Genomic DNA, 513,007 nt, shown 5'->3' with positions numbered 1-513,007 from the left:
CCCTGGTGATCGGTCACCACAAAGACTCCCTGCGTTTCTGCTACACGTTGGAGAGGTCTGGTTAGCTGGCGGTGCCTGAGCCTCTGAGTGGCGATCTCAGAGCTCTGCAGACAGTATGAGCTGGGCAGGGCCTTGGACAGCATCCTCTGCTACAGAATTCATACCTTTTGTCTGTTCCTCAAAGTATGTAGTCACACACAGTGTCCTCAGAAAGGCAGACACTTCAGTAGCAGAGGAGGCCACCCGGCTCAGGCAGGACGCGTCAGCAGTGGGCAGTGGCAGTGACAGCTATTGGAGTGAAGTGGATGAAAGTGCAAACATGTAGATTCTAAATGAGGTCGGGTTGTCGAGCTGTAAACCCCTTACAGTGGACACAGCCTCCAGCCCAGGGCTTCAGCTTCCCTGCTGACAAGCACTCTGGAATTTGCAGGCAGGGTATTGAAGGCATATTTCAGAAAAGTGATTGCTGGGTTCAAGTTTTATGTTGCTGAGGAGGCAAAAGCCATACTGTTGTGGACCTCAGAGTACTCTGTTGCCTGGGCCCGGGAGGAAGGGTCAGCGCAAAGCTGAGAGCCCCCCCCCCTCCCTGGACACAGGCTCTGCCCAGGGAGCTATGCTCCCTAGTTCAGAGCACAGCACACTGGCTTCTGGAGGAAGAGGACGAAAGACAGAAGCAGAAGACTGGGAAGTCACAACGTCACAGAGATGGAGTGCACCAGGCTTGGGTCACTGTCTAATGTTCTGCTGGAATGTGTGGCCAGCCGGGGCCCCCTGAAGAGATACAGGCCTGGATGGTCAGGATTTGAACCCAAATCTGTATGCCTTCTTGTCAGTGCTCTTTCCTGCACCCCGTTCTTGCCACCTGGGCACAGCCAGGACACCGGGAGGATTGTAGGAGCTCAGAGGTGAGTGGGGGAGAGCTTCTTGCAGGTGATTGTAGAGCCTTGAAGAAGGGAGGTCTTTTCTGTATGTGTTCTTTCTTTCATTAAGTACCATGTGCTGGGGACCCAGGGGTGGGCAAAGCCAGCAGGAGCCCTGCCCCAACTCCGATAGGCAGCAAGGACAGAGTGGGTGCCAGCTGGAAGGGGAGAGGGGAGCATCTGCCCACGGCTGTGTGTCTGGGGGAGCAGGATGGAGGAATGAGGCCAGGGTCTGGAATGAATCGTCTTCCCTACAAATCAGAGGCCCATCTGCTGGGCCAAACGTTTATCCTACAGACAAAGGCCTGGACCCCTGGAAGGCTGCTCTGGGCCCCCAGGATGCCATGGAGCCCCAACACAGGGCAGGGCCTGGCAGGCTCCAGGGAGAATGAGCCACCAGTGTCTCGTTCAGCACCACCCTGGTTTGGCCACCACCACTCCTTGCCTCCCGGAAGCCAGAAACCAGGTTTGAAGGAATCTTGAGTAAATTTCTTAATCTCTGTGAACTCTACTCACCTCGTGTAGCATGGGGCCTCACCTGCCATCCCCTCCTGCAGAGGCAGAGGGGAGGATGGGTCGATTAGGTAACATTTGTGCAAGTGCTTCAACCTGAGTTACTACAAAGCTAGCGCACACCTGTATTCAGACAGAAGCAGAGGAAGGAAGAAAAGACAAAACTGGTCCCAGCCTGAGAGGAGTAGCCTGTCTAGGAAAGGCTGCTGCCTTGAAGGGATGGTGTTGAGGTTTGGGGGCCTGCCGGCCCCACCTCCAGCGTCTGCACCCGTGATTTTGCCCCCTCTCTGGACCTCCGACCAACTTCAGTCCAGGGCATCCTGCCTTGCAGAGTGGTCCAGGGGCCCTGCCTGAGCGCCTGGAAGGGGGTCCCCTCCTCAGAATGCCTGTGTGCCCAGTGGGGCAGCCTCACCCGGGGTCTGTCTGAATGAGACATCGAGGAACTGCCCACTGGAGGGCAAGGTCACCGGCCCCCAGGGGAAGGCAGTGTGGGGCACATTGGAGAACTGACATGATGCCTTCCAGCGCAAGGAATCTGCCTTCTCCTTGAAGATGGCCGACAGTGCTTCTTGTGAAGCAGCATAATTTTATCTTCACCACAACCCTTTGAGGCAGGTTCTAGAATTATCCCCATTTTACCCAAGAGAAGGCATGCCAGAAAGCTTCCCTCTAGTGAGAGAACTAGGATTTGTGCTCAGTCAGGCCCCTTTTCCCAGCTTCCTGGGGCTCATGGCCTTCCTGCCTCACCGCCTGCTGTCACCCCAGAATCATCAGGGGCTTCCTGGTGCCCGGAGAAGACGACTCCGTTGCAGAGCCCAAGCCCCGCCACCTGACCAGCCTCCACCCTGCCGGGCTGGCCCCCTGCTGCCCGTCACACTTCAAGATTTCCCCGCCCACGTTGTTCCTGCCCCTTCTCTCCCTGTTCTTCAGGGCCCCATTCAGCCAAGAAGCTTTTGGGGTGACACTGAGTGGAAGTGTTCCGTCATCCATCTGAAAGCTGCAGCCTGCTTCTGAGCCTGGGCTCTTGCCCTGGTGAGGGCCCTGCCTCCGCCCTTCCCGTGGGCGCCTGGGGGCCCTGGGCCGCCGCTCCCCTCCGAGCCTCACCCAGACCAGCAGGAGGGGCAAGGGCAGAGCCGCTCCCGAGCGCGGGCCCTGGGCCGGGCCTCCCCACATCTCGTCCTCACTCCAGCCCTCCGACCCCCTTCTACACCGGAGGAAATGGAAACTCGGGGTAGGTAAGAAAGTTGCCCAAGGCTGCACGGCCAGTAAGTAGTAGGGCTGAGGTCTGAGCCTAGCCTGGCCCACTCAGAAGCCAGTTCTCTTCATCACCCCGTCACAGATCTGCTCGCTGCTTCTGTGCCATTGGATCGGCCTGGGTCCTGCAGGAATATTCACTCCAACCGCGACAGGCGCAGCAGCCAAGAAAGGCTTCCTGAAACAAGCAGAGTGGGGATGGGGAAGGGGGCGAATCCAGAGGGCCCTGCCAGGCTGAGCAGTCAGACCCTGGCTCCTTCTGTAAGGGGCTGGCCAGGAACAGGGTGTCGGCTGAGGAGAGGGAGGAACTGGCCGCCTTTGGGAGTTTCCTGCTCAAGAGGCCCCAGAGCAGACTTGCCTCCCCCAAACCCCCACAGGTAGAGAGAGGCAAAGGTTGCCAAACTAGTGAACCCCAGCTCCATGCACCTAGCAGGCCGCCCATGGGGGCCTGCTAGAACTGCTTCTGGACCTGAAAAGGTAACTGAGTGACCACCAGCCACCACAGAGGTAACTGGCAACTTTGGCAACTTTCTCTTTCTTTTTTTCTTTTTGTTGGCAGGGGGTTGGGGGTGGTTAATAATCTCTCTTCCATTCACCCACCCTCTCCCTTCCTACGCTGTCATGGTAATCTAGACTGTAAAGTGCTCAGTCTTGCCCCATCTTCGTGTAAATATACACAAGACACGCACATGCGCCTGTACAATGTGCACAGCACTCTGCAAATTGCTTTGCTCACTTAACTCACTCAAGGGCCAACCCGATAGACACCATGGGCACAGTGCTTCTCAAAAGGCAGCGGCTCTCACTAAGAGTCATAGTGTTATATAACATCTATATGTGTAAATGTATTGTTCTTCTTATTTCTACTCCTCTGGGCATCCAGTCATATACCTGTAGGGATGGCTAAACAATGAAATATGAGAAATTACGAAGCTCTCCCAAAAACTATAGGAAGAAATGCATAGACAGAGAGATGAGCCCTCAGGCTGGGTAGAAAGACCATGTTATCTTCTCAAATATTTCAGGGAAATTTGAACTTTAAATCTCAGTGGGTGGTGGTGGTGGTTTTGGCCTTTACAGAATGGTTCTCAGAGCTACTTGGAAGAATATATACGTGAAAGAAACACAGATGTTGTTGAAATTGTTAGGCTATTTAAGCATATGAAAAAGCTATGATCAATAAAACAATGTGACACAGATACAAGAGAAAAACAGGTCAGAGTAACAGAATAGGTAAAAACCTAAAAACAAAACGTGTTATCTATAAACACGTAATGTGGGAGAAGTAAGACATTACTACAAGGGAGGGAAAGAAAGTCTCACCCAATAAGATGTGCTGGAACGATCAGTTAACTGTTTAGAAAATAATTAATCTACACACTGTAAACCAAAATAAATCCAAACAGGTCAGACAAAGAACTACATGCCACAAAGGAAAGAAAAAAGAAAAGAAATCCGAAGAACTCGAAAGGGAGCTAAGTCAATACCTGTTTCATCTCTTGTTGATAAAGGACTTTCTAAGTTAAAGAGCAGTAGAAGCCGTCTGAAAGGGAAGGGCCAGTAGGTTTGACTACATAAAGGCGATAAACCTGCGTCCACTAAAAACAGTAGAAACAAAGTTGGAAAGTAAATAACCAGCCGGGAAAGCCATTTCAACAAATATAACAGACAGGGGGTTAAAATCCTTAGTTATAAAGAGCTTAACTAAATCATTAAAATCATAAAATGCCAGTAGAGAGATGAGAGCAGGCAAGTCGTAGAAAAACCCAAATGTTTAACCTTTCTATAAATATGAGAAATGAAAAACTGAGCAGACATACCTACAAACCATCTTAATAGCTTTTTCTGCTTATGAAAGTGATGTGCGTTTACAGTAGAAAATCTGGAAAATTAAATTGACCCACTAGGTCACCATCCAGAAGTGACCATCACTGACGTTTGCTGTATACCCTGCAAGTGTTTCCTCTGCCTCTTTCCTTTTTCGTTAGGATCATGTTGTTGGCCTCCCATTTCCTGCCCACCAAATTAACAAAGCTCTTTTTAAAGCTTATACTCAATGCTGGTGACAGTGTCTGAGGTTCAGACAATGTAGGTGCAGTTGACTGGGATGGAAGGAGGCTTAATTCGTCCTGTCCTTTTTCTGAGGCCAAAGCTGAGCCGGCGTGTTGGGCAGGTGTGACTTCAGTACACAGGGTGGATGCAGGGATTTCAGATCTCCAAGGTCAGAGCACCAGGGTCTCCTTTTCAAAAGGACAGATTCTGGGGCCCCACCAAGTCCAGTGACAGAAGCCGCCCTCTCCCCAAGGCCCCACACTTACTCTGAGTTTGGCAGGGGCCCCACTGCCTGAGTCTGGCTGCCTGGGTTTGGATCCAGGGTTCACCTCTGGCCAACCAGGTGTCTCCGGCACACTCGGAGCCTTGCTTTCAATGGAGAGTCCCACTTCACAGGGTCATTGTGAGGGTTAAAGGACACAGTCCAACCAACGTGTTTAGCCCACTGCCTGGCAATCGTGTGTACTCAAGTATCATTAGTTCAAAAGGACAAACTCCGAGTGAGTATTTGCTTTCTGTTTTTATAACGAAGGCCCCATCAAGGGACTTTTGCTGAACAAAGTCACCATGAATTCAAAGCTCTGCCTCAGGAGAGCCAAAACTGCTTGCAGCTTTCAAATGGAGTTTCTCCAGCTTTCCCAAGGTGTGCTGGCTAAATTTCAGAGTGCCCTGCTCACAGTCCTTTCTCTGAACACTTCCTACCTGCCCAAGGTGACACAGCACATCAGAGGCAGAAAGGGACCCAGGCCCCTGAGTCCAAGCCTACCCCTTAGTTCCCTCCTCAAGCTTGATCCTCTAAGGGGATGGGGATGCCAGGCACAGAGATGAGCTGATGGGAGGGAAAGAGGTTGAAGCAGGAAGTGGGGGTAGGGATGAAGGCGGCTGTGGGCGGCCCCTCTGGCTCTGGGCCTGCTGGCTTATTGGAGAGTAACTGTCCAGAAGCATCCCCCTCCCTTGACAAGGGGTCCCGCCCAGACCCTCCCCTGCCTTTCCGCAGAGCCACCTTAGGGTTATCCGTTCAGCCCCCTCACGGCACTGCCTTGGCATAATAAATTCTCCAGTTGAATGTACTTTATTTTTGGGACAGTCATTAAACTACTTTTGTGGAAACATTTTAATTGAATTAGATTGTTTTCTGATTCTAATAAATGTTAATTAGTTGAGTGGGCCGGGTGTCCTTGGATCTAGCTGGCTTCTCTTGGTTTAATTAGGAGGAGAGTGTGGACTTACTTCTTTTTGCGTAAGTCTGTGGTTTAAATTTATCTTTTGTTCTAATAAAGTGATCAGGCAGTGCAGGGAGAAGATTATTTCTTATATATGAAATTTAATAGCCTGCTTCACTCACAGAGCCAAGTGGCAGCCCCTGCGTGGCATCACCGGGGCATGACCCAGTTCTCTCGTTTTGGCTTAATGAGGTTTCTCCATTTCTTTGGGGAAAAGAAAGAAATGTTAAGTTCTGCAAAGGCCCCTTTGTTTCCCAAGAACATTAGTCATCTGATTCCAGGGTGATGAAGTTGCTGGTTCCCGTAGGCACGGCCAATCAGACTGGCAAGCGGTCTGCGAGGCAACCGAGACCCCCACAAGCTTTTTATCCGGCTCTGGAGTCGGCAGGTAGGCCTGGACAGTTCCAGGAACTCAGAACAACAAGAGACCCTGGCCGCTTCCTCATCACAGAGATGCTAAGTTTCCAGCCTAGAGAGGGGAGGGGAACCCAAGGCCACAGGCCTGGGGGCAGGAACATCTGCAGCCTGGGCAGTCTTTCACTAATGACGAATTCAATCTGAGTCAACTAAAACTGACACAAGCCAGACCCCGGGTTAGGGGCGAGGTGGAGATAGGTCCAAAGGAGTTTGCACAATAGTAGCAATGGTGTAACCTGGGTGGCAACAGAGGGGTCCGCACGACATAGAAGGCAGTGTGAAAGACCAGGCATGTTGCCTCGGCCTTGTAGGAAGGAAGAGCAGTCTGGAAGCCATCAGGAGGAGGTGTATCTGCACTAGGGTTTGAAGGATAAATAGGAGTTCACCAGGTGGACTAAAGCGTGGAGTACAGCATTCCAGACAGAGGCAACAGCGTGTGCAAAGCCAAGGGCATTCTGGCATGTTCTGGCAAACACGTGAGAGCCACAGGAGGCTCTCAGAGGCTCAGATCTGCACTGTGGGAAAATCCCTTTGGCCGCTGTAATGGGGGAGGGTGGGGGGGTACTGGGGCAGAGAGAGCCAGGTGACAAGGGCAGGGAGCCCCTCGGCTCAGCTCCTTGCCATAGAGATGGAAGAGCAGGGCCAGATCCTAGAAATATTTAGGAAGGAGAGTCAATGTTTCCTGGCTTGGGCAGCTGCCCAGGAGATCAGGTGTCCTGAGGAAACCCCAGGACGGAGCCAGTGAGGAAGAAAGGAGGGGTGACGCCCTCCCTTTTGGACCAGCTCCGTGGCAACTGGCTGGCTTGTTCTTCCTCTGAATGGTTCTGTGAGGTGATAAGACTTGCAGTAGCTCGCATCCAGCAGCTTTCTTCAGCCAGACACCATTACCTGCGCTTTGCCCACAGAACACATTTCATCTTCAGTGTAACCCTGCGAGGTGGATCCTGTTCTCGCCCCACTTCGCCAGTGAGAAAGCCTGGGCGTGGAGAGGGTCAGTGACCGCTCCAAGGTCACTAAGCTTCAGAAGTGGGAGCTCGAGCGGCAGCTGCCAGGCTGAGCCAGGGCCCCTCTGACCCACCCCGCATAGGTGGGCCCCACATCCAAACGGGGCGTTTTTGACTCTTTACCCCAAACTATCCATCGTAATAGGTGCCAAGAGTCTAAGTTTTCCTTTGAGGAATCAAAAGACCATCCCAGTGGCACGTTCCCCAGGAACTCCAGGGCTGACCTGGGCATTTTTTCCCTCCCCGATCTGTGCCCAGGCCTCTCCTGTCTGGTGGGAGGAGGTGAGCCAGGCTGGGCTTCCCTCTTGAAGGCCCAACAGTATAGCAAGAAAGGCCTGACTTCAAACACGCTTCTCCCTCTGTGGCCCTGGAAAGGTCCCTCTCCTCTCCAAGCCTCAGCCACTAACCCTGTGTGCGTCAGCCCCCACCCCGAGGGGCACGGCACACAGTAGCTGACGCCTGCTGTGATTACGGGTGCCCCAGCCTTGCTGTTGGCTCTCTGCAGGTGGAGGGGGTCTGAGAACACAGAGCCACCTTCAGAAATGTGTCCTCCTGGGGGCAGCCACTAACCCGAGAAATTGGACCCCAGGCCGTCCACCCAGGAATCAGGCTCGCTGCTAGTGGACCCTCCCTCTTTAGTAGGTCCCCACCCCTCAGCAAAGCCTTGGGTAGTTTCTTTGCCGGGAGCTCCAGCAGCACACCTCTTCCCCACTCACGCCCGCCTCTCTCTGCCTGTCAGGATTTCATTCACCCTTCAAGGCCTTTTTCTTCCTACCTCCTCCCCAACCCACTGGGGCCACTCCCCTCCTGCCCCCTGCCCCCGCTGCCCCCTGTCCCCGCTGCCCCCTCTGCCACCGGGCACTTGTCTGATGCTGGCGAGCTCCCAGGGCAGGCCCACCCTCTGAACCACCCCAGGGGCCTGCCGGAGCCGATCCCATGGGAGCACCAGCTCGGGGGTGTGGGTGGGTGGAGGCAGGATAGAATTTGCCGGGGAGAATTCTCCTCTCGGCCCTCCCCGTCACACGTGCACACACACGTGCTCACTGGCTCACCTTCCCATTCTGTGGCCCCGCCAGCCTTCTCCCTGGCTCTGCCCACCTGGCTCCAGACCCTGTCCTCACTCCACCCTGCTCCTTCCTGGGCCGTGCTGGATGCTTACCCACGCTTTTCGCTGGGACATACCCTGACTCTACACACCACCATGGCCCTGTCCCTGGGAAGACAGGAGGAACATGGCTTGGGAGCTGGCCGTCTACAGGCTCCAGGAGACTCGCCCAAAATCCAGAGAGAAAGCAAATTTAGATCCTTCCCAGTGAGGCCAGGAAAGGGGGCCCTGAAAGCACGATTAGGGAGCTTTTCCTTCTCTCTCCCCACTTCCTCGCGAGCAGAGCAGCAGAGTCAACTGGTTCCCAACTGATGGGTTTCCTGACAGCACCCTCCTCCTACAGGACAGACCGGCTGTTGGTGCCAGATTAATGGCCACAATTAAAAGCAAAATGCCCTTGCTGTGGCCTGCTGTCCTCCCACACCTGTGAGTCTGGAGGCTGAGCTCTAAGCCCCGGGAATGGAAGATTTGTAATGAAATCAGACAGGCCTCTTAACTGCTGATGGTATCGGGGCCCAAGGGAGATGCAGACTTATTTCCTAATCTCCTGTGGAGCATCTGTCAGCCCCACCACACAGCAGTGTCACTCCTGTGCACAGCAAGGACCTTCCATGGGGCTGGCTGTCCACCTCCGCGGCTTCTCCTCCTACCCCATCCCCTCATTTGGGCTCAGGCTGAACGGATAGTCACACACATGCACACGCACACACCCTGGTTCATTCATAAATTGCCTGCTCTGCCACTTTGCATTGACTGAAGAAAGGGAAAAATAAGAAGCTCCCTTTTATTTTTAAGGGGGGAGATAATTAAGTTTATTAGAATTTTTTGTTTATTTATTTATTTTTGGGTAAACAAAGTTTATCCTAGGTAGAGCAACTCATTGAGAGATAAAACCATTTTAACATTTGCATATATGTACTGTTCATTGTTTCTAAGAACAGTTTAGAGTTTTAGCTTCTTAAACTTACATAGTTATCAAAGGAGTAAAGCCAGCCACAAAATAAGAATCAAAAGAATGAGGTAATCCAATCGTAAAGGACAGTCAAATGTGCTTACACATATTCAAGAAATCAATCATCTAAGTTATAAATAATAAGTGGTTTGTGTCCCTTTTTTTAGATTCCACACATAAGCAGTATCATATGGCATTTTTCTTTCTCTTTCTGGCTTACTTCACTTAGAATGATGATCTCCAGGTCCATCTATGTTGCTGCAAATGGTGTTATTTTATTCCTTTTTATGCCTGAGTAATATTCCACAGGGTGTGTATGTGGATGGATAGATAGATAGGTAGGTAGATAGATAGACAGACAGACAGACCACATCTTCTTTATCCAGTCATCTGTTGATGGACATTTGGGTTGTTTCCATGTCTTGGCTATTGTAAATAGTGCTGCTGTGAACCTTGGGGTGCATGTGTCTTTTTGAATTATTTTCTTCTCCAGGTCTATGCCCAGGAATGGGATTGCTGGAACATATGGTAACTCTGTTTTTAGGCTTTTTAAGGAAACTCCATACTGTCTTCCATAGTGGCTGCACCAATTTACATTCCGATCAACAGTGTAGAAGGGAGCGTTTATCTTTTGTAGACTTTTTAATGATGGCCATTCTGGCTGGTGTGAGGTGATATCCCACTGTAGTTTTGATTTGCATTTCTCTAACAATTAGTGATATGAGCATCTTTTCACGTGCTTGTTGGCCATCTGTCTTCTTTGGAGAGATGTCTATTTAGGTCTTCTGCCCATTTTTTGATTGGGTTGCTTGTTTTTTCATAGTAAGTTGTATGAGCTGTTTGTATATTTTGGAAATTGGTCTTTCGTTGGTCACATTATTTGCAAATATTTTCTCCCATTCTGTAGGTTGTATTTTTGTTTTGTTGATGGTATCATCAAAGGTTCTGAGAAGTCTTGCAGTCACTTTTATTGTGTAACTTATGTTCAGTGCAGTTACCAGCATTAAGAGCAGTTCAGTGAACTTTGACAGATGGTCACACCCAGGTAACCTACTGCTGTACTGAGACTTAGAACATTTTCATCGCCCCAGAAAGTACCCCCACACCCCTTGTCCATCGTCCCTGCCCCCTCCAGAGGCCACTGCTTTATGACTTCTATAACAATAGATTAGTTTTGCCTGTTCTAAAACTTCATGTAAATGAATTCTCAGACAACGTGCTCTTTTGTGTCCGGCTTCTTTCATGCAACGTAAGGTCTGCACAATCCACCCATGTTGTCACATGTGTCCATAGTTCGTTACTTTTAATATTTGAGGAGCATTCCATTGTAAGATACATATTTATTACAATTTTTAATCTATTTTCCTGATGATAAATACTTAGAGTTTTCCAGGTTTTGCTTGAACAAAGCTGCTATGAATACTTCTGTGAACTAGACTTCTTGTGAACATGTTTTGCCTTTTTCCTGGGTGGTTATGCCTAGAAACTGAGTTTTTAGGTGTATACAAACTGCCAAAGTACTTGCCAGAGCACCAGCTCACACTTCCCCCAGAGATGTGTATGGATTTCTGCTGCTCCATATCCTCACCATGATTTGGTGTTATTTCTTCAATAACTTTTAAAAAGTATTTTGTTTTACTCATCATTTCCCACACGTACTGAACCCCTGAACTTTTTTTTTCTTGTAATCTCTTTTAATATCCCAAGGAACTAGTGTGCTGTAGAATTCACTTTAGAGAGTGAGGAGCTAGACCTTCATTTATAAATAGGAGAAATCAAGGCATTAGCTGCAGCAATAAGTCACCAGAATAAGAGGAGAAAGAAAAGCTCGAAAGAGGACCGTTGCAGAGGGAGGAGTGAGTTCAGTAAATAAGAGAGAACTCTGGAAAAATTCTGAGCCACATTTTTTGAGAGATTTGAAGGATGTCACATGGATAAAACTAGAGCAGGCTACCTTGAAGGAGAAAGAGAATTCAGAAACTACTACCACGGCTGCCAAAATAAAGGTCACTTTAAAAGTACCCGAAAGGGGAAGTGCTGAACATGCAAAAAGGGAGTTGGAAAAAGGACAGAGAGCTCAAGAAAGTTAGAGGAAATCACTCCTGAGGCAAGGAAAGACTGGAATTCACGTTTTGCAGAATCACACTGTAACTCAGGGGAAGCCTGATAAAGAACAACCAAGACCAACAGCACTCAGTACTGGCACATAAGCAGAGTGATTAAAGGAGCCAAATTAAGACCTCAAACAAGGAGAGAAATAATATGAGAATTTAGTTTAAGATAAAGGTGATATTTTAAATCAGAAGGGAAAAGTTCCATTCAACAGAGGTTTGGGTATTACTCACCATGTAAAACAAAAAAGGCTTTCCATATTACTTCTTATTCTAAAACAAATTCCAGATGGATTTTAACTGTAAAAATGATATTATAAAAATAATAGAAGAAAACATGTGTATTAGCTAAGATACAGTAATGGGTAAGTTCCAAAAATATCAGTGGGTGACCACGATAGTTTTTTTTGTGCTCATGTGAGGCCTCAGAGGGGTGGGAATGAGGTGGGGAGTTTTGCTGCCCACAGTTTTCCTGAGACCCAGGACGAAAGAGGCCCTGTCATCTTCCCCAACTGACCTCCAAGGTTGTCCTGAGCATCGACACCCATCTGTCAGAGAGTAAGAGAGAGGACTGTGCCCGAGAAAGCACACACACGTCCAGAGTGAGGAAGACAGGCGGGAATAAGCTCTGAAACAGAGGGAATTACAAAATGACAAGAGGTTCCTCTGCATCACTCTGTGCAGACAACTTTGAAAAATCTAGCTGGAATATTGATCTTCTTGGAATACATTATTTATCAAAACTGACTGCAGAAGAGAGAGATAAATCTGAATAAAAGAAATAAAGTTGTTAAAGAGCAAATCCCTAATAAAAGATTTCAGAGGGTAATTCTGTAAAGATATTCTGAGCACTTGTTAGAGGCCAGCCCTGCTTTAGGTGCTGGGGATGGAGCAGTGACCAAAAGAGAGAAAGTTTCTCTTTGTGGAGCTTACAAGTAGAAAATTATTTATATACTTTATATCTAATATATGAATATAATAGAGTTATTTTATCTTTTTTGAAATATCCTGAAAATTCAATTTGAGAAGCTAGAAAGGTACAATTAAATATCCTCAGGAAAGTAAAATAGAGGGATAAAGAAAATGTGAAAAAAATAATGACTTGGAAAAATACCAGAATTGATAAAATTAAGATCTGCTCAGACTCTGCCAAGTTGACTAAGAAGAAAGAGAGAAATCACAAATATGTACCATTAGAAATGGCAAAGGGACTGGTACAGCTGCAGATGCAGAGGAGATTGACAGATTATACACAAATGATACGTGTAACACAGTGTCAAAATTTTTGAAAACAGGTAAAATAGCTATTACAGAGAAAATGGATAAATTACTAGAAATATGAAAGTTACCAAAACTGACTCAATAAGGGGCAGAAAACTTGAGTGGTCCAATAACTACACAAGAAATTGAAAAGACTGTCTAGGATCTACCCACCAAAACACGTAAATACCTAAATGATTTACAAGTAAAATTTGACAAACTCTCGAGGCGCTGATATTCTTATCTAAACTCTGTAGGACATAGAGATGGAGACTCTTTTGCAAAGCGGGCACCCCAAAATCTGATACACAAAATAAGCTCTGAAATCATAATTACAAGAAGAGATGCAGGAAGAGCAAAAAGGCTAGGGCACAAACTGCCCTGAAGGAGAGGCTGTCTGCCCCAGAGAGACACTGTGTGTGTTCCCTCGAGCACATGAGTGGCCGTCACCAAAACACAACTGTAGGGACATCCCAGGTACTGAGGTTCTGCCCTTCCCTTGCTCCCCATTGCAGTCCACACCTATGATTTCATGGGGTGTTCCCGACAGCCACGTGACAGGACAGGAAAAGAACTGAGCAGGGTTTACACAGAGCTGGTCCACTGGAAGTGACAGCTGTGGTGCTACCGCCCCACTCAGAGGTGGCCCCAAAAGATGGAGAGGAAGAGAAATCCTCTCAAGGACAGAATTTAGAACATTACATCTTGTTGGCCACTTGCCCTGAAGGCAAGATAGCTTGAGATCCAGATCTACTTTGGTTCGTGAGCAGTAGCTAACGGGCTGACTGAAGTGTATATGTTTATATTCTTTAATGAATTTCTCATGTATTTCCCCTTAATTCACTATTGTATATATTGTTTGCAGACTATTGAGACCGGATTGGAACAGAATTAGAGAAGGAATGGGCCCTGCCTAGAAATCCTGGGCTTGGAGTTGTTTAGAATAACTGATAAAAGAGTGAAAATATTTTTCATTTGCTAGGCTGATTTTTTTTTTTTTTTTGACCCTTAAGCATGGAAAGAAGTCTGAACTGTTGTAGGACTTTGTGGGTTATTTTGGCTTCCCAGAGTTTGATTCTCCCAGTAGCCTCCCAATGTTAGTATAAGTCGAGTTGGTTTCTGCTGTTTGCATACAAAACCTCTAACTGACACAGAAACCCAGCTACTCGCGAGCAACAGACCGCACTGCCATTTGCAGATGACATGCTTGTCTTCCCAGAAATTCCTAGAGAATCAAAGGGGGGAAAATAGACCAAAAAATAAAAAGAACACATTAGAGACTTTCCTGTAGTGACCAGATACAAAATTGCTTTCCTATTTATCAGCTTTATTCTGTAAGGAAATATAACTTTTTAACTCCCATTTTCAATATAAAATAAAACCGGACCCAGAAGGGTCTTGAATGCCAGACCGTCTTGTCTTGAAGGAGACTTGAGAGCAGTGAGGCCCGTGCCAGGAAGCCGAGCACAGGCGTGTGCGGGGCGGGGCTGCGGCTGGCTCCGGGGAGGGCGGCGCCAGGGGCAGAGGCCGCTGGCGTGCGTGCGAGGTCGCACCCACGCGAGGTCACGGCGGCTGCAGGGAGCAGGAGGCGCCGGGCTCCGGACGCGTCTCTTGGGGGTGAGTTCGTGCAGCAGGCAGCAGCAGACCCAAGTTTTCTGGGCCCCTAAGCTTATACAATTGAAGGCCTTCCAAAAGGAAAATAATAAAAAATCACAAATGCATAATCAGGTACAAACATGAATAGTTACTTAGAATGAGAAAAGAAGTCAAAACAACCGTGAAATAAGAAATGCTGGCATACTACAGATATCACAAAATCCCCCCAAAAGCATAATATTTTAAAGCGCCAAACACACCTTGTAATAAATACCTCGTTTTCCTTGATTTGGGGCTACACTACCTTTTGGTGGCCTCTTCATATGACGACACTATAAAGTATACTCTATGGCCTTTCCTATAAGGAGAATAGAAAGATAATTCAGTGTTTCCCCTGGTGTGTAAGCCAATTTGTTACTTCATTATTAATAGTTTAGGAAAGTTTCTGGCAGTTTCACGGCTTGTTGGTAAAGTGGAAATTTGCAGGACTGTTGTCAAATTGGGGGAAACTTCTGTCCCCCAATTTCTTTTATAAACGAGCTGTAAGATTTCAGGGTAAGGACTGATCTGAAAAACTCTGAACTGATGGCTCATTAACCAGAGCAATTCAGATGCATTCTTAAATTGCTGCTACATTGCTTTGAGCTACATAATTATGTAATAAAATTACTCTTACGCTGCATACACTGTACTTTGATGAGAATGTGTAGGAGTTTTGTCACAGCAACCCTTGTTTCTCCGGGCCGCCTTGCTGTGTTGGTAGCAATTTCATGTGCCATTTCATCTGGAACTGCCAGACCTCATCAAGACAAGTTGCGTCAGTAACACTAAGATGTGATTCCAAATACTGGGATGCATAAAACATGCAATTAATTTTCACACAGAGAAGTGCCCACTGTTTGTAGGACTGCTCCAGTCCTCAAGCCCTATGGAATTCTGATAAATTTTATTTCTCATGAATCCCATGAAAGAGAAACAAAAGGTGTGGAGCATTTATAATTGTATATGTGGCATTATTGAGTATATTCTTTGACTGGAGAGAATTTCCATTCTGACCGGGCATCCATGAGAAATGAATTCATGTTCCGATGTCTAGCTCTTGTGCAGACCTTATTTCTCCTCCACCGCCTGCCTGTGTTGGATGTCAACATGTTCACATTTCAGTATGGTCTCTGGTCTGTACCTTCATGTCACGATAATGGGTGAGTCCGTGTGGTGGGTATTGGTGGACGGAAGGATTATTGCCAGAATGGCTAGCAATACACAGAGGTGACTATATACAAAAGTGATTATGAACTACATAAAAATATTCACTAAGTCAAATAAATGTATCTTCCACTCAACCTCCCCTTAGCCAGATCCCAAAGATGCCCATGGCCATCCAGCACCATCCAACATCAGTGGAAATATGACAGAGACATTAGCATGTGAAAAGGCAGTGGTCTCAATTGAAACATTTTACAGAAACATTATGACTGTGAAAATACACTGCTGGACCCCCTTCCAGGGCTTTGGAGGAGGCATGTAAATGAGCTTAATTAACATCACAGTGTGTCCTCCTTCAGCTTGGGCTTTTAGAGCAGGAGCCGGGGAACCAAGGAACAGTCCTATTAATCATTCCTCTGACCAAAAAGCACACCCAGTCCACACAGCACCCCTCAGGTTTACCCTCTCATCTGTCCTCTCTACAGCCTATCAGGTAGGCACTATCATTCCCAGGCCACAGATGAAAAATGGAGGCCCAGAGAGAAAGGACCCTTGGCCAGGTCACACAGGTGGCAAGTGATGTATAATCACACAGCTCTTGTGTCCCAGTCCAGGGCTCAGCTGCTGCACCAGGGCTGTACCGTCTCATTTGCCCCCCCCCCCCCAAGTCATCTTTTAGAAAGATCACTCTGGGAGATGTCTTGTTCTAAATGGTGTCTGGAGGGCAGCACCCCCATTACAGCCTTCTGCACTTCTCACCAGAAAAACACAAAAATGCAAAACAGTTTTGAAAATCAAAACTGACAGACAATCAGTTGCTAGAATCTGAAAGGCAAAACAATTGCTTGCCGGTGCTTCAACTAGAAAACAAAGCAATCCACTCACGTAAATAAAGATAGAAATACACTTAATTCTCCTGCCATCCAAGGACCCAAACTATCTAACAACTAGCAAATTGCTGTCCCTGTGCTGTAAACGGGCTGCTTTTTGAGGTAGCAGCACAGTGTTCTTAAGTCCCTGTCCTTGCATCTACCTTTCTGCAACTAAATGAGGTTTCAATCCCCAAATAACAAAAGGAGAGAAAGTAGGGGAGCCTGGGGCTGGCACTTAGCACCTCAAGGTGAAGAATCTCAAGGTAAAGCACTGAGGTGGGAGCAGGGATGGAAGAGGAGACCTGGTGATGATCAGTGGTAGAGGGCGCAGCTTTTTACAAACTCCATCGATCAGGAATGGCAGGGACCAGACAGCGAGAACAGAAGATGACCCATCTCTCTATGGAACAAGAAGCTAGTAAAAGAACAGAAAACTAAGCCCAAGTGAAGAAGGATGAAGGAAATAATATGATAAGACCAAAAATGTACGAAATAGGAAAACAGACAATAGAGAAAAACATCAACTAATTTATTAATTAAATTTAGCAATGTTGCTGGAAACACAGTCTATATACAAAAATCAACAGTACTTCTGCTAACCATCTACAGTTTATGAAATTCAAAAATGAGACCATTTACAATGACATCCAAAAAGCAACAAATATCTAGGAACAAATCTAATGAAAGGCGTACAGGACTACACACAACATTACTGAGAGAAATGAACAAAGACCTAAATAAAAGGAGGGAGGGAAATACCATATTCATGGATTGGAAGACTCAAGAATATTCATAGGAGCACTACTCTAAATAGCCTAAAAGCTGGAGACAACCCAAATATTCTGCAACAATAGAATGCATCAGTTCATCACGATATGATCATACAATTCAATGTATTCAGTGATGAGGATGAATAAACTACTGCTACATGGAGTAACACGGATGCGTCCTAGAAACATAACAGGGAGTGAAGGAGGCTAAACACAAAAGACGACATACTGTATGGTTTCCTTTATAAAAATTTCAAAAACTGGCAAAACTAATCTGTGGTGTTAGACGCTGGAATTGTAGGGGGTAATGACCAAGAGGGGCTCTGAGAGATTTGTGATTCTGGCCGTCCTCTGTTTCTTGACCTGGGTGGTGATTTCACAATGTGTTCACTTTGTTACAATCAAGCTCTACGTACTTATGGTTTGTGCATTTTTCTGAATGTATGTTTTCATTCAGAAAATTTTTAATGAAAAGAATAATTTGGGAAATGGAAACATGATATAAAGGACTTAGAGGCTTCTCAAAGGCCGTGATCCCGTTGAATTCTGTGTCGTACATGGACCCTGCCCCCCGCAGTAGAGCTGAGCACTTTATTCACTTCCTCAATCCTCTCTGATTAAATAGGGCTCTATGAAGTAGGTATTATCTTATCAGCCACCCACCCTCATTTTGAAGAGAGTTGGAAAAATCTGAAACAAAATACTAGCGAATATCAGTCCTCATTTTACAGATGAGGCAACAGGCCAGGAGAGTGAACACAATTTCTCCAAGGTCACAAAACTGCCGAGGTGGAAGAACCTGAGTCAACCTGTGCAGTTTGGTCCCAGGACTGATATTATTTGTCCCTTCACTGAATCAGCTTGTCAGCTGTCTCTCTTCTGTTCCACTCCTTTCCCAGGGCCTGGAAAAGTGTTTCTCAAGCTCCCCAATTCATTCCACAATTCATGTCATATCTTTGTCATGTTTGATAACACTGAAAATAATAATGATTTCTATTGTGTTTCAGCACTTGCCCATAATGGACAAACTTTTTAAGAGCTTGGGACACTGTGCCAGGAAAATAGCCGAACAAAAAGGCTTCTGTATTTTTGTCAGTAGAAGGAGAGCTGTGAAGGGCAGCATAACATGCACATTCACTGCCAAGAACTTGCATAATGATGTTCTGCACCTTTAAAGCCCAGAATCCATTAAGGCTTTTTAATTGGTATTGAGTAATGTACCACGTGGATGACAGGTACTATCCATAGCCATCCCCTGGCTCCTCTTCATAGCATCTTTTATCTAGGAATTGTTACAGTTTCTCCATTAACTATGCATAAACATTGGGAATAATCAGTGTATTCTCAGCTATGGAAAATGTAAAAATGCAGAGAAAATGTTTCAGGAAATACACCATGTTATTAACAGTAGTTATCTCTGGGTTTTAGCTTTTGGGTTTTTTAAAAAATATATTCTCAGATTTTGTACAATGAATATATATTACCTTTTAAATTATACAGCAATTTTAAAGTCATCTTAGAGTATATAAATTTTTATATAATTATATAATTGCAATTATGTCAAAATACGTATGTAGTAAGAGAGTGGAAGAAATTATTAATAGTTTTTTTCTTCCTTCTGCTTTTTGGAATTTTCCAGTTTTCCTGTAATGATCATTGTAGCAGTCAAGATTCTTGATTATAAATAACAGGAATTGACTCCAACTACCTTGAGTAGAAAAGGATTTATTGTAAAAACATTAGGCAGTTCCTAGCATCTTTAGGAATGCCAGAAGCCAAGGAAGTCTTAGCAGGGGACAAGTCAAAGTCAAACCAAAGTTAGCAGTTTGGTTAGGTGGCTGCCACTGGCACTCACAGCCACCCCAGCCCCTGGACCCCCGACACCCCCACTGCTATCGTAAACACTCTCTCTAACTGTCCCTGTGTCTATGTGTCACTCTCTCAAGGCCCAGATTTCTGGGCAGGATCATCTGATTTGGTGTCAATCACGTGCCCATGTTCTATCTGTCTGAGTGCATGGAGACAGGTGTCTGGCGCTTAGCTGGGTTTCCCACAAGATTCATGCAGTGGATATCCTTTCACATAGGTAGGATGTTCAAATGTGGAACAATTGAAAAAGACAACGTCTACTACAAGCAGATATCATTACTGTATCTATCTATCTATATCTATATATGTTGTTTCTTCCCGATGTCCCAAATCAGGCTGCAGAGCTGGTCTAATAAAGACACTAATCACTATAGGCAGGCATTGCTCTTGCAGTGGAAAAAAATAAATAAATCTTTTCTTTTTTTGGTAAAACATAGCCACTTTGTGTCATACAGTGTGGGTCAAAGTGCATTTTACTTCACATGATACGGATTAAGAAACAGGGTCTGTTGGGGAAAGTTAAGCCAAGGGTAAGAAAAGGCACACATGCCCCATCCTTCCTTCGTCCCCCAGACAGGTGTGCTGTGATCAGGTGCAGCAGGACATACAGTGGTTCTGTGTTTCGGGGATGAACCTCACCCCCTCATTTGCTCTTTTTCTAGGTGCAACTTTTCCAGAGGATAAAACCAGACTGCTTGAGCACTGGGCAGTAGGTATTTAGGATACCAGGAGTAGGCCAAGATGGCTCATTTTCCAGAAGGAAGGATTCTCCCATTGGGTGGAAGCGGTCAGTGAGGGAGAGTGTGAGTCATGACGTCCAAGTCTTGGCCTGGGTAAGCTGACAGGTGTGCTGTTCACCGATCTGAGGAACATAGGCAGAGGAGGGGCAGGTTTAGGAAAACGATGACTTCAGTTTGGGACTTGCTGAGTCAGGAGTACATATGAGTCACCACCAGACAAGGTCCCCATTGTACATTCTCACAGCAGCTGGCACTCCTTGTTTATATTGTTGAGCCCAACTTCAATGAATCAATAATTGCATGATTAGTATTGAGTCTCTCTTCAGGACTGCAAGCTCTCTGAGGCCTTGGCCCAGGTCGAACCACTTCACTGCTGTATCTGCAGCACCTGGCACAGGGTCAGCCACAGAGCTGGAAACCTGTAAATATGTGCTGAGTGAATGAAGGCGTCTACCTGGAGCCATGCAGCAGGCAGCTGGAGACAGGGATAGGAAAGCAAGACCCGGGACGAAGCTCTAGATTCAGAAGAGTTCCACACTTGGATGGGAGCTGAATCCAAAGGACTGGGTGAGGCGGCCCAGGTGGGATGAGAAGACCCAAGAGCTTAAGCCTGAGTCCTGGGAAACACCACAAGGCCAAGGAAGAAGAGTGGCCGGAGAGGTAGGCAGAGAACTAAGAGAGGGTCGTGTTCTGGAAGCTACTGGAGGAGAGAGGTTTAAGCACACAGAAGTCAGTGGACTCGATGCTGATGAGAGGCCTTGTGAGATGAAAATCACCAACACTTCCAAAGCACTTGGGGGCCAGGCGTGGTTCAGACAGCTCTAAGTGTATTAATTCATTTGGTTCTCACAACAGCCATGTGAAGCTGGTGCTGTCATCACGGTCCCCTCCCTAACGTGAGGATGGTGAGGTGCAGAGAGGTCACCCAGCTAGGAAATGGGAGGGCTGCAGCATGAACTCAGGCTCCGTGGTCTCCAAGTCTGTGCTCTTCAACATTATAGATGGTGCCTCAGAGAAGCGGTAACAGTTGGTCATTGGTAACACTGGCAGGAGTGATTTCAGCGGCGCTATGGGGTGAAGCCACAGGCAGTGAGTAAGAAAAGCGAGTTGAAAGCAAGAGAGTCAAAACCAGAAATCCAGCCCTTAACTACAAAGAGTGGTCCAGCTGCATCACCTGGGAGCCTATTAGATGTGCAGAACCTTGGGCCCAGCCCGATCTTCTGCATCAGGCCCTGCATTTTAACAAGCTCCTCAGGTGATTCGCATGCACAGTGAAGTCAGACAAGAGCTGCACTAGATGATCTTTCAGGAACTTCGGCTGAGAGAAGAAAGAAAAATGCAGTGTTAGTGAGAGCTTTTTCTTTTCAGGAGGGAGAGACTGGAGCGTGTTTGTAAACGTAGAGCAGTGGTTTGCGACCCCTGCAGCACATTAGAAGCATGTGGGGTGCTGAGGCCCCTGCCCAGAAGAATCAGGCTTGTGGTCCAGGAGATTCCAATATTCAGCGGGGCACGATGGGGAGACCCACCCCAGGGGAAGGCACAGTGCAGAAGGACAGGATGGAGATGCAGGTGTCCTCAGGTAAATGGGAAGAGATAGGGATGAAGAAATGCGAAGGAGATGATTTGGGGAAGGAGGAAAACCAGTAAAAGCAGTAAAAACAGTAAAGCAGAGATAAATGTGTAGAAGGTGGGAACCAGCAAGGAGACAGACACTTAAAGGGAATCGTACCTGAGAGCCATGATTAATCGATTGATTTCTTAAATTTTAACTGGGATATACATGATGTGGCAAAAATGAATAGTGTGACTTTAAAAACTTAAGTTGGATGGTGTTACGGCCTGCTCAGAGCTCTGCAGTATCTTCACCATCAGCATGGGAAGATGGCCTTGCTGACTTCTGGTTCTCCACTGACCTCCAGCATCTCAGGCCTTTTAGTGCTCTTTTTCCTACTGATCATATACCTGCTTCAGGGCCATTGTAATTGCTAGTCGCACCTTTGGGTTATTCTTCTTCTAAATATTCACATGACCTGCTCCCTCACGTCAGCTGGGTCTCCTCCTGTGTCCTCTCCTCTCAGAGGACTTCCCACCTCACTTTTAATCCCCTTCCTCTGAATTATTTTCTATCACTACCCAATATCATGTCATAAACCTACCTGCCTATTTGCTTAAGGTCTACCTCCTCCACCAGAATATAAGCTCCACGGGGGAAGGATTTGTCTTGCTCACAGTGGAATGCCCACCACCTGGAACAGGGAGGCACAGAGGTGATGCTTGCAAAAAGCTTAATGAGTGAATAAATGGCAGCTGCTGCTTGGTGCAAATCAAGAGGAGGCTGAGATGGAAAGGTATTGCTGAGAGTGCCTGGGGAAGGTGACTAGCCAGGGAGATTGCAAAAGAAAGATGATTAAGGACAAGCAAATGGGCATCTTCAAGGGCCAATCAAGGAGAGAGTGCGGGGTTGTAATGGCGGGAAAGACAGTAAACAGGCAGTTTTGGGTGCAGCTGAGAATGTGGTTTCTTCTCTAGACTGCCTACTCTCTTTGTGGCTCTGGGCGAGTTTGTTAATCTTTCTAAGCCTCAATTACCCTATCAGTAAAATGAGGCTGATGACCTTAGTACCTTCCACCTAACGTTGTCATCGGGTTTAAATGAGCCAATGGCCATGAAGAGCCTGGCGTGGGATAAGCTCTCAGTAATTGTTCATCACTATGGTCAATCCAAGACTGGGGGAACAGTGTGAAATGTTGCTATGTAAAAAGGTGTTTCTGTGATCCATCTAAGTCTTGTTCCAAAATGCCCTACCCAGAAATAAACCTTATGCGTTACCTTGCCCCCCACCACACACCCACATAAAAATGTCTCCGCCTTGCCAGCTCCATCACCAGCCTGTTCTCCTTTCCAGCGACTCTTCTGAGAGCTAGCGTGGGACTTGTCACAATAAGTTATACGTAAATATTTGTTGATATTCACTGCATTTCTCCCAGACAATGCTCAGGTGTTACTAGGTCAGGAAAATCTCCACGTGGAGTAGGAGATATTAGTGTCTCCGACCTCATTAGGGGAGAAACGGCTAGGTAGGAAGACGGCGCTCTTCGGGCTTTGAATCATCCATAAGGCTGGCGTAGTAAACGCAGAGGAGATTGGGTTTGGAGCTCTGGAAGTTCCCGAAAGAGCCCTCTACATCCAAGGGCGGCCAGAGGCCAAGAAAAGGCGTTGAGCTTTCGGCTCCTTTAAGAGGCGTGGCCTCTCTGCGGGCGCCGCGGGAGTGTTGGCTGAAGCTGCCCATCCGGGGGCGGGACTCCGTTGCCTGGGAGCGGAGCTGGGGGCCCCAGCGGGGGTTGCGGCGGCTGCGCGGAGGAGCGAGGTGCTTGCTGGGCCGGAGTGCGCGACGGCGCGGGGGGCTGCGGTGAACGCCGTGCAGGCCGCGCAGTTCCCAGCGGAGAGGCGCCGTCGCCATTGCCGCCTCGCTCGGTGAGCGCGTCCCGCTCGCCGAGCAGGGCCCCAGCCGACCCCCGGCACCATGGGCCAGTGCGGCATCACCTCCTCCAAGACGGTGCTGGTGTTCCTCAACCTCATCTTCTGGGTGAGTGGGGCCTGCGGGCGGGATGGGGTGAGGGCCCGGCGGCGCGGCCCAAAGGAGGCCTCGGCCGGGGCTCCGAGGGGCCCAGCGGGGACCCGGGCTCGGCCGGGGCTGGCACTGGGGGCTCGGAGGGGAAACGAATCCTTGCAGCCCAGGCGCGGAGGTCCCGGCCCTGCAGGCGCTTCGCTGGGTCCCTCCCCGGCCGAGACGGAGGCCCGGGGCGCAGAGGGCGGTGAGGGGGAAGCCTCGGGGGCTTCCGGCGGCCTCCGCGCTCGGCCGGACGCCCCCGCCGGCTGGCTCCGTGCCGGAGGCCCGGCGCTGAGAGGCTGGGCCGACACCCCCCCCGCCCCCGACTTCTCCTGGAGCAGCCTGCTGGACAGAGAGCGCTCAATGCAGATTCTTTTAGGACATCGGGCTCGAAATAGGATATTCCCGCAAGGGTCGGGCTCCGCTTCTTTGTCAGGGCCCAGACCGCCGCGGCTCCTCTGGCAGCCCCGAGGCGTGTGAGCAAACCGTGCAGACGTGCGTGGACGCTCCCAACTCGGCCGAGGGATCTTGACTTAGAGCTCTTTGTGTGTGGAGAGCTGGCTGGCTGGTTACCAGCCCAGAAAACGGAGAGGTTTCAACTTGAGAAGCCAAATAATCCTGTGACCAAGAAAATCAATCTACTTGTTTGTTCATGGCGATGGGCAACCTAGGATTATTAACCTTGGTTCAGTATGATTCAGATGTCACAAGATCTTGAAAGTGATGAGTTCACTTTCAATAAAAGGTGGCTTATGAATATTTTGGACACGCCCCCAAAGAAAGGGGTGTTTATAGCCAGTTCATCTTAGTTCAGGTCCTTATCTCACCATGGACTTTTGTAATAACCTGTGTTATTCTTGTTCAGTCTCTCCACCTGCTAGTTCATTTGGACCTTGCACCCGGATAAATGTTATTAAACATTTCCTCCCTCACATCACTTTTATTTAAGAAACAAACGACACCCCCCCCCCAAAAAAAGGAAAAAAAATAAACAAAACTTCAGCAGTAGAATAAGTTCAACCACCTTCTCCTGGTATTGCAGCTGAAGTCCTCAATCACCTTTCCTTCCTCACGATTTGACCATGTTCTTAAACATTTGCTTCTGTGTCCCGGGTTCCCAGGACACTTATTGAACATTCCCACTTTCCATACTTTGGTGTGTCCCCCATTCAACTCTTTCCCACCCACATACCTAAATCAGAAAGGATCTTTTCCTACTTAAATCCTGTCCCCCCTCCACCCACAAAGGATGAAACTTCATAATCCTGACTGCTGTAGCATAAAAGGATAATTACATACAAGGTGCTTACTACACACATGCATTGCTGTTGAGTCTTCCAGGGTATTGGAGTGATGAAAAGAATCCTGATTGATGGTACCTGGTCAGAATCGCCCAGGTGACTTGGTTTTCATGATTGCTTCTTATCTAGTTAGGGCTGCGTTTCTTAATACTTTAGTTTGACTTAGAAGCCTTTTTAAAAGGTAAAAGAGTTTTCAGGGATACCCAGATGGGAAACACTATTAGATAAGAAGATACTTAGGCATAAACTTTGCTTTGTACCCTTTACAGTTTCTTGTGATTTTTATGGGCATAACAATTTGATTTTGAAGAATAATCTGTGCACTCTTCAGGTGAACTCTAGGCTACTCAAGCTTAGAGACTGGAATTGTTAATGAAACAAAATAATGGAAATACAAGAGCCGTTTTCTTAATTAAATTTTCATTTAAAATAGCAGTTAACTCAAGTGATTACTCATGAATCTTTGGAAAATATGGTGTATGTACTATTGGCACTTAGTGAAGAAGGTTATATTGAACTTGAGTTGTGCTTTTCATAGTGGGTTCTTAAGCCAAGACTAAAGTTAAACTGTGTGGTAAAGACACCCTTTGTCTAGGTTAGTAGGATAGTAAAACATCTGTGAGCTGTGATGAGGAAGTTAAGCAGACATGCAGGGAAAAAATTGTGGCATAGAGCAGGATTAGTGCAACATACCTAATGAGGAAGCAATGTTAGGTGTGTCTCCCACCAAAGAATTAGTTTAGGGACAAACTATTGGAATATGTTGATGTTGGTAATGATAACTAACATCTAAGGGCTTTTTATACCCAGACACTGTGCTGAGCACTTCATGTGGAATATCCTTATAACAGTCCCACCTGGCAGGGAGTGGTGTGCTTACTTTACAGATGAGGACATTGACGTTTACCTAAAGTGGCATGCCCAAGGTGGGGCAGAGCCCGCCTGCAAAGCGGGGTTGCCCTGTACCCTGGAGCCTGCGGTGTTGGAGCAGAGTGTGATTTCAGATTTGGAAAGGTGAGGGAACTCTAGGGTGTGCTAGAGTCACTTTCTGTGAAACACTGATTTGAGCCTTGTTTAGAACCCACACCAGCATTTACACTACAATATTTAACTTGTCAGTTTAAAGAATTAAGTCATTAAGAGGAAGGAAGTACATAAAACAGGTGCGAACCTGTTCTCCCTGGGAATTTGTAATGCACGCTTCAATTCTGATAAGATTATTCTTATACAGTGGCCCCTTCCTGCTTTCAGTGCCTTAATACGTAAGTGGAAGAATCAGCATTCCCTACCTAGAGCATCTCTAAAGTATCTAGCTTCCCTTGGGCAACTTTAGCAAAGGTCTTTTAACTGTTGCACTGGCTCTTCATTGTTGAATGGTAATGGCTGATTGTTGATAAGTGTTAAAAGTTTAATTGCTTTGGCAACATTTCACACCTCTTAATATCTTGATATCCTGGTTCAGTTGGCAGTTTGTTCAGTGAGTGGTGATGTGGAAGAGGATATGTACTTGAATTACTTACGATGGGCATTAAATGATCTGACAGCCAAAGTTGTTAATGTTGACTTGGTTTAGATTATTTTGGACAATGTAGTCTAAGAAAGTTACTATGGAAAGGCACAGACTGAAGGGGAAACAGTGGTTTCTGAAATCCTGAGGATTGTCTTAATGGAAATGGAGAGTCCCTCACCAAATTCCAAAATATTAGGATTTGTAGCACAGAAGGTGATTTTGGACAAGTGAAAGGATGTACCACTTGGATCTCTTTGGTTTTTTTTATGGAGTGGCATAGCTTTAAATTTGTGTGTATTAGTGCTAGACCCGTGATAATTTATGGAAGACAGGAGTGTTTGATTTATGTGACTAAATTTTCAAGACTCCTGGAACAGCCATTAGCCTCTTTTATAGACTACACTTTTGTACCAAGGTCAGATAGGGTTCTTAATTAAATGGGTCATTTGATCTGACCCAGGAGGCCTCATCTAAAACAAGTTTAAATCGGTACTGTTTAATTTCAGATTTTTATTCTGGTAAATTAATTGAGTTCTTAATCAAGTCGCATGTTACACAAATTACCTTTACTTTTTCTACCCTATTTGAAAAACCAATTGGCTAGCATTTATTTTGCTCATATACGTCTTGGGCATTATAGGGGCTACAAGAGAGAGCTTTGTCCCTGCTTGTAGCATTTATAATCTGGCACATCTGTGTAGGGTGTTTTTCATCAGTATGAGAAACCATAGTAACACTATAACAGCTGTGGAGTAGGAAGTACCACAAGATCAAACACCTTTTAAATGCCTTTGGAACAACTTGGGAATGTGGCGCCTTCAGTAATCATCATTCACTTACGTGAAATACCCTTTACATACAAATTGTATTTGAAAGTCATATATAACCTTTAAATTTTATCCTGTCTTAAAAAGAAAATTTCACGTCACACTTCCCTCTGTGAATACATACAATTAAGGGTCATTGCTTTGTTAAACAAATACAACACAAATGTTTTATTATTGGTAAAATGGTGGAAAAGTAAAGATCTCTGTTCTTACAGAACTTCCTGATGGAGCGAGACAGACAAAAATATTCAAGAAAAATGTCAGATATGCTGTTTTACGCAGAGTTAAAACAAAGTGATGTGACAGAGTGACTGGGTGGGTGCTTTAGGTTAGCAAAGAAGTGTCTTCCAAGGAGGTGAAATGTAATCTGGAATAAATGAAGGAGTGGATTTTGGGAGTGATTTGGAGGAGATGGCGTCGGTTAAGACAAGGAGCAGCCTACAGGCCCTAAGGCAAGAATATACTTGGTATGTTCAGATTACCAAGAGGATGATTAACTGTATATTCATGCTTTTGTTTAAAAAATAAAAATTGTATAACAAAATATTTCAAGGAAAATCTCTTGCCACAAATCTCCATATACATATATTGTGTTTTGCAGCATACCTTACACATTTGAGTTGGGAATATGACACTTTTGAACCAGAACCTTCATCTAATATCCTGGAATTTGTTTCTCTACCTCTTGTATTTCTGTCATCATGAATGACTGCTCTGACAGAGAACGTCATTGAACACTCCTTTAGCTAACATTTTCTTTTTCATAGTTTTTCAATTCACTAGAAGAAAAGCTAACTCTGTCAGTAAGCAAGTTATGCTGTGTAATAGGAGACCTATTCCTTAACTTGTCTTTGACAGTTAGGAAAATGAATGTTTCCAGTACTGCATTCTCAGTCATCTGTCCACTGACCAAGTGCCTTGTGCCTCTGAGTAATCACTAACCAAAAGAACTCACAGCTTTGGGAACTTGAAATCGGCCCAGTGACCACATGCAGCAAAGCTCTCTTTAGTTAGCAATTTAAGGAATAGGTTATTTACTAGCTTTTTAGGATATTTATCATGCTTTGAAATTTTTTTTGAACTTTATTCCATAAGATCCAATTTAGGTTAGGATTTTTGCAGAAAATTTATTCCGCAAAATTTATACTTGTATCAAACAAATATACCTTAAAAACCATTCACTCAGTAAATGCTTATTGAATATCTGTGCTTTACCTATTTCTGAGAAATATAAAAAGGCGTAATCCATGCTTTCTAACAACTCATGGGAAGAGAGGTCAGACAGGCAAAATCATTTATTATTCCATTAAGTTTAATTTCTAGGTGCACTCCCCCCTCCCCCGTATACTCATGGACAGTCTCAAGTTTTCCTTTAAAAATGTCATCTCTTCTCTCAGTAGCCCTCAATCATTTGGTAGAGGCAATAGATGAGAAAAATTATTTGCACTGATGTATTTGTTTCTGATTTACTAAGGGGAATCTGTAGTAAATGCTAACATACTGTATTTTACATTGTCGCTGCTACTGATTGAACACATAACTTAAGCATGGACAAACTCTGAGCTTAAGCACCTCAGGTGTCTATAGTAAGAACTGACTGTTTTTACAGTTAGAGTAGGGCAGAGGGACAGAGGGTCTCAGAGAAAAATGCATGTTTAAATTCCATGCTTCTCAGATAACTCCTGGAGCCCTGCAATCTGAAAATAGCTAATCTCCTTGCTATTACAATAATTTGGCTGTGGCAGTTGGTTGATCTCCAATTTCACTGCAGCCTGAACAATTGGGTATTTCAATTGGTAGATATAAATTAGATTAAACAGAATAACTTTTAAGCTGGATAAACAATCATTATTAAAAGCCAAATACAGAAAAAGTGAAAATAGGACAGAATTGAAGACCGTGACCTTTGGAATATCATCAGAGTAATATTGGTTTAAGGGATTAAAATATTTTTTCCTTTAAGAATAATGGCAATAGTGACAGTGAAGTTGTCAAAATTTTACGCCCCCTATTAGGTTTTTTTTTAAACTTATCTCCTTGTTAGGTGTTATTTATGAAAAAAAATGAAAAGATATGCACTGAAAGGATCAGAATTTGTTTGTCAGAAAACATCAAGATGAATCAAAGCCAGGCAGACCCAAGAAAAGTGATAAACAGGGAAGACTGACAGGTGCCTAAAATATTTGAGACTGAAGAAATACCTATTTTATTTATGTTAGCAGTTAAGGACAGATCTGAGAATTCATTTGTGAAAGGACAGCAAAGCCTCAATTTCAGATATAGTTTTAAATATTTACTTTTCTGATTATGCAAATATTTTAAAGAAGACACTAAAACGTATTTTTGAAAACAAACATAATCATAATTCTACCCTGAGAGACAACCATTATTAACATTTTGATGTTTTTAAAAAATGTCTGCATGTAAGTGTGTTTTTCTCCTAGCATACTACAAACATATTAAATTATGCTTAAACATATTTAAAGGCTATAATGCAAGTATATCTCTGGATGCCAGGGTTTTTTCTTTTGTTTTTGCTATTATAATTTTGTTATAATATAACATTTTGATGAATATACCTTATACAAATCTTTGTTTCCACCTGACTTACTTCCTTAAGGATGAATGCCTAGAAATGCGGTGAGTAGGCACAAAAGCATAAATGCTGAGGCTGATAGTGTGTTGCCAGATTGCTTTCCAAAAAGATTTTCTGTGTTAATCTCTACTCCTGAGGGGTCTTATGTCTGTGCCCTCACATCTTTGAATACTGCTTGCCGTTATCATTGACCAGTTTGTTAGACAGAAAGTGATACCTTAATAGCGTCAGAAATTCTTGGTTAGAGTAGCTTTAACTTCTGAAAGAGAATTTAAAATCTTTGGAATAGTCTTTTTTTCTTCCTTGATAAGAGAGACCATGAAATATGGAGACACTGGACTTGGTAAAGGAGTGATTGTGTTTAATGATATGAAGGATTTCATCAGAATAGGTCAGAATTGAAACAAAGTATGTGTGGACTAGAGAATATTATGGTAAGTAATGCTGAAAAATTTAAGGTGATTTTAAGACACTTGTGGTAGAGTTTGGGGAATCTTTCAGAAACGTACTGTGTAGAATTATCAGTGGATTACTCGTAGGAGAGAAGTGAGTTACGTAAAACTAATATGCCTGCACAGGAAACTGAGTTAAATGTTAAAAGATACGTGTAAGATGACTTTCTGCTGCTGTTTGTCTTTTGTCTCCTTTTTGAAATCTGCGTTCTTACAAAGTCTAGAGTATGAGTGGTTTTTGCCAGGCCTTTTCTTGACTGTTTTTTCTCCCAGCATTCCATTCTTTTCTGCTTTACCAGTTGATTGTTGGAGGCAGAAATCTCTCCACAGTAGCAGTTCTCACAGACAAGAAGAATTTGTCACTCTGCTTTTAGCTGAATGACTTCAGATGGTCCCCTCATCTTTACACCGTCCTGATTCTTGCCAGTTCTGCACGTGGATCCATGGCTGCTATGTACCACTGCAAGAAAGTCAGATGTGCCTTCACCCACATGTCCTGTGGGATGCTTCCACCGTCATTTCCATTTAGGTACACTTTTCACAGCAGAGCTGTTTTAAGTCCTAGCTTGTAACAGGTCACATTTAATACTGCCACATTCCAGTGGCAGCTTTCACCGTGGTTGATGTGCCCCCTTGCATTTCATATTCCTTAGAAAAGAATTTAGTAGTTTTATCATTTCATCATCTTTCAGAGGATTTGAAAAGTACAAAACCAAAACAACTGATTTCTAAAACCAAAACACTTGTTTCTAAACTATAGAAGAATCAACCTTATGTAAGAATGAAATCTCTCATTTTGAAGGGGCTTCACATTGGTGTGTAAGCAGTGGAAAGGTAAAAAGGATGAGGTGAGGCATCATACTTCTGTAACTCGTACTTCTGTTTTCTTATAGGTAGCTTGGTTTTTAGTGGGACAGCTTGGTGTTGTGCAAAAACTCTCCTAAAAGTTTTGAAATTCTGTGACTTAATTTAGAGCATGAGCTTATTAAAAAATAAAGAAGAATGGCTTTTTAAAAAATTCTTTTTTCTGTAGTTTCGGCTCTTCCCTTAAATTCCCCTTCACTTCTTTGTAAAAAGGATACATATTTTTAGTATACTGTCCTGGCACAGATCCTCCTCATAGGCGCCGATTTTCTCAGCGTTGACTAAAGCATTCCAGCTGCTTCCAAGTTCTACATTTCAGCCCCTCTGGTGTTGCGCCTCCTCCCCCTGCTGCAGCTGCTTTGTTGGCAAAGCCTGGATCCTTTGATCGTCCCAATCCCAGCATGACCCTTCAGGAGAAGGGTTTAACCCTGGTCACCTTGTAGCCTTTCTAATAGCCACAACTCCTATATTAAAAATATGCAAACTACAAAGTTACTAGTTAGGAATTACTTATTACCTTACTTCCATTTACCATACAAGCCCTACCTCTATTTTTCATCCTAATGGTTGAATTTCATGAAAGTGATTGCTTATTGCTGTTTTTAGGTCTTTAGCTGTTGTTTGGACAACTTCTCTGTTTTCGAAGTAACTGATCTCATTTCGTAAGTTGTTTATTATACAACTTATATCAAGCACTATACATACATGTCATTAAAATAAGAAAATTTTGAAGTTATCTTCAACTTAGGAAACAGCCTCTATTTACAAGTAATTTGACTTATCAGCAGTCAGTGCAGTTTCTGCTCTGGTTGTATACAACCAGTAAGTTGCTTCCCTCTGTATGTTGTCAAAATAGAAGTGTTATGTTATGTTCTCAACTCTGCTGTGGGAATTGGATGTGGACTGGTTTGCAGCCTGGGAAAAGAAACTGCTTTCGAGTCCATTAGAAAAGGATAGGCAGCTTTGCAGACGGCTCCCCTCTAGCCTTCCACCACGTTCCTCTCTGTCTGGAGGACGGCAGCGCTGGGGCCATTGCACTTGGCCCCGTTCCCAGGCAGCACCAAGTGTGAGTCTCACAGGAATCTCTTTAGGTTGAAAACTCATCGTTTGTATTTAAAATGCGAATAGTTCTTCAATGTCCTGTGCTGCAGATTAATTGCTGAGTACATATATCTTCCAGTTTTATCTTGTTTTCATTCAAATTTATGTCATTTAAAATCTCATTTACTAAAAATGGAATTCATTTTAATTCAAGTCTTTTAAGAAATGAAGATGGCCTATTAAGAAAAGCCAAGAATCCAAAGGAGAGACAACTAGTGAAGACAAACTGGACCGAATTTGATTGCTTCATATTTAGGATTTCTTCTAATTGAATTTCAGGACTTAAAGTATTTACTATAACAAAGTGTGTGTGTACATATGTGTTTGTTTATATATCACAAATACGTAGTCAAGAAAAAGTAGTGCTTCGTAAGAGTGTTAAGTATTCCATATACTTCTGTAATTAATGCACCCAAACTGTTAAGTTGTGTCTCCTTTCCCTGTCTTAGACCTTCCTTCATCCCATAATAATATGCCACCAAAGTTAAGTCAGTGAATTCTGAGGGCCTTTGAACAGGCACAGTTGTGATCAGTGAAGCATTGATAAACTAATGTATTCCAGATGTGATGGCCATCAGGAATTCAGTAAGCTGGATAAGTTGCCAAATCTTGTTTGAATAGTGAACTAAAAGCTATAAATATTGAACTGAAGAGAAACAAAGCAAGATACAGACCAAAGCTTATAGAGATGGGAGGGCAGTTTCAAGGGAAGAGATGAGATGAAGTGTACTCAGTGGGTTTTGAGTGGTACCTGGCCTGCTGTGTGCCAAGCACTGTTCGACGTGCTGGATGAAAGACAGATGGGCAAAGTTTGTGCCTAAAAGGCATTTTGAGACATACATACTTAGAATCACAACAGTTGTAATGAATGCTTTGTAAGAGTTATGTAGGGGGTGATTTGTGATGAAGGGCACCTAATCCAGCCTAAAATGGTCAAGAATAGCTTCCAAAAGGAAGAGATCATGCTGTACTGTATCTTAATGGGTGACAGGGCGTTCTCAGGCAGATGAAGAGAGGACATTCCAAAGCAGCAGGGGTGAAGAGGTGAGAGAGCACGTGATACATTGGGAAATAAGAGTCTTTTGTTGTTCAGGGTGCGTGAGAGAGAATGGAGTCTGAGGCTGCAAAGGAGGGAGGAACAGATTGGTTTATCAGGGGCCTTATTTGCCTCTTCCTGATTTTAAACAAGCTAATGGCTTGATCTGGTTTTATTTTTAACAAAAATAACTGGTCATATAAAGAACACATTATTAAGGGACAGAGAAGGCCAGCAAGTAAGGTTTAGGGTGAACAGCGGTAGGGCCCAAATTAAGACAGGAACTCTGCAGTGGGGTTGAAGAGAAGTAACTGTCTTCAGGTCATGGTTTGGAAGTAAACCTGGAGGAGGTGGGTGGTGGGATGTAGAGGTGGGTCAGAGAAAGCACAGAGCAACTCGCAGGCATTTGACGAGAAAATGTCACTGTGGTGCCATTGCTGTGAAGTACGGACTGTGAGGGAAGATTAGAAGGAGTGGGCAGGAAGGCAGAGTTTGAGGCCGATTGAGGGTGAGGTGTCTGTGGAACTTCCAGATCGGGATGTGTAGTTCTGAGATAACGGCTTAGGTAGAGAGCTACAGTGGCTGGTGAAGCCGTGGCTGGTATCACCCGGGGAGAGCCTACAAAATGAGAAGGGGCAAAGATAGAACCCTGAAGATCACTAGCATTTCAGTCTGTAAGGAAGAGTCCACGAAGAGGATGAGAGGAACCCTGAGAGAAATCGGAAGAAAGCCCTCAGTGGGGACTCCTGCCAGCCAGATGAGGAGAGTTTGAAAAGAATATGGCTTTTTTTTTCAGTTGCCCCTATGATTCTAGTTGTCTTCTCTTCTTAAAAAGTTCATGTTATTAAAAGAAAATCAAGTTACTTTATCAACTTTACATAAATGGGATCATTTTCTTCCAGATCTGAATAATTGTACTGGCCTAGTGTCTGAATGATCCTGCTGGCCTCCTGTTGATGCCCAGCTTGCAGGGTCCCGCAGGCTTGAGAAGTAAACTGAGTTTCCAGGTTGAGAGGAGTTAATGATACTTCCAGTAACATCGTGGAGGCTCTGTTCTAGTTTGAAGATTAGTGATTTATGTGTTAAGTTTTAAAGGATGGTGAAATAATTCTTTTCATGTGAAAATCTCAAAGTGCTCTACAAATGACAGTTCATTAGACCAAATGGTTTAACACATACACATGTGTTTGCTCATTCACATGAAAGTAAGTGGCACTGGGCTGTCGCGCTGTGCTGGTACACGGTGATAGCAAAGTCGACAGCGGGAAGAGCAGAATGTATGTAAAACTCTGCAGCTGGAGCGTGGTGTCTGGGGCAGCAGCTGTTCCGTGACTTTCTGCGTCCACTTTCCCTTTAAGTGCTTTGAAGCCTTTTTTCTCAGAGTGTAGTCCATGAACCAGCAGCTTCAGCATCACCTGGGAACTTGTTGGAAAAGCAGACTCTCAGGCCCCAACCCTAGACCTACTGAACCAGAGTCTGCAGTTCAGTAAGGTCTTCAGGTAATTCCTCTTCACATAGTTTTTGAAACATGATTCTAAAGAATAAAGAGACCTAAAGAGTTCACAGAGTTCTTTAGTAACTTGGCCCTCTAGCTTTACCATTTCACAGTCTCAGCTAGGACAGCAGAAGTTTTTAGAAATGTGTATCATGGTGACTGGTTACTCTTTCCCCAAAGCGGTAGGGATTATAAATGCAGATTCTGCAGTCAGATTGCCTGTGTTCAGATCCCGGCTCTGCCGCTTGTCCTGATTTCCTCGTTTGTTGGGGGCAGCTGTGATGCGCAAAGGCGCCCCCCGCCACTGATCTGTACTGGACATGTAATTGAGCTACACGTAGGCCTTGGGGAGAGGGGGGGTGTTTTCATTCTTGTCATCAGTTTTACTTACTGGATTCATGGTTTCTTGGTCCTCGATGAACCAGCAATTATTGAAAGGTAGATGGAGTTTGGAAAATTTTTCAACTTTAGGAATGTTCTTACTAATGAGTAATAGGAGGGTTGTTGGCTTCACCTGAAAAAGTCTACAAGTAGATTCGAGTGATGGAAAATCTCATTGAATTATAACATGCTAAGAAATAGTGGGGATGTTTACCAGCAGGGGTGGAGAATTTTACGAGCGCCCTGACCTCGTTTTCTACAGGGAGCAGCTGGCATTTTATGCTACGTGGGAGCCTATGTCTTCATCACTTACGATGACTACGACCACTTCTTTGAAGACGTGTACACTCTCATCCCCGCCGTGGTCATCATAGCTGTAGGAGCCCTGCTTTTCATTATCGGGCTGATTGGCTGCTGTGCCACGATCCGGGAGAGCCGCTGTGGACTTGCCACAGTAAGTGAGCGCTTTGCTGAGCGTGTGCGTCATTTTCTTTGTGGGAATATTCATTTGTGTGAGTTGCTTGAATTGAACATGAAACACCATGTTCTCTTGGACTCCTATAATTAGAACAGAATTAACATGTGTCTTAAACTTCCAGCAGTTATTTCAAATAATTGCTTTTTATCAAGAGAGTATTCAGAGCTATTTTTTCATTTGTATTTAATTTTTGACAGTGTTTCCTTACATTTTCTTTACAGTTTGTCATCATCCTGCTCTTGGTTTTTGTCACAGAAGTTGTTGTAGTGGTCTTGGGGTATGTTTACAGAGCAAAGGTATGTCGTCTACTGTAATTTATTTGTTTTAAAAGGGGGTTTAAGTGTTTCAAGTGAAATAGAGCAAATTCATCTTTAGAGTAAACATTTTTTTTTGCTTTGCTTCAGTTTAGCCACTGCTTTAAAACTCTAAAGTTAATGAGAAATTACTTGTTAAGACTTCTAGTCTCATTTAATACAGCAGGTTTGATTGTACTTCTGTTCTAGTTTGTAGGTATTTAGTTTTCTTTAAATGACTTCAGAATGATCTAGAAATGAAAAGTTGATCAGCTGAGAAGTTTTTCCAAATTTCCTCAGCCCATAGTTTCCCTATATAGATTCCCTGATTTCTGTTTTAGAAGAACTAAGGACTTCATTTTCCATTGCCTCTTTTTTAAAAAAAAAAAAAAAAAAAAAGCCTTGGTCCTGGACGTGGAACCCAGAGATGGAGAGTTGTTATCTTACCTTCCCGCCCTGTCCTGGGGGACAAGGGAACCTGAGGGACTCGAACCCCGAGGCAGCTGTGTTGGCCGCCCCCTCTTGCCCCTCTTTCCTCTTTTCTGGGCATTTCTTCTTCTTTTCTTTCTCCTTTCCTTTCTATTTTGCCTATTGTTGTTTTCTGTCTACAGTACCCTTAAGGCTGAACAGGCTGCTTTAAATTAATTAATTTGAGTATAAATATAGAGCCGTTATAAAGACATAGTAGAGTTCTTCTCACCGTAACTTACGGTTTTGAGTCAAAGGCATATTATGCAAATTTAATACTCAGCCATTGCTATGTAAGGTACCAGGCAGCTATGCCAAAAAGATAATGCAGTGTGTTATGCCCCTACCCATGACCTGGTTATCAGTTTTATAATTTTACAGCATCACTGATACAAGTACCACATAGGTCTGATTATCTCAGAAGGGTAAGGAGAATCTGGTGCAAGCAAATGTTATTAAGTGACGCTTTAGTTGTTACTCTAATAATTGGCAGCGGTGCGTTATGAAAAGTTTATTTCCTGTCTCCTCACTCACCTACATTGAACTGCAGCTTTTTATAAAGCGCCACGTCCAAGGACTGATTTTTTTTTTTTCACCTGTTGATTACTTTTGCCAATTCTAAATAAATATCAAGTAAAATGGAAATAATGTTGCTATTTGTCCCAAAAATATCTTGTAGAGGGCTTTTTAAGTTGTTTAATTTTTACCTCCTTTAGGAAAGGAAAGTGAATAGATCTTCTGAGAACCCACTGAAAACCTCCTTAAAAAAGAAGGTGGTCCATTTGCAATTTAGGACATCTATCTCAAGGCCCAACTGCTTTCTCCCTCTTTAATAAATTGGTAGTCTGCCATCTTGCACACAGCTTCTCTTTGCTTTTAATCCATGTGATATAGGATGTCTGAAGTTTTACCTGAATCTATTCAGGGCAGGAAGGGAGAAAACTTTTTTCTTACAAGAAATTCGCAGATATATCTGGCCACTTTGCATATGTGCCATTAGGCATTTTAGCTGGCGCCTTGACTAATGTTACTATTACCAATATTTTTGAGGGACTGAATTCTTTATTTTGACTCAGGTGGAAAATGAGGTTGATCGCAGCATTCAGAAAGTATATAAGACCTACAATGGAACCAACCCCGATGCTGCTAGCCGGGCTATTGACTATGTACAGAGGCAGGTGAGTTCTCTTGAGGCTGGTTTGTTTTTGAGGACCAATCGCTGTTGAGTCAACATTAAACTTAACTCTGTTACTATGTAAACTAGCCATACACCTTTACAGCCATGGTTAGCTTCATGATTGTGTCCAATATTTTTACCTTCACCCTTGAAAAGTTTTTTTCCACCATCACCTCCTAGTCAAAGCCAGTTAAGAGGCACCTGACTTTTCCCCAAAAAATAATTAGCTAGAGCTAATGGAAGAGAAGTATGTATGTCACAGGAAAGTTGGAAATCCACATGGACTTCAGAGGAGGTGAGACGTTTTCATATACCTTTAGAAAGCAAGACCAGAAAAGGTACCAGACAAGACTGTGAAAGGAAGGAAGGAAGGAAGAAAGGAAGAAAGAATTGTTATGGACAGTATGAACATACATGAAGGCACGGAGAATCTATAGTAGATCTTCGTACCCATAAACCCACTTCAAAAATTCAGCTTTTTGTCAATCTTGTTTCATATATTACTCCCGCATATCTTTAAAGTAAATCCCAGACATTTCAGACAAAATATTTTAAATACTTTGTCATTAGAAATAACATTTAGCTCAGAATCAGATGTTTACCAGGTAAGATGTGAAGGTTTTTCTTAGCTGTAAACGGCCCCTTGTTCACAGTGTGCTTTTCATATGGAGGTTCTGGAGCCCCTGGTTACATGTGGCTATTTAAATTAAAACTAAAAATTCAGTTCCTTGGTCACACCAGCCACATTTTAATTGCTCAGTAGCCTCAGGTGGTTAGTAGCTACCATACTGGGCATACAGCCGGAGGACACGTCTGTAATTGCAGGAAGTTCTGTTGGACATCCCTGGTCTGGAGGAGCTTAAAGCTCTGCAGCGCAGGGAGCTCCAGAGTTCAACACGGACTATGTGTTTTGTGGGGAGTAATCTCTGTTTTCTTTGTTAGCTGCACTGTTGTGGAATTCACAACTATTCAGACTGGGAAAATACAGACTGGTTCAAACAAACCAAAAACCAGAGCGTCCCTCTCAGCTGCTGCAAAGAGACCGCCAGCAGTTGCAATGGCAGCCTGGCCCACCCTTCTGACCTCTACGCTGAGGTAGGCTCAGTGTCTTGGCCAGCACTTGAATCTGGCCTGGTAACCTGTCTTTCTCTGTGAATTATCTCTACCTGGAGCTCTATTTTTACTTGTCTTTGATGCCATTTAATTTTACTATAAATTACTTTCAAATGTGTTTTCTTCTTTTTCCCTCTATTAGTTTCTGTCATTTCCATTTCTGCCAATAAGTAGAAGTACGTGACCTTGCAGCTTTCACTTCTAAAACAGACTAACGAGGATGACTTTGGGTGTTTCAGGGCTGTGAGGCTCTAGTTGTGAAGAAGCTGCAAGAAATCATGATGCACGTTATCTGGGCAGCGCTGGCCTTTGCGGCTATTCAGGTGAGCACAGCTAGGCAGGGAGCTCCATTCACCCTCCGATGTCAGCCCTGAATGGTTCTAATCACTAAGTGCAGTTAATCTTCGTGTATGTAGATAACTTGGAAGTGATTAAGGTACCAGACACCAGTTTCCAACATCTTCCATTTCCTGTCTCTAGACAGACCCAGAACGGTCCCAGAAACCAGAGATGGGGGTGGGGGGAGCGGACCATGTATGAGGGGACTCCTTGTCTTACTTTCTTGACTTAGTGAGTGAGTGACCTGTTCAAAATGCAGACTGTTGTCATGATGTATTCTTGGAAGGTATTTTAGTAGAACTTAACAGAATCTTTTAAAAAATCGAACTTCTTTAGTTTGGAAATGGAAAGCTTTACTTTAATCATTTTAAATTTCTCCTTCCATTTCTTGTTTTTCTGTCTTCAAGGGTTTTTATATGCTCATATACATAAATCAAGAACTAACACTGCGCTAGTCTCTTACACGAATAGGAACAGTTTTATTGTTCTACAAAAAAGACCTTTAGGTAAAGACTGAGGTGGTAACCTCTTTTATATTTGTGGACTTAGTTTTTTCAGACAGACTGTCATCAAGAAGTCTGTGACACCACTTGACATTATCTGGAAATGTACCATGTCTTTGCTGGCAGCTGTGGGGACTTCTCCCAGCTCCTACGAGTGAAAACAGTCTTTTCTCCTCTTAATAATAGCTTGTACAAAGTAGTTGGTAATTGTTTAATTACCTCTCACTTTATCAAAAAAAAAAAAAAAACAAAAACCTCACACATCCTTTAGCCTCCATTCCCACCTAAAAATACAAATAAGAAAGATGGCTCTTTTTCTGCCCACTGTAACTGCCTATATTCTTAGTTTCTCAGATGTATACACTGTTCCCTAAGAATTCTGTTAGAGGAATATTACAACTATTTGAGAATGACTGAAAATCATTTGCATCAGATCTAGTTCTCAGTGTTCTTCCGTGTTCTTTTAACATGTTCTTGAAACATGTTTCAGGTCTAGAGAAACTATTTTAAGAAAGTGTTGCTATTTTTAATTGTTAGATAAACCAATGTAGTTGCTAGTTTACATGTAAATTGTTTGGATTGTCTGCTCTCTGTGTATTTGAACAGAAACTAGTGTATTTAATGGGAAGTGCCATTTAAAATGGCAAAAGGGAGATTGTTTACTTTGCTGGTATTCAAACAGCGCTGAAATGATTAATTAAAAAGCCTAGTTCTTTGTTTGCTATGGTCTCTGCCCTTCTAAGCGTTTACTTTGTGGTTCAGCATAGCAGTAATCTGTTGATCAGCAGGGATGTATTTCGTATTTTCATTGTGCAGACACATTCATTTAGCTAAAACTAATGAAACATGAGGGCGGTCTCTTTCCCAGGTGAAATCCTGATCTGTGCATTTTTAATGATTGTATGTGTGGTAATAAAGCTGCATGTGTTAGCACATAGCAGAAAATCTTTAGACTTGTATGGTGCTTGTGATCATGAAATATGCGACGTGTATATAGAAGACTGATGAAAATCAACACTTCAGATACGTCCCTCATGTAATTAAGCTTATTATTAATGAGCCAGATACTTCCTCAGTAAAAATTTTTGCGGGGGGGGGCTAATAAATATTCTTCTAACTAGTCTTTTAAATATGCCTTCTCATATGCATTTTATACTTAAATCATCCTGACAAGTAATGGCTGATAAAGCTTTGATGTTTTCAGTTCAACAGAACTAAGTCAGAGCTTTTACAGACTCAAAACCTAGTGGTTTTGAAAATTAAAAAGTGTTTGTTTTAAGGGGAAAAACATCCATTTGAAATGAATTTTTAAATAAGTTTTCTTCTTTCTTTCTTTCTCTCTTTTTTTTTTTTTAAGGAGTACCTGTAAATGTTTAAACTTTTGATATTCAAAATCTGACGTAGGTTGGTTGCCCTGGGTGTGGAAAACCTGAGCAAAGGCAGAAACAACTCAAAGATGAATGAGCTCTTGTGCTTGTATACCTATCCTGAGAGAAGGAGCTAAAAGCATACTTGGAGATTGTCCAGTCCCTGTTCCCTTTGCTTTAAAGACCATGAAAATGAGGGAGAGCAAGGATAATGTGACTTAGGACCATCTCTAGAGCTTGAACCCCCGTCTCCATGTATACTCTGCCTCCAATTACAAATTTAAGAATTAAGATTCTGAAAAGGTGAAATTCTTAAATTCTGTTATGAAACCTGACAGTTAATTGACACTTGAGCTGGATAGAATATACCGTTTAATAGCATTGAAATATTATTAGCACTTCCCTTCAGGTTCTAAAGTGGGAAAGCTCTTAAGAGCTATCATAGGAAATTGAGTTTCAAGTAATGGTAAAGACTGAAAGATTTCCGCTGTTGTGAGTATCAAAGCTGTTTAAGCATTGTCTCATTTGGTTTTGAGTGTGATTTGTGATACTGTTAAGCCACATTTTATTGATGTTCTGAGGCATAAAGATTAATTTAATAAATTTTCTCATAAGCTTAATTTATCAATAAAAATCTCTAGTTGTCGGTCACCTGTGGGCCCTGTGGGCCAGCCTGGCCCCTGCCTCTCTTTGTGTGTGTGTTGTCCGTCACTACCCTTGTGTTACAGTGGTGGAGTTGAATAGTTGTGACAGAGACCAGTTTTGTCTCTTGGTTCGCAAAACCTAAACTATTTTCTTTATTGCCCTTTATGAAATACTTACCCAACCTTGCTCTTTCTAGTCTTGTTAAGTGGCCTGAGTTTGGGTAGGACCAAAATGATCAAGAAAGGAAAATCTGAAAAATACTAGTTAATTATTGTAACAATTTTTGAATATAAGAGAATGAGATTTAAAAATTTTTGCTACAACCATTTTCCTATTTATTGATCAGCAGGATATTTCATTTCTTTGAGGACAGCCAGCCTTTAAAATGAGCAGATTATCAACTATGAATTTTATATTTCAAAGGTCTGGTCATAATAATAAAATCTAGGTTTTGATTTGGCAAGCTCTTAAGTATCAGCTGTGGGTAAGGCTCTCTAGAAAGGCAATACGGGAAAAATGGGAACTGTCAGTCTTTGGAGTCTTTCAACATTGGCATGTCCTTAATAGGAAGTGATCAAGAGCAAAATTTCATAGAGAACTGTTTCCCAAGGCATGTTCCTTTTTTCCTGGTCTGTGTTCCAGGTGTGAAGGAGACTGAAGCTGCTATTTCCTTCCTGCTGCTTCTGAGTACGAGTTATTCATTAAAATGAGTTAAAGGACATGAGTGACTAGTGCTTCAGGTTGGGCCCAGATAGTTAAAATCAAGTGGCTTGATTCTGACAGTCTTTTTAAAAAATATGCCAAGTAATTCTTTCTTAAAAACATAAAAACCGAAGCTTGGGAATCTAATTTTTGAGTGGCTAAATTTGGGAGGTGGGGATTAATCTTAATTGTTGACTTCTTGAAAATTTCTCAGTTGAAAAAAACCCATTTGATGACTTTTTTTTTCAAATGATACAAATTTTGTAAAAGATAAGCATCCCTCTCAAGTCTTGACCGCAGTTCTCCAGTGTCTCCCTGTGGAGGCAACCGCTGTTCCCAGTTTCCTGTATATCCTTCCGGAAGTAGTTTGTGGTTAGACAAGCAAATAAGTATTTTTTATGCAGATAGAAGCTTATAGGATGCAATTTTCTACCTTTTTTTTTAAAGAAAGAAAATTAAGATAATTGTATGCGGCCTCCAGTTTTGAGAAATAATGCAGACAGAGCCCTTGTGTGCTTAGCCCAGTTTCCCCAGTGGTAACGTTTTGTCAGACTGTTGTGTATCACAGTCACGATACTGGCATTGATATAATTCACTGATTTTATTTAGATTTCTCATTTCTGTGTGTGTATTCAATTCTGTACAGTTTGTCCTGTTTGGTTCTTGTATCTGCCACCACAATCAAGATACTGAACAGTTCCCATGCCAGATCCTGCCTGGTGGGATTGCGGCTCTGTTACAACTGCACCCACCTCCCTCCCAGGCCTCCTCCCCAACCCCCTGGCAGCCACAAGTTTGTCCTCCATTTAAATGTTATATAGGTGGAATCATATGGTATATAACCTTTTGTACCTTCTTTAAAAACAAATTAATATGTTACTGTGGCTGCATATTGTATTCCAATTTTTGAACATACTTCATAATTTAATTTACATTCATGGGCACTTATGGAAGTCTTGCTGTTACAGAAATGCAATTAGTGAATATCCTCTGTATATGTGCAAAGTCTACAGCAAAAATCTCTAGCCATGAAATTGAGGCATCAGAGAATACGGATTACTTTTTTGATAGGTATTTCTAAATTTTTCTTAGGAAAGGGTGTGCAGTTCCAATTACCTTGTATAACAATACCTACTTCCTCATAACACCACCTACATAGTGTATCATAGCACATTTTAATCCTTGGTAGTTTATTTTAAATCACCACTTGCCTCCGTATTCAGTAATCATTTTTTTTTGGCAGTTGCTGGGTGTTACATTTGGACTAAGTGCAGGTTAGTTCTCATGACTTGAATATTGCAGGAGAAGGTTTCATTGCAAGGAGTCAAACTGGACTTAAAATACTTGTGTGATATTTTAAAATCTGTTGTTGGAAATGTCAGTAATCATTGAGATTTTAGTATAGCGGGGCTTTGGAAATGGGCCTGTAATACTTAGTGATGAGATTTGCGCTATAAGAAGTTATTGCATAGCACTTAATATTCTTAGACTCATTCCCACGCATGAGTAGCGTTTTATCAAGCTTATTGAATTGTTTTTAATCAATAGAAGTTGATTTAATTGAAATTAAAGTCAGGAAAGAAAGGATCCTTATTTCAGACCCCATTTTGAGAATGCTGACTCCTTCAGTAGAAGTTAACCAACAGGAAAGAATGTGAGGAGTTGGGGATGCGAACAGAGATCTTTTCCCCAAGCAAATCAGTAATTTGTGAGCTTAGCATTTTTATTGCTCAGTTTAACATTGCCTGGGAACATAATTGTGTTTGATTTTTATAGCTGTTCTAAGAATGTTTTGATGTACAGTGAATGGAAATATATTTCTTTAGGAATTAGATACTAAACATGTCAAGAATTGGCTTAAGATATTTAGTAAACTTTCAGTAATACTTGCTTTTAAAATGTGTTTAAGGTGCTTTGCATTACTAGCATTCAGCAAATATTGATATGCTGAAATGCGTGGATTCAGGCAGCAGGGGTATATCCTGAATGGGTAGAATCTAGGCTAAATCAGGGCAGAAATTGGAGTATGTGACTTTATCATGGAGGATTCACATTAAGGACATCTTTTTTCTCTGTATGCTTGTGTCATTAGTGATCTTCCACTTCAAACTTTGAAGGTCTGTTTATGGATTGGGAACGTTTTATTGAAATGAGATTGACCCCATATGTACAGAGGGCCCTGCCTTTTAAAGTCAAATAACTGAGACCTTTCACTGTCAAAAGCTAGAGCAGCAAATTAATTTATTCTTAGTTAGCTCTTTGGTAACTGTTTATATTTTGTAAGAAGCCAGGTCAAAAATTCTAGAATCGTTTCTCTTTAATCCGACTTAATCCTCTTGCTTATCCAGAATAACATGGCATGACTTTATTACGATCCCAGTTTGCTACCACAGAAGGATTAGGGTTTATTAAATAAAATGATGAAGGAAGGGTGACCTTTAAAAAGTAGTATGTATGTAATACCACAGAGCCAAACCTGCATTTCAAAAAGAGTAAATAATTGTGAAACAGAAACCCTCAAACTACACTTTTTGGCATCAGGATTGGTTTTCCCCCATAGGGCTTCTGGGCTGTTCTGGGCTTTTCTCTTTCTGGATTATTATAAAGCCTATGTTCCCCAAATCCAGATGCCTGAAAAGACCACCATTAAACTTCTTCAACATACATAGTCTTGATCATTCTACTTCCTAGACCTTTGCTGTCCAGTATGGTAGCCACTGCTCAGATATGTCTAAGTTTAAATTAATTTTAGTAAAATTAAAAATGCAACGTCTTAGTTGGACTAGCTACATTTCAAGTGCTCAGGAGTCACATGTAGCTAGTGGATACCATATTTGACAACTCAGACAGGGAATGTTTCCATCATTGCAGAAAGTTCTTTTGTGCAGCACTGCCCTAGATTGAGAGTGGGGATGGCTGGAGGAAGAGCCTTGCTCCTCTGCTGGCTTCACAAATTATTCTTAGATGTGAGGCAGGGAAGCTAAAACTTGGTACTTCGTTCCTAAAAAGATAATGTCTTTGTTAGAATTTGCTTTCATTACTGTTAGTGCTGTTTTGGTAATTTGAGAGTTTTGAACTTTGGAACAGTTCATTACCAGCAGAGAAATACACACTTGCTCTGAGGGTTTTCAGCCTTTTTTTTCCCCATTGCTGTTTTCTTTCCACAGCTGCTGGGCATGCTGTGTGCATGCATCGTATTGTGCAGAAGGAGTAGAGATCCTGCTTACGAGCTCCTCATCACCGGTGGAACCTACGCATAGGAGAGAACTCAAGCTTGAGCTTTTTAGTCTTGTTCTGGTTTGGAAAGTGAATTGAGCAGGTCCACTGCTGTTGACCTTCTGAGTTCATTTAGTTAAAGCACACATACACAGGTGTTGGACAGAGCAGCTTGGCTCTTCACGTGCCCACCTTCTTACCTACCCACCTATGACTCTTTTCCTCTCTCCTGGCTGACTCTCCATGCCCGTAAGTGTTGAAGTACGGGGGTAAATGTTCTAACCTCTGAACCGTCTGTGAGTTGCGCAGTGCGGTGGAACTAAAGGCGGACGTGGGTCTGCTTGTTTCCTCCAAGCAGTAATGGGACTGCTGCTGCAGTATCGCCGGCTCCTTCCGGTCTTCACCATGGAGAACTCTTGGCCAAAGGTTTCTGGGGGGAGGGGGAGGCAGCCAGCTGTCTGGTTAAAGTTAATACCAGATGGTGCCCCTCATCAGTGTCCTTTTAAGAAATATATACTGTAGTCCAGTAAGATAGCAACTGTACAAAATGGCTAAAATAGACTTTAGAATCATACAGTGTGTATCTTGGTTCATCTTCAAAATCAGACTGACCTTTGAAACTAGTGGTTTTTAATCAAAGCTGGCTTTTTAGAAAGAGTATAATGTATGCACTACTGTTTTAAAACAATTAGCGTGAGCGTATGCGTGTGTTTTTGTACGATTGAGCCCATTCATTGTTAAGTCTAAACTTGTTAGAAATAATGTACCCATGTAGACTAGCAAAATAGTATGTAGATGTGATCTCAGTTGTAAATAGAAAAATCTAATTCAATAAACTCTTATCACCCTCCCCAACATGTAGTTTTTAATTATTTGGAGATACTTTAATTCCAGAGCAGCATTATGATGTTTTAAATTAATTCCAGAGCAGCATTATGATGTTTTAAATTAATTCCAGAGCAGCATTATGATGTTTTAAATGTTGGTGCTGTCTGCAGTTCATTATGACTTGCATGTGTTTTAATTGTATCTGTTGCCAAATTCTAAAGGCCTTGGTATTTTAAAAGCTACAGTTGCTTTTCAGTCCAGTATATCCTATAGATACAGAGCACCTACTATGTGTGGCACTGGGGAGACAGTGACAGTGCTGTCCTTGTCTTCGGGGAATGCAGAGTCTTAGTATCAGAGACATACACAGAAGCAGATAATTTCCTTACAGTTCAGTGATTGTAGTAATAAAAGAATGAGAGCCCAAAGGAGGTGCCTGGAGAGGTCAGAGGCTGGGTGGACTTTGAGGAGAGGTACACAGGAATGTGAAATGGGATGGAGCGTGCGGAGGCCTAACTCATTGTGCCTGGGGCTTAAAATACAAGGCTGGTAAAAGAAGTTGAAGTGGCAGAGCCCAGGTCTTCTAGGGTCTTGCGTGGCATCCTGTGGAGGTAAAATCTTTTACTTGAAGGCAGAGGCAGCCACGTATGAACATGGTATTGACGCAATCAGAACTGTCATAGGCATCCCTAGGGCTGCAGAATAGGGACAGTTCAGAGGGGCTGTAACGAGGCTTCAGTGACGTAGATGTAGTATTTAGGAAAGAGCTCAAGAGCATGGAATAGGGCCCTGGTGGTAGAGGTGGTGAGTAAGTGGACTCGGGGAGTCTGGAGCGGGGGAGACTGGCAGAATTCCATCATTGATTGGCTGTGGGACAGAGAGAAGGGAGAGGAAGGAAGGAAGGAAGGAGTCCAGGATGAGTCTCAGTTGTCTGACTCAGTCACCTGGGGAGACAGAATTAGTTGCAGAGACAGGGAGCAGGTAAGGACCACATCTGGGGGCATGAGTTCATGTTCAGTTTTGGATCCATCAGTTCTGATATGCCTGAATATTTCAAGGCTGTCCTGCATGAAAACAGAGGTGATGTGAGACAGGACTAAAAACCAACTCCTGTTTACGAAGTGGATGTTAACCAAAACACTCGTGATTTTAGAGAACTGCAGATGGCTATGTTCTGTTGACCCATCCGCCCTCTTGTTCCTACCTGTTGTACGCTGGGCTGGAATGTTTGCTTGTCTTCGTGGCCTTTCACTACCACTTTCCCACCTTTCCCAGCCCTGCCTCTCCCTCTCCCTGTTTCTGGTTTTCCGTCTGTACCATTCTGTGGCATCGCTGTCACGGGTTGGAGCTGAGGTGGGCAATAGCTGGGCAATAGCTGGGCTGTGATGTTGGTTGCCCTCAGCTCTTTCTGCATGACCTAACTGAGCTGCTTAAGATGGAAAACACTTTGGAAAAATGCACCAGTTGGTAGCTCAGTCCTTGAACTTCTCCGAGAAGCCAGCTCCACATCCCCTTCACTCATTCGCCTGTTTGCTGGGTGAGAGAGCAGCTGCTTCTCCTTGCTCTATCAGCCGGACTCAGACCGACCGTGCTAGCAGTGAGGCCAAAAAGACAAGGGGATGTGGTGGCTCTGGAGCCAGGTAAATCATTCTAGTTCCTGCCAGCTTCAAACTGGGCTTCAATTCCTGGCAGAGTCGTGGAAATGCCGTTTTCCTTTGGGGACCTCTGGATGGGGAAGTCTGTTCATGTTGACCAGGGCTGTACAGATTTAACTTAGTGTCTCCAGTGTCTCTCCCATGCCTCGTGGAGCTGAGACTAGGAATTTGCATGACCCTGGTACCCTGCTCCCCAGGGCCTGTTCTTTAGAGAGGAAAAGAGCCACTTTTTATGTCTGAATTTAATGAATGAGCTGTCCCACTGGGCCAGCGTTTCCCACCCTTGTCTGCACGTTGGAATCATTTGGGAAACTTGAAGAATACAGGTGCCTGGGTCCCAGAGTTCCTGAAGTGGACTGAGGTGTCTGGAGTCCAGTGAAGGCTGAGAACCACTGCTGTACCCTATTGCCTTTTTTATTTTTAAGTTACTTTAATTTGGAAATAATTTCAGGCTTACGGAATAGTTGCAAGAATAAGAATTGTACATATGAGGCTAAAATATCCTTTATTTGGGTCTACCTATTAACTTGCCCTATTTGATTTGTCATTTGTATTCTTGCATGTGCTGTCTCTCTGCATGTATCATGGTCCTTTGGCTCTAATGCTTCAGTGGGTATTTCCTAACCAACCTCAGTACGATGATCAAATTCAGTACATTTAACATGGATACAGTAGTTTGAAATACCCTTTGTATTCCAGTTGACCTCGTAATGTCCTCTGTAGGCCCTTCCCCCAGCCCCCAGCCCTGGATCTAGTCTGGGATCAGGTGTTACAGGTAGTTGTCATGTCTCTCTAGTCTCCTTTACTCTGGAGCATTTCCAGTTTTGTCACTTATGACATTGACATTTTGGAAGAATACAATTTCTCCTTTTTAAACGATGGTGCTCACTTTGGGTTTATCCAGTGCTTCCTCTTGAGTAGTTTAGACTGTTTTGCATTCCAGGTGGCTCCAGCACTGCCTGTGTCATTTCTCTCTGGGAACACGATGTCTTCTGCCCCTCAGTAGTGCTCTTAATTTTGGTCACCTGGTGGGTCATTCATGGTCCAGTGAGGGAAAAAGTAAATAGGAAAATTTTAATATAAATAATTAACTGTGTAAGAGGTAGTTAACTATTAAGAGGCTATAAAAGAGAGTTCTGAAGCAGCTTAGCAGGAAACAGCTACCACCCTGAGGGTCAAGGGAAGAGAAGACAAGGAAAGGGAGGAACTTAGAACCTCAGAGGAGGACCCTGTAAGCTTGAGAGTCAGACTTCCAACAGGAAGGCACTGCCTGCCTTGTGCTGCAGAATCAGTCCCCTGGAGATGACCGCTGAGTCACAAAAGCAGAGAACCACTGCTTTGAAAGATGCTGCTGGGAACCAGGCCAGACTGAAACAAAAGTGGTCTCCAGCCTTGCTATCCTCATCAGAGGCCCCTGTTGGCCACCTGGCAAAAGGGAAATGCAGTTTGCAGGGTCCCAGCTTCAGTGTAGCAAGGAAGGTGAGTTTGGAGCTTAGAGGCAACAAATTAATACCTAGCACAGCTGGTCAGGATGCCTCCCACTTTTTCCGTGGTATCGTTAACTGTTTTCCCTCCCAACTCAAGCAGTCTCTGGAGACATACGGTAGGACCGTGTGAATACCCTGCTCCTCACCAGACTTCTCCCTAGATTCCAACAAACAGTGCTGCTGTTGGTCTGAGTCCGTCTTTGCTGTCATGATTGTTGTTTTAGATTCCATTTTACTGTGATGGTTGTGAAACATTGTTTTTCCAGTTCAGCACACCTTCCTCATTGACCAGTCTGTTCTCCCTCCCTTCTCCCCTAGCTGTTTGTTTTTATATCTATGTATGTTCATTATGACCTGATGGATTCTTCTTTTATTCGATAGTCTGTAATTCACTGTTGTCCTTTCGTTTGTGTTTTGTTTTTGGTTCTCAGATAGTTCCAGATTGGGCCAGTGGATATCCCTGCAAGTTGTTTCCTATGTCCTGACTCTTTTTTCTTTTTTAACACTTATGTAATTTCTGACATTACAAGATGTTCCCGACATACCTTGTACCCCACCTTGCCCCAGCGCTGGGATCAGCATTTCTCCGAGGAACCCTGGTCCCTGGTGCAAGCGGTGTTCATTGCTGCTGGGGTGTCTCTGCTTCTCATTCTGTCAGAGCCGTCTTACTGCCTTTGAAAAGTTGCTTCTAATTTTTTTTTTAACAGAAGTAATAGAGCTTTAAAAAATGTAAACCACGCAGACATCTGTAAGGAAAAAGCGCCCGCAGGTAAGCAAGTTTAGTAGTGGTATGTGTTCCTGTAGACTGTGTTTCCTACATAGACAGAACAGACTTGGAGTGGTTTTTGGTTTTGCTTTTTGCTGTTCTGTGAATTCTTCTCTATGAGGTCCTTTTTTTTTGCCCCCCACAACAAAGTGTGTACTCTGTCAGACTGAGAATTTGTCATTGCTTCTTGTTAGCTGCATGAAAACGTATAGCCATACTGTGATTAACGGACACACAGTGGACAGACACTCAGGTTGATTCCTGCCTCACTGCAGTGAACTCCTTTGTACACATACTGTCAGGCATTTAGAATTTCTTTTAATTTTTAAAACTTTTTATTGAGGCAAAAACACAGCCTGAAATTAACATTTTAAAGTGAATAATTCAGTGGCATTTAGTACACTCACAGTGTTGTGCAACTCCCCCGCCCTCCCGTCTAGTTCCAGAGCATTTTTATCACCCCATAGTGTACATTTTTGCACAGACTCAAGGATAGATTCTTAGTGCTGGTTTACTTTGGACCAAAAGTCACATTAAAATTTTTTCATAGATGTACCCAGTTGCCCTCCAGAAAAGTTACACCAACTTACATTCCCACTAGCAGTAAAAGAATCGCATTTCCCGACAGCCGTGTCTGTACTTTGGGTGCTGGAAAACTGTCTGTCTCTACAAGTCTGCTCTTTTCTCCGAGGCTGTCCAGTTGGTTGGCGTCTCTGTCGTATTCTGTTACGACTTTTTGTGTCTGTGATACTGGTTGTTATTTCTCTTCTCTCATTTGCTGTTCTGTTTACTTGAGTCCTCGTTTTTTCTTGACGAGCCTGGCTAAAGTTTTTTCAATTTTACCATTTTAAGAAATTGGCTTTGGTTTCATTGATCTTTTCTTTTTTGTCTCTGTTCATTTCCTCTCTGATCTTTATTATTTCTTTCCTTCTACTGACTTTGGACTTTGGTCTTCTTTTTCTAGTTCTTTAGATGGTTACATTGTTTGAAACTTTTCTTGTTTCTCGAGGAAGGCCTGTATTGCTGTGAACTTCCCTCTTAGAACTGCTTTTGCTGTGTCCCTTAGCTTTTGGAAAGTTGTGTTTCCATTTTCATTTGTCTCGAGGTATTTTCTGGTTTCTTTAGTTTCTTTACTGACCCACTGCTTTTTTTAGTAGCGTTTATTTAGTCTCCATGTGTTTGTGCTTTTCCCATTTTTCTTCCTGTAATTGATTTCTAGTTTCATATCGTTACAGTTGGGAAAAATGCTTGATATAAAATCTATATTCTTTAATTTGTTAAGCTTGTTTTGTGGCCTAGAATGTATGTGATCTACCCTGGAGAATAAAAGAATGTGTATTCTGATGGGTTTTTTGTTGTTGTTTTGTTTGTTTTTTGATGTAGTGTGCTGTAGATATCTGTTAAATCCAGCTGGTCTAATGTGTCATTTAAGACTACTGTTTCCTTACTGATTTTCTGTGGATGATTTGTCCATTGATGTAAGTGGGGTGTTAAAGTCTCCTACTATGGTTTTACCATTGGTTTCTCCCTTTATGTCTGTTAATATTTGCTTTATATATTTAGGTACTCCTGTAATAGATGCATGTATATGTTAGTGAGTGTGATATCCTCTTCTTGTATTGATTCCTTTATCATTATATAATGTCCTTTGTCTTTTGTTATAGACTTTGTTTTAAAGTCTGTTTTGTCTGATATGAGTATTGCAACCCCTGCTTTCTTGTCATTTGCATTGGCTTAAAGTATCTTTTTCCATCCTCTCACTTTGTCTGTTTGTGTCTTTAGCTCTGAAGTGAGTCTCCTGTAAGCAGCGTATAGCTGGGTCTTACTTTTTCATCCAGTTAGCCACCCTGTGTTTATTGTTTGGGCATTTGTCCATTGACGTTTAAAGTGATTATTGATAGGTATGTATTTACTGCCATTTTGTTTCTTGTTTTCTGGTTGTTTTTGTAGTTCTCTGTTCTTTTAGTCTCTTTGCTTGTGAATTGATGATTTTCTTCAGTGGTATGTTTGTGTCCCTTTTTCTCTAGTTTTTGTGTCATAGGTTTTTGATTTGTGGTTATCATGGGGTTCATATATGTTGACCCATTACTACAGCTGCTTGTTTTAAACAGATAGTCATTTAAGTTCAAACACATTCTAAAAGATGTTTATTTTTTTACTCCCCTTCCCCAGATTTTGTGTTTTGATGGCCTATTTTTGCATCTTTGTGTTCATCTGTTACTGCTTGTTGAAGTTACAGTTGTTTTTACAGGTTTTTGACTTTTAATCTTCCTGCCAGCTCAGTTAAGTGGCTGGTCCTCAGTCTTTACTGTACGTTTGTCTTTACTGGTGGGCTCTCCTTCCACGTAGGTACTTCTTGTTGTAGCCTTTTACTTTCCACTTAGGAAAGACCATTTAACATTTCTTTTTAGACTTGGTTTAGTGTTGATGAACTCTTAGTTTTTGCTCATCTGACAAGTTACTTCTCTCTCTCTCAGTTCTAAATGATAGCCTTGCTGGGTAGACTCTCCTAGTTTGCAGGTTTTTCCCTTTCTGCACTTTGACTGTTTAATGCCATTCCCTTCTGCCTTGCAAGCTTTCTGCAGAAAAATCAGCTGATAGCTGTATGGGAGTTCCCTTGTATATAAATCTTTGGTTTTCTCTTGCTGCCTTTAGAATTCTCTCTTTAACTTCTGCCATTTTAATTATATGTTCTGATGTGGATCCGTTTGGGTTCATCTTGTTTGGGACCTTTTGTGCTTCCTGTACCTGGATGTTTGGTTCCTTCTTTGGGTTTGGGAAATTTTCAGCCATAATTTTATCAAACACATTTTTGACCCTTTTCGCTCTGTCTCCTCCTTCTGGGACCCCTACACTGCAAATGTTGGTACACTTGATGTTTTCTGAGATGTCTTAAAGTGTTCTCCTTAATTTGTTTTGTTTTTCTTTTTGCTGTTCTGAATGGGTGATTTCCACTATTCTGTTTTCCAGATCACTTAAGCATTCTTCTGTATCACCTAGTCTACTGTTAATTCCTTCTAGTGTGTTATTCATTTATGTTATCGTATTCTTCAGTTCTGGCTGGTTCTCTTATATATTCTAGTTCGTTGTTAAAATTCTCACTGTGTTCGTCTATTCTTTCCCCTAATTCAGCTAGCATTCTTACTACTAGTGCTTTGAATTCTTTATCTGGTAAATTGTTTATTTTTGTTCCATCAGTTGTTTTTTAGGAGTTTCCTCTTGCTCTTTTAATTGAAACAAGTTCCTGTCTTCTGATTTTGCTTAATTTTCTGTCTCTGTGAAATTAGGTGAGACAGTTCCCTGTTGTGGTCGTGAAGAGGTGTCCTTGTGTGGCAGCAACCCTGTACAGTCTGCATGTGCCCAGTGGCTTTGGTGGGGGACCTGGATCTGACGTGAACACGAGACATCTTTCTCCAGGGCGTGCTGGCAGCTATCACCTTGACAGAAGGTGGGTAGGGCTAGAGGTAGAGGGGCCAGGGCCAGGGGCAGCTGTGAGCAGGGCTTCTCTTCTGCTCAGTGGCCATCACACCACCCTACCGGGGGCAGGGTTGGGTCCCAAGTTGCTAGAGCAGAAGCCCTGAGGGACAGGTGCAAGTTCACTCAGTTCCCTGTCAGCGTGTGCTCTCCTCACCCTGGATGGGAGCCGCGCTGCGAGGGGCTGGCGTGGGCGCCGGCACGGGCCTCGGCGCGGCCTGTGCTGCCCCGCCGCAGTCTGAGATCTGGCTTCTGGTGCGCTGCCTGTTGTCAGTGCCAGTCATGGCTGCGCACGGCTCTGGGTCTGGGCTGCCTTTGTGCCTCGCAGCCGGGCTTTCCCCTCGGCCGAGGCAGCGCTCGCCCCAGCGTGGAGCTGCTTGTGAAGCAAGTGGGGCCAGGGCTGTCGCTCAGCCCAGGCTGGGGTGCATGCTGGGGCAGTTGTGGGAAACCGGTTGGAGGCCCAGTCTCAGTCCACCCTTTCCACCCTGTTTCGGGATTAAACAAGTGTGTGCTCACTCCTCACGAGTGGGGTCCAGGCTTCCCACAGCCCTTCTGTTACTGCCACGACTGTCAACCAGCCAAGGGGACATGTCTTCCGGAGGTCAGACCCCAGGACTGGGGCACCCAGAATGTGCTCAAACCACTGAGTCCCCTCTCGGGAGCACAGACCCCGATCCAGTTGCTTCTTTTCCCTTCCTGCCTGACTCTGGGTGGACCCTTCTGACACCCCTGGTTGTGCAGGAGTCTGTCTGCAGGTTTGTTTTCAGTGGGAATTGTTCCACATGTGGATGTATTTCTGATGTGTTCACTGGGGGAGGTGAGTTCCCCGCCCTCCGGCTCCACCATCTTGGTCTGTTTTTGACACTTTGGGAATTATCAGTCTTTATGTTTGCTTCTAGTCATGCTTCCCACTACATGAAAATATGTATATCTTTGGCTCTTAGCGAGGACCAGGATGTTTTTAAAGGTGTTTCAGTAATTTGTATCTCTTGATTTCCAGTTTCTATCATCTGCCTAGTTTGATAGGTTGTTTTTGCTTTGTCTTTCTTACAGATGCTAACAGAGTTAAGTTTACTGAGGAGAATTTGCTCTGAAACTTAACGCCCATGGCTGTTGTGACAGGATAATCTTGCTGTTGTGTTTCCTAATTGGTTATTGGTTATTGTTGGCTCGTAGGAGCCCCGACTCTCTGGGTGCTTGATCTTACATCCAGCATCCTTGTGGCTCTGGGCAGTAATTTACGTATCCCGTGTGGCCCGTTACTACAGTGTCCCTGAGGGTGCATGCAGCACCTGGCAGAAACATCCTGAGTTTACCTGCTGAACACCTTTGTGGGCAGTGCTGAGTACACGGCTCGTTGTGAGGGAAGTTGACTCGTACAGAGTTCCTGCTCTTGGCATTTATCCACTGAAGGTAAAATAGGTGTGGAAATTACAATAGGATAGAAAAGAGACTCGTCTGTCTTTGCATCCCCAGTACCGCTCCTGGCGGGCATAGTGAGCACTCAGTGTTTGAAATACGCACTGTGGTGCCATAAGAAAATGGTTTTAAAACTTTTTTTTTTCAGCTGAAGAACCCATTAATTAAGAGAGATTCTCAATCCTGGCTGCATAGTAGGATCACCAGGAGAATGTTTGAAATATTTATGTTCAAGATCATCTGGCAGAGTTGGATTCAGTTCATCTAAGGTGGGACCAAAGTGTCAGCATTAAAAAAACAAAAAGCTTGGGTGATGCCATTGAGCAGCCAGGGGTGAGAAGCACTGTTGACCCAATAGGTAAAGTCTACAAGTTGAGCTGGAAGTGGGGTGGGGGCTCCCCTTCTCCTTGCTTTGGCCCCGGATGGGGCTTTGCTGAGCACAGTTTGAGAGCCACAAGCCTGTGTGGTCCCGGGGACCCTGTGAGGGTGCGGGGGACCCTGTGCCCACTGTCTGCTAGTGGTCTTGTTCCAGGCTCGTGCTGCCGCTTCGCACGCCGGGATGAGACATAGGCCGACGTCCTGGTTCAGCCAGACAGGCCTCTCGGGTACCCTGTGCTGGGGTTGCCAGGCCTGGGAGTGCTGGGGGGAGGGCAGCTGGAATTACGTGTCAGGCCCGAGTGGTGCGTGCGTCCAGTTCAGCCAAATAGCGCACTGCTTCTCCTAGACCCCTCGTCACCGTGGGGAAGGAATTAGTGACGTAAGCACAGCTCTCCAGAGGGCGCGCTGAGTGAGGACACTGGGCCACCCCCAAGATTCAGAGGTGGTGGCCTTTTTATTAAAAATGATCATCTCTTGCTTTTAGTTAGCACTTCTGTTTAATTTTGAACTTTCAAGGATAGTGACTGACACAGGTGCTGACTGCACCCATCCTACTGATGATGAAACTGAGGTCCAGAGAAACTGTATCTTGCCGAAGACCACACAAGGAAGTTGAGCGTGGGTTCAGACACTGATGCTCTGACTTCAGAGACCAGACTTTGCCTCTGCTCCATTCTGTCTTTGAGCAGCCCTCTGTCAGGAAGAGGGCTGTGGTGATTTACACACCCAGTTACACACTTGCCAACTCCCTCTTTGGCAGCATCTCCTCTGCCGGGAAGGTCGGCTGTCTGTGCAGCTGAGGGTGTGACCTGGTGCACACAGAGTGGAGAAAGCTGCAGACGCAGTGAATCAGATTTGTTCGTGGGTTCCTTTTTTCCTGGTATAAATTGTGACCCAAGAGTTGCTTTCAGTTCTATTCTCTGGCTTCCTGTACGACTGGAGCGCAAGCTCTGTTACCTAACACCCGTTACCCGTCACCCTCAGGGCAGTAGACACTGCGGCACCTGTCAGAGATGGTGATAAATATCTAGGCCAAAGGGTTTTGAAAAAACCTGTGCAGTCAAATGGAACGCTCAGTCCAGATGACCAGGTATTTTCAGGAAATAAAGCACTCACACCCGACTTTCTCCTCTTTCCCTTCTTCTTGTCTACCTGTATGTCCTGCCTCTTCTGGGCCTTTGCTCAGGCTTGTCCCCACTGCTACCCCTCCCCACCCCCCCTGGGGAGGGAAACAGCTCCTCCTCTCCTTGCTTCCACTCTTCTCACCCGTAAACTACCAAGTCCTAGCGATCTGCTTCCCTCGTTCGTCCAGAATTGCTCTCTAGCCCGGCTGCCGCCTCCCGGGCCAGCCCCCAGCATCTCTGTTGGACAGGCTGTGCCTGGTCTCCCAGTCTCATTGTCACAGACACGCTCAGCTTCCTTGTGTGGTCTCCCTGGCGGTTCCCGGGGCGCGGCACCTCTCCATCCCCAGCAGACCTGGGACAGACCCGGGCTGGGGCCTCGGGGGCAGCTCTGCTCTCCTGGACCTCTCCCCTCCCTCGCCTCCTCTGAATTGAGCACTTGGACACGGAGGGCGAGGAGGGAAAAACACTCCTTTATTCCCTGTGGCAAAGACTGCTCGAGAGCAGCCAGCACCCTTCCTGGGAAGGCAGGCTCTGTCTTGGGGCCCCAGCGAGGCCAGGGCAGTGGTAGGGTCACCGCTGACCCCACAGGCAGGTTGGGGTGGAGACGACTGCCCCTTCCTCAGAGCTTCTCCAGGTAGGAGCCAGGGACGAAGCCACGCTGCCCATTCCGTTGTACTGTCCACCAACCATCTTCCCCTTCTAGGATGACCTCCAGGATGTCCCCCGCAGAGAGGTCCAGCTCATCAGAATTCTGGGCGAGAATGAATGCACATCAGGCTGAAGGGGCCTGCTGGGACAGTTCTGGTCAGCCTTTCCCACACCCCAGGCACGAAATGCCAGCTTGTCTCCCAGGCGGGCTGTCAGCTGAGGCAGGACGTAGGGTGCTCTGTGGGACTCGGCCTCTTCGTCTCTGGTTTGTCACTGTGGGCCTCCCACAACCTGGGGCTCCTTCCCTTCTCCCTGCTCCTGACACACAGCAGCCTAGCCATTTGTGGCAGGTGGCCTGCCATGCTCCCACCCTGCTAGCCCTGTCATGAGCACAATGTCATCATCCCGGCCTGTCTCCCCATCCAGGGCCTGGGCCTTGGGAGTCAGTGCAGCCTGCCCTGGGCAAGAGAATGAAGGCACATCAGGCTGAAGGGGCCTGCTGGGACAGCTCTGTCCTTGAAGGGATGCTTGGCCTCTGTCCTGGGGAACCTAGGAGTCCAGCTCTGTACACCTCACCTCAAAGCAAGGAGCAGACTAGGCTTCCTGGGGACCTTGGCATGGTACCCTGTGGCTCCTTGACTCATCCTCCCCTTATGGGCCTCCGAAAGTCAAACCCTGGACACTCATGGTCGTGGGAACAAGGCCCTCACCTGTGGGTGCAGAACCTGACCCTCAGACCACTTCCTCGGGGAGCCCCAGCTGTCGGTCTGCCTGCACACCACGTATGCGTGTGACCAGACTCAGGCAGGCCTGGGCCTCCCCTACATGCTGGGTGCTGTCCTAAGGGCACCCACTCCAGCACACAATGCTCGTGCCTACGTGTGAGCACACCCTGGGCATACCAGTGCCCTCCCGGGGAGGACAGGAGGGCGGGTCCTCACCTGGGCCGTGTAGTCATAGAGTGCCCTGTACTCCTGGGCTGGCAGGGTGGAGGGTCCTGGCGTCTCCTGCACAGCGATGGCGGCGTAGACACCGTCGTTCCGTTCAGGGGTGGGGGTCAGGTTCTCTGTGGAGGCTGAGAGCAGGGTCAGGCCTGGCGCCCGCCCCTTGGAAAAAACAGTGGCCCCTGGAGGCCCCCCCTGATGTGGAGCTTCCCCAGACCTGGCTCAGCCTCTCCCCAAACCCCAACCCCCCTGCTGCTGGAGGACCCATCTGTGCCAAGTAGGCATCCTCTCCTTCCCTGCAGGGTGACAGTTTGGGGGCCCTCACAGCACCCCCAGTTACCTGCAGAAGCTGCTGACGATGTGGTCTTGGCACTTCCATGCAGCAGCCCAGAGAACCTGGGGACAGGGAGGAAAGCAGGTGGGTCCTGGGGAGGTGGATGAAGCAGGGAGCCCTGGGGCTCCAGGCACAGGTGTGATTGACGGGGTGCCCCTCAGCATGAGAGCTCCCCCAAGGGGGGCCCCAGCGGCGGCGCTCTCCCAGTCCCTCACACTAGCCGTCATCTTGTACCGGGTCCCTGCAGGGCCTAATTGGTGGCTCTGAGACCTCTGTTCTCCAGGGCCCAGGCCGCTGCCCCAGCCTCCCCGAGGCGTGAAGGAGCTGCTGCCCGGAGCTTGGCCTACTCACGACCCGCTAGGGCCTTCACCCATCTTGGCCCGGACAGTCCTCTTCCCTGCAGCTTCCCTGTGACCTGGCCACGCAAAGTGGGTTCCAGGAGGCAGTGCTGGGCTAGTTCACCCCTTCCCCTGTGCCTCGCTCAGGCCTGGAGCCAGATTTACACACATTTGTTGAGTAAAAGAAGAAAGCAAAAAGCAAGAGGCAGACACTGGGGTAAGTAGTAGGGAGACAGGTGAGGGTGCCCACAGCGGGTGGTGCTAAGGGCTAAACGAGTAGAGGCTGATGCTACTTCCCTGCCTTAGTCTTCCTGGGGGGTGCGGGGGGAGCCGGGCCAAGGCTGAAGGCTCAGCTTCACCAGGGACACGGGGCCGCCTTGCTGGGGTCTGGGTCCTCCAAGACTTTGGTAAGAGTGCAGGTGGGAATGCCCTCCTCTCCTGGGGGCCTCTGGTTCTCAGGGTTCGCAGGGGTGTGCGCTGTGATGCCCACGAGCCTCTGTCTCCCCGGAGACTTCCTGCAGGGGGGCTCCAGAGGCCTTGGAAATGAGCTGTCCTCGGAGGGCTGGGAGCCCCACCCCTCGCCCATCTCTCAAAGACAGGGCCTTCTCCACAGTAGGTTGGAGGGAGAGGCGGTGGGGGTGGGCCACCGGCACCACGTGAAGCCCACAGATGTTCCTAGATACCCACACAGGGGATATGTGGGCTGTCATCATCGTCACTTAAGGCCTGAAACAGGAGCATCCTTAGATCTGGGTCTGCCCCCTACATTCACAGGCTCTGCACCTAGAGAAGGTACATGGCTTGTGCAGATGACACCCACTGCAGCCAGTCCAGGTGAGGAGCCCTGGGAAAGCCTGGAGCGTTCTCCAGGAGTACGGGCTGCCCTGATCTCACCAGCGGGAGAGGTCACCACTGCAGCCTGTCAGTCCAGGGCTCCAGCCAGGCTAGAGGCAGGGCCTAAGGGACAAGCCACCCTGAAAGTCTGCGTGCAGTTGCTAGTGAATAAGCGGGGTGTGACTGCTTAATGCCTCTGTCCCTTTAGGCTGAGGGTGGCATGAGGCTAGAGTGAGCCTGTCTTGTCCCTAAAGAGTGCCCAGCACCATGTACACAGTAGATGCTCGGTAAATACACAGGGAAGAGCCAGTTAAGGAGGAGAGGCGGGCCTTGCTTCCTGGCAGGCCCCTTTCCCCCTAGCCCCAGCCTCTGCGCCCCAGTCTGCGCTCACCTCTTTATCATGCCACAGGATGGCTGTAGGCCGGGGCTGCTGGACATCGGGGCGACCTCCCGATCATAGTAGTTCTGGTAGGGCACCGGAGCTGCGGGCAGCAAGCCCGTGAGGCCCAGGGTGGGGGGCCAGACAGGACACCCCCATCCTGTCCCCACCCAAAGACCCAGTCTGGGGCCCCACCGTCCCCTGGCCCACCCTGGTGCTTCCACGAGAGACCCCACCACAGGTACCACCAAGACCGAATATTCTAAACTTAGGACTTAGTGGTACTGAACAGGCTGGGGAGGGGGCTCTGGGAGGCTCCCTGCCTCTACCCCTGCCCTCCACCCCTTCAGTGTTACCAGGGTTCTTGAGCTCAGCTCATCCTCTGTCTCAGAGGAGGTAGCAGGCTAGAGCCCCGGCACTGTCCCTGACCCCTCCCCCCCAGCGGGGAGGTGTGACACTGTCCCTGACTGCCCCCCTCCGAAGGGAGATGTGAGCCTCTCCCTCTTGGTCCCGGCAGCTGATGCGCAGAGAACCGCGGCCGGGCCGTCAGGGCGAGTTGGGCCTGGACGCAGAGGCTGTGCTGCCTGCAGGCCGGCCTCACCTGGGGGCTCGGTGCCTGTGCCCTTGGCCTGGATGAAGCCGTCAATGTCACCATCCACGCTGCAGCCTTCCAGTGTCACCCGCACCTCTTCGTAGAGCTGGGGGCAGGCAAGAGCAGACGCTGAGGGGCCAGGCCTCACCTCCGTGGGTCTGAACCCGGGCCAGAGGCCTTGAGGGGTAACTACCCAAGGCCGGCCCGGGGGTCAGGGCCTGGCTGGCAGCTTCTGTTTCCTGAAGAGCTGTGCACAAGTTCCTTTGCAAGGAGTCACTTCACTCCCATCCTCTGAGGGCGACACTACTTCCTCTTTTGACGGATGAGGAAATTTGGAAGTAGAGTGATTTGTCCAAGATCACAAAGCAAGAATTCAGTGCGCTGGGCTTGGGATTCACTACGGGAGGGTTCAAAGCCCACACCCCTTCCTCTGCCACAAGGAGGCCACTGGGGGGGTGTCAGTCATTTGAGGGGGAAACTCCAAAACAGCCTGTGGGCAGAGGGGCTGCCTCGAGAGAGCACAGGGCTCTGGGGCTGCACCAACAGAGGGCAGGGCCCCAGCGGGGGGTGGCAGCCCCTCTCTGCTGAGGAGGACCCACCCAGGAACTGTCTGGGGACAGAGGAGGGACTAGACCTTGGTTCCTGTAAGCGCCAGGCCTGGAGCAGACAACCCAGGGTCCTCCAGCCTCTCCCCAAACTCTGCGGGCCTGTGTCCACCCACCTTCCTGACCCTGGCAGACGGTGCAGGTGCTCTGTGGCTCTGCTATCAGAGCCAAGGCCTTGGAGCACAGGGAGCAGGTGCCGGCAGCGAGGCGGGGCAGGGGCTGAGAGCCCTGGGGCCAGGGCGTGGACCACAGAGGAAGCTGTCTGCTGCCAGACTCAGGTAGGCCTGGGGGGCTGCCCTCTCCCCATGCTCCACCCGGCCCTGCCCCTCCCCACCCTCAGCCCCCACCTCATCGTCCTTGACGCACTGCATGGAGAGCTGGTTGCAGTGCACCCACAGGGCGTTGCGGAGGATGGTCAGCCGGTCAAACTCCTGCAGCTGGAAGGCCTGGGGGAGTAAGAGAAGTGGAGGGCTCTGCTGCAGGGCTGGGCCAGACCGGGCCCCACTCAGCCAGACCCCCTCTGCTGAAAGCCAAGTCTAAAGGACAGATTCTTCCTGGGGGTTCCCACCCCAACCTTTGTACCGGCTTCTGGGGAGTGTCATGGGAGGAGCACTGGTCCCTGAATCCTGAGGCCTGTCTCCCAGGCCCTGTCGGTCAGCAGGGCCCAGGGACGCTATGGGTTTTGTCTGAGCCTCAGTTTGGGCTTCAGCCAGTGGAGGTGAAGGATGCCTGCCTGCAAAAAGGGGCCTAGAGCACAGAGCCAGGCAATGAACTCCCCAGAGGCAGGGACCCAGCACAGGGCCAGTGGCATGAGTGGAAGAGAAAATGAAGGAAGCAATGATGCCTCATCCCCCCATGAAGCAGCTGGAGCAGGGGTGGGCGTCTGTCCCATTGTAGCTGAGGGAAGGAGTGGGGTCACTCACCTCACACGTGGCCCGGTGTTCCTGCTCCCACTCGCCCCGCACCTTCTCCAGCTGCTCGATGTTCTGCCTGTACACCCGCTCTGGAAGCACAGGTGGTCCTCAGGGAGGCCGGTGGCCTGAATACCCTCCCACGGCCCCTCCTTTGCTCCAGCAGTGCCCCTGCCCCGAGTGCCCTCCTGTGCAAGTCCTTGGAACCCCTCCTCCTCCCTAGGGGGCCCCACCCTGGCTGTTGGGGCTGCATCTGAATGCTCGTCAGGGCCCCGCACACTGGTACTGCTCTTCTCAGGGTGACTCCCAGCTCCCCACTGTGCTCCAGCGGGCTGGGGCTGGGGCTGGGGCTGGAGCCAAGCCTGGAGCCGAGCCTCAGATGCCCAAGGTCAGAGTCCGGGTCTTTCGCCATCCCTGGCTCCCACCCTCACTTTCTAGATGGGAAACTGAGGCTCAGAGAGGCTGGCACTGAAGGAGGGGTGGAGGGGAGTGTAGGGAGCTGATGGGCTGGGAAGCCCACAGGCTGGGCCATGACCTCTATCTCCAGATTCTCTGGGGCTCACCTGTCCCCAGCCAAGGGAGCTGCTGCGTCCTGGGAAAGGCCGTGCTAGCAGAAGGGAGAGCCTTCCCAGTGCAAGGGAGTAATCGAAAGCTCTCTGTCCTAGGAGCCATGCTAGCAGAGAGAGGGGTGTTGGGACTTCTGGCATCGGATGAAGGATAGAGGAGACAGGCCCAGAGAAGGGAAGGCTGTGTGCATACACATGTGTCAGTGTATAGATGGGAGGGAGGGAGAGGTGGGAGGCGAGTAGGTCTGTCTCCCTTGATTGTGGTTGTGATAGTCCTGGGCTCTGGAGTCAGATGGCTTGGGTTCGAATGCAGTTACCACCACTTGTTGGCTGTGTGCCCTTGGGCAAGTCACTTAACCTCTCTGTGCCTTAGCTGCCTCATCTGTTAAAGAGGATATAATAGTGGCCACCTCACAGGACTGTCACGTGGATTAGTTAAAATATGCAAAGCACCAAGAGCAGTGTTGGCAAATGTGAGAAGACGAATGTTTTTATCTTACTTGCACAAAAGTATGGAAGTGAGAGTGAGGAGCATGTAACTGTCCCCAGGGTGAGGGAAGTGTGCTGCAGGGAGAGGACTGTCCAGGCCACCACTTCCCCCAGCTGAAGGGGTGGGCTGGCTGCCTACCTGCCTCCGTGGCCGAGTCCTTGCACTGCTTGGCTTTGTTCTGGCTCTGAGGAGACAGAGAGCAGCCCTGAGGCCCCGCCCCCAGGGCCTCCCAGCCCAGCCCAGCTCTTGGGCTCCCAGCCTCCCTGAGTGACTCCGAAGGGACTCCCTTGGCCACCTGGGGGACCACTCAGGAGCCAGCTGTGGACAAGTTCTCTCATTAACTCCAGCCACGCCCCACAGAGGACCACAGGCTGGTTCCAATAAAAAAGGAATAAAACAAACCTGCAACTCATGCAGATACACGTGAAAACAGGATGCCGAGACCAAGAGGGAGACACTGACCAGGGCTGGTGCCCCATGACAACTCCTGAACCCACTGGCTGGGGCTTGCTGCAACCAGCTCACTCCAGGCCCCTGCCCTCTCTGGGCCTCAGCCTTCCGGTCTGTGCAACGGGCAACTGTGTTCTTGGGCCATGGCAGCTCTGACACCCGCCCCCGCAACTGGCCAAAAGGCCAGAGCAGTCAAGAGTTTGGGCTCTGGACAACCTGGGTTTGGGTCTTTTCTCTGTTGCTTCCTGGCCCTGAGAACTTGGACAAGTCCCTCACCGTCTCTGGGCCTGTTTCCTCTCTGTGACTTGGGCCTAGTGAGCCCTTCTCCAAAGGGTTGTGTGAGGGTTAGCGTCTGTTCTCATTGTCTGTGAGCTCTGGGCCTGGGCTGCAGTGGGGCTGCAGTGGGCCTGCTCTGAGGAATGGGTCCTTGGGGGCAGCCTGGGGATGGATGGCAAAGGGAGTCAAGCTGACCCTGTCTGTCCAGGCCCTGAGATTCTAGGAAACCCATTTCACAGATGGGGAGATGGAGGTTCAGAGAGGTGAACAGCCAGAATGTCCCAGGTGCAGGCCTTGCCTTGGGGTGTCTGTGGCACCCCTGCCCTGCCTCCCTGCCCTGCCCCGCCCCAGCCCTGTGACACCACATGGCCTCAGTGGCCCCACACACCTTCTCCACCTGCTTCTGTTGGCCATTGGCACTGATGCGCTCGAAGGCCTGCTCGGCATCATCTGCATCCCGGCACTTCTGCTCGTATGTCTTCTTGGACTGGGGGTGTGGAAGGGCATGACTTGGGGCGCCCCAGAGTGAGGCTCCTGAGCCCAGCCTCCCTTCTCCCTGCTGGGGGCTGTGGATGGAGTGGGGGCCTCCTCACCGGGGACAGGGATCAGGGTCCAGAATGGAGATGGACAAGGGAGTCTTGTTGCCAGGCCCCTTCCCAGTGGGGACAGCATAGCCCTACCCATGAGCCCAGCCTCATCAAACCACCAGCAGGGCCCTGCAAAAGCCATGCGTTGTCACGATGCCAGCCTCTGCACGTGTGGTCCCCTGGTGGAGCCCTTTTTCTCCTCACCGAGTGTCCTAGGGGACACAGCTCAGGGGTCCCTCCTCCCTCTGCCCCCAGAGTCCCGAGCTGACGGCATGGATGGCCCTGTGGACCGCTGTCTGGGACTGACCACCTGCTCATCAGTCAGGATGAGCCCCCCGAGGGCAAGGCCTGCGTCAGTCTGTATGGGGCCCTGGGACCCAGTGCAGCCCCCCAGACCCAGCAGGCTGCTGTTCCTGTTGCTGGGTGGAGGCCTACGGCCAGCCCTGTCCCCTGTGCCCAGCCCAAGGCTCCTGGGATCCACACCTTGAGCCCAGCCGCCCCTCCAGGCCTAAGACTCTCACACTCACCTCCATGGCCTTCTTGTAGAGCGACAGCTTGCTTTTCTGGACACGGTCCATGGCGGCCTCATACTGCGGGGGACACAAGGCTCTGAGCGTGGGGCTGTGGCCTCAGGATGTTCTAGGCCAAGAGGACAGGGTGTCCCTGGGATGAGGCCCGGCCTCCCCTCCTGGCTCTGACGGTGGCGATGACAAGGCTCCCTCCCTGTCCCACCGTCTTTCACAGCTACCGCTCAGAACACGAAGCGAGGGGAGCCCAGGGCGCGGCCCGGCCTCGCTGCAGACCCCAGCCCGTGCCTGCTCTCTGGCGGGCACACCCAGCCTGCATGCACACACGGGCCTCCGCTCACAAGCCTCCGTACCCACGCACAGCGATCACACCCGTGCACACACGCTGGTGCATACACGCACGCAGAGCTCCACACGACACACTCAAGCACTAACAGGCCCCACTGCTCACACTTGCACACACAAGCCTTCACAGAGCACCCACAGACACCACTCACAAGAACACACACACACACACTTTCCCATGGCTCCCCACCCCACAGCCATGGGCCCGTGCACACACCCCCCAAACTGAGTCACGGCTACACATACAGGCACCCGGGGCCACTGCACCCTCCCCTCCCCTCCCCAGCTCCTTGTTCAGATCGGGTGAACTTGGCCTGGACAGAGGTTGGGTATAAGGTACGAGGAGAAGTGGAAATAAAATGCCCCTCGAGTTGCGGCTGGAGCAGGCTGGTGCCTGGGGCCTCAGTGGGCCCATGCCAGCAGGGAGACCTCAGGAAGTCACCTGGCCACACCCAAAACATTGAGGCATGCACACATGTACCCACATTCTCCTGTGTGCACACACATGTACACACACACACACACGTGTGCACACACCCAGGCAAGCTTCCCCCCACAATACACAGCTCTCCTCCACTTGTGGGCACCCTGGCCACTCTGCAGAAGGTGTCACTCTGTCCAAAACAGCTTCTGCAGACATCACAGCCCTGCTGGCCACAGGAAAGCTCAAAATAGCCCCCTCCGGGCCTCAGTGTTGCAGCAGACGCTCTGCAGGCCAGTCCCAGCCCAGAGAGGCCACTGGCTCCAGCACCTCAAGGCTGGGCTAACTTCTGGGGCTGGCTCGGGGGTAACAGCTGTCTGCTCAGGAACCCTAATTTAGAATCTTAAAAGCCAGAGACCCCGGCTGGCCGGACGGGCAGACAGGGACTACGGCCACACGACGCTTCTGTGGTCAGAGCCATTAGGCCGGCCAGCAACCTGCCTATGAAGGGGGGCCTGGTTCTGGGCTGTCCCCAAAGCTTGGGAGGTGGATGTAAGCGTCGCAGCCTGCAAGAGGGGAACTGAGGCGCAGAGAAGGGAAGCCACTCGGCCAGGACACCCAGTCCCAGCCTGGCTCCAGCCATGAACTGTCGCCGTCCTCTTCACTGCTCAGTTGTGTGGAATTTTCCATTTTCAATTCTTTGAACAGTTTATAATGATCCTTCCTCTGGGAGCAAGAAGTATTTCTATGCACTGGCCTCTCCCACCCTGTCCAAGGCACCACCCTCATCACTCAGGATCTGACAGGCTGAGCATGTATCCCCACCTATCTTCCCAGGGGCCACATGCGCAGCCAATCAGAGAGCCTCAGGCTTGGGAGGGGGCCCTGGGACACAGAGGTCCCCCAACCCACCTCCCCTACAACTCCTGCATCTTCCCTAACAAGCAGCCTCCAGCCTCTGCTTCCACACCTCCCGTGACGAGGACCTCACTTCCTGTCCATACAGGCCCCCCCTCCATCTAGGGACGACCATCCGACGGATGGATGGAAAGTTCCTTTGGATGCGGAGGTGGGCCTAACACCCCGGACTCCTGCCGGCTGTCTCCCTCAGCCTCAGGCAGCCCTGCAGGGTCCCTTCTCCCACAGCTCTGCTCCTTGGGTTTCTGCTCGGCCAGTCTGGTGACTCCCTAGCTTCAGTGGCCTCCTCTGAGCTGTCACAGGCCCTCTACAGCCTGCTGTGGCTTTGTCGTCCAGACATCCCAGCTTTTTGTAACAGAATGGTCAAAAAGACCATCTTTCCCTCTTCCTGATATGAGCCTGCTCAGGGAGAAGACCCCAGGGGGACTCTCAGGCCTGAGAGCTGGGCCCTGGTTCCTGGGGCCTGGCCTCTGTCCACACCCTCCTCTCCTCCAAATTACCATCACCCCCCAGCCTGGTTTTCACAGCTACCGCTCAGAACAGAAAGCAAGGGGAGCCCGGGGGCAGACTGGCCTCACCGTAGACCCCAGCCAGCGCCTGCGCTCTAGTGGGGACACCCAGCCTGCACTCAGACACGCACACATGGTAACAAGGACCACCTCCCGCTCCCCCCACCCCAGGCCCCACCCCAGCACCCGCCTCACCTTCTTCCTCTGCTCCTTCTGCCTCTCACGGAACTCCTCCAGGCTCCGCAGCTCCTCCCGCAGGGCCAGGGCCAGCTGGATGTGGGAGCTGCCCACGTTCTCCATTTCTGTGGGCAGAGTAAGGTCATCAGTCCCCGGTGTCAGACCTGATGGGCCCCAGCTACTCACACGCTCGCCCCTGCCTGGACCAGCCCAGCCCAAACCCCAGCTCGTCTCTGTCAGCCCCAAGTCCTCCACCAGCCTCGCAGCCCTGTGCACAGCCTGAGCTCCCCACTCCCAGCCAGAATTCATCCATCTCCGTCTGTGGGGGATCTGGTGTTCCCGGAAGGTCCTGTCACCCTGCAGCCTGTAATGCAGGAAAGGTGGGACTTACGCTGCTTCAGGGAGTCAAAGGAGGCCCTCAGGGAGCTGCAAAAGAGAAAGGCCAGGGTCAGCAGGGTCAGCAGGAGAGCCATAGGTCACTCACTCAGATCTAGACCCAAAGGACCCTCTAGCCAGACCACGATCACCCACTCAGAGCCCCAGCTGGGATTTCTGGACGGCAAAGCTTTTTGGAAATTATACAGTGATCGAACGTCCCACTGTGGCGGGCCCTCCCTCCCCGCCTCCTAGAGCCCCTTCCCCCACAGGCTTCTTCCTTCTTTAGGATGAGCTGAAGCAGGAGAGGGCGGGTTCGAACCTGGCAAATAGCCCAAGGACATTTTGGAGGGAGCTGGATGGGGGCTGTAATTGGACGGAGGGTGGTGAGCAGGGCAGAGGAGCAGGAGGGGAGATGTGGGGGCCTCTGGACAGGACGCATAAGGTATACAGGGGAGGACAGTGTGAGGCTGAGGGGCTCCCTTGTCCCTGGCTGAGTGGCTGGGTGGACAGGTGGCACCTCTGAGAGGGCGCCCAGGAGGGAAGGTGGAGAGCTGACTTTAGGGTGCACTGAACTTGGGGTGCCTGAGAGAACCCGGCAGGAGGAGTCAGGAGGCAACAGGGTAGCCAGTCTGAAGCAGAGATGCAGGCACTGTCCCCTCCAGGGAGGGCCCAGGGAGAGCAGGAAGGGGCTGGCACTGGGCAGGGGTAGGGGGTGATGCCCGAGGCTAGAGTTGCCAGATGGAGCAAGTAAAATACAGGACACCCAGTTAAGTTCGAATTTCAGAGAAGCAACAAACATTTTTTGAGTACAAGCGTGACCCATGTAATATTTGGAACATACATGTTTAAAATATTTGTTGTTTATCTGGAATTCAAATTAAACAGGACATTCTGTATTTTATCTGGCGCTCCTGCTGAGGGGGCTCTTCCCAGGCCACAAACGGAGTTGAGGCCTGAGCAAAGATGTCGGAGCCCCCCGGGACCCCGTCCCGCCTGCTGCGGACAGGTGAGGGGCACCACGAGACACGGCGGTCCCTGGGTCAGAACAGCACTGATGGGGAAAGGGCCTCTCCCAGCCCATCAGCTCTCGGAGGCAGGGGCCTCCCAGAGGGGTAAGCTCTCTGCTCCCGCAGAGGTGGGAGGTGACTTGGATCTCAGCCCAGGAAACCAGCAGGACCTGGGCAGGGTCTTCCTGCTCTGGACTCCCACCTGCTTTAGAAGCAGACCCTGGAGCCAGACAGCCTGGGTTCAGTCCAAGCTCTGGCACTCACTCTCTATGTGACCTTGGGCAAGTTACCCAGCCTCTCTGTGTCTTGGTTCCCCCTTTTGCAAAATGAGGTTAATAATAGTGCAAATGGAGTGGTTGGGAGGAGTAAATGAATTTATACGTATAAGGCACTTTCATCAGGATCTGGTACAAAGCAGGTGCTTTATAAAGTTGCTGCCTCCCCTGGGCCCACGTCTGCATGCCCCCACCAGTCTAGGGGGTGCCCCCAGCTCCTGAATCTGACCTGAGCTGTACCTCCAAAGTGTCCCACCTAAGAGCTTACTGGGTACCTCCTCTTATCAGAATTCACCTTCAGGTAGGGGGTCCCCTTGAAGGTGTTTGTAGCCCCTTAACCAAGGAGGTAAAATACACCATGGCTCCTCAGGCATCCTGGGTGGTTGGGGGGGCACAGTCAATCGAGGCAGATATGGAAACTGAGGCCAGAGCATGGCCAGGCTTGCTGGGGTCAGACAGAGGCAGCGGAGAGGCAGCCTGTCACTGGCAGCATCCTTAAGCCGCCCTGGAGTGGGGCGAGGTTGGGACGTTCAGCCTGCTCTCGGCTCTCATACAGTCTCTCTGCAGAGCGGCACGCCCGCCCCCTGGTGGCCATATGGCTGCATGACACCCAGCGAGACAGCCCGGCCCACCCACCTGCATCTCCCGCGGTCCTGGGACAGCTGGGGAACCTGAGGCCATGGCCATGGAGAAGGAGCAGGCCAGCAGCATCAGCATCACCTGGGCCTTTGTTAGAAACGCAAATTCTCAGGCTCCACCCCAGCCTCCTGAAGCAGAAGCTCGGGGGTGGGGCCTGGCACACTGTTTTAACTTGCCTCCAGGTGCTGCTGATGGAGGTTCCAGCGTGAGCTTAAATTACTTAATCCTCACAGCTCTTCCAGGCAGGGAGGGCACCATCATTATCCCCATTTTACAGATGAGAAAAACAAGGGTCAGAGAGGTTAAGAAACTGACCATGGTCACACAACTGGTGAGAGGTGGAACCCGGTGGGACTCTGCTTTTCACCAGAGGAAGGAGAGGGGTGATGGCCATGGTGACCTGACATGCCCTGGTCGGGGAGGGGAGAGGTCAGGACTTTCCGACAGGTGACGCCTTGCCAGTGGTTACGCCTCCAATCCCTCTCCTTCCCTACACACTCTCCTGCCTTGGTCTCCCCCTTCATGGTTAGGGCTTCTCCAGGCCCAGCGTGGCCCCTTTTCCCCACCATCCCTCACCCACAACATGCCCACATCCCACCCAGACCCCGCAGAGCCCGCGGCCTGCACACTCACTGCCTGCCCCTCACCTCCTTTGGTCTCTCACATCTCACAGACACCTCAGACTCAGAGTGTCTGAGATGGACTCAGTGCCCCCAGAAACCTGCTCCTTCTGCAGGTCTCCCTTCTCAGCAAACGCACCACCAGGGCTCCTGGTTATGCACACCAGAAACCTGGGAGCTGCCCTCGGCTCCACCCGCCTCCCCCTGCATTACCTTCCCTTCCACCTCCCAAATCTCCTACCTGTCCACCTCTCACTGCCACCACCCTGGCCCCTGGCCCACCATCGCCATCCCTCCAGCTTCACTTACCACCTGTTAGCCCTGTTCTCTGCCCCAGTCACTTGGCCACCCACCAGTTCCTGCTGTATGCCATGTTCCTTTTTACCTGAAGGCCTTTGAACATGCTAATTCCCTATGTGCAGCATCTGGCCTGGCTTCCTCTTCTGTCCCTTCTGAGCACTTGTCCTGTTGTCATCTTGGGTTGATACATTGAGTGTCTGTTACCCCACTGAACTGTGAGCCCATTGAACAGGGGCAATGCCTGGTTCTCCTCTGCATTGTCTGCAGGATCACAGCCCAGAACAACAAACTCAACACTCCTAAATACCGAGGCCTTTCTCCACCCTCCTGGGCCCAGGAACTCAGGCCCTTCCTCCCAGGCCCAAGGTGGCTGTAAGGAATCACAGCCTCCTGGGGCAGCTGGTCCTTCCTCCCTGCTATCCCGACCCCTACACACATTGGATGCTGGGAGCCCCTGCCTGAGTTTACAGCACTGCCAGGCGGACATGCAGTCTCTGCTCCCACCCTGGGATGGTCCTGATGGTGACAGAGTCTATGCTCACCTCAGGCTCCTGTTTGCGCCCATGAGCTTGCTGTTCCTTGGGGGCTGCACGGATGAGGGTGCTCGGTCTGCTCGGGACAGGGGAGCAGGACTGCAGGCTCTGACTGCTCCAGGTCCCCCACCCACTCACCTCTGGGCAGCAGACCTTTCTTCTCCTTCAGGCCATCACAGTTCCACTCACAAAGCAGGGCCCAGGACATCACCTCTCTCTCTCAGCCAGACTTTCAAGGAGACAGCCCCAGGTCTATTGTGGGGAGACCTCAACTTTTCCTGGGACCAGAGGGAGCCCATTGTGGGTTGACAAACTCTTCCCAGGTGAATGGCCTTAAACTCTGATCCTGTGGGGCATTTGGGGACCATCTGAAATCTTTCTCTGCCCCACAAAATTCAGAAAAGATGATTTCTCTTAGCTTTTCTATCATTCCTGGGTTCCTCCCCATTGACACTCAGGGAAACTGTCACCAAGGTTTCCCGGAGCTCTCCTCTACTGTGTCTCCATCACATGTCAAGGATGGGGACCCCATGCAGGCCTCTGCCCTCTGTTGTCAGTCACCAGCATCCTCATGTGTAACTCATCCTGTTGCCCTTTTCGACTTGGCTCTCAGCCTGGAACTCTGTCTCAGTCTGAATTTCCAGTGTGAACATCTTCTGTACTGCATCCCCAGCCTGTGACATGCGTCACCTCCCCATCTCTGCGGTGGCATCCCCACCTCCCACCAGCCCACCTGCTGGCCAAAAGGCTCCTGCTCACAGGAGATGGCTCCTGTCACCTCCCTGTGCTGCAGGCTGGGCCTGGAGTACGCTGGCTTCCAGGAAGCCCTGATGGGAACAGGCCCTTCTCTCTCCCCACAGCATCCTCAGGGATATCTTTACTCTCTGAGCTCAGAGGAGGAGAGATCACGAAACCAAAATCTCTTCAGACAGGAAAACACAGGGTTTTCGGCTGAGACAAGCAGGAGTGAAACAGGTGGGAAGGTGTGATGATTCAAAACCTTGCCCTCCTGGGGGATGTTCGCAGGAAGCTGGCCTAGCCCCGCTGCCTCAATTCCCCCTCATTTCCTGCACACCCCACCAGGCAGCTTCCGGAGCCCACGGCCCTCAGCGCTCTACCTGGGGCAGGATGAATGAGATGGGGAGGTGACAGCTGTCTGAGGGAGGTGGGACTTCTGCCAGGCCTTACAGGGGAGAAACAGGGGTGACAGCCAGAGCAAAGGCCCAGAGGTGGGAAGGAAGAGTCAAGGTGAGTTTTCTGTGAGGCTGATGTGTGGTTTAAGTGGTATCAGTAAGCCCCTGCACCCACATAATGCCTTTAAAATGCATTGAAGGGGCTTGTGGGGATCCCTGGAGCTGGCGACCAGGTCTTACCTGTGTGTTCTCCGCTGCCAGCGCCCAGAGAATGGTTGCTGAGTTAACATGTGGAGGAGGAGACCGCTAAAAAATCACTTGAAGGTGGAAGTAACCTCTCACCGTATGTGGCTGAGTCTCAGGCCTTCTGGCCAGTCTGAGGTCAGGGAGGGACAGAAACGCTGCATCTCCAGGCAGCAGGGGTGGGGAGGCCTGCTCTGCCCTCTCAGCTCTTGCCAGGCTGTTTCCAGGGTCACTTAACCCCTTAGCTTTTGTCCTCCTCGTTCGCCCCATCCAGCCTGTGCACCCCCCAGCCCTCCGCCCACCCTCCCAGAGGCTGCGAATGAGCAGCCCATGGGACCTGGGGGGGCTCCCTGCAACCAGCGGATGGGTCCCGGAGGATGAACTGCCAACCCCCACGCGGAACAGCCAGGCTAGCTTTGCCAGGTGCCCACCCCGAGCACATCCCAAGGCTCCATGCTGACAAGCAGGCAACCCATCTTGTCACGGCTGCCACTCACTGTACCCACAAGGAGCCCTCCAGGCTGGTGTGGGAGGGGGCAACCTGGTCTAGGCCGAGACCCTGACGGGCAGGCAAGTCTGGAGTGTCTGGGAGAGCTTCCTGGAGGAGGCAGGCCATGAGAGGGCCCTGAAGGGAGGTTCTAACACAAAGGCCTGGGGACAAGAGTGAAGTTGCCCTCAGTGTGTGAGACCCTGGCTTCTGGACATCGGGGCCTCTATCTTACCTTATTTCAAAAATGTAGACTCCCCTCACCTCGGCCTAGGGCGTGGCACAGGGTAGGCTCGGATGGATGATGGATACTTGGCCCACGGCTGACAGTCTCATCAAGCTCAGTACAAGTCACGTGGGTCAACAGAGGTACTTATTAAGCACCTACTGTGTACCGCCCACTGAGTTAGGGGTACGGCCCTAGGGGAGGCAGCCGGGGAGCTGGGACTGTTTGACTCCTACCTGTCCTTCACTGGTTCTGAGTGTGCCCTGAGCTTTCCCAGCTCCAGCCTTTGCCCAGGCCAGGCCCCTGGCAGGAAGGCACCTCCCCTTCCTCTCCGCCTCTCCCAGGAGGTACCCTCCCCAGCCTACCCAGCTCTGCCCCGCTGCTCTGTCCGCCTCTGCTCAATGGGAAACTTGGGGCAGTGCTGGTGCGCACGCGCCACTCTGGCCTATCCTGGAGGCTGCGTGGCTGGGTGGCGGGGCCCCCAGGGGTTTTGTTCCTGCCTGTCCTGCTGCTGCTTAGGCTGAGCCTGGGGGCCTGGCACTCCCAGCCTAGGCTCCATCTCTTTCCAGGTAGGATGGAGGCTGCCCCTCCAGGGATTCCAGCTCTCTGGGCCAGGGAGGGGCCGGGGCCTCAAAAGAAATGGTCTAGGCTGGCCAGTCAGGCTCCTCAGCCCCAAACTCAGCAGGGTGACCCCAATTTACCTGACTTACGGAGGGGCCTGCATGATCGTAAAGACCCCGGCTATTTATGGACCATCACTGTGGCTCAGCGCACCCTGCTTGACATTCTGACTGTCCAAAGCAACTCTTGGGTTTGACTGTGCCCTTTCATAGCCTAGGACCTAGGACCCAGAGAGGGGGAGAGCCCACCCCCAGTCACACAGCACACAGGGCAGGGCACACTCTGCCTCTCCGGGCCTCCTATAACCACGCAGGGAGTCAGGGCCACCCAGAGACTCGCCCTGGCCACTTCATAGTTCTAAAAATGGGCAAGATACTGTGTGCTCACCGCCCTTCCCACTGCCCACCTGGCTCCACTCCCATTTTATCCTCATCCTCAGTGGCCTCTCCTTCCCTGCTGGAAGTCCCCATGACTCACAGCCCCCTGAGTGTGCCTCACACAGCCCGCCTCCAGCCTGGCCTCCGCCACGGCCCTGCCTGGAGCGCCCTCTCCATCTCCCTCCGGAAGGTCTCCTCTCTTCCCACGAAAGTTCTCCCTTTTCAGCAGGCCTGGGAGGCCGGGAGGCGGGCAGGGACCCCTCCCAGATCATACTCCCATGATATCACGCCCTACGCAGGAAGACGAAGATGGTCCCCCCAGACCTGCATCTATTCCTTACCATGTCCTGAGCTCACCCCTGGACCCAGCCTCTGCCCTGCCCTATTTAACTGCACAGCAGCCCACTGGTGTGGACAGATGAAAACCAAGTCAGAGAAGTTCAGTGACTTGCCCACAGTCACACAGCTCACAAAGGCCAGGCAGGGACTAGAGCACATGCATTCTTACTCCTAGAGCTGCAGTCACACTTTCTGGTCCAATGCAGGACCCCTGGGCACTGAGCATTCACCTCCCCTGGCTCTCACACCACTTTTCAATCTTGCTCTAGCCCTCCCCAAGTTTTCTCCAGGTCCAGGATGGAAGCAGGAACCAGCCAGGGCCCCCTGTGTCTTTAGAAGACCTAGAGAGTGCTGTATATTCGGAGACTCAGATGAGGGGACCCAGTTCCCAGCTTTGGAACTGACAAGCTTTGGGGCGCCTTTCCTTGGGCAGAGCCAGACACTCACCGGGGGAGAAGGAGCAAGGGCCATGGGCTGCTGTGGCAGCCGCAGGCTGGGGTCAGGTCTTGGGCCTCCCGGGTAGGAGAAGGGCTTATCAAAGTCCTTCCAGGACTTGGAGTCCAGCGCTCTGCCCCTCAGCCTGGCTCAGTCCTCACCCAGTGTGGGGAGGGTCTGCACCTTCCAAGCAGCCCCTCCACTCCACTGTTAGAAAGTTCTCCTTAACTTTCCTCAGATCATCACTCCTTCCCCATTTGCACCCTCTCCTCACAGCCTGTGCACAGAGGCCCAGGCCCCAGGGCCAGAGAAGCCCAGCTGTTTCACGGTGGCAACTGCCCTCACCACCTCCCGTCCTGAGCCGAGCTCTGGACTTGCATTAGCCTCCGAGGAAGGGTGCGCTATTATCCTGTTCACTGATGAGGAAACGGAGGCACAGAGAGTGTCAGTGACCACCCCCCAACCAAGGTCACACAGTTAACAGGTGAGGACCTGACGGCCCTGCCTCTGGCCACACCTCCCTCCTTGAAGCCCAGCTGAGCCCACACTGCAGGGGGCTTGAGGGGCTGGTGAGAGGCTGTCACCTGCCTCTCAGGACTTGGATGGAGGCCTCCCAGGTGGAGGCGGGCTGTGCTACAGGTGCCGAGGACAGATGGCCTTCGTCCCCTGCCCGGGGCCTTGGCACTCAGATTGCTGCCTTTTCTCCCACACACAGAACCTGACCTCACCCAGAATGCCTGAAACCCATGAGAGTTGCCCTCCAGGCACCTGCCCTGGGAGCCACCAGACCCTCGCTGGCCCTTCCGGTCCAACCCACACCTGGCAAAGCAGGAGGGAGCCTCTTACTTGATCTCCGTCTGGCCACCTGCCTTCCGGGCTATCTGCACCAGCTCCTTCCCGTACCGCTCCTCCGCCTGCGCCCTGCAACGACATCGGTGACATCCGTGGGCTGCATCTCCTCCAGCTCTGCCTCCCACAAGCTCACTCACTCCACCTCTGGGGACCTCCTTGAGAAAGTTAAGCCGCCAGTCCTTCCTCTAAATCAATGACGGCCAAATACAGGCACATCTGGGGGGACTTCAGATTATTTGTCCACTTGGGGGAGGCCCAGGTTGGGAAGGACACAAGAGTCACACACCTGACCTGTTAGAGCAGGGTACCCCGCCACAGCTCGGCTGGGATCGGGGCTCAGCCACTTCCGAGGAGCTGGGTGGAGGCCACCTCCCTCCCGCCCGGCCCTCCTGCGCTCACCTCTGCCTCAGCAGCTCCTCCACATCCTTGCACATCTTCCTGCCGTCCAGCAGCCGCTGCAGCAGCACCTCGTAGCCCGTGTGGGCGGTGAAGTCCCTGCACTGGAACACAGGGCAGAGGGGCATGTGAGGGCCGCAGGACAGAGAGCTATGTGGGTTGAGAAGCACTGCGTGCAGCCTGGCCAGAACCCCTCTCACCACCTCCTGGAAAAGTCCCTCTCCAGCCTCCGAGACCTGGCCTCCCCGTCTGCCTCCATCTCCCTCATTCAAGAACAAGCTCTTGGGACTCAGGACCTGGCTTCACACGAGCACACAGTAGGCCCCCCATCGGTGGAGGCACCAGGTGTGGCGGTGGGCCCCGCAGGGCGTCAGAGCTCACAGTCCAGGACACAGCAACCCTCACCTAAGACGCCCTGGGAAGGGCCCCCACCGAGGCCCCGTGAGGACAGCCTTGTGGGGTGCCTGGCGCTGCCCACTCCTTCACCTCAATAACCATATTATCTCCGGTGTCCACGTGAGCAAACTGAGGCACTGACGGGTGAAAGTGTGCCCAGGCTGATTCAGCTTGAAAGTGGCAGGCCTGGTGTTAAACCCAGGCCATCTGGCTGGGGTCCGCGCCTCTCACCTCTTCACTCTACAGCCTCTGCAGTGATGGCAGCAATCATTTCCTGACCACCAGCCGTGTGCCAGCCGCCACCCCGGGCTCGCCATGGGGGCTCAAATGATCACCTGCTCCCCCTTGATGAGGTGGGCATCGCGGGTGACTTCAGTCAGGACCGGGGCACACCTTAACACACACCTGGGACACACCTAGCACCCCTAGGACACCCAGCACACCCTAGGTCCAGCTCTTAGCCAGGACAGTGGGGAGAGGGCACCGTGGAGAAATCTCCAGGACACAGCTGCCTCTCTGCCGCCCAGCATGTGCTCAGCCTGCCCTGTGTCCAGGACACACACTTCTCCTCTCTCAACCCTAGAGTGGATTCTGAGCTGGTGGTGCAGGAAGTTGGGGGAGGGAGGTAGGTCTCAAGGACCATGAGGGGACAGAGGGTCTCCTAGGATGTCCCTAGTCTAGAGAGTGGGTCCTGGGGCCATGCAGCCCCCCCCAGCTCTCCCCAGGCACTGCACATGAGGCTGACCGCCAAGGGTGGGTGATGGAGCCTGAGAGGTGGTGAAACGTGGTGCTGAGAACTGGGGCTCCTGTGTCCCAGCCTGGCTCCCACATCCATTCTTGAGGAAGGACCCCACCGCACCCGGGTGCTTGGCCAGGCAACTACAAATTGGGTTAAGCTCCAAGATTCAGCGCCTAGTCTGTCTTCTTTTCCATCCCCACAAAGCGCCAAAAGCCTCAGAGAGTAGGGAAAGGAGCTCTCGCTTCCCTGACACATCATAGCCCTACCTCAGAGCGTAGAGAATCAGTGGGGCATTCCCAAGGCCACACACACTCAGAGGAGGCAGGTCTAATCTGCCTTAGTCAAGAGCTGGTGATGCTCCTTTCCCTGCCCCATGCCTCCCCTCAAATGCTGTGTTGTGGGTGGGCGGGGAGAGGTAGAGGAGGAGTCTAAATCAAGGAGAGCTTCCTGCAGGAAGAGGCATTTGAACCTGGTTCTGGGAAGAGAAGATGTTGTTCTTCAAGGTCTAAGGAGAATCAGATGTGGTAGAGAAGGGCAGGGATACCACAAATTGCCTCAAATGGTCCCATGCCAGGCTCAGCACACCCTCAGCAAAATAAGAAGAGTGGACTCTTCAGGCCTGTTGGATACTTATGACCCCAAGCTCATCCTCTCCCCCATAAGCACTTCTAGAAGTTCCTGAGACTCAGGCTCAGCCACCCACAGGGTAACAAGCAACGGGCTTGGGCCTGGGCTGGCTACTCAGGGCCCCAGCGAGAGGAAGCCACCCCCCAACCCTTGCAGGCCTGTCCACCCAGGGTCCAGGCGGGTGTGCCTGGGCCAAGCTTCCATTTCTGTGGCTTTTGTGGGCCACTTGCCTATTAACCAGTCAGCAGACCATGGCTTCCTGCCCATCAGCTCTGCCCTCCCTCCGGGCCCCCAGGACAGAAGCCGGCAGCAGCCAGGGAGGAAAATGAATCTGGAGCCTCAGCCTCCAGCTCTCTCCCACTGAGTGGGTCACTCTGAGCTGGGCACCAGCATTCAGGGACGAATTCCCTAGACCACCAGAACGGGGAAGCGTCCTGTCCTGTGCTCCTCCATCCCTGGGGAAATGGAGGCCCAGGGAAGGGAAGAACCTGCCTGAGGTCCCACAGGTAGAGGCAGGACAAGGATGAGGACTTGCAGGGCACCTGCGCTTACTCCACAGCGCCTCCTCTGGTGCGGGCGACAGCTGCAGGGAAATGCTGACCGGAGCCCACCCCTGCCTCAGACCCTCTGCTCTTCCCTCCCAGGCCCACACCCAGCCCCGACCCTCTAGGGGAACCCCTGTCCTTACTGAGCCCCCCAGAGTGGAAAGAGAAGCAAAACCAAACCTACATTGGCCATTCTGGAGGAGGTGGCAGGCAGAGGGGCCCCAGGAGTGCAAGTCCCCAGAGCACATAGCAGGGTCGAGAATCTGGTCTCTGCTGTCTAGTCCCTGCTCAGAGCCACTGTGGTGCCAGCGGGGGCTTTGGCCAAGAGAGCTGCCGTCACAAGTGACTAGCCTGTTCCAAGGAAGTGCCTGACTCCCTGAGGGTTGCTCCCTCCCAGCCTGCACGCCCCCCTCCCCCACCCCAGCCTCCTCCTCCAGGCACCGGTTCTGACTCATGGCCCAGGGCTGGGCAGAGTCGAGTTCAGGAAGCTGCTGAGGAAATGAACCAACCAATCATTCAGTTAATCAATCAGTCCTGCACGCTCACTGTCCAACGCCCATCACCGGAGTCCCCTGCTCCAGGGGGCCCACCCTGGCCTTCCCTCCCTGCACCTCCCCAGCTCCACCCTCTAGTATCAAGGGCCTCCTATCAGTCCCCTCATTTACAGGCTCAGGTTGACATCTCCACAATGCAGAAGCGCCCAGAAGGCAGGGCCTCCCACCTCCTTCTGTCCATCAGCAGCCTGTCATCTGAGACCTGCCCGTGGCCTTGCCCTCTGTGAAATCACCATTTATTGAGTCTACCTGCCACACACCATGCCAAGACCATCATAGCCATTTTCTTATTGAAAACACCACACACACAGGGAGGTCAGCACGGTGACCAGGCCAAAGAAGGGAAGCGACTGCTCAAGGTCACTCAGCTGGTAAAGGTCAGAATCTGGGCCTGTCTGCAAACCCACATACCCACATCAGTCATTCAATAGCCAGCCCAGCAACTCTTCCTTTTTAAAAAGTCAAAAAATGATTTTAAAAAGTTTTGGAAATGATTACTCAAATTCTCTCTGCCTCAAATCAAAGCTGTGTTTCAGTCCGTCATCCAGTTACCATGGATTCACAGAGGCCGGCTCTGTGCCCAGGCTGGGTCAGAGGAGCGCTGCCCTGGAGAAGGGTGGGGCTGGCTCTGCAGACGTGGGGCTGGGAGCCAGCAAGCAGCCCGAAGCCCCGCCCCCGCCATGTGGCACCTAGGGCAACCCACCCTGGGGTAGGGTGCCAGGTGGCAGGCAGGTGCAGACCCCTCCTTTGGGAGACACCTCTCAAGCCAGATGTAGGACCCCAGGCCTTGCCATCCACGCTGTATGGCCACTCTGGGCCTCCCTTTCCCCTCGGAGGGGCCAGATCAGAGCTGCAGGAGGAGGTGCTCAGGAGAGCTCTGACAGGACAAAGAGACAAAGAGCACCCCTGCCTCAGCCTCCAGGCTGTGCAGGGGAAACCTGGGCGCCCGGTCCTGCCCAGGGGCAGCCCACCTGCTCCCTTCTCTGGGTGCTCTGGGCGTGAGCCACAGACCAGGCCCTGCTGTGGCCCCACTGGGTGCGCAGAGAAGCAGCCTTTGTGCCCACTGCCACTTCTCCCTTTTCGTACCCATACCACTCTTGGTGGCTCCATGGGCTAGACCACAGAGACCAGGAACCTGAGCAAGCCACTTCTCTTCTTGGGACCTGGTTTCTTCATCGAGGAGGTGAGGGCAGAGGCCAGCCACTCCTGGCCCTACAGCCCATCCCACTAGGGCACAGCCCCATCAGGGAAGACTGGCTGCTAAGCCAGGGGCTGGGGGCCCAGGCCTGTCTGAGAGACTGGACAGAGTTCAGCAGGCCAGATACAGATTCACACGCCACCTGTGGACCTGGTCATTCTCAGCCTCTCCTTCCCTCATTGTTTCCACCACCTAGGGTTGATCTGAGAATTCAAGGAAGTAATGTACACAGAAGGAGTGAACACAAGGTCACAGCTTGCCCTGAGCGGGAACGGGGCTCAGGATCATTACCCACACTTTAGAGGTGAGAAAAACGGAACCCAGAGAGGTGATCTAACCTGCCAGGGGCCTGTAGGGCACAGCTGGGATTTGAGCTCAGCTCTCCCAGGCCAGATCCCACCGAGGTAGCCACAAGAGGAAGAGTTGACCTGTGGGCCTCTGCCACCTGCTGCACCATCACCAGAGGACGAAGACGTTTCACCTGTTTACAGCTACTGACCGCACCAGAGGATGGAGACCTCAGAAGCAGCAGGGGAGGGGAGAGCACGGCAGGTGCAGAGACCCCCCATCATAGGCTTCCCATCACAGGCGAAGCGGGGAGACCGGGAAGCTTTCAACTGAACAAGAGAGTGAGATTCTGATATTAGGTTGAACTCAAGAAACTGAGACCTGAAAAGGAACAGAAACACTCCAACATGCCCAGCGGTTAGGACAAGAGAACTACCAGTGGCTTTGGAAGGTGGAAGAAAAAAAATTAAGTTTCCAGTTTGCAGCCTACCAAGTCGAGAAGCCATTCTGTAAAATGTTAAGCATTCTTGTCAAGAACCTTCCTAAAGACTGACATGTTCTTAGGTGGATAGGCTCTTTTTCTTTTTCTTTTTTTTTTTTTAACTTTTTAAATCATCTTTTATTGGTGGGAGAGGAGACAACAGGGAGACTGGACTCGCTCCCTCCATCTCAGGAAGCCCCAGAAGCCAAGGATGCAGATCTTGAACAACGGTTACAGGCCGCACAGCGCACAGGCTGCTTGGCCCTCTCCTTTCTCACTGCAGCTTAACAGCAGGGACCTCTGCGGCCAGCGTGCCTGGTGTGGCTTGTTTCCTAGCCACTGCTCTACTGTTGCTTGTCTGCTGTGGCCTGAGAAACCAAACTACTGGGATACACACAAGGTAGTGGGCACTGAGCTCTGGAGAAGGCAGCCCCCTTGAAGGCAGAACGTGGGTCTGTTTGCCTGCAGGTGCCCAGTGCCCAGTGTCTGCACAGCCACGCTCAGCAAATAGGAGGCCCTCCCTGAGCTGGACGTGGCTTCATGACAGCTGGCTCCTAAGCTGCCCCATGGAGAAGACCATTTGCTTGTAATTCAATGACTCATTACCCAGCCCCTTTAAATAAGCCAGACTTTAACACCATTGTACAGATAAGGAAACTGAGGCTCAGAGAGGATAAGTCAATGAGTAGCAGGTGGGCTCTTTCCACAGATCATAGCTATTACCCCACAGTGGGGCTCATCTCCACCATCACTGGTGGATAAACTGAGGAAAAGCAAAGGACCAAACATCCACATACAGCTTGGATGGATGGACGAATGGATGCACGCATGGATGGATGACAAGAGACTTCGATGAACAAGCTGGTTGCTTACCCAGAGCACCCCAGGAGGAGGGGTGGGTAAAGAGAGGGTCCCAAGCCACAGCTCTGAGGAACCGTTGAGGAATGCAGTCACTAGCAGACCTTTGTGGGTTATCAGGAGCAGAGGGAGCGTCTGTGGCTCGTGTCCCCAGAGGCTCAGCCAGGACTCATGGGGGTAGAGACAGAGAGGCCAACTCCAGATGTGTACAAGGAATGGCTTTCCAAGAGCCCAAGTGGCCCCAGATATGGAACACAGGTGAGCTGCTTTGATGTGGGGAGAGCACCCCACTGCCAGGGTCTGTAAGCAGGTTAGGGATTCCACAGAGAGGACCCGGGCCTCAGACAATGTGCTGAACCAGGTGTTCTGGGTCTAGGTGTCCCCGAAGCAAGGATTCATAAGCAGATAAATGTGGGGTGATTTACAGCTTTTCTAAGATGGCCCAGGATAGGTGTCAGGGAGAGAGCCAAGAAGGCAGACTTTTACTTTGAAAGAACAAGAAGCACATTGCATGTGGTTAGATTAGCTACTCTGGGTTCTGCTGGGCTGACAGGAGACTGGGACCAGAAATGCATGTCCAGGGGGCTCTAGTTCTCCACTGAGCCCCAGTCTGCGCCCCCCCCCCCGGGCCTCACAGGGCCCCTCGCCTGGTCAGTCCCGCTGGCTGGGCCCCTGAGGTGTCTGGGCCCTTGACCTGGGGCCCAGCTGGGGACCTGAAGGTGGCTGATGGTCACTCTGCAGCCCTCCCCTTCAGCTGGGGGCTCTGTCAGAGCCCTGAAAATGTGCAGGGGCTCCCGAGAATCCAACATAGCTGGGCGTGGGGGGCGGGGAACAACGCAAGCCCCAGAAGGGGACCGTTGTGCATGCGGGGGGCCTCTTATCTGAGCGATAGTGACCATAGGAGGATACGAGGGGTTACGTAAGTTGTCCAGGCTCCAAAAGCAGTTGTGTGGGCGTGCCTGGCTTCCGACTTTGCCGTTTTAAATAGGCCTCCTCCATCGCAGGAAGGAAAGGCTTCCTTTACCGCACTCCCTCCCCATTTCTGTGAAGTACTGATCACTTCCCCTCCACTCTCTCAAGTCTTAAAGGCCCAGCTCGGTCCCTTACTTCTTCCTCCTGCTTTGTGAAACCAAAACGCGCAGAAGTTAGCACAAGGGGCAGGGCAGGGAGTGAACACAAGTCTAGGCAGAGGCCTGGAGGTCAGGGTGAGCCCCTCGGGTTTAGGAGAGTGAAGTCTGATGCTCAGAGCTGTGAGTGGCTAGCCGCCCGGTGGAAAGGCAGCAGCAAGGGGTCTGAAGAGGTAGCCTGAGGCCAGATGGGGAGAGCCCTGAGTCAGGCAGAGCAAGTTGGGGGAACTTCCCAGCAGGGATGCGGAACCAGAGCCAGGTTCCAAGTTCAGGGGAAGAGAGCAGGATGGGTGGGATGTTGACAGCTCGAGGCCAGAGTTCTAGATGCCTCTAATTCTCAGAGAAGCCTGCAATGTCAGGACTGCACACTCACTGACCCATGTCACAGGTGAGCCACTGAGGCTCAGCAAGGTGAGGGGCCTGCCCAGGTCACACAGCTCCTCTGTAGCTCTGCCACCAAGCTGATCCGGCAGAGGGGGTTGCTCGGATCCAGCAGTGGGCGGGGCAGGAGGCAGATGCCAGTGGCCCAGGGTGAGGACAAGTGGGGAAGGTTGGTTGATGGAGGGAAGGAGGGAGCTGAGCCGCCTCAGAACCCTGAGCCCGAAGAGATGCTGAGCCCGCCGACAGGGACAGGCACTGACCATCCCCTGCACGTGATCAGCCACACAGGGCTCCTCACTGCATGGGCTCTAGCTTGTGAGTGACCAGCAAGGGACTGGGGACTGGGACCAGTGGTCCGGGAGGTGTCCCTGCACATCCCCTTCTCCAAGTATCACCCCTTCCACACCTGCCAGGGGATGCCCCATGGGAACACCTCCCAGGAGGAAGTCCAGGTCGCGGCGAGGGTGGGGGAAGAGCTCAGGCACTGGGTTCTAGTCCCACCCAGTCCCATGCACACAGACAGTGTTACCTCACCCCCTGTGCACAGATTCCCTCCTCTGTAAAATGAGTGTGAACATACCGCCCACCTCCCAGGGCCTCTGGGGACTAAAAGGAACAACATATGTAGGAGCCCGACAAAGGGCACCCTGACGCTTAATGAGCTCCTGGAAGGTGGGGGCCTGGGTGATTAGTGCATAGTAATAAAAGTAAACCAGGAAAGGAAATAAAAAAGGAGAGCAAAAAGGGTTCTGTAAAACTGTAAAACTCTTAAAACATAGGAGAAAAGTTTCAAGACATTGGATTTGGCGCTGACTTCTTGAATATGACACCAAAAGTACAGACAACAAAAGAAAAAAATAGCTAAGTTAGACTTTATCAAAATGAAAAACTTCTTGTGCATTGAAAGACAATATCGAGCGAGTGGAAAGACTATCCACAGATTGGCAGAAAATATTTGCAAATCACATATATGATAAAGGATTAATATCCAGAATATACAAAGAACTCTTACAACTGATCAGCAAAAGGACAAACAACCCAATTCAAAAGTAGGCAAAGAAATAGACATTTCTCTAAATTAGAAATACAAATGGCCAATAAGCATATACGAAGATGCTCAACATCTTTCGTCATTAGGGAAATACAAATCAAAACCCCAGTACGATATCAGTTCATGCCTATTAGGATGGCTGTGGTTGTGGGGGGAAAAAAACAGAAAATAACAAGTGTTGGCAAAGATGTGGAGTTATCAGCATCCTTGTGCATTTTTGATGGGAAGAGTTTAGCAGTTATTCAACATGCTAAACATAGTATTACCATATGATCCACTCCTAGGTATGTACCCAAAAGAACTGAAAGCAGAGATTCAAACCATGTTCATAGCAGCATCGTTCACAATACTCAAAAGGAAGAAACAACCCAAGAACCCAATAAAAGATGAATGGATAAACAAAATGAGGTATATACACAAGATGAAATATTATTCAGCCATAAAAAGAAACGAAGTTCTGATATATGGTAAAACACAGATGAGACTTACAGACCTTATTTGACCCTATTTGTGGAAAAAGGACAAATATTGTCCGATTCTCCTTAGATGTGGTCCGCAGCAGAGGCAGATTCACAGAGACAGCAGGTGGAGTAGGAGATGAGAGGAGGAGACAGGGAGTTATTCAAGGGGTACAGAATTTCTGTTTCGGATGATGAAAAAGTTCTGGAAAGATGGTTGTACAACATTATGAAAGTACTGATGCCACTTAATTGCACACTTAAAAATGGCAAATTTTATGTTACACGTATTTACCACAAAAAAGTATAAGATTAAAAGACTTAAATAAACAACAAACCTCTACCCTCTACTCATTCACAAGTGAGTCAAATGAGGTCACATAACTGATACAAGCCAGACAGATGCCCTGACCAGCAACGGCAATGCATCCTGCACCACCCGACATCCACGCCAATGGTTCTCAGCCCAGGCTGCGCTTTGGAAACACTGGAGAACTTTGAAAACACCGCTCCCCGACCTCGAGATCTGCATGTAATTGACAGGGGCCACGGCCCGGGAACTGGGATTTTTGAGAACTACAGTCCTATAAGATCCAGCTCACATTTCTGATCTTATCTCCAACTGCTGTCCGTCCTCGTCACTCTGCCCTGGCCACACAGGCCTCCTTGCCCCTCGAGCATGTCCAGCGCTCTCCCGACTCAGCCCGTCGCCCCGTCTCTTCCTCCCCAGTATGGCTCAGCTTCTGCTCACTTTTTCTGCAGTTGGGAAGCCCTGATCCCATCCGGCTGCCCCATCCCCACCCTGGTGTGTTCTGGAGCTCTGGTGGACACTTCCTATTGCCCAATAGTGGGTGGCCTGTCAACACCAGTGGAAGGGGCTGTCACTCGCCTGCCTGCTCTGTCACCCGCTGTTGAGGGTGCCAGGTCTCAGCAAAATACCACACGTTCCCATCAACGCCAAAGGCTCTCTGACCCAGGCGTAGCCCGGCAGCCACAGAGTCCATCTGGGTGGCACCCCCAGGCCCACATCCCCTCTATGACCCGGGTGCTATTTCCTCATTGCACTCGAAGCCATAGGAATGACTCTCTAATGGTGGAATTTCATATGCAATGGTGAACAGAGTTGGGGAGGCATTCTGGGACTAGAAGGACCCACATAGGGGGCTCACCATGTAGGTGCCTATCCAATTAGAAGCTTGGATCCCTCGAGATCGGTCCCTGGTCTGCTAACTCCCGATGCAGAGCAGCAGAATGTGGCCCCTTAGCAGAGCCTTGAACCTCTGCACCTTCAAAGACTGTCTCTTAGGTGAGAATTGCTCTGACATCCTACAGATGAGGAAACTGAGGTTCAGAGAAGGGAAAGGATTCTCCAAGCCCCTCCCAGCAAGTGAGGGTGGAGGATAGGGGAAGCTTCAAAGAGGCCTGACCCCTTCTGAGCCTAGAGGACAGGAAGTGACTAAGCCTGTGACTGAGGGACCTTCTGGAGGTAACCCCGCAGGGAGCCCTGACAGGGCAGCCCCAAGGGCACAGGGTACCACTCTCTCTTGCTGGAAATGAGACAGTTTCAGTTTCTACAACAAGTTCCCTCCATCATGTGGTTTGTAGCTTCAGCCAGGCTCTGGGCAAGGCAGGTGGGCAGGTATCCCACCCACAGCTTGTGGCCTCCAGGCCCTTTTGCATGAATGGAAACATCCCATCACTGGAGAGGGTGAAAAAAGGAAGAAAGCATCTCTGCCTCCACTCAAGGCTGGCCAAGACCTTTCACAACCCAGCTGGGGCCTTCCCTTCCTACCAGTCACCCCACACAGTCCTCTGGGCCAGGAAACCATGTTCCAAGCCCTCTGTGCCTACTTCCCCTTCCCCTTGTCTGAGCCAGACCTTCCACCTGGAGTGCCCTTTCCCCTCCTGCCACTTCCCAAATCCCCACCTGCCCTTCCAAGTCCAAGCAGGGCCTTCCCTCTCCAGGAGCTGGCGCCCCAGCTGTGTGTAGTGCGGGCAGCAGCCAGGAAAAGTCCCTGAGCTCCTGGGAACTGGAGTACAAAGAGGGTCACTGAGAAGCAGATCTTGTCTCCCACCAAGAATAAAATCAAAGGTGTGGGTTCTGTTCTTGACCCAGGGCACTACAGCCAGGAAATCCTACAGGCGAGCATCTGCAGGCATCGCAAAAGCAGAGCAGACACAACCACGAAGCTCTGCAGCCCCCTGTCACCGTCAGACAACTGGCCGCATCCTGCGGACTGGGCGCAGAGGGACCAAGTTCTCAGGTCCCAGGGGGCACACGTACCACAAAGTGCACAGAGTCTGTGGAAGAATTAATGCTCTCGAACCACAAATGTTGCCTAAAAACACCATCTCAGCCTTGAAAACAGGAATTGCTTCATTTTGTTTTTAAATATTTTCCTTTTAATGGCATCCATAATCTGTGATCACGCAGAAAATTATGGAGAGAAATATCACCTGACTTTCCAAACCATGGAAACCAACACTAACATATAGGGAGCCACCCTTTCACCCTACAGGAATTAGAATTGAACTAACAACTTGCCAGTCTCCCTGGATTCCGGGGCAGGATGTGCTGGGGCCTGACAGACCTAGGTGGGTTTCCCTGCTCTGCCCTGGACATGTGGTCATGAACTAGGCCCCTGACCTGCGCATGCCTCCGTGCTGGGAATAGGAGGACACTGGCAAGTCCTTCCCTGCAGGGTGGGTTTGGGGACACGCGTGGAGTGACTGTCATAATGCCTGGTGCAAAACAGGCGCTGAACAAACAGGCATTGCCACTGCTCCTCTGGGGATGACGTAAGTAGCTCGGACTCAGAAAAAAATCTTCACAGAATAGGAAATAAATTTCCCCTTTATCATTTTTGATTGTGTAATTTAATTTTTCAATAGGTAACACATTTACATGGTTCGAAAATCAAACGCCAGAAAAAAGAGCACAGTGAACACACTGCCTGCCACCCAGCTCTGCCACCGATCAATCTTTTCTCTCGCTCCCCTCCAAGGTCATCACTTTAATTAGTTCTCTGTGCCTCACCCCAGAGATGCTCTTCGTTAACACAAGCCTACACCAATATAAACGCTTATCTCCCTAAATTTTCACAACAGGTCATATTCCAGACACACTGTTTGGCTCTGTGCTTTTTATACAAAACACTACATCTTAAAGAGCTTTGCAACCAGTATAGAGAGTCCATCCTCATTCCTTCCGACAGCCAGGGACTCCCTTTCCCGCCTCCCACCTCTACAATCCCCTGTTGTTCTGGAGGACACCCTCCTCGGCCTTCAAGGCTACAGGGGCCTTCCATGCTGCAAGTGCGCCCACAAAGTCCAAGTGGGGTTGGGGTCCAGCCCTCCCAGCCCCTTCCAGGCCACCCTGCTCCCTCCTTCCTGCATGAAAATGCTCCCCCCAGCCAGAGGACTATGAGGGGTCTCAAAGCAGCTGCTAGTGCCAAGTGCCAGAGAACTGGCCCCACTCCCACCCAGGAATGCCTTCTCTTTGGGGAAGTTACCCAAAAAAGTAGTCCTCAAACGCAAAACCTGGATACACAAAGACCTTTCCATTGCATCACTGTCCAGAATACTAAATAATTGGCAGGAACCTGAATGTCCAACAACAGGGGGTTGGATAAATAAATCACAGCATGTCTACCAAAGCCTCGAGCTGGAGGACCATGCAGTCATTAACAACAGTGTTTTGAAGACAAGAAACTCACACCCACATCCACGCATATTCAAAACAGAGTCCTGCTGAAAAGAGGGAGGTCCCTCTCAGTCTCATGCTCTGCAGCCTCCTCAATGGGGAACCTCAAAGTGTCAGATCTGGGAAGGGGAAGAGGTAGCTGATCTAACGCATGGGGGAGGGGCGGGCCCAGCCTCAGCCCCTTCTGTCTCTGGTGAGTCATTCTCCTGACCCAGGCAAGTGGTACCTCCTTCTGTCCTCTGTCTATTGGGGAGCTCAGCTCCTCCCAGCTTGGCACAGAGGTTTCAGGATGAAGCTGGAGCCCAGCGTCAAAGGGGAGAGATGAGACCTCAGGTCACAGGGAGAGCTCAGGCCTGTTCTTTCCATCTCCCTTGACGGCCCCCCGGCCCAAAGGGAGTGCGGTGTGAGAGGTAGTATTTATGGCTCTTACTCTTCCTTTTAACAAGCCTAAAAGGGACAGGTTGTAAACCTCAATAAAACCTGGTCCAGAACTCAATTTTCCCTCTTATAAAGTAATATCCAGTGACTTCCTTGCAAAGACGGACGGATAACAGGTCTGGGAGGCAGTGAGAGGGGAAGGTGCAGCTCTGAGCATCTCTCTGGGTGTACCCCACGCCCGGCCCCGTCATCAGGGAACCTCAGTCTCCAGCACTGGATGTGACTTCCTCAAGGGCAAGACAGTCTCATTCATCTGATTGGATGTGGGAGTGAGGCTCAGAGGCTCAGTTCAGACCACCTGGTAGAGAACCCTGCTCCACAAATTTTTGTAGAATGCAACTAAAGTGAAATGAAGGAGAAGACGGATTCAGGAAGGCAGTGCGACCATGGAGGCATTCACTGTTTGGTCACTTACCCTATAAACATTGCCTGAACACAGACCCCACATGCCAGCCCAGAGCTGAGGATGCAGACAGGTGTTTCTTGCAACCCACTTTGGCTCCTGCTGGGAGCAGAGCCACTGGCAAGGAAAGCTGTGTGTACTGGAGAAGGGCGGAACCCTGCATCCTCTGGGCCTCTGTGCCCCTCTGGCTTGGTGCTGAGTCAAGTTATATGAGCTCGAAGGCCCTTTCAGCTCAGGCACCTGGTGTTCTCAGCCTCAGTCTTGTCTCACTGACAGGCCCTGCGCTGAGGCTCAGCCACAAACTTCCTGCAAAGCCGTGATGCTCTTTTATCACTCTGTGTGTAGAACAGAAATCAAATTATCCTTCTCTCCCCCTGTGGCTGGCCTGCCCCCGCCTCACTCCCACAGCAGCCTGCATATGACTGTTCTGACGAAGATAAAGGCAGGCTATAAATACAGACCGTGTGGCCACACTGACAAAATTGCAAATATAGGCTTACTGAGGGACAGGACTGGCCAGCTCCCGCGCTGACTGTTCCCACCACTCTGAACCGCTCTGCTTTTTAGCTTTTTTTTTTTTTTTTTTTTTTTGTCTCCCCTCTTGCTATCAGGCAAGCTACCTCTAACAGTTCAGGTCCACCAATACCTGTCAGTTACCACCTGTACATCAGATTCCATGTAGATCCCTACTATTGGCTGCATCTAGAGGTTAAAAAACCACATGGCCAAGCTTGTTAAAATTGTGGGTAAAATCAGAGTTCATAGGTCATAACTAAAAGTTACGGGGCATCTCATATGAGTAAAGGATGCAAGCGTTAATGCAAGCTCTTAGCTCCTCAGAAACCACTTTTGTTTCCCTCCTTACAATGAGCTGGCACTGGAAACAGGGCTGGCTGTCACCTGTGTTCTGGACGGTTGAGGTTGCCAGGTAACTGCAGTGCTGTGGTAGAGATACGAGCCTTCTAGTTCAGGGGCTTCCTCCCACTGAAGACTAGCCATTTTCAAACAGTGTGCTGCCAAGCTGCAGGGTTCAATGGCATTGTGTGGGCTGCGGGAGGGGGAGGCTGGGCCCTGTCCCTAACGCTCCCACGTGGGGCATTTAGATCATTATGTCTTTTCCATTTTACAGATTTGTCAGAAAATTGGGCTTCAAAAGACCTCTGTCGACCTCATCTGATCATCTTACTTCTCTGGGAGGTGGGGAGGACAGAATTTTTCCCTCCTTCACTAACGTGGCCCGAAGACCCAGAGATTGTCAGTGTTGATAGAGGGGTGCTGAAGGACCGGGTGGGAGCTCAGACCCTGGGGCCAATGCGGTTTCATGCCAGCCTTGTGACCTTGGGCAAGTGACTTAGCCTCTCTGTGCCTCAGCCTCCTCCTGCGAACAATAGGATAACAGCAGCATATCTACTTCCTCGGTTTGAATGAGTGAGAGACACACAGCCCTGAACACAGCACACCTTTAGTGCTCAGTGACTATTCGTTGTCCTCATGGGCTGGGCCAGGCTGAGTGTCCGGGAGACGTGTTAGAATTCAGAGCCCTGGAGGCAGTGATGCTGACCCTGACTTTCTGGGACCTCTGCCCAGGCTCAGTGTGAGAGGGTCCCACTGGCCACTTCTCCCCACCTCTGCTCCAGCCTTCCTTAGGGAAGCGGCACCCTCCTCCCAGGCCCAGGGAGCGAGCAGCGGAGGAGAGGAGGCCCCTGCCGTCCTCGAAGCCCGCGGCAGCTCAGAGGTGGGGCAAGCACTGGGCGTGGGCGGGGTGCCGCGCAGGAAGCTGCCACAGGTGGGCTGCGATCTTGCTGCTGCTACCACACCCTGCTCCTTCGTGTACCATCCCCTGCTGCCAGGATTCTGCCTTAGGGCTGCTCCTTGGCCAGCTCTGTCCTAGGGAAGGTGGACGCAGGGGCCCTGGGCTGGGACAGCTGTCCTGGAGCTGAGATAAGGCGTCCTGGCCTGCCTTGGGTTAGGATTTTCAGGCTCCATCCTTGACCCAATTTTGTACTCCAGGTGATGTGCTGACTCACTGTCTCACCCCACTGCAAGCACCTGCCCCTCGAGTGGGGCTCCAGCTGCCAACCTGGTGCTTGGAATGGGCCAAGCCTGGTCTGCCTCCCTTGGCTTCTCTGGGCTGGCCCCACCCCCTCTTTGTAGCGATGGGGAAATGGAGGCCCAGAGAGGCACAAGGTGTCCTCTGCAGGCCACCTGCCCACTGTGCGGTCAGAGCAAGCGGGAAACGAGCCACTCATGCTGGCCAGGAGCCCCAAGCAGAGCGTGGCGTGGAAAGGAAGGAAGACCTGGCTCATTAGCTTTCGTCCTCTTGGCTGGAAGCCCCAGGAAAGGGCCCAGCTGTCAGCTGAGGCTGTGCTGACCGAGAAAAGAGCCAGGGGGGCTCAGGGCAGGCTTCACGACAGCCACATCCCCCAGCTTCAACCAGAGAGGTCTCAGCTTTTCCCCGTGAGCCACTGGGGACAGCAAGAGTTTCAGGAGTAGAGAAGAGGGTTGAGACAGCTGGGAAAACGCTGGCGGGAACAGGGGTCTCAACCGGGCTCGCAGGCTGCGTGGCCTGGGCCCAGTAGTTTCACTCCCATGCGCCGGCTGGGCGCCGGGGTTTCACAGAGGCAAAGACTTCATTTACACGTGTGCTGAATTTAAGAAAGCGAGCAAGGAATTGCCTAGCCCTGTTGCCTCCTCGAAGGACTCCTAAGTTCTACAAGGAAGAGGGGTTGGGTGAAGGGAGGAGGGGTCCCATTTGGCGCGCCCGCACGGGGCTGGGGGGCTTGGATAGGTCAGTTCACCTTGTTTAGTCCTCCCATTCAGTTGCTATGTTTATTAATATTTACCACCACTATAGAGATGGAGGAAAATGAAGCTCAGAGAGGTAAAATGACTTGTCCAGCCTTTAGACAGCAAAGCCAAGATCCAAATTCAAGTTTGTCTGGTCCCCAGATCTGTGACCCCCTCCCTCCTTTGCCTCACATGAACTCCTCAAGCTCCACCATCTATCAGATGCTCCTAAAAAGATTCCGCTGTGGGGAGAAGGTCTCTCGGGGGGAAAAATCAGCCCTGAGAGCACAGAAGACCTCTCTCTCACTGTGTTGAAGTTTGCAGAGAAATCAGTACCCCAGACTGAGGGCCCCCTTGCTCTTTCAACTCAGAAGCAGCCCAGGTCACCTCCATGACAATGAAGACCAAAAATCAACCACTGTTTTTAGGAGAGAACCCCCCCTCTTGGAGCCGCACCCCCACCAAATGCCCCAGGGAAATGTCAGCTTCCCCAGCCTCCCCGGGGCTCACCCCACTTGTTCAAATCCACAGCTGTCTTCACTCACCCAAAAGGCATCTTTGAACTGAAGCTGGGGCATCATCCTCAGGCGACTGCCACGGCAAAGCTTGCTCTCCTGCCACAGACAGGGCTGAACGAGGGCCAGGAGCCAGGCGCACCGTCCCAGTCCCGGCAGGGCTGGCCCAGGGCCCCCCTCCCCAGCCGGCGCCGTCTGCGGCGTCTCAGAAGGCAGCCGTAAGCCAGAGACAAGCTGCCGGAGGGAGGAAAAAGGCTCAACCTGTTTTGCTTGGGGCTAGAATCAGCAGCAAAATGAGGAAGGAGTGGTGCCCAATGATGGGAGGGCGGGTCCCAGTGTCCGGCCCGGCCCCTTGCCAGCCCCACGGAGATGGACGACACAGACCAGGCTGCAGCGGAGAGAGCAGGGGTGCCAGCCCCGGGGCCGAGGCAGCGGCCAGCGGGAGAGGCAGGCTGGGGCACACGCCACCGGGCAGGCAGCCCGAGGCCTTCCACAGGAAGGTTTGTGCAACCTCCCCGGGGCAGGCTGCAGGGCTGTCGCCTCACAGGAAGTGGAGCCTCTGGGCCCCCCTGTGCAGCCCCGCCTGCCACCTGCCACCCTGCTTCTCGCCTCCACTTGCCCCCTTCCTGGCCATCCTCAGAGGCCACAAACTTAGGGAGCCTGTGACCTGCTGAAACTGGGCAAGGAGTGGGGCAGGAAGCCAGGTGTGGTCGCCCACCACCCCTGCCCCACCCCAGTCAGGCCAGACTCTCCACTCCTCACCAGTGACCATTCAGGGGCAGGAGAGGCTCACCCAAGCCTGGGACATCATCAGACTCCGGGTGTGCATCACCCCAATCCACGCCCTGCCCTCAAGGAGTTCACGGTTTGGGAGTAGACATAGTTGGGCCTGGAGGTCATGGGAGCACAGGGGTGGGGTGAGCAGGTAACTAGCTGAAGGAGAAGAGTCTCAGGGCCACGGCCACCCCATCAAGTCTCCAGATGAGACACTCAGGGGCAGGAAGGCCCCCTCCGAAGACGGAGTCTTCAGGCTGGAAGAAGGTGGTTGGCCCAAGAGAGACAGGATTACAAACACATAAACACAGGAGTTTGAAAACCCAGGCTGAGGCCCCAGGTTCTGTTTTGTCTGGGCCCTCCATGTCACAGGGACCTTAATTGATCCTCCAACTCTCCGAGCCTCAGTTTCCCCATCTGTCACCCTTAGTCTCTGGAAAAGACACAGTGTTGAGAACATTACTGGAATTTCTGGTTTTGGTGGGGGAGGTGCCAGGATGCTGTCTGCCGTCACCTTGGGAAGGGCCCTGGGCTGGAGCCCCAGACAGCCTTGAGGAGCCAGGGCCCGTCCACTCAGCAGAAGATGCCGGCAGGGGGGCCTGAGCCCATCTGGCAAGAAGGGATGAATCAGGCTCGTCCACAAATCACCACCCTCGGCAATGCCTCCCTTACCATTGACTGCGGTGATTAGACAGATGAGAGCTGCCGCAGAAAAGAGCTGAGCTCCCAGGTGCCAGTTATGCGAGCCCAGGGTGAGAGATGGGGCACACCCAGCTCCTGAAATCACTGCCCCGGAGGGAACACATCAGGAGAGCTGCAGAGTACTGGGGCTGCCCCAGGAGCCCTCTACCTCCAGAATCCTTGGAGTCCAGCTCATAAACATCTTCAGCACTAAAGGCACCCCCGTTGGATGTTCTGTTGCTTGCGGCTGAAGGCAGATCATGGTGTAATTATCAGCTTGAACCCTTAAGCCAAGGCTGCACCTCATCCCAATGGCATCACCACCTCTGACAGCAGCAACTCAGCCTCCCTGGGCTCGACTTTACCCTCTACCAAATGGAGTGATGCTTCTAGATCTGGAGGCAGACTAGAAACCTTCTGTTAATTGAAGACCCTTACCCTATCATTGGCAGGAAACTTCACAGCCAGGCTCTCTCCTCTGCCTCCCCCCAACCCCCTCACAACCGGCCTCTTCCCTCTCCCCAGAGCCACCCTCTCCTACCTCCACACCTTTGCCCCTCTGCTCCCAGCCTCCCTCCAGGCATGCCTTCTTTGATCTTCCTTCCCTGAGCAAATCCTCCCATCCCCCAAGGCTCCCACACCCCAGGCCTTCCTGTCCCAGCGGCTCTGATCCAGCCAGGGCAGAAGATGGCCATGCTGGCTGCAAGCTGAAGCAATTGGGGAAGGAAGTAATAGGACATGTAAAGAGACTCAAGTTCTCTGCTGCAGAGAGGTCCTCCTCCGCCTTCCCCAGCACCCCCTGCCGTGCAGCTCCCAAGGCTTGGCCACCAGAATAGCCAGCTTGGCTTTGGAGCTGAGCACTGGGGGCATCATTAAGTGCTGTACATGGACTGCCTCAGTCCTCACCCCGGCCTGCAGGGTGCACATTATCATCACCCTCACTTTACAGAGGAGCAAACTAAGGATTAAAGAGTTTAAGTGACTCACCCAAGGCCTCACAGCCACTAAGTGGAAGCTCGGGCTTCAGGCCCAGGTCTGTCTAGTGCCTAAAGCCCATGGCTTAACCTCCACAGGTGTCTGTTATCAACAGCCCTCTCTTCACACTGGGTTTCATCCCTCCTTTCTCAGGCCCGCCTCCAGATCCCCTCACCCTGATCTGTAGCTGGAAAAGCTGAGTCCAGGAGGCTGTCGGGGCTGGTGGTGCTATCGGGTGAGAGTCCAGCCCCGGCACATGATCTTCCAAGTTCACTTTATTTGCACCCACTGAGGATGCCTTGGCTACCGGGAACATAAAACCAGAAGGTCTGACATGGACGAGGCACCTCATTGCCCACACAAAGGGTCCGGAGGCAGCGTGGACTCCAGGTGAAGTACGTTAGGGCCCCAGCTCAGTTTCTCTGTGATTTTCCTCATTTACTCTCTCCCTCCCCCAGCTGCAACAGCTCTGGTCTCCAAGTCCAGACACAGCCTCATCCAGAGGAAGAAAAGGGACCCCTCCCCTTGTGTCACATTTCCAGCAGAGTCTTCCTCACTCAAGTCTCCCAGGGGACTGCCCTTTGAGTCTCACTGGCCAGAAGTGAGTCACATGCTCCCACATCACCATCACTGACCTCGGGAGGGAGATCTCTTGATTGGGGTGTTAGGGATGTTGGGAGCCAACCAATGTGACCACCCAGTCTTCTCTCAGTGGGGTCCACAAACACTGCTGGGGACCAACTCCTGGGACTGGTGCTCAGAGAGGACACAGACCTGGTCTCTGCTCTGAAGGGCCCATGGACAGGTTCCAGAAAGGTCTCTCCAGATGGGAAGTGACTTAGAGAGGGTAAGACCAGAAGAGGGTGTTGCAATAAGTCTGAGAGAAGGACGAGGCCTAGATGGGCAAGCAGAGGGGAGGGGATGAATCAGCGGGACATCAGGGAGGGGAGGAGCTGGACGGAGACATCTGAGCACCCCTCAGAAAAGGGAATTGCTCTCAGGCCTCCCTCCATCACCAACCCCTAGGGAGGGAAATCCAGTCCTGAAAATCACAATCACATTTGCTTCAAAACACAGTTTGCCCTGAGGTCGGGGCAGCTGTGTTTCAGGCTGTTGCTCCCTTTTTAAGGAAGAGCTCCGTGTGCGGGCAGAGCCCTGTCCTGTTTTGCATGGCGTTTGAACACACCTACATGAAGAACTCAAGAAGTAGTAGGTCCAAGAATTGAGAACAAAATGTAAAATTAGTTTTTATGACACTGATGGTCACAGCCAGCCCCCTGGCAGGGTTCAGCTCCAGAGACCACATCATCCATCCTTTTGGACCAAGTAACAATGACAATACTACTAGCCGGCATTCAGGAGGATTACCGCCTGCAGGCCGGCGTGTCTTTTACATGCTTGATCTCATTGAGTGCTCTCTCCCTGGACCAGCTATATAATTTGCAGCATCAAAGCAAAATGAAAATGTGGGACCTCTGATTAAAAAAGCAAGGGGAAAATTGCTGTTAACGGGTCTAAAATATAAAGCCTTTTCCTTCCCAAGTTCTCTCAATCTGTCTTGGTGCTTTGTTTGCTATTTAAGGTAACATGCCCCCGGGCATGGGAATACTTGTGGGGCAAGCACCCTCCATCTCTTGACTCCTGTCAGTAGGAAACCTACCAGCTGCTGGGTTTCCCTTCCTGCTAGCCACCAGCCTGCATTCCCTGCTGGGGGCAGGGAAATCGAGCCAGGCATCTCCCTTTCCCATGGTGGATGGCAATTCCCAAGAGTATTGCAAACTCTTGCCAGGATGCCCTAGGTACCTAGGTCAGAAGTGAGAGAGAGACTCACCCTGCTGAGTGTGTAATGGTTCTGTCAGCCCAAGGCTGAGACAGCTACCGCCACGAGAAGCCACCAGGCAACCCTGAGCCTCCTCACACCTGCACCAGGTCCCTGCTGGGGGCAGAAGGTGGCAGGGGTTGCTAGGCAGGAGTGGGGAGGGGAAAGCGGAGAATCCATCAGGGGAGGTGGCAGGAGGCAGGACTGCATCTGAGTTGAGGCTTCAAGTCCTTAATGCATGCGCCTTTGCCCCACCAGATGTCACTTACAAAACAAAAGTTCAAAGATAGTATTATCAAGAATTTCAAGATGCACATCCCTGTAGCCAGCCCTGCTCGCTACAGTCTGTTCTCCATGCAGTGGGGTGACATTTTTAGACCCAAATCTACTCGTGTACCTTCCTCTTGTTATGACTTCCCATTGCTTTCAGAACATTGGTCTTTGTCCTGCCATAGCCTATAGGTCCTGAATGACCTGGCCCCACACTACCCTTCAGCCTCATCTCACATGGGAAGAATCTCGAGAAATAGCTTGGGGCCTCCTAGAAAGGGGAAGGGGCTGTAGAGAAGGAGCATCTCACAGCTCCTTGGTGACATTAGCAATCCAGGAGTCCCTTACCATGAATTTCATTTGGAAATAGTATCACCACTGGTCCAAGGGATATACGTTTTGTCCCTTGCTAACAAGCCGTCTTAATATTATCTGCTGGCAGGCCAGTGACACATGTATCCCCTTCCTTCCTGGAGGAGCAGAACGCACTGCCATGATGCTGGACCGGCTGTGCGGTGCCCACCCACCCCATGGCTGAAATGGAATGCTCCTGTACCCAACCAGCATGGTCCACTGCTGGGGAGATGGCCTGCAGAGTCCTTCCAGGTGGCCAGAGGCACACGTCCACTGGGGTCCCACTCTCAACCCCAGCTACCCTGCCTTGGAATGGAACTAACCCCACTGCAGTGCACCCACCAGCATTTACTGTCTGGGGACATGGAAACAAACAAGGTACAGTTCCCGTTTGTCCGGTGGGGGAGGTGGCCCAGGGGGAAAATGTGCTGAGTGGCAGGACGGCGGTGGTGCAAGGAGAGGGAGGATCTGCAGCAGAGCCAGAGCGGCCTGGGAAGTCCTCCTGCCGGAGGGGGCTGGGGCCTGATTAACCAGAAGGCACTCACAGGCGAGGCCAGGCAAGAGGCTGGGGGTCTCACTGCACAGGGCCCTGTGCTGAGCACTTCACATGCCTGAGGTCTCAACCCAGCAGATAAGGAAACCGAAGCTCAGAGAAGTCAGTTAACTTGTCAGAGTCCTGTCCTAAGTGGGGAAGGGCAGGGGCTGGGGCAGGAGCATGAGGAGGAAGGAGGGGAGAGAAGGGAAATCCCCAGCTGAGAAGGGGGTGAGGAGACCAGGGGCCATGTAGGGTGGGGGGTGGGGGCTCCTAGATGGCTATCTGACACCAGCAGGCATCCTGGCCCCGGGACCTCTGAGGCGGCCCAGAGTGTGGCCCTTGGCCCTCAGGATGTGACAGAGGTTCTGTTTTCCAGTTTGCCACAGGAAAGCTGTTGTAGAAAATTAGGCTTCTTCTCCTTCACACAGCTCTTCCGAGTTGACAGGGAGCTTTCAGATTTACTAATTTGCAGCCACCAGGCTGTGACTCTGAGTTTCCAATCATTGTCAGTCTTCAGAAGCTGGGTGTTATTGGCCAGGATCCTTAAACATCAAAGAGGTGCAAAGTGGCCAGTGGGCAGCCAGCAGGTAACTGGGACCCCCACCCAGCCCGGCAGACGTGGGGGAAGGGCCCCTCCAGTGAGGACCAAGAACCACCACCACCAGCTCACTGGTCAGAGGGCGGAGGCCCGCAGTGGGGGCAGTCAGCAGAGACCACCTGGAGGCTCTCAAATGGTAGGGAGGGTGCCTCTCAGAAGCCCTGGGGGACTTTGTTAAAAAAAAGTAAGCCCGGGTTCCAACATAAACCTACTGATTGGGTGAGGACCACGGAATCTGCATTGTCTTTAGATTTCATAAGTGAGACAGATAAACATCCTTGGACCGGAACTCCTGCTCCTGCCTCACTGCTTCATTTTGCAGATGGGGAAACTGAGGCCCAGAGGGACAGAATGACTGGCCTGGTCCTAACAGGGAAGGCAGGGTGTAAGCACCTCCCACCCAACCCCGACTCCACCCCTATCCTTTCCAGACTGTTTTGTTTTATGTTTTCTATTATTGCAGTGTCTCAAAAAAGAGCACCAAAACAGTTTTTTTGCATCCTCTCCCTGGTTGGGTTGGTCTTAATTTAGTCAGAAAATGGCTTGTTCACAGTAAGGCAAAGCTTGATTCTGACCCAGCTGGTGTTTAATTATCACCCGAGAACCTGAGATTCAGAGGCAGGAGACCTTGACTTCAGTCTTGCTGAGCCAGAAAATCACTAAGTTGAGATATGGGGAGGGGACCCAGATGGAGGCAGAGGAAGCAGTGTGTGCCTTCCGGACACGTCCAGCTGTGGGTGGTGGGTGGGGCACTAGACTTGGAGTCGAAGGGTGGGGTTTGAATCCTGGCTCCAGCCTCACCTCACCGCAACTCAGTTTCCTCATCTGGAACCCAGGGACGATGAGCCTACATATTCAACAGAGTTGCTCTAAAATTTAAATAAGATGTTCCTAATGTACCTAGCCCAGTGTTTGAAAACTGGAAAGGCATCCAGCTCCGATTCTGTGCACAGCAGGCTTTCAACCCACAGCGATGGTCACGGTGTGCCGTACGTAGACTTGGCCTTGCTGCCGCTGACGGCCCTGTCTTCTCAGGATCGGCTGGAAAAGCCTCACTCCCGGGACTTCAAAGAGCAGGACAAAGCCGAGGAGTGACTGGCAGCTGGAGCAGTGCGGAGGGCATGACAGCAGACTCGTCAGACCATGAGACCCCACGGTCCGGGGGGCCAGGTGTCCATCTCCCCAGTTCTCTGTCCTCAGCAGCACTCTCTTCAGGTCGTCTGCAAAAGGCACGTTTTCTTATGTATTATTTTGTTTTTCTTAATGTGTACATTCTTATTTTGATATCTTTAAAAGTAGAGAAGAGTACAAAGAACTCTAGTCCTCTTTCTCCAGAATCACATTATTTAAATTTTACCACCATTACGCTATTATTTCTCTGTATGGACTTAGGTGCACATGTTACTTACATACACATCATGATGTAGCATGTACCACCTGAGTAAGTTGGAGACATGGGAACCCTTCACCCCTGAATTCTTCAGTGTGTATTTCCTAAAAGCAAGGACATTCCCTTACATAACCACAGTGCAATTTTCAAAATTAAAAAATGTAACACTGATACAACGCTCTTGTCTGCACTTCTCGTTCAAATTTAATTCCATCAATTGTAATGTCCCTGAAGTCTATTTTTCCCTCCTGGTCTCCTTCAATCTTTGACAGTTCCTCTGTCTTCCCTTGACCTTCATGACACTGATACTTTGGAAAATTGCAGGCTGGTCATTTTGTAGAACGTCTCTCCGTTTGGGTTTGCGTCTGGTCCTTCCCCCATGATTAGATTCAGATCATGCATTTGCGGCAGGAACGCCACACCACCGTTCTGTGTCCTCAGCGCATCGTATCAGGAGGCATGTGATTCAGCTTGTCCCACTGTCGGTGATGTTAACTTCGGTCACTCCATTTAGGTGGGTTCCACCAGTTTTCTTCGCCACAGAGTTACTGTTTTGCCCTTTGTGATTAATACACATCTCATAGTAAAATTTTGAGGCTATGTAAATACGCGTATCCTGTTCCTTGCTGCACTTCCACCCACTAGTTTTGGCATCCACTGATGATTTTCTAACTTCAGCATTCCACGTGTGTTTATAAATTGACATCTTACTGAGAAGAGTGTTCCCTTTCCCTCATTTATTTATTCATTTACTTATATTAATGAGGACTCAGGAATTTCTATTTCAATGGGTTATAATCCGTTGTTGTTGTTGTTGTTGTTATTATATTTATTTTGGTGCTCACACTGTTCTAGCTTGGCCAGGATGAGTCCCTTTAGAGTGGCTTCTGCTTCCTTTGATATGGCACTGTTCGTTTTTGAGCACTTTACTTTCTGGCACAAGATTTTTCAGGCTCATCTTGTACATTACCTGCCTCCAGCTCTGGAATCTAATTTTCTCCAAGCATCCCTGGTTCCTTTTAGTGTGAATCCAAAGCTTTTGCCCTTAACTCTTTGCTCTTTACCTCTTGTCTCCCAGAAATGGTTAGAGTAGATTTTAAGGAGAGAGTCATAATTTTGTACGAACAGGTGAGCCAAGAAGTTTTAGATTATGCTGATCTGAGCCCCTAGGAGTAGCTGTGGTTTGGTGGAGCCTAGAGAAATATGAGTTCTTTTATTCATCATCATCATCATCATCAACACTATTAAGAGCAAGAAACATTTTTATTCATTCAGTGGTGCTCTGTGCCAGGCTGGGAAGAGGCAGGGCCAGCTCATGCAGGCATCACGCGCCAGGCTGTGGGTTTGGACTTTAAGCTAAGAGCACTAAGGGGTCACCAAAGACCTTGGAGCCAGAGGGTCCCATCTCCCTTCTTCCCTTGAAGGTCATATATCTTTCTAGGGCTGCATTCTCACAGCCTGACATCAAGGCCTTGTGGCCAAATCAGACAGAAAGGGGGAAAGGAGAGAAATGATGTACTTCTCCTTAAACACAATGGAAGGATGATCTGTCACCCTTTTCCAGCAGAAAGCACACTGAGAGGCCCAGAAGCTAGCGTAGAGGGAGGGGAGGGAGTGGTGAGATTTGACAACCCGGACATTTCAAAACTTCCAGGCCAGAAAAATCAGGAACCAGTGTGCTCAGAGGATGTGACTCTCTTGACAGGGACTCCCGTAATACACAAACAATAATCTATTATTTGATTTTCTTTTCCCAATCCACACTTCTCAAAGCATCTGGATAAGGCACAGGTTTGTATTCTTTAAAATGTTTCTCCCACAGGGCTGCCATCTACAGCTGAGCAGATGGTTCACTGCCCAAGATGTGAAAGACATAAAGATGAATTGTCCAAATTCCCCTTTGAGGGAGGACCTGCTGCCCAGCTGCAGGGAGAGTGAGCAGCACACAGTCTCCTGCTGGCAGTACCCTCAGAGCCCGCCCCAGCTGCAGGGGACCCTCCTTACCTGAGGTCACATCCTTCCTGGGGCAGCTCAAATCTGGTGACCGATGGAGAAGGAAAATAAAGGCCCGCCGATTTAGGTCTGATGCTGGACAACTCTGGTGAGCACTACTTGCTCCGATGCTGAGACTCAATTGAGCCTGAAACACAGGTTGACTTCCCTCTGCCCAACCCCTTTACTTTCTCTAGTAAGCATTGCATGCTCCAAAACTCTGTTTCAAAGTCTGCTGTTGCAGAACCCACCCTGCAACACAAGAGTATCCAGCCCAGCGGATGAGTGAAGGCTGAAAACCAGAGCTCGTTTCTCTAGCCAGGAGGAATGAACGTGGAACTTCAACCACCAAACGAGCCACCACTTTCTAATTCTCCTTGCACCTGCTTGGGGCTGCCCTGTCTACTCTCCTCTGGCCGTGGTCACTCTCTCTAAGCAAGCCCCTTCTCTCTGCCCTCTGCCCTCTTCCTTTTCAATAATCCCCCAGAAAAGCCTTCCCATTGATCCAAGAGACCCAGGGCAGTTCTGTCTCCTGTCTGCAGCAGAGAAATTGTTTGGTAGGTATTTAAACTTGCTCAGAGGACCAGTTGGGGGACATTCATCTCTTCAGGGCATTGCCAGGCCAGAGGATGTTGGAGATGGAAGGACAGCAGAGGCTTCTGCAAATGGGTAAGTCAGAGGCCGGCAAGGGTCAGGTTCTTGTCCAGGGTCACACAGTGAGCTAGTCACAGAACCAGGTGCTGGGCAGTCTGTCAGAGCCCCCTGGTCCCACCCCTGCCCTTCGGCCAGCATCTGGAGACGCGGTTGCTAGCTGAATTCACTTTACATCCTGGTATTGAACCAGCTCTTCCTTTTGGCTTCCATCCCCTCTGTCCTGAACTTTCCTGTGGGCCCCCAAGCCCGCTCATCCTCTTTGCCCTCCTTCCCAGCTCTGCTCCTTGGTCAGCCTAGAAATCACCTCCTCCCTCTCTTTTGCCCCTACAGCCCTTTGTTCACTTTCTCTGGCCTCTGGCCTTGGCCTTGGCCTTTTGCTCTGCAGTCTGCAGGGCTCCCGGGGCCCAGGCTTGGCCAGTGTAGGGGCATCTGTGCCTGGTTGGCTGGAGCTGGGCCCTTGCCCTGCAGGCTCAGCTTCCAGAGGGCATGAGGTCGCACCCACCTCGCCGAGGAAGCTGTCACACCACAGCAGGAACCAGTCACCGCGCTCCCACTGTGTGTTGGACACTGAGCTTCCTGTTGGCCATCTCTCATCTTCACAAAACTGCTCAGGGACCGTATTATCACCTCTGTCATGGGAGAAACAGGGCTGCATGATCAGTAAGTGAAGGAGCTGGGACTGGAACCCCAAGTCTATACAATTCAAACCTCCCACCCCCAGTCTACATTTCTACTGTAACCCCCACCCCAATGCAGACTTAAGTTCGCACAGTGCCTCACCTGCTACAGGGCACGCCCAGAAAGTCACTTGGCAGTAAGTATCAAAGGAGTCTTGAGGGATTTAAAAATTTGATATACTTTGTCCAGGAATTCCATGACTAGAAATCTACCCCAAGGAAATAACAAGAAACATGGGAAACAATTCATGTACGAAGACGTTGGTAACAGAATTATTCATCACAGGGAAAAAACCCGAAACAACCTACATGTCCAAGCCTAATTAAATTACAGCAGTGCTCTACGGAGAATACCCCGCAGGCATCGAAAATATTTACAAAGAGTTTAATAATGACACGGAGGCAACGTTCATGACATCATGCCAAATGAAAAGAGCAGGTTATAAAATCATGCAGCTCAATCTCAACCCTGCAAATGTGCTCTGCAGTTACAACGAGAGAACGGAGGTGTGAGCCTGCCGCAGCCCCCGTCCTCGGGCCGGGCGCGTTTCGGGGGCGGCGCCCCTGGGCTTCGTCCTCCCCGACCGAGCGCCAGCCGTAACACAACCCGTTTCCCAGCGGACGCTCAGTCCGCACCCGCAGGTGGATGAGCAAGTGAAGGAAAGGAAAGGTCGGGAAGCTTGGCCCAGGCCCCAGGCCGCTCACCTCCCTGGAATCAGTCTCCTGACTGGTAGGGTCTTACACTTGCCACCTCCTGTCCGGGCCCAAAGCCGACCTGATTCTTTCCTACAGCCTTTGGCAGCCGTGTCACCTGAGAAACAGGGCGGCTCTTCCCCTGAGCAGCTCAGGGTGTCCAGGAGGGAGCACCCCCCCCCGGGGGCGGGGGGATGGAGCTGGACGCCTGAGCTGCCGCTGGGAACAGACACCTCATGCACGTCTTGCCTGAGAATCCTCACAGCTCTAACACTAGAGCAGTAAGGCCCCCCGCTAACATTTACAAACACTAAGATTCAGGGTTGTAATTTGCTCCAGCTCTTCCCGGAGGAAGTGGCAGAGCTGGGATTCAACTGTCTCTGTCTCCAAAACCCACACCAGGACTACAAAAGTGACCCCGGCAAGTCCTTCCTCCAGTGTGAACCTTGGCTTCCCCTCTGGACAGTGAGGCTGCTGACTCAGATGGCGCAGCTGTCCCTTCCCCGTGGTGACAGTAAAATGCCCCGACTCAACCCCCTCCCCCATGCCCTCAGTCCCTGGAGGCAGCCTGGAGCCTTGGGGACCACAGGATGGCAAGCTGGCCGAGTGAGGCTATGTCCACTGAGCCTTCACAGGTAGCCTCAAGCTGAAGCAGCACTACCCCCCCCCCACCACTGGCAGAGAGCCCTGGCGCATCGGAGCACCGCACCCTCGCCTCAGAAAGACGCGTGTGCACAGGGCTGCTGGCCACTTCCCCTGCCGTAACCACCCCCGGCTGGCATCTGAGGGTCCTGGGAGGCGCTTGCTGTTAGTTTTGCTCAGCTCAGCTCTTAAGGCCAAGGGGATCCAAGAAACACAGTCATCTCCACAGCCCCCGACCCCGGCTCCCCATACACGCCTTGGCAGTGAGGGAGACCATCGTAGTAACAGCCCACGCCTGCAGCCCAGTAAGGCTGCAAGATCGTGAACAATCAGGCCGTGATGGCAGCCCTGGTGGGTAGGGATGAGCAGTGAGGCTGGAGGCAGCGAAGCAGGGGAGGATTCTGGAAAGACATGAGGAGGCTGGGCCAGGTCAGGGGTAGATGGATGTGGGAAAGGGGTGTGGGAGCCTGGCTCCTGACACTGCCTCCCTCTGCTCCCAACAGCTGGGGCTCCCTGCTGCCAGCCTCCAGGGTCAGTCCTGACCCAGGAAAGGAGGATAAGAAGGCTTCCAGCAGCAGGTCTCATCCACTCTGGCTGGTGGTCAGTTTCCCATCTGGATGACACAGTAACACAGTGAAGTGCCTGGCTCGGTGCCTGGCACGTAATGGGCACTTAGCCCGTGGTGGCAACCCCAGACCCAGAGCTACACCTTCCAGACCCTATAAATGCCACTTTTTGTGGATGTGGGATTGCTCTGCCCGCAGCCTGCCAGAGCTGGAGTTACAGCCCTGAATCCCAGGTCAGGCTGCTTGTAGCCCCAGCGCTAGGAGCCATCTGTCTGCCAGGCCATACCACCCTCTGGACTGGAGAAGTAGAAAGGAGGAGGGCAACCTGAAGCCAGATAAACTGGGGTATGAATTCAGCTCTGTCTCTGACCAAATCTGTGTTCTTGGCAAGTTACTCAACCTCTCTTAGCTTCATTTTTCTCATTTATAGAAATGGGCCAACAATACTTATCATAAACATAAACATAAACATACAACATCATAAAAATAGGACTTTTCTGCTTTCAGAGTTTTGGCTGATGCCTAAAGGTGAAGATGAAAAAAGATGTTAGGAGACTACTTGTGTTTGCAGGACCTGCCTAGAGGGGGCTCCAAACAGACCCCGCATGGCTGCCCCTGGCCTGCCTCCAGCTTTGTATAGAGTTGTGGGCAGAGAGGAGACTGTGAGGATGACGCTGAGGAGAGTTTTGGGGAATGTTAATGTTTCACTTCCTCTTCCCTCCTGCAGATGCAGAGAATCAAAAATGGCAATAGGGCTTGATCAATGGATCTCCCTCTTTCTCATTTTCTTTCTCTCCCTCTCCATTTCTCAGCTCTGCTTTCCTTGGGGTTGGCTCTGTTCTCAGGGAGCCTCTTTCTATATGGCCGCCCATGTCTGTTGAAGGCTTACATTCTTGTTTAGCATCCTCGGAGAAAAAGGGATAGCTTCTTGTCCCATGGTCCGGCCAAAGTTTCCAGCCTGACTCTCCTTCACCTAATTTGGCACATGTGCCCATCTCTGAATCAATCACTATGGCCAGGGTGGGATGGGGTGCCCTGATTGGCCAGACCTGGGTTACATGTCTGCTCCAGGAGCCCAGGTGGATCAAGAGTAGAGGAGGGGACGGAGAGGGCTGTACAAGAAGAGGGAAAGGAATGCTAGGCAGAGGAAAACCTCCCATAATGGCTGCTTCGGCCTCAGGAGAATTACCTTCTCTGTGCCTCCTTTCCCAATCACCACATCTAAAGCAGCTCCCTCCTCCCCACTATTCTCCATCTCAGCACCTCCCAGTTTCCCTCATTGTTCTTACTGCTATTTAGAATTATATATTTGCTTACTTACTGTTTGCTCATCTCCTCTGCTGTCCAGTGTCAGCTCCGTGGCAGCAGGAACGCACTGCCCTTGTTCACAGTGGTACCCTGCAACTAACACAGTGCCTGATACGTGAGAGATGCTTAGAGAGTAGTTGTGGGATGAAGGAGTATTACCCTCATTGAGAGTGCCCTTTCTCCAGGCAGGGACCAGTCTTATTTCCTAAGGGTCTGCCACCCACCTCCACCCTAGGCTGCCCCAGGGGACTTACACCCCTGGGCTCCTCTTCACCTCCCCACTCTCCCCTACACCCATCTCACTGGCCTTGCCCCAGGCTGTCCTTAACTGAGAGTCATGCCCAAGGGACGAGGGTCCAGAGGGTGGAGAAAAGTCTTCTCCTACATGGTCCTCTCACTATTTACTGTGCAGTAGTGTCACATTTACACAGAAGTTGTGGTTGTGTCCTCCTGGAGAAGGCCATCCTGAGAGCCTACCAGGATGCTGTCCTGCTTGGGAGGAGAAGAGGCAGGAAATGGAACTGCAGGACCAGGCAGTGTGGAGGAGAAGCTCAGCCTCTCTTGTTCGCTTTTGGAAGGGTCCAGGTGAATGGGAGGGTCTCCTGGAGCAGGGAGGAAAAGGTGGTGTTATTAAAGCAAAGTGGGAGGGAGCCCAGCTGTACCTCAAAGGAGTTGTCAGGTTTCTGCTTGAGCCAATTCCCCTTCATCCTCCCCAAGCCTTTATCTGAGAGATCTTTACCATTCCTGCAAGACCCCACCAAAGTCACCTGGGAGCCCTGGGTCCTGGCTCAGAATCTCAGATGTTGGTGGAAAAGTGTTCCCCGAAGGCTGGAGGGATGGAGCAGTGGAAATCAGCGAGAGCCCTCAGAGGCCCCATTTTAGGGCTTGAAGAGCTTCATGCCAGAGTCAGTCTGGGTGTTTCTGAATTTTTTCCAGTGCAAGAAGCCTGAGCTTCTTGGACTGTGGCTTCAGTCCAACAGTTAGTGAAGTTGCTTCCCACAGGCTTGCAGGGGGTGGGGCCAGGTGCAGGGTCCTGCTCAGGTCTTCCTCCTGCCCTGAGTCTGGCCCCAGTCACTTCCCAGCCTTGGGGTGAGAGGTGGCTGTCCCCCTAACCTGAGCTGTGCAGGAGGGACCAGCTCAGCATTCAGGACTTGCAAGCAAACTCTTTGGAGATGCTGGGACTCTCAGGTGCACCCCAGAATGTCTTATCCCGGAGCAGAGGAGGGGAGAATGGCTGCTCCTGAATTCCAACTTTCCTACCTCAAATCCTGTAGTTTTAGGAGTTAAGCCTAGAACTACAAGGAGGATGGGAGGTGTTGTGGCTCTTCAGACTTCCAGAACGTCTCTTCCAGGCACAGAGAAGGAGGTTTGGCATTTGCTGTGCTGGTAGGTTTCCAGACTACAGCCTCCATCTCAGTCCTATGACCCAGAAATTCTGTTCCTGTGCCTGTGATGGAGGAGGGAGGGGCAGCCTGAAAGTCCACCCGCGGGGGAGTGGATGAGTAAAACGTGGCCAGTACACTGCAGGCATACTCAGCAACGTGGATGCATCTTAAAATCAAAGTTCTCACTGAAAAAAAAGTAGGAAACCAGATGAGATTTTATAACACAATACTATTTCCGTGCATAATAACACAGACATAGATGCAGGCTTATTTTAGCATTGCACCATTGCCTCTGGTGTTAATATAATCAACATGACTGTCTAATACCAATGTGTAAAAGATCTCAGACTGCTCATTTTTAGGATACTAGGGGAACATATTTTCTTTTTTAAACTGAAGTATAGTTGATGTACAATATTATATGTTACTGGTGTACAATATAGTGATTCACAATTTTTAAAGATTATATACTCCATTTACAGTTGTTATAAAATATTGGCTATATTCTAGGGGAACATATTTTCAGCCAAAATATGGACACTAACCTCATAGACCAGCGTGACTGCATAAGATTTCTATGTTAAATTTTTTTATTTTGCAATTTTTGCATACTTCGCATAGTTGTAAAGTATTTCAGTGGTTACTCGCAACAATTCAGTACTATTTTAAATGTACCAAAATTCTATAAATTGACTTAGGAATAACATACCTAAGTGGAAATGTAAATTTATGTGTTATTCACAATATATTTCCGCTCTCCAAATTATATTTCATCTTTACATTGCCTGGGCCCTGAGTTTAGAATAATATACTTATTCTACAATTGGATAAAGTCATGATAATGAATTAATGCTTATAATTTTCCCCTTACATTTAAGAAAAATACATAATTTTCCAAGTTAAAAAATATACACAACACAAAACACATGCAAGAACACATGCAAATAAAAAGATGTGCATTAAGCACATTAGAGTGCTTATCCATAGCGGAGAGGGGAATGGGAGGAAACTATGGGATAAAAGGTAATTCAGTAATTCAAAATAAAGAAAGAGGCCTTATACAAAGATGGTAATGGACCACGAGGCTAAGTAACTCAACCTCCCTGCCCACACCCAAGGGTAAAACTAATGAAAAGCCCTGCAAATCTCCTGTCTCCAGACCCAAGGCCAAGTCCATCTTCTCCAGCTCTGGGGCCCAAGGTCTTCCAAGAGCTTGAGTCAAAAGCACAGTGGCCTGTGGTTTATCATCCACCCATCCAGAAAATTCCTAGAAGCTTGTGGTCAAGGCTCAAGAAATTTCACCCTAAAAAGTCAGGGAGGCTGAGAGATGCGCCCCCTAGAGGCCAGAAAGATGGTCAGAGGTCGCTAGAGTCAATTTCTGGTCGAAGTGAATCAAAACATCAAGGAAAAAAAAAGATAAGAACTTTATTTACAAACCAGAAATAGACTCACAGACATAGAAAACAAACTGTGATTACCAGGGGGGAACGGCTGGGGGTGGGGAGGGATAGATTAGAAGTTTGGGATTAACAGATACACACTACTATGTATAAAATAGATAAACAAAGACCTACTGTGTAGCACAGGAGACTATATTCAACTTCTTGTAATGAGCTGTAATGGGACAGAAACTAAAAAAAATATATATATATATATATATTTACATGTATATGTATAACTGAATTGCTTTGCTGTACACCTGAAAATAACAATGTAAATTAACTACATTTCAATAAAAAAAACAAGAATCAAGAAAAAGTCTATCAATAAAAACAAACCAACCAACTTTCAAGAGGATAGAGGCTGGGCAGCCTGTCCTGACTGACCTCGGAGGCCATGACTGCCCAAGAGCTCCCGCTCCCAGCAGCGTCCAGGCAGCTGCGGCTGTGAGGACGGGAACCTGCAGGGCAAGCCCCTGGTAGAGCACTCGTCAACCCGAGGCCTGCAGTGCTTTTGGTCCTGTACATCCAGCTCCTGAAAGAAACAAAATCAGCCCAGATTCCAAGGAGAGAACAGCCTCAGTGCTGCCTTGCTTACAGAGCCCTGAAAATGACTGACCTTCACTGTCTGCGATACATACAGTGTCACATCCCCCGGTGGTACAGGAGCCCCCAGCTAAATCACAACCAAGGCAAACTTGGGCGGCAGGATGTACCATTTCTAAAGCCCTAGGCTCCTTCTTCAGCCCTTCCAAACAGGGGCAAGTGGTCTCCATTTGTACTCTTATCTCGGGCCCTGATACTGCTGGGGGCGGGCCTGCCCTGCCTTCTCGTGTGAGGTGGATGCCAGTCATCTATTCTCTTGTTCTACAAGGCAGGATGATAAAGAAGCAAATGCAAACGGGACCTGAGAAGAGAGTGGAGGGAAATCAGTGCCCCTACACATCCCCTCCAGTCCATCTTCCACACGGCTGTGCAGGGATCATTCCTTTCTTCTTAATTGCTTTATAGTTATATTTTTGAACATCTGATTGTGGAAAATCTCAAGCACATCCAAAAGTAGAATAGGAGAACGAACGCTCACGTCCCCATCAACCCACCCTCAGTGGTTATCAACTCACAGCCAAGCTCACTTCATCTCTATCCCCACCCACATCCTCCCTCCTCTGTTATTTTGAAGCACATCTCAGATATTATATATTTCACATACAAATATTTCTGAATATACTTCTAAAAGATAAAGACTATTGGGGAAAAAAATAACCACAATAACACCTAAAAACAATTGATAGTTTAAATTCTATCAAATATCCAGCCAGTGTTCAAATTTCCAATTGTCTTTAGAATGTCACAAAATTTTTATTTTATTTTTTTACTTTGTTTGAATCTTGATCTAAGTAAGTTCTGCTCCGTGACTGGTGATATGCCTTTTTCTTTTAAATATCTGTTTCCTTCTCATATCTTTCTCATATCATATCCCTTACAACTTACTTGTTTAAGAAACTAGATCATTTATCCTACAGAGGTTCCCACAATATAGATTTTACTGATTGCAACTCCAGGGTGTCTTTTAATATTTTCTTCTGTCCTCTGTACTTTCTGTAAATTGTTATTTGAATCTAGATTTAGGTTGGATTTTTTTGGCAAGAACACTTCACAGAAGCCATGTGATAGCTTGTTATTTGTGATATTAGCAGATGTTGCTGATCCAGTGTCACTATCCATTAATTAATTAGCAGTTGCCAAATGGTGATATTCCAATTTTATCATTCCTTCTTCATTTATGAACTGAATTACTTCTATAAAGAGAAACTTTCCCTCATCAACTATTTGGTTACCCAGTAGTACAGTTTGTATAGGAAAGACAAATGCTCGATTATATGTCTTTATCAATTTTCAAAATAATGGATTTTCTCATGAGCACACTCCAAAGGTGACCAATTAGATTTGTTTTAGTAACATCGTAAACTCGTGGAGTCGAAAACATCTGATGTGTTTCAATTCATTGCAGTTTTACTTTATTGATGTTAAATTCCTTAATTGATGTTAAATTCCTTAATTGATGTTAAATCTTTGGCCAGAGGGAGCCTCTTCAAGCCGACTCCTGAGTCCGTTTGACACCACCCTACCAGTTGTTGAGGACTTCCTTCCCGTCTGGTGTGACAGATGTTCCAGGCTCCTCTCGGTCATTTCCTGTCCCAGGCCTGAAATCAACCACCTTTTCATGAAGCCCTGGTCTTTTATCGGGAAATGTAATTTGAAGACAACAATCTGGGCACCGGGGGTGCTCACTGCTACTGAACTGATTATTACTCCCAGGTCTTTTCAGAGATCAGAGCTACGGCGTTAGTCTTGAAGATGAAACACGTAAGTTCATACTGATACTTCCAATTCAAATTCAGGATTTTTGCATAACCTCTTATTTCTTCCACCTGCATCTCCTTTCTTCCATGCTAAGATTCTCATTTCTCAAAGATGCCAAAAAATATAGAATTAGAATTTCACATAATTTCTCATCGGCTTCCTCCCACATTGCACATACAGCAGTCTCAGAATACCAACACCGGTTCTCCCACTGGCCAAATGATCGCTGGAAACAATGTAAGATTGTTTGCTTGTTTACAGGTCTTTTTGTCCTTAGGTTATATTTCTCTATAGATGTACCATCACATCACTGGGTTTGGAAAAAGTTCCCGTGTATTTACCCCACTAGCCACACGCACACTTACGCTTATTTGTTTCACTTTATTTTTTTACTTTTAGGAATTCCTTTTTCACTTGTTTTTTATGTAAAATATTTTCTTGGTTCCAAAGTCAAATACACAAAACACAGTTTATAAGTCCAGCTTCTATCCCTGTCTCCTCCCTCCCCCATAGGTAGCCACTTTTCATTGGTTTATCCACAGCTTGTCTGTTTTATATAAACATATAAATATATCTATATATTTGTATCCCTGCCTTTCTTAGATAAGTATTATACACACATTCCTTTTTTACTCAATAATTTACTCAATAAGGAGAAACTCCTTATTCGTCTTTGCAACTGCCTAGTCCTTTATTCAACCAGCCTATTGACAGACATGTAGGCAGTTTCCCATCACAAATAGTCCTGCAATTAATTGCTTTTTGTATTTTGGTCTGAGGTTATTTGAATGCAAATCCTAGGCATTGTATCATTTCACAGAGGAGTCTTTCTAATGTACAGATGTGGTCAGGACTCTCCCCTGCTTAAAACCCATCGATGGCTCCTCCTCACCGTAGAATAAAGTCCAAACTTCCTAGCTCAGCAGACAGTGCCCTACCAGATCTTATGTCGTCCGGCTCACCAAGCCACCTGCTGCCCTCCTCTCTCCCCAGCACATCTCCTGCTCTTCTCCATGCGGGGGGACAGGTCCATACTTCTGTAACCGAGCAAAAAGGCTTGTGTGTCCGCGGTGCAGAAAGCCAAACTCTTTGACAGCAGGTGTTTGCGGCAAAGTAAGGGTTTATTGCAGGGCGCCAAGCAAGGGAGTGAGAGACAAGCCCCAGATCCACTCCAACTAGGTCTTTGTGAGTTAGAGGTTTTTTTTTAAAAGGGGAAGAACAAAGAAGCTGGGGCTAATCATGGTCTTGTGACATTTCTCAGTCTTACCTTCAGGAGTCAGGATGTCTCTGGTTTATGATCCTCTGGCCAGGTGGCCCACGGCTTGGGGTCTGTTAGCTCATCTTGCCCTGGAGAAACAACCTGAGCTGGCAGGTTAACAATGTTATCAACAACAGCAATCTGGCTGATTAGTGTTCAGTTAGCACAGGACTGAGGTCAGAGGGAATGAAGTTTTGGACAGAAAGGTTAATCATGAACTCGGCAGGGGAGCTCAGTTTTAGGGGGACTCGGTGCTGCCTACACATTCTCTGCTCTCTGCCTAGAAGGCTTTCCATCCTTCTCTCATTCACCTGGCTGACTATGTAGCAGCCTGTTTAAACCAACTGCCTTCAATGCATGGATGTCTGGACCATGATTTTCCCATTTATCCCGTCAACTCATGGCTCCTCCAGAGCTGGGGCTGACTTAATATCCCCAACACCCAACAGGAGCCCAGCAGCTCTGTTTTAGTAAATGTTTGTTGAGTAAATGAACAATTGTCTTTCCTTTCAAATAAACAAAATCAGGTCACAGCTGTGACTCTCGCCAACCAGAGAAGAAACTGTAGTAAGAGGGGTGAAATCTCCTTGGCGTTTTCTTTTCGTTGCTCTTCTGAGGGAAAAACATTTTCTGCCCTTTAGGTGTTTATAAGCGAGACTAGAGCTATCATCACTGTGAAAAAAAAAAAAAAGGCATTACAATCCAGAAACTCAAGTAGTCCAAGAATTTTAAGACAAAAATTCTGGTTCTGTTGGGAGAAAAACAGACTAAGAGCCAGCAATGCTGGGCAGAGAAGGGAGGGCCCTGGCTGCCAGCCCTCCCCACAGCAGGGCCATCTTGCGTTTGGCCCTTCAGAGTGGAGGGAGCCCCCCTCTTCACCTCTGAGACCCCCACCCGGGCAGGCCCACACAGCATCCTGGGCTCCCTTCAAGGCAGGTCTCTCACAGAATGGAAAACCAGTTCCACTTAAGTCTACCTGTTGGCTCAGGCTTTAGATCTGCCTGCCGTTTTCCCGTTCTGCACGAAGGTGACTAAAGACAGGCGTGTCCTGCTAAGGGGAATTCAAATCACAGTCTGCGCTGGCCTGCCACTGGGATCCCGGCTCAGCACGGAAAGTGCCCCCAGAGCGCCATCCCCGGGGAGGGCCATGTATAGTCCAGCTTTCCCTACTCCCTGTGACCACTGCTACTTTGGTGATAACACATCCAAGGAAGCCCATGGGCAGCTCAAGAGAAGCCTGGAGAGAAGAGAGAGAAAAGTTCTGGTTTGAAAAGAGGTTAAAGAACCACAGGATAAGAGGAGCTCACATTGAAAGGGGCCTTGGTGCTCACCTAGGATATTCCAAGGAGCATGTGTCCCGGGATCACCGAAGAGGCCCCTCTTTGATTTGTTTTATAAATTTAAGTATCATGGCGTACTATCTCGCTTGAAGAAAGAGTTCTGATTTTTTTTTTTTTTTTTTGAGTCTGCAAAACCTTGACCCTAGTGCAGCTCATGCCTGCTATAAGAATTCCCTTTACTATGGCGATTCTGTCACATGGCCATCCAGGCTTACCTGTTCCTGGAGCCAGTGGGCTCCCTTTTGCTCCTAAGGTGCCATCCCATTGTCAGGTGGCTCTAACGATCAAAAGGAGCTCCCAGACACCGCTCCGTGATTCTCTGCATTGGTCTTGCACCTGGTCTTCATCCCCAGCTGAAGGCAGAGCTCACATCCTCCCCCTCTTCCTACCTCACCTCTTCTCCCTATTAAATGTCTTCAGGTCCTTGGTCTGCTCTTCTGGTATTTAACAGATCATTACCTGCCCTAAAGGGGCTCTCTTGTCAGAAGTGAAATGCTTTACAGGTGTCACTTCAATTTGCTGAGCTATTGACTCAAATAGCTGTTGTTTTTCTCTTTCGTGGTTTTTTCCTCCCTAGTTGTGAAGTCTTTCCCTTTTTTTAAAAAAAGTATTTTATTTATTTTGTTCTTTCAGGGGGGAGAGGTAATTAGGGTCATTTATGTACTTAGTTTAGTGGCGCTACTGGGGACTGAACCCAGGAGCTTGTGTATGCTAAGCATGAGCTCTATCCTCCCCTGTTCTGGTCTCTCCCTTTTAAAGGTGGAAGGGTCAAAGCAGACCCAAGCAGGTCTGAGATTTCCTCCCGCAGCGTTTCGCAGCACTCATCCCCCTCGTTGCCTCCCGCCATCCAGGTCATTGCCGTCGGGGTAACAGCATCCTTACAATGAGGTGACTTCAGATGCACAGAATCACAAAGCAAAGACTTGCTAAACTACGAGCAAAGCAATTTGATGGCCCACACCAGCAGAATATCAGGTCAAATCGAAGATTCTCGGACTTGACCCCTAGAGGGTTTGTTAAAAACACAGACTCCGAGGTTTCTGGTTCAGAAGATCTGGGTGGAGCCTGAGAATTTACATTTCTCACCTGTTCCCAGGTGGTGCTGATGCTATGGGTCTCAGAACTACCCTTTGGAAACTACTGGATTAAATGACCATGGAGAAACACCCCCAAAGACAGCAAAGTTTCACAGAGGAAGCAGTAGGAAAGCACGTGGCTGCACCTGCACACCCTGCAGGTGTGAGTTCAGTTCTGTTCCTTCTGCAGGTGCCTCCTCTCGTCTGCAGCATCACGCTGCTCCCACCACCACCCAAGCGGAGGCTGGAAGCAGGGCATCTGACACGTTAGCCTTGCTCTGATGACCATTTCATCTCAGAGACCAAAGGAAACCGCTCCTCTACACCCATGTTTTGGCCGTGAAGAAAAAATTGGCAAGAAAATCGCTGTTTAGTCTTGGAGGTGGCAAAAATCAAGAGAATGACCCTCAACAAGCTCTTAAACCAACACCTCTGTGTGTGCCTAAGGACCCTGCAGACCTGGCCTAGGGACATGAACAAGGCAAATTTCAAACTTCTGAGAAATATGGTTCCCAGGAGATGTGGCTCCAAAGAGATGAGAGACACTCTGAAATAACAGTAATGGTGACCTGACTTTGCAGTCCTAGAGGATGCAGGGAAAAACTGAGCAGGAACACAAAGCAGGAGGCTGGGCTGTCATCAGGGCAAAGAGGTGTTAGAGTCTGGGGGGTTTTTTTGGTTGGGTTTTAAAATGTTTACCACCACCTGAGCATCAAAGACTGACAATAGACTGTGAAATTCCCTAGTCCCAGGGAGAGTGGGCAATTAAGTTTAAAGGTCAGGAGCTGTCAATTGGTGGCCAATAGATGTAAAAAAGGAGCCTTCATCTCTCGCATCTTAACTTCAGCTGTGGAATTCATCGCACCTGGCAGCTTTATCAAAGGTCTGCCCTTCTGTTGGTTCGTCCGCTTTATTGAGATCTTGAAATGCCAAAGTTTTCAAACCACAGCAGCAGCTATCAGAACTTAGATGAGCTCTCATCAGAATGTGTGTATTTCCTGTTTTAACTTCTGAGAGAAGCCACTACAGCACTCACTGAGGTTTGACAAGAACCGTTTTATGGGGGTGGGTTCCAGAGCTTTCCTTCACACAAGTATGTTGGCCATACTTGCTTCATCTATTATTACCTAGCAAGGAAAGAATTTCCTTTTATTTCCCCCCTAGTCTAAACATTCCCCATGAGAAAAACAGTCTACTTCTCTATTGACTAATAGGCCAAAAAGCCTGTTGATAAAAATTAAAGTCCATTTAGAAATTAAGGACAGGTCAGAATCACATCATTCATGTTCATCGCATCTTTGCTACCTGACAGAGCCTAAAAAGCAGACTCCTGCCTGAGCTTGTTTGGAGGAACTGATCTTGGCCTCCCAAATGTCTCCGCCACCTGTTCCAACCACAGTTGTCTTACCCAAGGGCTCATTACTCCCTCCTAGATGAGCCGACCCCTTCCTAACTGGGCTCCCCACGCCATCTCCTTCCCTTCTCATCTTGCTAATGATCATTCTCTACACACGCCCCCAAACACATCCTCTCCTGTGGCCCACGGATCAGGCCCACACACCTCTGGGGAGCTGGGGTGAGGGTGCAGGGCAGCACCGGGCTACCTTCAAGGGGGTTCCCCACACCATCACCTGCCTGTCCAGCTCCCCCTCACCCAGCCTTATAGTCCAGTGCCTGCTTGTTAGTCATGTAGCCAGGTGCGCATTCGTTCATTCAGGACACACAGCGCCTAATTATGATCCTGGGTAACAGTTCTCATAATGACAGTACGAACAGCTCATGTTTACTGAAGACGCGGTATGCCAGGCACTTGAAGTGCTCAGTTCCCCCAGGTGAGAACTCCGATCCACACAATGACTCTACCAGATAAATGCACCAACTCATCAACCTCATTTAACAGTAATGAGACAGAGACTCAGAGGTGCTAAGCAGCTTGTCCAAGGTCAGATTTCACAGCTCATGGTTCATTCCTTCATTCATGCATTCCACTGGCCTTTGGAGCGCCTATTACATTCTGGGCATTGCTCTAGGTGCTTGGAAAACATGAGAGATGAAAACAAAGAACTCTGCCCTCATGGAGCTTATGTTCTGGTGGAGGGAAATGGACAAGAGAACAAGAGGTTATAAGTACATTATATAGTATGTTTGAAGGTGCTAAGTTCTATGGGAACAAAAGAAGGGTAGAGCTTAGGGGATGCGGAGTCATACGTGGGCGGCAGGTGCAGTATTAAATGGGGTGGCTGCATTAAGCAGGTGACATTTTACCAAGACCTGAAGGAAGTAAAGGAGTTACCTTATGGCTACCTGGGGGAAGAGCATCCTCAGGAGAGGGAAGATGGAAGAGCTAGTGCAAAAGTTCTGAGACAGGAACATGCCAAGGACCTGGTGTGTTTGTGGAATTATAACGGTGCGCAGTGTGGAGGGAGAGGTGTCAATAAGGGAAAATAGGGGATGAGGTCAGAGAGGAGAGGGATGGGAAGCCAGATCCTGTGGAACCCTATTAGAGCTAGTCAGTTTTTATTCTGAAAAAACAGCAAAGTGGTGGTGGGGGCTCATTCTCTTCTGTGGTGCCCAGTAGGGAAGAGATTATGGAGAAGGGGTGGAAGGTAGGGGGAGGGGAGTCAAAGATGGAAGCAAGAAGAGGCAGTTACACTAATCCAGACAGCAGTAGTGGAGGGGTGAGAAGCGGCTGGATGGGACTCTAAATTTTGGCTTGGGAGAGTGTGGCAGGCTTCATGGAGCCCTCCCCCTACCTTCCTCCAACTCCACTCTGCCCCCTCTGCGGGTCTCTTTCAAATGATCACAGATCCACTGGAAATCACACACCCCAAACTGGAAACAGTTCATTTAAATTCCTCTAAATACCAGCATTACAAGTTTAAAATGTGGATGTTGTTTTTTAAAATTTCCTACAGACATTTTTTGAAAGTAACATTGTGAAATCCATCATCTCCACTTTTAAATTCCTCTCATAAAAAGGCAGTGTTCCTTCCTGTCTGTTTAAATCATATTCCACTCTGAAATCAGTTATGTAACTGAGGAATGAAAACAATGTCACGCCTTACTCTTCATCCATCTCCGGGGAGGCTGCTACAGGAAACTTACTGAGGTGGCGTGGGGAATCCGTAAAGTCATGACCGTAAAGCAATTTCATCTCCTTTTTCTTAATTAAATGGGAAATATAAAATTCTTTTCAATACACGTATCAAATACAAAAAGCACACTCCAATTCCAACTGGTTGCTAGGTAAAGCAGGCAGTGTCAGGGCTGGAAGGAAATGTAAGGATCCACCGGTGTGAGCTCTTCTGTAGCACTCGGATGGGGAACAGGACCCGGGCGGGAAGAGAGCTGCTCGGACTGCACGGATGTTAAGTGGCTGGAGCCCAGGTCCAGCCTCTGACACCAGCCTAGTGCTTTCCCAGACACAGGCAGGCAGCTTCTGGTCAGAACAGACACAGAAAACAAAATTATGGGCTTTCCAAACTACGCTCTTAAAGCAACAGACAGAGCAACTAGACCCGTGTTTCTAAACGGGGCGATTTTGCCCCCTGGGGGACTTTTTGGCAATGTCTGGAGACGTTTTTTTTTAATCTGTTACAACTGGAGGGAGGGTGCTACTGGCATCTCACAAACAGAAGCCAAAGATGATGCTAAAAACCTACCATAAGCAGGACAGCCCTTCCCTGTCCCCAGCAAAGAATTATCCAGTCCCAACAGTCCACAGTGCCAAGGTGGAGAAACCCTGAACTAGACCAAGCTTGTCAGCCCTAAGCTGCCAATGAGAACCAGCTGGGTATCCACAGACCACTTGAATCAGAATCTCCAGGGATGGGGCGCCAGCGACAGTGTTTTTGAAGAGCTCTCCAGGTGATGGTAATGTACCCAAAGTTTGAAAATCACTGGTTCAATCCCTGGAAAATGCATCAACCAGCTGAAGAAGACATTTGGCCCTTCCTCCATGTCTACCAGAAACTGAAGGAAAAATAGAGCAGCTCACCACTTCATGCAGGGTACATTAAAATAGTGTAAAAAAAAAAAAAAAAGTCCCTGCCTCAGGAAGTTCCCAGCGTGGATGAGGAGTGACCAGCAAACACTGTCATTTGTCGTGGGTTATTTAAGTGAAGAGCAAATAGGTTATTTGAAGAGCAAAGTGAGGAAGGGTTTTTAGCAAAGCGAAGGCAACAAAGAGCCATGAGAAATCAGAGGGCTCCGGGGGCTGTCGCCAAAGGTGAGTTTATTGGTGGAGACTTTCATTCATTTTGCACCTTTGTATACAGTTACTTCAATGATCGGAAAAAACCTTTATTGTTTTGGTCTCGTAGAATTGAGTTAGTCTCTTCAGATACGTTTTCTTCCTGCCAAAATATACATGATTTCTTAATATTAAATATAACGTATATGTGTTATTACCTCCAGAGAGACTATTTTATTGCTTTTTAAAAAAATTATACAAGCAAAATAGTGTCACTGATACATTAAGAAAATAACGGCCCCCTGACAGTGGGCTAACAAAGCTGACCTTTCCCTTTGGGAACTGGTTTCCTTAAGGATATCTTGTTCACATTCCTTAACCTGCCTGTCATTTTTGTGGTTACAACGCCCTCACTTCACAGGATGGGAAGCAGTACTTAAGACATAGCCTTTTTCATTTTTAAACTAGTGTTTATTCCAAGCCTGTTTCCCCTCGTCCTGGAGGCACTGGTGGCTACAGGCAGTGGCTTTCAATGCTGAAGAGACCCAACGCCTCCCTGTACTAACAGTTACGTTGTAACAGCTGCTCTGCTATCTTGAAGTAAAATTCATACGCAGTATAACTTACCTACCCATAAAATTAAAAAAAATCAATATATACTGATTGCCTCCCCTCTCCCATGTATTCTCCACATTCTAGGCCCAGAAAGGCTGACCTCTCCAGACCGCATCACCCAGGCTCCCTGCTGCATTAGACCAAAGGGAGGCACTGACAGGAAAGGCCAGAGCAGGAGAGAGGGGAGGGCATTTATTCCCTGCCCCACTGAGGTTCCAACATCAGTGCTAACATCTCTCTGTAGACACACAGTCACAGCTCATGTGTATGCGGGCTGGGGGTTATATTAGCCGGCTAAGGCTGCCATAACCACAGACTGAGTGGCTTCAACAATAGACATTGATTTTCTCACAGTTCTGGAGGCTGGAAGTCCAAGGTCAAGGTGCCTGCAGGGTTGGTTTCTGATAAGGCCTCTCTCCTTGGCTTGCAGACAGTTGCCTTCCCTCTTGTGTCCTCACACAGCCTTTCCTCAGTGCACACGCATCCCTGGTGTCTCCTCCTCTTCTTATATGGACATCAGTCCTGTCGGATTAAAGCCCCATCCTTAGACCTCATTTAATCATAGTGACTTCTTTAAAGGTCTTATCTCCAAATACAGCCACATCCTGAGTTCCTAGGGGGTTAGGACTTCAACGTGTGAATTTGGTGGGGGAGGGACTGGGCTACACTAACATCATACCTTTCCCAGGCCCCTTCAGGCCAGGGGGTACCTGCCCCAGGGTGCATCACCAACCCCTGTGGGTTCCCTTAAACCTTAGCGTGTGACCTGCTTCCTGAGGGGGCTCTGACTAATACACAATGTAATGAATGCCCTGTCATAGGAAAGACAAACAAAAAGGAAGTAATTTATATGAAAAGTATTATCCCAGGGGGGTGGGAATGGAGGGATAAATTGGGATTTCAGGATTTGCAGACACTAACTACTACATATAAAATAGGTAAACAACAAGGTCCTACTGTATAGCACAAGGAACGATATGCAATATTTTGTAATAGCCTTAAATGAAGAATATGAAAAGGAATATATATATATAACTGAATCGCTATGCTGTGCACCAGAAATTAACACAACATTGTAAACTGACTATATTTCAACTAAAAAAGATCAGGGACTCCTTGGCAGTCACTGTTCACCCCCAGCCCTAGGCAACCAGTAATCTACTTTCTGTCTGTGAAGATTTTGGAATCCCACAATATGTGATTCTTTTGCGACTGGCTTCTTTCACTTAGCATGTTTCCAGGGTCATCCGTGTTGTGGTTTGTGTCAGCGCTTCATTCCCTTCCACGGCCAGACAATATTCCACTACATGTGTGTACCACCTTGCCCTTATCCATTCCTCAGCTGATGAACATCTGGATCGATCCCATGGTTTTGGCTGTTATGAATAACGCTGCTATGAACGTTCTTGTACAGGTTTTTGTGTGGATATACATTTTCATTTCCTCTGGGTATACATCTAGGAGTGGAATTGCTGGGTCATATGGTAACTCTGTAGTTAGTCTTTTGAAGAACTGCCAGATTGTTTTCCAAAGCAGCTTCATAATTTTCCATTCCCACCAGCAGTGTATAAGGATTCAAATTTCCCCACCTCTGCACCAATGCTTGTTATTATCTGCCTTTTCGATTATACACGTACCTGGTGGGTGTGATGTGGCATTTCACTGTGGTTTTGGTTTGCATTTCCCTAATGATTAGTGATGTTGAGCATCTTTTCATGTGCTTATTGGCCATTTGTGTATATATTTTTGGATAAGTGTTTATTCAGATAATTTGTCTGTATTTTAATTGGATAGTTTATTGTTCTGGTTATTTTATATTTTACAAATGGAACTGTAAGAGTCCTTTGTATATCCAAGATATAAGTCATTTATCAGGTACAACTTGGAGATATTTTCTCTTATTCTGTGTGTTCTTTCACTTTCTGAATGGTGTCTTTAAAACACAAAAGTTAAATTCTGATGAAATTCAGTTTATCTATTTTTCCTTTTGCTACATGTGTTTGGTGTCATATCTAAGAAGGCTTTGCCCAAACCAAGGTCACAAAGATTTACTCATACAACTTCTTCTAAGAGTTTTATAGTTTCAGCTCTTATATCCAGGCCCAGGATCCATTTTGAGTTAATTTTTGAATATGGTTTGAGGAAAGGTTCCAACACCGTTCTTTTGCATCCATTTGCTATCCAGTTGTCCCAGCACCATTTGTTGAAGAGACTATTCTTTGCCCACTGAATTGTCTTGGCACTCTTGTCTATCAACATGGTTTTATTTCTGGACTCTCAATTCTACAAGCCTGTTCTTACATCAGCGCCACACTGCTTGATTACTGTACCCATATGGGTTCTTAAATGGACCTTCCAAGGGCCTCCCCCATTCATACTCCCCCTGATAGGGGACATCCAGCTCCCATTCCACTTCTCTCATTCTCTCCATTGCAACACCACAGGCGTTTACCCCACAGCCTCTTGCTGCTGGCCCACAAAGCAGGCAGTCCTAACAGGTGACAAGAGGCCATTTGCAGGGATTCTCAACTCCAGTTGAGAAAGCTCAAGTCCATCCACGTACGTGAAAAGATGGACGGGGAGGCTCCTGCAACACTAAGATACGGATTTGGGCATCTCATCTTAGAGAAGTTCTGCAGGATGTAGGCATAGTGGAAACAATCTGGACAAAGTGTTTAAAGAGAGAAAGCCATGGATAAAACCCCAGATGGAGGAAGAAAAGCCCACTGAAGAGTCTGAGAAGCAGTCATCAAACAGGAAGGAGAAAAATCAGAAGAGCATGCCATTATGAAAACCAAAAGAAAAAAAGACATTTTCCAGGAAGCTGCAGTCAGGAGACGTGCGCTCAAGAAAGATTATGTTGACTCCACAGCTGAGTTTCTGTTTGGACTATGTTGCCACAGGGACGCCAGCCCAGGTGAGCAAGCAGGTGAGGGGACCCATGAGACCACACCTAGAACTACCAGAATAATGTCAAAGATTCTTAAACATAAATATATTTAAACATCCTAAGAAATTAAAATTAAAAAAAAAAAAGAGACCACAAGGCAAGACCAGGCTCAGAGGCATTAAAAAAAAATACAGTCACTGAAACAAACTGACATTATATCCGCTTTCTCTCATCCTGTACCATTAGTACATTCATTCAGTGAATACCTACCATGTGCTAATTCTTTCCTGGGCACTGGAGACACATGATCAAGCTACAGCTGCAGCTCTCTTTAAGGGGGGATAACACATTGATGCCTAGATAAACTGTTATACTTTTTCTTTTTGTCACACAGAAAATTTTATAAGTGTTTATCATGTCTCTAAATTGAGCAGGAGGGTGGCATTAATACCCAAGTCACCGTCATCTGTCCTTCTCTAAGCTCGCAGTATTTGCTGCTTTTCTTGGCTGGGTTGTTTGGGAGGTAGTTTTGCTGAGGTGTCGGGTATAAAAGGTGGAAGGGCTGCAGGAGCATGGACAGGAGGCCACGACGTAGGACATGTCGCTGTATGGCGGGGAGGGAAGTACCTGTCAACAGCTCAGTCAGAGTGCCGCCTCAGCTCAGCCCCGCCCCCTTCCTTACCACCACGCAGGCAGTCCACAATCCACGTGAGTAAGTGCACTACAGAGTCCTCTTGCCACATCAATCACTGGGTGAGGTCATTTGTTGTTAGATGGAACAACAAAGCATCCATTCACACAGGCCAGCAGCTGGCACCAGAACCACCTTTTTGTCATCCTTGTCATGGGACGGTCTCTCTACCTGTGTTACCAGCCACTGCTAATGGTACAACAACCGAGCAAGAGTGATGCCTTCTCTTCACTGGGACCTGGTCTCAGAAGAGAAGAAAAATACCTTTGTAGAAAAGAGAACGAAACTAGGATGTTTTGGTTTTTTTTTTTAGGGTACATAAAACCAAGATTAAAGGCTATGTGATTTTTGTAAATCTCTGTAACCATTTTTTAAGTTCTATAAATTCAAATCATTTACTTTCTACAGCTCATGCATTGTCTTAGGTTGATTTGAAGGAAAGATACAGCGAATTCTAGGCATTTTACAGGACTTGTTTTCCTTTGTCCTTGAATTGAGGCTTTTTTTTCCAAATAAGCCCTTGAGTAGTTGAGCTACTCACTGATATCAGTTGTAAAAAATTTCATAGCAGCCAGGAAATCTGGCCAAATATTTATTTGACAAAAACTCAATGTTGAAATGAAGCAAATTAGTTGTTACACTGGCTTCAAAGATTTGACTCTAATGAGCTTTCCCAAACCAGCCATTTTCCAAAGTGGAAAAGACCTCATAGAAGTTTAAGCAGAAAATTTCTCACTTAAAAGAAAATGTGGTAACACAAAAACCTTAGAGAAACAATGGCATAAATTTACTCTTACATTAAAAACTGCAAAGGAATCTGAAAAGGCTGCACGCTGTATAATTCCAACTATATGATGTTCTGGAAAAGGCAAAACTAGGGACACAGTAAGTTTAGTGGTTTCCAGGGGTTGGATGGAGGAGGAATAAAGGCAGAGCACAGGAGGATTTTTAGGGCAAACTACACTGTGTACTCTAATGGCAGACACATGTCATTATACATTTGTCCAAACCCAGAGAACGTACAATGCCCAGAGTGAACCCTAATGTAAACTGTGGTCTTTGGCTGATAATAGTATGTCAATGTAGGTTCACTAATTGTAACAAATATACCACTCCAGTGTAGGGTTTTGACTGGAGGTAGGGGGTAGCTAGAGAAATTGTGAGGAGCAAAGTATATGGGAAACCAGTGTACGTTTTGCTACTTTTGCTGTGAATCCAAAATTACTCAAGAAAAGTCTATTAACGAAAAAAAAAAACTGCAATGGAAAGAACCAAGTAAGGCAAACACCACATCATGGCTTTTACTCTGAATGTCCTGGCTTCCTTTAAGTTCATATCACAAACTGGAGAGTCATTTTCTGCCCTGTATATTTGCCCAGCAGAACCACATATGAACTGATTTGTGCAAATACTGTCAACTTTTCCATTCTGAAGTAGCACCTGAGGTCAAACAATGGATGTGATTAAGTCCTTCAGCCAGAACCAGCTAATTCAGAAAGCCTCATTCTATTTTTATTCTCATGCTATAAGGATAAATTCAAATTACCCTAATTCTATTAAAATCAAAATAAAAGCTTTATTTTTAAAAAGGCTTACTTAAATTTATAATCAAATAAAAGCCTTAAAAATAATCCCTTCTATTTTGACTCAGCAGAAGATATAGAAACTGTGTTCAGGCAAATGATTATTTTTCTCTGTTGCTTATAAAAGCCAATTATTTAATACTAAATCTTTACTCAGGAAGGACAGGCTGGGCTCAGCTGCGGTTTAAAAAGCAAACAAGGTCTCAATGGCTTAACATAATAAAAGCTTATTTTTTGATCATGCAAAGTCCACTGAGGGTCCATCCGACCGCCACTTGGTCACTCAGAAATCAAGACTACTTTGATCCTGTGGCTTCACCATTCCAAGTGAGGCCCCCTCTACAACACCACGGCAAAAGTTTGCCACTGGCCTGGTCTGGGAGTGACACATACTACTTCCATTCATGTTTAACTGGTCAGAAACTGCTTACCCACGTGGGGGCTAGAAAGTGTAATTTTCTTTATGCCAGGAACTAACGGAGTACAGATATTAGTGACCACTAATAATGTCACCAAAATTCTTATATCTGCGTGAAATTACGGCCAAATGTAGAATGCTAACTCTTAACTCATTAAAATTAATATAAAAGCCCTATCTGATGACCTAACAATTCTGGTATACATTTTGGAGAATCTAGTAAGAAAAACAAATGATTAGCATGCTAATCAGACTGGTTATTCCAAAGAGCCCAACTTCAGTAAGGCTGACGAGTGACAGATGAGTGATGCCTATTAAAGATAATGGTATCTCTTTAATTCTTCAAAGGCCAGACAGGTGTTGTAAGTTAAAATGAAAGCCATGTACTTTGGATACCAGGGCAGGTGAGCTGTCATTAAAGTGGGAGAGGTTACAGTCTGCATTCACAACGCAGCGTCAGCAGAGGAGGGAGCAGCGGAGAGGTACACAGATGCGGTTCATTCTACCGGAAAAGAGCTTCAGGTTTTCCCTCACACCCCTGCGGGACTTGTGGAGCCCCTTGAATGCTGTGTGTGAAAGACAACTTTAGATTGGAAAAAGATTAATAAAATGCATAGCTGACCTCTTCACCCATAAATAAAAGTAATTTAAGAAAAACCATCTGTGAGTCAGAGCTAGGAAAAAATGAATTTCTCACCTTCTCACTTTTCTTATTCCCTACAAAGGTAATAAGTTGACTGATGCCAGAAAGAAAAATATCATATGATATCACTCATATGTGGATCTAAAAAAAAAAAAATAGGAAAAATAAGGACACTATGAACTCATCCACAAAACAGACACAGACTCACAGACATAGTAAACAATCTTATGGTTACCAGGCAAAGGAGGTGGGAAGGGATAAATTTAGGAGTTTGAGATTTACAAATGTTAGCCAGTATATATAAAAATAGATTTAAAAAAAAGTTTCTTCTGTATAGCACAGGGAACTAAGTTCAATATCTTGTAACAACTTTTAATGGAAAAGAATACGAAAATGAATATATGTATGTACATGCATGACTGGGACGTGGTGCTGTACACCAGAAATCAACACACTGTAACTGACTGTACTTCAATTAAAAAAAATTAAAACTGACCATTTAGGTGTGGACAAATGCTTATCAAGTATGATTTTCATTTCAGTATAACTGATGTTGAGCGCTACTGGTGATAACTAACCGACTCTACTGGTGATTTCAACCTAACTCTGATAATTATTTTTAGCCACAAATAGCAAGACCACATTTGCTACAACAGCAACTGACATGTGTCAAATGTACATTCAATTGTAATATTCTTTTATCAAAAAAAAGCAAAGAATATGCTGCAAGAACATCATTTAACAGCGTTTTGATAACATTCACTCCCCAAATATAGGAATGGATGAGGCAAGATAAAGTGTAATACAACAAAACCTCTGCTAAACTCAAAGTTTACCTGAAAGATTAAAGAAAAACAAACATATAGAAAGATAGGACATTTTGTTTTTAATCAGTCAAAAAAGAAAAGAATTCTGGACAATGTCAAATTCCACACACCATAATGCTATAGTTACACATTAAATATAATTACTATCTATACATATGCAAAAATATAAAGTTCTATTTCATACAATAAAACCCTTTATAGAAACCATTTTAAAATTAAGCAGAACTTCTCAACATTAACATGTGAGGTATAAGTCCTTCTAAGGTTCCTTTAAAGGTTTTAAAACAAAATACTAAATCTAAGAACAATGTCCTTCTGTCAGTTCCCAAATTAAATCTACTTAAAACAAAACAAAAATTGATAGCTCAGTCACATACTACTTAAATAATATTGTTCAGGCATCTCTAAAATCCTCCATTTTTTCAAGTATGGAAACAGAACGCAAATATTCCACAATACAGGACTAAACAGATTGAATACTTTGTCATACGGCACAATATTGTTTCATTTCTTCAATATATTTTGAAATAAATATCAGGTTTTTGTTTTATTTTTCTTTAGAAGGCCAAAACCATAATGTACATTAAGATAATTCTGACTGTGGTAAGACTTAAGAGTGTAAAATATAACATCAATACTTTATCACAAAAGTAAAGCTGGTAACAAACTATAAAAGGAGCTAATACTCTACTCAGATATACCCAGGGATTAAAGCTCATCGTGATAGAAATATTCATCATGAAGCTGTCTGCCATAATCCGTGGCTTCACTGGTAAGAAACAAGTCCTGGTTCTCCAGAATCTCTGCTTCAGAGAGCTTTCTGTCACTATTCAAATCCATTTCATCAATTAGATGAAGAGCCTTTAAAACAGAACAAAAAGGTGCCAAGTGTAATTAAGTATTTCAGGAAGGTCATCACATTTTAGTGTGGTTTGATTTGTCAAAACCATTGAGGTATGCCCAGTACTCATTACTGTCTAAGTATCTAAAAATATTAAACATTTGACTGGGTCTGTCTACAGTGTTTCTGTAGTGTTACCTACAGAAAAGCGTTACCTCTTTTCTTAATTTCTGCTGAGTTCTGCCTCCTTCCAACTCAAATCCAATGCAGGATTATCTCAAAAGTTGAGCAAAATCAATATAATCCATTTTGAGCCCCTATATGTAAACACAAACTTTATTCTGTTCACTGTACTATCAAATTAATACACGATGCAATCTTAACTTCCTTGTCTTCTTGACAATCTAAAACAATCTAAAACAGATCAAGAAATAGCAATCTATTGATCCTAAATAAATAACTCCATTATTTCTTTCTTTGGCTTAAAATTCTGAGTTTCCTTTATTATCAACAGCACCAACTTGGGGGTGAAACAGTTATTCTGCAACACTCACCTCTTCTTGTGCAATGCCCTGATTATTGGGTACCACCCAAGACAACAGCTCTTGGGGATCAAGCCTGCCATCGGCATCTTTGTCATAATCATTCAGGAATCTATCTTTCTCAACAAGTATCCACTCTGGATCTTCATTTGCTGCTTAATATATTAAAAAACAAACAAACAACAACAAACAACAGCCCAAATATGCATACACAAGAATATCACATTAATCCACTAAGAAGGCTGGTACGGCTCTAGAATAAAGGAAATTAATTTACAGCTTATCACATAAAGGAAGCCCAAAGAATTAGAACTACTTAACTGAAAAGTCCTGAAATAAGTACCAACTCTATAGTAATTTTCAAAAGTGATACATAAGTCTAAAGGACTCAGAGTTTTAAAATTATTGCATATTATCACAAACTAGTAACTTCGTTAACTGCAGCTACTTGTTCTGATACAGTTTTCCCAAGTTTGAGCTGGGTAATGTTTTTATGTACATCATGTGACTAAAAGTTGCTGTGTGTTCTTATAAGGTAATGCCACCTATAATTTTAAAGTGACATTTACATGAAGTGACGCTTTTAAGCAACAATTTTGAAAAGACAGCTGCTTATAGGAAAGCTGCACATACACACTCCTCCAATTTCACTCAGTAAGCCACCTTCCAGTCTATACCAGTATTTACAGTATTTTATATTTTCTTCTTTTAAGATCTACACACAAAGGTGCAGAAGTCTGTTTAAAAATAACCTTTACTTCCTCACCCATTTGAATAGATAATTACATTATATTTGTTTGAAAAGGAGGAAAAATGCTTGGATTTAGATGTGGAACTAAAAGCGAGCAAAACAGCATTCTCAGGTAAGATATCAGGCCCTTTGCATCATTTGTATTTTATTTCACTTGGCAGAACAAGTAGGAATCAGGCCCAGTTCCTCCTGCTCCATTTTCCTCTGTCAAACAGAGCTCTCAATGGGCAAGACTGTCTTTCAATTTCTTTTTTTCTCCCCCTCCTTCCACACATCCCTAGGCTACTTACTCGGATCCCGTCTGTAGTCACCAAGAAATTCTTCCAAACTCACAAATCCATCACCATTTTTGTCGTGTTCTTCTAAAGCCTCTTGAATGACAAACTCCTATTGCATGTTCACACGCAAAAATCAGTCACAAAAGGTTCAATCCCACCACCTGAATCGACCCTACTACAGAACTTCTTTAGGAACAATCATCTTGGTTGTGCATACTGGCAAGATGATCTTTCAAGACATTGGAATTTAAAAGCAAGAATAAACCCCCAAATGTTAAGCAGCTTTAAATTCAACACCCTTAAGCTTCTGCTACTGAAAACTCCTCTTCACCCTCCTGAACAACCTCAGCACTAATTCACTCCTGTTTTCTGCATATTACCTTCCTTCTGAAGAATGACGTACCTTACTACCTCTGTCTTTAATTCTCTTTCCCACCAATCTCAACAACCCCAAAAGGACCCTTATATTAGATGTCTTTGCTTAGAACTGTTGTTCTACCCCCAGGCCTGAAATGGGTCAGTCCCCTGTAAAATCGCAACCTCCTTGCTTCCTCTTCTATCAGATCTAACCCCATCCACCCCAAACTGCCCCCAAATCTGTTCCTCGCTCTTATTAAGGCTTCTTATCAACCAATCCTCTCTGACCCAAAGATCACACCTTTTCTAGTTATGCTTGACCCAAGATGACTGGTTTAATGGCCAGCTGCTTCAGTACTTCCCTTATTAATTCCTATATCCCTTTGTACCCTTTTCTTATGCCAATCCCCACCCTGTACATCAGACCTGAATCACCTTCTCCTTTATTTCAGAATCATAAAGTCTAAAAAAGAAAGATTAAAAAAATAGAAACCTAGTCCTTGTAAATGAATTTTTTTGCCATTTCAATGGGCTCACTACAACTAGGAAGTCTCTCTCTGCCTCGGTTTCCCTAACACAGACTGTACAGCTGTTTTTTGAAAACTCCACTTTCTTTGCGCCTTACCCCAACTCTCTCCAACATTCTCTTGGCAAAGACCCTCCTATTCTTCTAAACGTGGTACGGGTGTTCTGAAATGCTGCCTTGTTTTCCAGCATTGCATCCTCCAACCTTTACCTTTATTTTTATGCCTCTTCCTCTCATCCTTCTCCTTGATCTCAGGAGTTAAAGCTCCTTATCCCTCTTCTCCAGGGTGAAGCCGTCAGCTGTCTTCCTAGATCTCTTACTCTACCATTTCCTGAGTGCTTTATTTCACTCTTAACCCCAGCCTTTCCCAAGGCTGCAGTCTCTTCTCTAACGGCTCCTTCTTCTATGCCTTTAAATACATTCAAGTCCCCACGACTTTGCTGCACTCTCTAACTACATCCTGGTTTCTTCTCCTCCATGGGTTACTTCTACTGCTCTCATTTCTTCATACCTGCTGCTGCCCAAATATCTTTCAATCTGGATTCCAGCATCACAACTAGAATGAAATACATTCTCAAAAGTCTCCAAATCTAATCAAATCCAGGGGCTTTATCTACACCTGTATGAAATAATACTTAATCTCCTGAAATTACAATCTGGTATTTCATGTGTATGAGCATGTGTGTATATAGGATTCTTCTGGAACAGAGCACATTGTTTGCATCACATTTTCAAAGAACTCTGTGCTCCAATAAAAGAATCACTGATCAAAATGATTATGCCTCCATTCAAGTAATCCTCTTGGAAAACAACAGACTTATTTCAATAATGTTGCCTTGGTTAAAATAATTTTTGTAACTACATGAATGAAAATGTCTTCGTAGAATCACATAGTTGATCTTGTACCCCTGCCTTTTCCTATATCAAATACAACCTTAAAGGAAAAAGAAATACACGAAAACAACTAAGGTAAACAGGAATTCGTGAAGCTGCTCTGAATGAGATGCCACTTTATGATCACACATCTCATACGCTGCCATCAACTCCAAATCAGCATGAAGAGCATCGCTCCCTGTCCTGACATACCCCATTCTGCAATGGCACCACCTCTGCATCACTGCTACCCAAGCCCCAAACTTCACAGTCGTCTCTGACTCTTGCCCCTTCCCTTCTTGTGCTTAGTCAGTCAACATTCCTGTTTATACTTTCTTCAAAATATTGCTCAAGGCTATCTAATTCCAATGCCAGCCTTGCATTTCAGGGCCGTAACCACAATGCCTAAATTACCTCATTGCTTTCACTGGTCATCTCCCTGCTTGTTTTTCAGTTCTTCCTTATTCCTCAGTTAATCAAGACCCAACATCCTCTGCCCACCATGCTAGGGCCCAATTAACTTGTCTTAACTTAGTTTTGGCACTTAGAACAAATTGTGCCCAGCAGTGTTCTTGAACTAGGTCATGTATTTCATGCCAAGTGAGAAATCAGAACCCTCACAATCAGAAGCAAGAGAAGTGGTACTAATGTTGGTGTCTTGCCACTGAGCTATAGAGAAAAACCAACCTGCAGCCTTGCCGTCAAGGCAGCAGCATCTGACAGACCCATTAAACAAAAAACTCCTTCTTTCCTCCCTGAAATATCCAGGGAACCAGGCCACACAGCTGGAGGCTGATGCCAGGCAACAGACCTCACCATAAATGTTCAGTCTATTTCTTAAAAGCTATTTTTTATATTAATCTTTATCCTCCAACATGATAGTTTCTGCTTTCAAGAAGCTTAACAAGTCATAGCAGGGACTTAATGTTGAGTTAAACCTAGAGTACAACAAAATTTTGAAGAGCTGATACTTCTGTTAAGTACTAAACAGATGAGAGGACTCATTATGCGTAAAGTTGCAAAAACATTATTAGTTGTTAGCAGCTGGACCCTCCGTCCCACCCCCTACACCTCATGAAAAGTGATCCAAGTGGGATACGTTTTCCCAGAACAAAAGTTTTTACAACTGATTTTGTAAACTAAATAGGAAGTTCTGTTACTAATATTGAAAAACCAGTGAAATGTCTGAAAGCTACAAAAGGACAAGGAAGGCACTGAAGATAATGTGGTTTATGAAAGAGAAGCTAACATGTTGCAGAGATTAAAAAAAAAACCTCGTTCCTTACCTTCTACTTCCCATAAGCACCCCCGCCTCACCAGAACAACTCCTGCTTCCCCTCCTGATCTTAAGCCAGGAAAAGTTTGGGTCTTCCTTTCTCCCCAAATTCTGTTTGCTATACAATTCATTTTCATTACTTTGTAAAAGCAAGTTTTAAAGTTCTGGTCACTCAATAATGATCTGGAAATTTCTCTTCCTTACCGTCATATAATCGACTTCTTCAGGGTGCTCAAAAGCAATGAACTCTTCGAGATTCAAACCAGGATCTGAATCCTGGTTAGCTTTTTCAAATCGCTTCTTGTCCTTTAAATGAAGCTTTGAAAATTAAATATTGAACATGTTTAAAGGTCTCATCCATACCATAACATCATTAAAACATTTTTTAAAATTCAAATTACGTGAAATCTAAAGTACATTTACATCCATGATCATATTTTATCTTCACATCATGCCTCTGAAGGTAAGCTGGGCAAATAACAACATTTATTAGAAGCCAGATAGAGACATAGACTCTAGAGTCAGCGAGACGCAGATCTGAATTCCAGCAGTGCCACTTACTGGCTTGTTATTTAGGGCAAATTTTTTAACCTCTCTGTAGCCCAACTATACAATTGGGATAATCTAACACCAAAAGCAACAGAAGCAAAAGTAAACAAGTTAGGCTACATCAAAACTAAAAGGCTTCTGCTCAACAAAGGAAACCATCAACAGAATGAGAGCCACTGAATGGGAGAAAATATTTGCAAATCATGTATCTGATAAGAAATTAATATCCCCAAAATATAAAGAACTCAAACAACTCAGTAGCAAAAAAAAAAATAAAAAACAAATAGTCTGACTAAAAAAATGGGCAGATCTGAATAGACATTTTCCAAAGAAGACATATAGATGGCCAACAGTTATATGAAAAGATGCTGAACATCATAAACCATCAGGGGAATGCATATTAAAATTACAATGAGCTATCATCTGACACCTGGCTGTTTGAAAAAAGAGACAAGAAATAATGAGTGTTGGTAAGGACATGGAGGAAAAGAAACCTCTGTACACTTTTGGTTGGAATGTAAATTGATACAGCCACTATGGAAGACAGTACGGAAATTCCTCCAAAATTAAAAATGGAGCTATCATCTCATCAAGCAATCCCACTTCTGGGTATTTATCCAAAGAAAATGAAAACACTAACTCAACTAACCCAAAAGATATATGAACTATGTATGTTCACTGCAGCACTATTTACAATAGCCAACACATGGAAACGACCTATATCCACTGATGGATAAACGGGTAAAGAAATTATGGTATATATAAAGTGGAATATTATTCAGCCATAAAAAGAGTAAAATCTTGCCATTGAGACAACATGAAGGAAACTCAAAAGCATTGTGCTAAGTGAAATAAGTCAGAGAAATACAAATATTGTATGATCTCTTATATGTGGAATTTAAAAACAAACGAACAAACCAGCCCCCAAATAAAGCTCAAGGAAACAGAGAACAGACTGGTGGTTGCCAGAGGTTTGGGGGGTGGGGTGGGGAGGTGAAAGAAATGGGTTAACTTTTTTTTTTAGTTCAAATAAATTGAATAATTTATAATAAAATAAATAAGAAAAAATCTCTATTAAGCAATTGGGATGAGAATTCCTATCAAGCAGTGAGTAAACCTTAAGCATTAGGAATTTAATAAATGGCATACTACTATTATTGATAGAAAAATTGAGATTAAAATGATTTATTGAAAGAGATGTCAGAAATATAGCTAAAATATGTACTAGCTTCTTTAACAACCTCAATACTTTTTTGAATGCTCCAAAAGCAATACATTTAGAGTGTGTATTAATTCTCGGTATATCTATTTCTAATTGTTTCTGGTCTTCAAAGTTACTTTTCAAAAATATATTAACAGGTTTCAAGAAGTAGTCTTCTTATAGAATACTTTTGGTAAATGTACATATTTGGAAGTCTACTCTTTGTAGGATCTTTATAGTGCTAATTTTATATGTCCAGATAAAATGCATCAAAGGCCGGAGTTAAACACTACCCTTTCTACTTCCTCAAGCCCATCTTCCTAATTTCCCCCCCAAGCACATTATAGCAGGAAATCAAGAAGTAGCAGCTAGTAGGGACAAAGCAGCTTTTAATGAATTTCTCAAAGGTAATTCTGTAATCAAGAGCCTTGGAAGCCAACAGTGGCATATTGCTAGTCCTACATAAATCCTATTTTGAAAATTTCTGGGAATAACTTTCCTTTCCATAAACTGATGTGTATTAAATTGCACATTAAAAAAAACATAATTTCAAATATTTTAGAAGCTTTTAATTGATGCGTTTCACTGTTGAAAAGAAATGCTCTTTTTAGATTTTTAGAATAATAGAGGTTAGACAGCAATCATTTGCCAAAACACTAGTTCTTTTACGACGATGACTGGTTTACACTGGAGAGGCTCCCTTCCTTCCCCAAAGAATCTGTCTTTCAAACATCCAGATTCCACTAGCCAGTTATGGTCACTGAAATCATGACAGGGAAAAAAAACCCCAAAACAAAAAACAACTTGTTTCCAAATAGCTGATTTTAACTTAATGTTTCATAATTTTAAATACACCAAATAATTAAATAGATGAAATAATTTACATGTTGTATTCAGGTTTAACGGGGGGGGGGGTGGTGATGAGGAGTAGAAAAACAAGAACTTGAGATACTTCGTCAAGTCAATCAAGCTCTTTCTGAATAAATCACTATTCAAAATACTAAGTACTTAGATCTCCTTATGAAAGAACCCTTCAATTTGGAGCAAAAAGGTCCATGTTTCAGCAGAGGGAGCTGAATTTGGCCAAATTTGCCTATGGAAAGAAAGGATCTCTTTCAACAGCTGAGATTTCTTAAAAAAAAAAAAATTCTGGTTTACATTTCTAAGATTTTTTTTAAATAAAATGAAATAAAGTGATTTTCAAAAGTGGTTTTATTCATGGTCATTTGAAGAACACAATTTAAGAGCGACTCATATTAAAGAAGCCAAGACACAGAAAGACTATTTTTCCAAAGTGGCAAATTTCTAAAAGATAACAACAAAAAAGACTGATCGTTTCATAAAACCTCAACATTTTTTTTCCTTCTGTATAAAAACCTTGTGTGCTAGTGGAGGGTAGACAGTGCTACACACAGTAAGTAAAAAGACAGAAACTACCAGAATCATTTATTTTTGTATTGTAATAGAAGCTTGTGAAGAACAAAACTGCCATCTTTTGGTAGACTAAAGATTTTACATGAGAAAATATATAACCCGTGATACCAGAACAAAAGTCTAGGTCTTAAAAATTCTGATTAGCTACACGCAAGATTATATCTTACATAAATAAACATTGCTTGCACATGCACATTCAGCAGCTGGCTTTAGAAGTTAGAGCAATTGAGCTTTTGCCAGGTAGGTCCTCAAACTTTAATTATACTACTTAAAAGTGCTGACTGTACTTGTTCATCAGATCATAAAGAAACACTTTTTCAGAAATTTCACAGCCTGAGAGGGTCATTATTCCAGGTTATCACTATTCTCTCTATGAAAACGTTAAACATAAGATAAAATTCAGCCATCAAATTGATTTTTGGTTTTTCATGGGCTTCCATAGAGGAACATTTTATTTTATTTAGATACCCAGTTACTTTGTATGATTCTTTTATTTATGGTAAAATGTTTAATCTGTAACTTTGATTAAGACTGATTGATTCTTCATCCTTGATTTTTTATTTTGAAGAATAATGCAACTGCTTCTGGGTTCATCTTTACACTCCACACCCACCTTTAGTGGGTTTTATATATATATAATTCTAATCAAGTATTATTAATAGAACTTCATGCAGAGACATATTCCTGTGTTGTCAAAGAATAACCAATTGGACTTCCATTGAGAAGTGTTCATTTTAGGGAGCCATCAATTCCTTTAGGCTATCAAGGTCCATATAATTCATTTTTTAAAAGTAGAGTCGTATAATCAACATGTACTGAGTACTTGGATGGGGAACATAGCATTAGAACCAGACATATTTTCAAAGAAAAACTGTTTATAAACAGTTTGTATTAAATGAGTCATGTATGTCTTCAAAGTGAAGATTTTCTTCTCAACACCATCATGCATTATTACACCACAACCCCACCCCTACCCCGGAAGAATATAGATTTCAAAAACCACACACACGTTTATTATTTTTTGATGGGATCATAATTATATCTTTTGAGTGCCAAAAGGGAAAAAAAAATTCTAGTAAGATTTTAAAGGACTGTATTTAGCTTCTGTGTTGTTCACTGGCAGGGAAGTCAGAACATCATACCATGGTTTGGTTTTAGAAAAGTCTCAGAATTCATATGATGCTCTTAAGGTGAGTTAATTCCTACAGCATAGGAGAATAACTAGTAGACAGACAAATCCTAAATCTCATTATCATCATTTGTTTTCTTTTTAGCACTAAACAGTGAAAAGACTGATTTATACTCTTTTCAGTCTGCTTTAAGACCCAATAAGGAGAAAAAAAGGAAAACAAGATGTTTTTTCCCTATAAATTAAATACTAACTAATCTAAAGCTGATATAGTTATCAAATGCCTAAACAACTTTTAAAAACTGACTGTATGTAAATTTTAAACATATGTGAAGTTTGCAACAAAGTGTTTGGTTTCATTTTTTCCACATATATAAAACTCTATTAAAAAAAAGTCTTAAAGAGTTCCTACTGGGGTGAGGGGTGGGAAGAGATAGACTGGGATTTCAAAATTGTAGAATAGATAAACAAGATTATACTGTATAGCACAGGGAAATATATACAAGATCTTATGGTAGCTCACAGAGAAAGGAATGTGACAATGAATGTATATATGTTCATGTATAATTGAAAGATTGTGCTCTACACTGGAATGACACAACATTGTAAAATTATTATAAATCAATAAAAAAAGTTAAAAAAAAAAGAGTTCCTACTAATTACTAAATACAAAGTCTTTAAAAGTTCCTGTTAATTCCTAAATATCATTTTCCTCAACTCTGCTTAAGAAATATACTTCAAAAAATTAAACCATGAGCTACAACAGAACTCATAGTGATACTGAATCCTCAAAAATAAATTATTTTAAACAGTGCAGCCACTAAGGTAGACAGTATTGCCATTCTTCAAAAAATTAAAAACAGAATTACTATATGATCTAGCAATTCCACTTCCAAAGAATTAAAGGCAAGGTATCTAAGAGATATGTGTACACCCATGTTCATAACAGCATTACTCACAAAGCCAAAAAGCTGCAGCAACCCACTGTCCACTGATTGATGAGTGGATAAACAAAATGTGATACAAAATACAATGGAATTTTATTGTCTTTAAAAGGAAATTCTGACACATACTACAACATGGATGAACACTGAGAATGGTTAAGTGAAATAAGCTAGTCACAAGAAAACAAACACTATATGGCTCCACTTATATGAGGTACCCAGAGTAGCTGAATTCAGAGACAGAGAAAGTAGAGCAGTGGTTGCCAGCGGCTGGGTCAAGGGGAAATGAGGTGTTGTTTAATGGGTTTAGTTTCAGTTTTGCAAAAGGAAAGGAATTCTGGAGACTGGTTGCCTAACAATGTGAATGTACTAGACAATATTGAACTGTACACTTAAAAATGGTCAAAATGGTAAATTTTGTTAGGTGTATTTTACCACAACTTAAAAAAAACTCTGAAGTGTTATTTTATATAAAATTATGTGCTTAAAAATGGGATTGGGCCTCTATAGTCTTAATAAATGATATAAAATCAATTGTTCAGTAATATAAAAAATAAAATATTGATACATATTCAAAATGCACTAAAAAAGCAACTCTGGAAAGGAGGACAAATGATGCAGCCGAGAAACACAGATGCAAGGATAACTGAGGTGGTCCACAGCAAGAGTCCTAAATCTGGCCAGAAAGGAAACCATCAAGATGATCACTGGAGTGGAACCGGTGATTGCCCAGAGAACAAGGCAATCCAGTCTATGACCTCAGACCCTCTTGTGCTCATTCATAAAGGCAGGTAAAGCAAACTGATGTGATCAAAAGGAACAGCTGGTGCACCGGTACTCACCTGCCTAAAAGACTCCTCCTCTGCATCATCCAGGGCAGTGTTCTCATCAAAGTCGATCACACGGTCGTACATCTGAATGTTGTATTCATCCCATGACACACTACCATCACTGTTTTTATCATATTCGACAAATTGCTGTTTCGCTTCTTGCATAGCATAATGTTTAAAAGACATTTGAATCCATGAACTGAGTTCACCTATGAGAATTTCCCAGAACACAGTGAATGTGACAGTAACTGTGATACCTAAGAGGAGTGAGGATTTCTAAGCCTTCTCTAAAAGAGAAAAAAAAAAAAAAAGTTTAGTGTTTACAAATAGTGAGTGAGAACTGGCCTAGCTGTATTCAAAGACATAGGAAATGATGGGGAGAGCTTTCTGGAGTCTAAGAATGTTAGAATATGTGATTATACAGAATGTAGTATGTTTTGTTTACTGAGGTATTCCAAATGCCTAGAAAACACCTGCCTCAAGAAGTATTTATTAAATAAACTACCAATTGGCCAAAATAGCACTTGATTTTTTAAAAATGTTACCCCAAAAACTGCAGATAACTTTTGCTATTACAGACCTCTCAGGAAGCAAGAATATTTTAATAACAACCCATTTACTTTAACATGTATTGGAAAAAATAATGTTCTTCATTTATGAAAGTAATATAAAGTTTTCCTTTAAAATACATTTTGCATGGAGTTGAATCAAGACTGTATTAAGGAAATAACAGGTACATAAGTATTGCCTAAATTGTGAAAAGTATTCAAGTGACTGAAGTTTGAGAAACATTGTTACAGTACATTCTTTTCAACTATGTCATAAAACATGTGTAGGAAATTTTGACAAAGTTATGGGTAGCAATTATGATTTATGCCCTTCTTGTAACACCTATCTGTCTTAACTTGGTGAAGACAGGGTAAAAATTTCTAAATCTCAAATGTCCACTTTCAGGTCAACTTCTAAAAGTCTATTCATAGAGATATTTACTGTACTGCATTATAGAAAAAAGGGGGTAGGGGAGGAAAAACATGAGTATTTGCAAGGATAGCAAGAATATACCATTTGGTTTAAAGATAATACACCATTTGGTTTAAAGAGTGTTACTCTTCTATTGGTTTGGGGAAGGTAAGGTGAATAGAAAAGTAAAGACATATTGTCTTGAAACGACAGAAGTAAGGACAGAGTAATTATGGCAACCAGGTATTGAACACTTACTATGTATCAAATCCTTTACGTACGTTGTCCCTACTCTTCAAAACAAGGCAATTAGAATCATTGTTTTACAGTTCAGGAAGGAAATTGAGGTTTGAAATTGAGGACTCACAGCTAGTAAGTAGCAGAGTCCAGATTCAAACCTATGTTTGTCTTCAAAGCCCAAACTCCTTCCACAGAACTTTGCTATCTCTTAAGAACCTGAGTTGAGTCCTGGCCCTTAAAGTGCAAACAAGCAAAATTCCCTGAGAATCCTCAAGCAGAATGATCATCATGGCATAAGGGAATACCAGAAACAGGCGTTCACACTTCAGCTCCAGAAACCAGACCAGGAAACAGGGGTTCACACCTCAGCTCTGCCATAAAGGGTAAGTTTACCCTCTCAAGGTTTTGTTTTCTCATCTGTAAAATGAAGATTTGGACTAAGTTCCTCCTAAATTTTTTAAAATGTACACTATTAAATATTTGAACATATGTAGGCCCTTATAGACAGGTACCATCAAGTCTTCCAAATCAACTTGTTTTGTGTGCTTTCTAGTGTAACCAAAGATGGGCCTATTCTTATTGAGTAATTAGTCTAAAGGTTCTGTTGTTTAAGTAGAAGGAACAAAACCTCAATATTCCTGAGGACATCAATGTGAATACTTTACTGACAATACATTAAAATTTACCAATCAGCTTGTAATTCTCTCTCCAGCAACTTCATTCTTTAGATGCCAAGCAGCATTTAAATAAGAGTTACAGCAAAACAGCTCCTGAATTTTTGTTGAGGATCAACTTGGAAAGTTGATGAATTCATCACATGAATTAATAAGAGATGACGAGAGGTAGCTGCAGCAATTTATTTAGAATAGTTTTAATAATCTGTGCATTTCATTTCTGACTCTAGAACCTACTTCAGAGCACTCAGATTTTTTATTTTAAGTGAAGGATATTAAAGACTGAATTAAGAGCAGAAGATATGGATTCTAGTCCTGTCTTTGCCACTATCTGAGCAAGGCACTTATGCCTCTGGGCTTCAGTTTCTTCATTGCTATAAAGAGAGGTGGACATAATGATTCTAAGGCCCCTATCAGCTATAATCATTTGTAATAAACGTAATTCACATGCAACAGGTCTTTTTCTACTTGCTTATAAAAAGAAACAAGTTCTTAAGATTCTAATGAAGCATATATCAAAAGAGTAATAAACCACTTAATGCCTTAAGATTTTTAGCATGTTTCTCTAAAATGAATCATACTGTTGACACCGATATAAAGGCATTGTGAGGAACAGGGCGGTTGCTCCAGGTATGACTTGCATATACCGTATAGGTCAATGATCTCTATATATTACGGAGAAAGCACTGTTACTTGGTATCCCATGTCTGAAGATTTCCAGGTATAAAACCTACTCGTCATGTCCTTTTTTCCCTCTCCAGAGTACCTCTAATTGGCTGGAATACGAGCAATCTACACTCTAACAGACACCCTGCTTAAATGTTTGTATTTCTGTCTCCTACAAAGAGATGTCTCTATTGTTAGTTGTGTAGGACGTCCTTACTTTCGGTGAGAAAGCCATCTGAGTCCAAGTCAATTTTCTTTATGATTGACTTCAGTCTTTTGTGTTGCTCTTCGGGGGTGAGTTTAACATATTCATCGACTTCTTCCTTTGGGGGATAAGCGATACACAGGGGGGTCAAGCATTACTATCAGGAGGGCAAAATGGTGGAGAAAAATAGAGCTACCAGAAGCCTCTCTTGCCGAGGAGTTTTGGGGTGACCCACACCTGCTCTCCAAGGCCCCTGCCCCCTATACACCCTCAGTGATTCTACCCCTTTCAGGGCGGGTAGAAGGGATCCAGTTTCCGGGCCGCGCTATTTTCTCAGGCTTAGAGCCCCCGGGGTCCCCCAGAGAGTGAGCGGCGCCCCGCCCGGCCCCCATTGTCAGGCTGCCCCGGCCAGGCCTCGCCCGGCCGCCCCCTTTGTCCCGGGACAAAGCCCGCGGCAGCCGCTGTGCAGGCCTGGCCGCCTCACCTGGCCGCCCAGCAGCGCCTCCCGGTCGAAGTCAGCGCGGTGCTCGCCCGGCGGATAGTGCAGCTCCTCGGCCTCCCCGGCGCCGGCTACCGCGGCGCACAGCAGCAGCAGCCCCAGCGTGGCGGGCCTCGGGCTCAGCCGCATCGCGCCGGCCGGCCGCGGACACACAGACGGAGAGGAAGGAGGCGGGCAGGGGCCCGGGCCGGCAACACGCTCCGGGGGCGGCTGCACAGAGGCGGCGCGGCGCACGAGGGGAGGGGGGAACGGAACGCGGAGGGGGCGGCGGCCGCCGTTCCTGCGCGATAATAGGATGAGGCCCGAGCAACAACTGCGGCGGTGCAGAAAGCCAGGCCGAGGCCTATATAGCCCCGTACGAGGGGCGGGGCTCCAGGCCGCGCCGCTGATTGGACCGCGCGGCGCTGGGGGCGGGCCGCGGCGATGTGGTGGTCTGCTGCTCGCCCGGAGGCTCCGGGAGGCTGGTGGTGGCGGCCGGGAGGGGAGACCCCTGCGGACGCCTTTCCTAGCGCCACGACACCCTCCCAAAAACACGCCCCCACCTTACTGCCGCCCTGTCTCTTTCCGTCAGCCTCGTTCCTGCCAGAAGCTCCCTGTCCACTCCATGTGTCCGTCCCGGCTTCCATCCATGAGAAAGGCTGGAGATTTGGGTGAAGGTACTCCAGTACCCAGGAAAACTTTGCCTTGAGGAACCAACCAACAGTATCCATTTCCCAGTCTTCAATGGATCGCTACTTATTTATTTCACCAGAGCAGGACGAACGAACCCAGGTACCAAAGCCAGATATTTGTATCTGATGCTCAGTTTCGTGACTTACAAATTTTATGACCTTCGCCAAGTTACTTAAGCTTCGAAAACCTGTTTGCTCACTTATAAAATGGACATAGTAATAAGACTACCTTAAAGAATCGTGAGGATTAAATTTAATATACATCTAGAACAGTAGCTGCCACATATGGTAAAGTGTTCAGTAAATGTAAACTTACATGAAGGTAGAAAAGCAAAAGACAATTGCCCAGAAGGAATAGCTTAGTAAGTACCTAGGAAAACTTCTGCAGTTCCTATTCCGTCTGTCTACAGGTCTGTGTGATTTCTGCACCTCATCCCGAGCACACTAAACTTAAAGAAATTTGTAGGCTGCTACTTGAGCCCTGTTCTGTCGTTGATTGCTCCACGTAGTTTCAGGCCTCTTCACACAGAGGAAGAGGCTTTCTGGGTCGTCTTTCACTTCTCACAGCTAATATTTGGCTTGGGTGCAAGAATTCTGTTCCAAACTGAAAAAACTGAGTGGGCTCAAATCCGACAAAATTCCTGAGTCAGGTTGGAATTTTATTTTAATTTTTAAAATCAGAGACCATTGAAAACTTTACAAAGAGTATGTTCAATAGGAACTTTCCAGTGTTACAAAGATCAACACAGACTGAAGTTTTAAGTTTCAGAGTGTAAGTATAGGTAGCAATTCAGGGTTGATTTCTCTAAAACAAACAATTAAAAAACAAAAAAGAAAAGAAAAGAAAAAACTTTTATTAATTTTGATCACTTTCATCACATTTTAATTTTAACTTCAGTTCTGGGTTTTGAGGCAGTCTGTGAAAAAATAAAGACTCATGTCCCCAACTCAGTTTGCACATATTATTCTCCAATAAGTACAAAGTAAAATTTGACCCATTCCTAAAATGATTCCAATTAATAGAGGTGGGATACAGGATATTATGGAAGTTCTTCTGAACTCAAAGTCTCCACAGATGGAGGTTTGGGGCCAAAGGAAATCTAATGATATCTAAAGAGGTGATGGGGTGAATAAATGTCTGAGTATCAGAAGATCAGGGTTCTGTTTTCCCTCAGCCCCTAAACAGGCTCCTTTCCATCCTTGGGCCTTTTTTTTTTTTTTTTTTTTTCATCTAGGAAAAGGATTAGGTTAACTCAGAGGATCTTAATTTGAGATCTTTGGCTGCTTATGTGGGTCCTAAGTGGTGTGATAATCTCAAAATCTTGTGCAAAATTTTGTGCATAATACACATCTGGGGTGGAGAGCAGTAGTTTTGCTTTCATCAGGGTCTTAAAAAGATCCATCTGACAGTCCCTGTAGAAGTCTTTCAGTAACTCTTCATCTCTTAAATTCTACAATTTTTATGATCTTGGCAGTTAGGATTGTTAGGAAGCAGATTATAGTAAAGACTATCCTGATCTCTCTCATCATAGTTAAGTTTTGCCTGTTCTAGAACTTTATATGGATGGCAACATACAGAATTTAAAACTACTAATCATATGCTCTTCTGCCCTGCTGGAGTCAGTTTGGTGCCACAGAAAGAACACAGACAATTTTGGAATCAGATACACAGGGTTTGAATCATCGACTTCCATAGCTCACTCCTAAGTAACCTTGAACAAATGACTTAGTCTTTTTTAACTCTATAAAAATTATAATAATAAAAACCTGTCTGATAAGTCTTATGTGAGTAAGTATATTAAATACTTGTTGTAAGGTATCGGACCCACAAAAGGGGCTCAACACTTTCAAATTTTTCTTTCTTACCCTCTGGAAAATTCCTATCCTACTCAACCTTCCAGACCCATCACAAGTATTTCCTACAGGAGGTCTTTTCTAACTTCCTGCCAGCCAAAATTGTTGGTCTCTTAAGTCTCTTAGTTCCATCATTGTTTTTTGAATGTTCCTCTGCTACAGCATTTAGCACTGTCTACTGTGACCAGTTGTTGATGTTACTAAAAGAACTTGAGAGCCTTGAGGTCAGGAACTGTGTAGTTTCACCTGTATTTCACCAGTGTCCTTACTAATAAGAGGAAGTCAATACATTTTTGTGCAATGAATGAATTCTGCTATATTGGCATTCTTTTACAAGGATGTACTATAGATAGTAGAGTTAGCTTTGAAACTATTAAAAGAGGGAATATATATTTTTGAGTTTGTTAAAATGTGTGCTGTAATGAACAGTGGCTTAAAAAACAAAGCAATAATTACTTAACATATATGGTATAGATAGTGTTATAGGCTCATGTCCACGAGAATTAATGAGATTTGGCACAATAAACAACTTATGTGGAAAGACCAACAAACTGAATGAATCTGTAGCTTTTCCAAAGTTGGAAAACAGAAGGCAAAGGAACAGAGTACAGGGCAGTAAATGAAGGAGCAATTAGACTGTATGATCACACAATTAGAGGGATTTTGTTTGTTGTTTAATCTTTCATTATTAGTCTTTTTAGGAGAGAAGATGTGAAGATTCCAGGGTTATAGTGGGGTCTTAGAAAATGACAGAAATATGTAGGTAGGTGGGTGTGTTATAATACCTAGAAAATATTTTCATTTCTAAAGAGTATTCAAAAGTATGTAAGTAGTCATACAATTATAATAACCAATTAGAAGTCATTCCAACAAATTCACTTTACCTGTTCTTTACCAAATGAGATTTCCCTAAATTATACATGGATCTGTCCCAATGATCAAATGATTAGATGTAATGAGAGCTCCATCCTCAAAAAGAAGCTATCCTCTCCATCCGGCAATTCACATTTATGGCCCTAAGCCAGTCACACGCATCTGTGGCCCTAAAGGCAGCCGAAGTGGACAGATATTAGTCAAGAGTGCCTTCCCTGACTTGCTCCCTATACTCATAGGGTGACTACATCCTGACTGACCTGGCATAATTATTAATCATGTCCTCTTTCACACTCAAACGTACCCCAGACTAGGGTGATAAACTATATAATGTCACCTCACACTCAGACTGTCCAGCCCTGTCCCAGCTCCCCTCACCAAGTCCCAGGCTTTGTTAAGCCTCAGTACCCTTTCCCACACTTTTTTTCCCTGGGTTCTCAACAATAGGTCCTTGAAGTCTTAGTCAAACACATTGGCAGTAAAAATAAAGAATACAAAGAAGGAAGGGATGCAGCTTAGCTAAAGAAGGCAGTGAAAGAAGGAGTAGACTGTTTTCTAAGAGTTTCTTACAAATTATAATGAAACTGATTTTCTTTTAGCATTGCTAAACTAGCTCTGAAGACAGCGTTCCGAGAGGAAATCCAAAATTGATATAAGAAGAGTGACTTCATGAACAGACACCACTTCCTGAACTTAGAAGTTTGGGAGTGTTTGTAGGAACAAAACTCAGGATTGCTTTATAGTCACACCACGCATTGAAGCCTTATGTGTTGTTAGATCCGACTGACAAAGAAAACATTTCTATGATTGCAACTCCATCACAAGATGGTGTTCAGGGACTTGTGAGTGATTTGTGCTTCGGGTTTTTTGGATTTATGATCAACCTCAGGTCTGTGGGCTTTTGAGGTTGATGTCCGTTAAAAAAAAAAAAAGAGATTTGTACTACAATGTACTGCAGAAACAAAGGAGTTACATAAGTAATGCAATGCTTACTTGTTTATTTTAGGAAAATCAGTATACACAAATAAGCAAAAAGAAAAAATGATCATAAATTCCATTCTTATAAATGACTGCTGTGAACATTGGTGTTGAACTTTCCACAGTTTTTTGTTATATGTACTTTTAAAGGCAGATATGCCTTATGCAAAAATAGGATACAAAGGACGCTACTACTATCAATGAAATAGCTCAAGAAAATAGAGGAGCATAGCCCAGAATGACCTACAAGGTCTGAGTACCCCTTAAAAGTCCTCAGCAAATACCCACATTCCATCCTGAGAGTTCCTATCAGTTCACTTTTGCCTGATTTGCTTTTCCTTGTCTTCCACCTCCCTGGTTGCACGCCTCCACCTCCCACCATAAATGCTGTTTTGCCAGGTCCATCTCACCTCTGGGAACATGTAATCTGTTCTGGAATTGAGAATAACAAGCTAGATCTTTGAGTCTCCCCCAAAGTATGACTCCTGGCCTCTACTCTCACATTTTACTTGTAATACCCAAAGTGAGACATATCTCACCTGCTTTGGCTAAACAAACTCCCGGCTGGCACTCACTTAGTAAGAGAGTGAAATTAAAACACAAGTCTACTGGGCGGAAAGGCAGACATGATTGTATCTGTTATTTATTCTATTAGAAAGGCCAGGTCTCGGACTCTTGCTGCTGCCCATGTCTCCTTCTAAAGTGTTCCCACCCATGTACACTGGGGAAAAAAAAAATCTGTATTCTGAAGTTGTTGATTGCAATTTTCTATGTATGTTAATTGATCAATATCATATGGTATTTTTCTGGCTTACTTCACTTAGAATGATGTTCTCCAAGTCCATCCATGTTGCTGCAAATGGCATTATTTTATTCTTTTTTATGGATGAGTAGTATTCCATTGTATGTATATACATCACATCTTCTTTATCTCTTCATCTGTTGATGGACATATAGGTGGATTCCATGTTGTGGCTAATTAATGCTGCTGTGAAACTTGGGGTGCATGTGTCTTTTCGAATTATAGTTTTCCCTGGATATTTGCCCAAAAGTGGGATGGCTGCATCATATAGTAAGTCTATTTTTAGTTTTTTAAGGAACCTCCATACCGTCCTCCACAGTAGCTGCACCAATTTACATTCCCATCAACAGTGTAGGAGGGTTTCTTTTTCTCCACACCCTCTCCATTTATTATTTGTAGACTTTTTAATGATAGCCATTCTGACTGGTGTGAGGTGGTTCCTCATTGTAGTTTTGATTTGCATTTCTCTAATAATGAACAATGTCTAGCATCTTTTCATGTGCCTGTTAGCCATCTAGACTTCCTACATCTTTGAAGCCAGCAGCATAGCATGTTGCTTCAGTTCTCACGTAACTATATCAAATCACCCTCTCCTCTACTTGTGATTTACAGTTAGGCCTACTTGCATAATCCAGAACCAAGACCTCTAAACCAGGAGGGTCTAAGTTTGGGGAGAAGGAACACTAAATTTTGTGGGTCCTTAGGTGCAATAGTTTTGGAAACCTGGGTGTTTTGGCTGTAAGAGAAACAGCACCCTCTGTTGGTCACTGGCACAAAGCATGAACTCCATCCTGTAGGACAGCACTGGATCTCACTTGTCCCACAAGTAGTTCTGTAATTATGACTTTGGTAGGGCATTCCATCAGTCTAGCAGGTTAGATGTTCTCAGATGATGGAGTATGTGATATATTAGTGAAATACAAGAGCACGAGTTCATTTCTCTTGCTTTCAAATGAGATCCTTGGTTTAGGAGCTTTAGGAGCAATGAAGTTTGCTGCAGCAGTGCAGGAAGGGATACCTGAAGCTCTAGAGGTGAGTGCCAGTTTGCTAGGTGGTAGAGAGGAGCAGAAGCATTCAGGAGGGACTAGTGTGTCACACGACGAAAGGACAGGGCAGCTGAAGGGAAGGGGACAGTTATATAATAATACCTTCCTCATATATTTATTGTGAGGCTAGATGAGAAAATAAACACTATAGCTGGTATAATCTGAGCTCTAACTGCATGCTAAGCTATTCCAAGTGCTTTCTAAAAATTGATTCATTTAATACTCACAAAAATCCATTGGAGGGGTATATCTTACTGCTCCATTTTACAGATGAGGAAAATGAAGTTTAGAGAGGCTTAGGTATTTTCTCAAGGTCATACAATTAATATGATTTGATCCCAAAGTCAGAGTCTTAACTGCTATGGGATACACTATTCTGTATTTCTATTGCATGTGGCTTCTTTACCTGGATTAAATTTAATCCATGCAAAGTGCTTCAGGGTAATGCCTACCACATGGTAAATGCTCAATAAAAGCTAAATACCTCTAGCTATCATTGTAGCACAATGATTCAAAGAGGAGTTTTGGAGTTAAACAGACCTGAGTTCAAATCCTGGCTTGGCCCCTCTCTAGCTGTTTGCTCCAAGAACAAAGGCTCTAGGGCCTTTGTTGATTTGTAAAATGGGATAAATTACCTAATTCTCAGGGTTGCTGTCAGACAAAACGAGACTATACATGTATATGTGTATATATATGTGTGTGTATATAGTCTTGCACATAGAAAATACTCAGGCAAATATAGCTAGTACTATGATTCCAGTAGTAAGGAACATCTTGGACAAAGGTCCAGGATGGGGAGAGAAAGAGGCAGAAGTGAATTCCAGGGTCTCAATATATTTTATTTTGTCTGGAGCATAGGGTAGCTGAGGAATAGCCTGGAAATGAGGCTGGTGAGGTCAGTAGGCCAGATCTTCAGGGCCTTGTAGACCATGTCGAAGAGCCTGGAGGAATAGTCGAGCCAGTGTCACAGCACCTAGGACACAACCTATGTGCTAGGTTATGCTGCAGTAACAAGTATCCCCACACATCTGAGTGGCTTACAAAAACAAATGCTACAAGTCCTTTGGGGATCAGCTGTGGTTCTGTTCCATGTCATCTTCACTCTGGAACACAGGCTAGTGGTACAACTTTTCTCTGAAACAAATTGCTAGTCTTGTGGCATACAGAAAGGAGACATGGAGAACCCACCAGCTGGCACTTAAAGCTTCTGCGTGGAGTTGATCCTTCTCAAATTTTAATGGCCAAAGTAAGTCACATGGTCAAGCCTGCCATCAGTGAGGCTGAAGAAGGGGCATTTCATGAGGGAGGTCCAGAAAAAAATAATAGGAACAGATTTTGTGGCAAAAGATAATGAATGCTAACCCAATTAAAAAATGGGCTAAAGATTTAAATAGACATTTTGCCACAGACATGCACAAATGGCCAAAAAACACATGAAAAGATGTTGAACATCATTAGTCATTAGAGAAATACAAATGACCACCAGAGTGAGATACCACTTCATACCCACTAGGATGGCTGTAATAAAAAAGACAGACAATACAAGTATTGGAGAGGATGTCAAGAAATAGTAACTTTCATGCACTGCTGGTGGGAATGTAAAAATGGTGCAGCTGGTTTTGTAAATAGTCTGGCAGTTTCCCAAAAAGTTAAACATAGAGTTACCATAGACCTGGCAATTCCACTCCTAGGTATATACCCAAGAGAAATAAAAACATATACCCACACAAAAACCTGTACACCAATGTTCATAGCAGCATTATTCTTAATAGCCCCGAAGTGGAGATAACCTAAACGTCTATCAACTGATGAATGTATTAATAAAATGTGGTATATCCATACAATGGAATATTATTAAGCCATAGAAGGATTGAAGTATTGATATATGCTACAATGTGGTTGTACCTGGAAAACATTATGCTAAGTGAAAGAAGCCAGCCACAAAGTACCACATATTTCATGATTCCTTTTGCATAAAATGTCAACAATAGGCAAATCTATATATAGAGAAAGTAGATTAGTGATTGCTTATGGTTGAGGGAAATGGGCAAGTGACTGTTAATGAGTAGGGGATTCCTTTTTAGGGTGATGAAAATGTACTAAAAACCATTGAATTGAACACTTTGGATGAACTGTGTGGTAAGTAACACAGCTCAATAAAATTGTTTAATATGTGTATAAAAAAAGATAATGAGTGGTTTTTATTGTTGTATTCTTGATTTTGAGAGGTTAAGTAGAGATGGCCAGGTAGCTAACCAAGTGGATCTGGAACTTGCAGCAGAAATCAGGGCTGTTTATCTATTTTAACAAAGGGAACCATATTCAGTTTCTTATAATAAGCTATAATGGAGAAGAATCTGAAAATAAATGTAATATATGTATGTATATGTATAACTGAATCAGCTTTGTTATACACTTCAAACTAACAGTGTAAATCAACTACACTTTAATAAAAAATAAACTTATATTTTAAAAAAGAAATCAGGGCTGGAGATGTATATTGGGAAATCTAGAGGACAAAGATCTGAACTGAATTTATGTAAAAACAAGTAATCATCAGAGACACTGTGTCCAGCAGGAAAAGAGATAAGTGCAAGCACTTATCCCTGAGGGATACCAACATTTAAGGGATGGGAGAAATAAGGGGAGACTACAAAAGAAATAAGGGAGCAGTTAGAGATGGAGTAGTGAGATGGAGAGAGTAAACGTGGAAGTCGAGTAAAGAATCTTTCCAGAAGGAAGGGGTGTCAACTGATGCAGAGAAATTAAGTTAGGTCATAATGGTAATGTCTGTATGATCTGCAGTAGGGAGATCCCTCGTGACTTTGGAAAGAATGGTTTCCATTAGGCAGAAACCTGAGGGCAGTAACATGAGTTTTTAGACGTGAGTAGTAGTGGAGGAATTGGAGACATCCTTGTGTAGATGACTGGAGAAATGTATCTGTGAAGGGCAGTTCTATAAAGGGGAGAAAGAAAGTAGAGGCTGAAGTGGGGTTTGGTGGATTGAGTGGGAGATTTCAAGATGGCAGAGACTGTTTAAACGCTTGTGGGAATGAACGGAAGAGGAGTAAGGGGACAATTGATGGGAGCAATCAGGCCCTGATCAGCTTTTATGAAATTGCAATTCGTGTTTCCTCCTTATCCTCCTCATTTTGTTTTCAGTAGTGCTTATCCCCTCCTTAATACCACGGAACTTGTTAACTATGTTCACTGTTTATTGTGTCTCTACCCAGCTCCAGGAAGGCATGGGTTTTTAATCTATTTTATTAACTCCAAGCATCTAGAATAACATCTGACATATAGTACGTGCTCGGTAAACATTTGTTCAATAGATGAAAGAAAGAGGAAGTTTTCTAAGAAGGTAAGAGGGGAGAGGAGTCAGAACAGCCAACCATATGGTTCCTGCCTTCACAGCGCTTATAATCTAATTGTGAGGTAGACTCCATTGGATTCCGCGACTCCCTGCTTATTGTAACAATGGGCAGGGAAGGGTAAAGAGTTTCCCAGCTGGAAGAAAAGTGAGGGAGAAATATTCATTTGATAATTATGGTCTGCGTCGTTCAGAGCTGTGACTTAAATTACTTAATTCGTGTGTTTATTTTATCTTTGAAGTTGAGAAAACACACTGGTTAGGTCTTTGTCCTTGGAGCCTTTCAAGCCTGGCACACAAGAGGGGCCGAATAAAGCCTGCGGCATCGGGTAGGCTGTGTTCGGCTTAGGGGTGCACGCTTTTCTGAGGCGCTTTCCCAGTTGCAGATTTTTGAGGCGTACTTCTAGCTCCCTTATCTACGGGACTGACTGCGGTGATAAGGCAGCCGGAGGGAAGGGACTGAATCCGAGAGCGAGAAAAGCGGCGGTGCGAGCGCAGCCTCGTAAAGGGAACGGCTCCCGAGACGAGACCGCGCCGGGACCACCGCGGAGACCTACGGCCGGCCTCCCGCCTTGGCAGCCGAGCGGCGAGAACCTGGCTGCGCCTGCGCGCGGATGACCGGCGCTGGAGCCCAGAGCGCGGCGGCCGCTGCTGGTCGTCACGTGGGGCGCCGGGCAGCCGTCCCACCCCTCCGCGCCGCCCCGCCCCGCCCCGCCCCGCCCCGCCCCGCCCCTTGCCCGGCGGGACGCTCGGAGCCGCCCCGAACTGCGTAGGGCGGCCAGGGGTGAGTGTCCGCGAGGGGCGCGCGTCGCGCAGTCCCGGGCGGGCCTGGGCTGGGGCGCGGGCAGGGGGAATGCTTTGCGGGGGCCACGGGGACAAAATGGCGGCGGGGTACGCCCTTTCACCCCCTCCCCTCACCTGGGAGAGCGGGCGGAGACGGTCAGGGAACGCTGCTGGGGGAGGGGAGCCGAGGCCGCGCGGGAGGGCCGGGGGTCCTCTGAGGAGGTCTGGGGGCGGGGGTGGGCAGGCTCTGGGCCTGCACCGCGGGCTCAGCTGGGGGTGTGAGCGGCATGGGACCCCGCGCACCCCGCGAGTCGAGAGGTGGGCGAGGGTCTGCCTTACCCCCTCGGGGGGCGGCCCTGGCGGCGCGGGTGGAGGCTTCTGGAAAGTCCAAACTGCTAGGGGCTGGCAGAGGAGCCGCCGTCCCAGCTTTTCGTTTGACAGGTGATCGTCGTCATCAGTCTCGGTGTGGTTTACCACGTCTTCCCCGCACGTTGACTCGGGTATTAGCTCTGCCTAGGAAGCTGGGTGGGAAAGGTCTCTCCATCCTAACAAATGCGTAAACTGAGGCCTGGAGGGGCATAGAGTACTGAGGCCTCACACCTGGGAGCGGTAGAACCCAGCCTTCTGCCTCTGTTAGTGCTCCATTCGCGCCTTCTTACCCACTCTCGCCGGTGAGGGACGGGATTGTTTGAAAGCGGGCAGAAAACTGGGCCTCCAAGCAGCACCTGCTGCTGTCAAGTGGCTCCTCCAGAGATGGGGCGCCCGCCTGAGAGCAGCTTCCTGTTGCTGGTGAACTGTATTCCTCGTTCTATTTGTGCCAAGTTATTTTCCACGAAAATAGCTGTTCAGTATAGTCATCTTACTGAATAAATAGTAATATTTATTATATATAATATATTTAATATTATAGTTTGTTACAGCTTACGTATTTATTTCGCCATCATTAATAGCTTCATCCTCATAAACAATCCAGGGTGGAAGGCTGGGCTAAGCGTTATAACCCATTTTACTAGAGGGGAAACTGAGGTCATTACTTGTCCCAGATCACCTGCTGGTGAATGTTTGCTCTGGGATTAAGTTTTCAGGCCTAAGGTTGGTAGTCTGACCAGTGTCGCACTGTGTTTTACCTGGGTGCTCTGGTCCTTGTAACTTTTTGTTAACTATGACTTTTCCTGTGAATGCCTTGGTGCAGACTTATGCTGCATACTGAAATGGTCTGAATAATATACACTGAGGAATTAATATTTTAATTAATCAAATAATCAACTTTTAATATGATTTGGAAAGTTGTTTTTGTGGAATGAAGTGTGATATGATGGCTTTGAAGGCAGACTGATCTGAGTTTGAATCTCAGCTCTCCTACTTGTCCTTTGACAGATTAGTTTTTCTGAGCCTTCTTTTCCTGTTTGTAAAATATGAATATTATTATCCACTCATAAATTTGTTGGTAGTAAGTAAACTTTTAGAAGTGCTCCTGGCTTGTAGTAAGCACTCAACAAATGCTTGTTCCTTACCATCTTTTCCCTCACTTCCTTGAGCTGCAATTTTTTATTCTCTCAAATTCTCTAAACCCTGATGTTTTTGGTCAATTTACCTGCTGTATTATGCATTGAAACATAATCAGTGTTGCTATACAAATGCATTTGTGAGTAATTTTGGTGATTGGGCTCCAAAGGATCTAGTGTTTTAAACACAGACCATAAAAATGTTTGTCTTTACCGTTTATAGATATTTAAGAATCAGTAACAGGTTGATTTGATGTTAATTTAATTTATACCTTCATTTAACCACTTTACAGGAATGTTTTAAAGATAAGATGAAAGGACATTAGATTGCCTTTTTTTCTTTCACCTTCATACCCAACCACAACCCAATCTAGTTTAAAGAAGCAAAAATTCTTTGGGAATCACATGGGAACTTTCTTTAAACACTTAGAAAGAAGTGGTATTTAGTAGAAAGTCAAATAGAATTCTCTCTAACGATGCAATCTGATGTCCATTGTGAAATTGGCATTTCTGAAATTGTAGAAGTGAAAACAGCAAATAACTTATATAACAAATGAAAATAAGTAATAAAAATCTGTTTCCACTTTTATGTTGGGATGGCAACCTTTTTCACAAATGTGTTTGGCTTTGGCAGTAGGTCTTATGGAACATAAGTGAGAAGATCTACAGTCCATTGGTGGAGACAACCTTAAAAAATTATTAGAAGGAGATGATTTATGGACAGGTTTTTCCCTTTGACACGAAACACTAAAGATTTTGTGAAGCTTTGCTAAAATAATTAGTTTTTAATGATAACTTCTTAAACTAGTAAGTTTATTATATATTTTGAAAACATACGTGGAGAGAATGGTAAAATTAATTGCTGTGTACCAGTCTATTTCAGCAATTACTTGTGCACAGATAGTCTTGTTCCATAAAATCTACCTCCCCCCATTGCTTTGAAGCAGATCTCAGACATCATATTTCATTTGTGAAGATTTCACTGTGTCTGGCCCATTTTTAATATATTGTTGGAAGAGAGGTAGTTTTATATTTTCAAAGAGGCATGTCAGGTTCATAGGAGAAAATAAATGCCTTTTAGTTGACATATTCACAGTAGTATATATAGGAGTGATCAGAAATGAAAACCTCATTAAACAGCTTGGAGTTATAAATGTCTGTATTGCTCTTCAAAATACTTATTTTGCTGTAACACACTTATTTTCCATTTAGCAAACTTATGACAAATTACTGATAGTTTTTGAGCATGCTGACAACAGCATTATTTGTTTGAGTACCAGACTCAGAAAGGTAAATACTCAGATTCTCTTTCATATTTTTCAGAAAATGCAATAACATGGATGATAGATTTTATGAATTTTAGGAAGGAGTTGTGATTGAAACCCCAATTTTTCTAGCATTTATTGGCAAACAGACAATGTATAGATGCACTGTCCTGACTTTCAGTTAGATGGTCTGTGTTTATTTTAGAGGAGTACTACTAGCAGGCTTCTCACTGTTTTGGGCCTGCCATTTGATTCTTACCTTTTCGGAACCTGTGAACCCAAACTCAGATAGAGAAGAGAGAGGCCTTCCCTGGCACTTGAGCCAGTCTTCACATTTCCATCTCTAGAAGTCTCAGGTGTCTCCACGGACATTCTGGGACTGCAGGGCAGGGTAGGACAGGTGAGACTTCAGTTCATCACAGGCAGCAGCTTGTTCAGAAACCTTGGACCCAGTTAGTCCTAGTGTTCATTCCCTGTTTACTGACTTGTTTTGGTTTTTTTTTGTGCTCCATTTTCTGCATGACCATTGTTTTACTGTGGCCTAGAGTTGTCAAATTTATTTGAGTATCATTGCCAACATTTTGCCATATCCATTTTTTAATATTAGCTGAATTTTCCTTTATGGTACTTCCTTCCTGAATTTTCCTTTATAAATTTTCTTTTAAAATTTAGGTTTAAATGTAGTTCTCTTTAAAGAATAATGTTATGTAGATAATAGTATGGGTGGTAGTTACGGCAAATATCATCAGAGTAGTAACTGAAATTTCGGAAATTCTAAGCTTTTTTTTTTTTTGATAACTTTACTGAGATATTTCATGTACTATAAAATTCAACCATTAAAGTTATACTTCAGTGGTTTTTAGTGTGTTCGTGGAATTGTGCAACCATCACCACAGTCAATTTTAGAACATTTCACTATCCCAGTATGGAACCCTGTAAGTATTAGCATTCATTCCCTATTCTTGGCTTCCTTCCCCTCTTTCTTATCTTGCTCCCTACCCCTGCCCCAGGTAAATACTGATCTACTTTCTTTCTCTATGAATTTGCCTATTTTGGCATTTCACATTAATAGAATCATGCAGTATGTGATCTTTTGTGTCTAACTTCTTCCATTTAACATAATGTTTGTAAGATTCATCATGTCAGCATGTACCAGCACTTTATTCCTTTTTTTAAAAAATATAAGTTTCAGGTGTACAGTGTATAATTCAGCATGTGTATACACTACAGAGTGATCACTACCACAACTCCAGTTACCACCCATCATCATATAGTTGCCCCCTCTTTCATCCATTTCGGTGCTTCACCTGCCCCCTGCCTCCAGTCCCCCACCCTTCTGGTAACCATGATGTATTCTCTGTATCTATGAGTTTGTCATTGTTTTATTTATATATTTTATTTTTTTATTCCACATGTGAGTGAAATCATACAGTACTTTTCTTTCTCCTTCTGACTTAGTATACCTAGCATAGTATCTTCTTGGTCCATCCATGTTGTTGAAACTGGCAGGATTTCATTCTTTTTTGTTACTGAGTAGTAGTCCATTGTATATGTATGTGTATATCTTTATGCATTCATCCATCCATGGAGACTTAGATTGTTTCCTTATCTTGGCTGTTGTAAATAACACTGCAGTGAATATAGATGTGCATATATCTTTTTGAATTAGTGTAGGGTGAAATGGGTAAAGGCGATTAACTGTGGGTTGACGGGTGAAATCTAAATTTTTGGTGGTGAGCACTCTGTAGGGTATACAAAGGTAGAAATATATTGTACACATGAGATTATGTGATGGCATAAACCAAGGTTACCGCAATAAAAATAAATAAATTAAAAAAAAAAAAAAGGCTTCTGCCAGTGTCTCAGTCCCTGGGGAGTGTTCTAGTTGGATCCTGCCTCTGTGGCAGATGCTTCAAGATTAAGTGGGTCCTCATCATGTCTGACCCATGCACTTTTTAATCAGGTGTTTTTGCACTGATTTTTGGGTTGTCTGCCTTTGAGATCTTTAAGAGTGGGTTGTTCATTCCCTGCCATTCTGTAGGTTTCCTGGTTATATTTTCTATTGGTATTTAAAGCAACTTGCTTTGGGGGGCTCATCTTTCTTACGCATAGTTTAGGAGTTGGAGTGCTTGAGGTGAAGCTCAGATCCCTCACTTTTCAGGGAAAAGATCCATGCTTTGTGATCCCTCCTGATTGAGAATTAACACACGTGGTGTGTGGGTTTTCCTTGGTGACACTGTATCTCTGCCTCTCTTGTCCATCTTGATGCTGTCCTTTTACCTGTGGAGGCTCTGTTTACCCAGTTTTCATATCCCTTTCCAAGGAATTATTCCGTATGTAGTTTTAGCTTAATTGTGCCCATGGGAGGAGGTGAGTTCAGGATCTTCTTTTGGCACCATTTGAACCCTCCCCCTCCTTTTTTTAAATAGACTTTTAAAAAAAGCATTTTTAGGGTTGCAGCGAAATTAGGAGGAACATACAGAGACTTCCCATTTACTCTCTGCCTCCACTCATGCATAGCCCCCTCATCGTCAACATCCCCTCCTGGAGTGGTACAGTTGTTAGAACTGATGAACGTACTTTGACAAACTGTTGTCATGTCCATAGTTTACATCAGTGTTACTCTTGGTGGTGTGCATTTTATGGGTTAGAACAAGTGTATAATGACATGTGCCCACCGTTACAGTGTCATAGAGTACTTTCACTGACCTAAAAGTTCTCTATGCTCTGCCTGTTCATTCCTCCTTCCCACCTAATCCCTGGCAACCATTGATGTTTTTCCTATCTTGGTAGTTTTATCTTGTGATTGCTGCTTGCTTTTCTTTGTTCAGTAGCTCTTAAAGGGTTGGGCCATTCTTTCTAGCAATTTCTCTTTATATTTTATCTAGTTTCCCAGCTTTGGATTTCTTTGAAGTTTTGACCAACATTAAATAGGTTTCTTGAAAAGTAGGGTCTGTTCCGTGTAGAGCCTTATGTAATTTGTAATTAAGGTATTCTGATAAAATCTCAGTTTTTGGAAGTTCTTCAGGAGAGCTTACACTGTGTTTGTGTACTGTGTTGAGATTTATTAGTGGGTCATAGCTGTTTTTCAGATAGGCGTATGTGTGTGAACTTAGTCATGATATAAGGTGTGTGTTTGTAGATTGTAGTAAGAAAGAGTTTCAAGTCTCTGGATTGGGATATCATAGACTATTTATGTAGTTGATACTCTTTCATTTAGTTTTTTTTAGAGAGCATTGAGGTGTTGTTCAGCATAGAATATTTAAAACATGCTACATTATATCCAAGCAAAATATAAAGAGGTGATTTTTGTTGTTTAATGTAATGAGAAACTTGTGTGGATGAGATACCGTTTTATGAATAAATATAATTTTCTAACAATGTTTTGACTAATAGTATATACTATGTATCTTTTATTATAGGAGTCACATCCCATGGTTTTATGAGATAAATGAACTTCTTGACATAGAAGGGAATTAAAAAATGATGGTAAGTGATCAAGCTACTCTAAGCACTAACCTTAGTTTTTTTAGCCTCCTACCTCCTTTCCTTTCTTCTGTTTTTCATTTATAATCTTTTTTGGTGTAATATTTGTTATCTACCAGATACTCTGTGGAACACACGTGTTAGAAAACACAGCAATAAAGTAACTAACTGTGAATAAACTATTCAACCTGAGAGCCATAGCTAGACTCACTCCTAACATTTGTACGAACCAAGGCAAGAATACAAATGGAAGTCAACTTCTTTTATGTCTTAATGTTAAAAAGTTATAAATCAATTTATGCCAATAGCTTGACTTTCCTACCCAGGGCCCAGCCAGCTCTTAAAGGAGCCATGCTCTCCCTGGGGTTGGCAGGGTGGAAGTTGGGCCAGGGTAGTCTCTGAATCTTAGGTAGGGACTGATGGTGAAACTCCCTAGAGAGTCTGGGCAGACAGGTTCCCCTTCCCCATAGTCCACTTTCCTAACTCAAGATTTATAGGCAGTTCTAAGTATCTTCTTAAACTGTCCCACTCAAACCCAGGAGGAGGAGGGGATGCAGTTTATGGGGGAACCCAGTCTGCCTAGACACCTCCTTTGGGAGATTTGGAGTGGCCATTCTTAAATAAAATTACATGTTTTTGCCCTGGAGGAGTTTCTTATTCAGAATCATAGTAGTACGTTTCCCATGATCCTGACAAAGAAGAATTGACAGCTGATAGCTTGATAGGAAAGAAGAGAAAATAATTACAAATTAAGCTTTGTGTTCTGCAAAAACATTAGGAAGCAGAGAATTAAAAAAATCTAAAAACACTTTGGTCTGGGCCCATTTGTTTTAAGACAGTCATCCACTGCACATTTATAGCTCCTAAGGGCTATATATTAAAATATACAAAAATTGGTGTTCATGGTGATAACCTGAAAGTATCAAGAAAAGAGGAAGTTGCTTCAGTAGCTTGTTTTAGAAGTCAGGGAAGTGTGATTTAGAGATTTTCTTCTAACATGGTAAAACCAAAAAGAATTTGTGCTTAACAGGGCAAACGTTAGTTAGGATTTATGTTGAATACCTTATTTCCCAATGATATTGTTAATTTGTTCATGATATATTTATTACATCAATCATTTGTTAATGATTTCTTTATCATGCCAGTTATTCATGATTTATGATGTATTTATTTATGGGCTGGGCACGTGCTAGCAGTGGTAATAGAGGGATGAGCAAAACCCAGCCCTCCAGAAACTTACAGTCTAATGGGGAAGACAGATCATAAACACATAATTATATAATTTAAAATGTAATTGTGAGATGTCCTGCAAAGGTCTACGAGTTGGTTCGAGTAATATAAAAGGGGTCCTGGCCAAGTCTGGGAGTTGAAGATACCTCATTCTGAGAAAGTTACTATACTTAATTTGAAGCATTAGGCCTGGACTGAGCTAAGAGGAACCCTGTCTGAGGATGCTTTCAGTAACAAGTAGAGACAAGATTTGATCCAGTGGCTCAACAGTGTCAGCAGGGATTTGATTGCTTTTTTTCCTTTGGTTCTGCCTTCTGTTTTGTTGTCATAATCTTAGGGCTTGCTCTCTTTATGGTCCCCGGTTGGTTAGCAGTAGTGTTCAGAGCTATGAGCTATGTATTCCCTCATATATGGCCAGTAGGAAAGTGAGTCTTTTCTCCAACATCACAGGAAAAGATCTGAAGTCCACTGTGTATTGATCACCTTAGGTTACGTGCTCACACCAGAAACTTGTTACGGCTCGGGGAGTGGAATGTGCTGATTGACTTAGGCAAGGTCATGTGTTGCCTGGAGTTAGGGATGAAGTCTGCTCCTCTAGAACCACATGGGACCCCAACAAAAGGTGAACTATTAGGAAAAGAAGATGGAGGGGATGAATGCATGGGGGGAAGCCAATAAGTGTACATTGTAGAGCAGCAGAGCATTCTAGATAAAAGAAAAAAATTCTATAATGCCCTGAATTAGGAGGGAGTTTGGTGCTTATAGGGAACTGAGTAGAAGTCAGTGGGGTTGGAGCATGGCCAGAAAGAAGAATAGTGGAAGATGAGGCTGGAGAGGTGAACAGACCCAGTGTGTGCGTTGGTAGATGATGCTGGGTTTCTACAGTGGTTGTACCAGTTTAGCCTCCTACTGGCGGTGGATAAAAAGACTTGCCCTCTTCTTATGTGATGCTGCTCCTCACCAACATACAGTATAGTTATTTATTTAAAAAAATTTTTTTAGTATTTCTAAGGACTGCTTTTGAGTACCTTTCCATATGGTAATGGGCTGTTTATACGTCTTGTGAGGTGTCTGCTCAAGTTTCATTTTCCTGTTAGGTTGTCTTCCCTACTGACTTAAGGAGTTCTTTCTGTATCCTGGCTACAAGACCTTTGTTACTTTTATGTATGTATATTCTTTGTGGCTTGGTTTTTCATTCTTTTAATGATGACTTTTTAATAGAATCTGTTCTTAATTTTAATGAAGTTCAGCTTATCAGTTTTTTCCTTTATAATTTGTGCTTTCATTTTGCTATAATTTCAAATTCAAGAAAGGTTACAAGAGTACAAGGAATTCTCATATATTCTTTCACTAGGTTTACCAACTGCTAATTTTGCCTCTTTTCCTCTCATTGTCTCTTTCTCTGTGTGTATGTGTGTATATATAAAATACTTGTAATAATATTTACAAAATAATTGTACCAGTTTCTCAGGTAAGTTTCATGGTTTGTAAAAATAGATGTAAGTGCTACCATTACTAGAGTTTTAATGTACTCCTGGTGTTCACTGACTGGTAATATATTGTCTTCGTACTACTAAAAATATGAAGGGCTTTAGTAGGGGAAGTTTAAGAAAGGTTCTTCCCTAAATTATTTGGAAAACTGAAAAAACCATTTGAAAAAAGAAGGGAATTTCATTTTATGGGCAAGCAGTGTTACGGATGGATTTTGAAGAACTTGTGTAAAGTAGAAACTATTATGGAGGTACAAACATAAGAATTTAATAAATGATGCTTGAAACCATTTGAGGATTATGAGCAAAATTGTTGAAAGTAGAAATTATTTACATTTTTTTTAACCTAGACGAAAGATAAGTTAAAAATTTCTTTTGCCAGTCTAGGAACAAGTCTTAGAAATACATCCACCCTTTGGTAAATGTTCTGAACACTTCCTGTTTTAGATTATATGCTCTAAGAGTTAAACATAAGAACTTTTAACTCAAAACTGACATTTATGCTTTTTATTGAAACATTTAGTATTTGAACAAGCCTTTGTAAAATCTCCACATGGCACTAGGTGGCACACTGTGACTTCAGATGAAAATACATATATTTTGTTTAAATCTTCTGGAAGAAAAGAACCTAGGTGAAAATATTGTTTGAAATAGACGTCTATAATGTTACGAAGTATTTGAGACTCATTTATTGCATTTCAAACCCTCATGCTTGAAATAAAATGTTCAAAATTTTATTAAGTTACTACTGACACTTTTAGAAGAATAGGATTATTAAAAATCATTAGAATATATGAGTTTTTACTGAAATGAGTCTGTTCAGCATATATTGCAGGAAGCACCTGTACTTTAAATTGAAAAATGGTTTTCAGTCATGTGTTGTGGTAAGATGCTTGTTACAATGTTTTTCCATATGAAGAATTGGAATTGAGAATGAAAACAGTCTTGAGCTGGTAGCTTTTTCTTTGAATGTGTGCTAAGTATAAAAGAACTAATTGCAAAATTTAAGGTAGAACTGAATTGTTTATAGAAGAAGAGAATAATAGATTTCAAATTTTCTGATCTAGCAATACTACAGCATTGGTATTTTGTGGTCATTTTAGTTCTGAGAAACTTACTGCTTTATGGAGACTCTTGAGTTATAAAGTATAGAATATTTTACAATCTGCTATATATCTATGTATATCTACCTGTATGATTTTCTGTGGTTGCATGAGAAAATTATCTGAAAAAGAGGTCAAAAAGCAGGCCACCTGTTTAAATGTATTCATCTGGCCTGAAAAGGATAGTGGTACTTCTTGGTTAAAACAGTGCTTGGGTAACCGAAATGATAGATGCCGGCGTAAGTTACATAGTGCTCATAGTCATTGGGAGATGTGTTTAAGCAAAAGGAGGAGATTATATGATGTTACATTGGTTGGTAAGTATGGCAATAGAAAAGGGACGATTCACATACTTTACACAGTAAGGAGCTGGAACAGTGGTTGTGGACTAATGAGTTTTAATGAAAGCTTACGAGTCAGGTAGGTCGATGCCATGTGGATATCCAGTGTAAGGTCAGAGAAATGAAGGAATGTAGATGTGGGTATTTGTTTCAAAGGTATAAAAAGTTAAATTCTGGAGAGGAAAATTTGGGTTAACTTCATAGCGTAAAGTATTAGAGTGGAAAAGAGCAAGCTTATAGTTTTCCTTGTAGTTTGGGCTGGTTGGTTCATTCATTCGTGTGCACTGAAATTCAGTTCTTATTACTCAGGGATTTAGCTCCTTCAGTAATTCCGTCTTTCCCTACACATGCAATTTCTCTTTCTACAGATCATTTTCATCAGTATAAAGATATACTATCATTCATCTTAAAAACTTCTCTGTTCATTTTGATTTTCTTCCTTCTCTGTTCTCCTTTATGACAAAACTCAAAGTTTTTTTTATACTCATTGTCTCCATTTTCTCACTCAACATTCTCTTGAACTCTCTTGAGTCAGGATTTTGACCCTACTATTCTACTGAATAGGCAGTAATAAGGTATTGATTTGTATATTATAAATTATCTTACCGCTTCTTGGACAATGCAGAGCGGTCAGTCTTACTGTTCTGTTGCTTCTTTAAAGGTGAGCTTTTCTTCCCTTTCCTGTTTGCTTTAAGATTTTTCCCTATGTTTCAGGTTATCTTCAGTTTTTCTGTGATAAGTTTGGGCATGGTTTTCTTTGTATTTATATTTATCTTGCTTAGAGTTTGTAGAGCTTCTGGAATAATTGAGCTTATATCTGTTGTCAGCTTTATACCATCAAAGGCATTAGTGGAACAGTTGGTGAAATTTAAGTAGTTACTGTAATTTAGCTAATAATTTAGATCAGTGATAATTTCCTGATTTTGATAGTTGTAGTGTATTCTAGAAGGGAATATCTTTGGATATATGAAATACACATTGGAGTACTTAAGGGAAAAAGGTGTCATGACTGCAGTTTATTCTCAAATCTTTTAGGAAAAAAAGATATAACGGTATTTTGAAGATTCTTTGTGCTAATTTGTAACTTTTCCGTAATCTGAATTTATTTCAAACTATATAGTAATATGTATCTCCCAGCTGGCTTCTCATCACACAGCCACACAACCATACATGTTGTCTGTGGCTGTTGTCACACAAAGTGGCATGACTGAGTAGTTGTCACAGAGACTGTATGACCTGTGAAGCCTAAAGTAAAAATTATTATCTGGCCTTTCTTTCAGATACTTCCCAAATAAGTAATTAAAATTAACCAGTAGGTGAGGTGAACCCAAAATGGTATATAAAGAGTAACGTATTATAATTATATATTGTGTAACCACACTGAAAGGGTGGGATGAGAAGAACCAACAAGTAATTTTGGAAAGCAGAATCCAGTACTTTGGATTCTGTAAGACTAAAGACAAGAACTTTTTAGAAATGTAATCTTGTTAATAAATGTGTTTCTCACAGAGATATGAGTTAGCAGTTCTGAAACTTCTTTATGTGTATATTAGAATTGAACAGATAGGTAAATATATTTTAGATGGTAAGAGCTGGGTTTTCTTACTGATGAAGAAGTTACAAATAAGGAAAAGGGAGGGCTTAAATGAACCCTGTGATATAGGATTGAAATCAGGTATCAGTATAAACTCATGATTTTTAATATTGCTATACAGATAGATAAGAAATGCAGGTGTGTATATGGTGGATTAGTGTCTATACATACAGTTCCCTTTATCTGTCATAATTCTGTGGGTTGACTGGGTGGTTCTTCTACTGTGCTGGATGATGGCAGTCATCTGGGGGCTTGACTGGGCTTTAACATCCCAAATGGCTCAGTGGATGATGTCTGTCAGCTGGGAGTTCAGCTGGAGCTGTCCACCAGAGTGCTGGCTTTATATGGTCTCTCTGCTGGTGGTTTGGGCTTCTCATGGCACGATGGCTGGGTTTCAAGAGTGAGTATCCCAAGAGGGAGCATTGCAAGAGACCCAGGTGGAGACTGCAAGGCTGCTTATGACCTAGTTTCAGAAGTTATGCAGTGTCACTTTCGCCTCATTTTTTAGGTCAAAAAGCAGGTCACAGAGCCAGATTCAAGGGGAGGAAATTACACAAGAGCATAAACAAAAGTGGTTTATTGAAGGGGAACATCTTTGGAGACTAGTTACCATAATGATTAATTCATATACTGTTTCTTGCTCTTATGTGTTTGGTTCATTCATTTGGATTGTTGATTCTTTGAAGACAAGTGTATATACTATCTCATATATTTTGTATTCTTCTCAATGTCTTACACTGTGTTTTGCACATAGTAATTGCCCAGTAAATATATTGTTGCCTGAGGATTCCAGGGATGCTAAGAGTTTAGGCTGACAAGAACTAGAAGAGAAGATGAAGGCACCTATTAATTGTACTGAGATTTTGGGCTGGGCCCAGTAGTGAACTTTTTTCAGGAAGAGGTAGATTGCCCACATGGAGTTAAGAGTTAGACAAGGAGGCTGCATCCTTGTGCTCACAGAGATGCTTTAGAGCCCTTTTCTTTTTATGGATACTTGGCTTATAAAAACAGACTGTTTTCAAATAGGCTTCATTAGTGGGAAGGTTCTTTCCTTTACGTTTGGGCCTGGCTTCCATTGGACCAGGGTCTTGGTGGGGCTGAACCTGTAGGCTAGTGTTGCTTTCAGCTATGTAGTACTAGAGAAAGCAAGAAATTTTATACACACACACACACACACACACACACACACACACACACACACACACACACACACATACACACACACACACATATATACATACACACATTGTGTGCAGTAGTGCAGAGTTTTAAATTTTGCAACTTAAATATATTCGTTTATAGGGATTATTATTTGGATCCCAATAACTTGGAGATAAAATTAAGCGGTGGAAATCTATAACCAAGTGAAAATTTACTTTGACATTATCTCTAGGGGAAAAAATAGAAGTCTTGAAAACATTGTACGCTGCGGCGAGCTTTCAGAGGGAACATGCACCATGTTCGTAAGAACTGCCCTCTTTGACCCGTTGATCTGTGAGCAGTAGTGGTGCTGAAATGGGAACACAGCAGTGTTCGTGCTCCTTAGGACACTTTTTCAAACCTTAGATTGCATTTATTCTTGATAATTTTTTTATTCTTAAAGTTGTGAAATTCATTTTTTTTCAGAACTAAAAGAGCTGTGACTTAACTCTTTTTTCTATGTAACCACCTTTCCAATCCAAAATTAGTTATAAGTGTTCCCTTTCTGAGAAAGTAAGAGAAATAATGAATTTGCCTGCCAAATATATTTTATATGTTGACTAATTCCATAAACTAGTAAATTTTCTCTTTTCTGTGCTTAGGCTTCATTCCAGCGCTCCAATAGTCACGACAAAGTAAGGAGAATAGTTGCAGAGGAGGGTCGTACAGCAAGAAACCTGATAGCTTGGAGTGTTCCGCTGGAAAGCAAAGATGATGATGGTGTGTATTAAGAAAAGTTTCATTTTTGTTGTAGATTAGAAGAATGTATTTAGTCTTGAACAGTTAGACAGAAAATTGTTTATAATTAGAACTCTTGGGCAAATTAGTATGTATTAAGTAAGAAATAGTTTTTAATTGCTTTTTTACACAAATGAAAATGTTATTGTTGGTTTCACTACTTCACATAGGAATGAAATTGGGGTGTTATTATGACTCACAGATTAGTTTTTTCAAACTTATAAAAGATTTAGATTTTTTCTTTTATTAAATTCTTACAAAAATAAACAGTGTTTAACAAATTCAGTGTATTTACCATGATTAGGTACAATTTAATGTAATGATTTGGATGAGAAAAGGTAAGTATATTTCTTTAGTTCTCATGATTATTATTTGAACTAGGAAACGTATCTTTTCTCTTCAGTCTCTTCATTTTAATGGCGGGGAGCGCTGTGAGCACTGCCTAGATCCTGGGGATCTAGAAGGCTGAATAGGGATGCAGAAAGCAGGAGGTGGGAGTGTGCCGAAGAAGTCCATCCCACTTTGAAATTTTCTGAGGGCTTGTAGAGTATTCCTCACATTGGATTTTTGATAATTGATAATTCTGAATTTAATAAGTTACTGCTCTGGTGGTTACAGAATGGTGACGTGCTAATTTCGTTGTTCATTCTGTGTTTATTAACATTCTAATATAAGGAAGAGCTTTCCCTATTCCTCTTTGAATTTATGTCTGAATATATGTATTTTTTAAAGCTTTTATGGACTCATGGCTTCTTATTTGATGAGTTATAATCCCTTACTCCTGTTTTGATGCTTAAATTTTTCTAGAGTTATCTAATTGTTGCCCTGTTAAGCTGGCTCCTGTTTCCTCTTGACATGGTCTTATTCTCTGAGAATATCCTTACACAGTGGGATGTTTCAAGCTATACAAGAATTCGCCCGAGTTTTATTGTTATTTTATGTTTACATTTTTTTTTTAGTTTTTTCGATTTTAATTTTATTTAAAATTTTATTTTTTATTTATTTTATTTTATATTTTTACATTTTAACTCTGATCCATTTGTAGTTTATTCTTACATATAGTGTGAAGTATATATCTAATTTTATCTTTTTCCATATGGGTAACAAGTTGCCCCTGAATCACTTACTACAAAGTCTATCTTTGCCTCAGTTATTTGAGATGCCACCTTTATTGTAGATTGAATTTTCGTATGAACTTATATTCTCTTCCACATATTTGTTTATCTAATTCATGTATGAGTGCCATATTGTTTTAACTGTAGAGGCATTATAGTATTTTAAAGTATCTGCTTGGACCAGTCCTCCCTCGGCAGCTTTTCTTTGTCAGTCTTCCTGGGTGTTTTTAGAGGGCAGTTATTTTGAATCACAAAAACTGTTAAATAGAGGGGAAATTAAATTTGTCAAAAATTTGTTCTCAGAAAGCCGGTCAATAAAAGCAGTCTCTGGGACCTTGGAAATTTGTTTTTTATTACATCTTTAGTTCATGTTGACCATGTATAGGTAATACTGTTCTGTGATCTCTGGAAGGAGATTATGTGTTAGTATGCCTGGATGATTTGCATAGTTCAGTTTTATATTACCTATTTGTTGATCTATATATTTATCTTTTTTTGCCTTGAAGGAAAATCTAAATGTCAAACTGGTGGAAAATCAAAGAGGGCAATTCAAGGCACTCATAAGACTACGAAACAGGTACAGGAGATACAGCTTTTTACTTCTTAGCTTTTAATTTCAATTATAAAATCTGATTTTTCAGGATTTGAATATTGTATATTTTATCTTCATGTAAAAATTTAATGTAACATTCTTTATTTAACAAACGTGTATATAGTATTATGTGCCTAGCTTGTGTTAAATGCAGATACTAATTTATTTGCTTTTTATAAGAACCCTTTGATGTAGGCATTATTTTTACCCTCATTTACAAACGAGGAGACTGAGATAGAGGTTATGTAACTTACTAGTAAGTAACACAGCCAAAGTTTGAACTCATGCCATCAGTTTCTACAGGTGATGCTTTTAACTCCTCTGCTACACATCCCATATTTGTGAGTTCTTCTATGATTTACTTTCTTGGTAAAATGATGCCTTTTGGCTGTGGGATAATAAAGATATTTCAACAATAAAATTTTTCAAATAGCTCTACTAAAATTTTAGAGAGCATAAGCCTACCTTATTTTTAAAAAATATATTAGCATAATTATAGTTAGCTTTGTAATCTATAGTTTTCTCTGAAATTTTCATATATATCACTTTAGTTTGATGTTATTAAGTATGTCAGTATCTATTATGTAAACCAAAAACTACGCACTGGGAAAACATGGACTTCTAATCAAGATGACATTGTGAGTTCATAAAATATCCCCTTCTCACACACAGAGGCATCAACGATACAATATTTTTAAAAAATTAAAGAGACAAAGGATTTTCAAAACTAAAATAAAAATCCCCGTGGGTCAGAATACATATATTCATAGTTAAGCGGAGTTGAGGACGCAAGCTTACGAGATAAGTCCTATGGAAAAAGAGAGGCGGAAATGCCCTGATTGTAGTGGAGAAACAGATCCACGCTTATGATATAAAACTTTAGGCTCATGGAGCGTTCTGCACTAAAAGACAAAAGTATGCTACAATCTGCCTGGGTTGTGGCCTGTGATAATTGACATCTGAAGCAATAAAAGAGAATAGTCCTCTGGCTCATGACTGGGTTTGCTGTATTCTTGAAAGGTGAGAGGTTTAAGGCCCCCAGTGAAAGACCTCTGGAAGTGGGACTGTGGTGGGTAGGTGATGGTTACCATAAAACTAGCAGTGAGGGTGAGCAGAGAGAAAATCTAAAATAAAAGAGACTCAGACTCAAAATAAACTTGCGAAATAAAATATCAAAGCACAGGAGAAAATAATGTCATAAGATACAAACTGCACATTCCACAGATGAGAGAATTTACTCCTGAGGTAACAGATAAGGGGCATTTTTCTAAAGTGGACTTTTAAGTAAGTGAGTTTAAATTCCTCAAAGCAAAGAGTAACTACAAAGCAAAAAGGGAAATTCTGAAATAAAACAGGTGGGTATTAATATTGAACATTTATGGGTAAAGTGAACATCTTAGAAATGAAAGTGTTGTCAGTGAAATTTAAAAACCTGCAGTTAGTAAGAATAAATGATAAAATGGACAAAGAGATTAGTTAAAGAGAGAATTTGTGAATTGGAAGACACTACTTAGGAGGATTTAGAATGTAGCTCAGAGAACTAAAGAGATGGGAAATAAATTAAAATTGAGAAATTCTAACATGTCTTTTAGGACTTATGAAATAGAGAATAAATGGTGGGCCTGTAATATTTGAAGGGATAATGTTGAGCATTTTCCTTTGAGAGAATTTTCAGGAGATTCAGAGCATAACTGTGAAGCTGATCAGGATAAATAAAAATAGACTCATACCTAGATACACTCTAGAGAATCTGCAGAGTGTTAAGGGTAAGAGTAAAACTCTTAAAACATCAGAAAGTAAACAAAACCACAGAGGAATAACATTAATAGCCTTGTTCTGAACAAGAGAACAGTGGAGCAGTATCTTCAAAGTTATAAGGCAAAATAACTTTTAACCCAGAATTCCGTGCCCAAATGATTATTCAAGTGCGAGAGTGAAATGAAGCCATTTTCAGGTAACAAAGGCTAATGGTTTGCCACCTACAGACCCTTAACGAAGGGGCTATTAAAGACATACTTCAACAAGAAGAAAAGGTAACCAGGAGGAAGGAGCTTGATAAAAAGGTATTTGTAAAATATGTTAGTAAATCTCATTAACTGTTGATAAATTTTTAAAAATAATACTCACACAATTAAATTTAGAAAAGTGAAGCTAGAATCTTAGACAGTATTAACATAGAAGATGGATTGTGGGGAGTTTGGTGGGGAGTGGATGTGATAAAATCCTTGTCTTATTTAGGAAGAAGTGTTTGTTAAAGGCTGGCTACTAAAAGAATAAAACAAATGGCCATGATTTCCAAATAGAGGAAAAGAGAAGGTGAATAAACCAAAGCTTTTCAACTAAATAGAAGGCAAGAAAATGAAAAAAAGAAGAAAAATCATAGTAAGTGAAAAACATGAAAGATAGTGGTAGATACTAAGTATAAATATTTCAGCAAACATAATACATGTAAACTGATTAAATTCAGCTCTTAAAAGTTAGATGATTGAATTAAACCTCTCATTTTAATTGAGCTATATGCTGATTGTAAGAGACATTTAAAACAAAGAGAAAGAAAAAACTTCAGGCAGGTACTTGATATTCTAGATGTATTCTGAAGCTAGAATAACAATATTCATATCAAATTAGATAGAATTCAACATGAAAAGCATTGAAAGCAGAAAGATGGAAATTATATAATGGTAAAAGAATAATCATCCAAGAAGTATAAAAGTACAAAACTTTTAGGTACCCAACAGCACAGACTTGAAATATTAAAAGCCCAAGCTAACAGAATTACAAGGGGAAAATAAAAAGTGCATTATGATCATGGTGGTAATCAATATCCTTTACTCAGAAACTGATCAAGCAGGAGAAAATAATAAGGCTGTAGAATTAAGATACAGTTACACTTGATCTCATTTAAATGTATGTGTGTATGTATATGTGCATGTATTTATTGGCACTCAATAGTATGTACAAAGCATATGCAAAAATTGATCGCATCCTGGGTTATAAAGAAGTCTCAGTAAACAGAAGTCAGGCAAGAGGGTAGAAGTCAGACACAGCATGTTCTCTGACTGTAATACAATTAAATTACAAATAAAATACAAGGATATTTTCACATAATTTTTATACTAAAAAAACTCTGTTAAGCAAAGTTAAAGATGAGACTGACTGGGAGAAGATACCATACATTAAGAATTTATAAAGAGCTAGAATTAATCAGAAAAAAGACAACTCAGTAGAAAATGGGGGAAACATGAATAGCCTGTAAACCTGTGAAAAGATGCTCCATCTCAGTAGTGTTAAGGGAGATGCCTCTGGATTACTTGTGGAATCCTGCAACTTTACCCTCTAGGACAAGGTTCACCATCAACAAAATTTTCTGTGTTCCTGTTTTCTCTGAACACTCCCTTTACCTTCTTGTTCTGGCTAAGTCCCAGCTCACGTGTGGAGATACAGCTTCCTCCACAGTCTTTTTAAGTAGTAGTAGCTTTTTCCCCACAGCACTCCTACCTCTGATCCTGAAGGTGGATTCCTGCTTGCTCCTCCTGGCATTTCAGGCAGTTCTCCCTCCCATTTCCTAAAACTCCCCAGATTTGAAGGACATGCCATCAGTTTGTACCACCTACTCCACCTTCTTGTTGTAGTCATCTACAGACTTCCAGGTCACTTCTCCTTACTCCCTGAAGATACAATTTTCAGGCTCACTGTGTGTTCTCTACCATTACTGCTGTCCTCTCGATTTCTTGCATTTCTCTCCTCCAGCAGTTTTGTCTTCTACTCATTCCTCTGGTTAGACTCTTGTTTTTACTAATAGCTTCTCTCCCTCCAGGATCTCAGTCTCAGGCATTCCTCTTCTACCTGTAACCTCTCTTTCCGCTTTACTCTCTCTGATCACATGACTCTAATAATTCTTCAACCCCATGCAATCTATAGTTTACTGATCCTGCCCTCCTTTCACTACCCCTCATCCTCCATATGTCCACACTTTCCTGAAATCTACCTGTGGTTTGGCTGCCATAATTACTTCCTTGCAGTCTAGCTACCTACCCTGCCTCTTAGCTTAGAAACAGACCCACATAATTAATCAACTAATGTTTGACAAAGGAGCAAAGGCGATACAATGGAGCAGAGATAGTCTTTTCAACACATGGTGCTGGAACAGTTGGACAAGAAATTCAACCTTTCTAAGCCTTAGTTTTGTCATCTACAAAACAGGAATAATAATATTTGTCCTTACAGTTTGTTGTGATGATTAAATTAATAGATATTATATTTTCAAAAGCTCTTCATAAAATATAAATAAACTTCCAAACATAAAGTGTTACTATTTTTGTTAAACTTAAATGCCAAATTTGCATAGTTCATTGCCTTTTTGATGAAATTACCCAGCTGTAATTTCTGCCTTTCTGGAGAGTCTTTCTTAGTTAAAAAGCTCGCATAGAGCAGTCACGAAGAATAGAAACATGTTAAGCTGAAAGCAGTTTTCTACATTTTAAGAAAGGATGTTTAAAGTATTTGAGTCATATACATAATAGCATAAATACATACATGGGTGAAGATGAGTGAAAGTATTTTTGAGAATTTTGTAAGATTAGTGTCTGAATTCACAGGAAGCTACTAGTGCTTTGCTGTTCAATGTAGAAAAAGGTAGTGAAGGACGTATAGTTGAGGAAACTTCAAGTTAATTTTAACTTCAGATGGTGTATAGGAAGGGAAGTTCGGTGGTCTGGGATATCTGGTGAAGGGCTGTTGGTGCAGGGCCTTGAGGTGCCATGTAGTGGGAAGCCAGTGGTTTACTTGCAGAGCTCTGACTGGAAGGTAGTGTCCTGTGGCTCTGTGATCTTGGACAGATCAGCCTCTAAGTCTCAGTTTTCTAAGCTGTAAAGTAGAGCTAATAATACATACCTTAAAATTTGTGTAAGGGGATATTTGCCATCATAATTAAATCATTTACTATTAGGGCTGGAAAGTACTTAGAGAGCAGTTGAGGCAAAGGTTTTGTGGGTTGTTGACGATTACTTTAAATTTTATTGCTTGAGTGTTAAGAATTTGGGCCTGGACTAGGGCTGTCAGATAAAATATTTGCGAAGTCTGGCAACCTTAGTCTGTATGGGGGACTGTGGAAGAAGGATGAGCAGCTCCATCTCAGCCTCCTAAGTGTGTGTCTTTGTGTGTATGTTTTGTTTGCTTGCCTTTTGGTAGTGAAGATTCTATATAAACTAAATATTGACCATAAAAAATTTTCTGAAGTATAGGAATCACTGTTACATTGAAGGCCAATGCCTAAAATAGAACAGGGAGATTATTAGCTTCTATTTTGGATTTTCTTCACTTTGGAGCTCTTTTATGAAAAAGAAAAAAACCAAACAGGTTAACAGGAATGATATACATACATACAAAACAACCCAGAGAAACTTTGGATTGTTTGTTGCTCTAACCTGTAGCACAAGGTTAGTATTTATTTATTTATCAGTTTAAGTAGCCACAGAGAGATAAGCAACTCCTTTGTACTCCTGGTGAGAAGCTTCAGGTTTGCGTTTGGAAATTAGGTCTCCGTGTAAACTACATGGTCATGTTTGTGAGGGAATGATTCTGTGGTACAGTCTGTAAGACTACAGAATATAATCTTACATTTTCAAAGTCTTCCTGTGCAGCGGAGGGTCATCTGAGCACAGCAGTAATGTTATTTGGTGAGTCTGCTCTGTAGCTGGTGCTTGGTTCTATTCATCGGTATTCTCTTCTAGTAAATTGTTCTGTATTTACACAATAATTTTGACTTTTAGTGGAAAAAATGGTTTAAGTTAAAATTAAGTAACTGAATATAACCATGTCATTTCTAAATGAAAAGAATATATTCAAGCAATTTCAAAATGTTTAAATTGGTATTAATTATTTGTTAATGTATGTAAATGTGCCATACAGGTATTCTAGTAAATCAGGAGCCACTTTAGGGCTCCTTTTTGACTAAGGGTCTGTTCACCATTAAAATCATCCTAATCTTCAATAAAATATGTAACTGACCTTACAAACCTGCCACTTTTATTTACGATGAGCAGCTTTGTTTTGATGAATTCAGTGTGATATAAGCTGAAAAGAAGAATGTCATGTTTTTAAGTATTTATGTTGAAAATGGTCTTTATACAAAAATCTAGTCCCTGGAGGCTTATAAGAAATATTTTTTCATGTTTTGTTTTATTTCACCAGAACACTACAGTAGACTGTAAAATAACATCAGCTACAACTGGAGACAAACACTTTGATAAAAGCCCCACTAAGACAAGGCACCCTCGGAAAGTTGATCTAAGAGCGCGATACTGGGCATTTCTTTTTGACAATCTTCGCCGGGCAGTAGACGAAATCTATGTGACTTGTGAATCAGATCAGAGTGTGGTGGAATGTAAGGTAAGGTTTGCTTTAAGGCTTTGTAATCCATTTGAAGCCAGTTTCTCCCATTTTTGACTCGATAATTTACCTCAATATGCAATACTTTAGTGTTAACTGTAGTTTCCATGCTATACACTATATTGTCAGAACTTATGCATCTTATAACTGAAAGTTTGTACCCTCTGACCCCTATCCCCTGCAACCACTGTTTTACTCTTTTGCCTCTGTGAGTGCTTCAGGCTTTGCTTTGCTTTGATTTTTCAAGAGTACCCTTGTTGTTTGCATTACTTAATTATGTACTTCTACATTCTGTGCAAGATTTGGTAGACAGTTGTCTTGATATCTAGTCCTAGGCAAGAAATTACAGCAATGAGTATACATACACAAACAATTTATTAAAAAAAAAAAACTTATCTCCATTCCCCATTGGTATTGTAGGTGACACTAGTGAGATTTTCACATTCTTTGGTTTCGTGGAGTTACTTATCACTCTCCTAATTCACTCTGATCAGGGAAAAGTGAGATTGATGGCTAACCATAAACAATCCTGTGCTTATGCTTTGGTTGTCACAATTAATATTGTTACTATAAGCATGTAAAACTTTTTATGTTTTAAGAGAAATATTTTTAAGCAACATCATATTGTTGGGGTTTAATGAATCAACATATTGTGATATAAAACTCTATTGGAGTTAATTTTGGGTTATAGTTTCTTATGTAAAACAAGCATATGGGCCTTTGACCATATATGTGACGATTTATTTCTAGATTCTATTCCATTCATGTCTATGTCTGTAATTATGTCAGTACCACATTGTTTGATTATTGTAGCTGTGTAATAGGTTTTGAAATCAGGAGGTGTTAGTCTGCCAGCTTTGTTGGTCTTTTTCAAGATTGTTTTGAGTATTTAGGGTCCTTTGAGATTCCATATGAATTTTAGGGTGGGTTTTTCTATTTCTGCAAATTTGGGATTTTGATAAGGATTGCATTGAAACTGTACATTGCTTTGGGAGTAGTATTGATATTTTAATAATGCTAAGTCTTCCATTATATGAAGATGGGATGTTTTCATTTATGTCTTTAATTTCTTTTAGTGATGTTTTTAATATACAAGTATTTCACCTTCTTGGTTAATTCCTAAGTATTTTAATTCTTTTCGGTGATGTTGCAAATGGCGTTGTTTCTGCATTTCTTTTTGTGTTCTTCATTGTCAATATATTAAAAATGCAACTGACTTTTGCATGTTGACTTTGTATTCTGCTACTTTGCTTTTTCATGTATTATTTTTAATATTTTTTGGTGGATTCTTTAGTGTTTTCTACTTAAAAGATTATGATATCTGCAACCAGAGATAATTTTACTTCTTCCTTCCAATTTGGATATCTTTGATTCTTTTTCTTGCCTAATTACTTTGACTCAAACTTCTAGTACTTTGTTGAAAAAAAGTTATGAAACATCCTAGCCTTGTTGCTGTTCTTAGAGGAAAAGCATTCAGTCTTTCACCGTTGAGTATGATGTTTGCTGTGCATTTTTCATATGGGGATTTTATTATGTTTCAGTAGTTTGCTTTTACTCCTAGTTTGTTGAGTGTTTTTTTTTTTAATCATGAAAAGTGCTGATTTTTGTCATATTTTTTCTACTTCAATTGAGATGATCATGTGGTTTTTTACCTTCATTTTGTTGACACAGTATATTACACTGATTGATTTTTACATTTTGAGCTATCTTTGCATTCCAGGAAAAAATTTCACTTGGTCATGATGTTTATTCCTTTTAGTATGCTGCTTAATTGTTTGCTAGTATTTTTTGAGGATTTTTGCATCAGTGTTTGTAAGTGATAACTGATCTGTAGTTTTCTTGTAGTGTCTCTGTCTGGCTTTGGTATCAGGATTATGCTCAGTTTTCATAATTGGAAATACTGTAAGAGAAAAGCATCTATTCAAGCAAACTTGCAAATGAGTTGAAGGAAAAATTAGTTAGCCCCTGCAGTAAAATATTTTTATCAGTACCCAGGCAACTGCAAATTTTATGTATCCAAAAGATTCTGGTAAGGATTAAATTTTAAGAGAATGGTTTCTATTAGCAGATTTTCATTTATAAATTTTCATTTGTTTAATATATTATGTATTCTTTTTCCAGATTGCTTATATTAAAAATTAAGGGGAGATATTTGAAAGAAGTGAATGATAAAAGGATTGAAGATAACTGTGAATGATATTATTAGATAGTCTTGAAAGTGGTTTACTTGCCATTTTGCTTTCAGATGATTTCCCTTTTGAGCTGTTTATTTCATTAGTAGCTTTTTAAAAAATAGATTAGCTATTCTTAAAAAAATAATGTCTTTTAAAACTTGTTTCGCTTTCTGTAAAGCTCTTTCTTTCATAAGATTCCCTTTATCACTGACTTCTCATGTGATGCTTGTTTCTACGCCTTCATCACCTCAGAGGTGCACTGCTGTGCTCATTCCTGCAGCTGAATTGGAGGGCTGTATTGATGTCCTGGGCCCAAGGGCCTGTGCACTAGTATTGTGTGTCAGGAGCACAAAGGGATGGCGCCAACCATCCTGCTCTGTGCGCCAGTAACTAGAATTAGTTACAAACCAATCGAATCCGTTGCAGCCAATTGGTAAACTAATTGGTAATTTTAGCTGTACATCTATATGTAGTTATCTGAATACCTATAACATTACTTTCAGAGCCACTTTTGTTCTGTTTCATTCTGCTTGACAAAATAGCCTTCATAGCTGTAAGGAGAAAGATGTGCATCAGCGACTATGAGGCTGCTCCAGCTGCTTGTCTTGTTTGTATTCTCTTGTTAGTAAAACATGACTCAGATTACAACTGCATGGTACCACTCTGATCATTTCTGATAACGTGGAGCTAAACGTTCCTTAAAGTAGGTTGTTTAAGCCACCAAATGTACTTTGTGCCAGCTTGTATCAGAAGTCTAGCTGCATATATTCTTGCCTTTTAGAGGGTTTCTTCTTTTTTTTAGCAAAAATAGAGATCAGTAGAAAACTTCTGAGATAAATTATTCTGAATCAAATATTTCTGTGCCCTGAAGTAGGTGATTTAAGTTGAATGAATTTAATTAAACAATTTGAATTATATTAGTAGAATTGAGAAAAGGAAGCCAACTAAATTTAAAATTTGTTCCTTTTCCTAATTATAGAAGACTTTTATTACCAGTGATTTGTCACTAAAGATTACCTTTGAAAGAAAATCAACAATACTTCTCTGTTCAGAAGAGTCTTAAAATAGGATATAACTTTCGTGACTAAAGTGAAGTTGATACTATATTTCATTTATGAATAATTTGGCATGTATTTATTACTAGTCTTGGGTCTGGTTTCCACAGTGTACTTGTATTTTTTAAAACATAAGTAAAAAGTGTTTTCAAGGTCTTTGACTGCCACTGATACTAAAATGTCAGTCTAAGATTTTGTTGTAGAAAAGTAATGTATTTATAAAACAAATTAGCATTTTTATAGCTGGTCGGCATTTTCTGATAGTTATCTTCTGGGAGTATTGAAAAGTTGCCTTTTATAATAAAGTCAAGTGAGACAGGTGTATCTTTTTTTTTTATTAAACTATAGTTGATTTACAATGTTGTGTTAGTTTCTGGTGTACAGAATAGTGTTTCAGTTGTAAATATATATTCATAATCTTTTTTGTTGTAGGTTATTACACAGTATTGAATATAGTTCCTTGTGCTATACCATAGGACCTTGCTGTTTATCTAGTTTATATATAGTAGTTTGTATCTGCTAATCCCAAACTCCTAATTTATCCCTCCCCTCCCATTCCTCTTTGGTAATGATAAGTTTGTTTTCTGTATCTGTGAGTCTGTTTCTGTTTTGTAAATAAGTTTGTCTCATTTTTTAGATTCCACATATAAGTGATATCATGTGATATTTGTCTTTCTCTGTCTGACTTACTTGACATCAAGTAAGATAACCTCTAGATCCATCCCTGTTGTTACAAATGGCATTATTTCATTCTTTTTTGTGGCTGAGTACTATTCCATTTTGTGTGTGTGTGTGTGTGTGTGTGTGTGTGTGTGTGTTCTCTCTGGATATGTGCCCTGGAATGAGATTGCTAGATCATACAGTAACTCTATTTTTAATGTTTTAGGAAATCTCCGTACTGTTTTCCTTAGTGGCTAGACCAAATTACATTCCCACCAACAATATAGGAGGGTTGTCTTTTTCTCCACACCCTCTCCAGGATTTATCATTTGTGGACTTCTTAATGATGGCCATTCTGACTGGTGTGAAGTGATACTTCATTGTGACTTTGAGTAGCATTTCTCTATTAGCAGTATTGAGCATCTTTTCATGTACCTGTTGGCCGTATGTATGAGACTGGTATGTCTGTATGGTCTTTTCAGTAAGATGAGAAATGGTATAATACTGGTAAAGTGAATAAACTTTAAAGTTCTTTGTCTTACCCATTTAAATGAAATCTTTGGCCAATTAACCAATATCTACACATAGTTAAGCTTGAGATCAATTCCTCTTTCAGAGCAATGGAGTAGATCTCAGTGGCCTGTGGTTTTACACTCAAGTGATCATCATTTTGAACAGTGCAGATTTATTTATTTTTTGAATTCTGTTGTCTCCTGTAAGTTTATTTCATCTGTAAATTGGATGAACATACCTTGTATTTCTTTATCAGAATCAGTGGTGAAAATGTTTGGTTGAGGGGCTTCACTGAGATGGAATAGAAAATTCAGGCCTACTGTCTCTCTGAGGACAAATAGAAGAGCTAGGTGATAAATAACAGATCTACAGAAAGCTTAGGAGAGTGAAGAATTCTTCAGCAGGGAAGAATTATAGGGGCATGATCCAGGAAAAGATAGAAATCCTAAGAGGGAAGCCACAGCAAAACATTTCTGAATAATCCATTGTCAACGAAGAAATTAATAGAAATTAGAAAATATTTTGAACTGAATGATAACAAAACAATATATGTGAGCTTGAGCCTAAGTCATGCTTAAAGGAAACTTTATATTGATAAAATGCATATATTTGAAATGAAATAAAGGCTGAAAGCGAGTGATCTAAGTATCTAGCTCAGGAAAGTAGAGGAAAAAAGTGAACTAAACCCAAAGAAATCAGAAGGAAGAAAATGATAAAGAAAAGAGCAGAAATTAATAAAATAGAACTGTCATACGTCAGAGAAGATCATCAAAGTCAGAAGCTGTTGTTATGGCTAAAGAAGAAAAGAAAGCTATGAATATAACCAATATCAGTGATGAAAAAGGTAACATTACTACCAACACTGCTATCAGGGATGAAAGAGGTAACATTACTACAGGTCCTACAAGACTTTAATAATACAAGTTTTTAAATTTATACATTAAAAAATACATTAAAATATGTATTAGAAGTGGCTGGCAGGTTTGGATTGGTTGCATTAGAGATATTAAGAAAATAAGTTATATTTTGAAGATAAAAGGAGGAAGGGTTCTCTTTTTCAGAGAAAGGATTTACAGATATGGAAAGGGGGAAGTTTAGAATGAACTGTAGGTGACTGATTGGAATTTGGAAGCATTGATATGAACTCATGGGTTTCTTAAATACCTACACATACCTGGATATAGAAATAGGTGCAGGTGTGTGTGTATGCATAGATTTCTACTGTCTACTTGAGCACCTAGAATTGACACACCAATAGCAGTGAGCACATTAAATACCTAATCTTGGTCAAGATACCATTTTCCAATAAAGGAACCAAAGCTGCTTACAGAAATGGCTGATCCCAGGACAGGGGCAGGTGGTTGATGGGTCTTTGCTTTGAAATAATTTATCTGTACGTTTATGTTTTGTGCACTTTCTGGCTTAACAATAAAAAAGTTTAAAAGAATGGTCAGTTGAGAAGTCTTGAGAAGGAGTATCTACCATCTCTTGGTCTTTAGACTGTCAGCTTCACTAATTTCTTACCAAACAGTGAGAGTGAAAAATAAAACAAAACCTAGAAAACTAGGTCAGTAGGTTTTGCTGCTTCCTCAACAAGAAGTATAGTGTAAAAATTATTAATTCCTAAGTCTTTTACTCTAAAATTTTTTCTTTAGACTCTTTAGTTTCAGAATGGAATTTAATGTTTGTTGTTTGTTTTTAATTAGGAGGTGCTAATGATGCTCGATAACTATGTAAGAGATTTCAAAGCATTGATTGACTGGATTCAACTTCAGGAAAAGCTAGAGAAGACAGATGCTCAAAGCAGGTAATGAATTCTGGTCTTTATATTTACAGCAGCCAACAGATTTGAAAGCAATTATTGAAATTGACAATGAACTTGACCTCAGTTTACCTTGAAACATAAAATTCTAAAAGTTGGGAGCTGTATTTCTCATTCAGTTAAGTAACAAATATTTATCCTGTACCTACTAGTACAAGGCACTTTTATCCAGTATAGAAATTTAATTGCAGAATATGATACCTTTACTACTTTCATGAATTTGAAGTCTAAGGTGGGCTAAAATAGAACTTATTACTATGAGAATATATTATAGGTGTTCAGAGAAGGACAGGGTCATATCTCTTTTGGGGGATAGATCAGGAAAGATTTCATGGAGGATGCATAAGTGTTTAAAGGATGCGATGGATTTTAACAAGTGACTGGCCTTTCAGATGAAGGAATAAAGACAGCTGTAGAAGGGAAGAGCATGTGTGATGTGAACATAATGTAGGGAGAGGTGTAATATTTCTTCTTAATGTAATAGGCAGTGAGGAAAATTGATGCAGTTAGGGAAATAATGAGAGATCAGAGCTATTTTAGAAACCTTCATTTGAAATGAACACACAACATCTGAGTGTTGTGTGCCAGGATCTGGGACTGTTGTGAAGAAAACAGACACCGTCCCCGCCCTCATGAAGTGTAGAGTGCAATTGCAGGAAACACTGAAGTTAAATACTTATCAGTGTACAAAGTGTCATCAAAAAGAAATGTAGTATATACTTTGGGAGTATAAGAAAAGGCATCATCAACCAGTAAAGTCTAGGAGGGCTTCCCCAGGGAGGTTATATTTAAGTGAGTCAGAAATGCCAAGAAGCGAAGGAGAGAGGAGAGAAGAAAAAGAGTAATCCTAGGTGGAGGGGATGGTATATGTGATACCCCGGAGGTGGAAGAGAGCGCAGTCTAGTCAAGGAATTTAGAGTTTAGCAGGGCTGGGGTGAAGAGGACAGGGGAAGGGTAGCATGAGATGAGCCTGGAGAGGTAGACGGAGACCCAATTATGCAGGGCTCTGTAGGCATGATAAAAACTTTAGACTTTATTTTGAGCCATCAAGGTTTCTAAGCAAGGAAACAACATCAAATTTGTGTTTTAAAAAAATCTTTTGGGTACAGTGTGGGATGGTTGAGCAGTATAGTTCATAGATGATGGCTACTCAGACTAGAGTAAAGGCAGTAGAGAGAGTTGAGATGGTCTGGAAATAGGTAATCCAACTGGACTTAGTATTATTTTAGTTATGTACAAAAACGAAAGAAAAATTTATTATTTATTTTAGACTTATAAGTGAAACCTGAGCCTTGTGAACTGGGTCAGTCTGTGTGGCTACAGTGATGCCTTTTTACCCAGAGAAAACAGGCCTCAGCTGCCTCTTTCCCTTGGATTTAACCTTGTTTCAATCTCAGTGAGTGGAACCATCCTTTAGAGAACACATCTTTTACCCCATCCTAGTGTATCAGCCCTGTGGGGAGACCAAGAGAGTTAAGAAATCCCAAGAGACAAATGCAGGAAATCTTGATTCCCAGGAAGTCAAATTCAAGGAATCCATGATGTGTTAAACATCTTAACCGTTGGTAGGTCAAACCAAGTTGTCTTTGTACCAAGCAGTTTCATCCTTACTGCTTGGTAATAGATGATTAGATCAGGTTGTGTGTGTGGTGGGGTACATTCCTTCATTGGATTGAACCAGGGTAAGAGATCATCATGTTGATTTGGGATTGGTGAGCATTTTGCCCTTGTGAAGATAAGCAAAGGAAAGCAGGTTCAAAGAAAATGGAATAGAGGTACAGAGAGAGGCAGAAATGAGAGAAATCTTCTGGTCTTTGAGAGTTTGAGAGTTGCCTTAAAACTTGTCTCTTCCAAGCCTAATTCCCCTGAGCCCTGATTCTAGTTTTTTTCCCCACCTTGGATGTCCTTGACCTTGTACAGTTTATATCCTTAAAATAAATCTTTATTTCCTTCTTCTTTTAATTTAACTTTATTGAGTTTCTGTTTCTTGTGTTCAAAAAGGGCCTGTAATATAACCATCAGTGCATTTAAAAAGCTAACTAGGTTTTTTTTCTTGCTTGCAAACTCCACGCTCATAGAGGCTATGTTGAAGATTATATTGAGAAAGATTCGGAGGCCAAGTCCAAGCCATCCCTGTCTTGGCATCATGGTTCAAAAATATACCTGAGGCAACTCTTTTACCTTAACTACTTATCAGCATTTCTCTTCTTTGTCTCCTAAGGTAGCTCCCAAATACAGAAAGCAACCTTAAATTTCCTGTAGATGGCATTATCCATCTTTCATTACTCAAATCATGCATCAAAATTCATTTCACCTAGACTTGAGATTTAAATGTAAAAACTGATGTTGCACATATTTACAGAAGAAAATTAGATGAATATTTATATATTTTTATTGTGTGAAAGGACTTCGTAAGACAAAGGCAGAAACCACAAAAGAAGATATCAATAGATTTGATTTAATAGGAAGAAAATATACCTTCTTTCATAAAAATTGAAAATTGCTATTTACATAAGTGAAATAGTTATTTCATTTATCAAAGATTTGTAGCTATAGTAGTAATAGTAGAAAAGGATTTCAAATCAGTTAGAAAATGGTGCAAATCCCAGTGGACAAAATGGGCAATAGATCCTAATGTACAAATCCCAAAAGAAGAAATTCAAATGGCTGGTAAAAAGATTCAGCCTCACTTATAATGATCATAAATGTATATAATTTAAAAAATAAAAACAGATATTACTTTGCCAATAAATTTTTTTTCAATTAAACACTTTTATTGAAATGCTTGTAGGAGAAAGAACTTGTCAAAGGCTGAAACGCTAGTGCAGGAGCCAGCAAACTTTTTCTCTAAACTGCCAGATAGTAAGTATTTTAGACTTTGCGGGCAATACTGTCTCCTTCACAATCCATTGAAATTTTTAAAACAAGATACCAACTGTTGACAAGGTAAAGGGAAATGGGAATTTTTTATCTGATGGGAATATAAGTTTTACAACCTTTCTGAAAAGTGATTTGGCAATTAATTGTCAAAAGCTTTATACTTTATTTGGATAGTCATCTATCTGAATCTTCTTGTTTTCTAATAATAAATCTCATGAGAGGAAAGGAGAGGAAAAATCACAATCACTAGATTGAGGCAAGGAGATTGTGGGGAGTTGTGGAGGTCTGATTGAGACATAAGGATAGAGAAGATGTTGCTTGAGAAAAACATTTTAGTGAAGTGTGCATCCTGTCAGCTGATTGGTTGTGGGGCCGCTGACGGAGGAGGAGTAGTTAGCTTTTCTTTATGACCTTTATGATCACACTCTCATGGGTGATTAGGAGGTAGACAAAGAATAATTCATATTTTCCTGTATATTCTTCATTTTACCCATCACCGCTGTCTTTTTGTCTTGATCCCTGTTCTACACACACAGCTCTCCAAGGGCACCAGACAAAGTAGACCAAATTAGTATCATTGCCTTTTTAATGTGTTTTTAGCTGGGTATGTGGAGGCTTTTAAGTTTATCTCATGTCTTTGTAACTCCATAACCCTTTTTAGATAATTAGGTTTATGTTGCTATGCTGCAGTGGGTGGAAGATCCTGGACCATGCATCATCTGGGATTACTAAGTGGTAACATGGTAACTTTCTGGTAAATAGTGCTCTAAGGGAAACTTGTGACCTGCTTAGATTCTCACCCACTAACAACCAAGAGAAAAGATTAGATTCCTTCCCCTGCTCCCCCGCCTCCTCCCCAACCCCCGGCCTTTTGTCTGTTAATCTGCTGTATGTCTTGAATTGGCAGACCAACTTCATTGGCATGGGAAGTAAAGAAGATGTCTCCAGGACGTCATGTGATTCCAAGTCCATCAACAGATAGAATAAGTGTAACATCAAATGCTCGAAGAAGCTTAAATTTTGGGTGAGACGAAGTAGAAAAAAGCCTACTAAGACTTACATTACAGTAAATAATTTTTTTGTGAATAATATAGTATTATAAAACTGGTATTTCACTATGAATATATCCACATATATGTTATTGTTTATGTTTGAAATTGTTTGAATAAAAGGTTTAAAAAAACCCAGGAAAGGAAAATTTAACTTTTAGGAAATGTTGTATATTTAAACATAATTAGGATCCAAAAATGAAACTTGTGAACATATTTCATGCTAAATGACTTGTAACGTGAGCTGGCAATTTCTTTTACAACAGAGGATCTAAATATATATCATACACTTTGTTGTCATATAAATTACATCTTTATACATTATAATTTATCAACACAGTTTTATAATCATTGTTTTATACAGTTGTCTTTTATATCACACAGGAAAAGAAAAGAGTTATAAGAAAAAATACATTTGTATTGTCTTTCATATTTACCTATGTAGTTACTTTTAGTGATCCTCTTCACATAGATTCAAGTTACTGTCTAGTGTCCTATCATTTCAGTTGGAAGAACTCTCTTTAGTATATCTTTATCTTATTGGACAGGTCTGCTAGTGACAGTTTTTCTTTTGTTTATCTGAGAATATCTTAATTTATCCTTTAGTTTTTGAAGTATAGTTTTGCAGTGCATGGAATTCTTGGTTGAGAGTCTTTTTCTTCTAGCACTTTGAACATGTCCTCTCACCACCTTCTGGCTTCCATGGCTCCTGGTGAGATATAAGCTGTTATTCCTATTGGGGACCCTTTCATGAGATGCCTCACTTTTCTCTTGCTGCTCTCAGGATTCAATCTTTGTCTTTGATTGTCAGTAGTTTGACTATGATGTATCTAGGAATGGATCTCTGAGTTTATTCTACTTCAAGTTTGTTGAGACTTTTGGATTTGTAGATGAATGTTTTCCTCAAATTTGGGAAATATTTGTCCATTATTTCTGCAGATACTCTTTCTGTCCCTTTCTCTCTCTTTGGGAATCCCACTTGATCTGTGTTGGTACTCGTGATGGTGTTCCACAGATCTTCAAGACTCTGTTCAGTGTTCTATACTTCTTTTTCCTGTTTCTCAGGTTAGGTAGTTTGAATTTACCTCTCTTCAAATTTACTGATTCTTTATTTTGCTAGCTCAGTTCTACTGTTGAGCCCTTCTGGTGAATTTTTCATTTTCATTATTTTACTTTTCAAGTCCAGAACATCTACGTAGTACTTTTTTATATTTAATTTCTCTTCACTGATATTCTGTATTTGATGAAACTTTGTTTTCATACTTTAGTTTTTAATACGGTTTCCTTTTGTTTTTGATATTCTTTGAGCACAGTTATAGTAGCTTATTTAAAGTCTTGGTCTAGTAAGTCCAATGTTCACGCTGCCTTGGGAACTCATTTCAGTTACTGTTCTTTTGTGTATCTGTGAGTAGGCCATACTTTCCTGTTTATTTGCATGTCTTACAGTTTTTTGTTAAAAACTGGATATTTTAAATAATGTGACAACTCTGGAGATCAGATTGCTACCCCTTTCCAGGATTTGTGGTTGTGGCTGTTTGGTGGTGGTGGTTTTGTTACTATTTGTTTGTTTGACTTCTTGAACTAGTTTTATGAAATCTGTTCTTTGCATGTGTATCCACTCAGGCTCTGCTCAGTTATCTTAGTTGTCAACTAATCATTTGATAGAGGTTTGCTTAAATGCCTTGAACCAATAAATCTCCGGCTCTTGTCTAGTTTTATATGTGATAAGTATGTCTTCAGTGCCCTGGAGTTTACAGTTGTCTTTGCTGCCAGTTCCTGCTTCCTCAGAGCCTAGGGTCAGTCAGAGGTGAGAGATTAGGGCCTTCTCAGATCTTTCCTGGGCTTGCACACAACCCTGCACCTGTGCGTGGCCTTCTTGATTCCCAGGGGTATATTGGAGCTTTTCAAAGCTCCCTAAGGACGTCTCGTTCTCCAGCTTTTCCTTTTAAGTTAGCCCGTTTGCCCAAAATGTTATTGACACCTCTGGCAGCTGTGATGTTGTTCCTCACAGTCATCACTGTTGTTATCCTTTAATTTCCCTGGCAGAATTTGTTTTTAAGACAAAAATTTGGATTCTATCTAGTTCTTTAGAGTGAATCTTCACACTTGATGAATAATGTGAGGATTGGTAAGTAGTTTGCTTGGTCAATTCTCTTTCTTCTATTAAAAGCTCACCTTTCTTCAGGACTTCTCACCACTCCCTGCCCCAACTGTGTCACAGTCATTTTCATGTCTTGTTACTGCTGAACCTTGCACATACATCATTATTTTTAGATTTGCAATGTGTTAAAATTTTTTTTTTTGTACTTACACCATGACTTTCTTTAAGGTAAGATGTTTGTTGTATCTTCTATATCTCAAGCACTTAGCATTGTACCTGGCCCTTAGTAAGAGCTCATTAAGTGTTACTCAGTAGAACCAATTCTTTGCTTTCAAATGAGATTATTAGATAGCATTGCCTTAGGTGAAGAGTGATGGACTTTGGAACCTTGTAATAATTGGATTTTTGTGAAGTGGGGGAAAGATAGATAAGCAAGCAAAACCAAATGTTGGTATATTCCAGTATCATTGTAAGGGAAATTCCCTTATAATGCATTCCATTGGTCTGTGGTTCAGAGTATTGTATAGTACGTGGTTTATTTTAACACTGAAAATCTTCAATGCATGCATACTAAAAGTTCTCATACTGATCTCCATCTAATCATATCACTGGATTAATTGACACTCTTTATTATCATTGTAAAACATGTTTAAGATACTGAAAAATGGTGGCTTATAGGCTGTCTTTAGAATATATACTCACTTCTGTTCTTCCTGGTTGAATTAAATGCTTATTTAAACTATGCAGTTAGTTACCAAACTTGTTTATTTAAGTTGTTTTCAATATTTTAACTCATAATTTAAATATTAAGTAAACCAGTGAAATATGAGTATAAAAAGGGTCATTGTTTCTGTGAAAACTAAGATAAGTGTTTGGAAAGCTTTAATCAAGTTAACTGTTAAAAGTTTTGCTGTCAACTGAGGAGTGGATAGGACAACTGTGAAAGATTGGGGAAAATATTATTAACATTGAGGACTGTGCACTTAGATTACTTAATAGGTGTCACTAAATTCTCACTCCATTTTGAAGAAACCAAAATTGGCCATTGTCAATGAGGCATCATACTTGTGGCTCATGTAAGAATTACAGACACAAAAAAAGCCTGTTTTAATAGGGCCTATATTGATAGAATGGCAAATTAATGCACATTTATATTACTAAAAGATGCAAGTTTTAAATGAAAATAAAAAGTTTAAGGTACATATGCATATTTTTAAGAGTCCCCATTTAAGTGAAATTTTCTTTTAAACCAAATTGATGAGAGCTTTTATATTATACTTGTTCCTATATAATACACGATATCAAATTTATGAAGCATTAGACCAAGATAAATTTATAAATATATTTGCCTTAAATTGCTATGGTAGTATGTTATTTTGTATATGTGGATACACATACACACACATAACTCATTTAAAATTTAAATATTTAACTTTTATTTGATTTATTAAATGCAATAATTTTCTCCATAGGGGCTCACCTGGCACGGTGGCTGCTCCACGTCTGGCTCCCACAGGTGTCAGTTGGGCTGACAAGGTAAAGGCTCATCATACAGGCTCTACTGCTTCTTCAGATGTAGCACCTGCCCATTCTTGCCCACCAATGGCAGTGCAGACACCTTCCCGCAAAAATGGCAAGTGACTTTGAATCAACCTTTTTATGTAGTAGACAGGTGGATTTACATGAAGATATTTATTTTATTTGAAATTGGTGCTAATAGCATTATATATTTATCTTTTTGTATTATTTATATGATATCAATTTACCTTTGTTAAAATTATAAAATAATCCTCAAAACTCTATGAAAGCTTATAAAGATTATTTCTAGTCTCACATTTGCTCTGTGTAAACTTTAAGGAGAATATCTTTTGTCAGTTCATGTATAAGATCTTTTCTTAGTCTTTTGACTTAAAGTAGAAAAAAATAAAGAAGTTCATCCTTTAGGTAGTATACACTTTTAAATATCATGTCAGTACTTCATTTCACTAATATTTGAATGTTATTTTGGTACTAAAATAATATTCTGTGTTCATCTTTGCTCACATATCTATTTTCTATACCATCAGAATAATTAAGGGGAACAAATAAATAGGAGAGCTTTTATTCTGAGGACCCACCTGGAATTTATTCCATAAGAATTTCCTTCATAAATCCAGAGTGGATTTTTTTTATATATTTCTAGAGGCCAGGATTTTAGGGTGATAGTAAGTAATAATGAATTTGTGTTATGAGTTAAGGAACAACTTAAAAATACTGCTTTCTTTTCTCGTCAATGAAAGATCCCTTTGGAGCTTTTTGGTTCAGAAAGAAATGTTTTGTAGTAACCTATAATGAAAAAGAATATGAAAAGTATTATATGTGTATATGCATATATTATACTAAAACATTATGATGTACACCAGAAATTGACACATGGGAAACTGACTATACTTCAATAAAAAATTATAAATTAGAAGAGAAAAAATAGGAAAGAAATGTTTTATTGGATATAACAAAGACATTGCCCCCTTTGCATTGTGGATATTGTTGTGCTGTTTTTCCATTTTGGTCTCAGTAACTTGTATTGTCTTATTTCAAATAATTCCTTACTTTTATGGGATATATTGCCCTTACTTTCTCTGCACAGACTGTGTGGTAGAAAACTGAGTATAGGCATGAGTCCTCTCTCTTCGATAAAAGTAGGAAAATGCACAATCTTCAAGTTTAGTTTCTGTATCTTGAAAGAGTCTGAGAGAAATGTGATAAAAAAAATCAAAACTGCTAAAAAACTGAATAGAATCATGGTATTAGCACATATCATGGTTTTGTTTAAAGCAGTACTCTCAGATTATTTCTGAGTGTGACCCATTTGGCTGAGGTAAAATGATAGATCTGATTATGACTAGGCTTAAAAATATCTTTTTAATATATCAGGTAATTTTATTTTTGACCACTTTGGTTTTCACTTTTTGGATTTTGATGCACTGTTATGTGCAGTGACTTACGGTGTATAGCTTAAGTAATTTATGCTTATAGTAGCTATAGTCCTCAAGTTTCTAATGATATGCTTTAAAATTGATTTTTGTTAAAGATGACAGATTGAGCACATGCATTTACTTTCCTTTTTCTCCAAACTCAGCTCAAATGATAATGAAAGAATTTAGAAATAAGACTTAAGGAAAAAGAGACAGGAGAAGAGATGATGTGAACAAGTTTTTGGAAGTTGGAAGGTAGAAAGGCCAGTGGTGACATTTGAATGAGCTAGCTGAGTCCTCAACTCAGAGTGGGCAGAACTGTCAAGCAATCCAGTTTGCTCTGCATAACTTCCAAAAGGTTAAGAAATCAGTGGGTGCAGGTATCTCTGAAAGTGAGGGTAAAGGTAGGGATTATACATATAGGAATATATACGGATTTTGAATCCTCCCCAATTCTCTATAACTCTGAATAGTAGGATGAGAATACCTGTATCTCTCACCCTAGCAGAATATTGGACATTTATTCTCTAGAGAAGGTACATAAGATGCTATTTGACTAGAGGGATACCAAACACATTGCAAGGTGGGAGTGTATTGTGTTGAAAACAGAGATTAAGTGAAAGACTATTGATAAAGATAATGTTGAGCTGCCTCATCCTATCTTCCACTTCAAGCCCTTTTCTCCCCCTGAACTGCCAGATTTCCAGATCAAGAGAACCCATATCTAAGGAGCACATCCAGATCTGATGTAGACCATGAGATATTGGTCTTTGAGACTGATTCTGTAGTTGGATGAATGCCTAGTAGCCTTGGAAGGCTTTGGCAATCTGAAGCTAGATTGTGGACTGTAGTAGATTTTGTATGAACATGGGTGCCCACAATTTCTCTCATCCCCATGCACGCATGCCTCTCCCACTAGCAAATGGTGAAATCTGCTTTCTCTCCTCTTGAGTCTTTGGTTGTTCCTGTGACTTGATATGGTCAGTAGAATGTATCTAGAGTGATATTTGGCAAATTCCCACCCTAGCCAATAAGAGGTTTCATTTTCTCCTTGTTGGAAGCCAGCTGACGTGTAAAGAAGCCCAAGATAGGCTACTGAATATTCACAGATCACATGAAGAGAAAGAGGCCAGGAGAAGGAGAACCTAGCTGTTTCAGCCAGTAACTAGTATCAAGGCTCCAGGCATGTAGTGAAGCTATCATGAACTCTCTGACCTCAGTTGAACCAGCCTAGCTGACACCATGTGGAGATGAGATAAGCCTCCCCCTATTCCCTCTTCCCCCCCCAAATGAGCACTCTTCAGATTCCTGACTCAAAGAATTGTGTGGAAATAAATAACATGGCTAATAATATAAGATACTAAGCTTTAGGCTTGTTATATAAAAATAGATAATGGGAATGTCTGATATTTGAACAACATGTGTTATACAAAAATAAAGGAAAGAAAGAAGTCATGAAACAGATAATTAAAGGAAATTTTGTTTAACAGGAAGACAATAAGTTTTTAACCAAAAGGGCCCATTAAATGCCCACCATGGTAGATGAAGATAGAGTGACATCAAAACATGTTGGGAAATTCATGAAAACTACAGATGATGCGAGGCTCTAAAAATTAAAGGATTAGTTTATATACAAATGACCAAGAATCAGAATGACTTTTCCAGAACTATCACTAGAAGCCACAAGAAAATTGAGCAATGTTTTCAAATTGTGGAGGAAGATAATTTCTAAGCTAAAATTCTATGTCCAGCCAAATTATCCACTAGAAGTGAGAGTAAAGATATTTTCAAGCATGCAAGTTCTCAGAAATTTTTTGACACCATGGACACTATCCCTACTAGAGGGAACCAGCACAGAGAAGAGGCAGAGGTAGTAATTCTGTGGTGGTGATCCCAGGATGATAGCTGTGTACACGTCTAGAGAGCAGCCATTCCAGATTTTTTTTTTTTTTTTTTATGGTCACAGTGCTCTGGAAGAAAGGAATCTGGGAAGATAAATGAAATTCTTAAAATGTCTGATGTGTTTCTATGTATTAAGAGATTTAAAATTTAAGAGAGTTGGGATTGAATTAATTCTTAGTAGAAAATACTGAGGCTAAATCATGGAGAGAAAAGAGAATACAGAGAAGATCATAAGAGGCATAGCTATGAATGGAATCTGTGAAGGGATGCAATGAATGGTGCAAAAACAACATTTGAAGAGATAATCATTGAGGATTTCCCCAGACTGTCAGAAGACATCAATTTTCACATTCAAGTAAGTCCAAGCAGGAAAAATACAAAATAAATCTCATCTAGATACAATATAATACAAATACTAAAAGTCAAAGAAAAAAATCTTTACCAAGTTTGTAATCTTTACAGAAGTCTTAAAAAAAAAAAAAGACTTTTCAAAGGAGCATGAGTAAACTGATAGCTGATGGAATCCAGATGGTGGAATGAGGTCTTTAAGGTGCTGAAAGAAAATAACTGACAAGATAGTATTCTATATCCAGCAAAAATACTCTTAAAAAATGAAGGTAAAATAAAGGCAATTCTAGACAAATAAAATGGAGAGAATTTGTAAATAGCAGACCTCCACTAAAAGAAGCATCACTGAGAAGTTTTCAGATAGCAGGAGAATGATCCTAGATAGAAACCTGGAAATGCATGGAAGAATGAGGAACACCAGGGGAGTAAACATGTGGATAACACGAAATGTGTATTGACTGTGTGAAACATTATGTCTTGTTGAGCTCAAGATATGTGTGTGATGAAAATTTATGACAGTAAATCAAAAGAGAAGAGAAGAATAAATAGAGCTTATATTTTCTAGGTTCTGGCATTGTTTGGGAAGTTAAAGAAGTACTCATTTGTATTAGACATTGTAAGTCAAGGATGTATGTTATAAACTCAAGAAAACCACAAAGAAGAGTAAAAGAATGTTCAACTGATAATCTTTTTGATTGATACAAAAGAAGACACAAAAAGAGAAAAAAAGATACACAAAACAGATAAGACAAATCAAAAACAAATTATAATATGATAGCAGTAAATGCAAATATATCAATCCCTACATTAAATGTAAATGGTCTAAATATTAAATTTAAAAAAAAGATTATAAAACTACATTAAAAATAAAGCCCAACTACATTCTGCTTATAAGAGATACACCTTCTATATGAAGATATAGAAAAGTCAAAAGAGAATGACAGGGCAAGATATTGTATGCATATCATATTCAAATTAATGCTAGTATTGCTCTAATACCAGACAAAATAGACAAACTAGACAAAAAGCATTTTAAAGAGATACTTTTTTTAGTTATTAAAATGTCATTTCAACAGAGAGATAATTCTAAATTTATATGTACATGGCATATTTTTAAAACATATATAAAGCAAAACTTGACAGAACTGCAAGGAAAATTTGAAAAATTTGTATTTATACTGGGAGATTTTAACAATTGTCTCAACTGATAATACATGTAGATAAAGATCAATAAAGATATAAAATATCTAAATAATGTTTTTAATGAACTTGACATAATTGATACATCTACAAATAGTACTTTTTCTTTTCCTTTTTTTTTTTTTTGATTTTTCAATCTGGAAACTTTACAGGTATGTTTTCTAGTCCACTGATTCTCTGTTCTTTATGTCTGATCCATATTTTCTTGAATATTTTAATAGTAACTATTTAAAAATTCTGTGTCTGAAAAGTAAAATGTCTGAACTGCTTTAAAAAACATTTTTGGGGGCTTTTCAGTTATTTGACTCTTTTTTATTAGCATGCCTCATAATATTTAATTGAATGTTAACATTGTACATTAAAAGTTATAGAGGCTCCTTCTAAATTTTTTTTTTCCTGGCAATAAGACAGAGAACGAGCAGATCACCTTAATCCTGTCAAGGTTTGGTTTGAGGTTTTATTAAAGTCGATGTGTCTTAGTTTCTACTTACTCCTTTTGGGGTCTCAACTGAAAATGTGGGGTGTTTGCCAAGGCCACTACATTCTTGAATTCCAGCTTTTGTTTCCTCAGCACTGTACAGTTGCTACAATATCTGCTTAGCTCATTAACATCCCAGCTGCTGTTTTCTGCTTGGTGTCTTGGAGTCTTGCCCTCTATGTGCAAAGCGTAGCAGTTGTCAGATTTTTTTAAGGGAAGATTGAATGCAGATTTTTTTGGCTTACTTTCCTGCGATTCCCCTCCTTTCCCCTGAAGTCCCAGTTGCTTTAGACTCATTGAACTCTAGCATCTGTCTCAGCTAGACAGGACTGCTGATTTCTGCTAGGACTCACTTCCCCTGCACTGTGAATTCCACAGGTCTTCAGGGAAAATTCTAGGGTGAATGTGGAACTCATGTTGTTGTCTCTTTTCTCAGAAATTGTAGTGCCTCAGATATTGCCTATATTGGTTGCTTTCCAATGCCTTTAAAGAATTCATTTATATATTTTGTCTAGTTCTTCTGGTTGTGTTTGGCAAGAATAAGATTAATTTTGATACAGGTTATTTTGTCATGGCTATAACTGTAAGTCCAAATACGTATTCAAGCACACAAGGAATGTTTACCAAAATTGACACATGTTGAGCCATTAAACAAGTTTCAGCAACTTTCAGATGACTGAACTCATTCTGTCTGCATGAACACAGTGGAATGAAATTAGAAATTAATTACAAAAAGATAGCCATACAATTCTCAAATTTTTGGAATTTTGGAATATATTTCTGAATAATCCATGAGTCAGGGAAGAAATCACAATGAAAATTAGAAAATATGATGTGAATGAAAATGAACATTTAAGATTTTGTAGGATTAAGGTAAAGCTATGCTTTGAGGAAAATTTCTAGCCTCAATTACACCTATTAGAAAGGAAGGGAAACCCAAATCCAGCTGTAAGAAGGAGGACCTAAGGATGAAGGTGAGGCTGCTCCATCTTGGCCAGAACTAGAAGTCTTCATATTAATTTTGACAGTCTGCATTTAGCCTACAGGATTTTTTAAATTGTGGCTATATACATTATTCTATACATATATACCTCAGGCTGTGACATTTTGAAAGATTCTGATTTATTTTAGGCTTTTGACTCTGTGGTTTTGGACATAGGCCCTCATTTTCTTTTCTGTTTAGTGGAACATTGGACTAGATCCTCTAGGGTTTCTTCAGTTAACATTCTATAGTCTTATGATCATTAAAGTTGTTTTTTTTTTTCCAAATCAAGTTGTGTTATTAATACTGAGATGAAGGGGAGAACTTGGATTTTGGAGCAAGTCTATGTATGGATTCTAGAATTGGGGGGAGGCAGTTTTTATGTATCCATTGGGCCATGGACATCAAACCAGTTTTTCTGGACTTGCATCTTGGCTTAACCTTTGCTAGATGTGTGACCTTGGGTAAATCATTTAACCTCTCTTTGTCTCAGTTTCCTCATTCATAAAATGAGAATGATAGTACTGATCTTAACAGTGTTATTGTGAAGATTAAAAGAGTTGTATGTAAAGCACCTACAGCAGTGTTAGCACATACTGTACACTATGTAAATATCATTACTTTATGACTGTGCGGCCTCAGGTCAGTGTTAGTGTGAATCTCAGTTTTCTCACTTGTAAGAGCAGAATAATTGTACCTGCCTTACAGTGTGGTTTAGGGATTAGAGAATGCACACACATGCATGCATGCACAATACACCTTGCATAGTAGTTAGTGTCATGTCTGTGTCTTAGTTGCATTTAATGGGAATTAGATTGGAAAATATTTTTATTTTACAGGTTTTTGAAAATTTTTATCATCTAAAGAAATTTTGATTTCTTTTCTTCCCTCAATTGCATAGAACGGAAAGATGCTGAAGGATGGGAAACTGTTCAGAGAGGAAGGCCTGTCCGTTCACGATCAACAGCAGTGATGCCAAAAGTTTCATTAGCCACAGAAGCATTAAGATCAAAGGATGACAGTGATAAAGAGAATATACGTCTTTTACCCGATGGAAACATACAGAAAAGTGACTTTGTTGGAGATGGACCTTCTAGTACTATGGAATCTCGGCCCAAAGACTCAGTACACTCTTGTGATCATCCTCTTGCTGAAAGAACCCAGGTAGTACATTCTGAAAATCCTTTTACTGCTTTTTTATAAGGAATATATGTATACTGGAATGTCTTAATTTTTCTACTTCATTTTAAACTTACTATAGTGAAAAATTTCAGATCTCTAGAAAAGTTGCAAGAATGGAATAATGAGCTCTCTGATGCCCTTTACCTGGATTCACAGATTAACATTTTGCCACGTGTTTTTCTTTCCTCTCTATTTACACGTCACACACACGGTATGTTAAACATTTGGGAGTAACACGCAAACATCATACCCATTCACCTTTAAATGCTATAGCATGTATCTCCAAAGAACAAAGAAAGTCTTCTGTATAATCACATTATAATTATAAAATCTGGAGAATTTAACATTTATATAGTTTGTTAACTAATCTATAGTTAATATTCAAAATTTTCCAGTTGTCCCAATAATTTCTCCATAGATTTTTTTTCCCATGATCCAAGATCCAGTCTAGAATCACACTTTGTGTTTGACTTTGTCTCTTTAATGTCTTTCAACAGAGGCAGTTTCACCAGAGCCTGTCTTTGTCTTTTATGACATCAATATTTTTGAAGAATACATTTCAGGGTTTTTTGTACAATGTCCTTTATTCATTCTTCAGTTTAGCTTATGCATTTTGAAAGAAATAAAGTGATTGTCCTTAGCCTCACATCTAAAGGTGTATCATATCATTTTGCCGCTTGTTGTTAGCTTTGATTATTTGGTTAAAGTGGTGTCCTCCTGCTTCATTTGAAGTGTTATTTAAAATGGTGATGAAAGTAAGAATCATTTTTCAGTTGCTCTACTTTTACTTCCTGCAGTTTGAGTATAGAGTAATTTCCTGATATTGAAAATGATTCTTTGATGTTAATATTCCCAGTACTTCTTCTCTTAGTCCACTTGAAGTTTATTTTACTTATTTGGTTAAGGAATGCATTTTAAAAAGATATTTCTTTATAGAAAGACTTATGTTCAATTAGTATAATTTTATATAAAATGGCTAATGAAATAGAAGGTATATTCTTTGATATAGTCCAGGGACTAAGTGAAAAAGTTGTAAAATAGTTAAAATATTTCTCAGTCTAGAATAGTATTTGCTGTTAAAAATTTTCTCCTCTTATACTTACAGGATATTTATTTTTATTGGAAACTGTACTAAGCTTCCGTGTTTTTTTTTCCTTAATGATATTAATGACTCTTAATCTTACATTGCTACTGATGTTTTTACCTATAGGATATTTAGATATAAACATAATACATGCACATACGTATAAAGATATAATTCTTTAATGTCTATATGTTTTATGCCCACGTGATATTGAAAGTTCCTTGTGGACAATATCTTTTATGTTACTTTAAATTTCCCATAATATGGAGCAGAGTCCTAGGCACATAAGAAGTAATCAGTACATAGTTGTTAGATGAAACTTTAAGAAAAATTTAAATGTAGGTAAATTTGATATAGAAATCACTTTTTATATTACTTAACCAACCTCTAGCATTTTTGCTAACATGTATTTTAACTATAAAATTTGACATAAAAATTATGCTGGCTTTGTGTAATGAATAAACATGTCATTTTGAGATTTTAGAAATAATCCATACATAGAACTTTTGAGTAATTATTGTGAAATTGTTCCAGTGTAAAATTACACTGCTGATGGTAACCAAGCTAATGGTAATAACTGTTTTCTCCACTGTCATTCTGAAAGTGGAATTAGCATATTTATATATTTTTCAACATTATAGTTTAACTTTGATTTTGTTATTTAAATTGATAATGATTTTTTAGTAAACAGGGTTGACTATATTGTAAAGATCAGTAATGCTAATGTAAATATTGCCAAGAAGATTATAAACCATGGTGACTGATGTATGGATAATGTTGATAGCAATATAAACATTGTGATGCAATTTAAATAATGCTTATGCTAAAATCAACACTTTGGGATACTTTAAAGTTCTAACCAATAGTAGAATAAGGCTTGGTCAAGTTTAATATTTATATAAATAATTAATCAAACTGGAGGTTTTATGAACACTGCAGTGTTTATCTAATGTTTATTTAAGTAGTGATGTGAATGAGTTTTAAAGTCACAATTTTAGATTTTAGTTCTTCTACTTGGAGTTCATTACTCTGAGTATAATAGGGAAAACAGCATCGTTCTTTCTGTACTTTGTTAGAAGGTGAAAATAAGGACTTGTTCTTAGTCACCAAACTGGAAAGTTTTTAGAAAATGGATATGTATTTGGGCTAAGCAAATATTGTATTTGTTTTAGATGGTTTTCACATTTCTGTTATGTGTTAAATATTCCTAAAGGGGAACAGGATGGCTGTTGAAGTCTAGAGTATGAATTGCATAATGAGACTGCATGCTGAGATATACTGTACTTTTTAATGGTGTATTTCTCTTTTAGATCTGAGAATTGGTATTATGGGCCATGTGGGTCTTCATGAAAGATACTTTGAGTTTTTGTTACTATTATCTAGAGAGAGCAAGTTTAATGTTTTTGAGTAAAATGCAATTGAAGTATGTATTTTGGTGAAAAGTGCTTTCATTTAATATTAGACAGTCTTCACTAAAACCATGTAAATACCTTTAGTTATTAGAATATTGGACAAAGTATTAAACTTTTGATTAGATTCCTTTTGTGAGGCATAGAGTACTCATCAAGAATCAGCCTACTAAAATAAAACATAATTACAAAATATATTGCTTAATTTCTTAAAGCACTTCAGACAGTGTCCTGTACATAGTAGATATGCAAGTAAAATTTGTAGCTGCTTAATGGTTTATTTTTTTACACTTGAAACATGCGAAAAAGATGAGGGAATTGTATGTCAGCCAGTCAACTGCTGCTTCACAGTTGATAGATTAAGCAGAATCAGCTTTTCTAGAGTGGAATAGTTCGTGAGTATTTTTTGTTATCTCTCATTCATTTCATAATGTATTTTGTTAGTTCACAGTGAGTACAGTGGATGATGTCAAGAACTCTGGCAGTACTTTCTCACAAGACAATTCTGTGCAAACTTCTGAAATACCTGCTGTTCACATTGATACAGAGTGTGTTTTAGTTACTCAGCAAACCGATACACCTCCTTTGCAAGCAACTGAAGACAAATTTTCAGCAGAGAAAGCAAGAATAGAAAGTGAAATGGACCCTTCAGATATTTCAAATGTGAGTGCTGCTAACTTGGTAAGAACAACTTATTAGAATTCTGAATAAATATATTAAAGAAGCATAAACCTCAGTAATACAAAGTTGTATTGTCTCTTTTTTACTTTACAAAGCAATTTTTATAAAACATTTTATATATGTTATTTCATTTTAACATTTTATTCTTGTAGCAACCTTTTAATATAGTTAAGATTCTTCTTGTTTTGTAGAGGAAGGAAATGAGTCTGGGATTAAATAACTTGCTCAGAATCATTTAGTTTGTCTATGATTTGATCAAATGTTCTTCAGTCGAGCATTAAGACACGGTAACAATAATGTCTTCTATGCAACGTCTGCCACTCTGATAGATAGGAAATGGTGCCTAATGGACTTAGTTTTTAAAAATTCTCTTTACAGTGTAATTTAGACTGTTACTATCATTTCCTTGGAATTAGTCTTTAAGATGAAATTTATTTACCATCTCTATTGCAGAATCTTTAAAAATGCATTGACTTGAGATTATTTATAGGTTTATGGTTTTGCATGACTACTTATTTCTGCCCATGTATTTGTATTTCCCATTTTTGTATTAAGACACTTGGCCTGAAGATAATCCAGAATAGGTCATGCTGGCTTTGTTTAAAAAGTAGCTTTCAAAAGGAATAGGCATGTATAAAAAGTTGTTGAGAAAAGTAATTGAAATTTTAGTTTTTAAATGGCCATCATATACTATAGTTTCTTTTTATTTTATTTTTTAACTTATTTCTATTTTTATTTTTTTGTAGGGGGAGGTAATTACGTCTATTTATTTACTTATTTTTAGAGGAGGTACTGGGGATTGAACCCAGGACCTTATGCATGCTAAGCATGTGCTCTACCACTTGAGCTATATCCTCCCTGCTATAATTTCTTTTTAAACTTAATGCTTTGTCATGCTGAAAGATGGTATCAGCAGATGGTATTAGGCCAATCGTACATCTTACAGAAAGAATACTATTAGATATAGATGAACTTGATAGAGATTGTTTAAGGGGAAAATAAGGGTTATTGTAATACGAAAACAAATATTTGTATTCCTTTAAAAAAGAATAAAGGGCAGTTTGTGCTTTAACTTAGGTCTTTTAGTGTGAATATTTTTAAAGGTTAAACATAATTATGGTCATGTAAGTAGTGGGTTTAATGTATGGTAGAAATTGGTCATATTTATCTTTTTGTTTTCATGGCTAGATATCATTAAAGTATTTATTTTACAGATGGATTCTGTGAGAATCAAATTTCAGAGGAGGAAAAAGATCCTATACTTAAGCATAAAATAATTATATTAAAGTCTGTTTCTCATTTTAATTTTGATCACATATGTAAAATAGGCTTGTGGTAGAATATTCAAAACCCTTGGTTATTTTGAGAGTGAAATTTACATACTTGAGAAAATAAGTTCTGCTTTAAATATGAATATTAGTGTATTCTTAGAGGTCTTAGAGGAATTTTAACTGAACCAAGATCTTTTAAACTTTTTTTTTGTTTTCCTGACAGAGATGCTTCTATCAGTTGCTCTAGATTATCACCTCATTGTTGAGGTTCTAAGTGGATGGTTATAGAAAATTGCTGCACTGATAGGACACTGTTTTCTTTTTTTTTTTCTCAATATAGTATTGTCACATAGCTAGTTAAAAAAAAAATCTGTAGTTCTCTTATTTAACAGAAACCTAAGCCAAAAATGACTGTGAGAACCTTTATGTTTATGGTCCACTTTTGGCAACATTGTGAAAATGTGCTGATAGAAATCCTAGCTACCATGGATCTGTTTTTTAGATTCACTAAAATCCCAAATTTTAATGAAAATTTAGAAATTTAAAAAAATAATGATGCATGCAGATATTTATTTGAATTTCACAGTATGAAAATATGAAAGTGTATATGGATAATTGAATCATTATTTCATCATAAGCCCTGTTACTATGTTAAAATCTTTTCAGGTCTTTAGAGGACGAAATAGAAATGTTCTCTGGGGAAGATAAAATTGAGAAGGAAATAGGCTCATGTGAAAACTTACTTTCTGCAAAGTCAAATATATTCAGCTTTAGTATTTTGATTTTAATTGTTAGTTGTGACATTTGTGTGGCACCTTAACAACAGTTAGTTTCTATAATATTATAGAGTTTACATAGAAAAAGCTTATGATGCAAAGAAATGGTCTGTCATCTAAACTGTCTGAACCCCATCCTATTCCTTAGGGATAATCTTGAGTGTTTTGAGGGGACAGAGTTTGGAGATGGGGGATAAAGTGGGGGAGGGGAAGCTTTCAAAAAGATACCTCTGCCTGGGCTCCACCCCAGATCAATTTACTAAAAAGCTGAAGCTCAAGCATTTGCATTTTTAATGCCTTTATTGAGTTGTTATTGATTTTCAATAAACTACACAGTTCTAAGATATACAAAAATTGATGAATTTTGACATGTGTTTATATCTATGAAATCATCACTACTATCAAGATAATGAGTATCAATTGCCTCCAAAAGTTTTCGCATTCCCCTTTGTCATCCCTCCTTTCTGCTCTTCCCTGTGTCTCTTTCTCAGGTTATTGCTGTTCTGCTGTCACTGGGTATTAATTGGCATTTTCAGAACTTTCTGTAAATGGAATAATGTAATCTTTGTTTGGCTTCTTTCACTCAGCATAATTACTTTGAGATTCATCCATGTTGTTGTGTGTATTAATGGTTCCTCCTTTTTATTGTCTTTAGGAGTATTCTATTGTATGCATGTAACACGATGTGGTCCATTCAGATGTCTGAATTGTTTCCAGTTTCTCTGTTATGAATAAAGGCACAGTGAACATTTGCCTTTGTTTTGAACATATGTTTTCACTTCTCTTGGGAACATACCTCGGTTCGTTTTGTCGATACTGTTCAGGTCTCCTATGCCAGTTTTCCGTACTTGTTCTCAGTTGAGGGAGGGGTATTGAAATCTCTGCATGTACCTGTGGAACTATTTTTTTTTAAGTAACTTTACTGAGATACAGTTTACAAAACATATAATGTATGAATTTAAGTTGTATAATTCAGTGTTTTTAGTATATTCACAGAGTTGTGCAGCCATTACCATAATTAATTTCTGAGCACTTGCAGTAATACAAAAAGAAATCCTGTCCCCATTAACAGTCACTCCCTTTCACCCCACTCTCCCATCCCTGCACAGCCCCACATCTGCCTGCTGTGTCTATAGATTTACCTGTTCTGGACTATTCATAGAAGTGAAATATAATCTGTGGTCTTTGTGACTGGCTTCTTTCACTTAGTGTAGTGTTTTCAAGATTCATTTGTGTTTTAGTTTGTATTAGTATTTCATTCCTTTTTTCACCCAAGTACTATTCCATTGTTTGGAAAATGCGGAATACACATTTTATCCATTCATCAGTTGATGGACATTAAGGTTTTCCCTACTGTTTGGCTATCATGAATAATGCTGTTTTAAATATTTGTATGCAAGTTTTTGTGTGGACATACGATTTCATTTCTCCTGGGTATACATCTGGGAGTGGAATTGTTGGTAACTTTCCTTTTTTTTTTTAAACTGAAGTACAGTCAGTTACAGTGTGTCAGTTTCTGGTGTACAACACAATGTCCCAGTCCACATATACACACATATACCCATTTTCACATTAGGTTAACTTTCCTTTTTGAGAAATTATCAGACTGTTTTCCAAAGTGGCTGCACCATTTCACATTCCTAGTGAGTTTATTTTCTTTTGCAATTCTATTAGTTTTGCCTGCTGTATTTTAAAGCTCTGTTAATAAGTTCATAAATATTTAGGATTTTGTCTTGATGAATTAACTCTTACCATTTTGAAATGACCTTCTTTATCCCTCGTGATATTTTGGTTTGAAATCTACTGTGTCTGATATTAATACTTAAGCTTGCTTTTGATTAGTGTTAGTATGGTAGCTCTTTTACTTGTAATCTGTTTATATTCTCATTTAAATTAGGTTTCTTATGGGCAGCAGGTGGTTTGAGGTCTTGCTTTTTATCCAATTTGACAATCTCTATTAATTGAGTTGTTTAGACTATTTTCATGTAAAGTTATTATTGATATGTTTCCTTTAAATGTACCATCTGTTTGTTTTCTCTTAGATTCATCTGTTTTTCATCACTTTTTCCTCCTTTTCTTCCATCTTTTTGATTAATTATACTTTATAATTTATTTTATCTCCTTTGTTGACTTTGTAGCCATAAATCTTTGTTTTGTTATTTCAGTGTTTGCTTTAGAGTTTATAGTGTATATATTTAGCTTATCATAGGGATTTATTAATTAATGACTCTGATGCATTTTATTTATATTGCATACTTCTAACACATAATTTTAAGTTAGGGATATACGTTCAGCAAGTATCATCACCATTACAGCATAAATTTTTTTAATGTTCCCTTTAAAGATTAGTGTTTTTCTTTTGTTTTTTGTTTTTTTTTGAGATAATTATGACTTTTGAATTTTGGTGCTCAAATGAAATTTCACACTTTGTCATTAATAACAATACCTATTATTTATATAACTTCACAGTTTCTCATACACAGCAGTCTGGTAAAGAAGGTAAGTCACAGATTATTGTACCATTTTATGGACTACAAAATAGGCTCTTTTAAGAAATTTCGAAGTCACACAGTTGAATCCCAAGTTTTATAATTATCGAGATCAATGCTATTTTATGTGTACTGTTGAGTATGTGATTAGGACATAAAGAAAGAAATGATTACTTAACTTCCCAGTCAACTGATAATTCTTCTTTTTGTTTGTTTTTAACTTCATAGTCTATGGCAGAAGTTCTTGCTAAAAAAGAAGAGCTAGCAGATCGTCTTGAAAAGGCCAATGAAGAAGCCATTGCTAGTGCTATTGCTGAAGAGGAACAGTTAACCAGAGAAATTGAGGCTGAAGAAAACAATGATATTAACATTGAAACTGACAACGACAGTGATTTTTCTGTGAGCTTTTAGAATTTTTTATTTTCTATTTGAGACTTACACAATAAACAGTAGCAAGTCTTTTTTAACCACTTTACCATTACTACGTCTTTTTGTATATAATGCAGTTGATAAGCTGGAAGTTGTTTTCTCATTTTACAAATCAAGAAATTGAATCTCAAAGTAAGTAAATACTCAGTATTTCTCAGATTGTCATTGTAGAGATTGAAGCAGAATCTAAGGTATCTTTTTCTATTCTACTGACAAAAAGCAAATGACACATTGCCTTGCTGTCACTAAGTGCTCAGGATATGTGTTGATGAGAGGGATTTCTTAAATAATAAAAGTAATCAAATGTTTCAAATGTTTTTCTGTTTAATTTTAATGCCCAACAAATACTCTTGAACTTTTCTGATGTGTCTTCCGAGTATGTCAGAGCTTATGTAGTAGTAGTATAAGGCCAGTGCTTTTCTTTTAAATTTATTTGCTTTGCCTCTGCTGTTAATAGCAGATAGGTTAGTCTTCCTCTTAAAATGCATAGGCTGTGGTATTTTTAACTTGGTGATTATTGTGACTGTAGGAGGTATGTAGCTTTTTTCTGGTTTTGGACTGTTTGCTAAATGAAATGCAGGAGCAGTAGGTAAGGAAATTTCATATATAGTTCACTTTATAAGGTTATAATAGTGTTCAAATATTTGTTTTTCAATTTTCCTTTATTACATTTTAGGCCAGCATGGGCAGTGGGAGTGTATCTTTCTGTGGTATGTCTATGGACTGGAATGATGTCCTTGCAGACTATGAAGGTATTATGTGTGTGTGTTTCTGTGTGTTGTGTGTACAGGTAGAGGGGTATCAAATAGGTTATCTTAGTACATGGGGTTTCTGTGTAAAATAAATAGGGGGGGTGCCTTTTAAAAGTCTGTTCTCAGATGTTGGCTTTATAGAATTATGTGGTTAAACAGTAACAGTGGTTTTCTTTTTTCTGAGCAGCTCGTGAATCTTGGCGCCAAAATACATCCTGGGGGGATATTGTAGAGGAGGAACCTGCTAGACCTCCAGGGCATGGAATTCACATGCATGAGAAACTTTCCTCACCATCTCGTAAAAGGTCTGGCGTTTGAAAATTAATTTGAAATATTTCACAGGAGGGAAACCAGTCACTCGTGACTATTAAATAGAGTTGTACATAATATTTTAAGGCACATTATTCAGGACAGTTCCAGTTCCATTGAAAAGTGATGGTGTTTCCTGAAATGTTAGGTTAAAATTAGTTTTGTATATTTTTTGTATTTATTTTAAGAACTTTGAAGACTAAAAAAAATATTTTTGGCTTTGTCATGTAAACATTCATGTCTCTTGTCTTGTATTTGTCTGTATTAATAGAACAATTGCAGAATCTAAGAAGAAACATGAAGAAAAACAAATGAAAGCACAGCAGCTAAGGGAAAAGTTACGGGAAGAGAAAACACTGAAGCTTCAGAAATTGTTAGAGAGGGTGAGTTTTTAATTTTCAGGAAATTATGATAGGCTTAAATTGATGGGCTTTTTCAACCTGACTTTTTCTTCTGGTTTGAGAGAAGCTAAAAGAATTATAAAAATACATTTTGTTGGAAACAAAAGCATTTCTATTAAATTACAAAAGGTTACTAGTTAAAAGAAAGAAAATGTATCATTCCTAAAAAAGTTAGCAAGTGATGTTTTATGGAATTGGCATGAGTTGAAGCTTCACTTTGTCTTTTGCCGTTTTCATTGAGGGTTTCATTGGAGAGTCCTGTGCAAAGTGTACAATGAATTGGTAGGACAGTTTTGAGCTTGAGATTATCAAGTTTGAGTAAGTGGGACACTAATTAGATTTTTAGAAGAGATTCTTGGAGTATTTAGAGCAGTGTAACTTCTGGTTAGCATGGTGTAGTGGAAAGAACATGGGCTCTGGAGATGACCAATCAGGTGAAATTCTGGTGTTACCACGTAATGAGACGTGATGCCCTGGGCAAGGTACCTAACAGTATTGCATTTTAATTTGTTTAGCTATAAAATGACAATCATAATTATTAGCCTGTCGTGATGATAAATGTGGCAAGCATGTAAAGCAGTAGTATAGTGCTAGCGTGGCTTTTGCTCAGTATATGGTCATTCTTGTTAGGGACACATGGCAGACATAGGTAAGTATTGTGTTAGTTATGTGTGCTATGTATCAAAGGACCCCAAAACTTAGCAGCTTAAAACAACACACATTTCTTAGCTCACAATTACTATAGGCATGGAAACCAAGAGTGGCTTGCTTGGTGAGTTTTGCTCGAAGTCTTTCCTGAGGTTGCAGTCAAGCTGTTGGCTGGGGCAGCAGTCATTTGGAGCTAAGAAATCCATATGCAAACTCACTCATGTGATTATTGGCAGGCCTTGGGTCCTCTTTAGCAGTTGGTTATGGACCTCTGTTTCTTGCCATATGGGTCTTTCCACAGCCCAGTGTCCTCACGTCATGGCTGCTGGCTTTCCCACAGAAAGTATTCTAAGAGAGAGAGAGAGAATGAACAAGTGAGCTGGCAAAGTGGAAGCTACAATGTCTTTTATAACCTAATCTCAGAAGTGATAGACCAACACTTTTGCTGATTATATTGGTCACAATCCTGACACAACATGGGAAATACACCAGGGTCTGAATACCAGGTGACTGGGGTCATTTGGAGCCATCTGGGAGTCTTTGTACAACAAACAACACAGCATGACAAGATACGTGACAGTGTAGTATAGGTGAATTCCTTTGTTACCTTCCCATGCTAGAAAGGAGGACTCATGTGCATAAGTTAAAAATATTTGCATTCCTTAATGTGTGTTTTAAAATTGGAAGAGATAATTGGACCAAATAATTTGAATGTTTATAAAAATGAGGTAGCCTAATGTTCTCTTTAGTAAAGTAGAAAAGTAGACTGGGAAAGGAAGAAAATCTGTAATTTTTCTTTTTATCTGAATCTCCAGAATTTATCATTGTTTTTATTTTAATCATTTAGATTGAATGGATCAAATATGAAAACCAGTCTCCAAGTCATGGAGTTCTACAAGAGTTAATATATTATTTCATTTTCAGCTTTGAAAAAATGTTCTAACACAATTAGAATTTCCCTTCTTAGTGTATTTTTAATACAAATAAAACTATATAGTTTATTTTCTCACTATATAATACAATTTCCAGGTATTCATGGAAACAAAATAATGAATTCTTGAAATTGTACAAGGCATTAGAGGTTCTCTGGTTTAATTTCTTCATCAGTGTAGGTATCCCTTTAATTAATGAAAAATTCCACCTTCCATTTAAAATGAGTTATTGTTTCAACCCTGTTCTGCATATGTGGTCTCATCTGATCACCACAGTAACTCTGTGAGGGACACAAAGTTGAACAAATACTGAATCCCTTTTTGTAGATGTGAAAACTGAATCTAGGAGGGGCTAAGGGCTGTTTTCAGTGTCACATGACCAGTAATTCACATGGCTAGGGTTTTAAGGACCTGTTTTAGCTTCTAATCCAGTGCTGTTTCTGCATCATACTTTTTTAGATGGTTAAACACGCTATTTATTATGTAGCTAAAATTAAACTGAAATATTAGGTTTTTTTCCAAGTCATGTTGAGCCAACATTGATTTTCTATAGTTTTACTGGGGCTGGTTCTAATTTCCCGGAGCACAGGACAGGTCTTTACTTCTGTTTGATATTGTTTTAAGGAGTTAAATGCAACTATCATAATTATCTTTATTCTTCTTATAGGCAAAACTCTTTGTTACTTCAGAGAATGTTTCTTATGCAAATAATTGTGATTTTTCAGATTTGTCACTATTTTCCAACCTCTAGGATAAAATTATTTGTCTTGAATTTGGATTATAGAGACATTAAATTTTATAAGGGTAAGGAATGTACACTGTCTTCATTTTAAGTTGCTCATAGTGCAGTATGATAATAACAGAAGATATTTCTGTTGAACAATTTGTAATGTACTCTTCTAAGAGTTTTACATATATTGACTCAATCTTGAAAACCCATGGGTTAGGTGCTACTGTTATCCTCTATAGATAAGGAAACAGGCAGGGGCCAAAAAAGTTGTCTAGTTTACATATCTGGCAAGTGACCAGGGTAGATGATGAACTCAGTCAGTCTGGCTTCATAGTATGTGTTGCTAATCATTAGTCATGATCCTTTAGGTCTTTCCAGGTTCTAGACTTTCTAATTCCTAAGCTGCTTATCTGTTTGTACTTGTGTTAAGTCACTGTGTATTCTGAAATTAATGACATGCTAATTCATTGCGTATAGGAGAAAGATGTCCGGAAGTGGAAAGAAGAGTTACTAGATCAACGACGTAGAATGATGGAAGAGAAATTACTTCATGCTGAATTTAAACGAGAGGTGCAGTTACAAGCAATTGTTAAAAAAGCACAAGAGGAAGAAGCTAAGGTATATCTTGGATGCTTTGAACATTGAATTAGTTACCCCAGTACCTTTTCAGTTGGTACATAAGCTGATGTTTATTCTGTGCCAAATAACAGAGCATTTTTACAGGCTCATTTAAAACTTAAATGCAGTATCTTATTCTTAAAATTATCCTGTGAGATGTATATTTTTTACAGCTTTATTGAAATATAATTCACAGACAATAAATAGCACGTATGTAAAGCATCAGTTTGATGAGTTTTGACATAAATATTCCTGAAGCCATTGGTACAATGAAAATAATAAACAATTCCATCACCCTCAAAAGTTTCTTCACGCATCTTTGTAATTCATTACTTCCTCTAACTCTGTTACCATGCAACTGTGGATCTGCTTTTTATCACTATACATGTTGGCATTTTTTAGAATTTTACATGAATGGAATCACAGAGTATGTACTCTTTTCTCTGGCGTCTTTCACTCAGCACGGTTACTTTGAATTTTATCCATGCTGTTGTGTATATCGTTTCCTTTCCATTGCTGACAAGGTCACCATTGTGTAGGAATAACCACATTTGTTAATCCAGTCACTTGTTGATGGACACTGGTTTTCATTCCAGTTTTTGGCTGTTATAGGTATAGCTGCTGTGTGAATTCATGTACAAGTCTTTGTGCAGATGTGTGCTTTCATTTTCTCAGGTAAATACCCAAGAGTGGATTAGCAGAGTCTTACAAGAGGTTTAACTTTTAAAGAAACAGTTTTTTACCAGCAGTGGATGAGAGTTCTAGTTAGCCACATTCTCACCAACACTTAACATGTTTGCACATGTAGTTCTAACCATTCCATATTAGACTGTATTATATTTCTGTGGTGTTGGTTGTAATTTGAATTCAGGCTCTTGTTAACTTTTTTTCATTAAAAAGTTTGCTTAGGAAATTGTATGCTGTTATTTTTCCTTCTAGTTAATTTCCAGGAAATAATCCTATTCATCTGTCTTTCTGTTTATTTCCAGTTTTTTTGAGATATTGTTGACATATCAAAACTGTATATATTAAGGTGTATAATGATGCTTTGATAAACATATACATTGTGGGTGATCACTGCAATCCAGCTAATTAAAATACGTGTCTCCTTTACTGCGTTTGTCTGTGTCTGTGGTGAGAAGATTTAAGATCTATATTCTTAGCAAATTTCAAGTATGCAATATGGTGTGGTTAACTGTTACCTCCTAAACATACTCATCTTGCATAACTGAAACTTCGTACGTTTGACCAATATCACAGATTGGATTTTTTTTTTTACCCTACTGTTGCACATTTTTCCCTCTGAGTTTTATTTTATTTTATTTATTTTGTCTTGAGAATTAGGTTCCATTCCCTTTTCTTTAATTTTGATTATGCTTAACATGTGAACCTTGACATAGTATGATTAATTTTCCTGGAGCACGTATGTTTGCCTTATACTTTCAGTACAGTTTGAAAAACAATTATTAATTTACTTGTAAAATTGGCTACATGGCATGGAGATTGGGAAGTCTTTGTTAGAACTGTATTCAGACTTTCTTGTTTGAGATTTCTAGCATATCTAGTGATAGATTTTATTTCATCCAGGTTGGATTCCTAGAGTCTATGCTTATGTCAGAGAGAGTCAGCTCCAGTGTTTACTTCCCTGTTTCATTCTACCTTTTTCACTGTAGCATGCCCTCCTTCTGGCTTTCAAGAAAGAAATCTGACCCCAACTGATATGTTCTAGCTTTTTATAATTAGGTATCCTTTACTCGTAAAAGCTGTACTCTCTAGCAAAACGTGGCTGTTAGAATCAATGAACGTGAGCTTTAGGATGCAGGTATAGTTCAGTCCCTTGTACCCAATTGTCACTCATTCAGTGTATGTTGAAGAAAAATGATTTGTTGTTTACTTAGGTTTGTCGTCCCAAACTCATTAAAATATTGTAGATGCCTATTTAAATCTTAATATAATTTGTATAATTGCAAATTACAATGATATTAAGTAGAACATAATAAAGTGATTTCTATAAAATTTTTAATTTGTCTCGACTTAAAAATATTTCAATGGCAGACCTTTATTTAGTCTAAGTCAGTTCTTATGAAGGCCTGTGTATTTGTTATATACACTGGATTATTATCCATTTTGGAGATAAATATTGAAAAAAATGACTGTAAGTCATTCAGGGTTTGTTCTGTGCCTTATCACTGATTTATATTATTATATAAAGATTGTTAAGTTTCTTATTTTTGTGATGTACCTTAGAATTAAACTGATTTGAAACACACTTTGTTTTTTTATTGAAGGTAAATGAAATTGCCTTTATAAATACCCTTGAAGCCCAGAACAAACGCCATGATGTTTTATCAAAGTTGAAGGAATATGAGCAGAGGCTTAATGAGTTACAGGAAGAGCGTCAACGAAGACAGGAAGAGAAGCAAGCACGTGATGAAGCTGTTCAGGTAGAACTTTATTCAGAAAGCATTTATTGAGCACCTGCCATATCCTAGGCTCTGAGCTAGGTGTTCAGGATACAAAAAGGAGTAAAAGCTAGTCTCTGTTCCCAAGGGTGCGTGGTTTAGTATAGCACAGTTTTGAAACATCAAGTCTGATTGCCAGGACTGTGTGTTAATTCACATAAGGTTATCAGGGTTTTCGTCAGTTTGAATCTCTAGTATCAAACAGATGAAGGTCTAAATTGCTCTTGACAGGTTATTATCTAGTCTTTTCTAATTGAGTTGAGCAAGAATAAGTTCCTTTCTTCCATTAAAAATGGATTGTGTTTGAACTAGTGTATATAACCTTAAAGAACTGGGCAAACTTTATGCTTATGGCAGGGAGCAGTGTCATCAGGTAGTTTACCCTCTGTAGCTTACCCTGAGTTAGCTACTGTTTTCAGGATGGGAAAAAAGGTTAACACATGAATGTTTTTAAACTATTTTAGGTCTTCCTCGGAAGAAACTATTTTAGATATGCCCTGCCCCTAAGATAAGACTCTCTTGGACCTGACATTTTTATTGGAGAGAACAAATTTTGTAGTATTCAAATATAAATGCAGACATTATTTATTATGACTAATATTTATTTGTTTACTCATTCTATGATTATTTATTGAGTTACTACTGTAATCCATATTCTGTGCTTTGCTCAAGGACATGAAAAAGATACATATCCTTGTTCTCAGTGGAGAGACATGTATGTAAACAAGTCTTAACGTATTAGGATAAGTGTAACAGTAAAGTTATTTTTGGAAGCACAGAGAACACCTTACTCAAATTAAGAGTGGCAAAGACATGAGAAAGTCAGGAAAAGCTTCCTCGAGGAGATGATGACTCAACTAAGTTTTGAAAAATGAGACATGCAGATGGTGAGAAGTAGGCATTGTCTGCAGAGGCAGATATGAGCGAGCACTGCGTTAGAGTTTGGGACCTGACCATGGAGAGCCTTGTTGTTTTATTAACAATTAGGGATGTTATTCATATTTCATGCTTCTTCATGTCACTGGTAATTTTAGGAGATTAAAATATCAATACATTTTTTAAGTTTGTTGGTTACTGTCTGCTGTTTGTTTGCACTAGCTGACTGCCCCATATTCACCCGTCTTTATTTTATTTTAACTTTTTTTTTGAGTTATAGTCGTTTTACAATGTTGTGCCAAATTCCAGTGTAGAGCACAATTTTTCAGTTATACATGTACATGTATTCATTGTCACATTTTTTTTCGCTGTGAGTTACCACAAGATCTTGTGTATATTTCCCTGTGCTGTACAGTATAATCTTGTTTATCTATTCTGCATATGCCTGTCAGTACCTGCAAATTTTGAACTCCCAGTCTCTGTTTGATTTGAGTTCAGAGTGTTATTTTAATGAGTGCCAAGCTAACTTAGGTTTGAAAATGTAGAATGCTACTATTAGAGACACTTCAGCTTTTCCTCTTGAAGGAGCAGCAGAAAATTTCACTTACATCATTTAAAAGTTACTTACCCATTAACTAATACTTTTAAATGAGTAAATGAAGTAGAATATTTGAATTTTTTACTTGAACAATCCCTTCAGCTTTATTGTTTCTGTTTCTGCAGTGGGACCATTTTATACAAATAATTATGTTTTGAATATTTTGTGTTACTTTTGAGCAACCATTAGATACTAATAATTCAGAGATAACTAAGGCATGATCTTTGCCTTTATGGCAAATAATGCGACACGATGTGAAAGTGTAATAGAAGCCTGAATAAGCTACAGAGGTATCACAGAGCGGGGAATAGTTAGTTCTTTCGGAGAGGAGAAAATCAGAGAAAGTTCTCTGGGAGAGATGACTTCTTAGCTGGGTTTTGGGGGGAAATACATGAGTAATATTGTATATTTTTGAAAAGACATCTTTGGTTATTTTTTTCTGCATTTATTTTGCAGATTTAAAGATTTTTGAAATGTAATAATTATCTTCTGTTTTAAAATGATGACTTATTTCATAATTTGGAACTTTTATTAAGGCTTATAGGGAAGCAATTCTTTTCTGAAAGTGGAAAGGAATTTTCTGTACTAACACTAAAAAAATTATTTTGACCACTTAAATTATTTTTCTTTTTAAAAATGTAGAAATTTCCTATGGATTTAAATTTTCAATGAAAAATTTAAAACCTGCATACATAAGTTTAATTGTGACATATGGATATTAGAAAAATTTGTTAGTAATATATAATACATATAAAATTTTAAAAAATTTACATGTGTATTTATTACTAGATGTGCAAGGCACTAATGCCAAGCATTCTGTGAATACACTAATAGTAATGTTCCAACTTTAAATAAAGAATTCAGAGTCTTACTACTTTAAAAAGGTTACCATCCCCTGAGGGTGTAGCTAGGGCTTGTTGTAGGTACGAAGTTACCATTATGAGCTTACTAAGTATTAGAAATATTGAGTCTCTTCTCAGTGTTCTCTAAACAGAAACTACTTTAGAATTTTTTTTCTGTTCCCATTTACTGAGTACTTTAGTAATTAGTACATTAGTAATTGAGGTATCACAACAAATTTGGTCTCTTTAAGGTGAAGTGATTTGCCCAAGATTATGTGAGTAACAGTTGCTAGAACCCAGATCAGTATTTTTCATTTATGATAAAGAGGAGGGGCCAGGGAGAGGTTGTGTTAACTACCTGGGCAATGGGGATGAATTAAAAGAAATGTATCAATACAGCTAGTAATGTGGTAAAGATTAGCTAAGTACTCCTAATAGGCAAAAACATACATAGGAAGTATATCATGATGTTTTGATGAAGTATTTTTTATCTTAATGATGATGGTGATGGTACATAATTATTGAGAATTTACTATATGCCAAACTCCTTGATGAGCGCTTTTCATGTATTATCTCTTGTATCAATCTTGACAATACCCTAAGAAATAGATAATATTGTTGTTTGTCTTCTGGAAAAACCAAGGCTCATGTAGAATATAACTAGACCAGGGTCACCTCGCCGGTAAATAATGGGGTCAGGATACACTGTGAAGGAAAAGCTGGGCTGGTCTAACAAGATAACTCACAAGTCTAAGAATGTGAAGGAAAAGCTGGGCTGGTCTAACAAGATAACTCACAAGTCTAAGAACCTGAAAGAAAAGCTGGGCTGGGCTAACAAGGTAACACACAAATCTAAGTATCGGAATACTGATCTGAGTTCTGCTGGACTGACTTGTAAATCTAAGTTAATTAGTGTTGGTTTGCTGTTCATGTTTTTTTTGCTAGCCAGCTGGATTTTCAAAGGGATATATCTGGCTTTGGAATGTTGGTTTGCTGCCTCCCTGCCTCCACTTTTGTGATAATGATGCTGCTAAAGCTGTTCCATGCCTATTGGCCGAATACCCCAAGCTTTTACTTTACCCTATAAAACCTCATGTGCACGTCTTGGAGGTGCTCAGAGCTTCAGAGCAGAAGCCCCTCTGAGCCCGCTGGCGTAATACATCTAAGTACTCCAACCCTCCAAGTGGTGCTTGTTTCTTGGCTGGCCTGTCGTTTCCGTAACAACACGATCGGGGATCTAATGCAGTGTCCGCTCTCTTGCACATTATGCTGTATTATAGTGCCTCTGTCTCCTTGCCACATGCTTTACTTCACTTAATTCCTGTATGAAAGCTTACTTCAGAAGTAAAATCTGTTAATTACACATTCTTCATCATGTTCTTTTATTTCTACACCCATTTCTAAACACAAGGCTTCAGAAGTGATTAACCACAAAATATATATCAGGTTCTCACAGAATACAAATTACATAATGTCTGCTTAAAGTAGCATATCTTCTTACAATTATTTGTAACACTGATAAATGACATGTGAAAACCAGATGTTGTTAATACTTGATTTTTGTTTGAACTGAGAAGCATACCTAATGACAGACCAGGGATCTACTTGGCTTGAGTACATAAGTTTATGTCAAAGCTGTGTCACCTTTAGTCATATTCATCTTACACATAATTCTAACAGCTTTTAAAATGTTTTTGACATTAGGAACGTAAGAGAGCTCTAGAAGCAGAACGGCAGGCCCGTGTAGAAGAACTGTTAATGAAGAGGAAAGAACAAGAAGCCCGAATTGAACAACAGAGGCAAGAAAAGGAAAAAGCCCGTGAAGATGCAGCCCGGGAAAGAGCCAGGTACTTCGCTTGCTACCTTGAGTTTGATCCTGACGAACATTTTGCAGTGAGTGCATGTTCAAATCAAATCTTTGCTACAAAGTAGACTTTTTTTTTTTTAAATAGTCACATACACAGAAATGTTGTACTGAATTTTTATTTCCAGGAATTAAGACATTGTACTCAAAATGGAAACCTTTTGAACATTTCTCTTGGGTGGGAAACTTGATATTTCAAGATATTTTTGGTTGCAAGAAATAGAATTTGATTCTGGCTAGCTTAAACAAATGAATTTTTAGGAAAATGTTGGGATCAAAAGTGACAGGAGGTTAGAAGACCAGGCTTGGGCGTAGTCAGGCAATCAAAGGCTAGGTCCCAAAAGCCCCAGCAGTGGTATTTTGATGGAAACAGTCTGGTCAGCATGTTGCACTTTGATTATGTTAAGTGACGCTCACCCATCCCTACATTTAAAATCACTTGTTTAAGATTCAGAGACTCAGGAAAAAGCATTTAATTGGTCAACCTTAAGTCCCTTTTGGTTGATGTACTCCTTGCTGGCATGTGATGTTTTCTGACCTCTTAACTGTGGCAAATTTGGTGGATGTGAAAAGATAGCTCTTTGTAGTTTTACTTTGCTTTTCTACTTGTCCAAGATTAATAATAAGGCTAAGCAACTTCCACGTACTCACCAGCTACTCAGGCGTTTTTCATGTAAAGTGCCTATTCAAGTTTCTGTTGCTGTTGTTCATTTCTCTATTGGGGTCTTTTTTATGTTTAAGAATTATTTTTTACTAAATACTAATCCTTTATCAGATAAATATATTGCAGATGTTTTTGTAGGTTATGGCTTCACTCTCTTTGTGACCTGTTTTCACTAACATAACTCTTGCAGTGTAGTAAAATTGAATAAACTCTGTGATTTGTGCTTTTTGAGCTTATGTATGAAATCTTTTTATATCTTGTCTCATAAGATATTCTTCAAAATGTTATAGTTTTTCTTTAGTAGTAAAGTCTTTATCTACCTTGAGTTGATTTTATTGTATGATTGGAGGTAGGAATCCAGTTTCATTTTTTCCCCATGTGCTTACCCTATTGTTCTAATACACTTTATTGAAAAATGTTTTTTCCCCTACCAATTTACAAAGCTTTCTAATATAAATCAAGTTTCCATGTATGTGTGGATCTGTTTATAGGCTCTATCTTCTGGCCCAATGGTCTCTTTTTCTATCTTGTGCCTTATTTACCAAAGTTTTACAGTAATTCTTGGTGTCTGTTACTATGCCTCACTTTATTTTTCATTAGGACTTTCTTGGCCCTTTTGCATTTCTCTGTTAGTTTTAGGATCAGCTTGTTCAATTTTATATAAAAAAAAAAACGTCAAAATTTTGCTTGGCATTGCATTGATTCTATACTGTAGGGAGATTGGTATTTTTGAAATTGAGTCTTCCATTTTGTGAACATATGACTAAATGTTGTTTCTACTTATTTAGTTCTTTAAAAATGTCTTTATGTAAGGTTTGTAACTTTTTTCTGTAAACAGCTTTTGTATATTTCTTTTTATTGTGGTAAAATACACATAACATAAAAGTTACGATTTTAACCTGAAGTCCGTTAACTTTGTCGTACCACCATTAACACTATCCAAATCCAGAACTCTTTTTATCTTGTAAAACTGAAACCCTATATCCATTAATAACTCCACATTCCCTTCTCTCCCCCTCTGGCAACCACCATTCTGTCTATGAATTTGATTACTCTTGATACCTCATTTAAGTGGAATCATGCACTATTTGCCTTTTGGGACTGGCTTGTTTCACTTAACATAGTGTCTTTAAGGGTCATCCATGTTGTAGCATATGTTGCAATCTCCTTCCTTTTCAGGACTGAATAGTATTTCATCATATGTATGTAGTATATTTTGTTTATTCATCTGTTGATGGACATGTGGATTGCTTCCACCTTTTGGCTATTGTAAATAATGCTGCTTTTGGAAACACACATGTACAAATACCTACTTAAGTCCCTGCTTCTAATTCTTTTGGGTATATAGATAGCCAGAAGTAGAGTTGCTAGATCACATGGTAAATTTATTTTTAATCTTTTGAGAGATGCCATACTTTTTTCCATAGACACTGCTCAATTTTAGATTCCCACTAGCAGCACACAAGTTCCAGTTTTCCACATTCTCAACAGTGCTTGTTTTTTTAATTTAATATGTAATAGCCATCGTAATGGGTATGAAGTACCATCTTACTATGGTTTTGATTTGTATTTCTTTAATGATTAGTGATATTGAGCATCTTTTCTTGTGCTGTTGGCCATTTGTGTATCTTCTTTGGAGAAATGTCTGCACAAATCCTTTGCTCATTTTTTAATCGGATTTTTTTTCTTATTTTTAGGTGTAGGAGTTTCTTTATGTATTTTAAATATGACTCTTACAGATACTTGATTTGCAAATATTTACTCCCAGTCTGTGGATTGCCTTTTGACTCTCTGGATAGTAAACAGAAGTTTGTAGTTTTGATGTAGTCCAACAGTCTATTTTTTTCTTTTGTTGCCTGTTCTTTTTGTGTCATAGCCAAGAAATTATTGCCAAATCCAATGTTATAAAAGCTTCTCCTTATGTTTTCTTCTAAGAGTTTTAGTTTTAGGTTTTAGGTTTAGGTCTTGGATCCATTTTGAGTTAATTTTTGTGTATTTTATACGGTAAAGGTCTGCTTCATTCTTTTGTGTGTAAATATCCCATTGTCCTAGTTCCATTTGTTGAAAAGACTGTTTTTTCCCCATTCGGTGGTCTCGGCACCCTTGTCAAGAGTTATTTGACCATATGTATGAGGGTTTATCTCTTGGCTCTCTATTCTATTCTGTTGTTCTACATGTATGTCTTTATACTAGCACCACAGTGTTTTGATTACTATAAGTTTGTAGTAAATTTTGAAATCAGGAGTCTTCCAGCTTTATTCATTTTCAGGATTATTTTGGCTATTCGGGGTCTCTTAATATTCTATGTGAATTTCAGGGTAGATTTTTTTTTTTTCCATTTCAGCAACAAAAAAAAAATCATTGGGACTTTAATGGAGATTGTATTGAATCTGTGGCTTTAGGTGGTATTGACATCTTAACAATACCAAGTCTTCCTATTCATGAACACTGGATATTTTTTCTTTTTTTGTGTGTCTTGTTCAGCTTTTTTCAGCAAAGATTTGTAGTTTTCAGTTTACAAGACTTTTGCCTCCTTAGTTAATTTTGTTTCTAATTATTTTATTTTGACACATTTTATGAAACTTATTTTTAGTTATTATTTTATATTTGTTATGCTATTGTAAATAGAATCTCTTTAAAAGTTTCTTTTAATCTGTTTGTTGCTAGTCTTTAGAAATACCATTGATTTTGTTTCAAGCAACCTTGATAAACTCTACTAAAAATTCCAATATTTAATCTGTAGATTCTTTAGGATTTTCTGCATAAGTAACCATATCATCTACCAATAACAATAGTTTGTGTTTTTTTCTCTAGTCTATATTCCTTTTATTTCTTTAGGATACCTTATTAGGAATACTTTCAGCAATTGACCATGTAGTATATTTAGGTTTTATACATGTTTTTTGTTAGGTTAAAGAAGCTGCCTTTTATTCTTAGGCTGTAAATTTTTTAAAGTCATAAATTAGAGTTGAGTTTTATCAAAGGCTTTTTCTACTTATATAGAATAGATCATATAAAATTTCTCCTTTAATCTGATCTGTTAATGTGATAATTAATTGATTTTCTAATATTTGGTCAAGCTTGAATTCTTGGGATGAACCTAGCTTGATTTTGATGTATTACTGAAATATATGAATCATCACTGGATTTGGTTAATTAATTCTTAAGAGTTTTAACCTGGGGAGTGAGATAACCATATATTTTTAAAATTGATAAACATTTTTACAAACTATAGCATAAACAGAATAATGCACAAATGAATACGCCTGCAGGCTGGTGAATTATCACCATACTCATGTAATCACTAACCTGGTCAAGATATAGAACATTACCCACAACCTCAAAAGCCTCATGTACCTTCCAAGTCACTACCCCTCTTTCCACCTCCACAGTCATCATTATCAACACATTTAGCTCTGTAGCCTAGTTATAGGGTTTGTGCCTAGAAATTGAATTGCTGGTCCCTAGAATATGCAAATGTTCAGTTTTTGAAGACCTGCCAAACTGTTTAGCAAGTTAATTGTACCCGCTTACATTTTCAGTAGCATTTTGAGTATTCTAGATGTCTGTATCCCTGTCTAAAATTGGAATTGACAGTCTTTAAAGTTTTTTTCATGATTTTGTTGTAGTATATTTGACATACAAAAGATTGCAGTTATTCAGGTGTGCAAGTTCATGAGTTTTCATATATGTAGTCTCTGTGACACCATCAGCACCATCAAGCTAATGAACATATCTGTCACCCCCTAATCTTGTGCTGCTTGATAATTCATCTCTGTGTTCCTTTATCCTCATCCCCTGGCAGTAACTGATTTACTTTCTCTTTTGTCTTTTACTTTTTTTAACTCAGTATAATTATTTTGAGATTCTTTCTTCAGATATTTACTTGTCAGTTCCCTTTAGGCTCTTCTGAGTTGTGACAGTTTTTCAGACTTCCCATGGTTTTGATGACCTTGACAGTTCTGAGTAGTGGTCAGGTATTTTGTAGACTTCTCTTCACTTAGAATTTGTCTGATATTTTTCCTCATGGTTAGATTGAGTGACTTATCACTGATTTTTGTTAACCTTGATCACCTGGCTTAGGTAGTTTTTTTTTTTTCAGATTTCTCCACTGTACAGTTTAAAATTTTCCCTATGCTGTCCTTAGAAGCAAGACACTGAGCATAGCCAACACTGAAGCGATGGGGAGTTATTTGCCACCTCCTTGAGAGAAGAATTCTACATAAATTATTTGCAATTCTCTGTACAGGATATTTGTTCTCTCTCATTTATGTTTATTAAATTCCTTTTTTTATGTCAATGTGGACTCATTTATATTTGTTTTATACTTTGGGTTATAAACCAGCATTACGTTATTTATTTTGTTGCTCAGATTGTTTCAACTTTGGGCATTGGGTCCTTTTTCATTTGACCCCCATTTCCCTTTGACAAACTTTATCATTTTGTGTTTTTGAGTATTTCCTTACTTTCTGACACTGCAGGGTGCTTCAGATTCATCTTATATTTTCCCTGCTCCATACCTAGAATCAATCATTTGTTTAAAGATTCCTAGTTCCTTTTGTTGGAAAGTTTTTTAAAAACTTTCTCTTTTTCTGTCGAGATTCCCTGTTTGTTGAATCATTGTCTTGGTATTTTCCCTTATTTTGGCATACTTTCTTTTAGTTCTTTTAATATATTTATAATAGCTGTTTTGTAGTCCTTGTCTACTAAATCCAACATAGGACCTCATTCAGAGACAGTTTTCATTTGACTCCTTTTTTCCTAAGCATATCGTACTTCTTTGTATTTCTCATAATTTGTTTGTGATTATTTCCTCTCCCATTCTCTGTCTTTATGCATTTTTGCCTTTTCTATTACTTTCATGTTGTTTTATAGTATTTTGGAAGGGAAAAGAGATAAATGTGTTTTCAACATGTTCTATTTAAATGACAGTCCCAGAGCCAGTATTTAAACCCATTCCTGGGTCTGGAAACCTATTTTTATTTTTTTTAACTAATAATGTCTGTTGCTTCCCAAATGTTTAATGACCAGTAGTATATCTGAGACTTAATTGGCACTCAGAAGAAATAATTTTAAAAATGTTTTAGAATATGTAAGCCTATGTGTCCTAATTGTATTTTTTTAACCTCATAAAATTTGATACTCCAAGCAGTTGAGTTTATAATTTTTCCTGCCTTCTTACAGAGATAGGGAAGAACGACTGGCAGCACTCACAGCTGCTCAGCAAGAGGCTATGGAAGAGCTGCAGAAGAAAATTCAGCTCAAGGTAGGGATTTTGTATATTTTAATTTGAAATTTTAGAGGTATTTTAATTTAGGTGTAAATTAAATTTTATCTATTTAATTGTATAAAAATTGAATTAATTTGTATTTGTAATCTTTAGATAATAAGACATATGGTTTTGCTATGATCATTTCTAACTCAACTATCTGAAAACTAAACTTATTGTAATAAGATAAAGCAATTGAGAAGAAAAATGTGAAGGAATTTTAGCATTTCTTGATTTTACTAAGCAATTTTTTAGTAACTTGAAGATATTACTATTAGGCTTCTGATGTTCATGGACTTTTAATTCTTTAGAATAAATGAAAAGATGATTATTCCAGTGCTTATGAATTACATAATTGTTGCTTGTGAGATTAGGATAAACTGATATTTTCTCGAAACTCTTTACCTTTAGTGCTTTAGTTTCTAGCAGTGTAAATATTTTGCACGGTTTCACAGTTATTTACACGTGGGCTTTTCATAGAGACTAAGTTCCATAGGATAGAGGGACCGTATTTTACTACTTGTATAGTCCTGGAACTTTATCATTTATTTAAATTTAATGCACCAAATATTTATTGAGCTTTGTGGTAGGCATGGGGATACAGAGATGAGTAAGACATGGTTCTAAGTTTCAAGAAATTCATAATCTAGTGTGAGATTCAGATGTTAAGGAGATAATTTCCATATGGAGAGAGGTATACGTGGAGTGCTATGGAGGTACAGAGGAGGGTACTAAGTTTAACAGGAAGAGTTTCAGGAATCAGGGAAGTAACTTTCTAGAATAATATCTGAGCTGAATCTTGAAAGAAAAATGAATTGAATAGGTAGATGGGTGGAATGGCATCTAGCTATATGAAATGGTATAAGCACAAAGTCAAGAAGTCTAAAATAGTGGCTTATTTTGGTTGGTTTATTTTTTTGTTTTCTGGGAAGTCACTGGAGTTGATGTGGGTAGAGGTCTGTGTCATGAGGAGTCTTGTCTGCTATGAGAATAAACTTGGTCTTTATCTATTGGTCACAATATCCCATAGTCCAGGAAGTACTTTTCAAAAATATGTTGTGGTCAAATAAATGTGTAAAATGTTGCTTAGTGTAAGCTCGGTTTATTGAGTCATAGTGTACAGTGACAGGCAAGAGTCTCTGTAAATGTCTCTGTTAAAAATTTGTTTAATGTTAACTATTTTCTAAATTTATTTGACCACAGAACCTCTTCCACAAAATACTTAATAATATCCCATAGTGTAATTCCGTGGAGCACACTTTAGGAAATATTACTCTGTATGCAGGAGATATTAGAGGGCTTTATGTCAGTTCTTGTCCTCAGTGTCCAAGTTAACATTGAATTAAAATATTCTATTATGTTAGAAAGTTTAATGGAAATATTACTTTTTCAAGTTGTCAGTATAACTTGAATACGTTTCTGTATTCTCACACTTTGACTTCATTTACAGCATGATGAAAGCATTCGAAGGCACATGGAACAGATTGAACAAAGAAAAGAAAAAGCTGCTGAGTTAAGCAGTGGACGACATGCAAATACTGATTATGCCCCCAAATTGACCCCTTATGAAAGAAAGAAGCAGTGTTCTCTCTGCAGTGTCCTGGTAGGTTGTCAGTATCAATATTCTGATGATACATTATAATTTATTATTAAAATTTATTAAGCTATGGAAATATATTCTCACAGTCTCTTAAAAGTCATGCTAAGGTATCTGCTGAGTACTGTGGATTTCTTTCACGATTTTTTTGCCAAGTAGGTAGTACAAAAATAGAATTAACATTTAGGAGTAGCAGTGCAGAGGGCCAGAGCATGCAGTTGCTGCTAAAATGGATGTATACCTGCTCTATTATAGCCCAACTCAATATATTGGGGTATTAGGAGCAGAAAAGAAAAGGAACATTTTCAGTGCTGAAACTTAAACCTTGATTCTTAGAAGAAATGGTACCCTGTTAAGGTTGACTATGATGGCATGCCAGTTTTTTTGACCATGGATCTTCTAGAGGATTCTCAGAATTGCATTCTAAAGAAAATATTTTTAAGCCTACTATGTTAAGGCTAGAGTGCAATTTGCGTATAGTATACTGGATAGAATGTGTAATATTTAAAATTAGATATAATTGTATACTCATTACATTGTTTGGCTTTATGCTTTTAGATCTCGTCAGAGGTGTATCTTTTTAGCCACATTAAAGGAAGAAAACACCAGCAAGCTGTGAGAGAGAATAGCAGCATCCAAGGGCGTGAGCTGTCAGATGAAGAAGTGGTAAGCTTTACTTCTGGTCATCTACATGTGTTTACTGAGTATCTACTGTATTCTCTTTTGTTATGAAGAAATCCGTGTTCATATGTATTTCCGTGATTATTTAAAACTATATTTAATTAGTAACTACTACAATATAGTGTACAAATGTCATTATTTTAGAATATATATTTAATAAGAAACAGAAATAAGTATTCAATACTGTTATTTATATAATTTCAGTGCAAAGAAAGTTTGTAATATTTTTATATTTTAGTAATTCAAGAATTACTTAGTGATCCTGTACGTTTCCTGGGAAACAGTTAAAATAAAAATCATTTAAATTAGTAATTTTGTATCAGTACAGTACATTGAAGTTTTTGGAAATGTGTTATTTATCTACCTATAATTACTGTTTACATGAAATTTAGATTTGTATAAATATTTTTATAAATATTTTTCTTTCAGCTGTCATTGAGATATGGTTGACATTACTAATCTATGAATTTGTTGGTTCTGTTTGTAATGTCAAATTTCTAAAGGTACACAAAGATGAGAAATTCACGTTTGTCAAGCATCTCTTAAGATGTCCAGGAAAGGTTACTGTGGTTCTTTGAGGGCAGTACTTGTGTGTAGGTGCACATGTACTTTTAACTTTTTTTTTGAAGTATAGCATACATTAATAGAATACACAAATGTGTATAGCTTGATGAATTTTTACATATGTTCCACTCATATCAGGATATAGATCATTTCTTGTACCCCAGACGGCTCCCTTATGCTCTGTTTTAGTCATGCCCCCAAAAGATAACTAGTCTGACTACTAGGCACTGTCAGTTAGTCATGCCTGCGCTTGAACTTCATACGAATGACATCATACGGTATGTACTTTCCGTGTCTGGCTTCTTTCACTAATCCTTAAGTCTGTGAGATTGATCCCTAATGTTTATGTGAAGCTATAGTTCGTTCTTTTTCTTAACTTTTTGTCAGTGCTCTCCAGGCAGAGACCATCGGGGCACAACTACACTTGAATAAGATGAGATTTATTAATTTATTAAAAGAAGGGAAAATGCACACTATGGGGAGTTATGGGGTTTTCTCAATAAGGTGTTAGAAAGGACTTACGAGATTTGGGCCTTTGCTAGGTGATTTTGGCAGGGGATGTTCAGGGACACAGGACTTTGCTCTGGATTGGATGCTATCAGGTAATTCTGTGGTTGGTTCTTAATAACTTACCTAGGTAGGAGGAACAAAGCTGCCATTATCTCCTAAGTTTCTGGATCTGACCAGTGCTTCAGGGGAAATTGCACATAGTTCATTTGGCTTACTTCTTTGTGATTTTGTCCGTTTTAGAATTTTTGCCCCTCAAGTTACAGGTGCTTTGACAACTCTAAACTAAATTCTATCTCTTCAGCTCAGTAAGACTGCCACTTTCAGCTTGCACTATTCTCCCATGCCCAAAATCAGCATAATTCCTTAGGGAAAAATCCACAGTGAATGTGGAGCTCACCTCATGTGCTTCCCTCCTTTTAGGGATCATGGTCTCTCTAGTTCTGGTTGTGTTGGCTGTTCTTTAATGCCTTCAAGCAGATGTTCTGTATATTTTGTACAAATTTTGGAGTTGGAAGATTAGTCCGGTGTAAGCCATTTCACTGTGGCTGGAGTTGGAAGTCTTCAGTTATTTAATTGCTGTATATCCATTGTTTGACATAATGCTTGACACCTAGTAAGGTAGTTAATAAAACCTCATTGAGTAAAGTTGAACTGAAAGGTTATACAGAATAGCTTTAGGTACCATTGATAAAAGTGAAAGAAAAAGTGAAACTAATCATCTTTTTACCTGAAGTAATTTTTTGTCTTTTGCTCAAATTGTATGAGTATTTTAAGAGACAGTAGCATGGAATTTTTATTTTTTTACTTGAATCATTCCTGTGATTATCCCCATTCTCAACTTGCTGTTTAGAACTATAGCCATGTGTATGTATGCTCTACTTTGAAAAGAATCCTAAATTGCTTTGTAATTAGAATTTAATTATCCCCATTATAAAGGAAATTCTTCTACTTTTAAAAATTATTTTAACAAAGATCTCTTAAGAAACAAATATATTATTTAATTTATGAAAAATTATTTAAAATTTTGTGGAGCACTGCTATTCTGTAAACTGAAATCTAAATTTTATGTTTTTATCTGAATGAGAAAAGCAGAGGAGAGAATATTTACTTCATGCACTTTGGAAGAAAAATGTGTAATATTTAATTTTTGTAGCTATCAAAGCATAGTTTGATGTTTAGCTGTCGTGGTTTGAGGTTTGATTGATGTATTCATTTTGTGTACTGTTTCAGTTTAAAAGTATTAAATTTTCTTTAAGTTCTCACTTAATTCATGTAGTTATTCATGGTTATAGCACCTTCTTGAAAATAAGTGTGCAGTATAGCGTATGAGTTGTGTGATGTAGAAAGGCTATTTTATATTTACTCACACAGACGTTTCATTTTTAATCAGTGAAGGTATCTATAGTAAACATACTTGTTCTACTTAAAGTTATTACTTGTCATCTGTGATGTCTTTATATTATATACACCTTATCTGTGACCCTTCTTCTTTGACGTATAAGATTTTATTTATACCACCCCTGACCTAATAAAATTGGACCTTTGACCTTATGCACTCGACATATCAGATAACTTACTCTTGATCTCTTGACACATTTTGTTTTAAGCCTGTTAAACATAATAGGTAGCTGCCTGGCAAGAAAGGTTTAATGTTTAGTGTTTTTATTGTAATTTGACCAGGAAATTTTTCTTGTGTTTTTTGAGGCTTCACAAAAAGAACTGCTGTATGTTTGATTTTATTTTCTCTTTCATCATCTTAGAATCCAAATGATAAAAGTATGTGATTTTTAAAGGTCAAAAGGAACTGGTGTTAGTTTAAACACATGCCAAAATTTAATTTTTTTTTTAGCACATTAGAGAAATAGTGACGTATTAGTTTTAATTAAAACTGATTTCTTTTGTGGTCCTGTTTTCACACTATCCAGTGATACCCCCTTTTCACACTTCTTATATTCCATGAACATTGTGCTTTCACTGGTAATACTCACAGTCTCTTTTCTGTATTGGTTTTCTTTTACTAAACATTTAGTTTTGGAGATGATCATTAATCAGTGATTCAGGACCAGAACCTAAAGAAGTACAATTTTCTCATGTGTTTTGCAGTGTCTGTGTTACTGGGTCAATAAATTACAACTACATCAATTTTTTCCCATAAGTCTTTGCCTTTAAACAGTTGCTTTATTGTAAAAAGCAATTTTAAATAGGTAACAAATACCTGCATTTTAGGAACTTAAACTATTTCATTTTTGATAAAACTTTATTCTGTGACTCCTAGATAGATCTCAAAATACTATTAACCCATATAAACATGAAAAAGCCATTTCAACCATATTTCCGTGCATGAGTCCTTGGAGCATATATGTAGTAACATGTGCTGTTTTTCATTTGCATCATCGTGGTTGCCTACTGTTTTTTTAATTTTAGTTTTTATTGAAGTGTAGTTGATTTACAATGTTAGTTTCAGGTGTACAGCAAAGTGATTCAGCTACACACACACACACACACACACACACACACAGATTATTTCCCATTATAGCTTATTATAAGAAATTGAATATAGTTCCCTGTGCTATATAGTATGACCTTGTTGTTTATCTATTTTATATATAGTAATGTATATCTGTTAATCCCCAAACCCTAATTTATCCTTCCCTACCCTTTCCCCTTTGGTAACCATAGTTTGTGTTCTGTGTCAGTGAGTCTTTTTTTTTTGGTAAGTAAAATCTATATAATTGTTTATAAGATTCCACATATAGGTGATGTCATATGATATTTGTCTATCTCTGACTTACTTCACTTAATATGATAATCTCTAGGTCCATCCGTGTTGCTGCAAATGGCATTATTTCATTCTTTTTTATGGCTGGATATTATTCCATTGTGTATATGTACCACATCTTCTTTATCCATTCATTTGTCAATGGATGTTCATCCAGAAGTGGATTTTTGGATCATACTGTAATTCTGTTTTTAATTTTTTGAGGTATATGACAGTAGCTGCACCATTTTACTTTCCCACCAACTGTTTAGGGGTACAGATTTCTCCACATCATGCCAACATTGTTATTTTATGGGTTTTTGTTTTGTTTTTTTTTTGATAGTAGCCATCCTAATGAGTTGGTCAGATTTTAAAGTAGAAATTATTTGAGTGTATTTTGATTTTCTATGATTTACTGCATCTATTTTGGTAAATTTTCATTTACTTGGAAATTGTGTTTTCTCAAGTTTTCAAAAATCTTGACAAAACATTTTTCATAGTATTCTTTGTGATTTTTTAAAAGAAATCTTCAGCTGTGTCTTCTTTTTCATTTTAACATTTTAAATTTGTGCCTGTAGTTTTTCTCTTGATTATTCTTGCCATAAGTTTGTCTATTCTATTAGTATTTCCAAAGATTTGGTTTTTGATTTTGATCGTATCTGCTGCTTCTTTGTTTTTTGTTCATTAATGTCATTTCTTGGTTTTATTATTTCCTTTTCACTTTTTTCTCTGAGATTATATAGCCATTCTTTTTCTAACTCCTTAAGGTGAATGCTTGGTTTGTTAATTTTTAGCCGTTTTCCTAATGTGTTCATAAAGATATTAATTTCTAAGACTTGCTTTGATATAAAGTATTGTCATTATTACTCACTTCTAAATACTTTTTAATTGCCTTCAGAATTTTTTCTTTTATCTATCAGTTGTTTAGAAGGTTGACTTGAAATTTTCAAACATAGAAATTTTGTCTGATTTCTACCTTAACTGCAATAAGATCAGAGACTATAATCTTTGAAATCTGGCATAGCGTAAAACATGGTAAGATTTAGTAAATGTCCTGTGCTTGAAGAGAAAGTATGTTTCCTAGTTACCTGTTCCATCAAGTATATAATCAAGATATTACAATATTCTATATCTATATAGACTTTTGTCTACTTCTTTCAAGTACTGATTGAGGAGATTAAAATCTTTCACTGTGATGATAAATTTATTCCTGTTTCATCAGTTTTTGCTTCATATATTTTGAGGCTAGATTATTAAGAACATACAAGTTTAGAGTTGTCTTTCTAATGGATTCAGCCTTTTACTATGTGAAATGGCTCTGAGCATGAGTAATGCTATAGGTGAGTAGTTTTCCCTTTTTCTGCAGGTGCTTTCTGATTTTAACATCGAGTTTATGATGGAATTACAAAATAAATTGGGATTTTTTTTTTAACTCTAAAGAATTTTTTTACTTCATCTTATTTTGACAGTAATATAGATTAGATATACTAGATTTCATTTATTTAGTATTTGCTTGGTGTATCTTTTTCTGCTTTGAAATATTTTGGTGAAATTCATTATATAACAGAATGTCTAAGATGTGTGTATACTGTTTGTGGAATAATAAAACAACTATCTTTGTGCCTACCACTCAGGTTAGTGAGAATCTACTAGTAGGAAATTTTGTTTGTCTGTATGCGCTTTTGCTTATGAAATATATTTTCACTGGGTAGAGATTTGCAGCTTTACAGTTATTTTCCCCAAGAATTGAGTAGATATTATTTGCTGTCTTCTTGCTTTTACTCCTAATTGGGTTGCCTTGGCTATTCCTCTGCTTTTTAATTTCTGTATAACCTTTGCAATTAACTTGTTAAGCCAAGAAAATACTGTTTGAGTTTTGATTGAGATTGCATTGAAGTAAGAGTAGACATCTTCTACATTTTCCTTCCGTCCTGCCACGTTTGTCTACTCATGTATTGCATTTGGGAGTGATGTCGTTTAGTAAAGTGTATAGTTTTCTTCATTTAAATCTTGAACATTTCTTCCTGGGCTTATTTTGGTTCTAAATAATTAATGGATTTTACTAGTACTTTGAATTTCAATTTTTGTTTTCTTTTAAACAAAGGAAGTATTTCCAGGATTATAGATTAGAGTGGTGGGAATGCCTTTTTAAAATTCTAAGAGTATGAGTGTATGTGTGTGTTTAAAAGTGTGAATTGATTTATGGATTTGACTTTCAGATATTTTGCATATAGGCCAGGCTAATCTTCTGTGTATTGCTTTAATTATGTGATGCCAAAATGAGCACTATTCTTTTTTTTTAATTTCAGCTTTTATACATTATGGTCATAGATTATGGCTTATATAGGTAATACCTTGAGGATTTAAGTGATTTTCTTTATAGCACTTTCTTTGGCACTTTTATACACTCATGAAACCATCACCATGATCAAGATAAGAACATAATCGTCACCTCAAAAATTTGCCTCATCTGCCATATCCTTGCTGACTTTCTGCTTGCTTTTCTGTCAATTTTTGAGAGAGGGATATTGAATTTTTTAATTTTATTGTTAATTTTTCTGTTTCTTTTGGCAGTTCAGTTTTTGTCTTCATGTAGTTCAAACCTTTGTTATTAGATTCATAAATGCTAATTAGTGTACATCCTCTTGATTGACTCATTTTTATTATTAAATGACCTTTATTCCTAATAATATTGTTTGCTACCTTGTCTAATACTAACATTGCCACTCGAGCTTTCTTTTATCCAGTGTTAGAGTAGTATATCCTTTTCTATCCTTTTACTTTTAACCTATGGATTTGAATTTTTGCATGTATCCTTTTCTTAAACATTTGAAAATTCGTAAATTTAAAGGGAATGTTTATTCTGATGCCATTGACTGTGATGTGAACCTGCTGGCTCACAAACCCTTGTCGCCCAGGGCTGTAAGGTGCTGTCTCTGAGCTTTGTTGTCTCTTTGATTTTGTATTGAAAGGGTGATGTTATTCGTGGTCTATGGTAATATTGTTACTGGGATATTATTGAAATGATTTCTAATGATGAAGCCTGATATTAATCTAACTTGCTATATTTGAAATTTGAGAATTCTGCAAAGATGCCTTTCATTACAAGGCTTGGTTCAATACAACTGAACCATTCCCTGTTGCAGGACTGAGCTTAGACCTTTCTCTGTCTTCACAGCATGATAAATTAATAAGCTTGTTGAACTCTGGACTTCTGTTTGAGTCATCTGTTAAACCTCAGATTAGATCAGAAAGGAACATCAGAATCTGCAAAAGAAGTCTTTACCTCGTTTATCATCTCCACCTACCAGAAATCTGATGGAGTATTTGTAATTGTCACTGAGTGGTGGGGGGACAGATGGTGGACTATCATTCTATCAGAAGATGGCCTTTTCTCTTACATGGTGTCTGTTTCACAGTATTTCATTAGCTTCATTTTTCACATCTGTCCCTTCAAACAATGTAATACATAGATTGTAATAGATAAAAACGCAAGTGTGTCCTACACTTGTAGAAAGGGACTTTGGCAGAGTTGAATCTTTTGTATAATTAAAATAGCCTATCAAGTTTTAAAAGTTGTCATTGTCATGTGTTTAATTTTTCAAAGTGATACTATCACAGAAGGTACTGTTTTGATAAAAGGCACTACATTTTATATTTTCTTAAATTTACTGTTCGACTAAATTTAAAATTTTGTTTAAATATAATGGAACTCTGAGAGTTTTTATTTTTTTAAACCTTCCTTCCGCACCTGCTTGTGCACTCTGCACTGGCCCAGGTGCCAGGGAAGCACAGATAAATAATGTCACATAAGCCCTTCTCTTCATTTTATGCTACTCTGACAAAACACGCTGATTTAAGTGTAAATGAACTAATTTTTTTGTATATGGTGCTTTCACTTTTGAATAGTGTTTGCATGATAATATCTGTAGATCCTTTACTTGCTATGGGGAATGTTGTCTAGCAGATCAGTAATTACAAATCAGTTTTCCTCTGAACTATTTCTGGGAGATAATCTGCTGGAGTAGTTTTATGGAAGAGTGATCTCAATCAAAATAAAAGTTTGCTACAGATTCTTTTGGTCTTCTTCTAAGTAAAACTCTGACCGTTTACCTTAAAACAGTTATCTTATAAGCCCTTGGCACTTGAGCATTAAATTAAATGTTAATGAGCTAACGTGTCATTATTTTCAGTATAGTGTGTCTAGGAGGGAGTGATACTCGAAATATATACCAAGATACTGCCTAAAAATGCCATGGTGTTTGTAGTTGAATATTTCATTTCTTCCCTTTTTTCATCTCTAATTTTCTCCTAATTTTCCTTCTTCCCTTCCCAGACACCTTCGTCTCTCCACTCTCCCACTTCTTCCTCACCCATCTGCTCTCTTACCACCATCATCCAGGGAAACAAGAGAAACAAGTTCAAACCCTCCAGGCCTTCACCCTCTCCCAGTTTTTGCAGAGGACAATGAGGAGATACCGCAAACTGCCTGCTAGGTATCTTACTTGTTGTTGTGCCAGGCAGGTTCGGAAGAGTGGAATGCCTCATAATACTTTTAAGAATTTAAGAGAAAAGATTATTTGGTTCTGGAATAGATTAGTATCAATGGATTTTAGATTCCAAAGTTGAGAAAGTACAGGATGAGATTGAGAGAAAAATGTTGTTTTTCCAAACAAAATGTGAAAACCCTCGCATTAATTTCTCATCTACTTAGATTAGTAACTTGGCATCCACTCTGCTCTTGAAAATAAACTTATGGCTCCAGAAGAATATGCCTCTTGAGCATGACATTGGATTTTTATTTTTAAAAAAGCACTTAATTTTTAAGTAAAAATACATTTGTATTATTGTAGTGAAACTTTGGTCCTTTTTATTCAAAGGAGACATATTCAGGTACTTTTGAGCTAGAAAGAATAACATCCTTAAAAATTCTCAGTTCTGTATTATAATATTTTTAAATAATGGGAAGCAGATTATTTTCTTTGATGTAACATATTTTGTGAAATGTATGTATTCTGAGGTAACACTCGAGAGCTCTGAAAATTAGTTTAATATCATTTATATTTTCCTGCTTATCAGCTATTTTTAGAATATTTACCTTCTTTCCCAAAGATCGTGAACCTATCTACAGCTTAAACTTTTTCCTGTCTCTTTTAAAAAATAAAGAACTATGAGAACCTTTAGGAGGAGTCTGATAGAATATCAAAGTCATATACTTCAGTATGAGTTATTTCGTTGAATATAGTAAATTACGTTAGAAAGGCCAGAGCTTTGGTCTGGTATGCCACGAAAGGTAATTACAAGAGTAAGAAGGGTGTAAACTTTGATGAGATCATCTGTGTAGGTATTAGTTTCTTTGTATGCATTACCAGTGTTTCATATTGTCCAATGTTGTTTAAGTAAGAAGTCACAAATGTGACTTAACCACTAGGCTTAAATTTTTGAACATGTGGATGTATGGCGTTAGCCATAATTGATTAGCTTTTGAGCTTGATACACTGATTTTTAGAATGTTAGAAAATGGATGAGTTTACAATTTATTATCTAATCCTTTTATTTTAGTAGTGAGGAGCCTGAGGCCCAGAGAAGTCACTCAGTCATGAGTTGCAGAATTTATCCTGGTATGGTTGTCTTGATGCACAGTTCAGTGCTGTTTCTACTGCATCACTTTGCATTTCTATTCCTAAGGAAAAACAGTGTCTCCTATGAACGCATGTCTAGAATTAACAGTGTCAAGTAGAAAGAACGGCCAATGAAGACTCATTCCCAGCTTGTTAGTAGTAGAGTAGTCCTGGCACTGAGCATGAGTCCATAAGGGTAGGGGTTGTATTTTTTCAATTCTTTCAGGAACGGAGGAGATCCAGGTGCCCTCGTATGGATTTTGGTCCTGACTGGTTCGTATTTTGAAAATGAGTCAGTAAGTCATAGACGCTGTGTCTCAAAGAGTACACTTTGCTTTTCTTTGTGCCTAATAATAATTAGAATTGTGAATAGATACAAAAAAAGAATATTTTTATGTAGTTAAATTCATTCTTAACAGTCATCTGTGCTGTTTTTTTCCTGCACTTACATACCTATGATAAAGTTTGATTTATAAATTAGGTACGATGATAGAACATCTGAATTGCTAGCATCACTACTCTTGTTCTTTTGGGCCAATATTAAGTAAAATAGGGTTACTTGAACACAAGCACTGCCATACCACAATCCATCTGGTGACCTAGACTAAGTGACTGACAGGTGGGTATACAGTGTGGAAACACTGGACAAAAGGATGAGTCACATGCAGGCTGGGATGTAGTGGGACAGTGTAAGATTTCATCAGACTACACAGATACACAATTTAAAATTTATGAATTGTTTACTTCTGGAATTTTCCATTTAGTATTTTTAGACCACGGGTAGCTGAAACCACAGAAGGTGAAAATGAGGATAAGGGGGACTACTGCACTTCATTTTTTTCTTGCATAAAATATGCTGTCAAAAGGACTGATGATAATTTTTTTTCAAAATTGTCCTTTTGGAAGTTGTATGATATATCTTGGTATTAGCTACTCTGGGTCATTATTGTCAGGTATATGGTGTACTCTTTCAATATTTAATTATATTCTTTTTCAGGAAAATTTTCTTAATTATAATTTTTAGTGTTTGATTTGTTCCCTTGTTTTGGCTTCCTTTTTCAGGCACTCCTGATTGCTGCATCTTTGCCTACCTTCCATATTTCCACTTACTCTCAAATCATTTTTCTTTCTTTTTTTCTAAAATATTTTCTACTTTTATCCTGTGAGACATTATTTATTGTGTTTATTCACTCTTTTGTCTTTTTATCTTTATTTTTTCATTATTTTCATTTTGTCTTCTTTATCTTCATTTCTTAAATGATCTATTTTCATTTGCGGTCTTTTGTATGAGTTATGACCTAAATTTTGAGTTTTTTTCAAGATGGTGATTTGTGTTAGAACATTTTCTGTATTTGTCTTAGCTTGTTTTGAAGTAGAAGGTTACGTTTTGGTCTTTTCTCTGTATGACCCTTTTGGTGTGTTTTTATTGTTCATAGTGTTGCTATTCTACTTATTTTCTTTTTCTTTTAATAACTGTGGCATTTGACCTTGATACTTTTGTGTTGCTTGTTTTTACGTAGAATCGGTTTTTATAAGACTTGCAGAATGAGTTGTGATTCAGGGTAACCATTCTAACTTCTTGGAGCTCCCTCTTCCATTGTTTTTGTGAAAAATACAGTAACTTGCTTTCTAAAATTTCCTAATTCTGTTTCCCTGCTATGCTTTTATCCAGGTGTTTTCCCCCTTTGCCTCTATTATCCCTAGTTTGCTTCATTACATTCATTTTTTTTTTTTTTTTAGCAGTTTCTCTGTGGCTCAGTTTTGAGAATTCATTGGGCTTAGCCTTCACCAGACTGTTGAGACCTTCTTAATGCAGGCATCTTTCACTCACTTGCCACTAGAGTGGGCAGACCCCTCATTTTAGCTGAGACCATGCAAATACCTGGAGAAAAATATTCTTGGCTAAGGGAACAAGAGTCCTGAGGAATTCTGTTCCTGATAAATGTGAGGAACAACAGCATCCACTCCACTGTGGACAGAGTGGGGCGAACAAGGGAGAGTGGTACAGGGTCAGGTCAGAGAGGTTGATGATTCTGGGCTTAGTAGGCCATGATAAGGAGTTTGGGTTTTACCCTGAATGTGATGAGAAGGCAAGATTTTGGTAAGAGGAGTGATATGATGTGATTTGTGTTTTTAAAAATCGCTGCTTCTGTGAGGCAAAGATTTGGAGATCATAGAAGCTGGAAGACCATGTAGAGGCTGTTGTGGTAAGATGAGAGCTGATGATGCCTTAGACTAGCTGATGGTGGTGGGGAAAGTAATTGGATTTGGGATGAATAAGGGGTATATTTGAAAGTAGAGCTGATAGTATTTACTGATATATTGGATGCGAGTAGTTGTGCAAATAGTGGTACCATTTATGAACACTCTTAAGAGCAATTTTTATGTATATTGGGAGCATAAGAGTTTTGTTATAGAGTGTTATTTTGGAAATGCTTATGGTGGAAATACTCCAGCTAAGTGGAGACTTCCAGGAGACAGTTTGATATAGGAGTGGAATTCAGGAGAGAAGCCTGAACTATAGATAAAAATTTAGGAATTGCCTGTGTGAATAATATTTCAAGTCACTGCACTGATGCATAAGTCTGGATAGAGAAGAGGGAGTATCTGAGTAAAGGTCTGTTTTAACACTTACCAGTCAAGAAGAGGAGAAAGAGCCAGCAAAGAAGACTCAGAAGGTGCAGCTAGAGTTAGGAGGACAGTGTGATGTGTGAAAGCCTAGCAAGGAGAGTGTCAGGGAGGGAGAAGTGATCTACAGGGCTAACGATGGAGGAAATTTGAGAAGAGGGTCTAAAATAATTTCTAGGGAAGAGAATGTGAATAAACTAGACAGAAGTTGCTTCACTGCCAGGCAATATTAGAACCCATTTGAGGTACAATGTCATAAATTTACAGTGAGGGCAGTCAACATCGTTTGTAATTATAGCCATATTAATCTGCTCAGTTATGGGCACAGAGTAGGGAGAGAGTTGGATTTAGGATTAGGATTTTGCCATGCAAGTATGAAAGAAGAACAGAGGGACAAGGGAGTTGTGTGCGTGCAAGGGAGCAAGTACAGTGATGGGCTGTAAAATCCATGATGGATGAGGAGGAAAGTGAGGCCGACCTCTGTGTGCTCCTGCCAGACCAAATCTGTTGCCAGTGACCACACTGCACTTTCCATCTCTGCCTGGTTTCCGGGATGCCCTTTTTCTTTCTCCTTCCTGCCGTCTTACCCAACTACCAGCCTAAACAAATGCACCCCCACCCCAATATCCGTATGTTCAAATTCAATCCATCCTTCAAGGAATAGCAGACGTGATGCTTCCTTCTACAGCACTCCACTACAGCACTGTAACTGCTACAGCACTCAGACTCTCAAGCTTGGAATTACAGATTTGTGTATGTATTTTAACTCTCCTACTTGCGTGTGGCGTTGCAAGGCACCAGGGGTGTGTCCCTGTATCCTTAGCATTTAGCACAACTGATGTGTAGCAAAGGTTTGATGAGTCAGTGAAAAATCTCAAGTAAAACAATTTCTTCCTTGTTTTCCAAAGCAGTTGTTGAAACCAGCATTTCATGGAGACTACTTTTATTTTCATCTGTATAGTCTTTTAAAAGATGCTCACTGCAGTCTGTAGCAGTGCTGTGTTGTTTTTTGATTGTCATCACCTTTGTCATTTCATCATTTGTCTTGCAGGAGCACCTTTCCTTAAAGAAGTATATTGTTGACATTGTGGTTGAAAGTGCAGCTCCACCAGAGCCTTTGAAAGATGGAGAAGAGCGGCAAAAAAACAAAAAAAAGGCCAAAAAGATAAAAGCCCGGATGAACTTCAGGTACTATAAATATCCTTAAAAACAAAACAAAGAAAAGCTCTTTTAGTGATGTATCCTTTCTATTGTAAGTCCAAGGAGGACCCTCTGCCTCCCAAAAAAGTTAAAACTTGTTTGCTTCAAGGTAGCCTTAAAAATAACACTGATGAGCCTAATTTATAGCCACTTTCTCTGATTGAGAAAGAAAACTGCGTATCGATCTAAAGCCCTTGCTTTCACCTGTTAAGAGCTCTTCTGATAATTGGATGCCAGAGCCCTGCCAAACTTGTGCCTCCTTCAGCACACAATAGTACATTTAAGTATATGTAAACCAAGCCTATTTTTCTTTCCAACTATTGATTTTTAGATGAAGTATCAAAGAAAATCAATAGCAATCAACAAATAGAAGTCGGCTGGCTGTAGTGTCAAATCCCATGACTAGGGTTAATCAATTTGGTTGCCTGTCACAACAAGAAAAAGTTCAAGAAATATCTTGAAATGAAAAGTGAGTTGTCAGACCCGTAGTTTATCATCAGCCTCCAAAGTGACATCTGAGGATCAGACAGCTGTGTAGTACATTACTACCTCAGGAGCTTTGAGTGTCAGCTCGTTACTGATGAGTCTTGTTCGAGGACTCAAATGTAGTTCCTCCTTACTAGATGATTCTTTGCTATTTGAGGAAGGTAGTTTGATTACATTGTTATACCTTTATCCCCAAATGTTTCATAAGATAGAGAAGCTTGACAGTGGTTACATCTCTGTAGTTTCCAATTTCAGGTTGTAATTAAAGAAGGTGTCCATTTCATCTTACAGAATCAATAGAAAAGGCTTTTTTGATTGTGTTTTGTGAAGTTCCTCCAAATTTCTAAAAACAGTTTCACAGTATATACTTCAGAGTGTTACTGACATTTATTTCTAGTTTATGCTAAGAGCTTGTTGACCTTGTGACCGTGAAATGCTGTAGAGTCAATTCTTTGGACCTTTCTTCTCCTCTGTGTGCACATTCCCTTGGTGAGTTCACCCAGTCCTGTGGCTTTAAATATTTTCTACTTGCTGATGACTACGAATTTTATATCTTCAGTTTTACTCAGACTCAGTATGTCCAAAACAATCTCCTGCTTTCTCTTCCACACCACCCCACCCCTGCAAAAAAAGCCCTCCTTGACCCATAGTCTTCTCTATCTCAGTAACCAGATACTCCGTTCTCGTTGTGAATGCTAAAGCCGTGAAGTTATCCTTAACCTTTTTCTTTCTCACACCTCTCATTCAAACTACAAATAATGTTAGCTTTGCTTTAAAATACATTCAGAATTTGACTGCCTTTCTCTAACTTTACTACTTCTCCCCTCAACTAAACCTCCATCATCTCTCATCTGAATCATTGCAGTGCTCCTCTGACCAGTCTCTCTGCTTCTGTGCTTGTCTCCTGGCAGTCTACTCTAAACACTCTAGCCAGAGTGAACCTGTTAAAATGTCAGATCATGCCACTTTTTTTCTCAAAACTTCAGGGCTTTTGCACTTCGGATTTCCTCTTCTTGGCTGACTCTTCCCACATATCCATAGAGCTTAGCTCCCTTACCTCCTTCAGGTCTTTGCTCAAATGTCACCTCTTCAGTGAGGCTGTCCTTCAGGGCCTGATGTTTATAGTAATGCTATAATATATATAGTAGCAATGCTAGTTTATTAAAGAAAATCTCTAAGTTATAGGAAAAATGACCTATAATTCTGATGCTACTAATATTTTGGCGTATATGTTCTTTTAATGCACACATACATATATCTATAGACTTTTTTTCATTGCAGTATAATTTAAGTGAAATGTAGAGATCTCTAATGTACTATTTGTTGAGCAAACCTAGATACTCATGTACTCCACACCCCTATCAAATTTTAGAACATTTCCATTGCTCCACAGAGTTCCTTTGTGCCTCTTTGCAGTCCGTCTTCCACCACCCCTGGTGCTTGGTAATCACTGATCTGCTTTCTATCATTATAGATTAGTTTTTCCTGTCCTAGAAATATATACAAATGAAATCAAATTTCTTTGTGGCTGGCTTCTTTATTGAGTATTGTTGACTCTTTAACAATGAGGGGATTGGGGCACTGACTCTCCATACAGTCAAAAATCCACGCATAACTAACAGTTGGCCCTGCATACCGGCAGTTCCTCTATGTCTGTGAGTCCATTTCTGGTTGGTAAGTAAGTTCATTTGTGACATATTTTTTAGAATCCACATAGATGAAATCATAGTATTCGTCTCTGTCTTACTTTACTTTGTATGATAATCTCTTGTTCTAGTTTATTCCTAAATATTTTATTTTTTTGGATGTGATTTTTAACAGGATTTTTTTTCACTTCCCTTTTCTGATATTTCATTGTTCGTGTAAAGAAATGCAACAGATTTCTGTAAGTTAGTCTTTATTTGCTGCCTTGCTCAATTCACTTATTAGTTCTAATAGCATTTGTGTTGAGTCTTTAGGGTCTTCTACACAGAGGATCACATCATCTGCAAATGGAGTCAGTTTTACCTCTTCTCTTCCAGTGTGGATGCCTGTTGTTTCCTTTTCATGTCTGACTGCTGTGACTAGGACTTCCAGTCCTGTGTTGAGTAGAAGCAGTGAGAGTGGGCATCCTTGTCTTGATCCTGAATTTAACAAGAAGGCTTTCAGTTTTAACCATTAAGTATCTGGATTTGTCATAAATGACCTTTATTATGTTGAGATATGTTCTCTCTATGTCCACTTGGTGAGAGTTTTTATCATGAATGGATATTGAATTTTGTCATATGCTTTTTCTGCATCTGTTGAAATGGTCTTGTGGTTTTTGTCTTTCCTTTCGTTAATGTGGTGTATCACTTTGATTTGTGTATGTTGAACCATCCTTTTGACCCTGCAATGAATGCATCTTGATCATGGAGTGTGATCCTTTTGATGAATTGTTGGATTCAGTTTGCTGATATTTTGTTGAGGATTTTTGCATCTATCATCATCAAAGATAATGGCCTGTAATTTTCTTTTTTTTGTGTAGTGTCTTTGGTTTTGGTATCAGCATAATGGAGGCCTCACATAGAATGAATTTGGAAGCCTTCCTTCCTCTTCAGTTTTTGGAACAGTTTGAGAAGGATAGGTGTAAGTTCTTCTGTATGTGTTTGGTAGAATTCCCCAGTAAAGCTGTCTAGTCCTGGGTTTTTGTTTGCAGGGCTTATTTTTTTTTTTATTACAGATTCTGTTTCGCTTCTAGTTATCAGTCTGTTCATATAATCTGTTTCCTCTTGACTCAATCTTGGCAGGCTGTATGTGTCTAAAAACTTGTCCATTTTTTCTTGGTTGTCCAGGTTGTTGGCATGTAACTGTTCATCATATTTTCTTATGGTTTTTTCATGTTTCTCTGATAGCAATTTTTATTCTTCCCTTCCATTTTTTTTTACTTTGTTTTTTTGGATTCTTTTTCTTCTTCTTGGTGAGCCAGGCTAGAGGTTTGTTGATTTTGTTTATCTTTTCAAAAAGCTAGCTCTTGGGGTTTTTAAAAATCTTTTCTATTTTTTTAAATCTCTGAATTCTTTTCAGTCTTTTTTTTTTTTAAACATTTTTATTGAGTTATAGTCATTTTACAATGTTGTGTCAAATTCCAGTGTAGAGCACAAGTTTTCATGTTCATGTATAACTGAAAAATTCTTTTCAATCTTCTCTCTCACTATTCCTGTATTTTAATCTTTTGCTCCAGCAAATGGGGTCTGTACACTGTTCCCTAAGTATAGCTTATATTTTCTTGCATATCTAGAATTATTTGCTCACTTTTCTCTCTTATTAATGCTATTTTCTTTTTGTGTATTCAGATGCCACCTATCTTTCAAGCAGGTGCACATTACATTTCCTTGAGGAAATGTCCCTTAGCGTCTTAAGTGGAAATGATCACTTGTGACAGTACTCATCTGTCACTTAACTCAACTTTGTAAAATTATGTATCTTTTAATGCTGTATCTTCCTCCTTATGGAGGATAAAACCTTGACTATTCCCACTGTGTATGTACCCCATGCATGCCATGTATTTAACTTCTATTATCCTCCGTAGTCTAGGTTAGTTCATGTAGAGTAGGGACTATGGAAATAAATACTTAATTGCTGGAAGTCAATCAAGACAAAGTTCCAGTTAAAAAATAGGTAACTACCATTTCAGGTACAGTTAGAATTTTTTTTGGATAGTAATTTTCTAGTTAGGTGTGCATGAATGGAAGAATGTGTTCAGTCCTTTCCACTTGAAGCCCTAGATAAATGTGTGTTTTGATATAGTAGGCATCTTCCTAAGCCTCAACTTGTTTGTAAAATGAGGATAATACCATACTGAGTTTTTAGGACTGTGTGAGACAGTGAGTATATAACTTCTGGCACAGTGCTTGGAACATACTCAACCCTGCATGGTTGTTACTTTTTCCACCTTTCGTGTGAGGCTACAATACTTGCAACTACAAAGTGATTATTTCTCCATCTTGATATGCCTTAATATTTTGGCTGATAACAAAGAGCACATAGAGATTGAAACAATACATAGTTTCATGTGTAATCCTAATTTAGTTATTTCTTCATTCCCAAGCATAGTCTGTGCTAGATTGCTTTTTTTCTCATTAGGCCTGTTGTGATTTGCATCTTCAGGTCTTTTTCTGAAGCAGTTTTTATTTTTCACTGTCATTGCTGTCTGGATTGGTATACATTGTGACTAATTCTTCCACAGGTCAATGGACTAGTTCTTTGAGACTAGAACCCTTTGGGTGAATGGTTAAAATTTAAGTTAGCATTTTTCTGTTTTTCCTTCAAAAAGACAAATTGACAAATTATATCATCGTTAGTGAATTGCTATAGTGATGTCTGCTTAGATTGATGACCTGTTGATGGCTGTCACCTACTGGTACAGGCAAGCTGGAGCCTAGTTGGACTGTGGCAAAGAAGTGTTACCTCATATTTTTGCAGACTTTTGGTATTTAGTTAATATAAATAACAAAAGCAAGATAAAACAAATCTTTGAGTATCTGGTCAAGCCTTTTCCATTACCTTTTAAAGTTATTTCTAGAGTTAAAGGACTTTGCTTCACCTGTATTTAATTTTGCGTTATATACTTCTTGAGGTACATAGATAATCAGCCACTTCAGCCACTTCGTAGAAACTTAATATGGTTTCAAATTTAATTATCATGATTTTAACTTTCCTGAAAAATAAGCACCATTGTGTAAAAGGTCTATAAACTCAAAAATGTTTTTAATGAATCTGTTCTCTATCCTATGAGGATATATGTATCTTTTTAATCTTTTTTGATAGCATTTTTAGTATTTTAAAGAGGCAATGTCAGAAATCAAAGTGTTAAAGCTAATGTAGTAATGTTCCTCACACTGGGAGAGGAAAAATGCAGCCAGCATTTTAATTTGTTATGAAAATTAGCAGCAAAATAACTAACAGTGATCAAACTCTTTTCTCTTTAGGGCCAAAGAATATGAGAGTTTAATGGAAACAAAAAATTCTGGCTCTGACTCACCCTATAAAGCAAAGTGAGTATTTTATCCTATATTTAGTTCTTTGTCTCTTCAGTCTCAGCCTATAATAACAAAGATTTGACTGAACCATCATTATATGCCTGTGACCATGGACTTTTTACCTGATGCCTAGAGTTTTATTCTAACAGTGGTATCTAACTGGGGACGATTTTGCCAGGGGACATTTGTCTGTGTCTGGGGATGTGTGATATTTTGGTTATCATTACTTGGGAAGATGGTGCTGCTGCCATCAAGTGCATAGAGACCGCAGGTACTGTTAAGCATTCTTCAGTGCTCGAGACAGCTTTCCACAGAAAAGTATTATCTCATCCATATCATCAGTTGTGTCAAGGTAGAGGAACCCTGTTCTGATAGAACAGGATCTGTCAAGGCTGTGCTGGTTTTTGCTCTGAGGAGATCTCATTCAGGATGTTGTGTGGGCCCCTTGACAGACAAGGATTTAGAGTCCACCATTGGGTCTAAGTTTAATTACAGAATAGCTAAGTAAACAAAAACACCATCATTTTGCTTCTGTGAAGTATGCTGCCAATAGAAGTACAGTGAGAAAGATACTTTCATAACACTGCTGATGGGCATGCAAACCGGAGTAGTCTTATTGAAAGGCAATGTGAATCCAGAGCTTAGGGCATCCACTTTAGATTTCAGGAAATGTGCCCAAATGTTTATATACAAAGATGACTATTTTAATATTATTTTCAATAGTGAAAAAGTCAAGAAACAACTTAAATGCCACAGATGGAGGAATATCTGTAACCAGTTGTTGGTGTAGATATGCTGTAGCTTTTTACTGTAGCTGCTATTTACGTTTGTCATAGAAATTTTCTTGCCTGTCAGAAATAAGATGCCCATCGGGTAATTACTTTCATTTATTATTGTACTGGAACTATTAACCATTGCCATTCTAAAAGAAAAAAAGAAATATAAAATATTAAAGAAGGTGACAAAATTATCAACATTATGGTGATACTGTGTATCTGGAAAACCCCAGAGAATCAAGTGAAAAGCTAGTAGAAACAAAAGAATCAGTTCAGTAGGATGGCTGATTACCAAATTAATGTGACAGTGTTAATAACAGGCAGTGTTTACTGAGCCTTTACCTCATGCCAGGCTCGTTACGTGTGTTGACTCATTTATTACTCATATCAACACAGTGAATTTCATTAGGAAGCTAAGTCCTAAAGAGAGTAAGTAACTTGCCTATGTTGTACGACAACATATCCAGGATGCAAAAATTAATAGCTTTTTGTTCTGATAATCAGAAAATATAAATACCATTTACAATAGCAATAAAAAAGTAAACCAAGAATAAACTCAACGAAAAATATGAAGGCTTTATAAAAACAAAACGTTAAAATGCTAACAAGGGATATAAAAGATGGCTTGTATAAATGGGAAGACAAATTATACCCTTGGATAGAAGACACAGTATAGTAAATTCTTCTATAAATATACTGTAATCCCAATAAAATAACAATCTTCTTAAAAATAGAGATTGAATAACTTTAAAGAACATATGGAAAAATAAATGAGAATTTTGAGGAAAAAGATTTATTAAAGACAGAGAAGGAGGTAGAACTGAGCTAACAGATATGTAGCCGAAATAGTTTTGTATTGGCACATGAATAATAATACAAATTAACGGAAGAGATTTTTTGAAACAATCTAGAAATAGATCCAAAATTTGAGGAAATTTAATGTATGATATGGTGTAGTGTTTGCAAAGATGGCCAGAAATTGTTGAGCTATTCCTGGAGGCATGTCTCTTTGCAGTATAACTTTGCCACTTCTCTGTCAAGAGGTAGACTCTGTTTCCCTTATTCCTAAATTTGTTCCAGTCATTTGACTTGTTCTGACCCACAGTCTACTGCAGAAGCAGTATGTGACCCCTGAACCTTGGCCTCAGAAGTCTTGAGGCTTCTGCTCACAGCCTTGCTTTCTTGTTCCCCTGTAACTGCCCTGTAAGGAAGCCTGGGTCAGCCTCCTTGAGGATGACAGATCACTTGGTCATGGGATGTAATCCTTTTAATATACTGTTAAATTCGTTTTGCTTGTTTTGTTGAGAGTGTTTGCATCAGGGTTCATACAGGAGACCAAGCCTACCCAGCCTCTGCTTGTGTCACATCTGCTCATGTCCCAGTGGCAAGAAATTTTGCCAAGTCTGTAGTCACTGTATGAGGAGTCTGTGCAAGTCATGGCTAGCAAGGTGTAATTTAAGGGCGGTCCTGTAGTGTAACCGTCTGCTACACAACTTGCTCTAGATTCTTCTCTTACTTGACTGGCTGTTCTTTTTCAGTATCTTTTACCTGGTTCTTTCTTGTCTCCTTGACCTCTAATATTAGCGTGCCTTTGTCCTGAGAGTCCAAATAGAGAATTATTCCCTTGATAATCTCATTTAGTTTCATGACTTTAAACATCTAGTAACTGGATGGATTTTCAATTTATATCTCCAATCCAGACCTGTCCCCAGAACTCCAGAAAACTATATCCAACTTCCTATTAAGCATTTCCACTTGGATGTCTCTCTGTTTACTCTTGGACCCCTCAAGTGAACATGTGCAAAATTCAAGTCCTGAAATTTGCTCCCAAATCTTATCCCTCATATTTTTGTTGATCTTTGAAATTGCAAGTCCATCTTTAAGTTGAGTCTTCTAAAAACTTTAGAGTCATCCTTTTTCTCACATTCCACTTCCAGTTCATCAAAAAATTCTGTTGGCTCTGTCTTTAAAATATATTCCGAATCCGGCCACTATTCATTACCTCCCTGGTAACTAATCCACCATCTCTCATCTGGATTATTGTAGCAGCCTCCTTATTAGTTCTGCACTGCTTCTACCCTTGGTTACTACATACAGTCTGTTGGCCACAGGCAACCAGGATATTCTTTTAAATTACAAGTCTAGAAAAAATGGCACTAGCAGTAGAAGCATAATATTTTAGTATCTTCAGATTCACATAGAAACCAGATAACTAACAACAACAAAAAAAAAACAAACCCAAAAACCCATGGCACAATTTACAACAAAACCATGTTGTCAGATATCTATGTGAAATCCCAATTACAAGTGGGTGGAAACAGATAGCCACAAGCCCTGCATGATAATGACATATGTGAAGGAAATCAGAGAGAAGCAACAGAGAAGATAGCTGACGTAAGGAAAGGATAACCCCCAAATCACTAACAGGCTTTCACTGGAAGCTTCAGGGAACCAGTTTGAGAGAAGCACCTGAACCTCTTCTTAAACAGGTTCCTCAGGAAGGGCTTGTGTGAACAGTGTTGCCTTAGCTCTTACACTTTCTTATTGACCATTTTATGCCCTCAAAAATCAGTTTTGCCGGTTACCAAATCCTTGATCCACATTTTTTTTCCTTGAGGATCTTAAATACTAATAGAGAATGAACCCTGGACACTCAAAATTATTAGACATCAATGTAAAGACTGTTGATGAATATTAAAGTTACAGTTTTTATAGAACTAAGACTGATGGCCAGAAGAAAAAGAATATTGTAATAGCTGTATCTCAGATGTATTCATGGTATAACTATAAGAAAAAGACTAGGGAAAAAAGAAAGAAAAATACCGTATGATATCACTCATATGTGGAATCTAAAGAAAAAAAAAAGGACAAATGAACTTAAATATAAAACAGAAACAGACTCACAGACATAGAATACAAACTTGTGGTTGCCGGGGGGAGGTGGGTGGAAAGGGATAGACTGGGAGTTTGAGATTGGTAGATACTGACAGGTATATATAGAATAGATAAACAAGTTTATACTGTATAGCACAGGGCAGTATATACAAGATGTTGTGGTAGCTCACAGGGAAAAAGAATACGAAAGTGAATATATGCATGTTCATGTACGACTGAAAAACCGCGCTGTACGCCAGAAACTGACTCAGCATTGTAAACCGACTGTAACTCAAGAAAAAGACTAGGGAGAATGGGGAAAACATACGTTAAAAAAACCTATTCTCTAATTGCTGGTGGTATTATTAGTAATGTTATTTGGAGTCTGTGTGCCTATAATATGGGATAAAGTAAAGGAGATTATGGAGACTAGCATTCTTTTGTCCCCTGTGTCCCCGAGAACATGAATTCTCAGTCTGGATGAAAGAAGATAAATGTAATATAGTAGAGATCAGGTAAAAACTCTGTAGGACTGAATTGGAGTTATATGAATTTATAGGGTTTTATGTTTTAAAAAGTGTTTTGTGTATTGTGTGTATACTTATTAGCATGTGAACGTACATAGACACACATGTATTATATATGTGTGTATACACACATTTATTGATTTCCTAGCTCTGTCCATTAAGAGGCCCAGAAACAATGACCAACGCAGTAGCAGTGAGCATCCCTTGTGCTCACTGATTTGGGACCTGAAATACCATTTCGGACTAAAATAAGCAAGAACCTCTTGGAAAAATGCCTAATTCTAGATCTGAATGCTCTGTGATACTGGTTGGCAAGGAAGCTCTCAAAGGCTGCTAGTATTTTGTGAAAGGACTCAGGAGCTGACTTGAAGAGTTTACTACTAGCCAAATTAGGACAATCTGAGCATCACAAAGGATAATTATTGTAACTGATTGAAATTGGTAACCAAATAGCAGATGAAATCTCCTCATAAAATTATTCTATCTAATAAATTAACATGACTCCTCCTCCAGTCACCACCCTGACTTCCTGAAAAATTCAGTCATGAAGCCGTTAGATGAGGGAGCGCCAAGCAGCCGTGGGCACTGGCCGGATGGCTGGAGGCAGCACTGGCGCATGGTGCATGTCAGAGCCTAAGTGGGCCGAGGAGGGTGGCTGGGTGTGAGGCTCAGAGCCCAGGCAGAATGCAGGGAGCTTCCACGTGGGACAGGGCACCATGGCCTGATACGAGGAATCAGAGCAGAGTAGGGAGGGCATATCCATGGAATGGCATCCTGGCACAGTCTGTCAGGGGAGCCTTGCAAAGAGTGTTAAACACAAGCAGGATGATAAGGGCAGAAGAGCCCAGAATGGGGCGTCAGAGGCCAAGCAGGGAGATAATAGTATACATAAACAAAGGTGGATGATGTATTACATGTAGGGGCTTATTCAAATAAGTAAATATATTAAGGATGATGGAAGGCAGGTTGGAGAAGGGAGTTAAAAATATACTCAGAGAATAGAAAATCCTGTGGTGATTAATTGGAATTGTAGGTATCAGTTTTAACTCGTATTTTCCAATATATATAAATAGAAATGAATGTAGATGTAAATGGGTAGGGACACACACACACCCACACAACCCTTGAGCAGTGGTGGAGGTGGGAGGTGGTTGGGGCGCCAGCCGTCTGAGAAGTCCAGAATCTGGCTGCAGTTTTTACAGTCTGCCCTTTCTCTCAGAGGTTTTGCATCCATGGATTCAACCACCTGTGAATCCTGTGGGAAGTATATGGTGAAAAAATCTGCATGTTACTGGATCTGCTCACAACTCAAACTCCTGTTGTTCAAACGTCAGCTGTGTGTGTGTGTTTATATATATATTAATGTTATATGTAGTTTATTTATAAAGCAAAATACACACTTTTCCTAGATCTTTCCACTAAGAGTGAGGGCCTGGGAGCAGCAGCACCCTGGTAGCATTGAGAACATCTGTTACACCCATGTAAGTGTGAGGGCAAGGTAGTTCCCTAAAAGGGAAGGATGGGTTTTCTCCACAAGAAAGGACGCTGACAGGCAAACGTGAAAGGTGTCCAGTGTAGGAGGCAATATGTGCATGCTGATTTTTTTCATCTCATATGGGGATTTCTTAAACTCTTACATTTAGAAATACAAGCTTAAGCATATTATTTAAAGATAGAAGGGGAACCAGTGGCCCTAAATTGAGACTATGTACCTTTCAAATAGAGGAGGTGAAAGAAAAAAGGAAGTTAATATATTTATGTCTTCCTGCCTTCACACTAAAGAACGTTATTTCCTAACGTGAGCCCAGTCTCCTTTCTTTCACTTTTATAAATCTTCTCAATGATCCTAATGAACCTCCCAGAAATTCACTCTGATAAAAGTTAAAGCTCCTCACAGAGAAGCCATTCATTACCCCTTACATTTACCAGTGACAGGTTTGAACTTAGAGTTATTAGAATTTGTTAAGTTTTGTTAGAATTTGTCAAGTTTTGAGAAGAAAATATCTGGCCTTACAGCATTCTCCACAAAGCCACTTACCTGACAGATACTTCTCACGTTCTGCGCTGGGAGTTACGAAGCCTTCACTTTTTCTTTTTGTGCTAGAAAAATTATCTGCCAGAAGTAACTCAGGTAACAATTTCTGAATTCAAAAACTGCACCCTCCAAACAGCTCCTGTTCTTGCCCTGTAGGGAAAATACAGCTTTCAGGGCTTGATTCCTGTGACATTCTATAATTATTCATAGTATGAATCAAAGTCTAAAGGTCTTTTCTAGAGAGGGGCTGTGTTACTTGTGGTGCTTCTGTGGAGGGAGGCAGGGAATGAAAACAGGTTTAGCTCATGTTTCCAAAGCATCCCCTGGATTTGGCATTGTTCCTTGAAGGGCAGGTTCACATGAATCCCAGATTTGATTTACCTCAGGGTGAAATACAAGCCTCTTGTATTCTGTGAATTAAAATGGTCCTTGTGCCTCCCGAAATACCCCTCGTTTTCAGTGGAATGTGAGCATTCTTGGTAAGAATACTGCTAGATTCGTGTGCATCTGTTGCTGTGGCTGGATATTCGGTTACATGGTGTGCAGGCTTTATTCAGCCAAAAGCTGAAGTGGCTACTTATCTACCACACAATGAAGTTTGCTGCCAATATTAGTCCACATGATAAGGTCAGTAACTTTAATCGGATGGGACTCTAGCCCATATTCGATTAGAAGGAAAAGAAGTATGTTGCTCTTATTCTATTTTTGTATTTTTTTATATTCCCTTTTTCTTTTTGCTAGATTGAGACCTTCTGTCAGTGAGTAGTAATAATAGTTGATCACTTATTGAATGTCTACGTCAGTGAATGGTCTTGGGTACATTACATTAATTGTCTCTAATCTTCAGCAGCTCTGAAAGGACACACACACACACACACACTTTCCACTTTTAAGTTGAAGAAACTGAGGTTGAGAGTAGTTAAATAGCCTCCTCAGGGTTTACACATGTGGTATGTGCTGGAGCACATTTAAAGCAGAGGCATTTCTGATTTTAGACTTTGTATTCATTCTTTGACTTACCAGGTAAACCTCATATGGATAGCCTAGGTTTAAACTGGAGTTCACTAGTGCCCTTCTGAGCTGTATTTGCTGTTGTATTCTTTGAAAAATTAAAAAAAATTTCCATAAATACATTTTTAAATGAAATTATATTCTAGGATATTATTCATTTGTGAATAAAATTTCCTTATTTGAGTTGACTAACATGGTGTGGAACAAAGCATGAAATTTGAAGATTACAGTTGTACATTTACGAGTTGTGAGGCCTTGGGAAAGTTAACCTAATTTGCCTGAGCCTTAATTGCTCCATTTTTCAAACATGGATAATACTAGTGGATGGTGTTTTTCAGAGGACTAAATAAGATCATGTATGTGAAAGTATTTTGTAACCTATGATGTTATGGACATTATTAAGATTAACATAAAGAAGAAATTTCTTCTTAGATAGACCATTCATCATTAAATATCTATTGAGTGTACTTATTAGGTGCTATGGATAAGGGAGTGAATGGGTCGACAAGAACCCTCTCATGGAGTTAATATTGTGCTTCTACAGTGTCCAGTATGGTAGCTTCTGGCCACATGTGGCTGTGTAAACTTAAGATATTAAAATTAAATTAAAGTTCAGTTCTTCAGTCACACTAACTAGCTAGCAGCCACCATGTTGGACAGTACAGATACAAAACATTCCCATCATTGGCCAAAAGTTCTGTTGTAAATCTTTGCATGGGAGAGACTTGTGATAAGTGATTTGAAGGAACAGTCAAATCAGAGAAAGCAGTGTTTGAGCTAAGAACTAAGGGAAAAGTACAAGTTTTCTAGATAACATAGAGGTGGGGGAAGCAGTTCAGAAGCAGTGAATGAAGAGCATTTGCAAAGACACTGAAGCAGGAAGAAGAGAAGGATTTAGATGGAGAAAGTCCTCGTGAATACAGTACCTGTGTGGCAAGATAGCTCTACATGGGAGGAAAGTCTTCCTTGATTGTAACGGAGAAATAAAGGAAGGTGTGGGCGAAGTGGAGATAGGCTGGTAGATTTTGTGGCAGAAAGTGAGGATTTTCTTGTTCCAGTAGCTTCCATTTTCTCTATGAAATGTGAGATCTTCTTATGTGAAAGCGAGGGGGCGGAAGGAAAGGGTAGACTTGCAAGGAGATGGGCAGCGTGTGAAGCAAGTTTGTGGAAGAGTGAGCAGACTAGACAGACTTACTAGTAAGGTTCTGAGTCTGTCGTCATACTAGCCTTTTGCATGGTATGACTTTTTCTCAGGATCAGAAATGGAAAAGGCTGCCAGATGTTCACTAATCCAGGTAAATAAATTAATGCATGCAAAGCACTGAGGAGGATGCCTGGCCCACAGTAAGAACTAAACAAACATTAGTGATTTCTGTTACCACTGCTGTGGTTTAGCTGCAGGAGTAACAAACAGAAGGACAGAGTGGGAATGTAGCACGTGTTTGCAGGAAAGTGGTTCCAGTGATTCTAGGCCTGTGGAATTCATCATAGGTTAAAAAGGAGGTAAGACAAGACGGAGGTGATGTCCAGGGGGAACGTGGAGAGATCTGCGAGAATCTCTGGTGAGTATCTGTTGGGGGTGCTGCTCAAGCAAGTAAGTAGAAAGGAGAGAAGATTGCTCGAAGAGTGCGGTATATGAAACAGAAGAAGTAAGGGCTTCAAAGAAATACTACATACAGTCCCCTTACTACAGAACCCTACAGTTCACGTAATATATGGTGTTCTTGGTTACGAGCAAATAGTTACTCTGTTGTCTAAATAAATGACTTCAGCAGTGGCAGGAAATCCCCAAACTGCCTATAAATTGGAACATGGGGAGTTTGACATTCTGAGAGCTTACAATGCTTATAACATAATATCCAGGGCTACCTTGAAGAATTAAATCAAAATACGAAAACCTGCTCATGTTCTGATTCTCATTTTCTCTGCCACCATACTCTCACCTTTTCTCCGTCTCCAGTTGTATTCTAGCTTAGGGGTCATGCAGAAACTTATGGCAGCAATTGCTCCAGCAAATCCTGTGGATGGGCAGTACTGTCCTCCAGTTCTCTTTTGTGTCACAAAGACGAGATTGGCATTTGTGAATATAGAGTAATACCAGCCTTAGGAAGGTTTTTTTTTTTTCCTTCCCCTCAGGTGCTCTCTGAAGTGATTTCTAACCCAATAAAAGTAACTTGTTTCAAGATATTTAGGAAAATAAAATATTGTAGTCTAATTCATTAATGACATTCTTCTTTTTCATTTTGGATTGAAGGCTTCAGCGATTAGCCAAAGATCTTCTAAAACAACTGCAAGTACAAGACAGTGGCTCATGGGCAAGCAATAAGGTTTCTGCTTTAGATCGAACCCTTGGTGAGATCGCTAGAATACTGGAAAAAGAGGTATGTAACTTATCTCTGGCCTTAATTCTTAGGGTTCTTTCTTACCATGACATCAGGGCCGTAGGGCTGTAAGGCAGACCTTCAGTATATGTGTTTCTTCTGTGTTTCCAAAAGCCGGTCAACCACTGGTGGATGTTTTTAATTTTTGTTCTTAATGAAATCAAAGCTATTTTTAGTTGTTTTAATTGAAGTCCTCTATGGCAAAAATGTGTATTTTTTGGTCAAGATTTTCTGTCATATTTTCCCCCACACAAACAACATGAAATTATTTTAAATGGAATCAGAGTAATAAAGATACACAGTTCTATGGCAAAAAAATATAAAACTTTGAATTTTACAACCCATAAATCACAGATTATCACAAAACACCAATTTCTTTTCTGTTTCCAGTGGAAGATTTGGCAGTTTTCTTTAATGACTTAGAGTCATTAAATATTTCAATGGCAGTTTAAAAAAATCCTTAATGATTTTAAAAGTATTTATTATTCACTACAGAAAATTTTAAGTGTACAAAGAAGAAATAAAATTCCCTGTAATACTCACTGTTGACATTTTATTGTTTTTTTTCCTAATCCTATTACTGTACATTTTTTATGTTATTTTATCTGGCTGATTTTATCATAAATATTTTCTCATGTCTTTAAAAGTTCTTTGTAACTTAATAAACATCACAGTTTACATAGTTTATATCACTTAGGTGATTTCTAATTTTTCTATTTAAGGTAGTGGCCGTCTTTATTAGCTGCATTTTTTGTTTTCCGTGTTTAAAATGTATAATATTTGATATATACAAAAGAATGTAGTGATAAAAACAACATAAATACAATGAACAGCTGTGACCTCGTGATCAACCCAAGAATTAGACTGTTCCCAGTACGTTTATTGTTCCCGCTGTGTTCCTTCCTCACCCCACCACCCTGCCTCTTCTCCCTCTGAGGGAAATACTGTCCAGAATTAAAGGGGTATCCTTTCTTTGTTTTTTAAAAATAGTGTTATTGTCTTATCATATAAATGTATATTTAAATAACATATTATTTAGCTTTGCTTGTATTTGACCTTTATGAAATATCACACAGTTCAGCTGTTTTTCATTTATTTTCCCTGTTGTCTAGTGAGTACTTCATTGTGTTAATACTATGGCTTTTTAATTCATTCTTCTGACAGTGGATGTTCATTTTCGAGATTGGTTGTGTCTGTGAGAGTGTGTGTGTAAGAGAGAGAGAGAAAGAGAAAGAAGCAGTACTGCTCGAAACATTATGTCAGAGCAAGTGAACAAGAAGTCCTCCAAAGTGTAGAGCCTCAGACTTTAGTCTGCATCAAAATCACCTAGAGGGCTTGATAAAATACCTTGCATTTCTGATTCAGTAGGTCTGGAGTGGGTCCCAAGAATTTGTGTTTGTAACAGGTTCCCAAATGACACTGATGCTGCTGGTCCAAGAACTGTGATTTGACAATCAGAGCTCTAGTCTGGGGCATGTGCCTCGGGTGGAACTACTGGGTTCTCAGTAATATGAATGAACAAATTTACAAGGTAGTGCTCAGCTGCAATTTGGCATCAGATGATACAATCCCCTGTAGGAACTGTGAGCAACACATTCACTGTGACATCGTGGCAGAGCCACACAGAGTCAGTTCTCTTGTATGATACATCCTTTTCAGAGTATGAGAGAGTTCAGAAACTGGTAGTTGTCAGACATGTGCTGCATGGAGTGTTTGGAGGTTTGACATGCCTTGGGAAAATCTCTATTTTAAAATTAGCACATACTGATTGTTTTTATGAAGGATACTTAAGCTTTCATCTAAAAGGTATTTGCTTGAAGATACTATCATGTGCACCTTATCTCATGAATATTGTTTTAGATTGAAGTAATCACAGAGGTTTTGAGGAAAAAGTAAAATGATCTGTATAAGAAAGGTATTCAGTATGAAAATCTAAGTAAAGTTATTTCATTCACAAAGGGCCAATTTACCGGAATACCACTGATTCCCTATAATTTGAGGGAGAAAAATGTAGTCTGGCTCCCAGTCTAAATGGTCTGTGTCAGGAACCTTGCTGTAAAGCTGTCCTCAGAGTATATACTGCAAGACCACCTTAGAGTCTAAACTTACCTACAATAAGATCCTTTTGCTACTTTTATAACTAAAATCCTTTTTACCTAGCCAAGACAGACTCACTTTATGTGGAATTCTGTTCATAGAGTTATACTGACATTTCAGTGTAATTCAGCTGATGATATTTATGATTTCAGTCTAGGAATTATAAATAACCATTCTTTTTTGTTTGGAAAACTGCCTGGAGTAACAAAATCATTAGTGCCAAAACCACGTACCCAGTGAAGGATTTGAAGACAGCCTAGAAGTGACAGGGCTAGGACTGGTAGGAACTCGGCAGGCACTCACTAAGGAATGATGAGAGATTAATCTTGAGTCCTTTGTCCTCTTAATTTAGACCTCAGCAAACTGATGCTTTCTGTTACTGCTTTGACACAGTTTTCCTTAGATAATTTTTCCGAAGTTCTGAGAACTATTTTAGAGCTAATGGGTTGAACTTGTAATGCATGAAAACGCTCTCATCACAAAAGAGATCAGGAAACGGGAGACTTGGGTTTTGTAGTACATACTGTGTTTCTCGGGTACCTTCTGGCTTTTTGGGGTCTCTGATTCTTTTCAGAAATAAAATCTTTGTAAGCTTTATTGCATGTGTTACACTTTTTAACAAACTTTAGCTGCTTCTATAAGAAATATGGTGATATAGGAGACTTGCACCAACTCTGCCAACAAAAAACATCTACAAATGCTGGAAAAATAAAAAAGTAATTTTCTTAAAAGCATCAAAAAGCTACAGAGAAATTAAAGAATTACCAGGCCCAAAAAAAAAAAAAAATTTAGTCAGTTGTGCTTATAGCTGAAAGTCCCAAGAGCGTTTACTAGGCTGTCAAGTGTGAATTATGATTTTGCAATCTCATAGAGTGAGAGGACCAAGTATGAACCTAAGGGCTGCCTAAAGTATGAAGTCTAGGAAATGTGCCCTTTGCAAAGATAAAACCACCACAGCCTACCCCCTGACATAATCGTGACTCCTCTCACCGGATCTCAGAGACTACAAAAAAAGTGCCTTGGCATACTGCAGAAGTTATAACCATCCAGCCCTGGAGTGGATCTGCAGCCCAAATTCATATCACCTCCATTATGTCAAATGGTGAATTGAGTTTAAAGTAGTCCCGGGTTGATCAGTGGCATTCCCTAGGAACCTGACAAAGGAAATTCAAGTCTTAATTGGAAGAAGATACCTTTATCCTAGGCCTCATTTCTGTCAAGTAATTTCCCGAGAGCAAGTAACCACAATCAAAAAACAAGAGTAAAAGTAAGTCAGTGTGAGTAAGAGCAAGCAGAAACCAGAACAGCAAGGCTTTCTACTAGTCGCAGATCATCAAACTGTGTTTTTTATGTTTTAAGGAAATAAAAGACAAGCTTGAAAATATCTACATTTATGAACTGAACAGTAGTGACTGAGGAGGTAACTCAGAATAGTCCTCTCACTGATGACAGTAAAGCTAGGCAAAATGTAAACTGGAACTGAATTGCTAGCAAAATAGTGAAGAATTACCAGGCCAGGATCTGGGAACATGGCATTTGGGACTGGGTACATTTGGTGATCCAAGAGAGGTGGATGAGAAGCCGACTAGTACTTTTGACATTGTCATAGAACTGTTGGGGAAAACATGTTGGAGTCTAGGACTACCAATGATAGTGGCAAAATATTAGTGACCACCTAGGATAGTGGCCAAAAAACGAAGACATATTTTGAGTTGGGATCTTAAAGGACTGAAACTAGGAGAGAGTGTATAGAGAAAATGTGCCAGTCATTGCACAGGCTGCAGCTCAGCCTCCAGTCATCTCGGTGGCTGGGAAAACCCCAGTCACTGAAAATGACCATAAAGTGACTGTGAATCACTGATACCCCCAGATACCTAACAAAAGCAAATGGAAGTTCTGTTCTGGAGGAAGATAATAATCAACCTAAGTCTCAAGTTATTTCAACAAAATCATCTTCAAATATATTGTCTGACAAAGAAAGGTGATCAGTTGTACGAAGGGGCAAGACATCGTGGGTGAACAGCAGCAGCAGCTGAGCCGCACGGGCCCTGGAACTGCTTACCGTGTGCAAGGGTGTGAGTTGTAATTACTTTCCAGAAGGTGCAGCACATTTGACAGGAAACAGAAATTTGAAAACTAAATATGTTAGTAATCAAAATTAAGAAAACTGTAGACAACAGCAGAATAAACCAACTGGAAAGAGAAGTAGTGTATAAGATGAGTCATAAAAAAGAATTCACATACAACTTAGTAACAAAAAACAACCCAGTCCAAAAATGGGAGAAGACCTAAACAAGCATTTCTCCAGTGATGACATTCAAATGGACAACAGACACATGAAAACATGCTCAGTGTCACTAATAATCAGAGAAATGCAAATCAAAACTACAATGAGGTATCACCTCACACCAGTCAGAATGGCCATTATTTGAAAGTTCACAAATGACAAATGCTGGAGAGGGTGTGGAGAAAAGGGAACCTCCTGTACTGCTGGTGGGAATGCAGTTTGATGCAGCTTTTATGGGAAACAGTATGGAGATTCCTCAAAAGACTAAAAATAGACTTACCATATGATCCAGCAATCCCACTCCTGAGCATATATCCAGGGGGGAACTCTAATTCAAAAAGGTACAAGCACCCTAATGTTCATAGCAGCTCTATTTATGGTAGCCAAAACATGGAAACAACGTAAATGTCCATTGACAGATGACTGGATAAAGAAGCTGTGGTTTATTTACACCATGGAGTACTACTCAGCCATAAAAAAGAATAAAATAATGCCATTTGCAGCAACATGGTTGGACCTGGAGATCATCATTCTAAGTGAAGTAAGCCAGAAAGAGAAAGAAAAATACCCTATGATATTACTCATATGTAGAATCTTAAAAAAAAAAAACTTACTTAAAAAACAGAAACAGACTCACAGACATAGAAAACTTTCAGTTACCAGGGGGAAGGGAATGGGGAGGAATAAATTGGGAGTTCAAGATTTGCAGATACTAACTACTACATATAAAATAGATAAACAACAGATTTCTTCTGTATAGCACAGGGAGTTATATTCAATATCTTGTAGTAACCTATAATGAAAAAGAATTTGAAAACGAAAAAAAAAAAGAAAGAAAGAGAGAGAGAGAAAGGAAGGAAGGAAGGAAAGAAAGAAAAAGAAAAGAAAGAAAGAAAGAAAGAAAAGAAAGAAAGAAAGGAAGGAAGGAAGGAAGGAAGAAAGAAAGGAAGAGGAAGGGAGGAAGGAAGGAAGGAAGGAAGGAAGGAAGGAAGGAAGGAAGGAAGGAAGAATCCAGACTGAAACATGGAGAGAAGAAAAAGCTTTTAGGAAATAACAGAAGAATATCTTCTTGACTTTATAGTTTTGCTTGGACAAGAAAAGGATAAAAAAATTAATGTAAAGGGAAATGTTAATAAATGTGCATTAAAAATAGGAACTTTTATTCATCAAAAGACACCTGAAGAAAGAGTAAGAAGACAAAACAACAGAATGGCAGATCTTTAAATGTGTATCCCACAAAAAAGGGTATCCAGAGTAGGAATAAGGAATTCCTACAAACAAATGAGGAATAAAACCCAATAACAACCCAGTAGGAAAATTGTCAAGAGAACAGACATTCCGAAAGAAGAAATCTAAATAGCCAGTAAGTAAATGCAAAAATAGTCAGTCTCTTTAATAATCAGGAAAATCGAGATAAAAACTCAGTGTGATACTGATTCATCTATGAGAATGGCAAAAATTAAGCACTGAAAATACCAAGTATTGGCAAAGATCTGGAGCAGTGGGAATGCTGATACGCTGTTTGTGATAATGTAAGTTGGCACTACCACTTTAGAAAGCAGTAAATGCTATTACCAACTAAAGTTGCAGGCATGTGTATTATATTTTACTTCTAGGTTTGTACCCTAGACAAACCAATGCATACATGCCCCAGGAGTCAATGTACACAAATGTTTAATGTCAGCATTGTTTCTAATTGGCAATTCCATAACCAAATAAGGAAAATGGCCTAAGTGTCCATCAACAGCTTAATATATAAATTATGTTATGTTCATATAATGGAGTATTATTCAACAGTAAAAATGAATAAACTACAGTTACGGGTAACAACATGGGTGTATCTCACAATGTGTAGTGAGTGAAACAAGTCACCAAAATATGTGTATGTACTATTACACTTCCAGCTCTATAAACTTTAGAAATAGACAAAGTTACAGTTACTGTTTGAGTGTATTCATAGTTGGTAAAATTATAAGGAAGATGTAGAAAATATTTCTCACGAAAAGCAGGATAGTGATTTTTCAGAGAGGAGGATGGGATGTATGATCAGGTAGATTTACCTAAGTGGCTTCTTAAGTGCTTCTAGTCTTTTTTCTTGACCAGGTGGTGATGTATGTTCACGTTGTAATTATTCTTTAAATTGTACAAAATGTTTTCTAATTTTTCTGCCTTTCTTTGTGTTTGTTATGTTTCACAATAAAATTAAAGTTCAAGTTAAAATAAATTGCTCCAAAGACACTTTTGCTGCAGAAATGTTTAATTATTTCAAATAAGAGTTTCTAAAACATTCTTGTATATGCAAAGGCACTTTCCTCTTCCTTGCCATTGTGTTATTTGATCCAAGTAAATGCGATTTGTATTTGCATTGACTTTTCTCTTTACTCTGCCATGATGAACATTACATTTAAGTTTGGAATAATAACAGCATCCCAGAAACTTTCTGTGGTTTATCAGTAACATGAGACATTTGTATGCTGTTACTGTAAGTAAACAGTTTAAGCAGATGGATTGGACATGGAGTTTGTCCAATTGCCTTTCCTGACTTTTTTAGAACCCTGCCAAATTTAAATAGGGACTCGGCTGTGAATCTCTTGAACCTGAATAAGTAAACCACATAGCTGACAGCATTCATAATTTAACCATATTGAGAGATGTCAAATCACAACTGACTTTGTGAGACCTATAGCAAACCCTGCCATGCTTCAGTGTTTTTGAAATTCATCTTGTAAAATTCCACCAACACAGAACTGCAAAGTAAAAAGGTAGAAATTCTTTCTCACCCCACCCTCTTTTTTTTTTTTTTTTTTTTTTTTTCCTGTTTTTTGCCAACTGAGGTTTGTGGCTATTTAACACATACCTAGACTCAGACAAGATGAACCGCTAATCCATAAGAGCTTTTTCAACCTAATTGTGTTCAGAAAATTGTGTTCAGCGCCTGCTAGACACTGCCTGTCTTCCAAACTTCATGGTTGTATTTGGTTTTGCTTCTCTTATTTTCAGCTGGAACTCTTCAGTTGAGAGGAACTGGAAAACATTCAATTGTAGGAACCTCCTATTTTCATCCCTTCACTTACTGTGTTCTCAGTTTATGTAGTTGTTTCCTCATAGCAGCTGACAAATTAACTGTATACAGTTTGTATGACACTCATATTTTGCTAGAAGGTGGCAAGTATGCTGTATGACCCAGAGTAAAATGAAACTGTTTCTCATATCCTCCCTTCAGCTAGCTTGTGTTAGGCGACGAGTATAAGGAATGGAATTAATTGTTATTTAAAGAATCATACAGAGATCTAATTTATATTTTGTATGATTGTATTTTTAAAAAAGAAACAGTGAAGGAAAAGAGAGGAAGAAGTGTTTGTGCATTTTGTTTTTGGTGGTGGTCATGTAGGTGTGTCCAGTTGCCAAAATTCAGCAAACTGAATACTTAAATCTGTGCATTTTACATTAACTCTGTTTCAATAAAAAAGAGAGAGAGAGAGACAGATAATCAAGAGTCTAAAATAGTTTATATTATTTTTAAAATGGTGAGGTTTGTCTTTATAAAAACACACTGTTTTAGTCATCTTGTCTGAAATCACTTATTGTGGCTTCTTTATGAAGAGTACTCTTAAAAGCAAATAAATTCGTTATGAAAACTCGAAGATGAGTATCTTTACTGCTAGTTTATAGTAACTTTCTTTACACAACTTGCGATGTTTTCTGTTATGATTATGCACATTAACTATTTGTGGACTATTTTAAAATTCTTTTTATAAACTTCGTCTTATGTAATATAACACAGAGAAATTTATATAAAACTCACTTGAGTGAGAAAATAAATAATTGAACAGCAAAAAAACTCAGTGACTACTAGCTGAGAAATAGAACAATTGCCAGCATCTCAGAACCCTCCAGCTCACTCACACTTACATTTATTTTGCCAATCATACCTTTCTCTTAGTATTTGGTTAAATTATTATTTTGACTTTTTGGAAAGCCCCTTTTTTTTTTAACTTTATAGTTTTATCTCCTAAGGGTCCATCCCTAAGTAATACGCTTTAGTTTAAACATGCCTGGTTTTGAACTTTATATAAATGGAATGCTCCTCTCTGTAATTTGGTGTCTCACTTCTATCAAGATTATGTATTTAAGGATTTATGTTGCTGTAGAAGATTTTTTTCTCCATTGCATCATACCGTGTCATTGTGTAAATTTACCACAATGGTATTTATCCATTTCACCATCGATGGACATTTGGGTTATTTTTATGGAAAATGTGCTTCTCAACATGTATCCTTGTACTAATGTGCAAAAATTTCACTAGGGAGTGGAATTCCTGGGTTATAGGGTACGGATATCTTTAACTTTTATTCATAATGCTGTTCTCCAAAGAAAGTATATCAAGCTGCTCTGCTGCCAGCAGAGTATCAAAGCCCTACTTCTCCCTCCTTTTCTGACACTTGATATTATCAGACTTCAAAATTTTTGCTAATCTTGTGGGTATATGGTAGTGTGCTTGCTCAAGTTTAACGTGCATCTCTGTTGGCAGATGGGTTTGGGCACCTACTCATATTGGTTGGCCATTTGAATTCTATTCTTTTGTAACATGCCTGTTCAGATCTTTTGCTCAGTTTTCTACTGATTTGTAGGAATTCTTTTTTGTGTTCTGGATACCAGTCCTATGCTGTTTAAATGTATTAAAGATATCCACTCCTATTACTCAGCTGTCTTTTTACTCTCTTTTGGTTCTTTTGATGAACAGAAGTTCTTTTTTTTTTAATTGAAGTATAATTTATGTGCAAGAGTATATACACTTTAGGTATACAATATAGTGTTTCACAATTACAAAGATTATACTCCATTTATAGTTATTATAAAATAACGGCTATATTCCCTCCGTTGTAAAACATTTCCTTACAGATTATTTTATACCTAATAGTTTGTACCTCTTAATCTCCTACCACTGTGTTGCCCCTTCCCCTTTCCTCTCCCCACTGGTAACCACTAGTTTGTTCTCTGTATCTGTGAGTCTGTTCTTTTTTGTTATATTCACTAGTTTGTTGTATTTTTTAGATTGCACATGTAAGTGATATGATATAGTATGTCAATTTCAATATGGAAATATGTATCAACATTTTATGATTAATAGCTTTTGCTCATCTTCATAAACTGTTGTCTCATTGCTAAGTCAAGAAATCTTTTCCTATATTTTCTTGAAGTTTTACAGTTTTGCCTTTACTTTTAGTTTATTATGAACCTGGAATTAATTTTTCTGCTTACTCTGAGGTTCCGTTTTTTTCCATCTAGATGCTTAATTTTTTTGATCACTATTTATTGACAAGACTGGTCTTCCCTACTGTTATTTGGTGCCTCCTCTATCATATATCAAAGTTTTGTGAATATATGAGTTTCTTCCAGTTTTTCTGTTTCAGTTTATTCTCTCCCCAGTTGTCTCTGATAGGCTCTTAAAACAATCCATTAAATTTTTAATTTTAACCACAGTATTTTATTTTCCATGTCTAGAAAGCATGTTTGCTCTTTCTCAAGTCTTCTACATCTTTTTCCTGTAATTACATGTTCTTTGCAGATATTTTCAAGCTTATTTTTTATTTTTACACAGAAAATATCATTCTACAACCTGTGTCTGATAATCTCTATCTCATGTCTTTGAGTGTGTGTTTTTACACATTCTTTGTTGTGATGTCTTGTTTCCTTTTTAACATATTAGTTTTTCGTTACATGCTGATGTTTGTATTTGTGAAGAACTTTCACGTATATATTCATAAGGGGTATTGGTCTGAAATTTCTTCTGATGTCTTTGTCTAGCTGTGGTATCAGGATGATACTGGCTTCAGAATGAAATAGGAAGTGTTCCCTCTACTTCTGTGTTTTAGAAGAATTTGAGAGAGATTGCTGTTAATTCTTTAAATGTTTGGTAGAATTCACCAGTGAAGCCATCTAGTTCTGGGCTTTTCTTTGTTGAGAGGTTTTTGATTACTGATTCAGTCTCTTTACTTGTTGCAAATATATTCCAGTTTTCTATTTCTTCTTAAGTCAGTTTTAGTAGTTTGCATGTTTCTAGGAATTTGTCCATTTCATCTAGGTTATCTAACTTGTTCATATATGCTTGATCATACTGTGCTCTCAAAATCTTTTTTATTTCTATTAAGGTCAGTAGTAACCTTTCCACTTTCATTTCTGATTTTAGTCATTTGAGTCTTCTTTTTCCTTAGTCTACTAGAGGTTTATCAGTTTTGTTGATCTTTTTAAAGAACCAACTTTGGTCTCATTGATTTTTCTCCTTTGTTTTTCTTTTCTCTGTTTTATCTCCACTCTAATCTTTATTTCCTTTAGTTTGGGGTTAACTTTGAGGTTAGTTTGCTCTTCTTTTTCTAGTTCCTTAAAGTATAAAGTTAACTTATTGATTTGAGATCTCTGTTCTTTTTAAAACAGACATTTACATCCATAAATTTTCCTCTGATCACTGCTTTCAGTGAATCCCACAAGTTTTGTTATGTTGTGTTTTCCTTTTCATTTATTGCAAAGTATTATCTAATTTCCCCCTTGTGATTTCTTCTTTGACCCATTGGTTGTGCAAGAATGTATTGTTTAATTTCCACATATTTGTCAATTTTCCAGATTTTTTTCTGTTACTGATTTCTAATTTCATTCTATTGTGGTTGGAGAAGATGCTTCATATAATTTCAGTCTTTTAAAATTTATTTACATTTGTTTTGTGGTCATTGTATTAGAACCAGTTTTAAGAATAATTGGAAACCTAATATGATGGTGCCTTCCTCTGGAAATATTTCCTTTTTGGGGGGTAGATGCTAAAAGTACTAATGTTTCTGGAACCTTAATTCAAGTTCAAGGCTTAGGGCTTCCTAGGCCCCTTGGGTGTCCTGAACAAGCTACAAGTATGTGGATTGGCTGGCTGACTTCCATTTGGTGCTTAGTATGAGGGTGAAACTTTTCAGTCTTGTTTGGGATTGTTTTACTTGTGTCGTTTTGCAAATGCTTCTCGTGGGTCAGCAAAAGCAGCTTTGAGGGCTATGCTTCTGTCTCTTGGTTTTTCCTTTCCCCTAGCTTTTTGGCTTGCAGTTTTCTCTCTGGTAGTCTTAATCCTTTTAAGAATAATAAAACATTTTTTATTCAGTTTTTTTGGTTGTTTTCAGCAGGAGGGTTTATCTTACTTGCTCAGTTTTCCATATTTGAATGAAATAGTCCTAATTTCATTTTAAATCATATTTTTAAAATAAATTACAAATGGAAGGATATTAAAATAATGTCTGTAACATGAGGATTTTAGGAAATGGCTTTTCCAGTTAAGTTAGCTAGTTGTGTAACTGAGGATCAACCTGTTTCATATCAAGACATACTGCAAATCTTGGAAAACAGCTGTATGTCATCTTCTACTTAGAAAAGTGTCACATGTAGAGGATTTAGTTTAAAAAGAGAATGTCTGTCTTTGCTGACTGCACAGTACAGGTCCTCATTCAGAAAAGTATTGAGTTCATTGATGAGAACTGTAGAGCATTAGAGTTGTTTATAACTAAATACTAGCTACACACTTTTTGGTGGTTATTTATTATTTCTCCATGGAAGTAGAGGGATTGTGGCATGCTTAAAGAAAGCTAAGCATGAGAAATCAAAGCTAAGTTCACTACTCACCTAGGTGGATGAGTACCAGTACACTGTGATTAACCACCCATCCCTAGAACACAGCCAAGGGAGGCTTCTGAAAGCTATTAGATACACAAGTACACTTCCCTAGAGGGTCAGTTTATGCAAACATTAGAGACAAACTATTAAAAATTTGTTTTACGCTCTTAGATTTTTGTGCAAAAGACCATTTTAGTATTATCTTTTGAAGAAAGGTAATTTATAAGATACTTTTTAGCAAATAATTGATAAATTTTCAACAAGACATGTCAATTATTATATTGGGCAAAAAGTATCATGAAAATGATGAAAATGAGAGCCAGAAGTAGGAACATGAATTATTTAATCTTAATTTATTTACATTGCTAAAAATGACAGTGCTACTGATTAAGAACAAATTGTTAGAGTTTTTTTCTTCACTAATGAAGTTGTTGTTGAGTGCATTGTTTTTATGATTTAAAATAAAGAAGTGAATAGACAGTGCTGTATAAGAGACCCTTTCAGCCCAATGTATGTCATGAGTGATTTCACCTTTTGGTAAGATGTGCTTATTGAGGTTTCTGCTCACAGCGTCCTGACAGTGTTCCATCATGCTACCTCTCTGGCAGTATTCTGCTCTTGGGCTCACCTTATTGATTGATTGCTGGATGCAGTGAGTAAACACTTACTGTTTTTAACCGCATTTATATAAGTCTGGGTTCTCGGAAATAGTGACACTAAAAAACGAGAAATTGCCTGTTTAGGGTCCTTGATACTAGCTGTCTTCAGTTCAGCTCATTTTTTTGTTTTTTACGTTAATAGACTCCATGGGAAATACCTTGTGTATGAATAAGGCAGGTAGAAGACTTTTTTCTTCCTGAATAGTATATAAAACAGTTTTCTGGTTAAAATAAACACAGATGATGTCATTGAAAAAAGAGGGTAAAAAAATTTTTTTTTGAAATGAAACACTCATGAAGTTTTTTTGCTGTTACTAGGTATATAATTCCCATGTCTCTGGAAATTCACTTTTTTTCTGGCATTACAGATTGTTAAATGGACAGTTGGAGAAACTCTGCCTCAGAATAAATTAAATTATCTAGGTTGTCCTCTGTTCCATTCCCAGGAACTATAAAGAAACAGAGGATTATTGAAAGTTGCATGTGATGTGGGTCACAATTGGACCATGAATGGGAAGGTATTAAGAAAGCAGATGAAAGCAATGTTAAAAGCATGGACCTAGAACCTGCTACCTCTTTATTGTGTGACCCTGGACAAACTGATTAATCTCTGGGCTTCAGTCTCCCCTATAAGTAAAATATAAGTAAAATGTATAATGTTGACATGTCCCGAAGGATTGTGTGGCTATTAAATGAAATAATTTGTGTTTAACTCCTAGCAATCAGTAAGCAGTCAGCAGATGTGGATACAATATAATGCAGTCATTAAGACCACAGGCTTTGTGGTTATGGGCCTGAATTCAAATTCCAGGTCAGCCGTGTAGTAGCTCTGTGAGTTTAGCCAGATTATTAACCTTTGTAGGAAGCTTCAGTTTCCCCCTTTGAAAAATATGGATAGGATTGCATATCTAACTCTTCAGCTGTGAGACTTAAAAGTTAGTAACCAAATAATCAACTATTACTTGTTTTAGGAATGAGAAGATCTAAAAATAAATCAATATAACATCTAAAAATAAATTAATATAGATCAATGTCAATAGAAACAGAAAAGGCATAAATTAAAATTAAATACTTATTCCTAATTTTTAAGTTTTAAATATTTAATTTTAAGAAGAAGAGCCTAATTTAGGGTGGTTACCAAAAACCTGCAAGAAACATATTTAATAATGAAACATTGATGCACTGTCCTGGAGGTCCTGCTCAATATAACAAGAAAAAGCAGTAGTGATAACTGGCTAATATGTGACAGTACAACCACATGGATTGTATAATCACTGCTCTGTTTTGATCATTTGGTACCTGTGAAGTATGTTGCTAACGTATTTGAACATCATACCTAAATAAAAAATAAGCAAGCAAGAAAGTTGCATATATTTGCTGATAATTTGATTGTCTATTTTGAGAATCCAAGAAAATCCACAAATTGTTGAAACCAGAAAAGAGATAAAGGTTCCTGGTTACAGGATCCATTTACCAAAATAAATTATGTTCCTAGACACTAATGACCAAAAACTAGAAAAGTAAAAAAGAAAACAAATTTAATGTCATTCTTAATAACAACAAAAACTATTATAACCTAGGAATAACCTTTGTAAAAAAATAAATAAGACTTTTATGGATAAAATTATACAACTCTATTGAAGGAGTATTTCAACAAATGGGGATGCTTGGTGTTCATGATTGGGAAGACTTATAAAGATGTCAAGTCTCTACAAATTAAACTATAAGTAAAATTCAGTTAAAACTGCAGTAAACTTTTTCATGGAATATTCCAAGGTGATTCTAGTCCTTTAGAAAAATAAGTTCTTTAGAAAAATAAAAGTGAGAATAATCGAACAAATTTTAAATAAGAAATAAATGAGAGTTGATGATATCATCAACATGGGGGGATAAATATTTTCTGCAGTCTTCCCCCTGCCCCAGAACACCAGCTTAGACCCAGAGTCCAACAGGGAAGCTCTAGTGCATTGTTGGGGCAAAAACTCAAAAATAGATGCATTGAAGAGGATAAGAGGAAGTCACCTTTACCAGTGTCACCCTTCCGCCAATGAGGATAGTACATGGCCACCAGAGGCCTTCTCAGTCTGTGATTTCTCCCACAGGAAAAAGTGAGAGCATGTTATTGACAGTCTGCCTTCTCCAGCTAAACACAATGCTGCCAAGGAGACCCACTTCTTTTTAGCCCCATCCTGAACACTGAGGTGTACTGTGTGAGGGGGATAGGGTATGGCTGGGAGAACATTGGTAGGATGTGGATCCTACTAACCACGTTGTGGACCATCAGAAAGCCTGCCCAAGAGATGCTGGGGGTGTCTTGACTGAGAATCCCTGCCCACAAGTGCCCCAACACACACACAGAGGCCAGTCAGTAAAGAGGAGGTGATAGCTTCTTTAAATAAGAAGACAGCAATGCAAGACATCAGGGAAACATGATGCCACCAAAGGAACACAGTTTTCCAGCAACTGACCCCAAAGAAATGGAGATCTAAGAAGGGAAAAGAGTGAAGAAAGCCTAACAAGAGCCATAGTCTGCCATTAGGAAAAACAATCTGCATAATTAAAGTCCAGTTAGGAGAAGAGAGGAAAGAAAGGGTCTCTTGAGAAAGCTTATTTAAAGTAATAATGACAGAGAACTTTGCAAATGTGTGAATCTGGGAAGAATTTAGAACATCTGAATTCATGAATCTCACAGGTACCCCCAAAATTTCAACCCCAAGTGATCCCCAAGACACATTATAATAGAACTGTCTAAAATCAAAGACAGAGTTTTTAAAGCAACTAGGGAAAAAAATTCTTTACATACAAGAGAACACCCCCCCTCCTCATAAGGTTCTCAGTGCATTTCTCAGCAGAATCCTTGTGGGCCAGGAGAGAGTGGGATATTTTCCAAGTGCTGAAGGAAAAACTGCCAACCAAGAATGTTTGACCCATCAAAGCTGTCCTTCAGAAATGAAAGCAGGGTAAAGATTTTCTCAGATAAAGAAAAGCTGGTGGAATTCATCATATTAGCCCTTCCTCATTCGAAGTGCTGAAAGTGTTTCAAGCTGAAATGAAAGGATACAAATTACTAGCATGAACATATATTGGGTTCAATCCCCAGTACCCCCTCTAAAAATAAATAAGAGAATGTAATTACCCCCCAAAAAATAAATAGTAACATGAAAATATAAAACTAGTAAAGATAAGGTCAAATTTGTAATTACTCTAATAATGTAATGTGGTGTGTTAATTACTTAACCCTAGTATAAAAGTTAAAAAACAAAAATATCAAAAATAACTATAGCTACAGTAATGTGTTAATTGTTACACAAGAAAAAAGTGATAATAAGTTGCAACATCAAAAATAAGATGGGGAAAGAATTAAAAATGTAGACTTTTTGTATGTGATCAAAATTAAGGTTATCAGTTTATAAGAGACTTTTATAAATTTTATGTAAGCCTCATGGTAACCAAGAAACAAAAACCAAAAAATAGTAATACCAAAAGAGGAAGAAAGGAGTAAGGGAACTACAGAGTAACCAGAAGACATGAAGGTAGCTTTAGCGGTTCCTTACCCATCAATAATTACTTTAAATGTAAACACATTAAATTCTCCAATCAAAACACATATATTGGATGCATGGATTAAAAAAGAAAAAAGACCTCAGTATATGGTGCCTACAATTGATTCACTTCAGCTTTAACAACACACATAGTCTGAAAGTGAAGGAATTACCCTTTGCAGTTACCCTGACAGCAAAGCCGAATAAGGACACTACAAGAAAAAAAAAAAGTATAGGTCAACATTCTTGATGAATATAGATGCAAAAATTCTCAGCAAAATACTAGCAAACCAAATTCAACAGCGCATCAAAAGGCTCATACACCATGATAAAGTGGGATTTCCCCCCGCCCCGGGATGCAAGGATGGTTCAACATACACAGATCAATAAACGTGATACACCACATTAATCGAATTAATGTTAAAATTATGTGATTATCTCAATAAATGCAGAAAAAGCATTAAACAAAACTCACCACACTTTCACACTAAAAATTCAACAAATTGGTTATAGAAGGAACATACCACCACATAATAAAAGCCATGTATGAAAAGTTCACAGCTAACAACATACTCAACAATGAGAGATTGAAAGCTTTCCCTTTACTATCAGGAACGAGAATGCCTGTTGTTACCACTTTTGTCCAGCATAGTACTGGAAGTCCTAGCCAGAGCAATTAGGCAAGAAAAAGAAATAAAAAGAATTCAAATCGAAAAGGAAGAAGTAAAATTGCCTCTATTGACAAAAGGTATGATCTTATAAATAAAAAAATCCTGTAAACTCCACCAAAAAGAAAAAAAACTATTAGAACTAATAAATGAAATCAATTAAGTTACAGGATACAAAATCAATATACAAAGATCAGTAGTTTTTCTATACACTAACAATTTGAAAAAGAAATAAAACAATCACATTTATAATAGCATCAAAAGCAATGAATTACTTCAGAATAAATTTAACCAAGGAAATGAAACGATCTGTACATTGAAAACTAAGAAACTGAAGAAGACAAAGATAAATGATGGCTGTAGTTAACAATATTGTATTATATACTTAAAAGTTACTAAGAGATTAAATCTTAAAGGTTCTCGCCACACACACACAAAATGGTGATTATGTGAGATGATGAAGGTGTTAATATTGTGGTAATCATTTCATAATATATGTGTATCAAATTAACACATGGTGTACCTTAAACTTACACAATGTTAAATATATGTCAATTATATCTCAATAAAGCTGAAAAAAATTTTTAAAAAGATGGTCACTAGAAAAAAAAGAAATGAGACTTTTTTTAAGCTGTAGTAAATGTATGATGTTGGTACAAATAATCAAATACTTCGGTGGAAAATACTAACCCAGAAACTGATCTACATACACATGTGTGTATATATAAAACACATACCCTTACACATATACACGTGTATAGAGAGAGATTCTTGATTTAAGCTGCGTATTCAACAGGGGAGAAAAAGTGGACCCTTTGGTAAATGGGACTGGGACAATTATTTTTCCGTATTAATCAATGAATAAATATATGTGTAAGTGAGTGACGGAATAAGACCTCTATCTCACAAGCCATACATGACGATTAATTCCATAAGTTAAAGTCCTATGTGTGAAAAAGCAGGACTTTTATAATTTGGAAGAAATGTATATCCTTATGAGATTAGTTAGAAAATAACTTAAGCTCTCAAAAGCACATATAATTAAGGTAACATGATTGACCACATTAAAGTAAAAAATAAAACTCTTCAAATGATAACTCATAAAGTTATATGCTGTGAATGAAAAGAAGATATTTGCAATACATATAACCAGTAATTGGACTAGAAAAATGTTAAAATTATTCTACAAATCAGTAAGAAAAAGTCAACCCATTAGAAAATTGAGTGGAGTCATAAAAGAAAGAAATCCAGATGGCCATTAAATATTTGGAAAGATGCTCAACCTCATTAGTAGTCATATTTCTGTAAATTTAAACAAGATATTTCACTCCCTGTCTGGCATAAGTTGAAAATGGAAAATACCAAGTGTTCAGAAGCATATGGTGAGAGGAATCCCTCATATAGTGCTCATCGACGTATTAACTGGAATGCTACTTTTGTAGAGCAGTGTGGCAAGATCTGGTGAAGCAGAAGCTGCGCACGCCCTGTTTGACCCGCAGAATTCTCTTTCTAGGTTTGTACCTTGGAGAAACTGCTGTACCTGTGTGCAGTGAGATCTGTACAAGGATGTGCGTTGCACCCTCATTTTAATAGCACAAGCCTGAAAACAAGCTAAATGTCTTCAGGCAGGGAATGGCAATAGGAGAATGAGTAAGTTGCAGCGCTGTCATAGAATACTGTGGAGCAGTTTATTGATTCATTTATTTAAGAAACATTAATGAACTTGCCACTGTGTACTCAACATTTTGGGTACTGAGGATATAATGGTAAGCAACACGAAGCCTTTTAAGTCGTCATACTTAAGTTTTGGTGGTTAAAATGATGGAGGCAGAGTACCTTCACTTTGTGAAGTCATGAAGCTTTCTACTTATAATTTATGCACTTTCCTGTATATATTTAAATAAAACATTTACTTTTTTTTTTTTTGCTTTTAAAAACTAGTAAATGTAGTGTCAACCAAAAAGGAAAATTGCAAAAGTCTACATATAGTATGCTTCCATTTATGTACCATTTAAAATACTCAAAGAAATGTTATATTGCTAGAATGAGAGAGGGGGAGGTAGGGAGAAAGGGAGAGTTAGGTAAAAGTGTAGAAGCACCAAATAGGCAGACTGTGTACCAATTCAGGATAGCCATTACCTTTGAGGAAGTTAGGGGGAGATGTTAACCCTATTTGTTCTGTTTTGTTTCTTTTTTAAAAATGAAGCAAATTTGAAAAAAAATCATGTTTATTAAATGTGGGCAGTGGGCAGCTGATTTCAGCAGCATGTTACATATTCCCTTCATTGTCAGTCAGTGCATTTTTATCTGATACTTTGCTTCAAACATATATATGTAAATCATATAAGGAGAAAATGCTCAGGTGAGTGAAATAGTTTTAAAGCTTCTCCCTTCTAGAATATTCAGAATTTTTCTAAATAGCTTTTATCCTATAATCACTCTCAGAAAAAAACCCATGTTCCCTTTATTTAGAAATCATATACTAATCTTACAGGGTAAGAAGACAGTGATCAAAATTTGTTTTTATATTTATTTATTTCATTAATTTAAAATATGTTACCAGCAAGTAAAAGAAAAAGCACATGAACCACAAAATTAATTATTAACTTTTCATATATGATTCTGGGTGAATGTCTGTAATAAGAAAAGGGCACTGGGAAGATAAATTTGGCAGTGTTAATAGGCAAGCCCTCATTGGAGTATTTTTTTCTTTTTCCAAGCATTACTCTGCCACCAGTGAAGTCTCATTATTTCTAAGTGTCCTAATCAATAAGGTCATGAAAGATTGATTCCAGGAGCTGTCACTGTGTTTATGACAAGAAGCATATAGAGTCATTTATAGGAGTGGGCAGTAATTTTCCTGTTAACTAGTACGCCAGGGAATCAGTAAGCCCATCTTACACGTCTTTAGGTGGTGAGCAGACTCTCAGCGGTGTCCATCACTGACAGAAGAGGAGACTAATATTGTTAATTGAATTTCCCTAAAGAGAACAAAAATATACCATCATGTGGTGGGAAAGGGGGAGAAGGAGCAAATCCATACAAGTCTCTGATATGTATGAGTTGGTTGCATTGATTTTCCTCTGCTAATGGTATGGGGTGGATACAGAATTGTCCTCAGAAACTAAACAGTTGATTACAACAGCTCTTTTCCACTTACGACTTTCAGAATAAAACTACCAGTATTTCAAATAAAAACATGTGTATTTTATATAATTTTAATTAAAATTTTAGTTTTATTCTATTAAAGTAATACATGTTATAGAAAACATGTAACACTTACACATTTTCTCATTATTTCTTATGAACATGGTTTTAAGAACCACACAGTATTCTGTCGTGTGAGAGTACTATAATTTATTTGGCTAACCATCTGTTTGGGGGACCTTTAGGTTCACAAAGCCTTTCTGAAAGAAAAAAAACTGTATTAGTTTAATGTATGTTCATTGTTAAAAACAGAATTAAGCAGCACAGAAATATGTACATAGAATAAGTGAAAGCCCTCTCATTTTCTCCTCCTAGTCCCTCTCTTCAGACACAGCAGCTGCTTTCCAGTTACTAGCATATTATGAATATTGTTTCATGTCAGCACATGAAGATCTACCTAATTCTCTCCTTAATTAGCTGGGTTTATTTTTTAATTAAAAAATATTACACATGGTTTAAATAAATTAAACCATCCAAAAGGAAATACAATGAAAAGGAAATTCCTCTTTTACTATAAGCTAGAAATTCTTTTTAAAGACTGCATAGTATTCTACAGAATGGTTGTACCGTTAACTTAATGTAACCATTTCCCTATCGATGGACTTTTGTTTGGACTTCTGGGGGGATTTTGCTTTTTCAGACAATGCTTCAGTGGGCATCCTTGTACATTTAACATTGTGGACTTGGGCTTATTTTCCAAGATAGATTTACTAAATGTGGAATTGAAATTTTAGTTAAAAAAAAAAAGCTGATTGCACTTCAGACACATTCAAAAGTAGTAACATTCTTAGCCAATATAATTGAGATCAGTTGTAGATGGTCAGTTGAGCCCTAAAGTCAAACCAAGGAAATCATGATAAACAAATACTTAAAGTATTTTGTTTCAGTATAAAACCTTTGAGTTTACATTTATTCACTCGTCTTCTGATGTAGGAGCAAGACCTTTCTTTGTGAATAGATCTCTTCTTTGAAATTTCCTTTTACTATTCTTACGTATTACCTATAATACAGTATCTACAGATTTTACTTTTTTTTTTAAATGAAAACAATCTGAGTTCATCGTCAGTCCTCTAGATTTTTACATTCCCCCCCCCCCCCCCCAGTCCTTTCACTTGTCTCACTTAGACCTAATTTGCTGGCAGTTTTGTATAGCAGTTGCTATTACCATATCTTTTCGAGGCATTCAACTTAGTTTTCGTAGAAACTTTCTTTCCTAATGTGTCATTAGTTTACTTGACATTTAAATTACACAATATGGTAAAGAGTCAATTGACATAAACTTGTTTAGGAACAGATGGAAGGACAGAACCTAGGCTGTGTGATAACACTCAGAGGCAGGGTGTTCACTGGGATGTAGGCACCAGTCTGTACATTTTACAGAGGAGATGGAGAGTGTCCCATAAACCATCATTCCGCTAAGTGGAGATCAGCTGAAAGAGTTTTACACAGTACTAATTCATACAGCTATTCATGGCTTGAGAAGTGTCCGTTTCTACTCACCCTTGCCAACACTAGGCATTATTAATCCGTAAAGCATTTTAAAGCTGGAAAACATTTGTCAGTGAGCAGCAACAACAAAACCCTAGCATTTATTGAATATCTACTTTTATAACACTTCCCGGTGTGTCTCTTTAACTCATTATAGTAACACTACAGTGTTACCTAATGTTATCCTCCTTTTTTAAAATAAAAACATTGAGACAGAGAGAGATTAACTAACTTGGCCAGAATCACATAGTAAGTGGCAGAACTGAGATTGAAAACTATTTTTAAGCCTTTTTATTTGACATTGTAAGTTTATTACATTAATGAGATACTCAGTATTTCAGGGTCAAATATTTCATGGAAGAAGTTAAAACATGCTAGCAAAATACTGAGTAGTCTTTGTAGAATATAAAACTTTTAGTATATTTTCCTTTCATGAAATACCCTTTCAAAATGGTTTATAAAATTTATTCAATAAGTATATATTGAGCCTACAAGGCACTTTCCTGGTTTTGCAAATTATTGGAAGAGAACCATAGAATGTTAGAAGTTAAGTAACCTTGAGAGTTATTTAGCCAACTTATTCTTTTGTTTGTGGAATATGTGAATGAAGTGTGCTGATGCTTTAAGTCTGTAAAGGTCTTATCAGTATAGATTAAAATTGGAATCACCTGTACTCTTAGCAAAAGAAGAGAATGTGGTCATGGCATGGGCATGGTAAACCAGTCAGTCTGTGATCCTAAATGTTAAATTCATTTCTACAAGACCTACTGAGTATGTCTGCTCTAGCATGTTTTCATTGCACAAGTTAAGGCCTGTATTTCTCTTTACGTTGAGTTTTACCTTTTATTGTAGATAGTAACCAAATGTATATAAGGGAGACAGACAGAGACACACACCAATTTGCTAGGTCACAGTTTCTGAAAACGGTTTTGCTTGATAACCTCTTAATTATGGAATACCTTGAATTTTCACATACCGCATCCCCAAGGTGATGTTTTTGGCAATGCAATTCCAAAAGGACTCTTAATTCTTAATTTTACCCTATGATCTTGATTTTACTCTGTGATCTTGGGTTTATTCTAGAAAGGAAAATATAGTAAGTGACAAAGTTTTTGAATAAAAATGAGCTACAGATCTTGCTGAGTGCTTGTGTAAGTATTTCTGTAGGACATGTTTCTAGAAGTAGAATTACAAATTGCATGTATCCAGCCTTTTGTGAGCACCTCTTCTTTCCCTGTCTTTTGAGATTCCCGGGTTAAGGTAAAGTCCTAAAGCATGTAAGGTGATGTTCAACTGAACAGTGAAGAAAGGGCTATAGTCCCTTCCCCACTGGGAATTCTAGCCAACCCAAGAAAAGGACAGCTGAAGGAAAAGGAACTGTAGCAGCGAGCTTGGAGTGCTCGTGGTGAATCACCATTTTTTTCTGGTTAGAAATCTCTAAGGCAAAATAAAAGAAAATTCCGTTATTAGAAAACCAGCTTATGTGTCATGTCATCCTCTGGAAGCCTCCCCTAGCAGCCTGCCCCTTCTGTACCCATGCACACACCTCTGTCTGTCATCACTCCAGATGGGCTGCCTTTGCTTTATAATCCCATCCATCCGTGGTTACCTCTCATAGCACTTACAAGTCTGCTGTAATAATTCTCAACTGTGTGCCTCAGAATTACTTAGAACATTTTTTTTTAGTAAATACAGATAATTGGGTGGCTCTCTCTTCTTTTTCATTATGTTTGAAAATTTTTTTATCATAAAAATTAAAAAGATGCTTTTGTTCCCCCATAGTTTCACTGAATAAAAACCTCCATCAGTAATTCTGAGATACAGCTAGGGTTGAGAATCACTGCTATATCAGAATAGTTCATTTGCTTGTTTGTCTTCTTAGAAGATTGTAAAGTCCTTGAGGATCCCTAGAACCTAGCCCAGTGTTTGACATATTGCTAGATACTCAATAAAGACTTACTAAAGAAACTACAGAATTAATGAATAGATGATATTATCCAGTTAACTAGGAAAAGGATAAAGAGTAAGCTAATGGAGTTTGCATATATAATGTTTTTATAAAGAGGGCTAAGATACACTATTCCAGTTTCTTTAATGGTATAACAAGAAATGGGCCAAAATGTACAACTTCATAGAGTATACATTAAGAAGACTTTATTGCCCATTAAGCATATCAGTAAATAGGTAATTTATGAAGGTATATACTACCTTTCATAAGATGGTAGCTAGACATTTTGTCCTGTACCCTGAGGACTGAAGTTAAAGCCATTCATGACGTGCAGTTCTAGGCTTTGGGGCCAGGACAAAGTTGGTAGAAAAAGTTGGAATTAAATGGTCCCAGGGTGAACCAACCCAAAACTATTTACCTGAGGCTGTTCTAGTGTAGCGTAGGTCTCAGAGGTAAAAATGGGGCTGAGCACTTTGACTGATGTAAAAAGGCAAAGACAGGGCATATACGGAAGAAAACACAGCAAGGCTATACCTGGGAGGAACAGAGTCGGAGGGCAACTGGCATGCAAATTGGATCAAGAAGTCAGTCAGAAGTAGGCTGTGACTAGAGAGTATGATGGAGCTGCTCTTTTCCTGGTATTGGGTGTGTTCAGGGGACGGGCATAGTAGTTTAAAAGAAACTGTAGAGGACTTAAAATATAACTAATACTCTATAAAAAAAAAAATAAGACTGAGCTAACCAGTAGGTAGAAGTAGACTAAGTAAACAAATTCATGCTTTTGTCTTTGATTTTATAATTTCATGATATACAAAGTGGATCCACTGGTTCTGGTGAAAAACATAACTAAAGGATAAATAAAGCTATGTCAGTTTTTATTTTAGCTGATATGATCAAGGTAAAATATACAGATTCTTTTGTTTTCATTTGCATAATAGGAATGTCTCCCTTCCCTAATCTGAAAAGGGACTGTTCCCTTAGTATTTGAAAGTAAAGAATGGACACTAAAAGCATTGCCATGCCATCTTAATTAAAAGATAGCTCGAAGTCTTCCAAGGAGCCAGACTGGACTTGCGTAACGTTTCAGGAAGGCTGTACAAAGAAATAATAACAATTATCTCCCATAGAATTGAGGAAATGAAAGAATGGGATTTGTTAAATTTTATAGAGAATTAGAATTACAAGTTTCACTCACTATTCCACTTCCACTTAAAATCACTGAAAATTAAGAAATTAAGATGAACAGATTTTAAAAATCTGCTCCAATTAAAAACTATCCTTTAAAGAGAAATTTTACTCTTTTCCTGCTGTTTAAAACTATCCTTTAGAGTAAAAGTAAAATTTACCCCTTTTCTCCTGGTTTCTAATTCTTTTGTCTCTCCTCTTACTTATTCTTGCCTCAACTAAGTTGTGACAGTATCTTGGGTGCACATTTTTTGAAGACTGATGACAACACTTATGACCTCCCAACGCTGCTCCCTTGGTGACCACTAATGGTTTATCTAGTGTCAAACAAGATCTTTGTTTTCTTGATTGTAGATAAATTTGCAGCCCACTGCTTCACCAGTCATGATGTCAGTTGTTTACATTTCAACAAAATGTTTGTCGTAACTTTCAAATACAGGGGAACTGTAGACAGACGGTGTTTATCACGTTGTAGAGACTGTCAGAAATGGTTGGCCTCAACATAACTGAGTCGAGCTCAGTGTTTACATTTTCATCTGCAAACTGTCAGGCCTGCTCACTATAGTGACCAGTTGCAGCACAAGAAGATGAATAGCACAGAATTTTTATACTAGTTGCCATATATTGCTCTGAATTAGTCTTTTCAAAAAATGTGTTTTACAGATGATGGCCAAAGGATGAGGAGAAGCCATTCCGGCATTGGAAATGATAATATTACTATTTTGGTTAATGACCCTCTTCCAAAAGTGAAATGTGGAAACTCACATGTAGAATGTGTTTCCTGTGATAATATTTTTTCCTGTCATCTCCAAGTTAGGTCAGAAAAATGTGCTGACAAGTACACAGAGGAGGAGTTCTTACAAAAGAGGAGTGGCCCTTTGCTGCACTGTGGTCACGTCACCTATCACAGCCCATTGAAGCCTGTTTCTCAGTTTCAGACATTCGCTCAGTCTTTTATTGAGCATGGGGGAGGGGGGTGTGTAAATAAATTTAATATTGCTTGGATGTGTCCATAAATCATATATATGTATATAAATATTGACATACTGAATTTTTAACAGAATACCTCATTCATAACTACCTATATGACACTTCCTCCTCTGAAACACTTACTCCCTGAAGCCAACCCCTACTCATTCGTCAGAACTAATCTCGGTGGTATCTCCCTCCAGGAGCCTTACCCCAGTTCACTGTTTGACTTTAACATGCTTATCAAGTCTTGTCATAGCTGCATAATGCAATTTGTCATTTCTACTACACAATATAATTTCTGATTTTCTTGTTTGTCTCCCCTACTAAAATTAAAAGCTTCTAAAAGATAAGGGCTGTTTTATTTAACCATGTGTCACTAGTGTAATGCAGAGTGTTTGGCATACAGTAGGTCCTAAATAAATGTTGAATTTTGTAATTTAGGACATCATCTTTCTGCTCTGGAGCTCTAGCATCCATGGCCTCCCTCACTTGTTCTTTCATTCCCACCTCTCCAAGGGTATCATTCTTGTTAGTCAGGACAGCATCCTCTATATTGTGCCTGCACCATCCTTCCTTCCTGCATTTCCTTGGGGTGCTGCTTCTGTAACAGGCCCCCGTTTCCTCTGCTTATCTGTGTGTACTTCCTTCTTCACGATCACGTTCAAGACGCATTTCCTTAGAAGACCTGTAATTAACTCAGCCCTTGATGGCTTCAAGAGTAAATTGAGCCGTCTAGGCCCTCAGGATACTTAATGAAAAAAAATAAATGAATAATGGATAAATTGATGAATGGAAAGCGAACATTAGCCTGCAGACTTAAAAGAGGAAAAACACAGCAAACAGAAAGGAAAATAAGTGATGGGAGAAATCTTAGTAGAGGTTGAATATTAGTCATGTAGTCATCTCGCTGCCAGTGTAATCATGTCTATGACAAGGGAGAGCAGCGCCACAGGAATGAGAAGTCTCAGCTTCTTGCCCCAGATGTGTCATTACCTGGATGTATGGCCTGGGAATGACAGAATCTGTTAGCCTCAATTTCCTTGTCTGTGAAACAGTGGTTTTGAGGGTTCTTCCAGTTCTCCGGTGTTGGACTTTTACATATAAGTGAAAGTAACAAAACTGTTTTCTTGGTGGAACTATTTATAAGGCTGATTAAAATGTAATTAGTATTTGCCTCTGGAACCAGAAGCTGCTTCCCTGCCAAAGGAGTTGTATAGTCACAGCATGGGGGAGTTTTAAGTTATTATTTGACTAAAGAAGACCAGCATTATAGGATTTTCAGACAAAGGCATCATCATTCAAAGAGAATTTAAATGTTGTATTTTCCCTCTGTTTGCCTCAAAGTGCAATAGTAGAAAAGTAGAATATGAACTTGAAAGTTTTCTGCAGGCAGAGCCTGAAGTTGGCAGAATCTCAGAAATGATGTACCATCTCTCCAATCCCATAGTATTAATTGTAATAATGTACTTATATTTGTAGACTGCATTGTGGTTTCCAAAGAATCTTTTTCACTCCATTCGTCATATAAGCAGATCCTCTTACAGAAGTTAGACCAAAGCTGATGGGCCAATTAAAGTTGGAATGAGGATAAGGAACCCAAGGGTACCTGGTAGTGAGTGGCAAGTGAGAGAAAACTTATGTTCTATCTAGTCCATCAAAGAGAAGATGTGTATTGTTGCAGCGGGATGAGTTTGATGATCTGTGTTTCTCTACCATGCTCTGATGCCAAAGGGACAGGGAATCTGCTGAGTAAAAGTGCATGGACACCACCCCATCATTCAGTTCATCAACTGCTAAAGATTTGTAGATTGGCCACTAGCTCTCTGTGGGATGCTGAAGGCTACCTTTACTCAGAGCCAGAAGATACTGGGAATGTAAAAGAAAACATCCCTGGGCAATATGATTAAATAAATGCGGACTAATAATCATAATTAACACTTATTTTGTGCCACTTACCCGTCCTAAGTTTTGAACATATGTTAACACATTTAATCCTCAGCAACCCTGTTGCTTTTATTATCCCCATTTTACAAATGAGGAAGCTGAAGCACTTTTCCAAGTTTCCACAGCAAATAAGTGGTGAACCTGGAATTGAAACAAAAATCTTGCTGCCAGAGTCTGTGCTATTATTAATCACTACAGTGTACTGAGTAAAGCAAGTTGGTATTTATCTTGCTGCCTCTTACTCGCTTGAGCATATGTCTGGATGTGGCTGTCCCCAGCTCTTTTGTCAGAGAGCATTGGGACTGACTGCACACATTCCCATAAGCCACAGCTGTGAGTCATATTTCAGTCTCTGATATCTTTTTGGAGGGAGTGTAATTCCAGCCCACTAAGGAAAACAGGCATCTCACCCCAAGTTGTTTGATCTTCTGATTTCCTCTGATTTCAACTTCACTAGATTCTTCTAGCAGATTTTCTTTGAGGGTTTAGGTGCCCTCAACTTTTGCTAAAATATTCATGAGGAATACCAGTATTATTGAAGGCTCACATGTTCATAGTCATTTTTTAAATTCTGAGATTTATAAACTTCTAAATTTTTGCTACATTAAACTAAATCATTGCTTTTAGCTATGTAGTTCAAAACTGATTTATAATTATATTCTTTGTGGTTTGGGTTGAACATATACACACACACGTGTAACTTTAAAGTTCTTTGATTACAAGAAATTTGTCTTCTGGATGTTTCTTCTGTCCTTCCTTACCTCCCTCCTCCTCTCTCCCTTCCTTCCTTTTCACTTTTTCCTTCCCAGCATTGTAAGTTTTTCTGTGAACAGTGGTACATAATTAACATATGATGGTGATGATTTCCAGATATGTAACCCGTTCACAGGAAGCAGATGCTCTAGTTCCCCCCGTGCAGACTTGGAAACCATGTGCAGGTACACATACTCATCACGTTAAGCTATTTGGAAAAACCATAAGAACGAGATCTTCATAAGTAAGTTTGACTATGAAGGGGTTGACACGTTTGCCATGGTGTCTTTGGGACAGATCTTTCTGGACGGTGGAACTCCATACATAACGCCTTTAACTTTTTCTCATTCTCAGACCCTATTTAGATAATTTGGATTTAAAAGGTTCAGAACACGGGTTGCAAGGTGGCAGTGCCTACTCTTCTTTCAAAAGAGTACAGTGACCCAGAAGTAAATAGGATGCCTGAGAGTGAGATTCACATGGTCACTGAAACATAAACGTAAGTTACAGCATGTAGGTAATTTAGTTGATGGATGCAGACATTACTGTGATGTATCCTGCCATTCATTTTAGAAGGATATTTCATCTCTCCACTAAAAGGGATATAATGTTTACTATGCAGTATGTTCTTATGAGAGCAAGTTCCTTCATTCTCGAAAGCTATGTTTAAAAACAAATCCTTGGGAAGTAGATCATTCTTTCAGCAAATATAAATGTCCAAAGCATGTCTCAGACTCTGCCCACAAGGTGCTTCGGACGAATAGCTGACTACAGAAAAGCAGGGAGACAGTTAAACTACAGTGCCATCAGCTGTACAGTTACAGGCCTCCTTGCTTCCCTCCTTGCTCCTTGCAGTCTGCTTTCTGCACAGCATCCAGAATGATTTGTCAGATCACATTACTTCCCCACCCATTGCCCTCCAGTGGCTTCCCAACATATTTGAAGCAAAAGCTGAAGTATGTGTAGCAGCTTAGAAAGCTGTAGATCTGCCCCACTCTTTACGTCTCTGAGTCATCTCTTACTCCTTCACCACCTCCCTGACTCTGCTTCCGCCTCGTGGGCCTTGCTGTTCCTCAAACATGCCCGCCCTCTTCTGCCTCAGGCCCTTTGCACTTACTCTTCTCTCTGCCTGAAAGAGTCTTCCTCCAGGTAGCTGCATGGCTTATTCCTCACCTCTTTCAGGTCTTTACGCAAATGTCATCTTCTTAGGGGGCCTTCTCTTACCACCTTTTGAAAATTGTGACCCTCTTTGCCGCCACAGCACCCAGCCCCTCGTCTCTACTTTTTTTCTCTGTAGTCCTTATCACCATCTGACATACTTATTTATATTGTTATGACTTTCTATGAAAGTAGGCACTTCTGTCTGTGCGTGATAAATACTTGTTGAGTAAATGAATAAAAGTTAAATACAGAGTGCTGTGAGCACGCATAATCCAGGAACGGGTACCCGAGGAGAATTTGGAATGCTACAGCAAAGCTAGGATTTGACAGATAACCAGAAAGTTTTTAGCAGGATTTCAGGCAGGACGGACAGCACTTGCAGAGACCCAGAGAAGCACAGAGGAGTGCATGGTGCTTTAGTCCTTTATCATAACTGGAACAGAGCAAGGATGGGGAGTGGTTAGCGGTGAGACTGGAGGGCTCGTCAGGGGCCAGACAATGAAGGGTCAGAAAGATAACGGGAGCCACTGAAGGGCTTCCAACAAGGAGTGAAGTGAGTAGGTTTGCTATTTCTTTTCGAAATATCCTTCCTTCTCCAGTGTGGTAAGTAGATTGTAGAATGCCAAGCTTATAGCGGGAAAGCCTTTCAGAAGCCTATTCTGGATATTTAAGTGAGGTGGGGGCAGACCTAAAGTAAGCCGACATGTGTAGAGATGAGAAATACATGCATCTGGGAAGTATTTTAAGAGAAGAGTTAACATTGGCTGTGAGGAGGACAGGAAAGGAAGAAGCTAAAAATGAAGTGGATGATGGTGCCTTTCATTATCAGGCTCATAGGACAGAAAAAGGACATTCCATCTTGGACATGTGGATGTGCTTGTGGGATATCCAAATCGTGATACAGTATCTAGTGTAAAGTTAGCTATAAAAACATGAGGTTTAGAAGAACTCCTGGGCTAGAGAGAGATTTAGGATCACCGGTTTAGATACAGTGAAGGAAACAGTAGAAATGGATAATAATCTAGAGAGTAGTGAGAGGACAGAGCAGAGGAGAGAAACCTGAAGGATACAATTACTTTCTGCAGAGACTGGCCAACCAGGGCTCATAGACCGGAGCTGGCCCACTGCCAGTTTTTTAATGGCCCACAAACTTAAGAATGCTTTTTGCATTTATTAATAATTACATTTTACACAATAGCCTTGATTTTGCCTCTTGACCTGCAAAACTTAAAATATTACTATCTGGCCCTTCAAGAAAAAAGTTACTAACCCCCTGATTTAGGCAGAGGAAGATAAGTCTTCAAAGACCAAGATGAATGTTGGTGAGAGTGACAGGGAAAATCAGGAGTGAAGTAGCATGTGCGCCAAGGGGAAAGACTGTGTTTTCAGTCAGGGAGACTTTGGGTCGTGTTGGCATAGTAAGTTTACATACTGGCACATCTCTTCTGCTTCAAATACATAACAAAAATTGAAAATATTTTTTAAAAAAATTTTGAGGGGGGAAGTTTTACTTATTTATTTTTAGAGGAGGTACTAGGGATTAAAGTCAGGACTTTGTGTTTGCTAAGCATGCACTCTACCTCTTGAGCTATATCCTCCCCCCTTAAAATGTTTTAAAAGAAAACTAAGAGGACATAGCCAGGTTAAAGCAAAATTGGAATTTCTGTGGGCTAGAAATGGAATGAATAGAAACACAAAGTATTAAAAAGGGCAGAAGTCACAATTCTGTGGCACTCCCAGCCCAGAGACACTATGGTGACCAGAATTGGGCTCCTGTGGATTAAAAGGGGACTGAATGCTCCAAACAAAGTCATGTTCACAGCCCAAGGTCAGAGCTTGGGCTAGGGACTTGTCCACTCATGAAAGGAGGTTAAATAAAAACTGCTGCTAACTGCAGCCTAGTGTATTAGCTTAGAGGAAACTTCAAGCTTGGGAAGGAAGAGGACACAGCCTCACAACCAAGAATTGAACCAAGCAACCTGGCTGCTCGGTAACTGAATATGTGATATCTCCCGGATCATTGCTGAAGCTCCAGCCTCAGAACTGATGTTTTAGTGACCCGGAGCCCTCTGTGCCTTGGGGAAGCAACTGTGAACTAGATAGAGAGTATAAAGGAAAAAGTGGAATAAAACAAAACACCTCTGCTCAAAATGTGCCTACAAATCAAAATTACAGACACCAATAAGTAAAATGGTAGGAAAAATAACCATGAAACAATTTTTTGAACAGAACAAAGATTTATAACAGGTGCAATTAATTTTATAGAGCTACTTGAAAAAGATTTTTAAAGATATTTAGTATGCTCAAGAAGATAAATGAAAGCATCTATTTAAAATCAACAGGAAAACATGGAAAAATATGCAGAAATGAAATAATGAGTAATATGAAAGAGAAGTTAAAAGATAATAATAATAATAATACAGTATTTGAAAAAGAAATATGTCTCAATAGGATTAAATCTAAACTGGAACTAGGCAGGGAAAGAATCAATAGCTTGGGAGATAGTATTTTTAAATATACCCGAAACACAGAAGAAAAATAGGGTGAAAGGATGATTAGAATCATAGAACATAGCATAGCATTTATTCGGAGTTCTGGAAGGAGAGAATGGAGAGAAAAGTGGAGTTAATATGTGACACTTAACACCTGAAGAATTTTCAAAAATGGAAAAAAGGCAGAAAATCAAAGAGAAAACGAATATATTTAAGGCTACCAGAGTAGAGACAGATTATCTAAAAAGTACAGTTAGACTGATAGCAGACCTCTTGTCAGCTGTGAGAAGTGCCAGAAAGCAACAGAGCGGTATCTTCAAAATGTGTAAATGGGCAAGTGAAACATGCCTCAGGAATGAAGGCAGAATGAAGGCATTTTCAGACATTCAAAATCAGAGAAATAGAGTGTAGACCTTCACTAAAAGAGCAATTAAAAGATATTTCGGCCAGAAGAAAATGAGTTCGAGGAGGAAGAATGGGACACGTAAAACTGGTGAGCCTGGAAATTGTAAAAATGCGTGTTTACTCTATTAACCATTGACAATGTTAAAAAAAAAAACACAACTGCTTTTATTTACCAAAAAAGGAAGAAAAACTTAACCTTTTAGTTCATCTTAACAAGATAGAAAGGAAGATGTATCCTTGGGAATTAAAGTATGCAGAGGACTTTATGACAGAAATGGTAAAATAAGAGTGGAGGAGAGTGAAGATTTTCAATATACTACTATTCTTAGGAATCAAATTTACCACGCAGGAATAATGTAATTGTAAGTTTGTATTCTAGAACAAGGATTCAAAATCAGATAAATCATAGATGAGACCAGTGATTTCATAAGGCAAAGATAAAACTACTTGATCTAGCCTTGAAAATCATTAACAGGGTAAAATTCTAATAGTGGTTAATGAAAATAGGTATCTGGATGGGGAGGGTATAGCTCAGTGGTAGAGCACGTGCTTAGCATGCACAGGATCCTGGGTTCAATCCCCAGTACCCCCATTAAAAAAATAAATAAGTAAACTTAATTACCTCCTCCCCCCCCCAAAAAAGGCATCTATATAAGGGATATCTGTACTTTCAAGAACACATAGAAAACTCAACTTTACCAGAAAATAAATTCTACCTTACAGTCATATAATAGCTTGCTCAATATTAATATGGACCAGTGATTATGTTTAATTCTGTTTTATAATTTAAGGGGCCCGTGATAGATTATTTGAATAGTCTAGGTCTCAGAAGATCTTCCCTTCATGCAAACCTATAGTTGACAGAAGCATTTGTCTGTCTGAGATCTTTCAAAATTAGGTTACAGTTCTCATTTCATTTCATAGAAAACGCTCTCATGTATTGGTAGGTCTCTATAGGAACAATAAAATACTCTAGAAACTGTTAACTGTTAAACTGTCCTATCCCCAGAAAGTGCAGAAGGAACATTCCTCAAGAGAATATGGGACTGTCCTCATCTTCTCTTTCTGAGTATCATAAAAATAACGTGGAGGCAAAAATAACTATGCAGTAAGATGTAAGTAATAAGCAATATGTTTTAAAATATTCACTTAGATGTATGTTGTTCTTATTTTTAATGGATTCATCCATAAAAGCCTAGTAATCCAAACGAAAGTATCTCCTGAAGGAGTCATGATTTCTCTCTTCTTTGAACTCTGAAACACTTTGTCTGCACCTCTCTTAGGACACATACCAGTTTTTCCCTCATAGCTGCTTGTTCTGATGTTTCTCTCCTCTTATCCAGGCCACACTATGGCGTTCTGTCCCCCGCAGGGTGGGCTAGCACAGTCTGCACACACAGCACACAAATGTTACACGAGCGGTAGTTTTGTGTATCTGAGTTTTGGCGGCGGGGGGGGGGGGGTTTACTATAATAGCAAAGCATTTCATAGTAGTATGTTACTGCATGTTGTCTTAAAAAGCTATGAAAATTTCACAAATTTTCTGGTAAAGTAAAGTTTCTATTTGAATAATTGGGCCATTAAGAAAGATTTTTGAAAAGCTGATTGTGTTGATGTTTTGAAGGAACTTCAAACCATAGTTTAATATAAGAGTCTTCTTGAAGTCCTGACAGTCATTTTAGAGTTAGGAGAGTCAGGAATTGATGGCATATGTGAGGTAACTAAGGTGGGAGAGGTTAAGTGAATTTACCCTGATCACACACAACAATTGGGATTTTTTGATAGTTGATTTATGCACTTTTTTTAACTAAGACACTGAAGTGGAAAGTGTATCATCCTCTCCAGCACAGATGATAACATGCTGTAATTGTTATTCTTCATATCTAAAACATGTATTTTCTGTTTAAAAAAAAAAGCAGCAATTTCTCCTCTTCCTGCTCTCAAAGCCCTGTGATTATACTTCTGTTACAGCATTTATCATGGAATTACAGTGGATTGTTTGTCTTCCTAATACAGTTCTTCCCACCTCAGTACTGGCATTGGATGAATACCCAAAAACGTTTATTGAATGAATGAATGAGATCATGACTGTAGTTTAATTGCCTTTGGAATTCAGGTCCTTAAGGTTGTTTATATCATCACATTTTCTGAAGCACACAGATTCTGAATTTCTTTGTTGATTATTAGTTGGTTCTAACAGTTTCCCATTAAGGGTAAACAGTGACTGTCCTGGAAACCAGTCATTCAGCACTTCTGGCTTCTGTAAGAGAGAGAAGCATGTTGGTCCCTGTCAGAACCTAGGATCAGAGACTTTTGTCTGATTCCAAGTTTTCCTCATTTTGTGCAAATATGTATTTCTGGTCTATTACTTAAGACTTTATAACTCGTCCTGTCAACTGAATCTTCTGTGAAATAGAAAATATTTTTATGAAAGTGTTGTTCTAATTTGATTTTTATGTACCATGTTTACTTAAAGCAGCGTATGACTTTTATTAAAGACATTAATACCATATGAGAGTTATGCTAATCAGTCTATTCTGGAATTGCTGTAAACATTTAAGACACCAGTATTTCAATAAATGGTGTTTTTATTTTTTTTTAATTGAAGTACAGTCAATTACAATGTGTCGATTTCTGGTGTGTAGCATAATGTCACAGTCATGCATATATACATTTATTCACTTTCATATTCTAAAATGGTGTTTTTAAATTAGACCATTTTGTTAATATTTTAATTGCTTTATTGAGATAATTCTCATAGCATACAATTCACAGATTTAATAATACAATTTACTGTTTTTTAGTATATTCACAGAGTTGAAAATAATCAATATAATCAATTTTAGAATATTTTCATCATGCTGAAAAGAAACTCTGCACCCCGGACTCATCACTCTCCAGTCTCCATTTATCCCCCTTAGCATTTTGTTTACATTTATACTTAATGACTGAAATATTTATTTCCTACTCTGTCTTACTGTGTGTGTGTGTGTGTGTGTGTGTGTGTGTGTGTGTGTATTTCAACCATCTATTTCTCTGTAGAGTCGAGGCTTTCATATCTTACTATAAGTTATGAGTTTAGATGAGCTCAAATTTAGTAATTTGAATATTATTATTTTACTCTTTTTCCTTCTAAGTATAAAACTTAAAAATCAGTATATTGTTTGAACAACCATTGCTTTATTGATAATTAAAATCAGCAATATTTTAACTGGCTCATTACTAGTCAATTAGTTATTATACAGTGATTAAAGAGATCTCTCTCCATCAAACTGAAACTGGAATAAGTCATAGTGGGTGAATGTATTGCTCTCTGATAGTTTGAATTATGTGTATTCAATTCACACTTCTTGACCTAAATTGTTTTTTTATCATAGATTTAGACAATTATAAGAAAACTAAAATCAGTCACGAAGGCTTTTGGATTTTTCAGAATAGAAAACCTCATGTGAATGACAAGTTATGCTGTACATAATAGTCTATTTTGATTAATAGAAATGTTATGTAAATCACTTGTCAAGTACATGTGAAATGATTTTTTTATCTGTGTTATTTACGCTAAATTCTTGCTGGCACAGGGCATTTCTGAATTAAAATCTCTGCAGACAAGCGGTAAAATGCATAATGTACTTATGAATAATACATTAACAGCCTTATAGTCAAGATCAGTGATAAACAACTTGGTAGTTCAGTGTCTGGGGACACATTAGACTGCTGAGTCCATCTGATAGAGGACTTTTTGGACTTGTCTACTATCTTTGTATCAAGTGCCATAGAAACAAATTAAATAAATTTCTTATCTAATTCAGATGAGGATTTAGGTAAATCCATGGTGAGTCTATGCAGCTTCTCTGCTGTATTTGAATATGCTTTGTGTACCCTTTGGATATCCTTTTTGTAACCTTTGTGTACACTTTGCGTAAGTTGTATCATGTATGTGTTTTTGCCATGCCTAACTGTAGCATCAGGGACAGGAATGATTACTAAAGTACAACTTTGAAGGGTTGACTCCTCTCACTACTTTGATTTACTAACTAATAAAAATTATTTTTATAGTTTGGTTAACTTAAACCAATAAATTTAATTTTAGAAATCCTTTCTGAGTAAAGCATTTACCAGTGAGAATTGAGTAGGACTTCATGATCTTAGTTTTCCTGAGTTTATAATCCTTACATATCTGCAAGTAAAAACTAACTATGCTAGACGAGAATGCTAGACTGTGAACTCCGTAAAGATATGGATGTGTCTCCAGCACTTAATATAAGAACACAATGGTTGCTTGATAAGCATTTGTTGAGTAAATGAATGACAACATTAAGCAACAGTGGGAAGTAAGAAAGTACTGAAGCACTAGGTGATTACTGTCTTGGGCAGAATCCAGGCAGGAAAATAGTGATTGCTCTAGGTGTTTCCAGAAGAGGGCCATTTAAAACAAAGATTTCATTATAAAAATTACTGGACAAGCTGCAGGAGCAAAAAGTAGAGAGTGATGGTGCCCAGAGAGTTATAACTGCAGGAAGTTGTGCACCACCACACCCCCGGCGCTGGAGGAGTGGAAAATGGGAATGGAGGATTGCCTCAAACCTGTAAATCCACACCAACCACTGGCAGTGCTGGAGCTCTACCTCTACCTTTTAAAAAGTAATATTTCTGATTAGTTGTAATGTATGCATTGTGTGTGTATATTGTACATTGCAGCTTCACATTCTGGTGTAATGTTCATTGGGCAGAGCAATTTGTATGGAATGCGATTCTCCTGTGCAGCCTGTGCGTTTTGGTGTTTCATGTGTTTAGGGGCTGGAATTTCCTGATTTATTCCTTTGTAGGCTGGGAGGTGTTTTATTAGCACACACACAAAAAATGTGTATTTATTGAAGTAGCTACTTAGTGTCAGATATTAGGGTTAAAAAATTAATTTTTAAAGTGAAACTTGTAATATATTAGTAAATTTACCTGACAAACTCACATCCTCATGTAAATGTATTCAGACACTGTATATGAGGCGTTTAAGCTTGTGTAGAAACTTTTACCTTAACAGTTTTGACATCCCACTTTACCTTGAAATAGCTCTAGTTTTTCATATCAAATTGTTTTGTTCTTTAAAAAATAAAAAAGTAGCATACCTGACAGTCTGCTGACTGCTAGGCAGTGCCACTCAGAGGCCATGTGAAATGTGATAAGTGTACTTTTTCAGCAGATTAGAGAAAAGGTGACTTGTCAGAAATAGGGTTACTTAATAAAACGCACATTCTGAGAAGACAAAATCATGTCTGTGGGTGGCTAGTAGCTAGCTTACAAAGCTTAAGTATACACTGCTTCGGAGCTTAGGGACATACTGGCTATGGCTTGGAAAACATGAGCACAAGAACATACAAAAATTAGGTTCTAGTCTCCTCTTTGAACTATTCCATGTTCAAACTGTTCCACACTTTCTGCTTTGGTACAAATTATAGTGGCCTGTGGTGTAGCCCCTACTGCCATGTTCAGAGAAGAGATGCCAAACCAATCGATCCCTACAAAACCTCTAGAGAACAATGGCACCTACATGGTGATGCCACAGGGATCCTTGTAAGTTCAGATTAGGAGAAAGAAAGCAGGCTTTCTTGTTTTGAGTCATGGCAACGAGTATATGACTTTCATTGGAAGAAAAATTGCCTTTCCTAGGAGCAGTATATCTTCTGTTTCTCCCTCCCCCTCCTTCATGTTTTACTCCTTTATCTTTTTCTATGGAATTAATATTATTGAACTATAATGGCTAGTTAATGACAAATGGAGTTAAACTGTCCGATAATACTGAAGTCCTGTATACAAATACCGAATTTGAGCAGCTGTTCCATTTACCAGGGTTGCATATTAAAAAGTTAAAATGGTTTTTAGAAGTGTTTTTCACTTGGCATTATGGAAAGAAGGCATGGGACCTCTTCCTTTCCTGCCATGCGTGAACCCTGAGTCCTGGGACCGCCACATCCTCATTTAGCACTTAGACATTACCTTGAAAATCATTAGATTCTTTTTATGCCCAGTTTACCCAACTTAATTGTGCACTTTTTCATGGAGGAGATCCTGATCCTGTGCCTGACCACTTTGTATCATTTTTGCCTTTTACATAAAAGATGACTGGTGAATTGACTCTTCTTTCTCCCGCATCCAATCAGTAGCCAAGCCTGTTGCTTTTACTTGCAAACACAGTTTTTAGGCAGCCATCTTCCCTCTCTATTTCAGTTGTCACTGATGGTGTTGAGTCCCTAATCATTTCTCCTATTTGAGTTTTTTGCTTTTTGTCTTAACCCTTTCCAATCTGTCTTCATATAGCTTCCAGACATGCTTTCAGAAAGTGAAAATCCGGGTGTGTTACTCTGCTTTAAAACCTTTTGGCAGTTTTATGTTTCTTTAGAATAAGATTCAGACTCTGTATTTTGCATACAAGGTCCCTGCAAAACTGGTTCTCTTCCTGCCCTCTGGCATCATCTCTCAACATTTCCCTCATCACATGTCACACTCTTAACTATTTTCAGTGGCTTATTGTCCCTTGAGTGGGCCGTACACCCTTTTATCTCCATATACCTCATCCCCTAGAATACCTAACTCTCTCCCTCTCAATGCATTTACCTCTGTCCACCCTCCTCCACACACACTCTTACCCCATAGACAAATATTTCACCTGGATGACTTCTTGTCTTTTGAGGCTCAACTCTGCTGTTGCCTCCTTTAGAAGGAATTCCCTGTCATTCTTCAGATTTTCACCCAAGCAGGTTAAGTGCCTCCTGTGTGAGCCCAAGACACACCTTGTACCTCCAACGTACATAGGGCTCATCACACCACGTTGCACTGATCTGTTTTTGAATCTTCCTTTCTCAGTTGAATGTGAGGTCCTCGAGGGCAGGTCCTGATCCTCTGTGCTTTTGTATTCTGCCACTTAGTAAGCACCAGGCACATAGTTGGCAGGCAATAAATGTTTGTTCAAATAAACTGAATGTTTTTTTGGCCTGTCTTCTAGTCCATTCCTTGCCTTAAGGCAAGCAGAAGCCTAAACATTCAAGACAGATGCTTGTCTGGGCCAAGTGCGTACTTAACAGAAGTGGCCAACTTGGCAGATTTGGTGATACCAGCAAAGAGTTCTAGGAAATACATCACAAAGTCAGTTTACTCAGAGGGACAATTGGGTGTTATCTTAAAGAGTTACAACAGTGACTCATTGTTTTATTGTGTTTGCTTTCATTTACACATCCCAAGTTTATTGTACTTATATCAAGGACCAGAGGAAGCCAGAAAATATTTTTATCATTAAAAAGCCTATGCATAATTTATATCATTTATTTATTGAATCCAAAGTACAGACATTAGTTCCTTAAATTTGTTTTTTTGCTGTCCTTAGATTTGGTCTTCTAAAGCACCAACTACAGTTCCTTATATATTCTGGGTGCTAGATAGGTTGTTTGCTGAATTGATATAACAAGCTTGTACACATGTGAATCCAAGACAGTAAGTTGTAAAATATACCATGAAAATCTAGTCAGATTATAGAGCACATAACATTTGCCAGACTACCCAACATGGCTGCCTTAAAATATTCTGTGGCACATCTTTGCCTGATCTGACCTGTTAAACTTATATAAGGGAATTAGATCATTTTCAGGATCCTTCTGAATCTAAAATTCTTAGTTTCTATTATTCTTTTCTGCCTCTTACCATTTATTTTTAGCTACTTGAATAATGGCCCTTTTCAGAGCTTCAGTGGCCTTTTTCTAAGAACAATACAGAGCCATCCTTTAGAAGTGTCTAGTTTATCGTGTCTGTGATGCTGTCTTCCTGTCCAGGGAAACCCCCTGGCACTCTGTATCTTTGCACTCACCTTACAGACTTTGTAGTTCAGTGAAACAGTTTTGTTTATCAGGGCACATTGTGCAGAGAGGCAACGTAGTGTGATGGTTAAAAGCTCAGATTCTAGAGTCAGACATACCTGGACTTGATTCCTAGACCTGCCCTTAATAGTGACATAATCTTAAACAAGTTACTTATATCTTCTCTGAGCTTTAGTTTCTCCATGTAAATGGGAATGGTAATTGTATCAACCTCATGCTGCTGTTGTGTTACATGAGACAGTGCTTGCAAGGCAGCTCTTAGGAGAGTGTCTGGTGCATGTGTGCACACACTTAAAAAATGTTGGTGATTTTTTTAATATGCTAATAAGCACATGGGATAGATGTAGGACCTGCTCTTATAGACAGTTAAACAGTTAATTACAGTAAAGAGTGACGGGTGGTTGAGGAAGTGATTGAGGAAATACAGAGTTGTTCATGGAAGTAGTGGGAAGACTGACTACAACCTAGAGGTCAGAGGAGGCTCTCTAGAGACAGTAACATTGAAGCTGAGACTGATGGGGTGAGATGGTAGACTCTTAGCTAAAATAAAGGTATTTATGAGAAAATCATACTTCAGTGCAATTCTGAGGTATCACCCAGATCCCAGGATGCATCCCCTCAAGAATATTAAGGGTCTGTGTCATGGGTTTTACTTAGCATTGGATGAACTGGAAGTGACATGTGAAGTCTAGAAAAGGCAAGAGCCCTCAACGTGTAGGAACTAATACTTATTTGATGACATTATCCTGGGTACTTAGCTGAAGAAAGGGGGAGCAATATAAAGATGATGATTACTAATGTTTATGCAGACCAATTTATTTAATTCTGTCAATAACAATCCGAGGTGGGACTTATGCCCCCTCATAAGAACCCTGATGCATCAAGAGGATAAGTAACTTGCCTGATGTTATGCCTGGTAAGTGAAAGAGGATTCAAACCATGGCAGAAGTAGTCCATAGGCCATGCTAACAGTTTCTAAACAGTGAATAAAACATAGTTTGTATATAATTTACATACCATAAAATTCAGCCCTTTGAGGTGTACAGTTCAGTGGGTTTCAGTATATTAACAGGGTTGTGCAACTATCGCCACTATCTTAATTTCATAATTTATCTTTATCACCCCAAAAAAGAAACCCTACACCCATGAGTAGTTATTCCCCATCCACCCCTCCTCCAGCCCTGGCAACCACTAATCTAGTTCTAGCTCCATGGATTTGCCCATAGGATTAATTTTTATGTATTGACCTTATATCAGGAGACCTTGCTAAACTTGCTTATTATTTTTAGAGCTTTTTCTGTACATTCGTCTGGATTTTCTACGTACATTTTCAGGTTGTCTGAGAGACTGAATATACAGAGAGACAGTAGCCAGCCCATGTGCAACAGTAGAACAGTGACCTACAAACTCTGCACTGACCAGTCGAGGGAGTCGAGGGAGTCAAACCCCAGCCTCTGAAGCAGTCAGCCCAGAATGGTCAGAAGTTGATCAGTGATTGCCAGCATCACTGTGTTTTGATCCTGCTTCTAACTCAAGACCAACCAGAAAAAGATGAGTATGCTCCTCAAACCGGCACATAAGATGCCCACTCCGAGTCAGCCCACCTCTAGCTTCCCCATGCCAGCAGCCTCCACACAGGGCACGCTTGAAGCCTTCCTACTTTTTATTATAAAACTTTCCATCCCCCTGCCTTATTTTGAGCCTCCCCCAGATGCAAGTGTTGATGGCTGACTCTCTGCTATATAGCAAACTCTGGATAAAAAACCTGTGTTCTTAAAAACAAAACAGAACAAAACAAAAACCACAGTTTGTGCCCACAAGGAGGTCACAGTCTAAAACATAATTTCTGCCAACCTTTCTCAGATCCCTGTCTCTCCCCATCCCTGCTAAAAAGGCCCCCTAAGTGTTCTGTGCCTTTTAATGTTTACACGTGAATGTCCTGGGAGGTACAGACTCTTTTTAGGATCTTTCCATTTCTTTTCTGTGTGATAACTTTACTTCTCCGTATTGGGAGGATATGGACTTGTATGCTGACTTAAAATGAAAACCTCTTTCAGACTTTTGACTAAAGACTGTGTAAATATAAATTGATCATATAATTTCTCTTCAGATGAACCTGAGTATTCCTCGTAAAGAGAAAGGGATTTATATTTGCCTTTTCGTAAAGAAATAAGATTCTGTAATGGACGGGTGTTCTCCAGACATAATGAGTCCTCTGAGTTTTGTTTGCCTTGAGTAAGCAGACTTTTAGACATTTCAGTTCACCTTTAGTAAAGGTCTTATCTTATTCTCACTAGCTAAAGGCACTAGCACAGAGCATTTCTAATGTTACAATTCAGTGGGGCAGCATTAACCCTTCAGTAAACATTCGGTCATGTTTGCTTTAGCAAAATCAAGAAGAAAGACCAGATATTCTGAAAAAGACTTTCACGCTGTTCTCTACATGAAGAGGTCTTGTTTGCAACATTTTAAGGAGAACAGAAGCTGTGCATTGTTAAGCCGTTTTCATCCATGACCAAAGTATAAATTAACACGATCATCTTGAAGTCCCAAATCTGAAAGGCTGCTCACTTTTACTTCTTCCTCACCACAGTTTGAATCACAAAGTCTCTTAAGTAACAGATTTAACACTGTTTTTTGTCTCCTCCTTTGTGTTCCCCGTACACTTTAGATGCTAGAGAACTGGAGGGCCAAAACCAGAGCGCATACTTCAGATAATCCATCTGAGAAAACACTGCCTATCACTGGCCATTTCCCCTTTCATTTCCTCTGGACTAAATTAAGCAGACCCAGTGCTTCCTAGCAGGATCATTTCTAAACTCTGCTGTGCCAGATTTTCCTAGTGCCCTATCGCGAGGTTTTTAACCTGGCTGCTGCTTGAAAAAAATCTTGCAGCATATACATCGTATAATGGGCATTAGAGGAGAAGACATACTCTTGAAGCAACATGGTGCCTAAGTTGGAAGCTAAGCCTACAGAGATTTCAATGACATTCAGGAAGGAAAGGATTTTGAAAGACTGCCTTAGCTGAAAAAGTGATGAAGGCAGGTAGAACTGGAGCCACAGGGGGAGCTCACCCTGGGCCACCTGGAGTCTCTTCTAACCCTGATCCCGCATTCCCTCCCTCCTCACCTCGGGCCTGCTTCACTCCTGCCGTGCACACATTTCTTCCCATTTCCTGGCAGTCTCAGGAAGTGCACCACCAGGTAAAAGAACTGCTCGTGTTTCAGCCCCTTAGAATCCAGGTAGCTTTCATTTCCTTTTACTTGTGATAGTCAAGCTTGGCATTCCTTTATATTCTCTGTGTCTGGATTACTTCAAGAATTATAAAAAAAATTTAGTGAATGCTAATATAAGAGAGCTCTAATGCTCTGAATGCAGTGTGGTATTCTAGATTTGATCCTGAAACAGGAAAAGTTCAGTAGAAAAACTAGAGGAAATCCAAATAATGGCCTTAGCTTATTAGAAGCATAGTTTTAGTGTGATTTCTTAGTTTTAATAAATGTACCATGGTTGTGTAAGATGTTAACAGGAGAGAAGGCTCATTTAAGGCATATTCAATAAATCTAAAATTATTTCAAAACAAAATATTCTTTAAAATGTTAAAATAGTATCAAGTCCAAGATTTTAGAAAATTGGGATATTTAGTGGTAAGTGTGCCAGAAGTTAAGCACATTCTTATAGCCACACACTAGATTTTTCCACAACATTCTTGGTATAGACCCAGCATACACTTAGAAGTCAGATAAACCTAGACTCAGTCCCCAGCTCTGCCACTTGCTAGCTATAAAAATTAAAGCAAGTAACTGAGTCCTCGAAGACTAGTTTTCTTGTCTGTGCGATGGGGTGATGATCCCTCTGCTCAGGACTGTTGAAGGGCTTAGGTAGCAGCCTAGGGCCGCCACGTGGTAAGCCTGGGAGCTGGCACTCTCGGCCCTCCAGGGTGGCACTTTGGGAAAAGTAAGGATTGGGTTCTTGTTTCCTCCTTAAATTTGTTTTCAGTCCTTAAAATTGCGCTCCTTCTCCCTTCTGAAGGACACAAAAGTGTCTGGGTCATTACTTTCCTTGAGAATAGGGCAAAAAAAAAAAAAATCAATTCCAAGATGAGTAGGACTGGACGTAAGCGAAGAAGCTGGCAGGGCCCTGCAGCTGGCCTGCACGTTCCCGGCCTCCCCTCCCTGGGCTCGTCCCCATCGGGCAGGCCAACACCAGGGCTGCCTTACCTTGTCAGCCGCAGTTTCCAGCTCACCGGTTCCCGCGTCTTGCCTTTCCCAGGCACGTGTTTCTGGGCCTTTTTGTTTGTTTGTTTTCTTGTTGTGGATTAATGGGCTTTCTTTTTTTCTTAAGAGAATTTCTGATGTTAGAACCCCAGAAACCAGGCTGTACTTTTGTATTCAGCAACTATTTATTGAGTAACTGCTTCTTGCTAGACTCTGTATAAACATAATCCCAGATACTGGAGAGCTCACAGTCTGCTTTGTGATTAAATAATTAGATAATCAGTATGATCTAGTTTACAATTAAATAATAGAAAAATCAGTCAAGAAGTACACGTGTTAGGATGGAGCTAGAACAGAGCACTCCTGGAACACTCCTCCCTCTCTCCTCGCTGTCTCGGTGGACAAGAACCTCTGAACTCTGAAGGTGCTGCCCCTTACGAGCTGTGGGACTTAAGGGGCTTTGTCCTTGTTACTGAGTCTTCTCCACATCACTCCCTTGCCCAGAACAGATTCTCCTTGGTCTCATGGTCCTGAGTTTCTCTTACCTCCCAACTTTAAAGCATCCAGGACACTTAAGATGCAGGAACAAGGGAAACAGGGAACTGCTGTGGTAAGATTTCTCGAGTTCTGCTGTAAAGCAGCGAGTGGCCTGGAAGTTGGGGAGGGTGGGGGAATAAAATAATCACACAGGGAACCTCATGGGTAGGTCCTTGACTTTGAGTTTTTTCATCTTTTAGTTTGGTAGCATGATAACTCAGAAGACTGTTCACATTGACATCCATAGTGTCCTGAAGAACTAGTCAAAGAAACCGTTTCCTCTGTGTGCATACCCCTCATCATAGCACTTGTCTCGCAGTATTGTATTTCTCTGTTAAGTCTGGCTCTTGCTGTGACTGTGAATGCTGGGCCTGGTCCAGTGCCTGCCACTTGGCAGCTTCGTGGAGCTTGAGAATAAGGGAGATCAAACTAACTTTATTATGAGTTGTGTCAGATTGAAGTAGTAAACTCTGTACACTAATCTTTGGTCATCTGTCCTGTAAGAGCTCACAGGGAAGGCACAAGGGCACTTAGGTCATGGGTCCTGCTCTCATCCCTCAGCTCCTGCGCCACTCCCACCCCTCCCCCTGCCCGCATCCTGCTTAGTCCAGATAGGTCAAACCTGGCACCACTCAGCTCCCTCAGGGAGAGTCTGCCAAAGGGCCCAGGCTCTGATTAGCATCACAAAGGAATTGTTCCTCTCATCTTGAGAAAGCTTTTCCAGCCCCTGTCACCCCACTTACCTTATTACCTAACCCTTCAAACTGTAGGTTATGATTTTACTCTTTTTGGCACCACAACCCCACAAATTTACAATTTCCTTGTGATAGTCTGGACCCCAGACACTGATTCCCTCAGGTGTGAAAGCAGCTGAAAAGCTGAGCCGTAGCTTTGGATTATGGGAATATGAAGATGCTGACATTAGAAGTCTTAGAAGAAGAAAATCATAGAACAGGGAGTATCGGTTCATTATATTTGCACCTTTTAAGCTAACAATAACAAGTGAGGGTAGAGTATGAGTAGAGAGGATGTCATTTAAGTGTTAGGAAAGTTTTCCATGTGGGAAAAACAACAAAAAATTTCACTCCAGAGTCTTTTTCTCTCTGTAAATTGGGCTACTGAGTTCTAAACACATGGACTTGCCAAAACCTACTTGTATTCCCTCTAAACTGGTCTTAAGGTGCCACCAGATGCTCAGAACAGATCTAGTCTATCCTGCTAATGAACGTGCAAACAGTTTTCCCCATCTGCCACCTCTGTCTAAAAGGCTGGGAAGGCCTTCCTCTCTGATCACAGAGAACATAATTACTGTCTATAGAGAAGTCAAGTACAAAGGCCACCAGCCTTTGCCGGCCACCACAGATGAACAGCTGCCTCCCCTTTAATTGGGAGAGGTAATAACAGTTACTCTAGTTAATAATTGAATGGATTCCCAGGCCATGTAATTCAGATTGAAGCTGTCATTTTTTGCTGGCCTTTAGCTAAGCTGGATTATTAGAATGGAGCCTCTAATCCTATTAGTCAGTTGTCAGTCGCACAGTGGGAGAGAGCAGAGGAAGACAGCTATTAAGGTGTTATGTCAGGTACACAAGTAAAGACATACGTTTCCTCTTTAGAGGTATTTTTTTATCCCTCAAATTAAAATCATAAAGCTCTTTATGAAAGGTCTAATTTTATAATTTGAATGCAGAGTATTTGGAAAAGGGATAAAAGGAAAAAAGAAAAGTACCTAGTTCACCTTTCTAAATGAGGTATTTTCTGTTGTTTAACAAACTTTCTTGGTGTCTGTGGTATGTACATCCTGCACTTGACCCTGATTGAGAATGCAGAGAGAGGAGGGTTTAGGCTTCACAGTCTAGTACAGGAACATAAATAACTCTGGGATAATGTCGAAAGTGATAAGGGCTACACGAGAAATACAGTTAAATTCAAGGCCTTTGACTTTAGTTGAGGGAATCAGGAAAGGCTTTATGAGTGAAGCGCCATTTGAGCTGGGTCTTAAAGGATGGAGATACAGCATTTGAATGTTACACATTCGGAAGAAGGCAAGTTGGATGGAGAGAGAAGTTAGAGCTAGACATTTTTAGCATTACTTGCTTTTTTATAGACACTGAAAGGGATAGGAGCAGGTAAACGACCGTGTGTATGAGGAATGGCCAGTCTCATCGTGACATTAAGATGTGCAGGAAAGTGAAGAGAGTGGTGTGTAGAAGTACCACGTGATTGGCACAAGAAGCTAGCGTGGTGGGAATAGAGAGGAGGAAACGGGAGGCTCTACATCGTGTGAGTCCACCTGGTGGTTGTGTGAAAGTGATCTCCATTTTTCACACGTATATAGTGTATATAACAGTCCATGTGCTTAAGAAGGTGTTTTTTCCCCTTGATTTTAAAATTTGAGCAGCTCATCATTGAGCCAGTTTGATTTTCCCTTTCTGTCCCCCTAAGGTGAGAAAGTCATAAAATATCCGAAGTTTCATTCACCTTGGTGCAGAGGACGGGGGAAGAGCTGCTCACCTGCACCGCATGAGGGAATGGGCTCCGGGGGTTCTCCTTGTTAAGCTCACAGGTCCCTATGTTGTGTTAAACTGTCATAGCTCACAGGACGGTTTTGGTGTTTGAGAGAAATCTTCCCATTCGTTCATCCTTTGGTTCAGTCACTCGTCCATCCGGTGGTTAGCGCTCCTGTTCTGTGCCGGCACTGGGGCTGCAGAGATGAGTCAGCTGCCACTGTTGAGGAGCCTGCAGACAGAGAGGACGGGACCCTGAGGCAGGGCAGCGGTGGGGGGATGAATACAGTTATGTGGGGCATGAAGAAGAAGTTAGGAGGATACTGAGCAGTGTTTCCATTTGGCCATGCTCTTTGGAAGAGGATCCAAAAGTAGCTTGCGGGTCGCTAATCCAGAAGTGCACGTAACCACAACCCTTTCTGACTCAGGGGAGGCATTTGTGAGTTTTATTTCACAGTAAGTTTTGCTTTGTTTCCTTGAAAAGCTGCAAATGATAAATTAGGACTTCAATTTTCAATAATACATTAGTAAAAATTTGGCTTTGAATGGCCTTTATCATCCTGAAATTGGCTTATTTTTTTCTGCTGAATGTCTATTAAAGCCTATGTCTTAAGTTTTTCAGGAGGTCACATCCATGTTGTTGGCACTGCATAAAAGGCTTTGAGTTTGTTTTGTTTTGTTTTTAAGGCATAGATGTATACATTAAAATGGTCTGCTTTCACTCAGTCCCTCTCCCCTCACTCTTACAGTGTTGACACAGTTCTCTCCCATCGTGGAAATGCCTACAAGAACAGCAGCGCTGTTTTGTTTCTCTGTAGACAGATTGCATCAGCTGATGCATCTGCTTGGCTTAGAGTATGATACACTTTGTTTTTGAACTGAAAAATACCAATACATAACAGCTTTGAAACAGAGCACAAATGGAGAGTTTAGTTCCTTGGTAGTTATTAAGGATGCTCACGGTGAACATGTCTTCCCATCTGGAAAAACTGAATTTCATTCTTTGGTCATGAAGCTCAATTCCAATGAAAAACTATTCTACTAGGCACACACAGTGACAGGAATGGAGGATTTTATCCTAGGATCGTACCAGAGAAACTGACTCTCTGTGTGTCACAGTTAAAATCATGTTTAAAGTATCTTTGTCAGCCTTCTTTATTAAACTGTTGTTCAGCAACCAGTGATTAAGCATTTACTGAGGGCATTCCCCTCTGCTAAGTGTTGGGATGTGGTGATGAAGCAGACATGATCTCTGACTGCAGGGAGCTCTGAGTTCAGTGGGGATACAAAGATGAAGAGCTAGAGAATCATGCCTTTGGGAGAGGAACAGTTTACGCCAAAGCGCAGAGGCAGGAAGGAGCCTGGGCTGTAAGGGGAACTTGACTGATGGTGAACAGGAGCATGGCGGCAAAGGAGGCTGTTAGGGAGGGACCAGATTCTGAAGAATTGTGCTAAAGAATTTGGGCCTCATTCTGTAGGCAGCGAGGAAGAAGTCATTCAGTGTTTTATGCGGAGAGTCACATGATAACATTGACTCTTGAGAATATTATCTTCTTTGCATACTCAGGCATCCAGAGCAGGACTACTCAAAATAGAGACCACAAGCCAGTGCCAGGCTACTGTCACTAGAACGTGATGGGATAAGTGTAGAAATCAAGAGTACTTTTATGTCTAATATTTTAAAATATGGGCTTAAAGATAGTATACCTTTTTTCCCCTCATTTGTTTAGTAATTCATCTGTATGATAGTTCACAAAAATATTGGTCACAATGGAATGAAAATCTTAAAAACAAAGAAACAAACACAAATACCTGACTTTTACCTTAGAATGTTTGGGAAGCACTGCGCTAGAGAATGGGCTGCTGTGAGGTAAGCCTGGACCTAGAGATGCTCACTGGGAGGTCGCCGCATGCCTTAAGCAAGAGACCGTGAGAGCCTGACTGACATGGTAAGAGTAGACATGGGTAGGAAAGGCGAGGGTTAAGAGCCATAGCAGAAAAGGAATAATCACAACCTGGAGCCTGAATCAGTGTGAAAGCTGAGGAAGAGGAAGGAGTCTAAAAGTGCAAATGTTCTTTTAAGAATTTGCTGAAAGTTGGACCGTTGTCCTATGCATTACTCTGAGCTTTTCCGTCCCTGTTACAGAGATGTTTTACTTGTTTCTTAATGTGGTTATGTATTTTAATATTATTAAAACTTTTAATCTATGATTCCTATTTCTTTTGAGTGTAGAAGAAAGGAGATGTATTTATGTGTTTACTTCCCTGACTTGACTCAGAGTCCCTCTGCCGGTTTCCCTGGGCCTCACATGCTTCCGTGACACCTGAGGCCTGGCCCTGGTAAAACTGCTGGCAGGATGACCAGACACTACCAAGTTAAATATTCATAGTACAATACGATCTCATTCGTGTGAAATTCTACAGTAGACAAAACTAACTGATGGTACTATCACCCAAATCATTGGTTGCTTCAGGGAAGAGGGATTGACTGTGAAAGGGGCATGAGGGAACTTTCTAGGGTAATGGAAATGTTCAGGTCTTGAGGAGCATTCATCAAATTTAATTGAATGGTATACTTAAGATCTGAGCCTTTCACCCTGTTGTAAAGTATACCTCAAATTAAAAAAAAAATAGCCGAAAAACAGAAGGTGTTCAACCCCATTATTTATTAGAGAAAGGTAAATAAAAACCTCAGTCAAATGCCAGTACACACCCATTAGAATGGCTGAAGTTTTAAAAAGCTGATAAATCCAAGTTTTGGTGTGAATGTGGAATAACTGAAACCATCACTGCACTGCAATGTGTACAGAAGTCATTCTGAATATTTTAGAAAGCTGCTTGGTCATTACTAATAATACTGAACATGTGCACACTCTGTGGCCCTGCAGTTCTACTCTTAAGCATATGTTCAATACAGCTGCATGTAACATGTACCCAAACACATGAACAAAAGCGTTTAAAGCAGCATTGTCCAGAGTTTCAAAGTAGAAACAATCCAAATATCATTCAGTGGTAAAACATTTTAATAAGTCAAGGTATATAACCAAAGGAATACTATACAGCAAGGAAAATGAAATAAATACTGCTATAGGCAACAATATGGATGAATCTAGGGGAAAAAATAATTGAGCAAGAAAAGCTAGATAATATAGAATATATAAAGTATGATTCTATTTGTATAGAATTGAAAAGGCGAAAGGAATCTATGATTTTAAAAGTCAAGATAGCCTTCACATCTGGGAAAGAGGGAGACACAATGAGTGGGATGGGCGCCAGGGATATTGTGGCATGCTTTAAAGCTTGATTTTTTAAATTTTGGAGTTGTTACAAGGTGTGTTCAATTTTCCATGAACTCATCCCGCTAGCAGCCATGGTTAGTGCAGTTGTATCTGTGTATGCTGTGTGCTGAGAAGCTATTCCTGTTTTCTAATGATACTGACATCCTAGTGTAAGAACAGAGAGTAGTAACAGCATCATGGTTCTGAATAAATTGTTGAGCACCTGGGTTTTTAATATGCTGATTGTTACTTTTATTGCAAATAAACATTTTTTATTAATAACAACAGATTATTAATTTTTAGTCTTAAAAGTGTGAGTTCTTATCTAAGATTCCCAATGAGTTATATTTTATTGTGCATGAAGCACGAGTAGTTGGATGATTAAGGTATTACACTACCAAAGTCCCAACGCGCGCTGGAGCCAGTACTCGGTAGTTCCCATCAGGCAGGCAGAGCATTGTGCTTGGCACATCACAAGAGTCGGGCGGACGTGTTTGAGAGAGCCTGTTTATAACTCATGCCCCTCCCCCAAGAACTCCCCCTCCAAAAGAGCCCTCAGTATTTCAAAGACATTGTAAGGCTTAATTAACTAGAATGCTATTAAAAGAAATGTAAGCTGGTGTTGTAATGGAGGGGTTGAGTATTCGTTTGCTGGGGCTGCCGTAACAAAGAACCACAGACTGGGTGGCTTAAATAGAAATTTATTTTCTCAGAGTTCTGGAGGTTGGAAGTCCGAGATCAAAGTGTTAGTAGATTTGGTCTTTCCTGAGGCCTCTCTCCCGGGTTGTAAATGGCCGCCTTCTCACTGTGTCCTCACACGGCCTTTTCCTCTGTGCATCCCTGGTGTCTCTTCTTCTCTTATAAGGACATCAGTAAAATTGGATTAGGGCCCCACCCTAACAGCCTCATTTTAACTTAATCAGCTCTTCAAATATCCTATCTTCAAATACAGTTACCTTCCGAGGTACTGGGGATTGGGACTTCAACATAAGAATCTGATGGGGGGGGGGGGGGCACAGTGCCGCCCATAGCAGGCTGCCCTCCTGTCTTTCATGTATTTGATGCAGTGAGTCTGTGTGTGCTTAAAACCCTTACACTCTCTGAGCCAGAGGAATGCAAGGAACTTAGATAAGTTCTTTCCCACAAGAACTCTATACCATTCAGAAACTGTACAGAAATAATCACAGGTTGAATTCTAAAACAGTTACTTAATATTATCCCTAAAATAGCTGAAGTGGTTTTAAAAAAAAAAAGTATAGCTAACTGGTCAGATATTAGATTATCTTGTAATACTGAAGACAAGAGTTCTAGGAAAGGAAATCTTAGGAAGTCAGTTTGTCTTGTTAGGTGGTAATTAACATGATAAAATGATCCCGTTTTTTTAAAGTATTGCTAAAAACTTCTGTATAAAATGGTTTTTCCCTCTGCTTGCAGGGCTTCAGCCCCATCCCCTTTTCCTTTGCATGTCTCAGAACCTCCGCTTCCTCGGAAAAGCTTATGGTGACCTTTTCCCCGATATGTAATTGGCTCCCCAACTATTCTCATAGAGCCCCTTTCCTTTTTCTTCAGGGTGTTTACTATAATTGAAATCATTTTATTTATAGTTGTTTTATTAGTGTTGGTCTCATCCGCTAAATTTTGAGCTTCATGGGGAACAGCAGCCATGATTTTGGATTCACCACTTTTGACCTACAATTCCTCTCACTGAGTGGGCGTTCAGGATGTGTTTGTAGAATAATTGAACCAACAGAACATTTCACACTGCAAATAAATATTTCATTTGGTTATATAGTTTATGCCTGGGAAATGGGGCTAATTTCTCTTTGTATTTCTGTTTAGAATGTGGCAGATCAGATTGCATTTCAAGTTGCTGGTGGATTAACAGCCCTTGAACACATTCTTCAAGTAGTGGTCCCAGTCACAAATGTGAACACAGTTTCACGAATTCCTCCTAAGTAAGTATAGTTTTTAAATCCGTCTTTCACGTTTCATTTGTGAGTCATTTCTACCCTATGGTTTCCATATGGGAGACCACTAGAAAATTGTATGTGTATTCAGGCTTGAATAGCAAAAGCTTACACTCCCCATTAGGGAGAAAAACAGAGGTGCTCAACTTCACGTACAAAACTCAAATCGAGCCTAAAAAGCCTTATAAAGGAAATTTCTTTGGTTTGTGACCTTTTCTAATCCTAAATCAAGAAGAATTGATGGACGCCTGAGAAGTTGTACCTGCTTACAAAGTTTGAACAGAAATGAATAGTAGTAAGAGAAAGCTAACTTTTTTGCATTGCGTACAAAACGGAGGTGAATATGTTCATTAACAAAGGCCTGAGCTGTGAAATTTGAAGTCTCTAACATACAGGAGGAGCAGTCTGAGGCCAAGACTGCTGTAGTCTAGAGTCCCAGCCAAGCAGGTAGGAACTAAATTGCATTTTGGTCTTCAACTGCAGATTGCTCTGTCCTAAGGATCCTGTGCAGCCTTCAGACCTAACAATCTACCTTCTTATTCTCTTAAATTACCCTTTGGTCCTTGGCTACCTATGATGTAGTAACGGACAACGTTATCTCAGAAGTACTGTATTCCTGAGTTGTACCATGCACAATTTCTGGATATTTTATGGAGATTCTTATTTCCAAAGTTTAAATGAGAGTTTTTGATAAAAGTTAATTTATATCACTGAGAAACTTAAATATTTAATTAGTCCAGCAAAGGTTAAGTGCTTCATTTGTCCACTGGCTACAACAGGAAAAAATTCCAAGAGTACTTTATCTTTGTTCCTGAGAGACTTTTGGTAAAATAGAAATAGCACCAGCTTTGGAGTCAAACAAACTTGGATTCTAGTTTTACCTCTGCCAGTTACTAGTTGGGAGAACTGGGGCAAGAGCCTTAGACTTGTTGCATCTGTTTCCCCATTTGGTCAAACAGGGGTAATCCTAGTCACTCACCTCACAGACTCACTTGTCTGCTCTCTTTGGGGCTCATGTCCTGTTAGGTCTTTGCCTTTCTCTTTCTACGTGGCTGTATATTATGCTATGTGATGTTTCCCTCAGTGGCCGTAACTTACTAAAGCAGGAATAGAGATTTGACTCAAAAGCAGCCAATCTGTAAACTAGACAGCAGTATGACTCAAAACCCAGCCCAGAAGGTTAAATTGGGCCAATCAGGTTTCTCTCCCAGGAATTTGCAGTTGGAAAATTATAAAACTCCAACTCATTTTTTTGTGTGTGTGTCATTTTTTTGTGTGTCTACACAGTATGAAAAATCGTGTAGAGTAGCTTCTGGGATGGTCATTACAGAACTGTGTTCACTGCAAGTTTAGTAGGACTAATGGATAAAGGCCAGTTGGGGGAAAAGGAGGAGACCAGAACTGCTTCAGGAGAGAAGCGGGGCTGAAGTGAGAGCGGGCCAGTCCACAGAGCTGGCATTGTTCCTGCCCTGCTGAAGTCTGGTGGCTCGTTTTCCCCCGGATTCACGAGAAAGTTCCCAATAGACTTACGATAAATGCCTCACGATAAATGCCTCTTTTTACTTGAAATATTTTGAGTGTTTCTGTCCCTTCCAACCAAAAGAGCCTGATACTTTTAAGTACAAATATTAAAGATTTTTAAACTCTAGATTGAGTTGAAAATATTTGACTATGTTATAGATCCTTCCTTGTGACCTTACAGTTGTTTTTCTGAATTCTTTCATATCAAGAAGGAATGAATGAATGCCCACAGTTTAAAGCAGAAATAAAGAGAGGAAGCAAGTTCTACAAGCTCTCTAGGGTACAGTTCCTTGTGAAAGTTAAATGTTTCTGCAAGCTGAGACTGGCTGAACTCTCCTTTTTTCCTACTAAACCCAGTTTGGAGAATCTGCATAGAAAGTTATGTACATTAAACATTTTGGTCACTGGATGTTAAGATGCAAACACTTAAGTAACATACTCTAGAGCACAGAGCTTATCTTCAGGGTCAAAGGTAGGAAAATGTATTATGTATTGTTCTTTAGTAATAATGCATAATTTCTATATGAAAAAGTAATAGTTCTACTCATATTCTTTATAGCCTTCAAGTGTTAACTTTCTTGGTGACCCTTGGGTCCCTGTTGATTACTTCATTATTAGCTTTATAATTTAGGACTTAGTATGAATCCCAGTAACATTGCCTTATTTTCACAAAAACTAAAAAGTATATTTTGTTGGACTCTGTTTTCTCAGACTTGATCATAATGGATTATAGTCCAACTTTTTAATAAGAAATAAGTTTGTTCTTGATGAACTTAATCTTTTTGCTAGTTATTTTCTGAAATTAGAACCAGTTGCCTATTTTGATGATGAATTTAAGATGTTTAGAAAGTGCGAAGTCTGTAGGAGCAGTTACCCCCCCGGCTCCCACTCAGATCCCGACAGCGTGATGCAGCTCAGAGCGTTAACCCTGCACTACATGAGAAAGCTTTAGTGTGTTTTTCAGAACTGAGTATTATGCCTTTACTTTTTAGATTTAACAGTGCAGTTTCAACTGCTAAGGGAAAAATACAGCACTTATAAAAGACAACTGATGTTTTGTTAGTTCCAGTACTTAACAGAAGGAAGAAAAGCACTGGCTTACATCTGTCCAGTTCAAGCACTTTTGGAATTGCAGTTCTGTTCCTCTCAGGGAAACTAAGCGGTATCTCCCTATTGCTAAACGTCTGTCCCAAAGCACGACATACTCAAGTACCTGATGCAAGCTTCAGAGCATTGCATCACCTTATACTGTCTCTCTCTCCCCCCATGCCCGATAAGAAATGCACAACTTTGTTGTAGAGGAGGTCGTTGTTTTACTAAAATTGTACTGGTGGCTGCTGGATTCATATTTCCTGATAAAATTTGCAGTTTCCAAACTTTTTTCTTAGTCCAGACTACATTAAGGCATTTGCTTTTCCGTGTAGAAAGTCCTCAAGTAACATTTTGTTGCTTGAACATTTTTGGTTGCCTGTCTACTTAAGAAAAGCTTTAACTTGGACTGTCATTGTTAAATCACTCCTGGGACATTACTCATCACTTATTTGAGGTTCTAACTTGGTTGCTATTTCCTTTGCACTAACGCCTTCTCTGGGGAATCATTTCCATCAAGCCTAGCTATTGATTCAGAGATCGGGTTATTGCCTTATTGAAAATCAAAATTCATATGACTAGTTCTCAGCATTGGTATTTGAATTAATGTAAATACAAATATCTAAGTTTTTCAAATTGATACATTCCAGCAAAAATGATTGTAAAGCTAATTTCTATTAAGTGAACGCAATTTTCTTATGAATTTCCAACAAATCGGCACTTTCTATGGGGTGAGTGTCAGTGCATTGAACAGCTGATGTAGAGTTTGTGGCCAGTTCTTTGGTATTCTAGACATTGTAGCACACCAGTCTTACTGAGAAGACTCTGTAGCACCTTCACAATTATGAACGATGTGGCACTGTGTTAACTTCATAACCTCTCGTCACCTTCTGAGACCTGGATTCTTGAGCAGCACCTACAGAGATGAAGATTATATTGTCATATTTACAAATATGTACCATAGTCTAACATATAATTTATTTTAGACTAAAGTTTACCTCTGTAAGCATATTCACTTTCCCACTTGATTAGTCCTAGAACTCAAGCGGGGAAGACCTGTATTTAGAATTAGGGAAAAGGGACTATGATGCACGAATGGATTAAACTCAGCTGGGATTTTAGAGTCAGAGCATTAGAGTTCAGATACCAGCTTTGCCAGTATTTGATGTGAGTCTTACCTCTTAAGACCTTATTGTGCTATAGTATTTTTCATCTGAGAAGTGGGGAAGAGATTTCTGTCTCACAGGGTTGTTATGAAAATGAAATGCTAATACGTGTGAAGGGGCTTTGTGAATCGTCATACTCTAGCACGGGACGCCAGTGGCGTTTGGGTCAGAATGCAGGATTGCCCTGCACGCTGCAAGGTGTGTAACATCCCTTGGCCCATTAAATAGCATTTAACACCCATTAAATATCTCTGCCCCCAATCATTGGGACAACCAAGTATGTCATTACACATCTCTACACGCCACCTAGGGGGATGGCACAATTCTGACTGAGAACTGTGTGATGAGCAGTAGAGTTGTGGAAATAAACGAAACACCGTGCGTGTCCTCGGTGGGCTTCTTCATGAAGAGGTGAGCCGAACTGGGAAAGAGGTAATTTAGTGCGACACACTAAGTGTAACTGTCCAAGTACGCACCAAGCACCAAGATAGCGCAGAGGATGGAGCAGTTGGTTTCAGAGGAGGACACAGAGTCTTTCCTGTAGAACATAAACGTCTGAACTGGGCTTGAAGAAGTCGGTTCCAAGGAGCACAGCATGTGCAGGACCGTGGAGGCCTGAAGTAACAGGGCGCCCTTGGGGAGCCGGGAACACTTACGTATTATTAGGGCACAGATGTTCTAATAAGAAAAAATACTAGAACACTACGGAGCAGTATCAAAAATAATTAGGTATGAGCAAATTGGGCAAAATGACTAATTCAGGGAAAAGTAAAAGGTATTTATTCCTCATTTATGTCACATTTTGGGGAGAAAAGTTCATCTGTTTCATTCACTCATCTTTCTATGAGGTAGCTGCCACTACCTTAATTGAAGCCCTTACTGCTTATGCTGTTTTAACCAAAGAGGAATTCAGTCATTTAATGTACTTTTATTGCCATGTACCCAGCACTTTATTTAATATCGTGGGTAAAGATGAGTGAGATAACTTTTGCAAAGAAGTTCTGAATCCCGGCGAAACATTTGGCATTATCAGAAGTACGAGAGTGGTAAAACTGCTTTATAAACAGATTGCATTTACTTAGCAGAGTCTTTGCCATGTCTTCACCAATTTATCACATTATGTAAATGAAGAAACTAAGGCTTAGAAAGACTGAATGATTTACTGTCAGTTACCAGGCGGGCAGCATCCTGTCCTGGTGTCCTTCCTTCTCTACCTTACTGCCTGCTGGTGGTACCAAAGAGAGAGATTATCGGTCTGTAGGTATCTGTTAAATTTCTTCTGTGCTATGTGTGATTTTTGTCTTTGAAGAGCTTACATCATGACTGGAAAGATAAGACTAATCAGTAAGTTTTTCTATGTTACACACAAAAAATTAAATTATTGACGGTTAAGAAGGTAAGTGTTATTTAGTTCAAATTCGAGTCTGTGAGGGTCCTTAGTAGATCTCTTGCAAAGCTGGTATTTACACAGTGATGGTGGCTACACTTTTGCTTCTGATATGTGAACGTTAAACTTTTAATATTTTAATAAAAATAAAATATTTCGTTGATGTCTTATAAAAATTACTGTCATCCTTGTGAGTTTGTTGGGTTTTTTTGTTGTCATTTTGTTTGTTTAGTTTTTTAGTTTATGGTAGAGGCAGTATTGTTTAGTCTGAATGGTTTGGAGTTTTTAGTTTAGGTTTTATTGTGGTGGTTTATTGGTATGATGTAGAAAATGGTTGTGGGATCATTTTTCCCACCTAACAGGTTAGGGACCAAAGAGAAATGATCTAACAGAAATTGGGAGAAATGAACCCAAACCGCTTGTAACTATTTGCATGTGTGAGACAGAATGTTCAGGGAAGATCTAGCAGTGAAGTCTAGAAAAGCAGGACACTTCTGTGTTACCTTAGAGCCTTTTCATAACTTAAATCAGGTGGCAAATAAGGAGTAAAGTTATCATAGGGTTTACTTCCCATCAGTAACAGATGCAGATATTATAGATGGAAGCCATGTGCCTGCTACACCATAGGCCTCATTAAGTGTTAATAAAATGGTATATGCCACTGTGGGTGACATTTAGAATACAACTCATTGTGAATAAACGATTCCTTATTTCTAAGCAGTATTATTGTAATATAATTTTAAGTATCTATTTTTAGATAAAGGATTACTAAAAGTAAATAACTTTCCCCAAGACAATAAAAGTAAAAAAAAAAAAAATTGTTTTGTAGACTAATTAGCCATAGTGATTGATAAATATTCTTCTCCATTTGACATATTGAGGCATTTTGTTTGTCTCCAAAGGCTGTACAGAAATGGTTACAGTTGACAGCTGTTGTACCACTAATAAGATTAAAGTAAAGAAATTAGTTGTGTTGACTTTAATCTGCTATTTAACACTGCAGACCACCTGGGGTCTTCTCCAGAGCCAACATGTTTAATTGTGATTTTAAAATTACATAACCAGAGCCTGCTTAAGAACGTATCTAAGGACTTGCTAACCATAACTGTCTTATTAGACAAGACAGACTAGAACACTAGAGTTTAATTAAAATTAGTATTTTAATTTGACGCTCATCCTACATTTTTAAATGTATTATTGTAATCTTTGAAATATAATACCTTCTCAGTGGGAGGTTAACTTTAGGAAACGCAGAAAGTCTAATTAGGTTGTGCTTAAAATATATATAGTTTCCCATCTAAAATTAGAATATGTCTCTGTGGGATAATTAAATTGCCTATTCTAATTGTGCCAAATTCACCAATTAAACAAAGACCCTTGAAATAACACATCTAGCTGAAGATTTTTTACTGCTGCTCTGAGGCAGTAAAAAAATAGGAAAATCATTTAATTTAAAAATTAATTTTGGTGTTATTAAAATGTTACATTGTAGAATATGATATGCAATGTAGTAATTATTTATGGTGGTTACATTGAGTTTTGATGCAACCTCAGTGCATCAAAGTGTGTATTTGAAGTGAAGGATGCATATAACTTACATCCCTGTAATAAAGGTTGGTTGGTCAGGCAGCCTTGTTAGTATCTTCTGAAGATCCCAGTCTTAAGCTGAGATTTACAGTTCCTGGATGTTGGCTCCCCTGTGATCTCTGCCCACCGTAAGTGTTCTAGCATCAGGAAGAAGGGAGTCAGAGGTAGAGAAGGCCGTATGGGTTTACACTGGCCATCACTGCCCGTGGGAAAAGTTTCTCTGTACCCACAACTCTCACTGATCTAAATGCCCAAATGTCCATTTCAAAAAACCCTCCAAATTCTATCACAAGTCTACCTTTTCTGTGGTCATGAATGTCAAAAGAGAATCATCTCTTCCTTGTTAAATTTTCTGCATTGTTCTTCTGTCCCCAAATTCTTGCTGAGAAGACATTTTCTTACTAACTAAGACTTGTTTATCTAATTATACTAATTTAATATCTTTAAATTTTATCAATAAAATGATAACACTTAAAAATATTTCCATATGTGCAAGACCACGTTAGAACTTGCAAATATATTTTCCATGTCGAACACTATTTTGCCTTACTTTTATTCAGGTTATTTTATTCTGATCAGTACTATATATCTAAAACCTATTTGGTACAACAGACCAAATGAACATTGTTAAAATGAGACTCCATTGGAAAATTTTCTCCCTTGCCTCAATAAATAACTTTGTAAGTATATTCAGATAACATTCTCTTTCTGTTAACACTCCGTGTTGTTTTATACTTTTAAATTCATTGGTTCTATGATACATACTAGAGTCTGTCCACTTTCTGTAGAGAAGAACTAAGATATGACACTATCATTTGTGTTTGCAAATAAGAGCTGATTTTATCTGTTTTAAAATTTTAAAGATCATGAACTTTCCACATATTTTCTAAGCTAGGTAGTGTTCTTTCTTTACATCTTTTGGGTGAGGAAGAGAGTATTATATTTGTTCATTCTGTCATCTCTGTAGAATTGTTACTTCCTGCTATGTGTGGACCAGGAAGTATTTTATGTATTTTGGATACATCACAGGATATAAGTTAATAAATGTGCAAAAGATTTGAATAGATACTTCACCAAAGAAGATACACCAATGGCAAATGAACGTATGAAAAGATGCTCAACATCATTAGGAAGTACAAATTGAAACCACAAGAAGATACTTCATCATACCTATTAAAATTGCTTAAAAAACAAAACTGATACTGCCAAGTGCTGATGAGCCTACAGAGAAATTGTAACTCTCTTACATCACACTGCCAGTGGGAAATGTAGAATGGTACAGGCGCTTTGGAAAGCAGTGTGTAAGTTTTTCATAAAGTTAAATATATACTTACTGTATGGCCCAGCAACCCCACTCCTAGTTAGCCCAGAGAAGAAAAAAAAATACGTGTTCCCCAAAACCTACAAATGAATGTTTCTAGAAGCCTAATTCATAATTACCTGAAACTGAAAACAACCCAGATACTCTTCAGCTGGTGAGTGAATAAACAATCCATATGCAAGGGAAGTTTCCATGCAATGAAATACTATTCAGAAATAAAAAGGAACAGACTAGGCTTGCAGCAACGTGGATGAACCTCAGATGCATTGTGCTAAGTTAAAGAAGCCAGAGTCAAAAGGCTACATATGGAGTGATCCCCTTTATGTGACTGAAAAAGGCAAAACTATAGAATTTGAACACAGATATATGATAGTCGGGGGTTGGGAGAGGAGATGACTAGAAAGCAGCCACCCAGCGGAGTTTGGGGAGGTGATGGTTCTGTGTCTATATGTGGAGGTGGTTTCGCTACTGGATGTATTTGTTAAAACTCGGTACACTAAAAAGCGTAGATGTTAACTGTGTATAAATTGTATTTCAAATTTTAAAATTACATATTGAAAATGCAAAAATAATACATGAAACATAAAGGAAAGAAAATTTATCAGACTTTTCAATAGCAATACTTTATTTCAGAAGAAAATGGGTTAACATTTTTAATATACTCAAGAAGGGAGTATACATGGCAAGGAGTTTATATTCAGCAAAATTGACCTTCCCTTGTAAAAGGTACAGACACGTTGTTAGCAACATGCAAGAGCTCAGGGGGTACTGTTCCCACAAGACCTTCCTGAGGAATCTAGTAGAGGACAAGCTTCAGACAAGCAAATGACATGCACTGACACGCGGCCTGGTAGTGAGCATTAGATGTTGTTATGATGGCACTGAAACTAAGGAAGGCAGAGGGAGAGTATGGTGTGAAATGACCGTGTGTTCTGACAGCGCAGCAAGTACGCCCTCTGCGGAGGTGAGGAATGGGAATAGCACGTGCCAAGAGGTTTTTAGCTGTCTTCAGTGGTCATAATTAGTGGTGGTACTAATCATTTTGTTATTCTCAAACTTCTGTGTATTGTAATGTAGGATAAAGCAAGTAAGTAATTGTGGATATTTCAGCTCTGTCATCCTTGGTGCTCTTGAGGACCAGGATCCTCAGTGTCAAAGAAAGGGAAGAGAGCTGTCATATAGAAGAGTTTAAAGGAAAAAAATCCCTTAGTCCTGAGTTAGATTCTGAAATATCCCTATGAATTCGCAAGATACTTGATCTGTAACTAGGGGATGGGGTTCCTACCTCCATTCATTCTAATGAGTGTTTAAAAAGTAGACTAGTGGAAACTGGTTAATTAGTGTGTTACTGTGTTCCACAGTTGTACATTCTTGTATGTCCTGTTTGAAACAAAGAAGAGAGTTGTCCCTTGGTTTAGACATCTCTGTGCTCAGCCAGCTCTGTGCTGCACACTATGAGGGCTCCGGAAAGGATGAATCGGGCAAGGGCCTTGCCTAGAGGTAACTGAGAGTAGCTGTGTAATGGGACACAGCTGTGCTTTGACAGTAGTCTCAGTTTCAGCCTCCAGAGTCGGCACATGCAGCTTTCAGGTGGGCCAGTCCTGACGGCCAGGCCTACACCCCGGGCCCCGTTCTGTGAGGGCCACTCACCCGGTAGGTCCAGTGAGGGTGTTAGAATTCCAACTGCAGCCGGATCTCCCTAGTTTCAGATAACTCTTTTTAATAATATCTAAATGAGTTATTTTAGTTGGAGCTTTATAAAGACAAAGCATAGTTTGAGAATGGTAATGCACTTACCACTTATTAAAAGCTTAATGCAAACAAAATGTAGCTGGTAAATTACAACATGTTTAGGGGCTCTAGTTTTGATACCCAGGGAACTGGTATTACTCCAGGACTGTGTGTCCTTGTTCGGTCTAGATCCCCTTTCCTCACACTGTATCATTTGCTAACCACCCTCTGTGTTCTGTGAGGTTCTGTCCCTTTCCTGCACTGACTCACATCAGGCCAATCCTTTCCTTACATGAGGGCTGAAACAGTAGCGATGAAATTCCAAGTTTCTCTTTGCACCTGTGTTGATGTGACTCTGTTACTTGCTGTGTCTTCTTGGCACAGAATTTTACTCTGCAGAAACTTAAAGCCTTCACTCACCTCCATGTATGTAAGCTATGTCATTTATTAAATGTTTTGTTTAATGGAAACCAAAGGCATTTGGTAAAGTACAATTTATAATATAAGGGCTCTGGCTTTAAAATGCCCATGGCAGTTGTTTTTAAATGTCTGCTTTCTTGACACTGATGTAAGATTCTGCTGGTGTCCTTTTGGGGTGTAAATACATTCCTGTATTTGTCGCCGAAATACCCAGTTTTGTGATGCCTTTTCTGTCCTCTGATTTTCAGAGGAAACATTTTCAGTGAGAAGACTTACTGACACAAGATTCACTCATGTAGTCATGATTATGTGGGGGCAGAAATCCTTTATCTCACCCACAGTGGACTTTTGACAGAATAGACAAATTTTACTGTCTTCTCAGAGGGTACTTTTAAAATCTGGGGCTTTCTGTTTGATGTTTAAAAGTACTTCCAGTCATTTGAGTTTTAAATTACAGGGAAAGCTGCTTGGGCGGACCACCCAGGCTGGGTTCAAAGCAGTGATCTTTCTAAGACAGGTGCTCTTCAAATAGAGGTTGCCTTTCAAACAAGTTCTACTGAGTGGACAAGTTTTTCCTGACCGTGAGATTTTTGGTACTGCCGCACCCCCCTGCCTTTTTCTCATCAGAAAGTAGTTTCTTTGTAGAAGTTTCTCGGGAAAGTTTTGTGAGCATAGGATTATACAGATGCACATTCCATGCTTTACTAGTAAATGTAGTTTCCTTAGTGTAAAGCACAGAGGGCATTAGGATGAAAATCTTACACCAGGTGTTCTTTGCTTTTTCATGTGTATATTTACTTATGCCTTGTGATATTCCACAAAAGATTTTGGACAAGTTGTAGGGATTTCACTGAATAACACAGAAGAAAGAAATTAGAAATCAAGACCATAAAAATTATAGATCAAAACCAACGGGAAAACAGAGTACAATTATAGAGTTATAAGTTTCTACATATCATTCTAAATATAGCACCCTCATTTTCTTAGGGATGTGTAATTGTGTATATCAGCGCTACTATAAAGCTGCAATACGCAAAACAGTGTGATATTAGCACAATGCTGGACAGAATTACCAGCTGGGCTAGGAAATCAGAGAGTATGTCCTGTATATAGTTATAATAAAGGTTGCACCTCAAACCAGTAGAGAAAGGTGGATTATTCGGTACTCTTATTGTTGAGGAGGAGGGGAGTAACTTTAGCTTCTGCCTCACACCACACACCAAAATAAATTCTAAATGATTTGATAGTGAATTATAAAACCGTAAAATACACACACAGCGATAATTCAAGAGAAAATAAATACAAATGGCTAGATACAAACATAGTTACTTCATCTCATAGTGAAGAATAACTCTTTAAAGGATTAAAGGAAGGGAAGCAAAAAAAAATCACAAAGAAAATATTGTTTGACTATATGAAATTGTTTAGCTTCAGTACATAAAAAAAAAAAACCTTAAAAAATAACAAGCAAAATGAATGGCAGTAGGTAAACTGGAGAAACAATGTTAACAACATATGAGAGAATCCTATGCATCATTAAGAAAAAAAGAAAAACCTCCAGTAAAAATGTTCAAATAGAGATTAAGAATAATTAACAAAAAGATAAGTATAAAAGGCTACTTATCTTATACCACAATCAACTTCATATCTTGGATTTAAATGTTAAATCTATTAAAATATCAATTAACTTTACAAGAATTTTTCTATAATCTCGAAGTGGGAAGGTCTAAGTCTGACAAAATACTGAGAGGTACTAAAGGGAAAGTTTGTCAGATTTTATCAAGTAAAACTGAAAACATTCTTTTTAACAAAAACTTAAAAATTTAGGTAAGCAATAACTGGAAAAATTTTTTGCTACATATGATGATCAAAGGTTAATATCTTTATTATCAGTAGAAAGGTTTATAAATCAATAAGAAAAAGACAAACCTCCCAACAGAAAAATGGGTAAAAGGTTCACAGTGATAATTCAAGAAAATATAAACACTCGTGGTCAATAAGCACTTGAAAAAGTCTTTAATCACACTTGTAATAAAAGAAATTCAGTCTCTAAAAATGCTATTTTTAGCTGTCAAATCAGTAATGCTTTTTTTAAAATGAGTTGATCTGGTGTTGGTAAAAACATGGAGAAACTCTTTCTGGAAGTATACATCAGTTTAAAATATTTTTTTCTGAAGGGCAGTTTGAATTGGGCAGTGTCTGTCAAAAATCTTAAGCTGAATGCTCATATCCTCTGACCCAGATTATGGGTACTGGAAATGTATCCTATGGAAGCAGAAGGATTTGTTCAGCACAGCTGTTGTGAACATGGGTTGTGCTGTTGGGCACATCGTATGTTTGCTGTTGAGCACATTCTATGTTTGCGGGGCCCCCTGCATATAAGGTGGCCCTCCCACTACAGAACATGAGAATGCCAGGTACTTGCTTCCCAGTCTTCTTTGCATCTAGGATATAAGCTTGTGACCTGGGTTTCACGACCCAGCATCCCCATTCCAGACTTCTGCTGTGTGGCTAATGAAATAAGAAGCAAGGACCTCCCCAACTATTCTTTTGACAGTTGGAGGCACCTGCGTCTCATGTCCAGCGTCATAGTGTGAGTCAAGCTTTGGCATATAGTGCCCAGGTTTTTTCCAACGGATCAGTTTGGTGGTATGTGATTTGGGTGTTGGTCCTGGCAGTGTAGCTTTTATGCCTGTGTTTTCTAAATCCTAAGATGTACTCAGTAGCCTATCAGTCAATTTCCTTTCTGTTCAAATCAACCAGAGCTTTCTTCCTGTGGCTTGTGCCTAAGGACTCTGAATGTTAAACGTGCATTATTTATAACATTGAAAATTGGGCACAACAATAGTAAGGGATTGGTTGAAATAAAATTTTATATCCATTGGGTGCCACTGTTCCACCTTTTAAAATCAAACAGTATTTCTCAATTTAAGTATTTTAATCAGAAAAGGAATTTAAAATAAGAAATTAGATGTTTACGAAATTGTTGGAAAAGGCTGTAGACATCTTAATTGATGCCAAAACAATACCAAAAATATCCACTGGGAGCACTGCTCCCTCTGAAGCCAAAGACAAGTTAGGAAGGAAAATAAGCTAATGCCATGCACAACTGTCTCTCACACCCAGGAGACCACAGAACGGGTACCTGCAGCTGCAGAGCAGAGGCTGGGTAATCAAACTAAGTAGCACAGATTTTCCCACTGATCCTTGACATGCAGAATCTGGAAAACAGAACCTGAACGCTGCTGCAGCAAAGCCTCACATTTCCAAACCCTGCTTGTTGACAGTAACAGCCAAGAGCCACAGGAAGATGGCCTTGACTCACTTCAGTCTCCGAATCTTGTCTGTTACCATTTGTGCCGGGAAAAAGCTCGTGCGTGTGCATAGACTGTGTCTGGAAGGATATGTGAACTAGTAACCTTGGTGATTTCTGAAGTGGGGAGTTGAGTGGCTGGGGGACAGAGAAGGAGATACTTTTCGCTGTATGCCCTTTTTTGTGTATGTTGTACTATGGTCATCACTCTTATTCGGAAGTTACCAAGTTAAGTTTTAATTGTAGTAAAGCTCAGTAGTTTTTACTGTGCTCCAAGGGAGCACCCCCAAGCCTCTGAGGAACCCCTCAAGGCTCTTCAAGAGGAGGGAGCAAAGTAAGGGCCCTTCTGCTTCAATCACAGCAACTCTTGATTTTATTTGTTCTTTGGTTTAAGTTCCTGAATAACATTTTGTTAGCTTTTACGCTTCCGAGTAAGAAAGCGTTCTGCTGCTTTTTTAAAAAATTGAAGACCAGTATTATAGAAGAATATTAAATGTCATGGAGAAATCATTATACATCTGTTAACTAAGTGAATATTTACAAGAAGAGAAAAAAAGATGAAGTAAATACCAGATCATCTCTTGATAGCTTTTTTTTTTTTTACTATTTATTTGTGCTTCTTTCCCAAATTTATTACAATTATTTTTAAAAATTATTTTTGTAATTAGAAGTACATGTTATTTTTTTAAATTAAAAGGAAAAGCACTCTTGCAAAATCTAAACATGTTATCTAATAAATGAAAAAGTACTGATTTGCATTTGTGGAGGATTTGCTAGGTAGAGCCTTGAGCCAATGTGTCATAAATGAGTTATATGTAAGCAAAGTGTTTCTGTACAGTCCTCAGGGATTACATGAGGCCAGAGCCAGCCTCCTCCTGGCTCCCTTCAACTTAGAGTCCTTTCATCGTTCATGCTAGTATACCATGAAAAAAACTTGGAAAGCACTGTGCTTTATTATCCTGGAAATAATAGCTTCAATAACCTGCTTAAATATGATTCAATTTTTTAACATTTCATTTGCGCCTAATTCATAGCAAGAATAAGGTTAGTAACCCTAGTAAAGGCTGTTATCTATTAATTATTTAACCATGTGCCAGGCACTGTCCTAAGTACTTTCCATCTGTTACTTCATTTAATTCTTACAACAACCATTGGAAGATTAGGTATTATTATCTCAGTTTTACAGGTGAGAAAATGGGTGCTAAGATACTAAATTAGTAATTTGCTAAAATCTCCAGTGGCAGAACTGGGTTTCTAACCTAGGTGTATCTTATTCCAGTGTCTCCACCCTTAACCAGTGTACTCCGTTAAGCTCAGTTTTCAGAAACCTATCAATTATGTGAAGCAGGGTACAACTCTATTAGACAAACAGATGATTACAAGTACAGCAGGGGCCATCTTCTCCTTCTCTTTCCCCCTGGAGCACCAGCTCTCTGAGGACAAAGAGCTTATCTGTCTTGTCCACCTAGCACAAGGCCTGGAAAATCATAGACACTTAGATGTTTGTTGAATGAATGAATGCTCACAAGGTAGTTCTTAGAGCTGTGCTTCTCAGCTCTGGCTACACATCAGAATTACTTCTACAGCTTTTGAAACATGCAGATGTCTAGAGCCCTCCCATTTCCCAGCCAGCGTCTCCAGGGGAGGAACTCAGTCAAGAACATACCTTTAAAGATCTACAGGTGAGTCCAGTGCTTAGTCAAACTCTAGAGCCCCTGTTCCAGAGCAGTGGTCCCCTGACTTGAAGATGCATCAGAATTACCTGCAGAATTAGTTAAAACACAAATTGCTGGACTCCAACCTCAGATTTCTATTTAGTAGGTCTGGGGTGGAGCCTGAGAATTTGCATTTCTAAAGAAGTTTCCGGGTGATATTGATGCTGCTGGTCCATGGATCACACTTTAAGAACTGTTGTTGCAGAGGACTGGTTGTAAGGGACTAAATCAAAACATCTGTACATCGGACTTAAGCAGGAGATTTAGTCAGACAGGCCAGAAGCAACAGATCACTCAGGCAATGCAGGTTTTAACCACAGTCTTCAAAGCACCCAGAAGGATGCCCATTGAGTTTGTTGCTCCAAAAGTTTCTTTGAACAATGGAATATAATTTTTGTAATCCCTAAGAAAAACCTTTCTTTGATTGATTTGACCTTAGACTGTTTTACTCTCTGGGTCCTCCCCTCCTGCGGCAGTGTGGGTTCATGTCCAGACAGTCTCCAGGCAAGCGTGGTTCTCACTGCCCAGAACTCTGCAGTCCTCATCTCACAGGGAGAGTCTCAAGATCCTCCTCCTGTGTGCTCCTCTCTTGCATCAATTGCCCTTGTTGACCAGGAGATCTGACAACAGGAGCCTTGGCAGACCCTTTTTTTCTGGTTATTATTCAAAGAATTCTAGATCCCAAAGTTCCTGGGTAACATCTAATCTTAGATTATTAAGACATTATCAGGTAGGCTGGTAAATACGTCTCCATTGTCTGCTGCTACAAGTAAGAAATTATTTATAAGAGGCAAGAATTAGGTACTAATGAACACTAGGCTATGGCTAAAAATTATAGTATAAGCTTTTGTATCTAGCTGATGGGCCTTGCCCCTGGTAATATTTGGCTTGGTTTTTTGGACTTCTGTCCCATGCCTGTTGCTTTTCTTCTATTCCTTTTATATATTTTACGTTGTTTAGGGAAGAGCTGCACAGGTTTTATAAATGGTGTTTTTCTCCTATTAGGTCTGTCTGCAATGCAATCAATGTTTACAACCTCACCTGCAATAACTGTTCAGAAAACTGCACTGATGTTCTGTTTAGTAACAAGATTACCTTCTTAATGGACCTCCTGATACACCAGTTGACGGTATGTAATATTACTGCTTTGAGTTAGAAGCAGTTAAGGTTTGAAAAATATCCCCTGTGGAGAAAACGAAAAGAATTCAGCTTATTTACTCTCCAGATTGGAGCAGAAGTGAAGATGATCAGGAGACTAAAATAGTGACTGCCAGAAAAACCTCTTAATTTGAACATCTTAGATTAGATTCTCATAATTTCCAGTATTTGATGGGTAGTATACTTGTAGTACTTGCTGAGATCACAGACTTACATGGTTAGACTGGGGCTTTGGAATGAGTTGGACTCAGAGCCAAACCTGTGAGGCTGTAGAAGGGAAGAAAGCTGGGAGAGTCTCAAAACTCTCTTGCCAGCTGAGTTAAAAGGGTCAGTTTTAAAAGGACTTTTTGATGGCCATTAATATATTTTTTCTGAAGTAAGAAACTCCTCTGTCAGAAAGGGGCAAACCTGTTACACTTTTGACATGGAAACAAGCAGCCAGTTGTAGCCTTAAATTTTACTTCAGTTCACAGATGTTGAAAGAGGTAAGCTCAGTGTAATATCCGAAGGTTTCAGTCTGTCAACTGCAGTCTCCAGAACACAGCTCTGGGGCCAGAAGTTTCCTGGTGAGGTTTCCGAGCCCCTGAGGTATTGGCACAAAATCACTCTCAAGCTGCAGGAGATTTATTTTTCAGAGCCAATTTACTTTTGCTCAGCACATAGTTCTAATAGCTCCTCCTACACTGTGTGCCTTTTGCTCTCTCTCCTCCATCTGATTAATTTCTATGCATTCTCAAGACCCTTACTGAGACATAGTGGCACCTTCTACGTGAAACCTTCCCCAAGCTGACTTTTTCCCCAAGTCCAGGTTAGGTACTCTTCTCATTTGCTCCTGGGCGTTACACCATTCACAGAATTGACCACATCGAATTGTTATTAACTATTTACTTGTCCATTTCCCCAGCTAGCCATGAAATCAAGACGGACAGGAGGTAATTTATCACTTTCTCCAAGATCCTGACACAGTAGCTTCAGTCCATAGTTGATGAATATACAAGTAAATAAATGAAACCCCAAAGGTCTCAAGCTGGAAACCAGAAAGGAAATGATGAGGCCCGTATAGGCAGGCACACTGACAATGAAAGGGGACAGCAGTGAGAGAGAACAGAAACACAGACCTAGAACTGTTACACGGTGCAGCAGTGGCTGTTTATCCTGATGACACTGAGTCATCACTTGAGGGCTAAATTACATATGGTTTTATCTATAAAGGAAGGCATTGAAATATGAGTAAGACATTTTAGCAAAACAGTTCTATCAGAAGTAGTTGAAAGGCAGAGACAAGGAAAAAAGACTTAGCATTTGTTGTATGGCCTTATATTGCAGGCATTTTAGTATATATTGCCTCATTTAATTTCTAAAACATCAAGTCAGTATTTATTATCCCTTTTTACAGATAAGGAAACTTGAGTCCCAGAGAGCTTGGCTTGCCCACGCCCAAATAGGTAGTAAGTCACAAAGCCAAGAGTCAAACCTAAGTCTGTCAAACCCAAATTGAGGGACATTCTACGCAAAAACTGACCGATACTTTTCAAAAGTGTCAATGTCCTGAAAGTCAAGGAAAGGTTAAAGAACTGTCACAGATCGTAGGAAACTAAGGAGATTTGACAATTAAATGTAATGTGGGATCCTAGACCAGAAAAAGGGCATTCACAGGAAAACTTGAAAATTCAAATAAAGTCTATAGAATAGGTAATTGGATTGGCTTAATGTCAGTTTCCTGCTTTTAGTCATTATACTATGGTTTTGTAGGATGTTAACAGTAAGAGATACTGGGTGAAGGGACTCCACTATTTTTGCAGTATTTCTTGTTTTTATTCCTTTACATTTCAAAGCCATTCTCTTTTTTTTTACTTGGTCTGTTCAAAGTATGTAATTTCTCTTCTTCCATAACCAATTTAAAATTATTTCAAATGAGAAGTGAAAAATAAAAAAAACAAAACCCCATCCTCTCCCACTGTTCCAAGCTGCAGCATCTGGAAAAATTTAGTCTGTGAAACTTAGTCTGTATTGATAATGGAAGAAGAGACTTTCATGTGTTTTGAACAGAACAATCAACAAAAGAGAATGGTGTTTGAAATGTGAAAGAATGAGCAAGAAGATTTACACACAGGATCGTCCATCCTAGCTCTGCATTCTTTTCTGTTAAAACCTACTCTTATTGAGAGATAGCATATGAGGTAGTTTGTTTATTCTCTGACTTAATAATTGTAAGTGCCTACTATGTCCAATTCCAGAAGAGCACAGGATGTGATCCCCACCATCCAGGAAACCCCTGTGTAGGTGTGGGAGCAGATGCATAGCTTGCATATAATAAATGGCATGATGGCAACCCGTGCAGAATATGGTGGGATCACAGAGGAAGGAGGTCGGTGTCTCTGCCTGGGACATCACAGAGGAGGGACTTCTGAGCTAGACCTTAGCTCCTCATAATATCCATCGTTTAATTTATCAAGTACCTACCATGTGCCAAGAGCTTATAAGTAGCTTGATCTCCCTCTATTTTGAAAGCCCCAGTTTCCTCTGAATAATAATCCCTTGCTTGTGACTTCAAGGTTTCTTGACACTTAAAAGGCTTTTAATCTCCCAACCAATGGATTTCACCATATTCTATGTTTACTTGTGAAGTTTAGAACTGGGATCCTGGGACATTTGTTTGTCAGACACATTTTATCCCTCCTTTCCTTGTACGTGGCATTCCTGGTTCTTACACTTCCTCTTAGGCTTTTTATTCTCTAGCTGTCAGTTTAATATTGCTGTGACTGGGTTTGCAGCAGGCGGGAAAGGAGGGTGTGTTTCCTAATTTGGGAAAGTGGAGGGTGGTAGTGGCTGGTGGTGGTGATTTTTACATTTCTGGAAATCACTTGAGTGCATTTACATTTTTCTTGCTGACTGGTTTTGATATACATGTAACTGAAATATGGATCACTAACTTGTTAGTATCCTTTATGTAAAAATAGAAAATAGTCATCGCATTTTCCAGAAGAATTAGAAAGAAGCTAATTAATTGAGATCCGGTGGAATTTATAAGACACTTGATTATAAGGCACTTCAGCCCTTCTGGTTCTTCAGCAAACTGAGGTGATTTAGAAGGCTCCCCCCCGCCCCCAATCTAGCTGCTTGGAGTTTGTAAAGGCACTCTTGTGTTTCATTTCAATTATGTACAAAGCATTGTACAGATGCCAGAGTTACAGAGGTGAATTGGACACAGTTCATCCACTCTAGAAGCCCATAGTTGAGGAAGGAAAAACTTGCATACATTAATATTAAAGAAAAGCTATGAGAAGTTCTGTAACATAATCAGAACTACAGAGTAGCTAGCCCACGCAACCCAGAAGAGTATCTGCACCTAACAGGTGCCTGTTAGATATTTGATGAATGAGTTTTAGTTTGGAGCATTGGAGAGGCTTTTGGGAAGAAACTGGATTTGACTGTGCCTTGAGAAAGGGTGGAAATTCTACAGTTCTAGGTTATGATTTTTACAAAAGATAAACTAGCACATGGGGCTCTGTAAAGTAGGTGCTTCTTGCTGTGTAGATTCACAGTAGGATTTTTAAGATAAGCTTTGGGAGAATTTATTTGGTGCCCTGTAAAAACAGTATAGTTAGACAGGCATGGTCTAGGATGAAGGCTAACAGAGATGTATTACCTTCCAAGAAGCATGAAAGCTTTAAAGTATGTTAAAGCAGATTTCTTCTTTCATTCAGTAATTGTTAAGCAACTTCTCTGTGCCTAAATCGTTTCAGTACACAGAACAGTAGGCCTCTGCCTTCACAGTGTCTCCCTGTGGAGACCAGACATGCACATTGGAAGGCAGTGAAAAAAGCAAGATGGTAAAATAGGAAGTCCTAGTTCTTGTTCCCCACAGAGACACTTAACAATATGCAGACCCAGATACCATTATGAAAACTCCAGGAAACAGTTAAGATATTGCAGTACCCTGGGTGATGTCAGAGCCAAGAACAGCCACACTGCTGTGGGTGAGAAGAGCTGTTTCACTTTACTCATGATCACCCCTCTCTCACGTTGGCACCACTCAACACTGGAAGATGATACCCTAGCTTATGCGTTCTCCCCTTCAGGAGGGAGAGGAGTAGGTTGTGAGTCCAGCATTCTGGCTTTTTGGAGAGCTGCCTGAGGGACTTGTATCTGTCTCACTTGACTCGGGGCACAGACAGGGAGCTGGCATCCTTTGGATGCCTGGCAGCCCCTGAGAACAAGAGAGAGCAATGCAGTTTGCTGCTGTAGAACTAGAGAACATGCAGTGCTGCAGACAGACACCAGAGGGAGCAAGAGATCATGAACTCCTGAAAAAGAAACCAACAAGCCTCTCTAACTGAGAAATTGCCACACAAGCCCAGAGAAGTCACATCCCCACAAAAAAGTTTCAGAGGACCCCTAATTTCCTAGCCAAGGTGATCGGTGTTTTCCCCTTTACAAAGCCAGTATGAACAGACTAGAAGTGGTACCTGTTTTTTCATATATGCAGATCTCAACACAAAGTTATGAGACACACAAAGAAAAAGGGAAACATGGCCCATACAAAGGAACAAGATAAATCTCCAGAAACTAATCCTAAAGAAACAGGTATATGAATTACCTGACAAAGAATTCAAAGTAATCATCATAAAGACGTTTTCTGGGCTCAAGAAAGTGACACATGAACAAAATGAAAATAACAAGGAGAAAATATTAAAAAAAAAAAATCCAAACAGATGTTTTGGAGATAAAGAATGCAACAATTGAACTGAAAAAAATTAGCTAGAGGAATTCAAGATCAAACTAGATCAAACAGAAGAAAGAATCATTGAACTCAAAGACAGGTCATTTGAAATTATCCATTCAGCAACAAAAAGAAAAAGGAGTGAAAAAGAACGAAGAAAGCCTAAGGAACTTATGCAGTTTCATAGAGCAGGCGAATGTATGCATTACAGTAGTTCCCAAAAGGGGAGGGAGGGGGAGAATGAGGCAGAAAGGTTATTTTAAAGAATAGTGGCCTAAAATTTCCCAATCTGGAGGAGGAAAGGGAATCCAAATTCAAGAAGTCTAATAGATACCAACTTTGATGAACCCAAAGAAACCCACACAGAGACACATTATAACCAACTTGTCACAGTGAAAGAGAATTTTGAAAGCATCAAAGGAAACTGACTTGTCACATACAAAGGAACTCCTATAAAACAATAAATGGGTTTCTCACCAGAAACCCTGCAGGTCAGAGGGGAGTAGGATGTTATAATCAAAATGCTAAAAGAAAAAAAATGCCAACCAAGAACACTATAACCAGCAAAACTATCCTTCAGAAATGAAGTAAAAACTTTCCCAGATAAACAAAAGCTAAGGGAATTCATCACCACTAGACCTGCCTTACAAGAAATTCTAAAGGGAGTCCTTCAAGTAGGAACAAAAACACACTAAATAGCAACATGAAAGCATATGAAAGTATAAAGCTCACTGGTAAAAGTAAATACATAGACAAATACAGAATGCTATAATACTGTAATGGGAGGTTGTAAATCGCTGTTAATTCTGGTATAGAAATTAAAAGACAAAATTATAGAAATAACCATAACTATTAAAATATATTAATTGATACATGATATAAAACACATATTTTGTGACATCAATAACATAAAATATTAGAAGGGATGTAAGAGTGCAGCATATTTATATGTGATTGATGTTAAGTTGTTATCAGCTTAAAATAAATTATTATAACTGTAAGATGTTTTATGTAAACCCAAGGGCAACCACAAAGAAAATACCTATAGAAGATACTCAAAAGACAATGAGAAAGGATTCAAAGCATTTTACTACCAAAGAAAAAAAATCAACAACACAAAGATAGCAGGAGAAGAATGAAGAACAAAATAAGTGCAAGACAGAAAACATGGCAGTAGTGAGTTCCTCTCTAGCAATAGTTACTTTAAATGTAAGTAGATTAAACTCTCTAATAAAAAGACATACAGTAGCTGAGTGGATCAAAAAACAAGATCCAACTACCTTTTGGCAGCAACAGACTCACTTTAAATTTAAGGATACGCATAAGCTGAAAGTGAACTGAAAAAGATATTCCATGCAAATGATAACCGCAAAAAGAGCAGAGGTGGCCATTCCTGTATCAAACAAAATAAAATCAAAAACTCTCAGAAGAGATAAAGAAGGATACTATGTATAGTAAAACGTCAGTTTTTTGGAAGACATAGCAAATTGAAAATACCTAATACACCCATCAGAACACCCAAATATAAGAAGCAACTTTGAAAGAACTGAAGGAACAAGACAGAAACACAGTAGAAGTACAAGATTTCAGTACCTCCCTTTCAATAATGGAGAAATATCCAGAAAGAAAATCATTAGGAAAAAAAGATTGGAACAGCATTATAGACCAGGTAGACCTAATACACACATACAAAATATTCCACCCACCAGCAACAGAATCACGTTTTTCCCAAGCACACGTGGAACTCTCTCCAGGACAGATCACATGTTAGGTCACAAAACAAGTCAACAAATTAAGATGACTGCTATCATAAGAAGTATATTTTCTGACCACAGTGGAATGCAAGCACATATTAATGGCAGAGGGAAACTGAAAAATTCACAAATATGTGGAAATTAAACAAATTCATGAAAAATCAATGGGTCAAAGAAGAAATTTAAAAAGAAATTAGATAATGTCTTTCATGCAATTGAAAATAAACCAGAACTTATGGGATGCTGCAAAAGCAGTGCTAAGAGGGAAGTTCATAGCAATAAATGCCTGTATTAAAAAGGAAGAAAGATCTCAAACAAACAACTTAACTTTACACCTCATGGAACTCAAAAAAGAAAAACTAGGCCCAGAGTTACCCAGGGGAGGAAAAATTTAAGATTAGAACAAACTGGCATAAAAACCAGCATATAGACCAATGGAGCAGAATAGAGAGTTCAGAAATAAACCCACAAATATATAGTCAGTTAATATTTGACAGATGAATCAAGAATACACACAAGAAAGATAGTCTCTTCAATAAATGCTGTTCAGAAATGGTGGATATCCACCTGCAAAAGAATGATACTGGACCCTTATCTTACATCATGCACAAAAATTAACTCAAAATGGATTAAAGACTTAAATGAAAGACCTGAAACCGTAAAACTCCTAGAGGAAAACATAAGGAAAAAGCTCATTGACATTGGTTCTGGCATTGTTTTTTGTTTGTTTGTTTTTTGTTATGATGCCAAAAGTATAAGCAACAAAAGCAAAAATAAACAAGTGGCACTACATCAAATTAAAAGGCTCTGTAGAGCAAAGGAAACAGTCAACAAAATGAAAAGGGAAACTTCAGATTGGGAGAAAATATTTGAAAATTATATACCTAATGAAAGGGTTAATATCCAAAATATATGAGGAATTCCTACAACTCAGTAGCCAAAAAACAAATAACCTGGTTTTAAAATGAGCAAAAGACTTGAATAGACACTTCTTCTAAGAAGATATACAAATGGCCAAAGGTTATATGAAAAGATGCTCAACATTACTAGTCATCAGGGATATGCAAGTCCCTGATAAATTTGGGTGGCCATTATTTTTTAAAAAATAAAAAACACAGACAGTAAGAAGTATTGAGAAGAATGTGGAGAAATTGGTACCCTTGTGCACTTCTGATGGAAATTAAAAGTGGTGCAGCTGCTTAGGAAAACCGTATGGCAGTTCCTCAATGAGTTAAAAACAGAATTGCTCTTATTCTTAACAGAATCTCAAACAGATATTTGCCCTCTCATGTTCACTCTAGCATTATTCAGCATAGCCAAGAGGTGGAGATAACCTAAATGTCCATTGACATTTGAATGAATAAAGAAAATGTATATACAGCTTATTCAGCTATAAAGTGGAATCTTATTCAGCTATAAAAAAGAAGGAAGCCCTGCCATATGCGACAACATGGATGAACCTTGTGAAGTAAGCCAGTCACAGAAGGACAGATACTACCTGATTTCACTTATGTGAGGTATCTGAAGTAGCAACTCATAAAACAGAGAGGAGAATGCTGGTTTCCAGAAGCCGGGATGAGGCGAAATGGGAAGTTGCTGTTCAGTGAATATGGGGTTTCAGTCATGTAAGATGAAGTTCTAGAGATCTGTTTTACAGCAATGTGCATACAGTTAATTAGGCTCTAATGTATATTTAAAGTTATTAGATGGTAAATTTATGTTACATGCTTTTTACCATTAAAAAAAAGACCAGTAAAAGTACTACTGAATGCTGTGAAAATAGATCGATAGACTTTTAATGTTGGACAAATTCTAAATATGAACAAATTTGAGATGTAGCAAAAAGATCATACAACTACCTAGTGATGGAACCACGACCTGGACCCTAGTCTCCTGAGTCCTTGTCCAGGACACCCCTTCCTATAACCTAAATTGATGTGTCCTCTTTATTGAGTTGACAAGTGAGATAAAGCAACATTTTTGTGACTTTAATTTTCTACATGTTTAATATTGTCACCTGGGTAAGATACACTGAAGAAGCATTTAATTAAAAGATTTATAATTCCTTGATGTTTCATTGCATTTTAAAAAGCATTAAATATTTCACTAGCATTCTATTTTTAATTCATAGTGACCTGTTCTTCATGGAATATTTAAAGAATACTCTTATAAGTTGTGTGTATATATTTTCTGGAGCCAAGGAAATTGTTAATTGAAAAGTGATGTACAAACCTTAAATAATTGATATGATACAGTCGGATCAAAGAGGCTGTTGGTGAGCACTTCAGAAGGTGACAAGAGAGCCCTGTATACCAACAGAGAAAATATAAGCTCAGCCTTACAGCAAGAGGATTGTTTTTCACTGCGTTGTGTGCAGAGCCACACACGTGCCTATTTCATCTTCATTATAGCAGCAAAGGCCTGGAACTGGCATTCACCACATTGCTTTCTTGGTGCGAAGGAGCCAGAACGTGGAATTTGTAGTTACTTATGTGGGAGCAGAAATCCTTCAGCTCTTCAAAGGTAATATGGCTCTCCAGATGCCAGTCCTGTCTTGTTTCTCCTGTCCTCCCTATGTGGCACTTGCTTAATTAGCATGTCAAGGACCCCCTGCCCTTTTATTTATCAAAAATGTGAGCTCTGTTTGTGTTGAATGGGCTATACGTCTTATTGACACAGAGAATACGAGAACCAGAGAGGAGGCCATCATAGTATCTGGTCTAGTCTAGTCCTCTTCTGTACAAATGAGGACAGTGGAACTCAAAAAAGGAGAGGGATGGGAGATGGGTGGAGGGGCACTTGCCAAAAGTCTCACAGCCTTTTTACCAATAGAATTGGGATTCAAACTCAGGTCTCCTAAATCCCAAACTAACTTTCTTCCCACTACGTTACATGACACACTGCTAATTTAAGTTTGGCAAGAACAGGTGAAGGGTGTGGTGGCTGATGTAGAACTTTACCCTGAAAGCTCCAGTCAGAATTGATCTAGTGTGGCCAGTAGGCACGTGAAAAGATGTTCAGCACTGCTAATCATCAGGGAGATGCAAACCAAACCCACAGAGAGACGGCACCTCGTGCCTGTCAGAGTGCCTATTATCAAAAAGTCTTCAAATAACAAGTTTGGCAAGGCTCTGGAGAAAAGGAAATCCTTGCGCACTGTTGGTGGGAATGTAGATTGATGCAGCCACTGTGGAAAACAGTATAGAAGTTTCTCAAAAAACACTAAAAATAGAACAATCGTATGACCCAGCAATTCCTCTCCTGGGTGTGTGTGTGTGTATATATATATATATAAAACACTAATTTGAAAAGTACCCCAGTGTTCATAGCAGCATTATTTACAGTAACCAAGACGTGGAAAACATTCTAAGTGTCCATCAACAGATGAATGGGTAAAGAACACACACACACACAGACACACACACGAATACTACTCAGCCATAAAAAGTAACAACATTTTGCCATTTGCAGCAACATGGGTGGACTTGGCATTATGTTAAGTGAACTAAGTCAGATAGAAAGATAAAAACTGTATGATATCACTTATATGTGGAATGTAAAAAAAATACAACAAACTAGTGAATATAACAAAAAAAGAAGCAGACTCACAGGTATAGAGAGCAAGCTAGTGGTTACCAGTTGGGGTGAGAGGGGCAAGAAAGTGTGGGGGAATGAGAGGTACAAACTTGGATATAAGACAGGCCCAAGGATGTATTGTACAACACGGGGAATGTTGCCAACATTTTATAATAATTGTAAATGGAAAGTAATCTTTAACATTGTATAAAAATAAAAAATTTTTTGAAAACACAAAATTGATGTAGTAAAAGAATGTGGGTCAGACTGTAACTTTAACTGCCCATCTCCTGCAGTCATATGAAAAAGTACCATCATCATTATTGCATCACCTAAGATCATTAGTTGACTGCTTGAGGGGGAAATTGATGCATCTAGCATCATAGTGGAGACAGCTATTCAGTGTACATTTTGTACCAATTTGAACATACTGTGTTGTTGTTTAACATAGAGATTCAGGAAAATAGGTGATCCCAGTACTCAGAGGGAACCTGTAGTATCCTAGGTGTCCTGTGGTAGATGGTTCTAGCTGCAGGGAGAAAACTATTGCAAGTGAAAAGCACAAAGGCCGTCATCAGTTGCAAGTGAGTAGTTCTGTTCCTTCGCATCTAACAAGTCTGAACACAGGCTTGATAGCTCCTGTTTGAATGGAGGCAGAGAGACTAGGAACAGAAGTCTGAAATAAACCGAGCAAGGGTGAGAGTTATACACATACCCATGTGTACACATATGCAGGAAGAGGAGAGAAAATGGAAGAGGCTAAATGGAAGAAGAGAGTGGGACCCAGGAAGAGGAGGAGACAGGGACAGAGCAGGGCTAAGGAAGGGGGTAGAATGGAGAAGAGACCACTGGTGAGTCAGATGTGAAGGATGAATACAGAGAAGCCCTGTTGAGGCCTTTCCCGGCATCCTGTAATAATGCACTCTCTCTGCCTGCCCTCCTGAAGCTTACGCCCCAACATCCTCACGTTTGTGTTTACACATAGCAGGGTATCCAGCAGGCCTCCTGGCTTTTCTAGTAAATGAATGAGAACAGCAGTAACACCAGACATTAAAATGGGCACACACGCAGAGCTAAGTTCCTGGTTCTATGCCCTTTCCACTCCTCTTGGGTTTTTATGAGATGTTGGAAATAGACGGAAAGCATTCTTTATGGTTGCCTCTGCTCTTGCTCAGTTCATTCTCACCTGTGAAAGCAGTCTGTTTAGAGAGGAAAAAGCAGCAATGTTAGGTCTCATTAACACCTCTGGCTGCAGCAAATGAGAGTCTTAATGTGGACCACACTTACGTATGTTGTTTTGTTCCTTGAAAGATAACTTGATTTTTCTTGAGTCTTGACAATATAGTTGTACAAATCTCATTTTTTAAAGTGTAGTTTAAGTTTGGCAGTTTCTTATAAACATATACTAGCCCTATGCCCCAGCAGTCTGACTCCTTGCTATTTACCCAAGTGAAATGAAAACATTTCTCCGCAAAAGTGACTTGTACAAGAATGCTCTTAGCAGTCTTATTCATAAATAACTAAAATCCCTAAACAACACACATATCCACCAACAGGTGATACAATAAACAAATTGTGTTGTATCCATTACAACAGAGTAATATTTAGCAATAAAAAGGAATGGACTACTGATACACTCAATAGCATGGATGAATTATTCAGAACTCATGGAAGCATTATGTAGAGAAAGAAAAGCCAGAGTCCAAAGTCTACCTGCTGTATGATTCCAGTTCTTTAAAATTCTGGGAAATGCAGTCTGGGATACACGAAGCAGATGGGTGGGTGCCTGGAGCCCTGGGGGTGGAGGAGAACACTGACGTCAGAGGAGCATGGGGACCTTAAGGGGTGTGAAAGGGTTTTGTATCTTGTTTATGGTGGTTCTTATACAGGTACATACACTTGTCAAAACTTACTGAAGGGTATATACACTTAAAATAGGAGCACTTTACAGCAGAATTTATTTTTAAAACGTGCTTTTACAGATGTAGCAAAATGATACCAATTGGTGAATCTAGGTAAAGAGTATATAGTTCACTGTGTACTTACTATTCTTTGGCTTTTCTGACAACTTGACATTTTTCAAAACAAAAAATTGGGGGAAATCTTTTGTTTACCTGAAGGAAGGCCTTTGGCTTTTGATATTGTAAGCTGATTAAAAAAAAAATTTTTTTTTGCCTTAGATTTAGAAGGGAAAAAATACTGTCCAAAAGGCAGCAATGTAAAGACAGTGACTGGAATTTTGAGGGGAGAAACAAGCTAGGGGGCTAAGAGCTACACCATCTTCACATGCTTTTGTATCCACTGTCTCATTTTTCTCTTGATGTGAATAATACAAAGGAAATGGCTATTGGTTTTCATTCCTCCTATTTTAAGTGCACATAACTTATTCAGTTTATTTGTGTGCCTTCTTTAGGTCAGAATATGCTATTCTAGGCATCCCAAGGGGTGCAGAGACAATATGGTATGGAGCCACATGGGTCAGCAAACTCGGACCTACAGGCCAGACCATCACCTGTTTGTAGATAAAGTTTTGCTGGAACACAGCCACACACATTTGTTATATATGGCCTTTTTCTCCCTACAGTGGTAGAGTTGAGTTGTTGTGGCAGAGACTGCACAACTGCAAAGCATGGAATATTTATTATTTGGGCATCCTCCAATCTGGTAAAACAAGACGTCCAAAGCAAAGAGTGCCGTAAGCAAAGTAAAGATCAGACGTTTTGAGAGGTCAGAGGAAGGAGAGAGTCCTTCCTAACAGGAAGGTTGGAGAAGGCTTCATTGAGGAAGTGCTGTTGGAAGCTGGATCTAAGTAGAAACTAGGCAGGTGGAGACAGATTGGTAAGGGGCTGGAGCAGGAGGCATGGAAGGAACACTTTCCACATGCTCTTGAAAATCACCAAGTAGAAAGGAAAGTCTAATTCCCTAACCTTAGAACTACTTGTCAACAAATCATAAAATACCAAGAGCTGTAAAGAACTTAAAAGATTGTCTTAGGCAACCCTTTCAAGTTTCAGTTGAGGGGACAGACTTAAAGAGGCTGAATAACTCCTGCAAGGGCACATATGCAGTCAGTAGGGGAGCCATACTAAAACCCATTGCTTCTGCCTCCACAACTTGTGTTGGGCACATTGAGGCACTTAAACCAACATTTACTGAGTTGAACTGACCTGCTTTCCTGGAGAGCCTCTCTATAGCAAGAAGTCTCAGCTAAGGTGTGGGAAGACAGATCAATGTGTCTAGAAGACTTTTTTCAGATCACACATATTTGCCCTTTGAGATTGACCGCATGCATGAGAAATGTCCGTGGGGTTGCTTCCCGAATGAATGTGGTGAAAGAGGACGACCAAAACCTTTTTTTTTAGTTGTAGATTTCACATACGGTTTGATTGATACTTCACGGCTATTTTTAGAAAAACAAACGACAATTTTGAAAACTGCTTGCTGTTCCCCAGTTACCTTGGGAAAGTCTGGCTTCTGTGTTGGATCAGATTACCGTCCTGAGGCTGGCACTTTCACATTTTTCTCTCTGCCTGTGTATCATTCCTGCATGTGTTTTTGTCCAAGCTGCCCAGAATTAAGCTGTCATTTGTAAACTGCCAGCATCATAGAGCTTTGTTGTATTACTATCATTAGGTGCTCTTCTATTTCCAGTAGAAATGACAGCTCGCTGGGTTCTGGTCGTACTTACCAGCCCTGTCTGTCACAAGCAAGCATCTTACAGAGCTGTCTGCATCCACTCTTCACTTCCACACTACATGTTCACTTTCTACCCAGTGGGTTTGGCTTTTTCTCCCACCATTGCACTCAGAGTGCTTTCACCAACATCACCAGTGACTTGCAAGTTGAAAATCTCCCTTCCTTTGGTATGTGTAAAATCTCCCTCTGGACTTTCCTCCTAGCGGACCATTTTGCAAATGTTGACATTTCCCAAGATTCCCTTTTGAGTTTTTCTCCCCCTCTCCCTCAAGCTGTACCATCTTCACGGGCAGTTTTATGTTTATGACTTCAGCTATTGCCCATACACTGATGATCCCGAATCAGCATCTCCATACCCCGTACCTCAGTCTTAGCATGCCCCAGACTGGGCCTGTCCTCCCCGCCTTACCATCCCAGTAAATAACACTACGGTCTAAGCCAGAAACATAAGGAATGTTTTAAAACCACCCCTCCCTTTGCTCCTCTTCCTCCTCATTCCCCAAATATGCAATAAATCAGATTATTCTACATTACCCATCATCTCTAATTTGTACCAGTACATTGCCTTCTTCTCTGCCTTTAGTTTTAATCCTGTCCATAACAACCTACCCATTATGACAAGAGTCCTATTTCTAAAATGAATCCTTCATTGGCTTGTCCATCACCTTCAAGATTAAGAGCCAAAATCCTTAATGAAGCATACCAGGCCTGTGTGATCTGACAGTCTCATTTCTTGCTGCTCTGGCTACACCCAGCAACCTGTAACTCCCTGAACGTCCACACATTTTCATGACTTTTTTCACACTGTGTCCTTTTGTGTGCTCTCTATTGCCCCACACCACCACCACCACCGTCAACAAATTCAGTTCTTTCCTTCCTGTGAGACTCAGGTCAGGCGTCACCTCCTCCAGGCAGTATTCCTTGTGCCAGTCCTCTCAGTGCCTTGAGTTTACTTCTAGGGTTATACTTACCACATGGACTTGTAATTACAGTTTCCTTACTTCTGAGCTCTTGGAGCAGGGCTTGTCTTTATCTTCACCCACTGAGCTTATCACAGAGCTCTAGGACATAGTATTTGAAAAATGTTTGTTTAATGTATGAGAGAAAGTGTTATAAGATAATGTGTTTCGTGGATCAGTTATACTGTCATTTTGAATATAGTTGCAGTGTGGATGGCACACATTTCCTTTTTCATATGAATGTATCTACTTCGTGATCTACATATAACCACTCCTCTAAACTGAAGGGATTCCTCCAGGTGTTAATCTCCTTTCTATAAAGTAGATAGCATGGCTCAGTGACTTCCATAACACCTCTCTCCTCACAATTCCTACTTAAACCTATCTCAATAGATTAAACCTAAATTCACCTCCCGTCTCTATATGTGCAAAATGCAAAGATACCTATGAGAAGGTAGTCTATATGTGTATTTTCCTAAAAGTCTACCTTTAAAACTTTCAGAGGTGCTTGGCAGCTTTTGCTGAATATGAAACATACCTTTTTGGGTAGCTGTCACAATGGGAAACAATGTTTAAATTATTAGAATTGGATGAAGCCTGAATTTTCATTTACCCAATCATGGTCACTTGTCAAAGAACTCTGAAAAGTGAAATAAAAATTCCCTCACACTTGTTCAGTGTTTTCTAATTTTCAAGCACTTTCACATGTCGTCTTGACTAGTCTTCATTACAGTTTAGTAATTTAAGGCCCAGAGTTAGTAGTGAGACTGCCTGGATTGAAATTTTGACTCTGCCGTAATATAACCTCTCTGCACCCTAGTTTCTTGTCTGAAAATAGGAATAGCAGTACTGCTGTGTGGGAATATCGTGTGGGTGGAGTGAGATGAACTGGGCGATGCTGTCAGCACGCTGTCCCTCATTGTTAATGCGCACTTAATGTTAGCTGCCCTTCACCACTCCCGTTACTGCTGCAAGAAAAATCCCTGTGCAGTAACAGTGGGTATTACTCTCTGGAAGATTTTTGTAATAATGAAATAGTTCTGTATTTCAGTTGTGGTGGCAGTTACACGTGTGATAAAAAAGTCATAAGAGCTATACACACACATGCCAGTGTTGATGTCCTGGGTTTGACATCAGACTGCAGTTACATAAAATGTAATTATTGGGGAAACCGGGAAACATACTTAGAGCCAATTTATACTTTTCTTTGCAGTTTCTATTTAAGCTGTGATTATTTTAAAGTATTTTTTATTTAAAAAACTCATGCAGACTCACCTAACTGGAACTCATTTCTTCTTGCTTCATAATCCAACAGTCTTTCCACATCCGGCCTTGTTGCTCTGTGCTGCCTTAGGAATCATCGTAGGGCCTAATCAGATGTGCATGCACGTGTAGTCTAGCATTCCATATATGATGCACATTTATGTGTACCTTACTCCTTTTACTCTCAGCACTTCTGTCACAGCAGGTGAGATACTCTTTTCTGTTCTGTGTGACTTTTATTTAGGCTGTGTTCATCTCTTGCTACTTACTAGGCTGTATTCCAGAAAATCCTTTAAATGTCACTAGAAATTAAATGACTTGAAAGTACTTGAGTATTATGATCTAGCAATCCAGCTTCTGGGTATGTGGCCAAATAAAATAATTATCTCGAAGAAATATCTACACTCTCATGTTCCTTGCAGCATTATTCATAATAGCTAACATGGAATCAACCTCAGTGTCCATAGACAGATAAGCAGTTAAAGAAAATGTCATAGATAGATAGACAGACAGACAGACAGACAGACAGATAGAAAGAATATCAATATTACATAATGAAATATTATTCAGCCTTTAAAAAGAAGGAAATCCTATCATTTGTATTATAATGGATGAACCTGGAGGATGTTATGCTAAGTGAAATAAACCAGGCATACAAAGACAAATACTTCATAATCCATTTATATGTGGAATCTTAAAAAGTCAAACTCATAGAAGTGGAGAATAGAATGGTAGTTACCAGGGGCTGGGATCTAGGGGAAATGGGAAGATGTTGGTCAAAGGGCACACAGATATAGTTATATGGATAAATAAGTTTAGAGATGTAATATACAGTATGTGGCTATATATACACATTGGATACTAGAAATACGCTAAGAGAGATTCCAGGTGTTCTTATCACCAAAAAAAGCTATGTGAGGAGAAGATATATTAACTAACTTGACTGTAGTAATTTCACTCTGTTTATATCAGGTCATGTTGTACACCTTAAACTTACACAGTTTTTATTTAGAAAAACATGTATTTCTGGAATTAACACATTTACAATATAGTCAGTCAGCTGATGTAAGAATCAGTAATTACAATACAATATCAGAGTTAGAGTAGAGTTACATACGTAGCACCCTTGTTGGAATAGGGAAAGGAGAAAATAATATAAATGTTACTCCTTTAAAATTGTTCCAGACAAATTGGCTTTGACCCTAAAATTATCAACAAATCCCTTGGAAGGAAACCATCTTGGATATAGTTTTACTCTACTTGCTTTTATTTTTCTGTGACTAAGAGGGAAGTTTTTCAGACTAGAATTATATATCTTAATGATGTGATTCCATTTTCATTTCTGTGTTATCTTAAGTACTCTCTCTGTTTCTATGTAATAAAGTATGTGGATGCAGATAAAAAACAATGGAGATAAAAGAGAAAATGCTTGATTGTTAAAGCTGGATCAAGAGGACTAAATCAAAAAAAGTTACAAGAAAAAAAGACAAATATTATATATATTTTAAAGGTTTAATATATCAAGATATAATAGTTATAAACATTTACAGACATAATGACAGGCCATCAAAATACATGAAGGAAAAACTGACAAAATTGAAGGGAGAAATAGACAGTTTTACAATAATAGTTGGAGACTTTAGTACCCCAGTTACAATAATGAACAGAACAACCAGATGGGAGGTAAGTAAGGAGAGAAGTGACTTAACACATTCAGCCAACTACCTCTAGCAAATACATACAGAACCCTTTGCCCAGTGACAGCAGAATACACATTCTTCTCAAGTGCACATGGGACATTGGCCAGGATAGACCATGTTAGGCCACCAAAAAACTTTGTAGGTTAAGAAAGACAGATGTTGTATCCTCTCTGAACATATTGGGATGAGGTTAGAAATCAGTAACAAAAGGAAGCCTGGAAATTTGACAGATGTGTGGAAATTAAACAGTACACTTTTAAACAACCAACGGATGAAAGAAGAAATCACAAGGGAAATTAGAAAATAGAGATGAATGAAATTGAAAAAAAATTCCCAAACTTAAGGGAACCAGCAAAAATGGTGCTGAGGGAGAATTCTACAGCTTTGAATGCTTATATTAAGAAACAAGAAAGATCTCAAAACAGCAACCTACTTTACAACTTAAAGAACTAGAAAAATAAGGACCAACTAAACCCAAAGAAAATAATACAGATTAGAACAGAGAAAAACTAAATAAAGAATGGAAAAGCAATATAGAAAATAATGAAGCCAAGAGTTGGATTTTCACAAAGATCAAAAAATTCACAAACCTTTAGCTAGATGGACCGAGAAGAAGGGGGAGGGAAAGGAGGAGGAGGACAGGAGGTGTGAGAGGCTGAAATTACTACAATCAGAAATGAAAGTGAGGACATTACTACCAATTCTACAGAAATAAAAAGGATTTTAAGACATTACAGTGAACAGTTGTACACCAATAAATTGGAAAACCTAGATGCAGTGGGCCAATTCCTAGACACAGAACCTACCATGACGAAATCATGGAGAAATGGACAATCTCAATAACCTATAACGAAGGTGATAGAATCAGCAATTTTTAAGAAAAGCCCTGGACCTGATGTCTTCACTGGCAAATTCTACCAAACATTTAAAGAACTAATATATACACTTCTCAACTGTTCCAAAGATATGAAGAAAAGGGAACACTTCCTAACTCATTCTATGAGGCCAGCATTACCCTGATATGAAAGCCAGACAAGATACTATGAAAAAATAAAACTTACTTATAAATACTGATGTAAAAAATCCTCCACAAAATACTACCAGACAAATTCAGCAGCATATTAAAAGGATTATACATCATGACCAAGTAGGATTTGCTCCTGGACTGCAAGAATGGTTCAACATGCAAAAATAAATCAGTGTTATGAACCACGTAACAGAGTGAAGGAAAGAAACATGCGTGATAACCTCAACTGTTACAGAAAAAGTGTTTGACAAAATGCAACACCATTTCATGATGTGAAAAAACTCTGTAAACTAGAAATAGAAGGAAAGTATCTTCACATAATAAAATCCATGTATCAAAACCCACAGCAGACATCATACTCAGTGGTAAAAGACCGAAAGCTTTCCCCCTAAGATCAGGAACAAGCAAGAATGTCTGCTTTCATGACTTCAGTTCAACACAGTACTGGAAGTTCTAGCCAGAGCAGTTGGGCAAGAAATAGAAATAAAACACATCCAAATTGGAAAGGAAGGAGTCATCTCTGTTTTTATCTGATATGATATGTAGAAAACCCTAAAGATTCCACACAAAAGAAAAAACTGTTAGAACTAATAAATGAATTCAACAAAGTAATAGGATGCAAAGTCAACAGACAAAAATTATTTTCATTTCTATATACAGTGAACAATCTATAAAGGAAATTACAAAAACAATCCAATTTACAATAGCATCAAAAAGAATAAAACAATTAGGAACTGGCTTAACTAAGGAGGTGAAAGACTTGTATAATGAAAACTACAAAACATTGCTGAAAGATGCTAGAGGTAACACATATGAATGGGAACACGTACCATGTTTACAAGTTACAAGACTTAATATTATTAAGACATCAGTATTGCCCAAAGCAGTCTATAGATTCCATGCAGTTCATATCAAAATCCCAATGATGGTTTTTGTGGAAATTTTTAAAAATCCTAAAATTCTTATGGTGTATCAAGAGACCCCAAATAACCAAAACAACACTGAAAGAGAAGAACAAAACTGGAGAACTCATAGTTCCCAATTTCAAAACTTAACTGCAAAGGTATAGTAATCAAATAAGGTAGTACTAGCATAAAGACAGACATATATACTGATGGAATAAAATAGGAAGCCGAAAAATAAACCCTCACATATATGGTCAAGTGATTTTTGTCAGTAATGCCAAGACCATTCAATGGGGAAGGGACAGTCTTTTCAACAAATGGTACTAGGGAAACGGAATATCCACATGCAAGAGTTGGACCTTTACCTAATACCATATACAAAGATTAAGACAGAATGGATCAAGGGCCTAAATATAAGAGCTAAAACAGTAAAACTCTTAGAAGAAAACTTAGGGCAAAGCTTCATGACATTAGATTCGCAATGATTTCTTATAATGACCCAAAAGGCACAGGTAACAAAAGAAGACAGACAAATTGGACTGAGTGAAAAAATGTTGAGTTTGTGCATCAAAAGACACTGTGAACATAGTAAAGAGGCAGCCTTCAGAGTGGAAGAAGGTATTTACAAATCATATTTCTGATAAGGGATTAATATCCAAAATATATAGGGAACTCCTATAACTCAGCAATGAACCCCAACTAAAATATGGTCAAAGGACTTGAATAGACAGTTCTCCAAAGAACATATGCGAATGGCCAGTAAGCACATGAAAATATACTCAATATCACTAATCTATAGGGAAATACACATCAAAACTACAATGAGATACCACCTCACACTCACTAGGGTGGCCATTGTCAGGAAAATCAGAAAACAAAAGATTTGGTGAGGATATGGAGACACTGGAACCCTGTTGGTGGAGATGTGAAATTGTGCAGCCGTTGCTGAAACAGTGTTTTCTTTAAAGTGTTTTAAGGAACTTATTCTTGAAAAAAACTAAAAATACAATTACCTTATGATCTAGTAATTGTACTTCTGAGTCTATATACCCAAAAGACTTGAAAGCAGAGTCTTAAAAAAGGACATTTATACACCCATTTTCATAGTAGCGTTACTCACCGTGGATAAAATGTGGAAGCAACACAGATGCTCATCAATAAGGCACCTACTATAAAGTTTGCTAAAATTATATTGTTTAGGATATTGGCTACATAAAATATAGAAACAGAATCTAGAAGTCATAAATATGTTAACAAGGGTAATGATATTTGGGATAAGATGCAATGTCATCTTAATATTGTCTTAATATTGTGTGTGGAACTTTAAAAAGGTAATATTGAAAAACAATTAGCAATCCCTGGGTAATTTCTTTTCATACTTTCAGGCCAAGTAAATCATCACGGTAAATATCTTTCATGAGTTGTATTTTTACGCATAATACAACATGAGCACAGATGTTTTATAAAATAGCAGTGGTGAAAAGACCGTTGTACGTCTGATGACAGTTCAGCCAAGGAGGTGAAATGGTGCCAACAGTGTAGAGACCTATGTCTGCTGCTGGGGCCCTTCCACGTTTTTAGCCTCATTTTTTCCTATACGCTGACACCGACTTGACAGGAGCTTTCTAAACAACCTCCTCTTGGTTCTCAGTGAACTTAATTCGTATTCTGACCATTGTGAACACACAGTACAACTTAAAAATATGCAAACCCAACTTCACAATACTGAAAATTAGTTGGATAGAATTACCACTGATTACCAAGTTAATTTTTTCTCATGGAATCACGTTACAGGATAGATTTATACTACTAATAAAAGCATCTTTCTGTACTGCAAAAAAGAATGTAGGAAGTTTTGGAAACTACTTTGGTGGTGGGAGGTAGTGAGGAAAAAGAGAGTATGAGCTTGTCTTTTAAAAGTGATAATGACTTTTAATTTAATTTTGCTAAAACACTTTGCCTCAGGGCTTGGCCCTAGAAATATTGGGTTTCTCCTTGGAGTAGGTTTAGAGAACAGCACAGTACTTATTCCAGCCCTGATGGTTTCTTTATTCTCAGGAAAGCCTCTTTCTCCTCTGGATCATGATTTTCTCAAATATGTAATGAAAAATTTTGATTCTAAGTTTCTTTCTGGATTAAAACTGTATGAAATATCTGCCAATTTTAAGAAGGCCAAATATTTTTTGAGAGGAAGGGGAAATTTTGTAATAAGAATTTGTACCTGAAATCAACTCCTAGTTTGCTGCTACTGTAAGCGTACAATAATGACCTCACTAGTGTATTCTAAAGCCATGCAGTGAGGGAATTCCTTCTACCCATCGAGGAGAAATTGTGGCTTTAGAGTTCCGCCTCAGGAGTGACAGATTCAGAAGAGCCAGAAGCTGCACAGCTCTGTCTTTCCCAGGCCAGGCCTGGGGCATACCAGCAGGTGGTAGTTACAAGCACAGCTGCATCCTGGGAAGGTGACCTTCCCCTGCCCTCCACAGACCACCCACCCCAGGATGGAATGTGTTCCAGACTCAGGTAAGCCAGGTGTGCAGTAGGCCAGGGCAGTGGGCAGAGGGGGAGGGGAGGATGTTGCTTGCACACCTTTCCTAAAAGACAGGCCACTCAGCTTGCAGTGTGCCCTTGGCCCAGCAGCTGTGCTGGAAGGAAGTTCAAACTCAAATGTTGGTCTGTAAGCATATATCAGACCCCTAGGTGTGCATTTCATCTACCAAGTGTCCCAGAAGAGCAGGCTGCTGACAAGTTGTTTTTCCTCTAGCAAGTAACAGTGATACCCAACTAGACAAAAGACAACAGTGCAGAGTGCTCCTCTGAATAGAATATCCTTTACAGTGTAGATACCTTCTCCTTAAAGTTTCTCTTTATCACATCTCATTTTTTGAAGACTAGAAAGAACCTTTTAGTCTAACTGAAGATAAGCCCTTTTGTAGCTTAATTCAGGCAATTTTGAAATTCTTTCCTAGATGAAACATCAGTTTCCTATTGAAACATTTCTGTAAAGTGATTTTAAAGTAGCAAAAGAAACATCTATATAGAAGGATGAGGAGAATTTCTGTGACCATTTGAATAAAATGATGTCCTAATGAGACAGACAAAAAAAAAGTCTTCACCAAAGTTTACAAGCAAAAGAGAACTCTATTCTCAGCAGCTTAAGGAGCAACACTAAATGAGGAGATCAGAGAGGAAAAAACAAAATTCTAGGGGAAAATATGAAGAGGTGATTGAATTGACTGTGAGGCTTAGACTGTTAGAAAATAGGAAATCGTGGTGAGACAGTAAGACTGTTCAGCACAGTGAGAGCCTTAGACCCAGATCTGAGGTCTCAGAATGCACCACAGTGAGCCTAACAAGAGAGGCTTGGCTCCTGCAGGCCACAAGGGTTCTTCATATAACTGCCAGACTGTTAGAGAAGTTTTTCAGTTTCTGTTTGTTTTATGAGAAACTGCCAAAATGGTGTTTCTAAAATTAAACAGAAAGCTCCAATGAAATAGAAAATCAAAAGTTGTCAGCTGTGGACAGAGAATATGAGAATAGTGTAAAAATATATCTGATTTACTTTGAGCTTATTTTCTTGGGACTGATGAAGAAGTGAATTTGTCCTTGAACCACATTTATAGTTTCTGAATAACTGAATTAGTATGTTTCACCCAGAATTATCTTAACAATCTTTAAATAAAATATCTTTGTGCCCTTTGGTGAAGAATAAAGTTCTTACGGAATCTTTTTCTTTTCTTAATGGAAGAGAGATCAGAAAAGCAATGTTTGGCCCATGACCAATTTTCACCTCCCTCCACTAGAGACAGTTTCTCCAGAGTCCTCAGTGAAGGAGATGGCCAGTGAGAGAAGTCAGTGTGGGATAAGAGAAAGCACATGGGATTTAGAATCTAATAAACTCAGGTTCAAGTTCAAGCTTTCCTGTTAACAAGCTGTGAAACTTGGGCATGTTGCTTGCTATCTCTCAACTTTGATATATTAATCTGTAAAAGTTAAATGTGATGACACAAGGAAAATGCTTAAGTACCTGGCATAGTAGAAAAACCTAATGTTAGTTTTCATCCTTTTTTCTCTGCCCCCATCAAATAAGCATGGCTCATAATTTAGCCTTTTCTTAATGTCTTAAGGTTGTCATTTTGAACATAAATAGTTATGCTAATTTGTAGTAAATAATAATTTCAAGGAAAATGAAAATGAGTCTTACCTTGCAGTGCCTTTGCTCTGTTATGCCTGTTTTCTCTTGTGCTTCCAGATTTAGTGTCACATTTTGCTGCTGCCTGCCTCTAAAATGGTCACTACTTTTATACTGTTCTTTCTGCTCTACTATAAACCAATAAACCACAGCTTGTTATAGTTATTTGTAAAATCAGAATCTACAGAGTCTGAATGACCCTTAGAGTGAGCAGAGCACCACTCTGATCCCTTGACCATGCACATAGTAGATACTCAAATGTTAGATGAGCAGGTGAGTGAATAAGTGGCATTAACTTTGGTATCTCAGAAGTCGTTTTGGTTTCTTCATGGTTCTCAACTATACTTTTAGAAGATGTAATTACTGGATGAAATATTTCTGGATAAGTATAAGATTGCTACATGCACATGTATAGTGTTCTATTTGAAATACTTAATGATGATATCAGTACTAGGTTTTTGAAAAAAGAGGAATATGAAAATTTGTGATGTATGAAAAACCCTCACATACCCAGAAATGTTTCTCATATTCTTACTGTAGTTTGTAGAAGAAAAAGAAAGTTGCATCTGTTAATTTTAAAATGTGGCCAATTGAACACACAAGTTAAACTCTCTCTGTCTGGAGGCCCCTCACTAATATTATAGTAAACAGATAAATAGGTAAAGTCCTGACCCCTCAAAGACAAAGAGAATGGGAGGGAAAGGAAAGCAAATAATTTTTAATCTGGAAAGAAGATGATTAAAAGATAGTTGCCTAGAAGTTAAAACCTAAATTAGCAGGAAGAGAAATACCAGAAGAAAATCTGTGCCATCAAACCCCCGAAGGCTCAAGAGTTAGGGTTCCCAGCTGTCTCAGAAAATGAGAGTACAAGTGGGACTGGAAAGAGGAGAATTGGTTGAAAGTCTAAATAGGAGGCAGTTTAGATTTCCTAGATCCCATCTGCTGTGTATACAGCCAAGTGAATCCCACACCTCCAAAACCTGGCAGAAGACAAGTGGTTGAACCAAAGTTACTCAGGAGATGGGGACACCAGGTACTGCTATACAGAAATCATGTGAAAACAAAATGATTAAGTGAAAATCTGTTCCTTAAATAGTGAGACACTCAACCCATTCTGTGAACCTCTGAGAAAATGAGCAGGCCATATTATATATTCATGTATTATATATTATATATTATATATATTATATAAGGCTTAGAGGATATAGGATTACATTATTGTGAAACTGTCTCAGGAGAATAGACCTATAAATATTGACCGCTGGGATTCCCCAGTGGGAAAGCCAGGTCTCTGTCATCCAGATTGAAGCCCCTCAACACAGAGTTTGTGTCCAGCTTGTGATTGGATCAATAGTGTGAGACACTGTTTAATCCATCAATGCATCAATCTATGTATGAACAGAAGCCCCCAGATTACCACATATTTGAGGAAAGCCTACAACCTGAAATACAAAGAAAGAACTCTAAGGAAACAAAGACCATGCAGGAAACAGAAGAAAACCTTTAAAAAGTATAATTTCACAGAGATGAGAAAATAACTGCATCCATGAAGCAAAAATAAGATTCTATAAAAGCAAAACATACAAGGAACCAAAAAGAACTCCTGAGAACTAAAAATGTAATTGGTGAAGTGAGAAATTCAGCAGAAGGACTGGAAAATAAAGTTAAGGAATTCACCTAAGAAGTAGGACAAAATAAAAAGAGATGAAAAGCAGAAAAATATACGAGAAAATTCGAGACTCAGTGCAGGATCAAAGTCCAACAGAGAAGATAAATGAGAGGAAATTAGCAAAGAAGTAATACAAGACATACTTTCAGAAGTGAAGCACATGACTTTCAGATTGCACAAAAAAGGAAGGAAGAACCTATACAAAGACACAAGAAATCAAGGGTAAGAATTTCCTAAAAGTTTCCAGAGAGGAAAAAACAGGCCATGTATAAAAACATTAGGAATTAGATTGGACTTCTTGAGAACAGTGCTTAAAGTAGAAGACAGTGGAGCAGTCCTTCAAAATGCTAAAGGAAAATTAGTTCCAATCAAGAATTCTATATCCAGCCAAACTGCCAGTCAAGTATGAGGATGGAATGAAGATATTTTCAGACACACAAGGTCTCATGCTCCCCTTCTTCAGAAGTTGGAATATGCCCTGCAACAAAACGAGAGGATTCCATGGGAAGAAGATGAAGACACGGAATCCAAGAAATAAAGGAATCTAACTCAAGAGATGGGTAGAAGGGATTTCTTAGGCTGAAGACAAAGGGCATCTCAAAATGAGAGCTGTGTGGTAGGCCTAGGGAGCAGCCAGTCCAGGTTAGAGCAGGGGGATGGTGGTTTCAGGAAGGATGTCTCCACTGGGGGAGAAGAAGAATCAACAATCCCTGGGGTGTTTGAACTTGAGAGGAAATTCCACTTGAACCGGAAAGATTGACAATGAGTTAATGATACATAAATAGGAAATTCAACATACGAAGAAAGTTATCTGAGTGAAATCAAAAATGTGTACAAGAAGGTAAATATAATCATCATTTACAAATAGCTCAATTGTGAATAATGACACTTGTATAGCCATAGTGGAAGAAACAATATTACGCTGTCAGTAGTGCTGTGGACCGATGTTCCGGTTCTCCCCCTCTTTCCAGATACATAGTAGGATGATGTTTCTTGGCTCCCTTGTGGTTGAGCCTGGACTATGTGATTGGTTTTGGCCAATTAGTTGTGAGCAAAAGTGGCATGTGTCATTTCCAGGTAACACATTTGATGTTGACGCAAGACCCTCCAGAGATATTTTTTTCCTCTCCGCCACTGTGACCTGCAGTGCTCTGTACTGTTCAATACACTAGCCACTATTTTAGTTAAAATTAAAGGTAAAACTTCAATCCCAAAGCACACTAACTACGTTTGAAATGCTCGATGGCCACATGTGACTAGTACAGACATGGAAGAGTGTAGATTGAAACGTTTCAATCATCTTAGAAAGTTCTGTTGGGCAGTGTTGCTTTAGATGGTGGTTGCTGTGTCACCTGGACCCTGGAGTAAGGACAGCAGGAGCCCCAGCCAGTCTGAGATGGACATGTCATTTGAATGAAAAAACAAAGCTTTACTGTTCGAAGCCACTGCAGTTTTTGAGGAATTTTTCACTGCAGCATAACCTAGCTCATCCTGACTTATATAGAAATCCTGGATTCAGACTCCACTCCTAATGCTACCATCTATATTGCGACAGGCTAGGTGATGCTAGTCACAACTCGAGGAAGCTCTTTGTCGGCTTTATAACTACTGTACAGCCTCAAAGGAACTCTCATTAATTAATTGGAGCACATACCACAGAAAGAGTCTACTATAATTACTTTGGCTAAGGAATGGCTCAGTGGTCAGAGATAACTTAACAGTCAACAATCTTAAAACAAGGCTTTTCTCAAAAAAGTGACTTTCATGGAATGTCTAAATGAACAACAACAAAAAAGAATGGAGGAAGTATTTGCTTCTGTTCATAAAGATCCTCCTTTTGAATCCAGCTGATCATTTATTCCTGTCTTTTGATAGAACTGTCACAGGTAAAGAGTGAGAATGAGGCAAAGGCTGATTGGTAGTAAGTACATTTGTGAAGTGTAAAAATTTACCAAGTGATTTCCCATTCATCATCTTACGAGAATTTCACAGTGATCCTAGCAAGTAGGCAGATACGGAAACCAGAGCCTGACATTTACTCCAGGTAATAGTAGGAATCGTAGTACAAGTAGCAACTGCATAGCATATGGCACTTCTGTGGGACTTACCTATGTGCTGGACATTGTTCTAAGAATTTACATACGTTGATTCGTTAGACACTGCGATTATCCTCATTTTACAGTTGAGGAAACTGAGACACAGGTTAAAGAACACATCTAAGATTATTATATAACTGCAGAGTCAGAACCCAAGCCCAGGCTCTGGCTCCTTGTCCGAATTTTAACAACCACATTACTTCCTGTAAACCATAAACAAACAGACCTCAGTATAATCCTTTGTATTAGGAAAAAAACTATTTTACCGTTGTGTAGTAAGAAATGCAAATTGTATCCTAATAGATGAATTTGAATTAGATATTTTAAAAATTCAGTTTAACAAGAACTAGTACCATCAGTTTACCAATTAGTTCATTTCCTGAGTTTATACAGATTGTAATATACTTTGTTCAATTGAATAAATATTACTTAATTGAGTGCTCATTATATGCCTAGACATGAGCTAAGCATTTTAATCTTCACAAGAACTGTATGTTATAGGTAACGTCATTATCCTTGTTTTATAAACAGAAAAATTGAAGCTTGGAAGTAGCAACCTGCCCAAGGTCACCCAGCTAGCAGGGCAAAGCTGAGATTTGAACTCAGCAATCTGACTTTAGAATTGGTCCAACACTTAGACATTCCAATAGCCACTCTAGAATTTCAAAATTATTTATGATTCCAGAAATTTTCCATATCATCTCTGTTCATTTTTGGTGGTTTTACTAAAATATAATTACCGTATTCTTTTCCATCTAGGTTTATGTTCCAGATGAAAATAATGCTATTTTGGGAAGAAATACAAATAAGCAAGTTTTTGAAGGCTTGACAACTGGACTTCTCAAAGTCAGTGCTGTGGTTTTTGGCTGCCTGATTGCCAATCGACCAGATGGAAACAGCCGGCCAACTACACCAAAAATATCAACACAGGAAATGAAAAACAAACCCTCACAAGGTGATGCTTTTAACAGTCGAGTTCAGGACCTCATCAGGTAAATTACTAAATTTCTTAAAATTTTCTTTTTTGCTAAAAAAATTTAATTAAAATAATTTAAATCTCAGGTCCCATGTGATGGCAGTGATTCTCACAACACCATCCGCAAATTCCTGGTAGAAAATACACCATTTTGTAGAGAGAAAGAAAATCCTGTTAATGAAAAGCAATATGGCTAGAACTCATCTGTTATTCTTGTATTTATATATTTGATATTAGAACATGTAGTATTCAAGCTTTTATACTTTTTTGCTATCACCGCTTTCCAACTCAAAGAATTTCTAAGAATTACCCTATTTCAGGTGATCTCTGGTTATAAATTTGGTTCAGATTTAAAACAATAATAATAGCTGTCATTTGTGGGCACCCATCATGTGTAAGGTATTGTAGTAGAGGCTTTACATCCATGTAAGTGTAGGATTTCTAGTTCAGACTTTGTAGGTGAGGAAATTGCTCAGAGAGGTTAAGTTCTTTGCCCAGGGTTATAATAAATAAGTTTAAAAGTTAGGTAGGAGAGTTGAGACTGGAACTCAGGTCTAGCTGGACTCCCGATACTTGTATGTTTTCCCCTACACAAGTGTGGCGATTCCTGACACCTGTTCAAGGTCAACCCTACTCCCTTCTAAGGTCACCTTTTCTCCAGGGAAATTTATTCCTACTTTGACATCTGAATTCTTTTCCCCTTATGAATCTGGAAGCAGGTAGGGCATTTAATTTTCCAACAGGGTTCCATCTGGTGTTAATCAATTACCTGTCCCCCTCCATCAGAAACTCCTCTGTGATCTGCACTGATCTCTGGCTTCTGAAACACATGCAATTTGTTACTCTCTGAAGCTTATGTAGGTTAATAGGAGAAAGAGAATGCCCTCTTCTGCATTTGCTTCTTTCACAGTTCATAAATTTCCTCTGCTCTCTTGCAGTGCTTTCTTAGAAACAGTTGTTTCATTCAGTATCTTTCTTACCCTTGATTACTCTGTTAACTTATCCCTTCCATCTGCCTGCCTCTCTCCCCAAGCATATTTATTGCTGGAGAGTACTAGGCCCTTTGGGTCCACGACCATTTATCATGCGGCACTTGACTTTTACCCTCCCTGGCCTTTCTTCAGTTGCTTGATCCCATTCAATTTCCCTGTGTCCTCTTGGTTGCTGTGGAACCCGGCCCTCTCTGCTGATGAATGCCGTTCTGTCACAGCGTGCTCCCTCGGGCTGCCGTGTGACGCAGCAGCAGCCCTGCCTTCTTGTCGTCCAGACAGCTTAGCCACATGCCTCAGCTGCGATGAGGCGGAAGGCCCAGCCACATGCTTCAGTGCAATTCCAGTGGGCCTTCCAGACATTTGTACGTATATTGTTTTAGTTACCAGATCCTTCATAAAGGAAAAAGATATTGGGGGGAAAAATAGTAGCCAAACCAAATAACTCATGTGACTTATAAAGGATGACTGACAACTACAACCCTTGAGAACAACACCATGCCACTCCTCATCTGACTTGAACCACTTTTGGTGAATATTGTTTTCTTATCGATAATCAGTTGTTAGCTGGCTTGACGATTCCCATCTGTAGAACCACAAACCTTATCTCAAATCTGCCTAATGAAGCAAACAGAGCATGCTTACTTATGTCCATGCTTTCTTTCTCACCTTCTCAGACGTGAACTGACAGGAAATCTCACTCTACTCCCTGCTACAACCTGAGCGTGTTTGTCAGTTCACATCTCTAGTGGTGGAAAGTTGGGTGGAAAGAGTCCCAGCACGGTCTCTGGCTCTCCTCTGTACTCCTGAGGCAGAACTGGAGCAGGGCACATCGCCCTGACATGTGTCCCTTCCTTCTCCTCACCTGGCCCAGAAGAGGCAGAAGAGTGTGTAGCTGAGATGAAGTAATGGCAGTGTTTATTCTCATTGTTCTACATGGTTCAGGCAAGTTTCTAGACGTAGGGGGTCCTTGGAACTATTTATCAGTTCAGAGTATGGTCTCCTGTACTCACCTTGTGTCAGACACTCCACAAGGACCTGGGATACAAAAACAAATAAAAAGCTCTTTAACAGAATATCCAAATAATATTGTTTGGCTATTAAACTTTGGCATTTTTTTCGATAAGATGAAAATATTGGCAGTTTCAAGCATTTAGCATAGTTCTAGGAAAGCAATATTAGAATAGTAGGATACAAAAGCAATGTAATAACACTAGGATAGAAGCAAATTGTGATTTAAAAAATTTGAAATCCGCTCAGGAAATAAACCAACCCTGAAGCTCTGCTCTTTTTCAGCTTTACTGAGATAAAGGTGACATAAAACATTGTGTAAACTGAAGGTGTACAAGGTGATGATTTGATTGATACACACGTATTGCAAAATGATTACCACAATAATGTTAGTTAACACTTGCATCACCTGGCATAATCACCTTTTGTGTGTGTTGAAACATTTAAGAGCTACTTTCTTAGCAACTTTCAAGTATGTAATACATATTGTTGTCTGTAGTCACCACGCTGTATGTTACATGCCCAGAACTTATTCACCTTTTAAATGGAAGTTTGTACCCTTTGACCAGCATCTCCCCATTTTCCCCACCCTCCAGCCTCTGGAAACCACCATCCTACTCTGTTTCTGTGAGTTCAGTTTTTTAGATTCCTCAAAGAAGTGAGAACATACAGTATTTGTCCTTTCCTGTCTGACTTATTTCACTTAACATGATTCCTTCAGAGGCCATCCATATTGTCACAAATGGCAGGATTCCCTTATTTTTTGTGGTTAAATAATACTCCATTGTATATCTACCACATTTTATTTATCCCCCATCTGTTGGTAGACACTTAGGTTGTTTCCACGTCTGAGCTATTCTGGATAGTGCTGCAGTGAACATGGTAGTGCAGGTGTCTCTTCAAGATAATGATTCATTTCCTTCAGATGTGTACCCAGAAGTGGAATTGATGGATCATAATGTAGTTCTGTTTTTAATTTTTTGAGGAACCTCCATACTGTTTTCCACAGTGACTATGTGAAGGTATTTTACCACCAACAGTATACAAGGGTTCCCTTTTCTCTCCACATCCTAGAACATTATCTCTTTTTTTTTTTTTTTTTTTTTTTCAGTAAGTCATTCTTAACAAGTGTGAGGTGGTATCTCATTGTGGTCTCTGATTTGCATTTCCCTGATAATTAGTGATGTCAGACATCTTTGCCTGCACCTGTTGGTCATTTTTATGTGTTCTTTGGAAAAATGTCTATTCAAGTCCTTTGCCCATTTTTAATTGGATTATTTGCATTTTTACTATTGAATTGTAGCAGTTCCTTATTTTGGGGATATTACCTCCTTATCTAGTGTATGGTTTGCAAATATTTTCTCCCATTCTGCAGGTTGCCTTTTCATTTTGTTGATTATTTCGTTTGCTCTGCAGAACCTTTTATGTTTGAAGTCACCTCACTTGTTTATTTTGCTTCTGTTGCTTGTTCTTTTGGTATCATATCCAAAAAATATTGCAAAGACCAATGTCAAGGAGTTTTTTCTCCTATGCTTTCTTCTAGGAGTTTTATGGTTTCCAGTTTTACATCTAAGTCTTTAATGTATTTTGAGTTCTTTTTGGGAAATGGTGTAAGACAGGGGTCCAATTTCATTCTTCTGCATGTGGTTGTGTGGTTTTCCCAGCACCATTTATTGAGGAGACTGTCCTTTCCCCAGTGAGTATTCTTGGCTCATTTATCAAATATTTGTGGACCAGATATGTATGGATTTACTCCCAGGCTCTCAATCCTGTTCCATTGGTCTGTGTATCTGTTGTCATGCCAGTACCCTACATTTTGATTGCTGTAGCTTCATAATATAGTTTGAAATCAGGAAGTGTGATGCCTCCAGCTTTGTTGTTCTTTTATAGAATTGCTTTGGTTATTCATGGACTTTTGCTGAAACACAATTCTTTTCAGCATGTTCAATTAGAAATTTGTATCTGTCTCCCAAAACAGAGAAATCAAACTGAGCAACCAAGATGCAAATATTGTGAGTCCAAGTCACTGATACCAGCCTCATGGAGTCAAAAGTTATCAAACATAAGGCACTTATTTAAGGAGAAGTTATAAAACTGTACTTTAGCCTAGCATTTTCCTAGCTGCTTAGGATGTACCACAGGCACCTCAGGCTTCACAAATTCAAGACAGAACACATCATCTTTCCATCCAAAGGAGTGACTTTTCCTGTGTCCTCTGTCCTTGTCTGCAGCACCAGTATCCGATTCAGTTCCTTAGCCAGCAATCTGAGCATTATCAAAGACTCTCACAGTCCTTTACCAAACCAATGCCCAATTAAATCTTTAGTACTTATTCATTATGCCTTATAAATATCTCTCAGATTTATTACCTTTACTCCATTGCTGCTTCTTTAATTTAACAGTTGAGGCTCTTGCAAAAGCAGATAGCCTGCCTCTCTCCCCATTCCCCTATTTAAAATAACCTCTTTTCCTAATTATAAAAGTATTTATGCTCAATGAGAAAAATAATTCCAAAAGCACAGAAGAGCACAATGGATTTTTTTTTGAATACACAAAAATTATCTCTAATCCGACCTCCCAAAGATAATCACTGGTTTTGTTTTGGTTTTAGTATACATATATGTGGTTATTTAATTTAAAATATTGCAATACTTATACACAGTGTTTGGTCATGCATGTTTTAAATTCCTTTTTTCCAAATCAGCAGAAATTTGCAAATTAATTTTTACTGGCTTTTCAAGAATTTAATTATATAGCAGTGATTTGCTTCAGGTAACCTACTGTATAATCTCACTTATATGTAGAATCTAAAAAAAAAAAAAACCCAAACTCATAGAAACACAGAGTAGACTGGTTGTTGCCAGGGGCTCAAGGTTAGGGAAATGGGTGAAGGTGATCAAAGGGTACAGATTCCACCTATAAGATGAATAAGTTCTAGGGATATACTGTACAGCATGGTGACTATAGTCAACAATACCGTATTGTATATTTGAAAGTTGCTAAAAGTGTAGGACTTTGAAGTTCTCAACAGATACACACAAAAAGTTCTATGTGAGTAATAGAAGTGGTAAACTTACTGTAGTAATAACTTTGCAATATATGCATGAATCACATCATCACATTGTGTACCTTAAACTTACACAATGTTATAAATCAACTACATCTCAGTAAACCTGGGGTGGTGGGGAATAACATTAACCCTTCATCTTACAGGTTGCAAATGCTTTTTCTGTCATTATTGCCTTTTTCAATATTTAAGTTTTCTGTTATTTTAAGATGAAGTATATCAGCATGCTCCTAACAAAATTATCAACACCTGTGAACCAGCTTGACAACATTTTTCAGCAGCTGGTGACATTCTTCTGCATTGTCTTAGTTTTTTTTTTTTTTTCTTATTGGTAAGAAACCATATGTTGCAGATACAGCTAACTCCCCATCTCTTACTCTCTCTCCCGTTACTCTCTCTCAAGAGGTGAATCACTATATTAGAGTGTGTATATAGTTCCCACATATTTTTATAAAATTTTTATATATGTATATATGTAAATATATAAATATACTTGCATATATAAGTTTTGTATGTGTGTATATTTTATGTATATTATATATATATATATCCATAACAACATAGACTACTTTCTATTTTTTGTGTATATTTAAAATTGCATAAATGCTAACATACTTGTCACATTCCATTTTCATGTAACATGTTGAGATTTATTTTGATGCATATAGATCTGATTGATTCATTTTAACTGCTCTACAGACTAAGTGAATAAATTCCCCAGTTTTTTAATTCATTTTCTCTCTGAGGGCAATAATTTTTACTTTTTCACTATTTCAATGATATAGTGAATATCCATATAGAAGTCTTCTTTTGTACCTGTGTGGGAGTTTCTCAAGTTTATATACCTATAGTAGAAATTTATGAATGCTGTGATAAATGCATGTTGAACTTTACCAGGTAACAAACACCAAATAGTTTCCCAAAGTAATTATACAGGTTTCACTTTCCATCAACAAATAATGGGAGATCCATTTCCTTATCAATGTTTTATCTTAACACACTAATTTTTGTCCATCTGATATTTATAAAATTGTATTTTGTGTTGTCTTTTTCATTTACATGGTGCTTATGACTCATAAGTGTGCACATGTGCATTTTTAGAATACCACTATTATTACTACTGGTAATAATAAAACTAATAAGATGTATCAAGTTCTTTGCATGTATTAGTTTATCAGTCATTTATTACAAGAACCTTATACTAATTCTCCCTATTACATTAAAAAGGAAACAGACCCAGAAGAGCCAAGTAATTTGCCCAAGGTCATGCAGTAACTTGTGGGGCTTAGGGTTCAATATGTCAGTGTATCATTTTCCTTCATTATAAGAGAACAGGGCTAGTGGCCATCATTTCATACTTCCCAATTTTAAAACTATAGTAGACGCTCAAAAAGCCAGGAGAATACATTTCCTAATGTAAAAAAAGAAATGGGACATTATTTTATACCTTGTACCTAGTCGACTTAGAAGAGGCTCCAAACATGAATTACTCATCAGATTCTCCTTCCTTTTACAAAATGGTGTCTTAGTAAGTGAACAGTGACAGGGATTTTAGTGCACTTATGAACAGAAGCATCAATTCCTTTGCACATATTGCTGAAAGTTTGTGTGTTGATTTTCAGAACTGCTGTATTCAAACTCCTGTGCTTTTCACACATGTAAACGCAGTAGCACTGAACTGGTGTAAAATCTTTAAATTAATGCTGATTTATCTGAAAAGTTATTTATATTCTTAAAATATTTGTAATGATTACTGCTTTGTAGACTAATGGAAGAGCTGCTATTATTGGTCCAGTTTAATCAACTGCTCTGGAAAACTGTTCAATGGACTGAAAAGATGAAAGTGACTTCCTGGATGTTATTATCAGCTCTCAGAGCTGGTATTTTTCATAACAGAAGGCAGTTAGATTCTCACTGTGTGTTATACTCTTAATGGTGACAGTTTTAAAAAATAGAGAATCTACAGTTGGTGTTACACATTTATGCCGTAACAGGAGTATCTGGGTAACATTATCTTCTGAATCCCTGCATTCTGATGACTTTAACTCCCTACTACTTTAAAGGAGTACTGCTTTTCAAGAGTATAGAGATCATTATAAATCATTTCAACTATTGTCAGACTCTCTAGACCAGTGAAAATGATCAGATAATCATTTTTGTTCATCTTTCTTGAAAAATAGCATCAGAATACAAAAGAAGAAAGAGAATCACTTACAGAAATAGCCAATTATTCAGGATTGTCTAAAGAAATTGTTACTTAAGGTGCTTTACTTAGACTTGTGTTTGCTTGTTTGAGAGATCTAAGCCTGTGCTTGGTAAAATTTATCTTTGAAGGTGAAGATGTTGCCAGGATCTGCAGACTGTTAACACACATTTCTCCCCACATCTAGCTACGTGGTGAACATAGGTCTGGTCGACAAGCTCTGTGGCTGCTTCCTCTCGGTGCAGGGCCCAGTGGATGACAGTCCCAGGATGGCCGCGTTCCTGCAGCACGCCGCGGGACTCCTGCATGGCATGTGCACACTCTGCTTCGCTGTCACCGGAAGGTAAGGTGTCTACTTGATGTCAGTCTGGGCTCCACTTTTGAAACACGTCTTGGATTTTGCTCATTTTGGACTCATTTCGTAGGGGCTCAGGTGGTCTTGGCCTCTTTTCCGCTTTGTGCTATCTCTGTGCCTATTGGCTCCCCATTTTGAGAGTTATCAGTATTTCTCATTTTCCCTGGCTTCATGCTTCTGTCAGAGCCTGGCTTTCTTGTTGGTGGCATAAACATAACTATTATCTCTACAGAAGACCTTGGAGGTCATCCAGTCCCTCTACCACTGAGATCCAGAGGCATCAAGTGATTCCCCTTGAGTCAGCGAGTCAGTGACAAAGCCTCAGCCACATCAGATCAGACTCTCAGCACCACACAGCACAGCCTCACAGTGCGCATGACCATCTTCACAAGCTTTCAGTTACAGCCCCCTAGGCTCACTCACTTTGCCCCTTGTTCCTTTTTCCGAGGTGCTTCCCTGAGTCAGAGAAGGGAGCCATCCAAGAACAGTAGCTCCCTGAAGTCGCACGTGACCCACGGGCATGATTATAGCCAGTGCGCCAGGGACTACTGCTGGCCTGGTCGGCGCTTTAAACACCCCCCGCACCCCACCCCGTGGACTGTCCTCAAGAACAGTAATTCTCTCGGAGGGCCAAAGTAAACCCCGTTTGTGATCTCTTCTCCTCCTACCAAGTAGGAACCACTTGCAGTGGTGACTCAGTGTTTCTGATAGGAATATCACATATCCCTCAGTTCAGTAAAATAATTTTCTCACAGTTAAATTCTAAACAGCATGGTATACAAATGATGTATTTTTTAGGGATTTGTCAAGAAGAAACCTAATTAAAACTAACTGACTCTTGAAGTCTGGCTACTTAAAGAAATATTATCCAGCCATATTCAATGTACACAGAATGCTAATGTCTATATTCAGAATATTTTAAAAGTAAATTTGCTTTCTAAAATGAGCTTCATCAACATGCTTTTAGCCTGTTATGCATGGGACCCCAAAACCCACCCACTCTTCCTCATTCTTACGCAGTCCCTCCACCCCCGTCACATTTCTAGGAAGACTAAGACTGAACGTCAGGGACACCGAGCATGGCTGTAGTCAGTGTTCCAGTTAGGTTTTCCCCTTCTAAAAGTGCAGACAGAGCCGACCTTCCAGAGATTCGATGAGAACTCAGGAAGTGGCTGTAGGTCTGTGACCCGAGTGAGGCTGGGCGGTACCACCCTGCCCCGAGGCTGGCGGAGAAAGGGGCTCCATCCGCGGCGTTGGCACTTGCCAGTGTGGAGGCTGCCGTGCTGCCCAGCTCGCTCCTCTTCAGTAGTCAGGCCACTCCCTGGGAGGTGTCCTCTCGCCAGGAGACCCTTCCAACACTGGCTCTTTTGTCCACACACCATTATAAACCTCCAGCATCTCAGGTCTTTGTCGCCAGTGCTCTTTCCCTGACTCCAGATGAGCACTTCCCTGTGCGGTGGCTGTGTCATTTGTGGGCTTTACCTTCACTTACAGAGTCACCTGAATCTGTGGAACTTGAAAGAAGCTTAAAAGTCATTCATAGCCTCTTGTTTTCTTGACCAAACTAACTTGAATTAGGACCCAAGATTCCTACCTTGGTGCTTCCTCCTATACACTTGACTTCATATTATTCAAAATGTAGGAGCATGCATTTTACTTATTTGAAGATTTTCTCGATTACTTATATGGAAAACAAGATCCTCTCCTCTTTACCCTACACAGTCGTGGCCTTGCCTAGTAGACACTGACTGAACACCCGCCCTGGGCCAGACACCAAGCCCAGTGCTAGCACCGCTGAGCTCGGGCAGCCCAGGGGTCAGACTTGTAAATTAACAGCAACAGCCTAGCAGCTGCAGCAGAAGAGACAGTGCACAGAGGAGGCAGCAGAGCGCTCCCAGAGGAGTTCAAGAAAGGCTTCAGTGGCCTGAATCTTAGAGGATCCACAAAGACAAGAGGAGTAAAGAATTCAGTTGAGAAAAGGGGCATAACGTGTGCACTGTGTGATGTAGCAGATGTGGTCCTGTGGCCTTTCAGGAAGTCACCTGCCAGTGGCTTCCTTTTTTCTCTGCCTGAGGATATTCTCTAGACAAGTAGCTGTTTGCTAGAGGTGCAGGGGAGTTGACACCCTCGGGAGTGACTCTCCAACAGTAAACAGGTGGATAATACCCCAGCATCCCCAGCCCTCAGTGGGACAACCCTGAGGTGTGCTCAGTACAGCCGCTCAAAGGGGCCCCACTGGTGACCTGTTCACTAACACGTACTTGATTGGCTCTTTCCCTACCCTCTTTTCCTTCTCTGCTTCCTCACACATAAACTGCTTGTACCCGTATCTTTCTTTCAGGGTCTGCTTTAGGGGCAGCCCACACCAAGAGATACGGATGGATACACTAGACATTGTCCCCCGCTCAGTTCGATGTAGCTATACAATAGGGTGACTGTGAAGAGTGACTGGAGATGAGGCATTAAATGAGCCCCAGAAATGTGGCCCTTGCAGGTAAAAGGGAGACGGGGCTTGACGAGCTGCCCTGGAGATGTGCGAGGCCACGGGACGTGTGTGAGGGAGCCCAGCAGGGTCAGGTCTCTGTTGCAGTGACCCCTCCCGAAGAGTGTGGGCACGGCTGCAGTGGCCGTGAGCTTAGAGGCAGAAGGAACAGGAAAGGGGCTCTTGAAATGCTGAGGGCCTGTGGAGACAATGGAAATAGAGAGGAGCAGGGACACTGAGGACACAGAATAAATGCAAGGGAGTTGGCATGGGGCTTGAGGCGTGGGAGGTAAAAGGATGGGGGGACTCTAGAAAGACTCTCATGTTTCTGACTTGAAACTTTTGAGTAAAGTGGTAGATGGTATAGTCTCCAAATTAGGGGATATAAGCAGTTTCCTGTAGAGGAAATGTGAGTTTGGTTCTAGACATGCCTAAGGATTATCCAAGCAGACCAAAGTGTGTGTGTTTGTGTGTGTGTGTGTGTGTGTGTGTGTGTGTATGAAGTTTATATATATAACTTAAGTTTATATATAGATGTATACATATATATACACACACATTAAATGAAGTATAATTATTTCTATGTATATATACAACTGGATTTTAAATAAATCAATGATTAACTCGGTGGTTTTAAGAATTCTCAGTCCATTTTTCCCGGTATAATTTCCTTCTCCAACCTCAATTACTCAGCAAATTTCTATTAGTAGGCCTTCCTACAAAAGCAGATTGTTCTAGGAAAAAGGTCTAGGTGGTTTTCTGAGTTAATTTATCTAAGAAATGTATCTCAGTTTCAGTGTAAGCTGCTTCTCCGAAAGAGATGAGCGGAATGATCCCTGATTGCTGTTTTCCTCTAATCCTTCGGTCTTCCAACATTTCCTGGGCACGACCCAACTAAATACAGGGAGTTTTTCCTGCCTCTTCAGATTTGTTTACCTCTAATATTTATAGACCGTTTTGTACTACTTCCCACCTCTTCATGGAAATTATATTACTAAACCCTAAACTACAGGGTCATGTTGAAAGCACTTTGTTACATGTGTTAAATGGTTTCTGCACAAGGTCATAGCCTTGTCTGGGGAGGAGGGTAGCGCGGCTGCTGTTACATTGGAGTAGTTCATGTAATTCCTGTTTGGGCTGCCGGGGGACGCCAGCCAGAGCCAGAGTGTCGAGAAGGGCTTGTCCTTAAAGCCCTTCTGTGACCAACAGGAATGAAGGACAAAGGGGAGCCAGTGAGGCCTTCAAAAATTGCCCCTTGTGAGCTGGCAGACCCTGAGATAATTACGCACACTAATCGGCAGCCCCGGACTGAGTAGACACCTTGCAGTCTGCCGGTGGTCGGCCTTTGTGGTGGTGATTATGGCAGGTCTGCCTTTGGACTACTCTCCTATTGTGCCTTTAATCTTTTCATTTTTACCTAGGTTTTCTGAAAGACAGTTTGGGTGTCAGAACTTACACTGTTAATCTCTGTTTCAACATGGGAGAGAAAAAGCACTTACTGATGATTTTTGTACCAGGCTTGGCTTTGAACAATGAACTTGCATTTTTTAAGTAAAACTGTGCTCTTCTAGCGAAAGAATTGATTTTATGTTAGGATTACTCCAGAATTTTAATGTGGAAATTGTTCACAAGCTATAATTCTTAAATCACTCCAGCGAAATTCAAAAATCTGTAGTAAGACTTTCAGAAATGCCTGTTTGGCCTTTACTGTTACCAGTTTTCCATTCTTGGTCCTATAAGAAGTAAAGAGAAAAAGGATGGTTTTCAAATCTTGAGGCAATGACTCAGCTGCCATAATTGGCTGAGGTTCACTGAGCCCTCCTCAAGGTGCTGGCTCCTTAGCTGAACTAACAGGATCAGAACAGTAATGAGGAACCATGGGTTACAGCCGACACAGGCCCTCCACTTAGTCAGCAATCACTTCTAGATACAGACGGTGCTGAGAACTATGCCAAGAGAGCCTTTCCTGGATCCACAGTGGATCCACAGTGAAATAGTTTACAGCCCTCATGACTGCAAAGAAGAGAGAGGAGCTTGTAAAACTAGCTAATTCTGATTGGTTGGAAAAGACTATTCTGAATTCTAGAATATTTTTACACAAAAATAAGTTTGTTGTCATATGTATTTGTGGTTTTCATTTTCATATCCGTAAACTACACTAACAAAATGGGTTCTAGCCAAAGTCCCTGGAAACCTGTGTCATAAAAAGATCAGAATGATTTGTGATTTAGCCCATTAATTATGTGGATACAAATGAGTGCTTCTCAAGTGTTTAAGTGTGCTTGAAAACCATTTGTTCAAGCAAAGGTAAACTTTAGCTCTGCCTGCCTGAATTATTCATTCATTCATTAAACAAATATTTATGTAGCACATGCTCTGTGCCAGGCCCTGTGCTAGGCTTGGGAGAAAGCAAAAATGACTCAGACATTGACCTTCTCCTCAGGAACCTTGTAAGCTAGTGAAGAAGGTGCATTTACAAATATCCATGGGATAATATCCTTGGAGAGTAATACAGAGAATAGAAAATAACACACAAACAACACTTAGCGCACTGCCCAGCACATAGTAAATGCTTAATAAATACTGAATTATCACATCATCATTGGTGGAGGGAGAGACCACTCTTAGTTGTAGGAATTAGCTGTTTTCTAAAGCAACTAAAATTTAATCTGGGCCTTGAATGATTAAAAAAAAATGTTGGAACATTTAAAGTTGGGAAAAATGTAGACAAAGAAAATAGCATCAGCAAAGATACCAAGGCAGAAAAATACGAAGAATGAACAGAGTACTCACTTCAGCTGGATTTTGTAATGTAGGTAGTGGTGACTGTAGTGCCTCCCAGACTGTTATGGTTCAAATGAGATAATAAATACAAAAATACTGTGTGATACATAAAATGATCTATTGAATGTGGTGGTGGCAGTGGTGTCATTAAAAGCCTTTGACCAGGGCAGTGACATGCTAAGAACCATGTTTGGGAGTTACCATGTGAAGAATGTATTAGAGAGGCAGCAGAAAGTAGAAAAGACCATTGAGAGTCATCTGGGTAAAAGGCAAAAGGAATGGAAAAGAAGGACATTTAAAAATCTTCTCATAGTCTCTCTCTGTATGTGTGGCATCACTAGTCTCCCAGGCACCAAGCTCCAGTTGTCATCTGTCTCATCGCTCTTCTCTGCACCCCAGATCTAATCTGCTATCACAGTCCATTGACTGGAAGGAACCTTAAAGTCACCTTAACCCAATCTTCCATTCAGATTTGAATTTCTCAAGTAACCTTATTCAGCCTATAGTTGAACATCTTCATTGATAGGAAACTCATTATTTACTAAGGGAGCCTGTTCTGCCATTGATCAGTTTTAATGCCTTAAAAGCCTCTCCTTCTACAGGCTGTGATTTGTCTCCCTAATGCTCCCTCCCAGCGCTGCCACTTGCTCCTTGGCAACACGCAGGCTGTCCTGACCCCGCTCTTCTCCCTCGGCTTCTCTGGCCTCACCCTCCCACGTGTTCTCCTTTACTTCTCTTTGCTCCAGTTCCTTTGGCCATGTAACAAATTACCCCAAAATTTAGTGGCATAAAACAACAATCTGTTAATCTCACAGATTCTGTGTGTCAAAAATTCTGTCAAAATACAGGGAGCACGGCTCATCTTTGTTCCACAGTGTCTGGGTCTCAGTGGGAGGACGTGAAGGCTGGAGGTCGGAGTCATCTGAGTGCTTGTTCACGCATTTGTGGTTCACACTGGCTGTTTGCTGGGGACCTTTCCATGTGGTCTCTCTGCACAGGCTAATCTGGGCTCCCTCACAGCGTGGTGGCAGGTTCCACGGAGAAGCATCCTGACCAGTGAGAGGGCCAGGTGGAAACTGTATCACTTTCTATAACCTAACCTCAGAAGTCACACAGTGTCCCCTCCACTGACATCACAGCAGTCACAGAGTCCCACTCAGCTTCAAAGGAAAGAGAAATAGACTTCATCTCTTCATGTGGAATATGAATGTTCTAGAAGAGCATATTGTACCAGAGATATTGCTGTGGTTATGTTTGAAAGACGCAGTCTGCCACATTCCAACCTCGTCTAGGGATAAGTGTGTTCCCACTCTCGCATTCTCATCGGTATCTGTTCTCTCTGCAGTCTCATACTTGGTGTTGTCACCTTTCTCCTGTCATCTTTTGCCACTGTCCTTGGACAAAGGGCTTGGCTTGATGGTTTGGGGAGATGGGGAATGAAGCATATATAATAGGACAAGCTAGTGGAACTAGGTGTGCTATTTTTATATGTATTGTGTCCCACTTTGTTCCAAAAGATTTGATATGACTTACAGAAATGTATACTTCAAAAAAATTTTTTTAAAGATGAAAAATTAGAATAAAAATAGATAGTAAAAAGTAAATCAAGCCAGAAGCAAGTAAAGTTCAGGCACAAACTATCTTCATAAACAAGGCCCTGATAGACGTTTCCTGTTGGAATTCCTACTGGCAGTTTCTACCAGGAACTTTTATTTAGTATGTCAGATTCTAAGCTCATTGACTTTCAACCAAAGTTGAAGTTTTCCTCCAAATTACCTTATTCTGCTCATGATTATAGTCATCTGCACAGATTCTTAAGACCCAAAACCTTAGTTATCTTTAACTTTTGTCTTTCAGAGTCCAATCCAGTCCTATCCAATTCAATCAAAAAATGCTTGCCTCAGAAAGAGGACACAGCACCTACTGTTTATACCTCATACTTGATATTTGTCTACTTCTAATTCTTTAGTTCTTTTGTCCTGATTATATGTTTTATGTCTTCCAATTAAAAGGTTTCACTAAGGAGAGAGACTAAATACCCAGACTGCTCCCTTCCAGGCACCTAGCAGCAGGCCAGAAATAAAACAAGAACTCGGGAAACAGCTGTGACTGGCAGTGTTAGCAAACACCAGTGTGTACCACTGACCTGCGCCAGCGCCCCATTTCCTGGCCTACTCTTGACGTAGGAGGAAGGGCTGCCCACATCTCATGTTCTTCCCCTAACATAAGAAGGAGGTGTCCAAGGCCTTCATGCTTTTAGCATGCCTTGCTGAGACCATTCCCCCTCTCTTCCTTCCATTGCTTTGGGAAATCTTTATTAATTACTGTTTACCGAGCACTTGTTATGTGCCAGACACTTCTCAAGTGATTAAGAATTCAGTGGTGCATGAAAAAAGTGCTCAATATCGTTAATTATCAAAGAAATGCAAATCAGAACTACAATGAGGTGTCACCTGACACCAGTCAGAATGGCCATCATTAAAAGTCCATGAATAATTAATGCTAGAGAGGGTGTGGAGAAAAGGGAACCCTTCTACACTGCTGGTGGGAATGCAGTTTGGTGCGGCCATTATAGAAAACAGTATGGAGATTCCTCAAGAAACTAAAAATAGACTTACCATATGATACAGCAATCCCACTCCTGGGCATATAGCCGGAGGGAACTCTATTTCAAAGAGATACATGCACCCCAGTGTTCGTATTAGCACTATATACAACAGCCAAGACTTGGAAGCAACCTACATGTCCCTCGATAGATGACTGGGAAAGCAGCTGTGGTATATTTATACAATGGAATACTACTCATCCATGAAAAAGAATAAAATAATGCCATTTGCAGCAACATGGATGGACCTGGAGATCATCATTCTAAGTGAAGTAAGCCAGAAAAATATCATATGATATCACTCATATGTGAAATCTAAAAAAAAAAAAAAGGAAAAGAAAGACACTGTTGAACTCAACTACAAAACAGAAATAGACTCACAGACATAGGTAAACAACTTATGGTTACCGAAGGCAAGTGGGTGGGAAGGGATAAATTTGGGAGTTTGAGATTTGCAATGTTAACCACTATATATAAAAATAAATTTAAAAAAACAAATTTCTTCTGTATAGCACAGGGAACTATATTCAATATCTTGTAATAACCTTTAATGAAAAAATATGAAAACAAATATATAAACAGAAAGGATCCAGTGGTGAACAAAACACCTGCTCTGTGGAACTTGCAGTCTAACAGGAGAAAAAGGTGACAAACCAACAAACAAATGATATAATTTTAGCTAGTGGTAGTGGCATGAGAAAATAAAGCAGGGTAATGTAGCAGAGTGACTTGAGCAGGGACTTCTGTAAATCGAACAGTCGGAGAAGCCTCTCTGGGGAGATGGCACTGAAGCTAAGAAGGAGCCAGCTCTGTAAAGACGGAAGGGGAGAATATTCTAGTTGAGCAGAATAGCAAGCTGATGATTCTCAAATATCTGACGTGGGTACGTACCAGAAACAGAGAAGGCAGGATGCTGGAACGTGATGAGTGCAAAAGTGCTAGGAGATGAAGTGAGAGAGTAAGGGCCAAGAGGTGAGGACAGAGAGGGTGGAAGTTCGCGTTTTATTCTAAGTGTGATGGGAAGCCCTTGGAGGATTTAAGCAGGAGACCAACGTGATCTGATTACTTAAAAAGCAGAAAGAGCACTTGTTTACTCTGTAGAGAATGGATTAGAAGGGCAAGAGTGGAATCCGGCAAGATCAGGCCGGAGGGAACTACACCACGCAGCCCGCACATGACAGGTTTGCCCTGTTACTCCCAGTTCCTCGCCCAGAAGTAACTGCTTTCACTTGGCAGCAACGCAGAGTCTCTGGCAGAGCTCCTTCAGCCTAACTGCCAAATGCTGAAGATAAGAGAAACACAAAATATCAGCTAAACTAGCCAAAATCAGCCTACGGCCCCTTGCTGTTTACAGTGACTATGAGAAAACTGAAGATGGAGAGGTCAGAAGTGTCCCGCCTGAGAGGCGTTCTTGGACAACAGCCCGTCACCTGCAGGAAGGTCTGGGACCCTGTGCTGTTCTCGGTCGTCTGGAGCTGCTGCATCTCTGCTCCTCCGTGCCCTTTCTTCCTTTCACCTTTGTTGTCCCAGGACTGTCCTGAGCCCATCACCTCTTTATCTTCCACTTTCTCGGGCCTCCATTCAGACTTCTGCCAGAGACCAGAATTTCTTCTTAGGGGCCTCACCCTTTACCTTCCACTCTCATGGGGTCCTCTTGTCTTCCTCTTTCTCCAGAGTGTTGTAGGTTGTTGAGCCCAAACAGCAAGAATGTCTGTTTTCACTGTCCATCACTGCTCTTCCCAGGAAGTTTTCCTTCTCAGAAGTTCCTCTTTGAGTTCTGCTGAAACTCATAACCAGGTACTTGGGGAAATCCAGGTATCAACCAGCCTCGCTCTACCTAATGTTCTCACTCATTAATTGCCCTTGTATTTTTCCTCTTCTCTGACCAAATTTCCAGACTATCTTACAGTGCTTACACATGCATCTCTGCCACCTTGAGTTTTCTCTTGCTCTCACATCTCCACTAAGTCACCCTCATTCCTTTCAACAGGGCTCCAAATTAGACCTCCATGAAGCAAGCTATTTTCAACATCTCCTGTATACATAAAGTGTAGATTGTGTGTGTGTGTGTGTGTGTGTGTGTGTGTGTGTGTAGGAGACAATAATTTTCAAAGTTGATTCACTTCTGTTCCTACACCCCAGAATAGAACAGAATCTTAGGCACCTTCCAGTCCCATGCCCAGCTGAGTTTTGAGTGCCCTCTGCCACTTCAGTGAACATGTTCCTCCTCTTATTTGCAGAATAGAAAAGAATGTAATACCTCACCCACAGCCCATTTAACTTTTGGGTATTGTAATTGTTAGAAATTTTCCCATAAATTTATCTAATATGTGTTTTTGGGTAACATCTCTGCTCTGAGATAATAAATAACAGTGTAATAACCTCTTCAGTTTGAAAATAACCTTTATATTCTCCAGTTCTGAGATAAATTTTGCAATTCCTTCAAATGTTTCTCAGGTGACATTGTTTCCAGATACTTCACCACACAAATCACTTTCCTTAGGAACTTTCTGATACATCGATGTCCTGAATGTAATGCTGCCTCCAGTACTGGACCCCATACCCCAAGAACAGTTGTTTAGTGCAGTGGAGCAGGAGAAACCTTTCCACTTGTGTCCACTGTACTTGTGTGAGCTCAGTCAAAATTAGATTAGGTTAATGAGGAATCAAGCAAGACTGTTTCTTCATTTAAACAGGGAGGCAGCTAATTTACTAAGTCTTCCCCCCCACCACTGAAAGCTATCTTCCAGTCCCCTCTCACTTCCCCTCTTCCCATCCTAAACATATGCAGTTAGTTTTTATAATCTAAAAATAGGCTTTAATAGTCATTTCTATAAATTTCACCCTTTTTTAGGCCTCATTTATTTTTCATTCAACTCTTTTATGTGTTACTTCCTCCTCCTTGAAACTATCCTTACTTAGCTTCTAGGACACCACACTCCCTAATTTTCCTCCTACCCCACTGGTTCCTATTTTTCAGTTTCCTTTGCTACTTTATTCTCATCTCCCCAACTTCTACATATTAGAGTATCCCAAGGCTCAATTTGCAGATTAATCTTTGTTCACTCACTAGATGATCTGGCTTTGAATACCCTCCGTGTATTGATGACTCCCAGATATCTCAGGCGCAGATCACTCCTCTGAACTCTGGCTTATGTATTTATTCATTTATTCAGCAAATGTCTATTCAGTGGCTACTCTATGTCAGATATTGTTCCAAGTCCTGGGGACAAAACAGACAAAATTCCCTACCCTTGGGAAATTCATTTTATCCAACTTCCAATCTAGTATCTTCACTTAGAGGTCCAGTAGGCATCTTGAATTTAACAAGCTTAAAGCTGAATTCCTTGTTTGTCCTTCCCAGACATGCTCTATCCACTGTCTTCCCCATTTCCATAAATGGCAGCTTCATTCTTTCAATTACTCAGGCCAAAACCATTAAGCCATTTTTCACTCTTCTTTTTCTCACACCTACATCCAGTCTATTAGGAAATCTTGTTGACTTTCCCTTCTGAATATTTTCAGAATCCAACCACTTCTTACCACATCCATGGCTATCATCCTGGTTCACCACCATAATCTCCCACTTGGATGACTGAAACAGTCTCCTAACTGACCTCTCTGCTTCTGCCTTGGCTCTTCTAAAAACTTTTAAACCAGTGAGCTGTAGTGATTATTTTTAAACCAAAGTCATATTACATCCCTTCTCTGCTCAAAACCTTAAAATGGTTTTCCATCTCATTCAGTAAAATCATTCTAATGTCCTTACAATAATCTACAAGACCCTACCCTGTCTTCTTCCTGTTTCCTCTCTGCCCTCATCCCCGATTATTCTTCCACTTACTTAACCTGCTGTAGGCACACTGGCCTTCTTGCCATTTCTTGAATATGTCATGCATGGTCCTGGCTTAAGCCTTAAGACTTGCTGCTCCTCTGCCAAAAACACTTTTGCTGCAGGCACCCACATGGCTTTCTTCCTCACTTTCTGTAGAATTCTGCTTAGGTAATACTTTAGAAAGGGATTCCTCAGCCACCCTATATAAAATAGCACCACCCCCCCATCTTCACTCCCTACCCATGTCCCCTGCTTCTCTAGAGAACTTAGCACACCTGCCATACTATATATTACATATTATATTTATTTGTTCATTATATCTCCTGCACTAACATGTAAGCTTTATGAGAAAAAGAATACAGATTTTATTTCTGAATCCCAGTGGCTAGAAAAGTGCTTGCCACAAAGTAGTTTCTCAGTAAATATTTGTTGAATAAATGACTCATGAATGACTAGGCCCCCTGTGGTAGGCAGAATAATGCCCTTTCTGAACATTCTACCCCAAAACAAAATACACATTCTTCTCAAGTGTACATGGGACATTTTCCAGGATAAAATACATACTAGGCCGCTAATTAAGTCTCAGTAGACTTTAAAAGATAGGCATCATACAAAATATCTTCTCTGACCATAACAAGATGAAGTAAGAAATCAATAATAAACCCAATCCAAAAATGGGCAGAAGACCTAAACGAGCAATCCTCCAAGGAAGACATACAAATGATCAATAGACACAAGAAAAAATGCTCAGTATCACTAATTATCAGAGAAATGCAAATCAAAGCTACAATGAGGTATCACCTCACACCAGTCAGAATGACCATAATTCAAAAGTCCACAAATGACAAATGCTGGAGAGGCTGTGGAGAAAAGGGAACCCTCCTACACTGCTGGTGGGAATGTAGTTTGGTGCAGCCACTGTGGAAAACAGTATGGAGATTCCTCAAAAGACTAGGAATAGATTTACCATATGACCCAGGAATCCCGCTCCTGGGCATATATCCAGAAGGAACCTTACTTCAAAATGACACCTGCACCCCAGTGTTCATAGCAGCACTATTTACAATAGCCAAGACATGGATACAGCCTAAATGTCCATCAACAGATGACTGGATAAAGAAGATGTGGTATATTTATATAATGGAATACTATTCAGCCATAAAAACCGACAACATAACGCCATTTGCAGCAACATGGATGCTCCTGGAGAATGTCATTCTAAGTGAAGTAAGCCAGAAAGAGAAAGAAAAATACCTTATGAGATCGCTCATATGTAGAATTTAAAAAAACAAACAAAAAACAAACAAAACAAAACATAAATACAAAACAGAAACAGACTCATAGACATAGAATAGAAATTTGTGGTTGCCAAGGGGTCACGGGGTGGGAAGGGATAGACTGTGATTTCAAAATGTAGACTAGATAAACAAGATTATACTGTATAGCACAGGGAAATATATACAAGATCTTATGGTAGCTCACAGAGAAAAAAATGTGACTTGGAATATATATATGTTCATGTATAATTGAAAAATTGGGCTCTACACTGGAATTTGACACAGCATTGTAAAATTATTATAAATCAATAAAAAATGTTTGAAAAGAGAAATCAATAATAAAAGTAAAACTAGAAAATTCACAAATTTGTGGAAATTAAAGCACTCTTAAAAAAATCATTCAAGAACTAAATCACAAAAGAGATTTGAAAATACTTATAGGTGAATGAAAATGAAAACACAGCATATCAAAACTTACAGCTAAAAACAGCTAACAAAATGGCAATAAGTACATACCTATCAATAATTACTTTAAATGTAAATGGACTAAATGCTCCAATCAAAAGATATTGAGTGGCCGAATGGATTAAAAAACAAGATCCATATATATGCTACCTACAAGAGACTCACTTTAGATCTAAAGACACACACAGACTGAAAAGTGAGGATTTAGAAAAAGGTATTCCATGCAAATGGAAATCAAAAGAAAGATGGGGTAGAAATGCTTATATCAGACAAGACAGACTTTAAAACAGGCTATACTAAGAGACAAAGAGGGACATCACACAATGATCAAGGATCAATCCAAGAAGAAGATATAACAATTGCAAATACATATGCACCCAAGATAGGAGCACATCAATACATAAAGCAAATATTAATGGATATAAAAGGAGAAATTGACAGTAACACAGTAATAGTAGGGGATTTTAACACCCCACTTTCATCAATAGACAAATCATCCTGACAGAAGTCAATAAGGAAACACTGGCCTTAAATGAGAAATTAGACCAAATAGACATAAATATAAAGAAGATTTCATCCAAAAGCAGCAGAATACACATTCTTTAAAAGTGTACATGGAACATTCTCCAGGATAGATCATATACTAGACCACAAAACAAGTCTCAGTAAATTTAAGAAAACTGAATTCATATCAGGCATCTTTTTTGACCAAAACGCTATGAGACTAGAAATCAAAGAAGAAATTTTAAAAATACCCAGAGACAAATGAAAACAAAAACACAATGATCCAAAATCTGTGAGACCCAGCAAAAGCAGTTCTAAAAGGGAAGTTAATAGTGATACAAGCTTACCTCAGAAAACAAGAAAAACCTCAAACAAACAACCTAGCCTTTTGCCTAATGGAACTACAAAAAGAACAGACAAACAAAATTCAAAATTAGTAGATGGAAAGAAATCATAAAAATAAGAGCAGAAATCAATGAAGTAGAGGCTAAAAAAAAAAAATAGAAAAGCTTTTCCTCTAATATCAGAACAAGGCAAGGATGCCCACTTCTGCCACTTCTATTCAACATAGTACTGGAAGTTCTAAACAAAGCAATTAAGTGAGGAAAAGAACTAAAATTCATCTAAAATGAAAGGGAAGAAGGAAGATTTTCTATTTGCAGATGATATGATCTTACATTGTAGAAAACCCCAAAGATTCCACCTAAAAAACTGTTAAAACTAATGATTGAATTCAGTGAAGCAGCAGAATACAAAGTCAGCTAACTCATAACAATCAGTGGCATTTTTATACACGTAACAATGAACCATCTGAAGACGAAATTATGAAAACAGTTCTACTTACGGTAGCATCAAAAGGAAAACTTAAGAATTAGCTTAACCAGGAAGGTGAAAGAGTTGTACGATGAAAAGTACAAAACATTGCCAAAAGAAATTAAAGAAGGCATACATTGGAAATACATCCCATGTTCATGGATTACAAGACTCAAGATTCCTGCGATGTCATTACTACCCAAAGCAATCTATATAGATTCCTTGCAATCCCTCTCAAAATCCCAATGGCTTTTTTTTTTTTCAAAAATAGAAAAAAACCCATCCTAAAATTCATATGGAATCTCAGGGGACCCCCCAAATAGCCAAAACAGTCTTGAAAAAGAAGAACAAAGTGGGAGGACTCACACTTCCTCATTTCAAAACTTACTACAAAGATACAGTAATCAAAATAGTGTGATATTGACATAAAGACAGATGTCTATAGCAATGGAATAGAGTAGAGAGCCCAGACTTAAACCCTTGTATAGGTAGTGAAATGATTTTGACAAGGGTTCCAAGACCATTGAATAGGAAAGGACAGCCTCTTCAACAAATGGTACTGGAGAAACTGGATATCCATAAGCAAAAGAATGAAACTGAACATTTACCTTAACATCATAACTTGAAATGGATCAGAAACCTAAATGTAAGACCTAAAACTTTTAAACTCTTAGAAGGAAACATAGGGCAAAAGCTTCATGACATTGAAGTTAGCAGTGATTTCTTTGGAAATGACTACCAGAGGCATAGGCAAATGAAAAGTAGACAGACTACATGGAAATTTTTTTGATTTGTGCATCTAAAGATAATATCAGCAGAGTAAAGGAGTAACCCAAAGAATGGGAGAAAATATTTGCAAGTCATATATCTGATAAGTTCCTGATTAATATCCAGGAACTATGGAAAACTCCTAAAATTCAGCAACAAACAGCTCAATTAAAAAGTGGGCAAAAGCCTTAAATAAACATTTCTCCAGAGAAGATATACAAAAGGTCAATAAGCACCTGAAAAAATGTTCAACATCATTGATCATAGGGAAATGCAAATCAAAACTACAATGAGATATATCCCCTCACACCCATTAGGATGCCTACTGAAAAAAGAAAAAAAAAAGCTTTGGTGAGGATGTGGAGAAATTGGAGCACTTACGCATTGTTGGTGGGAATGTAAAATAGGACAGCTGCTGTGGGAAATGTTATGGCAGTTACTCAAAAAATTAAAAATAGAATCACCATATGATCAAGCCGTTCTACTTCTGGATGTATATTGAGAAGAATTAGGAGCAGGATCTTGAAGACATGTTTTTATACTCATGTTCATAGCAGCATTATTCACGGTAGCTAGAAATGGAAGCAACCCAAGTGTCCATCAGTGGATGAATGGATAAACAAAATTTGTTATATACATATAGTGGAATATTATTCAGTCTTAAAAGAAAGGAAATTCTGTCATGTGCTACATCATGGATGAACCTTGAGGACATTATGCTATGTGAAATAATCCAGTCACAAAAAACCAAATAGTGTATAATGATTTCACTTGTATAATTTACTTAGAGTAGTCAGAATCATGGAAACAAAGTAAAATGGTGCTTGCTGGGGGGAGGGGGAATGGAAAGTTACTGTTTAATGAGTATAACAGAGTTTCAGCTTTACAGGATGGAGATGGTTGGTAGTAATGGTTGCACAGTATGTTTAATACTATTGAACTGTACACTTAAAAATAGTTAAGGGGGTAAATTTTGTGTGTATGTTACCACAATAAAAAAAAGCCATGGGTTGGGGGATAATGCCCTGCCAAAGATATTTATACCCTAATCCTCAGAACCTACAAATAAATACAAATGTAAACCTCACATGGCAGAAGGGATTTTGCAGAAATGATTAAGGATCCTGAGACTGGGAGAGTAGCCTGGATTATCCAGGTGGGCCCAGCGTAATCACAGAGGTCCTTGTGAATGAAAGAGGGAAGCAGGAAAGTCAGCGTTAGAGGGACTTGAAGACACTGTGCTGCTGGCTTTGAAGACAGAGGAAGGGGCTGAAAGCCAAGGAATGGAACCCTACTCTAGATATTGTAAAAGGCAAGGAAATAAATTTGCCCCTACAGCCTCCAGGAGGAACACAGCTTGGTAACACTTTAATTTTAGCCCAGGATACTTATTTTGGATTTCTGACCCCCAGAACCATAAGAGAATAAATTTGTGTTGTTTTGAACAGCTAGCTTGTGATAATCTTTCCAGCGGCAGTAGGAAACTGACGCATCTCCTACCCCTACTAGTCTGTAACCTCCTCTAGGACAGGGGCCTGGTCTTCCTGGACTTTGCACATCATGGGTGGTCACTGTTCCTCGAGTACGGGTACTTTGGCTTTTTAAATGAGAGCATATGACAGATCATCATGTCCCTTTTGCTCACTGCAAAGCCTGATGAATGATGATATTACCGTTTGCAGGTCAGCTTTCTCAGTACGTGAGAGCCCACTACTGGAATACCTCTCTAAGAAATAATTCACTTCTCCTTGAGCAGTGAAGTTCACATCCATCATTGGGAGAGACAGTGGCTTAATCCCACCCACTCCCAGCACTAGGCAGACCTTTGAGTGAATCTGGATTCAGAGGCTAAAATGGGAGATTCTGACAAGGTGCCTCAGGGATTCCAGATCTAAGGGAGGGAACAAAGCCAAAATCCAAGAAGCTGGGAGAACAGTCTGCAAGATCACCAGCACTAAGCAGATCAGGATGGACGTTACCAAGCCAGAAGTCTGGGACACAAGGATGCCAGAGCAAACAAGCCAGAAACAAATGGGAAAAGGGGGTTATACTGTCTGGGGCTGTCACAGCTGCCTTTTTGGACCAGATAAGGTCTGGTACGTAAGTAATTTAAAATACCAAAGATGGCGTGGATAACACTTGATTCATGCTCACAAATCATTGCTTTTTTTGCCCAGCTATCCTATCCTTAAAAGCAGAGTAGAGTTTTCAGAACTGTGCAGGAGTGTTGACGACTCAGTTAGTTTTTCTGATTGAATCTAGCTTTTAATAAACAGAAATGAACATGCCACTAAGACCTCTAGTCCTAGAGACCAAAGAGAAACACTGCAAAATCCAGTAAAATTCAGAAGATCTCAGAGTGTAATATACAAAAGGTTTCAGATCTGATTTTTCATATCTTCTGTGTATTTTTAAAAGAAAACTTTTTATAACTTGTGCCTGATATGAATAAGGCCTTTTACTTTTTTATTATAAACATTTAGGCTTAAAGTGATTATAGCTGACATTTAAGACCAACAGGAGCCAGGGGCCTGTTCATGGACAAATTATCTGTATTTCAAACTAAATCAAAAGTAAACATTCTCTCTTAAGTCCCTTCAGGTCTACATTAGTCCTGTGGAAGCCAAATGCAGCAGACAAGCCCTCCCCCTCCCTTCCACCCTCTGCGTTCTGTAGGATCATTTTAAAGTGAATCATCTTTTCCATGAAGCTATATTATACACAATTTTGAACTATTTCCACATCTGAGTTCTTGAATGCTAATTTAATTGATTTTTCTGAGTCAGCATTTTTATTTCATCAGAAGAATACTGCAAAAGATCCTGAAATGTGTTGTTTTATAGTTTAGTAGTTCCCTAAATAGGGTGGGGTGCAGAGAGGAGGAACTCTTCTCATGGCTTTCACTTGCTTTTTAAAATTTTTTTGAAGAAGTAATAGCATTTATTTAATAAGTGTTTAAAAAGATTAGCTATTATAAAGTGTTCTAAATGATAAAGCTGTATTCCTGAATATCTGCATTTGAATATGCTGATAATCAGTTTAAAAACAACACAGGCAGTAAGGAGGAGGTCCCCATTCTGAAATCACAGAGCAGTAAAACTGCTGTCACCAGCAATGATGTCACTCACCCCCAAGGTTCTGAAAGCCTATTAGAAATTAGCTTTAGGGAGAAATGTCTTCTGACTTGTCATTGGTTCTAAAAGGCAGTCAGTGTTAAACAAACACAGACCCCTTTTTGGAACCTGTATCATAAACTCAGACACATTAATCTCTAGTCAGGGTCTGACCCCTAACTCAGGGCTATAATGGAAGGAAGGAGGGAACAGCCAGCGGACATTAGCTAACAGTTTGTGTAAAGGTTCAGATGTGCCTATAAGCAAATAAATATCATTTATGAACTTTTTTTTTTTTTACTGAGTCCCATAAGACAAGAAGTGGTCTCTCCATGATGATACAAAATTACATTACAGTCTCTGTGTACTTTGTTTAACAGTGTTCAGTTAATCTGAAAATTTGATTTAAGAGAAGGCTTGGAGGCAGAAGAAGAGGTCACCTCCTGTTTGGCCTGGTTGTTTTGGTCTTTAGACAAAGCACTGCCTTTAAGAGAGTCAAAAGTTCTTGGTGGTACCCCTGCCTTTGCCACCAACAAACGTGTATGACCTAAAATATCTCACTGACTCTCTCTAGGTCTCATTTGCTTCGCGTGTGCAGTGGGGAGAACGATACTTTCTCCACCAACTATGAAGAGCTGAGACTGAGACGAGGTGAAAGATGTGAATGCACTTAGCAGGCCCTGCCGTGCAAATGAGACGACAGTATTTCAGAAGGGCTGCTTCCTTGAGATGAGATCAAGCATGCAGTATCATCCCACGCCCTCAGCAATGTCAGAAGTAGTGCACCTTCCGGAAGTAAACGCTTACCGTGGTTATGAACAAAACTCTTCTTCCATGCAGTTAGCAAATTAAAATGAATAAAATAATCCCTTTAGAAAAAAATTATGGATTAGAAAACCAGACATGATACTAGAAACTTGCCAGCCAGCACTTTCAAATTCTTATTTAATTAGTGGCTTCTCTTCAGTGCTCCTGGGCAAGTTAAAGACATAAGCATAGATCGTTCATGCCTCTCTCCCATTGTAGATTCCAGCCGAAAGAACCAAAACAACAATAACGACAACAAAAATAGGGGGAAACCTGTGTCAGGGTTACAAGTAGGGAAGGGCGTCATCCCGTGGCAGAAACATAAAGATGCTTCTGCTCAGGATCGTGCAGATCGTACCAGATTGAAGGGAGAGACGCTGAGCAGGGACTTGTAACGTCCCTTCCTGAGAAAAAGCTGCCTCCCCTGACGGAAGGTGACTGGCCCACTTGGAACAACACTGGGAGACCTGAGGATGTGCACAGTGGTTAGAACACATGACTACAGCAGCTGCAGACCTAACATTCAGATTCAGACCCAGTGGAGAAAAAGTGAGGGCTTCTTTCCAAGCATTTCGGCAGAAGAATCTCCCTCCGTTCCATTCTCTCTGGCATGACATGCGCCATCCCTGAACCATGCTGAGCAGTCAGAGAGAAAATGTGCCCCTCACCATGGGCCTACGCACCCTTAAGCCAGCGTGAATGGGAAGGGGCCCACCTGGAACACCTTGGCCCTGAGAAGGGGAGAGGTGTTTCCTCAGAGAGAAACCCAGGTACAGTTTCCAGGGGTAAAAAGGGTGAATAAATGATTGGCAGCCACAGTTACTAAAGCTGCAGACTCTTGGTCACTCGATGCCTCGTGTATACCTGAGTTCAGGAGTGAGGTGGACTAGGCAAACACTTGCCTTTCCTATTGATTTTGGGAATTCGTGTGCCACTGACATTGCTCTGGCTCCTCCACAGCACTGGCTGCCCCCGTGGCCAGGCTGACTTCACGGTGGTTTGTGAGAAGCTAATCCAGCACTGGCTTGTCCTTAGGAGTCTGGCCCCTCTGACCTGTCCTGCCAGTACGCCTTGAGGATGGACCTGTGCCTTCAGAGGCAGTTGCAGAATCTCCCTGTCACAGTATACCAACACGCGACTCGGGTTTTGAGGCCTCATGCTTTCCTGGTAACTGCCTCCCCTGAGAAGATTGCCCTGTGTGTCCAGAAAGGAAGCCATGGTGTTTTTGATTTCTGAGTCCCAACAGTTCTCATGGACTCTGCCCCGTTCCCCCAGACCTAGAAGCTCAGTGCAGCGGGGCTACCGAGGCTGCACAGGGCCCAGAGGCCGGTGGCGCTCCGCCCCGGCTGCAGGATGCTTGCCGGCCACTGCTCCAGCCGGGCAGCTGGGTCTCCCAGCGGGAGAAAGGGGCGAGCCGCGGTGCGCTGGGGCGGGGAGGGCTGCACTTACTCCTGGAGGTTTCCTGTTACCTTACTGCACAGCTCAGATGGTTTGTTTTTAACGGTCTGCTTGTCTTGTTCCATCTGACCTATAAAAATGCTAACATCCTTTAAGATTTCTCTTCAAGACTTGAATGTTTCTTTGTCAGGTCACACAGCATATTTGACAACAATCGCCAGGATCCCACAGGACTGACCGCTGCTCTTCAGGCCACAGACCTGGCCGGAGTTCTGCATATGCTCTACTGTGTCCTCTTCCACGGAACAGTCTCAGACCCTGGTGCCACCAGTCCCAAGGAGAGTTACGCTCAGAACACAGTCCAAGTGGCCATTCAGAGTTTACGTTTCTTCAACAGCTTTGCAGCTCTTGATCTGCCTGCTTTTCAGGTACCAGGCATTGGTTAACCATCCACAAGTTAATAATTTTCTGTAGATATGATGTGAGGTTCTTCTGGGTTGGGGCATAAGGAATAAGCTACAATAAAGGGAATTATAAAAATACTATTTATTAAGCTGCTAATTACAGGAATTGTACTAGGTGCTCTACATATGCTTTCTCATCTATTCTCATGACTATCCTATAAAATATTACTATACCCATTTTACAGGTGGAAAAGCTGGCAGTTAAGTAATTTGCCCAGAGTTACGTGTGGCTGAGCCCGGCCATGATTCTATGACCCCAAAGCCTATGCCACAATACTAGTTATAAATCTTCTGTCTTGATTTCTTTAGAAAAGGCATTATCATCCTATCAACATTTAAATATTAAGAAAAGTAATGGTTTCTTACGTAAGTGGAACCAGAATTAGATAAATTGTTTTGATTGAGAAGACTTTCTATGGATGATTTAACTGACTTGCGGCCAGTGTGAAGCGCATGTGTAGTTAAGTGTGCAAAGCCTGTAAGGTAAGGTTTATAGCTAAAGAAAGAAACCCTGCTTTATGCTGTAACACCAGTCTGTCAGCTTAGAAACAGATTTTTTTCATGTAGGAAATTTAATTTTCAAAACCATTGAACCTTTGGAGCAGAGCAACCCCCAAGGAGTAGACTTTCTCTTTCAGTTTATTAACTGTCAAGTGATTTCATTAAAAAAGGAACAAACTTGGCAGATGATGAACTCATAATTTAGATGAATTGCTTTGCTCAAAGGGAAAAAGGTTATAGAGATACAAATGTATGAAAACAGTGGTCGTCAGCCATAGTGGGATGGAAGAAACACTTCTGTTTTGCAGCTGATGACAGGTGTGCAGTTCTTGTCTTCTTGGCAGTCCCCTCACAACTAGAAATTAGTGAGTTGTATCATTGGATTCAGTATCTTTCAAGTCTGTAGATTAGTTCATCCACCACAAGAACAGAAATCTCTTCCTTAAGGTTAATGCTCTTCAGTTTTCAAAGCATTTGAGCTAGCTTTAGGTGGTACCTACCCAATATGTAAAATTCTGAGAGTTTATAGCCACACCTAAGACAGGAGATACCTGCTTCAGAAAATGCCAGTGGTTCTTGCGTCTGGGTTGAACATTTCTATTTTATGAAGACCCAAGTGCATTCTGTTCTGTCCAGAAACAGCTTGGGAATAAAGACATGCTCATTTTATGTCCTCAGAATGTGGAGGCCAGCAATCTGCCCATCAGCTAGGTCCAACTAGAGTGATTTGTTACCAGGGATTATGAAAAGCAAATACTTAAAAAATATCCCTTAGTTTGTAGTTTTATGGGTCTTCTGACCAGGATTATGTTGCTGCAGGGGGCTCCACATCACACACAAGCATTTATGCTAAGTCAGCCCTTCTGTCGTCCACTCTTGAGTGTCAGGGGTCCCAGGTCCCTGCTCCCCTCACCCTCCCATGAGCTCACAGCCTGTGCAGCCTCGCTCAAAAGAAGCACCACTGAACTCCAGCCAGTCTGCTCCCTAGTGGCCTTCAGGCACAGTGGCCAATAATGTTAGAAAAATTGTAAGTCTGTTTCTGTAACCCTTTATGCCAAACTAAGATAAAAACCAAGGTTTCTCTTCTCCAGCTCCATGCTTCAAAATATTAGCCCTTATTTGAGCCACATTTGCCGCAACCACAGGAAAAACACCAGGATGACTCAAGAGTATCGAAGCCATTCTTAGAGTGAAATGCCCCGCCTCCCAAGTGGAAGGTCCTTTCTTGGCAGGTTCTTAGCATCCTAACAGTTCTCCAGTACCTTTGCTTCTTTCTTCTCTCTCCTTCCTGTAGCTCCATGTTTTTCTTATTTTTCCTGTTTTTTGTTTTTTTTTTTTTTTTGGATCCCCGTTCTGACTCTCCTGTTATTTTATTTTAGTCAATTTTACCGTCAGTCATTGTTTCTCATTCTTTCCCCATCATTTCCAGGTACCCTTTTCCCCTTAGCCAGTGCACAGGCCAGGAAAGGACCTGCAGGGACCTTCCTCCTGGCTCCCATCCCTTTGGTGCCTAACGTTCAGCACTTGTTCTTCTCTTACTCTTCATCAGCGTGTGTAGGGACCCAAATGCCTAGAATTTCTAGCATCAGGGCCTTTAATACATGTACCAACGATTACCTTATTGTTCCAGTTACTTTTATACATTTGAAAAACAAACTTAGTGGGGTAAACAACAGCTTTTCTGTTATGATTGCAGATTCTGTGGGTGCAGAATTCAGGCAGGGCCTGTCACAGTGGGGGTGGCTTGTCACTGCTCCACGTTGTAGGTCTTCACCTGAGGGGCTCGAATGCCTGGGGTTGGGGGTGGGGGTGGGGGCAGAGAGGAGGGGCAGGTTGACTCAAATAGCTGGGAGCTGAAATTATCTGGAGGCTGCTTCACTATCTGGGGATAGTTTTATGCCTGGGGTTACTCAAAGTCTAGGTTCACCAAGAGCTATTGGCCAGAGGCTCTACATGTGGCTTCTCTGTGTGACTCGGGCTTCTCAGAACATCATGGTGTCTGGGTTCTGAGTAGGAGGGTCCTGAGAGGAAGTTTCCAGAAAACAGATGTTCCAAGAGAACCAGACAGGAACTGCATGGCTTTTTGTGACCTGGCCTCAGAAGTCATATAGTTACATATCAACAGTACTCTATTGGTTAAGTCAGTCCTAAGCCTTCCAGATTAAAGAGGAGCAGACATAGCCCCCATCTCTCAATGGGAGGACCGTCAAAGATTCATATTCATTTTTGTAACCACTGCACTCTATATATCAAGCTAAAGCAAAACATCTGTCCACACAGACATCGTTATGTAAATAGACATCTAATCATGCACGCAGAGCTCAAGAAAATACCACACAAATACACAGTATTTACACTGTAAAGCAATAGGTGAGTTTAGGAGAAAAGTACCATTCTTATGCTAGGTATGGTCGGAGAAACTTAGTTCTAGTTCCTCAAAACAACTTACTTTCAAAAGTGAGGTTTCAGGAACTGTGTTTATAAAGGGCAGAAAAAGAGATTTTAGGTGCAGCATGGGTCTGACCTTAGAAAAAATCTGGGAGACAGTTTATGAATTGCCCTGGGAGGATCAAAGGAACTGATGAAGAAAATTGAAATGAGATAAATTTTCTGAAACGCTGAGGAGTTGGACAAGACAGTGTAAGACTTGTTGATGGTTTGGGTCCCGATGCATCACAAGAATGTAGAGCTGTTACAGAGAAGCATCCTCATCCAGACCTCTGGGTCTGCAGTCGGACTGACCTGACTTTGAGCCGTCATACTACCAAGTTGTATGACCTTAGACAAGCCATTTGAACCCTTTAGAATCAGTTCCCATCTGTAAAATAGAGACTAAAAAACATGTAACTCACAAGTCTGAAGATTAAATGAGACATAAAGGCACTGTGCTAGCTAGCACATAGTAGGCCCTTAGGTAATGTGAACTGACTCAGCTTCTGAAGGTGAAGAATTTACCTAAACCATCTTGCAGATGGTGAGTCAAAAAGTTAAGTTTTTGATGCAACATTCCCAGTGCTCCTGCACCCTTCTCCAAAGCCATAAACCTGTGTGACCTTTTGTGTGAGAATTCATCACACAGTAGTAGCAAAAGGTTATCCATTAGAATTTTTTTAACTGGTTCCATTTCATTGTATACTAATAAGGCTGTCAAAATATTTTTCTCCCTTCAGCAAAGAGTCTGACTTCACTTTGAATTCATATCGGCACAGATGGCCTTGAGATCCCGGATATTGTATATTGCATTCACTGTGACAGTTTTTACAATTGAAGGTGGTCTCAAGAAACAAATCAATGTACTGACTTGGCAATTAATTCTGGCTAAAAAGGAAATATAGTTTCCTTGAAAAATTGGCTTAATTTTTATATTCAAACTTACATGCCCCTTGACCTGCTCTTATCAGTGAAGGTTAAACAGAGGGCACTGGGTCACAGCATGCTGGACGCAACTAATTAAATAAGGGCTGAGCTGAGAAGGTGTCACTACTTGATTTAAAGGAGCAAGGCCGTCCTGAAGTCTCTTTGGGGCTTGAAAAACATTTTGTCTCAGTGTAATGAAACCAAGACAGAAGGCACTCTTAAAATTTAGCAGTAATTTGGTTTCAGCAGTATTCACTAAAGGGACTGTGTTTCACCCGCTGTTAGGCAGAGTGATTTCATTGAAACTTCTGAGCTGCAACGTATCTGACCTGGTTCAAGCCAGCCAAGACCTCAGATCAAGAAATGAGTTTAAAACGCTGCCTTTTCCCACAGGCGGGCAGTGGTGCTTCATTCCAGTGTGGGCTGCAAGTGTATTCTGTGGGCTTCGCCTCTCCCCTTTGCCCTCCTGTCGCTCTGTCTGTTTGACATGTTTATTAAATAGAAGCTGCAGGCTGCGCAGACAGACGCAGGCTCTCCTCCCGCGTTGCCCACCGCCAGCAGCCCTTTGCCTGTCTTGAGAAAGGATCCCAGAAGCCTTGTGGCTGAGGGGGCTTCGTGGTTTGTTTGTTTTTTTGAGGGGGGGTTGGTTGTTGGGGGTTTTTTCACATTCTTCGGGGAGCTTTGAGTTTATAGAGCTGGCTGAACAATAACTAGTTGTTATTTATGTTTCTTTTCTGTTTGAATGTAAGTAGATAATTAGAATTGTATTTTTATCCCTGTATACAAGAAAATATTTTCTCCTTCAGAAAAAAAAAATATTGGAAGTTAGCTAAATAGTAGATTTACAGGTGAATTTTAGTATTTTTTTTTATTTTTCCAGATTTTCTACAGTGAGACTGTGCAATGAGAAAAAAATAACATTAAAATGAAATAAATACACATACTTTAGGTGAGCATCTAGATCTACACAGTACAGGCATTTAGTTTGCTGTGCTCTATTTTGTCTTTTTTTTTTCAAGTTAAACATAGCATTTATCGTGGTCATTTATTAGAGCAAGAATCCCCAAAGTGAACTGCCAAGCATCGTGCTCTAGAGATCCCATAGGCCTTCCCGGCACCGGGGCAGAGAGTGCGCAGGGCCCGGTCTTGCTTTGTGATTTGCAGCCCTGGCTCTCCCTGGGCTGGGGGTTCTAACTGCTCCTTGTCTTTGTCAGTCTATCATAGGGGCGGAGGGCTTGTCCCTTGCATTCCGGCACATCGCCAGCTCCCTACTGGGCCACTGCAGCCAAGTCTCCTGTGAAAGCCTCCTTCATGAGGTCATCGTCTGTGTGGGCTACTTCACTGTCAGCCACCCAGATAACCAGGTAAGAGGCCCAGGAGGGTTCCTTCCATTGCTTCCCCAGCACGGAGAGTGTGAGGTATTGGAGTGAGAAAAGGCAGGCTAGCCTGCTGGAACCCATCTGTCCTGTGTGAGGCCCTCTCGCCAGGCTCCGGGGCTGTGTCTCTGACTTCTTCTCCCCAAAGAGATTTGATCAGCACTAGACCAGCTCGACAGCCTCCTCTTAGAGATATCAAAATAAAATGTTTTTAATAAAATACTCTTCTTAAGCAACACAGAAGCATCTGCTCCCTTACCACACCGATTCTGATGCTTTATTCATACATTTTTTGTTTTGATGAGATTGATTGCATCTTTCATCTTGGGTCACTTTGCAGATAGCGTTAGAGTCTGGTGCTTTATGAAACTGCTCTTGGCCCTTGGTTCTGCCTAGGTGCTTACGAGGCTTCCGATGGTGTTGGAGGGGAGCCCAGGAAGGCAGGATGTGAGTTTCACCCCCTTGAATCACCCAGATTAGTTTTGCTTTTAACTATTTTGATTATTTGGTTTCTGATCAGGATTTCATTTGTAAATAGGGTTTTGTTGCTTTAAAAAGTTGGGAAATCTGTGTTACAGATTTTATTTTAAAAATAATAGTGAAGCACTTTATTTCTAAAAACAGGTATGGCATAAGTAATGTGTCAAATTGTAATTCCTGACAGCCTCATTTATCTAAAGCCTCCTACTCAGCAACCTTAATTATGTGGTTTACAGCTGAGAAAAAGGCCTCTGGACAACCCTTAAGCCTCACTCTAAGCTACTCATTTTTTTAAACAAATCTCTAGGTGTGCTTACCAGGTTTGTTAGCCCACAGTCAACAAGAGCAGGGCAGGAGCCGGGCAGCAGCCAGGGTGCAGTGCCAGAGCCAAACACAAGGTGAGAGCTGCACAGGCGGAGCGGAGGCTGCCTACCGGCCAGGAGAGAGAGGACAGAAAAAGTAAGACACGCCCCTGATCCCAGAAACTGTGGCCGTCTGGCGTCCAGGGGACGCTAAGCCCCGGGTTTTCCCCCAGGTGATTGCTGATGCCCCCAGTGCTGGCCCTGAGTGAGCAGGGAGACAAAATGTATGTTCTGTCCATTCCCTTTAAGAAGGTTGAGGAACATGCAGTCCATTCTAGAAAGATTTCCATGATTAAAATACAGGAAATGTGGACCCTTACCGGAATAAGTGTTGTACGTAGAAAAACTCCCCCTTCGCAGACCTGGTCGCCAGGAAGGCGGATCTTTCTCACGTCCCACCTCGGGAGCGCTCGGGCAGCGCTCTCCCCTGGCCAGCACCCTGGGTCCTGACACTTTGTCCTTTCTGCGGACGGACGGGGTGGCAGATTCCAGGGTCTCTAAAAGCTCCTCAGGGAAGGAAAGTTGAGGGAAATTGCCTATGTGGTTTTCTTTTCTTCGTATGTAACCATTTGACCTACTGAATTGCATTTCATTTACCTCTAAAAGCTTGTTTTTATTTTTCTGATTACAAAAGTGTTTCTTACTGATCATGAGAAAGATAGTCAAGTATAAAGAAGGAGGTGGAGTCACAGTCACCCCTGATCTCACTGTCTGAGATGGCCACTGCTACCGATTTGACAGGTCCCTTGCTGTCTGTTTTCTGTGAATATTTTTTGCCAGTTAATATTATTGAGATATAATTGACATATAACACTGTATTAGTTTTAAGTGTACAATATGATTTTTTAATATATTTATATGTTACAAAACGATTAGCACAGTAAATTTAGCTACCATCATCTCACATAGTTCAATTTTTTTCCTTGTGATGAGAACCTTTAAGATCTACTCTCAGCAACTTTCAAATATACAGTGCAGTTTTAACTTTAATCACCATGCTGTACATCATATCCCCAGAACTTATTTATCTTTTAACTGGAAGTTTTTGCCTTTGACACCTTAACCCATTTTACCCACTCCCCACCCCTCGATGAATATTTTTACATTGTTGAATCATATTTTATATATATATATACTTCTATTCTGCTTTATATACTTAACATTATATCAGAATCATTCTTTGTGAATATCCTTTTTAATGGCTACATGGCTTTATCTTGTATAGACAGCCCATGGTTTACCTAACAGTTTCCTCCTTTATACTTAAGTCATTTACCATTTATCATGACACTATCTACTGCACTTGTAAAGAGTTGAGTAATTTGTGTGTGTAATAATATTTTGCTGTAACAGTTCTACAGCAGAAAGTTCAGTTCCTTCAGCGCATCCATGTTTAGAGGTGGTTTGAAACTCTCTGCTTAAACCAACTCAGTTGTGATGAATTTACTGAACTCAGAATTGTGCGAGGTTTCAAAGTTCTTCTGCATGCCAGATCCCAGACTAATCCTCTCCTGTAGATAAAACACATGCTGTAAGTATCTCTGCGCTCATCAGAGTGAATGGGAAATGGGTCGGGGGAACTGGTATTTGGAAATGGCGTGTTGCAACTGACCTGGACCTGATGGCAAAGTAGCAACTGGGCATGCTGGGACAAGAAAGAAGCAGATGAAATGGGCAGAGAGAGCAGTAAGCAGCACAAGGAGGAGACAGAGACCCTATGGTTTTTCAGTTGGGAAAGACGATACAGTGGGGCTTAGAGGTCATTGCTGAGAGGTGAGTTCACTACAAGAAAGAAATCAGAAAAGTTTAAAAAAAAAAAAAAAGCCAACCTCCTTTCTCAACACCTTGCCTCCCGGAAGGACTGAGTACTGACTGGACGTCCGCTTCTGATCTGGGGGAAGGGCAGAGGAGCCCGTTCAGTCCTGGGGAAGTTGCTGGAATGTAACAATCTGTGCACAGAAAGAATATAAAAAGTAGAGAAGTAAGAAACTGATAGAAATAATGTAATTGTCAAACACTGAGACAGTGCACCTTATAAAGACACTGTCTCTAAGTGCCACCTCTGGTATTTGTAGAATTCTTCACACTGCTCATCTCTTGTCTCTTGGACCTCACTAGCAATTCCTTGAAGCTGTAAGTGCAGGAGTCACTCCTGCCTCACAGACAGGAAAGGAGTGAGGCGTCAGAGAGGTGAAGTAAGCCCCCTGAAACGACCAAGAATTGCTAAAAGACCAGGACTAGAGCCCAGGTCTTGCAAAGCCTAACTTGGTGTGCTTTTCATTTCACATTATTTAAGAAGGTGTGTCACAGGCCCCCTCTACCAGTGATCTCTGAAGCATTTCTTGGGTGGGGGTGGGAGGTGTAGAAAATGATGCCTATTTACCAAGACAGTACATTGAGAAGCTGCTACTCTGCAAGTCTGAATGCTCACTGGGAAGTTTCTGGAACGTATCTGTATGCCTTACTTGGGGACGGCTCATAAAGATCCTGGGAAAGTGTAAATGAGTATGTTTTATAAGCACAGAGTGGAACACAGTCCAGGAAATAGAAGGCCTAGGTTCTAACCTCGGCTCTGTCACCAGCTCCAGGACCCTGGATAAGTCATTCTCCCTCCTGAAGCCTGAGTATTTTTGACCATACAAAGAGGGGGATTGGTTCTGGAGATGCGGAGCGGTGATGGTTGCACAATATTGTGAATGCATTTAATACCATTGAATGGTAGGCTTAAAATGGTTAAAATGGTAAATTATATGTTATATGTATTTTACCACAATGAAAAAAAAGTTAAAAAAAAAAAAAGAAGAAGAAGTGGATTGTACTGGATAATCTCCCCTTTGAGCTCCATGAGTCTATGTTATTTTAAAGACTGAGATTAGAACCACAGACCAGCACTCTGATCTAGTGGGGAACATATTGGGGTTTTTTAGACCCTTCTTGACCTACTCGGGCTCTTTTAGCACCAGATGGCTTCGTGAGCTGCCTGCCCACTCCATGGCAGCTCATCCTTAAAAGCTGAGTACTCCTGGGCTCTGCTATCTTACGAGCAGAGACTGGCAGGTGAGATGTCAGGTGCCTTGCTCTGTGAGGCCATCTCTAGCCACAGTCATTTCACCTGCACCAAAAGGCTGTGCTCGGTAGCTGTGGCTGAGCTCCACACCCGTCGGTGGTATGGTAAGGGCAGAATCGGGGAAGTAGCCTTAAGCTTGCTAAATGATAACTGCTCATATCCCAGTAGGACTTGGGCGTTTTCTACAACTAAAAAGCTGACTGTTTATTTTCATTCCAAATCCCCTTTCTTCTCCCTCCAAAACCCAGTAACCTGCTGAGTACGAGTTTGCTGAGGGAAGTGGAAATGCAGTTTTAAGCTCTCATGCCAGTTTCGATCAGTTTCCTGGAGCCTCCATCCTGGAAGGGTTCTAAGATAGCTAGTTCTGCTCCCTCACATTCTCATAGATGGAGAAACTGAGGCTCAGGGGAGGAAAGGGAATTGCCCAGCAAGAGCTGACAGAGCCCGGCCTCCTGATTGGCAGTGCCCTTTCCACTTCACTTCTGTTTTGATGAAAGTAAATTTATTTAACCTCGTGCCAATTTCTTTAAATCAGAGGAATTTCAGAGGAGAAATTCATTTAATGTTTCTGTGTCATTAGTCAGAAGTCATGTTAATTTTCAGGGCCTGTTTGTCCACAGAGGATCCTTTATTTCCTGCTAGGGAAACAGCTTGTGTCTTTATAAGACAGGAGATCCTGAACTCCTGCTGCAGCCCAAGGCTGTTTTATTAGGTAGCTGCTTTGCATAAAGGATTGGCACTTTTTATTTGCCACCATTTCATCTATTAACTGGAAGGACTGAGCCCCATGATACCAAGGATGACTTTAGAAAAGAAAGCTGGATAATAAAAGTAATGCCCCATCCTTGATAGAACCAATCATCTGTTTCCTATAGAGTTGCAGTTTCAAAATGTTGTTTTTTTAATCAAAAGCTTCCTTGTATTTTATGGTACTTTCATGGCTCTTTCTAAGCTCCTTCCCATTTAATTATTACAATGAACGTAATTAGTATGTGCTGTCAGCTCTTCACTTTATTTACATTTTATATTGGATAATTAAATGTGGTCTGATAATTAAATTAACCCAGACGACAGATGATTTGACTGCCTGCAAATTACTATATTGGGAATAAGCACCTTTGCATATTCATTTTAGTTAGTGACTGACTTTTTCATTTGGAAAGGCCCCATGGATTGCAGCTCTCAGAACCAGAGTCTCTTACGATAGTTGAAAGGAGGAAGGACCCTGTCGGCCCACCCTCCCCCATCAGCTTCTCTGTGGAGGAGTCGTACAGATCATGTAGTCATCTGCTCCGCACTGTCCCAGAGGTTCCTGAATGCTTCTGGGGCGATCAGCACTGGCGAGTAAGCCAGACAGTGAGGCTCTTGAAACTAGATTCTGCCTGAGCTGTGTGACATGCATTTTCCAAGCCTTTTGTAATTTGATGACTTAGTAAGAAAACCCAAACGTTAATTGCCTAAACGTTCCCGAAATGTATCTGTTGTGCTCACCTCAGACCTTTCCCTGCAGACAAAGCAGGGCAGTTTCCCAGTTGTACACCATCTGTAAGGAAGGGAAGCAGAGCTGTGTTTTAAGAGTGACAGTTTTCCAGAGCCCCACTGTAGCTTTTAGAACTTTCAGAGGTGGCCTAATTCCTGCTCAAACATTCTTGCTTTACTCTTTGTTTTTCTCAAAGGCAGATGGTCTTAGGTCACACCCATTTGGTAAACTCCCCTAGTCCCATCCAGGTCCAAGAATGGAGTCTACTGTGGGCTCAGAGTGGACGCGCCAGCATTCAAGCCCTTCTGTTCTTCCAGGATTGGCTGCTTATTCTTTAGCTGTCACACAGACATCCAGCTTTCTGTATTTTCTTTCTTTGTGTGGCAGATACAGTCCCCTTCATAAAATAAAAATGCTTCATGTCTAAGGAAGAGCCTAAGAATTTCAACAATATCGTTTTGGAGTTACTCTTAATATGACAGCACCAAAGAGAAATGAGGGAGTTTTCCCAAAAGTAGGACAATAAATTTCCTAATTAAAAATAACTTCTGCCTACAGATTTATTTTAAGACTTCTAGTGAGTGACCTAGCTGTATTAGAATGGAGAAATTTGCCAGTTAGCCATTTTGTCCACTTATATTAAAAGTCACCAATTTCACAGAATCCAAAGAAAAGATACCTTTTGCTTCCTCATCTCTCTGGTGTCCTCGTCTCTCTTTCTCCAACACAAAAGTAGTCTGAAGTACCACATGCTCATACCAAAGTACCTTTTTACTCCAAAACTGCCTGAGAGGCTATAAGGACCTCCTTTCTCAACCCAGTGGCTGCACTACCAGGGAATCAACCCGAGTAAACACAGCCTCCCCAGGGCAGAGCCCTCAGATGGAAACCTTCACCACTCAAGACTCACACTGGCCAGGTACACTTGGAGCACTTACCTGAGAAAGGAACATTCTTCCCCCTTCGTATAGGATTGCGTCCTGGTTTGTGACCCGCTGTAAATCCCACGGAGCCTCCTGCCGGTGGTGGGCACAGCGGCAGTTAAGGTGGGACCTGAATGGATTCACGTCTTGAGTCAGTCTGAGTTGAGGTTTTGAACTTGATCTCTGATGGCACTAAAAGTTGAATGTCACAGAGGGTAAGAGCAGAGGCTCTGAAATCAGCTGACTTTGAAATCCCTGTTCTGCTCTTTCTTAGCACTGTGACCCTGGTCAGGTTACTGAACTCTGAGCCCCAGTTTCCCCATCTGTGAAATGGAGGTCGTAGTAACCACTTCCCAGGCGGTGTGGACTGAGACAGCGTAGGCCCCGATGCACAGTGAGCGCGCAGGTGAGGCCGCCGCTGCTGCCCCTGCTTGCCCCGGTATCCGCCTCTTTCTGGCACTAAATAATACACCTGATTCAGCAGTAGGCTGAATTCAGAATTCTGGTGTAGTGATCTGAAAAAAACAAAACAAAACAGGACAGTACAGGTAAACTATTCTTTCTTCACCGGTCTTCCCAGTTTCTCATTTTGGGGGAGCTCGGATTCAGAACACTCCAGTAAAGTAACTGTCATGAAATATCGCACTGAAACTTTGAAATGGGAAACTAGCCGTGATTTCATCTCCATTGGACTAGAAGAAGTTGAGAATCCACTCAGCTGTGAGACCTGGGGTCATGGAGTGGGCCGTTTAGCTGCTAGGTGACATGCAGTTGACCGTGTCCTCCTGGGCTCCATGCCTAGACTAGGCAGAGCAGCGGGAGACACACAAGGGGAGCCAGACAGTAAGCGCCCAGCCCAGACCCTGTGAATGCTGCTGCCAGGCCAGGGGTGTGCGCAGACCTCATCCTTTGCTCACTTGGAAATCTTCTACTGGGGTGGAAACTGAGGTCAGAAGGAATATTTTGTCAAAGTTTAACTCATAACTAGTGGTAAATGTAATTTTTCCTGGGCCTGTCTTGGTCTTTTTAATAATCACTGATAAAGACTATAAAAACTTAATCTGTCATCACAGAACAAACATCTCTCCTGAGGTAGGAAAGTTTATATCAGACCCTCATCAGTCATGAAAAGCCCTGCACCAGAGAACCAATGCTGGTGCAGCAGTCAGGATGGCTGGGTCCTTCCTGGCCTTACAGCTGTGTGACCCTGGGCGAGGCACTGCCCTTCTCTGGGCTCTACTTCCCTGTCTGTCAGAAGAGTTAGGCTGGCTGCTCTGAAGGGCCCTTCCAGCTGTGATAGAGGACAAATATATAATTCTAAGATGAAGTGGGAAGTCATGGCCAGACCAACATAAGGACTTCAATTTAATAATTTTCATTTCTGAATGCAGTAATCACAAACCTCCCACCTCGGCCCACTGGGCTCCTTGCTCTTCTGCAAACACACCTCTCACCTCAGGCCTTTGTTCTTGCTGCTTTCTCCCTGGGAACCTCTTCCCTCAGAAATCAGGGTGGTTTGGGGAGTGGGGGCCTTCAGAGGTTTTTTTCTCAGATGTTATGTTATCAGAGTGGCCTTCCCTGATCACAGTACCTAAAATAGTGTATCAGCGCCCTGGTTACTGTTTCCTCTTTACCTTGCTCTATTTTCGCTCATACACCTATTACCCACCCCTGACATTTATTTACTTTGTCTGTCTCCCCACTCCCATCCCATCCCACTAGAATGTTCGAACCTTCGGAGCAGAGTCTGCCTGCAATGCCTACAGCAGTGCCAGGCACATAGTAACTATTTGTGACTGAGTTTGTGGATGTTGAGATGACACATCTCTCCTTAGGGGTAATCCTGCAGAGAAGGTTACAATGGCCCCAGATTTTGAAGGATAAGGCGTTTCTGTTTTACTGACCAAACTTCCTTAACTGACTTCTAGCTAAAAGTTTAAGAGCCATTTCTGTGGTACTATAAGTTCTTTATTTTTTAATTTATTCTTGAAGAAACGTCTTAGTTTTGCTTTTGCTGGAGCCAGTAATTCTGAGATCCAGAGGAAACCACTCTGTTTAAGGTCTGGCAGATCCTGTATTTGAGAAAACAGCGGTGTGTGAGAGAAAGCTTTGGAGGCAAACAGCTTCATGTCCTGGCCCCTCCTCCCACCTAAGTGATAAACTGGGGCAGGTTATCCGGAGGGTCACTTCCCAGCTACAACACAGGGACGAGACGTCCTAACTCACAGGGCTGTTGCGAAGATTAAATGCCATCCTTAGTGCACAGACTCGCAGCTGGGAGCGTGGATGCCTTTGCAGCATTTGCTCACCGAATTGGTGGCGTTGTCACAGCAAATCTGCTCTGACTTATTATGATTTTTTTTTTCAAAAAGGCTTTTTGACAGGGACGTCCCACTGTAAGAAAGTGCCCACTGTGGGGAAAAAGCACCCACAAATCACCATATCATTCATTTTAATAGCAAGTTTCCTGAGGGGATTTTAAAATGTTTTTCTTGAATCTCTCCCTGTGTATGTAGTTCCTCCGGGATTCCGCGCCCTGGTCTGCCGGCAGGCCCTGGGCCAGTCTCTGCCTCAGGGCACCGGGGGTGCATTTTCACAGCGTGACAAGAGGGACACGGGCTCTGGAGCCAGGTGACCTGCGTTCTGGCCCCAGCTCCACCCCTTACCAGCCCTGTGATCCTAGTCAAACCATTTACCTTCCCGGTGCCAGGTTCCTCACCTATCAAACAGGGGTAATGGAGGGATAACAACACCTCATGAGCTTGTTGTGCAAACTAAATTGGATCCCGCACACAACAGTCAGCACATTCCCGGAGCCAGAACACGTGTTAACTGTGATGTGACCGAAACTGTCATTGTCTGCCTCCACATCCCTGCTCTTAATGGGGAAATCCCCGAGGACCCACTGTCAGCTCTGACACTTGATATCACCTTACACAGGCCATCTCTGCTATCAGAGCACGTGTCCCCGTCTATGGAGAAACTGAAGAGAACTCTGTGTATCCTCTGTGGACCCAAAAGACGGAGAAGCACCAGCAGGCCCTCCTCCCATAGGGGCCTCTGGGCTGCCACTCTGCGTGCAGCTCTGGCACGGCTGCCCAGGAGGGTGGCGGGGGGCCGTCTGGCTCTGGCCAGCTGCCAGCTCCGCTTCCCAAGGGGCATGCCTCGTTCAGCTGGTCGGACCTGACACGTGATAAACACATGCTCGTCTGGAAGGCAGTGAAGGAGAATCTCTACTCACCATTTGGGGCTGCAGAAATAGGAGAAAGGGAGACCTCACACCCAAATAATTCTCTTCTGTACGGGCAACTGCTAAACTGAAAACACACCACGGAGATACCTCAGAGCTACACTGAGACTGTGTTAGGGAAAGAAACTGGAAAACGCTCACATGAATCAATGTGAGCATTTAATGGGCCTTAATTGGAACCTTATCCTACTGTACTTAGAGCAGAGAGATGAAAGCAAAAGAAATCTGAGAGACCATTTATTTCACTTGAGAACTCAAGCAGTAAACTGAAACTACAAAAAGATTTGACTACTATTATATTTTTATGATTAAATAAAATTGTCATAGACTAGTGCTGGTGAGCCCATAAATGCTCCATGAAATGCATCCATGCTCTCGGGCTGCTGTTAGGATGTGACCAGAAAATCTACCAGCCTGTGCTCTGCATTTATTAACCCCACTGTTCTCGCACCACCCAAAGGCTCCATGGTGAGGAAGGTTTGACCCAGGTTCTCCTCGCAGGGAAGGTCCAAAGCCCACTTGGAATATTTGTATTTTAAAGCATTATTAAATGCTGTCCATGTACCTAGCCACCTCCTTACCCCCTCATACACACATCCTTTTAGTCTGTGATGGATATAATCTTGCCAGTACTCTGTGTGTGTGTGTGTGTGTGTGTGTGTGTGTGTGTGTGTGTGTGTGGTTGTAAGTTTTCTTAAAGAAGAATGTGGGGATAGCCTATTTTGTGTGAAGAGTTTTTCATTCATTCTTAAGGAAAAAAATATACTCTGAGCTCTTTTTTTAGTGTTTAAATGTAATGTCTGCGCAGTCGTAGGCAGCATTCAGTGCTCATGAGCGTGAATGCTCGTAGCACAGGATTATAGTCTTTCTGCAAGTTCACAGGCCTTCAGAGCTCATCTAGTCCAGCTCCCCTCATTGCCAGTCAAGAGAAGGACCCGTTCTAGTCCGTGGAACCAGGCCTCCTAACACCCTGTCTAGGGCTTTCTGTGACCCACCTTCTCCCTCCTCCCCTCCCCCGACCTTGTGATAGGTGGGACACAGACCATGCAAATAAACAGAAAATCCAAAATAAAGTAGTCCCTCAAATGTCCCTCACTATGATGATATAGTGAATCTGTATCATTTCCAAGGTCTGTGCTCTGTAGACAAACTTCTTTCTCAAACATAAATTAAAATGGAAACAGCATTTATGGGTATAGACCCTGACAAATTATAGAATCCATGACTTTTAAGGTTAACCAACTGTTTAAGATAATCTAGCCCAACTTTCTTGTGCTGCAAGACGTGTTTGAAGGGAATTTAGAACATGCTTCCTTTAAAAGGTAACTCCTCTCACAAAACAGACAACATGAAAGAAGGAAAAAGAGGCTCTAACACAGAACAGAAGGCTGGAGGTGGCTCCCTCTTGGGGAAGTGCCAGTATCATGAGCTGTGTATCCATGTGAGCATTTGTCACTCGTCCTTTCTCTCATTTATTAACTTTTACTAAAGGCCTACCTCGTGTCAATCCAAGTGCTGGGAGATGCAGAAATGGATAGAACTCAGACCTTGTCCTTGTGGGAACCCCAGCCGAGGAGCTGTGCGGTCAGTGCTGAGACACATGCCTGCCTTTAACAGACATTCAGCAAGTGCCTGCAATGGTCCAGGCACTGTTCTAGGCACCCAGGAGACGGCGGGAAACAAAACAGACTAAGTCCCTGCCCTCAAGTTGCTGACATTCTGGAAGGAAAGGGAGAGACAGACAACAAGCAAACCTGGATGGGTGCTAGAGCTTCCTCTGGTGCCCGAGCTGATATCCCGCCATCCGGAAGTGGAGCAGACACTTAGCAGGTGGAAGAGACATTCCAGGCATAGGAAAGGCCATGAGCAAAGGGACTGAGGTGTAAAACAGCCTGGAAGATCTAAGGAACTGCACACTGCTCGTTCTGACTGGAGCTTAGGAGGCAGTGGGAAGACCCAGAGCTCAGAGCGCAGAAGCAGGCTGGGCCCAGGTAAGGAAGAGACTTATGTGCTAGGCCAAGATTTATCCTCTAGGGGATGAGGAGGAGCCCCCTCAGCGTCTGAAAGCCCACTTCCGTATGGAGAGTGGGAAGGTGGGCATCCAGGCCTCCACAGTGGAGCCCCTGGTTCTGAATCCTCTCCCGCAAGAGCAGTGATGTTGGAGGGGGTACCTGCCCAGAAGCCTCTGCCTCCCTCTGCCGGTGGTACCCAGCGTACACAGGAAGCAGAGAGCCACAAGTTAGGGGCCTTCTCACCCAGTTTCCCTGGAGGGGCACAGCAGGACAGCCCGTCACCCCTTGCTGTGTGAGGAGAGTGCTTGTTTCTGTAGGATCACCTGGTTTCCAAAGCCTGTGAGAGGCCAAGCCCCCCACTACCGGCCTCAGCCTCTCCTCATGGCCCTGGCTTCCTCCTTCCCTCTCTCCTTCCTCCTTGACCCTCTGCTGGTGCTAGACAGCAGTGAGTCCCTGGGACCACCAGGAAGGAGGCTAGCGCTCAGAGGGCCTGCCTCCCACACAGCCTGCCAAGATCTCTGCATTTAATCTCAGCCTAGAAATCTATCTTATGGCAGAAGCAAGTTTGCGGGGAGAGGAATTTGTTTGCAGTGCTAGCCAAGGGAATCTTTGTGCTTCTCTACTCTGAATTTGATTTGATTATGTACGTGGACAGACTCTTCAGATTTTTCTCGTGTGATATTTAAATAAAGTCACTTCAGCACCCTCCCTACTTGACCCGCAAGGCATGGCCTGATTAGAGAAACAGGGTTGGAGTGGGGAGCATGCCATTTTCTTTATGTGATTCGTAGAGGTCACTGGCCTTGGGGCCTCTTCTGTCATACTACTCCTCTCCTGGGCCAGGGCTTCAGGTATCATGACACTTGTCACGGGTGATGTGGGCAGAGAGGCTTGGCCCGTGCGCTGGCCCAACCACTGCAGCTGCTACCTCTCCGCCCCAGCGTGGTAGCAGGACCAGTTTTGTGGGGAGGAATGCAACAACTACTTTGTTTCTGCTCTGCTAGAAAAATATTCTTTGTTCCGATGAGTTACAGGGTCTCTCGGCTGTCTCTTGTAATGAATTTAGATGTCTAGACGCCTATTTCTGCCCTTCTGTTGAGGACATCTTGTCTCTGACAAGAAAAGGAAAAAGACAGAACAAGAATTCCTAGGCATAAAGAATTTGTCTTGGTGAGATTTAACTATTTGTATACATTTCTGTCTGAGTCCATATTCCGTTCACCCTCCCACACTGGCCGGAGGAGGTGGTTTGGCCTTAGGTTTGACAGACTAGCCCACAAGCTCACTGAAAGACACTGCCCCACCCCACCTCCCCTGCTCTCCGGACGGTTGTGCCAAGAGGCTGTTGGATTCCATAGGGTGCCGGCTGACGTACTCACTCAGCTGTTCCTGTAAATCCAAAGACAGTGTCCTCTGAGGACCTTGAAGGCCCTGGGAAGAGGATGCCCAGGTCTCTGGTGCAGTAAGAATAAGCCTCTAGAATCAGGTTTGGAATCCAAAGCTTGGTCCTCATTCATTCGCTCCCCAGATGGTTACTGAGCACCTACTGTTTGTCAGGCTGTGCCCGACACTGGGGTACGGCAGTGTCTGAAAGGGGCATAGCCCCTGTTCCCACCAAGCTTACACCCTTGAGACTGTTGGAAACCGGAGATTCACATTGGCCTGTCTCTGCCCGAACGACTGCTGATGCAGCTAGTGCCGGGAGAGCCGCACGTGTGGTTCCGTCTTCTGATCCACGGCAGACATGGGACTGGAGTCCCAATGACATAGTAGTTAGAAACATGCTGAGGGCATTTTGGAAAAAAAAATTGATAAAAATAAAATGAAATAAATAAGGGGAATTCAGGATCACTCAGATCTTAGCAAAAATCAGAAGGATTCGCAGAGGTATAAGTAGGTAAGACGGAACCTGACCATTTCTGTTTTGTTTCCTTGAATGTGGGTGAGTTCTGGAGCGCTGGGGATTTTACAGTATGACACCATGGTTGTATCTGGGATGGATGGATGGATGGATGGATGGATGGACAGACAGATTTGGAGGGCAAGAAACTGCTACAGAACCTTTTTCTAATTTATTTCTGTTATTTAGTGTCATGTTTTGGGTATGGTCAGGGAATGAGCTGTTCCCATGTAAGTGTGAATTTGGCAGATGACCAAACTTACCTTTAAAACATGATGTTTATTTAACATTAACTGTTTGTGATCTTTTTTTTAATATTACAGTTCCCTGCCTTCTTAAACTTGAATTATACTTATACATTATGTGTTCTTGGTGCATTAAGAGGTGAATACCCACTATAGCAGCAGGCACATGAGGATTAGATTACTGTGTGTGTGAAGCAAGTTTTTAACGTGTAGAGTAGTAAGGAAATGTGGGGGGTTGTAATGGGATGTTTTGCTACAGCACAGTAACGCTCTCAAGACCAACTCTTTATACTAAATGGTTCCAGGCATCTTTCTGTATTCTTATTTCTTCTGGAAATAACCTTAGTTCCCACCCCTTCACTCATCAGTGTCCGCTGATGCTTCCTCTTGTCAGTTTACCTGTCGCCGGTGGACTCCTGATTTGCTGATTCCAGTGCACTTTTGTTAGACTTGCTTCTGATACGTGAATTGGTAAACTGAGTTGGAGATCGCAGGACTTTCCTGTGAAGAATTGATGTAGCTTTTGTGGAAAGACTGGGCCCTCTGCGAGAGCAGGGGTGTCTGTGACACGTTCACTCCCTTGTTCCCAGTGCCTCACGCTGCACTTGGCCAGAGGAGATGCTCAGTAAATGTTTGATGAATGGACTGATTTGTCTGCCCAGCAGCCTGCTTGCTCGTTTCCTGGTTCTTGGCTGCATTCCAGGTGGTCACAGTTGGAGGAAAGGGGCCTCTGGGTGCAGAGACTCGGGCTGTTCTCCCTTTACATAACATGGCAGCGTCTCCTGGGCCTTCCCGGCCGCTCTCCCGGGGTCTTGGAGGCGGGCACAGCAGCTGTCATTTTACAGACGTGGAATGTGCAGACTCTCCCCAGGCCGACTGCATCTCCCAACCAGACTGAAAACTCCTCCGTACCCTACCTCCACTTCCCCTTTTTCCTTCTTTGAGTTTAACTGTTGGGGGAAACTAGTCGGGTCATACCAGAGATCAACATTGTAAATGTATTGTAGATGATAGCCATTGTTTCAAAACCGTAAGAGCAGACTTGCAGGCACTCAGAACCTGGAAGGCAGCTGACTACAAAACCATCACTAGAGGGTCCTCGTTTTGGAGTCACATGTTCCAACAGTTCACTCCTGAGAGTCTGGCCCCATCACCACCCATTCCTCTCTTTCAAGTTCTTACATCTGATCATTTGAGACAAACCCTTGGCACAGCCTAGCTTATACCTAAGAACTGGTTATTTGGTATCTGGCCAAGCAGAATATAGGTTTCTGAAGAAAGGCCTCTTGTGTTGGTTTAATCTGTGTCTGTGGGTTGGTGTAGTCTGTTTAGAATGGCAGGATGTCACCCTCATCTTCATCTGGGCTGGGAAAGTCGTGTGAGAAGCTAGCGGGCGGCCAGTCAAGGGAATGAGCTCAGGCCCGGCGACAGAGAGCCCCTCGGCCTAGGAGGGGGCAGCCTCGTGAGTCTGGTAGCCCTGGATGGGCCCTAGAGGTGGGAGAAGCCAGCAGTCAGAGTCGCATGAGTTTTCCAGGCCCAGCTCCCCCAGTGACTGGCTGGCGGACCCAGGACAAGTCTCTTAAACTTTCTGAGCGTTAAACCTCTTCTTATAGAAGGGTGTCGTCATCTGTGTCTGCCCACCTCAGGTAACGTAGGCAGAGGGCTTCATAGACGGCTGAGCGCTGTCTCTGCCGGTGACAGGCTTTCTGCTGTGTTGGGTGCTGCTGAAGTTCTGGCAACGCGATGTCCTGGAAGACTTTGGATTCCTTCACATCAAGTAAGAGACCAGTGTTACCCACCATCCACAAAGAGGGACGACTTTTTCCAGCCCTCTCCTTATAACCAGGCCAGGGAGCCTTGAGTTTGTGCCCAGGATGCTGAGGATCTCAAGCTCAGCTTCTAGGGCAGAGGCAGATGAGCACAAAATCCATCCTTTAGGGATATCTTAGTTCCATAGACTGGGTAGCTTGTAACCAACAGTAATGTGTTTCCTCTCAGTCCTGGAGGCTGGAAGTCCGAGGTCAGGGTGCCAGCCTTTCTAGGTTCTGGGAAGGGCTGTCTTCCAGGTTACAAACCACCAGCTTCTCCCTGTATCCTCACAGGGCCAAACGAGGACTGGAAGCCTTCTGGGGACTGTTTTATAAGCACACTAACCCATTCATGAGGGCTCCATCCTCATGACCGAATTACCTCCCAAAGGCCCCGGCTTCCAATGCCATCACATTAGGGGTCAGGACTTCAACGTAAGAACTGAGGGGGACACAAACCTTCAGCCTGTAACAAGGGACTAGCCATGCAGACCTAAGGCAACATGACGTGGAGACAGCCGAGGACCCGGAATCAGAAAAGGGCATCTAAAACCTGATGAGAGTGTGGTATGATTCTCCCTCAAGGCAAGGCACAGATGAGTTTGTTAACCGGGGACCCTCTGTCACTTTGATTCATTCATTCCGGGAACTTTGAAATGCCTCTAGCAGAGCCATGGAGGCCAGGAGAGTAAAAGACACAGCTCCTGCCCTTCGAGCACATGGAACTAAACTTCACACACTTACATAGGGAATAGCTGCTGCCCGTGTCTTTGGGTCGGAGAGGCGTTCTCCGGCCGTGCGGCCTGGGGACCTGGGCTTACGGATTTCCTCCAGTGCTTGGAGGGGAACTCCTCCTGGGTCTGAATCAGGAGCCCACAGCACTTCCTGCTTTGTTTTCAGCCTGACAAGTGTAGCACAGCAGTCTCAGAACACGCGCACACACACACACACAGCAAGCTAAGACGGTTTCTCTGTGCCGCTTACCTGTACACACACACACACACACACACACACACACACACACACACACACACACACACACACACACACACACACACACACACACACACACACACACACACACACAGTCTGTCTGTGCCGTTACCTGTGTTTCCTGGACGGTGCTTACACCGGGATATTCTTCCCAGAGCTGTCAGAATGCACTTCCTGCCCGGCCACCACAAGACCCTGGCTGGCATCCCCTGCACTGTTTGCAGAGCTCTCTCCTGTTCAGGCAGGGTCAGGGAGAGGCCGCGGCAGCGGCTTCCCAGGTGGCATGAAGACTGCTGGGGAGTCCCAGCCAGAGCAGGGCCTGCTGCTGCCAGACGCCCCGTTCTAATGAGCAGCCCTTATGGAGAGATGGGGGTGGGATGATGGAAAACATTCATTAGGCCTCACACTGGGAGGGGACTTCTGGTCCTGCAAGTGTAAGGAAGCCAGATCTGGCCAGAGAAGGCTCAGAGCAGCAGAGCTGGGGAGCTAACCAAACGCTCAGAGCTAACATTGTTTTTTACATTGTACTCCTAGACACTGTCTCATTTAATCTTCATGTAAACCCTGAAGGCTGCCTCTATTTTACAGAAAGGACACTGAGGGTCAAATGGGTTACCTGACCGGAGCCAGCCCTATCTGACACCAGGCACCTTGAGCCTGCAGATTCATGGCTTATGGCCACCAAGAGAGAACTGACCCACTCGATTCTGAAATACACCTGGGTAGCGAGGGTAGCCTTGCTAATGAACCTTCATTCTGGCAGGGGCAATGAGGAATCAGAGTTGAGCTATGGACTGAATTGTGTCCCCCCCAAACTCGTATGTTGAAGTCTAACCCCCCACGTGACTGTACTTGGAGATAGGGCTTTTAAGAGATAATCAAGGTTAAGTGAGGTCGTAAGGGTGGGGTCCTCACACGATAGGATTGGTGGCCTTATAAGAAGAAGAAGAGAGAGAAATCTCTCTCTCCATGTGCATTCACTGAGGAATGGCCACATGAGGGCACAGTGAGGTGTCGGTCTGCAGACCAGGAAGCGAGCTCTCCCCAGGACCCAACTGTGCTGCACCCTCATCTCAGGCTTCCAGGCTCCTGAACTGTGAGAAAGCACATTTCTGTTGTTTAAGCCACCCAGTCCATTGTGTTTTGTAACAGCAGCCTGAGCAGACTGACAGGCTGGTATTAAGTCTAGCAGCTTTTTCTCTCCACCTAAAATTCTTCCACCTACAATGGTAGGTGCTCAGAGCTGATCTGAGCCTTGAAGGCCCAACCCACCTTCTCAGTGCAGCCTTCCTCACCTAAGTAAGGAGCAATCTCTCTCTCCCGTGGGGCCCCTAGTGCCTTCCCTTCCCTCTCTGATGACCAGGCTCCTTTGTATTATTGTCATTTGTGGACATACCTCATCTCCCAAAGAGCCGAAGCTGGATTCCTCTCTGTGTCCCCCATGTGGCTGACCCAGGAGGCACCCTGTAGATGTCTGCTGAATTGAGAGCTCTCCCAGGGCACCCAAGTGATACTTCACTGGTGGGAAGTGCAAAGATTGCCACCAGAAGGCCTAGGGGGTGGCCAGTTGTCAACAGATGAAAGAATCACCATGTCCATCTGTCTACTCCCCCTTTTTTTTTAACCAGATGCCTTGTTAATGCCAGTGTTCAGATCCTCCTGGTCCTCCTTCCACATGCCCTAGCGCACACTGGCAACATGCAGCTTTCGTTTCCCTAAAGCCTCTTCTTCCTAGAATTGTTGATAGTTCCAAAAAGAAGAGGGAGTGGGGGGTTCTCGCCCACTTCCTCTCTTCCCCTCTCCCCACTCCCTCCCCACCCCTTGCCAATGGTACCGAAGATCTTTGGGGTAGAAGATGCCTTTCTTCGGTGACTGTGGAATTATGCCCACTGGCCTTTGCTTAGAAGACCAGAGAAAAATTCTGTCCAGAGAATGATCAAGAATGGATCCAAGAAGGCCTTCATGGGCTCTCTCTTATGTTCTAAATCAGTCAGGTAGTTTCTGTGTGACTTCTCTTAAATTCAAAATGCAGGAATCTAATTTTCAGTGAGAAAGAGTGTATTAAAGACCCAGAACCCTTGGTCGTGTTCTTCATTTGGGTGCTGGTGACACAGGTATGTTCACTTTGTGCAGATGAAGCTATTAAGGAGTGTGTGTGTGATACTTCAATGAAAAGCACTCTTTTTAAAAAACTAAAACCCAAAACAACTGAGCCATTTGCTTAGGTCACACAGCTAAAGGCAGGAACTCAGCTCTCCTAACTCTTCAGTTAAGACCTATTTTAGAATCACATCTTAGAGCAAGTAGAGAGGCCAATTTCAGTCTCTCTTGATCTCAGTGTTGCTGGAACTTCCCTCAGTTCCTGTGGAGCCTGCTCTGCCCCTGAGAATGGGCACAGTGTCTGAGAGGAGGTTTCTCATCACTACTGAGGCCACACCAGCTCCCTACCTGCTGTCTCTGGTAACTGTGGCCACTGAAGAAATCTGCAGGCAGGTCATATCCTCCCCTTGGTGCAGTGCCCTGGAAAGGGGCCCTGTAGAAAGCCCTTTTATGCTTGTGTTGGCCTGGATGCCCTGAAAGGAAGGGCAGGTGGTCTGGCCAGGCTGGAGGGTGATGCCGCCTTAGGCCTTATTGGCAGCTCTTTGTCTGGACAAAGGTGACAGATCAGCAGCTACTGATTTAGCTACAGCTCCATGAAGAAGGCATATATAGTGAGAAAACATCATATTGTAAATCTGAGGTCTCTCTTAATTATGTTCATTCCTTTCATTCAGCAAGACTTTCGTGTCCCGTTATGACTCTCTGCTGACTTTCTACTGACTTTGGAAAGCTTACGCAGTCCAAGATGACATTTGACCACCCGAAAGCCTGGGAGTGAGGGGTTGAAATAAAACTGAGCCCTGACTTCATCCCCCTAATCTGTCAAAAGCTTCTCAGACAACTCTCCCCTGGTGCCCAAGGCCCTGAGCATTAAGCTCAGGCTGTCTGCATCCCAGCCTGGCTTCCCTGCCCCTACGGGTGGTGCTGGGCCTAATTCAGCTGACTGTTCAGCTGTGCTCATGACATCAAACCACCACTCCTCTGTGCCAGGAGCCTCCCTGAACTAGCCAGGAGTTGTCTCGCCCACTGAGTCTCAGTGCTGCAGGTTGACCCCTTCCAGGACCTCCTAATCCTGTCTTCCTATAACGTCTGAAATGTCGTTCAAGGGACAGTACCATCTAGATGTCCCATTCAGGCTCCTAGCTAAGCCAGGGGGTGTGGTTCTTCCCACCCCTTGTGGACCCCTTACCTGTAACCTGGTTAAGTCCTGTCATAGGTGGGCCTGGGGGTAGAACTCCTTACACCCAAGGTGACCAAACTACCTACATCCATTTGTGTCTTCTGCTGTCCGGGGATTAAAAGTAGTGGCCTCTGGCAGGTCATCTCACTACACTGCTGGTGACCTCTGTAAACCCACATTTTCAAAAGGCAACTGATAGCCAGCTCGGTTCCTGGAGGGGACTGACCCCCAAGGGGATCTGCCTCACCCCAGCAAGGGTCAGGAGTCCAGGCGGAGTAAGTTCCAGTTAGGCTCTCAAGTTCTGTGCTAATTTACCAGGAACCAGGAATTGTCATCTTTGAGTTAACGTTGTGCTGTGCCAGCCAGACTGTCCACTTTAATATCTTTTCAATTAGTGAGTCTTCCAATAATAGCATTTTAACAGTGAAGTTCCAAAGAAAAAACTTGTTCTTAATTTTTGTCCAAAAGGGATAGAGAGACTTCTAATAATGATATCATTATAAATTCTGAAGTGATGATCATTTGGCTGTGCTACAAAATTTGTGGCTAATAATTAAAATAAAGATTTAAGTAAATGCTTTATCAATAAAGTAGATGATAGGGCATATTTTTCTCAGCCAGTGTCAGAAATGGCAGCACATAGCCATGTGCTGAATTGTCACACTGCAAGTCTTTAAAATTCCTGCTGGATTTGAAGGTATTAACAAGTCCCTATCAACATTCTCTGAAGGGTTTTGATGTCATTTTAGCTATTGAGCTAAAATATGTGAACTATTACTTTGTTGATTTTGTTCTTAAACCAAACTGCATTATCATCTGAGAGTGTGTTCTTAAAGTATTGTTAAAAGTACTTTGAAAACTTGTAAATCCCTGTAATTTATGTTTCTCCTGCCTCTGCTGTTTCATTCTGTCCTTCTGGTTTTAATTTGAATGCAGTCCTGTCTGGGTGTGTACCTGTAAAATTGTGTTTTTCCAAGTACAATTTACAGTCTTGACCTTAGATTTTACAGTGTTCCTAACCTTCCACGAGCTTCCCCCTATGCTAAGAAGTGGGCTTTGGGTCACCCAGCTCTTTTTATTAGAACAGTCTAATCAAGGTTACTTGAAACAGATCTGAATTTGACATTTCTTAGTTTATCGTGTAAGCCTAGGGAGTAAGTTAGGAGGGCTTCCCTGGAAGCCCATTAATTGCATTGCCCCATTTCTTAAAATGTACACAGTTGTAAACCTAGACTGCTTCGAGACAACAGTCTCATTTATCTAAACAATTCTCCTTTTAGACTCAGTGGCACTGATGGAAACACAGATAAGCAGTATGGATCGGAGGAAGGATCTTTTGGAGGCCGTGTTTGCTGAAACTGTTCCCATTCCCCTTGCAATCCCTTTTTCTTTCCCACAGCTTGTCTGCATAGGAACAGCTCTATCTACGCTCAGTACCTTCCGTGAGCTAGGTTAGGGGAAGACTGCAGTGGGCAGGACTACAGCGGACGGTATCTTTCTTGTATGTGAGCTCTGCAGGTTTTAAGGAATATGGCTATTTTGCTTTAAGGGGGAGAGTGAAGGGTGGGGCGTTCTGTTAAAGCAGTGTGTATCCCGAATCCATTTCATCCTCTCTCCGTGGGGAATCCATGTTTCCTCGCAGATTATAATTTTTCAATGGCTGCAGAACTTTGGGAAACTTTTCCTTAAGTTAGGAAATGAGATTTATTTTCTGCTCCTTTCAAACATCATTTAAATTAAGTTCTGGTAAGGAGTTATGAGTCTTTTTCCCCCCTCCTCACACTTCTTCAGTGTGTTCTCCGTGGCTCTTATTGACACTCCCGGCCAGGGAAGGGACACATGGGGCAGGCTGGGGCTTTTGGCCACTGACCTGGGGTTCCTCCTGTTCCAGGTGATCGTGCAGTCCGGCCGCCACCCCACGGTGCTGCAGAAGCTCTGCCAGCTGCCCTTCCAGTACTTCAGTGACCCGCGGCTGATCAAAGTGCTGTTCCCGTCGCTTATCGCCGCGTGTTACAACAACCCTCAGAACAAGATCATTCTGGAGCAAGAGATGAGCTGTGTTTTACTGGCCACGTTCATTCAGGTACCTTCTGTGTATGCCTAATTCTCTGGCTTTACATGTAAGCTAGTGCAATTGAAAAGTAAGTGAGCCAATTGTTTATTCTTGTCAGAAACACTTTTTAAAATTTCACATATTTCTGTGCTTGAAAATTAATTTCTAAAATATCATGATGGTAAAACTGGGGTTTGAGTGTTGTATAATTTCTACTTGGAGGATTTTAGGGAAAGGATATTTTTCCAGTTAATGAGACGGTAAACGTGCAATAAGGAAATGTTTTAAAAGACTGCTTTTAAGTCTTTAACTGTTATATTCATCTTGCTCTTTGTCTAGTTACGGGGAATGGATAGTGACTGCTGAAGAAAGATCAATTAAAACTTCTGTACATTTGTAAATTTTTAAATAAGTATTAATATATACACACACAGCCTGTGTGTGTGTAATAAAAATCTATTATATTGCTTTTTCTTAGATCTAAAACTTTTAAGAATGGGCCTTATATTTTTCTGATCCAGTTAAATTCTGTGGGACTGGAATCAGAATCATTGCTGTAGCAAAGCAGCATTTCCGCATCTAAATTAACCCAGTCAACCTACAACAGAAAATCAAGTTGGCTCTTCTTTAACATTTGCTAATAGCTAATCCTGTGATTTTGTTCCTGTCTCTATATATTATCATTTGCTGAAAATCTTCCATTTTCTTTCAAATGTTCACCCAAAAGCCAATGTGTTTTTGTTCCATGACGCACATGTGATTAATAGACAATGTTTTCTGTTCATAATAATGAAACAGAAAGCAGAGCTCTGTATTAGTATTGTTCCTTATTCTGGCTAATACACATAGATCACTTTTGAAAGGATGTAATAGTGCCCAGCTGGCTGGGAGGCTGAAGAGTCCCCCAAGCCTGCTTCACCTTAGACAGCAATTAGCACTTTACATTTCTTAAACTATCCTCTATTAGATGATCAATTAATAAACACACTAGATCAATTATGTTTAGGAATGTTTTATTTTCAGCCTAATTATTCTGTTTGAGTCTAGGTTCCATTTTCTGAAAAATTTTTCTAAGATATTCAGATCTACAGGTAGAATTGTTTCAAAAAACATTGCAGCGTTAATAATTAAAATCTTAGTGAAGTTTTATAACCATCATATCAACATTTAGGATTCTTCATATATTCTTAGCCTTAGGATTAAATTAAATGGAAAATACGATACAGAGAATTTTACGACCGTGATCTTAAAATTCATTCTTTCATTCAGCAGGTAATTTTTTAGTGCCTGCGGTGTGCTGGGTACTGCTCTAGGCAATGGGAATACAGCAATGAGTAAAACAGATAAAAATTCCTGCCTCTAGAGAACTTTCATTAGAGTGAGGGAGTCACTCAAAAACAAATAAGTAAAATAAATAGCATGTCAGATGGTGTTAAGAGCTGTGGAGAAAAGTAAGGCGAGAGAGGGGGCAGAGCCCGCCAGCGAGGTGCTGTGCAGTTTTTTTATGGCAGGAGCAGAGAGGCCTCAATCAAGACAGTGATATTTGAGCAAAGACAGTTTTGCATCTGTACCAGCTTAGTCCCTTACATTTTCAACTGCTGGAAAACAATGTATAAAAATATAAATGATACCAGAATCTAAACTAAGGATCATGCATATTACGTGTGTTCATCTGGTATTGATCTCAAAGTACTTCTCATTCAACTCTATTACATTTAACACGTTTAAATGTAACACATTTAACATACATTTTATTTTAACACACAAATTTTGTAAATGCTACAGAAATTTCTCATAACGCCTATATGGGATGTGTGGGACAACAGCAAGTTAGATTGGTGGTGTTAAATCAAGCATTTTTTCTATAAATATGCTCAAGGGAATGAATACGCATTGGATTTTAGTTTATAAAATGGTTCTGCAAGGTTCCTGTGTTAGATTATTAATAGTTATTAAAAATTACATTAAAAATAGGAGCTAGTAGCTCGTCCTGTCTGAAAATTTATGTATTATAGATGACATTTATGTTCCATCTAAAAGTAAAATTCCTAAACTTTAAGATTCACCTGCAGAATAGATGGTCCTAAAGGGTATTTTGCTAAGTGCAGTCAGAAAAAGACAACTACCATATGATTTCACTTACATGTGGCATCTAAAAAAAACAAAATAAACGAACAAACAGAACAGAACAGAGACAGACTCACCGATACAGAGAACAAACCAGTGGTTGGGATAGGCGGGTGGGGAGTATATGAAAAAGGTGAAGGGAATTAAGAGGTACAGACTTACAGCTATAAAGTAAAAAGTCATGGGGATGTAGCATACAGCATAGTCAATAATATTTAATAACTTTGTACAGTGACAGATGGTAACTAGATATACCGTGGTGACCGTTTCAAAATGTATGTGAATTTGGAATCACTATGCACACTGTGAATTAACGTATCGTATGTCAACTATACTTCAATTAAAAGATTTAGCTGCAGAATATTTAAGTGCTTTTATAGTTGTACTTTTAAAAAATATTAAATATCTGTCAATATTTTAAGACAGTTTTGGCTAAGCATTTAGTTTGTAAGCTATAAAACAAACTTGTAGTTTCCACAGGAGGCAACAACCTGGCCCCTGGTGATACTTAGCAAGATGTGAGTCATCACTATTTGATTTTAATGTATGATAATCTGAACTACATAACACCAGTTTCTTCAGCTTTTATGTTTGGACTCCAAAGTATTCATGCAGAAATCGTTGTCACGGAATTCAGAAGCATTTTTAAAGCCACTCTTAGCAAAATTCTCTGTTCATGGCATTGGTATAAAAACATTTTTCTTGTCTCACACAGGATTTTGCACAGACTCCAGGTCAGGCAGATAACCAGTCTTATCAACCCAAAGGTACGTCTCTATTGAAGTTAAATGTTATGTGTTCGTTAGCTGGACATTTCTCACTCTACCCTCTGGAAATGTTAGAGAAATGCATTTATTACATCACCAAAAATATTTGTGATTCAGATACGAGGTATATTTCAGGGAATAAAGAAATTGATTTTGTCATCAAGCATGAGTGCATCAGAATATACAGAGAAATCTATGGAAGTAAAAGAAAAGCACAAAACATCTTTATATAATTTATACTCACCTCTTGCAAGATATAATAAATGGTGAATAATTACTGAAGAGCCACTTTGTAATACAAGAGACAATCAGATCATTAATATTGGCCTGCATTACTCACATAAATGCTGAAATTACATAGGTTTGGTTCCCTGTCCACATTCAGAATAAAACTGTCATTGATAGTAGCCCATATGTCCCCCTAAATTCAAGTACTTGAATTTTTTATTGAAAATAAAAAGTGTAAAATTGTTTTACACGAAGAAGAAGACATCAGATGAGCAGAGTTTGGGGGCCAAAAGATTTACAAGCTCTTTTTTCTTCCCTGTAGCATGCTGAGGTGTTGCCTGTGATCAGAGCTGAGACATAGAATTTTAAAGTGCATTTTTACTTTTTGAAATATTCTGCTACCCACACGTAATTGAGAAGTACAAGTTGCTCTTTGTCTGGCTGTCGTGACAGCATCTCTGATTAATGAGACCTTAATCTAGATTTTCCCCAATTCTTCCATTAGTTTGATGGTCTTTAAAGTGGCCAGAGGTCTACTCCCAGCAGGACCCTCTAGGGCACCCACCCAGTAGCGCTTACCTGGGGGAGAAGCGAGGTCACCATGGTGTGCGTGCGTGCATGCGTGTGTGTGTGAGACTCCCAAACACACATGTGTTATTTATAGTTGGCAGGTGTTGAAAAGTACATAAAAGAGAATATAACTAAAATTGTAACAATATCATGAAAAAATGTCATGTTTTATTGGCTCAGACACTCAGAGAAGTAAACAGAAAGCTATGCCCCTTTTTAGAAATTCAAGACAACATTATAGTTGGTACCATTTGTCTAAGCTAGATTTAGTTTGCAAGTTCACTTCTGCCCTAACTCAGTCACTGTCTTTTTTTTTCTAAGCTGTTGGAGACTAGCATAATTTGTTACTATTTCTTACAAAACAATTTTCTAAATTTTGAATTTACAAAAATGCCTAGAAAAGTCTTCTTCTAATGTATTTATTTTTAATTGTACGGCAGTTTTTTTGCCAATAAGAAGTACAGACATTCTTTTTTCTTCCTCTTTCTTCTGATGTAAGAATGAGTGACCATTTGCTGTTTGTTTGTTGGGCAGAGTCCCTGGGGCTGCCTCTGGCTGTTGGTTTCAACTTTCTTTCCAAGGGACCATCTTCTCTGACTTTCATGCTTTCCCCGATTACAATGGGATTAATCAACAGAACAGCAAGTGGGGAATTGTCCTCTACTCTGTTCAGAAAAAAAAATCACTATATTGGTGATAGCTTATAATACGCTTACTTGATTTTTAAAAATAGTGATGCCTCACTATGTTACCAGTTTGCACCTTGGACATCTGTCCCCTTTTGCTTAGATTAAGTCCCCATAAAATGTTTCAGGATGTTTTGAGTTCAATGCCCAGGTGAACCTCTAAGTTCAAGTATAAAGCAGCTCCTGGTAGCACCACTTCTAACTGCTGAGGAAGAATGGTTTTCAAATGCTGCTGGATGACTGACCGGCCATGAGATTGTTTGCTTCAATATCCAGTAAATCTCCTGAGAGTTTCCTGTGCTTTGTTAGGTAACTGAATGCCAGACTGGGGTGTTTTTAAAGTTATGCTTAAGCTAAAATCATGTTTTAAATTAAATATACTATTTTAGAAAACAAATGTCAAGTCTACATACAGATTTACCCTTTCAAGGCTAACTTAAGGATGGAATATATGACTATCATTTCATTCACCAGACTTATTTTCCCGTTATCTTCTTACTCTGGAGTCCAAAAACAATGTTTTTCATAATGTTTTATATAGGGGTTAATGTCTGAATAGGTTAGAAGCACAAAATAGATTGTGATTAATATACTATATATATATTTTATACTATGGATAGATACAATTACCTTGTTTACTTAAACTTGCATCATAGTTTAGATGAAGTGTATGTCTCCATTTATACTCAGGTATCAAAATAATTTTCATTTCTTAAACACTGAAGAATGTAACTCTTTTTAATTTAACTTTTTTTCCTCTCAGGAAAACGCCTTGGCTCCCAAGATTATCTTGAGCTGGCTAACAGATTTCCTCAGCAGGCCTGGGAAGAAGCTCGACAGTTTTTCTTAAAAAAAGAGAAAAAATAAATGTTTTGGTTGGTTCTGTATTTGAGTACCCTCATTAACATTTTTAATTGTTCTAACATTATAACTGTTCCTTGAGGAATTCATTTTCACATTTTATACTGTGTAGATATGGTACATACTTTGCACTATTTATAATGAATGTAGATACTTTCATGTTCTAATTCTGTAAGTTGAGTTTACTTCATTTATGCACAACATTTTGGAGTTTGGTAACTTACACCCTATGATAATATATACTTTGCATTTGTAATATGGGTGAAATTAGATATAAAATTAGCAAGTCCGTTTTGTTCTTGTAATAAAATAACTTATACTGTTTCCAATGGTGACTTTTCTTGTTAGGGCAATACAGATTTGAAAGAAAAATGTTAACTCCAACTCCGGAAGTCTCTTAAAGATATACTAAAAGTTAACCTGCTGTAAATTTCCCTTTTTAAGGTTTGGAGTAAAAGATGTTCATGACACTTTTACATCCTAATTACATAATATGTTCTGGGGGGGGGTACTTGAATTTAGAGCATCGTATTCGTTGATCTGCCTAAACTTGCCTAGTAGCCAATTCTAAGAGCCTCCTATAGAAATAGCATCGCTGAACTGAAATTATTCTCCAGAGTAAAAATTAGTGATCCAAAAAGATCAACTACAGTGAATCACCCCGAAGTATTTTCTCAAATAACTGAAATGAAGCAGCGCCGAAGTAAAAGCAAAACAGACGGCTCACAGCGGCTCTGAATAAAAGTTGTAACTACGCCTGTGCGCCGCTCCCAGCAGAACGTGCGGAGCGTCCGCCCGGAAATGCTGACTTTTTCATCCTTGTTCTCATTGTTTCTCCACCTTAAGCCGACGGTCGGTGCTAAGCCGTTCACTGAGTGACATCGGCAATAATTTCTGTCAGATAAGGATCAAACATTACCAAGAAAAAATCTGGTCGGAAAAAATTTGCTCTGAATATGTATCAGATTCAAGACGAGGGACGGCGGTGGGGGTTGAAAATACAACTTTCATCGGCTTTTTAAAAGCAAAATTACCTACCTAGTGTTCAGGACACTTCTCTTTGGAGACTCACAATGCTGCCGAGCTACGTATATGCTGTTTTTACTTTTTTGCAAACAAAAAATAAAGAGATTCAATTTCAAAACAAAACAAAAAAAAGAACGAGCGCATCCCAGTGCGCTCTATGCTCCCGACCCGCCCGCCGTTTCCGTGCAATGGTTGCGGGGCCGCCGCCTGGCCGGACTCCAAGCCGGGGGGCCGCCAGCCCCGGGCCGGGGGGCCCGGCTCTCGGGAAGCCCCTCCCGCCTCGGCGAAGCCGGCTCCCAAGGCTTGGGAGGCGACGAGGCCGCGGATGCCGGACCCAGGAGTCCCGCCGCGGTCGCGCAGAAACCCTTCGAGCCGCGGCCGGGCTGAGGGGGGCGACCCGGGAGGCCGAGGGCTGGGGCCCCAGGTGTCCGCCGCCGGCTTCTTCCGCGACCCGCCGCCGCCCGGAGCGCCCCGACCCGGGGAGGAGTTCCCGAATCCCGCCGGCCCCGCGCGTCTTGGGGCGTGGACGCAGAACCCTTGTAGCTGAAAGGAATAATCAAATATTTGTAAGATTTCCTGCAAGACGCTTCACAATAGAATATACTTCTTATCTGGTTGGAAATTTGCCAAAAGGCCATAAATAATTGAGACAGCTGTGATTAACCTTCCAGAAACCGTACCAGAATTCGCAATTAAAACATTTAATTGAATGGTCTCATTTGGCCCCCTAGTCCGGGAGGAGAGAGGGTTTGACTGACAAACCCGGCTCCACCCGGCTGGGGAGCCTGCGAGGATCGCGCCTAGGGGCTCCTGGGTGACTCCCGACCCGCGCGGTGTCTGTAGGTCTCAAGTTCCTTCCTTTAATGCTCGTTTCTTCGGCCGGAGTGATTTAAGCTCTAACTCCCCTGGGTTTTACGACTTCTAAACTCTCCTGTGATGAGAAAGTGCGGCGCGCAGGTGAGTGCAGACACATCTCGTTCAAATCTGCAGGGACGAGTGTCACCCACTGGCTTTCTCCCGGGGAGGGGGCCTCTTCCCGGGTCTCCCGAGGCTCAGGGGCCACAGGAGGACCCGCTGGGCCGAAGCGAAAAGCCTCTGCTAGGTCCAGCCTGCAAAGCTGACGATGCGACTTTTCCCCGGGGTTAGGGCTCAAATTTGAGCCAAATTGGAAAAAGCCCCCAGAGGCCGGTGGGCAGCGACGTTTGAACGCCCCACGCCGTTGCCCAACCGAATGTCCCGCTCTAGGCGGCAGCTCCCTTTCCCGGGAGCTCTACAGGGCTGTCACCCAGGACGCCCAGCAGGATGTAGGAGCCGCAGCTTCCTGCTGAGTTCCGGAGTCTCTTCCTCCCTCCCGGCAGTCGGGGGCGCTGTGACCCTGAACCCTGAACCTGGCCCCTGTTGAACCTAGGTCCGAACCTCGCCTCCTCTCCAATCTTTTCCTTCCTTCCCCTGCTGGGAAAACCACCTGGGCCATTTCTTCCAGAGCTCCTTGCCACGCTTTCTAAATTCTTGGGTCTCAGTAATCTGGTAAGGGATTACTCCTCACCGCCCCTCTTCTTCCACTTCCCTCTCCCTGCTCCCATGCTCTGAACACTAGGTTCTCCTGCCTTCCACACTGAAACCATCCCCTTAAATATCCTGTTTCCCACTGGGAAACTCTCAGCCTTCCTGAACTCCTGCCCCTCCGCTCCCTCCCGGACCCACTCCCCCACCAGCCGCAGACCTTCTTGACCAGGCCGTGTCCTGATCCAAAAGATGGACTCACCTAGCACTCCAGCCTTTCTAGGCACGATTTCTGCCAGGCGCCAAACTTGCTTTATAAATTGAACCACTCCATACCCAACTCCACATCTGGATCCCAATGGAGTATTTCTTTGTGCCCTTTCTCCCATTACTGCTCTCAGTCTAGCTCCATTTATCTGCATCTTCCATGCACTGTCTCCATCAACAAGGTGCTAGTCTGTAATTGGTCACACAATCCTCGCTTTTGCACTGAATCCCAGTATCTTGAAGAAAGTTTACCTTTACATCAATCAGACCCATATTTAAAAGCCTCTAATCTTCCCTGCATCAGCTTAATAAACTCTCTGAATTTCCTGCTTTCATCACAACTCCATTGGGAACTTCTCTGCAAATAGTTTATTACTCATTCATTGTTTTCTCTCTCCAGTACGCTGCTATTCAGCTAATTCTCTTGCTCTCTTTGGTGAACACTTGTATGGGAAAACACAGCTAACAATGTGTGCCAATTTATGCCCCCCCACCACCACAGCAGAATCTCACATTTTCTAGAAAACAATCTTAGACTATGTCTCGTTTAAATCCAGTTTGCTGCTCTGACAAAACTAAGCTTTAAGCTATTCCACAGTCAACACTGAAAAGTTGATTTCTGTTCCACAACCCATTAAAAATTAAAGTTCAGTGGGAATACTGCCACAGGGACTGAATTTCCCAGAATTATGGAGCCTTTCAATATGTATTAAATTTGTGGTATAATAGCCATAAACTTTTCCATCTCTGGGAATCCCTTCCCTGCCTCAATTACATAGAGCTATTCAAATTATTAGATAAATCTGAGAAAACCTTATTCTAAAGTGAATCTGTTAAATAACTACGGCTTCCCATCTCTGGCCTCTTTGATTGAACTGGCTTTTTTACTACACAACTGGGTATCTCATTTTAGAAGTTAAGTAAGCATAAAATAAAACACTTGTAATAGTTACAGGTAATTTAATTTATAAAGAAATCCCTACTGTATTGCATGAGATGTTTAAAGATGACCTGGGAACCACTAAAACTGATATTTATTAATGTACTAACCAACCATAGATCTGACACCTCACCAGGGACCGCTGTAATAAGGCTTCAAAGTCAAACCCTTTTGCTGGAAATCCACATGGAAAACGATGTGCCCCTTTGGGTGGTCAGCAACAAACCAGGAGAGGAGCTTGCGATGTTTTATACAGCAATACAGATAGATAAAGGCATCCTAACACATAGTAACCACTTTGACCTGAGTAATTTCCCAACATTCAGAAACAGACACACTCATATGAATATAAAAAAAGAGGAGTTAGATTTTTGATCTATGGAAAGGGAAGAGATGACTGTAATTAGATAGGCAGGTGTTTCCATTTGTAGCATTAAAAATGCTGCAGTCTGTCAAAAGCAAAATTGCAAAGCTAATTAACAACCATTAATGAATTTTTAAAATTCAAGAACCTGTTATTTCCTTTTTAAAAATGGCAAAACCCTATATTCCAGATAAATCAAAAGTTTTCCAAAGTAAGATTTCTTGGGAGTTTAGCCTCCTACCCAATGGCCAGCCAGAAGGTAAAAGGAAGTATCTAGATTTCTGTTTGGGAGGGAATGGTCTAAGTTAAGGGAACGAAGCCTCAAAGAACCTAACCCTGATTATTAAAACCGTTTCTGGGCACTCAAGAGGTAAAGCTGGTCCTCATTAGCCCTACATATCTCTTCCCTTATCTCTAAGTTTGCAGCACCATTTCCTAAATCCTGAAGGGGAATGTTCTCTTTAATTTTTGTGCTCGCATCACCTTGACTTTCAGGAAGTAAAATATAAATGTGGCCCGATTTTCCCACCTCCTCCCATTTTCTTTCAATAATTGCCAGCCAGCTCCCAGCCTTCCATCTCTAACCGGGGTAAGTGGAGGAACCGCTGATGAATCCTGCCATCAGCTCTGCTGAAAAACCTAGAGTGGCCTCCGGCTATCCAAGCAGCACATGGCTTCTTAAGAGAAGGCACGTCCTCTATCCGGCGACCACAGCTGCCTCTCAGACACATTTTTCCTTACCAGACACTACCTGAGCAAAGATGACAACTATCCCTTACTCAGTTAGGGCGTTGCCCTCTTTCAAAACAAATCCTGGACAAAGGATACTTGGTCTTTTAACTCAAGACAAACAAACGGAAAGACAATGCCAGAGATTCTTCAAGAGCAGTGGATTGACTGGTAGGCTGGCAGCTTCCTGAGTCTACCAAGGAAAGGCTGGTCTATGAAAAGCACTGTCCCAGGCTGCCAAAGGGTTAAATATTTGTGAAGGGTAAAACCTGAGCCTCCCGGTTTTTTTGTGCTTGCCCGGGGGCCTGCTGGAGATTCAGTATCTCTCTTGGTTATTTCCTGCGATCACTAAAGCCAGTTTTCAAGAAAACAAGTCGCAGGGGTTTGAAATGTCACACCAAGTGACCTGGGCACGGCATATCCAGGGGCCATTCCCAGCCCCCTCCCACCCGAGCCATCCCCCGCCCGCTGCATTTCGGGTCTGGAAAGAAAATAAACCAAGGACACGCCAGACTGGTTCTGGGTGGACTTATTTTCCCTGGCAGCCGCGATCCTAGCGGGGGCTTGTTGTGGCTCCTTCAGTGTATCGCTTGCAGGTGATGCCAAATGCAGATAAGGAGCCGCCGCCCGGCCTTCTCCTCTGTCTAGACGGGGGAATTAATAAATGCTTCGAGATTGATCACGTCGCGCATCCACTCTGGGGACAGTGGCGAGGATGAGCCGTCACGGCCCCCTGTTCGCCCCGGGGCCGTGCAGCTCGGCGACAGGGCCGCGGTGTCAGGCAGGCCGGCGAGGCGCCAGGGTGTAGGGGTTCGGGACCCCAGACAGACGGGAAGAGACGCGCAGGGAGGGTCCGAGTGCACCGGCGGAAAATGGAGCGAGGGTCCAGGCCCGGGCCTTGAGGGCCGCCAGGCTGGGTCCTGCTCCAGGAGCTGAGACAAGGCTGAGAGGGAACGACTCGCCCTCGCGAGCCGAACGGCCGCCATTGGAGCATCGCAGGTTTCCCGCCCGAACCGGGTCGCCTTACCCGCGCCGCGGGCTTCTGCGCTGAAACGCCGGGGTAGGGGGCGAGCAGGAGCGCGCCGGCTTCCGGGACGGCCTCGGTGCTCCTGCAGTTGGCCGGGCCTCGCGGGACCGCACGGGGCGCACGGAGCGCAGGGGCCCAGCCCCGCCCCCCAGGTGGCGCCCAATCCCCGCCGGGCCCGCCCCCGGCGGCACGGAAGCACGCGGGCCAGCGGTGCGCGAGGCGCGGGCACGAGCGGTGGGCCCTGCTCGGGTCCTGGGCCTCCTAATCCTAGGAGCCTTATTTTCGTTGAATTAAGTCCCAACCCCCAACCTACGTTCGTCCAGCCCTCTCGCTGCGCTAACAGCACACAGCAGCAGCATCGCATCGGGTTATTATTTTTTTATTAAGATCAAAATATTTGTCCCACTATGAACTGACTGATCTCACAATAAATAACAATAACTTACGTATTGTTCGGCAAAGGCTCACACACTCTGTCCTCCGTCGACTGATAATTTAAAACATTTTCAAGGAAAGTTTCGGTTCTACTTTTTTTCCAGCAATCATGCGATTTGGGGGATGGAGTGTCTGTTCCTTTGGATTATCCCCATCCTCTTCCCTGTTAGAGCCCGGGCAAATCCGCCTAGGAGCTCAGGGCCGGGTTGGGGCAGACGCCGCATGGGCGAGCTCTGGGCGGGATCTGCGCGGGACCTGCTCTGCGCGTTCTCCACGCCGAGGTGGGTGCGTGGGCAGGGGGCGTGGAAACCCAGCGGCAGCGGCCCCGCGAAGCGAGGGAGAGGAGAGGGCAGAGATAACGCTAGTAAATCCCAAATTCTGGTTTTGTAAAAATAAAAGTCCTCGGAGCAGGGCTCTGCAGTCTGGTAAAAGCAGGTTTCGTCTCGGCGCGTTGGGCTGTCCCAGCCGCTTCTCTCAGTCCTCTCTCTTTAAATAATAATAATTACAAAGGCGAGAGAGTTTTCGGAGCTGGAATGGCCTGAGCATGGGTGAGTCTCATGCAGGGAGCATGCGAGGTCCGCGGGCTGGCGGGGAAGGGTCCCCCTCACGTTTCTACGGGACTCGGCACCATGCTGTTGGGGGTGTCCGGGAGCTGCGATGACAGGGAGGTCACGTCGCTGCCGGAGGAGTTGCCTAGGGAGCCAGACTCGGAGAAGGAGACCTGGGGCAGTGGAGACACCGGGAAGGAGCGGGTGAAGACGCGCCCAAGCTGGTTTTCCCGAGCCGCCTGCTCCGCGAGTCGGGGGTATCCCCTGGGACAAGCCGCCGGCTGGGAGCAGGCCGTTGAAGTTGGCCAGGTCCCCAAGCGCACGCAGAGGTATGGGGGGTGGGGTGAACTTGGGTTGGTTAATCCCTCGACCTCTCCTGCGAGCAGTTAATCCAAGGAGACCTGGTTTAGGGAGAATTACCGGCCGGGTGCGGTTGCAGCTACTCACCCCACAGCGCCCCCCCCCCCAGCCCCTCTTAGGGTTGTCCGGCTCCTCACCCCTTGAGAAACCCCCACCCCTTTCATCTTGGCTAAGTGGCCAAATCCACCCCACCTCCCCAGGAATCCTGAGGTCCGGGCAGGTAGGGCAAGGCCTCACCAGCTGCTGGAAGGCGGGTTGGTCCAGGTCACTCTGGAGGGCGAACTCGCTGAGCGCTTTCCAGGGCGGTTGGTACGTCTGCACCTCGACAGCGCTGCCCTGCACCGCGCTCTCGTGGCGGATGGGGCTGCCCGCAACCAGGGGCGTCCCGGTCAGTCCCTGGAGGCTCTGCGGGACAAGCAGAAGTGGGGGTGGGGGAAGCTCGAGTTAGATCTTGCGTTTCCCACCGCCTTTGAGACTGGGGCTCCAGGCACTGGCACGCGATTTGGAGCCTGAAACGATCTGGGGGAGGTGTACACTTGTCCGCAGCACAGTGAGTCCTCCTTCCCCATTGGAGTTGCCCCGAGCCTGAAAACCGCAACCATAAGCCTCAGTGCTGGAAGCCTACGGGGCAAGGGAACGACAGCGAGGCCTGCGTTCTCCTCCCTCTCCAGGTTTGTAAAGGGAAAGTGTTCAGAGTCAAGCCGAAAGGACACAACCCGCCCCGACTAGGGGGCGCGGCACTACCATGCCGCCTTGGGCTCCCAGATGGGCCATGGACCCCGACTCAGGTCTGCCGCTGGGACAAGAAGACCTGATTTCAAATACAATAATTAAGGAGGCTTCAACCCCAAGGTAAGCCTTGCAAGCACAAACACAAGCTATCTGGAGAGTCCAGTTCCCCCTGGATCTCCCGCGAGCCGGCCCAGAAAACGGCACCTAGACGGCGCGGCGAGAACCCGAGGCCCCACCCGATCCGATTCTCCAGCACCCTGTCCCACACCGTCTTGTCGTTGTGCTGCTGCTGCTGCAGCTGCTTCATAAGGATGGATTTCTTCTTATCCTTGCAACGCTTGTTCTGGAACCAGACTCGGATGACTCGCGGGCTCAGGCCGGTCATCTCCACCAGCTGCTCCTTCATGAGCGCGTCGGGCCGTGGGTTGGCGGCGTAGCACGTCCGCAGAGTGTGCAGCTGCTTCTCGTTGAGCACGGTCCGCACGCGGGTTGTCTTCTCCGTCTGTTTGTGCACATGCGGGCGCAGCGAGGGCTGCCGGCCTGACCCCGGGTCTGCAAGGGAGCCAGAGGTGTGCGAGGGGCCGCCACCCACCCTCCCCGCGCCCGCCTCGCGGCGGCCGAGTCCTCTAAGACCCGATTTCGTTTCACTTTTATTCCCTTTATTTCGCTTTATTGTTCAATTGCCTCCCTTGCCATCTGTTCGCCCTACCCAGAGAAAGGTGTGTATTTTTGTCCCTTCCCCAGTTCCCCGAAGGGCTCCCCGCAGCAATCTCCTGCCGCGCAAGCAGGGCGTGGGAGGTCTGAGCTAGGCCTGTGTTGGACGAGAGTGGCGGCTCCCGGCTGTGCCTCCTCCACTTACCAGACCCTAGGAATGCCAGCATGGGCCCGGCGGGACGAGGTAAGCCCTCCGGAAGAAGTCGGCGTTTCAGAGGAAGAGGGAGGAGGCGCGCCAGGGACTCAGGAGGGGGAAGGAGACCCACGCGGACCCTGAGCGCCGCGCTGCGTCGGGATTAGGAGGCTTGCCTCCCGCTCCCCACGAGCCCTTCTCTCTGATTCAGAGGCCTCTAGGACCGGGCAGCGTGTCGTGAAGACCCGGCCTGGGGCTCGGGTGGGCCTCCAGGGCCTGGAACGGTTCCTTCCCGCCAGCCCTTGGGCCTCGGTCCCCCGGGTCTCCTCCCTCAAGGTTCCAGGTTCCCTGGACCAGCGGCCACCCTCCCGGCCTCCGCGCATCCTTACTTAGCCTTGGGTTCTCTCAACCCCAAGTTGAGAAGAATTGGGTATGCAGGATCTGACTCCCACTGCCCACAACCCGCAACAAACAAAAGGGAGCCAGTCGAGACCAGGGTGCACTCAACACTGGCTTCATCCTGTTTCACACCCCAATCTGACCCAGGTCTACATACGCTTAGATATATGCCGCACTGTTTCCATTTCTATCCCCTTCCAGGCATCTCTAGGTCTAGATAAATATTTACAAATAACCAATCTAGCCCAATTTCCTCATTCTATAGGGGAGTAAAGGGAGGACCAGAGAGAGTAGGGAGCACTTCAAGATCACACAGCACCCAGAGGCTCAGCCTGGTCTAGAGGTAGGTGCCTCAGGTCTGTGGCTACTTGCTGGTAACTGCTCAGACAGGGGCACCATCCCTACCTGGTAATACCCCACACACACTCCTTTCTGGCATCTTCTGACTAGGACCCAGGGCATCTCCGAAGGTGTTTTCAATGATCCCTGAGTCCACTGTGCCTCTACCCTTTCCCCACCGAGAAACGTTTGGTTAAGTTGTTCATCAAACTGGGCCTCAAAACACAAATGCAGACTCTCGATCTTTGTTGGGTGGTCAGCCTTCAGAGCTGTCTTTACGGGTGGGCTTCTGGCTGGCTGAGCCCAGCTCTAGGCCGGGAGCTGTACTCTACATGCATACCCCCAGGCAAACCTATCTTTCCTCTCTGCCAACATACACACTGCTTGAAATTCCCAACACAAGTCCCTTAGACAAAGTCACCACTTCGGATTCCCTGTCGTCATTCACCTTCCTGCTCCTAGTACCATGTCCTACATATTCCTGATCACAGAGAACACAATTCTCCACAATTCCTTACCCTCACACATTCATACACACACAATCCCAGCTCACGTTTACCCACACGCAATTTTCCCCCGGCACACACGAACACACAACTCAGCCTGGCTCCTAGCACACAGTTCTGCACTCACCCAGAAAACCCTACAATCCTCTGCAAACGGAAATATACCCAAGTGACAACTTTTCGTCCGAGCACAACCATCCCCCCCTAGGAACATACACACACAAACATTCACACCCGCGCTGGCGGCTTAGGGCCGGGCGCGCTCGGCTTACCTGGCAGATGCAGGCCGCGGGCGCCGGGGAGCGGTCCAGGGCTGCGCGGGCTGCCGGCCGCGGCGCGCTCGAGCAGGAGGCCGTGGTCCGCGCGGCAGAGCAGCTCGTGCTCCCTCAACGAGAACTCGTCGCCGGGCAGCAGCTGGCGGCTGCACACAGAGCAGCGGAAGCACTCGATGTGGTACACGCTGTCCCGCGCCCGCATCACCAGATCGCTGCTGCTGAAGCCCACCTGGCACTTGGCGCACTTGATGCCGAAGAGCCTGCGGGCCCACGGCGCGGCCGCTGTCAGCGCGGGGCCTGCGACCGGCCTCGCCTCCCGAGCCGGATCGGCTACGCGCACGCACGCCCAGGACACTTTGTGGCCCAAGGGAGGCTGCGGGGACCGGCCCTTGTAGGGTTCCCAGGCTAGGAGGTGGCAGCGGCGTGCGTTCGGGATGGGAGCGGCCTTCTCTCCGCGCGGGGGCGTACGGGCAGCCCGTCAACCCTGAGACCGAGCCCGAGCCCCAGCGGGCGGTGGCTGATCCCGGGCTCCCTGGGACCTCACCTGACATAGTCCCGCTTGCAGTAGGTCTTCCCGTCTCTCACGAAGCACGTGCACGTCTCGTCAAGGTACTGGCTGCACTCGGCGCACTTGAGGCAGGCTGCGTGCCACTCGAGGTCGGGCGACACCCGCAGGATAAACTGGTCGTGGATCTGACTCCCGCAGCCCACGCACATGGCCGTCCCGGGCTTCTCTGCCAGGGAAGGACGCGGGGCCCGCGTCAGGCCTGGCTGCCCGGACCTCAGCCGAGGCCGCTCCAGCCCCAACCCAAACCGCTCGCGCTCTCGCTCTTTTAAGAATTACAGCCACAAGGAAGAGGAAATGGGCTTCGTAAAGGTCCAGACAATTGGAAATGAAAAAAACAAAATCTTCTGAATTTGCGAGGGCTTTTTGTCACACCCCACCCCACCCCAATTTTCTCTCTATTACATTCACTTGAACATAGTCATTTTATCGATATATCTTGTAACTAAAAGCTAACACGTCAGTGAGAAGAAAGAGTAAATAGACATTTAAGCCCTACCGACGCCACCGCATCGATACTGAATGGTGATGTGCCGGCATTTCCGTCCGAACCCTCCCTCTCACAGCGACTCCCTTCTATCCCAACACAGACACATCAGCTTTAAGCGGAGTCTCCGCTCATCCTCTTTGACATTTCTCAGTCTAAATATCCGAGATCAACATAAAGAAATCTTCCTCACTTGAAGGACCGAAAGACAAGCAAGCAAACAAAACCCCCCTCATCCTTAAATCAAACCTTAGCGCAAAACAGAAGCAGATTTCACAGCCTGAGGTCAGCCTAGCAGGCTCAAGAAAAAGTGTTTAATTATAAACGAAAACAACAGGATTCCGAAGGAAAAGTGGTCCCGCAGGAAAACGCATTCGTTTTGTTTTTTCTCTCCCAGTGTCCTGTCAAATAGAAGCCACTTGTAGAATCCGCTAAACATTCTTCTGCATTAGAAATACTGCATATTAAGCACGCGCGCGCACACGCATACACACACACAGAAAGACTTACTCTTGGAATGATCCCCCATAGTACCCAGAAAAGGATAATGAAAAATAATATCCACCATGCAGAAAAGAGATGTGCGCAAAGCGTGCGGCCAGGGGCAGAAGGACGAAGGTCGCGCGCCCAGCCTCGGCTCTTTGCTAACTAACTCCTCCTGCCCCGCGGAGTTGAAGGAGCGATTCCGCACCGGCCCGCACGCAGCATGACGTCAGCACGCACTCGCCCCGGGCCGGAGCTGGAGGCGGGACCTGTGGCGTCACGAAGCTTCCCCAGAACCGTGGGGGATGCGGAGGAGGTGACGGGGACCTGGGGGCTGAAGGGCGGGGTGGGTTCGGTGGAAGGCGGGGGTGACGGGAGATTGGCTGTAAGGAAATGGGCAAACCCTGATTGGTCCGGAGTGAACAATGGAGCGCAGCCCTCTCCCCCGAAATCTACAAAGATCCTCACTCCGGCCCCGGGTCGGGCAATCCCGGCTGGACCTTGTGTCACCGCTGAGCGGTCTCCCCCGCCGCTGCAGCTCTGATCTTGCTCTTAGACTCACGCGGCCGTCTCCCCAGGCGCGGTCGGGCGGGGTGATGGATACCTGGGGGGTGGAGGGAGGCCGTTCCTTTAAATGCTTCCTTCTTTCATTTAAAAAAAAAAAAAAAAACAAAAAACACTATCTCGGGATGAGAGCTAGAAGGAAGGGTGTCTGTTTGGACAAGACCGTCACTATCCAGCTGGTCACCTTCTTCCTCTCAGGCGCCTTTGTTCTCAGGGTCCAAGCTAGACAGAGAGGTTGAGGGTTTAGATAAACTCTATTTAGACGTCCCCACCCGTGCGCCTGTGGAAAACTCCAAGTTGGAACATTAGGTGGGTAATGCCAGACGCAGAATCCGAAGACGCTCACCGGATCCAGATTCGAGCCTTGACTTGCATTTGGGGCGGAGGTGTAATTTGACACGGACTCCCCCCATTCTTTCCCCACTCGAATCTCACAGCTCCTTCTAGGAACAATGCTGGGGTCGAATGTGTGTACCACTTCTAGAATAAACGATATTTATAAACTCTTCTGTTTTATTTCAGAAACCAACTGCAACGCAATAATCAGAAACAAATGTGGCGCGCGGGGTAATTTACTATCTGTGCAGCGGTTTGTCTGTACTTAGAAAAACTGCGATTTCTGAGTAGTCCAGGCATTTCTTTCTTTCAAAGAAATTGCTGTGGTTTTTGTCTGAAAGGGTTCGAAGACTGGCCCATGAATTATAAATAACATTTACCCAACCATGGGGCTGTTGTTTTCCCATTAAAAGGTGTACTAAGAACTTAGTGCGCGCCTGGGAAGGGCGCAGGTGGACGCCTGGGGATAAAATGCACCGGAATCCCAGACCCAAGTCTGCCCGAGGGCGCCGTCGAGTGCTGTGGCCCTTCTGCTAAAAACCTAAAACTGGTTGGCCTCAAGCTCTGGGCTGCTCTCCGGGAAATGGGTGCAACCAAGTGCGCAGGGAGAGCCCTTGCAGACAGCTGGGTCTAGGCCCTCAATGCACACTGAACTCACTACTCCGCGATGGCCCACCTAGCGCCTTACATGGAGTTCCTGTCATCTTGTAAGGCTTGTAACCACTGCCACCACCTTTGGAACATCTGGTATTCACACTGGTTTGGTTCCTGGGCATAGCTTACCAGCCGCTGTGCCAACAGGCCGTCTCTTACGTCCTTTGGCCGCTAGCATCCCAAACAGTGCTCACACTGAGTGTGGGGAAAAGGGGTAGAAGGGAGAATGCTGCGTTTGAATGAATGAATGCGTTTAAATGAATGTCTACGCGTTTGAATGAATGTCTATGTAAATAAACAGGTTTGAGAAGGGAGGGAGTGGGTATGGGTGGGTATGTCTGTGCCATGCCACTCTGTGACCTCAGGCATTTTATTTTACTTCTATGTCCTTCAGTTTCTTCATCTGTAAAGTGGGAGATAAAAATAGTATCTACCTCTACTATTGTAAGAATTAAACAATTCCGTAGAAAAGGCTTAGAACAATATTTGTCACATAGGAAGTACAATACGAGTTGACTATGATAATTATCATCAAAACTTTATCTTTGTGTTGGGAGCTTCTCTGTATACCATGCCTTTCCCATGCTCGGTTCCTGCCTGTGCCTGGGTGTGGAGGGGAAATCTAGGTATATCTGTGTCTACGGCATCTGATGATTTCTTTGTGCATTTCCATGTGTGCTTGCTCTGTGTGGGTCTCCTGCAGAGATGGGAGATCAGAAAGTGTGGTCCAAGTGTCGAGTTTGTGTACAGATGGTGTCTGTGTGTCTGCGTACATAGTCTCAGAATAGGGGGTGGCTTGTAGTACGTATGACTCTGTAGTGAACTAGGAGGTGCTCCTGGCAGAAAATCAGTAACTCAAGGGTTCAGGCAGCCAGGAGGGGGCGGCTCTGGGCTGGAATCCTGGGTCTGGACTTTAACACTTTCCTGCCAAGAGGAGAAATTTCTCCTGCTCAGGAGCTCAGGAAAAGCAGTCCTTTGAAACCCTATTAGGGAGGAGGGAGAGATGGTGACTTCTGGGATGTCAGATAGGAGGGTCAAGAACTAATACTTATTTGGGCTCCACATGTGCAAAGCCCCTGTTATTAGCCTGTGGCATCTTTACAGCAGCGTTAATGAGGTCAGTAGTATCAGACTCATTCAATCCCTGAAGAAACTGAGGCTTAGGGCGGTAACATGATTGCTTCCGGTCACAGGATAAGTTGGAGCTGGCATGCAAAGCAGGTCTGCCTGGCTCCATCTTCCTTGCTTCTTTCACTGTGCAGTGGAAGACCCACATGAATGTGGTCCTATTACCCACCAGCTTCACTTCTCTGGAGCTGTAAATCCGCGGACCAGTTTCAAGATCCCTCCATGTGCATCTCCTGGGTCACAGCCACCCTTGGAAACCCAGCCCTGGAGCAAAAGAAGAGAAAATCCTTTTCCCCCAGCACAGCCATAAGGTGCCGTTGATCCGGCCCTGCCCTGGTTCTCTGCCTCCTGGCTGTTCCCAGGGTCCTCTCCTCCATGTCCCAGGCTATGGCACTCAGGGGATCTGGGTGCCTCCTTTCCTGGGTTTTACAGCACTCTCTACCCTCACTCAGAATAGCAAGCACCTTGAGCTCCATAGCTCTGTATTATCCAATAAAACTAGCCCAGCTATGACCCTCCTCCTGGGAAGGTTTCAGAAGTACAGGGAAGTCTCCTTGGATTCCTTCTCCCCAGACCTCCCACACCTCATCACTGCTGCCTTAAACTCTACTCACAGTTCCCCTAAAAGACAGGCTTACTGTGCAGAAATCCTTGAGAAAGAACAGAACAGGTGGTCACTCGCACTACAGGGACAGCAGCTCCTACCCTGGGAACAAGACCTGAGAGAAAGAGCAGGAAAGCACGAGGCCTGGGGGCCCAGGGCCGGGGTGGGAGGGTCACAGAGCAGGCCGGTCACCTAAAAGAAACCAGCCTCTACTATTTTCCAGTTTTGTTTAGTCAATCCCCTCCTCCTCCTCCTTTTTTTTTTTTTTCCTTCTTCTCCTTCTTTCCATCTAGAACTCTAGAACCAAAAGGCCCTTGTTTGACAGAGAAGAAATAGCAACCCAGAGAGTAGTCGTCCTCCCCCTGACTGTCCCTCAAGCCCGGGGGCCCGGTGGGGGCCCGGCAGCGCCTACAGGCCCACCCGTGCACGCACACCCTCACCTTCCTGCCCAGCTAACTGCCTTCCTGTTCTTACACACTCAGGAGAGCTTTACCTGCCAGGAGATGTTTTGTCTCCTATTTTTCATGGAGTCACATGTGTAGGGAGGGAGGCTGGGCCTGACCTACATCTTGTCTCATCATCACCATGGCTAACATAGAGGGCTCAGATCTGGGGCCACCTTGACACACATGACTCCTCATATCTTTACAACAGTACCAGGAAGGAGTTACTGTTGTAAAATTATCCCTATTTCACAGATGAGGAGACTGAGGCTTGGAGATGTTAAGTTAGTTGTCCCCAGTTACATAGCTGATGGAGACAGGATTTAAACCAGTCTCTCTGCCTCCAGAGCTTGTTGGTGGAATCATTATACTATCTTGCCTCTGAATCCCTCACACAGGACATGTCACAGGCACAGTGCCCACCCAACACAAAGGATGCTGTGAGTATCAGAAAGGAAACTGAGGGCCAATGACCTGTCACTCATCCTATAAGTGACAGAGATGGAGCTGGAAGCCAGACCAGGGGTCTTCCTGAGGGAGTCCCTAAGGATGGGATTCTGCCATCACCCACCTGAGGACCAGGCCTCTCGTCTGGCTCCTGCCTCCATCTGCCTCTCACCCCCATGCCCTTGGCTTTTACTTTTCTCCAAAGGCAGTTGGAGACATTGTACAGAACAGACCAGACAGGCCCTCAGCAGCCACACCACCAGCCGCCACAGGCTGCTGAGAGTTCAGTTTTGGAGTGGGAGTTGGCACCATGTTTCAAAGAAAGCATCTGAGGCCTGGGAAGGGGAAGAAATTTGGCAGCTCAGGGTCAGACTCCAGACCTCCCACCATCCAAGCCCATCTTCTATCTCTAGGCTCTCTCCCTCACTCTTTCAAAAACTTTTTTCTTTTTCCTTAGAAGGAGACACTGGGGATTGAACCCAGGACCTTGTGGGCACCAAGCACACACTCTAACCAGTGAGCTAAGGCCACTTCCTTCCCAGGTGCTCTTGCTTGATCCCTACCAACTTCCTTTGAGCCAACAGGCACCCAGGGGCTCTGCCTGGCCCCTCTCCCTCCTTCCTGAGCCCCCTTCTCTCTTCTTAACTTTCATGGAGCACTTGCTGCAGGCCATGCCCTTTGCTAAGCAATTGTAGAAGGTCTCCCTTAGAGCTCCCAGCATCCCTCTGGGCAGCATGGCTACATCATTTGCAGATGCCAATGCAAAATGAAAGGCGGGGCCCCTTGTTGAAAAATTATTACGGATTTCAAGACAGCAGTGGCAGAACAAGAAGAAGCGTAGAGCCTTCGGACCTCACAGGTTGCCTCCCACGAAGCCGACCCTGCCTCTGAGGCAGGTTTCAGTACCATCTCTCAGCAGCTCAGAAATGAATAAATTAATCATCTTCACAAGTTAATACAGCTGGTAAGAGGTGGGACTGAGCCCCTGGCCCACAAGTCCGTGAGACTAGTTACGAATCTGTGCCCTTGAATCTGTCCAGATGGGAAGGATCTTGTTTGTTGGTTGGTTACTTTGTTTACAGTGAACATGTGCCAAGGTCACTCTGCATTAAGAAACCCACGGTCTGTAGCATTCTCATCCTTTGAAGATCAATACAGTCATTACAGAAGGATGAGAAAAATTAACCCCCTTTTTAAAAAAAAAACACACGGATCCTTTGCTTCTTTCCAGATCACACCCTGGTAGCTGCAGGGATCACCCAACAAGCCTGGATCTCAGGACGGGAGGGGGCGATGGGAAGGAGCTGTCCCAAAGGCTTTGGGACAGTTGCATTTTTCCTGTCTTTCCAGAAGGGGGAACCCAGCTGGCTCAGCGCGGCTTGGGAGTGGTTCTGAACAGTCTGGCCCAGGAATTCCTGGCTGGCTCCTGCCAGCCTGCAGCCTCGTGGCGCCTACCTTCTAGTGTTCAATTTTCTCCCATAATTATCCCTCCCCTTGCCTAGGCCGGGTACTAGGCAAAATGAGAAAGAAAGGGAGGTGGGGAAAGAGGGAGAGACTGAGCTCCAAAGGGAATAGATTCACCAAGCCAGGATTGAGCGGCTGTTAGGAGAGAGGCCAGCCTCTTGCCAAAAGGGCCAGATTTCGAGCTGGGGCCCTGGATGGACAGGGTGCCCTTCACTGAAATGAGGCGGCCTGGTAGGGAGGAGAGGAAGATGCTGGTGGATAACAAAGTTTCTCCTTGTCCAAACTCTAGCCTGGCTCCTCTGAGACTAGACCTCAGTCTTAGCCTGTAAAGGTTTGAGCAAACCACTCACAGTTTCTAGCATCTCAAGGCCACATCCCTAGGAAGACCCAGGCCCCCCTTAAAGTGCCTGCCTGAAAAGACTGAAGGCTGCCCAAAGAATTGACTTTTTCCATGTTTCCAGCCTCTGAGGGATGAGCACCTGTTAGCAAACCCAGATGTGTTTTTCATGGACCAAGTCCTGCTTCCTGCTTTTTGTAATTTTTCACTTCACTAACTCTTCTGAGTCCCCACTTACACCCTCTGTACTCCCTTCTTCTCCCTTTAAAATGCCCAGTCACCTCTGGACAGATCAGAGCTGAATTCAGTTCACGTGAGACTCTTCTCCCCTTTGCAGTAGATATTGCTAATTAAAATCTGTCCCTGCCACTTTCCCTGGTGTTTGGCTTTGCTCCCCCTGACTTGGAATCAGTACTGACAAAAGGGCTACTATCGAGCCACGACCCAGAGCCATCACAGGAACACCGAGGAGGGAGCACAGTATAGGATGGTTGGAAAGGCTTCTTGGAGCCCGCGGCATTTCATTGGAGCCCCGCAGGATGAGTATGATTCTTCTAGGTAGAAAAGGAGCAGCCCAGTCTGCGTGGAAGAGGAAAGAGTCTCACAGACAGAGGGAGGAAGTAAGTGAGTCAAGTGCATTTGGGGGGAAATGTGAGCAGCTGGGAGAGGCTGGATTCAGGAATGAATAAGGACAGTGGTGCAGGCAAAGCCATAGAGACAGGGAAGACTCCAGAGCCACCCAAGGCAGGGCCACGTCGCTGGACTGTCACAGAGAAGTCAGCATAAGCCAAAGGTTGAAAGGGAAGTTCAGGTCAGACTGTGGGGAGCCTCAAACTTCCACTGAGGAGTTTGAGGGAATTCTCTCGGCAAAGGAGAACCTCCGTGATCTTGTGGTCCTACTGACGAGATGGGAAAATGGCTAGAATGTAGCGGTGCTGTGGGAAGATTAACACATGGATGAGTCATGGGAGGCAAGAGGTAAAAAGGACGTGAATCAGCAGTGGGGCGGGGGACGGGGACGCTATGGCCAGCTCCTGTCTCCATCCTGAAACCTAGAAACAGGCAGATCAAGAAGGCTGGTTTGGGGGATTGGGCGGATGGTGATCAATAAGTAACTCTTAACCATTTCCTTGTGAAGGGGAGCATTTCTGTTTGTAATCTTGAGGAAGGAGGAAAAGAATGCCACTCACATGTAACTTACTTGTTAAAGATATTGAAAAATACATCTGGGTTGAGATAGAGACACCAATGTAAGTTGGGAGCGATCCTGCTCTGTGAATTGTATCCTCTGGGGTGGGAGTGACTTCAGGCTCTCTCTGCTGCGCTCCAGTGCCCGGGGCTCAGAGAACGTGGAAGCGGAACCAGAACTGCCCAGGTGCATGTATTTCTAGATGCAAATTAGAGGAGCTGTCAGCTAGCAGAGTTCCGTGGGGTTTTCCAGAATATTGTAAAAAGTCCTCCGTCCTGCACAGACATGTGGGTTTAGGTCTTCTGACTTTGGGGGCAGGTTTCAGCCCTTGTACCAGCCATAGATGCTTGCCTCTATGATACCAAAACAAAAAGAAAAGGAAATACCATATATCCTCAAACGGGAAGATGCCTCTTAGTAAAGTTACTGTCTTGACCTTTAAGGGTTTTGGAGGGTGTCTTTGACTCTTTCCAACACGTTTGTCAGAAGGTAAATGTGTGTGTGTTTTTCTCATAACAAGGACCACAAACCCATGTCCTGTTTTGTTTATCCATCACATGGAAATAAAATAGGAATCATAAATAACACCAAGTGTGTGACTCTACCCAAAGCTCAAGGAGCGACAGTTTTTCTAAAGAACCTACAGAGGATCCTCTTTCACTGGAAAACATCTTCTGGAGGCTAGAGTTACCAGCTATTCCAAAAATAGATAACAAATGAGATAATAGAAGCTGGGTTGTCACCTCTTGTCCAATGGGATTATCCTGTGTCTAATCATGGACAGATTGTGATTAATGTGATTGCGGAGGGGGCATTAATCCGATTCAGGAGGGAATCCAGGCAGATTTTCATCTCCTCCGAACGTGTAATTGGTTTGGAGGCAGCAGAAAAGCAGCTTGGACCCGATTTTGCCGCATCACTGTGATGAGGTCTATTTTGATCAGCTTGAGTTATGGACAATATAAATTATTTATAGCCACTTTAGACATGCCTTACACTTGTAAAGACCTTCAGAACAAAATAATAACACTCCTCTTGCTGTTGTAGGCATCTCATTCAGCTGAATCCTGGTGCCCACAGCTTGTAAAAAACAAGGAAGAGAAGAGATTAAAGGCCAGTAGGTTCTGCATCAAGTCCTAAGCGAGCATTACAAAGGGCAAGAGGTTGATCCAGGCCAGTGGAGGAGGCTGACTGCCGCACTCTGAGTGGTCCTGGCCCTGAAGGGATTCGCTCCAGATGGGAAGATGGACCCAGACTCAGGAAGGCCCAGGCAACCCCAGAAGGCGGTAAGTGGTAAGAGTCAGACAAGCTGAGTATGGAGGAGAATTCCGCGAGCTGGACAGGGTTCACGAAGAAGGTGGGATTTGAGCGGGGTCTTTAAGAGTGAGAAAGCATCGAATGTGGCCTGTGAGTGAGGAGGGAGCTTGCAGGAGCAAAGCCTGGACGCAGGCCTGCACTGGACAAGGGAACGAGGCCTGGGTGGAGTGGAGCGAGGGGAGGGGAAGGCGCTGTCATTTCCTGAGCAGCCTCCACGTGCTGGGAGCTGGCAGGTGCATCACATACCTCACTCACGCCTGTATTAGTAGGGAGCTTTGAGCTAAAGAAGCCCAGCTGAAAGGGGCAGAAACAGAAAACGAGCTGGCTCAACCAATAAGCACAGAGGTAGGGCAGACCCTAGAGGAAGATGACCCCAGGGGTTCAAAGATGATGTCAACAAGGTCCTTCTATTTCTCTGCTCTACTGTCCACAGACTCATCTTCACCCTGAGGATGGTTCTTATAGGCACACGATGGCTGCCAAATTACACGTGTTTCCACTATCTATGACCAGTGGGAGAAACTGGCTTCTGGGGGCTCTCACCACAGAACAAGAAAGCTTCTTTTCAGAATCCCCTAGAAAACCTCTTTTCTGTTTCATTGGCCCACCTTGGCTTAGATCTGTCCATTCCTGAGCCAATTACTGACAAGAAATTTAGGATTCCCTTATTGGCTTAGACTAATCAGCACAGGCATATACACACCATGAGTGGGATATTGACCCATGATTAAGAACTCGGTCTCCAGGAAAGGACTCACATATGTTCATATAGATTATATACACACACAAAACATATATGTTTATACTAAATTTCACCATATAAAGTATAGCAAATAATTTACAAATAAATAATAAGATATGCAATACTCTGTATTGTAAATTTCACATAGCCAACTGAGTCTCACAAAATGCTTTCATTGATTTCTGCCAAACTCTTACTAATTTATACTTGCATAAGTAAGTAAATAAAGAAATACCTTTTCTATAATCTAGTAATAAACAATTGTAAAAATATATTAGAGTCAGTTTATTTCAAACAGAAATATTTAAAACCCTGTCATGTGTCAGGTCTACATGAAGAAAACCATCTTTTTTTTTTTTCCTTAAATTGAAGTATAGTCAGTTACAATGTATCAGTTTCTGGTATACAGCATAATGTTCCATCATGCACATATATAGATATATTTGTTTTCATATTCTTTTTCATTAAAGGTTATTGCAAGATATTGAATTTAGTTCCCTGTGCTATACAGAAGAAATTTGGTTTTTTTCTCTATTTTTATATATTTTTCTCTATTTTTATATAAACCATAAGATTGTTTACTATGTCTGTGAGTCTGTTTCTGTTTTGTAGAAGAGTTCATAGTGTCCTTTTCTCTCTCTTTTTTTTTTAGATTCCACATATGAGCGATATCATGTTATTTTTCTTTCTCTTTCTGGCTTACTTCACTTAGAATGATGATCTCCAGATCCATTCATGTTGCTGCAAATGACATTATTTTGTTATTTTTTGTGGCTGAGTAGTATTTCATCGTATAAATATACCACAGCTTCTTTATCCAATCATCTGTCAATGGATATTTGGGTTGCTTCCATGTCTTGGCTATTGTATATAGTGCTGCTGTGAACATTAGGGTGCATGTATCTTTTAGAATTAGAGTTCCCTCCAGATATATACCCAGGAGTGGGATTGCTGGATCACATGGTAAGTCTATTTTTAGTCCTTTGAGGAATCTCCACACTGTTTTCCATAATGGCTGTACCAAACTACATTCCCACCAGCAGTGCAGGAGTGTTCCCTTTTCTCCACACCCTTTCTAGCATTTCTCATTCATGTCCTCTTGAATGATGGCCATTCTGACTGGTGTCAGGTGATACCTCATTGTAGTTTTGATTTCCATTTCTCTGATAATTAGCGATATTGAGCATTTTTTCATGTGCCTATTGGCCATTTGTATGTCTTCACTGGAAAACTGCTTGTTTAAGTCTTCTGCCCAGTATTGGATTGGGTTTGTTTTTTTGTTATTAAGTTGTATGAGCTGTTTATATATTCTTGAAATTAAACCTTTGTCAGTTGCATCATTTGCAAATATATTCTCCCATTCTGTAGGTTGCTGTTTTACTTATCGTTTCCTTTGCTGTGCAAAAGCTAAGAAAAACATCTTGATGAGGGCTGTGAAGAAGACAACATATACATTGAGTGACAAAATATGTTCTAGTATGGAACTATGGGATGTCGATTCTCCCCGCAATTAACCTATAAATGTATCAATCTATAAATACAGTTTGGTATGTCACAGATATAATTAATTGCCAGTGGAATTCGACAAAATAATTTGAAAGATAAAATGAAAGAAGAAATGTGTAAGAATAGTGAGGAAAGTTTATAAAAGAAGAGAAATGAAGGGTGATTGTCCCTGCTAGATATTCAAGTGCATTATAAAGTTCTGATAGTGAAAACAGTTTGATATTAAAACAGAACATGATAGATTTAATGTAACAGATTGAAAAGGCTAAAATTAGACTTTTGATTTGATATGAATTTAACCAAAAAGCAAATGATTATTCAGTAGACATTATTGGTACATTTGAAAGCAATTACATTGGACTTCTCTGTACCACTGTTTACTGAAACCTCTTCAGGTGTATTAAAGATTTAAACATAATGACAAAACTACAAGGTACTAGACAGAAATATATGTGACTCCTCCTATAACCTCAGGATGAAGATGGACCTTCCAAATGGCACAACAAATGTAGATTGCAGATGGGAAAGACCGATGGATCTGACCACATAAAAATGCAATGGCTGTTTATTAATGACCGGCAATGGGGTTGACACTTTTAAAACAAAGGCTTGGTGTATTAAGAACTCAAACAAGAAAATGATGAATGCTAAAAGAAAAATAAGCTGGAAAGAAGAAAAGGCCATGATCATAACCTGGAAAATTGTAGTCTTGTTAGTTGTATTAGCATAACACTCAGTGGCTTAAGGCAACACCCATTTACTATGTCATAGTTTCTGTAACTCAGAAGTCTGGACATGGCTTACCTGGGTTCTCTGCTCAGGGTCTTACAGGGCTGAAATCAAGATGGTGGCCAGGCTGCATTCTCATATGGTGGATTGACTAGGGAAGGATAAACTTCTGAGCTCCCAGATTGGTGATGAAATTCATTTACTTTCAGCTTTATTTCATGACAGATTGCATTTTCAAAGCCAGCAACAGAGAGAGAGAGAGAGACCGGGGGGGGGGGGGGGGTTCTGCTGCTTTGAGTCTCTCTCTAACTTCCGGGAGCCCTTTTAAAGGGTTTGCCTAATTAGATACCCCCCCACCCCCCGCCCCTTAGGATAATCTTGATTTTGATTAATTCAAAATCAAAACTGATTAGGGACTTTGATTACATCTGCAGAATCCTTTCACTTCTGCCATATTCTGTTCATTAGAAACAAGTCACAGGCATTTAAGGGGAGGAAATTATACAAGGGTTTGGATCCCTGGGGGTTACCACCAAATTAGTAATCAAAGCATTATAAATTGCCATTTTGGGTCTCTCACATTGGCAAAGATTTAAAAAAAAACAAACCTGGTAATTTCCAATGTTGGCAAAGTGTGGGAAAACTGGCCTTCTCACAGCCTTTTGGAGGGAGCATCAAGGTTACAACATTCTGAAAAGGCACAACAACCTGATATGCAGTTTGGCTAAATCTGTAAAAACCTTAAAACTCCATAATCTCTCTGACCCAGCAAACCCTCTGCTAGAAGTTATTCTATGGAAATACTTATGGATAATGCACACAAAGACTGCAGCTTTATTTATAATACCAGAAACTTTTTTAAAAAAAGGAAAATAAATGAAAGTAAAAGACTAGTTAAATAGATTGTGGTAAATCCATATTGTGGAAGTGTACCAAGTCATACTGTTTCAGAGTCTGGGCTCTAGCACCAGGCACCCCTGGTCAGAAAGGCTTTACCACTTAGCAGCTCTGTGAAATGGGTGTGTATCTTAACCTTTCTGAGCTTCAGTTACAAAAAGGACATAAAAAGAGTACCCACTTCATGGGGTTGTGAGGATTAAATGGCTCATATGTGTAAATACTCACCATAGCAGCTATACCAAGTCCGCACTTAATAATTGTGGAGGAGGAGAATGGAATATCATGAAGTTACAGAACAGCTTATACAAAATAATTCCATTTTTGTTAACAAGTTGAGTGATAAATTCAGAAAATGGAATGGAAGGGCATCTCTCAGACTAAATTAATTTTCTCAGAGAAGTGGGACTATAGAGGACTTCTATTTCCTTCTTTGTGAGTTTTTACATTTACCAATTGTTCTGCACTATATACTTATGACTTTAGAATGAAAACACCCAAGCTGAATTTTTTTTTTTTAAGAAAGGAAAAGTGAGCCCTGAATGATTAGGGAAGACCTTGAGAATGAGGTGGGGATTGAACTGGTCCTGTGTGACAGTGTTTCTCAGCCTTTGTGAATTCAAGAACCAAGAAGAAAAACAATGGGGACATCACACAGGACTGCCACTATTCCAGGCTGCCAAGTGAGACATTAAAAAAAAAAAACTGTATTATTTCCTATCATAATTTCAACAAAAAAGAAAAGCCTAGTTTCAGAATAATTGCCCTTTCCATTGAGCTTTGTGAAAAACTTGCTACAATATCCTGATTTTTCTCATTTGGCTGCAAAATGCCGAAAACTTCTTGGGGTGAAGATTGGGAACAACTAGGGTAGAGTCTTGGCAATGAGAAGGGTGCACCAAGCAGCAGGTGCCTGGCAGCAGAGCACAGAGGCAGTAACAAACCCAAAATACGAGGACTGGGGAGGGTCTGGCCCCCTTGCTTGGCCCCAGTGCTCTCACTGTAGTTTCCTGGTGTGTGTGTGGCTAAGTGTGGAGACACCTGGGGGCCACGTGATGATTTAGTTCTTTGGGACTCCCTCGTGGAGACTGCTTGGAATCCCTTTTCTAAGCACCAAAAATACAGCTGTGAATAAGACAAGACATAATCCCTGCCCTTTCTCCTGGACAAGGTGATGCTGGCACAAGTGTTTTTCATTAAATCTCTCAGCACAGAGATGGTATCAGTCTCCTCTCTGGCATCCTCCCCAGGGCTGTCAGAGGGCGGCAGGCTCAGCAAAGAGCTACTGAACCACAAAGTTTTCAGTGACCTGAAAAGGCTGGTCAAGGGCATGAGAGGGGATAACAGCCATCCAGTGGGACTTCAGCTGGCATCTCTTGGGCACCTGCAGGTTCTTTTGCATCGGCGGAATTTCCAGTGTCCATTTCTGTCCATGGGTATATTGGAAAGATATGCATGTTTTATTAAACTTGGAATAAGACTGCAGTATTTATGTATAAATCTCAAGCTTCACTTCAGCATTACGAAGGCTGGTGAGATGCAAGGCTAATTTGATAATGGAGGCAAATTCCTTTGCCATTAATCCAATGAATCATACATGTCTCCCCTAAGAGCCTGAAATATGAATATTTTAGCACAGGTAAAATATCAGGAAAGTAAAATCTCACTAATTGGGATAAACTGGGAGGTCAGAGTGCATTCTAGGGGCTGTTACACTCAAGGTCACCTTATTCTATAGTATATACATTGTCTATATATACATCATATTAAGCATCAACAAAATTGACAGTGGATGAGTCATTGCCAAATAGAGGTTCCTCCTTAATGCTTTCACCTCTAGATGGTGTGCCTATAGAAGCAGCCAGTGTCTTAAAGAATAGTGTTGGAAAATAACCATGTTTGCAAGACTATGGAGACCGTTAATTTGTTTAGTACACCTTCTTCTCAGAGGCAATTACAATGGCTGTCTTTACTTCAGCTGGGATCCTTAATGTAAACTCTCAGGCTCTAAAGTGAAAATTGCAGAGTCCTCCAACATGTAATAGTCACATTTAGGGAGGGTTTGCCTACTTTTCCCAAGTAGCAATTACTCGGATCATGGCTATAACTCTGATGAGTGAAATCTTCATCTTATAAAAATGAACTTTCTTTCTTTCTTTCTTTCTCATTGGGGGAAAACACGTTTCTTGAACACTTACTATGGGCTTCCAGAATGGGAACCCTTGAGGGCAAGTACAATGTCTATTTTATATCTCCCAGGTCCAGCAGGGCTCAACAAATGGCTGTAGAATTAGTGGGGTGCAGGTGTCGCCACTGGGTGCTCTATCCACAGGTGGTAGCCAGCCTCCAGGGATCCCTGCCTCCTGGTACTTTCGTCATGGTGTGGTCTTCTCCCACAGCATCAGGGTTGGTTAGTGTGACCAGTAGAATATGGCAGTCATGATGGTATGTCACCCTCAAGTTTAGTTTATAAAAGACTGCAGCTTACATCTTGGTGTCTCTGTCTCTCTCTTTCTCTCTGACCACTGCCTTTGGGAGAACCCATATGGATAGGCCCCCAGAGCGAGGAGCTGAAGCCTCCTGCTAACAGCCGGCAGGAGTGAGCTTAAAGGCAAATCCTCCGATCCCTTTTAAGTCTATAGAGACTGTAGCCCTGGCCTGTAGTTTGAATGTAATCTTGTGAGTGATTCTAAGCCAAAACCACCCAGCTAAACCACTCCACTATTCCTAACTCTCAGAAACTGGATGAGATAATAAACATTGTTTCAAGCTGCTAAATTGGAGGGGGGTGTTAATTTGTTACACAGCAATAGATAACTAATATCTGATTAATAATCTAATAATAGATAACATAAAACCCCACACATTTCTCACCAAAACCCTGTGAGGAAGGCTTTAGCATCACTCTTCACCAATGAAGGCTTAAAGGATCAGTGAAATTTAAGAATTTGTCTAAGACATCTCGGCTAAAAGTGAAAAGAACTGGATACAAATCAGGCCAGACACCTGCTATCTCCTGGAGAACAAAAACATCCCGGAGAATGAAAACATCTCATTTCTCTAGCCCAAATAATCTTACTCCTAAAGTCTGTCACGCTGTTATCATTTGGGATTTCAACATCTGGTAATAATAGAGCAGTGATTATTAAAAATATACCAAAGGAAGCGGTTTGTATAACCCATAAATATTCGAGGTTTCACGGTCATGACTTTCAAATAGAGAAATGACAACACATGGGAAGGAACAGAGAAGTTGAAAGGAGAATCTGAAAATGGCACAGTTAAAATCATCTGCAGGTATTTTTAGCATGAAGAAAGAAGTCCTGTTGGCAGACATTGCTGAAAAGGGAGGTCCATTTCCATGTGCTGTATGTAGAAAGGCAGAATGTCATTGCAAAATAATTGCTTGTTGGGAACACGGGTGAGCCTTGAAAGTATGAAGCAGGGTTTAAAGAACACAGGCCCATTTCTATGTGGCCCATATTGAAGCAAAGGAGGGGACCAACTCAGAGCAGTACCCCGGGGTCCAATCTTCATCAGCCACAAATTTTAAGTGAAAAATTGGATCTGCTGTGCAAATGCAGTTAGAAGACAAATTCTCTCATTCTAACCAGATCACTGCCCCTGAAACACTCCTAGACAGAAGTTCTGGAAAGCAGTGAATCAGAGCCGCATAGATGGGTAACAGAGGAAACTGAAGGGTGTTATGTTAAATTAAGGTGTAAAGCAGAGGGTCTCATTCATGGGGTCTTTTAACTCTAGTGAGTCGAGGTTGGTGTGTGAGATGAGCTATAAGACCTTGTAATCATTTAATGGCCAAATTACTGGCTTTTTCAAATGATTACTTTTTTGAATAACAGATAATAAATGAGAGGACTTATCATAATGTCCCTTAACCTCGTGGGATATGTGTGTGTGTGTGTATATTATGTACTTCACACATTTACAGTGTACATTTTGACAGGTTTTAGTATATTCACAGAGTTGTGCAACCATCACCACAGTCAATTTCAGACATTTTCAATACCTTCTCCCAAAAGCCTGCACCTATTAGCGGTCACTCCCCATTCACCCTCAGCCTTAGGCATCCACTAATCTACTTTATGCCTCCATACCTTTGCCTATTCTGGACATTTCATATAAACAGAACCATACAATAGACAGTCTTTTACCGAGCATGTTTTCAGGGCTCATTAGTGTTGTAGCACATGTTAGTATTTCTTTCCTTCTTATTACTGAGTAATAGTCTATTATATGGATGTGTCACACTTTACTTCTCCATTCATCAGTTGGTGGACATTTGGGTTGCTCTCAGTTTTGGGGTTTTATGAATAATGCTGCTTATGAACATTTATGTACAAGATTTGTGTGAATATGTTTTCATTTCTCTTGGGCATATACCTAGGAACGGGATTACGGTAATATATTTAACACTTTGAGGAACTACCAAATTATTTACCAAGCCAGCTGCATCACTTATGAGGGTTCCCACCAGCAATGTGTGTGGGCTTCAATTTCTCCACATCCTCGTCAATACTTGTTATTACCTGTCTTTTTAATTATAGTCACTCTAGTGTGTGAAGTGGTGTCTCGTTGTGGTTTTGATTTGCGTTTCCTTGATGACTAATGATGTTGAGTATTTTTTCATATCCTTATGGCATATGAAGACATTTGTATATATTCTTTAGGGAAAAAAATTTATTCAGATTCTTTGCCTATGGTAAAAATTGGGTTGTCTTTTTATCTATGAGTTGGAAGAGTTCTTTATATATTCTGGATACAAATCCCTTATTGGATACATAATTTGCAAATATTTTCTTTCATTCTTTGGGGTGTCTTTTCACTTCCTTGATGGTGTCCTTTAAAGCACAAAAATTTTAAGTATTGGTGAAGTCCAATTTATTAAAGTTTTCATCTGTTACTCAAGCTTTTGGTGTGATATCTAAGGAGACTCTACCTTTTACCAAGGTCATGAAGATTTACTATTATATTTTCTTCTAAGAGTTTTATAGTTTTAGCTATTACACTAATTTAGGCCTATGGTCCATTTTTAGTTAATTTTTATATATGGTGTCCAACTTCCTTCTTTTGCATTTGGAGAAGCTCACAACGAGAAAGTTGCTTTTTTCAAGGAGAAGCAAAAGAAAGAGCTTTTTGATGCTTGACCTTTCATTATAATATTTAAAATTGAAATGAATAAGTTCTAACTTTCCCTGTGGATCCAAATTCCTTCCTCCTTTTTCTTCCCTTTCCTTCTTCTCTTTTCTTTTTCTTTCTTTGTTCCTTCCTTCCTTTTTCTTTCTTTCTTTTCCTTCTTTCTCTCTTTCTTCCTTCCTTTCTTTTCCTTCTTTCTCTCTTTCTTCCTTCCTTTCTTTTCTTTTCTTTTCTTTCTTTTCTTTTCTTTTCTTTTCTTTTCTTTTCTTTCTTTTCTTTTCTTTCTTTCTTTCTTTCTTTCTTTCTTTCTTTCTTTCTTTCTTTCTTTCTTTCTTTCTTTCTTTCTTCCTTCTTTCCTTCTTTCCTTCTTTCCTTTCTCCTTTCATGATTGCTGCCAACTTCTTGTTACTTTTCAGACAGTCAATACATATTTATTGAGAACCTGATGCAAGCTTGATACTTCACCATGTGGTGAAAGCGATACAAATATGTACAAGACATGGAATCTGCCATAAAGGAGTCTGCAATTCATTTGGGCTGGTGAGTGTCACATATATTAAACGTTAACCAATAACATAAGGTCAAGAACAAACTAAGGCTGAAACTGGACCAGGAATATGGTGAAATGTTTGTATTGTGGCAAAATAGCAAAAGCCACATATAGATCATAGGAATATAATTGAGAGGTGTGGAGATCAGAACACTCGCACATTGCTGATGGGAATATAAAATGGCGTAGCCACTTTGGAAAATAGCTTGGCATTTCCTTAAGTGGTTAAACAGAGGAACCAATTCTAATCCTAGGCATATACCCTAAAGAAATGAAAACAATATCCAGACAAAAACTTGTACACAAATGTTTATAGCAGCATTATTCATAAGAACCAAAACATGGAAACAACCAGAATGTCCATTAGTTGATGAATGGATAAATCAAGATGTGGTATATCTATGCAGTAGAATATTAGTCTGCCATTAGAAGGAATAAAGAACTGATACATGCTACCTAGTGGATGATCCTTGAAACAATTACACTAAGTGAAAGAAGCGAGTCACAAAAGGCCATAGATTATATAATTCCATTTATCTGAAATTTCCATAATAGGCAAATCCACAGACAGAAAGTAGATTAGTCATTTCTTAGGGCGGGGGGGATGGAGTGACAGGGATTTGAAGGCTAAAGCATATGAGGTTTCTTTTGGAAGTGATGAAAATATTCTAAAATTGACTGTGATAATGGTTGCACAACTCTGTGAATATGCTAAAAATAATATATTTACGTACATTATTAAACAGGTGAGTTGCATGGTCCATGAATTATATCTCAATCAAGCTGTTGTTAAAATCAAAACAAACAAACAAAATGAGCAAATGCCAGAAAGATGAGGAAGAAGGAGAAAGAAGGGCAGGGCAGGGCAGGCAGTCTGAAAATGCTTCAGCAAATTAGCTCATCTGTCCATCTGTTTATTCATTTGTTCATTCACCAAGTATGTATTGAGTCCTGACATGTGCCAGATGTTGTTCTGGTTGCAAAGGGTACAACAGGGAAGAGAACAAAGTCCTTGTTCTGAAAAATAAAACATAGTTAGAAGATGGAGAAAATGAACAAGGAACTACTTGGTGGTTCTGAGAAAAAGTCTCTCCCAGGAGGCAATATTTAAGCTGAGACCTGAGTGGAGCGTGGGCACAATCCATGAAGAAGGTCTGGAGAAAAGCTTTCCAAACAGACAGAACTGCAAGTGCGAAGTTCTCAAGGCAGGAGGATGCTCATGTGTTTGCGGAGGAGTAGAGAGACAGAGACTTGAGGAGGGAGGAGAGAGGAGACCCCATGCAGGGATCAGATCAAGGAAGGATTTGTAGTCGTGGCAAGAGCTTTAGCGTTTTCCCCCAGCACGATGGAAGGGCTTTTGAACAGGGGTGGTGTAATGTGATCTATGTTTCAGGAGGATCACTCACTGTTCTGAGTATGGTCTGTAAAGGCAAGAACAGAGGCTCAGACTGGTTAGGAGGCTGCTGCTGTAACCCCAGTGAGAAATGATGGTGGCTTGGACTAGAGTGGAAGCAGAAGGCTAGAGCCAACAGGGTTTGCTGATAGATTGAAGGTAGGATGTGATTCAGCGTTCAAACTGAAATGTTTCAGTTTATGTTTGCATCAACATCCTGGTTGTAGACTGTATAAGCAGAGGGTTCAGTCTGGTGACCTGCTGTATGTTTATGTGTATTTGTATGTGTTTTAATCAGCTTTACTGAGGTGGAATTTACATATAATACAATATGCCAATTTTAAATGTACAGCTTGTTGAGTTTTGATACACGTATACAGTCACAGTCATTTGTATTTGTATACCACAATTATGATATCAAACACTTTCATCTCTCTAGAAAGTTCCCTCGTGCCCATTTGCCATCAACCTCCATCCCAGCTCCTGGAAACCACTGTTCTGCTTTTCGTCCCTTTAATGTTGCCTTTTACAGACTCATGTAAATGGAATCATATGTCTTTTGTGCCTGGCTTCTGTCACTTAGCATAATGCTTCTGATATTCATCCATTTTGTTGTGTGTATCAGTACTATGTGCCTTTTTATTGTTTTAAAGTGGAATACAGTAGATCATCCTTAGCTTGGGCTGCCAAGACAAAATACCATGGACTCGGGGGCTTGAAAAACAGGAATATATTTTTCCACAGTCCTGGATATCTGAGACCAGGGTGCCAGCCTGGTAGGGTTGTGGTAAGGACATTCTTCCTGGCTTTCAGACAGATGTCTTCTCTCTTTGTCCTCAGAGGAAGGGAGAGGAGAGGAGTGCAGTAATCCCATCATAGGGGCACCCCCTCAAGACCTCCTCTAACCTTATTAGTTCCCAAAGGCCCCATCTTTAAATACTATCAAATTGGTGCTTAGGGCTTCAACATGAATTTAGGGGGAACACAATTCAGTCCATGGTGCAATGGAATGCAATAGATCACAGTTTGGTAATTCATTTTCCAGCTAATAGGCATTTGGGTAATTTCCAGTTTGGGGCTATCTATGATAATAAGCTATTATAACATTTGAGTACAATTTCAATCTAGGCCCTGAGCTAAAAAAAAAAATTGCAGTAAAAACTTATCACTGCTAAACTGTCAAACTACTGTGTGGTAGGACAAGTTGGAATATTCAGATTCTATTTCTGACCCCAAAATCATAGAACCAATAATAGTCCATGAGAGTGAATGAGTTTCACGCTTGACACTGTGAGACAATGACAAATGATAGATTCAAAATATTTTCAGTGAAATATCTGCTGACATACAATAAATAACTAGAGGCTTTACGCACCTTACATTTTCGCAAGCTTTTATATTTGTCTAATTAAGCCTTTCTCTGCTCCACATATATTTTTGCCACCATCAGCTGTAATACATCTTAGCAGATTCCACTTCAGGTTGTGCTGAATTGGTATTTTCTCAACTTCTTTGGAAATATTCTGTTCGTTCAGACTATTCACAGAGGCCAATTCTACAGTCATTTCAAACTTAGCATTGACTCCTTGATTAAATGAGACTGAGCATTATCAGTAACATCAGTTAACTCATCAAAAGCCAAGGAAAACTTGAAGTAATTTACCTTGATTTTTAATTGATTATTGATGTTGCTTCTCATGTCCTCATTTTTTCTACCCCCAAATCTAATTGTAGTAAACAAGTTAATTTTCTTATGACACATTTTGTCAGCTGCTGCAATCAAGCCTAATTTAATTAACTCACCATCAATAAATGGCTTTCCTTGTTTGGCTAACAAATGAGCCACTCAGAAACTTACTTTGGTTGCAGCTTTGTTTTCATTCTTTACATTGGTGAAGAAATTCTGATGTAATGAGATATTCAGTTTTAAATATCTCAGATAGATGATACATTACACTTTAAACATTCTAATTTTTCTGATGGTTGGTCTATGAGTTGAGAATACTGTGGTGGGTGTTTAGTCTGTTAGAGTTGATATACACTATATTCTTTTAGCATGACAATAGTGTCATTGCATAGTAAACACAGCACTTTACCATCTAATTCAGTAGCAGAATAATCCACATTTCATTGGATTCTTGATCAGGCCTGCATAACTGCCCAGCTTCCCCTTCTGCTCCATTCTGCTTCTGTGTCATCCTTTACACAGGTGTGGATGCTAAGGGCATGCCCTAATAGTCATCAGGTACTTTAAACTTGTCTCAGAGACTACTTCCAGTAGAAACAGGAGTGTAGGGGTGATCTAAGAAAGCAGGTGATGAGATGGGGTTTTGGAGTTGACTTACTCTTTGCTAGGCCAGCACTGAGGACACCCTGACCACTGAGGAGATGAAACACAGATAGCCCTTACTGTAAAGCGGTGGTCCAGTTGTTAAAACTTTCACTGGTCATAAATTGGGATGCTTTGCTTGTGGAAGGGACTGTGCTAGGCATTGGATAAATATAGGGGAAATAATAACTACAGGATCTTGGCATTGGGTGGTGATTGCTAAATTCCACTGATGCCCTAGGGAAAAAATATTAAAAATTAGGAGGGATTGATAGGCAATTTAAAACCATGTGTAAAAATCAGAGGGCTTCCTTGGCAACATACAACAAAGGAACTTCTAAGGAACTAAAGGATCACCATCATTTTCCCATTCAATTCATCAGTATTGTACCTGCAGAAACCAGACTAAACCTAGAGAATGACAGTGGACTACCACGAACTTGCCCGAGTAGTAGCCCTGTTGCAGCCACCACACCAGTTTGGGTACCTTTGCTAGAGCAAATTAACACAGCCCCAGGTACATTTAATGTGGACACTGATTTGGTGAATAAGTTACTTTTTGTCCCTATGAGGAAAGTAGATCAGAAACTGTATGCATTCACTTGAAACAACAGTATAGATTTATAGTTTTGCCCTAGAGCTATGTTCGCTCTCAGCTTCTGTTGTAATACAGCCTGAAGAGATCAGGACCACGTGAACATCCTGAAGAACACCCCACTGATCTGTTCCACCAGTGACATCACACTAATTTAGCCGGATGGGCAAAAAGTGGCCAGCATATTAGAGGCCTTGGTCTGACACATGTACTCCAGAGGGCGGGAGATGAATTCTGTAAGGATGCAGGAATCAGTAAGATGTTTAGGGGTCCAGAGTCAGGGGAATGCTGCATAACCCATCAAAAGAAAAAGAAATCATTGCACCTCCCACCATGAAGAAGGAAGCATCATGCCTGGCAGTCCTCTTCAAGTTCTCGACACAGTGTTTTTCACACCTGGGATTAGTGCTCTGGTCCATAAACCAAGTAACACAAAAGGCTGCCAGCTTTAATGGAGCTCAGGACAGAAGAAGATTATACAGCAGATGCAGGCAGTAAGCAGTCCTGCGATTTGGCCATTTATGCTTCCAGAGCTGGCATCCGTGTTGTCAGTGGTAGAAAGAGATGCTGTGTGGGGTTTATGGCAGGCTCCATGGGAAATCACAACATAGGCCCCCGGGGCGTTGGAGCAAGGCCATGCCACCTACAGCAGAGATTTACGTGCCTTCTGAAAAAAAGCTTGTGTAACCACACCAAATAACCACATGTCAGAAACTACCCGTCATAAGCTGGGTTCTATCAAACCCACTAAGTCACAGTGTCAGCTAGGTAGCAACAGTCTGTCCTAGGATGGAAGTGGTACAACTGGGACTGAGCACTAGTAGGACCAGAGTGCATGAGCAAGTTGCTTGAGCAGGCAGCCCAGGCCCCACATTATATCAGCACCCGCCCTCCATTCACACTTCGGCTGCATGTAGGGTCCCTTACAACCAGCTGACAAGAGAAGGAAAAGTCCTGCATGTGGTTTGTGGAGACCTGGCTCAACATGTGGGTTCAAACTGAAAAAGGATGGTGGTGGTATTACAGCCTCACTTGGGGGTGGCCTTGAAAAACGGTGGTGAAGGAAATTTTTCTTAATGGGCCGAGCTTCAGGAGGTGCACCTGGCCATACACTTTGTGTGTCCAGAGGGTTAGAAAATATATGAACAGTGGTGAAGGACCTACATGGCTAGTAGGGGCCCAAAAGAAGAAAGATTGGAGGATTTGGGACAAAGAGGTCTGGGACAGAGACACAAGATGGATAGCTGTGTGGGAGTTGGCCCAAAGTATGAAGATCTTGTATCACACATTAACACCCAGAAGGCATCTACCATGGAAGAGGCACAAAATAACCAAGTCTTTTTGGCCAGTTGACCTCAACTAGCTTTTGTCATCAGCCACCCAGTGCTGGCACTAAGGGTACAAGAATAAAGAAGCCATGGTGACAGAGAAACAGGCTAGGATGAGCCTAGTAGCATGGGCTCCCACTTAATGAAGGCTGACCTAGCTTCTGCTGCTACTGAATCAGCCCCCAATATGGTACCATTTTTCCAGGACACCAACTGGCCACATGGTGACATGTTGACTACATTGAACCCTTTCCACCCTGGAAGAGCCATGATTCATTCCAGATAGGAATTAACACATCTTCTGGGTGCTGTTTACCTTTCCTGCCCCCCAGACTTTAGCCAGCACTGCTTTCTGAGGGCTTATTGAGTATTTGATTCACCAGCACAAGATCCTACGTAACATCGTATCAGAGCATGGACCCAATTTATTGTAGCAGAGGTGTAGGAATGAGTCCATGATTACAGGATCCACTGAGCCAATCACACACGGTAACATCCAGAAGCCGCTGATTTGCAGCTGCAGCTTGGAGGCAATACTCCACGAGGATGGGGTTCATCTTCCAGAATGCCACGTGCATCTTGAATCAAAGGCCTTAAATGGGGCTGTGTCCCTAACAGGTAGATGGATTCAGGAATCAAGGGATGGAAGCGGGAGGGACCTATTTTACGATTACTCTCAGTGAGCACTTGGGGAACTTGGGCCTCCAGACCTCACAACTCTGGGCTCTGCATGGTTAGAGGTCTTTGACCTCCACAGGAAGAATCTTCCACTAGAGGACACAGCAAGAGCCTTATTGAACTATTAGCCACAGATACCACCTGGGCATTTTGGGTACCTTGTATGCAGGTGCCAGCAGGCAAGAAGAGGAGTCATCATCCTGGACAAGAGCAATCCACTTGGGTGTTCTCAGTACTCTCCTGCCCAGTTGTGACAATAAATGGACAAGTAAAGCAACCCCAGACCCCTGGCCTAAGATGGGCGTGGTGGTCGGGGCTCAGAGCATCAGGTAAACCACTGAGTCCAGAGGAGGCGCCAGCTGAGGGTGAGGAGACCGTAGAATGGATGACAGGGAAGGAGACAAGTGCCAAGTGTGGCCCCTCAGAGGGGTACAGAAGCTGGGGCTTTACTTCATTCCGCTAACCCTCCCCTTTTAAATTTCCACCAGGAATCCTAGAGGATCTACTCCTGAAACTGGCCTGTGGAGAGGAGAGTGAGGTGTTTTTACAAGAAGACTGGACTAAGTCTTCAGGGGTTGACTGTGGCAACGCCTCCCTCCCTCCCCGTACCCTTCTCTTCCTTCCTTTTCTCTTTGGACAAACATTTCTACAAACACTCACTAAACAAGAACCAGATAATAAAAACCATAGGTCTTCACCAAGGCGGCTCATGACTGAGTGGCAAACACCCAAATATCTATAGGGGAAATCCTCAAAGACAAATGTTTTAGCACACACATTTTGGTGGTGGTTGTCAGGCGTGTAAATACAGGACTCGCCACCACTCCCCTACAGAGTCCCTAAGGGCTGTCCCACGTGCACTCCTGAGCAGGTCTGGTCAGTTATTGCAGACCTGGGCAGTTTTCCGCCTCTTCTGCTCTGGCTCTGCTCTGCCAGGAACCGCCTGGTTGTGTGGGCATCGGGCCTCTGCTGGCACAGCTGCTGTTGACTCACCGGAGCCCAGGCGTGCCACAGTTGCCCCATGGTGGGGTGGGGTGGGGAAGCATCTCTCCCTTTGGTGTTTGCTTTGTCATGGGTGGTGAGGCAGGGAACGAGGTAAGTTTGTGTACCAATTTTTTTTTTAACCTGGCTTTTAGTAAAATATCCCTTTTGATTTTTACCTAGAGTACCCTTCCCTCTTCTTTTCACTTCTATAGGACTGAGAATCCAATGGGGGACGGGGTTGGGAGGCAAAGGCCGAGATAAACAGGATACTAACCAGCCCCTCCCACGTGCAGACTCACTGAGGGGGTCCACAGCCCCAGCCCGCCAGGTGGACGTAGACATGTTAAGCTGATGTAACTCATGTTCAAGTTCCGGTCACAGAAGCAGGAGCATGAGGAAGAGAAAAGGGTTCATTCATCCTGGAGGACTGGGGAAGACCTTATAGAAGAGTCACTTGGGCTGAGTGTCAAAGGTAGAGTAGAGGCCTGCCAGGCGGGGAAGAGGCAGGAGCAAACTGGGCACTTCAGGGTTTGCTGGCTCAAAGTTCTTGCTCTGGGGAATTTATATTTCCATGCAGGGAGATTAGCAAGAAACAGGTCAACAAAAACATGTATCCTGTTAGGCGGTGATAAATGCCAAGAAGGAAAACCAAAAAGACACTAGAGAGTGCAGAGGAAGGGGGGCTGCTTTATGTAGGGTGGCCAAAGTTGGCCTTCCTCAAAGTGTGGCTTTTGAACGGAGACCTGAATGAATTGAGGAAAAGAGCCACGTGGGTGCCCAGGGAAGAGCACTTCAGGCAGAGGGAAGGACTGAAAGGCAAAGGCCAGAGGTGGGAGCAGCTTGGTGTGTTCAAAGAGCAGCAAGCTCTGTGGGGCATAGTGACAGGGAGATAGAGGTGGAAGGAGGCTTTCAGAGGAGGACAACTTTAGTCTGCTGTTTGGAGAGGCGACTTCAGAAGGTACAGGTATAAATGAAAGACCAGTCAGGAGGTTCCTGCCATGATCCAGGTGAGAAAGGACAGGAGCCTGAGGGAAGGTTGTAGTGGTGGAGGAATGGAGCTGTGTTGGATTCTGGACATCTTTGCAGGTAGAGCCAATGGGATTTGTTGGTAGACTCCACAAGGTTAGAAAGGTAGGTTGTTACTAAATTGGGAACTGAGGCAACTTCTAAATGTATCACTCCCCTGATTAAAGTCCAGATTCTTTAGCAAGTAATTTATTTGTTGATTCATCCAACAAATGCTGATTGAATGCCTACTGTGTGTCAGGCACCGTGCAATGTGTGAAGACACATTAACAACAACAACAAGAAAGTAGGACAGACTCTACCTTAACAAGACGGTCGGATGAGTAAGACAGACAAGTAACCAGGCCATTATAATCCAATTGCTGCTATAGGGAAGTACAGGTGGAAATAGGGGCTCATGGAAAAGATATTTAATTCATTGACACCAGAGTGTGAGTGGGATTGCCCAGGGGTAGGTATAGTGGGGAGAGAAGAGGGCTAGGGTGGGGCGTCATGTTACACCCTCATTCAAGAAAGACCTTTCCAATCTGCTGTTCCAGCTGCATCTCCATCAATTCTACCTCCTCCTACAGGCAGCACGCTGAATCCTGCCCCTTGTCCTTGGACCTTCCCATTATGTTTCTTCCCTGTTTGTGCACAGGAGGTTCCTTCTTCTAGAACCCAGCTCAAATATCACCTATTTGGGGAATCCCTTCTTCCATAATAAGTTACATGCTTATTTGGATGTTTCCTCCAGAGTATGGTGAGGTAACATTTTATGCATCCTTTTATTATACTCTCCTGACCTGGAAAATGTGTTTAGCACATGACAGGTGAAGCACTGATATCTGTGAATAAACGAACAGGCAGAAGACTATTGGAGAGGGTGGACTTCATGCAGAGGGCGAGGGAGCCAGCACAGTGCCGTCTTCAGATCAGAGGGAAAGTTCATTCCAACAGCTTTGCACAATGGGGGCGGGGGAGGAGGGCTGGCAGGCGTTCTGAGCTGCTGTGGCCGGCAGCCTAACCGCTTTGCCCGGGTTTTTCCTTAGCCTGGCTTCACCTGAGGATTCCTAGAGCACAGCCCCAGCTTTGTCCCTCTCTCCAGTTTCACCCCTAACTTTCCGCGGTTCCCATTGGCTGTGAGACCGTCCAATGAGCAGGCAGGAACTGTGCGCTTGCTTTCCTCGCCCGGGGCGTCCGCCCTCGTTCCCGCGTCTCGCGAGCGTTGCGGTGACTGGCGGAGGCGGTGCAGCTGGGTCAGCTCGCGGCTACGGTGAGGCGGAGGGTGCTGAGAGGCGGACGGGTGCGGAGACCATGTTCCGAGCGGTGGCTGGTGGGCAGCTCCGGCGGGCGGTGAGTCCGAGCTGGGAGGACTGAGCCTGGTGATGGTCTAGCCTCAACCTGCCGTCCCTGTGAAGGGCTTGGCGAAGCTCGCCGGCTCCCCCAGACCTGACCGGCCCTCGCGCAGGGAGGCCCAGCCGGGCCAGGGGCTCGGGCTGCAAGTTCTGGGGCCTACCCTAATCTCCTTCCGGGTCGCCAGCTCGGGGCCAAGGCCGGAGCGTTGAACCTGCACTCCTGCTGCCCCTCCTCCTCCCCGCCCTTTTCCCAGCCTCTCACCCAGCACTGCCAGGCTGTCAAGTTCTCCACCTTCGGCGGGGAGTGAGCTGCCGCGTCCCCGGGGAATCTTTACCCCAGGGAGGAAAATGTCGCCTCTGGGATGCCCTCTTGGAAAAAGTTTAAAACCTGAATTCAGTTTGGAAGCTGACATTTCTGGAAGAATTAAACATTTTCCCCTGGCGCTTTGTGGCCCACTCACTGTCTAGTGCTGGGGGCGAGGGGTGATACGCTTTGATGGAAACTTGCTCTGCTCTCTGGCGGATGGGGCAGTGCTGGGGTTAGGTGATTGCGCAGGTGTAGTCTATCATCCAATTTGACAGCTTTAGGCAATTTTGAAAGGCAGGCGTCTTTTTTATTACTGCAAGCTGACCTGGTTTTAAACCAGCAGCTTGTTGGTTAAATAGCTCGGAATCTATTGGTAATACTAAGTTTTTGGTGCTTTCGTTAGTTACAAATCATGAGTTTAGCACATTTCTTTCTTCTTTCGTGAGAAGGACTGATAGAAAATATGATTTTTGTCCTAATGCTGTGGGACAGTAAGTGTTTGGAGACTGACCAGTTACAAGTCAAGTAACAGTTTATATTGTGCATTCTGTGGATTGTCTAATTAGGTTAAATGACAAGATTGCTAAACTAAGGGTGAGAAACTTTCCTGACCCTTTGTACTTTTTCTATAGTTTTCTTTTTTGTATGCATGTTTTCTTATCCACCACTGGGATTTTCTCCCTGAGATATAGTTGGTACTCTTCCTAGATGTCTGTAGGTCCTTTTTTTCTGTATTCCTTGTTCCATTAAAAAAAAAAAAATCCTTACCCCAGCACCAGCCCACTCCCCACCCCTCCCTCTACACACAGACGAAGTTCAAACTCACATCCTTCAGGTCAGCATTTAGTCTTTCTGTCAGAAGTTTTCCTCAGAGGATCCAGACATTAAAAACTTAAAGTCATGGATTTGAGAAAATTCCAGGTATCAGAGCCAGAGTCTTAAGTATCTGGTAATTGGAAGGTGATTTTGTAGACGGATTAGAAGTCTGGCGTAAGTGAAATAGTTGTGGAGGGGGAGTTTAGAACTCAGTTATTTTGTAGAGCTAACAGAAAAAAATGGAATGATTAGCTTAAGTAATTATAAACAGTTTGCCAATGTATGTTGACAGTATTTCCAAATCTTTATTGTGGTTTGCCATGGACTTTGACCTTGACTTATTTTTAGAATTTGAAGTCATGCTAAGTAGAGTAGTCCGTCTGGGGTCATTAAGAACATTTGAGAGATTTGATTTTCAGGGGTATAAGAAAATGGTGGGAACACTTCTAAAGTGGATACATAAATATACATACATATTCAACTGTACAATTTTTGAAATTTCTGACTTACAGGAAAGTTGCAAGAATAGTACAAAGAATTCTCAAAACCCTTTACTGAGTTTCACCAGCTGTTACCAGTTTGGCACATTTGCTTTATCTCGCTTCATATATACATATTATTATTTTTCTGAGCCATTTGAGAATATGTTGCAGACATGACCTTTACTCCTAAATAGTTCAGTGTATTTTCTGTGAATAAGGAGGTTCACCTTTCATAACCACTGTATAATTGGCAAAATTAGCAAGCTTAATGATAAAATATTATTATCTAATCTTCAGACATTCAAATATTAGCTATTGTCAGTCATTTGTAGCAATATTTCTTATTCTAGTCTGGGGTAGCCCAGGAACATGCCTTGCATTTAGTTCTCATGTCTTGTCAGTCTTTGTTAGAAAAGCTCCTCAGCCTTTGGCTTTGATGGCGTTGACATTTTTGGAGAATACAGACCTTTTTTGTTGACTGTCCCTTGATTTAGGTTTGTCTCATGTTTTCTTTGATTAGTTTCAGGTTCTGTATTTTTGGCAGGAGTATCACAGAAGTTGTATTATGTTCTCAGTACATCATGTTAGGCTCATAATGTTTGTTTATCCCATTGCTGGTAATGTTAATTACTTGGCTAAAGTGTTCACCAGATTTGTCCACTATCAGATTACTGTTCCTCCCTCTGTGGTTTTTAACTGATTTGTGGGGAGATACATCAAAACTATGTAACCCTTCTGTTTCTCACCAGACTTTCACCCAGTAGTCTTACCTGTTGATGATTCTTGACTGAGAAAGGATTACTGAAATGTAAAATGGTGGTTTTTCTAATTCTATCATCCCTTCTACATTTATTAGCATTCTAAGGGAGAAGAGTTCCTTCTTTTTGTGTTGTTGTTGTATTTATTTATGAACTCATGAATCCTTACTTTATTCATTATAGTCCATTACTACTCTTAAATTTTTTGATGCTCAAGTTGTCCCATATTTCTAAAGTGTGAGTCCCTTCAGTCTGGCTTCTGTTTACTGATATTTATGATACTGTAAAGTCAAAATGGCTTATCTGAATCCCTACTCTTGAAATTAAAAAAAAAAATTGTTCTGTAGCTAACTAGTAGCTAGTAAATGTACGAATATGCTTCTACAAAACCATATTTTTAATAACACATTAATCTATTAAAATATTAAAAGACTAAACTATTAAAGGTGAATATAGCTAATATGAATATAGCTGACACTACTAAACTGTACACTTTAAAAATGGTTAAAATGGTAAATTTTATATTTTTTTATTGCAACTAGTGAACAAAAAAAAGAAATACCTTAAACTGCTAGAATTTGTTAAATGTCTTGCATTTGGTGTCTACATTCCATTTCCATTGTGACTGATTTGTGCCCTTGAGCAAAATCCTTCATCTTTGCCGAGGAGGGCTTCTCAGTGTCATCAGATAATGAAGGTGGTATTTTCGTCTACAGCAAAGAGCTGGAGAACACACTGGGGGGAAATAGGTAGGCATGCATAATTAGTTAACATTCTTGTAGGGATATTAAGCATTAGTATTATTTTATTCATTTACATTTGAAATTGATTTGTTGACTAATAAGATACCAAAGAAACATTTTACCTGGATAGAGAAGCAATACTTTTCAAGGTTATTTGAGTTTTCCTATTACTGTATTCATTACTAGGCAGGAAGGCGTATCTATCATGATTCAGAAACTATGAAACTGGTATGAAGGAACATGACATTTTTCAGAGTCCATGATCTAGCATTGATGAATGAGATTGAACTCTGTAATTCACATGCAAATTTTAATTTCTTTTGAAAGAAGAAAGCCAATTTTGATGTGATGCTAAAAGATTTATTGCATAAGATGAGTTTCGTAAAATCATGCTGCTTGCCAATGTATCTGCTTAAGGGTCTTGCCTGTTTTTAAAGTGAAGTAAATTGACTGTCTTTAATATTATAATCAATGTTATATGACATTTCTAGTCATGATTAAAAGCTACCATATTTTATTACTAAAGAGGTTAAAGTAAGTTACTTAGTTTAAGTTCAGAAATGTAATATACATTTTATTATTACAAAATGTATGTTAAAATAGGGATGGGTGACTTTATATATTATTTATCTTTTTCAGTAGAAGTTGGAAAGATTTTATAGTTTATTCCTGCTTTTTAATTTTTGAGGTAAGCATAAAGACCCTCTCCCCACCCCCATACCATTAACCCCACTTAGTTTTCAAAGTGATGGGAGGTAGATTAAACTTATTCTTACTACCTAAGGTTTTGAGTGGGTTTGGAAGGGTAAAGTATGGAGTTAGAGTCCAACTTTTTCCCTCTTCTAACACCTGTGGTAGTTTACTACATGAACACAGTTAAAATCACAGCAGGAACTCCTGAGCAGTAAATCTACTTTGTTGTTCCTAAAAAGACTGAAAAGCAAAAGCAATGTGAAAGCTGTTAAGGTTGAAGAAGAAAAGGACCAAAATGTGTTCATTGGACTTAGCTATCACCGGTTGTTGGTGACTTTGAAGAGACTGGATCCAGTGTTGCAGTGGAAGTGAAGCCGGTTTGCTATGAGGAAAGGAGAAAGAGAGGTGAGGCAGTAGAATTTGTGTGTAAGGACGTTGTTTTCAAGAAGTTTGGCCCTAAAAGGTTGAAGAGAGGATGATAATCCCTTTAAACCCTGCCCTCAAGAAGTCTGCTGTCTCACAAAGACCAGTCAATTTAGTAAGGATATGTGGCTGATATGTGAAAGAAAACTTCATATTTTACTATTTGAGACTAAGATTAAAATTGAGCAGAGAGTACAGAGCATTCCCATATTATCCCACCCTCCTTCACTCCCTCCCTGTCAGCATCCTGCACCAGAGTGGTACATTTGTTACAACTGATGAACTTACATTGACACATCATTATCACCCAAAATCCATAGTTTACATTAGGGTTCACTCTTGGTGTTATACATTGTATGTGTTTTGACAAGTATACAGTGACATGTATCCACCATTGTAGTATTATACAGAATAATTTCATGGCCCTACAGTCCTCTGTGCCCTGTCCTTTCCTTGCCAGCCCCTGGCAACTACTGTGTTTTTACTGCTTCCTTAGCTTTGCCTTTTCAGCATGTCTTATAGGTGAATCCATACAATTATGTAGCATTTTCAGACTGTCTTCTTTCATTTAGTAATATGCATTTATGGTTCTTTCATGCCTTTTCCTGGCCTGATAGGTATTTTTTTTCTTCTTCAGCACTCAATAATATTTCATTTGCTGGATGTACCACAGTTTATCCATTCACCTACTCAAGGACATTTTGATTGCTACTAACTTCTGGCAATTATGGATAAAGCTTCCGTTGATATCCATGTGCAGGTTTTTTTTGTGGATGTAAATTTTCAGCTCATTTGAGTAAGTAGCAAGGTTGTGTGGCATGAGTATATTTAGTTTTGTGAGAAAGTGCCAACCTGTCTTTGAAAGTGGCTGTACCATTTTTAATTTACACCAGAGTTCCTGTTATTTCACATCCTCACCAACATTTGGTGTTATCAGTGTTTTGGATTTTCACTGTTTTAATAGGTGTGTAGTGGTATCTCATTCTTGTTTAAACTTGCAGCTCCCTAATGATATATGATGTTGAGCATCTTTACTTGTGCTTATTTACCATCTGCGTATTTTCTTCAGTGAGGTGTCTTTTCAGATATTTTGCCCATATTTAAATCAGTTTGTTTGTTATTACTGAGTTTTAAGCGTTCTTTGTGTACCTTAGATAACAGTCCTTTATCAGATATGTCTTTTGCAAATATTTTCTCCCAGTTTGTGACTTGTCTTCTCATCCTTTTGATGAAGAGGTTTTTAGAAGGAATGTTCAACTCATTTATTGGACTTCTACTCTGTGCTAGACACTGAAGTAGAGGCTGGGTTTGTAATCATAAGAAAATCAGACATAACCTCTGTACTGACAATCAAGTAGGGAAGACAAGATAATCAGGTGAGTATAGTCAAGTACTGTACTGAGGTTAGTGTACTGTGTCAGGGCTGGCAGAGTCAACCAGTTTGTGGAGATTCAGGAAAGCTTTTATGCTAACATTTATTGAGCATTTATTATGTCCTAGGAACTAGCCCAAGAGCTTTACATTTACTAATTCAATCCTCGCAACAACTCTTGAGATTATTGTTACTGTTGTCATCATCCCCATGTTATGATCTGGGAACTGAGGGACAGAGAAGTAATGGTGGAGGTGGGATTTAAACACAGGCAGGGTGGCCCTAGGCCTGTATTTCCTTAACACTGCTCTGTACTAAAGTTTCTTGGAGGGATTGGCATTTACACAGAAAACATAAGGGTGATTAACTGGAAGCTAATCAAATCACAGGGGAAGAGGTCCTCTATGCAGAGGGAACAATGTGTGGGAAAGCTGGAGGTCAGAGAGAGTAGGGCAAGGTCAAGTATCTGAAAATAAGATATAAATAACGCATGGGATAAATGGCTAGGGAGGTAGATTAAGCCATAGAATAAAATGCCTGGTAAACCAACCTAAGGAGTTGTTTACCATATCCTAAGGAGGCAGGAAGCAATTGATATGTTTTAAGCAGGAGAATAATACATTGAGTTTATATCATTGAAAGATCACTGGGAGAAATGGATTGGAGGAGAGCAAAGTTGGACTGGGAGTCAGTTGGAGAGAGATAATGGCCTGTACTAGGTAGTGGAATTGATGATGGAGAGTAGTGAATAGATTTAGGAGATACTGTATTTTGAAGGAAGAATTGTTATGACTTTAGTGGTTGAATGGTTGTGAGAGTTGAGGGAAAAAAAACAGATATAACTCCCAGATCATGGTTTGGGCAGTTTGTTGGAGAGTGATGCATCCTCTAAAGAGCTCCAGAGAAGCCGTGTGGGAGTGGGCTGGGGGACCAGGGGATAGATGAGTTAAGATTTGAATTTGCTGAGTTGGTGAGTGGCTGATGAGACAAGTTGAGCAATCAGATATGCAGGTGTAAGCTAATTATAGGCCTAGCACTTAGGAGAGAGATTTGATACCTCTGTATCTATATCTATGTTATTCTTACATAGTTGGTAAGTCATAAATTAATCCATGAAAGTAAGAATGGACTAGTCAACAATTTCAAACATTGCTGAAAGAACAAGTAAGGTAAAGCCTGAAGAGTATTTGTTGGTAATTTTGGTGAGGTTAGAAGCCGGGATACAAGTACAGTAGCTGAGGCGTGAATGGAAGATGAGGAATTAGAGAGCTGGAGTGGAAGGTGGGGTAATGGATTTTTAATTTTGGGATTCATTAAAATTGGAAGAGCCTCAAACATGTTTAAAAGTTGACGGGAAGGAGCCCAGGAAAAGGGAGAAGTGGGAGAGGTTAATGAGAGAAGATGCAGAAGTCTTTGGCTTGATTTGAGAGGATGGAGTCTGGAGTCCAGATGAAGGGATCAGATCCAGGAGGAAGGACCTGCAGCAGCTTCTGTTGTGATAGGGCAGGGGCGGGAATCTCTACGTTGGAGGTCAGGAAGGGGAAGTCATTCTCTCCTGATGGCTTCAGTTTTCATTGGGAGGTAAGAAGTGAGGCTTTTTTAGAGTAGGGAGCAGACCTTTGGCAGTTTGAAAAACAGCAGAAGGGACTCTTTGAAATAGTTGCTGTGGAGAGTGAGAGAGAAGCCAACAAGGATGTCATAGTAACATCGCTAGGCAGTTTTAAGGGCTCAGGTAAGGTTGATGACCAAGAATTATGGTGGCACTGCTCTGCATTAAGTAATTTAAATTTAAGTAGCAGTGTTTTGAAGAGATTGAGATTCCTTCTGAACAGCTACCTTATTATTTTAGTAATTATCTTTAAATGTTGAAGATTTGGCTTCTTTTTTTCTCCATTAGAAAGAGGACCCTAAAGTATACAGATGCAATGGGTCAAAAGATAATAAAATGACTTTCATTTCAAAACCTTTTCAGGTACTTTTTGAATCTTTAGTGATATTCTATACCACTTCTATTTAAAATAGGATTTTAGAGATATAGAATTTTTAGGGCTAGAAAAGAGGCCTTTGATGTCCATCTTACTGTTTCTTTTTGACCAGTGCTATTTTTTTTCCCAAAAAACCAAGAGGATATTTGCTAAATGAAATCTTACAGAAATGACCCACATATAGAACAGCTAAAAATGATGGTGCGTTGATGTGAGCTGGTAATTAAAACCCCAAATCTGGAGTTTGACTACCTGGACTTTAACCTGGCTCTGTCTCTCAGCTGTATAGCCACTGAGCTCCAGTTTCCTCATCTGTAAAGTTAGGGTGATAATAGTACCTCCATCATAGAGGCTTTCTGAGTTTTAGGCAAGACTTTATATCTATCTTAGTACAGTGCTCTGTAAATGTTAGTTTGGTTAATTCGGTTAAAGCAAAGCTCAGGTCCATTCCAGCAGCCCTGCCTGCCCGATTCTCACTTTTCGTCTGTGTGGTGGCTTCTTGAGGTGCCCCTGGGAGACCTTTAGTCTTCTATGATGTTTAGTTTAGAAGCTGTTGATCTAGTTTGTTGAAGATGAAGAAACTGAGGTGTGGATTGAGGAATAACATTTTAAAGGTCACAGACCAATTTCTTCTGCTCTAGGCTGCACACAGCTATTACTGCTGAGTTAAGCTACATAACCATGTTTAGTAGCTGCAGCTTCTCTTTAGGTGGTATCTGAGAAATAGAAGGTGGAACGTTGAAGTAGAAGAAAGCTTAGTATTAAAAAAAAGTATAAAGGAGTCAATTGATAAAGTAATATGGAGTGCCCTTATGTATATACTGCTTAGTAAAGATTGATCAGATAGATAGACTGAGTAGTTCTTACATATATTCTTTTGTTGTTGTTTACTCTTATAAATCTAATTTTTAATAGTCTTTTAAAAACAATATGCATTGTCCCCTTGAAAGTTCTAAAAAGCTTGATGATTCCTTAGGAAACCACCTAATTTATCTTATGATAGAATTATAATTTACAGCAAATGTGGGCCTTCTGCCACCAAATCTTGGATATATTCTTTAAATAGTGATGAAAAGCTCATAATTTTTATTGTAAATGATGTGGGAAGCATAATCAAAAATATGGTTCTGATATATATTGGTAATAAATAGTTTTGTTACTGGCAATTCTTGTGAAATGTGATTTAAATCATAAATTATGCCATTGGGTCCTAATTACAAAGTTCTTTACAAGATATTGTGCTCTTCTGATTAAAAAAGAAGTACCATATAATTCTACAGATGTGTATTGGAAAAAACACTGTACTAGACTGTGGGGATACAGAAATGAACAGGCATGATATTTGACTGCTAAGAACTTTCAGTCCATCCCAGGAATTGTGAATTGTTGTGAATTGTTTTGTGGAGAACAGTTTGTATCAATCAGCATTAAAAGCCTTGAAAGTGTGCCTACCTCTTGATCTAACACTCCTGCTTCTAGAAATTTGTCATAAGAAGAGAATCTTAAGATGTCCATAACGATTTCTAACCTCAACTGTAAAGACTCATCTCCCATGAGAAGGAAGTTTTATTTTTATTGTAAAGAAGGAAAAGTTATACAAGCAGCTACTTGATTTGGCAAAAACAGAAGTCTCATTTTCTTCCCTTTCCTTGCTCCCTTTGAGTAAACAAAAAGGGAGGAAAAAGACAAGAAATGTCATCCACTGGTACGTAGTGCAGGTGATTCCTTCCTCTAGCCTGTTCTGCAGTGCTGTCCTCTTCCTCTTTCTATCCTCATTGTTGTGGTTCTGGAAGCATTTCTACCCCTGAAGGATTGCCCTGGAGTCTCTGGCCCCCAGCTCTGGGATTGGATTCATCAAGAGTAGAGGGGGTTTAGAGGGCTGAGGAGAAGGAAGGGGTTGCAGTGGAAGAGGTAGGAAGCTTAGGGGAAGAAGGGCTTCTATTTTGTTGAAGGGTGCATAGGATCCGGCCTAGTCATTTATGGAAGCAGAGCAGCCAGAGTAACCTGGCCAAGTTCCAATCAGAAAGGTCTTCCTAGACTAAAAGGAACTCTTGTCTGTTGAGGATGAGTGCAGAGATTTAGCTATGAGGATGATCTCTGCATTGTTTATAATAATAAAAAAATTACTAATAACCCAAATGATTTTGGATACTAGTTGAACTAGTATATTAGTAATAAATAGGTGAAGAATATAGCAGTTGATATTGACAATGTAGTAAACATAAATATATGAATTTTGTCAATTTAGTTGTGTAACCAGCATTATAGCCCAGTGCCTGGCTTCCCTTCATTCTTACCCTCCTTATAAATTTCCAGTGCTGGGTGTGTATTAAACTATGCTTTTGTCATTCCAATTCTAGATCTGAAGATGATTGCTGAATTCAAAGCCACCCTGTGCCATTTGATCATCAGTGCTTCTTTTTCTCATTTCTCACTGCCGTTTTCCACAAGGATAGTTCAAAAATTTTCTCCTTTCCTCATGCCTGTGGTGCGCTTCCTTATCCTTTCACGTGGCAGGAACACCTAAACTTCCTTTCTTCCTCGTGATTCTCTACTTCATTGATCTGCAGCCTCCAACATTTTGCACCTCTTCATTCATCAAAAAACTACTTTGCCTTACAATTGTATGTGAACAAGTATTATTTCCCTTGAAAACTTTTTTCCTCCCCTGGTTTCTCAAGTTTCTTAGTGGTTCTTTTTTTGTTTTTTTTTTAATTGAAAACTTTTGTCCCTTGAAAACTTTGAGTGCAGGGACCATTCTTGTTCATTGTGTTCCCAGTGTTTGAATTTATTTCAAATAATCATGAACTATTGGTGGTCTCTTGATGGTCCACAGTAGCTATGGATGGAAGGTGGTTGATTCCAAGATACTGTCCAAAAGCTGTGGTTTTTTTTTAAATTTGGAAGCATATTTAAAGAATTGAAACCTTAGCAAAATTGCTATGTAGTGTTGTATTTTAAAGACAGATGTATGTTATCAGTTATTTTGGCATTGAACTAATTTTACCTGGAGCAAGAGAACTTTAGTAATTGATTTCATACCCATTATTTCTAGATATACTGTGCTCTTTAGGAGGATTGCTGTAAATGAATGTAATTGGTAGTAGTTTGATTCCCAGTTTGATAGTTAATGTGCTCTAAGGATTTAAAATTTAGATACACTTAGCAGTTTCTAGTTGAATATAGAGTAATGAGAAAGTTGCTTGGAAATAATAAAAATTTTCTCTAACAGTAGAAATAATTTGCATTTTCTGTGTTTATTAAGTAAGACTATTAGTAATAGAGTGATAGACACATAGCCCAATTTTTGCTTTTGAGCAAGAATTTTGTAAATACATTTATAGAACTGAATATTGCATACAATTTTCTTTAAAGCAAACATGCTTAACAATTAGAACAAAAAAGATTGTATTTCAACATTCGTTTCCTATTTTTTCTTTTTAGGCCTCATTGCTGCGATTTCAGAGTACCCTGGTGATAGCTGAGCATGCAAATGATACCCTAGCACCCATTACATTAAATACCATCACTGCAGCTAAACGTCTTGGAGGTGAAGTGTCCTGCTTAGTAGCTGGAACCAAATGTGACAAGGTGAGAAATTCTTAAGGTCAACCATAGCAAATATAATCTCCATCAAGAGACAGGGAAAGATGGCGACAGAGAATTATGCTGAGGACTGTAACCCAAACTGGGCTCTAATCCTCATTAAATGGTCAATATCACAGCTGTTACTACGTGTGAAAAAGGAACTAAAAGGTTTGCTCACTAAGCATTTTATCTTTTGAAATGAGGTAGAATGCTTGATTTAGTTCCACTGGCACCATCATGTGCCATCAGGTACCAAGTAGAGTGATAATATTTGAGTCCCCTTAGAGGTTAATAGCAGATTCCTTTTTTGTATTGATGAATATACTTGCTAATTGCTTTTAATTCCTGAAAGTGGTAAATTTGGAAAAAGTATCATGGGTGTTAATTTTTAATTGGTTTAAGAATTCAAATGTAAGTACTATGCTTTCCAAACATACCTGATACTAAAAGATGTTCCTTGTTTTGTTTTTTTGACATAAGACAATGACAGCTTTGTAAACTGACCCCCTGGAAAGGAGTTATAATGTGGTTTGCAGAGCCTGTACCTCTGGGCTGTAGTGTAGTTGAAATCGTGCTTCAATTAAGCTTACCCAGCTTGAGTCACCAGTTCCTTCTCATACCGTATAGGAGTTGTCAAGTGTGTAACTGGGGGCTTGGACCTCAGGGGAAGAAATCTAGAAGAGCACATTTCTTTTGAGGATTTTATTTTTTATTAAGTGATACTGATACAGAGCATGTGACATAATGCAAGTTCAGTGTGTTATTGCTGCTTCTGTCCAATTTCTTACTTGAAATTGGTATCTTAAAAGAATGTATTCTAGCAAGTTTGGGGTCATGTGGATTTCTTTACCTAAATCCTGCCAACAACTATTAAATCATATATAATTGATGTTAACCACAATGTATGATGATATGGCTAAGCTGTCTTTTTGGTTGCCCTGCTTTCAGATATACAAGTTCTGGATTTATTTATTTTGCTGTGATTTTAAACCATGATTCTGATATGACTTGAAAAATATTTGATGCTATTTTATTTGCACTATTTTGAGAAAAATAAAAACAAATCATCTTTTCTTCAGTTACAGTCTTACTATCATGTCTCTTTCTAATCTTAAAAACAACCAGTACCAGACTCTGTTAACAGCCTAGGCAGGTTCAGATGAGGTGCTTTTGCACTGCATTCTTTCTTCAGTGAATATTGTTGCAACCTCACCGTCTGTTGAGCTGGGGCAGGAGGCACAGCCTTTTATGCCTGCTCATCAGTGAATCAGCATGGAGTACACAAGACAGAAGACATATGATTGCTATGTTTCTGCTAAAGCAGAAGCCAGTCATGCTGTAATTAGAGAGATTTAAAAGAAGGAATTCTTAGTGCCTTCTGTATACAGAAAATCTGAGTGGTCGAAAAGCTTTCCCAGAACTTCATCCTGATTCCAAACAGGAAAAATGAGGAATTAAAATAGAAAATATTTTGCTTCATTATAGATAAATATATGTAGATGAGCAGGAGCTCAGTGATTGAAAATGGACTGTTATGTAAGATTTTCTCCTCTACAGCTACACTACCCCGAACATGTCTATCTCATCTGATCTTGGAAGCTAAGCAGGGTCGGGCCTGGTTAATACTTGGATGGGAGAACTGGGAATGCTGGATGCTGTAGGCTTTAAAAAAAAAAAAAAAGATTTTCTCTATTGCTCAGATTCACTGATTTTAGTATCAGCAGAAATTATTGTTGTCAAATAAAGTGCGTTGGCCTGTATTGCCAGTGTGGTTAAGTCCTGTTCTTTATCTCTAGGAATCCCAAGACTGAAAGGTATTGGCTGTGTTGTTATTGTGAGAGAGAACCTAACCACTACCTCATTTACACCATTTCTAAAATGATGAACTTGATGTTTATAGTGAGGGAAGGGTAAAGAGCTCAATTTACAACTAAATTTAAATGGACAGTTGTGTTGATTTTGATTTATTCAGTATTTTTCTTTTTCAAGGTAGGAATTTTTGTTTAAGGTCAATTGGTAGTAAGATCAATTGACTTAAGATTTTCCTTGTTAAATACTTTTTTTTATTCCTAAGTAGCCCTTTTTCTAATAAGAACAGTTTTTATAGTTGGCCACTAAGATTTTATGCTCTGTTGATATTTGTAATGGTGCCTCTATTTGTATCCTTCTGTTAGATGTATAATTAAAAACTCTTATATTTATAGGTGGCACAAGATCTCAGCAAAGTAGCAGGTGTAGCAAAAGTCCTGGTGGCTCAGCATGATGCATACAAAGGCCTTCTTCCAGGTGGGCTTTTCCAGTGGAAAAAATGTAATGTCTAAATTATGCTTGAATATATGAATATGAAAATATTATGAAATGTGTTTGTCAAATGTGTTTAATTCTCAGAGGAACTGACACCATTGATTTTGGCAACTCAGAAGCAGTTCAATTACACACACATCTGTGCTGGAGCATCTGCCTTTGGAAAGGTGAGAAGATTGAGAATGTGGAATCTGATGTCACTTCTTGGAAGAGATAGATTTCATTGTGCTGGGAATGTACAATAGACTTAGTTTAGGGAGTTAAATCTTGGTTTTCTGAATTAATGTGGTAGTTTTGCTAAAATTTATTCTTTCTGGATTTTGTTATAATTTGTTAAGATGCCATCTCCCAGCTTTCAACTTTTGTTGTAGAGATGACTCTGTTCTTTTAAGACTTGGTCATAATTTATTAGAACGTCACTTGCAGATTTTCAGATTTTGTCATGTAGAAAACTCTAAGCTATTTTAAAAATTATTTTTCTTTAAAAACTATGTTGAACTGTCTTGTACAAATGTCATTTGTATTAGTAACCCATCATAAGGGATGATTTATCTGAGTGGCTGATGGGTATTTGAAAGGCCAAATTTTATCTGCTTAGGGGATTTGGGAGGGGTTGTGTGATGGCTGAAGATGTCCTTAGGGTAAAGAAAGCTGTAATCTGATCGTGTGCATCCTGATATGTCTGAAGAAAGAATGTGCTATCAGATGGGTAGTGGTCTGCATGAAATTTAAAGGGGAAGTAAGGAATGTAGGAGGAGCCCAGGAGAAGGAATTTGTCAGTGGGCTTTACTTGCTCTCTGGCCTTGGGTATTATCCTAGTTCCCTTGTCTTTATCCCATTCTTAATAAGCTGCCATTTGTGGTTTTTATTTTTGCCTTTCAAGATGATAAATTAAGTTGTACACAAATACATTCTTATTATAAAGAATACATGCAGTATAGCAGTATGCAGAGCAAGGTATCAAAGTTCCCCTTTCTTATTCCCAACTCTCTTTCCACTTCCAAAGTACACATGTTAACAATTATACATTCTTTTAGGACTTTTCCTATGGATTTTCAAATTATAGTACATGTAAAAAATTTTTTTAACTTCTAGAATAGAATAGTATAGCATGAATTGTTTTGTGACTAGTGAGTTTTTACTTGAGTATGTCTTAAATATTTTCTCATAATGTGCCTCATCTTTTACATGGCTGCATAATATTCCATATTTAGCCAAGGATGGACAATTATTTCTAATTTTTTGCATTTCTAAACTTTGCTGCAAGGAAACATCCCTGTGTATACATGTACTGATGTTTATTTAGAATAGAGTTCTAGAAGTGAAATAGCTGAGTCAAAGTCTGTGTGCTTTTAAAATTTTGATGTATATTGCTAAATTGCTCTCTCAAAAAGGATGCCTCAGTTTACATTCCACCAGTTGCATACCTTGCCAGCACTTGCTGTTGTACATTTTAACATTTCCCCCAATCTGATGGGAAAAATTATAATCTCTAAAAAATTTGCATTTCTCTGATAATGAGATCAAATATTTTTTCATATGGTTATTTCTTTTTTGAATTGTCTTGATTTGACTTTTTTATATTCACAATTCTGTTGTAATTGATTTTTAAATACGAGTTTGGGGAATAAGATATAAGCTCTTTCATCACCTAACTGTGTTGAGTGGCAATAGCAGTGAGTTCCCAATATATTGATCTCTTTTCTTGCAAAATATGAATATCTATCTATCTTGTGAATATCTATCTGTGGTGCAATATTGCTTCTACACGTGAATCACTGCAAACGTAGCGATTTTGCACAGTCACCTGTGTAAGTTGCTCTAGTTTGTTTTTAACTTCAGAATTATTACTTTGAACTCATTAGATTTTTTCTTGTAAGATTAATAGACTTTTTAGGCAATAACAGAACTTTCAACCTACAGTATAAGTACATGAGTTTAATGAGCAGTTGTTCTTTTATTGCGTTATCACATTGCAGACTGTCATGAGGTTTTCCATTTTTGTATGAGGTTTGGTAATTGGTAAGTAAAACGGTTCTACAGAGGTGCATGACTCTGGGCTAATTATTTACCTTTCTGAAGTCTGTTTTTTCTGATATGTAAAATGATGCAGTTTGACCAAGTGATGCCTATTATCTGACAACTAGAAATGCTGAAAAATGGAATGGGTTTCCTCTATGGTAGGTTTCTCTTTCCCTGGATATGATTAAGTCAGAGGCTTGACATTCAACTATTGTACTTTGGATGTTGTAGATGAGCATTGAACTAAAAGATTTTCGTGGACCATTCCATCTCTGAGAGTTTTGATTCCATGTTGAATGATTTAAACAATTTCATGAGTCTTGAGTTTCTGTGATGACAGTTTACCTAAAAGATTGTTAAACCAAGAAAGGGTGTTTGTTGTATCTAATTAGCTAGATTTTAATACTCTGGCCTGAATTACTGTGTTCTGACATGTGGGAGTTTTGAGAACAAGGGTCACATAATAGTAACTGGTGCTGCAGCCTCTGAATGGATTTGGAATGAGAAAGAGTCCATCAGATGAAGCTAAACAATTTGCTCTCTAACAGTCTTTCACCAACTGTTTTTAAGATACCACATTTTTATACCACTATGCTAGAATTTAAAAATCTGTCATCTTTTTGTGCATCAAGAAACTACTCTGTTAGTTATTGCCTCTCCTTCCCTGAAACCCTGAGCCTGTGGTGTAGAGATAGATCTGTTTACCACCCACCCTCAGGACATGTAGACAAAAGATCAGACCTGGAAAAACGTGCCTTTAAGCACTGGGGTAAATTTTTTTATTTTCAAGATGTGCTAAAATAAAACGGACAATAAGAGTGTAAAAGATATTAAATTTCAAGGAATTTAGAAAGTTCTAAAACTTAAAAAGAGAGACAGTCTGCATAACATAAAATTTGTAAGAGAATCTGCTCAGCCAGGTAACAATATTCCAGCAGTATTTCCTGAACAGTTAAAGAAGGTGGGTGGTTCGGGGAAAGAGTTACTTACTGAAGCAGTCTTTAAATACTGACAAATTTGGTTTGTTTTGAAAGCAGATGTCTTCTAAACCTCTTATTTACCAAGTTAGAACTATGTTTAATAGCATTTTAATTTTTTTCCCCAGCCCTTAGTTTCCTATGAGATGTTAATTTTTTCTAATTGTGGTTTTATAAACTGTGGTACTTTCCTGTAGCTCTTTTATCATGGTTGAAAGGGGATTACTATACAACATAGGTAACAACAGACTGAAAAATTAGAAAATCTTTACTGGTGGAAATGCAACAGGAGGAAATTTGACTCAGGCTGTCAACAGCCTTTTGTTAGCATCAATTTATATACAACCACTTACTAGGTACAGGGTAGAGACAGAAGAGAAGTGGAAGACACAAAACTTCTGCTCTTGGGATGCTATAAATTCAGTTGAGGGTCATATAGTATGTATATTAAAATTATTTTAAAATAAAGTACCTGTTAGTGTCAATTAAATCGTGTAATTGTACATGCATATGGGAGGATGCAGAATAAAGGAATGATTAGAGGATAATGCTGATAGAATTCTTAGAGGAACAGAGAGGGTTTGAGGATGGAATGAGGAGAGGAACTTGAATACTGTTGGAGTGAGAGTTTGCCTCCTAGAGGTGATATCATGTACCGAGTTTAGGAGATGCCATGGAATAAGCTCTGTGTAGAAAGCAGTGTAGAATTCACCTTTTCTATTTGTGTGATAAAAGCAACACTTCACTTTTAAACTTACACTTAGATGATGTTATCATCTGGGAAAACCTCTGAGTCTAGAAAGTATGGTTATTCATTCTTCATTAACGATTCTGTTCTAGAGCCCTAGAGTCATAGAAAATTTAGACTGGAAGCATAGAGATTCTCTTCTCATTGTGATGTGAAGTAACTGAGCTCTGGAGATATCGTGGCTTGCCCAGTGATCCCTGCTAGTGGGCGCAAAGCTATCACATGTATCTATTCCAGAGATGTTATGTGCATATACATCTATTTTTGTTGTTCTTTTTATATATACCATACAGGCTGTGCTTTACTTTTCTCATTTTTTAAAAAATGTTATGTAAGATTCCATTATATGGAGAAAACTATCATTTATAAGCCTATCCCCTCCTGTTGATGGACCCTTAGATTTTGATTTTTTTTAATGCAACATCACTTTTTAAAAAGGTGAAAATGTCTGCTTTGAAATTTTTTCATGTGCATTAAGTAAATAGATACAAGTATGTTCTTTTTCAGTATTTGAGAATTTTACTACTCTAAATATTTTTCTGTCTTTTCTTATCTAAATTCAATAGTCTATCTGTAACTGTCACACTTTGTAAGTGATGATCTTTAAAGCAAATGTCATATCTCATAATTCAACATCCTGAGTTAAGGTAGTTTATTAATGGAAAGCTCATAAAACTCTTGATGTCGTCAGAGACTGTCCCAAAAGTTGTATTTGAAGTTGTTGTATGACTCAAGGTGCATGTGAAATATAAAATGTTTGAATTAAAATTTGTATAGAATTTGCATTTAGAGAATATTACTGCTGATATTTCATAGCCATTCATCAGCATGTATGTGTGTAACTCACTGCTTATTTTGCTTTTAGAACCTTTTGCCCAGAATAGCAGCCAAACTTGATGTTGCCCCTATTTCTGACATCATTGCAATCAAATCACCTGACACATTTGTGAGAACTATTTATGCAGGTGAGTACCCAAGGAAAATAATCAGCATGCTAAATTTTTGTAAATTTTGAGAGCAAAAATTAATCTTAAAGATAGAATTTTAAAACATGGACCATCTTAAAGATTTCTGAGAAAAATCTCAGTCTTAGAACTGCTGCTAGACCATGACATGACAATTCCCTCTGATCCAGAATGCACTTCTTTCCTTCCTGGTCATTCAATATAGAGTAAGAATTTTCCAGTGATCAATAAAAATTAGATTTACTATTCAGTATATTTTGTAAGTTATGGGAAAGCAAAACTTTCTATTTTTTTAAAGTAGTATTTTCAGTCTTTTATGCTGCTTCTACTCCATTTCCATCTGCATTAAGAAATTCATTTAAGAAAAAAAATTCATTTCAGTGTCTCTTTAGTTGATTAATCTTTTGCTAAGCATGCTGGTCTTTAGTGGGTCTGGAGAAGGCAGTGAGCTCTTTGTTCTTTGTAATTGATTGCAGTTGTGTGTTTCAATATAAATAGTCAATTCTCAAATCAGATCTTTCAACATTAGTAGTATTTAAGAGGAAATATTTGGTCATAGTTTAGGTTACTCTTAATGTGATTGCTAACCCGTAAGAAATGTCTCAAATCCTGTTAAATTTTGGCACATCACAATTCTTGTCCTATCATGTTTCCACTTACTTTCCCTCTATTAGCATGAATAGTAGCAGCTCATGTTGTTGAGTTACCGATTATTGTTTTTGGAGAAAGAAGCTTTTGTTTATATTCCTTTTAGGAAGAGTGTAGCTGATTAGTGTGGCTGCCTCTTCCAGTTTGTTTCTTCCCTGCAGGTCAGCACTTGTTCTGTTTTTAAAGACATCCAAGGTTACAAGATATCCACTGATAGGTTTCCTCAATGTTATACCTTTGTCCTATGCTTAGTTGAAGCAGAAAACAAGTACCTGGTCCACAGTTATTTCTTCCTTTGTGAAGTAAATTCTGAACCTCAAAGGAATACTTGTTTGTTTGTTTGTTTTTATTTAAATAAATGTGTATTTCAGGAAATGCTTTATGTACAGTGAAGTGTGATGAAAAAGTAAAGGTGTTTTCCGTCCGGGGAACATCTTTTGAAGCTGCAACAACAAGTGGAGGTAGTGCTGGTTCAGAAGAGGGTGAGTGTTTGTTTGTACCTGTTTTTGTTTGTTTTAGTTTCTTATTTTTCAGTCACAGATAATGTTAGAATAAGAGATGGCCTCTAGTTAAATTTCTAATGCAAAGTGATCGAGAGCTCAGTCTAGATGATATTCCCAAGCTTGTACAAAAATAAGAAATAATTATAACATGTCTTTAAATGTCGTTTTTGGTACTGGGTACTAATCGCTTTGGTGTATGTACATCAAAGGGGTAGGAGAGAAGGGGGCCATTAAGATTAATGTGTTATATTGATGTCAAGGTTTTTTACTCTCCTCTCACTGTTTCCTATTATAATAGAGATTGAGTATAACAGAAGAATGTAATAATAGTAAAGGCATGAAGGGTGTTACATTTTGATATATACAGTATCTTACTGAACCCCGTAGAGAGTGCTATTCCAGTTTTACAGGTAGACTCAGAGAATTAAATGACTTCTCAAAAGTTATACAGCTAATGAGGTAAAGGCTGGAATCTCGCCCCTTTAAGTCTTTCCAAAAATCAGAATGAAATTAGGAGCCAAAAAATTCACAGTAACTGGAAAACTCAAATTTCATGGAATTAATTCTTTGTGTATTTCTCTTCAAGATTATTTTTATTATAGAACTTGAACTCATAGTCATTTTTTTGTTCTATATATCAATAAATGCAGTATCAAGTACTTCCCCAGTGGGCATATCAGAATGGCTTGACCAGAAATTAACAAAAACTGATCGACCAGAGCTAACAGGTGCCAAAGTGGTGGTATCTGGTGGTAAGTGAAATCTTGTAGTTTATTAATTTTAAAAGATGATGTAAACTTAAAATACTTTGCTTTTACTAGTGTTTATTTTAGGGGAGCACAGATTTTTTTTCCCCCAAATGTAAGAAGTAGGTAAATTACAAATGTTACTCCCATTTTACCAATTAGGAAAATGAAATCATGAGTTTAAGAAATAATTTGCGATTTCCGTTGTAAATCTATGTCATTGGCACCAGGGGGAGCATGGTACAAATCTCAACTCTGGCTTTGCAACTTGGTATTTTTGTCTTTTTGACTGACTTCTATGTTATTCTGAAGAGTATGGTTGGCTTCTGAATCATAGAACTGGTTGCAGTCTCAGGATCGTGTTGTATGATTCCCACCCTTCACTCTAGTTTGAAAGACTTCCAGGTCTCTATGGAAAGCTCTGAAAGTTTCTTTGCATTTAATACAAAAGCTGTTAATATTGCACAGATTTGCTTCTGTTTGTATGTCATGCTCCCTCCTTAAAAAAAAATTATAGCTTGCTGACTTTTTGAAAAAATGACTTATGATTTAAAAATCTTTTCAAACTAAACATCAAATGAAATATTTAAGCTTCCAAACAGCCTCATATTGCAAGTAGCATTGTGAGGAAATAATTTAATATTTCAAAAAGGTGTATCTGACTCGTTTATTCACTTATTTATTCAAGAAATGCTTGTTGGATATATATATTCTCTACCATGCCCATTGCAAAGTGCTGGAGAAGCAAAAAGGAAAGGCAGGTTATTCTGGCTCTTAAGGACTTTAAAGTCTAGTGGAATGACTTCCATTCAAATAATAACTTCTTTCAGTTGTTCAGTTAAGTATTGATAAATACTGTGGATATAGCAATGATGAAGATAGATATGGATCCCGTATTTAAAGAGTTTTTGTTGTAGTGGGGAAGACTGATTTTAAAGACTGATTATACAATTAGTTAACCTGTTAGTTAATTACAGTAGTTCTGACTGCTTTATAGGAGAACAGCAGTATCATTGGAGAAGCCAGGAAAGGCTTTGTATAAGAGATGGCAGTTGTGTAATATGAAGAGTCACTCATGTATACAAAGTTGCAAAATTTTTATGGAATGGAGTTTATATTTGCTTAATTTTTTTCCCCATCTTTTTAAATTAGGTCGGGGTTTGAAGAGTGGAGAGAACTTTAAGTTGTTGTATGATTTGGCGGATCAACTACATGCTGCAGGTAAAGTTACTTTCCCTAGAAAAATGTCCCCATTTCATTGGAAATATTTTTTCTTTATTGTTTCATTTACATGTAAGTCACTCAAGGCTGCAGATTTTCTTTTTGCTTTCTTTGGTTTTCAACTCTTCTATCTGAAACAGTTTTCTCAGTCTTTCGAGGTATAAATGGTAAAGCATTCAGTAAGTAGAGGGTGTCCTCAATTTTTCTTATTTATGTGACAATCCTAATGTTTGCCAAATTTTAGTAGTTTTTACCATTAAAAAAATTAAATGTCAGCTTTAGTGCTTATATCATATTCAGGAATGCCCTTGTTTTCTTTCTTTTTTGGTAGTCTAATGTAATCCTCTTCTACAAGTAGAAATTAACATTTAATGTTACTTTAAAAATTTATAGAGAACATGAATTTATAGAGAACTTGTTTTTAAAAGTGTATTGAGAATGAAATGATTTTTTTGAAAAATCAGAAAATTAAAAATATTTTGTTTTTTAATTATACAACTATTAGGTGAATATATCCTTCTTTTTAAAAAAAAAGTCTCAGTTCTGTCTTCCCCCTTTTAAGAGTTTTGTGTATAACTTTCTAGGCTTTTTATATGCTTTTATATTACCTAACATGTGTACCCATAGAAGCAGTTATGGTTTTGTCGGAATAAAGGCATAGTATTGACTATAATCAGATGGTGGTATTTGAGGATGTTTATTTCATTTCATTTTTTAAAAATTGAAGTATAGTTGTTTTACAGTATTGTGTCAGTTTCTGGTATACAGCACAGTGATTTAGTTATACATATATATACATTATCTTTTTCGTATTTTCCATTATGATTTATTATAGGATATTGAATATAGTTCCCTGTGCTATACAGTAGGACCTTGTTTATCTATTTTATATAAAGTAGTTTGTATTTGCTAATCCCAGACTCCTAATTTATCCCTCCTCCACCCACTTTCCCCTTAGGTAACCATAAGTTTGTTTTCTATGTCTGTGAGTCTGTTGCTATTTTGTAAATAAGTTCATTTGTGTCATATTTTAGATTCCACACGTAAGTGATGTCATATGGTATTTGTCTTTCTCTTTCTGACTTATTTCACTTAGTATGATAATCTCTGGATATCCATGTTCTGCAAATGACGTTTCATTCTTTTTTTATGGCTGAGTAGTCTTCTATTGTGTGTATATACCACATCTTCTTTATCCATTCATTTTGTCAAAGGACATTTAGGTTGTTTCTGTGTCTTGTCTATTGTAAATAGTGCTACTGTGAACATTGGGGTGCATGTATCTTTTTAAATTAGAGTTCCCTCTGGGTATATGCTCAGGAGTGGGATTGCTGGCTCATATAGCAGTTCTATTTTTAGTTTTTTAAGGAACCTCCATACTGTTCTCCATAGTGGCTGCACCAATTTATGTTCCCACCAGCAGTATTGGAGGGTTCCCTTTTCTCCACATCCTCTCCAGCATTTATCATTTGTGGACTTTTTAATGATGGCCTTTCTGACCAGTGTGAGGTGATACCTCATTATAGTTTGGTTTGCATTTCTCTAATACTTAGCGATATTAAGCATCTTTTCATGTGCCTATTGGCTGTCTGTATCATTCATTCATTCTTTAGTTGAACAGATACTTATCGAGTGTCTACCGTATGGCAGGCACTATTTAAGAGCTAGGGAAAAAGCACTGAACCAAATAAGCAAAATCTTTTCCTTTGTGGAAGTTACATTTCTATTTGGGAGAGACTAGACTTTATATTAGTTTCCTGTGGTTACTGTAACAAATTACCATAAACGTGGTGGCTTAAAACAGCAGAAAATTACTCTCTCAGAGTTGCATAGGTCAGAAGTGTGTTGACATCGAGGTGTTGGCAGGACCACACTCCCTGTGGAGGTGAATCTGTTTCCAGCTACAGTGGCTGCCCTGGCATTCCTGAGTTTACGGCCACGTCCCTCCAGTTTCTGCCTCTTCTGTTTTCAGTAACCTCTGTGTCTGTAGCATAACTCCCTCGGTGTCCCTTTTACAAGGACACATGTGATGCCATTTAGAGCCCTCCTAGATAATGCAGGATAAGCACCTTCTCCCAAGAGCCTTTAAATCTGCTGTGACAGGTAAAATTCACAAGTTCTGGGGATTAGAAAGTTAATTTATCTTTGGAGGGGCCATTTTTCTGCCTACCATAGACACTGAACACAATAAATTAGTAAATAGTACAGTATGTTAGAAGGTAGTAAATGCTATGGAAAATGATAGAACAGGAAAAAGAGGAGTGTTGTAGAGAGAGGATTACAGTTTTAAATAAGCTGGTCAGAGTAGGCTTTAATGGGATGGAGACATCTGAATAAAGTTTTGAAGGAGATCAGGAAGCAAACCAGGAGGAGATCTGAGAGTGTGTCTCAGGTAGAGGGACCAGTAAAGTGCAAAGGGTTTGGCTAAGGCAGGAACATGTCTGGCCTCTGATGACTAGCAGGGAACACAATGTGACTCGAAGGAAAAGTGCAGAGAGAGAGAGTAGGAAGAGATAAGATTGGGAGTAATGAACCAGATCACATAGGGCTTATAGGCCTTTGTAAGGAGATTGCTTTTCTCTGAGTGAAGTGGGGACCCATGGAAAGGTTTGAGTAGAAGGGGAACGTGATCTGACACATAGTGAAAGGATCACTCTGGCTACAATTTTGAGAATAGCCTGTAGGGTGATCAGTTCAGTAGCAGGAGATTGATTAGGCTATTTCAGTCATTCATGTGAGAGATGCTCATGATTTGGACGAGGATAGTAGCAGTAGAGATGGGGAGAAGTAGTCAGTTTCAGGATATGTATGTGAAGGTAGAACCACTGGGATTTCCTGACAGATTAGATATAGATGATGATGAGAAGTTTTTGTTTGGCAGCATTTGCTCATTTCATGTCTCTGTGTCACATTTTGGTAATTCTCACAATATTTCAAACTTTTTTTTATTATTATTGTATTTGTTATGGGGATCTGTGATCAGTGATCTTTGATGTTACTATTGCAAAAAGACTACCATTTGATGAAAGCTCAGGTGATGACTAGAAATTTTTAACAATAAAGTATTTTCTAATTAAGGTATGTGCATTCTTTTTTTAAAGACATAATGCTGTAGATTATAGTAGAAGCATAATTTTATTTGCACTGGGAAACCAAAAAGTCCACGTAACTTGCTTTATTGTGGTGGTTTGGAACCGAACCAGCAATATTTCTGAGGTGTGCCTGTATACAGGAGGATGTTGGTAGGTTATATGCAAATACTGTGCCATTTTATATAAGGGACTTGAGCATCCTGGGATTTTGATATCCTTGGGGGTCCTGAACCCAGTCTCCTGCAGATACTGGGGAATGACTTTACTATGTTTTGAGATGTCTAATATTGGACATCCTGGTAGAGATTTCAGTTAAGCAGTTGGAATAGGAATGTGTTCATTGGAGAAGTTTGGGCTGGAGCTATAAATTTGGGTATCAGTTACATTTAGATAGTATTTGAAGCCGTAAGACTAGATGAAATCACCAAAGGGACTGAGTGAAAATTAAAAGGGGTCCCAGGACAAAGCCCTAGATACTGTAAGATTGAGGTAGGGGAGAAGGGGAGAATGAGACCAAAAAGTAATGGGTTAAGTAAGGTAGGAAAACCAGGATAGAGTCTGATGTTTTGGAATGCAGGTGAAGTGTTTCTTTACATAAGGGAGTGATAAACTATGTTAAATGCTGCTTATAGGTCAAGAAGGCTGAGGACTGAAAACTGCCTAATGGATTTAGCTACTTAGAGATCATTGGTGATTCTGAGCAGCTTTAGTAGGGTAGTGGGGGCAAAAACCTGATTGGATTGGGTTTAAAAGAATGGTCCTAATAGTGGCTAAATGGCTGTATTCATGAAAAGCAAAGCCCAATAGTATGAAGATGGTGTCAGACAAAGCAACATCTGCGAGAGAGTGGCACCAGAATCCTTGCCCCAGGGAACATCTCGACAAATAGGTGGAAGATACAGAGAAGTGTGGCTTGCTGTTACTGGGCTGTGGCTGTATGAGTTCCAGAAATGGTAGTGTAAGGGTTCAGGAACTGGGGAGCAGTGGAAGATGGTGCAGATTCGGGAGCATGCGGGGCATTATAGGGATCAGCGTGTGGGTTATAAAGGGTGACCTTTGGGTCTGGGTCTTGTTGCGGTGACTGATCTAAATAAAGGGCAGGGTGTGATCAGTGACTCGATAGCAGTGGTGCGACTGTGAATGTTAGGAGGTAGTGAGGAGTATTGTCTGGGGCTCCTTTCTTTGCTCTCTAGATAGAGATGAAGAGGACCTGAGGCTCACTGTTGACCTTTCCTGGGAGATGTGTGGCTCTCCTCCAAGTATGGTGTTCCTAGTTGACTCCTGCTGAGTGACGATAGAAGGCTAGTTAAGTTGTAATTTTTATTTTTAGATAGAAAATACTGGTTAAACCTTTGTCTTGTATTATATGTAACTCTTTTCTTTATCTGGTCCCAGGGGTAATGATATTATAGTACCTTTTTTTTTTTTTCCTAAAGCTGTGAAGTTATTACATAAAGGAGCATTATATAATATCCCAAGCAGGTTATAATATATGTTTTATGTATGTACTATATTAATGTCTTTTCTTTTTATAGTTGTCAGTGAATATCCCAAATAGCTGAATAATAGAGCTTAAACAAATGACAAATATTTTTTCCCCTTAGTTGGTGCTTCTCGTGCTGCTGTTGATGCTGGCTTTGTTCCCAATGACATGCAAGTTGGACAGACAGGAAAAATAGTGGCACCAGTAAGTACTGCAAAAAAATATGCCATGCAGAACTCTGTGGGGATAAGAAATATATGTATTTGCGGAAGAGCCATCTCAGTGATTTATATCCTGTTCATTGTATCTAAGCAGTTAGCCATTACCATGGGGAATGTGTCCTTCTCACAAGTCTTTGGATTTCTTGGTCTCAGTAAAAATGCAGAGCAGTTCTTAAATCCAGCACTGTTCTTCAAATTTTTTAAAGCACTAGAATACTTTGTCAAATTCATGTCACAACACTAAATATAAAATTGATAGAAGCAACATTTTATTATTAAATGGATTTTATAAGTTCACATTAATATTTATTTACCATAAAGCCTATATATTATATATCAGTAAAAAAGATGAATCTATATTAAGAACACAATCTCAAAATTGGGAGCTGTGAATGACAACTGTAGTCTTATATCTTCCTAAACACTTAATTTATTTCTGTATTTTATCTAGTTGCATGAAATTCAGAAAATTCTTATCCGTACAGACAAGTGATACTAGACTATTCTTCAGTTAAAACTATCCAAAACTTACAAAAGGAATACTTTGGTTTCAAAGTTGAATCATTAACAAATGTTTAGTGATTGTTCACATTTTTTAGATGATGTAAGTTTTCAGTGAATAGGATTCTCAGCCAGTTTAAATCTTTATTGTGTGGAGGAAAATGAGTTTTTAATATATTTCAAAATGTGTGTTTTTAAGGTATTGCAAAACAAGGTATTAAGTAATACCTATTTTAGAAAAATCTCGTATCTTAGTTCCCTGCTCTATCACGTGTTCATTCAGAATTTCAGAATAGTCACAATTTTTAAGTCCTGTCTTTGAAGTTTGTTTTGAAGAGTTTGTTCAGTACTTTCTTTTAAAAATTTGGGTTGTTGTCTTTTTATTGCCTCTTTATTCATTGTCTTTTGATGAGCAGAAATTTTAAATTTTTATAAGATCTAATGAATTGATAGTTAATACTTTTAATCTGGTGTGGCATATATATGTATTTTTTTTGATGGAAATCTTATTTGTCCTGGTTTACATGAGTAGATACCTTCAGGCTTGAATTTACAAAAGATCTGACCCACAGCCTTCCTATTCAATAATACTTCTACAGGAAGGTATGGTGAGACAGACTTTTATTTGTGTTGACTGAAAGGGAACACTTGTTACTAAGCAGGACAGCAGAATGACAGGGAATGACCAGTGGCATCCTTACCTGTCTTGAAAATAAATGTCATCCAATCTGCTTTCTTCAACATTGCTGTCAGGAATGTAAGGTTACTGAAAAATTTTTCATAAGGAATTTAAATGGATTAAAGGCTTTGAAGACCTTCTTTAACATAAATTATGTAATCCCCAGAGATTCTGATTCATTAACTCTGAGTTAGACTTGGACATGTGTGTGTGTGTGTGTGTATAGATATCTATATATATCTCTCTATATATGTATTTATTTGTGTATGTGTGTATTTTTCTTTAAGGCTTTTAAACTTTTTTTGAGATGATCTCAAGTTTACAGGAAACTTACAAGTGCAGAGTAAGAATCTTTATGTTTGGGACTATCTGAGAGTAAGTTGCTGAGATGATTCCTCATTATCTCTAAATGTGTAGGACATTCTCCTGTAAAACCACAGTACACTTTTTAAAATTAGGATATTAACATTGATACATGAATACCGTCTAATCATCAGACCCTGTTAAGGTTTTGCCAGTTGTCCCAGTAACGTCCTCTATAGCAAAAGACTGTAGTTCATAATCACATGTTGCATATAGTTGTCGAATGTCCTTCCATCTCACACAGCTCCTGTCTTACTTTGACTTTTGTTGACTGTTTTCAATTTTTACACAGTATTTTTAAGAATAGATTCCTCTTTTCCCTAAGTTAGAGAACCCTTATCAGTTTCATCTTCTTCAGCATCTTTTGATGTAGATATTGCAGCTGTGGGTTAGACAGTGAGTCTTCTGTATTTTAGTATAAATATTAGCAAAATCTAAAATAATAGTTTTAGATAAATTTTAAAATGTATTAAAGTTTTCCAAAAGATTTAAGTGTTATTGCTATATAAGACAACAAAATATGCTTCCTGTGTTTCCTTGTAGGCACGAGGAAATCTTTGAGATTTCAAATATCAATTTATTGGATGATGATGAGGTTACAGAAATTATAACAGTTGTAACTATAAGAACATAAGCTACTGTACTGAGAACAAATTGAATTAATCTCTCTAAACATTCGTATTCTTAAAAGCTACTACCTTGAACAGTTTTTAGGAAACACAAAAATACAGATGCATATCTTCTAGTAGTTATCAAAATAATAGTTTCCTCCAAAGTCATGTAGCCACTGGAAAACTCCACTATATAGTTGTGATAGAATGAGAGAAAAAAGGACAAATATGTTTTAGTATTACTATGAAAATATTTTGACCTTGCAGACCCCTGAAAGGGTCTTGGGGCTTCCAGGGATGTGCAGACCATTTTTTGAGAATCACTGACCTAGTACTTTTGGGTCACATTATACACATTGACTAATATGTATAGAGATTATGGATTCTGTTATATTTCTTTTGAGAATATCAATTTTTTGTTTTAGGAGGCAGTTAACTTGGCTGAACTTGAACCTCAAATTCTCTTTTGTTTCAGCCTAGCCAGGCAGCTTAGGGGCTACCTCCGACATGTCTAATGCGGGGTCAGCTAGAGTTTTGAGCAGAGTATTTATGAAGAGTTTGTGGTTCTCCCTCTGAAACTTTTTCCTCCTAGCTAATGTCATAGCCACAAATACTGTCTTCTGTGTTTCGTGCACTAATAAAACTGCAGGTTTCTATCCAGATTGGCTGCTTTCTGATTGGCTTTTATCCCCCTTGTGGGAAATCTGCAAACGTCCCAAGGGAAAAAGCAGAGGTTTATGGTGGGCTCTTCTCCTAGTGCCTCCCTCCCCTTCAGCATTCTGACTTCTCAAGGGCTGTCTGTCTTGGTTGATCTCTAATGTATTTAAACAGTTGCTGTCTGTATTTTAACCAGGTTTCACAGTTTTTCTTCACAAGAGGGGGCTAGTCTAATACAAACTACTCCCTCAGGGCCACAAGTGGGAGGCTTGAGGCCTGGAATCGAACACAGTACTTCACAGGTTCTCTGACTAGTGCAGAGTTGGATTATTGTCTTCCTAAATAATATTTTAATTAATGCTACTTAATACTGCATTATATTCTTGGCAGCCAGACTCCCCTGTTGGCATTTTTTTACATTCATAGACGTCCAGGATCTCTGTCTTCTCCTTCATCCCCGTTTTATTGCCTGCTATTAGACTGTGTCTCCCTTGTCAAGCAATAATGCGGTATTTCTTTGGGTTTAAAGCTGAACAGAGAACTTGCATTTCTCTTTATTAACTTTGGGTCGGTGTTGTCTACCATTGAAACCTCTTGAATCTTTTAAAGCTTGGTTTTTTTCCAGTCATGTTTCTTTTAATTTTATATTATTTGGAGATCTGATGTTCTGTTTTGTTGCCACTTTCTGATAGCTATGGAAAGCAGCATCATGGTTCTCTCTGATGATGAATAGTAAGAAGTTCCCTCAAGTTCTTCAAGTAAGGGGAAACATAAAGGCAAATTTTGTTATCTTCACAAAATAATTTTACTTCATTATCAGTTTTTTAGAATGTGTAATAGCCAAAAAGTTGCTATGAATTTAGTTATACCTTTAAATACATTTTCATATTATTCACAGCAGTTTACGTGTATATATGGAAGATTACTGAACATTTATATGTGGAACAGTTCCTTTATGGGTTCATGCTCCCTGCAAGAATTCAGACCCAGTTATAGGGAGCCACTGGTCAGTAGCTTGCTGTTGCAGCAAAGCCTTCTCTTCCTTTTTATTTTTTAGTTAACTTTTAATTTGGAAATAATTTCAAACTTATAAAAAGTTGAAAATTAAAATAGCACAGCATGTGTATGTATACACAGATTTTTTTCTGAACTATTTGATAGTAACATCATGACCTCTAAATACTTCAGTGTGTATTTCCAAACAATGGAAATAGTTTCTTACATAACTAAAGTACAGTACATTCCATATCTGGATTTCATCAGTTTATATTCCAATTCCAATTTTCCATGTTCTAATGGAATATTCCAGTTTTATCAGTTAGCCTGTTGATGTTCATGATAGCATATTTCCCCTCTCAGTACAGAATGTATTCTAGGGTCAAGTTTTGCATTTGCTTGTTTTATCTCTTAAGCCTTTAGTCTCATGGTTGTGATAAGGGCTGGTGCTCAGTTCTCACTTAGCCTCAGCCTCAGCCTTAGGCAGGCCCTCTGCATCCCTCAGGGATAGTTCTTAGTTCCTCCCTCTACTTCCCACCCCTGTACCTGTTGCAGCCAAGCTGTCTTGTATCTCTTGTGGAGGGGTAGGGGAGCCTGGGTAGCAGTTTTGAATGGTCTGAAGAAAATTCCGGTGGAGGGTAGACGAAGGTTGGAGCTATACGTTGAAAGTAGGAGAGAGATTTTTAAATAAATTCTTTATGGTCCTGTCTGTTTGCTAGGCCTGGGCTGCAAATTTGGCATTGGATTTTCAAGAAGCCAATTCAAATTGGGAGACAAGGCCAGTGTCCTGATTTACAGTGTCCCTAAGGTAAAAACAAACTAATTGCACATGGTAAGCATAATTTGGCCTGGTATCAAGATCAAAGAAATGTATTTATCCCTTGAGCCCTTACAAAAAGGACACTATTGAGTAGTATCCTCCACAATATCTTTACTATGAATAGGACAGGAGTTTCATAGGGTAGGTTTTTTTTATTAATGTTCCTCAGTGTCAGCCAGTTGCTGAATATTTAAGTGCATTTCCATAAGGAGCCACATTATTTGCTGCTGGGCCTGTTGGCCTGGCTTATTCTAGGGTAAAATTGCAGGTGAGTGATTTAGTTGTAGAACTCCTCTTCAAGTGAAATCTCACCAGAAAGCCCCATACGTGATGTGGGAAGCAGTGGAGTTGAAGTGGGGTGGTGTACCTGGAGTGCTCCCGACTCAGTTCTCTCCCTCTCTCCTGTTCTGAGAGATTCTCTGTGGCACCTCTGCAGAGTGATTAGGGCCCTGAGCACATTTTAAAAACCACTTGTCCAGCAAAAAATTAGTGCATTGCATAGCCTCAGACAACTTTCCACAAATAATATCTATCTGAACTGAATTTTGATTTGTTAGTATATATCAGCTACATTCATATTGTACCAAGTTTTACAACCCCTGAATTAGTATCATTTCCCTTATTCTACTTCAGAAGTCAAAAAACAATATAAAACAAAAGCCCACCTTATCTATATGTATCAAAGAAAGTCATGGCCCTTTTCTTATTTAAATCTAGTATCTCTGCCTGTCCTTGGATCCCATCCTTCCTACCTCCTTTGAGGTAATATTCCATTAGTTACCACCATACCCTGGGTCCAGAGCCCCTCTCTCTCTACTAGCTTTTTTTCTGTAACCTTAAAAAAGAAAATTCTTTGTCTGCCCACCCAATAACTATTCCCTTTCCCTGCTAGCTACCACCCCATTCATCTCTCTTGCTAATTTTGAGAGAATAGCTTATGTTTGCTAAATTCACTTTCCCGTTCTTTTTATTTAAAAAATTTGTGTAGACATATATATATATAAAAAATAATACAGTAAACACCTACATTTTTACCACCAAATTTAAGAAACGGCATCCCAATACAATTGAAAGTCCCTGTGTACTCCACCCTTAATGCGGATCTTTCCCTTCCGTCAAAAGGAGCCATTACCCTAAATTTGATGATGATTTTTAATACATTTTATTTTTACTTTTACCATACATCTATAGATCCCTAAACAGTATGTGTAGCTGAACGTTTCAACTTGAATACTGTGTAATTTACAAGTGTATTGAGATGTTGATCTGCTCAGTCTTTTGGAACAGTAAATGTTGTGACTAACCTTGTTGACTTAGCCCCATGTACCGTACAGATACTATTGTTTCCTGTGTGCCATGATATAAATAAGTTGGGAGGCACAGCTTTTTTAAAGTATATTTTTTAAAACTTTGTATCACTAATAGCATGCTTTTTTTTTTAAGTTAACATCCATCATCATGTCTGGTTATAGAATTATTTTTCTTCTGATAAAAACTTTCAGGGTTTCCTCTTGTAGCAACTTTCAAATATTGTATCCCCATGACTTACTTATTTTATAACTGGAAGTTTGTGCCTTTTTGACTCCCTTTACCCATTTTGCCCACCCCCAGTCTCTGGCAGCTACCTATCTGTTCTCTGTATCAATGAGCTTGATTTTTTTGGTTTTTTTCAGTTCCACATTAAGTGACATCATATGATATTTGTCTTTCTGTCTGGCTTATTTCATTTATTATGGTACCCTCAAGGTCCACCCATGTTGTCACAAATAGCAAGATTTCATTCTTTTTTTATGGCTGAATAATATTCCTGTGTGTGTGTGTGTGTGTGTGTGTGTGTGTGTGTGTGATGTTTTTTTAAAATCTATTCCTCCGTTGATGGATGCTTAGGTTGTTGCTGTATCTTGGCTATTATAAATAATGCCACAATGAACATCTTTTCAAGTTAGTGTTTTTGTGTTCTTCGGATAAATACCCAGAAGTGAAACTGCTGGATCATATGGCAGTTCTATTTTTAATTTTTTGAGGCACTTTCATGTTGTTTTCCATCATGGCTGCACCAATTTATATTCCCACCAGTGCACAACGGTTCCCTTTTCTCCACATCCTAGCCATCATTTGTTATCTCTTGTCTTCTGATACTAGCCATTCTAACAAGTGTGAAGTGACAGCTCATTGTGGTTTTGATTTGCATTTCTTTGATGTTAAGCATCTTTTCATGTACCTGTTGACCATCTGTATGTCTTCTTTGGGAAAATGTTCAGATCCTCAGCCCATTTTTTAGTTGGATTTAGTTATATACGGTCTTTATTATTTTGAGATATGTTCCCTCTGTACCCACTCTGTTGACTGTATGTGTTCTTTATCCTATTTTTAGTCAGTTTTGTTTGTGAGATTCATTCATTTCAATGCAGGTAGCATTTTTTTCATTTGTGTTTCGTGTGGTATTCTATTATATAAATATATCATGCTTCAACCATTTTCATATTAATGGATGTTTATTTTGGTAGTCTATAATTTATTGCTATTACAAATAATGTGGCTACAAAGATCCTTATATGTCTCCTTGTATGGTAGTGTGTCCCTAGAGAAGTGTGCCTGAGAGTGAAATTGCTTAGTTACAGTAAATATTTAGCTTTACCATATATTGACAGATAGTTTTCCAAAGTGGTTATTTATACTTAGCAGCAGTTTATAAAATATACCTTTATTCTCATCATCTCTGAACTTTGATATTTTCAATTTTTTAAGGTTTTGCAGCTCTAGAGATAGATGATAGTTCCAAAGATAGGTAGTGATGATGGTTACACAACAAGGCAAACATACTTAATGCCCCAGGACTATACTTAACAATGATTACAGTGGTTAATTTTATGTTATGTTTGTTTTACTACAGTTTTTTTTTTAAGTTTTGCTAGTCTTGTGGATATGAAATCTCACTGGTGTTTTATTTATTTTTCCCTGACTACTCGTGAGGGATCTTTTCATATGCTAAATCGTGCCCCCTACCCCTGAATTTCCTGTTCATATATCTTTTGCCCATTTTTCTATAGAATTGTCTCTGTCTTCTTATCAATTCCCAGAAGGTTTTTAATATATTCTAGATACTAATCTTTCGTTGGTTATGTGTGTTGCATATATTTTCTCTCAGTGTATGGCTGTCTTTTTCATTTCTCACATCATATCTTTTGATAAACAGAAGCTTTTAATTCTGATTTTAATTTTAATGTTGTAGAACTTACTTTTTTTCCTCTTTGATACATACTTTTTGTATCTTATTTAAGGAATCTTTCCTAAGACAGGGTCTAATAATTTTAACTTGTATTTTTTTCCTTAAAATATTTAAACTTTTGATTTTCACATTTTTGTTTCTAATCTACTTGATTTGATTTTGTTGTTGTTGGTATGAAGTAACTGTTCAATTTTTTCCTCATATAGCTAATCATTAATTACACATTCCCTTCTCCTGCACTGATTTGCAGTGTCACCTCTCACATACCAAGTTTATGCATATGTGGAAGTCTGTTCTGGGCTCTCAGTTCTGTCCTGTCTGTCACTTGTTTATTATTGTACCAATACTGCACCTAAGGCTTTGTAATAAAATTGTCTAGTTGGGCAAGACCCCGCTCCTCCGCTCTTCTCCAGAATTGTCTTAATGATTCTTGGCTCTCTACCTTTCTCCACAATTTTAGAATTAGTTTGTCAAGCTCCAGAGTAGGAGTTTTGATTAGAAATATAGGTATAGCTTATCCAAATTTAGTATGTTCCTGAAATTGTGTAAATACTGAAGCTTTAGAGAACCCAAGTCTGTATTTTATTATTTTAAAAGAGGAAAATTAATAACTAGTTCCCAGTCCACTCAAAAACCTTAAATAATTTCTCCCAAATTATAAAATCTTCTATGTAAATATCTATATACGAATCTACCAAGATTTTCTGCATAATGTGAAACATTTAAAATGCCAATTCTTTAGTTATTTCACACTCTCTAAACTCTTTACTTAATATGTTTCTGGACAGAATGCAGTGATACTCAATAGTATAATTATTTCTTCTACACTGCTCTAAACATGTACTGTATGTGAATAAATAACAAGAACATGTGCTGAAGAAACAATGATGCAAATAGTTCTCAGCTAATAAATAACCATGGTTATTTAAAAGTGATAATTTGCTGGTTGAAGACTTGCCTGGGTGAGATTTGGTGGTGAGTGGTGAGAGAAGCACTGCTGTTCAGTGGAGTTGGTAGGGGGTGTGTAGGGGGAGCTGGTGAAGGGCCTCTCATTCACGTCCCAAGATCTGGAGATGTTGAACAGTCTTTTCTTCAGACTCCAGAAATGGATGCTGTGAATCATTATCCAAGCCTTAGATTAAGCAGTGAGATGAAAGAGTCTCAAAATGGATATCTCCTTGTGTTCCCATTACTTGTGGTTATACAGTGTGAACATAAAATATGATCCTGTCAGGAAAATAGCTGAGGTACAACTTGTGAATGAATGGGACAGTCTCTTTCAGATTCATAAGCACCTTAATGAAAATCCAAATTCATTATAGTGGTGTGGGGTTTTTGAATAGTGACATCTGGGCTTTAAAAAAAAGTACAGGTTGTAATAAATATTCAGATTGCAGAAATTCTTCAAGTGAAGAACATTGGATGTGTAGTTAATTTGGAGAGAGTTTGACGTCTTTATAATATTTAGTCTTCTACCCATGACCATGGTTTTATTTTTCCACTTATTTAGATAGTTTTATAATTTCTTTAAGAAGGTACTTAGGAAAATAGGAATGCAACTGATAATTTGTACATTGTTCTTATTAATTTATGTGTAGCTTTTCTTGGTTGTTGTACATACACAGTCATATTGTTGGGGAATAATGAAATTTTGTTTAAATTTCTTGCTATGTCAGCCATGACTCCCTGGACATTGTTGGATAGAATTGGTAGTGATAAACATCGCTGCCTCTTACTTTCAAGGGAATTGTAGTTTCACCACTAGGTATGTCATGATGTTAAAGAAGTTCCCTACAATAGGCAGTGTCATATAATGATCCAAAGTGGTTAACAGTCTAGACCTTCTAGCCAAGTTGCCTGAGTTCAGCTCTTAGTGTTACTGCTTGCTTGCCATGTGACCTTGGCCAAATCACTTAGCTTCTCTGTACCATAGTTTTCTCAACTGTGTAATGGTGATACTAATGGTCTGTGCTTCATATGGTAGTTCTAAAGATTTAATGAGTTAATATATGTAAAACACTTAAAACTGCACCCAGTATATAGTATAAGGACTGTGAGTTAGCTATTTTTACAGTTGCTATTACAAATTCTTATTTGCTAAGAGTTTTTGTTTCGAAATCATGAAAAGATACTGAATTCTTATTTCTTTAACTGACGTCTGATAGTCTGATTGGATTTTGTTATCACATTAATTAATATTTTTTGAGCTTAACAGAATGTCAGATTTATGCCAAGACTAGAATTTAATGAATATGGCTTTTTTAAGTGTTGGCATATTTAGTGGTGGTTCCCATTTTACTTTTTTTTCTGGATTACCTTTTAGAAGCCCTTCTGATAACTTTACCTTCCTAACCATTAAAGAATCTGTTACCTACTGCCAGGGAAATGTGTTTTTACACATAGTGTACTTTCTTAGTGGAAGTAGATTATTTTGTCTGTATTTTGGTATTTTACTGACAGATTAGTGATTCATTCATAATTCTAAGATGAGATGAATAGTTACCAGATGAAGAAGCAGTTTTTGGAGGATTTACCGAAACAAGGAATTTTGTTTCTGAGTTCTCTTGTGAAAATTCACTAATGTTGAAAAGGCCGTGTATGAACAAACTTTATGGAGTTATTTGTATACAGCTGGGACTGAATTTATGGACTGCTTTTCTGACTTGCTAAAAAGCTAAAGATTGACAACCTCTTTCATACTGCATTATCCAGCTTGGCTTTTAACTCCAAGAGAATGGTGTTCACAAATTGATGCTCAATTCCTTTGGGGTTGGTATAGAAGCATTAAATTGTACTAAAATATTCATATGTGAGTGCATTTAGCTGAAAGCAATTGATGTTCTATTCCCAAAAGGACAAAAAGAGATGCTGTATGGACCTGTAGTCCAGAAAACACCCTAAGCATGCTTCTAAAAGGTAATTACATGGCCTGGATGGTCAAAGCCCTTACAGTGAAACTTAAAATGACAAAGGAGAAGTTGTAGCACGAATAAACTGTGGTTTGGATGTATAAATAGTTTGGTTGTGCAATAGTTAAACTCATTTGCTAAAAATTAATTGTAATTTGAAGTTCCAGTTGTATCTTTGCTTTATTTTCTTGGCTAATTTTTATTAGAGTGATTTCTCTGAACATTTATTTCAGAGGTCCAATATCAGTGAAGTTTTTTATCCATTACCATTTTGTATATAAAATGAAAATTTGTAAGTTTTGAAGAAGATTTTTACACATATATTATAACTTTTTAAAAATATGTCACTGATAGGATAAATTGACATGTCTTTAGATGATCAGTCTAATTTAACAGCTGGCATGAAAATTAATAAGAGCAGACACTGAATCTTTGTAGTTATCTTAGTGTGGCAACTTGAATAAAACTATTCTAAATTTCGTATTCTGTGTTTTTGGTTCTTTCATATGAAAGTTAACTTTTCTCATGTATAACTTCAGATAAAATAAACATGCACATGAAGGTCAGAGAACATAAGACACTGTGCTGGAAGGAAATGTTTATTTATGGATAATTGGTCATTTAGCATATGTAATTTAATCCTTGTGTTTACTTTAGGGCCAAGGATGTGAGTATTAAGATCTTGTATAAAAGAACATCTTAATAACTTAGTTTAATATAATTATATATTGACATTAACTTAGCCTGATAAACTTAGTCTGAAGAATGGTATTTGGGACAGGAGAATGTTTTCCATTTCCTTTAAATGAGATTACTTAGAGGCTCTCTAGTTAGGTTGGATGAATAGTAAATCTATTATTTCTCACAGGACTTTCTTTTCCACATTATTAGCTCTACTCAAATCCTTGTAACTTAGAGGAGCTCCAGGTGTTCCTTGTGTGACTTAGTCTGAATGTCACGGCTCTACTTGCCTTTTTTAAAAATAAATTTTATTTTCTTAGAGCAGTTTTAGATTTACAGAAAAATTGCAAAGATAGTATAAAGAATTCGTATAAATCCTGTACCTGTTATCCCCGATTATTTTTTTTAACATGTTGAACTATTTACTTTTGATAATTGTCAAATCCACGAGATTTTAGAATTAAGTGTTTTGAAGAGGGAGAATTGTCGGAAGGTTTCTGTCAGGGCAATGACTTTCTAATGTTTTTTTTTTTTTTAATTGTGGTAAAATGTAACGAAATTTGCCATTTTGACCACTTTTAAGTATACAATTAAGTGGCATTAATTGCATTCAAAATGTTGTGGAACCACCGCCACTGTCTATACCCACAATTTTTCATCACCCCAACAGAAACTCTATACTCATTAAGCAATGGCTCCCCATTCCTTCCTACCCCAGCTCCTGGTAATCCCTAGTCTACTTTGTTTCTGTGATTTTGCCTATGCTAGATGTTTCATAAAAGTAGAATGATACAATATTTTTGCTTTTGTAACGGTCTTAACTTCATTTAGCATGTCTTCAGATTTCATCCATGCTGTACCATGTGTCAGAACTTCATTCCTTTGTATGCCTGCAAAATATTTCAGTAATATTCCATAAACATTTTGTTTATCCATTTATCTGTTGATAGACACCTGGGTTGTCTTGTTTCCACCTTTTGGCTGTTGTAAATAATGCTGCTGTGAATACTCACATACAGATATCTGTTTGAGTTCTGGTTTTCAGTTATTTGGGTATATATCTAGATGTGGAATTGCTGGGTTACATGGTAATTCTGTGTCTAGCTTTTTGAGGAGGCTTCAAACTATTTCCCTCTGGCTACTTTGTAGCTTTCATGAGCTTCTTGGCATATAAATTATCTTAATAATTTTAGATTAAATAATCATTAGAAAAGGCCGTGCAGAAGCAATGGCTGCCTTAGTAATTTGGGGAAAGAGGCAGTGTGGTGAGTGAAAAGAATAGTACTTGGAAATCAGTTTCTAGTGCCAGCCTTGTTTCCTGAAGCCTCTATTTTTTTCATTGATAAAATAAAAAGATTCTATAGATAATCTTAGAGATTCCTTACTACTCCAAAATTTTATATATATATATATATATATATATATATATATATATATATAAAATTTTGCATGTTCTAACTGACTTGGATCAGTTAAAAAACTTACTGATAAACAAAATCATTTTATAGTCAAACTTTTTATTTAATATGCTAAAATGCAAAGCTTTGTAATAGACTGATTATATATCTAAGTATTTTGATGTCATGTGCCCAAATATTTCAATGTAATTTAATCAGCTGAATGATTTTATATAATAATTTTGTTTAACAATACACTTGGTTTTCTGTCATTCCAGGTATACTTGAGGAATATTTTTCCACAGTAGAAAATGTATGAATTAGTATAGAAGCTAATTAAATTAAATGCTAAGCATTTAATTGCAGAATAGCTAAATATTAAATTTTATATTTTATTGTCAAAATATTTTCTTAAGAAAAACTTACTTCAGGTGCTATACATCCTATGTAATCAAAACCTACAATTAAAAACAGTACTAGAAGGTCAGGAGCTGAAATTATACATTTTCTGGTTTATATTTAAACTTTTGAATTGTAAGTCACAATATAGTTAGTTAATGTCTTTTTAAGAAATCTTTTAACTGTGTATTTGAGCAACTGGGTTATTAAATTTACATTTTGAACAAAAATAGTGAGGTGTGTAGTGAAGTGATGCTGGTAGTATAAATTACCATCTGTTTTGGGCATATTATAACTTGGCTAGTTGTGAAGACGACATTTACTTGGCTTCTCCTGGTGAAAAAAGTGGGCCAGTAGAAAGAATATGGAGGAACTCATATCTAAGGGTGAAGTTAGTATTTTGAAGAATCTTTGACTAAAAAGTCTAATCTGCATATTCTCTGCCTGATAAGCACCAAGTCCGTCTACTGAGCTGTGAGAAATCTTTGGAGGCTAGATTAACACTGATGCTTTTCTTCTAAATGAGTTTTCTGGCTTTGCTTCTAGACCTTTTCCATTAATAGTTATTTGGAACCAGATATTGGCTTCATTAAAAGCCAGGTCAAAGTTTTTATCCAAAGTGTTAGTTTTTGGGTTGATTGTAGATTGAAACAAACAAGAACAACAACAAACAAGAAATAATTTCTGAGACTTGCCTCTTCTGTCAGCCCCCTTGATGGCCTTGTAGCTAGTGCATTTGTGTGGAGGGTTTGCATTAAAGACATTCCAGTTGATGTACAAGTGGTCATTAGATAAATCTGAAGGGTGTAGCTTACATCCTTATTCAGGATAAGGAACTCAGAGCTAATGTACCAACTGATACTTCTAATAACATGGGATAAAAACTAATGTTAGCTAAAATTGGTGTTTTTTCACATATAAACTTATGTTAACTGTCCATATGATCTTGTTTTAATGGTTTTTCTCTAAGATAAATATGTTTACTGGTCTTTTAATAGAGTAGTGACTTCAATTAAAGCATGTTACTAGTACTGTCACAATATTAAGTTATTTGTGGTGTAGCAGAAAAAGTACTGAATTTAAAATCAAAGGACTTTGCTTTAAGAAGCCTGCCTTTTACTAGGTGTGTATAACTTTGAACAGCCCGCCAAGCCTGCCTGACCCTGCGCTTTCTGTTCTATAAAATGAGAAGAGTTTCCACCCCTTAAGAGTTACTGTTGTAGTTCAGTGAGATAATGTATGTACAGCAGAGAGTGGTTACTGGCATATCAGAGACAATTCATGTAAAATTGTGATGAGGAGTGTGCAATCTTGAATCCTGGTAAAACCCGAGCTAGTGCTACTGTAGGAGCATTGTCTGATGAATGGGACGTACTTTCAGCTTCAAACCAAGAGTATGGGTGAAGTTCTCCATTCATGTAAAACTCAGTTTAGCCATAATCCTGCCTGAGAGTTTCATAATACAGGCAGAGAGCTGTTCGAGAAAAGAGCCACAGATAGTTGTGCTTTGCGTTTTGAGGCCTCTTCCAAAAAGAGAAGAGAGTTAAACACAATTTGGCAAACAGAAGAAATAGTTTGGCCTTTTAAATGGGCAGCAGGATGAAATATAGCAATATTAATGAACAGGAGATTTGCAGTAATTAGAAAATACAGTTGGGTTAATCTGCTTCTCGAAGAGACGTTCATTATTTGAGATGATAAATTCCATTTGACTCCTAACCTGGCATTTGTCTTGTATATGTGTGTTGTGTTTTAGCTGTAATGGTTGCTGTTTAAGGTCATGCCTCTGTAGTCTTCTCAGTAAACAAGGTGGAGAGAGCATGTAACACTTCATAAAAGTGTTACCCTGTCTGAGGCAGGCATAGGGGTATTGTTATTGGGCACGTAACATTGGCTGTCTGAACTCTAGTTAGAACTACTTATCTAATGTCTTAAAGATTTTTTATCTTTGAAGAAATGTAATTTTGTATGTTCCTCCCCCAACTCTATCTAGAAAAGGAGACTATTTGTAGAAGAGAAATTATAAACCTGATTTTTAAAAAGATGAAGCAATATTGGCTTGGTTTTTCTGTTCTGAAAGCTCCAGATTTAACCACTCCACTCATATTCATATTTCATATAAACAAAAAAGTAAATGTTTAAATCTTTCCTTTCTACTTTGTTTAAAGTAAAGCAGATCTGAAGTTGCTGCAGGCAGAATACTGTTCCAATTCCAGGAAAAAAAAAAGTGAATGTATGAGTTTATAATAGTCGTGTAATTTCAACTTCACATGTATTTTCATATGATCAGTTTGGTATGTCTTGGTGCCTGTATCTGGGATGTGTATCCCTGTACAAAGATTAGAATTTTGTAAAAAAAAAAAAAAAAAAAATTAATCTCAACTTCCTAGGCCAGCCATCACTGTGTAGAAGGTTGGGCAGAAATTCTAACTTTATAGCTAGTGCTAAGTGCAGAAGCGAAACTAACAGGTATCAATGAAAAGAAAATTTTCTCAATACATTATCCCAGAAAAATTGTATCAAGTTAAATAACAACTTCTCTTGATATAGTAATGGTTATTATTACTGTTAAAATAGTAATAAACTACTCAAGTAGATTAAAATGGAATTTATATGGTAGTTGGCTGTCTTATGCCTTCTAGTTTAAAGTTTCAATGATCACTCAGTAATAATAATAATAGCATTGATAGTAATTATCGTATTTAGATTATTTCACATGCATTGTATTGAATAATCACAGCAGTCCTGTCAGCTGCAGGTATTATCTCCATTTTACTCTTAACGAGATTGAGCCTTTCAGAGGTTATGTAACTTGCCTCAGAGCACAGTTAAGTGGGAGAGTTAGGATCTGAGCCCATCTCTCTCTGATCTTATTTTATATATATGGTGATCTGTGATCAGTGTTCTTTGATGTTATTACTACAACTCACTGAAGGCTCAGATGATGGTTAGCATTTTTGAGCAATACAGTATGCACTAGGAAACCAAAAAATTCCTGTCACTAGCTTTACTGCGATATCTGCTTTATTACAGTGGTTTGGAACCTAACCCACAAAAATCTCCAAGGTTGTCTGTATTTTTTCTGGAGAAGTGTCAGTTTTTCAGGTCCTTCTAGAATTTTAAGGGAAAAAAATCTTACTAGAGAATGAAATTTGATAGTTTCTTTTCAGAGTGTAAATTTACTATATTAGACCAGTAGTTTTCGTCTGCTTTTAGTCCACCCTACCTGAAAATTGATGGATTTTTGCCATCTATCTGTGCCTGTCTTTTGGCTGCTCTCTTGTTTAATCTTGCTGCCTCTCATACTAGGCTTCAGCTTTGTCGCACTGCTGACTTTCCTTTTTGGTTCTCGCAGAGTTTGAATAACCTATAAATAATCTTGTTCTGAGCCAATACAAGCAAAGCTGACACAGAGACTGATGTCACTGTATCTTGAGACCTACTATCAGACCGTATTCCACGGTTGCTCATAGAGCCTACAGTAAGGCTCCTCTTTAGCTTATTCTAAAATTCTCTTGGGTCTATGCTGTCCAGCACTGTAACCACTGAGCTGCATGTGGCTATTGGGCACTTGAAATGTGGCTAGTCTGAACTGAGATATTATTAAAATTAGTTTCACCTGTTTTGTTTTACTTTATTTAATGTGGCTAATAGAAAATATTAAATTATGTGGCTCGTATTATTTTGTGTATCTCTTGGATTTAACAGTATTAAGCAAAACTCACAGTGTGCAAGTTACAAACAGCTTTCTCCTTAGCTCCTGCACTAAAATCCTCTGAAGAGTAGGACTCAGAAATGCCTCTTGAAATTCCAGAATTCCTGTACAAGGTTTGGGTACAGCAGGAGTGATGTTAGCACATACTTTCTGAAGAAAGCAGCCAAAACCCAAATCATCCACCAGAGAATACTCTGACCATGTTGATTCCACAGGTTGGTTAGATTTCTGTAGAAGTATTAAGATTTTATTCTGGTCTTTCTGTTCTCAGACATACAGGTTTGTCATCAAACTAGGACCAATAGAACCTGCTTTTAAAAGCTTGTTTTGTTTGAAGGACTAAGGGAGCAGGAACAGATGGGACTGGCTGCAGAAGTGGAATTCTGCTTGGCGAGGATAGAGATGACTACAGGCACTGTCATCCCTTGGACTGCTCTCTGCTTCCAAAGGCCTTTCTGCTCCTCAGTGGCAGGAACAGAAAGTAAGGGTTTGCATGAGAGACCAGAGTTCTATCACACTTTCTTTTTTTTTTCGTGTATTGGATTACAGATTTTTATGATCTTACCTTAACCTATGTTGTTAGATTGAGCTTCTTGAGGACACAGGACAGTTAGTTGTCTTTGAATTGTCTGCAAGGTCCAACAACAGTACAACTATAGTTAACCAGTGCCTCTCACTGTTTCCTGTTGTGGAATCCTTAGAAAATGACAGTGTTTGCGCACAGGGGATTTTGGCTGCCCTGCCCTTCTCCTAGTACGTGCAACTCTTGTATGAATTAGGAAAAAAGTATCCCTTTCTCAAGTTACTTTACTGCCATCTGTTGGAAGATTACTGTAATAAAAATGCAGATCTAAAATGGCTATGATATGGATGATCCCTCCCTCCAGAGTTGTTCAGTGTGCAGCCTGCTCAGCTGTACGTGGTAGTCCTGAGACCACCTCCGGAGCCCACTGGCCACCTAGTGGGCTGAGAAAATCAGTGTTTGAGCAAACCTCAAATCATGAGTGGCACAGCAGTGTCTTGGGAAACCAGATGCTATGCTAAGGACTAAAACCTCCCAGCAACCCCATGAAGTAGGGCTGCTTGTAACTCCAGTTTTTCAGATGAGCAGGCTGAGGCAGAGAGAGGCTGAAAAATTGGCCTATGGTCACGAGTCTGTCAGGTGGCTGACCTGTGATGTAAACGTAGGCAGTGAGACTCCAGAGCCTAGGTTTGTAACCACAGTAACATGCTCTTCCTGCAAAACCTGGTAAACTGCGCTGGGTGCAGCAGTTTCCAATGCCTGTTTCTGTTTCTATCTCAGCGCACTCTGAAGTAATTTAGCTGTCTGCCTCTGAGTTCTTTGGATGAATCTAAGCTGTAGTCTTTTTAAAAAAAGATTTTGGCAAAGGAAGAGGGATGTGTGGTTTCTTCTGCTGGTCCTTGTTTCTGCTGAAGTAGGTGCTGTCCCGTCTTCGTATTTCAGAATAACCTCTAGTTCTCTTACCGTTCAGCGGCTTTACTTCGCACCAGTCCCATTCTTGAATTGCACAGTGACCAGCCCAGACTGCTACCAGCTCTCTTCCAGATTTCCTCCCTTTGCTAAGGCTACTAGGAGTTTCTCTCCAGGACTGCCCCTTCTTCCTCTGTGTCTGTTCCTTTCTTTAATCCCACCTCTTTTTGAACCCTTAATTGCTGTTCTCCCCTCCAACGTCTCTCATTTTCTCTCCAAATTATCTTACTTACTATCTGATTTAGAAGGAAAGTGCCTCAGGGCAGGGATTGCCTTGTTATGTTGTGAAGTGGTGTCTAAAGTGCTCCATAAATTAGCATCTGTGGGGAATTTTGTACATACTAATTATTATTATTGAAATACAAAAATGCTTTCTGAACCATGAGGAAGCATCCTATGATATTAGTCTAATTGCCTGTACATGTTTTTTAAAAAAGAAGGAAAAAGCCTTTCTTCCTGCCTGAGAGTGCAATCAGATCTCAGAACAGCAGCCAAAATCTCAGGGCTTGTTCTGGTCTATTGTTTCAAAGCTTTTATATTTATTTAGGGAACCATGTTTGCAAGACAGTAAAAGCAAGGTCCTGTGGGTCATGTGGATCTATTTGGACAGTTTGTACTGGTCAGAAAGGTGGGGATGACCCTGGAACAACTTGCCTTTGGTTTCATTTGGCCCAGAATGTATCATTTCCTTAGTGACATTTATGGTTAAAGTCAACAGTATTCATTTCTCGGGGGTTTAAAGCAAATTTCATTTGTATCATATTTATGTTGACGTTTAGTGCCAGAGTGAATCAGCATTTTTTATTGGTGTTTTATAATGCAAATGGAGAGGCTTTTAAGACTTGTTGAATTTTAATGTAGACATGTATGTCAGAAAGACTCGCTTACAGAGCTATTGATCCTTTCCAATACTTGCTTTAAGAATATACTTAGAAGAGTGGTTAGTGAGACAAGTGTCTATCTAAACAACTTGCTTTAAAAATCTTTTCATAGAATTTTTTGGCCTGGTTTTCCTGAACGTAGGATTTAGTAAGTATATTTTGGTTAATAATTTAATAAGTATTCTTTCATGAAAGAAATGCTAGTCAGAAATTGAAATGATGTTAAAATTATCAATTAGTGTTACCTGTAAAATCTTCAATGGAAAATAGTGGTGCTTTTTCAAAGAAAAAAGCTTGTTTACCACTCATGTAAAGGGTTCATGTCTGATAAGACAGGATAATGACGGGCCTTACTGCCTTGTCCAATTGAGGATGGCCATAATTGACAAATTTGATACATTTAAGATAGAATTCTGGAGCATGGGATTCCTTTTATCCTCACCCATGCATTTTACTTTCCGCAGTATACCTCCGCACCCTAAGACTCAGTCTCTTTAGGCCAAATTGCTGTTTCTTATCTTCAGGCTTTTGATGGTAACTGTAGAGCAAATTGAATCAAAAAATAAGCCCAGTTCATTTTTAGCTGATAACTCACACTGGGAACTAGTTTGTTTCCTTTTCTAGGGTACACAGAGGTATCTTGCTCCCTAGAAGCAGTGGACACTTCATGCCTTTAAAGATAAGACCCTGGGATGTACCATCAATGTGCTGGATAGAGTTATAGGTTTCAAGCTGCACAAGAGCTGAGGATCATCTGTTTTAGTGGTTCTCAGCTCTAGCTGTACATTAGAGCATCCTGGGAAGCTCTTTCTAAAAGCTCCAATGCTGGGGCTGTACCTCCTCTGTTTATAATTGGGGAAACTGAAAGGTGGGAGGATTGACTTGTATATGGCCACACACACTTAGGTGTTATGAAAAATCATAGCATTTGGTAGCAAAGACATTAATCTCAGATCCTAGTTGAAATACTCTCTTATTTTTGGGTGAGCATTTGTTAGATTATGTGGCAGTGCAGAAAACAAAATGGGACCACCTGACACTGTCATTGACTTTAAAGCAGCTGCCTATAATAAAATTGAGTGTGACAGAGCCTTCCGCATTATTCATAGTGAGGAGAGACTTCACTGTTGGTTGTGACAGGGGTGTAGTGTCTGTCTGGTTACATGGTAGCTGCACCCACTACCCAAGCCAGGACTTGCTAGTTCAGTTTATGTGTGGGAAAAACTTTTCAGCTGAAGCTTTAATTATCCCTAGCAGACAGAATAGAGCAGCTAAGCTCTTTTAATTAAGCACTTATTAAATCAGCTTTCCACAATGATAAGTTTTAATGTTCAAACATGGATACTTTAAAATTTTTAGATAAAGGAAGAGAGAGCAGCAGTCAGTCGTCATTCCCTTTGTAGTTAGCGGGGGCAGAGTGTGGAGGGGATGAGGTGCAAATATTGTCAACGTCTGCTTAGGAACTGCAGTGCAGTGGGCCCTCGTGTTAGGTTCGGTCTGTGCCTCTGAGAATTTGTTGTTTTTTATTAAGGAGATTGTGTGTGTGTTTAGAACCTCTTAAGACTGATTTGTATTGTTGGTTTTTCTAAATATAAAGCGTAATAAATATATCCTAATGATTGTTTCAACAAAGATCTGTGAGAAGGCAAACAACTAAGTCAGGAAATATTTTAATATGTATTAAGTGTATATGTTAATATGCAGTGTGTGTATATTGTGAATGGATACATACCAAGTGGTTAGTTGAAGTGTGATATCCAAATAAGAAGCACAGATAAAAAGTGCTGCCTCACAGGAAATTGTGAGATTAAGTGAAACAGTTGATGTAAAATGCTTAGCACAGCAGTTGACACACAGTTAATGCCCAACAGTTCTCATTATCCACATATTTATTATTATACCACTACTGTAGTTAGTTATTCAGAGGGAAAGGAGGGCTATGAGTTAGGGAGATCAGGAAAGGAGGAAAGCATAAGTAATATAGATTACATCTATTTTATTTAAAATATCTCTGATTTAAGATTTGACTTGCTAGTAGCGAATACTTTGGAAGGTGTAATAGAGTAATGCACATTAACGATGTGGTGTCTTTTGTTCCAGGAACTTTATATTGCCGTAGGAATATCTGGAGCCATCCAACATTTAGCAGGAATGAAAGACAGCAAGGTAACAAACTACACAACAATAATGATGCTAAGAGGCAAAGTTTTCATGTTTTAAAATTTCAGTTTCATAGTATTATGTTTGCATGTAGTTACAGTGTGTGTAGTTGAACCATTCACATTAACACAAATCTAGGAACTGAAAGAAGCATAAGCCACTGTACACTGCCTGAAGACTTGCCAGTGGGTGGGCGAGGCAATGCTGTGTCGTGGAAAAAGGTTTGAACCTGAATTCCAGCTTCACTGCCCAATTCACCATGTGACGCGTCCTATTTGTACCTCGGTTCTTTGTCTGCCGAATGCTGTGTTGGAGGATGATCTCTCAGATACCTTTCAGATCTGACAGGGGATGGTAAATGTGGGGTGAAAATAATGTGATGATGTTCTGACATCTAACTAGTTTGTGAGGTTCTAATGCCTAAATCTCTGACGGCTTCACCCTAGTCCCCTAACAGTCCCAACCGTCATAAATCAGCAGGTCTCCTGTGCTTGGGCTGTTACTAAACCGTGACTGACACATTTTGGGTTAGATTGTCTTAAAACCTCAGTAATTGTCAACAGTACAGTGTATAGAGGAAACACTTGGTTTTAGCTTGCTATTGCTACTTGGACTCTCTGGAAGTAATGACCCCGTGAACATATATTTCAGAACATGACACGTTAATTCATGCATAACAATGCACAGTTTGAATTATGAACTTGGTCTTCATGAAGTCAGAGATGCCTCTGACACTCCTGCTTTTATCCATTCAGATGGAAGTTTGATATAAAAGGTAATAAAACTTTTAACAGGTTTAACTTCTAACTTGAAAAGATGCATGCACTACCTCCTTGTAACCTCTAAATGAATTGGCCCAAAATCAGTCAGATTTCACAGTTGGATGGCAGGTTTCTTCACTGAGTTCTGAAAACAGCAGTGCCAGTGGGAGAAATGTTATTGCTGCATTAAAGGGAAAAAAGCCACTCCCAACACCAGCAACCTTAAAAAATATTTTTAGCTGGGCCAGTTCAGACATACCTAGAATTCAGCTTCTCTCAAATAAAAGACTCTGCTTGCCAAGATGATCCTGGTGGAAGTTCTCATTCCATGCCGGCAGGGCTGGATTGGGGGAGAGATGGACTAGACAGTGTATGTCAAAGCAAAAAGGGAACCATTGAAGTAAGGAGACCACCGTTAGGGAGCAACCCATAAGAATAAACTTGAGCCAAGACTTTTTCTCTCCATCCAGTCAACAAATATTTATTTAGCACGTACTTTGTACTAGATGCTGGGGATGCTTAAATGAAAAAGACATAGTCCCTGTCATCACTATCTTGAGTGGGAGACACAAGAGTCTCGGGGCAATTTTGGTTAATCTAAAATAGGAACATTCAAGTGGTTGGTTTAAATCTGATAGTTGCATTACATATAAGCTGCAGTTTTAATTGGCATTGTGGTATGGTTGAAAGAATATGAAATTTAATTGAACCATACACATATTAATATGGTTGAATACAATCTGTGCTTTAAAAGATCTGTAAGGTAAGAAGGGTGTGAATTTATAAGGACGTATTAAAAGGGCTCTAGATTGCAAGCAAGATTTTATCATAGTTATTTACAGTGGATACTTCAGGAATATTCTTTTTATAATCTGAAAATCTGTAACCAGCCCAAATACTTTAAATATTTTAGTATTTCTTAAATACTTTAGTGGTTCCTTTCCCACAATTATGTGCTCTTTCTTTAAAAATAACTTTTATATAGTAGGATGAAAAAGCTTTCAGATGATTAAACTGTCAGATGTTTGACTAGGTGGCCTCCAGGAAAATCATTAACCATCGTTAAATAAATCTCTGCTGGTAGCTGTGAAGCAGGCTACATATTCCCAGAAGAGAAACACCTCGATGCAAATCAATGCCTGTGATTCAAAATGTTTGTCCTTGTGACTTTGGATTTGAGGCTCATATTGAAACCATCGTTTATTGTCTCTGACCACACTTTAATATATATGGCATGTTACTCTGGATCGATAGTTACCTGGACTACACTGTACTCCAGTCTCAGATATTCTGGTATATTCTGCCTATCTCTTTGAGGGGCTCCTCGAGGCCACTCTAGGGAAATTAAGCATATGTCATATAGCCTACATTTTAAGTCAGACTATATCAAAATACTTTAAAAATGTGTTCCACCTGTTTTCATGAGATAGAGTAATAAGCAGGAGAAACCTAATTTTGCTTTCAGAGACTTGAATTATTATAATCTGTCTATTAAAATAACACTATGATAGAGTCAAAACTCTTAATTTTACATTAATTGCAGTGGTGTTAAGAGCATGTATGGGGAATACCAAACTATTTGAAGTATATAAATAAATCTGTTGTTAATAGAATAATGGTAAACCCAGCACCCTTTTTAGTGACTGTTTCTCCTTAATCTGTTCCTGATCTGTCTTTATAACCTTTTACATTTAAAATTTTTATGGGTGATAAAAGGAACTTTTTGGTAGTTTTTGTAGGAGATGTGGTAATTTGTTTTATTACATTTATTTTCTGCATATATCAGGACTTAAACTTTTTAAAGTTCATCTTTACTAACAGGCTGACTAAATAGTTAACCTTCGTATTCTAACAGGAGACCCAGGAAAATAATTTAAAAATACTAAATGGAATGCAGTATGTGGAGGATATATAATCTGAGCTATTTAGGCTGTGAATTGGGGTATGGATTTGTTATTTTTTAAAGTTGAAATCTAACATTTATATTCATAACTTTAAATTTATGTATTATTAATAGGATTTAGAAAACATTATTTTATAAGTGAAATAAGCTGGGGATTGACTATAATCATAATACGTGTCTCCTGATGATTTGATAAAGTAGACTTCTAATAGAACTATCTTATTGGATGAAGCACACCAAATGTAAAATAAGTTACTTAATTTTTCATCCATGGTTTTTATTTAGTGTATCTAAAAATTTTCGATGACCTGCAAAACTTCCCAGTTATATTTGATTCGTTTAAGTCACATTATTGAGATGTAATTTATATATAGAAAATCAACTTTTTTGGTACACTGCACTTAAAATTTTATTTTTGTGTGGTAAAATACACATAACATAAAATTTAGTATCTTAACCATTTTTAAGTGTGTAATTAAGCATCGTGTACGCATTATCAGTGGTGTTAAATACATTCATAATGGTGTGCACCCATCACCACTGTCCATCTCCAGAACTCTTCTCATCTTGTAAAACTGAAACTCTATACCCATTAAGCAATAATTTCCCAATCTCTCCCCCTGCACTCTCCAGATCCTGGCAGTCACAGTTCCACTTCTTTCTCTGTGCTTTGTACTATTCTAAATACCTCGTATAAATAGAATCATACAGTATTAGTCTTTTTGTGACTGGCTTATTTCACTTAGCATAATGTCCTTAGGGTTTATCCATGTTGTAGCATATGTCAGAATTTCCTTCATGTTTAGGCTGAATAATATTCCATTTAATATATATAACACATTTTGTTTATCTATTTATCCATTGACGGACATGGGTTGCTTTCCATTTTTATCTATTGTGAGTAATGCTGCTGTGAACATGGGTGTACAAATATGTTTTTAAGATCCTATTTGCAATTCTTTTGGGTATATATCCGGAAGTGAAATTGATGGATCATAGGGTAATTCTGTTTTTAATTTTTTGAGGAACCATCATAACATTTTCCACAGCAGCTGTACCGTTTTGCATTCCCACCAACAATACACAAAGGTTTCTGTTTTTCCACACCCTCATCAACACTTGTTGTCTTTTTTTTTGATAGTAGCGATCCTAATGGGTATGAGGTGTTATCTCATTGTAGTTTTGATTTGCATTTCCCAAGTGATCAGTGATGTTGTGCCTTTTTTCATGTGCTTATTGACCATTTGTGTATCTTCTTTGGAAAAGTGGCTATTCAGGTCATTCGTCCAGTTCTTGAATCAGGTTGTTTTTTGTTGTTGAGTTTAGTAGTTTTGGGGGGGGGGTGGATAATTAGGTTTGTTTGTTTGTTTTTGATAGAGGTACTGGGGATGGAACCCAGGGCCTCATGCATGCTAAGCATGCACTGTACCACTTGAGCTATTCCCTCCCAGCTAGTAGTTGTTTTTTTTCTAATGTACTTTGTATATTAATCCCTTATCAGTTATATTATTTACAAGTATTTTCTCCCATTCTCTGAGTTACCTTTCTACTCTGTTATAGTGCTTTTTTGATCCACAAATTTTTAAAATTTCCATTAAGTTCAGTTTGTTTTTTCTTTTATTGTCTGTGCCTTTGATATAATATCCAATAAATCATTGCCATAACCAACATCATGCAACTTTTACCCTATGTTTTTCATCCGAGATTTTATAGTTTTAGATATAGTGTTCAAATCTTTGATCCATTTTGAGTTAGTTTTTCTATATGATGTTAGGTAAGAGGCCATCTTCATTCTTTTATATGTGGATATTCGGTTTTCCCAACACCATTTTTCTGAAAAGGCTATCCTTTCCCCATTGAATGATCTTGATACCCTTGTCAAAAATCATTCAACCATGTATGTGAGGGTTTATATCTGGGCTCTCTCTTCTATTCCATTGGTCTGTATGTCCTATTTTGGGTCCCTTGAGAGTGCATACGAATTTCAGGATGGTTTTTTCAATTTCTGTAAAAGTCATTGGAAGGACATTTTGATGGATGTAGAATTATTGATCAACAGTTTTTTTCTTTCAGCACTTTGAATATATCAGCTCACTGCCTTTTGGCCTCCAAAGTTTCTGGTGTGAAATCTACCAGTAATCTTATTGAGGATCCCTTGTATGTAATAAGTCAATTCTCTCTTCCTGTTTTAAAAATTCTCTCTTTACCTTTGGCTTTTGAAAGTTTGATTATAATGTGTCTCAGATGTGGGTCTCTGAGTTCATCTTACTTGAAGTTTGCTGAGCTTCTTGGGTATTTGTATTTGTGTCTTTCATCAGATTTGGGAAGTTTTCAGCCATTATTTCTTTAAATATTCTTTCTCTTCTCCTTCTGGGACTCCCACCATAAGTATTTTGGTCTGCTTGATAGTGGTCCACAGGTCCTTTAGGCTATGTTCACTTTTCTTAAATCATTTTTCTTTCTGTTCTTCAGACTTGGTAATTTCCATTGTCCTATCTTCAGATTGATTCTTCTGCCTTTGGGTTCCTCTAGTGAGTTTTTTATTTCAGTTTTTGTACTTTTCAGCTCCAGAATTTCTTTTTGGTTTCTTTTTAGGTTTTCTGTCTCTTTATATTTCCATCTGGTTCATACATAGTTTTCTTGACTTTCTCCACATCTTCCATTTATTCTTTTAGCATCTTTAAGATGGTTATTTTAAAGTCTTTGTCTAGTAGATCTTCTATCAGGTCTTTTTTAGGGATAGTTTCTGTTGATTTTTTTCCTTTGAGTGAGCCATACTTTCCTTTTTCTTTATATGTCTTGTGAATTTTTTTGTTGAAAACTAGACGTTTGAATCTTATTATGTGGTATCTGTGGAAATTAGATTCTCCTCTTTCCCCAGGTTGTGCTGCGGCAGGGGTAGGGGGTTGCTATTGTTTTTGTTTATTTTGGTGGCATTTTGGGTTTTTTTTTGTTTGTTTCTGTTTTGGTTTTTTTGTTATAGGCTGTCTCTGTGGCAGGGATTAACTTGAAGAATAAACTTCAGGTCTTCTTAGGTCTTTTCTGAGCCTGTCCCTTTTCCTGGTCATGTGTGGTCACTTTGTAGTTTCCCCCATGTATGCAGTTTCTTTTGAATGTCCTACTCTTTAGTGTGTGGGTCCCAAAAGGGGGAAGAGAGGAAAATGAAGTCGGGACAGAAAGAGTGCATTGACTCTTTAAATCCCCTGGAAATAATCCTGACTGGAGGAGGAAGGACATGAACAATGGAGGAGGTGCAACAGCAATAGCCACCCTCCTCTTGGCATCTTTGTGATGAGGAGCAGCATTCTGTGATCAGAGCACAGATCTCCAATGTTTGGAGGACTGGGTCCTCTAAGCTCTATGCAGTTTGCTCCAGGAACATGTGCACAGGTGCCTGCCACCAGGGCTCGGTGTGGGGGATGCATAGCGACTATTGGGCTAAGAGCTGCAGTTTACTGTGCAGGTCTTCCTCTGGAAGTTACAAACCTTTAAGAGACTCCAGGGTTCTAAAATGGTGACATTAGAAAGATTTTGCCAGTTCAGTTGTCGTGTAGGTGGGGAGACAGTTTCCTGATGCTTCCTACTTGGCCATCTTCCCAGAATCCTCTCCTCTGATTTGTTACTTATATGAAACATTTTTTTTGTAAGTCAGAAAAGACCTTAAAGAAAATAATGATTTGAAACACTTTTTAATATTGCAATGGTGGGGGGGGTGTGGAATATGATTTTGTTATGTTCCAACCCAGAAATTTCTAAATTTACAATATTGGCACAAATGAATCAAACTCATCTTATTTAGTGGACATTTTTAAGAATATAAATTTGTTGTTAGGGAAGGTAGAATAGAACCATCAATCTGTGTGATATGTTTTCTTAATAAAGGCCAAACTCTTTGTTTTTGTTTCACAGATAATTGTGGCTATTAACAAAGACCCAGAAGCTCCAATTTTTCAAGTGGCTGATTATGGAATAGTTGCAGATTTATTTAAGGTAAGGTGGCCTTCAGAGTGATGGCTGTTATCCAGATTGTCTTCTAAGAACCTCTAGGAATTTGACACAACATTATAAAATGATTATAAATCAATAAAAAAATGTTAAAAAAAAAAAAGAACCTCTAGGAGTTGATCATGGATGAAGCTGTTTCAGGAAAACACGGTGTGTGTATTGTGTGTCTGTCTGTGTATGTATACATAATATATTTGCACAATTTTGAACTACTGAAAGTGAGTTGTCCTGATTAATACATGATGTTTATATAGAGCATTATAACTTTCCCTTTAAGAAGTCTGTACTGTCTACCAAAAATCCACATGGCTCTTGGCATCTCATTTGCTAAGTTAGACACGATTTGAAATGATTCAAGTAATTATAACCTGGAATCATATTTGGCAGGTACCTTAAAGAAATTGACATCAAATCCCCTCCTTCAGAGATTTACCAATGACACTATAGCTTTTCATGGGATAAGTGGGCACTCAAGTCCACCTTATCTGACTCAACAAGTATGCTCTGCTTGCTGTGTTTGACAGTTAAAGGCCTTCCTTACAGTGACAACTGTAGGAAAGAACACTTATTTCCCCCTCCTCATACTCTTCACTTTTTTGAGTGTTCTTCCTACCGTGCTGACCACCCCTGTATTTGCCCTCCCCATGAGAGAAATTATTTTAGTGATATTGTTGAGCACCTGATATTCATTTGGCACATTTAAAGGTCAAAGCTTTGCAGAACCTGGCCTCTTTTTGTCCCTGAGGACCTGTCTACGAGCTTCCAGGTTACCTTGTGCAGAAATCACTCATGCAGGAATTGAGGCTCAGAAAGTAGCATTCAACCCTGGATTTGTTAGAGTGAGGAACCCCTCCCACAGAACTATAACAAGCTGCTGTGGGCCTTAATGGAGAGGCTGCAGCCTTAGAACAGAGCCAAGGGTGGTCTTCCCAGCAAGAGGATACCCCCTTTACCATGGTTTCACCAGCACTGTATCTGACCCGGATAAACTAATGAGTGCACTTGAGAGCACATCTGCACTTTGAAGTGTATGTTCATGCTCACTGAAGGATGGACCCTTCAAATGCTCAGTAATTACTCAGTAATGGCCCAGATTGTGTGCAGAGACTAGATTGGGGCTGTTGGCCTGAATCAGCATAGGGCATCCTTCCCCTGGGAACCTCCTCACAAAATAGCCTGAATCTTGCATGGGAAGAATACAGCCCCTCTTCTGTGATCCTGGGGTTGTGTGTCTGAAATTTAGGGTTAAGGTAGGTTAGCTGCTCCTGTGACCTGGCCCAGCTATGTAAGAATAAACAGTAGTGGCAGTCATTGGACCACTAAAATACCCCAGTGGGAGGGAAAGTTAGTTTGAAAAAGAGAGATTTTTTTGTATTTCTTTATAAGGATAACTTTGTTCAAGTAATAATAAGCATTTAGTTGCAGTGAGATACAGCACTTTCTGAACCCTAACCTTGTTATCATGTTCACACATATGCAAACAGACATCTACTGTAGTTGGCCTTTTATTTTTCCTCAAGAGAATATTTTAGTAAGTTTATAGGTAATTTTGTTTATTTTGAGGTATGTTTTTCTGTCTGTCTGTACTGTGTGTTGCAACTCACATACAGGGCTTACTTGATATAGGAATGAAGAGTTGGAAATTCGTGATTTTCATACAGTGCACACCTGCCTTGGGGCAGGAACATTTTCATAGCAATGATTGACGCAGTGGCGTCCCACACATTGTGACTCTTGTATTAAGGGCAGCTCCCAGGTTTGACACGGGAGTGTCTATGTTTATTTTGTGTGTGTGTGTATGTGTGCTCAAAGAGGTATCTCAGTGAGAATCCTAGGACAGTCAAAGTGGAAAAGGACCTCAAAAATCATGTAGTCAACTGATCTCCAGCCTGAGATTCTCAACTTATTTTTGGTGTTTTAAGAAACCCACCTTTTTTTTTTTAATTTATTATTTTTTATTGCGGTAACACTGGTTTATAACACTATGTATGTTTCAGGTGTATAACATTCTGTTTGTACTTTTATATACCTTACAGCGAGCTCATCACCAGAAATTTAGTTTCCTGTCATCATACAGTTGATCTCCTTTACCCATTGCACCCTCCCCCCCAGCCCCTTCCCCTCTGATAACCACTACTCTGTTCTCCGATTGTACATGTTTGTTTTTATTTGGTGTGTTCATTTTACTTTTTTGTTTTTTATATTCCACATATGGATGAAATCACCTTTCTCCTTCTGATTTATTTCACTTAGCATAATACCCTCAAGGTCCATCCATATCATCACAAATGACAAGATTTCATTCTTTCTTATGGTTGAGTAGTATTCCTCTGTGTGTGTGTGTGTGTGTACACACCACATCTTCTTTATCCATTCATCCACTGATGGCGACTTAAGTTGTTTCCTTATCTTGGCTATTGTAAATATGGCGCGATGAACCTAGGGGTCCCCATATAGCCTTTCAAGTTAGTGTTTTTATATTCTTTGGATAAATACCCAGCAGTGGGATAGCTAGTTCATGTGGTAGTTCTGTTCTGTTCTTTTTCAGGACTCCCCATACTGTTTTCCATAATGGCTGTACCAATTTATATTCCTACCAACAGTGCATGAGGGTTTCCTTTTCTCCACATTCTTACCAACACTTGCTATTTCTTGGGTTTTTGGTAATAGCCATTCTAAGAGACGTGAGATATCTCATTGTGGTTTTGATTTGCAAGTGCCTAATAATTAGTGATGTTGAACATTTTTCCATGTGCCTCTTGGCCATCTGTGTGTCTTCATTGGAAAAATGTCTTTTCAGCTCCTCTGGCCATTTTTTAATCAGGATTTTTTTTTTTTTTACTGAGGTCTATGAGTTCTTTATATATTTTTTGGATGTTAACCCCTGTTGGATATATGATTTGCTGATTTGCAGATATCTTCTCCTTTATGATAGGTTTTCTTTTCATCTTGATTTCCTTTGCTGTGCAGAAGCTTTTTAGTTTGCCATTTGTTTATTTTTGCTTTTGTTTCCCTTGCCTCAAGAGGTACATATGGAAAGATATTGCTAAGACCAATGTCAAGGAGCATACTGCCTATGTTTTCTTCTAGTAGTTTCATGGTTTTAGGTCTTACATTCAAGTCTTTGATCTATTTTGAGTTGATTTTTGTGTATGGTGTGGTCTAGTTTCATTTCTTTGCATGTGACTGTCCATTTTTCCCAACACCATTTATTGAATAGACTATTCTTTCTCCGTTGTATGTCCTTTGCTCCTTCATTGTAAATTAATTTTCCATATATGTGTGGATTTATTTCTGGGCTCTCTGTTCACTGCCATTGATCTGTATATCCATTTTTCTGCCAGTTCCATGATGGCAACTGTTTATTTGCCTTTAGCTAGAATGCCAGGAATGCAAGGATGGTTCAACAACTACAAATCAATTAATGTGATATATAACATTAACAAAATGAAGGCTAAAAAGTAGATGCAAAAAAAGCACTTGATAAGATTCAACATTCATTTATGATAAAAGCTTTCAATAAAGTGGGTATAGATGAAATGTACTTCAAAATAATAAAGGCAACATATGGCAAACCCACTAACATCACACTCAATGGTGAAAAACTCAAAACTATCCTTCTAAAATCAGGATCAAGATAAGGATGCCCACTCTCACTACTCTTATTCAAACAGTATTAGAAATCTTAGCCAGAACAATTAGGTAAGAAAAAGAAAGAAAAGTCATCCAAATTGGAAAGGAAGAAGTAAAAGTGTCACTATTTATGGATGACATGATTTTATATTAAAAAAAAAAAAACCTAAAGACACCACCAAAAAACTATTAGAAATAATAAATGAATAAAGTTTCAGGGTGCAAAATCAACATACAAAAATCTGTTGCAGTTCAATATGTTACCAATATATTAACAGAAAGAGGAATTAAGAAAACAATCCCATTTACAATCACAACAAAAAGAATACCCAGAAATGTATTTAACCAAGGAGGTAAATATTATGTGTTAGTCCAAACAGTAGTGGCAGTCTTTTATCATAGCCATCCTAATGTTCATGAAATGGTATCTTTTTTTTTTTTTTTTTTGGTGGGAGTAGGTAATTAGGTTTTTTATTTATTTATTTATTATTTGACAGAGATACCGGGATTGAATCCAGGACCTTGTGCATGCTAGGCAGGCACTCCACCACTGAGCTATACTCTCCCCCATGAAATGGTATCTTATTGTGGTTTTGATTTGCATCTCCCTGATGACTAATGATATTGAGCATTTTTCATGTGTGCCTATTGGTCATTTGTATATCTTCTTTGGAAAAATGTTTATTAAAGTCCTTTGTCCATTTTTTTATTGGTTTGTCTTTTTGTTGTTCAGTTGTAAGAGTTCTTCATATATTCTGGATATTAAACCTTTATCAAACATATGATTTCTAAATATTTTCTCCCATTTTGTAGATTGTCTTTTCATTTGCTTGATAACGTCCTTTGATGCACAAAAGTTTTTCATTTTGATGAAGTCTAGTTCATCTTTTTTTTTTTTCTTTTGTCACTTGTATTTTGGATGTTATATCTAAGAATCCATTGTTATGATCCAGGGTCATGATGATGTACTCCTATGTTTTCTTCTAATAGCTTTATGGTTTTAGCTCTTATAATTAGGTTGTTGATCTATTTTGAATTAATTTTTACAGATGGTGTGAGGTGAGGGTCCAGCATTATTCTTCTGCATGTGGATACCGAGTTGTCCCAGCACCATCTCTGTTGGAGAGACTATTTTGTTCCCATTGATTAGACTTGGCATACCTCCTGTCTTTTTAAACCTTTCTTCACCTCTCCCCAGCGTGCTCTTCACTAGAGTCATTCTAATCCCTTTACTGTCTCCGGAACCTGCAGAGTTTATCTTTGCCTGCCTCCTCATTTTTTGCCTGGAATCGTTTCCTTCTCCGTGTTAATGTTCTGATTTTTCCTAGTCTGCACCAGTCTCACTTTCCTCAGAACTCCTGAATTTGGAACAGTTAGTGCCATTCTTTTCATCCTCTTCTGTTTACAGTACAAGATGAGCACATTTCTGATTGGATGGTTCATAGGCCTCTCTCTGTTCTCTCCAAATATTGGTTGGAACTCCCTGTGGCCAGGAGTCAGGCCTGAACTTCTCTGTCTCCTATAGTGCTTATCCTGAGGAAGGACTAAGTAAATGAGTGAAATATCATTGTATTGTGACTTTTATCAGTAGATTATCTTGTTTTTGTTTTTGTTTTTGTTTTTGGTGGGGGGAGGGTAGGTAATTAGGTTTATTTATTTATTTAAATGGAGGTACTGGGGATTGAACCCAGGACCTTGTGCATGCTAAGCACACGCTCCACCACTGAGCTATACCCTCCCCCTAGATTGTCTTATTTTAAACATAAATTCACTCTCATTTTGTCTTACTGAAAGGGAACTGCCTCTGCAGTATCTAAAATAGAATGAAAATAGGAATTCAAATCTTTCAGTGTGCTCAGGCCATCAGACCCAGTAAACTGAGTTGGCATGTTCTTTTCCCTAACCAAGGCATTGTGTGGTCTGCGAGGAAAGTCTGAGGTTGATCTAATAAAAAAAAGGATATACAGGATGCAGAGGAAAAAAAGCCCGCAACCCTTTTCTGTGGAGTGTGGCAGGGGGACATGCTGTAAGGTTTTTAAAAACTGTGTGTCCTAAACCAGATTAATATTTTATTTAAAATAAGTTGGGCTCTAGCCTATTTTTCGTGAAACACGTAGGTCCCACATGAGGCTCATTTAGCATGTCATCTGTATGACTGGCATAAGCTCATGGTCCCTCCACAGAGGAATGCTGGGAGAAGTGGTGCCAGCACTTAATGCCCCTGAGCTAATGCCTGCTGGCTCTGTGGTAAACATGGGCCTTTTAATAGGCTGGAGACAAAGTGACATTCGGAAGAAACAACATGTCGACAATTTCCTTAATAAATTTTGTACGAACACATTATTTCCACCTAATGGAAATGTAGCTCTCTTAAATAATTGAGAGGCTATATTCATTGGTGGCGAGTTCAACTGGGATCTTTGTGAGCTGGGGCAGTCGACAGCCCCTTGGAAGACTGGGTAATTGATATTTTACATGAGTGGCTCAGCTGGGCCTAGGGGGAGCTCTGTGTGACGTTCCCCTGCAGTCCCCACGAATCGCTCTCTGTCGTCCAGGCTGTCACAAAGCAGCTCCACGCTGAAAGCTCCAGTTGCAGCCACTAAGCTGCCAAGACTGAGAGTTAGTAATTAATCCTTTTTAAAGTGGGAGCCAGCTCGGGCAGTTTCCCTCACTGTGACCGGCCACTGCATTAGCACAAGGCCTTGACTTCAATAAAGGGTGGTGATAGGCAGCGTTCAGCATGCAGCTCATTTTTATGTGCAGAAAGGTAGTAGCATGTGCTGAGGAGCAACAACTGCAGTGTCTCTTGAATGATGAGTGAGCAAAGGAGCTGTGAGAAAACGGCTCCTGGAGGAGGTTGATGGGAGTCATGACTACGCAGGAGACTCTGGTGTGGACTTTGGAGGAAAGGCGGGAATGCAGTAAGGGAAGGACGAATGCCAGGAACACACAGAAGTAAAAAATATACGTTACTCTCAACACAGACAAGAAAAATTAGACTTCTGTTTTCTCTGGTGCCTTTCTGAGGTTTGTGGTTGTGTCAAAAAGGCTCCTAGGCCGTAAGTGGCTTTCGGCCATGCCAGTTTGTGTCTAAGATGGTCTCTCCCTCCCAAGGTTTGCAGTCTCCCCGTGGATGGGAGGAGAGACCATGGCAGAACAGGGACTTCCGGGGGGAGGGGGGCTGCTTTGTGCTTCAGTAGTGATTCACATTGTTTCTTTGGGCCTCCTTGTACTCCTTAAGGAGCTGTGGCTGTGTGACAGTAAAGGCTCAAGTTGCTTAACTACTTTTTTTTTTTTAATTTGCAGGTAGTTCCTGAGATGACTGAGCTGTTGAAGAAGAAATGAGTCATGACCATGTCGTAAGAAGGAAAATTACATCAAAGTATTTAGCTGAAATCATAGACATTCCATGGCTAATAAATAGTCATCGGAAAGCATAGAGAGCTACATTTCATAATTTGAGGAAAAGTTCTAACAGAAGCCAGAATGCTTTTTTTAATGGGATGATTATTATGTTTCTTTTTAACTATTTGTGATTCCAAACAATTATTTTTTGAAATTCTCTAATTCTGTAATAAAATATGTAATAAAGCCTTTCCACAGCTTTAAAACTATTACCAGAAATACGCCTATCTTTTTGTAAAGGAAGAGAGAAAATTTTTTAAGAAGTGAAAATTAGTATTTTTCATTTGCCTGTCTTGTTCATAGAGGGCTCTGTGTTTAAGGCAAAATTGTAAACATGAATGTTCCCACCGGCCTAATCAACGTAAGGTAGTTGTTGAGAGAAAGGAACTAGACTGGAAAATTTAGAGTTAAAAAAGCGCGGCCACGAAGCGTGAGTATTATCGTAAATACACTCCAGTCTTCAGAAAACCAGAGCTGATGTGACAGAAGTGGACCTGACTTAAACCGGAGCCTGCTGAGTGTGTAACATAGTTGGCTTAAGTTAGATTTAATTTTCCATTTCATTTTAAGGTTTTGTCAGCTTCTAGGACTTCATGTCTGTAAAAGAGAGGGAAGTGGAGGAGCTGCTTTGAGACAGTGTGGCTTCTTATTCTAACAGATAATTTGATATTATTGTAAACGTTTAAAATCCTGCCCAGAGAATGCTCTGGCTTCTCGTTTGCCTTCCTGGTGGCTCTTTGGCTGTCCTAGAAAGCAGGCAGGCATGCAAGTCGGCTACATGTGTGGTTAGCTCTGGCACGCTCCCTCTGCTGCCCTGAGCACAGCTGAGGCTGAGGGTGTCATAAGGGGCCAGAAGCTGCTGAGGCTTTGGCCAGGACTGCAGGAAGGCGTGGGCAGGTGTTGGGGTCAGAGAAAGGCTGAGAGTCAGCAGGCAAGTTGAATGGAGAGAACTGCCACCCTGAAGGCGCTCTGTGGACGGTGTAGTACTTAATAGGTCAAGGAAAATGGCAGGGCGGAGATGGGGAGTGACAGTGACGGTGACACAGAAGGGGAGGGGATGGAGGGGCTAGGCGGCCGCTTTGTGTGACCAGCCTGGGCCTGACTAGTTGAACCCTTTTTGATGTGTGTCTTAATCACTTGCTGTGAAACACTTGTAGAAGTTAAATGTTACTGGCATTTCAACCTTCTTTCAATGGGGTGAGAGAGCAGCAAAGTGATGTCCTGTGTTAGAACCATAGAATCCTAGAACGCAGCGAGCTGAGCGGTCATCCAATTCAGCCCTCTTGTTGTACAGATAGCGATACTGAGGCACAGAGAAGACGTCAGGAAGGCAGAGTGACTTGTCTGGGGCCATATGGTTTGAATCACCCTCACAAAAGTAATTCTGTATCTTGTTGCTGTCTTTGGGTCTTTTCTCAAGGGAGCTAACCTTGCTTAGGGCCATTAATCCCTCAGCCTTGTTGGACAGTACAGGTGGGGACAGG

The 513,007-nt window shown here is 41.1% G+C and overlaps 6 protein-coding genes and 1 long non-coding RNA gene across 16 annotated transcripts; 3 read left to right on the top strand and 4 right to left on the bottom strand.

Moving 5' to 3' along the window:
- The first annotated feature begins 23,104 nt into the window (after positions 1–23,104).
- Positions 23,105–46,193, top strand: TSPAN3 (tetraspanin 3). The gene is made up of 7 exons (XM_010977845.3): positions 23,105–23,450; positions 35,300–35,491; positions 35,737–35,811; positions 37,353–37,454; positions 38,396–38,548; positions 38,806–38,889; positions 45,290–46,193. Exons 1-7 carry the CDS (start codon positions 23,388–23,390, stop codon positions 45,380–45,382), a joined length of 762 nt encoding a protein of 253 aa, XP_010976147.1. The 5' UTR covers positions 23,105–23,387; the 3' UTR covers positions 45,383–46,193.
- A 10,727-nt stretch (positions 46,194–56,920) lies between these two features.
- On the bottom strand, positions 56,921–93,251 carry PSTPIP1 (proline-serine-threonine phosphatase interacting protein 1). 6 transcript variants are annotated; one of them, XM_064480679.1, is made up of 15 exons: positions 92,761–93,246; positions 76,185–76,285; positions 75,780–75,854; positions 67,712–67,746; positions 67,339–67,445; positions 64,951–65,013; positions 64,225–64,323; positions 63,249–63,294; positions 62,067–62,146; positions 61,491–61,589; positions 60,548–60,644; positions 59,959–60,049; positions 58,402–58,457; positions 58,059–58,183; positions 56,921–57,220 (listed from the first exon to the last, which is right to left on the bottom strand). In XM_064480679.1, exons 1-15 carry the CDS (start codon positions 92,794–92,796, stop codon positions 57,089–57,091), a joined length of 1,242 nt encoding a protein of 413 aa, XP_064336749.1. In that variant the 5' UTR covers positions 92,797–93,246; the 3' UTR covers positions 56,921–57,088. The 6 variants fall into 6 exon arrangements, with proteins under 6 accessions (XP_064336749.1, XP_064336748.1, XP_064336753.1 ...); XM_064480678.1 differs by having other exon boundaries at positions 58,059–58,192; positions 92,761–93,245; XM_064480683.1 differs by lacking the exons at positions 75,780–75,854; positions 76,185–76,285 and having other exon boundaries at positions 58,059–58,192; positions 92,761–93,245.
- A 6,075-nt stretch (positions 93,252–99,326) lies between these two features.
- LOC135319574 (uncharacterized) lies at positions 99,327–113,742 on the bottom strand. Its single transcript, XR_010378310.1, has 9 exons — positions 113,114–113,742; positions 112,785–112,883; positions 109,870–110,389; positions 107,426–108,228; positions 106,672–107,260; positions 103,553–103,658; positions 103,275–103,401; positions 102,131–102,266; positions 99,327–99,956 (listed from the first exon to the last, which is right to left on the bottom strand). It is a non-coding gene; the product is annotated as an uncharacterized LOC135319574 (long non-coding RNA).
- A 13,673-nt stretch (positions 113,743–127,415) lies between these two features.
- RCN2 (reticulocalbin 2) lies at positions 127,416–142,497 on the bottom strand. 2 transcript variants are annotated; one of them, XM_031440772.2, is made up of 7 exons: positions 142,140–142,497; positions 141,668–141,773; positions 138,923–139,119; positions 133,028–133,141; positions 129,804–129,900; positions 128,775–128,917; positions 127,416–128,240 (listed from the first exon to the last, which is right to left on the bottom strand). In XM_031440772.2, exons 1-7 carry the CDS (start codon positions 142,281–142,283, stop codon positions 128,088–128,090), a joined length of 954 nt encoding a protein of 317 aa, XP_031296632.1. In that variant the 5' UTR covers positions 142,284–142,497; the 3' UTR covers positions 127,416–128,087. The 2 variants fall into 2 exon arrangements, with proteins under 2 accessions (XP_031296632.1, XP_031296633.1); XM_031440773.2 differs by having other exon boundaries at positions 128,775–128,914; positions 142,140–142,415.
- Positions 142,498–152,476: 9,979 nt separating this feature from the next.
- SCAPER (S-phase cyclin A associated protein in the ER) lies at positions 152,477–410,990 on the top strand. Of its 4 annotated transcripts, none has more exons than XM_031440769.2 (32): positions 152,477–152,532; positions 158,724–158,790; positions 166,348–166,465; positions 168,105–168,175; positions 174,383–174,580; positions 180,689–180,789; positions 184,592–184,708; positions 188,307–188,467; positions 195,600–195,862; positions 198,818–199,036; positions 203,819–203,989; positions 204,696–204,771; positions 204,959–205,076; positions 205,352–205,463; positions 208,269–208,409; positions 210,698–210,853; positions 214,892–215,034; positions 220,900–220,981; positions 222,435–222,587; positions 223,140–223,247; positions 236,395–236,531; positions 241,979–242,044; positions 251,507–251,633; positions 304,329–304,444; positions 320,712–320,835; positions 349,184–349,416; positions 356,858–357,013; positions 378,067–378,304; positions 383,413–383,562; positions 405,266–405,457; positions 408,270–408,321; positions 410,569–410,990. In XM_031440769.2, the coding sequence occupies exons 2-32, from the start codon at positions 158,785–158,787 to the stop codon at positions 410,670–410,672; spliced, it is 4,209 nt and encodes a 1,402-aa protein (XP_031296629.1). In that variant the 5' UTR covers positions 152,477–152,532; positions 158,724–158,784; the 3' UTR covers positions 410,673–410,990. The 4 variants fall into 4 exon arrangements, with proteins under 4 accessions (XP_031296629.1, XP_031296626.1, XP_031296630.1 ...); XM_031440766.2 differs by having other exon boundaries at positions 198,818–199,054; XM_031440770.2 differs by lacking the exon at positions 210,698–210,853 and having other exon boundaries at positions 198,818–199,054.
- A 5,893-nt stretch (positions 410,991–416,883) lies between these two features.
- Positions 416,884–422,658, bottom strand: ISL2 (ISL LIM homeobox 2). Its single transcript, XM_031440764.2, has 6 exons — positions 422,526–422,658; positions 421,508–421,697; positions 420,961–421,223; positions 418,866–419,149; positions 418,103–418,270; positions 416,884–417,678 (listed from the first exon to the last, which is right to left on the bottom strand). The coding sequence occupies exons 1-6, from the start codon at positions 422,581–422,583 to the stop codon at positions 417,562–417,564; spliced, it is 1,080 nt and encodes a 359-aa protein (XP_031296624.1). The 5' UTR covers positions 422,584–422,658; the 3' UTR covers positions 416,884–417,561.
- Positions 422,659–450,066: 27,408 nt separating this feature from the next.
- ETFA (electron transfer flavoprotein subunit alpha) lies at positions 450,067–511,732 on the top strand. The gene is made up of 12 exons (XM_031440763.2): positions 450,067–450,227; positions 461,253–461,399; positions 463,601–463,682; positions 463,785–463,867; positions 468,313–468,412; positions 469,432–469,542; positions 470,214–470,315; positions 471,462–471,530; positions 476,227–476,309; positions 497,757–497,822; positions 504,390–504,470; positions 511,425–511,732. The coding sequence occupies exons 1-12, from the start codon at positions 450,189–450,191 to the stop codon at positions 511,461–511,463; spliced, it is 1,002 nt and encodes a 333-aa protein (XP_031296623.1). The 5' UTR covers positions 450,067–450,188; the 3' UTR covers positions 511,464–511,732.
- The last annotated feature ends 1,275 nt before the right edge of the window (positions 511,733–513,007 follow it).

The sequence above is a fragment of the Camelus dromedarius genome, chromosome 29, assembly GCF_036321535.1.
Source record: "Camelus dromedarius isolate mCamDro1 chromosome 29, mCamDro1.pat, whole genome shotgun sequence".
Lineage (NCBI taxonomy): Eukaryota > Metazoa > Chordata > Mammalia > Artiodactyla > Camelidae > Camelus > Camelus dromedarius.
This window is presented reverse-complemented; position numbering and strand designations above follow the sequence as displayed.

Coding starts and splice junctions, on each gene's coding strand:
- RCN2 (XM_031440772.2), bottom strand. CDS start 142,283: ATGCGGCTGAGCCCGAGGCCCGCCACGCTGGGGCTGCTGCTGCTGTGC. Junction 133,142..138,922: donor AGGAGGAGTCTTTTAGGCAG/GTGAGTACCGGT, acceptor TAATTTTCAAAG/CTTCATTTAAAGGACAAGAA. Junction 128,241..128,774: donor AGGGCATTGCACAAGAAGAG/GTGAGTGTTGCA, acceptor TCTGTTTTAAAG/GCTCTTCATCTAATTGATGA.
- SCAPER (XM_031440766.2), top strand. Junction 166,466..168,104: donor GGAAAGCAAAGATGATGATG/GTGTGTATTAAG, acceptor TTTGCCTTGAAG/GAAAATCTAAATGTCAAACT. Junction 304,445..320,711: donor GTTTCACGAATTCCTCCTAA/GTAAGTATAGTT, acceptor TTCTCCTATTAG/GTCTGTCTGCAATGCAATCA.
- ETFA (XM_031440763.2), top strand. CDS start 450,189: ATGTTCCGAGCGGTGGCTGGTGGGCAGCTCCGGCGGGCG. Junction 450,228..461,252: donor GTGGGCAGCTCCGGCGGGCG/GTGAGTCCGAGC, acceptor TTTTCTTTTTAG/GCCTCATTGCTGCGATTTCA. Junction 504,471..511,424: donor TAGTTGCAGATTTATTTAAG/GTAAGGTGGCCT, acceptor TTTAATTTGCAG/GTAGTTCCTGAGATGACTGA.
- PSTPIP1 (XM_064480678.1), bottom strand. CDS start 92,796: ATGATGCCCCAGCTTCAGTTCAAAGATGCCTTTTGG. Junction 67,747..75,779: donor GGTGGCCAGACGGAGATCAA/GTAAGAGGCTCC, acceptor TCTCTTTTGCAG/CTCCCTGAGGGCCTCCTTTG. Junction 57,221..58,058: donor TCTATGACTACACGGCCCAG/GTGAGGACCCGC, acceptor ATTCTCGCCCAG/AATTCTGATGAGCTGGACCT.
- ISL2 (XM_031440764.2), bottom strand. CDS start 422,583: ATGGTGGATATTATTTTTCATTATCCTTTTCTGGGTACTATGGGGGAT. Junction 419,150..420,960: donor CCGCGGCCTGCATCTGCCAG/GTAAGCCGAGCG, acceptor GCTCCCTTGCAG/ACCCGGGGTCAGGCCGGCAG. Junction 418,271..418,865: donor AGCAGCACAACGACAAGACG/GTGTGGGACAGG, acceptor CTTGTCCCGCAG/AGCCTCCAGGGACTGACCGG.
- TSPAN3 (XM_010977845.3), top strand. CDS start 23,388: ATGGGCCAGTGCGGCATCACCTCCTCCAAGACGGTGCTGGTGTTCCTC. Junction 35,492..35,736: donor GCCGCTGTGGACTTGCCACA/GTAAGTGAGCGC, acceptor TTTTCTTTACAG/TTTGTCATCATCCTGCTCTT. Junction 35,812..37,352: donor GGTATGTTTACAGAGCAAAG/GTATGTCGTCTA, acceptor ATTTTGACTCAG/GTGGAAAATGAGGTTGATCG.